General features: G+C 44.7%; 1 protein-coding gene across 1 annotated transcript; it reads left to right on the forward strand.

The window, feature by feature from the left end:
* Nucleotides 1-55,285: 55,285 nt before the first annotated feature.
* LOC147679750 (uncharacterized) lies at nt 55,286-482,759 on the forward strand. Its single transcript, XM_086942472.1, has 26 exons — nt 55,286-55,322; nt 71,766-71,875; nt 76,717-76,795; nt 90,279-91,658; nt 126,465-126,572; nt 153,041-153,148; nt 159,026-159,077; nt 195,953-196,127; nt 207,935-208,033; nt 229,984-230,076; nt 230,351-230,463; nt 235,559-235,694; nt 241,587-241,757; nt 255,058-255,183; nt 262,416-262,679; nt 284,964-285,026; nt 289,620-289,715; nt 316,518-316,619; nt 336,621-336,803; nt 346,502-346,633; nt 412,755-412,996; nt 416,848-416,986; nt 461,890-461,973; nt 468,092-468,294; nt 475,649-475,727; nt 482,526-482,759. Exons 1-26 carry the CDS (start codon nt 55,286-55,288, stop codon nt 482,757-482,759), a joined length of 4,608 nt encoding a protein of 1,535 aa, XP_086798598.1.
* The last annotated feature ends 71,395 nt before the right edge of the window (nt 482,760-554,154 follow it).

The raw sequence follows: 554,154 nt of genomic DNA on the forward strand, positions 1-554,154 counted from the left end.
AAATATTACTTCACTCTTGAAATGTTCTATGACCTCACTGATGACATCATCTAGTGAATGTGTTAGTTGCAGGTATCATTCTTGTTCTCTACCTAATTTTGTACAACCTCTCTGCTGCTAATGGGTGTAAGTATTTAGGTTTATGCTCCCAGTGGATCATACGTATGTAGAGGTAAAGAGCAATTTATGAATGCTTGTGTAGAAGACTAACACTGTGTGTTGATGACAGTTGATGACTTGGATACAAGTTTTTTGGTTTTGAAAAACAATTGTAACTGTGCAATGATTGTATGTCATAAATACTAAGTACTGTAAGCACCTTTGAGTATTTTAAGGGAATCGTCTCAGCATAGTCATTTCTATAAAGGACAGACTGTGTTCACCAGATACTTACCCATGTGCACGTGCTTGATAAGCTTCCAAAGCTGATCTATCTCTAATGTTTTCAGCAGACTGTAAAGGGTGCGCAGCGATTGGTTTGATGCTTGTGGGCGATTGGCCTCATGCGTGGGGTTGGCCGTGGCGGCGGTTGGATTCATGTATGGTAAGCAAATATTATTTTGTGTAAAAAAAAAAAACTTAGCAATTCACTGTAAAAACAAAGTTACAGGGACATTATAGTTAGGAAATAAAATAACAAACGTTAGAAATTCTCCAAAAAACAAAGGTTACAGGGATATTATAGTTCTGTTCAGATTTTAGACACACATAGAAATTCAGAAGTTATAGTTACAGTTATCGCAATCAATTATAATTTGTGCCCTAAGGTAAATATAACTTGCGCCCCTGCCATGCACTGGTAATTACTCCACATATTACATCACATTATTGATAATATCACTGAAACATTTGCTGTAAAATTCTTAATGAGAAAAGTGTGCAAAGGTCACAGGGACTTTAGAGTTAGGAAATAGAACTTAAAAAACCTTAGAAATTTACTAAAGAAACAAACGTTACAGAGACATTATAGTTAGTTTCAGATTTTACACACACAAAACCATAGAAATTCAGCAGTTATAGTTATCTGAAATGGCTATAATTTGTACCCTAAGGGTAACTATAACTTGCGCTCCCGCCATGCACACTTTTCCTATTAATAATTTTACAGCAAATGTTTCAGTAATATTATCAATGTTGGTGATGTAATATGTGGAATGATTACCAGTGCATGGCAGGTGCTCCAGTTATATTTACCTTAGGGCACAAATGATAATTAAATAAGATAACTGTAACTATAACTGCTGAATTTCTATGGTTTTGTGTGTGTAAAATTTGAACCTAACTATAAGTCTCTGTAACTTTTGTTTCTTTAGTAAATTTCTAAGGATTTTTAAATTCTATTTCCGAACACTAATATCCCTGTGACCTTTGTTTTTCAGTGAAAGAAAAAATATATATATATTTGCTTAGAATAGTGGGATGATAGATTTGACTGGAGGAGAGAATTTACAGGCTGGCATGTGCTTAATAGAATAATAGAAGCAAGTGTAAGAGGTCTTTTAGTCCACACAGTCCTCTCAGTCTCGGAGTGCTGGTCTCTTTTAATGAGATATAGTTCTAGGGTGGTTGCTTTGACCTTAAGGTGGTCTGGAATAGAGTTACAGAAATCTTGAGTATGTGAGGGTTTAGCCATAGTGAAGTCTGTTTGGCAGAATTTTGTGAGGATTTTCAGTCCTTTAGAAATCTACTTGCCCACTCATCATGACAAGCAAGATTTAATCAGGGCAAGCTATTTTTCGGCCCTTCTGGTGAGCTGACATAGAACAGGCGTTCTGCTTACTCAGAAAGTGAATGAGAAATAAAGATGCCCTTTAATCTTGTTTTTATTTTGTCACATTTGCTCTGTGTGGAGACAAACGTCAATGGTAGCTTATGTCTTCCTACAATTTGCTACTTCAGTGGTTGGAGTTTATTATTCTTTCAGGGACTGCAAAGTCAGAGGATTTTGTAGAGTGAACTGACTGACAATGGTGCTGTAGAAAGAGTGTGAAATGAAAGCTGTCTGGTTGTTTTCCAACTCACAACATTTAAATAGCTAAATGAACTGACATACATTTGAAAATATATTTCAGTAGTTATGAGACCACTTGTTTTGTAATTCTGTGTGATAAAAAAAAGATCTTATTAGGATGAATACAAATCGGAATTCTTTACTTGGTGATATGCAAGGAACACTTGTTTTTGCTGAATCCCAATTTCCACATATTGTTTTTATGCTTTATAGTTTAATCAGAAAAACTGCATGTTAGTGTGAAAGTTTGTAGGCATTTCAATGAAAGATGTGCTCTTTTTAAATGATAGTGTGCTACCAAATTATGCTTTATTAATATACTTATTAAAAGTGAGTTTTTAAACATGAATTGAGTAACATTCCTACCTCCTACCTGATAACAATGATATTAGTGAACTAAGAAGCAAGTCAGGGGTGATGTGTATCCTACATGTCGGCCAGATTCTTATTATTCATGGAGCAACTGTTTAGTCTATTTAATCAAACTAAATAGATTTTTTTGTATAGCAGAAATTCTGAACTTACACATTAAAAGGTGATCTCGTATGTGATAATGAAGAAAAAGGCGACTCTGTAAAATAAAATATTAATCTAGGATCACACAATTTGAGACTCATTTAAGGTTCATGTACAATACAGTTAGGTCAAGTAGATTAGTCTAGTCTCTAGACCTGCAGGTCTGGTAACATTTTAATGATTTTTCGAGGATGATCTTTGAACTTTCGAAGGCCCTTTGGTGTTTAGCATCTGATTAAAGTAGTGTACTTTTTTGCTTTCTCTTTTTAAATAATTTTATTAATTTTGATGATAAACACAAAATCACATAATACATAAGTTTGGTTGGATCAATGTACATTTTGGTAAGTGTATGACGTTTGTTTATCTACATTTCACAATATAATGTCTGCATTGCCGGGCAGTAGAACATAGTGTTGAGGTTTTGACACAGCCCCTCAAGTTAGCCCATAATATTCATCCGTTGCCCTTAAATCTTGGCAAATGTTCCTGGTCATCCTCTGGTTACTCACAGTTTATGCAGTTATTCACTAATCCATATTGATGCACCAGACGCCAACCCTAGGCACATTTACATTAACTCAGTTTCGCTACATCCTTCTGTGCTGTGCACTAGGGTGGAGCTGTATCCCCGCCCCATTAGTCTTTTTTGCTTTCTTGATGGAGGATTTGGAGATTCTCTTGAGTAACCAACACCATAATCAGTCAGCTTCCATTTGTAGAATAATCACTGATGTTTTGTCTTAAACCTCAGTCCTAAGTTAGGGGAGTCTCCATTCCTCTTCTAAAATTTAAATACATCAGTTGTGTTCTTCTGCAATCTTTACTAATGGCTCATGTAGTGGCATTGCCAATCCATACTATTAAGAGATTTTGGGAAATCTGCCATCAATGGTCTGATAGAACAGATGAAGCTTAATGACTGTGCTAGCCACTATAATCAAAACAGCACTTTCTTCAGCAAAATGATAGACTTAATAATGTTTGTACACCTTGACTGGTTGGGAAGAAAATATAAAGATGACTGTCAATCGGTAATCTAAGAATACATGTAGGTGTAATGGAGATCCTTTCCTACTGGCATCCAATGGAGAATGTCTTCCTCTTTCTTCCAGAATAGGGAAATTCAATATAAGAACTTCCAACTAACTGACTGCAAACTATTACAACTGGTGCTGGTCATTTTGCTTGAATGCTGGATAGGGTATACAGGGAATTGCACCACATACTACGGTTATTGCCACTTTGGCTTGGTTCACAGCTTAAACGTACTACATTGTCTAATAAAGGAGTCCATTAAAACTCTCGCCTTTCGATGCGCTATTTGAAGATGCATCTTGCTAGCCGTTACCTAGATTGGCCAATGCTGTGTTCATTTTGACAAGGATTGCTATAGTGATGCACTATAATTCATCATTTGCTATTGCTGTTGGAAACTAAATAATTGCTATCACAATTTTGCTCTTGAAAATTTGGATTTAGATCAAGATGTTATGGTTATGGTTAGCATATTATGATAGCAGCAGACCTGCATAATCACACAGTGCCACCTTGTGTCACATGGTATCCACTCCCTTCTTTCGGTCTCCTGGTGAAGAGCCAGTATCACATGGTCTGCAAAAGGTGAGCTGGACACCCCTGCAGTGAGCGTGCCTTTCAAACCTAACCTACAAAACTATCACCTGCTATTACAACCGCATCTCACCGATCCACAGTAGACACTTAGAAATATAAACACACAGGTGTTCCTCTCAATTTGTAGGGCATCCAAAAAGCAACCACCCTACATTAGCTGATCCCAGACATACTAGCGAACAATCTATGCCTCATCATCTTTCCAGATCAGAGAAAGCTAAAGATGGGTCTAAAATATAATAACAGATGGTTAACTGAAGAGATTGCAGAGCTGAAATTCATCAACAAAAATGTGAAATGGAGAGAGTCACTGAGTTACAATGATATGATTCATTACAAGAGACACTAGAAAGGCTACCAGAGAGCCACCAGTAGAGCCAGAAAAGTGTATTTTGTGAAACACCTTCAGGAGGCTGCTAATCAGACGCAGAAAATGCTTATCATCTACAATAATTCTACAAACATAAGTGAGCCCCTGCACATGCCAACTGCATTGCGGAGTTCGCCACGAGGTCTTTGATTGCCAGCTGCCCCTCTACAATCCTGTTTCACACAAATGGACGCTGATGAGGTGTTGATTCTTGCTGCCAAACAAAGCATCCAAATGCTTTTTGTACTTACTCTTGCTCCTCCACATACCTCAAACAACTCCATCTATCCCCCCCACCAACTTCCGGGCGGACACAACTATCCAGATCATTTACTCCCATCTCTCTGGAAAACGTGGCCTTTCAAAAAAGCCATTATCACCCCACCTTCAGAAAAAAAACACCTGTTACGAAATAATTTGTAAAGCTGTAAGGATACTCTGGCAGTAGAAGCATCTAGAGGTATTGCTAGGGCAGAATACAAGAAATCTGTTAGTAAAAAGTTAGGATTTCGCTGCTTTGTGATTGGGAGTATAGCATAGACGCAAAGGAAGAGAGTTCCATTGCTTGCCAATACGATACTTGAATGCATAGTCACCTGCCATCTAACAACAGAAGGGACAGAGTGAGGAGAGGAGGCAATCATCTCTATCCGTTTATAGTTTTACTGAGCAGATTTGGTCTGCAAGCACTTAAGGCCAGAGAAGTGAAATGCCCGATGCACTAGGCACAATCATTTGAAAATGTTCCCTTTGTCAATTGGGAGTCAGAGCAGTTACTTCAGATAAGGAGAAATGTGAGAGGAACATGGAATGGAAAGACCGCCATCGAACTCTGGAACCTCCTAGACGCCACAGCCCCTGACGTTGCCTTCCTCACGGAGACCTGGATGAACGCCTCTTCAGCTCCCGACATCGCCATCGCTATCCCAGAGGGCTACAAGATCGTCCGGAGGGACCGCAACGCCAACCAGATGGGAGGAGGCATCGCCATCATCCACAAGAACACCATCCGTCTCACGACCAGCACCGACAACACCCTGACCACCGCCGAACACCTGCATTTCCAGATCCACACCAACCCGAACACCACCCTCAGAGGCACCCTGATCTACCGACCCCCTAGACCACGCACACAATTCAGCGAGGACATCGCCGACTTCGTCAGCCCGCATGCCATCCCCTCCTCTGACTACATCCTCCTGGGGGACCTCAACTTCCACCTGGAGAACAACAACGACCGCAACACCACCACCCTGCTGGACAACCTCGCCAACCTGGGACTCAAGCAACTGGTGTCCACCCCCACCCACCTCGCCGGACACACACTCGACGCAGTCTTCTCTTCCAGCACAGACATCGACTTCAGCCACGCCACAGAGCTTCAATGGACGGACCACAGCTGCGTCCACTTCACCTTCAAGAGAACGACGACCCACCACCACCAGCAACAGGCCGCCCGTAGAAGCTGGAACAAGATCACAGCAGACCAGCTCGCCACCTCCCTGAGCCAGCACCCTCCTGCCAGCTCAGCGAACCCCAGCCAGGCCGCCGACAACCTCACGAAGTGGATCAGCATCTGCGCGGACGAGCTCGCCCCGCTGAGGACCCCGCCCAGCAGACCCGGCAGCAAGAAAGCCCCGTGGTTCACCGACGAACTCAAGAGCTCCAAGAAGAACTGCCGAGCCCTCGAGAAAGTCTGGAGAAGGGAACCTACACCGGACAACAGGACCTCCTTCAAGCTTGCCACCCGGAAGCACCACCAGCTGATCCGCGCCGCCAAGAAAACAGCATTCAAGGAACGGTTGGACAACAACGCACACAACTGCAAGGAACTCTTCAACATCGTGAAAGAGCTTTCCAACCCCAGCGCAGGAAACAACGACATCACCCCATCGCAAGACCTCTGCAACTCCCTCGCTTCATACTTCCACAACAAGATCGCGGACATACACAACAGCTTCAACAACCAACCAACGCACACCATGACCGAACAATCACCCCCCACCACCACCCTCCACGCCTGGACCCCGATCAGCACCGAAGACACCATCCGCACGATGAACTCCATCCACTCCGGATCACCGACCGACCCCTGCCCTCACCACGTCTTCAACAAGGCCGACGCTGTCATCGCACCCCACCTGCGAGACATCATCAACACATCCTTCAACACCGCCACCTTCCCTGAGAGCTGGAAACACGCCGAACTCAGCGCTCTACTCAAGAAACCAACAGCGGACCCCACCGAACTCAAGAACTACCGCCCCATCTCGCTCCTCCCGTTTCCAGCCAAAGTAATCGAGAAGACCGTCAACAAGCAGATGGCCGCCTTCCTCGAGACGAACGGATCCCTCGACCCCTCACAGTCCGGCTTCCGAGCCAATCACAGCACCGAGACCGCCCTCATCGCCGCCACCGATGACATCCGAGCCCTGATGGACAATGGAGAAACAGCGGCCCTCATCCTCCTAGACCTCTCCGCGGCATTCGACACGGTCTGCCACCGCACCCTAGTACAGCGCCTCAGCAACATCGGAATCCAGGACAAGGCGCTGGAATGGATCATCTCCTTCCTCGACGGAAGAACACAGAGAGTCCGCCTACCACCGTACAAGTCAGAGGCCTCCGAAGTCTTCTGCGGCGTCCCTCAAGGATCATCTCTGAGCCCCACCCTCTTCAACGTCTACATGAGCCCCCTCGCGGCCATCGTACGCAAACACAACCTCAGCATAATCTCCTACGCCGACGACACCCAGCTGATCCTCTCCCTGACCAACGACCCCGCCTCCGCCAGAGCCAACCTGCACGAAGGGATGAAAGAGGTAGCCGAGTGGATGACGACCAGCCGCCTGAAACTGAACTATGACAAGACGGAGGTCCTCATCCTGGGCTCTTCCCCCTCCGCCTGGGACGACTCCTGGTGGCCTCCCGCCCTGGGCACCGCACCCAAACCGACAGACCATGCACGCAACCTGGGCTTCATCCTGGACTCCTCCCTCTCCATGACCAGGCAAGTCAACAACGTCTCCTCGGCGTGCTTCAACATCCTACGCATGCTACGGAAGATCTTCCGGTGGATCCCCACCGAGACCAGGAAGACCGTCACCCAGGCCCTCGTCACCAGCCGACTGGACTACGGCAACGCCCTCTACGCCGGTACCACCGCCAAGCTCCAGAAGAGACTCCAGCGGATCCAGAACGCCTCAGCCAGACTCATCCTCGACATCCCACGAACCAGCCACATCACCGGACATCTGAGAGACCTTCACTGGCTCCCCGTCAACAAAAGAATCACCTTCCGCCTCCTCACCCACGCACACAAAGCCCTACACGACCAAGGCCCGAGCTACCTCAACAGCCGGATCAACTTCTACGCTCCCAAACGCCACCTCCGATCAGCCAACCACGCCCTCGCCACCGTCCCCCGCATCCGAAGAGCGACTACAGGAGGAAGGTCCTTCTCCTACCTGGCCGCCAAGACCTGGAACCCCCGCCCGACCGACCTGCGCCTGACCCAAGACCACCTCTCCTTCAGGAAGAAGCTGAAGACCTGGCTGTTCGAGCAGTAGCGGCAGCTCCCCCCCCCCCCCCCCCCCCCCCCCAGCACCTTGAGACCCTACGGGTATGTAGCGCGCTCTATAAGTGTCACTGATTGATTGATTGATTGATTGACCGAGTGGGCAGCATGGTTTTGGATTTGTTGAAGAACCTTAATGAGTTATATGGGACGACTGAGAGCAATGGAGTTAGTGGTTCAGGCATGACCAAATCAAAACCTGGGCCACTGTTTGGTGAACAGGGAGCTCAAGGTACAAAATAACATTATTTACTAGACAAAATATTGAAAAACACAAGGCGGTCCTACTAACCTGGGTCAGTGGGGTGAAAACTGAGCGGCTTCCTCCTAATGAACATCAATGTTCTTCACTGTGGCAGCAAGAATGTGAGAAGAGCAGTGCCTGCTAACTCAAAAATCATAGTTCTACAACAGGCATAGCTCCACTCTTCTTTTCATTAGTGAAATCATGGAAAGTGAGACTGGGAGACAGCTTTATTACTATGTATAAATTAGCCACCTCCTCCACGACCAACAGTCTGGGTTTTGTCTCTTTAGGGGCATGTAAAATGTTTTGGCTAATGTGAAAAAAGAGCTCTACTTGGTGAAAGAGAGTTCCTTGTGCATGAAATTCACGAAGACTGGGATCCTAGTAATTGAAGAGGCCCAGTCAATCTCAATACCAAGCATTGAACCCCTCCCACCCCTTTGCTGAAAGTAAGGAACCTGGAGATTATCTTTGATGCTGACCTTTTGGCATTTCTCAAGTAAGTGGTTTAATAAATGGTCTAAAAATGCAGTTATCTGTCCTTTTGAAAATTCTCCCATTCCTCCACACAAACCACAAAGACATACTGATTAGAGCCCACTATTTGGTGCAACTTGACCATTGCAAATCATCCACTCCAACCTCCCTTAAAACCTCTTTGCCAGGAACGAATTACCTGAAAACCAGGCAGCTAGATATTGGCTCATCCATCGTACATCAAAGTCACCCCGAAAGCACTGCTCTGCTCCCGGTCAACGTTATGATAAATATTAAGGTTTTTTTGCATTGTCCACAGGAAACCTTGGGGCAAAGACACTTAAAACCTGCAGTGAGTGGCACCTCACTATGCACCAACAAGACATCTCTATTCAGTGCCTGCTTATTGGAAAAACAATGCTCATTCAAGACAATCAAACCAGAAGGATGATCACAGGCTATAGAAGTATCTACATTCCGTAAAAACCCTCTGCTCGAGCTAAATAACCAAACCCTGCTATGCAGTCACAAAACCTTTCAAAAATGAACTATTCCGGCTTGCCATTAATTGATCCTCATAATGCTCGTTTTGTCATCCATGATTTATCTGCTCTGAAGACAATACAATTAGAAATGCAGTGCTTTATAAAACTCCTCAATAAATAAATACAAATATAGTAAGTACTGGCTAAGAGTACTTCCAAGTTTTAATAGAAATGTTAAATCTAATTTTCAGGCTGTCTCTCACCATTGCTGATTTAGCTTCTCCCCAACACACTATTTTTCATTTAATTACTGAAGCTCTTAACCTGGCTCATAGTGGATTGGTTACAGACCTAGACACTGGCATCTTAAATGTATTATTGTCCAGGGTGAACATAATCCACAATGCAATCTGGCCAATTATTTGTCTGATGTATCAGTCCGGCAAAATGCAAAGCAAGTTGTCATGACTCACAGAAATCATATGTCGTTGTCTGAGGCAGGACTCCCTCTGTGAACAAGGCGATGGAGGTTGGCGCAAGTCAGAAGACCTCCAACCCTGCTTTCACGGTCGCAGTGAATCATTATTATAATACCTAGCATTTCAAAGACATGGGTTTTAATTCTTAAAAAGAAAGTAGTACTCTGTGACAGGGACTTAGGGTAACTTGCTGCAGTCCATAGGACGTCTGTCTATTCCACATGATGCCCAGACCCATATACTGACCTTCATAGACAGCTTCCACTGAGAAAAGTTACTGACTGATATGGGTAGTCAGTGACCTTCTCAAAAGAGCATTTTGTTTCCCTGCTGCATTAACATACGACTAGTCCATGATATATTCACCTGTAAATTCATGGTAATAATCTGCTAAATTCTTTAAAACTCTTATCTCATTTGTAATTGAGAAATTTCATAACTTGCCTTTTGCACTTTTGATACATTATTCCGAAATAGTTCAACATATCTTCTATAGAAAGACGTGTAAAACAATGTGTTTGTGGTTTAAAATGGAACTCCATTCAAATGCTTTGTTCTGAGCCAATCATGTGTGACAGAATACCTCTCCTATAGTATTTCTGGTTCAATAAATGAAATATCATTAACCTCCACAGTACAAACAGGAAGGTACTGGTAAAGAGTGAAAACCGTTCATATACTTCAGTTAAAAGATATTGTTTCCACTGTGCACCATTATGAAAATATCTACTGTATGACCAAGAGATCACCAGTAATACCATGGATCTTCCAGTCATTGTTTCAAAGATTGCGAGAGAAAGTCAGTGGAATTACTGATACAAACTTAGTTTCCTTTGATTATATCCCAAATTATTAGGCTGAAATTTAAATTCAGCAAGGAAGGACTGCAGATAATGCTATTACAAGCTCAGCCATGTCTGCGCGATTTACTGGCCAAGATCATAATCTGGGTTTAAGCTGGATAATAATAATGCTTTCTATTTACAACACTATGAAATGGCAAATACACACTAGCAAGCACTGTACCTTAACCGAGCCCTGACCAATGGTCGTTATCAGGATGCATTTACAATCTACATGCTGTTTAATGTAATCACTCCGATTTTCCCCCACACCCTCCTCTTGAGCCCTTTATCCAGGCATCCCCAGATGCCAGGAAATGTACATCAGTATTTTTTCTTGAGCCAGTTAAGCTGTTTTTACATATGTCCAGTGTTCCAAATACATTGATGACTGCACACCCACTAAGTGACATTACCTTAAAAAAAGCATGTTGGTGTGCAAGCTAAAGTGAAACACGTGTTTTGCTGATCATGCAACACCCGCTTATGGATTATATATTAAATATAAATTATCATAATGTTAATCTGAATTATACATAGAAGTGTGAATAGGAGGATACCATATATATTAATTACTGTTGATTTACAGCGAACAACACTTTCTCAAATTAATTATAAATGACAGTTGCAAAAGTAAGAAAATGTAAACATCTAAATGTCATCACATATCTATAAAATATTACTTTATTGTTAAAGACTAAAACGAAATATCCATACACATCTGATAGATTTTTCCATCTGGTGATGGTTGGTTTTAGAAGTTTAGAGTAGCAAAAATTCATATCTTTCAGTTCATTACAATTTACACATTACACTCGAATACCAACCCTCCTCGTCTCTTCAGCCACTTATTATCATTTTTATCGGCCTTGCATACAAATGTTTAGTTCCTTAATGATAGCATTCATCAGGATAATTAAATCATTTTGCCTGTAAACATCTCATTCACCTCAAATGTCTTCTCCAGTGTGAAGCGTCTGTTTTGGAATCAATCCTAGCAAGAGAGCTAATCGTTCCCAATTTAATAGTTCTCAAGGAATTAATCCAGTCAATAGCGTGGATTATTTTCCAATGTATAGGCAGAGCAGGGATTCTCCAACTGGCCTTGATCACAGTTATTCATGAAATCCAAATTCCAGTGAGGGCCCAGCATGGAATTTTTAAACATTTTTGCCCCTTCATGGTTAAAAATTATTAGGGCGCCATAGTTATTCATAATAACATTTACATTCCAATGAGGGCGCTTGCTGGATTTGTTTTCATTCCTTAGTGATTCCAAATTATTAGGGGCCCCTGGTTTTAGGGAAAACAAATGTTTCTCATCTGACTCCTCACGCTGCAGTATTATGAATAGCAAAAATATGTGACATCTATACAATCTTTTGACCACTAGTCAAGGATTAATATTAGGAAGGTCACAAGTGAATGCCACCTTCCACCTTCAGTGAATTTCTTTTGTTATTCTGGGTGTTGTGAATCTCCAGGGAGATCACCAAGCACCTGAATCAAACATTATTTTCAAGAAACATAATTGAAGGGTATTCCTGCCACTTGGTTGATAAACGACTGCTCGTTCCCTATTTCCGTCATTTGTTTCCCCTGCATCCTTCATGGAGCTTACTAAACTCTTGTCCTTCCATGGCAAAAATCTTGGGTAACAATTGATGCAGATATTAACACAATTTGCCATCAACCAGACCTCATTATTTAAACGGTAAAAAATGTACTTTTGTTAAACTAGTACAGCTAACATGGAACTGCTAAATATAGCTATCTGGTGTGGATAATACATTAACTGCTTACCCGTCATAGAGGAGGTGGCGGTTTCAGCAGAGAAATGTTTTGTTTAATTCTGTGTCTGTCTTAAGTGATGCTCTTGTTGTAGATTTAAACAAGGCTTTTTTTGTTTATCAAACCTTGTTTTTTTCATGGTTCACTTTTTTATTTTTTATCTCTTCTAAACTATTCAGTTTCTAGAAGCTGAAAACATTTTGCAGGCAGAGTTTTGATATTTCACTCTGGCTGATCTAGGTGTTTTCCACACTGGCAGTGGAAATTGCACCACATTTTGATTTCTCCCTCATCACATCACCATCAAGATTCCATCATGAAACTGGTTAGCTCTGCTATGATAGGAGACACTGGGAAGGTATGAGAATGGATGGCAGAAAATCTGACTAAGCACGTGTAGAATGGTAGAATCTTCACCACCTTATGTGAGCTGTGAAAATGTACCTCAGAAATGGGGATACCAAGTAGATTTCAACCAGTGGAGTTGAGGATAGAGAGCCATAAACCTTTGGTATGTGATCATTTCCCACCCTCTTCTAAAGCAAACTCTGAAGCTTCAGAGGAAACTGTAAAGTAAGTATCCACTTTTGCTTTCCACAAAAACCTTTTTCTGTCGAAAATGTTGTCCCTGCATCCGACAGGAAGGCATTTTGTCGTATCTCCTTGAGTGCCACCCTGCTAAGCCCAGATTACCAGAGTAGAGTAGTTTATAGATGCCCACCCTGTCATCTTAAATCCAGTTGCTTGAAGAGCATTAATGTGAGGGCAAATGAATAGGAGCCTGCCTCCTTGCCACAAGCATGGAAACATGCAGGCTTGATGGACCCAGTGGTCTCCATCTGCTCCCGATATAAGCTCCCAAAGCAGAATCCCTCATAGGAGGGTTGTATTGAATGCAAATGTGTGGTGTATGGATCAAATAAAGGACACAATGGTTGTTTGTTTATTAGAGACAGTCCTTATTTAGCAGTAACACCAAAAGAGTCCCTGGCCATCAGCATGTCCAGTTAAATCTAAGGTTCATGGTCTAAGGTCAAAATAAAATTATGCTTTGGAATGCAGTACATGTTACTTTCTCAGGAGAGTAATGCTGCACACTAGGTCTGTTTTTCTAAATTCATTTTTGCTTGCTTTGATATTGCAGCTGCTTGCGGGAGAATGACGGATACGCAAATGGAAGATGGCACTTCAGAATTTGAAGCCACAAAGGAAGAATTTCAGTCAAGTAAGGGATCGAAACAGCCTGGCTTATATTTGTGTTTTTTTTTTTTTTAGTAGTGATGAAGACTACTAGGCAACTTGAGTATGAACCTGCTAAGAAATAATCTGTGCTCTCTCTAGAGTCACCACATTGCATCAATAATATGGTGTGCTGTAGTTTGTGTATTTACAGCTTGAGGGGCACATGCAAAAAAGTATTGCTTAAAAGGGCTACAGACGTTTTTGGAACTCACTTTTTTTATGGACACCTTATTTACTTTGTCATTTGGGACAGACATTTTTAAAGATGCTTTTTGATTGCAAGTTTAGGGTAGAATTTGCCAATCAATGACCATCGATTTGACAGATACAAGCCACCTAATGAAAGTGGTCAGAAGTGGGTTCTCATTTTATTCTTTCCAACTCCTACAGTTTTATCATCACCAAGTATCCCTAACTGTTCAAAACCTGCACCATGTGGCATGTGGACCTATGTTTACCTGGATATGATTTTGCCACTATGAGAGCTAAAATTGTGTAACGATCATCTTTGTCTCTTTAAATTTGTTTCTCAACAGGTGTATTGTATATCCTTTTCAAGGTTAACACCGATATTAATACTTCTCACGTCTCTGTTGTGTCCTCACATTTATGCAAAACATTTATAAAGATCATATATTTGTTACTTTAACTACCTCTCATCGTGTCCCTGCATTCATCACTTTAGAGACATTTGTATGTTTTTGGGTTGCATTTACTTCCCCAGTATTATAGTTTAAGCAATAATATGAACATTAATCAATCATCTTTGGTGATTTATCATTCATCGGCCTAAATATCTTCCGTTGTAATTTTTTTATTATTAACAAAACACAAATTCATTCTTTAGAATGTAATTATGTACTTTTATATCTCGTCTGGTCAGTTATTTTTATTGGGTTGGTATACATGCTCACAATTTTCTCTGCCATTCTGCACTTCCTGTTATTATCTTTGACTACTCCTCTGTCTCTTATGTTTCTACAAAGGTGCGAATGGCCATATATTTTCAAAATGATTTCCAACTATACAACCATTGTGGCACACTCTTTATACCCTTTTCTATGTTCTGACTTCATTTTCCTTGCTTAGTTTTGGGGATATGCTTGATCCAGTGCTGTGTACAGCAGAGCCAGCTCCCAAGCAGTTTGGAAGGAGGGAAAGCAACAACTAAGAGCACCTGAATTGCCTGAGTAGAATTACTTTTGATCATGATTTGTTGACATGGGTTCTCAATTTTCCCACTAAAAATGTGTTTTGACAGTGCAAGCTGTGCTGTTGACTTCTAGGATGTGAACTTTCACCTTAAGCGAGAGGATAGCATTTTTTGATTACCCTATTTCTCAACAAATCGAAAAGTTACCTGGTGTGAACTCCTGGGTGGATTTTGTTTGAGTCACTTTACACAGAAAAAATGATAGAAGGTGAGATATAGATTCATAACTTCCCATAGCAAATGCAATCTGCTTTGACTAAAAGAAAATCTCAATAAATATTTGCCAAAGACTTATACTAATTTCATTAATATTCATTATGCCACCAGCAACCTCCCTCACCTGTTTGTCCTCCCTCCTAAATCTGCTTCTTTCATTGCAGCCTCCCTTGTATGCTGCAAGGATTGACCTTTTGCCCAAACAGTTATGACCCCACTGTGGTATCTTCCAATGTTTTCCTGATTAGTCTTCAGAAAACAAATGTATGTGTGTGACAGGATTCCTCACAGGGATTGTGCCCCCTTGACAATTAAGGATATTTGTACAATTCATATGGGGTGCTGGGTCCTACATAGGTCTCTGGCGTTTAGTTGCATTTCAATATAGTTAAAATTGAAAGTTCCCCAAACTAGAATAAAGAGGGTTGGTGCCAGAGTTAGTGCTCACACATTCAGGATCCTGTTGCTGGTAGGTTGTAATCATCCAAAATTCATAGCAGTTTTCAGCAGCATACGGGCAGCAGCCAATCCAGTGATCCCCTAACTGAGATAAAGTCCAACAGCCCGCTTAACTGGGTGCGAGCACTTGCACACAAATAAGATTATCTCTGTATGATTGTATGACCAAGGCTTTGTCACACTTGCTTACAGTGGTTGACTGACACTCCAACTGGTAACAATCTAGACAACCAGGTATTTGTTCATTTTTAGGTCAAGCCTAGAGTCAGACCGCATGTGCTGCTGTGTGAGACTTTGTGTATCTACAATATTTGCTTGAACCAAGCCGATCGACCGACACTTGCTCTCTACTGTGCCAGTCAGAAATACTGGCCCCCTATTGGTGGACTGCCTTCCAAAGTCCCTCCCCTGGAATCTTGCTAGGCGCCCAGGCGATTTCACTGAGTGAACATTTCTGTTGGCCATCCAGGCTTTCAAAGATTTCTTACTGTTGGTGTGTGTGATGGCCCCTCCTCCCGCTTCCCTCCTCACTGCACGGACCGGCTTTCATAACTGCTGTAATTAGTTACGGCTTAAAACGAAGGATGCTAAGGACTTTGATTTTCGTTTTTACAGGGTAATTCCTTTTGCCTTTCACTATTATGTGGAGACTAAATTTTCGCAAAACAGGTAGCATGTATCCTTTTCATTACTTTCACAGGCCGTATTTCAATTGTATTTGCCAATTGTCAACATAACAGTTCTCTGAAGACTTTACTTAAGTAATGTTTTCCAACAAGAACGCACTTATCTGGAGGTGTTTCCCAGGGCTGTTGCCACTGGGTGGACTGAGCGGGGCCAGGCCTGCCAATATTTGTATCTGATCCCCCTAAATCTGAGGCCTCTGTATTACGAGGACTTTTTTAAAATGTGGTTAATATTATTCTTTCTTTAAAGTTAGGTGTAATTTTTTTATGGTGTGACTTAGGGGCCCGAGCAGTAGATCTGCATGCCACGTACTCAATGTTTAACATTCAGGTTCCCTGCATGCAGTTTCCATCTCTGACCTTCTGGCTTGTTGTGACCTTGCATCTTGTCTCTGTGGCGGCACCATTAGCAGATTTCACTGGACCCTCAGAGTACTGCTTAAAAATGGATTCTGGCACCGCATCCCTGGCCGGTTTTGATGCATGTGTGATCATACGTTTATATTGTCTTTTGATTTCTGTATTTCTTTTATTATTTCTGATTACGTTTATATTGTCAATTAGCATGTATCCTATGCTTTGCTGCCAGTTTTATATGTGCATGTGTGTGTGTGCCTGAGTGGAAGCTGCCTGCGTTTAAGTGACTGTTGGTTTGTGTTGCATGTGTGCACATATTTTATTATACGTTGTCACTGCCTAATGTGGGCCTAAAATCTTCTATTCTTGAATAAGCACGTCCTGTATATAAAAGCTAGACCTATTGGTTTTATCATGCAATGCTTGTTATATTTGCAAGTCAAGTTAAAGATTGTTGTATGATAGGTTAGTTCTTCGCTAATGACTAATAAAAACAATTTGTTATTGTGCAAAGCTTGCGTCTGCTTAACCACACCCATTCATGTTTCCTAAACTGTTCTAACAATAGGTTGTTATGTATTGCAAGGATTGCTTTTGTTGTTTGAATGAGGAGCACAGCACACTGACATGAAATAAATTCGCTATTGAATAGAGCGACATTGCACCTAAATATTGAAACCATTCTACCATTTGAAACAGGCTGGTTCGGCTGTGGTGACACGACAGACAGTGTTGCGTAGGAGTTTACTGGATCTTGTGAGCTGCCCTTCGACCTACTTTTGCCCTGAAAGTGTTCAACTGGTATAACTAGTCTTTTATCCACTCCCGGTACACAGTGGTAAACGTTGTTTTTAAGGGACCTTTTAAACGGGGTAGAAATCCATTCATTTGTAAAGTGTAACTATATATATAAATCTTCTTTATTCGGTTTGTTCACAGTGGAAAAAAACCATAAAAGAACACAGAATGACATACATTATAAAAATACACATATTACAGACATTTCAGGTAAAATTCATTTCATAGTTAAAAAGGAAGAATTATTCAGAAAGTGCAAGGTGCCGGTTATGGTAGATATAACATAGTTTTTAAAGGTTTTTCCTATGTTTCATAATGCACTTTAGGAAACTGCTAACAAAATAACAGACATTCACTGTCTCCAGCATTTGCAATCTTAAGAGAGCAGGTCTACACTGTCTCAATCCCCACGATTTAAGTATCGGTAAAAGCCAGGTCTTTCTGTGGGCTTGGTGATATTTACAAAGCAGGATCACATGCAAATTCGACTGCACTGATGAGCCGTCACAGGGGCAAGGCGGCAGTATAGCGTCCCAACAGTTTTGTGACGGGAAAGTGACCATTCTAAAAAAGATATTTAGCCTAAATCTCGTAATTAGCATTCTCTCGTAGGTTGATAACTGCAATTCAAGGTACGGGTGAATGACAAAGGCTACTTGGATCATATTTGCGTGGATCACTGCCGTTTTTGTGGAATTGGATGCAAGTCTTAACAGTTCAAGGTGACTTAGTGCTTTCTGTTTAAGATCTTTTTTTGAAATGTCTGTGATAGAAGCCGGATCTAAATAATAATTCTCAAGGCCTAGATCATTAAAAAAATTCCTGACATATAAAAGCCACTTTATTTTTGCAGAGTTATCCATACTCATTGTATCTGCAATGATAGCTTGTGACAAGGCATTTTTATTTGACGTCCAGATTCGGCGCCACAACATCAGGGGTTCTATTTTGATTAGATCCTCCAAGTGAGGAATAGCTAGTTCTAGGTGCATTGCGTAAGTTGAGGTACCTTTGGGGGTGGCTAACAAGAATCTTAGGAAGGTGTTTTCCACCTTCTGAATGGAGTTGATATCTGTATACCCCCAAACTCCTGCACCATATGTTGCAATTGCCTGGCATTTGGCTTTGTAGATCTTGAGAAGCTCTACTGGTGGTCTTTTGCCTAATCTCTGAGAGAAAGATATTACTGCAGCAATTGATCTCCTAAATAGAAGTGCCCTAGTGTTTACTGCTTGCTTCCAGCTAAGTTGGTCGTCTACCATGACCCCCAAATAGGGATACTGGGGGGTACATTCTAACTTTTGGTTGTTCAGCAGGATAGGATATGTTTTTTTTTTACCTCTGCCAACTGTCATGACGAACGTTTTTTTTACGTTCACCTTTAAATCTATGTTACCCATAAAGGACGTGTATCTGCTCACTGCTTTCTGGAGTTCTCTGGGGGTTCGTGCTAAAATAACCGCGTCGTCCGCGTAGAGCAGGGCGAGGATCAGGCGGCGATTTATGCGTGGGAGGTCCTGAGCCCCCCTCAACATCTCCCCCTCCAGGCCGTTAGTGTAGAGGGAGAAGAGGAAGGGGGCCAGGACACATCCCTGCCTGACACCACGCCCTACACTAAACGGAGACGTCAACTCTCCATTCACACCGAAGCGTACTCTGGCTGTAGCCCCGGTGTAGAGCTCTCTGAGAAAATCTAACAAGGGTGGATCTACTCCCAGTTGAGCTAAGACCTTCCACAGCTTTGTATGTGACACACAGTCAAAAGCTGCGGAAAGGTCTACAAAGACCATGTATATTTTAGTGGGGGTGGCCTGTGTGTATTTCCCCATTATTAGGGTGAGGTTGAGGACCTGCTCTAAAGTACCAAAACCTTCTCGGAAGCCGAATTGGATATCTGAGATTATGCCCCGATCCTCAGTCCACTGCTGGAGACGCTCGAGTATCACTCTCCCCACTACTTTCCCGAGCGAGTCCAGCAGTGAGACGGGCCGGTAGCATTTTACGTCTTGCCGGTCCCCCTTTTTAAAGATGGGGACCATTATTGACTTTGTCCAAGAGGTTAGAATTCCCTCACTCGCTGCAGCTGTACATACTCTGGTTAAAATGGGGGCCCATAGATCTTGATTACTTTTAAAAAGGTCCACCGGGACCCCGTCGGGTCCTGGGGCCTTGCCTGATTTACTGCTCTGCAGGGCATCAATGAGGTCTGAGATGTCAAAGGGAACCAGGATAGGGTAATTCACATTGGGGGGTGGGGATTCTGTTGGTAGGGTATTTTTAAAAATTTCCTCGAAGTGGGAGACCCATGTGTTTTCGTCGATAGCGACTTCTATTTTAGGGGTATCCTTTTCTGTGAGGTATGGGGTTCTAAGTGTGCGCCAGAATAGTTCACTATTTTTTGAAACAGCGCCTTGGTGGAGATCATCCCATAATTTTTGTTTGAGTTGGGCCATTCTCAACTTTCTTTCCCCTGTGTATTGGCGCCTCAAGAGCTGGATCTGGGCCGCATCACGTGGGTTGTTTTTAAGTGCAGTTTTTAACTTTGATAGGGCCGCTGTGCAATTATGGTTAAACCACTTTGGTTTAGTAACACGGTTTGGTTTAGATTTTGAAGTGAGTAAGTCCTTTATGACGTCTAATATTAAATTAAAATTTCTAAGGACTTCCTTGTTACTAGTTGCGAGATCCAGGCATTTCAGTATATTTGGGTAGGACCGAGTTATTAATTTTTTCATTATGTCAGTTGGGTTAATTTTGGCCCATTTAATAGTTAGTCCATTACGTTTCCCAACCTGGATCCTATTCTGATTAAGAGTGGTCGCCATCTCCAATTTATGGGAGGCTTTAGTTGGCACGGATAGTGTTATTGTTAAAGTTGCATGATCGCTGAGGGGAGTATCTATGACCTCAAACTCATTAAGTTTGGTCATTAGGTTTTGGGAGAGAAATATAAAATCTACTGTGGTCTTGTGTCCTCTACCCACATAGGTCGGAACAAATTCATTAGGGTCTGCTTTTGGGTAGTTGGTAATCTGAAGATCCAGATCTGATAAGGCGATGTTAATTATATTTCCTAATTTGGTGTGAGCGAGATGGGCTAGTGGGACGTTGAATTCGTCCACAATCCCGCAACACAGTAAGTTAGTGGCTGTACAGGGATGGAGATTAAAATCACCTCCCCAAATTATATTACTTGCCTTGTTTGCAGGACTCCGGTGACAAACTTGTTTCAATTTGTCGGTTAGGGTGGTAAGAAGAATTATAAAAGTTTCTTCAGACAGATTGTTATATATATTGACCAGGATTATTGTGTCCTTGTTGGGAAGGGTTAGTAATAAGATTTGGTGGTTAGGATCCTGGGAGAGTGTGGCCACCTTATTAAGAGAAAGGGAATTGGAGATGTAGGTCGTAAGACCACCTTTTGGTCTGCCCATAGTACTGGTTAACGCTGGGACGTTATAAGTTTTGAAGCCTTGTAGATGTAATGCTTCTACAGACCATGTCTCCTGGAGACAAATTATTTGGTTTGGAGCTAGGAACTTCTGCGCAGAGCCATCGTTGATTTTATTTCGTAGGCCCGCGATGTTCCAATAGGATGCTATGATTTGTAGAGGGACGTCGCAATTATCTAATTTTGGGGTTATGAGATCTTTGTTACCAATAACTTGGGAAGTGATAGCGGACTGTGACAAGGAGGGTAGTTGAATGTCAATGGAAGGAATTTCTGATAATGGTCAATCGACCAGATCTAGGCCGCTATACCTATTGTTTAGCGGGATGTTATGCCATGGGTCCCATCGTGGTTGTTCTCTGTGTGGGGGCCATTGTGTGTATGGTCTTCTGTCATCCCACCTTCCCCCCTGGTGGCGCTGTCTCACTGTATGCCATGAGTAATCTGGCTCATAGAGGTTAGGAGGACCATGATATCGCGTGTTTAATTGGTCGTCCTGCCTAGGAAAAGGGACGGACCAAGGAGGTTCCTGCTCCTGTATGTATCCGTCCACTTGCCTAAAGGGGTAAAAAAAGGAGAGTGACTTGATTTTGATTCCTCCATTTGGGGTAATATCTTCCCAGGCACAAACATAATCCGCTATACGAGGGTCCTCGAAGGTGATTGTTATGCAATCCCCAGGGATGGTTTTTCTGGTATTGCCCACCCACGGTACCCTGGCTACGGATCTGATTCTACCACGCCAGGAAGATGGAATTGGGCGATTAGTCTGGAGCCAATGCTGTGCTTTATTTTTTAAGGACCAGGCCGGTTCTGGGGTATGATCTGTCAATTCAGGAACTCCAGCCATAACCACCACGTAGGGTGAGGCCTCAGGAGGAAACTCCGCTGGAAGTCTTGGAAAGGTAAGATTCCCCGCAGTGTTTCCTCTGGACCTAACCACAGGTGTTTTTGGCGGTACGGGTGGAGGGGGTAGGGTTTTTGTTATTGTTGATTTATTCGATTTTTTTGGTGGGGTTTTATTAGCTGAGGTGGTAGGTGCCTTCGCGGTCATAGTAGCGGTAGCAGCTACAGCTGGAGTGATCGAAGTATTTGTCTGTTGTAAGTTACTAGAAGAACTTTGAACTGGTGCTGTTTTTGTTGTTGTAGTCGAATTGGTGGCGACTTTATTTGTGGACAAATTTGGGGTAGTTATTCGGAGGGTCTTTTGTTGTGGATTGGGGATAGATGGATTGACATTTGATTGGTTAGTGTTATTTGATTTTTTACTATTATTTCCGCCCGGTTTTTGGGGACATGGCGGAAGGGATGGGGGTAGGTTTTTAAGTAATTTGGAAATTTGCGATTCTATAACTGCTAACCGGTGTTCTAGAGGTAGTAATGCGTGTTTGACTACATTGGCTATACTGGGGATGGTTAATTCCTGGACCTCAACAATATTCAAGTCTACTTCGTTTTGTTTAGTGGTTTGAGGGTCCACGACTATCAGAAGAGGTGGTTCCTTCTCTACCTGATGAACTGATGCTGATACCTCGATATGTGACGCCCTAACATCTTGGATTTGTGGGATGATTGATGGTGTTGTCGTGTTTACTGATGTGTTAGGATTTCTGGGTACCCTATTTTTACTAATCGCTCCCTCCCTCCTGCCCCTCTCTAACCTTTTTTCTAAAGAAGAAATTTGCACAGGTGTTGTTGGAAGCAATACTGGTGTTTTTTCTAGGTCAAAGCTAAGTTGAGAGTCCGCCAGTTGAGAGACTGACAGGTCTACTGTGTTCGGTAGGCTGCGTCTCTCCCTGGTCGGCACCAACTCTGCGTTTGATGCTCCTAGGGCTGGAGATCTGGCTTCCGCCAAGGTACCTAATGAGGATCTTTTTGCGAATGCCAGATCCAGGGAAACCCTTTCTTCGATTATTGATATGCTTTCATCTATTAGAATGTTGGCCTTCGCTAAAAAGTCGTCCATGGGGCCAAGCATTTTGCCCGCTGCACTAGGGGCTTTGGTTTTGTTCCCTCTCGTAAGGACCATTACTAATGATATTAAACTATGGGTCTAAATAAGTTCGTAAATAAATACAGATAGGAAAGAGTCATATAACGAGAATATAAATATAAATATTAGGGGGGTGGCCCAGTCCAGTCTCTAACAGCCTGTAACGGCCTAGAACGGCCCAGTCTTTGCCCGGGTCTTCGCCCCGGGCTGCGACCCGCGCGCGACCCGCTGCGCGTTAGTGGCTGGTTGGATATAAGAGAAGAAATGAGGGCGTGGCCGCCGGGGGAAGAGGCGCCGGCTGCAAACAGCGGTGGATTCTGGGCCTCGCAGTCCCCCGGTCGGCTTCTCCAGGGCACAGCAACCAATGCACTGCTACCTGGGCGGGTCGCGCTGAGAGCGAGATGGTGAACTGCCGATTGCAGTAACGCTCCCACCAGCCGACCACAGCTCCAGGGAATGCGGTTTGGGACGTGGGCAGAGAAGCAGATCCTCGTTTGGAAAGTAGTTGAGCAGGTCAGTGAGCGGCACCCGCGCAGCGGGTGTCGCGAAAGGTTAAATAGAAGCGTTCAATCAATGGGCGTGGCCGCCGGGGGAAGAGGCGCCGGCTGCAAACAGCGGTGGATTCTGGGCCTCGCAGTCCCCCGGTCGGCTTCTCCAGGGCACAGCAACCAATGCACTGCTACCTGGGCGGGTCGCGCTGAGAGCGAGATGGTGAACTGCCGATTGCAGTAACGCTCCCACCAGCCGACCACAGCTCCAGGGAATGCGGTTTGGGACGTGGGTAGAGAAGCAGATCCTCGTTTGGAAAGTAGTTGAGCAGGTCAGTGAGCGGCACCCGCGCAGCGGGTGTCGCGAAAGGTTAAATAGAAGCGTTCAATCAATGGGCGTGGCCGCCGGGGGAAGAGGCGCCGGCTGCAAACAGCGGTGGATTCTGGGCCTCGCAGTCCCCCGGTCGGCTTCTCCAGGGCACAGCAACCAATGCACTGCTACCTGGGCGGGTCGCGCTGAGAGCGAGATGGTGAACTGCCGATTGCAGTAACGCTCCCACCAGCCGACCACAGCTCCAGGGAATGCGGTTTGGGACGTGGGCAGAGAAGCAGATCCTCGTTTGGAAAGTAGTTGAGCAGGTCAGTGAGCGACACTAATCAACAAGGCACTTGAGAAGTGTGGCTCAGGGGTTAGAGGCGGCAGACCTGGAGCTTGAGTTTCGGCCCTGGACCAGGGTTCAATTCCCCGCCTCGGCGGGTCTTGGGCTCAATAATCCCACGGACTCGATAATTCTCGCTCCGGTGCCTTCTCGACTCACGGGTTCACACTCTGCGACTCTGGGCAATAGCTTGCTTAATCTCCACATCCCTTCGCGGCGGGATGCCTGGCTTTCGCCTTGTGGATACTCTTCCAGGGTTATCTCACAGGGGAATACCAGGACGGGTTCCCTAAGCAAGCGCGGAGATGCCCCAGGGTAAGTCCAGCGCTATATAAGTTTCATACATTTACATTTACTTATGCGTAGCAATCACATCACACAGGAGACGTTCTCTCTTAAAAGTGTTCTATTAACTCTCTTTTGTGCCCCCGATAACCAGTTTCTGTCCGAGCACTAAAAAGCCTTGTGTTTGTTGCAGCTCTTTCTCGTTCTCTTCTCTGACCCTAGTTATTTTAAGCTTTAACATTTTATTTACTGTGAACTAATAATTATGCTGTTATGTTTAATCTAATTTATATGTATGTTTATTTAGTTGTTTTGGCTGCCAGCGTGTTGTACTGAATCCTCTTCAGAGGGTTTGAGACACTGTAAGCAGACAGAGTTTCAGAAAAGAAATATCATCGATTATAAAATGCAAACAGTGCAGTAAATCGCCTGAGAACCGTGCACCTTGACTGAATGTACATGTGTTGCTGCGCATTTGAGTGGACTGGTGCTTTTTGAAGATTGATGGGCAAAGAGAGAAAATTCAAACCAACCGGTCTGTAGCCCATTACCTTCAATTTTGTAGCTCCTAGTTTGAGTACTCCGTCTCTGACAGCGCATCTGGACCCCCTCCCAATACTTAAGTCATCAGCCTGTAGTGTCGTGCATGCAATAATGACAGACTCTACTTGATGTTCAAGGAGCTTTATTCACACACTCCTTCCTCGTCCCTGTCCCTACTCTAACTGTCCCTTTCCTGCTCGTGCCCCGCCTCTTGCTCCACCCCATGACTCCGCCCACGCCCAGCTACTAGAATGCTCAAAAACATAACATCTCCCCCTTTGTTAACAAAAGAACGAACTAACTTTATTCAAGTTCTTCAATCAGTCTTTGAGGTCTGTGAATGTTTCTTCTCGGTCGCAGACTCATACCGCCAGCATCCAATTCAGCCTCAGTCTGCTGATCAAGTCTTCGGGTTGTGCCCACTTGACTGGGTCCTTGTGTATCTGGTATGTCTCCATCCTGTTCAAGAGCCTCTTTCAGGCCCGGCGTGCATTTTTGAAAGTGGGACACATTTCTGGTAATCTTTCTCTTTTCAGATGCCGCTGTGACCATGGTGCCTTTTTGTTGGGTGATAACCAACGGTTCGTCTTTGAACGTGCAACCTGTCTTTCGGGATTGTTCTTGTTTGACCACCACGCAGTCCCCCATCTGCAAGAGCCACCGCTTGGTGGACATGTGCCGGAGACACTGGTCGCAGAGCACCTGCCCACGTCGGAATCCTGGTCCTCATGGGTCGCCCCAGCATGAGAGTGGCCGGGCACTTTCCTGTGGTGGCATGTGGTGTAGTCCGGTAGGCTCGCAAGACTTCGTTGAGGGCACCTTGCAAGTCCTTCTTTTCAAGCGTGGCTTGTTTGAAAGTTTTCTTCAGAGTTGCCATGAACCTCTCAATAGTGCCATTAGCCTGTGGCCACAGAGGCGTGACCTTTCGATGTCTAAAATTAAGGTGTCGTGCAAACTCACTAAACTCCTGGCCATTGAGAAGTTCCTTTGGGACACCCCAGACGGCGAACACCTCATCAAGTACTGCAATGGTGCAGGGGCATTAGTGGAGGGCACGAATTGGGCTATCGGAAACCTTGAGTACTCATCCATGATAGCCACCACATACTTGCCCGATTGAAGGGGTCCGTAAAAATCCATGGCTAGTTCTTGCCAGATTCCATTTGGTAGTTTAGTCATTTGAAGCGGGGTTCCATGGCTGACTAGTTGACACTGGGGGCAGTCTTTGAGGGTGGCCTCCACCATGGAATCAAGCAGCGGGAACCAGACTCGCTCACGGAGATTTCTTTTGGTTGCAACCACTCCCCAGTGACCTTCATGAGCCAGGTTAATGACTCCTTGTCGTAACTGCCTCGGGATGACAATCCGATGGTCTCTCAGGAGGAGCCCCTCCGAGGTGGCAGATAGCTCTTCGCAGATGTGTCTGAACGCCTGCATTTCTTGGCGGACCTGAGGATCAGTCTTCTCTTCCTCACTGTCATGTCTCCATCGATGAGTGCGCAGTCGGCGCATGACCTTCTGAAGAATGCCGTCTTGGGCAGTGGCTTCCTGGATTGCCTCTAAGGGAATGGCCGGAGGTCGGGCTGATCCTACTACAAAATGGATGTATTCTTCAGCAATTGACGGAGACGAGGCCTGGGATTCCTGAGGGTGTCGGGACATGTAGTCTGCAGGATTCTCCCCTTTCCCCGGTTTGTGTATGATTGTGTATGTGTATTCCTGTAGGCGCAGGCCCCACCGTTCTTTCCTAGGTGGCATTTTGGCATTGGGGTTGCCAAATATGGTGACCAACGCCTGATGATCTATTACCATGGTGAAATGTTTACCATAGATGAAGACGTGAAAATGCTCGCAAGCCCAGACAACAGCGAGACTCTCCTACTCCGGCTAAGAATAGGCCTTTTCTGTTTCAGTCAAACTGCGACTGGCGTAGGCCACGATGTGCCGTTGATCATTGTCTTTGTCATACTGGGCCAAGATGGCACCCAGACCCACTGAACTGGCATCCACTGTTATTTCAGTCTTTCTCTTGGGGCTAAAGTATGCCAGGTTGTCCACAGCCTCAACGGCCTGTTTGATTTCCCGGAAGGCCCTCTCACATTGGGAACTCCACACAAAAGGTTGTCCTTGCTTGGTGAGAGTTCTCAGGGGATGACTGATGGTGGCATAGTCTTTGATATATCTGGCACAATAGCTTGCCATGCTCAGAAATGAACGAATGTCACTGACATCTTGAGGACTCTTGGTGGCGTTGAGTGCAGTCACTTTCTCCGGGTCAGGCTTCATGCCAGGTCCCGAAAACACATGGCCAAAGAACTTGAGAGTGGATTGGTGGAACTCACACTTATCTTTGTTTAGAGTTAAGTTGGCCTCCAGAAGAGCTTGGCATACTCGATCCAGCGCCTTATCATGCTCCTGCGTATTTGACCCATATACCAGAATGTCATCACTGTAATTCCGCAAGTTGGGTATGTGTCTGATGGTCTGCCGAATCATTTCTTGAAAGATTTCAGCAGCTGATGAAGTGCCAAAACTTAATCTCTTGTATCTAAACAGACCTAAATGTGTAGCGAAAGTCGTTATATATCTCAATTTCCCATGGAGTTCCAGCTGGTGATAGCCCTTGTTCAAATCAAGTTTGGAGAATACTCTGGCTCCATTCAAGGCGGTTATCATGTCACTCAGGTGGGGTCCTGGGTGACGCTCTCTCTCTATGGCAGTATTGGGATGTCTCATGTCTACACATAGACGCACTTTGTCTGCTGTGCCTTTCTTTGGGACTATGACAACCGGAGACACCCATGGCGTAAGACCATCTGTCTTTTCGATAATGTCAGTTTGTAACAGCTCCTGAATTTCCTCCACCACCGCTTGCTGAAGATGAAACGGCACTCGTCGAGGGAGTTGAGCTACAGGGCGCACTTGATCATTGATGTGGAGACGTATCTGGCATTTGTTCATTTTTCCAAGCCCCATGAATAATTTACGGAACTTGCGAATTATGTCTGGATCATCACTGACTCTGTAAAGGATCTCCACAAGGCGTAGACGTTCCACCGTCGGCAAGCTGAGGAGGCACTCCGCCTCAGGACCTTCATTGACATGGATATACGCTGTCACCGATTTGTCTTCGTATGTGAGAGTTGTTTCAAATTTGCCCAAGCATGGAAGTGGTTTCTTCGCCATCCAGGTGAAGACTCTTACGTGTGCTGGGCTCAGGTGAGGTGGTGATTTCATTTTGTTATATTCTGTCACGGGCATGTAGTTCAGGGATGCCCCACTGTCAAGCATGAACTGTGTCGCATGAGTCCCCACTTTGATGTCCAATGGGGGATACTTTTTTAGTTGATCAGGGTTTGATACCATGCAAACATATTCATCAGTATAATTAGACTCTGCAGACGTCGATCTGGACTCTCTCGACGGTGATCGTTTCGGTGACCTTCTGGTCCACTGAGATTCACAAGAGTCTCGGCTAGAGCGGGACGATCCAGAGGATGACATCGCCCGGTCTTGCACCGCTTTGGCGTGGTGTCTTCTGGGGTCAGACTGCCACCGGTCCTTTTCACCCCTCCTTTCTTTTATTATATACGCCACACATTGCTTCAAAGTGGTTCTTTCGCCCACACTTGTGGCACTGTTGACCCATCGCTGGACAGACGTCTGAATGCGGATAATCGTACCCACATCGATAGCACTTTCTAGACCTGTCCGATTTCTTTGCATGTTCGGCCTTCTTGGCTCTCCGGCTAGACCCATAGCGTCTGCGTCCTTTGTGTTGATGACGAGAGGCCGGTCTAGACCTTCTCTGCTGTTCACCTGACGTCCTGCGAGTCTTGGTGCTGTGCGTCCAGAAGGCTTGTTCTTTTCTCTCACTTCTTCCTGTCTCCATGCATTTGGCGTGTTCCTCCGCCTGATCATGTACCCTTGTCATTTCTTCTATATCATCAAGATTATGGCTTTTTCTGAGCAACCTCCTCCGGAGTGTTTCGGAGTGACAACCTTTGATCACTCGCAGTCGGATAGCATCTTCCGTTGAGAACGCATCAAAGTTGCAGTACTGAGACAGTCGTCGTAACCTGGAGATGAAGGTGCTCATCATTTCTTCTTTGTCTTGACGAGCTTGAGGAAAAACATACCTTTCATAGTCCACATTCCTTTTGTGTATGAATTTCTTATTCAGCGCTTCTTTTGCTTTGGCATAAGTCCCTTTGTCATCTTCTGGCAGCTTCTTAATCACTTTGCTGACTTCTTTGCCAACTAAATTACGCAGTGCAATGAGTTTCTCTCTATCTATAGTGACCTTTGACCCTTCAAGATAGTCCTCAAAATCTTCTAGCCACTCCTGCCATCGAGGGCCCATGCTCCCGCCAGCCACCAACATTAGTGGTTCAGGGGGACGCAAATGTGATATTCGAGGCTCAGTCGAGGTAGCCACTGCAGCATTGCCATTCTCTTGTGGTGGTGGATTCGACATCCTTGAGCGTGATTGGCAACGTCACCTTTTATTTTACTGGCGCCAGTTGTTTTGTCAAAACTCGTTTTTTTAAGGTACCACAGCTTGTTTCGCATTTACCAATGCTTGTTTGCGTTTGCCAATGCTTCTTTTTGCATTTACCCGTGCTTGTTTTCTTTCACCAATGCTTATTTTATTTCATTTGCCAATGCTTGCTTTTGCATTTACCAGTGCTTGTTTCGCAGTTACCAAGGCTTATTTTGCATTTGCCAGTGCTTGTCCTTGCATTTACCAGTGTTTGTTTCGCATTTACCAATGCTTGTTTGCATCTGCCAGTTCTTGTTTTTGCATTTATCAGTGCTTGTTTCGCATCCACCAATGCTAGTTTGCTGGAGCCCTGAGCCGCCTGACTTCAAAATGTCCGCTTCCCATTTACACATAGGGATTGTCCTGTGGGCTGCCTGACTTCAAGAAGGCCGCCGCTAGTGAAAGCTCGGCTCCCGCTTCATTCATTCCCCTCGCTCCGATCCAGTTACTGAGACTCACCGGATCGCCGATCTTGTCAGCAGCACTGTAGCAGCCGCGCTCCACTTGCTTTCTCTGGAGCTTCTTCACAAAGGGGTCACGGTAGGCTCGCGATTCTGTCGCTTCACTCGCTGCCAATTCCGACGCCTTGCCAAGTTGCACTCATCTGGGGTGAGCTCCCGTTTTGGCGCGAAGTGACTTCTCGGCAGCAAACTTATTTCAGCACTCACTCGGCATCGCTCCACACGATCGACGGATCGTGGAGCTGTCACAGCTGTTGCTGGCCTGGGTCCTCAGGCGGCGATCTTCTCTGGGGGCACACGTGTCGCGACGGCGACTACTTCTCGTTGCTGCCCAGGGACAGGGCACTCGATTCCTCAATGTGGGGATGGCAGGTTACTTCATCCCACCCTCATCGCCAGCTGTAGTGTCATGCATGCAATAATGACTGACACTACTTGATGTTCAAGGAGCTTTATTGTGTATATACAACCAGAGAGGAAGGGTATAAATGGCTACTCTCCTACCCATAGATCACAATTACTAACAACAAAAGAGCGCCTACTGCTGTGAATTTCAAAACGACATAATGCCTTAGTGAGGAAACACACAGTGACTAGACTAAATTGAATGTGCAGTCAAAGAACAGAAAAAGGGAAAAGAGAAAAATCTATTTTCTAAAAGAACCCTCACTCACCCTAGTGGTGACATGCTTCATCCTGGGGTTCGTCACAGGAGGGGCCGACTATCCCCCCCTGTGTGCTTCGACGCCTGCAATTGCAGCGGAGCAGGTGTTACAAAAACGTGATATGTGTGATCAGTGATAAGTAAGTGATGTAGTAAAAGATCACAGCTGGACCCCAACAGACTTTATTAAAGGGCCAGTTGTTCACATTAAAAACAGTGAGGTCACTTGGAGATTTATATTAGAACCCCAGTGACCCGGTGTGAGTGGTTAACATGTTTCTGCTGTTTACTGCTTTCTTAGCTCAGCTTTCATCAGGACCATTATTATAATACAAATACACCGTCCCACACCGTTAGGACAGAAGAGAAAAGACCAAAATTCTGTACTCTCCTCAATTAACTCACGGTTTTACCCGCAGTCAGTGCTACTCGCCTGGATACAATTGTGCTTAAGAAGTTGGCGTGCCACATGGACTCACAGTATGGCCATATCTTCACGTCCCGTTCTGTTTCGTACAGGACGACTCGCCGCCTGGAACCTAGGAGTGCATTCCACTGTTGTCCGGATCTTTTGTTGTTAGCAACAAGGAGCTTTATTCACACACTCCTTCCTCGTCCCTGTCCCTACTCTAACTGTCCCTTTCCTGCTCGTGCCCCGCCTCTTCCTCCACCCCATGACTCCGCCCACGCCCAACTACTAGAATGCTCAAAAACATGACACAGCCTACTTTATTTTATGTTCCTCAGTATCAGTCAGGACATCCTCAGCACCAGTGCAGCACCACCTCAGCACCAGCACAGCATCAGTGCATCACCACCTCAGCACAGCACCATCTCTGCATCAGCACAGCACCATCTCAGCATCAGCACAGCACCACCTCCTCATCAGTGCACCTCCACCACTGCAGCACCAACTCAGCATCAACAGAGCACCACCTCAGCATCAGTGCAGCATTATCTCAGCATCAGTCAGCGTCACTCCGCACCACTTCTGCAGCACCACTGCAGCGCCACCACCTAAGTGTCACTGAGTAGCACCTGAGCACAACCCCAACACCAGTGCAGCACCACCTCAGCACCCTCATGATCAGTGCAGCACCACTTACTCTGCATCAGCGCAGCACCAGCACAGCATTACTCAGTGCCACCACAGCATTGCTCAGCATCACTGCAGCATCTCCTTGGTAAACACCCAAAATATTGAATTTTAAATATCAATCTTCCAGAATAGCGAATGAAAAATATAGAGAGGCCATAATATCGAATTCCAAAAATACAGTTGTAAAGAATATCGAATTTGAGGTAAGAAATATCGATTTCCATAATATCTAATTTAGAAATATAGCGTTCCATAATATCGAATGTAAAAATATCATTTTCCATAGTATCAATTATTTTTTTGTGTTATGTATGCTAGTATATGTGTTAAAATTATATATTATTTTTGTAATGTATGTTTATTTTTTTTCAGTAATGCATTTTATGTTGTTTAATTTTTGCGTAATTTAATTCAGTAGTGGGTTGTGGGTTTATAGCGGAATAGGGTGGGAATTAATTTAATTATAGTAAATTAAATATTTATTTTTATGAAATATTCATTATTTTAAATTTAATTTTGCGTTTTAGTTCTGTAGCGGGTTGTGGGTATATAGAGGAATAGGGTGGGAAGTAATTTAATTGTAATTAAGTAAATATTATTTTTATATATATGTATTGATGATTAATTGATTGTTAATTAATTGGTAATTATTTTTTATTAATTGGTAATTAATTTCAATTAATTGTTTAATTGATAATTATGTTAATTAATGTATTATTTGGAGTGGGTTGTGGGTTATAGGGGAATAGGGTGGGAAGTAATGTAATTGTAATTAAATAATTATTAAAATTATTTTTGTGTATTGATAAATAATTTATTGTTAAATATTAATTGGTAATTTTCTTATTACTTATTAAATTTTTGGTATTGAAAATTAATTTGTTCATTATTAATAGGTAATTAATGTTTAATACTATTTAATAGTATTAATAATTAATTATTAAATATTTTGTGATTGGTAATTAATTTTAATTGGTATTGATAATTTACTCTTATTTAAATATTAAATCATTACTTTCCCTACTGTTGCACTCTCTAGAGTGGGAATAGTAATTTTAACCCACTCACTATCCAACGCCTTCCCTACTGTTGCACTCACTGGAGTGGGAATAGTAATTTTTACCCCTGTGCAATCCAACGATTTCCATACTGTTGTGCTCACTGGAGTGGGAATATTAATTTTCGCCCTCCCACTATCCAACAAATTCTCCACTTTTGCACTTGTTGGAGTGTGAATACTAATTGTATTCCCTTAGCTAATGTAATGTTTTTTGTTTTGTTATATTTAAAGTAGTGAAAATTATTAATTAACATAAAAAGTACCACTTTAATTATTTAAATTATTATATATTATTTATTTTATATTTAGATAATAGGTTTATGTGTATATATATATATATATATATATATAGCTGCAAGTTTCTGTAGCCCAATGATGGTATCAGAAAAAGATTGGCTGGCACACTGGTATCCGGTTCACAGATTTTATTTCGCCAAACCCCCTTCACCCCTTACAGACGCGTTTCGCCTTTGCAGGCTTCGTCAGTGTAACATTAGTGCAAAATTGAAGTCGCCATTTAAAGCCATTGGCCAACTATACATGTCACAAACATAAAAGAAGGACATTATCTGTTTAACATTTTGGCGGCCATCTTATAATGTGCAAATTGCATTAGAATATCAGGCTATAAAATGGTGACTGACGTAAAAGTGCATTGTGCTCATTAAAAACCTTTAACGTTATTATACAAAAAATATATTTTTTTCAAATTCATTATAACACAGCAAAATTGATATAATCAGCAATTGAGATATTTACAACAATTGTTTTCTCAATATGCCTAATTTTGGTTATTCAGCCCTGAATGGGCGATTTCATCGACAGTGCAAGCAGTACTATTAAGGCATGACAGATTGTTGGAAAAAATGGAGATGTTATATATGGTTTCGATTCATCTTCTTCCTATTTTTTCCATACACTCGGGATAATACACAGATTATAAATGTACCCAAAGTTCTTCATTATTATTCAAACCCCACGGAGTCATGGTTTTTAAACTGATGATATGTTTGGACTCCAAGATACGTAAAGATTTGTCTCTGTCACCTCCTCGTTCTAATCTGGGGGCCTGATCCATGCAATAGAAACTAAGTTATTCCCACTTGCTCTGATGGTATTCTGCAAAGTGGCGGGCGACAGGATATGATTTATCTTTGTTTGTGATCGCCCGCATGTGTTCAAGTATTCTTAGTTTCGCTGGTTTAATAGTGCTGCCGATGTATCGCAGCTTGCAGGGACAGGTGAGACAGTATACAGTATACTGAGTTGCAATTGAGCAACTGCTTGATTTTTATATTGGGTTTGTTGTCGCCTGTGCGATTTGGGTATTCAGATATTTTGCCACTGAATCTGCATGCCTTACACTTAAGACAGGGAAAGAAACCAACCGATTTCGATATTTTGATGGGTTGAGCCAAAGATCTAAAATGGCTATGTACCAAATGGTCTGCCAAAGATGGACACCATTTGTGAGTGATTAAAGGCCTCTTTGGCAGATTTTTCTTGAGGACTTTGTCAGCAGTGAGTATATGCCAGTGTTTCTGAAAAATGCTTACTATTTCGCCTGATTTGGTGTTAAATTCCGTTATCATACGGACCTCACCCTCAAAAAAAAAAAAAAAAAAATATATGTATATATATATATATATATATATATATATATATATATATATATATATATATATATATATATATATATATATATATATATATATATATATATATAAATTCGAAAAGGAGAAGCCCAATGTGGAAGAGCCTCACAGCATACATATATATTGCCACAGCTTCTTCTCCTACAGTTAGTAGACCAAAGACACGGCACAGCAACAGGTAGTTTTCTTCGCGTTTTTTTATTTACACACCAGTGCAAAAAAGAAAGTGCATCAAATGGACGGTCTACGCGTTTCGGCTCCTGCCTTCCACTGGACCATAGAGTCCACAGGTCTAGACCTTACTTATATACAGATATACAGTGATCAGTGTAAGTACCCTCTACTATTTCCATGGTCATCTAGACCACCAATCCAGCATAGTGAGCACATGGCGAGTACATGTTTGTGATTATTATACATGAGTATTTACAATTCACGTGAAGTACAAAAAGTGCAAAAAGTAATCCTGAACCCATGAATTTAAATAAAGTATTTGTCATCAAATTAGGTTCTGTCATACATTTAAGCATATGCAGTTTACGTATAGTACGAAGGGTGACCCTGAACCAACAGTTTAAATAAAGTATTTACACTCAGATCAATGAACTTATATATACAATCATTCAATTGAGTTATACTTATTTATGTGAAGTACACTAATTTGTATATGGAAGACAATTTAAAGAATAGTAACGGGGAGGAGGAACCATTCGATATTAATCGGTGTTTCATTATTTACAACCTGTGACTTAGGGACAATCAGGAAATTAAGAGATAATGGAAACTGAAAGCCGCTGCAATTTATAATTAATAAAGTATAAATTCTTATTTGAGATCTGTTCTAAATTCTGTATAGTATGATAGTCAAGGTCTATGTACAACCTATTATTTACAGTTATATACATTACTCCAGCATCTATCTCCCTATGCAGCATAGCATGATATGTGTAAAGTACTCAAGTTAACCAATTCCTCCTATTGTCGCTCTCACAATTTATATAGTTCTTCTCCCCCCACTCATTCTATATCTTCCATTCAATTTTCATGTTTATGATCTGGTTGGATTCTCGGTTCCTGGTTACATTGTAATTTCAAACATGTATAAAGTCCAACATCATTTCTTCCTAAATCATGTGCGAGATCTCATATAGTTCTACTTAATGGAAAAACATTCTTATATAGATCTTCATTGTTTCTATACCAATTTACAAATGTACATGCAGTTCGGCATCCAAGTTATGGCCGAATGGTACCTCAGTTCCCATGCTCAGTATCATTTTTGATTCCAAACGTCTCAGTTGTAACAACTGATCTCCACCTCCACCATATATATATATATATATATGTAAATATATTTTTAATAATGTTTTAAATATTTTATAATTAAGATTAATCATTATTTTATAATATTATTAAGTAAATATATATACTTTTTTAATTATGTTTTTTACATGAGATTTTATTATTTTTACATTTTAAGGTTTTTCACATTATTTTAATTGTTTTATTTAATTGTGTTTATTGTTTAATTACTTTTATATTATTTTGAATACATTTTAAAAATGCGATAATTTAGTTAACTATATTTTACCTATCGATATTCTGTTCTTGATATTTTAGTACTTTCCTGTTTATAGATAGGGATTCTATATTCTGTCCCTCGATATTTTTGAGTCGATATTCTGGGCAGTTGATATTCTGTCCCTCGATATTTAGTCACTGAACCATCTCCTCAGCCTCACTCAACACTACTACAGCACCACATCAGTATCAGCACAGCGCCACCTCAGCATCAGTGCAGCATCACCTCAGCAGAGCACAAACTCAGCATCACTCAGCACCATCTGAGCACAGCATCACTAGAGCACCAGCACTTCAGTATCAGTCAGCACGACCTCCGCACAGGCACACCACAACCTCAGCACAATGTCATTAAAACTCTGCATCACCTGAGCACCACCTCAGCATAAGTACAGCTCCATCTCATCATCAGCACAGCACTGCACCATCACCAGCGCAGCCCCATCTTAGCAGCAATACAGCACCAACGAAGCACCATTTCAGCATCAGTGCAGCACCCTCCGAGCACCAGCACAACACCACCACCTTAGCATGACTCAGCACCTCCTCAGCAAGCATCACTGAGGAGCACCTCATTATCAATCAGCATCACCTCCACACCAGCACACCACCATCTCGGCATCACTCAGCACCACCTGAGTATCATTTAGCATCATCTGAGCACCACCTCAGGACCACCTCACCATCCTTCAGCACCGCCTCAGTCTACCTTATAATCTGGCATCTATTGTTTCTCCCCTAGCGTCAGTCCGCTGCTCAAGTTGTAATTCAGGTCCTATTTCCCAAACTCCACCTTCCCGTTGTTTATGTCATCTCCCCATAACACAAATAACCTATAACAAGCAAGCATTAGAACAAACAGGAAGAAGTTGCCAGCATTGCAAGGACAAAAAGAATAGAAGACATTGTATATGTTAATTCTTGTTTAGGTCGAGGCTAGGCAGCGCGCATGCACTGTCTGAAAGACCTGTAGTGAGTAGTAGACAGAGTGTAATCCCGCCTGCTACCTGGCATTAGTTCACTCGGGTATTGCTCTGCTTTCCTGGCTTGTTACTGGGTGGCGATCAGAAACATCGCTTCCGTTTTAAGGCAAGCAGCACCGACCAACTACAGCTTAGTTACGCTGTAGGTCTGTGTCTGCTTAGTGTAGGTACTACTTTGGTTTTTTTAATTGCTGTGGCCGCCATGCCATGAGTTTATTATGTACGTGTGCCGTATTTTATATTGTAGCTCGCTTTGATTAGCACTTTCTTATTACCATGGGGTTTAGGTGTGAGCATGCGTTTCTTTAAAGAAGTAGGGCCCCATTAGGATGACGGGCGGACTTTGTCCGCTCGTCATCCTACCGGTGATTGGGACCACCCGCCATAAAGGCGGGGGTCCCGTGGTGGGGATTAGGATGCACCCACCACAGTGGCGGGCGCATCCCTCATGTTTAGCATTGTGGCGGGCGGTGCTCTCTGCACCGCCCGCCACAATGCTAAACATGCATGTATGCATTTGCATACACGAAGCGGCAGGCACCACGCGGTATGCAAATGCTGGGGGGTACCACAGGTACCCCTGTGTGCATCCCCCTCCTCTCCTTCACTCGGGCCCCCAGAATGAATCTTCTTCATGCATCTACCTTAGCCCATTGTAATATGGCTGGCAGTGTCTAATAGACACCGCCACCATAATAATCCTTTTCTGCCCTGGCCGCAAGGCGACCGGGGCGGAAAAGCGGTGGACGGTCTTTCCGTCCGCCGCGGCCCCCCCGCCATACTAATATGGGGGGGGAGGGAAATTTAGGTATGGATGGCGTGCGGATTGCCCCCGCCAGGCCGGCGGTGGCTACCGCCATCCTGGCGGTGGCAATCCGCCCCGCCATCCTAATGGGCACCATAGTGTCTTAGTATAGCACGGGTAAATCCTTTTTATCTTTTGTATTTTAATGACAAATTCAGTTGTTGCATATTACGTTCATTCATCTTCTTAAAGAATCCATTCTCGTAACAGATTTTCATAACTTTATTGCACAAAGAAGAAGAACAGCCGACACATGTTTCACCCTATGTGGCGAATAACGCCAGGGCTTTCTCAAGGCTGTAACATAAACATGGTACATTGTAGGAAAAGATAGACATTGTAACAGTGGACCCCAAAGAGTGAGGAAACGGGTGCTCAAGAACGTGAGGTGATAAAAAATTCTTTATTTTTTATTTTATTTTTATAAAAGATTCTTTAGAACAGTTAGTTCCAAAGTATTCAACTTAAAAAATTCCAAAAGAGAGAAAAACATTTTTTCCCAAAAATAGTATAGCTGCGGGACACAGTACTCAACTACATTTCTCTAAAAAGTGAAAATAAGTGATGACAGTGCCAATGAGAAAGATACCACTTCCCAAAGTGTTCATTAATAGAAAAAATAAAAGGTTCCCATCTTGAACACTCCTATGCAATCGGGCACAGTATAGCTGATCAATATTGTCTATTCAAAGTCATAAGTGAGAAAGAGACCTTTAATACAAAAGGCAAAAGAAGGATGAAGGTAGGAACTAAAGAAATGAGAGATTGTCCAAAAAGTAAAAATCATCAATACCTAAACCGGTATGTCACGTCATTTTCTGATTTTTCCAACATTCAAAATCACAGTATAGTAAATATGCATAAAAATCTGTAAAGCAAATATGGTTACAGTCAATGGCAAGCCATACGTCACTAAATGAAGTTGTATTCCTAACATTGCTTGCAGATCTAACCACCTCACGGCACGAAAGAGAATTATCCTAGACATGCTTGAATTCTGCCTTCTTAACACTATGGCTGCTAAGGCAATTCCCCTCCTGTGCTGGAAATTGCCATTTTGCTGGTGTCATGACGAGCTCAGCTCGTCATGAGCACAGCTCCAGGCTAACTCATGACGAGCTGAGCTCGTCATGAGCATGGAAGGGGTTAATAATTACTTTCTTTTTAATGGTATCTACTATCTGCAGCTTAAAGGTACTGCAATGGGGGCAAAATGTGCGCCTCCCTATGCATGCCTCCTGATGGGAGAGGTGGAGCGAGAAAGGCTATGGGGAGCCAGATCTGAGTATGTTACAAGCAACATAATTATGTGGGGCAGGTACATTGACAATATTCTGTTAGTATGGCAAGTTAGAGAACATCAAGCAGTGATCCGTTTCAATACCCAATACAATACCGGACATCAAAATATCCGTAAAGTTTTGAACAAACATTGGCACCACTTGAAGGACAATCCCACCATCTAACGCTTTAAAAGGCAACCCACAACTCAGCTTCTCTAGAAGCAAAACTTGCGAGACATCCTGTGCCCATCCTTTCTGGACCTCACGCAAAAACCAACCACTTTTCTGCAGGAACCAAGTGGTTTCTTTACTTGCTCGAACTGCTCGATTTGTAAACTGGGCAAATCAAAAACGAAAGAAGTTGAAGTCAAGGGCCACAGTTTCAAAATTAATGATTTCATCAACTGTGAAAGCACCAACGTGATTTACCTCATCACTTGTCCGTGTGGACAAAGCTATATTGGGAGTAGGACTCGGCCACTAAAAATCCTCATCCAAGAACACTATTGGAATATACACTGACACAAGACAACCTTTGGTAGAACATTTTCTGCAAAATCACTGCCATCAATTGCTGTTTTCTTTTGTTGGGTTAAAAAATCTAAAACGGCATAAACGAGGTGGGAATTTGGAACTATGTCTACGAAAAAAGGAGAGTGCCTTGAGTGTAGGAATTGAGACTGTAGACAAGGGCCTCAACAAGGAATATGAGTGGCACCATTGGCTTTAAAGTCCCTTAGACCTGAGAAGAGGCACCATGTCTGACAGAACTTCCATTGTATAAAACTATGACTTGTCATGCAATAACAAAAGTAGTTATTTAGGTTGTAGATTAAGAACCGGAAATGAAAAAATAAAATCTTGTTGGTATTAAGATCGTATTTCAGCATCCCAAATTTAGACAATTAGAGCGCAGCACAGAGTTTGATTACTCAATTAATTAATACAATCTGTCATAATCTAGGAAACCATAGCATAAAGGTCCCTTGCATATATATTAATTAAGTCACCAATTATTTGGAAACCAGTGAGCCTCGGACTAAAGGATATTGTGATCATAGTCTTCACAAGTGTCCTTAGATTCTTTATGTGACATAGGTTCCTAACCACTATCAAAAAGGCAACACTAATTAGACTGACATCTATGCGCTGCGTAATAGATTAATATCAAAACCTTTTTAATATAGATGGCATACATTAGAGTTCACCAATACCCTTGGTTGTAAAAATGGCCTTCCCAATATGTCCGCTACGCTTTACCAGCTATTATATTAGTCTCTCCTTGATATCTATAATCCACGCTTTAGGTCCGTCATTTGTTGTTAACACGACTGAGTAAAAACATGCTTGGGGGATGCTTTATTTCCAATCAAAAAACCTCGTTCAAACAACTCATGTTCAATATATAAATATAAATGTGGATAAAAAAAGGTCAGATACGTAATTCACGATTAGATACAGTTTGCGGAAGTAATTGATGTTTACTTCGGGGTTATACCATCGAGTCGGATCGTTTAAATATGGCGACGGTTCAGAGCTACAATACGAGACAACTGCCCAATACCAGGTTAACTGGAGGACGTTGCCGTTATAAGATCTTCGACCTAAAAATAGTAAGTCTAGCGCGCATTACTTTAATTCTAACGCGTGGCATGGTCAAGAGCATTTTAAAATTAGCATCAGCTATCTTTCTTCGCTACGACTTGTTTTGTTAAAAACGATCAACAATTATGTACCGCGATACCAGGCTGCATGCTCCACTATAGATATTCCATCTTAGCTAGATGCGCGGCTTAAAAAGTGTTAGCTGGTAATATAAAGTCGCCCTGAAATATCGAAAGTATTTAAACTTTACTTCCTTAAGAACGAGAGCTGTGAACCTGCTATCGTTTTAATTGTAAATAGATCTGTTAAAGCACACGTCTTTTTGAAGTTCTAGTTCAGGAATAAGAAGAAAACTTCATTTTTTTTTTAAAAATGTTTTTATTGAAAAGTTTTCCCCCCTTTTTCCCCCAAAGACATGAGCAGGGCACAATAGCATTCAATGTAATACAGCACAGATTCATATATACACTAGGAATTTATACAAAGAAAAAAAGGAAAAAATGTGATATCAAGTCATACATAGATTTACCAAAATGAATCATATATACAATAGAAACGTACACTTCTATACACTACGTTCTCGATTACCCCCCCCCCCCCAAAAATAAAAATCAATAATCAGGACCTTGTTTCCATCGAATGAGGGGCTCCCATATTTGCAGACCGAGTTTCTTGCCTTTTCTCCCCCTCCTCGCATAAATAGCTGATTCTAGCTTTTGTATAGATAATACCTTGCCCAACCATTGATGATATGTAGGAGGATTAGGATCTAGCCATACCGAAGCCACTAGCAGTCTAAGAATAGCCATTGCTACAAATACAAAGTTTTCATTATTCACGTGGGCCTCAGGATCGACTCCTAATAACATCACCGCTGGGTTTAATTCTATTGTGATTGATAATGCACTCTGCAAAAATTTCTCAATATCCCGTTTTATACTATCTAAGTGTGGACAGAGTGAAAAGATATGTATTAGGTCCGCCCCCGGGCTACCACATCTGAAGCAGGTGGTTCCCGAGAGACCCCCCCATTGAGCGATTTTCCCAGGCGTATAATACAAATGAAATAAGGTCTTATAATGTTGAGCCTGTAAAGATGATGCACACAACAATTTTCTTCCCATCTCTAATGACTCTGAAAAGATATCGCTATTTATATCCAGGTCTTCAGACCACCTATTGATCCATTTCTCCATATCGTCTTTCTTTAATATTGTCATCTCAGAATAGAATCTCTTTATAGTACAGTCAGAGCCTGCTTCTATAATATCCATCAATACATTTCTGTCGAACCCCGAAGGCCCTCCTCTCTTGTTTATTAAACAGCTCCTAATTTGAAGATATTTAAAGAAATGTTTTGTGTCTAAGGCGTATTGATCCTGTAGTTCTACAAATTGTAAGATACTTTGGGGGCCCTGAATATCTCCAATCTTTCTTATCCCCCGCCTCTCCCAATCTTGGAATACAGATCCCGAGAAGACCATGCTAGATAGGGAAGGGTTGTTTTTGAGCCTAGTGTAGAAGTTATATTTCCCAATTCCTATCTTTTTCGAAATTCCCTTCCAGACGTTATACGCAGCCATTATAGTCTTAAACCTTGTTCTCTTGTAGTAACTTTCCTCATTAAATCTCAAAAAAATATTTTCCACATTTTTACCCAAAACCAAACCATAAATAGCAAGTGAACCAACATTGTCCCATCCATCCACCTCAGCCCCCCCAACCAATCCCAACATGTTTTGGAATGCAGCAGCCCAGTAGTACACGCAAAAACCAGCCCCCGCGCTCCCGCGGAAGAACATATATCTCAGTGCCCTACGTGTCTTTCCTTTAGCCCATATAAAGCGATTGATCATTTGTTCAGATATCTTGAACCATTTATTTTCAAATAAGAGTGGGATTGCCCTAAATATATACAAAAATTTTGGCAGTATCATCATTTTAATAATATTGACCCGCCCTACTAATGATAAGTGTAGATTTTCATAACGATCCAGATCCTTCTTTGTTTTACTTATTATTGGAGCAATATTATTTTCTACCAAGTTATTTATATCGGCTGATATATTTATTCCGAGATAAGTCCCTGCCTGAACCACACGATTATCGTCACATATAGTCACTGAGTTTTTAATAATCTGGGTCTTGGATGCATTTAGGGCGTACCCCGATATCCGTCCAAATCTACGGGCCTCTTCTTCTATAAAATCAGTTGCCTCCGTGGGGTTTGGCGTTATCACCGCCACGTCATCAGCATAAGCCAATATCTTACAAGGTCCCAGCAATGTTGGCATCGGAACTATCTCTGGACAAAGATCTAGCTTACGGATCAGGGGATCCATGTGCATAGCGAACAATAGTGGGGAGCATGGGCACCCCTGCCGTGTACCCCTTTTAATTGAAAATTGCCCCGTAGTGCCCCCGTTGACTCTTAAAGCCGCAACCGGTTCTTTGTATAAAGTTTGTAATGCTTTTATAAACCCGCCCCTAAGTCCAGCTCTTGCTAAAGTATACCACAGATAGTCCCAGGAGACCCGATCAAACGCTTTCTCTGCGTCCAGCAGCATTATTGCCATCGGGTCTCCTGTGACTTCGGCGGCATCAAGCAATGTTATTACTTTCCTAGTATGGTGGGTCGTTCCTCTACCGGGAATAAAGCCATGTTGAGTAGGGCAGACTAAGGCACTTATCACCTCTGCGAATCTCATTGCCAGCGCTTTTGAATATATTTTGGTGTCATTATTCATTAATGTAATGGGGCGGTATGACCCAGGCTCGTCGTGCGGCTTGCCTTTTTTCAGAATTAAAACAATGTCGGCCCCCCCCCACGACTTTGGTATAGACTGACCGAGCTGGGCAGATTGAATCACTCTAGTTAACTCTTGAGACAGCACTCCCCAGAAAGTTTTATAGAATTCTAGAGGTATCTGGTCGGGACCAGCAGCCTTTCCTGAAGGAAGTTTACCCATAGCTTCCTTGATCTCTTCCGCATCTAACTGAGTTTCTAATCTATCTGCTTCCTCATCCGAGACCCTCTCAGTTGGTATATTCTCCAAGTAGTCCCTAATCTCTTCCTTACTACAGGGGTATTGATAATCATAAAGGGTCTGATAAAATTTCCTAAATACTTCCCTAATCTCTTCCGGGTCTATTTGCAGATTACCATTTCCATCTCTAATCTCCCTAACAGTCCCTGCTGCCGCTATCTGCCTGGTACGCATAGCGAGTACATGTCCAACTTTTTCATTGTATTCATAGCACTTCTCCCTTCGGATTGTATAATATACTGCCGCTTTTTTTGCCAGTTTATCTTCAGCTTCACTTTTAACTTTTATTAAATCTAATATATATTGTTCAACTGGTTCCCCTCTAATGACACAATTATTAAGTTGTTCTTCTACTTCTAAGACGGCTCTCTCTAACTCCCTTTGCCGGAGCCCTTCCATTTTGCGTTTATGAATGCTATAACTACATGTTTCTCCCCGGACACCCGCCTTAAAAGCATCCCATATGACCCCCACCGATGTGCTTCCTTTATTGTGTTCAAAAAACTCGGTGATCCATTTTGACATGTATGATACATAGTCTTCTTCTAGAAGAAGTCTTCTTTCAAAAGTCCATACCCGATTAGGTCTTATTCCTCCTTCTAACTTCATTGCCAAAATTACTGGGTTGTGATCACTTAAGATTCTTGGCAGCCTATCAATCTTGACTCTTGACATTAAGTTATTAGAAATCATAAAGTAATCGAGCCTAACACAGACTTGATGTGGCGCGGAGTAATAAGTGTATCCTTTCTGTTCTGATCTAAGTGTCCCCCAAACATCATTCAGGTTATTGTTAAACAGAAGATCTACAAGGGCCTTATGTACTCTTTTCTTACGGCCTTTATAACACCTATTTTGTCCAGTTCCTAACCCATCTGCCCCATTAATATTCAAGTCTCCTCCTATAATGACCTGCGGGGGCCAGGCAGCCAACTCAGAGTCTAGGAACTGTAATACCTCCGGATCATCCTGCGTAGATCCGTAAACTGACACCATTGTTGTCCAAACACCGTCTATCTCTATCTCTACCATGGCCCATCTTCCCCATTTATCCTCCAGTTTTCTCCCTATTATTAAGTTCTTACTCCTTGACAAAATAGCGACTCCTCTATTTTTCGCACCTTGTTTAGAGCTGACTATGAGATGAAAACCCAACTGATTCAGACAGTACTCCTGCGTACTCATTATGTGCGTCTCTTGCAGAAAAATAAAATCTACATTCATCTGACGTAGTCGAATTCCTATCTTACACCTTTTTTGAACATCATTTAAGCCGCACACATTCCAGGTTACTAACCTAAGTGTCATCTCTAATTTTCCCGGGACCATCGACTGCCTGTTCACTTGTAGTCATTAATTTAACAAAATTCATCTTCAGTAGATCTGATATATACAATGTATGAGTATTGGTTTCAGTACTCCCTTCCTTACAACTATGCTGCTTTATCACTTTTTAGGTCTCGCCTGTCGATGCGCATGCGCATCGAGCTTGCGAGTCTATGGTGGCTTATCCACTCTTTATCCAACTTGCAAGGAATCGTGGCGATTCCTTGCAGTGCACGAGAAATTTAAGCTCAATGCGCATGCGCATTGAGCTTAAATGCGCGTGCACATGCCCCCAGCCACGGCCGCTAGGCCGTGCCTCCCCTACTCTCCTCCCCTCGCCGTCTGTTCCCGCACTCCTCCCACACCCCCGCTCCGCCCCCTCCCCTCCCCTGCCCGCCGTGTCGCATTTCTCCTCCCCCCCTCCCCACAGCAATGCCCTCCGCCGGCCGTACTTTCACTTTGACGGCCGCAGGCCGTCTCTCGTGTTTCTCCTCCCCCCTCCCAGTGTACTTTTTTTTTTCTTAAACTTGTTTTCTTTTACAATTATAAAACACAGTCTTTAATTTTCAAAGCGCAACATGCCGAACTTTCACTTAAACAATTGTGGCTGCGTGCCTTTTCTGTATCCGCGGCTCTATGTGTTCACTTTTAAAAAACATCAGGTCTTTATTAAAAGTTCCACTTTCACTTTAGGCATGCCTTTATTTTTCATAATTGGTGCCCCTTGCAGAGCTGATCACTGCTCGTTAACACGCCTTTACTTCTGCACGATGTCTTGCAACTCCTCCCTTGTTAACTGCTTCCCATTCCGAGCAGCTGCTCTTCGCTCCCTCTCCTCGGCCACAACTGCCTCCTCCCTATGCTTCTCCTGTGCCATTGGAGCTTCAAAAGGATGTGACGAGAAAGCTGGTAATTATTTTTTTATCAAGTTTAAAGGCACATTCCTGTCACAATGACAACATGCCATACTTCCGTTTCAAAGGTGGAGCGTGTAGCAGGCCAATGTCCGCAACGTAAATTTATCGAAGCGTCTCGAACAATCAGCGCCCTATTGACTCATAATTAAATGCACCCTATACAGAAAGCGCAGCTGAAACGAGTACTAGTAAAACATTTAATTAGCACATGTAAATCAGCTGCACCCTTACGAGGCTCTGCCATGCTACTGGATTGGACTAATGAACCAAATAACAGTAATTTGTAATAAAAGGCCAGACTCGAGACCTGGAATCCAGATAACAATCCCTCCCCTTCTCTCTCTTCCCTCCGCATTTCTCCTCCCCCCTCCCCTTATCTGCCTTCCCTCCGTCTGTTCCCTCTCCCCGCTCCGCCCCCTCCCCTGCCCTCCGTGTCGCATTTCTCCTCCCCCCTCCCCTTCTCTCTCTTCCCTCCTTTCCCCCACCCTACAGCCATTAACACGGTTTCGTCTTTTTAGTAATTACAATCCTTGCATTCTGCAAAAACTGTCCAGCCCACTCTAAACGTCTCGCAGGCCTCCTGAGGTGTTAGGAATTCCCCCAACCCACCTCCTCTCCAGGTAGACGTCTTTCAGTATCATGTATCCCCTTCCCTCCACCACCAGCCGATCACCAACATGCCCTCCACGATGTGTTGCACGCCATGAAAGTGCTTGCTTTTACCAGCTGTCTCCCTTGTGTACTTCTCTCCAGTTGCTCTGTCATCCATGTGCTTCTCCCGGCCCCTTTCCATGTTGCGCTCTCCCTCGTGCACTTCCCTGGTTCTATCTCGTCTGTGTCATTCTCCCAACTCGCTCTATGTTGTTTTCTCACCTATTGCTTCTCTTCTCCACCCGCACCACCCCTTCGCGCCCATTGGCATCGCCAGTGCTTGTTTAATAAGGGATAGCAGGAGTTTGAGCGCAATGTCGCAGGAAACTGACTTGCAGGAGGACATCTACAGGAAGCCATGAAAGACAACATTCCTTGTAGCAGGACGTTTTCTCAGGTAGACCTCCGGTATGTGAGCATGGGTGTATGTATACCTGCCTTAAGTAGGGTTTAGAATCTCTGCGTTTGTCTGCTTTACGTTTGCGATTAATTGACTTTCTTTTTAAAATGTATAAAGGCTTAATTAGACTTATTTCCTTTGTCGCTTCCTTTTTTTAAATTTTATTTAAATGTGTAGTTCTTAGATTTCATAGACCAGACCAGTGTGTGCAGGTTCCTTGCTGTAGGCCAAGTACACCCGCCGCCCCTCCCACACAAGCGCCTTCAAATTAATTCGGGGTGAAAACCCATCAGACGACACACTGGCGAACCGTTTCGCATTCAGCCTTGCAGACATGTCGGATATTGTTCGGCGCCTAAATGAGTGTTGCCATGGACTCGGCCGTGCTGCTTATTAATCCAGATGGTGCCCTTTGACTCCGGGGCCCAGCTGACGTCAGCCCGATGTCACCCTCACTCACCCTCAAACCCTCACCCTCAACCCCTCACCCTCACTCACCCTCACCCTCCCTCACCCTCACCCTCCCTCACCCTCACCCTCAACCCCTCACCCTCAACCCCTCACCCTCACTCACCCTCAACCCCTCACCCTCACTCACTCACCCTCAACCCCTCACCCACCCACCCTCAACCCCTCACCCTCACTCACTCACCCTCAACCCCTCACCCTCACTCACTCACCCTCACTCACCCTCAACCCCTCCCCCTCGACCCATCCCCCTCAACCCCTCACCCTCACTCACCCTCAACCCCTCACCCTCAAACCCTCACTCACCCTCAACCCCTCACCCTCAAACCCTCACTCACCCTCACTCTCACTCATCCTCACTCACCCTCAACCCCTCACCCTCACTCACCCTCACTCACCCTCAACCCCTCACCCTCACTCACTCACCCTCAACCCCTCACCCTCAACCCCTCACTCACCCTCACTCTCACTCACCCTCACTCAGCCTCAACTACTCCCCCTCACCCTCACTCACCCAAAACCCCTCACCCTCACTCACCCTCACTCACCCTCAACACCTCACTCACCCTCACTCACCCTCACCCTCACTCACCCTCAACACCTCACCCTCAACCTCACTCACCCTCACTCACCCTCACTCACCCTCACTCACCCTCACTCACCCTCACTCTCACTCACCCTCAACCCCTCACCCTCAACCCCTCACCCTCACTCACCCTCACTCACCCTCACCCACCCTCACCCTCACTCACCCTCACCCTCACACAGTGCAATAGTTCTCAGACCATTTCAGTTAGAGCTTTTAGAAATGTTTATGGCTTTTTTTTATTTGTAATACTTTAGCATTGGCTACAGGAAACAAAAATGCTAAACATTTACAAGAAAAACCCATAAACAATTCTAAAAGCACTAACTCTAATGGTGCGAGACCTATTGCATTTCCAATGCTTGTTCCATCATGTGCCCAACATATCCCCTACAGAATTCAATACCATTGTGCCCTATCCTTGTATTCTCCCTCCCACCCCCCAGAAGACCCTCCCTCAGAGACCCTCCCCCCCCTACGGGCAAATAGGTCCATAAGACCCATGTCTGACCGGCGCGTGCCACCGGGTTGTCTCACCCACCCCCCTCCCTGACTTTCCTTAATTATATACATCATTCGGAATGCTCCCCAACATAAGAAACAAAACTAATCATATATTCTATCTCTCAAAATTTTATCTACAGCTACTACCCATTTAAACGATGTTATTGCGCTTATACCAGCATATCAACATACCCACATGTCCACAATTTGAGCAGTATTAGAAGATTTATATTAGAGGATTAAAGCATACCGAAAAGGAATCTCAAAAATAGATATACAGCAAAAAAAAAAAGGATAAACGGTAAAGAAGAGGATAAATAAAGGCAATTAGCATGTATAGATAACCTTCATTTAAAATTTCAAAAGGTAAAGATCTAACTATTACTAACTATTACTGCTGCCCTGCTTTCCTTTTCCATACCAGTCTTACCCTGTCCTCTCCATTTTTTCCCCTTTTCTTTTTTTTTTACTTTTTATGGGGTATGCTTCTGACAGACCCAGTTTGTGTGTCTTCAACCTCCAAGACATTGCGTTGGGATTTTTGACGACCTCTATTCTCTCTCAAAAACTAAGGTATTCTTGCGCCATAATTTCAGAATAAAAGACTCTAAAGTTACCCTCTAGTCCAACTTTCAGACGTGCAGGGAACAAAAGAAAAGCCTCATAGCCTATATTTTGGAACGGGGTAATGAGCTGCCTCATCCGCCACCTTCTTTCCACGGTGGCGTGGCAGAAATCAGGGCGGGCAAAAAACTCAATTTCCTTGTAGGAACGTTTAGACTGAGGTTTTGCCTTATTAATAATTTCTTCGCGCAGGAGAAAATTACCAACATACAGCAATATTGCGCGGGGCTTGCCCTGTGCTTCCTTTCGTATCAACGGAAATCGATGCGCTCTTTGTATCTCGTGTTCCCAGTCCCATGAAGCCAAGTCGGGGAATGCACCTTTCAACAATTCAATTACGAAAGCTCGCACATCCCCACCCTCTTTTTCCTCTTGAATTCCAATTAGTCTAACATTATTCCGCCTTTGTCTATTTTCAAAGTCCTCTAGCTTCCAGATCATGTCCGCTGTTGTCTTATCCTTATCATCACCGGCGTCTTTCATTTTAACAAAGTCATCTTCCAATTTACTTGTTCTGGCCTCAATCTCAGATACTCTCCCAACCATTTCCTCATACATTTTGTTAACCTTATGAAGTGAGGATTGTATCTTTTTATTTGCATGTCTGGCCCTCCTGCTTGCTCTCTGGCTCTCAGCACGCGCCTCAGTTTGAATCTGCTTTAAAGTCGAGAATAGAACTTCAAAGTTTGAGGCACCTCTATCAAAGCCCCCCTCAGCTCCCTGAGAGGTAAGTTCCTGAACACCTGTTTCTGTAGTTACAAGTGCTCCAGTCTGAGTTATACCGCACTCAGCTGAACTATCCCAAATTAACCTTTTTGCAACTGGTTTCGCCTGCCTTCTACAAAGCTCTTTAGATTGATTCATACGTCTTTGGTTCTCATTTTTCGCCTTACCCTTATATTTTGAGTTATTGGCTTTTGTGGTCTTCGACGCCTCTCTTAAATCTTTTTTTACTTTTGGTCTTACCACCTTTTGTACTGTCTCATGCTCCACTGATTCTGTATCACTATCCGAGCTAATTGAGACGTTGTCAGATCTAGATATGTTAGTTTCTGAGCCTGAATCTACCACAGAGTCTGAGGTACCTGATTCCGAATCCGTCACAGAAGGGTCTGAGCCACTGACTTCACTTCCATCAGGCTTATCTTCTTCATCTTCTTCGTCGTCTGCCTCATCATTCCCAGTGAAGAAGATCTCTTCACCAGGTGATGCCAACGTTTGTTCGGGAATACTTTGCGTAGATTTTATATTAAAAGTGCTTGTGCCCACCAGGCTGTGGTTGTTTACCTCCAACGTCTCCTGTACCTGTGCCTGCCGCCCTATTGTATTCACCATCACCATTTCCAAACCCTGCGTCCCTCCGTTATCTCCAGGGGGAGGATTGTTCACAACATTGTTCACACCATTATTCACAGCATCAGGATCAGGATCACGCTGCCTAGTTGTACATAAGTCTGTAGGTAAAGCTTTGAAGTTATTCCCTCCTTCTGTTAAATCCACATGAAGCTCCTGGCCCTTTAAATCTCTGGCCCCGCCCCCTGCTGCTACCGCTGAAAGGGCGTCCGATCCTGCGGGATCTGTAACCTCATTTTGCCCAATGAGAGGCTCTAGCAAGCTGCCTGTGATCCCGGCGCTCCCCGCATCCTCCATGGCTCCAGCGGCGGGACCCACAGCGACGGCTCCTGCACTTTCCACATTTACGCGACCCAGCCTCTTTCCGCATAAAGCCGCCAACGTGGGGACGACAGCCTGCTCCTCTACTGCCTGTAAACCCGCCACGGCTCCCACCGCAGGTAGGAAAGACTCCACTATAGTGGTTTGTCGGAGAACCGCTTCTTTTCCCAGCGTTTCACTTGCAGCCAACTTTGAGTCAGTATATCCTTTGCCGATTCGTGCACTTTCCGTTTTTCCCGCTCTGGTTGAAGCCCTTTCCCGTAGCTTCCGTGCCTTGGCTTCTTTTGCTTCTTTCGCTGCCTCACGCCTCATCTGTGCTTTGGTCCTTGATTTTGCTCTCAAGTTGCTAGCTGAAGCTCCAGGTCCATCTGTCGACATTTCCTCTTCCTCAGAGGGGATTGGATCATGACTTTGTTTATTCACACAATATATTTTAGGTGCCATCGTTCTGAAGTAGTATGAGCGTCCCGCCTGATATGACCTTGCAATTAAAGCAACGAGGGATTCCAGTAAAGTTTTTCCCTTATTTTGCTCCCTAACAAGCGGGAAATCCTTTAGTAGAGAAGGCCAGTCCGTCAGAATTCTAAGCATCTCATCCACAGGCATATATTGCTGAGTGTTTAAGTAGCGCGCCGCTCAGTACTTTGCTCAATATTAGCAACAAATAACATGGTGAGCATTCATTCCATCAATCTGTCTTCAGGAGCAGGGTAGGGTGCGACCTTCCCCTACGGCGTCTCGGCGGCCATCTTGCCCCGCTGCCCTCAAGAAGAAAACTTCAGAGGGGATTTGCATTTATGTTAAAAGAAAACATTATACCTTGATATACAAATTAACTGGTGTAAATACCCCCAATTGACCTCTATTCCCCCGCTTTGATCATTTTAAAAGAGCAATGGCCAATATTTGCATAAACATGCACTGCAAGCAATGTTAGGAATACAATTTGATTTAGTGTTGTTTAGTGTGCTTGCCATTGACTGTAACCATATTTGCTTTACAGATTTTTATGCATATTTACTATACTGTGATTTTGAATGTTGGAAAAATCTGAAAATGACGTGACATAACTGTTCAGGTATTGATGATTTTCACTTTTTGGACAATCTCTCATTTCTTTAGTTCCTACCTTCATCCTTCTTTTGCCTTTTGTATTAAAGGTCTCCTTCTCATTTATGACGTTGACTAGACAATAATGACCAGCTATACTGTGCCCGATTGCATAGAAGTGTTCAAGATGGTAACCTTTTATTTTTTTTCTATTCATGAACACTTTGGGAAGTGGTATCTTTCTCATTGGCACTGTCATCATTTATTTTCACTTTTTAGAGACATGTAGTTGAGTACTGTGTCCCGTAGCTATAGAATTTTTGTGAAACATTTTTTTACTCTCTTTTGGAATTTTTTAAGTTGAATACTTTGGAACTAACTGTTTTAAAGAATCTTTTATAAAAATAAAATAAAAAATAAAGAATTTTTTATCACCTCCCCTTCTTGAGCACCCGTTTCCTCACTCTTTGGGGTCCACTGTTGCAATGTCTATCTTCTCTTACAATGTACCATGTTTGTTACAGCCTTGAGAAAGCCCTGGCATTATTCGCCACATAGAGTGAAACACGTGAGAATGGATTCTTTAAGAAGATGAATGAACGTAATATGCAACAACTGAATTTGTCTTTAAAATACAAAAGATAAAAAGGATTTACCCGTGCTATACTAAGACACTAATTCTTTAAAGAAACGCATGCTCACACCTAAACTTCAATTCCTTCTTTGAAGCTTCTATGGTCCAGAGCTTTGAGCCGAGTTACCCCATTGATTGAACCCTCTAGGAAGCAATATATAGACCTAGAACCCCTGGACCTTTCATCCTGGTTGCAACTTTCTTATTACCATGTTGCCATCTTCCTGGGCCACTATGCGACTAACTTAGATGCAGGGGCGCCGTGCTTTCTTTCAGCAAGGCCCGCTTTCAGTTGTTTCCAAAAAGCCAACCATTCAAGGACAAAGGGCTGTTTAACATGTAATTTAAGGTGCAGGAGAGAGAGCGCCGTGGCTAGCTTATAGAAGGAAAACCTCCAATCTTGAAAACTTAACTCTGGCAAAGCCAGTAGATCACACAGTAAGTGCCAACACGTAGAAGAACTTAGTGATCAGCATCAACTGGACCTGAATTTATTCTGCGAATGTAGACATAAAAGCCGTCTTGTTTTTTTGTAACTGCAAGAATTCTTGTGCCTTAAAGGCATGCACCTTTAAGTTCCTTTTGCCATAGTCAGAAATAACCATCCGTTATACTCCGGTCTCAGCTGCTGCAAGGGAGGGGTTGGCTCTGCTGCTTTTTAAGTGCAGGTGCACTCTAGTCAATCGCACACGCCGTCCTGGTAGGTTAATGTTCCTAAATACTATCCCTTTCATGCTAATTTGTGCATGCCCCTTTGCTTTGCCACGCCTCCACCCTTGTTAATCATTCCAATAAAAAGATTATTTTTAACTACACAAATTTTGTGAATTGTGGGTACTTAATTGTTAGATTTATGGTCAACTTCTTTTTTGCATAGAGCGACACGTACTTGCAATTACACAGTAAGTAAGTCATGCTGAGTCCAATTTCTGAAGAGTCAAGGATTTTACTGACCCTGCGAGGCTGCTCTCCTGGTCTGTTATGTTTCGTCAGTTACTTGCTACACCATTGGACTTGCAGTTCTGTTGTACTTTGTGGCTGGTGTAGTTCATATCTACCAATATTGAGGTGTTGACACAGCACTTTTTCACTCTTCGGAGATAAAAAATGTTGATACCGTGTTTAATTGAACACACAAAAGGTCCTCAATTATTTGCGGCAATTTTATGGTAGTGCTTTCAAGGACACATCCAAGTAACCAGTGGTGTAAGTTTTTTCACGTCAACATTATATCTATCAGCTCTTAAAGGATTCAATTCTTAAAATTGTAAATTGATACTTGTATAGCGCACTACTCACCCGCAAGGGTCTCTGAGTCTCTGTGACTCATAATTCCAGTCTTAGCATGAAATGTCGGTTTTCTTTGTTTATCACCCCATAAATATCTAAATTATAGTAAAATCTATTAACTAACTGCCCTATTATAATCGTAACATAGCAGTCTCAGTGCGTAATTAAACCACGTGTCAATTTTGTTTCTTTCCTGCTGTCTTTAATCAGCATGTAATAAAGTTCAGATATGGTGTTTATTTACATTGTTAGTGACTTAAATGGCTCAGCGACATAGTTGTTTTAATACCCATGCCAACTGTTTATCAATTGTAGATGTTGTAGAGAGGATGTAGCCTTACGGCTAGAGGGTCGACCTCGAAGCTGGGGATCCGGGTTTGAGTCTCGGCAACAACGCTCAACATCTGTGATTCTGGGCAAATCACTTAATCTCCTCGTGCCTAGCAAAATGAATGTGTCCTGTAACGAAACAAGTGCTCATGTAAAGCGCTCTGATACCCGATGTCTCGGGTCTAGTTCGCGCTATATAAAACTCACATTTTTAAAAAAATATATATTTTTACATCAAAAACTTTGTCATTGTTTGAGCTACAGGTTTTAGGAGTTAGCCTGCCGCCTGACTTTGTGTTGCTACTTATATATTTCCTATTCTTTATACAGTCATTAAGACAATACAAATTTTTTATTTTGCTAATGCTGTGTTTATTTTATAGATGCAGCATAAGTATATATTTTGTATTTCCCCATAATGCACTAACTATGACCTTTAATAGCAAAGTGATCTGCATGTCATTCGGTCCCATAAGTGCGTCAACCATTTGTGCTGCATTATATGCAGAATTCATATGGTGACTAACTTTTAGATAACCACTTGGGTTAAGCTTGGAAGTGTTTCTTTGTGTTGGCCTTGGTTAAGCTGAACTACAGGAAACATTTGCCAGGACAAACCCCCTTCCTAAGGGTAACACAAGTCTCATGTCTATGGGTGCACATGCTAACATCGCTGAAAGGCCGCTTCCGCTGTTTCTCACATGGTCATCAGTTGCCCTGGTGTTTTAAGTGCAAGAGCTCTCAGTTGGCTGACTATTGCATATCAAGCCTCTTTTGCAGCACCCTGTCTAGCTAGCTGCTTGTAACATAATGCTCTCAATTTTAGCGTGCATATAGTATTCAGGTAGTTCTTCCATATGTGCTCTTCCGATTGTCTCCTGCAGTGATGTAATTGCATATATGTCAAATTATCACTCCACTGCAAACAATAAATGTAATTAAAAAACAGTGTCATTTACAATGCCAAAAGCTCCAACTTTTAATAATGCGAGACCTATTGCATTGCAAATGTTTGTTTAATAGGGTTGTTCAGTTGTACTTTGTTATATATATGGTACAAAAATGCTTAACACTTTAATAAAACTTTCCAACAATCTGTACAGCAGCAACACTGCTCTCCAACATATGTTAAATACATTGGCAAAGCCACTATCTCTGGCTAAACACTTATAAGGCACCAAAGGCGAGACCTATTGGCTATGCCAATGCTTGTTTTTATAGGACAATGAGCTCTACAGGGCTAGAAGAGAGCGAAATATTAGGTAATCAGTCTAATACAGAATTTCCACTAGATGGTTTCACAAACCAGTCACTCCACTTGTTAGAGAGATCTTCCAGTCGCTGAATGAGAGAAAGGGATTACGAGAGAACAAAAGTGGTGATTACTTGGACCAAAGTAATAGGCAAGAGGTGCACTGAAGAAACAGTGCCCAGTGATTGGTGGACCCACTCCATCGCCAGTGTAGAATACATGCTTAGGTGCAAGAACAAGAAAGGTCCTTTTCAGTTAATCACTATGATAAGTGTACATTGAAACCTGAAGAATCAGGGATATGTGTTTACCTAATAGTGATGATTTCGGAAATAATACACCATTAATCAGTATAAAAGGTTATTCCTAATCATATAATTAATTTTTGAGTTGGACCCGACTAAAGAAAGGGGAGAGACTTGAGTCAATTTAATGAATTATAATTGCAGCACCTTCAGTATAACCCTTATTTCTCAATATTTTCCTCATTATCGTGGTCAACTTAATTATGTGATAAGTTTCACAGGTTAATTAATGTATTGAAAGAAAAAGAAAAGTGAATACCACCATGCAACTTAAATCACTCCATTTCCTTGTATCAATTATTCAAAAAAATTATCCAGGATAATACTGAAATAAAAATAATTCATAATGCGTAATAAATCACAAATAACCTAGGTGGGTAGGAGCAATGTGAAATTGACGTGATTTTTCCAAGGAAACTTGCATATTCATCATGTGGTTTATGTAGTTAGTATTATGTATGCATTCTCATTTCCAATTAATTTTAGTTAACATTTCAAAGTCCAAACTAAACAATTAGCTGCAAGTGCCTATCTCTGAAACCATAGGCCTTATGTTATGTCCTATATATAGACCACCAGTAACCTAGCTGTTTTGCAAATCATTAGTTTTGGAAGCTCATCCTATTAACACCTGTGAGATAGGATGGGGAAATAAAAGCAGAACCATCATAGCTAGCCGACTCACTTCGAGTGACAGTGGACAGCTATTAAGTTCATAGGACCGGTAGGAGACAAAACTCCTTATTTTTCAATAACACATGTATGTAATTGTGAAAAGACAAACTGGAGCAGGTGGTTACCTTAAGTGTTACATCTTAGAATTATCTATAGATAACCCTTCAATATCGGTGTCAAATACCTATGTTATGGAAAAGATATTCCAATCCATGCACAAGAGACATGTTCGACAGACATATTTAACACCCATAGTGTGTCTATCAGCTACTACAGTCTCTCCTTTCTCTGGTGGTGCCATGTTACCCATTGATAATAGAAAAGCAGTGAGCGAAACAAATGAAGGACCGCATGCCCGTACCCAGGTAAAGGTGTATCATGGAAGTTAACTAGTAGTGAATCCAATTTGCTGAGTATGCTGGGAAAATTAAGCCCCAAAAATGGTATACTAAAGCTGCTAGGTGAAAGATATTCCTATCCATGTCCAAAAGATAAATGTTTGACAGACATAAGTTACTTGTGCCCACCATGAATTAGTACACTATAACAAGCAAACTGGCATTTGTCAATCTCAAATTAGGTGCAGTGAGTGAAAGAAAATGAGAACCGTAAAAACCTACGTACATGTGGGTGAATATGGCAGCTATCTTGTAATCATTCAAATATGTCAAGTGATAAAGAAATTAAATCCAAACCGCATCTATGTTTGACAATGCAATCACTTAGTATTGTTAACAATGTCAGGATAGTTTACAGATAATCACACATAATAAAACAACCATATTCCTTTTAACACAACATTAACTTAGGTGACACAATGTTAGACTCAACACAGATCTACATCCCTAGAAAACCTTGGATTTGTGATTGATAGTGAGAGCCCCTTTTCACTGTCTCTAGCCTCATTATCCAGAGAGCATCTGCTCTTCTTAACATAAGCTCCTTGTTTCCACCTCTATCATCTACTAGTATTTGTTGTATCCCATGAAATGTGAAAGAAAATTGAGCTTCTCTCCCCAAACATCTTTCTTGATGTAGGGCTATGGGATACCTGAAATCTTTGTTAAATTGCCCTAAATTGTTAATTTATCCTGTCTTTTAATGGCCCAAAGGTGCTACATACACTTTACTACATGCACAGTGTAACATATTCACAATACATTTAGTATTGTATTTCAAGAATTTAACCATTTTATATTCATAGTTTGTATTATATTGAATGACCTTGATGCAATCGGCCAAATATTTACACACACTACAACCCCCACATTTGAAGAAATCCTTTTTATTCGTCGTAGTCAATTGCAGTTAGCAGTCAGGGTTTGAATACCTTGGGCTGATCAGGCCGTTGATGAACTTCTCCCTCTTCAATGTTAGTCTTGGTTGTGCAGTGACCCATTTACTAGTAAGTTCATCAACTTTCAATAAAGTTGAATGTTTCATTAACATTTTTCTAATTTTACTAATATTGCTCCCATGTGAGGTCACAAACATACAGACATTAGCATTAAAATTGTCCCTTTTCTTTTTCTTTTGGGGATTCAGGGTAGATTATCTGTCTAAAGTCTGGACTTTTCTATTTTCTGCATCTTTCAGTTTCCTGTCATACCCTTGAACTCTGAATCTGCTATTCATATTTTGTATTTTCTTAGCAAAAATTTGAACATTACTACTGTTTCTTCGTGCCAATATCTTCTACCCATAGGAAATGGCCTGAGATTTAGGGTGCAAACGTTTAGTATACAGGGTCGAATTACAGGAAGTCTCCTGCTGGAACATGCTATTAATTAACCTGTTCTTGTCTACATATATCTCCACATCTAAAAATGAATGTGGGTCTTGCTATAACTTAGTGTGAAGCTCATTTTAAACTCATTCTGGTTTAGGAAGGGAATACATTCATATGTTCTGCTTTGGTACCTATCTAAATTAGGAAAACATCATCAATGCAGCGTCAACCCATTTAGAACCGTGTGGTCCACAGACCATCTCACCCTCAGACAAGCCCGTAAAGAGGCAGGTATACAAGAAGGCAAATCTGGAACCCATCAAAGTCCTGTGTATCTGATAGTACCACTACCCCCTAAAAAGCAAGATATATTCCATAGAATATTAACTATTGTGTCCGAAATCATACCAGTATGCTTTAAGTAAATTTGCTGGACGTTTGTTCATTTAGTGCATGAATTCCCCACTTACCGGTAATGTTTGTTCCACATGTTAGAAATGGAATATATATGGACAACTAAGGAGCATGAACATTTCTCACCTCTTGCTTTCAGAATTACTTTCTTGTCCCAAAAGTAATCTTTGCTGATAAATATTACCTGTAACATTCCCACACAAAATAAAATTGTAAATTATAGATGTTAATGCATGGCTCTCATTTACAGCCTTTATTGGTTCCAGCAGTTTCTAAATCCGATAACTCGCCGCTATGACATAGCAAAAGTTCATAACAAAACTCATTACTCACTGTTGCTGCGTCATAAAATACTTTCAGCCCAGTCTGACAGGACTCTCTGACAGCCTGTCAGTGCACTGCCGCTTGTCTGCCTTGACCGAAAGCAGCAAGGACGGCTACAGGGCGATAGGAAAACTCGGAAGGTGGTAGAGCCTGGTTAAGGGTGACAGGTTAAGGTATTTATTTTTCACATTTGGGTCAGGGAGGTGAGGCCATTTTGTGTATGGCTCCTCATTACTCGTCTGCCCCTGCATAGCAATTAAAAGCAGGGGAAGATCTATTAGGAAACCAAACATAGCTTAAAATGATCAGATAGGCAAAGGTGAATTATCAGTATGTTTTTCACCCCAGGGTTCGGAATGACTGTGTATACAGTTCTAGCTTCATTGTTTTTATCAATTTGATGTCACTCAGTAAAAAACATCACCATAATTCACTGTCACCTATCTATAATTTGATATATTATCTGTATACATAATATTCCTAAACTAGGAAGTCACAAAATTAACTGTAAAATATAATCTTCTTGCAGGGAAATAGAGGTTATCAAAAACTATATATATATATATATATATATATATCTGTGTGTCTATATCCATACTAATATAATAAAGAGAGAGCCCAAACCTTTCAGGCGGGTAATCTCACAAACCACAGCACCAATCACAACACCCAATACAGCGTTGGAAAGGGCAGTTGCAGCAGAAGGACATAGGCTATGCAGACGCCCACCATATACATTTAAAAGGTAAAAGAACCGTGCCAGCAAAGTAGTCCCTTGTGGGCGTGTCTGCGTTGTGCTGTGGGCATGTGCTGGGGCGTGCCAAACGCTGGGGGCGTGTGGTATGTTCCGCACTTCATGCCATGTCTCATATCGTGTGCTGTGGGCGTATGCTGGGGTGTGGGCGTGTGCGGGGCGCGGGATTACGGAAAAACAAGCGAGCGTTGTGCCCAATATGTCATTGCTCCCCTTTACATCCTAAAAACGAATTCCACCCTGCTCCCTTTAAATACCCCTGCTCCCCATAATCATAACCCACCCTTACTCCTTAAAATACCGCAACACCCTTAAACACTAACCCATCTTAACCCGATAAATATACCCTGTACCCCAAAACCAAACCTATCCCTAAACCCTAAAAATACCCCTGTACCCTAAAACCTAGCCCTGAACCCTATAAATACCCATGTAACTCAAAACCTAAACCTACCCTTGAACCCTAAAAATACCCCTGTACCCCAAAACCCAAACCTACCCCTGAACCCTAAAATACCCCTGTACCCCAAACCCAAACCTAGCTCTGAACCCTTAAAATACCACTGTACCCCAAAACCCAAACCTACCCCATCACCCTAAAAATACCCCAGCAAACCAAAACCCAAAGCTAGTCCTGAACCCTAAAAATACCCCTGTACCTCAAAACCCAAACCTAGCCCTGAACCTTTAAAATACCCCTGTACCCCAAAACCCAAACCTACCCCTGAACCCTAAAAATACCCCTATACCCCAAAACCCAAACCTAGCCCTGAACCCTAAAAATACCCCTGTACCTCAAAACCCATACCTATCCCTAAACCCTAAAACTACCCCTATACCCCATAACTCAAAACTATATCTGAACCCTTAAAATACCCAAACACCCCAAAACATATACCTCAGTACCCTAAAACATATACCCCTATACCCATACTTACCTTATCCAAATATTTAAAAAAAAATGTTTTACCAATCATGCATTTGCAACGAATTTTGTTGTAAATGTATGCGTGGTAAAAGCATATAAAATGTAATGCCATGCGTTATAATGGCATTGCAGAGTCATGGTACTTTCGTAATGAAAGTATGCCGAGTGATGGTATGCGGAAAGAAAGTTGTGGAATAATGGGTGTTTACCCTCCCCCAGTAAGTACATTGGTGGCACGGCGGCCCACATCTCCAGCAACATACTCATATTTTTTCACCAACCTTTTGAAAAATGCACAAGTCTCTCTCATTGATGGCCAGCACAGACATACACTTTTAGACACACCTCCCGCCACAAGTTCTAGAATTGCGAACTTTAGAGCTGTGGAGCTACGTTCGAATCTCGGCATCAGCTCAACATCCTGTGATTCCAGGCAAATTGCGTTGTCTCCCCGTGCCTACCACAAATGAATGTGTTCTTCTATAATGTAAATTGTGCTCATGCCATGTTGTCGAGTTCGCGCTATATAATATTGCAAGGAAAAATAAAGTAGGGAAACTCGAGTTCACACACTACTGCTAGTACATAAATAAGCCTCAAGCACGGACGTTTTCGATTGTTGCTGGTCACCCGGCCTATTCTTGTTATCGTTTCCTACGTTAATCACACCCAGATGACTTTGGCGGCACTATATTTATTTGTGTACCTAATCTCTTTTTGCTAGTGGAATATGATCGAACATATATAAAATTCTGAGCACTGAAGAAGTCTTGACAGAGACAAAACGCGTTGGCTAAAAGAATAATTTTGATAATTGGATTTTAAATGTCTGAATATATTTATTAATAAACAACAACTGTTTCGACAATAAGAAATATCTGGACCTGCTTTTTCTACTACTCATCACGGATATTTGATGCTTTAATAAACTGCAATGAGATTTCTAATTGATGGGTGCTAATTCTAAATCTTGTTATATATATATATATATATATATATATATATATATATATATATATATATATATATATATATATATATATATATATATATATATATATATATATATATATATATATATATATATATATATACATATATATATATATATATATCCATCACAAGCGCAGGAACCCTTTTGGGAGCGACCACACACAAACTCACTTTTGAACTCTTTTTATTCAGGTACTTGCCAGCAAGTTTTCAATGGTGCAGTTTCTTAGAAAATAAAGCCAGCCAAATGCATTTCGAGAGCGGAGGCTCTCTTCGTCAGTGGCACAGTCAATTCAGCAGCTGAAGCATTCTCCTCAAGTAGTTTGTCCCCGCCTCCTGGGCGTTAAGCATACAGCGGCGTTTCTGGGATTTGAAGTCCTTTAATACAGGTGAGGTATGTTTCAGTAAAATAGATGCAAAGTATTCACAGTAAAAGGCACTGCTGCATTGTCAGCCTGCTCCGCTTTTAAGTAGCTGAAAGAGTGTTCAAGGAGCACCCCTGCAGTGCCCCAAGACGTTCGTGTCCAAAAGCTCCTCAGTACTGAAGAGCTGGCTCCGCTTTCGCAGCAGGTCACTCCCACGACCGGGCGGCCGTCATAAATCCATCACAAGCGCAGGAACCCTTTTGGGAGCGACCACACACAAACTCACTTTTGAACTCTTTTTATTCAGGTACTTGCCAGCAAGTTTTCAATGGTGCAGTTTCTTAGAAAATAAAGCTGGAGGCTCTTCAAAGTGGGGTAAAACTGATTTTGGATGTTGTAACGGCCGGTCCCGGTCGTGAGGAGCCCCACCACGCAGCAAGTGTGGTCATGCTGCAGCTAATGCAGAGCAGCGTGATGTTGGCAGAAAGGTCGTGTTGCAGGAGGGCATTCACAGCGCAGGAGAAAGGATGGCAATTTCCTGGCCCACTGTGGTTCAATTTTTTAAGAAATTAGACACTGTGCGAGCAGCGCACTGCAGCGTGATGAAACTGGACTCCATGCACCAGCAAGCACTGGGGTGCTGACGCTTATCATGGCAGGTGCAAGTGATTAAAAGGAACATTCATGCTCGGCGCAGAGTCAAATAAGCCTCTGAGGAAGTGCTCCACGAGCACGAAACGCGTCAGGCTTTCACTTTTAAACAGGACTTCTGTTTTTCTTCCCAGCGCTGTAAACCTGCAATAAAAACGAAGATGTAACCTTACCTGTCTGGAGGCTCTTCAAAGTGGGGTAAAACTGATTTTGGATGTTGTAACGGCCGGTCCCGGTCATGAGGAGCCCCACCACGCAGCAAGTGTGGTCATGCTGCAGCTAATGCAGAGCAGCGTGATGTTGGCAGAAAGGTCGTGTTGCAGGAGGGCATTCACAGCGCAGGAGAAAGGATGGCAATTTCCTGGCCCACTGTGGTTCAATTTTTTAAGAAATTAGACACTGTGCGAGCAGCGCACTGCAGCGTGATGAAACTGGACTCCATGCACCAGCAAGCACTGGGGTGCTGACGCTTATCATGGCAGGTGCAAGTGATTAAAAGGAACATTCATGCTCGGCGCAGAGTCAAATAAGCCTCTGAGGAAGTGCTCCACGAGCACGAAACGCGTCAGGCTTTCACTTTTAAACAGGACTTCTGTTTTTCTTCCCAGCGCTGTAAACCTGCAATAAAAACGAAGATGTAACCTTACCTGTCTGGAGGCTCTTCAAAGTGGGGTAAAACTGATTTTGGATGTTGTAACGGCCGGTCCCGGTCATGAGGAGCCCCACCACGCAGCAAGTGTGGTCATGCTGCAGCTAATGCAGAGCAGCGTGATGTTGGCAGAAAGGTCGTGTTGCAGGAGGGCATTCACAGCGCAGGAGAAAGGATGGCAATTTCCTGGCCCACTGTGGTTCAATTTTTTAAGAAATTAGACACTGTGCGAGCAGCGCACTGCAGCGTGATGAAACTGGACTCCATGCACCAGCAAGCACTGGGGTGCTGACGCTTATCATGGCAGGTGCAAGTGATTAAAAGGAACATTCATGCTCGGCGCAGAGTCAAATAAGCCTCTGAGGAAGTGCTCCACGAGCACGAAACGCGTCAGGCTTTCACTTTTAAACAGGACTTCTGTTTTTCTTCCCAGCACTGTAAACCTGCAATAAAAACGAAGATGTAACCTTACCTGTCTGGAGGCTCTTCAAAGTGGGGTAAAACTGATTTTGGATGTTGTAACGGCCGGTCCCGGTCGTGAGGAGCCCCACCACGCAGCAAGTGTGGTCATGCTGCAGCTAATGCAGAGCAGCGTGATGTTGGCAGAAAGGTCGTGTTGCAGGAGGGCATTCACAGCGCAGGAGAAAGGATGGCAATTTCCTGGCCCACTGTGGTTCAATTTTTTAAGAAATTAGACACTGTGCGAGCAGCGCACTGCAGCGTGATGAAACTGGACTCCATGCACCAGCAAGCACTGGGGTGCTGACGCTTATCATGGCAGGTGCAAGTGATTAAAAGGAACATTCATGCTCGGCGCAGAGTCAAATAAGCCTCTGAGGAAGTGCTCCACGAGCACGAAACGCGTCAGGCTTTCACTTTTAAACAGGACTTCTGTTTTTCTTCCCAGCGCTGTAAACCTGCAATAAAAACGAAGATGTAACCTTACCTGTCTGGAGGCTCTTCAAAGTGGGGTAAAACTGATTTTGGATGTTGTAACGGCCGGTCCCGGTCGTGAGGAGCCCCACCACGCAGCAAGTGTGGTCATGCTGCAGCTAATGCAGAGCAGCGTGATGTTGGCAGAAAGGTCGTGTTGCAGGAGGGCATTCACAGCGCAGGAGAAAGGATGGCAATTTCCTGGCCCACTGTGGTTCAATTTTTTAAGAAATTAGACACTGTGCGAGCAGCGCACTGCAGCGTGATGAAACTGGACTCCATGCACCAGCAAGCACTGGGGTGCTGACGCTTATCATGGCAGGTGCAAGTGATTAAAAGGAACATTCATGCTCGGCGCAGAGTCAAATAAGCCTCTGAGGAAGTGCTCCACGAGCACGAAACGCGTCAGGCTTTCACTTTTAAACAGGACTTCTGTTTTTCTTCCCAGCGCTGTAAACCTGCAATAAAAACGAAGATGTAACCTTACCTGTCTGGAGGCTCTTCAAAGTGGGGTAAAACTGATTTTGGATGTTGTAACGGCCGGTCCCGGTCGTGAGGAGCCCCACCACGCAGCAAGTGTGGTCATGCTGCAGCTAATGCAGAGCAGCGTGATGTTGGCAGAAAGGTCGTGTTGCAGGAGGGCATTCACAGCGCAGGAGAAAGGATGGCAATTTCCTGGCCCACTGTGGTTCAATTTTTTAAGAAATTAGACACTGTGCGAGCAGCGCACTGCAGCGTGATGAAACTGGACTCCATGCACCAGCAAGCACTGGGGTGCTGACGCTTATCATGGCAGGTGCAAGTGATTAAAAGGAACATTCATGCTCGGCGCAGAGTCAAATAAGCCTCTGAGGAAGTGCTCCACGAGCACGAAACGCGTCAGGCTTTCACTTTTAAACAGGACTTCTGTTTTTCTTCCCAGCGCTGTAAACCTGCAATAAAAACGAAGATGTAACCTTACCTGTCTGGAGGCTCTTCAAAGTGGGGTAAAACTGATTTTGGATGTTGTAACGGCCGGTCCCGGTCGTGAGGAGCCCCACCACGCAGCAAGTGTGGTCATGCTGCAGCTAATGCAGAGCAGCGTGATGTTGGCAGAAAGGTCGTGTTGCAGGAGGGCATTCACAGCGCAGGAGAAAGGATGGCAATTTCCTGGCCCACTGTGGTTCAATTTTTTAAGAAATTAGACACTGTGCGAGCAGCGCACTGCAGCGTGATGAAACTGGACTCCATGCACCAGCAAGCACTGGGGTGCTGACGCTTATCATGGCAGGTGCAAGTGATTAAAAGGAACATTCATGCTCGGCACAGAGTCAAATAAGCCTCTGAGGAAGTGCTCCACGAGCACGAAACGCGTCAGGCTTTCACTTTTAAACAGGACTTCTGTTTTTCTTCCCAGCGCTGTAAACCTGCAATAAAAACGAAGATGTAACCTTACCTGTCTGGAGGCTCTTCAAAGTGGGGTAAAACTGATTTTGGATGTTGTAACGGCCGGTCCCGGTCGTGAGGAGCCCCACCACGCAGCAAGTGTGGTCATGCTGCAGCTAATGCAGAGCAGCGTGATGTTGGCAGGAAAGGTCGTGTTGCAGGAGGGCATTCACAGCGCAGGAGAAAGGATGGCAATTTCCTGGCCCACTGTGGTTCAATTTTTTAAGAAATTAGACACTGTGCGAGCAGCGCACTGCAGCGTGATGAAACTGGACTCCATGCACCAGCAAGCACTGTTGTGCTGACGCTTATCATGGCAGGTGCAAGTGATTAAAAGGAACATTCATGCTCGGCGCAGAGTCAAATAAGCCTCTGAGGAAGTGCTCCACGAGCACGAAACGCGTCAGGCTTTCACTTTTAAACAGGACTTCTGTTTTTCTTCCCAGCGCTGTAAACCTGCAATAAAAACGAAGATGTAACCTTACCTGTCTGGAGGCTCTTCAAAGTGGGGTAAAACTGATTTTGGATGTTGTAACGGCCGGTCCCGGTCGTGAGGAGCCCCACCACGCAGCAAGTGTGGTCATGCTGCAGCTAATGCAGAGCAGCGTGATGTTGGCAGAAAGGTCGTGTTGCAGGAGGGCATTCACAGCGCAGGAGAAAGGATGGCAATTTCCTGGCCCACTGTGGTTCAATTTTTTAAGAAATTAGACACTGTACGAGCAGCGCACTGCAGCGTGATGAAACTGGACTCCATGCACCAGCAAGCACTGGGGTGCTGACGCTTATCATGGCAGGTGCAAGTGATTAAAAGGAACATTCATGCTCGGCGCAGAGTCAAATAAGCCTCTGAGGAAGTGCTCCACGAGCACGAAACGCGTCAGGCTTTCACTTTTAAACAGGACTTCTGTTTTTCTTCCCAGCGCTGTAAACCTGCAATAAAAACGAAGATGTAACCTTACCTGTCTGGAGGCTCTTCAAAGTGGGGTAAAACTGATTTTGGATGTTGTAACGGCCGGTCCCGGTCGTGAGGAGCCCCACCACGCAGCAAGTGTGGTCATGCTGCAGCTAATGCAGAGCAGCGTGATGTTGGCAGAAAGGTTGTGTTGCAGGAGGGCATTCACAGCGCAGGAGAAAGGATGGCAATTTCCTGGCCCACTGTGGTTCAATTTTTTAAGAAATTAGACACTGTGCGAGCAGCGCACTGCAGCGTGATGAAACTGGACTCCATGCACCAGCAAGCACTGGGGTGCTGACGCTTATCATGGCAGGTGCAAGTGATTAAAAGGAACATTCATGCTCGGCGCAGAGTCAAATAAGCCTCTGAGGAAGTGATCCACGAGCACGAAACGCGTCAGGCTTTCACTTTTAAACAGGACTTCTGTTTTTCTTCCCAGCGCTGTAAACCTGCAATAAAAACGAAGATGTAACCTTACCTGTCTGGAGGCTCTTCAAAGTGGGGTAAAACTGATTTTGGATGTTGTAACGGCCGGTCCCGGTCGTGAGGAGCCCCACCACGCAGCAAGTGTGGTCATGCTGCAGCTAATGCAGAGCAGCGTGATGTTGGCAGAAAGGTCGTGTTGCAGGAGGGCATTCACAGCGCAGGAGAAAGGATGGCAATTTCCTGGCCCACTGTGGTTCAATTTTTTAAGAAATTAGACACTGTGCGAGCAGCGCACTGCAGCGTGATGAAACTGGACTCCATGCACCAGCAAGCACTGGGGTGCTGACGCTTATCATGGCAGGTGCAAGTGATTAAAAGGAACATTCATGCTCGGCGCAGAGTCAAATAAGCCTCTGAGGAAGTGCTCCACGAGCACGAAACGCGTCAGGCTTTCACTTTTAAACAGGACTTCTGTTTTTCTTCCCAGCGCTGTAAACCTGCAATAAAAACGAAGATGTAACCTTACCTGTCTGGAGGCTCTTCAAAGTGGGGTAAAACTGATTTTGGATGTTGTAACGGCCGGTCCCGGTCGTGAGGAGCCCCACCACGCAGCAAGTGTGGTCATGCTGCAGCTAATGCAGAGCAGCGTGATGTTGGCAGAAAGGTCGTGTTGCAGGAGGGCATTCACAGCGCAGGAGAAAGGATAGCAATTTCCTGGCCCACTGTGGTTCAATTTTTTAAGAAATTAGACACTGTGCGAGCAGCGCACTGCAGCGTGATGAAACTGGACTCCATGCACCAGCAAGCACTGGGGTGCTGACGCTTATCATGGCAGGTGCAAGTGATTAAAAGGAACATTCATGCTCGGCGCAGAGTCAAATAAGCCTCTGAGGAAGTGCTCCACGAGCACGAAACGCGTCAGGCTTTCACTTTTAAACAGGACTTCTGTTTTTCTTCCCAGCGCTGTAAACCTGCAATAAAAACGAAGATGTAACCTTACCTGTCTGGAGGCTCTTCAAAGTGGGGTAAAACTGATTTTGGATATATATATATATATATATATATATATATATATATATATATATATATATATATATATATATATATATATATATATATATATATATATATATATATATTATATTTTACCTACTGGTAGATAGGTATAGTTAGTAGATAGGTATAGTTAGGGCCTAGTTTCCATTTGAAAATCGTTTTTTTTACTTTCCTATATCTTTGGTTCCTTTTGACGAATCTATACAAATTATTCCCAAAAAGTATGCAGCTCATTCTAGTTAAGCATGGTCATTTTCAAGGTGATCAGTCAAGTGGGGGCCGAGAAAAAAGAGGGGGTGTCAAAAAAAGTGCTTTTCCTATGTTAATTCCCGTAGAGATTTTAGAACCGCCTACAGCCCGAAACCGCTGGATGGAATTTACACCACATTAGCAGAAAGGTAGCTTTTGGTCAAGAATGTGCCCTTATTATTTGGTGTAAATCCGTTCAGTAGTTTTGGAGATATTAAAGAAAATTCAAATTTGTATATCTATGTGCGCAAATAATTTGCTATTATTTTGCAATGAATCGCGAATGCGTGCGCCAACAAGAATGCCGCGATTGGCTGGCCGCAATCTGTGTAGAAAGTTGTGGCTGCCATTTTAAGTAACGGGACACGGTCCCCGGAGCTGAAAATAAATATGAAAAGTGGTATAGTGGATCAGGATACACATGCGTGCAGTATATGGTTGTTTCAGAGAACCCGTATGTGTAAAATACGTCAATATTTTTTTCCCCCATGTGTGGTATTCATGAATTGTTCGCAATGCTCAGCATGGCTCCCATGTAACGTTGTGATGAATTCGCGAATATCGCTGCAAATTAAAAAAAAAAAATCACTCTCACAGACCCACTCACGCACCTTCTCATAGATCTACTCAGAGATTCATGCACTCTTACAGATCCACTCATGCACTCACTCACAGACCCACTCAGACATTCGTGCACCCACTCGGAGATCCAGTCAGACACTCACGCACCCGCTCATAGACCCAGTCACAAACCCACTTGGAGACTCATGCACCCACTCACAGACCCACAGACCCACTCAGAGAATCATGCACCAACTCAGACATTCATGCACCTACTCACAGACCCACTAAGAGACTCATGAACACAGTCACAGACCCACTCGGACACTAAAGCCCCCACTCACAGATCGACTCAAAGACTCATGCACCCAGTCAGACTCACTCCGACACTCACACACCCACGCACCCAGTCACACACACACTCACAGGTCTTCTCAGACATTAAACCACCTGCTCAGAGATTCAGCCAGACATTCACGCACCCACTCAGAGACTGATAACACCCACTCACAGACCCACTCAGAGACTCATGCACCCACTCACAGACCCAATCAGAGACTCATGCACCCACTGACATACCCACTCAGACATTCATGTACCCACTGACAGACCCACTCAGACATTCATGCACCCACTTAGAGACCCACTCAGACTCATGCACTCACTCACAGACCAACTCATAGACTCATGCACTCACTCACAGATCCATTCAGACTCTCGCACCCACTCAGAAATTCTCACACCCACTCACAGACCCATTTATAGACTTGCACACCCACTCAGACTTATGTGCATACTCACAAACCCACTTAGACACTTACTTACCCATTCACAGACCCACTGAGAGAGACACACACCCACTGAGACACTTTTATACCCACTCACAGACCTATTCATACACTAACACACCCAGTCAGATGTACAGAGACACTTATATAGTTGTGAATTTTAAATGTGTTAATGTCTATTGAATGTCTGCTTTTGTTTTGTGTATTCACGACATAGTCTCGAATTTGGGGGGAAAAAGGTATTTAAAAAGAAAATGAATCAGTCTTTGGGAAATAGGGTGGCTCTGAGAAGAGCCTTTGGAAGAGATGCAGTGTTTCAAGCTGTTGAGGAATACCCTGTTGCCTTTCTCTGTGAAGTAAACTCCATCACTTCTATATATACCCTCAATGTCAAAGCTCAAGTTGTTGTGGATAGAGCCCATGTTATGGTCTCTGAGGAGTGCAGAAACAGTTTTATTGACCGGTTTCCTCGATTTGTCTCTCTGTGGACAGAACTACTTTGACCACTATTATTTTTGCCCTTTGCATATGATAGAGAATACCAAGGCAATCTGAGGGAAAAGTACCAATAATTTAGCAATAATAATAACAGACATCCCCCACAATGGGGGGGTCCGATCTGTCGCTCCTGTGTTAAACACCCTGGTTAACATTGGTTCCCACAAATCAACAGCAGCTTTATAAATATCCACTGGGACCCCATCTGGACCCGGGGTTTTGCCCCTTGCGCCTCCCTTCAGTGCCAGGAGTACTTCTTCAATCGTAATGTTCAGTAGTGTGGGGGGCAATAACTTTGTATCTCGCTCTGTATACACCCACTTCCTCATCAGATGGGTTAAAGTTGTCTGTAAAATATGCTACCCAGGCATCACACATAACGTGGGATAACATTTTAGGGAAGGAGTCCCTCTTTAAAAAGGATGAATTGACTGTTTCCCAGAAAAGTTTGTCTGCAGTATCCACAGCTATGGACAGCTGGTCCGATGCTGCCTCTTGTAGCTCTTTTTTTCTGGCACAAAGGGCCTTTTTATAATTAAGCCAAAAGGACTTAATCAGAATGTTATCTTGAGGTTGGCAGTGTAGAGACTGTTTCAGTTGGTGGGAAGCTGAAGTACATACATGGTCAAATCAACCTCTGCTTTGACCGTGTCTGACATACTCACTCACCCATGCAGCCTCTCACTGAGCTCACTCACCCATATAGCCACTTACACAGTCGCTCACAGACCCAAGCTTCCACTCACAGACCCATACTGCCACTCACAGACCCATACTGCCACTCACAGACCCATACAACCACTCACATACCCATACAACCAGTAACATACCCACACAACCACTAACATACTTACTCACAGAACCACTCACTCACCCATACAATGCACTGGAAGAAAGAACATAGAAAGTAATAGGTGAAATACAGCATTTGTATGGGTAAAATGCCTTCTGCACTGTGAGATGTATTTATGTCTTGTTAGAATTAAATGTAATCCTGAAAAGATGCTTTTTATTTGAAATAAGAATGAGGATGCACTCAAATTGTGTTATGATGAAAAATCGATTTCAATTTGATGTGAGATATTAGCGATCCTTGTATATTGGTATGCAAGTGTGGCATGTATGTATGTGTATGTTTTTAGTGGGGAATGTTTGATACCGAAATTAACTTGATATAAAAGGAATATGTGTGCAAAGAAAAGAATATATCATGTTATATCTTATCTGCCCTTTTTCAGTCAGTCAGTCAAAAAGCTTTTATTATCGGTTAAAAACCATAAAAAGACATATTTACACATATACAAGTAAAATAGAAAAATTTACAATGCTAAAAGTCCTCAAGGGACACTAAGTCATACAAATGTTAAGAAGGGTAAAAATAGAACAGATGTCGTTGGCTCAATATACAATGCAATGAGACTCACGGTGGGACACCCCGAACAGATTATTAATGAAAAGGCTCCCCACAACAGTCAACATACAATCCCAGGGGCAGTAGTCAATGATTTTGCATTTTTTAATATTGCACACCTGGAGTACCACATAGACAAGAGGAATCTTGCTGTTGCGAACACTGTCAAAGCTGTGGTATCAACTTTGAGAATTCTAAAAACCTCCCTATAGTCCCTTAAGCCCCTGGTCTGGGGATATCCTAAAGTATATATGTTGTGGAATAAGGGACAGGGGATCATATCAAAGATACTCTGATTACTGACTATCTCGTCCCCTTTTTTGGAAGTAATCAATCTGATATGTTTATGTTGCATTCTTTTCAGGTCTAGGGGCAGAACCGCTGCCTACCCATTCACAGATACCTGGTCAGTGGCCAAAGGATCACTGCGATTTCTTGTTGGATGCCATTGATGCCGAACTTGACCAAATGCAGGTAATACATGGCAATCAGAAGGACTGTGGCCTATCAGTTTTAACTGGACTGTTCTATGAGGGTAGACCCATGACTGGTGTGCACAAAACTGTTTACTGTCTGTAGTTGCACTCCTCTTTCTCAAGTTTTTTTTCTATATTTCAATTTCCCTTAACGTGTCTGCAAGGGGGCTACTTGCTAAACTGGTCTTTGGGGTTTAAGCAGAACTTCACATTCCTGTTTCTAGGGTATAAGTAGTGAGAATAAGTTACACAGAGCAAGAACGGGTGCACCAGACTTCTCTTATGCATCTTTGGGGTTTCTCCCCAACGTAAACTTTGAAGAAAGGGATCTAAATTGTGCATTTTACAACACTATTGTCAAATAAACTAGAAGCCATAGGTTTACATGCAGTTTTGAAGGGTACTCATGAAATATTCCATTACTTTCATGGGGTGTCAAAGAAACGTGATTTTCACCCACCAAGACACTGTAATAAAATGGTATTAAAACCAAGCTAATTCCCTAAAATGTAGCTAAAAGCAATAGGTTTCAAATAAACTTGGTATACATTTCATATACGTTCCCTCATTTTTCAAAAGGTATATGGCTTTATTACTCGCTTCTACCTTCCACCACCTCTTAGTTGTGCCACATGTTCTAGCGTGGCAGGAACAGAACAGCATTTATAAAAAAAAACAATACCAGCAAACAAATATTGCATTCAAATTTTACTTACGAAGAATTTAGACATCTTTGCAGTGTAAAGATTATTCATTGAGTACTTAAAGGTCAATATTCTCCATGTTACCATGTGACCCCAAACTTGGAGGGGAGCATAGCTAACTACTAATAAAGATAGCCATCGTTTTCAATCCTCTATTGAAATGGGAGGACTAGGACCATGAGGATGCCCCTTGTGTGCACTTTGAGCTGCACAGAAGGCAAAGGCAGAAAACTGGCTGGTCACACCTTGCTTCCCCATCACTCGTCTATCTTTTCATTCAGAGAGGGTTCTGATATGCAGGAAACCAAGTAGTGTGCCGATATTGAGGGCGATATGAGGTCCACAAATTTCTGAAGTTCCAATGCATGGCATCAGATGTTATGAGGAAGCTGAGAGCCAATGTTAAGCTTTAAATAACACAGCAGTATACTTGCAACTTTCAAAATGCTGCTAATCCACACATTACAACATCTTCAGGGATTCTGAGAAGGCAAGGGTTCTGTACAACTCAATACAACAGACAGATGTGAGTGAGAAAAGTCTTTCTGACATCATAAAATTTGCATTTCTTATGTTTCTTTATGGGCTCCACCTTGATTAACTATAGTCTGCATAATATGATGGAATACGTTTAATTTGACTGGACTGTTTGTTTCATATGCCACAATTAAGAAAAAGTGCTCCCATAAATGTGCGTTCACTTTTTAAGTACTTTTGTTTTTCCTGAAAATTATGAGTTGCACTTCTGTACACCTCTTGTATTGCACCACATTTGTAAAGACAGTTGAGTTCATATATGCTTTCATATATGCTTCTCTGAAATTTTATATTGTTGGGTTGTAAACCTGCTAAAACAAATATAAATAGCACTAGTTTAATCTTTGTGTTTGTGAGTGTCTGAGAGTTGCTTAAGATTAATAATTACGGAATCGATAGCTCTAGTGTGACACACAGATTAAAGATTTTATTGATTAGAATACACAGACAGCCGTGAGGAAAGAAAATTCACATAAGGTCAAAATGTTTGATATCACCCTAAACTAGACCATGCAGACTAATCACAGGTTAAATGTAGCTAAACTATATTGCTTTTTGCTTGGAAAATTTGCATTAGTCATTCTTTTTATAGCAGATAATGCCTACTTTTGACGAAGAACTCTTATCCATTAGTTGTTAGAAGGCATCCTCTGTGACTAGATTTTTTTTGGAGTCATTCCACCCTGATTGAAAATGGCAGCTAAAAACTCAAATAATTGACTCGCCGCTAAAATCTAGTGTAGTGACCATTGCATTATTGTGCGAGAAATGGAGCATAACCATGGTGGAGGAGTCTCTGACAATTCAAGTCATTAAATTTTTCTCACTAAATCCATAACACTGGCTGTAGGTTTACCATTCAGGAATCTAGTTAGCAAACTATATGTACTGCTTGCACTCAGTTTCAGAAGCTGGTGCCATGGTATTTGACCTTTAGTTGGTGTTAAATTCTGAGAATTAGGTCTCCACCTTTTTCCAAAGCTTTTGCCATGAGGGACTAGGAAGAACAGTCCTGGACCTCTAACCTAAACATAAGCCCACCGGCATGCATTGCATCTGAGTTTTACTCATGGCCAGGGGAAGCCTGTTGTCCTTTCACCTTTCCTCCATTTCAAGTGGATATTCACATGTTTATTATTGATAATCTACTTAGAAGAGCCAAGCAGAAATGTGACACAGATCTCACAATATTTTTTAGTAGACAGCAGTATAAACTTCAGGTGGGTTAGATTTTACAGACTCCGAGAGTAGGTTTCCTACTCAGATAAGAGACAATTTACTAGTTCAGACAGCAAACATATTCAAATGGGCATACTGCTATTTTATGCTGAGCCCTCAGATAGCAATAAAATCATTATCAATATAAGTAATGAACTGCCTTTTCAAGATCCATAGCAGCTCACTGGTACCAAGAAAATAACTTCATCAGTAAGTGTCCCCAACTCTGTGTGAATTATCATTCTGAAAAACATTAAATGTGTTAATCATTTTATACCCAAAAAATCAGCTTGAGAATTTCTGAAAAATGCATATCTTTATGGTCCCAAGTCACAGTTTTTCATTGTGAGAAAAAAACTGAATTCTTGCAAATAAAAACATTTAAATAACTTTTTTGCCCCAAAAAATAGCTTTTCATTTTTAGTAAATTCACAAGTTTGCTCTTCAAATTCCATATTATAATTTTTATCAGATACCATCTGGGTATCTGATAAAAATTATAATATGGAATTTGAAGAGCAAACTTGTGAATTTACTAAAAATGAAAGACTGTTTTTTGGGGCAAAAAAAGTTATTTAAATGTACACATAATGAATTGAATCTGCTTCATGTACCTATTTATCATAATCAGAATGCCTGGGATACCCATTGTGTGCTGCCACCAAATGCTAAAGATTGTCACTAAAATGCCAGATAGGTTAAAACCATTAGTGTGCAATATACGGCGGTGGTAGGTTATATAAGGGTTGAGTTATGCCACTGCTAAACCTGAAATGGACAAAATAATGCCAAATATTCCCTCAGCATGCCAAGGAGCATCATTTTATGATTCTATGTGTTAATTCCAGGATGATTTCACGTTGATTTTCAATTCAATTAAAAAAATTCTCAGGGATTTCAAATAAAAAAATCCTAAATAAATCTTTTTTTTTTTAATGAATTAAGGATGATACGTCTATACTAAATCGTTTCCATTACACATTATCATTTTTCACATTCGCTCGTAACACGAAATAATTGTGTATTCATTTAATATTTTTTGCATTTTTGTTTTACACTGTACTCCTCTAACATCATTCCCTTAAATAAGACTTCTCCTTTTAAAGTTAATACTTCCTATTTGAGATAGATCATCCTTTGTTACCATTTCCCTTTAGTACTCACTTATAGTTATGTATTTTAATATTTGTTAAATTTCCTTTACACCTTAGTAGCCTCTTAGATTTTTTGTTAAAATGTTTTTGTAGTCTGATTAATTTATCCTTCGATTTTTGTATTCCAAGGTAATTAAACCAAAGATCAAGATTTGTCACCCACTTTATGTGTAGCATTCCCGCAATATTCAAAAAGGTCCATGTTATGTCAGGTTCCCGTTAGTGCATGGTGAGACCACAATGAAGCCACGGCCTTCATAATGCCTAAAATGTCCATAGTTTTACAGATGACTATGGTGGGTGCCACCAAATGCAAGGAGGTTGCTCCTACCAGATGCCAGAGATGGCTGCTTCAAGTAGGCAGAAGGATTACAGTCTACAGTTATTACAGTGAAGTAGTCACCAAATGCTAGAAGTTAGCAAAATTAGCATACGCACATATGCACCTTTGTACACATGGACAGGCGTAAATATGTTCAAGGACAGGCATACATACTTGCACATATACTAAATAGAAGGCACAAATTCATAATGTATTTGACCTCTTCCCTGCATGCCATGCACACTTCCCTAGATCCCTTTCTCCATCATCCAATCTCCCCATCTATATGTACAGAATGGAGCCTCCTTCTCCTCCCTATCAGCGATCCTGGAAGAACAGCTGCACGGGCATTGTCTTCCTCCCTGACATCAGCAGGTCGCATGCATACATGCCAGTATGACTGAAAACATGGTGTCTAAAAAGGATGATCAATTATCATGCAGCTTCTAGCGAACTACATGGTAATTGATTGAGTTGCAAGGTCTGCCCCCCAACTCACACTTCATGCGTAAGCATGGGGAATTCAAAATTGCATCACTGACTGGTGAGAGAGGATGTGCAGAACATTGTTACACGACTAAGTAGTCTGGTGTCTGTTCTACACAGAAGTGGGTAGTAGTCCCTCCAGAAGCTCCAAGTGTTACACAGAGGAACAATGGGGCTGGAAGCAGTTTGTGTCCTGTCACAATTCTAAGGGTGGTACTGTGGTCTTCAGCTGTCCACTTCACATGTAAGTCTTCTGTTGTTCACCCAAATTCATATGAAAACCCCTCCTGTACTTACATTCGCTAAAACAACAAATCTATCTTATCCCTATGGAGGCATAGCTTTTGCATCTTCTGTATTTGCCTCATAAATGCCCTTTATAGTAAAAGCTCTGTTTTCTCAATATCTTACTTTGCAGTCTCACAACCATGTTTCCAGGGTTCCTGGTAGGGTTACAGAAGGTTTTGACTCGTGTGGTGCAGATTCTCACATGACTGGTAAGGCGCAAATCTAGATTTTTCTCTTTATTATGTAGATGCTTTTTGTCACTGCTACTGTTATTCTGAAAGCTTGATTGATAACTCTGTCTTGCATATTCCTTAAAAGAACCTTCTTCACTGATGTTAGTCTGGATTTGAAAATCTTTCTACAGCTATTGTGGATTACTGACGCTAGGTAGCACTGTAAGTTGTCAGGTGCGGATCTTCATGGTATCACAAGAAGTGTGTTTGTGGGCCCATAAAAACATCACAGGTACCAGTGACATTTTTTCTGTACCTGTACAACGACTTGGTCTGAAGTTACCCAGTTTGTAGGTTTTTAAACAATATCTTTTTTTGTATTTTTCCTTCTGTCTTTTTTATGAGGACCTATCATATGACATCTTAAATAATGAAGTTTCAAGGTGTGCTAAATTTTGCTGGCCAATGTCTGGCAGCACCCTCAATCATACTATCTGTGGTGCATTGGAAAGTCTCATGATGTTTCATTCCTTGACTTGTACTCCCATATGGCCCCCAAGGCTATCAGAGAGAGTGAGACTAAATTGATTCTAGCCTTTCTGAATGGATGTTTTACTACCCCCGAGATACTCATCTTTCCAGATGTGATATGGCGCCTGGAAAGAAGGTTAATTTAAAGAATGAGTGGAAACTACTGCATCCATTAAAAATAATTTCTGTAAAGCAGGTAACTTGTTCTTTTATAACTGGAATGTTCAGATTTATTTTAAATAGCAGCCAGTGAGAACTGATCCTACGTAGTTGGGGTGCTAAACTGTGCATATTTTATTGCACCCAAAGTCAATATTGCAGAAGAATCTTTTTTTAAATGTATTTCCTCCTTGAGTTTTAGAAGAAAAACAGGCTAACCTATAAATGTAACGCATCACAGGGCACTACCATGTAAATTCACAGAGCATAATAACAAATATAAGTCCTAATTTCTATTAACAAAAAAAATGGATACCAATCAAACATTTTTGTGAGTGTTACAACTGCATCCTAATCTCACACAATGGAAACCTAGTAGGCATTAGGCATCTGGCTTATCATTATAGTCTTTTTCCAGCCAGAATTTACTATGCTTCTGGGAACAGCCCATAAGCTTATAAATCGAGATCTCAAAAATGCAACATCATGGAGGTGTTGATTTCCTTCAGCAGTGTTCAATGTCTAGCTTCCCCAGCCTTAGTTCTAATCTCAAGAGAGTATGCACGGCATTTGTGAAACTCTCATCTTCCAGTATGTTTAAAAAGGCTATCTTTGGATTGAGTTCAATTGGCCATTCCAACATAGCTGGGCTTGTATGGCCAATCCCTTCACAAATGGGCCCAAGGACTGGGCAGGCGCAGACCGAGTGAAGAAAATCTCCTACTGCAGTCCAACATCTCAAATAATCTGGCCACGGCCTCTCTGGTATACCCGTAGTCTTTCGGTGGGCAGGTAGATTCTATGCAGCGAATTAGACTGGATCAGGCAAAGCCTGTTCGTGATTGCTGCTTATCACGGGCCCTTAAGTGCAAACGTTCATTCTTCTTCTTTGAACAGGCCAATGTCTGCCTTGTTAAAAAGTATCAGGAAAGTTAATGATCAGCGTTCTGTATAGGCAGGAGACTTACCATAGAGGGGGAAGAGGAGACATGGCCAGTTTCGCCACATGTTTGTCTCTGAACCCAAATACAGATCCTAGAAGTGTGTCAACAGCAGCTGCCTAGTTTGCAATCTTCATCTACCTGACTTTAAATGCTCAGACAATATTAATGCAGGGGTTTATCAGCTTAATGTTGCCATTACTGAAGCCCTAGATAAAATAGTTTGTCTGCAAACCTCCTGACTAGACAAGCAAATGGTAGGAGCTAAATGGTATACTCCTGATTTACGTGAAAATAAACATCTGAGTAAATGTCTTGAACATCTCTGACTTCATTCTAAATCTGCACCAGATAACATAGCTTATAAATCTGCCCTAAACTCTTTCCACAAAATGGTTTGCTTGGCTCGCCATAATCTGTTTTCTTCGCTTATTGAGATGAAAAAACATTTCTCCATTGAAATCTTTTAAATTGTCTAGGAACTTATTTATCCATCTGACTGTGCTGACCACATCTCTCCCATCATTCTCTCTTTGTTCCACTCTGTCAATTTATTTTAAAGACAAAATTGAAGGAATGCATTCCAACTTCGCAACCTTAACCTTAACCTACAGTTGAACATTAACTATTGCCGTTGGACAAACCACACTGGATTGATCTCTATCATCTTTTGACACAATCACTATTTCTGATGTGGGAAAAGCTATGCAACATATTAGATTGGGTTCTCCTGAGGACCCTTGCCCTCACCACGTCATGCTTGAGGGATCTTTTTAACCTGTCTCTTCATTCTGTTGAAATTCCAGATTGCATGGAGGCATGCAAATATGCTTCCATTACTTAAAAAACCCTTCTGATATGTTGAAATTCTGCCCTATTTCCTTACACCCATACAGGTAAACTTGTTTGAAAGGCTGATCAACCTGCAGCTATCCTCTATTTGTAGGAATACAACTTCCTGGATCACTCCCAATCAGGATTCAGGTCTGCCTATAGCACCAAAACAGTTTCAGGTTTATGTTGGATGCTGCTTTCATCCTTCTCACCCTCTTGGCATCCTTTGTCTCTCATGCTATTACGATCAGAAGATTGCTTGCGATAGGCCTATTTTTCAAGGCCCCTAGATGTTTTGAGTCTTTTCTCTCGGGCAGATCTGAGCCAATCTATTTTTCTCTGTTTAAATCTAATAGTGTGCTGGTCCCCCATCTTTTTCTCCAGGGCTCATATGTCCCCTCCCTTGAAGCAATTGTGAAAGCAAGTGGTTTCAATGTTGTCTCTTATGCAGATGACACGCAATGGATAATATCTCTGTGTCTGAACATGTTGAAGAAACCAGATCAAGTTTATGGATTGCTTGACCAACATGGGCTCATGGATGAAGAACAATTGCCTTAAGTTGAAATGGGGTAAAAACACGATAATCCTATTTGACAAAGTTGATTCTATTTGGACTGATAATTGGAGTTCCAGCAAACCAGGCCTTTCAACTAAAGCAGCTAGAAATTTTAGCATTATTGATAATACTCTTCTTGATAGAACAGATCACTGCAGTGTATGGGGTATGTTAAGGGATCCTGGGCCTGTTGCCCAAAATCTTTTACTGGCTCCCAGCACAATGAGGAAGATCCTTATTCACATCTGCTCTATTATGACAATTCTGTCTATGTGGGAATGGCAGATTATCTTTCCGCTCACTTGTAAACAATCCAGAACACTACCTCTCACATGGTATGCAATAGTCACCCACGATCACCATCCTCTCTTACACTGAGGATACTTCATTGACTGAGAGTGCACAAATGTGATACCCTCAAGCGTCCCTGACATGTCCAAAATGCCCTCTACTCTTCAGGCTCCTTTTAACTTCACAGCACATTTTCATTTCACAGACCTACTAGGGCCTTAAGATTTGCTAACCAGGCCCTATTGCAAACTCTGTGTTTCCATTTTGCCAGAATGAGAGGTAGTTTGTGCCCTGTCACAAATCTCACTTTTTTCAAGGAGCTCCTCAAAACGTGGCTCTTTTAATTCCTTCACTGTGTAATATATTGATGGTTGCCCCATTTGTGCAAGGATACCCCTTCCAGGGTAAGTTGATGAATTACAAATCCCTTTACCATAACATGTAGAATGCGGATGTAAGTTACAAACTATGAGCCAAAGCCCATGTTATCTCGCAGCATAAAAAGAAAATCCCAAGTTATGCTGCCTAAAGTTTTTTCGAGATCGATAAATAGTAGTGCTAGGGGCTCATTCAACCTGTGGTCCAGTGAGAGCGTGATAAAGGCACAACACAGGTTGTGTCTAGTCACCCAGTGCGGCGTAAAGGCTTTTGGGTCAGGGTGGTCCAAGTTAGTTATTCCTGTGGCAAAGTAAACATGTTTGCCTCAATATCAGTAAGGAGACCGTCTGGTACAAATCTCACCTCTCTGGGGGGCAATCTGGTTTTAGGACATTCATGATGTTAGCCTCCTGTCATTCTGCTGTGGGACTCCCTTGTACTCTAGTGCACTCAAACACATCCAAGAGAAATGGATAGACATTTATAGAATTATGTTGGGAATCCATTAGTTCTAGTGGATTTTCCAGAGGATACCTGTTTAATGGCTTCTATGATCTCAAGTTTGGTTATGGGTTCATAAAGTTGTGTCATTTCTGTAGCTGACAATATCGGGATGGATAAGGATGCAGGATAGGCCAGAAGATCATCTAGTAGGGACAGGGTACTTTGCTTATATATTGATTTATTATATTGTGCACATTTGTTTGCTATTTCATCTGGTTGGGTGTGGAGAACCCTGTCTCGCCCATAATCTGGTGAGTATATCAAGACTACTTCTACCTACATGCCAAGAAAGGCTTCAATTTACCCATTTTATCTGCTTGGTCATATTGTGTACTTTGTGCTGCCAACGATGTCTTATTGACCATATTATTTCTAACCTGTTCATGGTAAAATTTTTCTTAAGTAAGTTTGTGTTGGCTATTTTCAGTTGTGTTTGATCTATATAGCTTTCTGTCTCAAAGAACTCTTCCTCCATGTAGTTGAGTGTATGTTGTTCTTTCTTTTTGTGCGATACTGAGTTAATGAACTTACCCTGTATTGCCACTTCATAAGCTTCCCTCAGCACAATAGGTGAGTCCAGCGTACCTGGTTGATTTAAAGTACTGTGCCGTCTCCTTCATGAAGGTGTCTTTAATTTCCAGTTTTTTAAGGCATGGCGGGCTCATTAACCATCTCTATGGTGCATCTGGAGGTTTGCCATAGAATTGAAGGTCAACCACATGCATTATCAGGTAGACCCCACGCGTGCAGGACTATAGACTTAATTTGATTTAGGTTGGCGACAGGGCCTTTTCCCATATTGTTTATTTGTTAACCCCTATGTGCCCCAGGACAAAAGGTGAAACTCCCTTCTCATGGGTGTTGTGGCGTCATTTGCCATTAAATTCCATCAACCTCATAAAGTCAGGCAGTAAATTTGATTGGGGAGAGGTCGCTGCAAGGGGCATACCCAATGTAGTCTGTTAAAGTCACTACCCACTATCATTTGTCCTTGCAGCACCTCCAGTAGACTGGATCAGAATTTGGACAGGAAGCTCTTTGATAATGGTGGTTGTGCATAACCTGAAGCATTTTCCTTCTACATTTTTCTTTGTTTGAGTCACTACGACCTGGAGGTGTTTGTCATTCTTGCCACCCCTCATGGCCCCCGCCTGAACCCGGAATGTGCTAATGTTGGAAAATCTATTCTCCCCTAGTAAGTTTATGTCCTGTAATAGGAGTTTATCAGTCCCATATCGTTTTGCTGTGCTGAGAAACGTCCGTTGTAGCCTTATTTAGGAGATCATTTACATTTCAAGAGACAAACCTCACTGAAGCTAGTGGTCGAATGTGTGAAGGGTCATCCACCATGAAATTCTAGGTTGTGTAAATATGTGCCTGTAAAAGCATACATTGGCCATGTGTGCTTGAACTGTATTGATCTATTGATCCATGAAATTCCCATCTCGCCCACCCCATACTTTGAGACTTGAAGCATCTATTGTGAAATGTTGGCAATAGTACCGATCAAGGTAGACAGGGAATTATAAAGTGTGGTAACTTCCTCCCCCGGATCCCCTGCCCCCAAGTTCCCCATCTTTCTCACACGCAACAAGAACAAATGAGACAACTAAACTAGGTACCGCTATGGGCAGGTCTGGGAGTTTTGGAATGAGTGTATGATCGGAATTCTGAGAGTGACTTTGGGGGAGGGGCGTCACACTGCTCTCCCTGGAACAAAGGGAGCCTCCAATTACCACTGCATCGATCCCAGACCTAAGGAGGTTCACCAAATTCCTCAAGTGTCATTCTTGTGTTACCTTCATCCACCCCTTTTGAGACTGCTCTGTCTACGCCAACGGGGCGTGGCTTCTGGTGAAAGTCTATAAAACACACAAAAGGGGATGGGAGGTTGCTTGTAATAACTCTAACCACTGACAATGACGCAGGGTAGCACTCCAATCCATAGCCCATTTGCTCATCATGCCACCTCAGTCTGGACCCAGCCATAGGATAATGAATCTTGACCCTGCTCCTCATGGTAGCAGTTCATCTCAAACTGCCAGGCCAGGTCCTCTGTGAACCAGAACACAAACAACTTAGGAATGATTTTGCACTCGTTTTGGGCTCAGCAGCTGGGTACAGCTTGGCTCTAGTGACACAGTGGGCATAGGACCAACATATCATCCCCATACTCCCCAGACCGGTCTGCCCGTGCCCCCACCGGGCCTTTCTTCAGTACCCAGGGCAGCAAAAGAGGTCCTGTCTGTGTTAAGGAACGTGCTCCAGGTAAGCGAGGCGTCCAAGGGGAATCAATCAGCAATTTATCGATTCTCAGTGTCACCATATGAGAGAAAGTTGCCTCATCTCAGTAGGCTTGGCAGGAGCTTGGTGCCTGAACTATACATATATGTGCTCCGACATGAGCCCTGTTAACAATGTAAATCGAATCAGCTAATGAATTTTAGGCTGTGATGGGCGTATTGCTATAATGGGAGAAGTGCCTTTAGGCAAATTCAGTGTTTTGATAGGGGGAGGAAGGAAAATAGGGTGATAGTCTAGGGCCACACTCGCGCTCATAGATGCTCCCATTGTTGGATTGTGATGTGTCCCCCTGTTCAGTTGGCCCCCTCCTCTAAAGTCCAGTAGCAAAGGGTATCTGGTCACCCTTCTCCAGTCCATTCCAACCTGGTGTGGGTAGGATTCGCCTTAGGGAAACAGCAGGCCGGGACTTGCCCCTCAACTCTCTTGGGAGCACAATGCAGTCTTGCCACTGAGCCCTATGCCTCCACTCTACTCAACCAGTAAGCCGCTGGAGCAGTCCGGTGTGGTCCATTTCATGACCACCTATCCTACCCATCCCAGGGGCCTCCGCCGGGTGGACCAACGAGATGGAGTTGGGTCCTACAACATTCACAGGCTTTTCCCGCAACCTTTGACTAGGCCCCGGGCTCCACATCCCCTGATCCAGTAATTCTCATAAAGAGCGAGGTGAGAAGGCAGGGCCTACATGTCGACACCAGCAGGCCCTTCGTCAGGTCAGAGGATTTGAGAAAGCCTAAGCGGCGTATCATGTCCTCAGTGCGGGTCTGCCCGCGCAGCTTCCGCTCAATGTGTCATCAGAGCGGCTGAAGTTTCCTCTCAACCAAAGCTGCATGCCCATTGCCAGAATGCCACTCTCCAGGCAACCGCCTCATCCTTGACACTTTCGCCTCCAAGAGAAGGCAGTTTGACACCCAGGGTGGCCTCCTGCAGGAGGATATTTCAGGATGTCGCAGGGCTCGTTGCAGAGCTCTAAAGAAGAGCGTCTGCCATCTTGGCCTGCGAGGCCATTCTATTTTTTTTTTAAATTTGCTTACAGGAGCCTCTTTGAAGACAAGACCCGTGCCGTATTCATTTCCCTTTGCCACTGTTGAGTTTTTATGTACAGCACACACTTCAAGAATTGTCTTATTTTACTGGGACAATTAAGGGTGTGAATTTGGTACTTATAAAGCTGCTGGTTTGAGGGTACTGGGTACCCTAAGTCCATATTGGTGGATAATCTTTTCACACTAATAACCTGCATCATCTGCCAATGCAGGAGACAAATGTTGGTCTGCCTCCTGTTTCCTTCATAAGTTGGCTTCTATGTGGATACTGACAATAGTCTTGCCATTTTGTGGCTATTTCCAATAGTGGTTTGTGAAAAATTAAATTGGTGAGTGCTATGTAACAATACAAAGGGATGTAAAATAAAAAGTCCATAATCCAAAAGTTTTCAAAATATTGTCTGGGAAAACTCAGTAGGAAGTTCTTCTAAGTAAAGAAGTTCTCCCCTCTTCATAAGCTGAACAGATGCCATTGGTCCTTTCTTTAACAGTGGGACATGCATCTGTCCTCTTTGTTCATGGGTAAGTCTTGATATGACCACTGTCTCCATCAGGCTGTCAGAAGAAGTATTCCGTTGATAGATCCAATGGGAGCTCCTTTGACTGAATACTTACAGTTCACCCGACTCTAAATGAGATGGGCAGACCAAGGGTGTGATGGATATAATACACATTTGTGACAGAGTACCCTCTTCACCAAACTCTGAATCAGCCCTTAGACTATTTCCCTTTTTTCAGTGTCTGAAACCTTGTCAAACCTCTCCTACCTTTCACCCCTACAGTTTCAAGCTTATTAGTATGCTTGTTCTGAAAATGTTATTATGCATTACCTGCTTTCACTACATATATGAATCCTGAATGACAGCCAGTCTCCATTGCTATGGCTTGGTTCCCCAGCACCATACTGCAGTCCAGTGAAGCTGTCTTAGAGCTCCACAGCCCTCAATGTACAACCTGCACATTGGCTCTGTTGTACTGACTTGGGGCGAGGAAGTGCCTACATTAAGCTGGGTCGAGTGGCTTAGTGGACTAATGAGTCCACTGTAGGGGCCTGTGTTTGACCTCATGGTTACAGGGTTAAATCCCGGTGGGTCCACTCAGCTTTTTATACTTCTTTGGACGATAAAATGACTAGCATTGTGTTGGGCAATAATAAGCATCTGTGATTCAGCGCCTAGATACCCTTTCCCGTAAACGTACGCTTTACAAATACACGTTACGTTATGTTTATGCTATGTTACATCAAATGCAACTGAACCAGCCCAATTCAGTGTGCAATTATCTTTGTTTACAATTCTCAGATCCTAATAAATTCCCAAACTTTTAGACCTTAGTATACTAAACTATGTTGAAACTTTTTAGGGGGCGCGCTGCAGGAAGTGAGGCAGGTGTTTAACAATCTTGTTTTTATATAGGAGTCTTACACACTTGTGTCACACATTTTCACACTTTATCTTTTTTTCTTGCTTACATATTTAATCTAAATTGAGTTCACCATTAGGGGGCTCTATTTGATTGTCAAATTTCTTTATTTGTTTTTTGATTTCTTAAGCTTTCCCTACATACACAGGGAGCATTTATGTAACAATTCATAAAATACTCCCTTACATGCATGTTCATAATGGTGCAGTTAACTGAAAAAGGTGGAGTGGAAGCTTAAAGAAAGACAGATGGACAGACTAATACCCAGTAAGTGATTAACAGAAAAAATTGGACTTTAGCGTTCTTTGTAAATTAAGGTCATCACCAGTGCACCATAGTTCCAGTTGGAGAGCATTTTTATAACTGAGGGTCTAGGACACAGAAATATCTGCCTCCCTACCACATAATTTTAAGCAGGTATCATTGTTAAGATAGAGAGTGCCACCTCTCTGTGACATGCTGATTATGTGGAAAGTAAAACTGCACCTGTCTTGTGTAAGGCACAAAGGACATCATAGAGAATCGTGAACTGGATTCTATGTTTCACTGGCAATCAGTGGACAGAGCATCAAGCTACTGTTACATGGTCAAATATATATTGCCCACATGTCAGTCTATACGTTATGTTATGTTATGTTATTAGGGTTCTTCTATAGCGCAACGGCTACTCCAGTAGGAGGGTCCCGGCGCTTTAGCGAAGAGGTCCTTTAAGAAGAGGAAACATAACTGCAGAATAAAAGAAACAGCGAAGTTAACTGGTAAACAGCCAGGTTTTTAATGCCTTTCTGAACGACATCAGACTAGGGGCCTGTCTGAGAGAAATGGGAAGCTCATTCCAGGCGCGCGGGGCCAGGTAATGAAATGAGCGCCCCCCTTGTCTGGTTCGCTTGATGGTCGGAACAACCATTTTAGACAAGGAGGCAGATCGCAAAGTTCTGCTCGGCTTGTAAAGAGCAAGGCGCTTCCTAATGTACCTAGGGCCTGAGTCATGAAGGGCCTTGTAGGTCAGCGTCAGGCTTTTAAAGAGAGCCCTCTTGGCTATAGGAAGCCAGTGCAGTTCCTTCAACAAGTCAGAAGCACTAGCTCGTCTAGGGAGTCCATAAATAGCCCTGGCAGCTGAATTTTGGACTACTTGAAGTCTCCTCACGAGATATTTAGGGAGTCCTAGATAGAGGGCATTTGCATAGTCCAAACGCGACCCGACAAGTGCTTGGACAATGACCCTTCGATGGTTCATAGAAATCAAGGGGAGGAATTTCCTGAGCATCCGCAGGATCCCGAAACATTTCCCCGAAAGACAGGATATTTGAGGCCCAAAGGTTAACTCATTGTCAACAATGATACCTAGATTTTTAGCCTTGGTACTTGCATTAACCGGTGGAAACAGGTCTTGTGGCCACCAACTTTTCCAGTTTGGTTCAGAGACACATCCAAAAAAAAGCAGCTCCGATTTATCGGAGTTGCATTTTAACCCGTGTCTTTTGAACCACTCAAAGACTGCTTCTAGGCAGCCTCTGATGCGGATCCCATCGAACACCTCATTCTTGTCGTATGTGAACAAGAGCTGGGTGTCGTCAGCGTAAGACACGATCTGAGCGCCGAACGACTCCACAACCTCTGCAAGGGGGGCCAGAAAGATGTTAAAGAGCAGGGGGCTAAGAATAGACCCCTGAGGGACCCCCACTTCCAGAGTTGCCATAGCTGCGGAGTGAGGTGGCGCCCAGATCGTTTGTCGACGGCTAGCTAGAAATGATTTGAGCCAGTTCCACACCGTCCCCCGGAGACCACAATCCCAGAGTCGAATTAGGAGGGTATCATGGGGAACGGTGTCGAGCGCCGCCGACAAGTCCAACATGACCAACATGGCCTTTCCTCCAGTATCCAGGACCTCTCTGATGGCAGTGGTGACTTCAAGTAGCGCGGTCTCTGTGCTGTAATTCGCACGAAACCCAGATTGAGTGGGGTGCAACAGATTGTTATTCTCGATGAAGTCAGAGATAGATCTGTGCACATGTCTTTTTGATCTTCTGCTGTGTAAAACATAGGACATATGAACGTCAAAGATGGAGTGTATTTTTCAGTCCAGTCAACAATACGGCATGCTTATTTATCACTGGACAGAAACAACTAGCTCTTAATAGTCGAATATGTGAGAAGCAAGCAGATCACGCCTTTTGCCCCAGGATGAGAAAGGAATGATCTTTATCATAGTATAAGTCCAGGTTCCATGCTTGGGCTGCATAAGTTGGTAGTGAAAGTAGAGCTAGCTCAAACTATTTTTTTTACTTCATCATGATGTGTCTCCTCGGTGCATTTAGCGTGCAAAAACCACTTGTTTATGTTTTGTGTGCATCTGAAATGCATTTGTTTCTTATAAATTAACCCAAGGGTGAGATTTTTGGGATATTAAGTTTCAATTTAGAACTTTTGACTTTGTTTGTTGTGCCCATCAAGTAAATGAGTGCCGATTATAATGAGGATATGGTCATTTGGATCAGAGATAGGTCTGGTTTCGGTACACAGGGTTTTTTGAGGTTATAGTTAGGGCTGTCGGGTTCATGAGTGTACAAACGGCAAACATTATTAGGTATACCATATTTTAAAATTATTTTGAAGGGCATCTTAATCTGTGTAAGTATGTTTAAAAAATGTGTTTGGTCAACATGAATTAGATGGCAACAAACATCGCATCCTTGGAAGGACATTTTGAAGGTTATGTAGTCGCCAGAAACTAGTGGCAGTTCGTTGAATATGGGAGCAGGTTCTAGTCCTCATGTTAACAAGAGGGCAGATGCTGGGGGCAAACCTAGACTGGATCAGTCAAAGAGGAGATTAAGGGAACAATAACAAGGGCGGGGGTCAGAGATGATAACTAAAAAGTGCACTTTATCACCCCGCCTACAAACAACTAGCCCCCGCCTAAAGTTACTCCTTTTCCATCTGCTCACTACTGTGCTCTAATGAACTTGGCTTTTATCCATTTGCAATAAGGGTATAGTTATGTCTACAGTAACCCATTGGAAGCATTTAGCTTAATCCATACTTGGTCCTTTTTAACTTTCAATCCATAAAGTATCTGGACTCTGAATCCTCTAGCACATGTGAGTGAATGAGTTATAGGTCATTTTTTAATAGTGCTCACTGTGAGGCTGGCAAGGCACTTTGGATTTAGTACCTCTAAAAAGGGCCAGCTTCAGAGTTCTAAATGCTAAAGTTTTCCTTAAGAGTACAAGGTAAAATGCATGTCCGTTTATGCTGGTATGATCCTCGTTGAAACAAAACGCAATACAACATTAGGAAAAGGTTGTTTTTTATTGCACATTGGTGTGAAGGTGATGCAAAAAAGCACTTGCGGGTTTGCATCACATTTTCTCAATCAAATCTAAGTGAGTAATAGAGTTCAGGTTTTCTTCTGTTGTCCTTGTATGTTTTGTTATCTTTCTTTACATTCAGAGGCTAAACGTGTTTGGTCTTGTGAACACTTCCTGAGCTTTACACTTTTGCCAATTTTTACCTGATAAAAGATCTTTGTTTGTTGACCTATAGACATTTCTACGATTTATTATCTTTTAGAAATTCAGATGAGCTTTTTCTGGACAAACGCATGTGATGATCTTCATGGTCAAAATGTATTGCCTTTGTTCAGTTTCAGAAATAAATACTTACTTTGTGTGGGGTTTTTAAGATTTATGCATCTGCAGCTGACAGGAGACAACACACTATCCCATGTTATTAGGTTTTCAAGAACTGTGATTAGAGAACCATTTAGTGTACAAGACGTATTCTACCATACCCATTTCAACTTCCGCAGTAATTTGTGACTGCAACTCACTCTAGTGGATAAAGCAGAGTCAGCTGTATTTATTGCTACTTTTCCAGTCTATAACACAAGCAAAGTTGCATCCAGCAAGCCAAGCAAAAGCCATCCATATCCATAGAATTTATTGAAGGATATTAAACAATCCAATCCTACTTTGTTCTTGCAAATCAAAAGCCTTCTTTTACTGGGTTAATCCGAATTTGTATCTTCCATTAAAAGCAGTCGATAAGTCGAGGGTAATCACACCTGGTTACCTCCTTCTCAATGTACCCTAACAACAACAACATTCTTCAGGGTCAAATGACAGCTGGAGTAGAACCTCTTTCAAAAGGATCATTGGAACACTTGGTGTAGTTGTGAGTGGTGCATGGATTGGTAGAGAAATTACAATATTAAAATTGAGATTAGGTTGAGTTGTTCGTAGATCCGTTTAATGCCTCGACATTGCCATTTCCCAATTATGTTTTTGAACTGTGTTTTTGATAGAGAGGTTGGCTCCTGCTCTGTTCTTAGCTTTTCAAACGCATAGGTGAGAGATGTTGCCTTGTTGATTTTGGTTCCCAGAGCTGCAGGTGCTGAGCTGTTGTCATTATTCTCGAACACATAATAAACCACTCTGAGTTGGTGCTGGATTAAGTTTTGACCAAAGTATTGCTGATTTCTACAGATTATTTTAAGTGTACTCTGAGCAGTGACTCATAAAGTTTTTTTACCTCCTTCTCATTTACAGAAATGGAAGGACGCGATGAAAATGCTTTCATTGGGGCCACTGGCAACACCTCTAACATTACTGCTGATCAGGATGAAGACAAAGATACCAAAAGGGAGGAGTACAAATGGAGGCTGACACAGCTCCTGGGCACCCATGAGGCGGGAAATATGGGATACCTAAGTGACTCGAATTCTGCAGATAGTGTCTGCACAGAGGACTTTGTTGCAAAGTTTCGGGAGGGAATGGTTGATCCAAAAATGAATTCAGCTACAGAAGTAGATCACAAAATTGCCCCACTATTCGATTTTGAGGCCACAGTCTTCAAAGATCCTCAGTCTACTGAAGACAATCGCCCAGAGGTGTCAGCGGGAATAACCCATTTAGCAACTCTTGCAGATAGTTGTAATACTGCTGGTGACACCTTTTCCATTAACACAGAAAAGAGGCAGGATATTCTGCAGCAATTTAAGACAGAGTTGCAGAACACTTTAAAGTTAACAGTGACTTCCAATGGAGGCAAAAAGACGAGATATAGGACTAACAGCCAAGAGTCCTTGGGAGGAAGAATTTCACGACTCAGCCAAACAAATGTTTCTAGATCGCAAAGCCTTCTATATGAGGATCTGATGAGCAATGTTGAAAGTAGTGGTTTATCAGAAGACCACGCAGACTTACAATCATCTTTTGATTCTGAGAATATGAGTAGTGTTAATACATGCATCCCTGGAAGCCTTCAACAAGGTCGAAAATCTGAAGGGGTCTTGTCTGGGGAGCTTCAACATAAACATGACACATTGCTGCCTTTAAGTAACCCCTTGACAGGAGAGAAGCAACAATATGATGATCAGAATAGACCTACCGAAGATAAAAAAAATGTTCTTGAAGACCCAAGTATTAAGCCCCAGTCTTTGCAGGACAATCCAGAAAGTCTCAAACCTCAGTTACCTGATAATGTTTCTACTAACATATTACCCAGTTGTCAATCATTGACTTCCTCAAATGAGCTGAGAACAAAATCAACACAGATTGATGATGTTGACTCTCTGGAGAGACACAGAAGTTTAAAGGAACCTGAAGAACGTGGATCTAGATCCAATATTTTTTATGACAGCACAGACTTTACCAAGAGTTCTGAAGTGGTCCAAAGATCTCAGCTTAAGGCCCCTAATGAATGGCAAAACATAGGATCTGACACATTCAAAAGCAACTCTGGAATTAGCCGTTCTACTAGAGAACTTAAAGAAGAAAGTACAGAAATAGCACTCTGTGAGATAGGAAAACAGTCCGTACGTTTTGGTACGACATTGCCTTCTGATCCAGTTGCCAGCGATAAAGACGAAAAGGTCCACACCAATCAACATTACTTACAGAATGGAAACACAGGCAGCATGAGTTCAAGTAAGTGGAAACATCAGACAGTTGAACTCCAGAGGGAATATCTTTAAAAACGAATAACCTTCTAAGTGCTTTTAGAAAACTTCTCATTTGGTTTTCACACTTTCGGTAGATCTCCATTGTCTCATTCCAGGGCTGCTTAGATTTTGCCACCTCAACATTATTTCCCCTAAACTAATAGTACTGGTACAGGTTAGTGCCTCCATGTTGAGATTTGTTTGTTTGTTCTTGAGATAGCTGGAATTCACCCGATTCAAGCATTGCTCACATAATGTTTTGCACTGAGAGTAGAATAACTTAATGTTATTTTAACTTTTACTTTTTCTAAGACACTGCTATCTAGTTTCAAAGACTGTGGACTTATATGGACCCATCTTGAAGCCACACATTGGAGCTCTGTATCTCAGCATCACTCCCTTTTCCTCATTCATAGTGGGGACAGGCAGTACAGTGACCTTTGATTTTGAGACGTTTACTGCAGATGTACCCTAGCAATGAGGTCAAGACAGCCTTTGTTTTGGTATTGGATGTTCTAACCGTTGTGGTTGACCAGTGTACTTCTCCAAATCCAAGCTGGTGACCATGCCCTACCACAACTATATGACCACTCAACTTTCTCTTCAGTTCCTTCCTTCTGGTAAGAGGGATTAGGAGTGTGACACGTTTCTCCTCAACCCCTCTTAATACATGTGAAGAACCAATGTTCTCCAATGCTGTTACTTTAGCAATACGTAGTCAGTCAAATGCAAATCTGAAGAGTTCTGTTTTCAGACATTGCCCTGTTTGCAGGTGGTTGGATGTTGCCCCCATCTTTTGGTACAGTTTATTTCAGTGTCATAGATGCTGTAGTTAGGGGACCTGCCTCAAAGTTTACCCTTTTGAAACCTTGTTTTATTAAGAGGTTGGGATTAGTTCAGTGCCTGTTTCTTTTTACCTTTTTAAAACTTTCATTATTTGACATGGACATTCTGTCCATAATTCTTGTTTCAGTTTATACGACTGGCAGTATTCTCTTTTTGTGTATAACCAACAAAACTAAACGAACAGTAACACACTACCAACCCACCTTATCACAGCCGCCACATCAGTATTTTAATTGTTACAAATTAGCTTTCCTCTATAGAAACAGTTGCATGAAGTAGCCAAACGTTTGTCATGGATACTTGCTATTCCTCAGAGAAGTACAGACATCCCAGGTAATTCATCAGAAGAAGCCCAGATATAATGGTGCTTTGAAGCTATAGGCACATTTTCCAAATAGGCTTTTTCGAATCCATTGCATTTGGTAAATCTCTCAACCACTACATTGATATTGCTACAAAAGTCTTAAACTATTCCATCGCCACCCCGAGCTTGGCAATTAAATGTGCTAAACTCACAAACCTCTGATTCTCAATGGATGGCTCTTGCTTGACCCAGCAAACACAAGGAGATGATAGATGGAGGGAGCAAGGGACCCACGTCTGGGCATACCCTGCCAACTTAGGACAAACAAAACAAACACAAGGAGATGATAGACTGAGTGCTGAAACTTTTCAGACACTCACCTCCCACTCACAGATCTGGGTTGAATCCATCATCGTTCTTCAGCCCACTTCGCCACCCCAGTTCAGACACAGCTATATGCAAATCAGTCTTGACCCTGTGCCTCATGGGAACAGTCCAGCCTGAACTGTCAAGCCATGTCTTCCCTAGCCCAGAAACAAGCATCCTGGGACCGGTTTCGGGCTAACAGCCCTCTTCAGCCAGGCTAGCTTGAATCCAGTGGCAAAGTGAGCGAGGGACCCACGTCTGGGCATATCCTGCCAACTTAGGGCGATCCATCATCTCTTTGTGTTTTTTTGGGTTAATCCAGCCATCATTACCACTGGATCTCATAAAACACGCATCCTGCAATATTACCTACTATGTCACCTGCATCATTGCAGTATAGCTGCACCCTTGCACAATCACAGACTGGGTGTCAGAAATTAACTTCGGGGACACCACATCTGTAGCATGTGCCATAAGTACTGGAAAAAACCTTTTCAAATTATGTGGGATGTAATAGGAAGGGTGTTGGTCAGTCTTCTCCAACGAGTAGCTTGTGAGCTACTGGTAGCTCGCCAGATGCCTATAAGTAGCTCTCCTGTGTGCACTTCAACCTTCTACATTAGAAGCTTTTGCTTTCTTGAATTAATATTTGGTGTCCCAAAATTGAAAAACGTGTATTTAGACTAAATGTGTGTAATCTCGTAATTCATAAGCTCATGTTTGAATCATGAATAGGGTGGCCACTAAATTCATTGTGTTTGATGATGTGGTCACAGTGGGGTAACGTAAAATGATGGGTGCCTCCTGCAGAATTTAGTGCTTGCCCCAGAGACTTCCATACCTCACAGAAATGTATACCCCTTAGATCGGATGGGGTCCCCCTGGAGGGTGTTCCCCCTGCATCTCTGGTGCTTGTGTTATGCTTCTGTGTCATCAGTATTACAACACTAATAATATTAGTAGCTCAGGATGATTTTCATTGAATAAAGGCGCTGAGATGCCCCTTCTAGGGCGAGTCATTGCTGTATACCAAGAACCCATTAACATAACATAAGTTGCTCTTATTACAGAAAACGTGGAGACCCCTGGTGTAGATATTTAAGTTGCAGGAGCTTATGTCTTTAGATAAGGAAACTAGTTTGATTTGACCCCACAGGTACTGCCAATATCCTTCTAAGATATTAGCCACAGCACACCTCTCTCAACTAATCCTACTTTGCCTTCAGTAGTCCCTCTGTACTTAATCAAGCCTACCCTACCCACTCTACTCATCCTTATTTTTTCAAGCTAATTTTGCTGTGGACCTGGATTCAGCAATTTGGATAAGGAATGTTTAAGGCTGCGGTCGGGTCACAGTCTTAGGTAGGTTTAGCAATGGGATGTTCTACAACAGGTCGCCCACTGTTTAAATAGAAAAAGTTGTAGGGACCACTAGTTTGTCTATATAGCTCAGCTATGGGGAGCCTGCAGTCGGCTGATCCGTCCTTGATGCAAGCTGTTTCCAAAACCTACCCAGCATATCCTACACATTAATCTCACTAATAATCTTCTGCCCCTCACTGAGTATCATCCCTTCAATAGATATGTCAAGGCACATTCAGCATACATGTGGGTCATTCAGTCCTGCGCAGTACAAACTGGGGCATCATTTTCCCTTCTCCATGACTAAAAGAAGACATTGTTTCTGGTGCAGCAAATATAAAGGCATTTAACGCCAACTGCCACAGCTGAAGCTGCGAGAGCCATTCTGAGGGACCTCGCAATCCCAGTGCTCACCTCCGAAGATGCGGCTGGTATGGAGAGTGCATTATTATTATTACAGATTTGTAGAGCGCATGGCTGCCCGTAAGCGTCCCAGCGCTAGTGAAGAAGAAGAAGAAGAAGAAGGGGGGGGGGAGTTTTAAGGAAACAGCCATGTTTTGAGAAGTTTACAGAAGGGAAGGATGTCAGATTGGGCCCGAATGTCCAGTGGGAGAGAATTACACAGTTTGGAGGCGTTGTAGGCGAACCGACGGCCACCTGAGCGAGCTTCCTTGATCCTGGGTGTGGAGGTGAGGTGGAGGTGGGATGAATGGAGTGCTCTGTTGGTTGTGTGAGGAGTGATGAGATCCTTCAATATGGAGGGGCCTTCTTGTGCAGGATTTTGTGAGTGGTGCAGAGGGCCTTGAAATGCACTCTTTCTTGGAACGGCAACCAATGTAGGGACTTGAGGGAGGATTTGGCCGAGCAGCGATTGCTCGTGCCCGTGAGGAGGCGTGCAGCCGTGTTTTGTACAACTTGGAGTTGTGAGATCACCTTTTTAGGAGCGCCGAGGTACATGGCGTTACCATAATCTAGACGGGACAGTATTAATCCCTGTATCAGGAGTTTTTGGGACTGAGGAGGCAGCAGCGGAAGAATTTTCCTGGAGGTCCGTAGGAGGCCAAAGCAGACGCCAGCTGTTTTCCGGGATTGGGTGGAGAAGGTAAGCCCTTCGTCCAGCCATATCCCCAGGCTTTTGATTGCGCACTTGGGAATTGGAGGGGAACCCATGCATGGGGGCCAGAGAGACTCCGGGCGAAAATGAGATTGATTGCCCAGAACCATGATCTCAGTTTTTCCACTGTTCAACTTCAGGTGGGATCCATCCATCCACTTGGTTATCTCTCCGAGACAAGTGTAGAGATCAGGAGAGGGGTGGTTAAGCTGGTTGAGAGACACTACCATCTGGGTGTCATCAGCGTAGGTGAGTAGCTTGATCCCGAATGGAGCGACGATCTTCTCCAGGGGGGACATATATACGTTAAAGAGGGTCGGGCTAAGCGACGAGCCCTGGGGGACCCCACAGTGTATCGGTGTGCTATTGGAGAGTAAGTCGCCGTCTGCTACCTGGAAAGATCAATCGCTCAGAAAGGAGTCAAGCCACGACAGGGCAACCCCTGAGATACCCAAGTCCCTGAGCCTACGGATCAGTATGGAGTGGTTGACGGTGTTGAATGCTGCGCTAAGGTCCAGGAGGATCACTGCCACTGACCCTCCTTCATCCATGATCTTTCTGGCTTCATCGACCACCGCCACCATAGCAGTCTCCGTACTTTGGCCTGGCCTAAAGCCTGTCTGGGAGGGTCTAAGTAGGCCATTCGTCTCTGAGTAGTTAGAGATCTGTTGATCTTTTCTGCAATTTTGCTAACACCAGGCAGGAGGGAAATCGGGCGGTAGTTATTTAATTCAAGGGGGTCCAGCTTCGGCTTTTTAATCAGAGCTTTAACAATTGCCCTTTTCCAACTGGGTGGGACAATTCCATGGGAGAGTGATATGTTGATCAGGTTGACCAGCTGAGGCATAATGGTCAGGGAAACTAATTTTAGGATATTTAGAGGGGCAGGGTCCAGTGGGGAACCACTTTTGATTGACTGTAGGACAGGTAAAAGTTTGTCTGCTGTTGTCGGGACAAACCAGTCTAATTTAGGTTTTTGTGCTTGGGGTAAGAATTCAACCTGTTCAAGCGGTTCAGTAGTCTCTGGGGGGAGCGATGGGAGAGAGGTCAGAATATTTTTGATCTTGGTGTCAAAAAATTCAGCCAGTTCGTTACATTGGCTGACCGATGGCTCCACGGGGGCCGCTGGGTCGGGGATTTTTAAAAGGGATTTCGCGATATTGAATGTCTCCCTGGAGGAGTTCGCGGATGACCTGATTTTATCGTCTAAGTACGTGGACTGTGCAGATTTAAGGGCTCTTTTATAATTGAGCATTAGGCGCTTGTATTCTAATTTCTTTGCAGGGTCAAAGTCCTTTCTCCAAGCCCTTTCAGCTTTTTTACAAAGTTTTTTTTAGAAGGCGTACTTCTGTTGTATACCAGGGCGACAAATTTTTTTTTCGGGGTTTGCAGGTGAATCTTTTCGGGAGGGTAGTGTCCAATGAGTCCCCTATCCATAGTGAGAACTCTGAATCGGCCGATATGGGATCTGATCCGCCCCTTGGAGCGGTGCGCTCCAAGTGGTGCTTCCAGATTTCTAGGTCGAGTTTAGCCCAAGGGCGTGTAGGTCGGCTCGGAGGGGGTCTGTGGTTGGGGGGGGTTGGAATCTGCCACTTAAATGTAACTACATAATGGTCTGACCAGGGTATCGGAGATGGAGTGGAGATTGAAAGATCGGGAACATTAGAGAAGATAGGCTCTAGGAGATGTACCAGCGTATGGGTTGGAAGTCGGCTTTCCAGACGGAGGTGATAGGATGCAAGATCTAAGGAGAGGTCCGAGCCAACTTATCTTCATTCTTATCAAAATGGAGATTCAGGTCTCCTAGGATCATGAAGTTGGAATGGGTGGTAGCCATCGTAGAGGAGTGTTCCACTAGTGAGCTGCAAAATTGTCCTACCGAGCCCGGAGGGCGATATATAAGGAGGCCTGATAGAGATTTTCATGGGGACACTTGGATTGTGAATAGGGTATTTTCACAATCTGACAGGGGACTGCCTTGAAGGCGACAGGAGAGATGGTCCCTATGAATAATGGCTATTCCCCCTCCCTTGCCCTTAAGGCGGTCTAGGTGCTGTATGAGGAAACTTGGTGGGAGGGACCTGACGATGTCCGGATCAGATGAAGGTCCTAACCAGTTTTCCGTCAAAAAGAGAACCTCCAGCTGGAGATCCTCTAGCATGCTGTAAATTTCTTCGGCATGTTTAGGGAGTGACCTGCAGTTCACTAGGGCCATGCGAACATCCGTGGAGGGGGAAGGACTAGGAACATTGGTGGTGAGTTTGAAGGGGCAGTTATGACAGTGTTTGGATGGACCGTCCACCAGGATAGAGTGGGAGCAGGGTGGGGAGGTCTTATGTCTCATGAGGAGTAGAGCTTCTTTAGAATATGTACGGGGATTCTGGAGGGTGGCTACCAGAGGGCTGGGCTCTGAGCTCGGTCGAGCGCAGACGGGCGCAGACTGGCGCAGACGGGCTTACCTCTGGCGCACCACCGGCGCACCAGCGGCGCGCCCGCTGCACTGGTCCGCTGCGCGTATGAGTTGGAGGGGACATTTTGTAGTGGGAGGGCCTAAATCGCCCTCACCACTAAACCGTCGAGCGAAATTACCCCCAAGATGGCGCCTGTGTATCAGCGCTCGTGATCCTGAGCCCGCGTCCCAGGAGCCCTAAGTCGGCTGCCTAAGGACGTGTGGGCCTTCGGGAAGGGAGTGGAGATGAAGGGTTTTTTTTTTTAAAGTAATGCACAGAATAAATTAAAAAGATGCGATTTTACACAGAGCACACAAATGTACACACAATATGATTAAAACGGGTGAAGTAATTTCCCAGAGTTCAAAGCGATTTAAAATAAAGCCCCTGACTCCCGGCTGTGCCTCAAGAGTCTCGCTTCTGTCTTCTAACACTGAGTTGCGGGCTCTACTCGGTCCTATATGTAGTGGGAGGGCCTAAATCGCCCTCCCCACTAGACCGCCGAGCGAAATTACCCCCAAGATGGAGCCTGTGTATCAGCGCTCGTGATCCTGAGCTCGCGTCCCAGGAGCCCTAAGTCGGCTGCCTAAGGACATCTTGGCCCTCGGGAAGGGAGTGGAGAGGTAGGGTTTTTTTTTTAAAGTAATGCACAGAATAAATTAAAAAGATGCGATTTTACACAGAGCAAACACATTTTCACACAATATGATTAAAACGGGTGAAGTAATTTCCCAGAGTTCAAAGCGATTTAAAATAAAGCCCCTGACTCCCGGCTGTGCCTCAAGAGTCTCGCTTCTGTCTTCTAACACTGAGTTGCGGGCTCTACTCGGTCCTATATGTAGTGGGAGGGCCTAAATCGCCCTCCCCACTAGACCGCCGAGCGAAATTACCCTCAAGATGGAGCCTGTGTATCAGCGCTCGTGATCCTGAGCTCGCGTCCCAGGAGCCCTAAGTCGGCTGCCTAAGGACATCTTGGCCCTCGGGAAGGGAGTGGAGAGGTAGGGTTTTTTTTTAAAGTAATGCACAGAATAAATTAAAAAGATGCGATTTTACACAGAGCAAACACATTTTCACACAATATGATTAAAACGGGTGAAGTAATTTCCCAGAGTTAAAAGCGATTTAAAATAAAGCCCCTGACTCCCGGCTGTCCCTCAAGAGTCTCGCTTCTGTCTTCTAACACTGAGTTGCGGGTTCTACTCGGTCCTATATGCAGTGGGAGGGCCTAAATCGGCCTCACCACTAGACCACCGAGCAAAATTACCCCAAAGATGGCGCCTGTGTATCGGCGCTCGTGATCCTGAGCCCGCGTCCCAGGAGCCCTAAGTCGGCTGCCTAAGGACGTGTGGGCCCTCGGGAAGGGAGTGGAGAGGTAGGGGGGGTTTTAAAAGTAATGCACAGAATAAATTAAAAAGATGCGATTTTACACAGAGCACACAAATTTTCACACAATATGATTAAAACGGGTGAAGTAATTTCCCAGAGTTAAAAGCGATTTAAAATAAAGCCCCTGACTCCCGGCTGTGCCTCAAGAGTCTCACTTCTGTCTTCTAACACATAACAGAGTGACATCACGGTTGAGGAAATATCGTCAGCCATCCACAGCTTTCAGTCGGGAAAGGCTATGGGACCAAAAGGCCTCCCAATAGAATTATATAAGGCGGTTGCTCCCCAAGTGGCACCACATCTGCTTTGAATGTACTTAGAAAGTGTACAGTTAGGGGAGTTGCCCGAGGACCAATGCCTGGATGCGATAGTAGTTATTCATAAACCCGGTAAACCAGCGGACCTTTGCGCATCGTACCTCCCCATCTCACTCCTAAAAATACTGGCCAAGCTTCTCACCTACAGACTTGTCCAGCACATCTCTCACCTAATGAACTCAGACAAATCAGGTTTTATGCCTGGGAGAAATACAGTTCTCAATCTGTACTGCTTACATGGGGTAATGGGAAGGAAAGATACTCTACGAGAAGATGCAGTGGTGATGACCCTGGACGCGCGCATGGCGTTTGACACAGTGAAGTGGCCATACCTATTCGTAGTCCTGGAGAAAATGGAGTTCGCCCCCAAGTGCCTGGCATGGATTTGGCTTCTATACACGGTGCCTACGGCGTAGGTAGTGGTGAACCAGTTGGTCTACATTGCCTTCTCGCTTCGGAGAGGGACTTGTCAGGGTTGTCCCCTGTCGCCTCTCCTTTTTGTGTTGGCTCTTGAGCCACTGGCAGTGTGGATCATGGGAGACCCGCTGACATTGGTCTCTGTTGGACAGAGGGGTGGGAAGATCATATATCCTTATACGCTGATGACGTCCTGCTATATGACACCTCCCCACGTCATTCGATAGCCAGAATTATGACTGTTCTTGCAAACTTGGGCAAACAATTAGGCTACTCCATTAATTTGTCCAAATCCACAATTTATGTAGAAAGTGGCCCTACCCCGGTGCTACCTGCAGATCTTGGGATATTTCAGATGACAGATCTAGATCTGTTTTAATCCAAAACATACAGGCCTTGCTGACACGCCTCCACAGTGATGTACATCAATGAGTGCATCCACCGCACAATGAGCCGGCCTACAGGTTGGATAGGTTTCTGATGGACCCTGGACGGTACACACGGGCCTTATACACCAAACCTAGAGGGAATGTACTCACAGGATCCACTGCACACACAATTACTTCTATGGCATAAGGTAAATAGAAGGCTAAGGTTGCATGCCTTCTAACTCAAAGATGTGCTGTGTACCTGGATTTAGCAATTTGGTTAAGGAATGTTTAAGGCTGCGGTTGAGTCACAGTCTTACTGAAACTAAGGTAGGTTCAGCAATGGGATGTTCTACAACAGGTCGCCCACTGTTTAAATAGTAGAAATTGTAGGGACCACTAGTTTGTCTATATAGCTCAGCTATGGGGAGCCTGCAGTCGGCTGATCCGTCCTTGATGCAGGCTGTTTCCAAGACCTACCCACCATATCCTACCCATTAATCTCACTAATAATCTTCTGTCCCTTACTATCATCCCTTCAATAGATATGTCAAGGCACATTCAGCATACATGTGGGTCATTCAGTCCTGCGCTGTACAAACTGGGGCATAATTTTCTCTTCTCCATGACTAAAAGAAGACATTGTTTCTGGTGCAGTAAATATAAAGGCATTTAACGCCAACTGCCACAGCTGAAGCTGCGAGAGCCATTCTGAGAAACCTCGCACTCCCAGTGCTCACCTCCGAAGACTCGACTGGTACATAGAGTGACATTGCGGTTGAGGAAATAGCGTCAGCCATCCGCAGCATTCAGTCGGGAAGGCTATGGGACCAAAAGGCCTCCCGATAGAATTATATAAGGCGGTTGCTCCCCAAGTGGCGCGACTTCTGCTTCAAATGTACTCAGTAAGTGTACGGTTAGGGGAGTTGCCCGAGGACCAATGCCTGAATGCGATAGTAGTTATTCATAAACCCGGTAAACCAGCAGACCTTTGTGCATTGTACCTCCCTATCTCACTCCTTAGTGCAGAAATTAAAATACTGGCCAAGCTTCTCGCCTACAGACTTGTCCAGCACATCTTTCACCTAATGAACACAGACCAATCAAGTTTTGAGCCTGGGAGAAATACAGCACTCTATCTGCGCTGTTTACATGGCGTAATGGGAAGGAAAGATACTCTACAAGAAGATGCAGTGGAGATGTCCCTGGACCAGCGCATGGCGTTTGACACAGTGAAGTGGCCATACCTATTCGTAGTCCTGGAGAAAATGGGGTTCGCCCCCAAGTTCCTGGCATGGATTTGGCTTTTATACACAGGGCCTACGGCGCAGGTAGTGGTGAACCGGTGGGTCTACATTGCCTTCTCGCTTCTGAGAGGGGCTCGTCCGGGTTGTCCCCTGTCACCACTCCTTTTTGCGTTGGTTCTTGAGCCACTGGCATTGTGGATCATGGGTGACCCACTGACATTGGTCTCTGTTGGACAGAGGGATAGGAAGATCATATATCTTTATACGCTGATACCTCCCCCTGCCATTCGATAGCCAGAATCTTGACCGTTCTTGCAAACAATCAGGCTACTCCATTAATTTGTCCAAATCCACAATTCATGTAGTAAGTGGCCCGACCCCGGTGCTAACGGCAGAATGTGAGGCAACGGTAGTAGTCTAGGGTTTCCGCTATCTCTGGATATTTCAGGTTGCAGATCTAGATCGGATTTAATCCAAAACATACAGGCCCTGCTGACCCGTCTCCACAGCATCAATGGGTGCATCGACCGCACGATGAGCCGGCCTACAGGACGGATAGGTTTCTGATTGACCGTAAAGGGTTCACACAGGCCTTATACACCAAACCTAGAGGGAGTGTACTCACAGGACCCACTGCACACACAATTACTTCTATGGCATAAGGTAAATAGAAGGCTGAGGTGGCATGACCTTCTTACTCAAAGTACACCCCTCTAGAACAGTGAGAGGCTAGGCAGGCTTCACACTAGCACTGGATTCAACAAGTGGGACCTTAGAGAAATCTCGACAGTGAAATATTTGTGGAGAAGTGGGGGGGATGATGCCCTTTGCTGTTCTACAGATGAAATTTGCACTTGCCCCAACTGAAACCTTCAGGTACCTACAAGTGAGACACACTTTAATGATGGCCATCCCACCAGGGAGTAATATCCCTGAAGCTTCGCCGTTAGAGAACAGACTTCTTACAAACTTTATGGAATGTAAGGCAATCTCCTTGAATTATCAAAAGCTAATGCATAACTCCTCTGACTCCCTTTAAAAACCTTGTGGGCAATGGCATAGGGACTTAGGTGAACTGAAGGACGAGGATTGGCAGGAAGCCTTGGGTCCTCTAGGGAAGTAGCCATCTATGTGAAATTAACTCATTCAACTTTGAGTCTTACACAGAGCTCACCTCCCTAGAGCTACTATGCTCAAGATGGGTAGAGAAACTTCTGCGCTTTGTCATCAGTCATGTGGACAGGAAGGACATTTATCATCTATTATGGGAATGTCTGATGATCAAACAATATTGGATAGAAGTGGTGAACACAATGGCTAGGGTGTGCAGGGTAGAGTTAGAACTAGAGCCTAAACAGTGCCATCTCAATATATGGGAAGGGACTGATCTGAGCCGAAAAGAACAAAAATGGGTAACACTGGGAGGGGAATCTGTACTAGATCCTCTCTGCAACCGGGTGGGGCAGATACGATGTATATTAATATGGGAAATTTGGCTGAGGAAGCTCTGGAGATGGATTAAGAGGATAACTGAACATTGTACACTGTTTTGCGACTTAATTGTTAAATGTACGACTGGTAAGTCAAAATGTATATATTCAATAGGACTATGTCATCTATATAAATAAAAATCTAAATGTTCGTTTGTTCAAAATCGTAAATCTCCAAAAGTTCTTCACCGATTGCTTTGAAATTTGGAGACAACGTTGGATTCGATTAAGCTCTTGTTTTTATATACACAACGTTGGATTCCAATACGCATGTGTCCAATACGCGCACGTTTTTCATCGTAAGGCCGAACAGAACCTATTGATTTGGTTGCTGTGCAACAACTACAAGGAACGCATAGACAATAGTCTACATATATTAGGATGGACAGTTGGTGTCAGGATGGCAGACCGGGAAGTGGGTGGAGGGAGGGGGGAGGAGTTGGTTCAGTTTGCAACATTAAGAAAGGACGCAGAGAGACAATAGTCTACATATATTAGGATGGACGGTTGGTGGCAGACTGGGAAGTGGGTGGAGGGAGGGAGGCAGGGGGGAGGAGTTGGTTCACATTAGCGCGTGTTTATATATACACAACGTTGGATTCGAATACGCATGTGTACAATACGCGCGTGTTTGCAATCGAAAGGCCGAACAGACCCTATCAATTCGCTTGCTGCGCAACAACTACAAGGGACGCATAGAGACAATGGTCACAAAAACATATTGTATACCCACAAGCATTGTGAAATTAAACATATTAGAAACGTGCGCTTACTCTTTTCTTTCTCTTCCATTTAACCAGACTGAGCCACAGCAACGTGTGGCCGGGTACAGCTAGTTTACAAATAAAAAGATTTAAAAAAAAGGCACATAACGATAGGACTCAGTGGTCTTTCCAAGGGTGGACATGACACAAGTGCTCTATACATCCTCACCACCTCAGAGTGGACAGTGAATTTAAATTTATCAAATTAGGATGACCGGTGCTGCATTTATTTATGTGCTCTCCTGTGTCACTAATGTGCAAAAGTTATTCCTTCCACAATGCCTTTCTAGGGTCTCCAATTTTGCTTTCCCCCTATTGCTTTAGTTTGCACACTACATTAGTCAGGGATCCCTGGGTGTCTTCTAGTGATGATATTTTCTATTCAGTATGGTCCAATCTACTCTTAAGCATATTATGCAAACAAAGTTTACTGTGCCAGCTTGCAAAATAGCACATCAAAGTCTGTACAGATACTAGCTGTGTTATACTTGAAATCTAGAAACCTAATTTTCACATCTTGTTATATATCTGCACATGTGGATGGACCTCATCCAGCCTTCTCGCTACTTTTAGTGACCTAGCCAGCAAATGAGAGTTTGGTCTTGTGTTTTTCCAACTCCCTCATTTTTCCTCTCACAAAGTGTCGCTCCAGTACTACACTTCACCTGCAGAATGTCCTATGTACTTTTGTGCAGCCTACTAATTCCAAGTGCACCGTTGAAACCTCAGAATCAATTGTAGCATGATATATTAATAGAGGTGGGAACCCTGAGTATAAATCTATTGCAAACCAGTGTGACAGCAGCCAATCAGATATCAAACAGTAAACAGTTGTCAGAGGTTGCTATCTATAATACGTAGCTTCATTTATTTTATTTATTTATTTTGAACGTTTTATGGAGCGCGAACAAGATACTTGCGGATATCAGAGCGCTTTACAGTAAATAAAGTTCTTTATACATCAATTGAAAGCAGGCCAGAGCACGTGTATATCACATCATGTAAAAGCAGAATAGTAAAGGTAAAGCATAAAACTATCCCATAGCGTCAAATAAAGGGAAGATATAATGTCTAGGTTGCCTAGATGGTCTCTTGTTATAATAAGTAGCGAGGATACATTTGGTCTCGAGATTTCTTTAGACCATACTCAGGTGAATTTGGCCATAAAAATCAATTTTACTTCCTTTTTGAAAGAGACAGTGGAGGGGTTAAGTCTGGTTTCTGGGGGTAAGGCATTCCAGATTCTGGGCGCCATCCCTGAGAAGGATCTGTTATATGTTTTCTTCTTGTTGAATCTTTGCGGTTTCAGAAGTAGGTTTTTCGCACTTCTCGAAGATCTGATCCCACCGAGACCGTCAGTTTCTGCGCCAGATAGCTGGGCGTTTTGTGATGCATGGCTTTATGCGTCATACACACTATTTTCGAATGAATTCTGGCTTCCAGCGGTAGCCAATTCAAGGATTTTAGGTCCGGTGAGATGTGGGCGCTTCTTTTAGAAACCAGTTATGAGTCTTGATGCAGCATTGATTGTAGCTCTTAGTGGTGCAGTTGTAGCTTTGGGTAGGCCGCAAAGAGATGTATCAAAAAGGGGAAAGCAAGAAGTTAGGACAATTGTTAACGGGGTCCAATGTATATGTCCTAGAAAGACTAATCAACAACTATTAATACAGAGTTCCCCGGGTAAAGTCAACTAAATGACTGGCATGAGCCTCTCTCTCATTAAGTCAGGCAGAAAGGGTGAGTGTTGTGAACCCTTTTCGGAATTTTTAGGGATACCTCACACAGGTCACCGGTTGGACTACACTTGTAATCCCACCCGCTGATCGTCCAGCGTCATCATCGGTATCCTGCCCCTGCGACAGACTGGCGGTGCAATGCCTGTCGGGCAACAACAGATGTCGCACTTTGGCGGGGATCTTCTATTCCTTAGCCAAAGGGTGTGTGGGTGTGAGGGGCCTAAAAAAGAAGGGGTTTATGGTTGTGCAAAAGTGAGCGTGGGTGTGATTAAAAAAAGTCAATAGAGTCCACATAATGGGTTTTTAATGGCATGGCTCACTGCTTTATTAAAATAATAAGGGGTATTGAGGCGGGACAGTCAAGGTAGTGAAGCCTCATTCAACCCTTAGTGAACAAATGGTCAACATGTTTCTCGCCACGAAGGCAATTCGTCAGGACCAAAAATAAACAGTGCTCATATAATTGCAGGGGATCCCTCAGTGATCAGAGGGATCCAGTATACGACCTGGTGTGTCGTATGGTGATCCTTCGTCAGGACCCTTCCCAGAACCGTATTCCTAAATAGTGAAGCTCCCTCGCACTGACCTGGTGGGGCCAGAACTCGGTGTGAGACACCTGATTGTTCTTGGCAGAGGGCGTCTAGGCACCTACCCCTCCCACATCGGATGATACCTCAGGACGGCCGCAAAGAGAGACATTCCCGTAGTCCACTCTAGGGATAACTAGAGCTTGTACTGCCTGCTTGAAGTCATTGATTGGCAGGAAGGGTTTCATCCTCCTCAGTGTGTTTATCTGGAAGTTTGCACCCTTTGTAGCGTTGCTGATGTGTTTTTGCATATTGAGGTTACTGTCAAGAGTTATTCCTAGCGATTTCACTGAATCCCCGATGGTCAGTTGAACGTTGAGTGCCGTAAGATGTTTGATCTAGTCTTGCATTATGGGGACTTGGGCAGGTGGAGCTATTAGAAGGAATTCGGTTTTTAGGGCGTTCAATTTGAGATGGTTTTCTGCCAGCCGTGTCTGGGTATCCCTAAGCGATGTGTTGAGCAATTTGATGTCTTCTAAGTTGTGGATCTTAAGGTATAGTTGTGTATCGTCGGCGTACATGTGATATTGCACGTTAGACGCGTGAAGAATATTGGTGAGTGGTTCCATGAAAAGATTAAACAATGTCGGGGATAGTGCACACCCTTGCGGGACTCCCAAAGTTACTGGGACGGGATTTGACATTGAGTTATTGACCTTGAATTGGTGTCTTCGATTTTGAAGAAATTAGGTAAACCAGTTTAGCACTGATCCTAATAATCCCATTCTATGTTTCAGAAGATCTATGAGGTTGTCATGTTTGACCGTATCAAAGGTTGAAGATAGGTCTAGCAGGATGAGTAGGCAGCTTCCATTCTGATCAAGGATTTGTAGAGCATCGTCAATTATATGTGTCATGGCTGATTCAGTGCTGTGACCTACTCGAAAGCATGATGGGTGTTTGTTAAGAAGGTCAAAGTGATCAATATGCCTTATTAGCTGTAGGTGCACACATTTCTCCAGTAGTTTGGACAAAGTCGGAATATTGGAAATAAGGCGAAAGTTGTTCAGGTCCATAGGGTCGTCCGTTGGTTTCTTTAGGTTGGATGAGACCTGACCTACTGTGAGGGTGTCTGGGATGCAGCTTGTTGAAGTGAGTTGTTTAGGATCTTGGTCCAGAGAGGCAGCAGCAGTGGAGTTAAATCTTTAACAGTGTTTGCGGGGAGAGGTTCAGTGAAGTGATTGGCGGGGTTCAAGGCACTAGGGGCCCGATGTAGGTAATTATTATTTACCGATTCGTAAATACCGAATTTTACCGATTCGGTATTTACAAATCGGAAAATGCTATGTAGGTATTTTTACCGAATTATTTAATGAATCTGTAACATTCGGTAATTACCGAATCGGTATTTACCGATTCGGTAATTGCCTTTGATTCCTATGGGCCTTGAGGCCCATAGGAACCAATGGCAATTACCGAATCGGTAAATACCGATTCGGTAAAATTACCGAATTGACAAGGGGGACAGGGTGTCACTTTGACACCCTGTTGCACCCCTGATTCTGGCTTGTGTGCCATGTGGCATGTATGTGTGCCACATGGCACAGGTGTACATGCACTGATGCGCATGTACACAGGAATTCGTTATTTACCATGACATAGTATGTCATGGTAAATAACGAATTTATAAGGGCCGGTGGCACTGTTTTCAGTGCCACCTACATCACAAATTTGAGATTCGGTAAATTTACCGATTCGGTAATTTACAGAATCGGTAAGTTTACCGATTCTGTAAATATACCGAATCGGTAAATTTAAGGCCCCCTACATCTCAATCACCAAATACCGGTCAGTAACGGCCGAAATCGGCCGTTACCGACCGGTATTTGGTGACCTACATCTTGCCCTAAGTGTTTTGTCTATAGCTTCTTCCGAGTAAGTGGCAAAGGATGACCAATCCGCAAAATTTTTTAGATCAAGCTTTGAGGGGATTTGGGATGGAATTGATGGAGAGGTTTTCGTATGCGGTCCCGAGTGCAAGATTAGATCGCTGAGAAGGTCCTTCTTGATGTTTGCAGTCTTCTGAGTAAAAAAGGCAGAAAATTATTCACAGTTGGGTTGTGGGCACGCTATGTCTTGTGGACGTTGACGTGCCTCTTTAGATTGGGTTTTGATTAGTTCAAAAAGTTTTTTGGGACGATTTCTTGCTTGATCTAGTTGGGAGCTGAAGAAGTCTGCTTTAGTGTGTTTGATCTTTCTGTAATACTCATTTCTCTTTTTCCTTAGAATCTTGAGGTGATTGGCAGATGGAACTGATCTCCAAGTATGCTCGGAGGTTCTGAGAGATCGTCTGTCCTCATTGAGTATTCTATTGTACCAGGGTTTGGTGTCTTTTATGGAGGCTCTCTTTAGTTGAAGGGGGGCTACCTCATTTATTATCGAGGTCATGGAGTTGAGGTAGTGATTGGTGAGATCATGAACTTCCGTAGAGCCTTTAGGGGGCAGGAGTAGGTTGTAGCTGGAGGATTGTTAGACCTGTCTGGCCTTTTGCGTAGTCCCTCTAATTTATTATTTATTTTGTCCCCTTTTTGCCCCTCATGCCTTTATTTATTTTTGTGTCCACTAGATTTTTCAAGGTGTTGGTCTAGGGGATAGGTGCCCTTTTTCCTTCATAATTCTTCACCTCAGTCCTAGGTGTCTTTCCTGACAGGAATTCACTGAGAGTCACAAAATGGTGGTTACCAACTGTCCCAACTGCCATATCCTGGCATGCCCCATAGGTTATCATTAGGCCTTCCAGAACTTTCTGGACCCTACTGGACCCTGTGTGGACAGGCTATATAAGGGCAGAGGTCAGGAAGCCATTTTGGTGTAGCCCAGTTAGGTAGAGGAGAGAGGCAGTTGTGTGAGGAGGAGGACGCGCTAGAAGGAGTTAGTTGGTCTGTGGGATTGACAGCATCTTCCAGAAGACGTTCCCCCTCTTGCTCCTGACCAAACCCTCCCATCGGACTTCACCTTCTGTGGGAACCGGTGCAACTGTGGCCCCCTGTTGACCCTTCCTCCCAGTTTCCCAAATACTATCTGGGAACTTGCCCTTCATCTCCCCTCATAAGCTCATCCTACCAGGACCTCGTGAGAGAAGACCAGGGCGAGATCTGTCACCCTACGCCACCGAGTAATCACTGAATCGGGGCTGTGAGCTGGCGTAGACATCGCTGGGCTGAGCGTCAACAGGAAGTAAGCGCTACCCCCTGCGCAAGCTCAGTGACGCGGTTACAGGAGAGGCAGGGAGTTGGCGTAGTGCAGAAGGAAGTGAGTGTTTTCCCCTGCGCAAACTCATTGACGCGGCTACAGGAGAGGCGGGGAGTCGGCGTTCCACTATTCCCATGCGCAGGCCCTGAAGCGGTGAGCAGCTCCCAGCCGAGTGAGTGAGGCGGCGCCTGACAGGTACACTGTTCACCCGCGCCTGCGCTGCAGTCCGGTCCCGTGGGAAGCGGAGTGGCGCTCACGGGTGACTGGAACCTCGGGTACTTCGGTCCAGGCTCAGCCCCCTTTTTAGTACCGGGCAGAGGGCCAAATTCCGTGTGAGGTGCAGCGGAGAAGAGAGTAAACTGAGGAGAGGAGTCAGCGGCAACCTCTGGTTTGATCCCAAGTAAGGTGGGAAAGCAGGGGAAGAGTACACGACTGACTGGGGTTTCAGCCAGTAAGCTGGGGAGGAGGTGCTGTATACCCCTAGTCCGGGACTAACTGTTGAGATCCTCCTACATGCTTTGGAGCGCTGAAGAGCTCTATGTCTCGCCATGATCAGGGGAAGGAGAGCCCATTAAGAATCCCTGGGTAACCGTGATAAAGGTTCAAGTTTATTGGAGATTTTCTTCAGGGCAGGAGAGGTGACCAGGGGATATAAAAGATATTAAACTTGGTTATTGAAGGTTATTGTGGGATTCTGTTACAGAGGAGGAGGGGAAGAAGAGACCCTGTCCTCATCCTATTTACCTATGTGCAAGTGATAACTGAGTTATAGTGACAATATATCTGCAAACTTGAAATTGTAATCCTGGGGTTACTGACCTCTTGTGAGGAAGGTGTTACTCAGTGGGCGGTGAGGTAATATTCCAGGGTTCTAAGACCTGGACATTTCTAATATGGTAAACTGAAGTGGAGGAAGTGTCAGAGTTTTGGTCGTTCTTGTGATACAACTAGAGAACCTCCACTGGGGTGGGAAACCTAACACTGTGGAAGACCAATTTCTACTGAACTGAATTCTGCTAAGGTTATGTGATATATGTGGAAAGTACTGACAAATTTGTACATTGTATTTAGATGTAAAATGACTGAAGAGTAGACAAAATATTTTTATAAAACAATTGGTATTTTTCCACAAAGACTGGTGTAGCGTCATTTTTGAGTGGAATTACTTTGAGTTACTGCCGGGTGGTTTGCAACCTTCACACATGTGCCTCTGTTTATATTGCCTTACCCTAGGCCAGGCTACCCTAGGTGACCTGACAACATTAGGTTCCAACAAGTTGGTGTCTAGCGGTGGGATATTGACTGTGGTTGCGACTACTCTGCAGTAATTGAGTGTAATCCACTAACCTACACCTGGAGTTTTCTCCTAGCGGCCCTCCTAATTTTTACTTTTGCTTTTTCCAAATTTGTTCCTGGTGGTGGGGTGGAGGTAGCTTCAGGTTGCCCTTGCAACTCAAATTTCCTTGTGTGTGTAACTTTGTATTGCCTTTTGCAAAATGGAATTTGCACTGGAAAAACTGGACACTTATTCTGTGGCCCAGCTGAAAGATTTCTGCCAACAAATGGGGGTATTTTTTAAGCATGGTGCCAGGAAGGGGGAACTCCAGACCAGTTTAAGGGCTTGGGTGGAAGCACACAAAGAAGGGAAGGAGGAGGATGAAGGGACAGACCGGGACACGGTTGTGGAGATAGATGGATTATTCCACTCAGAGGGGTAAAACCTACTCCCAGGACCAGTGTCCTATTCTAGGAGGGGCAGTAGCGTCTCCGGGGGAAGCTTGACCGAAGCAGAGCTCACTGACAGGAGGGAAATGAGGCAATTAAAATGGGAGTTGGCTAAGCTGGAGCAGGAGAAGGAAGAGCGGAGGATGGCTCATGAATTCAGATTGAAAGAGTTAGAACTCCAGACCCTGCAACGAGGATCCTCTCCTGTTATGAATGGTGGCAGCGAATCCAGAGAAACCGCCAGGGAGGCCAGACCCTATTTGCCTAAAGACCTAATTGCTAGCTATAGTCAGGGGGATGACATAGCCAAATGGTTGGCTGCCTATGAGGTCTCCTTAAGAGCCCATGGGGTGCAGGAGAAGCACTGGGGGGCGGTTTGTACAAGTACATGCCTCCTACTGGTCGGGACACCTTGCTGGCCCTGGAACCAGAGGAGCAGACCAACTACCCCACCATGAAGCTAGCCTTGATCAGGAAGTTTGGGTTAACCCCAGAGAAATATCGCCAGAAGTTCAGTGGGAGCCACAAGTTAAGCACCCAGAACTGGGTGGACTTCCTTGATTATGCAAGAAAGGCATTGGAGGGCTGGGTAAAGGGCAGTGAGGTGAAGGATTATGAGGGGTTGTATGATCTATTTTTGAAAGGGCATCTAGTCGAGAAATGCTTTCCCGAGCTGCGCCAACACCTGGTGGACAGCAAGCTGACCAATCCCCGGAAGCTTGCAGAGGAGGCGGACATCTGGGCAAGTACCCGGGTGTCCTCAAAGGGGGCTGGAGGGGATTCCCAAAAATCCGGACAGGGCGCCCCTCAGAAGAAGGAGGGGGGAGATAAAAAGAGGGAGTTCTCTAAAGGTCCCCAAAACAATTTCCAGGGAAAGGGAACAGGTTTCACCCCTAAGGTTAACCCGCCCAGAAGCCCTAATCCTGGCCAAAGCCAGCAGCCAAGGGTTCTTCACTGCTTCGAGTGTGGTGGTGTTGGACATTATAAGGGAGATGTCAGATGCCCAAAGAGACCACCCCTTCCCGCCGGAGGAAAACCACCGGGAGTAGCTAGTGTAGCGCTCGGAGAGGAGTTGCCCTTAGATAAGGGGGGTGAGTGGGCGGGTGTCACCTTAGTGTCCCTGGGAGAACGGGAGATGGTTCCTAAGATCCAGGTGCCCCCAAATACTGTAAGTATGGGCAATGGGCCACCATCAATGCCCAGAGAGGGGAGGCTCTGAGAGATACAGGAGCCAGTATGACCATGGTGAGAAGTCAACTGGTGTCTCCAGAGCAGGTGGTTCCCCATGTACTCCACCCCACCGCGATGGCTGACGGCAGAATGGGCCACTACCCCATGGCTGAGGTTCTCTTTGAGTGGGAAGGGGTTGCAGGTTCACTTCGAGTTGCCGTAAGCCCTGCCGTGCCAGTTGATTGTCTGCTGGGGAATGATATGGAGCACAACGCTTGGAGAGAGGTGGAATACCGGACGCACTCTGCGATGCTGGGAACACCTGACTGGGCTTGTGTGAGCACAAGGTCAGCGACTGCCCGGAGAGGGAGTTCGCCTGGGGTGGAGCCTGGAACAATGGCCCAACCCGCTGCCAAAAAGGGACAGACCCGAAGACAGGAAGAGCCTGCTTCGGCTTCCGCACCCCATGTGACAGATCGGCCACCGGCGGAGGTGGACCAGGAGTCCGTGGAGGGGAAAGTAGTCCCTCTGGAGAACCTACCCATCCCTGCTGAGTGGCATGTGGAGGGAGGGCCTACCAGAGAGGAATTCTGTAAGGGGCAAAGGGAGTGCCCTACCCTTGAGGGACTGAGGAGACAGGCTGAAGCCCAGGCAGCTGGTGACGTTACGGGACACTACCATATTTACTGGGAGGATGGACTCCTCTACAGTGAACCCTAGGTACCCTTACCAGGTTCATCAAGGGCCTTGGTAGTCCCGCAACAATACCGAGCCTTTCTGCTGGAATTGGCTCATGCTATACCCTTGGCAGGACACTTAGGTCAGAACAAGACCTTTGCTCGGCTTGTCCCCCACTTTTACTGGCCTCAGATGAAAGCGGCGTCCAACACTTACTGTCGGACATGTGTATCCTGCCAGGCCAGTGGGAAAACTGGGGTGAAGCTGAAAGCTCCCCTGGAACCACTTCCCGTTGTTAGCACCCCCTTTGAAAGGGTGGGCATCGACATTGTAGGGCCCTTAGATCCACCAACAACAGCTGGTCACAGGTTCATCCTGGTTCTGGTGGATCATGCCACACGTTACCCAGAGACAATTCCTCTGAGGACAGTCACTGCACCTGTACTGGCTAAGGCCCTAATGGGGATCTTTACCCGAGTGGGTTTCCCCAAGGAAGTTGTGTCAGACAGGGGGACCAACTTTATGTCAGCGTACATGCGGGCAATGTGGAAGGAGTGTGGAGTGACCTACCGGTTCACCACACCCTATCACCCCCAGTCGAATGGACTGGTTGAGAGGTTCAACAAGACCTTGAAGGGCATGATCAGAAGTCTGCCTGAAAGCCTGCGGAGGAAATGGGACGTCCTCCTACCCTGTTTGCTATTCTCCTACAGGGAAGTGCCCCAGAAGGGAGTGGGCTTCAGCCCCTTCGAGCTTCTGTATGGGCACCATGTACGCGGTCCTCTCAGCCTGGTGAAGGATGGATGGGAAAAGTCTCCCAGGAAACCCCCCCAGGACGTGGTGAGCTACATGCTGGCCTTCAGGAGCCAAATGGCGAAGTTGTGGAAGCAAGCTTCTGACAACTTGGAGGCCAGCCAGGCAGTGATGAAAGAGTGGTATAACCACAATGCTCACCAGGTGGAATTGGAGCCTGGCCAGAAAGTGTGGGTGATGGAGCCTGGAGAGCTTAGTGCCCTCCAGGATCGCTGGACAGGCCCCTTTGAAGTGTTGGAGAAGAAGGGTAAGGCCACATACATGGTGGACCTTAAGACCCCACGACAGCCCCTACGGGTGCTTCATGCCAACCGACTCAAACCCCACCATGAGAGGCCCGAGGTCATCTTAATGATGGTGACTGATGGGGGAGAGGAAGCGGAAAGCGAACCTCTCCCGGACTTGTTCTCGTCTCAAGAAAAGGATGGATCAGTGGAGGGAGTGATTCTCTCTCCCACCCTAACTCCTGAACAGCGGGAAGACTGTCGCCAGATACTGGAGCAGTACTCTACGTTGTTCTCCCTTGTCCCGGGAAGGACTCACCTGTGTACCCATGATGTGGACACAGGGGACAGCCCACCAGTGAAGTCAAAGACCTACCGGCTGTCCGACAAGGTGAAGGCTAGCATCCATGGAGAGGTTGCCAAGATGCTAGAGCTAGGAGTTATCGAACCTTCCAACAGCCCCTGGTCCAGTCCGGTGGTGCTAGTGCCAAAAGCCGCTCCACCAGGCACCATGCCAGAACTGAGGTTCTGTGTGGATTACCGGGGACTGAACTCAGTTACAAAAACTGATGCTCATCCGATCCCTAGGGCGGATGAATTAATTGACCGGCTAGGAGCAGCCCAATATCTCACTTCAGGGTACTGGCAGATCTCCTTGACAGATGGAGCAAAGGAAAGGTCAGCCTTCTCCACGCCTGAGGGACACTTCCAATTTTGCGTGATGCCCTTTGGGCTCAAGAATGCCCCTGCCACTTTTCAGCGGCTGGTGAATCAGGTCCTCTCCGGAATGGAGGGTTTCTCCGCTGCTTATCTGGATGACATTGCTGTCTTCAGTAGCAGTTGGGAGGACCATTTGCAACATTTGCGAGCAGTTCTCCAGGCCCTGAAACAAGCTGGATTGACAATCAAGGCCAGCAAATGTCAGATTGGGCAGGGGTCGGTTGTGTACCTCGGACACTTGGTGGGTAGGGGGACAGTGCAGCCCCTGCAGGCAAAGATTGAGGCAATCATGGCCTGGAAACCCCCCAAGACACAGACTGAGGTCCGAGCTTTCCTGGGCTTCACAGGCTATTACCGTCGCTTTGTGAAGGGGTATGGCACTATTATAGCGCCCCTCACAGAGCTCACCTCAAAGAAACAACCTCGACGGGTAGTTTGGACGGAGGCTTGTCAGCAAGCTTTTGAAAAACTGAAGCAGGCAATGTGTGCAGCACCGGTCCTGAGGGCCCCAGACTTCTCCAAGGAGTTCATTGTCCAGACAGATGCATCAGAACATGGCATTGGGGCAGTGTTATCGCAACTGAATGAAGAGGGCCTGGATCAGCCTGTAGTCTTCCTATCCAGGAGACTGCTTCCCCGGGAACAGAAGTGGAGTGCAATTGAGAGGGAAGCTTTCGCGGTGGTGTGGGCTCTGAAGAAGCTGCGGCCATAACTGTTTGGCTCGCACTTCCTAGTTCAGACTGACCACCGACCCCTTCGTTGGCTGATGCAGATGAAGGGGGAGAATCCTAAGCTGTTGGGATGGTCCATCTCCCTACAGGGAATTGACTTCCGGGTGGAACATCGGCCCGGAGTAGACCACGCCAATGCAGACGGTCTCTCTAGATATTTCCGCCTTAGTGATGAGGACTCCCAAGGGGTTGGGTAGTTCTCCCCACTTTCAGCTGGGGGGGACGCGTGTTAGACCTGTCTGGCCTTTTGCGTAGTCCCTCTAATTTATTATTTATTTTGTCCCCTTTTTGCCCCTCATGCCTTTATTTATTTTTGTGTCCACTAGATTTTTCAAGGTGTTGGTCTAGGGGATAGGTGCCCTTTTTCCTTCATAATTCTTCACCATAGTCCTAGGTGTCTTTCCTGACAGGAATTCACTGAGAGTCACAAAATGGTGGTTCCCAACTGCCATATACTGGCATGCCCCATAGGTTATCATTAGGCCTTCCAGAACTTTCTGGACCCTACTGGACCCTGTGTGGACAGGCTATATAAGGGCAGAGGTCAGGAAGCCATTTTGGTGTAGCCCAGTTAGGTAGAGGAGAGAGGCAGTGGTGTGAGGAGGAGGACGCGCTAGAAGGAGTTAGTTGGTCTGTGGGATTTACAGCATCTTCCAGAAGACGTTCCCCCTCTTGCTCCTGACCAAACCCTCCCATCGGACTTCACCTTCTGTGGGAACCGGTGCAACTGTGGCCCCCTGTTGACCCTTCCTCCCAGTTTCCCAAATACTATCTGGGAACTTGCCCTTCATCTCCCCTCATAAGCTCATCCTACCAGGACCTCGTGAGAGAAGACCAGGGCGAGATCTGTCACCCTACGCCACCGAGTAATCACTGAATCGGGGCTGTGAGCTGGCGTAGACATCGCTGGGCTGAGCGTCAACAGGAAGCAAGCTCAGTGACGCGGTTACAGGAGAGGCGGGGAGTCGGCGTAGTGCAGAAGGAAGTGAGTGTTTTCCCCTGCGCAAGCTCATTGACGCGGCTACAGGAGAGGCGGGGAGTCGGTGTTCTACTATTCCCATGCGCAGCCCCTGAAGCGGTGAGCAGCTCCCAGCCGGGTGAGTGAGGCGGCGCCTGACAGGTACACTGTTCACCCGCGCCTGCGCTGCAGTCCGGTCCCGTGGGAAGCGGAGTGGCGCTCACGGGTGACTGGAACCTTCGGGTACTTCGGTCCAGGCTCAGCCCCCTTTCTAGCACGGGGCAGAGGGCCAAATTCGGTGTGAGGTGCAGCGGAGAAGAGAGTAAACTGAGGAGAGGAGTCAGCGGCAACCTCTGGTTTGATCCCAAGTAAGGTGGGAAAGCAGGGGAAGAGTACACGACTGACTGGGGTTTCAGCCAGTAAGCTGTGGAGGAGGTGCTGTATACCCCTAGTCCGGGACTAACTGTTGAGATCCTCCTACATGCTTTGGAGCACTGAAGAGCTCTATGTCTCGCCCTGATCAGGGGAAGGAGAGCTCATTAAGAATCCCTGGGTAACCGTGATAAAGGTTCAAGTTTATTGGAGATTTTCTTCAGGGCAGGAGAGGTGACCAGGGGATATAAAAGATATTAAACTTGGTTATTGAAGGTTATTGTGGGATTCTGTTACAGAGGAGGAGGGGAAGAAGAGACCCTGTCCTCATCCTATTTACCTATGTGCAAGTGATAACTGAGTTATAGTGACAATATATCTGAAAACTTGAAATTGTAATCCTGGGGTTACTGACCTCTTGTGAGGAAGGTGTTACTCAGTGGGCGGTGAGGTAATATTCCAGGGTTCTAAGACCTGGACATTTCTAATATGGTAAACTGAAGTGGAGGAAGTGTCAGAGTTGTGGTCGTTCTTGTGATACAACTAGAGAACCTCCACTGGGGTGGGAAACCTAACACTGTGGAAGACCAATTTCTACTGAACTGAATTCTGCTAAGGTTATGTGATATATGTGGAAAGTACTGACAAATTTGTACAGTGTATTTAGATGTAAAATGACTAAACATTTTACAAAATATTTTTATAAAACAATTGGTATTTTTCCACAAAGACTGGTGTAGCGTCATTTTTGAGTGGAATTACTTTGAGTTACTGCCGGGTGGTTTGCAACCTTCACACATGTGCCTCTGTTGATATTGCCTTACCCTAGGCCAGGCTACCCTAGGTGACCTGACAACATTAGGTTCCAACAAGGATGATAAGAAGTCAGAGTGGATTTTTTCAGGTCTCTTTTCCATACGTTTGGTCTTGTGGATTGAACTGTGTTACGTTTCACTATTTCCTTGATGAAGAAGCTAATAATATGATGGTCTGACCACTCGCAGGGTTGGATGGATTCTAGCTGAATGGAGTCTCTTTTAGAGATTATTAAATCCAGGATGTATCCTTTGTCTTGTGTGGGGCTGTTACAAATTTGGGTGAGGTCTAGGTCATCTAGGACATGTTTGAGACTGTTGACCACTGCATCATTGTGGTCGTCCCAATGGAGATTGAAGTCGACAAGGAATATTTGGGTATTTCGGCGCCCGGTGTTCGTTGATACCATATCCATGAAGTGTTCGGTGAAGGTGAGGTTGTCACTTGGTGGGTGATAGATGGTGTGTAAAGAGCAATACTGGTTTGCCATTGCTGGTAATGTCGAGGCACATGTATTCGCAAGAAGGGAATCCCAGGGATATGGATCTGTTTACTGAGATATTGCAGCTGTGTATACAGGCGATATTTCCCCCTGTCTTATCAGTTCTGTCCAGTCTGATAATGTCGTAGTTTGGGGGTAGTAGTATGTCAATGATTGGTGTGGAGGAGTCCTTTAGCCAGGTTTCAGTGAACATTATCAGGTACGGTTCTTGTGTGAGAATGAGGTCAGCTATGTCTGCTGCGTGTTTAGAGGCCAACCTACAGTTTAAGAGTATGCATTTAAGACAGGCATGATGAAGGATAAAGTGGGTTTCTGAGTGACGGGGACCCTTCTTAAGTTGTTGTCTATGACGCATCTAGTGTTGTGTTTGATGGTCCTGTGGGGATTGGGGGGGATAGTTGGGATAGTTATTGAAATGGGAGTGGGGGGGTTCATGAGGGCGGGTTCATATGAATGTAGTAGAGAAAGTAGCTCGCTCTCCGAAAGTGAATTGGTGCTGAGTTCCATCTGGGTAGGGTAAGTTTTGAGGTGAATGTTAGGTGGCTCGGAAGCACGCTAGATTTGGATTGTCTTGTATCTCTAGTGAACCACGGTTGTCTCGATATCAGCTCCTTAAATGCATGGAGTTGATCTTTTTTTATTTGAAGTAATGAGATCATGATCTCATCAAGTCTGGGGTCTGATGAGTTTATGAGTAGGATTGGAGGCTGTAATATGGATGTGGGTGGCTGCGATACCTGAGATGGGGTGGTGGGGTGGAATGGGAAAATCTGCTAGGAAAATCAGTGTGCAGAAAGGATGAGGCAGCTGGAGTGTTGGTTGTGGAAGGGATGATGTTAACAGAGGGGGCAGCTGTGATGGTAAGTAGAGGGGGTTCTATTGGGGGTGCGTATGCTGCCGCAGTCCTGCTGGGTAGGTGAGGTGTGTGTGGGTCAGTCGGTGAGGTAGTGAATGTCCTAATATGTTCTAACATCTGAACTGGGGGTGGTCTTGTTTCACTTTCCATCAGTCTTATGATGTTATTAGTCCTTTTTCAGTTGTTAGGTTGTGATTCCATGAGGTCATGTGTCTGTATCCTTTGAGGTAGTCTTGTTTCACTTTCCCTTCCTCCTAAGATGTATTTGGTCCTTTTTCAGTCGTTAGGTTGTGAATCAGTAGGTGTTGTTGATAGTCTCTGAAAAGAGTGACCATTGTCAGGGGGTGGACACCTCTCCCTTGATGTTTATGTGGCCGGCTATTTTGTTAAAATGTAATTCAAAGATAATGCCAGCTAAGGTAACGCAAAAACTTCAAAAGGGATAAAAGTTCAAAATAACAATAAAAGGAGTAACTGTACCATTAGGCCTCCGCAAAGTCGCTGCTACAGTCGTTGTTTACTAGACTGGTTGAGCTGCAGGATACATCAGGGCCACCCTAATATGAACAGGGGTTCTGTTGGTGCCGTGGAAGTGGTGTGCTTAATCAGTTGTTCCCCATAAAGTTCCTTAAAAGAGGTCCAATCAAATCGCCGTGCAATCGGCGTTGTTGTGTGTTGATTCCAAGGGGGAGGGCCCAGTAGCGTCTTCCTCCTCAGAGCCAAGAAGTGTTGCGCACGGCCTAGCCCCTGAACCCTCGGTCCTCGCGGAGATCAAACCGCCGTGTCTACGCTTCCAAGGGGAGATCCTGTTTTGTCAAGGGCAGCCTGCAATCTGGTGGTGGGGCCTCTGCCTCCTCGATTTGTAAGGAGATCAGGAGCGCAATGCCCACGATGCCTTGGGGTGAACCTGTGCACAGGGGCTAGCCTACAGCCTTGTTCGAAGGTCCCAGAACTTGCCCCGAGGGAAACCTTTCTCTTTAAGGCCCTTATGAATCACTCTGGGCTCATTCTCTTGATGCTGCCTGCTGCTCTGAGGGAATTGAAACAGAAACAGTGCAGCTTTCTGCTCACTGCTGCCTGTCTATCCTTGCCCGGTGGCAGAGCAATCTCCTGACATTGCTGCTTACTGATCAGGTGCAGTGACATAATAGGAGTGCCACTCTGTCAGCACAGCACAGTTCACCATAAGGAATCAGAGCACAGCAAGGTGTGTACAGACGTGAGGGGAGGGCATACGCCATAACACAAGCTAGAACATTAGTCTCCCTTCATAAGGCTCAGCCAAGTGTCATATGCCGACATGAACCATAGTGTAACAGCCTTCGCTTATGTCCCCAGCTCACAGAGCTAGCAGCGGACAAGGTGCTTTAAGCACCACTTTTGTAAAGCAGTCCCTACAAGAACATTACAAAGCACCACTCCGTGAAACTGCCACTTTCAAAGCACTTGATTAGCTGTTGAACTACAGTAGGATGATGAAGAAATATTGTTGATTCATGGCTGCACACTAGTTCTCTCTACTTCTTGGCACATGGCACACTAGAGCTTCTTGCAGCACATCTTTCTTTAGGTTGGGTTCACAGAGTCATGAATGTAACTCTTGATTGTACCAGGAGTTACTAAATTGCCTTCAAGGCTGGCTTCATGTGGCCTTGTCTCTGGAGATTAAGACAATGTGTGACTGCCTGATTTTCGAATCTTTGCATTCTGCCAAAGAAGTTTTTGGGAAGAACAGTGTATGTGAAGTGGCTATATTAAAAGCCAAGCGGTACAAAAGGGGATGGTGAAGGACGGAGCATCTGAACCAATCAAACACTCACTCCCAGTCAAAAGATCTGGGTTTAATCCATCACCGTTCTTTAGCCCACTCTGCCACCTCAGTTCAGACATGGCCATATGCAAATCAGTCTGACCCTGTGCCTCATGGGCACATTCCAGCCCGAACTGCCAAGCCATGCCTTCCCTGGACCGGAAACAAGCTTCCGAGGACCGGTTTCTGGCATTTCAGCCGTCTTCAGCCCGGCTTGCTTGAATCCAGTGGCAAAGTGAGCAAGGGACTCACGTCTGAGCATACCCTGCCAACTTATGGCGAACAAAGCGATACAAAAGGGGATGGTGATGGACGGAGCATGTGAACCAATCAAACACTCACACCCAGTCAAAAGATCTGGGTTTAATCCATCACTGTTCTTTAGCCCACTCTGCCACCCCAGTTCAGATATGGCCATATGCAAATCAGTCTGACCCTGTGCCTCATGGGCACAGTCCAGCCCGAACTGCCAAGCCATGCCTTCCCTGGACCGGAAACAAGCTTCCGAGGACCGGTTTCTGGCATTTCAGCCGTCTTCAGCCCGGCTTGCTTGAATCCAGTGGCAAAGTGAGCAAGGGACTCACGTCTGAGCATACCCTGCCAACTTATGGCAAACAAAGCGGTACAAAAGGGGATGGTGATGGACGGAGCATCTGAACCAATCAAACACTCACACCCAGTCAAAAGAACTGGGTTTAATCCATCACCGTTCTTTAGCCCACTCTGCCACCAGAGCCAGTCAAGTTCTCAGAAACAAACCTTCAAATGATCACTAATTAAGTGCATTGTAGGCACAGTTCCTCCTACATTGTGAATATCCTGAAAACCTCACTGGAATGTACTTTTTGTTGTGTTGGGAAGCACAGTACTATTTTTTGGTGCGGCCAGAGTACCCTCCTACTGTTCGGTCTACTCTTCACCATAATCTCCTATGCCTCCTCTTTCTAGATGTGAACAATGTGGTACTTATAAAGTGCCTCCTAAATGCATTTTCTCTGATGCTTTAGTCTATTTATGCAATTGACAAATATAACAGTCACCCTTTCCCCCATTCAGGAGGACATCCTACACTGGCAGGCTGTGTTCCCCTGATATTTAGCAGTGTATTAGTATGGAAACAGGTAAATGATCATATTTCTCTATTACACAAAGTGCCCTGTTCATTCTAGAGATGTGTTTGGCAGTACCATTGAAGAGTTCTCAAAAGGGCTTTCCCAAAAGTACCATAAAAGCCTACAAGGTTGGATATGTACTTTGAGTAGGAGCCTACTAACGTTAGGTGCAGAGCTGGGGTGTCTCCCTTGCTAAACAAGAGGCTTGTTCTCTGGGTGCCTTCCTGGAAGGAACGGTAACGTGAATCACTATTTTTAAGTCTCGTCTACAGCATTGATTTAGCAGTGCTTGTTTGGCGAGATTATAGTAAGGCTTTCAAAAGTCTACCCAAACTTCGGATTGGGTACAGTGCATGTGAGCCAGGCGCGTGCACATCGCCAGCCACATCGCACACCATCGGCCTCGGCATAAGACTTCAAAAAAACCCGCCCCGCATCAGACTTCAAAGGAATGCGCTCTCCCGCTCCTGCCACAGAAATGCAGAGAGCTTGTTGCTTTATTGCTCCCATACTACGAGCAGCACTGCAACGCTGGCAAACGTACCCGCATATGCCAGGCTTTAGCAATGGGAATCATTTAGCAGGATTTAATCTGGCCCCAGAGAACCCTCCCACGCAGGACAGTTGCTTCTGCCCGCGACACTTCATCTGTGTTTAACTACGTATCCTGCTCAAGCTGGACAGACCTATCTCATTTATCCCTGCCATTTAATTATACAACATCCAGGGATATCTGCCCTCTCCTCGCCGTTCATGCCACGAATCGCCTAATCCACAGCCGCAGCATTGGCTTTCTTGACTTCCATAGCTGCTTTTCACTCTGAATTGTTCCAGCCTCTGTTGCCTTGCACCGGCACAACCTGCTACAAATGCTTCTCTTCAGCTTTCGCATCCTTCTGGTTTTCATACACTTACCTCGGTCCCCATGACTTCTCTCCCCTCCCCACTCATCTGCAAGATAGTTTTCTCAGCCACTTAATTAAAGCCAACAAAAGCACATAGACGTTATCGCTCATCACTGGTACTCCGTGTTTCAACTAGTCCTTTGCTATCCTCACAGTACTTAAGACCTTTTTTCTTGCTGTGCTTTTCCATTTTTCTCTTTATTTTGCATTAACCTCCCAAAGCGGTTCTGATCCATTCCCATATACATCCCTTCCTACCACACTCGTTTACCTCTCCCATGACCCCATGAAAATCTACTCTCTTTCCATCATCTTTGTAGGTCTCGACTAGCACGCAGGCTGCTGACACCCTCAATGGAATTGCTTCAGCAAAGACACACTTGCGTTCGCTAAAGCAATGACATTGTGTGTTTATAAATTACTATAGCACAGGCTAGGTCAGAGTTCCCATAGTAAAGTCATTTATAGTTTTCTTAATAAGTTTGGCGCCATTCAACAAAACTGTACCAAAACGTTTTTTTTGTAGCTTTTTTTTTAGTTCCTCACTTAGGGTTATTCTTGGTAAGTTTTGTGCTGAACTGTTAAGCAGTGGCAAAAAACATGGGAGGGTCCATAAGTACTTGAGTTGGGCATGAAGAGGATACATTTTGAAAAGTTTTATATATATTTGGACGAACAAGGATCTGCAGATAGTCTTGAATCCAATTCAAACAGTACTCGAACCCATCAGCCATTTCAGTATTGCAGATCCATGTACAGATCCATGTTACAGATAGGCATGAGCGAATTTTGCGGATCTCGCGTTCGCGAATTTTGCGGATTTGCGGATTCGCAATCCGCAAAATCCGCGAATTCCCGCGAATTTGCGGATTTTTTTTTTTTTGTGTTCGCCCGTGTTTCTGCCAGTTCGCGAGGGTTTTGTACACTTTCGCAAATTGCGAACTTACCTGTCGGGTCGCAAGTTTCGCGAACTTGTTGTTTCTACGTGTCCAGCCTGTTTGGGACACTCTTCTTCATCACTGCCACACTCTGTCACCACTGCCACTCTCTGACTACTCATGCCACCCTCTGGCCCACCCATGCCACCCTCTGTTTCATCACCACACCCTCTGGTTGTCCAGTGTACATTATTTTCGGCAAAGCAAAGCACACCTTCCCTGCCTCAAGTGACCTGAATTAATTTGGGGCTGAATAATGTGTCACAGAATATTTTTTTAGCTGGCACCTGCTTCCTTAGTGCGCCCTGATTAGTGATCTTTTGCACTTGCTAAGTGCTTTCATTGTTGCAAAATTAGTTACAACACCTGCCCTGCCCCAACTGACAATAATGAATTAGGGGCTGATTAATGGATTTTAACTTCCAGCCTGGCTCCTGCTTGTCTCCCTTAGCTGTAATTCAGGACCTTTGTGGCATATGTGTAACTATTCTGAGGTTCAGAGCAGGGTCACATAACAGTTTCAACTGGCAACTGAACTCTGGAGGGGCCCCTCAGGAAGCACTACAGGAAATGGCTACTAATGATGAGCCTGAACTTTTGAACCTGGTAAGTAGTTACTTTCAGTTTTGCTAAGATCGTATTTCTGCAATTTTGCACTTATTCGCGGGGCGCGAACTCACGCGAACTCACGCGAACAGTGCGAGCAGTGCGAGCAAAATCCGCTGCTCGCGGATTTGCGGATTTTGCGGGAGATTCGCAAATCTCGCGGATTGCGGATTTCCCGAAAATCCGCAAAATCCGCGAGCGGAACGGATTTTCCGCCCACCCCTAGTTACAGACACGATTTTACAACCCCACACACACAACCCCACACACACACAACCCCACACACACACAACCCCACACACACAACCCCACACACACACAACCCCCCACACCCCTCACACAAACAACCCCCACACACACACAATCCCCTACACACAACCCCCCTCACACACAACCCCACACACAACCCCATACACACAACTCAGTGCCACATAGATACACGCCACATAATTACACTGCACTCAATGCAACATACACTCCAAATACCACTCAGTGGCACATAATTACACGCCACATAATTACACTGCACTCAATGCAACATACACTCCAAATACCACTCAGTGCCACATAATTACCCGCCACAAAATTACATTGCACTCAATGCAACATACACTCCAAATACCACTCAGTGCCACATAATTACACGCCACATAATTACACTGCACTCAATGCAACATACACTCCAAATACCGCTCAGTGCCACATAATTACAAGTCACATAATTACACTGCACTCAATGCAACATACACTCCAAATACCACTCAGTGCCACATTAGTATATACTACATATTTACACTGCGCTCAACGCAACATACACTTCAAATACCACTCAGTGCCACATAATTACACTCCACATAATTACACTGCACTCAATGCAACATACACTCCAAATACCACTCTGTGCCACATAGTTACACACCACATAATTACACTCTATCTATCTATCGCATCACCACAGCATCACTCAACACCACCACAGCATCACTCAGGGGTACCACATCATCACCATGCGCAACCACAGCATCACTCATCGCAACCACAACATCACTCAGTGCCACCACAGCATCAATCTGTGCAACCATTCAACAACAACTGGTTCAAATATGTTCTCTCAATGTTTCAAGCTTTATTACAAATGTCACAAAAAGATGTTAATATTTAACTTCTGTTCTTGGATCATTGTCGCAATGAAATACACTGAACATAATCTTCACATAAGTTATTTACAAAAGTTTTGGCTCCTGCCATTATAAATTACAATAACTTTTATTTAAGTATTATTATTAAACAAATTAAAAGCCATTGTTATTTGTAATATCAATACATCTAAGTCACTTAAATACAACACATATTGCATTACAAATGCTATAGGTGTCACATTTGCGAAAGTTAAAACTATTGGCATTGTAAATGACACATCTATTAATTTAGCTATTTTCAAAACCAACACATAAATACAAAATTTGTCATTTACAATACAAATAGCTCAAACTTTCCTAATGCGAGACCTATTGCATTGCAAATGCTTGTTTTTATATCTCTATAGGTTAATCACAGTTATGTTGTAATGCTAAATAAAAGTAGCAGGTATTCACCTGTCTTGAGAATAGTGGCAGAATTACTTGCTTGTGCTCTAGAGTTCTTCCTGCCCACACATTCCCTCAAAAGACTGAAGCGAGGAGTAGAAAAGCAAAAACGAAATGAAACTTGGTGATCCATAAAGGAATACTTGTCATGTTTCCTGTGTTGTCATTTTGGAAATGTCCTCTGTGAATATTTATTAAAAATCATGTGTTCCTCACTGTAATTAAATGTTCTGTTTTGTGCCCTATCTATTTTAATTTGACATAATAACAGTTATAGTTTTAATTGAAATATAACCATATCCTGATTTGCTTCTTTGATTCTAGGCTTGAATCTGGAAGCCAGATCCAAAGAGCCTTTCCTAACACACTTGAATCTACAATCAACATTAATTGATGACTACATAGACACAACTCCATGCAAACATTTGGCAGGTCTGTGAAAATTTCAACATTTACAAATCGTTGAATCACTGCAAAATGCAGGTAACTCTTTTCATTCCCTTCTTTTCTCATCCTTTCTTTTCCCCTTTTGTAAGTATGTCTGTACTCTGCAGCACAATAGGAGATTACCCAGACCAATTTCTAATACCTAAATTGAGTTTAGGTTTATGTTCACCTTAATCTTACAATTCTATTCTAAAATCTGTTTGGTGAAAGTATATCCACTGGTATGGTTGATACACTTTCGGCAAAGCTGAATGCAGATCAGGCCACCATGTTGTTGCAGCCCACTCTGTATTCAGATACGTTTTTCAGACGTAAACCCCCAATGTAGGATTTGCTGAAGTTCATAAAAAACACATATCCCTGAAAGGCAGGAATTTTATCCATTTGCATCAGGGACATTTCTTTTTTCCCACTTAGTTCGCATGGTGTTCTCAGAAAGGAAGAACAAAAAATGGAGGGAGAGGGAGGTTAAACCAGACCAGGTCGGCCTCCAGTCAGTATACGCAATACAGGAACCCAATGTGAAGGGTTCAGAGACCTGGTTGGTGTTTTTTGGTTACTACGTCAGTGTGTACCAAGAGTGTGAGAAAGAAAAATTTCTTTCTAGAGTCCCCTCACTCACCGGGGTTGCCCCACGGTGACATGCTTCATCATTGGGGCCATCCTAGTTCTCTACGAAAAGGGACGTGCTGCGACAAGACGACTACGCAGGAGCACTTGTTTTGTGAGATGACTATGTGTGGTGTAAGTGTGGTGATGGTGGAGTGGGTGTGTAATTAAAAATACCGTGCTAGTGGGCCTCAACAATTTATTTTGCTCCTAGTGTGGTATAAATTAAAAAGGGGTAACACTGTATTCCAACTTTAAGATTGAGCTAGATCAGTGTTATGGTCGACATGTTTCAAGCTCCCCCAGGCTTTTCATCAGGACCATACAGGGTCCAGCCCTGTATTTCCACTCCTATATTCTAATGAATAGGTGTTTTAAAATAATTGCTAGTTATTTATGCTATACGCTGTTAATAATAAAACATGCGTGTTTTATATACATACGGTTTGTATTTTACTCGTACTGCTGTAAAAGAGAATGACATTTGTTTAGTGGCAAACATCCCCCTTCAAAAAGGGGGAAGAACACACATGCAGCTCACTTCATCTAGGGCGTGGGTGTGCCCTGGGCACCATACTATCATAATGTATCACTACATTTAATCAAGTTTCAGACACTGTGTCTAAAATAATCAAAAAACACTGGCCAATAATCAACAGTGGTGGACTAACCATACCTACCCCCATGTTCAGCCATAGACGTGGCAAAAACTTGAAAGACTTTTTGGTACATACCCGCCCCATACTAACAAATCAAACAATAAGATCCCAACCACTACCAAGTGGTCATTTTCCATGTAACAATTGCAGTGTTTGTCATTTAACATCCACAACGAAAACCATAACCTTCAACAATGCTACAAGATGGGAACTAAGAGGTTTTTCTAATTGCAACACCAGTGGAGTGGTGTACCTGATAACTTGCACATGCAACTTACACTATGTAGGGATGACCACAAGGAAGGTCAGCACCCGCATAGTAGAACACAGAAGCAACATAAGGTGCAAACGAGCTACCACCAGAATGACCACCCACTTCATTGAGCATAACCACACACCAAATGACCTCACTTGGGTAGTCCTGGAAGTAGTGAAAAATAAGGACAACCTGGAAAGAATCCTCCATGAACGAGAACAAAGATGGGTGTTCCGCTTGCACACTGACACCCTGGGGCTCAATGATGAAATCCCATGGGGGGCATTTCGACCCTAGGCCCGCTATGTACAAATGAATAAGGACAAGTACCTTATTTCTAAAACTGAAACTATTTCCGAAACTGTCCAAACCCAACCCTCCTCCTTCCTCTGGAAGGAAAACAGAAACATCTATTAACGACAAAATGAAACACCAATCCTCTGTCTGAGCATCCTAAAAACACACCACAACAAATATGGATGGGTTCATAAGCTCTCCACAATTACCATCCGTTTTTTCCTTCCCTTTTAATAAATAAAAATCTGTGTTCTAAATTATACTGCAACTAAGCCCTTCACTTAAGCATCACTCTAAATTACCCCGCACTTCGAAATTCGGCCAAATACCGATTTTACACACAAAATTGCCAAGTACTCGTGTCGATCGCAACGACACACTCCTAAGATGGCCGCCATAGACGAAACGTTCTAGTCGTCTCGGAAGGCCCGGCAACCCGGAAGCGCGATGTATCTAAATACACCGGCAAACCCTTCCTGCTTTATTATGCGGTCGGGTGAGGAGTGATCAGGTAGTACCGAGCGGGTTTGCCGATAGGAAGTAAGTACAGAATGGCGCAGTAATGCCACTATGCCAAACCTTTCTTAAGGGTTAAACTTATTTTCCGTGAAGGAAACTACAGATAAGGAGGATTATAACCTTTACCTTGAACCCCTTACAGCAATGTTTCCACGAGGCGATCCTGCCCTCGCCTGAGACCATGAAGTGTAACTTAACACTCATATATGTAAATATACTATCTGCCATGATATATATTCTTTTATGTGTATGTGTTGTGTGTCTTGTCAATAGTCACATTAAGTCTCATGTCTTTTGTGTGAAATCACTAAACCACTTTATTCACAGTGTTTTCTCTTCCACACCGGTTTGAAAACCAGCACGCACCAGTATGGTGCCCAGGGCACACCCACGCCCTAAATGAAGTGAGCTGCATGTGTGTTCTTCCCCCTTTTTGAAGGGGGATGTTTGCCACTAAACAAATGCCATTCTCTTTTACAGCAGTACGAGTAAAATACAAACCGTATGTATATAAAACACGCATGTTTTATTATTAACAGCGTATAGCATAAATAACTAGCATTTATTTTAAAACACCTATTCATTAGAATATAGGAGTGGAAATACAGGGCTGGACCCTGTATGGTCCTGATGAAAAGCCTGGGGGAGCTTGAAACATGTCGACCATAACACTGATCTAGCTCAATCTTAAAGTTGGAATACAGTGTTACCCCTTTTTAATTTATACCACACTAGGAGCAAAATAAATTGTTGAGGCCCACTAGCACGGTATTTTTAATTACACACCCACTCCACCATCACCACACTTACACCACACATAGTCATCTCACAAAACAAGTGCTCCTGCGTAGTCGTCTTGTCGCAGCACGCCCCTTTTCGTAGAGAACTGGGATGGCCCCAATGATGAAGCATGTCACCGTGGGGCAACCCCGGTGAGTGAGGGGACTCTAGAAAGAAATTTTTCTTTCTCACACTCTTGGTACACACTGACTTAGTAAGCAGTAACCAAAAAACACCAACCAGGTCTCTGAACCCTTCACATTGGGTTCCTGTATTGCGTATACTGACTGGAGGCCGACCTGGTCTGGTTTAACCTCCCTCTCCCTCCATTTTTTGTTCTTGCATTAAGCAGCCACGGGCTGCGTGAGTTTTTTCAAAAAAGGTCAACTGTAAGGTACACACCTAGTTGATCCAGTGACTAGACATTACACACTAAAGATCTCACTAAAATCATCATGGCACAAAATACAGGACTATCTTTCTCGGAAGATGAAGTAGACAGGGCTATCGCCTCTATGCTACCACATGCAGGGGCACCTACTGGAGAAAACAGTGATGCAAGCCAGTGTTGGGACGAACTAACAGAACTAAAGAGAACACAGATAAAAACATTGATTCATGGTATCATGATGGCAGAATACTTACAAGCGAATGCCGCACCAAGAGGCCTCATAGTCAGGAACAAACCATTTATATTTCAGCACGACAAACAATTTAAACTAGACTGGTCACAAATATCTTGGCACTGTACTAGAGACTGGCTAGTTCTGATCATAAAAACAGCGACCAGACTAGTAGACTCCCTAAAAGAGGAGATTAATTCCATGGAGATTCGCCTGAAATCTTTCCAAACCCCAGCAGAACTCACGAAAAGACTAAACGAGCTGAATAAAACTGTGTCCGAATTCGAGATTAGCCTAAAGGATTCAAAATATATCAAACTATCCAAGGATAAGAAGATATTTTCACATGAAAAAGTCTATCCTTATGTCAGGGATGACTACAGAACCAGTAGCAGGAACGCTGGATATAACACTGACAGCGATGGCTCTGACGCAGGATCAGACAGCTCAGGGGGATCAAGCAATTACAACACTACCCCCAACAGAAGACCCAGAAGAGGCAGAGGCAACACAAGAGGTTATAGGGGCAACCAAGCACCTATGTGGCCAATGCACCAGGACCCGTACAACTACGGTCCTCCACCTCCACCTTTTTTCTATGGCCCACCAATGTACCATCAACCAAACTTTCAAAACTGGGGAAATAACCAAGGCAATCAAGGCAACCAGAGGAAACCTTTTTTTAGGGAGAGGCCGCCCAGCCCAACGAGCAAAGAACAAACCCAGCCAAGGAGTACAATGGGCGGAACCAGTGGTGACAACAGTACGTCACACACGGAGCAAGGGTCCCCCGGAACCCACCACGAGCACCAACTCGGTCTAGTGGTAAATCTGTCCTCAATAACCCTGACAAACACACAGATCCAAGTATTGAATAAGGGTTTAGGTTTTGTACCAACCCCAACCACAGACAAGTTCAAACTTTGCTGTGAATTAAAAGAATTCCTGAGAAAAATCAAACTACAGGTCTTTTTTCAAGACAAAGACTCCGCAGAACGATCTAAAAGTGACACAGGACTACAAAAGAAATCAAATTTTGTCCCACCGGCCCACAGCCTACCCGTGGAAATACTGACTTTTGAAAAAGCAGTCATGAAGGAGGTACAGGAGTTGGACCCACGCACAATCAAAGTATTTCACAATACGAGTAAAGCTGAACAATCAGCAATACAAGAACTCTCAAAAAACAACCTCATTACCATCAAGCCAGCCGACAAAGGCGGGGCAATTGTCCTACAGAACACCACAGATTACAGAAGAGAATGCCTTCGCCTGTTAGGAGACACAAGAAACTACGCCATACTGGATGAAGATCCCACAGAACGATTAAGGATCTCGATTGCCTACCTAACAGAGGAGTGTCAAGCCAACGATTGGTTAAGTAAGAAAGAGATAGAATTTCTGACTAATAAGAAACCAACAATACCATATTTCTACACTATCCCCAAAATTCATAAGAGACTAGAAAATCCACCAGGAAGACCAATAGTCTCGGGGATAGGGTCAATCCTAGAACCCCTGTCACAATTTGCGGACGCCTTTCTCAGACCCTTGGTGCAGAAAACTGACACCTACCTTAGAGACACTAAGGACGTACTATGCCTCCTAAAAGATCTAGCCTTTGACTCAACATCCAGTATTCTAATTAGTCTGGACGTTGAAAGTCTGTACAAAAGCTTGCCACACAGGGAGACCTTACAGATATTGGAGGAAGTACTGTACGAGAGCGAGTGGGAATTCCACACCCTACGACATGTGGTGATGGAATGTTGTCAATTAGCATTGTCTGAAAACTTTTTCCGTTTTGAATCAACACTATATAAACAACAACATGGGACCAGCATGGGCAGCACTTTCGCACTGAGCATAGCCGGACTGTATGTCCATCATTTGGAGAAAAACAAAATACTAAATGAGAGGAACCCCCACAGACACCGAATTCTAGAATGGAAACGTTATATCGACGATATTCTGTTGATCTGGCAAGGTACAGAGGAAGAAGCACAAACCTTTTTGACGTGGCTCAACGAACAGGATCCCTTCCTGAAATTCACTTGCTCAATGAGCAAGACTGACTTGGTATTCTTAGATCTGGATATACATGCTGAGTCAGGAAAATTAGTGACAACAACTCACTTCAAAGAGACAGCACGAAACTGTCTCTTGGCCTTTGACAGTTTCCACCCTCGCCATCTTAGACAGAACCTCCCATTCGGGCAATTCCTCCGTTTACGAAGGAATTGTAGCAAAAAAACTGACTACCTAACCCAAGCAGAAGATCTGGGCAACAAGCTGAGAAACAGAAAATACCCAAACAAACTGATTAAGGAAGCAAAAAAACGATCAGCAAATAATAATAGGGAAGCCCTATTAGAACCAAAGGAGAGAACTCAATCTGAGAACAACAGACCAATCTGTATCACTACATTTAATCAAGTTTCAGACACTGTGTCTAAAATAATCAAAAAACACTGGCCAATAATCAACAGTGGTGGACTAACCATACCTACCCCCATGTTCAGCCATAGACGTGGCAAAAACTTGAAAGACTTTTTGGTACATACCCGCCCCATACTAACAAATCAAACAATAAGATCCCAACCACTACCAAGTGGTCATTTTCCATGTAACAATTGCAGTGTTTGTCATTTAACATCCACAACGAAAACCATAATCTTCAACAATGCTACAAGATGGGAACTAAGAGGTTTTTCTAATTGCAACACCAGTGGAGTGGTGTACCTGATAACTTGCACATGCAACTTACACTATGTAGGGATGACCACAAGGAAGGTCAGCACCCGCATAGTAGAACACAGAAGCAACATAAGGTGCAAACGAGCTACCACCAGAATGGCCACCCACTTCATTGAGCATAACCACACACCAAATGACCTCACTTGGGTAGTCCTGGAAGTAGTGAAAAATAAGGACAACCTGGAAAGAATCCTCCATGAACGAGAACAAAGATGGGTGTTCCGCTTGCACACTGACACCCTGGGGCTCAATGATGAAATCCCATGAGGGGCATTTCTACCCTAGGCCCGCTATGTACAAATGAATAAGGACAAGTACCTTATTTCTAAAACTGAAACTATTTCTGAAACTGTCCAAACCCAACCCTCCTCCTTCCTCTGGAAGGAAAACAGAAACATCTATTAACGACAAAATGAAACACCAATCCTCTGTCTGGGCATCCTAAAAACACACCACAACAAATATGGATGGGTTCATAAGCTCTCCACAATTACCATCTGTTTTTCCTTCCCTTTTAATAAATAAAAATCTGTGTTCTAAATTATACTGCAACTAAGCCCTTCACTTAAGCATCACTCTAAATTACCCCGCACTTCGAAATTCGGCCAAATACCGATTTTACACACAAAATTGCCAAGTACTCGTGTCGATCGCAACGACACACTCCTAAGATGGCCGCCATAGACGAAACGTTCTAGTCGTCTCGGAAGGCCCGGCAACCCGGAAGCGCGATGTATCTAAATACACCGGCAAACCCTTCCTGCTTTAGTATGCGGTCGGGTGAGGAGTGATCAGGTAGTAACGAGCGGGTTTGCCGATAGGAAGTAAGTACAGAATGGCGCAGTAATGCCACTATGCCAAACCTTTCTTAAGGGTTAAACTTATTTTCCGTTAAGGAAACTACAGATAAGGAGGATTATAACCTTTACCTTGAACCCCTTACAGCAATGTTTCCACGAGGCGATCCTGCCCTCGCCTGAGACCATGAAGTGTAACTTAACACTCATATATGTAAATATACTATCTGCCATGATATATATTCTTTTATGTGTATGTGTTGTGTGTCTTGTCAATAGTCACATTAAGTCTCATGTCTTTTGTGTGAAATCACTAAACCACTTTATTCACAGTGTTTTCTCTTCCACACCGGTTTGAAAACCAGCACGCACCAGTATGGTGCCCAGGGCACACCCACGCCCTAGAAGTGAGCTGCATGTGTGTTCTTCCCCCTTTTTGAAGGGGGATGTTTGCCACTAAACAAATGTCATTCTCTTTTACAGCAGTACGAGTAAAATACAAACTGTATGTATATAAAACACGCATGTTTTATTATTAACAGCGTATAGCATAAATAACTAGCATTTATTTTAAAACACCTATTCATTAGAATATAGGAGTGGAAATACAGGGCTGGACCCTGTATGGTCCTGATGAAAAGCCTGGGGGAGCTTGAAACATGTCGACCATAACACTGATCTAGCTCAATCTTAAAGTTGGAATACAGTGTTACCCCTTTTTAATTTATACCACACTAGGAGCAAAATAAATTGTTGAGGCCCACTAGCACGGTATTTTTAATTACACACCCACTCCACCATCACCACACTTACACCACACATAGTCATCTCACAAAACAAGTGCTCCTGCGTAGTCGTCTTGTCGCAGCACGCCCCTTTTCGTAGAGTACTGGGATGGCCCCAATGATGAAGCATGTCACCGTGGGGCAACCCCGGTGAGTGAGGGGACTCTAGAAAGAAATTTTTCTTTCTCACACTCTTGGTACACACTGACTTAGTAAGCAGTAACCAAAAAACACCAACCAGGTCTCTGAACCCTTCACATTGGGTTCCTGTATTGCGTTCTCAGAAAGGAAACATCTATGGTGGGTGTAAAAGGTATATCGTTCACCCCTGCGATCTAGCTACCCTGTGGTTGACAGGCCACTGTGACAAGGGTTTCCAGCAGTAGAGCCAGTTGAGGCTCTGCTATGTGAAACCTGATAGTTCACCGACGTCTAAATGGTATGGGGTAACGTCATGTTTGAGGCGAGTGAGAGCCCCACTCCATCAAACCCTAAATGACCCGCAATATCAATGCCGAAAGTTGTCATCACTGAAAAATGAATATTTTGATTGCTCGCAACCTGATTATATTTTCAGTTGCAAATGTTGGTGATTCAGTATGATCCAAGATATCCAGCGTCTCCCTGTCCTTTTTAGCTATTCAGCAGTCCTTCTGGATGGTTTGAAACAACATCTTTCCTCATCCTTTTATGTGGAAGGGAAATAGAGTATTCAGGTAGAAACCTTGAGAAAGGTTCATCATTCTATATCATTGGCTGATGGATCAGATGGTCCTTAGTCTGCCTCTTGAAAATGAAGATTTTCTTAGCTAGCCATAGTTGCAGCAAAGCACAATCGATAATTGTCTCAGCCACTCATGATGGAGCAGGAAAGGATTCTCCTGCTCTGTTCCAGGCATCTGCTCAGGGAAGTTCCTCAATGCTTTTCAGCAGCTTTCCTCACTCACAAGACTCTCCATATAGTCAAAAATTCCTACCAGCTGGAGTTTATTCTGGTCAGAGTAGATTTTCATGGAGCTTCCTCCAGTTCTGCATCTCCCTGAGGGAATAATTCTTCATTCTTTACCAATCGTGAATTTGAGAGCTTTACTTAATGACAAACGAACATGCATAAAGACTTGATCATGTAAGAAACATGTTTAGCTATCCTGTGTGCAACCAGAGACCTCCTTAGATACTCGGGCTGATGAGCATCACCTTTATTCCTTAAAGGCCTCTTTAAAGGCCTCTTTAAATTATCAGTTAACACTTCTGTCAGTTTCAGGAATCCAGGCAGACTTCTATAGAATTTGGGGGTGATTCACAAAAGCAGTTTTGCTATTCACAAATCTCTGGCTAGAGTTCTCCACCTACGCCTGTCCTATCTCTTTGTGTGGAGACCACATAAGCTATCCGGAACAGAGAGAGTTCCAAGTGCCCAGCAAGGCTTTGCTACCATCAATGAAAAAAAGATGCACAATTCCCATTCAAACGCACATTACCATTACCATGCATTATCTTAACAGACAAGGAGGCCCCAGGTCGAGACTGCTTTCCATGGAAACACTTACAATCAGAGCGCTGACAGTGATGCACATTCCAGGGACATTGAATCTACAAGCAGACTTTATCTGCCACTATTACGAACTGTCCCACAAATTAGTCCTAGTCCACGAAGACTTAAACAACATTTCCAAGGAGTGGGAAACACCCTCCGTAGACGTCTTCAAAGTGGCAAAAAATGCAGAAACCTTGCATCCAAGCTACCAGATGAGAGGTCTCAAGGGAACGCCATCTCTTCCTTATGCCTTTCTGTTGTTACCGCTAATCCATTCAGTAATACCGAAGTTGCGGCAGTATCTGCCAAAAATATATTAATAGGGTCAGATTGGCTGATGCAGCAGTCGTAGGTAGCAGTACCTTCTACAAAAATTCATGGAACCACACAGGAGACATCTGTGCAAGCCAGATTTACTGACCAGACTTCAGGGTCAAATTCAACTCCCAACTTTAACACCAGTGATTTCGGTTATATGGCTCCTGAATTCAGACAGTATAGCCATTTGAATCTTCTACTGGCCTGTAGGGAAATATTGAAAGAAGCGAAACGTCCCTCGACAAGACTGTTACTACCTGAAATGGAAAAGATTCTGCATTTGGTAGTAGGATAATGGGCACAGTTCAACCACATTTTGGAAGAATGTTATTTTACCCGTCCTGCTTCATTTAGTCCAAGACAATTTGCACATCAATAAAAGGTAATCTGGCCGCTATAACAGCCTACAGAAAATTACTGAATGAACTATCATTCTTTAAACTGACAGTCATCAAGGCTCTTTTGAAGGACTTAAGAAACTGTTTCCTCCAATTAGATACCCCTTTCCGCCATGGAAGATAAACATTGTTCTGTCAAAGTTAATGAGCTCTCATTTTCAGCTGATATAGCAAGCTAGATTGCGGCATCTCTCATGGAAGACCGCTTTCCTAGTTGCCATTACATCCACTCGGAGAGTGAGTAAATTTTAGGCATTATTTGTGGTACAGGCCTACACCATTTTCCACTCCATTAGGGTGGTAATAAGACCACATCTTTCTTTACTATCAAAAGTAATTTCTGACTTTTTATATTAACCAAACTATCACTTTTCCTACTTTCTTTACTTTTCATGATTTCTTTCCCAATTCTTTCTTGGTCGCGGAATATGCCCTTCATTCGCCAGATATTAGGAGAGTCTTTTGCTTCTACCTATACAAAACAAAAGACATGATAAAAACAATGCAACCCTTTGTTAAGTATGAATGAATTAAGCTAATTTGTAAAGCGCGTGGCTGCTTGTAGTGAAGTGTCCCAGTGCTAAGATTCTGCATTATCTGCAAGCAGGCCGCATAGTACTTAAAGGTCAAACAAATTAACTTTCGAACAAAGATGCGTTTTTAGTTATTCCCTGAAGAGTGCTTCAGAAGAGATTTCTAATACTTTACTGGCAAGCAATTCCAGATTTTTGGAGTAAGAAATATAAAAGAACCACCGCTTATTCTGGTTTTATATATATGTGGAACCAGTGTTTGCTTGACAAATCAAGATCTCAAATATCTTGCAGAGGAATAAGGCTTAATTAGAGTTTGGAGATATCGCCAAACCCAGTTTGGCAGTGCCTTATAAATATAACCCAAGGCTTGATATTAGATTTTCTTCTCAGTCAGCAACCAATGCAGTTCTCTCAGGCCTGCCCTGATAGAAGCACATCTCTGGATGTTTAACAGCAACTGTGCTGCTGAATTTAGAATTATCTGTGATCAGTTTAATCTTGTTTGAGAAAGACCCAAATAAAGAATTTTGCTGTAATCCAGATGCGAGATGGCAAACATTTGATTTTTTTTTTAAATCTGATTTTAGTGAAGGTTTTCCATTTAACAGTATCAACAACATCTGAAACCCCTTATAACATACAGTGGCATGAGGTGGAGCATTAATATCAAAAGTTCACATTATGTTCTCGAAATGGAAACTAATTAATATTGTCCGCATAGGAGATGTGAGGCAGAGACAGGTTGTGTTGTCCTTCTTAGAGCTACAGACAGAATATCAGTTGACACCCACGGAACACTATAAATATCTGCAATTGAAACATGCACTGAGCAGGCATCTCAAGGATGGGGATCAGATCCCAGAGTATAGTCCACTAGAAGACAGATTATTGTTGGACTCAATTACGGAGAAGGCACTGTCCTGCACATATAAAAAAATTGTATACAACTCACCAGATTTACTAACCAAGGTCCGAGAGGCGTGGGAATCTGACGTGGGACTATTAGAGGATGATGATTTGATAGAGGCTGTGCAGAGTCCCAGAGAGGAGGCAATCTGGGCACGATTCAGATTAGTTCAACCCTCAGATATTGCATAGGTCCTACTACACCAGTACACTTATGTTTAAATTAGGGTGCATTCTCACCGAGGAGTGTCAGAGGGGGTGCTCACAGAAGGGACATTTTTTCATATCCTGTGGGACTGCCCGATTATTCAGAAATACTTGACGAAGGTGCTCCGTATTATGTCAGAAGTGTTGGAGCAGGAAGTCCCCCTGGATGCTAGATGGCATATATTGTGTGTGTCTGGGGAACTGACTTTGCCCAAATATCAAAGAATCTGGCTACAGGTGGCTGCAATGGTTGCTAAGAGAAACATTGTGGGGGCATGTGTGGGGGGCGATTCACCAACCTAAAGTCTCCCAGTGGAAAAAATCATGGATTGGTGCTGTGCAGTGGAAAAGACAATCTATGAAAGCCGGATATGGCCCAAGAAATGGGGAAAAACCTGGCAGCGGTGGGAAGATTATAGCGGGTTTGGGGAGATATTGACAAGCTCGGTGGGGAGGGTGGGATTTGACCGTTAGACTCCAAGGGAACTATTAATGTAACCTCGGAGTTTCGAATAGTAGTATGTGTATGCCATTGAGAAAGTAGGTAACCCATTCTAAGACTATGATCATGTTTATGAAAGCTGACTGCTGTTTGATAAAAAGTTTATTTTTTTTAAAGTTCACATTATGATGACAAGGATGTATGTCAATAGGGACGGTAACATAGATAGTAGATTAAGATAGCAATAAGGGGAAAGTGTGGCTGTTTAATGTCAGTTAAAGAGTTAGGCTCCGGCCTGCGAAACTTTGGGTGTCTGTTCATAAACTGGGAAGGGGAGGGTAGCAATCTGGAGCCGGGGTTCAGCGAGGTGTAGCGTGTATGAGGGTGTTCTGGGCTGAGCTGGTATGCTGAGGCAGCTGCAAGGGAGTTGGTAGCGCAGGGTTAATATGAGGAATAATGAAAGGACCTCTGGGTCTGGTGGTAGTGGTGAGGGGCGATACTTTGGGGAAGACGAAGGGCTGGTGCCCATCATGGAGCAGATTGCCAGTAGGGGGGGTCAGTGGATTGGGTTTACAGGTCATTGTTCCAGGCAAGCTGCAGGAAATGGGCTAGGAGCGCGTCCCAGGCTTTGGAAATGGGATGCCTGCGGAGATGCTGTGCTTCTTCATAGTGCTAGGCTTTGCCCTTGACTCCCCCCCCCCTCCCCCCCCCTACTGACGCAGCGCCCTACACTAGGCAGCCACGGCAGGGGCGTGGGCTTCTCTCCATTGTAGAGTAAGGGTGCGCTTGACTAGGAGGAGTGCCAGGCCAGCGAAGCATGCTGTAATCGCAGTGTGTTTTCTGGGCTTGAGAATGCTCCTGGTGCAAGCTTTCCACATGTAAATGTCAGGGAGTTTGAGTGTAAGTATGTGGCAAGGACCGAGCATGACCACGGCATATGTCATAGGTCTGCAAAAGGTGTTTGACAGCGGGGCAGCCCAGGAGAGCTGTAGGGAAGTAGCGGTTGAGTTGTTTAGGTGTCAGGTAGGCCTTGTCTAGAATTGTGAACTGTATGCTCTTGAAAGGTGCATACCTGGATACCAGTTGAAGAAATTTCAGTGCCCTATTCCACTGTTTTGGAGTGCCCATCCAAATTTTCTTCCCACTTGCCCCGTGGTGTTTATAGTGGGATCCCTGTATGGTCCTTCAGGGCTTTGTATAGAGGGTTATCATGTGTTTATCCATCCCCACATGCAATAGAGTTTGTAGCACCAAGTTAGTTTGGGGTTCCTCATCTGGTATGGACCAGAGTTCGGATTGTGTAGCTTAGCTGCTGGTATATCAGGTATTGAGCCCTGGGAAGTGAGTGGGCAGCTATGAGTTGGTCAAAGGAGAGGAGATCTCTCTCCGTAAAAAGGTCACCCAGCTGTGGACAAGGGGCAGTCATGCCAGTTCCTTAAATCAGCTACTGAGTAGGAGTCTGGGAAGCTTGGCAGGACCTGTAAGTGGAAAGCAGGAGTGTAGGGTAGGACGTGACATTTGAGGCATAAGACTCTTTTTAGACTCTTGCGGGCGACTGTTTCCTCCAGCAGCTGAGGGGCCTGAGAGGTGGTTGTGGGTATGAGAAAGCTATGGAACATAGCCAGGGATAGGGGCCCAGATCCATTGCCTGTTTCTCCCATTTACTGGCCTGCCAACCATCGCGAAACCCATTGAAGCTGTACTGCTAAATAGTAGGCCTCAAATGATGGGGCACTGAGTCCGCCTACTGGGAGCTGTAACTTGCGCAACGCAATGTGACGGCCCTAGTTACCTCAGATGAGCTCCCTCAGCATTGTATCTAGGTTCCAAAAGAAGAACCTAGGAGGAACAACAGATATGTTGATGAAGTAATAAAAAAACAGTGGGAGAATAATGATTTTCGACAGGGCTATCTACCTTGTCATGGCTAAGGGCAGAGCCTTCCAAAATTGTATCTGCGAATTTAGAGCTGTAAGGGCCCTCCTCATATTGCCCTCAGATAGGTCCGTTTCAGAGTGATACAGATGTACCTAGAGACATCTGACTGTGTCAGTTCTCCAGGTCAAAAAGGTACCCCCCCAGTCGCACCTCGAGTGGGGCTAATTTGCGCTTCAGTGGGATTAAACACAAGTTGGCCCGTAGGCCATCTGCTTTTGTAAATAGCTGTAGAGTGGTATGTATGGGGTGAGGTCTGAGCTGATGTCGCAAATGTATAGAAGCAAGTCGTCTGCGTACAGGGACATCGCATGGGTCACTCTGTCTAATGGGGTCCCCCATGCCTCACATTTCAGGCAAAGCCTAATGGCTACAGGCTCCATGGCCAAAGCAAATAGCAAGGGGGAAAAAAGTCATCCCTGTCCAGTGCCTGTCCCCACGGGGGACAGTGGTGAGATCCATCTGCCCGGGCAGTACCTGGTTGTGAGGTCAGCTTAGAGTAATTTAGTGTATGCTCGGAGGCCATCACCTATTCCCATGGCGGTCAGCACACGGAAAATATAGTCCCACTCCAGCATGGTGAAGGCCTTCTCCAGGTCTAGTATTAAGCAAGCCACATGTGGGTCCGGTCAAAAGGCCTGGTCCGTTATGAGGAGCAGGTGTCATATGTTTTGAGACGTGCTGAGCCCTACAACAATGCCAATCTCTTTTGAATGTACCAGGGTCGGTAATACTTGAGAAAATCTCTCATCTAGGAACTTTCCTAGGATTTTATAGTCCATGCCGAGGATGGCTATTGTTCTATAGGTTGCCAGGATGGTCCGATCTTTATCAGACTTCAGTATGGACACCAGGAGAGATCCCTGCCAGAATGGGGGCAGTTTCCTAACCCACAGTGCTTCATTATACATCTCAGCTACTCTGGGTGCAAGTAGCATGGTAAAAGTGCTATTCAAGTGGTAGGCCGTCAAGGACTGGGGTTTTATTTCCAGCTAGGGTTCAGATGGCTTGTTTCATCTCTGGAACATCAACATGCTCATCCAGGTCATATTTGATGACAGTTGGGATGCATGGAAGAGGAAGTTGAGCCAGGATTGATCCGACTGCATCAGAGTCAGGGCGAGGGGGTGCTTCATATATAGCAGAGTAGTAAGAGAAGAACTCATTTAGGATGTCACACTGTGTATGTAGGATGGTACGGGGGCAAGGTGATCTCCAGAATCGACTCTTGAGTGGGTGTCCTGGTGGACTAGCCATGCAAGACGACAACCAGATTTGTTCTCTCTCAATGTGTTCTGGCCACATAGGCATTGAGGTTTAAGCAGCGCAGCTGCTCCATAAGTGCAGTGTGTTGGGTTTTAGCCTCAGTTAGCGTGAGGCATTTGGAAGTGTCTAGGACTGCAGCTTTAGTGGTGATCTGTTGTTCATAGTTTCCAGACTCTCTTTCAAATGTCCTTTGGACTTACAAGCGTCCCACTCAAGTGCGCTGCTGGATGCCGTGTCGAAATTTCCTCCAAAGTCTCCCGCTAAAGTCGACAAATGGGGAAAAGAGGCAAATGGGCATTCCACACCAAATCTAGAGTGTGTGCATCATGGTGGGAGGCAATGCGACCTAGGTAGTCAGCGTGCTTGATCGAATCTGCAATAGAGAGAGTGATGTGGTTGAGCCGTACATATAACTTGTGGCATGCAGAGTAGGAGTAGATTCGACAGTGGAGATTCAGGGATCGCCAAGCATCTACCAGCGACCATTGGGCAATCCAGCTTGTGAAGCATTCTGTCTGGGCATATGAGAGGGGACAGGGAAATGGGAGGCGGGATCGGTCGAGCTGTAGGTCAAGTGTACAATTGTACTCACCAACCAGGATCCATGGTGTCCCAAACCTATGCACCAGCACACTGGACAGTGACACCCAATAAGTCCCCTGATCTAAAGTAGGGGTGTATAAGCTGCCCAAAAGGATTCTAGAGCCATTGAGATGGCCCTCTACAATGGCATATCACCCCTCCTTGTCCACAACAATATATAAGGTCTTAAAGGGGACTCATGGGTGAATCCAGATTAGGGCTCCGCAGGCAAAGGTTGAATAGGTGTAGCTATGAAAAACCCCCTCCAATGCTTGCACAGGTGCTGTAACCCTGCTGATGTATGTTTCTTGGAGGAATATCATTTGGGCATTCTAACATTTGATGTAGGTGAAAACTGAATAACGCTTCCTCGCTGTTGCGTGTCTCTGACTTTCAGGGTGTCTTTTCAGATTGGGCCATGGGGCTGGTGGGTAAGTCTTCCAGCGGAGGCTACAGGCAGGAAGGGAGGGGTTTTACCAGGGGCCTTTGTGTATTGCACCTTCTGTGGTAGGTATAATGGGGTGCACATCCCTGGTCAGATTGTTAAGTGATGGACAGGGGGAGTGAAGTAGCAGAACATGTAGTGCCTACTGCAACTGCAGTGTGCCCAAACTGAGTAGTATTTTGAACCATGAATGAAAATGGGGAGGTGACTTGGAGGTGTGAGAGATGGAGCAAACGTTGGCCCTGGATCATAGCATTTGTTTTATCCAGGGCTCTATATCAGAGATATAGGGAGAAAATGAGGGGGAAGAGAAGGGATGGTGATTAGTTGCCCATTATCAAGTCCATGCCTCCCCGCAATAGCCTTTAAGTAGATGGGGTCGACATAATGCTGTCAGATGACAAAGGTCAAGGGTCAGCGAGCCCATCATGGCCAACAGCACGCTGTGGGGTATAGAGGTGGCCATAGTCATATTATATTGTTCACTGTTTGTGATGCCTGTCTGTTGCTGTTGATTCATCATCTGATGTAAAGATATTGGGGCCTCTCTCCACCTCTGAGTAACTGGCCTTATCTCCTAAAGACTCCCCTTCCTTTAGGGCCCTTTGCTTATCCTTAATCAACTGCTCCAGAGGTGGGTGCCTAGATAATGTTGAGAGGGGCCCGCCAGGCTCGGTTCTGTTTCTGTCGCCCATTGACACGGGGGCCCCCTTTCGAGTGTAGTTGGCTGCCCAATGTGATACCTGTCAGTCCAATCCCAGATGTCCTTAAGGTCTTTGCCTTCTGTTAGCAATGTGAGGCGTACGGGAACAGTAGGAAGTATTGAATGCCTAGTTCACAAAGTTGTTTCTTTGCACTTAAAATTTATGCCCGTTGGTGTTGAACTGTAGGGGTGTAATCAGGAAACAGCATGATAGACTGGTTCTCAAGCTCCAGCGGTCCAGCTAGCCTTGTTGCCTGTAGGATAGCATTGCGATCCCTGAAGTGGAGGAGCTTGGCAAGCATGGGGACAGAGATGCTACTGGGATCAGTGGTCTCACTGGGACCGGATAGGCCCCCTCCAATGAGAAAAACTGTGTAGAGGGATGAAGGAGTGGAACCAGTCTTCCTAGAGCGCCAGGGGGTCTCGACCCTCCAACCCCTCAGGGAGGTCTATGATGCAAATGTTGCTCCTGCGGGAACGCCCTTTGGCATCTTCCACCCGCTCCTCAAGTATATTCGCTCAACTCTGGAGATCAGCAAGTGAGTGTTGGACGGTGGCCACCTGGGGTCGTAGTGTCGAGAGCTCCTTTTCTCCCTCCAATACTCTACCCAAGAGTTTGCAGTGGTTATCCCTCAGAAAGCCCAGTTCAGCCACCAGAGAGCCCATATTTGATTCTTGTAGACTCAGTAATTTTCAATGGCTACGAGAACTTTGTTGAGCTTGTTGTGGGTTGAGCCTGGGTGGTATGCCTAGATGCAATACAGAGGAATCTCACAATACAGAGTAAATAAGACTTTTAAAGCTTTGCAGTTTAGTTACTCCTTCTTCGTACAAACATCAGTTCAACAGAACATTTTGACACATAAACTCATATCATGGGCTCCTATGGGAGAAAAATGGTTATCGGTTATCGGTTTATGAGTGCGAGTTTTGGGGGTTAGGACCAAGGTTCCCTAAGGTCTAGGTAGGCATTCAAGTTGCACTGCCAGCAGCACTGTGGTGGTCGGGTGCAGAGTGCAGGGGTCCACTATTAGCCAATGAGGCTGAGGGGGCCTTCGGTTAGGGACTGCTTTCAAGCAGGCCACAGCAAAGCTCCTTGGGTTAAGGTTCGCACTGCAGGGGGCAACAATCGGCAGAGGATCTTCACCCTCAGCAGCACAGGGACGGCCGGGTGCAGGGTTCCAAGAGGTTGTCGGGGACCCTGTGGTTTTCAATGGAGACCTTTGGTTCGGCAAAGTTACTGCAGGCTCGGGCAGGGAGACTTCCTGAAAGCGACCACTGGCTGAAGAGGTAAGATGGGGTCTTGGGGATGCCTGGACACAGTTGGTTGTGCCACCCAAGGCAGTGGGGCGTCAGGTGCAGGGGTTTCGTCTGGCATCGGGCCTTCTTACCAGCTCCCGTCACGGTCAGGGGGACCCTTCAGGTTGAGGCTTCAGGAATTGTCTCGAGGCTTGAGGGAGGTCGGGGATCACCAAATCCCAGGTCAGGATTGCTGGGGTTTCTTCCTCGTGGTGTTGGGCCACTCAAACTCAGGTCGTGAGCGTCAGTGCTGAGTAGTGAAGAACCACAGTGGGTCCGGGTTCTGATCTTGGAGTCTTGGTTGAGCAAGTCCGGTGCTCATGTGAGACAGAATCTGTCAGATAAGTGCTGGGCAGGTCCTCCGGGCTCTGGGGGGAAGCTGGCTGCAAGACATGCCGGTTTCGTTGCTGTGAGCAGGCCGGAGGCAGGGCAGGCCAGTAGGGTTGGGGCCAAAGCAGCAAGAGTCCTCTTCTTCCTGGGTCAGCACGGCTCTTTGGTCCTTCTTCTTTCTTCCTCGAATTTGAGGAGGCAAGTTTCAGGGTCGCCCCATAGATACAAAATTTAGGGGCATTAAAAGGGGTGTGCAAGTCGGGATCAATGGGTCCTTTCCTTGGAGTGTGTACACCCCCTATTATGTCACCCTCCAGTGGGAGGGGGCATGAGCCTCTCCCTAATTGGCTGATTCCCATCATCTTCAAGATGGAGGGGACTGAGATGTGTGCTTCACCTAGTCTGCCCACCTGAGGGATGGAATTGGCAAAGGTGGGCACACCTCTCTTCCTAGCTTGGTTTTCCCGCCGATTCTCCCGCCCAAAGTGAGGAGCAGAACAGGTGGGAGCTAGTTGCTGGGGGCAGCAACAGCTTCTTGAATGTTGCAGGGCTTAGAAGCTTCCCCTTCGTGTACACAGCCCATCCTGGGGAAGGAGGTATGACACCTCTGCCCAGGATGGCCTTTGTTTATGGACCCAGAGAGCGGAGGCTCTCTACCCAGGGGTCCAGAAACCTGTCTGGTGGTGGCAAATAGTGGGCAGCCATTCAGGATCCACACCAAGGCACGTTGTTTTCAAAGGGGCATCTCTAAGATGCACTCTGAGTGCATTTTACATTAATTCCCACACTGGCATCAGTGTGGGTTTAATGTGCTGAGAAGTTTACTCCTGATTTCCCAGGTTTTAGTAAAGCCTTTATGGAGCTATGGAGTTCGGAATGACCAACTCCCAGACCATATACTCTTTATGGCTTTACTACACTTACAATGTCTAAGACTTGACTTAGACACTGTAGGGGTACATGGCTCATGCCACTGTACCCTCACCTAAGGGCTAGTGCACCCTGCTAGAGAGGTGGCTTACCTAGGCCTCAGGCAGTGGGTTGTAGGCATGACACACAGGGATGTGTGCCATGTCGACTCTTCATTTTTCTCTGCACCAAAACACACAGCCTGCAACGGAAGTGTGTGCTTGTTAAGGTACAGGGCCTCTAAGGGTGGCATAAAGGGTGCTGCAGCCCTTAGAGGCCTTCCCTGGTCACAATGCCCTTGGTACCCATGGTAACTTTTACAAGGGGCTTACCTCTGGCCAGAGATGTGCCAATTGTGGATACAAAGGTACAGTTTTGGGAAAAAACACAGGCCCTGGAAACCTGATAGGCAGTGGCCCAGGGCACATCAAGACAGGTTGCATCAGAGGTCAGGCAAAAAGTGCGGGATAACCATGCAAAGAGGGGCATTTTCCTACACCGCCATGTTGGCTCCCCAAGCCATGCCGACACCAAAGCTTGAATTAATGTTTTCTGAGTCACAAATGCTAGAAACTATAAGATCTTTTTGAAAACTCTTAGTATCCCAAAGCATTTGTCTGCTTGCAAATTTACTTTATCTTCAAATGTCGAATTTGAATTTAATCAGATTCCTAGATTTTTTACTTTAGGTTGTAGAGGGCTAGCTACCAGACACTACAAAGACGCTTTACGAATACTAATGTCTGATACCCGTCCGCTGTTTGTCTGTGGTATGGCTAAATATTTGGGTTAGGCATGGTCAATTAGACTTAAGAGGCTAAAAATCATATTTTAATTGCAGTCATGTATTACGACCATTTTTATCTAATTTATTGGAAAGCTTTTTATCCGAATTCTTAGCCAATGTTTTTAAAATTTGGTGTTTTACTGTTTTCTCTTGTATTGCTTTTAAGATATTTTTTATCGAAATAAAGCTTATTGACTGACTGACTACTTTAGGTTGTGGGTGGGTGAGAAAAAAGACCCAGGCATGAAGGTCACCAAGCTGGGGACCAAAAATTAATAGTTTTGCCTAGAGCAAAAGCTCTGGTTTTTCCCATTAGGTTTTAAGCAGTGGTCACCCATCCATTTTGCCACCCCCAGAAGACACAGATTAAATTGAGGGGCAGTTACACTGGGTTCTGGGAGAGAGTGATAATTAATTGTATATTGTCAGCATAGGGGATTGTTGAAAAGCCAAAACCGCCGAATATAAACATTAAAAAGAGTAGGACTCTGTAAGGACCCCATAGGAACTCCTTTTCACAAGGGGAAGACCTTAAAGTGGAAAGGTTTTAAAAATACCTGAAACGATCTGTGTAGCAAAATGAGGCAAGCCAGAGTAGTACCTCATTGCCAATGCACCCTCCCTCAATCTCTTAAACAGGCATGGCAAGATCTGCCTGGGACTAGCCACATCCACGTAATCTGCAGCTAGATGGATTATATTCTGTATCTCATTATTCTACCAGCTGGTGAATTTTCCTTTACCGGGGAAGCCTAAGGCTCATTCTATGGGAGTAAAAGCAGCTACTACCGCTTAGATCAGGAATATACCAACTGCTAACATCTGTAAGGCCCCAACCTGGTTTTTCATATACACACTCGTAAGACACTATTGCTACATTCAGACACTCAAGCAGATGTAGGAATGTGTCAGAAAACCTTGAGAAATCTCTTTACATAGATAATTTCTTTTTTGTCAGTCTATCATCTGTACACTTAGGACCAATGTTATTTCTGTTTCTTTGCTGTTGCCTACCAGTTACCTTCTGATTGTTAATTTTTTTTAATGTAGCTTGCTACTCTATTCTTATATTTGTGACTATCAGTCAAGATCCTACAATGCTGAAGAAAAGCTTTAGCGTTGTAGGAATCTTAATTAAAGTTATAAATGATCCACCCGCTTCCCTGGCTTGGTACTTTGGGCATTGGAAAGCAAATATGAAGCTACATGTATCCCGATGTTATCGTAAAAAAGAAAAAATAGAGCTGGCTCTGTGAGTTAACTGCCAGTGCAGTGCATCATGGCTCGTGGAAACCATTGAAGTCTTGAAGAGAGGGCCCTTTTTTCATCTTTCAATGAAATCCACCAGGCTGCATTTTCCCATTCATATAAACCTTTCTTACACATCAGATTTTGCAATGTAGGCTTGAAACTGCTCATTAAGCTTCAATATTGGATTGCCAGGAAAATAATGCCCCTCATAGGTATTACTGGGTGTTGCTCATCATAAGGACAGATAGACACTGTGTGACATTTCCATCGACAATAGATCTTTGAAAGTGCTCAACCACACAAGCTGTCAGGATTTTCTTTTATTGTTTATGAATTCAATGAAAATTTCTGTGATGCAGAACCAGGACTACAAGAAGTTAACCTTTTATTCTGAACAGTTTTCTCTTCTTTTTACTATAGCCACCCTAGCAATATAATGCAGTATTTCACTTGGTTTTTTACCCACATTCGTGATTAATATTTTTCTTGCTTACTGCACCAATGTAAACATGTCATATAAAAAACATAACTGGTAAAATTCAGATGACCCAACATAGACTTTGGTCTTGTGGTTTATTACTTCACTGTAACTCCTCAATGGCAATATCTTACAATAATACATTGTTTCCTGTTCTATATTATGTGTGTGTGTGTCCATACCCCTCCCGTCATTATTGGACAATAATATACAGTTTCCTGTTCTGTAGCCTCTATACGTGTGTGTATGCATGCACAGATATAGGTCATTATTAAACCCTTACGGGTTCTGCTATTCATATGGGACCCTAGGCTGTTCCACATACATGACACCATGTTTGGGAGTATGCCTGCACTATTCAGGCACATAGCAGATTAGCTGCATAAGGGTGATCACCTGTATGCACTATTTGCCAGATTCTGTAGGTTCCATATCATGGACTTTATAGGCCTGTTACTACAACATCATGCGAGTTACTTAACAATGTATATGATAAATAGCTAACAAATACAAGCAAAAAGTTGAGTAACAGATTTCTAGACATGATCCGGAACAGATTTGTTTTGTTAGTACCTGAGATGGAATGGCATGTCACCAACCCTTCTCTTTTACTTACTTGCCTTTGGAGACTAATTCAAATTCCTGTTAGACTGCATGAGCCAGACATAAGAAAGTTCTAGTAAAAACAGGTGTTTGCAATTTACAGCCAGTTTTTTGCAACCAGTGACTTATTTTATGAACCAACCTTTGTAGTTATGGGTTAGTTCTCAAAATAAGGATTTGGATTGAGTAACGTTCAAACTACCTAATTCATATTCATTAGGTATGTTGCAAATTGCTATCAAATTGCCCAGAGTCACAGGAATGGAACCTGCAGACTACTGTTGGACCTGGCATCATTGGCGTGGGTCTCCCCTGTATTTTTGCCTTACCTCTTGTGTTTTTGCTGTATGTTGGAGTTAGTTGTGCTGGTCTAGATGCTTTGGGCACTTTGCCACTGCTGTTCAGTGCCAAAGTGCAAGTGCTCCTTTTGTCAATTGAGGTTACGGATTGATGTTTCCATGATTGGTTTATATGGTTTACTGTTAAGCTGGTACAGTGCACTGTGTGTGTCCAGGACCTGTAAATCTAATGCTGCTAGTAGGCTTGCAGCACTGATTGTGCCACCTACACAAGCAGCTTTGCAACAAGGTCTCACGCCTGCCATTGCGGTGCATGTGTGCAGTCTAGTACTGCCATGTCTACCTGGCAAGTAAAATCTTCCCTTTTCTTACATGTTAGTCACCCCTAAGGTAGGCCGATGGTACTCCGTGGGAAGGGTGCAGTGTATGTGAAAGGTAGGGCATGGCCTGATGTGTGTGGCATGTCCTGATAGTGAAATACTGCCAATTTCGTTTCTCACTATTGTAAGGTTATCTGTCCCCATAGGATAGAATGGGGAGTTTCCTTATAACATCTTATGAGTATTTCTGCCCATGGGAACAAGATGGGAAAATGAAGTTTGATATGCCTGAACTCAGAATGTTAAGATGCATCTTTTAGTTAGGGTGATTTCCACATTCTGGGTTTGAAAATACCACTTTTATAAAGTAGGTATTTTCTTGCCTAACTATCCAGTGTGCCTCTGCTAGGATGTGTATTGACTGTCTGTCTTTGGAGTGACGGGCTGGGGATATGCATTCTGTTCAGACAGCTACTTGGAGGGGCGGGGGGGGGGGAGTAAGTCTGTCCTGCCTTCCCAGGGTGAGTCAGGGCTGGGCTGAATAGACCTGGGCTGCATTCAGAATAGGGGGAGGAGATTTCTTTCACACCTGAATGGGCCTGGTCTGCCAAGGACAATGCTGTCTCCACCTCCTGCCGGGAAGCTACACCAGAGAGGACAGAACCGGTTCTGGCTGGGCCAAGAGCTTCTCTGCCACATAGAACAATGGATTTTATTGTATAAAAAGAGGGGCCCGACTTTTAGATCTTTGCTTGGATTCAAGAGGAACCTGTGCCAAGGAGAAGAGCTGGAGAAACCGAGTCGGAATACTACCCCTGTTTGCTGTCTAAGGATGGCCTACAATGGCTACTTTCTGCCATGGAAAGGGAAAATGACTTTTCTGTTTGCTGTGCCCCCTTATTGAGGAAGATCTCCAAGGGCTTGATACTGTACTTGCCTCCTCTTCTGAAGTCTCAGGGACACAAAGTCTTCACCCCCAGCTCCCCTGAACATCCTTGCTGGGAGTCCTGACCTGCCAAGAGGTGCTTGTAACTGTTCTGGTCCTCTGGAGGTTGTTCTGGCTGTTGGTAGCTGGAAAAGCAACGCAACAATGAGAAGCATGACACATCTGCACCTGTTTCCGGTGCATCGCCGAAGAAATCATTGCAGCGCCTGCCCGCGGCTTGAGAAATCGCAGCATGCCGCATTGAGTGCACCGGTCTCCAAAGTCCGAGATCACCGCACAGATTCTCACGCAAGCCCTGCTGTGCGACTGCAAGAAACCATGCAATGTCCCAGATAGTCGTATTGCGGCGCCAAGTCCGTCGCATTGTTGGGAGACGCAGTAAGAAACTGATGCATCACCTCCCCACCCTGTAAGAAACCGGCGCAACACCTCCTCTCTCGTAAGGAACCAACGCATCATCTCCCCTGCACAGCAGTAAGGAACCAACGAGTTACCTCCCCCAGGGAAAAGGAACGGGCGCATCACCTTCCCTGAGTGTAAGCAACCAACGCATCACCTTCCCTGCGACCCTTTTTGTTTGTGCGCGCGACGCATCCAAGGTATTTTGTGTGAAAAGTGTTGCATCTGCAATTTGCTTTGAACTAAACTATTTCTATCATTTGTAAGTCATATTTTTGTTACTGCATTGTGGAATTTTGTCGTTTTGGTCTTATTTGGTTTAGATAAAGATTACTTATTTTTCTAAAGTGGTGTGGTGTCCATTTGTAGTGTTTTCACTGTATTACTGTATGTGTTTCCAAGTGCTTTACACACTGCATCTTAGATAAGCCTATTTGCTAATACCAAGCTACCAAGGGGATGAGCAGGGTTCTTTTTTTAGAAGTGTATCCCCCTTACCCTGACTAGGAAGAAGGGTCCCTACTTGGACAAAGGTACTTATATCTGCCAACTAGAGACCCCTATTTCTAACAACCACCATGCCTGATTTCTTTTTTAATTGAGGTCATTAAAAAAACAACAACAAAAAACTTTAAAGGGAACTGGTCCGAATTAAAAATTCGTTTTCTTCCTTTTTTTACATTTCTCTGAAAGCTGGCAGTGGTTCCCTGGACCACTGCCTACTCCTCCAGAGACATTTTACTTAATTCACAAATGGAACGGGTTTAAAGGACACACCTTCTCTTGCAAATGAGTTACTATCTGTACCCAGTGGCTTATTCATTTTAGCATTTGGTAAAACTTTACTAACACCTACGATGGGGTTGTGCATGGCCAGAAACTTGGTTGCAGTCACAAACTCCCAAGTGGAATTTTTGTGCATGCAAAAATGTTTTTTACATCTGGTTTCATGTCAGACAGATGCTGAATTATCTAGATGTTATCAGGTGATGAATGTCTGGTGGGGGGTGCTCAATGTAATTTTGTGCTAGAAGTACACTATGCATCCATTGGCAGGATGAGAAAATCATGATCTCCCCATGTTGCAGGTGCTTGGTGATGGACCAATACGTGTATGACTAGGTGCATTAGCCAGGATTGCTGGCCTGTCCATTTTACGTCCTTATGCCCAAGACACACGGCAACTATACATCAGAACCCTTGGATGGACCCCATTGTCGAATACGTATACATAAGATCCACATGGCAGTCTACCCCATATGTCCTTCTAAACGATGAACAATGTTATGATTAGTTTGTCGGGGAAGGTAAGGGAGGGCTAGTGCTACTTTGCCCATTTCACCATTTCAAGAAGATTGCACACTACCTGATCAACAACTGCACACCACACACAAGCATTGTAGGACAATTGATAAATGTAGATGTACTTTTTTCTTTTAAGCCCAGATGTTTATGATCTTCTGTTATTTTCCTAGGGGTTCCAGTGTTGAACTTTGACAGTGTGGTTATCGACAGTGACCTTGATTCTGTGAGGACGGAGAAAGTGCGTGCCCACTTCCGGAAAGCAATAGATGACAGGAAAGGTAAGCCAGCCTATATCTTTGAGAATGGATTCCAACTGAAATGCACTGTCAATCAACTAGCATGCAGAAGCTGAACTATTCAGCTCTATGGTTTCAACTGCAGTACTAGGTGCATGCCATAAAAAGCAAAAATCCATATATTTACCAAGTTTTTCTCATTTTCTGTCTCAGAATAAAAGCCTCATTTTAAGTATGTCCGCCACCCTCTGGCCCAGCCACAGTCAGTTTGCCATATTTTAACAACACCACTGACCTGGCATTTTTTTCCAAACGCGTCCATTGATATAACAGGGGTGCTGCATTGGTCAAGAAAATTGAGCTCATCTGATAGAGACTTCTAGCTGCAGATTCCTTGCCTTTGAATTTCCCAGGTGTCAGGCTGGATCCGTAAACTTTTATTGAGCAATACCCCTTGCGTGTGGCATCGGGTGGCTCCATTCGGCCCTGCATGATGTGGCCGGCGTCGGTTATGACGTTGCGGTGCCTACATAGGCACCACCCTGGCACTCGGACGCCAGTTATTTTCTTTCTGCGCTAGTTAAGCGCTGATCTGGGAAGAGCTACCCCTCTGTCGCTTTTTGGGAGATATTTTCTCGACTTTTGTTGAATTCAAACATTTTTCCACTTTGTGAGCGAGGGATGTCTCAGAGGAAGACCAGTTTCAAGCCTTGTGGTGCCTGCCCCAGCATGATTTCGGTCACCGATCACAAACTCATCTGTCTTTGGTGTCTCGAGTGCGACCACAACTCAAAGTCGCGCTTGGACTATCGGGCCATGGCTCTGAAGGCCTTGAGGGAGCGATCAATGAAGCTCCTCGCGGCTCGGTAGTCAACACCTTCCAGCGAAACTCCGCAAAGGTCCTGATCGAAGAAGAGGAGGTCGCTGGACCACTCCCGGCGCCCTAAGTTCTCTTCTTCCCGTTTGAGGTCCATGGGATACTCGGGTAAGAGGCATAAGAAGAAGTCCAAGTGGACTTCAACTTCACCTCGGCTGTCGTCCATTGATGAGAGAGGTAAAGAGCACCAACGCTCTAGGCACAGTTCTGCGGAGAAGGTGCCTGAGTGGACTTTGCGCCTCCCCCCTTTTCTGGGAGCGGAAACAACTCCCGCTCAAATAAAACAATTTTACGAGGCCACATGCCGCGTATTTGAGCGGAACGACCCTGCTGGTGAGCCCTCTGGTCCCGACGGAGTTTGACGCCATCAGTGCCGGCCACAGTGTCGGTGGGGCCTCAAAGATCCGATCTTGAATCCGGCCTACTCCGGTTGTGCCTACGCGACCTTCCTTGGCGTCGGACCCGAAGTCCGTGACTGCTGCGGTGCCCATCGGTAGCACCAGCCCCATCCTCATCCTCGACGACACAGAGCAAGAACAATGTCACTTGACGCAGATTACGGCGCCGATTGAACTCAGAGGTTCTATATTGTGGCCTCAGCACTTTGAAGATGTGCTAGGCCTAGGAGAGGAATGGGAGGGGTCTATGAACCCTCTAGAACACCAGGGTGTGTCTGTTGAGAATTTGGACAGGTGTGGGGAACTTGGTGAGGCCAGTGGGCTGGACACTTCCCCAGATACTGGCATGCTTTCTCCGCCAACAGTAGCCACTGAGGAGGGGGCATCCTATGCAATGGAGGTAAAGAGGGCAGCTGAGGTCCTTGGACTAGAACTGCCCTCAGTGCAGGTCAGGACTAATCCCCTGACTGAGGTGCTTCAACCAGGGGCTTTCACTTCCGTACCCTTTTTTGACCTTTAATGAGGCACTTGCGGACGTCCTTCTGGGCACGTGGTCCAAGCCTAAGTCCAAGCTGTGAATAGGACGATTGCATGCCACAACCGCCCAGCACCAGGGCAACCCAAAATCCTCAGCCAGTACCCCAGCCCAGAAAGTTTGGTGGTGCAGGCCGCTACGTCCCAGGACATGTTCCCTCCCGCCCCTTCAGATAGGGAATCCAAGAGGCTGGACTCATTTGGAAAGAAGTTGTTTTCTTCCTCCAGCCTGACATTGTGGTCGGTGAATATGGCATGCCTATTGGGCTGTTTCTCCCTTTCCCTTTGGGAGACGGTTGCGAAAGTACTGCCACAAGTCCCAGAGGAGGCCTGGCCTGTGCTCTCCCAGGCAATCAAGGATGGGAGAGAAGCAGCAAAATTCACCACACAGTGATACAACAGATTCGCTGGCAGATTAGTTTCAGCAAAAGTGGCCTTGAGACGCCACGCCTGGCTTAGGACAACTGGCATCTCAGGCAATGTCCAAGATAATCTGATGGACATACCTTTTGATGGAACCATTCTTGTTTGAGAAAAGGCAGACTAAGCCCTGGTCAGCTTTAAGGACTCTTGAGCTACAGGCAGATTCTTGGGCCTCTCCTCCATTCCTCGTGGCCAGTCTTTCTTTCGCCCCTTTCGTGGCAACGGAAGGGGTTTCCAGTCGTGTCAGCCCTATCCCAGCCACTGTCCTACACAGACTGCCCAAGCCGCGAATGGATGTGGATGCGGTGCATTCCGTTCCAGGAATGGAGGCCAGAAGTCGTCAGCCACCCTACCCCTGGTAGCTGCAGCCTCCAAGCATTCATAGGCTGACTCTGCAAGACCATACTACCACAGTTGGTGGGAGAATTTGTCATCGTCTCCCCCACTTGAGATCCATAACATCAGACAAGTGGGTCTTGCAGATCGTCAAGGAGGGCTATTCTCTGCCTTTGCTCTCTTTTCTCCTCCCATTCTGCCAAATCAGGAACGGCTGATGGAGGGTCATTCAAGGTTGCTCCAAGAGAAAGTTACAGGTCGATTGGCCAAGGGAGCTATAGAAAGGGTCCAGGTTTCAGAAGTAGACAGTTGCTGTTATTCTTGCTACTTTCTGATTCCGAAGAAGAACAAAGGGTTGCGGCCCACTTTGTATCTTCGGACCGTCTATCTCGTCCTCAAGAAGGAGAAGTTCAAGCTGCTCACTGTGGGGCAGGTCTTGTCTGCCCTAGACTAAGAAGTACTGTAAGTACTAAGTAGCGCTGGACCTGCAGGACGTGTATTTTTTTACATCCCTATCCTGCTGGGCCATTGGCGTTACCTGCGGTTCAAGGTTGGCCTGAGTACATTCAGTTTACCGTGCTCCCCTTCAGCCTTACTAGTGCCTCTCGGGTGTTCACCAGGGTGATGGCGGTGGTCGCAGCTCATCCGTGCAGGTTAGGGGTGTCAATCGTACCCTACCTCGACGACTGGCTGTTGAAGGCGTTCTTGACCAGGACAGTCATCTCCCACCTTCAGACTATGGCAGACCCCCTTTATTCGCTGGCGTTCTCTATAAACGTGCCGAAGTCACACCTGACTCCTTCTCAGATGCTCCCTTTCATTGGGGCAGTTCTGGACACAGTGCAGTTTTGGGCCTATCCTTCCTGAGCAGAGAGTCCAGGATATTCAGGTTATGATTCCGATGTTTCAGCCTCTATTCTGGATTTCGGTGAGACTGACTCTGAGGCTGTTGAGCCTCATGCCCTCCTGCATCCTGCTGGTAAAGCATGCCAGGTGGTGAATGCAGGCTCTGCAGTGGGGCCTTAAGTTCCAGTGGACACAGCATCAAGGAAATCTCACCGACATGGTCCAGATCTCGGAAGGAACTGCAAGAGATCTGCAGTTGTGGTTTAAGAACCACAATTCGGTCAATGGCAGACCCATCTCCCTTCCCCAACCAGATCTCACAGTTGTGACTTCTGGGATGGGCTGGTCATCTGGGATAGGTGGAGATCAGTAGAGATTGGCCTCTGGCAGACACAGGGCTCCACATAAATTTGTTGGAGCTCCGGGTGATTTAATTGGTATTGAAAGCATTTCTTCCCACTGTCAAGGATAAGCTAGTGCAAGTGTTCATGAACAACACAACTGCCATGGTGTACTGCAACAATCAGTGCATGGTGGGGTCGTAAATCCTTTGTCGAGAAGCCCTGCGTCTCTGGACATGGCTGGAACAGCAGGGAATAACCCTAGTGGTTCAACACCTGGCAGGTTCTCTGAACGTCAAGGCGAACGCGCTCAGCCGTCGATGCCTAGCGGATCACGAATGGCATCTCCAGTCAGTGGTGGCACAAGGTCTCTTTAATCAATGGTGAGAACCTTGGTTCTGTCAGCAGTACCGCACGCTGGAGTTTCTAAGGCGGCTATCGCTCGCCAACGCCTTTCACCATGAGTGGAGCTCAGGCTTTCTGAATGCCATTTCCCACATACCACTCCTGCCCATGGTTCTGAAGAAGATCAGGAGTGACCTGGGCCAAGTAATCCTTGTGGCTCCGGAGTGGGCAGGGAGAGTCTGGTAACCAGAGCTTCTGAGAATCGACCCTCCGATCAGGCTTCCCCTTCGGGAGGATCTTCTGTCGCAGCAGCAGGGGATGGTTCTCCACCTGAGCCTGTCAACTCTGCACCTCCATGCGTGGACATTGAGCGACAACAGTTGATAGCTTTTGACCTTCCTCCAGAAGTCTGTAATGTTCTGGCGGCCCTCCACTAAGAAGTTATATACCTACCGTGGGCAGAAATTTGTATTATACTGTACAGAAAGGTCTATTGACTATCTTTCTGCTTCTCTTTCTACTGTCCTTTTGTTCATTCTGACACTTGCCCAACAGGGCTCTGCTTTGGGAACTCTCAAGGGTTACCTTTCTGCTCTGTCTGTTTTTTTGTGGCTGCCAGACCAGCCCTCTCTCTTCAAATCTCCCATTGTACACAGAATTCTAAAATGGCTGGCTCACCTGTTTCCACCTACGCCCTTTGTTATACTGCAGTGGGATCTTAATTTGGCCCTCACCTACCTGATGGGTGCTCCTTTTGAGCCTTTACACAATTGTTCCCTCTGTCGGATCACCATCAAAACAGTCTTCTTGGTGGCGATTATATCAGCCAGGAGGGTGAGTGAGCTGCAGGCGTTATCTTGCTCGCCTTCTTATCTTATGTACTTTCTGGACAAGGTGGTGGTTTGCACCCGGGCATCCTTTTTTCCAAAGGTTTTGACCACTTGCCATCTGGGTCAGTCCATCATGTTGCCCACCTTATTTGCTCTCCCGCATCCTTCTAAGGAAGAGGAGCGTCTCCACCGGGTGAACCCAAAAAGAGCATTGTCGTTCTACCTTGACCGCACAAAAGAGTTTCGCGTGGATGACCAACTCTTTGTGGGATACGTGGGAGCGGAGAAGGGAAGTGCAGTGCAGTGCAGAAAAGGACCATTTCTCGCTGAGTCGTTCTCTGCATCGAGATCTGTTATGTGCCCTGGCAAAGAAGCAGCCCGTAGAAGGATTTAGGGCCCATTCCACCAGAGGAAAGGCTGCGTCTAACACCTTGGCTCAGGGCATCCTTGCACACGTTTGCAAAACACTACTGCCTAGACGGTCAGGTCCACAGGGACGGGCACTTTGCCGTATCGGTCCTGCAGGACTTCCTAGTATAGGATATTGGTCTGCAACCCACCACTGGGATGGTATGGCTTGGGTATCGAATTCAAAGGTAAGGAATTTGCAATTAGAAGTCTATCAGAAGAGCAAGTTACTTGCCTTTGGTAATTTATTATCTTGTAGAGACTCTATCTAGCTGCATATTCCTTACAGCCCCACCCATGCCTCCCCCTTTGCGGACTAATATTGTAGGGCTAGGGTTACTCACCTTTTTAGGGCCCTAGATTTGCATACAAATACTTACCTTACTTCCTATCTGTATTTACCTTCAGATTGAATATTATAGCTGGTCTATCCTGCCTCCCATCTTAACTCATCTAATGTTAATTTCTCATTAAGTGAAATATCTAGGGATTCTGGCCAGTAGCAAGAGGGATTAGTGAATGAAGTAGGTTTACCACTAGGTCTTTTTCTAACATTCTCTATCCTGTCGTATTTCATGCAGGTCCTGGGCGTAGCACTCACAGACTTCTTAGTCCAAGGAAGGAGTCACTGAGGTAAGGAGGGATAAATATCTGTGCATACTTGTGCTTGAAGGCCTTTGAAAATGGCTAATAGGCATAATTATGGCTTGATGTCATTGATGTACAGTCTTAAGAATTGTGGTACAAATAAAGAGGAGTGGACTTTATTATGCATTTTGGTAATTACTGGTTTGGGAAAGTCTTGAAAATTAAAGCAATAGCATAATTTTTAAGATCAAGTTGAGGGAGAGAGTAGGTGAAGTACAAATGGAAAGTTGCTTTTAGAACTTGGGCATATTAATGGAAAGCTAAGGTGCTCTAAGGGAAAGGCAACAAAGGAATTGAAGGTTTTCAAGAAGTATCTGAGATGTAGGACATAGGAGACTGAAGTCACATTATAAGGACATTTTATTATGTGAAGTCAAGTTGTGGATACCTTTAAGGACAATACAAAGTAATGGAAATTATAATTTAAAGAGAAACGTTAGCAAGGTCATTGTTGAGTAGGACAAATGAAGTTGAAAAAGTAATCTGTTACATGCATTGAAGCCATGTTGCAGTGTAGCAATGGCATTGGCTGGGGTTGTGGTTTAGAGGGAGGAGCAGTAGTTCAGGTAGAATGAGTAAAACATATTTTTATAATTGAAAAGCATCACTAGTTTAATGTGTTGAGAAAACACAAACCAGGGGAAACTTGTTTGTAGATTTAAAAGATTCTAGTGGTTCACTCACAGAATCAGTACCCTGGAACGACAATTCACACGACCGATAATAATACAGGACATACCCTTCAGATCAAAAAAATAACTTCTGAAGGAACGAAAGATATAAACAGCCGGAAGATGAACCATCCAACTTACCGCTCCACATGCCAGCAGTCCCGTTACAAAAAACCAACTCTCACCACCCTCTGGAAAGGAATTAGAAATGCTCTGGGCCCAGACATAAAGGATAGCTACAGACATGCGAAACTCTATTAAGAAAATGAAAAATACTCTACTTCTCTTAGAAAGTTATCTTGTCAAAATTATCCAGAGTCAAAATTCGGCATACACACTCCACAATTAGCTCACCACAACCCCACTGTCTCTTTGGAATTGGATTTACCATCCACGTATCTTCCTTATATATTTGTCGGACATTGAAACCCAAAACCTACTACTTTCTTACGATACGACGTCCAACCTCCCCAATAAGATTAGTGTTCTGAAGATTCAAGTGGTCCCAATTAATGTCAACAGAATAACTCATACAAATCACCGAAAACCAAACTCTAATAACCTGAAAGAAATAGCACTAAGCCCAGAGGGGCCCAACTCCAACTCTGACCTAGAAAACCCTACTGAAAATATATCATGCCCACTTATCAACTGCCGCTCAGCAATGAAATATGCTGCTGACACTACTGACCTAGTCATGAACCAAGATATTGACATGGCTATTCTAACAGAAACATGGCTATCTGAATCATCCTCCCCATGCCTAGACCAGCTGGTGCCACCTAACTATAACATTGTAAGACTAGATAGGATAAACAAAATGGGAAGAGGAGTGGCCTGTATCCACAGATCAAACATCACCATCTCTCAGACCTTAGAGGCTCATGTTAATACCTGGGGCTCAAAGTACGATTCACAGAAAAGCAAGTATACAAATGACATGCATTCTGTCACCCTTAGGCAAAAAACCTAACTTTCATAGACCAGCTAATGGAAATGATTACAACTAACTCAGAACCTCACTCCAATGATATTTTCCGAGGAGACTTCAATCTTCACTGGAATGAAATCCAAAATAATTAGGTCAACATTCTTAAAAAATTCCTAGCCAACCACTCACTAGTACAAGCATGTGCCCTACCAACCAACTCCAAAGGAGTTACATTAGACTGGATCATCTCCAAAGAAAATGCAATCCAAGCAATCTCACTCGTTCCTTGTGGCTGGTCTGATCACCACATCATCATTTTCCAAATATCAGCCTAAAAAAAAAAAAAAATTGCAACCAATCAAACCCAAACATTGGGTGAGAGACACCAGAGATCTGAACTCAGAGAATCTAACAATACAAGGCGAGAAAGAACTTTAACCCTTTCTGAACTGACGGACGTCAGTGAGCTTACGGATCTTTACAATTGTACAATATCTAAAACAATTGACAATATAATTGACCATATTGCCCCTCTAAAACTTAAAAGAATACAGACCAAAGATAAAAACCCATGAATTGTTTGTAGATTTTTAAGATTCTAGTGGTTCACTCACAGAATCAGTACCCTGGGACAACAATTCACACGACCGATAATAATACAGGACATGCCCTTTAGATCAAAAAAATAACTTCTGAAGGAACGAAAGATATAAACAGCCGGAAGATGAACCATCCAACTTACTGCTCCACATGCCAGCAGTCCTGTTACAAAACACCAACTCTCACCACCCTCAAGAAAGGAATTCGAAATGCTCTGGGCCCAGACATAAAGGATAGTCCGAACTGCCAAGCCATGTCTTCCCTGGACCGGAAACAAGCATCCTGGGGCCGGTTTCGGGTTCATAATCCTCATCAGCCAGGCTATCTTGAATCCAGTGGCCAAGTGAGTAAGGGACTCACGTCTGAGCATACCCTGCCAACTTAGGGCGAACAAAGCTATACAAAAGGGGATGATGGACGGAGCGTTAGAGCAAATCAAACACTCACCCCCAGTCAACTGATCTGGGTTTAATCCATCACCATTCTTTAGCTCACTCAGCCACCCCAGTTCAGACATGGCCATATGCAAATCAGTCTGACCCTGTGCCTCATGGGAACAGTCCAGCCCGAACTGCCAAGCCATGTCTTCCCTGGACCGGAAACAAGTATCCTGGGACCGGTTTCGGATTCATAATCCTCATCAGCCAGGCTATCTTGAATCCAGTGGCCAAGTGAGCAAGGGACTCACGTCTGAGCATACCCTGCCAATTTAGGGCGAACAAAGCGATACAAAAGGGGATGATGGACGGAGCGTTAGAGCAAATCAAACACTCACCCCCTGTCAACTGATCTGGGTTTAATCCATCACCATTCTTTAGATCACTCAGCTGGACTGTTCCCATGAGGCACAGGGTCAGACTGATTTGCATATGGCCATGTCTGAACTGGGGTGGCTGAGTGAGCTAAAGAATGGTGATGGATTAAACCCAGATCAGTTGACTGGGGATGAGTTTTTGATTTGCTCAAACGCTCTGTCCATCATCCCCTTTTGTATCGCTTTGTTCGCCCTAAGTTGGCAGGGTATGCTCAGACGTGAGTCCCTTGCTCACTTGGCCACTGGATTCAAGATAGCCCGGCTGATGAGGATTATGAATCCGAAACCGGTCCCAGGATGCTTGTTTCTGGTCCAGGGAAGACATGGCTTGGCAGTTCGGGCTGGACTGTTCCCATAAGGCACAGGGTCAGACTGATTTGCATATGGCCATGTCTGAACTGGGGTGGCTGAGTGAGCTAAAGAATGGTGATGGATTAAACCCAGATCAGTTGACTGGGGGTGAGTGTTTGATTTGCTCTAACGCTCCGTCCATCATCCCCTTTTGTATCGCTTTGTTCGCCCTAAGTTGGCAGGGTATGCTCAGACGTGAGTCCCTTGTTCACTTGGCCACTGGATTCAAGATAGCCTGGCTGATGAGGATTATGAATCCGAAACCGGTCCAAGGATGCTTGTTTCCGGTCCAGGGAAGACATGGCGTGGCAGTTCGGGCTGGACTGTTCCAATGAGGCACAGGGTCAGACTGATTTGCATATGGCCATGTCTGAACTGGGGTGGCTGAGTGAGCTAAAGAATGGTGATGGATTAAACCCAGATCAGTTGACTGGGGGTGAGCGTTTGATCTGCTCTAACGCTCCATCCATCATCACCTTTTGTATCGCATCATTGAGATCTCATCAACAATAAACGATGGTGATGCACTAATCAAATTGGAGGGCCCAATACTATCTAGACACATTCATAACAAGAACACCTTCAAAATAGAGGCCCTCATCTATCACATAAATGACCAGCACCAGGATATACTGGACGACTCTGTTAACCTCTGTGGCCGGGGGACTAATCAGAATTGCTCCACGCCTGCTAACAATCTTGGAAGGGCACAAACACTACAACAATTTGGTGAGCATAGCATTCCAGATTCATCATTCACAGAGCTACTAAAAAAAAGCAGTTTCAGCCAGTAAAACCTAATCAATGACAGCGGAACCCACAGGAGTTACCACGGGCCAATACCCCGGAATACAGTGTGATGATCAAGATTCATTGTATATGAATGGCCCAAGACTCATTCTAAACACAATAAATTCATCATTGCTGGCAGCAGTAAAGGCGCTCACCTGGCAATCCCACAAATTAAAGATACAGGTGAATTTAATACACATGCTTGCACAAAGTATTTTGACAATTAACAAAAAGGTGGACATGATTAACTCTAAAATTGGCCTGTGGACTACCAGGGAAAATGGCCAAGGGGCACCACAAGTTCAGTAAAAAGCTTTTGTGAAGCAATAGTGGAAAAATTAGCCACACTGCCTGACTTGCTAACAACCTTAATAAATGAATGTAGTCAAGCAGGGCTAAGCAACATACAACACAGGAAAAACTCTGAAAAAGAGGAATCACACTCTGGAGCAGTAATAACATCCAAGGAACCAGAAGCAACACTTGGCACAACAGTTACAATCAATAAGATACTCCTGGGCAAAAGTGAGAGCCCAGCGACCAGCTCAGAGGATGGACAACAAAGCAGGAAAACTGACCAAAGACCAATTGAAGGGCAACTCTCCAGACGTCAAAAGAAAAAATTACGGAAATCTCTGAAAACAAACAAAAGGAAAAGCGGGGCGACATCCATACAAAAAAAGCATGAAAGGACAACTTTTCTAAGCCAAGGCTGCAACCAGCCAGTTACCGGCACAGACAGCACCGACAACTATCCCATCTTCCAAATGATAAACAGCACTATAGTCGAGGCTTCACCGACGAATAACAGCCAGGAAACTTCCATTTCTAATTATCCAAACGTGAAGCACATAGAAGATCCGCTCAAGGTGAACTCAACGCTTTCCAACACCCATACTGCTATCAATCCTCAAATGCAATCCTATGCCAATCACAGAAACGCCACTAAAAGAACAGAAGGCCGTGAGGCAAAGGCACCGCCCGAGATCGGCAAAAATATGACAAATCGAATAACAGGACATAGTTCCATAGAAATACAACCATGCGAGAAGATGAAAATGTCGACACCAGCACTAGAGCAGGAGCCTTGCTCGTTGAAGGCACTTCCTCCCATAACGGAAACACAATACAAAGGCCAAAACATAGCAGCTTCACAACTCACATTCGCTAGGAAGACAACACCGGACGACCAAAGGGTCCAGACTTTTGAGCGACATTTTAATAATAAATCAGATGGGAAAACATAAGCTATGCCTTGCTGGAATAATGGCCAAATAGGGATTCCAGATCAAACAATTTCGCATGATGGTCAGAGTCACAAGTTTGAGGGAAATAACTTGGGAAAGGAAGATCTGGTAGACTCTGAGCGGACAGTGATCCCTTGAATTTGTGACAAGAGGCCCGAGCGACATCTTAAATCGCTCAAACATCCTATATCTCCTGTCCTGTATACCCTCATTGGCCTATTTAACATCAGCCCATCTTGCATCGGTGCACTTTAAAAATTACTCCTGGATATGTCATAGGGAGTCAACCCTAACAACGTGGACCAACAAGCTAGTACTATTACAGAAGCCGTACAAATAAGCAGCGTCATCCCCACAGCAAAGCATTCTAAGGGGCAGCAAAAACGATCCTGAGTCAATACTGTGATAATAACATTAAAATCAAGCTCCAGAAGGGCGATACTACCAGACATTGTATAGTGGTAAGAGCATCACAGGACATCACATCAGAAGACTGGGCCTGGATCTGAACGGTACTGCATACCAACGGGAGGGCAAATCCCTAGCAGAAGAAATCATTCAATCTTGTCCGGATTCCAACAAAATGGCGTACCAGGGAAGGCTCAAATCAACAATCTCGGTGGCACACAAGAGGCAACAATAAGAACCAAGATCAGACTAATAAATTGGAAGGTGTCGGGGCTCAAATCAACCTTAGCCAATAAAGAAGCAATGGATCTTCTCAAAACAGGTGATATTTTATGCTTGCAGGAAACATGGACGGTGACACCACATTCCATCAAAGGCTTCCAGGCGATTCACACATTAGCCAATAAGAAAACCTCTTTGGAAGACCGATCGGTGGGGTTTCAATCTTTGTAAAATTAAACCTGCAAGTATGAATCGAGGAATGGCATACTCATTCACCTGAGGTCCAGATCACCACTATAAAAGGAATTGGATTAGAAGGTATCCCAACCACAGTTGCAGTAATTAACCTCTATGTTAATCCAAACAAAAAGGTAGAAATCGCAAACACAAGGATGAATACTGGACTGATTAGAAATATCTCTTATAACCCTGGGCACGAATGTATTATTACTGAGGACTTCAACATGAGAGATCTGTGCCACCAGGAACAAGGCCAAGGAGATAACGGACGGAATATCATGGAAGCCTGTATCAACAGATGTAACCTGGAGTCCATGAACCAAGTAGGGCAGCCAAATATGAAATAACAACCTAAATTTAAAAACATCTTCCCCCTAGATTACATCTTTCTGAGCAAGAACCTACTGAAGAGGTGTGAAGAATATAAGGTGTCACACACTACTGCTAGTGATCACCATCCAATATCCATCCTCATCAATATAAACACCATGATGATAGATGAGGAACACCTAACTGCTGGTAAAAAGCTCAACTCAAATAATGATACAGCACTGATAAAATGACTTAAATGGGGACCCATAAGCCAGGCTAGATACAACAAGTGGAATTAGGTCGTATGCACAACAGGCCCTCATAAAAATTGGCCAGAAATCATATCCTCGCTATCTAATGCTCTGATTGCCGGAAGGCAACCCAAATATAAAGGAAAACGCAGCGGAAATGGGCCAGCCAGCCTCATCGACATCAAAACATTCAGAGAGAACAAAAGTAGTTGCCGTATGGCAGAGCTACAGTATAGGAGAGAAAAGTGCCCACGGACGGAAACACTTTTGAAAACATCGAGAAAACTGCATAAAAAACAGTTTGTCAGTTGAAACAAACGATCATAGAAGAAAAATGGAAACACATCCATGCTCTGTTAGCACCCAACAAGAACAGGGAATTTTGAGCTATTTTAATGGTCTAAATGGTGGAAGCCATATCCATAATGTTGTATCTGCCAACAAATGGGTAGCCCATGCAACAAGTTTGTATGTTGACCAAGACAAACCCAGGGCAAAAACATGGAGGTAGAATGCTATCACCCCGACGAGAATGAGGCTGAGGACCTTACCTCAACAGAAAAATAAATTCTAACCATCCTCAAGGGAATCGGGGAGGACGGGACTAATGGGCTACCAGGCAGCATCTTCAATGAAGATAGAGAGTTTTGGGTCCCTCATATGCATTGCCTATTGAACCACTGCTATAACACCTCAGCAGTACCGGACTCTTGGAAAGGTTCCATCTTGCCACCCGTCTACAAAAAAGTGGATGCTTCACAGCCGGAGAACTACAGACGGATCGCATTATTAGACGTTGATGGGAAGGCATTTGCAAAAATGCTCTTGAAAGAGTTAGAGGTATGGATAACAAAAAATCAAATCATACCGCAATACCAGACAGGATTTCGTCTCAACTCATCGACAATCGACAATGCCATTGCACTATCATATCTGGCAACAAAGGCCACAGAGGTCGCCATCCCTCCACTATACGCATGTTTTGTCGACTACAGTGCCGCTTTCGATGGCATTGATCGTAACATACTGTGGACAAAACTTGCAAAGGGGGGTATACCGAGGAAACTCTTGGCAGTAATCATGTCACTCCATACCGGGACTTGGGTCCACACTAAGCTCCCACAGACATGTGCAACAGCCAAGATCTACACGAACAAGGGGCTAAACAGGGATGTGTGATCTCACCCACACTGTTTAACTTATACACTGCGAACCTGGGAGAAGCACTTCTAAAAACCAAGATCTTTCTGCCCAAACTGGGCCATCTTAGACTACTGATCATGCAGTATGCGGATGACCTTTCCCTATTGGATCAAACTAGAATAGACCTGAAAAGGCCATTGGAGACACTACATCTTTATAATACGGAAAACAAACTCCATGCCAATGCAACTAAAACTGAGTATATATAATCTTTATTGCTTGATTAATTAAAATCATTGCAATCACATCATCCTATATCTCCAAGAAAAACACATAAATTGAATAAGCAGGGGGCAAGAACACAGCCTTGCTTCAGGCCATTATATGTTCTAATCTTCCTTGAAGGAATTACCCTCCCCAATCTTAACTTGAACCCAAGTGTTGGTATACAGAAGTATAATAGCTTTCAAAAATTTCTTTGAGATTCCCAGATCTGACAATTTTTTCCATAATAAATTTTGAGGCACGGAGTCAAAGGCTGCCTTAAGATCAATAAAAGCAATGTATACATTTTGTTTATTCAAGACAGCCTTCCCTACAAGCAAGTTTAGAGATAACAAATTAGTGATAGTGGATTGATCTTTCTGGAAACCAGTCTGATTAAATGGGACTAATGTAACTAAAACTAAGGTACAGGTCGTAGGCTACAACCCCATAAAATCACTACTGGACTGGCATCACGGCCCATCAAGAATTGCTACTGCAATTAAGTATACTTATCTGGGAATACAATTCTCAGATACCGGCAGAACAACACTGCAGGCCAAAGCACTTGAGGCAAAAGCGGCCAATGTTGCACATGCCCTATGTAGATTACATAATAAGCTTCTAAGCCACTTAACGGAGGGCATTTGACGAGTAATGCAAGCCTAGCAAATTCCAATACTGAGCTATTCGACAAGGCACACACTGATTCGCCTAGAATTCAATATTACAGCAATGGACATAGAATGTAAAAAAAGACATAGTAAAATTCCATCATTATGTGATTAAGTCAGGTCCTGGTACAATCAGGGAAGCACTACAAATAGTCTTCACCGACAACTGTAGTCACTGGGCAAAGTACCTCTTAATGGCCAATAAGGCATTTGGTCTGCCGGCTTAACTTTTAACGGACACTCAATTAACAATGGCCGGTCTAAAAAACCTGCTAAAGAAGCAGGGAAAGATCACTTCAAGACAACACGATCTCGAACGGATCAGATCCATTTGTGGCTCAGAGAGCCTTATCTACTCACACAAAGCTATCCCATGTCAACCATACCTGAAAGCAGGATTGGGAAGGCAAGCCCTACAGGACCAGGCTCCTAACATTACTAATACAGGATTACAGGGCACACTGGAAAAACATACCATCAAGAAGCAGTGGATGTCCTTTGTGCCAATATCATACAGAATCTGCAGAGCACATTATCTGCTGCTGTCCAGTTTTGTTGAGCCCGAGGCACCTATATCTACGAACTATGCTCAACCAAAATGGCGTAAGATCATGCAAGGAGGCTCTAATATTCATCTACACTACCACAGTGCCGACGGAGCTCGCACGAATTGGGAAATTCTATGCGGTAGCTTGAATGACTTTGTGATCAACGCAAGTACAGAAGATGACAGCAAAATAATATACGAGCCACATATTACCAACTGTGGCAGCAGCCCTGGCATCATGACTCTGTACCTCGCCAATTTGCACTATTACTCTTCATTTAACACTGTACAGTTCGCTCTGGGAGGTGCACTGTCCCTCAATTTATCCCATAGGCCTACGCATATAAAAATCACATGCATGCTAATATAAAATTCTTCCGCATGCTCATGCACTTATGCCTCTCAGCCCTATTCGGTGATGTCACTCTGTCTTCTGTTACTTCCTTTCATTGTGCTCTTACGGCTCACATATGATCCATACCATCCTCTTGTTGGGTAAAATAATCACACTTATTATGCCTGCATGACATCGTATTGCACGTTTGCATGCTTACGCTCCCATGCCTTTCAGTCTCACTCCTCTTTTATGCTGTATCTTGTCTTCCTTTTTAGATGTTCTTATAATTTTTTTAGACCTTTAACCAACCAAATGCACTTATTTATGATGTAACATGTCTTGTATTTGTAAATGATTTTAGGTAATCATACAATAAAGAATTACTTATGTTAACTCTATCTCCTTCACTATTTAATCTGTACATCAAACCATTAACCGAAGTATTGCACACATTTAACATTTCCTTTCACATGCATGCAGATGACACCTAGCTACATATTAAGATATCATCACCAGAAGAGATCAACACTATGAACCAAGCACTGAAGAGAACCCTTGAATGGCTAGCTGACAATCATCTTAAGCTCAACTCACAAAAAAACGAATTCCTTCTGATCTCCGCTCCTAAAAGTTCAGCCAAGAATAAAGAATGAACCAAGATTATTACGGCACTAAATGGTACCCCGACTATAGTTGATTCAACTAAATCCCTTGGTATCAGGCTGAATAAAGAATTAAACATGCAAGCCCACAGCAACACAATGGCAAAAACTCTCGTTTTCATCTGAGTTACTGCATAAAACTGAAGCAACGCATTCGATCCCGGTGATCTGAAAATGGCAGTCCAGGCGCTGGTCATATCAAGAATTGAATGTGGATGCGCAACTCTATCAGGACTTCCTAAGATCTCAACAGGTCCCCTAAAAGCTTGTCTTAATGCGCAACTACACTTATAATGGGAACAAAAAAATACCACCACATCACTCCACATCTGAAAGCGCTCAACTGGCTGCCACACAAGGCAATAATAGAGCTAAAAATTGCACGTATTACACACAAGGCAATACACCACAAAACTCCACATTACCGGGCCCATAAAATTACGCTGTCCGGAGGCATTAGACCCTCGAGGGGATCCGAAGATTTTCTACTGAAACCAGCATTCTTCCATAAGAAAAGAACTTACGATAGAGCGTTCACAGGAGCTGCACCAAAGATTTGAAATCGCTCCCACCGAATATCAGAAGAATCACCTATGCTCCACGATTCTAAAAGGAGACTAAGTCCTTTCTGATGGGTACATTTCTAGCATACCGAACAACAGGTCTACTAAGACTTCATGGAAATGTTCTGTCAACCCGACGATCCTTAAACTCAGCTGTTTAAGTAAACTATTGTTAAAAGGATTACTGCCCTGCTCGTCGCAGAACACAGAAACTGATCACCTCTCAAATAAAGTTATAATCACTGTTGGAGCTCTAATGGCTAGCCTCATCTAGGGTGGATACAGTTCGTTCCTTCCTCCACCAACATTGATGCTGTCTATGGACTGGAACCTCGACCAATCCGCATATATATATATTTGATTACCATAGAAATACTATAACCAGTTTGGATATAGAAGAACTCAGGAGTGATCTTATTTTAAATGTAATTGTGTCAAAACATTCTTGAATGTAATGTAATGATTTCTATTATTCTTCATTATATTTGCTTTGTGTATGGATAAGTATATGCCATTGTTAGTGGAATACGTAGACATGTTCTGGACGTGAAAGAATTGGATATCTGTTGATATTGAAGTTGGTTGAATTGTAAAGCGCTCTGACACCCAAAATCTGGGTTTTGTTTGCGCTATAGAAAACATTGAATGAATGAATAAATAAATAAACCCATAGGCCCAATAACTCTGTCTCTCCTGGATGATTCCTCAGCCTTTTACACTATGATTTAAGAAGCTGTCTCATTCACCCCACGCCACCCTATCCTGCAGCAGGATGTCTTTGAGCACTGTGAATCACTGGATCAAACTCCATCCTGTCTTTCTCCTTCCCCGATGACTCCGCCCCCTAATTCGCTATCAACACACTTCCAACACACGAAGCAAGGTGAAGTTTTGGAGAACCTCTTGGCCTCCCTGAATCTATTTGAATCAGGATGTGGTGTTGGTGGACCAAGACCAATTATATTTAAGGGCGATCACACAGGAAGAGTCATTGATTACATTTTTTTGTCATCCTTAGTTTTGTCAGAGGTTTTAAATTATATGGTAATAGACTCAGTTTTTAGTGACCACAACCCTGTGACATTGGAGGTGGTTTCAGGGGGGTTTCTGAGTTTTAAAGACATAAATGGTCAAATCGCAAAGGATTTGTCCCCCAAAGATCAGGGCAGAAGATTGAAATGGGCTAATTTGATTCCGGAATTTATTTTACATGACGTTTTGGGCAAGGTCGAATTGGAGGTGGGAATATGCTTGGACAATTTAGTTCCCAACACCAAGATAGTTGAAGCTTTTAGTGTAATTTGCCAATAAGTAAATAATGACTTGAGGGTTATAAATAATAATGGCAGTCAAAGAGGCAAAAGATGGTTTGACCATAACTGTTCTAAAGCACACTCCGCCCTCCCTAAAGCCCTGAAAGAGGTGCCCAGAGATAGAGAACAAATAGCAACACTACGGAAAATATATAAACAAGCTATCCATGCTCGTAAATGCCAGATTAAAAGTGAAGCCTGGACTGATTTGTCATCAGAAGAGGCCTTGCGGGATAGTGCTAAATTCTGGGCCATCGTTAATCAGCCTTTTTTTCGGGGGGGGGGGGGGGGGGGGGGGGAGAATCACATTTTGGAATGTTGCATTCCAGATGAGTTGTGGCTCACCCATTTTGGCAGCATTTATTCCCAGCCGAGTCATGAGCCCCTACAAGTGACCCAAGTTTCGTGTCAACTAGGGCCCATAATGGCTTTTTGTGAGGCAGATGTTGAAATAGCAATTAATGAAACACAAATCAACAAGGCACTAGGACCAGACGGGGTCCCAGCGGACCTGTATAAGAGTGCTCTGAAATTCTGGGCCAAGATCCTCACAAATGTCTTCAATGCCTCTAGAGAAAATAATTTCCCGGAGTCCTGGGCTAATTCCATTATAATACCAATCTTTAACAAGCATTTGCTTTTTATTTTTTTTATTTTTTTTTTTATTGAAAGTTTATGACAATATAATGCACTCTATACAAAACAGTAAGTATTAATACAAGATTATAAATATACAGACACGAAGATAAATAGACATAGTAATAGTAATAGACTCAGCTGGCATAACATGGGGTAGAAACAAATAAAAATAAAAATAAAATACGCTAGTAATGGCTTCGTTAAATGTTTTAGATGTTATGGGCCCCCACTTTTTAGCTGTCTCCACGATGCCACTGGCGCCCAAATCCTTAACCCCATTTCCCTGGATTTCGCACCCTTTAAAGCGTATAGCTCTGACTCGATGTTATGAATCCCGAGCATCCTGCACATCCACATTTGGAAGGTTGGGGCCTCAACATCCTTCCATGCGGCAGCAATTAAGATTCTAAGAACAGCTGTTGCTATAAAAACAAGTGCCTCGGATTCTGTGCTTAAACCCAGTCTAGCGTCACACCCAATTATTAAAAGTGTAGGGGATAGGTCTATTTTGACAGCTAGCAGCCCCTCTAGGAACTTTTCAATTTCATTTTTAATTGTCCCTAGTTTCCCACAGCTACAAAACATATGTAGAAGATCAGCCGGACCATTACCGCATCTAGGGCAATTACTATCCTCCCTCTTTCCCCATTCATACAATTTAGCCGGAGTGTAATATAAGTTGAAGAGAGTCTTAAAGTGCTGTGCTCTTAGGTTTGAGGAACGTAGGAACCTTTTATCCATTAGGATAGCTTTATCCAGATCAATGTCGGGATCTCTCAGTTTAACAACCCAAGTGGCCTCTGTCTTAAGAATATCATCAGGAAGCGTTTCCAAGAATAGCCCATAGAATGATCTGATTCTGCAGCCACCTCCCTTCATATAGTCTAGTATTGTACAATCTTTTGATATGTCTATTCTAGGTCTTTTTGATTTTATTGTATTGGTCAGCTGCTTATATTTGAACTCTTGATGTCCTTGGAGTAGATATCGTGACTTTAGAAGTTCAAGGGGCTTCAGAACATCCTTTGTCATCACTTGACCTAATGTCGTAATTCCCTGTCTTTCCCAGTGTCTCCATGGGCCATCTCTGCTTAGATGTGGGAATAGTCCTGAATTCCAGAGTATAGTGTGTTTGTTAAACTTTGGAATGCTCTGGTTCTTCTGAACAGAGGACCATAACCCCCAGATATCTTCCAAAATGTTATAGCCTGTTGTCTTATAAAAACGTTTATCGTATTTCCTTAACAATACCCCGTGTGCTTCACTCCCTAGAGCCAGCTGATAGATAGATGGGATATCTCAGTGGCTATGTGGCCTAGTATCAGGAAAAAAGAGTATAGCCATTTCTGTCAGAAGGCAAGACCAATTGTAGAACCTAAGATTAGGAATTCCTAACCCACCCTTTTCTTGGGGGAGAGACATATATTTAATTGATCTCCTCACCTTACCATATTGCCAAACAAAGTTCATGAAGACTGTCTCCATTTCCTTGATCAATATGTCATCTACTTTAAAGGGGATAGATCTGAATTTGTATAGGATCTTCGGGAACATTGTCATTTTGATGACATTGACCCTACCTATGATTGACAAATGAAGGGTATCAATTCTTTTTAGGTCCTGTTTCATCTTATCAAGTAAGGGCAAAAAATTATCATTGATGATTTCCCTTGGCTGTGCATTAATTGTTATTCCTAGGTAAACTGCTGAGTCTACATATCTATCATCTAGCTTGACTATGTTCCTTGAACATAATACCTGTGTTTTGGCCACATTGAGACGATACCCAGATAGCCTCCCGAACTCAGAAGTAATACTAATTATTCCTCTCATTGCACTATCTGGATCAGTGGTAGTTATGGCTAAATCGTCCGCATATGCGAGGATTTTGGTATGAATTCCATTAGTAACAACCGGCTTTATATTGATGTTATTCTTTATAAGGGTAATTAGGGGGTCTATATATAGAGCAAATAAAATGGGTGAGCACGGACACCCTTGTCTCGTGCCTCTCGTGATATGAATCTGCCTAGAACTTTCACCCATAAGCTGGATACTGGCTGTTGGATTAAAATACATAGCCTTAATTGCCTGCAAGAATCTAGGACCAAATCCTCTATCAACCATCACTTTCCACAAAAAGCTCCACTTGACTCGGTCGAACGCTTTTTCTGCGTCGAGGAGGATCATCGCGACCCCCCCCCCACCCGCAGCATGGATATCGAACAGGGTTATGGCCCTTCTAATATGGTCGGTAGTATCCCTACCAGGGACGAAACCATGCTGCCAAGGCGAGACGAGAGTCGCAATAATCCCCCCCAGACGTGTAGCCATTATCTTAGCATATAGTTTATTATCACTATTTATTAACGATATGGGCCTATAAGACCCTGGACTTTCCTTGGGTTTCCCTTTTTTGTGGAATACCACTATATTGGTTTTGGTCCAGGATTCTGGTATAATCCCAGTATTTATAACCCCGTTGAATAAATCTAACAGAAGAGGTGCCGTTTCTTCCTTCAAGTGTTTATAGACCTCCAGGGGTATGGCATCAGGCCCTGCAGCCTTGCCTGCTGATAGATCTTTTAATGCCTGGGAGAGCTCATCCATGGTGATATTCTGCTCCAAAGATTCTATCTCGCTAGGCGTAAGTTTAGTGCCTGTATCCGGCCAATCTATACCCGAGTCGTCTATATCCGTTTCTTCCTTATAAAGATCCTGATAGAACCTCCTAAAAACTTCGAGAATTTCAGTTGGTTTATTATAAGTCTGATCACCTTCTTTAATTTCGGTGATAGCATTTTTGGATGTAGCTTGTCTTATCCTTAACGCTAGAACCCTGCCTGCATTCTCCCCTGTTTCATACATACTGGCTCTGCGGGTCTGATATTCTGCTGCTGCCCCGGGTATTCAGGTCGGTGTCCTCTATAATTCAATCTTATGGGTTGAGGGATGTGTGGGGGAGCCTAAAGAAAGACGAACCCGGGTTTACATACTTCTCACACCCATTTAATAAACATACAAAGTTGGACTATTTCTTAATATCAGCAACTTGTCTTCCTAATGTAAAAATCGCAATGCTGCCTAGGCTAATATCAGATCATAACCCCCTCATTCTTACTGTGACTATGAATATACAAAGAGAGAAGATCAGACCCTGGACTTTTGACAGGAAGCTTTTAGCGGATAGCAATTATCTAGCACACATCAAGAACTGGGCCCAATCCTACTTCGATGCGAACAGATATAGTGCATCCCGGGTTATGGTCTGGGATAGTTTCAAAGCTGGCCTGAGGGGAGAGACAATCAGCTTTTCGGGTAGGATCTGGAAAGAAGCTAAGGAAGATAGAGAACGTCTTTTGGTCAAACTGGCGGAGGCAGAGGAACAACATAGGAGAGACGTTTGCCAGGGGACACAGGGTAATCAGAGCTTAGAAAGGCTGAATAGCATAAAGGCAGATATCCAACAGCAATTGGCAAAAAAAGCAGCAGCAGAATATCTTTAATAAGCATTTGCAATGCAATGGTCTCGGCATCATTAAAGGTAGAGCAATTGGCATTGCTCATGACATTTCTTTTTTTTTCTTTAAATCATAAATAAATGGCATTGTCATTTACATTGCCAATACACAGCACTCTGCACTCAACAGCACACACCACTCTGCACCTGCACTCACTGCTCTGCACACTCACTGCTCTGCACACTCACTGCTCTGCACACTCCCTGCTCTGCACTCACTACTCTGCACTCACTACTCTGCACTCACTACTCTGCACTCACTACTCTGCACTCACTACTCTGCACTCACTACTCTGCACTCACTACTCTGCACTCACTACTCTGCACTCACTATTCTGCATTCTGCACACTCACTCTGCACTCACTACTCTGCACTCACTACTCTGCATTCTGCACTCACTACTCTGCACTCACTACTCTGCATTCTGCACTCACTACTCTGCATTCTGCACACTCACTCTGCACTCACTACTCTGCACTCTGCACTCAATACTCTGCACTCTGCACTCACTATTCTGCACTTTGCACACTCTGCACTCACTATTCTGCACTTTGCACACTCTGCACTCACTACTCTGCACTCACTACTCTGCACTCACTACTCTGCACTCACTACTCTGCACTCACTACTCTGCACTCACTACTCTGCACTCACTACTCTGCACTCACTACTCTGCACTCACTACTCTGCACTCACTACTCTGCACTCTGCACTCACTACTCTGCACTCTGCACTCACTACTCTGCACTCACTACTCACTACTCTGCACTCACTACTCTGCACTCACTACTCTGCACTCACTACTCTGCACTCACTACTCTGCACTCACTACTCTGCACTCACTACTCTGCACTCTGCACTCACTACTCTGCACTCACTACTCACTACTCTGCACTCACTACTCTGCACTCACTACTCTGCACTCACTACTCTGCACTCACTACTCTGCACTCACTACTCACCACTCTGCACTCTGCACTCACCACTCACTACTCTGCACTCACTACTCTGCACTCACTACTCTGCACTCACTACTCTGCACTCACTACTCTGCACTCACTACTCACTACTCTGCACTCACTACTCACTACTCTGCACTCACTACTCACTACTCTGCACTCACTACTCACTACTCTGCACTCACTACTCACTACTCTGCACTCACTACTCACTACTCTGCACTCACTACTCACTACTCTGCACTCTGCACTCACTACTCTGCACTCTGCACTCACTACTCTGCACTCACTACTCTGCACTCACTACTCTGCACTCACTACTCTGCACTCACTACTCACTACTCTGCACTCACTACTCACTACTCTGCACTCACTACTCACTACTCTGCACTCACTACTCACTACTCTGCACTCACTACTCACTACTCTGCACTCTGCACTCACTACTCTGCACTCTGCACTCACTACTCTGCACTCTGCACTCACTACTCTGCACTCACTACTCTGCACTCACTACTCACTACTCTGCACTCACTACTCACTACTCTGCACTCACTACTCACTACTCTGCACTCACTACTCACTACTCTGCACTCTGCACTCACTACTCTGCACTCACTACTCACTACTCTGCACTCACTACTCACTACTCTGCACTCACTACTCACTACTCTGCACTCACTACTCTGCACTCACTACTCTGCACTCACTACTCTGCACTCACTACTCTGCACTCACTACTCTGCACTCACTACTCACTACTCTGCACTCACTACTCACTACTCTGCACTCACTACTCACTACTCTGCACTCACTACTCACTACTCTGCACTCACTACTCTGCACTCACTACTCTGCACTCACTACTCTGCACTCACTACTCTGCACTCACTACTCACTACTCTGCACTCACTACTCACTACTCTGCACTCGCTACTCACTACTCTGCACTCACTACTCTGCACTCACTACTCTGCACTCACTACTCTGCACTCACTACTCACTACTCACTACTCTGCACTCACTACTCTGCACTCACTACCCTGCACTCACTACTCTGCACTCACTACTCTGCACTCACTACTCTGCACTCACTACTCTGCACTCACTACTCTGCACTCACTACTCTGCACTCACTACTCTGAACTCACTACTCTGCACTCACTACTCACTACTCTGCACTCACTACTCTGCACTCACTACTCTGCACTCACTACTCACTACTCTGCACTCTGCACTCACTACTCTGCACTCTGCACTCACTACTCTGCACTCTGCACTCACTACTCTGCACTCTGCACTCACTACTCTGCACTCACTACTCTGCACTCACTACTCTGCACTCACTACTCACTACTCTGCACTTACTACTCACTACTCTGCACTCACTACTCACTACTCTGCACTCACTACTCACTACTCTGCACTCACTACTCACTACTCTGCACTCACTACTCTGCACTCACTACTCTGCACTCACTACTCTGCACTCACTACTCACTACTCTGCACTCACTACTCACTACTCTGCACTCACTACTCACTACTCTGCACTCACTACTCTGCACTCACTACTCTGCACTCACTACTCACTACTCTGCACTCACTATTCACTACTCTGCACTCACTACTCACTACTCTGCACTCACTACTCACTACTCTGCACTCACTACTCACTACTCTGCACTCTGCACTCACTACTCTGCACTCTGCACTCACTACTCTGCACTCACTACTCTCCACTCTGCACTCACTACTCTGCACTCACTACTCTGCACTCACTACTCACTACTCTGCACTCACTACTCACTACTCTGCACTCACTACTCACTACTCTGCACTCACTACTCACTACTCTGCACTCACTACTCACTACTCTGCACTCACTACTTACTACTCTGCACACACTACTCTGCACTCACTACTCTGCACTCACTACTCTGCACTCACTACTCACTACTCTGCACTCACTACTCTGCACTCACTACTCACTACTCTGCACTCACTACTCTGCACTCACTACTCTGCACTCACTACTCTGCACTCACTACTCTGCACTCACTACTCTGCACTCACTACTCTGCACTCACTACTCTGCACTCTGCACTCACTACTCTGCACTCTGCACTCACTACTCTGCACTCACTACTCACTACTCTGCACTCACTACTCTGCACTCACTACTCTGCACTCACTACTCTGCACTCACTACTCTGCACTCACTACTCTGCACTCACTACTCTGCACTCTGCACTCACTACTCTGCACTCACTACTCACTACTCTGCACTCACTACTCTGCACTCACTACTCTGCACTCACTACTCTGCACTCACTACTCACCACTCTGCACTCTGCACTCACCACTCACTACTCTGCACTCACTACTCTGCACTCTGCACTCACTACTCTGCACTCTGCACTCACTACTCTGCACTCTGCACTCACTACTCTGCACTCTGCACTCACTACTCTGCACTCTGCACTCACTACTCTGCACTCACTACTCACTACTCTGCACTCACTACTCTGCACTCACTACTCTGCACTCACTACTCTAAACTCACTACTCTGCGCTCACTACTCTGCACTCACTACTCACTACTCTGCACTCACTACTCTGCACTCACTACTCACTACTCTGCACTCTGCACTCACTACTCTGAACTCACTACTCACTACTCTGCACTCACTACTCTGCACTCACTACTCTGCACTCACTACTCTGCACTCTGCACTCACTACTCTGCACTCACTACTCTGCACTCACTACTCTGCACTCACTACTCTGCACTCACTACTCTGCACTCACTACTCACTACTCTGCACTCACTACTCTCTACTCTGCACTCACTACTCTGCACTCACTACTCTGCACTCACTACTCACTACTCTGCACTCACTACTCTGCACTCACTACTCACTACTCTGCACTCACTACTCTGCACTCACTACTCTGCACTCACTACTCACTACTCTGCACTCACTACTCTGCACTCACTACTCACTACTCTGTACTTACTACTCACTACTCTGCACTCACTACTCACTACTCTGCACTCACTACTCTGCACTCTGCACTCACTACTCTGCACTCACTACTCTGCACTCTGCACTCACTACTCTGCACTCACTACTCTGCACTCACTACTCACTACTCTGCACTCACTACTCACTACTCTGCACTCACTACTCACTACTCTGCACTCACTACTCACTACTCTGCACTCACTACTCACTACTCTGCACTCACTACTCTGCACTCACTACTCTGCACTCACTACTCTGCACTCACTACTCACTACTCTGCACTCACTACTCACTACTCTGCACTCACTACTCACTACTCTGCACTCACTACTCACTACTCTGCACTCACTACTCTGCACTCACTACTCTTCACTCACTACTCTGCACTCACTACTCGCTACTCGGCACTCTGCACTCACTACTCTGCACTCACTACTCACTACTCTGCACTCACGACTCTGCACTCACTACTCACTACTCTGCACTCACTACTCTGCACTCACTACTCTGCACTCACTACTCTGTACTCACTACTCTGCACTCACTACTCACTACTCTGCACTCACTACTCACTACTCTGCACTCACTACTCACTACTCTGCACTCACTACTCACTACTCTGCACTCACTACTCACTACTCTGCACTCACTACTCTGCACTCACTACTCTGCACTCACTACTCACTACTATGCACTCTGCACTCACTACTCTGCACTCACTACTCACTACTCTGCACTCTGCACTCACTACTCACTACTCTGCACTCACTACTCTGCACTCACTACTCTGCACTCACTACTCTGCACTCACTACTCTTCACTCACTACTCACTACTCTGCACTCACTACTCTGCACTCACTACTCACTACTCTGCACTCACTACTCACTACTCTGCACTCACTACTCACTACTCTGCACTCACTACTCTGCACTCACTACTCTGCACTCACTACTCTGCACTCACTACTCTGCACTCTGCACTCACTACTCTGCACTCACTACTCTGCACTCACTACTCACTACTCTGCACTCACTACTCACTACTCTGCACTCACTACTCTGCACTCACTACTCTGCACTCTGCACTCACTACTCTGCACTCACTACTCTGCACTCACTACTCTGCACTCACTACTCTGCACTCACTACTCTGCATTCACTACTCACTACTCTGCACTCACTACTCACTACTCTGCACTCACTACTCACTACTCTGCACTCACTACTCACTACTCTGCACTCTGCACTCACTACTCTGCACTCACTACTCTGCACTCTGCACTCACTACTCTGCACTCTGCACTCACTACTCTGCACTCTGCACTCACTACTCTGCACTCACTACTCTGCACTCACTACTCTGCACTCACTACTCTGCACTCTGCACTCACTACTCTGCACTCTGCACTCACTACTCTGCACTCACTACTCACTACTCTGCACTCACTACTCTGCACTCACTACTCTGCACTCACTACTCTGCACTCACTACTCTGCACTCACTACTCTGCACTCTGCACTCACTACTCTGCACTCACTACTCACTACTCTGCACTCACTACTCTGCACTCACTACTCTGCACTCACTACTCTGCACTCACTACTCTGCACTCACTACTCACCACTCTGCACTCTACACTCACCACTCACTACTCTGCACTCACTACTCTGCACTCACTACTCTGCACTCACTACTCTGCACTCACTACTCTGCACTCACTACTCACTACTCTGCACTCACTACTCACTACTCTGCACTCACTACTCACTACTCTGCACTCACTACTCACTACTCTGCACTCACTACTCACTACTCTGCATCACTACTCACTACTCTGCACTCACTACTCACTACTCTGCACTCTGCACTCACTACTCTGCACTCTGCACTCACTACTCTGCACTCACTACTCTGCACTCACTACTCTGCACTCACTACTCTGCACTCACTACTCACTACTCTGCACTCACTACTCACTACTCTGCACTCACTACTCACTACTCTGCACTCACTACTCACTACTCTGCACTCACTACTCACTACTCTGCACTCTGCACTCACTACTCTGCACTCTGCACTCACTACTCTGCACTCTGCACTCACTACTCTGCACTCACTACTCTGCACTCACTACTCTGCACTCACTACTCACTACTCTGCACTCACTACTCACTACTCTGCACTCACTACTCACTACTCTGCACTCACTACTCACTACTCTGCACTCTGCACTCACTACTCTGCACTCACTACTCACTACTCTGCACTCACTACTCACTACTCTGCACTCACTACTCACTACTCTGCACTCACTACTCTGCACTCACTACTCTGCACTCACTACTCTGCACTCACTACTCTGCACTCACTACTCACTACTCTGCACTCACTACTCACTACTCTGCACTCACTACTCACTACTCTGCACTCACTACTCACTACTCTGCACTCACTACTCTGCACTCACTACTCTGCACTCACTACTCTGCACTCACTACTCTGCACTCACTACTCACTACTCTGCACTCACTACTCACTACTCTGCACTCGCTACTCACTACTCTGCACTCACTACTCTGCACTCACTACTCTGCACTCACTACTCTGCACTCACTACTCACTACTCACTACTCTGCACTCACTACTCTGCACTCACTACCCTGCACTCACTACTCTGCACTCACTACTCTGCACTCACTACTCTGCACTCACTACTCTGCACTCACTACTCTGAACTCACTACTCTGCACTCACTACTCACTACTCTGCACTCACTACTCTGCACTCACTACTCTGCACTCACTACTCACTACTCTGCACTCTGCACTCACTACTCTGCACTCTGCACTCACTACTCTGCACTCTGCACTCACTACTCTGCACTCTGCACTCACTACTCTGCACTCACTACTCTGCACTCACTACTCTGCACTCACTACTCACTACTCTGCACTTACTACTCACTACTCTGCACTCACTACTCACTACTCTGCACTCACTACTCACTACTCTGCACTCACTACTCACTACTCTGCACTCACTACTCTGCACTCACTACTCTGCACTCACTACTCTGCACTCACTACTCACTACTCTGCACTCACTACTCACTACTCTGCACTCACTACTCACTACTCTGCACTCACTACTCTGCACTCACTACTCTGCACTCACTACTCACTACTCTGCACTCACTACTCACTACTCTGCACTCACTACTCACTACTCTGCACTCACTACTCACTACTCTGCACTCTGCACTCACTACTCTGCACTCTGCACTCACTACTCTGCACTCACTACTCTCCACTCTGCACTCACTACTCTGCACTCACTACTCTGCACTCACTACTCACTACTCTGCACTCACTACTCACTACTCTGCACTCACTACTCACTACTCTGCACTCACTACTCACTACTCTGCACTCACTACTTACTACTCTGCACACACTACTCTGCACTCACTACTCTGCACTCACTACTCTGCACTCACTACTCTGCACTCACTACTCACTACTCTGCACTCACTACTCACTACTCTGCACTCACTACTCTGCACTCACTACTCTGCACTCACTACTCTGCACTCACTACTCTGCACTCACTACTCTGCACTCACTACTCTGCACTCTGCACTCACTACTCTGCACTCTGCACTCACTACTCTGCACTCACTACTCACTACTCTGCACTCACTACTCTGCACTCACTACTCTGCACTCACTACTCTGCACTCACTACTCTGCACTCACTACTCTGCACTCACTACTCTGCACTCTGCACTCACTACTCTGCACTCACTACTCACTACTCTGCACTCACTACTCTGCACTCACTACTCTGCACTCACTACTCTGCACTCACTACTCTGCACTCACTACTCACCACTCTGCACTCTGCACTCACCACTCACTACTCTGCACTCACTACTCTGCACTCTGCACTCACTACTCTGCACTCTGCACTCACTACTCTGCACTCTGCACTCACTACTCTGCACTCTGCACTCACTACTCTGCACTCTGCACTCACTACTCTGCACTCACTACTCACTACTCTGCACTCACTACTCTGCACTCACTACTCTGCACTCACTACTCTAAACTCACTACTCTGCGCTCACTACTCTGCACTCACTACTCACTACTCTGCACTCACTACTCACTACTCTGCACTCTGCACTCACTACTCTGAACTCACTACTCACTACTCTGCACTCACTACTCTGCACTCACTACTCTGCACTCACTACTCTGCACTCTGCACTCACTACTCTGCACTCACTACTCTGCACTCACTACTCTGCACTCACTACTCTGCACTCACTACTCTGCACTCACTACTCTGCACTCACTACTCACTACTCTGCACTCACTACTCTCTACTCTGCACTCACTACTCTGCACTCACTACTCTGCACTCACTACTCACTACTCTGCACTCACTACTCTGCACTCACTACTCACTACTCTGCACTCACTACTCTGCACTCACTACTCTGCACTCACTACTCTGCACTCACTACTCACTACTCTGCACTCACTACTCTGCACTCACTACTCACTACTCTGCACTTACTACTCACTACTCTGCACTCACTACTCACTACTCTGCACTCACTACTCTGCACTCTGCACTCACTACTCTGCACTCACTACTCTGCACTCTGCACTCACTACTCTGCACTCACTACTCTGCACTCACTACTCACTACTCTGCACTCACTACTCACTACTCTGCACTCACTACTCACTACTCTGCACTCACTACTCACTACTCTGCACTCACTACTCACTACTCTGCACTCACTACTCTGCACTCACTACTCTGCACTCACTACTCTGCACTCACTACTCACTACTCTGCACTCACTACTCACTACTCTGCACTCACTACTCACTACTCTGCACTCACTACTCACTACTCTGCACTCACTACTCTGCACTCACAACTCTGCACTCACTACTCTGCACTCACTACTCGCTACTCGGCACTCTGCACTCACTACTCTGCACTCACTACTCACTACTCTGCACTCACGACTCTGCACTCACTACTCACTACTCTGCACTCACGACTCTGCACTCACTACTCACTACTCTGCACTCACTACTCTGCACTCACTACTCTGCACTCACTACTCTGTACTCACTACTCTGCACTCACTACTCACTACTCTGCACTCACTACTCACTACTCTGCACTCACTACTCACTACTCTGCACTCACTACTCACTACTCTGCACTCACTACTCTGCACTCACTACTCTGCACTCACTACTCACTACTATGCACTCTGCACTCACTACTCTGCACTCACTACTCACTACTCTGCACTCTGCACTCACTACTCACTACTCTGCACTCACTACTCTGCACTCACTACTCTGCACTCACTACTCTTCACTCACTACTCTTCACTCACTACTCACTACTCTGCACTCACTACTCACTACTCTGCACTCACTACTCACTACTCTGCACTCACTACTCACTACTCTGCACTCACTACTCACTACTCTGCACTCACTACTCTGCACTCACTACTCTGCACTCACTACTCTGCACTCACTACTCTGCACTCACTACTCTGCACTCTGCACTCACTACTCTGCACTCACTACTCTGCACTCACTACTCACTACTCTGCACTCACTACTCACTACTCTGCACTCACTACTCACTACTCTGCACTCACTACTCTGCACTCACTACTCTGCACTCTGCACTCACTACTCTGCACTCACTACTCTGCACTCACTACTCTGCACTCACTACTCTGCACTCACTACTCTGCACTCACTACTCTGCACTCACTACTCTGCATTCACTACTCACTACTCTGCACTCACTACTCACTACTCTGCACTCACTACTCACTACTCTGCACTCACTACTCACTACTCTGCACTCTGCACTCACTACTCTGCACTCACTACTCTGCACTCTGCACTCACTACTCTGCACTCTGCACTCACTACTCTGCACTCTGCACTCACTACTCTGCACTCACTACTCTGCACTCTGCACTCACTACTCTGCACTCACTACTCTGCACTCACTACTCTGCACTCACTACTCTGCACTCACTACTCTGCACTCACTACTCTGCACTCACTACTCACTACTCTGCACTCACTACTCACTACTCTGCACTCACTACTCACTACTCTGCACTCTGCACTCACTACTCTGCACTCTGCACTCACTACTCTGCACTCACTACTCATTACTCTGCACTCACTACTCTGCACTCACTACTCTGCACTCACTACTCTGCACTCACTACTCTGCACTCACTACTCTGCACTCACTACTCTGCACTCACTATTCTGCATTCTGCACACTCACTCTGCACTCACTACTCTGCACTATGCACTCACTACTCTGCACTCTGCAATCACTACTCTGCACTCTGCACTCACTACTCTGCACTTTGCACACTCTGCACTCACTACTCTGCACTCACTACTCTGCACTCACTACTCTGCACTCACTACTCTGCACTCACTACTCACTACTCTGCACTCACTACTCACTACTCTGCACTCACTACTCTGCACTCACTACTCTGCACTCACTACTCTGCACTTTGCACACTCTGCACTCTGCACTCACTACTCTGCACTCACTACTCTGCACTCACTACTCTGCACTCACTACTCTGCACTCACTACTCTGCACTCTGCACTCACTACTCTGCACTCACTACTCTGCACTCACTACTCTGCACTCACTACTCTGCACTCTGCACTCACTACTCTGCACTCACCACTCTGCACTCACTACTCTGCACTCTGCACTCACTACTCTACACTCTGCACTCACTACTCTGCACTCTGCACTCACTACTCTGCACTCTGCAGTCACTACTCCGCACTCTGCACTCACTACTCTGCACTCACTTCTCTGCACTCACTACTCTGCACTCACTACTCTGCACTCACTTCTCTGCACTCTGCACTCACTACTCTGCACTCTGCACTCACTACTCTGCACTCTGCACTCACTACTCTGCACTCACTACTCTGCACTCACTACTCTGCACTCACTACTCTGCACTCACTACTCTGCACTCACTACTCTGCACTCACTACTCTGCACTCTGCACTCACTACTCTGCACTCTGCACTCACTACTCTGCACTCTGCACTCACTACTCTGCACTCACTACTCTGCACTCACTACTCGGCACTCACTACTCTGCACTCTGCACTCACTACTCTGCACTCTGCACTCACTACTCTGCACTCACTACTCTGCACTCACTACTCTGCACTCACTACTCTGCACTCACTATTCTGCATTCTGCACACTCACTCTGCACTCACTACTCTGCACTATGCACTCACTACTCTGCACTCTGCAATCACTACTCTGCACTCACTACTCTGCACTGCACACTCTGCACTCACTACTCTGCACTCACTACTCTGCACTCACTACTCTGCACTCACTACTCTGCACTCACTACTCTGCACTCACTACTCACTACTCTGCACTCACTACTCACTACTCTGCACTCACTACTCTGCACTCACTACTCTGCACTCACTACTCTGCACTTTGCACACTCTGCACTCTGCACTCACTACTCTGCACTCACTACTCTGCACTCACTACTCTGCACTCACTACTCTGCACTCACTACTCTGCACTCTGCACTCACTACTCTGCACTCACTACTCTGCACTCACTACTCTGCACTCACTACTCTGCACTCACTACTCTGCACTCACTACTCTGCACTCTGCACTCACTACTCTGCACTCACCACTCTGCACTCACTACTCTGCACTCTGCACTCACTACTCTGCACTCTGCACTCACTACTCTGCACTCTGCACTCACTACTCTGCACTCTGCAGTCACTACTCCGCACTCTGCACTCACTACTCTGCACTCACTTCTCTGCACTCACTACTCTGCACTCACTACTCTGCACTCACTTCTCTGCACTCACTACTCTGCACTCACTACTCTGCACTCACTACTCTGCACTCACTACTCTGCACTCACTACTCTGCACTCTGCACTCACTACTCTGCACTCTGCACTCACTACTCTGCACTCACTACTCTGCACTCACTACTCTGCACTCACTACTCTGCACTCACTACTCTGCACTCTGCACTCACTACTCTGCACTCTGCACTCACTACTCTGCACTCACTACTCTGCACTCACTACTCGGCACTCACTACTCTGCACTCTGCACTCACTACTCTGCACTCTGCACTCACTACTCTGCACTCACTACTCTGCACTCACTACTCTGCACTCACTACTCTGCACTCACTACTCTGCACTCACTACTCTGCACTCACTACTCTGCACTCACTACTCTGCACTCTGCACTCACTACTCTGCACTCTGCACTCACTACTCTGCACTCTGCACTCACTACTCTGCACTCTGCACTCACTACTCTGCACTCACTACTCTGCACTCACTACTCTGCACTCACTACTCTGCACTCACTACTCCGCACTCACTACTCACACTCACTACTCACTACTCTGCACTCTGCACTCACTACTCTGCACTCTGCACTCACTACTCTGCACTCTGCACTCACTACTCTGCACTTACTAATCTGCACTCACTACTCTGCACTCACTACTCACACTCACTACTCACTACTCTGCACTCTGCACTCACTACTCTGCACTCACTACTCTGCACTCACTACTCTGCACTCGCACTCACTACTCACTACTCTGCACTCACTACTCTGCACTCACTACTCTGCACTCACTACTCTGCACTCACTACTCTGCACTCACTACTCTGCACTCTGCACTCACTACTCTGCACTCACTACTCTGCACTCACTACTCTGCACTCACTACTCACTACTCTGCACTCACTACTCACTACTCTGCACTCACTACTCTGCACTCACTACTCACTACTCTGCACTCACTACTCTGCACTCACTACTCTGCACTCACTACTCTGCACTCACTACTCTGCACTCACTACTCACTACTCTGCACTCACTACTCACTACTCTGCACTCACTACTCTACACTCACTACTCTACACTCACTACTCTGCACTCACTACTCTGCACTCACTACTCTGCACTCACTACTCTGCACTCACTACTCTGCACTCACTACTCTGCACTCACTACTCACTACTCTGCACTCACTACTCTGCACTCACTACTCTGCACTCACTACTCTGCACTCACTACTCTGCACTCACTACTCTGCACTCACTACTCTGCACTCACTACTCACTACTCTGCTCTCTGCACTCACTACTCTGCACTCACTACTCTGCACTCACTACTCTGCACTCACTACTCTGCACTCACTACTCTGCACTCACTACTCACTACTCTGCACTCACTACTCTGCACTCACTACTCTGCACTCTGCACTCACTACTCTGCACTCACCACTCTGCACTCACTACTCTGCACTCTGCACTCACTACTCTGCACTCTGCACTCACTACTCTGCACTCTGCACTCACTACTCTGCACTCTGCAGTCACTACTCCGCACTCTGCACTCACTACTCTGCACTCACTTCTCTGCACTCACTACTCTGCACTCACTACTCTGCACTCACTTCTCTGCACTCACTACTCTGCACTCACTACTTTGCACTCACTACTCTGCACTCTGCACTCACTACTCTGCACTCTGCACTCACTACTCTGCACTCTGCACTCACTACTCTGCACTCACTACTCTGCACTCACTACTCTGCACTCACTACTCTGCACTCACTACTCTGCACTCACTACTCTGCACTTACTACTCTGCACTCTGCACTCACTACTCTGCACTCTGCACTCACTACTCTGCACTCTGCACTCACTACTCTGCACTCACTACTCTGCACTCACTACTCGGCACTCACTACTCTGCACTCTGCACTCACTACTCTGCACTCTGCACTCACTACTCTGCACTCACTACTCTGCACTCACTACTCTGCACTCACTACTCTGCACTCACTACTCTGCACTCACTACTCTGCACTCTGCACTCACTACTCTGCACTCTGCACTCACTACTCTGCACTCTGCACTCACTACTCTGCACTCTGCACTCACTACTCTGCACTCACTACTCTGCACTCACTACTCTGCACTCACTACTCTGCACTCACTACTCTGCACTCACTACTCTGCACTCACTACTCCGCACTCACTACTCACACTCACTACTCACTACTCTGCACTCACTACTCTGCACTCTGCACTCACTACTCTGCACTCTGCACTCACTACTCTGCACTTACTAATCTGCACTCACTACTCTGCACTCACTACTCACACTCACTACTCACTACTCTGCACTCTGCACTCACTACTCTGCACTCACTACTCTGCACTCACTACTCTGCACTCGCACTCACTACTCACTACTCTGCACTCACTACTCTGCACTCACTACTCTGCACTCACTACTCTGCACTCACTACTCTGCACTCACTACTCTGCACTCTGCACTCACTACTCTGCACTCACTACTCTGCACTCACTACTCTGCACTCACTACTCACTACTCTGCACTCACTACTCACTACTCTGCACTCACTACTCTGCACTCACTACTCACTACTCTGCACTCACTACTCTGCACTCACTACTCTGCACTCACTACTCTGCACTCACTACTCACTACTCTGCACTCACTACTCACTACTCTGCACTCACTACTCTACACTCACTACTCTACACTCACTACTCTGCACTCACTACTCTGCACTCACTACTCTGCACTCACTACTCTGCACTCACTACTCTGCACTCACTACTCACTACTCACTACTCTGCACTCACTACTCACTACTCTGCACTCACTACTCTGCACTCACTACTCTGCACTCACTACTCTGCACTCACTACTCTGCACTCACTACTCTGCACTCACTACTCACTACTCTGCACTCTGCACTCACTACTCTGCACTCACTACTCTGCACTCACTACTCTGCACTCACTACTCTGCACTCACTACTCTGCACTCACTACTCACTACTCTGCACTCACTACTCTGCACTCACTACTCTGCACTCACTACTCTGCACTCACTACTCACTACTCTGCACTCACTACTCTGCACTCACTACTCTGCACTCACTACTCACTACTCTGCACTCACTACTCACTACTCTGCACTCACTACTCACTACTCTGCACTCACTACTCACTACTCTGCACTCACTACTCACTACTCTGCACTCTGCACTCACTACTCTGCACTCACTACTCTGCACTCACTACTCTGCACTCACTACTCTGCACTCACTACTCTGCACTCTGCACTCACTACTCTGCACTCACTACTCTGCACTCACTACTCTGCACTCTGCACTCACTACTCTGCACTCTGCACTCACTACTCTGCACTCACTACTCTGCACTCACTACTCTGCACTCACTACTCTGCACTCACTACTCTGCACTCACTACTCTGCACTCTGCACTCACTACTCTGCACTCTGCACTCACTACTCTGCACTCTGCACTCACTACTCTGCACTCACTACTCTGCACTCACTACTCTGCACTCACTACTCTGCACTCACTACTCTGCACTCACTACTCTGCACTCACTACTCTGCACTCACTACTCTGCACTCATTACTCTGCACTCACTACTCACACTCACTACTCACTACTCTGCACTCTGCACTCACTACTCTGCACTCTGCACTCACTACTCTGCACTCACTACTCTGCACTCACTACTCTGCACTCACTACTCTGCACTCGCACTCACTACTCACTACTCTGCACTCACTACTCTGCACTCACTACTCTGCACTCACTACTCTGCACTCACTACTCTGCACTCACTACTCTGCACTCTGCACTCACTACTCTGCACTCACTACTCTGCACTCACTACTCGCTACTCTGCACTCACTACTCTGCACTCACTACTCTGCACTCACTACTCTACAATCACTACTCTGCACTCACTACTCACTACTCTGCACTCACTACTCACTACTCTGCACTCACTACTCTGCACTCACTACTCACTACTCTGCACTCACTACTCTGCACTCTGCACTCACTACTCTGCACTCACTACTCACTACTCTGCACTCACTACTCTGCACTCACTACTCTGCACTCACTACTCTGCACTCACTACTCTGCACTCACTACTCACTACTCTGCACTCACTACTCTGCACTCTGCACTCACTACTCTGCACTCTGCACTCTGCACTCACTACTCTGCACTCTGCACTCACTACTCTGCACTCACTACTCTGCACTCACTACTCTGCACTCACTACACTACTCTGCACTCACTACTCACTACTCTGCACTCACTACTCACTACTCTGCACTCACTACTCACTACTCTGCACTCTGCACTCACTACTCTGCACTCACTACTCTGCACTCACTACTCTGCACTCACTACTCACTACTCTGCACTCACTACTCAGCACTCACTACTCACTACTCTGCACTCTGCACTCACTACTCTGCACTCTGCACTCACTACTCTGCACTCTGCACTCACTACTCTGCACTCACTACTCACTACTAATAAATATGTTGTCAACAGACTAACTCGATGTACTCCCAGGCCGATCTAGTTTGCAGGGTTAATTGGAATTGGCCATAAATCAGTAATTTAGACAACTGATGGGTATACAAATGTAAGAAGTTAAGACCGAAGCCTACATTGAGCTGCACATGATGACTAATGGGGAAAATGTCCTGTCATTTAGAATTTGGCATTCATTTACATCACACGCCTTAAATTAACGATGGGAAAACCACAAGTGCTTTAAGGTTGAACTAATCGATAAGGAAATGGCCTGCTGATATGAAGTACAATACAAGTACAACATTACTGACATGAAAAACCTATAAATGAGATTAGCCTAATCACTATATAAAACGGATGTGACACACAGGCTAAACAATTCCACTCATCTCAGCTATGTGCAAACGGCGCAGCTGTCATCGTACTTCTCGCGCATTGCTGGGTTTCCCCGAGTTTATCTGATCACTTTTCCATCACAGCCCACAAAACGTTCACCCGCCAAAGGAATATTTTTTTTCCAGTTACAATCATGACACGTCTTTTTTTCTGCTTAACTAAATCACGTAGGTCACGGAAAAAAAAGTAAATGTAAACGTTAACCAGACGTTCGCCATGCACATGTAATATATTAGACATGATCGTGAAATCTTCACCATGATGCTGAGCTCGAGCCAGACAGACAAGAAAAAAAGAAATACATCCCGAATCTAGACACCCATGCAACAAGCGAGGGTGTGCAGTGTATTAGGACAAAGGCTGCCTTTTCAATCAATCCAGCGAAGCATGAACCTAGAGAGGTATAGCTAGCGTCTCAGCTTCCGAGGAGGACAGCGCGTTCGCGCGCGCGCGGCCGGCGCAAATTGCCTTGCGCGTGGCCAGGACTGTCCTCCTGGGAAGCTAAGTCGCTAACAATAAGGTCTCTGGCGAGAGCGAGCTTCGCTCGCTTCTAGCCGAGACCTAAAAAGGGACAACGAGGAGACCCGGCCTGTTACAGGTCCATCTCCCTAATTGACTCTGCCGTTAAAATCTTAGGCAGGGTTATATTAGGCAGGCTCACAGATTGGCTTAAGGACAGTGGTATCATGTCAAATGCCCAGTACGGCTTTAGGGCTGGGAGAAGCAGTGTGGACCAATGCCTGAATATCCAACTACTAATCAGTAAATATACGATTGCTAAGGAGGGGTCCTTATACATGGCTTTTATGGAGCTCTCCTCAGCATTTGATTTAGTCAATAGGTCAAAGCTGTGGAAGGTCCTTTTAGGAATAGGCATTGATCCTCCTTTAGTTGGATTTTTAGCCGACCTCCACTGTGGTCTCCTAGCCTCATTTAGAGTTACACAAGCGGGGAGGTGCACAAGTCACTTTAAGTCTGAGAGGGGGGTCAGACAAGGATGCATCCTGGCCCCCCTTCTCTTTACAATTTATATAAATGCTTTAGAGCCAGCTTTAGCAGAGGCCACTGTGGACGTACCGCGCGTAGGAGCAACCAACATTCCGGTCCTCCTATACGCGGACGACGCCGTCCTCTTAGCCCGGTCTGGTGTTGCCCTGAATAGACTGTTAGTCTCCTTTGGCGATTTTATGACTTCACTAGATCTGAAAATCAACACCGCCAAATCCCAGGTTATGGTGGTGGAGCCTGTGGCAGGAAAAGGAAATGTAGATCCTTCTTTTGTAGGGGGGAAGAAGTAAAGAGGGTTCCTATCTTTTCTTATTTGGGTGTCATCTTTGATGATAAAGGAACCTGGGGTCCCCAACAGAAGTCCAAAAGCAACGCAGTAGCTAGGTCATCTGCGGCCTTGTTGGGATTCGCCAAACGGCTGGGAGCCAGACCAATGGAGGCGATACTTAAAGTATATAAAGCAAAATGCCTGCCAATAGCCACCTACGGCTCTGCTATTTGGGGATATACAAATCAGGATAACACCCAGAAGGTGGAGAATACGTTTTTAAGATCTCTCCTCTCCGTTCCACAGTCCACCCCACCTTCTCAACTCACACAGAGTTAGGGCTGGGTTTTCTTATAGATCTATTGAAATCCGCCCCTGTAATCTGCTGGATTAAAACCTGGCTTAACCAGGAAATCTCCCTAAACCACCTGATTCTCAAGGATTGCCTCGCTCTGGATAAAGCTCATAAGATCCCATGGCTGGCCTATATTAAGGTTATGCTTATGAAATTAGGCAGACCAGAGCTCTTTCATTCCCCAGGCTGTATAAAAAGAGAAGATGTGAGGGAGATTAAAATTGCCCTGCTAAATTTATTCACTGTTGAGCGGGAGGCAACGGAGATGGAGAAACCACTTGTAAGAAGAAACTATGCACTATTAACTGCCCCCAGTCTTGAACCCTTTCTTATTTTTGTAACGAGACCGTTCCACCGGTTTCTTTTAACTAGATTTCGTTTTAATCTAATACATTTTATGCTTGGTTCCTTTCCTACTTGGGACACTCCAGATAAGGCTAAACCCTGTGACTGTGACAATTTGTCAACACAGGGCACGCTACACTTCATGATGTTTTGTGACCACTATGCAGAAATTAGGAAAAAATATCTATTGCCTATTTTGAGGGAGGTGTGTTTCTTCCAGGTGAGGCCCGCTCTTTTGTTTTTGCAACTCCTATCTAGCGCACGTGTCACTTTTCATGTAGCAAGTTACTTGGTAGCGTGTGTCCGTGTTAACAAAAATCGTCGCAGGTTTTAGGGTACTCCCCCAAGCACATGAATTAACTGTACATTAGCTGTTTTTAAATGTAACACTGAGAAATATTTTAATTGTGTTTTAAATTATGTGAAATTTACATTAATGTCATGAATTAACTGTACATTAGCTGTTTTTAAATGTAACACTGAGAAATATTTTAATTGTGTTTTAAATTATGTGTAATTTACATTAATGTCATATTTGTACCCAATGGACTGTTGCTGTTTAATCCCTGTGATGTATTTGTATTCATGTCTTTTTTTGATTTTTATTAATCGAATAAAAGTATTTTGACTGACTGACTCTTCCACTGTCCTACCTAAAACCTTCTCTTCCTCTCCTTCCCCTCAGCATTCAGTCCTCCTGGTTTCCATTCCCATTTTTTCACACACATTTTAAGACCTAGATTAACCCACTAAAATACACCTTACTAGATAAAACTGTTATCACCTAACGCATTCATACACACTCTCTGTGGTTTGCTTTTGTGAGATGTCATCGGAGCTTCCACTTTTCACTACTGCCTTTACAAAGAAGAGGGTCCAGATTAAACAGTTTGATAGGTTCACTTTTTTACCAGTCCGGTTTCTCCATTGGCACTCGAGTTTTTATTTTAGTTTTCACTGTCCGTTATTTAAAATGCAAATAGGGTAGAACATACCCTGTTATGAATCCACCAACACTAGGTAGAGTCCATACTGTGCAGTACATTTCATATTATGTCCATAAGGGTAAATCTCTTGCTGTTCATATGTTTCTCCATTGCCACAAAATGCTGAATTAATTTCAAAGAATCTTAATATTTGAATTTGATGACACTACTTTGCTGTTTCTACACCAGCACAGCACTGTAAATAAAGAATGATGAGTGAATTTCATGTCAACGTTTGCAGTTATTGAATAGAATCAGCATTGCATACTTTCTGATTCCCCATAACCCTTATGTGCCTGAATTTGGGAACCATGTATTACCTTTTATGATCCAGTTAGTAATTTGTAAAGTTATTTGTTTTCAAAATTTGGTAAGGCGGGTTTTTCTGTACGTCAAGCATTATTAATTTGTATCCCAAAAGAATTCTTTTTTGTTAAATATTATCACATGTGTTTTATATTATTTTAGAAAAACCACCGCCAATAAAGCAGCCACTGATGATGATGATGATGAAGATGAGGATGAGAATGATGAAGAGACATTTCAACAGGCCTTTGCTCCCCCTGGTTGGAAAAGCAGTAGCCCTGTCCACTGGGGCTCACATGCAAACAGAGTACCGGACTCCAGCTGGAAACACACAGAGGTGAGGAACCTCATACATGATCTGATTATCCTATGAGCTGTAATCAAAATATTTTAACTACCTGTAGCTAGTGTGTGCATATTAAGTAACACTAATGTACTCTGGTGACTTTTAAACTCAACCCTTCTTGACAGGAGCAGTAATTCTACCAGTAAAAGCCCACAAACAAGCAGAAAATAGATGGTGTTTCACTTATATTTAGGTTTGCTTGCCAATGCTCTTGGAGTCTTCCAGAGAGCATGCTGAAGGCTTGTGCTGTAAGCTGAACTATACAGCAGGAGAGAAACTAAAGCATTATTCTGTGCAGCTACAGGGGCTGGGATAGTGTCAGCGGGAAACCCTAACAGTAGCAGCAGAGTTCCCCTTCCTCACTTCTGCTGCAAAACCGCTTTTGGTCTCTCTCAAACGAATAAGTGTACCGATTGGGGTGGGTTTTCTCACAGTTTCAGAAAATTGGTGCTCTATTACTATGGACCATTGTGTCCTGATTGTGCCCGTCCATTTCAGGATGCTCTTTCTCACATTCCCCCGTTTGATCTACAGCGTCAGCCAACCATGCCCAGATTCTTTCTTGGGAGATGTTGACCTTCCTGAGCAAGGAAATCATCTATGTTTATGTATATGGTATTTCTGTAGCTCACACCTAACCAAAAGGCAGCAGAATTCTGTTCAGGGTCGAAGGCAAGCATAACGTCAGCAAGGGGTAGGAGCTGTAGCTGTGTTGTGAACCATTAAGACATTGTGGTGTAGTGTTCTTTAATGAGGTGATTCTTCAACTCTTTCCTATATTGGAGCCTTGGTGGGGCAGTCCTGATGAGGATATTGTAACCATCATGCCTTTTCCCGAACTGGAGAATGATCAGGGATGCTGCACCTCAAGAAGTAGTAGTTCCCTTTGGCCTTTTCTGCATCTCGACTACTGAATGACTTTGTGTACAAGAAAAAATTTAAATGCACTCTTTTGCTTGGATCCTGCTTGCAGTGGAGTCCCAGAATTCAGTGATATTGCCGCTCTATTTACCTTCAGGAGTCAGGTGTTCGCATACCAGTCTTGCCGTCTCACAGAAAGTATCTGCAGTTTGTAGTGTGCTCCATTTGGCATTTGGTGTATGATACCATCGTCTCTACTGGGGACTTGCGTTCAAGCTCTGACAATTCTGCATCTTCACCTCCAGAATTTTCATTTTCACACATTCATCCTGGCACATGAGTGGACTTCAGAGGTGCCAGTGGTCACTTGGGCAACCTTCCATGCAGGATTATTATTCACCGGTAGCTCTCAGAATAGTGACTGACTGGGAGCTCACCAGGATGACCTAAAGATTTGGGGTAATTGGTCCCCTGCAGAGCTGAGGTGCCATATCAATCTTCTAAGGTTGCACCTTGGAAGAAAGGAGAAAAGAATGCCAACTGATCTTAGTGCAAATGATTTCATCACATGCGAAGGATGTACCGAAGTCTCTGCCCAAGCCTCACAACACACCCTGCTGCCCTGTAAAGTTGCTGCCTTTTTTTCTAGATCTTTTCTGGCTCATGAAGATTCAAAAGGTATGGAATCTGCAGGAAGATTTCCACCATAAAGATTGTTAATAAAGGAAAGTAATTTGTTTTTCACAAAATAAAGAACCAGAGAATAATCTGGGGGAATCCTTCAACTCTAATTGAAATTTGCTTTCAATGTGCATAAAGAGTGATAAATGTAAACCTTTTATCCTTTCTATAAGGCTGTGCAGACGATGAACATCTGTTTCATAAGCAGAATGTGCTATGAAATTCCTTGTTGTTCTACTTTTGTTTTCATGTTCATTAACATGTTGTAGCAACCTCACATATTCCAGTTACATTATTATTTAATTCCTTAAAATGTTGGATTATGTTTATTTGTATTTTGTCCATGAATTTCATTGCCTAAAAATTATACCCAAAACAAATTCCAGTTGCTGATGTAGATAAAGACTCGTAGGCCAGGATGATGTGTTACACCTCTCAATGTAATATTTAAGAAGGTACTAGCAATATCTCGAAAGGCTAGAGGTGAAATTGTTTTGATTCCATGAGCAACATGTGTCTGAGAATGAGTATTGGTTATAGGTACAGTATGCCAAAAAATCATTGTGTTTTTTTATTATAAGAGAATATTTTTAATAACTGGAATTTCTGTGTTCTAAAAGAATAAAAAATGTAAGTAATGAGAAGCTATGTTTTAAAAAAAAATAATCCAGCATCTTATAAAACAATGCGATTTTGGGATCTTCAATTTCTCTTGCAACCATACCAGAAACATTTTTAGGGAGTGATTTAAATATAGTAAGGAAATTAATACAATTCTACACATGCAGATCGTTTAGAGAATCACCATTTGTAGAGCGTCCCCAGTTGTTTTTGATTTAAGTAAATGAGCCTGTAATGCTGGCGTGGTTCAATATACCCAAGTCCAAAGGTGCATCCTTCACCAAGATCAATACTCACAGCGGGCAGCCCATACTTTCCCCCACACTGATTAATCAGGAATTCTGTAATTATTATATGACCTTGTACAGGGCCCCCTTTGCCTTTCTGAGGAGGCACTAGATAACTGCCTGGCACAAGTACCGATAAAGCAATTAGCCGAGGAGCACCATAGGGAACTAGGGGCCCCTATCACTATACAGGAAATCCATGCTGTTGTAAAGGGCCTAGCTACTGGTAAAACACCGGGACCAGATGGACTGCCAGCTGAATTCTATGCAGCCTACCTCGGAACTCTAGCACCTCACCTTGAAAAATTATATGCGGAGGCTTTTCAGCTTGGTTCGCTCCCAGACACCACCAGGGACACAGTAGTCATACCCCTACCAAAAAACACAGAACAGGGTGCAGGTGTCGCGGATTACCGCCCTCTATCTGTGCTGAACCTAGACTTTGAAAGTTTGAGTAAAGTGCCAGCCCTTACTCTCCTCCCATACATGCAGGAATTAGTACACACAGATCAGAATGGATTCATTCCCAAAGCGCAGCACCTCACGCAACCTTAGAAGACTTGTCAAGTCTTCTAAGGTTGATGTCAAGTATCACCCAGTAACACAGTCCGATCGCAAAGCGATTCTGATATCAGTAGACTGGGAAAAAGCCTTTAACACAGTACACTGGGACTTTCTGTTTGTGGTCCTGGATCGGATGAGTCTGGGAGAAGACTGGATTAAATGGGCCAGACTATTGTATAGGACCCCGACTGCGAGAGTCAGAACAGGAACAGGGCTTTCACCACAATACAAAGTGCATAAAGGCACTACGCAGGGATGCCCACTTTCCCCTCTACTGTTTGCTCTAACAATCGAACCCCTGGCTGCACAGCTTATACAAGCGGGTAGGGGATGGGGCCTGGAAGTGGAAAGTCGAGAACATATTATTTCATTGTACACCGACGACATACTCCTTTATTTTAGAGATGGACTGACAGTTATCCCCCAAGCTGTGACACAGCTAAAACACAATGAATCAGTTTCAGGCCTGCGGGTGAACAAATCCAAAACGCATATATCTGAAAGAGACACGTTAGTGATAGATTCCTTACCTTAGAATATCCCCAGTCGTTAGACCGGATCCGGAAAGTTTTTCGTCAGCAGTACCCCTGCGCGTCGGAAGTTGGCGTCACGCAGCTCCGCGTCCGTCGCTGATGTCATATGCACCAAGATGACGTTACAGAGACTACTTAGGTGCCACCCAAGCGTGTACACGTCAGTTCTTTATTTTTCTGCGCCAAGAAGCGCAGATCTGGTTAGAGCATGTACCCTAGTCACTTTTTGACTATTTTTTTAAGACTTTTGTCTCCATTTTATGAGTCTTTGACTCCTGGTGCCATCTAGGGATGCCTGGGTTTAAATCCTGCGGGGCCTGTCACCGTACGATGTTGGTGGGAGACCCCATGGCGTCTGTCTCTACTCTCTGAAGCGCGACCATGAACCCCCTGCTGTCGTTCAATGAGGCGTTAACTGATGTGTTGATGGGCACCTGGTCTAGACCAGCCACAGGGGTTCCTGTGGATAAGAACGTAGCCAGGCGTCATCGCCCGGCCCTGGGTGACCCTGCCCTTTTAACAACCCACCCAACTCCGGAGAGCCTGGTCATCCAAGCCTCCACTTCCCAAAGCGCATTTCCTACCACCCCGCCGGATAAGGAATCTAAGAAGCTGGAACAGTTTGGCAAGAAACTGTTTTCCTCTGCCAGATTAGGGCTGCGGTCAGTGAACACCGCATGCCTCTTGGACCACTACGGAGGAAGTTCGGGCAATGCTTTCCCAAGCTGTTGCTGAGGGGAAAGATGCAGTAAAGTTTGCCATCTGGTGTGGACTGGACACCGCAGACTCACTGGGTAGGGCGATTTCCACGACAGTGGCCCTCCGTCGTCACACCTGGTTGCGGTCCACTAGATTTTCAGGGGATGTTAAGAGCTCTCTTATGGACATGCCTTTTGGTACCCGGCTGTTTGGCAATAAGGCAAACAGTGCACTGGAGCGTTTAAAGGACTCCCAGGCTAGGCCAAGTCCTTGGGTCTCTCCACCACGCGCCCGGCCACGTCTGCTTTTCGTTCCTTTTATGGCCATGAAAGGGGCGCCCGACATGATCGTTCAGCCAGAAGCCTGCGTAAAACCAACCTCAGCGCGGCCGCGGATGTGGTTCCCGCCGCGGTGGGACAGGGGGCCAGCTTGCGGATCAGTCCACCTCTGCTCCCGCAGCATCCGCCTCAAAGCCTTCCTAGTCCGAGCTTTGGGGTGCACCCCACGCCGGCGGGCAGCAGGATTCGATATCACCTCCCCCACTGGTTCTCTGTCACCTCGGACAGGTGGGTGCTGCAAATCGCCCAAAGGGGCTACTCCCTCCCCTTCGAGTCTGCCCCTTCATCCTTGCCACCTCAGTTCCACCGCATGTCGGTGGATCACTTTGCGCTTCTCCAACAGGAAGTCGCGGCCCTCTTGGCCAAGGGGGCCATCGAGAGCGTTCCTGGGCCAGAAGTACAACGTGGTTGTTATTCCCGCTACTTTCTGGTACCCAAGAAGGAGAAAGGGGTCCTGCGTCCCATCTTGAACCTCAGGAACGTCAGTCGCTTTCTCCGGAAGGAGAAGTTCAAGATGTTGACTCTGGCTCAGGTCTTGGCTGCCCTCGACCCTGGAGACTGGATGGTATCGTTGGACTTGCAGGACGCACATTTTCATATCCCCGTCCTGCCGGCCCAACAGCGTTACCTGCAGTCCACGATAGGCTACGAGCAGTTTCAGTTGGCTGTGCTCCCCTTTGGCCTCACCAGTGCCCCTCGGGTGTTCACAAAAGTGATGGCTGTGGTCGCAGCTCATCTGTGCAGATCAGGGGTTCCAGTCTTCCCCTATCTCGACGACTGGTTGTTGAAGGTGGGCTCGCCCCAGGCAGTCGTCTCCCACCTCCAGACTATGGCCGACCTCCTACATTTGCTGGGGTTCTTCATCAACGTGCCGAAGTCTCACCTGAGTCCCTCTCAGAAGCTCCCCTTCATCGGAGTGGTTCTGGATTCGACGCAGTTCTGGGTTTATCCTCCAGAGCAACGAGTCCGGGATGTTCAGGCTATGATACCGATCTTTCAGCCTCTATCCCGGGTTTCAGGCAGGATGACCCTCCGGCTCCTGGGCCTCGTGGCCCCCTGCATCCTGCTAGTGCAACATGCCAGATGGGATATGCGGGCTCTGCAGTGGGACCTGAAGTTCCAGTGGGCACAGCATCAGGGCAACCTGTCCGATCATGTCCAGATCTCGGAGCGCACTGCACGACAATTGCAGTAGATGTTCACGAATCGCGATTGGTCAATGCCAGATCCCTCTCCTTTCCCCAACCGGAGCACACAGTGGTGACGGATGCGTCCCTCCTGGGATGGGGTGGCCACTTGGGAGAGGCGGAGATCAGAGGCCTCTGGTCACAGGCGGAGTCCTGGCTCCATATCAATCTTTTGGAGCTTCGGGAGATCCGATTTGCACTGATGGCATTCCTTCCCTCTGTCCGGGGAAGTGTAGTGCAGGTATTCACGGACAAGACCACCGCCATGTGGTATTGCAACAAACATGGCGGGAAGGCTCTGCGCCTCTGGACATGGCTGGAACATCACGGCATTACCTTGGTGGTTCAACACTTGGCAGGTTCTCTGGACGCCAGGGCGGACAAACTCAGCCGCTGGTGCATGATGGATCACGAATGGCGTCTGAACTCGGATGTGGCGCAAGGTCTCTTTCTGCAGTGGGGACAGCCTTGTTTAGATCTATTCGCCACCGAAGATAATGCGCAGTGTCATCAATTCTGCGCGTTGGTTTCCAAGGCTGCACTCGCTCGGCGACGCTTTTCGTCATGAGTGGAGCTGCGGTCTGTTGTACGCCTTTCCGCTTATACCACTTCTGCCCAGAGTGTTGAAGAAGATTCGGAGCAACCGGGCCTAAGTCATTCTTGTGGCTCCGAATTAGGCACAAAGATACTGGTATCCCGAGCTACTCAGCATGGCGATCAATCCCCCGATCCGACTGCCTCTTCGGGAGGATCTTCTGTCACAGCAGCAGGGGACAGTTCAAGTTCAAGTTCCAACATTTGTATAGCGCACTACTCACCCAGAGGGTCTCAAGGCGCTTGAGGGAGGGAGGTGTTTTACTTATCGAATATCCAAGTTTTTAGTTCCTTTCTGAAGGAGAGGTGGTTCTGTGTAAGGCGGAGGTGGGTGGGGTGAGAGTTCCAGGTCTTGGCCACTAAGTAGGAGAAGGATCTTCCTCCCATGGTGGATCTGTGGATGCGCGGAATTGCGGCGAGGGCTTGATTGGACGATCGTAGTTGTTGGGAGGGGGTGTAGAAGGATAGACGTGTGTTGAGGCATTCGGGTCCTAGGTCGTAGAGTGCTTTGTGTGCGAGGGTGAGGAGACGGAACGTTATTCTCTTGTTGACAGGGAGCCAATGGAGGTCTTTCAGGTGGCTGGAAATGTGAGCTTGCCGAGGGATGTCCAATATGAGTCTGGCTGAGGCGTTTTGGATGCGTTGGAGTTTTTTCTGTAGTTTGGCTGTGGTTCCGGCGTAGAGGGTGTTTCCGTAGTCCAGTCGGCTTGTGACCAGTGCGTGGGTGACCGTCTTTCTTGCTTCGGTGGGGATCCAACTGAAGATTTTTTTGAGCATTCGTAGGATGTTGAAGCAGGATGATGAGACGGTGTTGATTTGTCTGGTCATCGACAGGGAGGAGTCTAGGATGAAGCCCAGGTTACGTGCGTGGTCCGTAGGTATGGGTGCGGTTCCGAGGGCCGGTGGCCACCATGAGTCGTCCCAGGCAGAGGGGGATGGCCCTAAGATGAGGACTTCTGTTTTGTCCGAGTTTAGTTTTAAACGGCTGTTCTTCATCCACTCGGCTACTTCTTTCATTCCTTCGTGTAAGTTGATTTTGGCGGTGTTTGGGTCTTTGGTGAGGGAGAGGATCAGCTGGGTGTCGTCTGCGTAGGAGATGATGTTGAGGTTGTGTTGGCGTGCGATGGAAGCGAGGGGACTCATGTAAACGTTGAAGAGGGTAGGACTGAGTGATGATCCTTGTGGTACTCCGCAGATGACTTCGGTGGCCTCTGATTTGAAAGGGGGTTCTTCCGGTTAGGAACGAAATGATCCAGTCCAATGCTTTTGCTTGTATTCCGACGTTGCTGAGGCGTTGTATGAGGGAGCTATGACAGACTGTGTCGAAGGCTGCGGAGAGGTCAAGTAAGATGAGAGCAACTGTTTCTCCGTTGTCCAGTAGTGTTCGGATGTCGTCTGTTGCTGCGATGAGGGCGGTTTCGGTGCTGTGTTTGGCTCGGAAGCCGGACTGTGAGGGGTCGAGGGATTTGTTGGATTCGAGGAAGGCGGCGAGCTGACTGTTGACGGCTTTCTCGATGACTTTGGCAGGGAATGGGAGGAGCGAGATGGGGCGGTAGTTCTTAAGTTCAGTTGGGTCTGCCGTGGGTTTCTTCAGAGGGGCGCTGAGTTCGGCATGTTTCCAGTTTTCTGGGAAGGTAGCTGAGTTGAGGGAACGGTTAATGACATCGCGGAGATGGGGTGCGATGATGGAGTCTGCTTTGTTGAAGATGTGGTGGGGACATGGGTCGGTTGGCGATCCTGAGTGGATGGAGTTCATCAGGCGGATGATGTCTTCGGTGGTGATTGGGTTCCAGGCGCAAAGGTTGTTAGAGTGTGGTTTGGTTCGGAGGTGGGTGGAGTGGACTGGTTTTCAAAGCTGTTATGCATTTCGGCGATTTTGTTGTGGAAGAATGAGGATAGAGAGTCGCAGAGGACTTGGGAGGGGGTGATGTCGTTAGTGCCGGCGGAGGGGTTAGTGAATTCTTTGACGATGTTGAATAGTTCCTTGCTGTTTTGGGCATTGTTGTCAAGTCGATTTTGAAAGTTGATTTCTTGGTGGATCGGATCAGTTGGTGGTGTTTGCTGGTGGCATTCTTGAAGGGTGCTAGGTTGTCATTGGTTGGGTTTTTTCTCCAGGTTTTCTCTAGAGTACGACAGAACTTCTTTGATCTCTTAAGGTCATCATTGAACCAGGTGGCTTTTTTACTGCCTTGCTTGGTTAGATGGTTTCTCAAGGGTGCTAGTTCGTCGGCGCTGGGGGTGATCCATTGTGTGAGGTTGGTGGCTGCTTGGTTAGGGTCCGATGAATTGGCAGGGGGGTTTTGGTGAAGCGATGTGAAGAGCTGGTCGGTGGTGATTTTGTTCCAATTTCTTCGGGGAATAGGTTGTGGGGGGTGGTGGGGCGTGGACTTTTTGTAGTTGAAGTGAACGCGGCTGTGGTCCGTCCAATGGAGAGTTGTGGTGTGATCGAAGGAGATGTGCTTGCTGGAGGTGAAGATAGGGTCAAGCGTGTGTCCGGCAGAGTGGGTGGGGGTGTTAACGAGCTGTTTGAGTCTGAGATTGGCCAGGTTGTCCAGAAGGGTGGTGGTGGTGGTGTTGTAGTTTTTCTTTTCCAGGTGGAAGTTGAGGTCTCCCATTAGAATGTAGTTCTCGGATGGGAGGGCATGTGGGCTGATGAAGTCAGCGATGTCTTCGCTGAATTGTGTGCGGGGTCCTGGGGGTCTGTAGATGAGGGTGCCTCTGAGTGTGGTTTTGGGGTCGGTGTGAATCTGGAAGTGAAGGTGTTCGGCGGTAGCGAGGTTATCGTCTGAACTGGTCGTGATGCGGATTGTGTTCTTATGGACAATGGCGATGCCTCCTCCTGTTTGGTTGGTGCGATCTTTTCGGATGATCTTGTAGGTGTCCGGGATGGCTATGGCGATGTCGGGGGCTGATGAGGCGTTCATCCATGTTTCTGTAAGGAAGGCAACGTCCGGCGATGTAGTGTCGAGTAGGTTCCAGAGTTCGATGGAGTGTCTGTGGACTGAGCGGGTGTTGAGCAGGAAGCACTTTAGTTGGTTGGTGTTGGAGCTCTGTTTGGAGTTAGTGGATTTGGTGTGGGTCCTGGGTGTGTCCTGGGGCGGCTAGGTTGCAGTTTGGGAGTCTGCAGGGATTAAGTGCTGAGAGGGTTGCGGCGTCGTACGTTATGCGGGTGGAGTGGGTTTTGCGAGGGCCAGGGGGTCTGGCGCTGGGCGCGGTCCAGGCGCGGATGGGCGTAGACGGGCTTACCTTTGGCGCACCTTCAGCGTGCATGGGGCGCGACCGCTGCGCGTGAACGCTGCGCGCTGAGGCATCTGTCATATGCAGATAGTGGAGGGGGAGGGGCGAGGGAGGATCAGCTGGGAGGCGGGAGCGGGGTGGAGATCCGGGCAGGGAGGCACAACAACAAAATGGCAGCAAGCAAAAAGCGGACAGGATTGGGGCACAAACAGAAATAACGCGATGCAAATGGCAGTGGCACCGGCACAATCAGGCACAGATGAAAACAGCAGGCAGCACAGCACAATTGGAAATAATGTAAAAGCGCACTTTGGCAATCTAGCGCTACGAAATGTTTAAAATAGGCAATTAATAATCAACAATCAGGTAATCTAGCGCTACGATATGTTTAAGATAAGCAATTAATAATCAACAATCAGGCAATCTGGCGCTACGATATAAATTAAATTAAACAGTTTGGCAAAAGCAGTTGTGGGAGCAAGACGAGGTAGCGGATAGCAGTCTGGCGGTATAGCGCTACGATACCAGGCGGCAGGGAGCAGCGTGAGGAGCGACCGCTTCTGAGGGAATCAGGACGGTCCACCCGAACCTGTCCAGCCTCCACCTCCATGCGTGGAGATGGAGTGGCGACAGTAGAGAGCTTTCGATCTTCCTCCCGAAGTCTGTGATGTCATCCTGGCAGCCAGGCGTCCCTCCACTAAGACGGTATACGTCTGCAGGTGGAACAAATTTGTGGCATGGTGCACAGCAAAGGTGGCGATCCCCTTTCTGCCCCTCTTTCCAAGGTCCTACTGTTTTTTCTCTCTTTGGCCCAGCAGGGCGCTGCTCTGGGCACTATCAAAGGTTATCTTTCTGCCATCTCTACCTTTCTAAGGCTTCCAGATCAGCCTTCTCTTTTTAAGTCCCCGGTTGTTAATCGCTTCCTCAAAGGCATTACACACACGTTTCCTCCCGTGCCCTTCTTAATGCCTCAATAGGACTTAAATCTTGTCTTAACCTATCTGATGTTCTCATCCTTTGAGCCCCTTCATAACTGTCCCTTACGTCTTCTCATTCTAAAGACCGCTTTCCTGGTAGCTATCACCTCTGCCAGAAGAGTGAGTGAGCTCCAGGCTCTTTCTTCTGTATCTCCTTTTCTTTCTGTTCATCCGGACAAGATGGTTTTAACGACTCGTCCTTCTTTCTTGCCAAAGATGAAGAGAGGCTACACCGCCTGGATCCAAAACGTGCGCTCTCGTTCTATCTGAAGCGCACACAACAGTTCCGGGTGGATGACCAACTCTTTGTTGGCTATGTGGGCGCCAAAAAATTTGGGCCGTGCACAAATGAACCATCTCTCCTTGGGTCGTTCTGTGCATCAAAGCATGTTACTCGTAGGCTAAGAAGGAGCCCCCTGTGGAGCTGCGTGCCCATTCTACCAGGGCAACAACAGCCACTACTGCCTTGGGACGTGGCGTTCCCTTGCAGTACATTTGTCCAGCAGCTACTTGAGCCTCGCTGCACACGTTTACCAAGCATTACTGCCTTGACAGTCAAGTCCGGAGAGACAGCTTATTTGGCAGTTCTGTTCTCTGTGATTTTCTGGTGTAATCTTGTTCGCAGACCCTCCACCGGGATTGGTATTTCTGGGGTATCTATTCTAAGGTAAGGAATTTATCACGAACGTGTCTCTTTCAGATGCACAAGTTACTACTTGTATAACGATATATCTTTAAGAGACATTAGTTAGTGATAGATTTCTTACTGTCCCACCCATCCTCCCCATTCTGTGAACTGATTTCTAGGGTTACGTTTATCCCTTTCAGAGCCCTAGTTTCATGGCACCAGTGGTCAGTTTCTTGCATGGCTCTGCGTTCTTGGCATGGAAAGTTGTGTACAGAACTGACGTCAGCACGCATGGGTGGCGCCTTAGTAGTCTCCGTGACGTCATCTCAGTGCACACGACGCCAGCGACGGATGGGGAACCGCATAATGCCACCTTCTGACGCGCAGGGGTACTGCTGCCAAAAAACTTGCCGGATCCAGTCTGACGCCTGGCAATATTCTAAGGTAAAGAATCTATCACTAACTAATGTCTCTTACAGATATATTGTTACACAAGTAGTAACTTGTGCATTCTTACTTTGGCAGGGACTGGAGAAACCTACTGTTTGAGCAGTGAACTATCTTCAGATCCTTTTTTATACTTCATTTCAGCACTCCCCTGGAGCATTTCTGCGAAGATTTGGTACCTCAGTTGAAGAGCTGGCAGCTGAGAGGGCAGCACTTGAAGAATCTGTGGCTAAATTGCGACGGGTAAGACAGTTTCTGTTTTGCCTACTGAATGCTGAACAACATTTTAAATTAAAAATACATATCCTAGTTGTGTGGATTCACAGAAATGGCTGACGCGGGTTCCTTAAGCGCATTGATTGGTATAACTTCTAATTTACGCCATCACACAAGACAAATTTATAGACTTAAAACACATGGACACCAATGGATATCATGTGGCTTAAACCAATACTAAGAAGATGATGCAGACAGAACCCGTGAGACATAGCACATTAGACCTTTAAATTGTTAGAAGAACGTAAACATTTCAGCTCTGGGCAAACTATTTGAGAATTCTCACCTACTATTGAAAAGCATAAAAGTGAGGTTCAGTAGGTCAGAAGCAGTACAGCTTGGCAGTACAGTGAGCAAGGGTAAACAAGATGGAGTCAGTAATAGTAAAACATATTGGGGAATCTAACACTAATGAGAATGTTTATAACATCTGCAATGGTGATCTTTTTTCTATTTGAATATTCCCTAGTCAGTCACACACTTCTGCCGCTAACATAACGCTTAAGCCCTCATTGCAACCTGAGATCAGCTTCAGTGTTTCCATCCGATTTACAAATCAGACTTCATGAAATTACTACCAACTATGCTTTTCCACACACAAATTCATCTCTTTATGATATGGAGGAATTTGTGTGTGGAAAAGGGATTGGTTATAGGGAAAATGCACAAGTTTACAGGTGCAGGGAAATCCCATGCACAAGTTATTAACAATTATCACCTAACAAACTCAGAATGGGGCTGTAAAATCACCCTGGGCTTAGCTCACAGGGGGAAACAGCCTTTTAAATGCAGTTAAAGTTATATAGTGCTTTATTATTCCTCCAGCAACATGATGCCTTTCGACCGGGTTTCCCCAGTCTTGATCACATGACATGTCGAAACCCGATAGTGTTTTTATACAGTTGCACCTTAAATTGGATCCTCCCATATCTATCATGGAGCTAGACAACAAACTTCTATTTCATGATGTTTAAAAAGGCTAAACAATAAAAAACAGCATTGTCTAATTAATAAACTTTCCAAATGGTATTCTCCTTTCTGTAAAAAGACAATTGCATGTTTTATCTTCCAAATTTCAATAAATATGGTGTTGTAGACGAATCTAGGGCTCTAGTGTAATTTTCCCGATTCAGGCCCTTATATAGGTATAACTCATCATATCCTTATATAGGCATCAAAATCATAACCATATTTAGACACAGCCAATGTAGTCCAAATACGGCATGGCTACTTCCACAGATTCCTAGAAATCACAACGAGTTCTTGGAGAGACCAAACCTCCAGCAGTCCAGGACTTTCCCCTGCTCCTGTATTGATTTGTCATAGAACTCCTGGAGTCCTAAAAGAACTGCGAGTTCTTAGTGACGTATTATGTCCAACCTTACGTCAAACTCGGCACCTTCCAGGTATAAATATACCAGCATCTGCCCTAGCAAAACACACGGTGGTTTGGAGCAGATCGACTGACTACTTGCCCGACGCCCTGCTGTAGCGGGTGCCGAAGGAAGCCGACCCTCCAGCTGATGCACTGAGAGAGACCCTGTCTTTTCTCTTGCCGAGAAATCCAGCTCCAGTGTTTCCCGGCTACTCTTGCGGGTTACTGGGAGTTCGAGTCCTGAGAGAGAGATACATTCTATAAACAAGGTACGGAGCTGGTTAGCCCTTAGAGAATTCTTGGATAGATTCTTGGCAGAAACTATTTAACTCAAGCTACATCTCACTTACTCCTTCCCATGTGGAGAAGTGTGGCTCACCGATTAGAGCGGCAGACCCTGAGGTAGAGGTCTGGCCCGGGACCAGGGTTCAATTCCCGACGCGGCAGGGTCTTGGGCTCAATGTCCACGGACTCGATTATTCTCGCCTAGGTGCCTACTCTAATCATGGGTCCCACTCAGCAACTCTGGGCAATAGCTTGCTTAATCTCCACAACGCCCCGAAAGCGCTAGGATGCCTGGCCTCACCTTGGAGGAGCCCAGAAAGGGGCATCTCGCAGGGAAAGCCAGGAAGGGTTTCACAGTGGTATACAGCGCCAAGATACCTTCTAGGTGATAGTGTGCTTTACAAGTATACACACATTTACATTTACATGTACTAGTCTTAGGTTAGGTACACCGGGGTTGGCGTATCTTAGAAGCACCAGTTGAGTACGTTTAGTCATCTTTTATCATTGTATGCATTTTATCCATTTTAAGTATCTTATGGCTTAGAAACCATATAAATGCTTTTACAGTATTATTTCATATTACTCTTTTTACTGTACGCACTTTACTTTATGACAAGTATTGCGATTGTAGCAATTCACTTCTCTTGCTTGAGAAAGAAGACTGCTCAATAAATAACCTTTTTATTGAAAACGCCTGTCTCTCTATTTCTCTGCACTTCTGGTGAAACTAAGCATGCATGATTGACTGATTGAAATAGCCATCTATTGTTTCCGCGACTCTGGAGACACATTCCTTATTCTTGGGGAACAAAGTTGTCATGTTATATGGTTGTCAGAAACTAATCCCTTCTTGTGTATTCGAGAAAGTTTCTAGTAACCTCTGAGCTAGCTGGCATTCACAAATTAAGTCAAACATATTCATTAGAGATCTAGTCGACTTCAGTCCTACGTATAAACTATCGTTTATGTTATTCCAATGCGCAGAGCCTATTGGGAATATAGGAACTACACTACAATGGCATTGATACATATTACAAATATAGGGCTAATGCCCATATAAAAGGTAGTATCAAGTTTACCAAAACAAACATCATGATATTCATAATACCTTATGCCTGTTGATGAATTAAAGTGCATAGTGCAAATTGTGTGCCACAAAGATTAGAAAAAGTGCAATAACAAACGTATTTGTGATAAAAGTAAGATGACAAGTCAAATATTTATGCATAGGTAACTCCGTTACTAACTATAAATCAATAAATAAATTGGTCGGATAGACGCTCTCAAGCTAAATCTCATCAATATAAAGTGCTAATGTAAAGTATGTTATTATCACACCAGAATGCATTAAGCCAATTGTCTAAGACCTTAAAGTGCAAAAACAAAGATATATAGAAATGTGCAAAATGTGCAAAAAAGGCTGTGTTCATCTGTTGTATGACCATGCTCTAAAGTCATCTTGGTACATTACATCTAATTAATTCAATAGTCGTTAATACCTTTCTCTAAGCCTGACCAATAATCACCAGATCCCAATACCTCACAGACACCGAATATAAACCAGTAAAACCAGAAAACAAGTAAAACCAGCTAAAACCCGATAAAAGTAAAGGCTAAAATCCAGTTCTCAGGATCTCACATTTTTTATGTCAAATTAATTTAAACAGCAGGCTAATTAATAAATATCTCACTTGTAAATACTGATTATAATCAATAGTAACACAATTTATAAAAAAATTGTACAGATCCTCTACAGTGTTCAGGCCATTCAGCATCTTTGTGTCTAATTGCAAAATATAATGACTCTTCAATTGTCTCAACTTCTTCTCTCTGTTTCCCCCTCTTATTGATCTGGGGTCTGCGTCTATTTCAAAATAACTAAGATTTTTTAAGTTATTTTGATGCACAAGTTTAAACTTATGCGCGACCGGATAGCTAGAGTCTGAATTTATGATTGCACGAAGATGCTGTAAAATACGATTAAAAACCTGAAGTTTAGCACTCTCTACATACTGGAGATGGCATGTGCATTCCAGTACATATATCGCATGGTCAGTTTTACAAGTGAATAGCCCTTTGATTTTACATTGGGTGAGAGCAAATGCATCTAAGTACTCATGTTCATTGATCCCGAACTTGCATGCCCTGCAGGAACTGCATTGATAAAAACCTGTTCTGTTTGATAGCCAATGCCCTGTTTCACATACCTCTGGACTAGTGTTAACAAGAGCATCCCTCATAGAGGGTGCCCTTCTAAAAGTAATCGTTATTACATACGGGGTAACCCAAAACAAGTCCTAGGACCTGGGTATTCAATGTTACAGATATGGTGGTCCTAGACACAAATTTCACACACAATGTTTGATATTATTCCAAATGAATTTTCTCAATTCTTATTCCATGTGCGAAATAAATCCTGTATTGAAAAAATTTTTGGAAACAAAAAAGGGAAGAAACATACAATAGCCCAAAAACAGGTGTTCAGTAAGCACACAAAAGAGATATTCAATTGTTTTAAAAGTAGAGGAGAGAAGACTCTACTGTTTATTTTCAATAAAATTCCTCCTCAACATTACCATACAAAAATAAAAATATATGCCGATATTTCAATTCAAAGAAGGGGTTACCAGGAAAAAGTAAAGTGCATAGTGTGAGAGGTTTTGTGCTCGTGTGAAAGAAAGAAAAGACCAAGAGGTCAAAGGGGATATCAAGTTCCACAATTGTCTTTGAGTCCAAGGCTGAGATAGTCCTTGGTTTTGTTCAACAGGAGCCTGCCCTCAGTGGTTTATGCAAAGAAAAGTCAATCTTTTTGTCTTTGCGACGGTCAAATCGCTTGGAGCTTCGTATCTTCAGAGGGAGTGAGTGGGCAGGGGCATAGGAGATGCAGGCTCAATGCAGGGGAGATTGTCGACGTTTCGACCCAAGGATACGAAGGGCAGTTTATATCCTCATGGACGGGTCTTCATCAGGACGGGAGGTGAAGGGAAGGGCTAAGTTACATTATAATCATGTAACCCCAGTAGTGTGGGCTGACACCTGTAACAAAAAATTGAAGGGCTAAGTATTGCAATCCTACAACATGAAGGTTTTCGACTGAGAAACAGTACTCCAAAGGCACTCACCCTTTAATGGTGTGCCATTATGTGAAAGGATCAATTCGATTTATGAAAGCCGTCCAGGCGTGCTCTCGAGTACTGGAGAGAGAATGAAAACACATTGCCATCAATGATGTGCTTTCCTCAAGTACAATTGGACATGAAATACAAGGACTAGACTGAGACAATACTACACACAATGACATAAAAAAGCGTTTGAAAACGCTAATTACACTCACCCTCGCTGTGTTGGGCGACGGATGGTGATTGATTAGTCGGTCGAAGGGTATACACGCTTTGTCTGTGGGCAAGAATGTATAGTTAGCTAAAGGGATCAACAGTCCGAAGAGGGGAAGATGAGCTCAAGGATGCCCATTGTTATAACATACCTCCTCAGTAGAACTGCGTGGCCTATCAGTGGGGCTCTGTCTGTTGGCGACTGCTGGGAGATACTCAGTCGGCGCCAAAATTAAGTAGTAGACGTGACGTCAACGTGCACGCCACTCAAAGTCACGTTATAGTCAGGGCTGTTGCCTAGCAACATGCATGGGTTGGAGAGAAGACAGACTCAAGGCATCTCAGAAGTTGCGGAAGACATAGTAAACAATGAAAGACAGATATATGTAGAAGAAATGTACATGGTATGTGTCATACAGTACATAATTATAGGATACAGAGATAATTATATACACGCCGGTCACATGTTTACATATAGTCTCCAATGACTGCCTGCGAACAGAAATTAAACCAGCACGATTACATCAACCATTATACAGGATAGCCATTTGCCTTGTTGTTTCCTCATATTCATTCAGACCCCGGTTGACTGTGTCAAATATATGCATCCATTTACATTCTCGGAGGCTAAGGGTATTTGCAAAATTCCCACCCCTTACATTTACCTGGACTTTCTCCAGAACCCACCAACGGATGCTTTCTGGTGGGTGACCGAAGGTCAGAAAGTGTTCCACCAGGGGTGCGCCCTGCACTTTGCAGCGCATTCTGCTTACATGTTGCAGAATGCGAGCTTTAACCTTCTGTATGGTCTGGCCAACATAAAGGAACCCACACAGTCATTTGATCGCATAAATAACACCGGCTGTATTACAGTTGGTTTGTTGGCGCATAGTGTGGGTGTAGTTGTTGTGCGTACATTGTTTTATTTCCAGGGTCATGGGGCAGGCTTTACACGAGCCACATTTATAGTGGCCGATCACAGGCGGAGTATTCCAAAGTGTTGTTTGCGTGTTGCTGGGTGTACCGAGAAGCAGGGATCGGACTACATGGTCCCTCACGCTTTTCCCTTTCCTAAACGCATGCATAGGGGGTTCCGGGATCCCTATCTCGTCTGCAACTAAGTGCCAGTGACCGTTTATGATTCTCTTAATGTCACTACTCCTGGTGTTTAAGGTAGTTACACAGGTCATTCTGTTGTTGGTATCTTTCTCTCTTGATCTGGGTTCCAGAAGGACTTCCCTATGGCAAAACCATGCTTTTTTGCGGGCCTTTTTTAGCAGCCTGCGTGGATAGCCCCTGTCTGCCAGGCGCTCAATCAATAACGATGATTCATTGAAGAAATCCACCTTCCGGCTACAGTTCCTACGCAACCTCAGAAATTGCCCATAGGGTAGGTTATCCCTAAGGTTGCGTGGATGATGACTTGAGTAGCGAAGCAAAGTGTTCCTGTAAGAAAGTCGTATATGCATTTGCGTCCAACGTTAACATGTCAGTTATACAGTTCCCCAAGAAAATCACGTTAATTAGGCTTCTAGACATATGGTGCCAACGTCTTTACATGGTACACTTTTGAATAAAGCACACGTTTTCTCCATGTTTCCTGGCCCAGTCGAGCCAGGCCCTTAACGAGACTCCAAGTTCTTTTCTGCCTCTAAAGCTGCAGTTTAGGTATGCATCCCTGACCTCTACCTTACATCCTGCCCAGACGAGCGGTGTTCGGCTCGGCCTGCTTGCCTGCCAAAACGTTATTTTGCCTACAAGTTATCTGCTCAGCCTCCTCGAAAACACATTCCAGTCTAGTGAAATAGGTAAACATATTCCCGGCTGCAGAGCAAAGGGCCCTGCCTTCCTGTCTCCATGCAAGTAATTTACTGCTCCCGTTACCATGGTAGGCCCATGGCCCCCGCACTCTACATGAAGATTCATATGCACGCACTAGCATTCAGTGATGAACGGCCTCTGCCCGAGAGACCTTTTACTTCAGACACTACATCCTCCAAACATGAGATATCAGATATGCTATAGGTGCAGGTCGTTCTGACACCCCAGACATTAGTCTCCTCTACTCGTGCAAAAGTCAAAGCCCCCAGCTCTCCCCAGTTACACGTCATGCTCAGTTGCGAGCGCATATAGGTCAAGAGTTTCTGCTGATTCTGCAAACTTTCTCTAAAGCATCCACCCATTTGTGACGTTTCATGTGACGTTTCTCTGACATGTCAAGTGCACGCCCACATGTACGCCTTCTTACACGCCTCCTGTTACGCACATGTGTTCTTATCTCTCTCTTTTCACCTGTTACGCCTACTGTATTCGATTCAATTACACTGTTTTACTATATATGTGTGATGTTAATAAAATGTTGAATGTCCCTTCCTGAACCTTAGTGGTGATGGAACTCGATGTCCCATACCTCGAGGTATTTCATTAAAGCCCGTATGACTCAGATTCCACGGACTCTGCCTCTCATTTGATTGAGCTATCTTTTGACTTCTAATTGTATGGAAAAATGATACGGTAATTTTTATTTATTTTATTTACCACATAATCATCAACACATCGTCTATGTAACGAGCATACCTTTGTACTGAATGAGACCAACCCTTTCCATGCCAACATTGTACTATGGCGTCGTTACATAGACGATGTGTTGATGATATGGCAGGGCAGTGAGGAACACTTAAGACACTTTCACACGTGGCTCAACAGCCAATCCAATGATATCCAATTCTCCCTCGACTTTAGTGATAATAAGATCAATTTTCTGGACATCAGTATAGTCGAAGATGAGGGACACCTTCGTACCACACTTTATAGAAAACCTAGCGAAAGGAACACTTTGCTTCGCTACTCAAGTCATCATCCACGCAACCTTAGGGATAACCTACCCTATGGGCAATTTCTGAGGTTGCGTAGGAACTGTAGCCGGAAGGTGGATTTCTTCAATGAATCATCGTTATTGATTGAGCGCCTGGCAGACAGGGGCTATCCACGCAGGCTGCTAAAAAAGGCCCGCAAAAAAGCATGGTTTTGCCATAGGGAAGTCCTTCTGGAACCCAGATCAAGAGAGAAAGATACCAACAACAGAATGACCTGTGTAACTACCTTTAACACCAGGAGTAGTGACATTAAGAGAATCATAAACGGTCACTGGCACTTAGTTGCAGACGAGATAGGGATCCCGGAACCCCCTATGCATGCGTTTAGGAAAGGGAAAAGCGTGAGGGACCATGTAGTCCGATCCCTGCTTCTCGGTAAACCCAGCAACACGCAAACAACACTTTGGAATACTCCGCCTGGGATCGGCCACTATAAATGTGGCTCGTGTAAAGCCTGCCCCATGACCCTGGAAATAAAACAATGTACGCACAACAACTACACCCACACTATGCGCCAACAAACCAACTGTAATACAGCCGGTGTTATTTATGCGATCAAATGCCCGTGTGGGTTCCTTTATGTTGGCCAGACCATACAGAAGGTTAAAGCTCGCATTCTGCAACATGTAAGCAGAATACGCTGCAAAGTGCAGGGCGCACCCCTGGTGGAACACTTTCTGACCTTCGGTCACCCACCAGAAAGCATCCGTTGGTGGGTTCTGGAGAAAGTCCAGGTAAATGTAAGGGGTGGGAATTTTGCAAATACCCTTAGCCTCCGAGAATGTAAATGGATGCATATATTTGACACAGTCAACCGGGGTCTGAATGAATATGAGGAAACAACAAGGCAAATGGCTATCCTGTATAATGGTTGATGTAATCGTGCTGATTTAATTTCTGTTCGCAGGCAGCCATTGGAGACTATATGTAAACATGTGACCGGCGTGTATATAATTATCTCTGTATCCTATAATTATGTACTGTATGACACATATCATGTAAATTTCTTCTACATATATCTGTCTTCCATTGTTTACTATGTCTTCCGCAACTTCTGAGACGCCTTGAGTGTGTCTTCTCTCCAACCCATGCATGTTGCTAGGCAACAGCCCTGACTATAACGTGACTTTGAGTGGCGTGCACCTTGACGTCACGTCTACTACTTAATTTTGGCGCCGACTGAGCATCTCCCAGCAGTCGCCAACAGACAGAGCCCCACTGATAGGCCACGCAGTTCTACTGAGGAGGTATGTTATAACAATGGGCATCCTTGAGCTAATCTTCCCCTCTTCGGACTGTTGATCCCTTTAGCTAATTATACATTCTTGCCCACAAACAAAGCGTGTATACCCTTCGACCGACTAATCAATCACCATCCGTCGCCCAACACAGCGAGGGTGAGTGTAACTAGCGTTTTCAAACGCTTTTTTATGTCATTGTGTGTAGTATTGTCTCAATCTAGTCCTTGTATTTCATGTCCAATTGTACTTGAGGAAAGCACAGCATTGATGGCAATGTGTTTTCATTCTCTCTCCAGTACTCGAGAGCACGCCTGGACGGCTTTCATAAATCGAATTGATCCTTTCACATAATGGCACACCATTAAAGGGTGAGTGCCTTTGGAGTACTGTTTCTCAGTCGAAAACCTTCATGTTGTAGGATAGCAATACTTAGCCCTTCAATTTTTTGTTACAGGTGTCAGCCCACACTACTGGGGTTACATGATTATAATGTAACTTAGCCCTTCCCTTCACCTCCCGTCCTGATGAAGACCCGTCCATGAGGATATAAACTGCCCTTCGTATCCTTGGGTCGAAACGTCGACAATCTCCCCTGCATTGAGCCTGCATCTCCTATGCCCCTGCCCACTCACCCCCTCTGAAGATACGAAGCTCCGAGCGATTTGACCGTCGCAAAGACAAAAAGATTGACTTTTCTTTGCATAAACCACTGAGGGCAGGCTCCTGTTGAACAAAACCAAGGACTATCTCAGCCTTGGACTCAAAGACAATTGTGGAACTTGATATCCCCTTTGACCTCTTGGTCTTTTCTTTCTTTCACACGAGCACAAAACCTCTCACACTATGCACTTTACTTTTTCCTGGTAACCCCTTCTTTGAATTGAAATATCGGCATATATTTTTATTTTTGTATGGTAATGTTGAGGAGGAATTTTATTGAAAATAAACAGTAGAGTCTTCTCTCCTCTACTTTTAAAACAATTGAATATCTCTTTTGTGTGCTTACTGAACACCTGTTTTTGGGCTATTGTATGTTTCTTCTCTTTTTTGTTTCCAAAATTTTTTTCAATACAGGATTGATTTCGCACATGGAATAAGAATTGAGAAAATTCATTTGGAATAATATCAAACATTGTGTGTGAAATTTGTGTCTAGGACCACCATATCTGTAACTTCTAAAAGTAATGGCTAGCAATTCATCTAGTCCTGGGGCAAGAGTAATGTCGGTCTTTAATATGCGCCAGTTCTTATTAATAATCTTTCTGACTAGCTTCTCTTGGCAGCTATATGTTGTTATTAGCCTGACCACAGTCTCCTCATTTTGTGGATCCCTTGCTCTTGCTAATCCACTTATATTGTTTAGCAGTACTGGCTCGCTCACTATGTTATGCATTTTGGTTAGATTAATCTGTAAATCACTCATACTATATCCTCGGGCCAGAAACATTTGCACAGAGTTATCCAGACATTCTGTTAAGTCACTCTTGCTACTACATATTCTCTTTATTCTTAAAAACTCCCCATAGGGGATGCTTTTAATGAGGTGTCTGGGTGGGCGATGCTTGCATGCAGAATCGAATTCCCAGCCTTAGCCTTTCTATGCAATTTCTTATGTAAGTTGTTATCTTTAACATATATCTCAACATCTAGGAATTCGACCCTTTCATTGCTGATGGTGACAGTGAACTCAAGATTCAAATTGTTATTATTTATTTCGTCAACAAGGCTCTGTGCCGACTGTTTAGATCCATGCCATATTACACACACATCGCCTATGAAACGCCACTATTTGACATCAATTATAGCAAATTGTTCCCTATGAGTGTGGCAGAGGACACGTCTCTCCCACCAGCCAACGTGCAAACATGCGTAGCTGGGGGAGAAAAAAATTATATATATATATATATATAGCATGATCAAGGGCTTCCCGCCCGAAACGCGTCGCTGGTTCTGTTTTAATCTGTAAATAAAAAATACCATCTTTGCTGAATTGCTGGTCCGGTCCTCTTCCTTGTTGGCGTGGAGGCGGTGTCTGCAAGCGCAGAGCAGGCTGGGGAGGAATCTTTCTTTATATATATATATATATATATATATATATATATATATATATATATATATATATATATATATATATATATATATATATATATATATATATATATATATATATATATATATATATATATATATATATATATATATATATATATATATATATATATATATATATATATATATATATATATATATATATATATACATACATACATACATACATACATACATACATACATACATACATACATACATACATACATACATACATACATACATACATACATACATACATACATACATACATACATACATACACATACTGTTTTCCCGTTGCAGGGAGTTGGTTCCTCATGCACTCTCGTGTTTGTCAGAATTACGCCACACGTTTCTTTGTATCAGTTATCCAGTTTAATCGTTATCTATTACAGCAAGCCAGCAACGCGTTTCGGTCTCTACGGAGACCTTGCTCACAGGTAAACTGAATCAACAAAATTTCGTTTTTTAAATTACGTGAAAGCGTTCATGTGTTTACATCACTTCCGGTTTACTCCACAGGAATTATGGGACATGTAGTCTTATCAACAACCTTTGTTAACATGTTAATCATGTATCACCATTTTCAATGATTTTTTTGACCCACAACCATATTTTATCATGATCTTTGAACACTAGAAATCTCATTAGAGCCCTCCAATGGGCATTCCAAATCATTATTCAAATTCATTCGTACATAATCGTGTTTACTGTAGTCAATTATCCACAGTTCTTTGTTTCATCTTGAATGCCCTCCGGTGGGCTACGATTTTCAACATTAAGTGTCCATGTCAATCATAGTACAATAGTTCTGATTCAATCTGCACATTTCAATGACAAAACAAAATACATGTCCCCATTGTGAAAGTCTGTGTTTAAGAGTGTAACTCCAGTGCAAGTTAAAATTGTTTGTGTTGCGAGAGGGACCTTTGATACTCAACAATGATCATTGTTTGTGGACATGTTTTGTTTAAAGGTGGCAATGTAGTTCTTCGTCCTGGTTGTGCCCATACGGGCTCAATGTTCGGAAACTCATAATGTGTTTTGATTCCTTTTGTCTCATTACCTTTTCACGATCACCTCCTCTTTGATTTGGCCCAACACTTTCAATTCCATAGAATTTTAATTCTTTCCAATTGCTGTTGTGTTCCAGTTCCATATGTTTTGCCATTGCGTTACTGCGATCAGAGTTGATAGTGGCACGGACATGTTCAAGGATGCGCAATTTTAATTCCTTTTTGGTGCTTCCAATGTACTTTAGAGAGCAAGGGCATTCCAAAATATAAATGACAAATTGTGTTTTGCAATTTATTAATTGATCAATTTTCCATGTTTTCTTATTCGTCATTTCAAGTTCTTTAACATGTTTGGCAATGCAGCAAACTTTGCATCCAGAGCATTTATAAAAGCCTTTGGGTTATACCAGGCTTCCGGCTTTTTCTTTTCTTGAAAATGACTGTGGATTAGTTTGTCCTTTAGATTCTTTGCTCTTCGATATGTCACATTGGGATGGTCCCCCACAATTTCCGCAATTTTTGTATCCATATGGAGAATGTGCCAATTCTTTCTTAGAATTTTGATTATTGACTGGTTGGCTGTGGAGTGAGTGGTAATGAATCGAATCTTTTGGTCATCCGAGTCTGATGTTGGTTTTTCCTTGAGTAAATCAGTTCTTTTTAATAAAACGAATCTGTTCGAAAGAGGAAGACTGGAATATGAACAAAAAACTAGCCAGTAATAGATTTGAGAAACGCAAGTACAATCCCTCAAGCGTCCAAATTGCTTTAAATCGCTCCTCCAAAATTAAAAGAACTGCAACGGGAAAACAGAATCTATTTTACCGCGGCTGGTCCCGCCGCTCCTCGCGTGCACCGCCATAGAGCGCCCGGAAGCCTAGAACTTGGATCAGACGGGGAGAGAAAATATATATATATATATATATATATATATATATATATATATATATATATATATATATATGTGTGTGTGTATATATATATATATATATATCACTTCACGATTTGCCTCCAAAGATGAAACCACTCCCAGCGTGTTAACTCCGTTTAATTCAAGGATTGCGCAAGCCAGGCAGAGCGCACAAATGTCAGCCACACGCGTTTCGGGCGAGAACCGCCCTTGATCACTGGCAGGAAATAGCAGCGGAGCAGTTCAGGAAGCACATTAAGTATCCCGCCCATAGGGGCGTGTGCCTCGAGGGATTCTGGTACATGAAGTCCGCTCTTTAAGTAAGACCATATGTGGGCGCCATTATTCCCCAAATGTTAAATGTTCCCAAGTGGGTATGTGCCCTGCAGCCCGGCTTGCATGTTATCCTCCTTGAACTGGACACGATGTACCTCACGTGCTTCTCGGTATCCTGCACGGAGGTCCTGCATAGGTTCGCAGTGGGGCCTCATCGCGGCCAGGCACAGCCGCTGTACATCACTTCACGATTTGCCTCCAAAGATGAAACCACTCCCAGCGTGTTAACTCCGTTTAATTCAAGGATTGCGCAAGCCAGGCAGAGCGCACAAATGTCAGCCAAACGCGTTTCGGGCGAGAACCGCCCTTGATCACTGGCAGGAAATAGCAGCGGAGCAGTTCAGGAAGCACATTAAGTATCCCGCCCATAGGGGCGTGTGCCTCGAGGGATTCTGGTACATGAAGTCCGCTCTTTAAGTAAGACCATATGTGGGCGCCATTATTCCCCAAATGTTAAATGTTCCCAAGTGGGTATGTGCCCTGCAGCCCGGCTTGCATGTTATCCTCCTTGAACTGGACACGATGTACCTCACGTGCTTCTCGGTATCCTGCACGGAGGTCCTGCATAGGTTCGCAGTGGGGCCTCATCGCGGCCAGGCACAGCCGCTGTACATCACTTCACGATTTGCCTCCAAAGATGAAACCACTCCCAGCGTGTTAACTCCGTTTAATTCAAGGATTGCGCAAGCCAGGCAGAGCGCACAAATGTCTATCGAGAACATTTAACATTTGGGGAATAATGGCGCCCACATATGGTTTTACTTAAAGAGCGGACTTCATGTACCAGAATCCCTTGAGGCACACGCCCCTATGGGCGGGATACTTAATGTGCTTCCTGAACTGCTCTGCTGCTATTTCCTGCCAGTGATCAAGGGCGGTTCTCGCCCGAAACGCGTTTGGCTGACATTTGTGCGCTCTGCCTGGCTTGCGCAATCCTTGAATTAAACGGAGTTAACACGCTGGGAGTGGCTTCATCTTTGGAGGCAAATCGTGAAGTGATGTACAGCGGCTGTGCCTGGCCGCGATGAGGCCCCACTGCGAACCTATGCAGGACCTCTGTGCAGGATACCGAGAAGCACGTGAGGTACATCGTGTCCAGTTCAAGGAGGATAACATGCAAGCCGGGCTGCAGGGCACATACCCACTTGGGAACATTTAACATTTGGGGAATAATGGCGCCCACATATGGTTTTACTTAAAGAGCGGACTTCATGTACCAGAATCCCTTGAGGCACACGCCCCTATGGGCGGGATACTTAATGTGCTTCCTGAACTGCTCTGCTGCTATTTCCTGCCAGTGATCAAGGGCGGTTCTCGCCCGAAACGCGTTTGGCTGACATTTGTGCGCTCTGCCTGGCTTGCGCAATCCTTGAATTAAACGGAGTTAACACGCTGGGAGTGGCTTCATCTTTGGAGGCAAATCGTGAAGTGATGTACAGCGGCTGTGCCTGGCCGCGATGAGGCCCCACTGCGAACCTATGCAGGACCTCTGTGCAGGATACCGAGAAGCACGTGAGGTACATCGTGTCCAGTTCAAGGAGGATAACATGCAAGCCGGGCTGCAGGGCACATACCCACTTGGGAACATTTAACATTTGGGGAATAATGGCGCCCACATATGGTTTTACTTAAAGAGCGGACTTCATGTACCAGAATCCCTTGAGGCACACGCCCCTATGGGCGGGATACTTAATGTGCTTCCTGAACTGCTCTGCTGCTATTTCCTGCCAGTGATCAAGGGCGGTTCTCGCCCGAAACGCGTTTGGCTGACATTTGTGCGCTCTGCCTGGCTTGCGCAATCCTTGAATTAAACGGAGTTAACACGCTGGGAGTGGCTTCATCTTTGGAGGCAAATCGTGAAGTGATATATATATATATATATATATATATATGTGTGTGTGTATATATATATATATATATATATATATATATATATATATATGTGTGTGTGTATAGATCACCTTCTTCTATCGAGCACCATCAACGACAGCAAAACTCTAAATTTGCTCACCTCAAATGTCTGCCTTTCTATCAAAATCTTTAAGCATTGGATTAGCACAGTGCCATCTATACTGAGTAAGAAAGGGACAAAGAGCAGGGAACCCTTGGAACTTCCCATGGTTTAGGTGGAGAGCAACTCCTTTATATGGGACAATCACCACCACCACTGAACTCCAAATCTGCTCACCTCAAAGGTCTGTTTTTCTACCAGAGTTTTTAAGCATAGGATCAGCGCAATACCATCCACACCGAGCTAGAAAAATGACAAAAACCTTTTACCATTCCAGGCACAGTATTACAGCTTTGGATTGCTGAAATAGCATTGAAGCCAATCTGGAATGAATAAAATCAACTCCTGACAGGTTTCGCTTTTATTAGAGCCTGTAAGAGAGAAATCACCCCCTTTCCAATCACTCTTGTGGCTCCTCTCCTCTCAATATTCTTTCCTCTGGGCTTGTAAACTTTACTGCCACAAAGCAAGTAAGGAGCCATTTGGAGTGGTATGAATGAAGAACAGGGCCCTCATTATGAAGTGGTAAGAAAGTGCATGAAGAAATATATGATCCCGGCCTGTATCTCCTTACCTGTTTCAAGCCTTCATGAGTTGCAGATCCAAGAGTGGGGAATAACCGGTGGCACCGTTAATTTCCAGGTCAAAAAGTTTTTCATGATTCCCCAGCTTTTTCCACTGACACTTTCCATCTTTTCTAAGTAAGTGGAAACTGTCTGTGAAAACCTGTGTGGTAAAATCGTGACCACTGTTTTCACACCGGTAATCCCAGGTGTGGATACACCAGTCCTTGCCCAGAGCAGTATCCTCACACGGTATCTCACAATGAGGTCACATAAATTTATAGCCTCATTTAGAGTTCAGTTTTAATGGAAAATCTTCTTATTTCTATAGTAAATATTTAGTAGAATGCATGGGGAAATTTCCCCTCCATACTATCTCTATCTTGGGGGAAGTTCTTTCTGTGAATTCAACCCTAGATTTCAGATACTAGATTTTGCATTTTCTTTAGAAATCTGAAGATATTTGCGGCTAGGATCCAACACTATATCAGGCTGTAAGTGTAAGGATGTTTCCTAGGTCCATCATGCAGATGGGAGTAATGGGCAGTAGCAGTTTTTGATACTGTTGTTTCTCGTGACTGACAGAGGGCTAAACATACAGTTGATTACAAAGGTTAGCCAAATGTCCCTATATCTCCAGCATTAGAATTTTCAATGATGTATATGTATGAATCATTCTCTATTGCTAAGGTGGGATCCTGCAGTCACATACAATAGGAGTACATGTATCTAGAAAGCATAAAAAGAAGCCTGGTTTAGTAGCCAAATCACCTCAATGGAAATGATAACATCTTCTGCCAATGAGGTGGAGATGGTCTGAACTTTACCCTTCACAGAGACCACTACTGTTCAGGTTTCTACTGCGTGCCGTGTGTGCAGGGAGTCTCCACAGAACTCTGCTTATTCATTCATACTGATCCTAGAGTCTGAATAACATTTTTTTTTATTGTATTACCTCCAACCCTTAGGCGGCTTTTCTTGTGGGATTGTTGTCTTTGGGGAGATGTTTTGGAGCCAAGAAGTTCGAATTGTTTTACCATGGCTGATCCCCACAAAACGTGCTTATATTGCTTACAGAGAATGGCAAACTTCAAGACTGCAAGATTTGTCATAAAGTTTCTTCAAAGGTTCTTCATGGCAGAGAAAGTCGAGTTTTTTACAAGCTGAAGAATGAAGACTCTTTATCTGATGAGTAGATATATCAGGCTCCTGTGCTGTCCAGATCAAAAAAGGCTTGGTCAGGAACGGATGAATTCCTCTAACAGATTTCATACCAGACAATTCTGCCCCAAAGAAAATATCTTTAAACATGCCTAAAAAGGCTAACTCCAAACCTGTGAACAAAGCAAACATAAGAAGATGATGGACGGAGCGCTGAAAGTTTCCAGACACTCACCCCCAGTCACAGATCTGCGTTGAATCTATGATCGTTCTTCAGCTCAGTGCGCAACCCCAGTTCAGACCCAGCCATATGCACATCAGTCTTGACCCTGTTCCTCATGGGAACAAGCCAGGCCGAACTGCCAATCCAGGTCTACCCTGGACCGGAAACAAGCATCCTGGAACTGGATTCGGGGTAACACTGCTCATCAGCCAGTGGCAGCGAGCAAGGGATCCAAATCTGGGCATACCCTGCCAATTTAGGGCGAACAAAGCAAACACAAGGAGTTGATGGACGGAGCGTTGAAACTTTTCAGACACTCACCCCCAGTCACAGATCTGGGTTGTTGTTAGATATTATATAGTTATGGGTTCATGCTTTACATTAACAAAAGTAACAGAAACAATGTGCTTGTTAACTGCTTTTTAATCTGATTCAAGCATGTGAATCTATAAAATTTCCAAGACTGGAGTAATAAAATAAGTTACTTACCTGTAACTGTAGTTCCCGGTATTGAAATCTTTCATAGATTCACTTGCGACCCACCCTCCTTCCCAGAGAAACACTGTTCTCATGTTTTTCTCTCGATGTTTCTCCTACACTTGTGCTTCGAAAATCTGAGGGACTGGAGCTTTTCACAGGACTATATACAGGGCAGGGCAGCCTGATTAGTTTAAACCTATGTTTCGTCTCTTTTTTAACAATGACTATAATATGTCACAAAAGTAAAGGGTCGTGTGCTTTTCAGGCATATATTTAACTTAGCATTGCTATTATAATGTATCGTGGGACTCCCATCTTGATTAGTGGGAATGATTTAAGCATGTGAATCTATGAAAGATTTCAATACTGTGGAACTACAGTCACAGGTAAGTAACTTATTTTCTTTCTTCTCCTGAAAACCCTTTACTTTCAAACAAGAGGAAAAAACTGTGGTTAAAGCAGTAATCTCATACTGGGTTCATGATAATGCTTAATACTTAGGACTTCTTAATACTTGATTTCCATACTTAAGTTGATACAGGATGCTACATCATGTCTACTTCTTGATCTTAGTCACTGCACATTGGTTTTGCCGCATCTCACTAGCCTTCACTGTCTTTGAGAATAGAAAGGTATGACCTTTAACTCTTTGTCAAATGCATTGCATGGGCCAGGTGTCGCTTCAAAGTAGTATCCATTCTTACATTCCCTGACCGTCCTTAAACTTATCTGAAAATGCTGCTACAACACGCTGCCCAATTGATTAAGCACCTCTTTTCCTTTTAGTCTACGGTACACCAGAGCAACCTCATTCCTGTCCTCCATATAATCTATGACCAATACCCTTTCAAAGGCAACTAAAAACTGAATATATAGACGTCATTTAGGCTTCTGACGTGGATTAGTGTTCAGTTGGTTTGTGCAGGCAGCCCAACTGAGCCCCAAGAAACCATATAGTAGCAGTGCACTTCATAACTTCAGAATTCACTTATAATATTTATTTATTTTATAAGCTAATGCAGCCTGATATTAGTATTAATGTAAGTTGCCAGACACCTCCCAGTGGACGTCTGTTTGAGCCAGATAGTAAGCGCTCTGGAATTTCTGAGGTTTTCCAGGGTTCTTCACTCTTTTCTACCAAAATCATAATGGATTGTTGCAAACTCAATATGTACCAGCAAGCCTGGCAAAAGCCAGGTTAGCTCAGTTGGTTTGGATCTGGAGCTGAATATGTTTCAGAAAAAAGTGAGAAACACAAAGTTAGTACGGATAGGGGTTTGTGACAGGGTGATAATTAACAGTTTTCTAACAATAATTTGTGCTTCAGAGCCTTGCTTGGCTGTCGGTTATTGGTTGGGGCTTCTGGAGAGACAAGAATGCATTACCTTGAAACTGTTTGTGGAAATAATATGGTGACAAAGAAATAAAGGAGTCATAAGAGTCTGGTTAGCATTATCAGGTAATCTTTAATTCCTGATGTCTTAAAAACCACTGCAAGGGTGTGGAATTTTATAAAATATCTACTTGTCCAAGGGAGAACGAGCTGTTTCAGAAATCTACTTGTTCCAATAAAAAATGTTTTTTTTTAAATCCACTTTTGGTGCAATGGATTGAGGTGACAAATTATGGCAGCATTCTCATTACATCAGAGATCTGATAATAGCCTCACTTGTTACCATATTATATTAGGGTTTGGATTCTAACAAAGCCACGATTTTGTTGCCTTTCCTCAAATCTACATACAGGGGATCGATGTAGATGAGAAGTGGTAGTTCCATGGTTGGAATGCCATGTTAACTTATGCACTCCCACAAACTAACATGTTTATGATATTCACTAACTCCTCTCCAATATGTTTTGACACTGGAAAAGGTTGAACATTTCTCTCAGACAAGGCAGGAATAAAATGTTCTCCCTGGAAAGGAAAAAGGGGTGTGGGGATTTGACTTTGCAATGAAATTGTCCAGAAAATGTTTTGCAGGAGCAAACATACACATGTATATTTGCTCGTGCTAAAATGGAATTTACAAACGTTTGATGGGATATATTGTTTCCAGGCCTACTTCTGGAAACTCTTGTGAATTCCTGAAAGTTCTAAAATGTGCACCAATGCAAGGACATATACCTAAGGGGTCATTTTGAGACTTAAGAATCAAACCCCTAATTTATGCTCACATAGACCATAATAGTTTTACACTGTTTTTCCAGTATTAATCATTTTTAAATATTAGCATCCCTTAAAAAAGGTTTACTAAATGATGCCTCTGAGAAATTGTATTTAAAGTTGTGAAATAGTTTAGGAAAAAAACATTTTATAAGCTGCATGTTTTTTCTGTAGGTTTTATTTAAAAAGCAATCACTAATCTTGCCTTTCTGCTTATTGAAGTATTTGCATCCCGTCATGGAATATTATTAACAGCCTTAATTTGTTACATTTTCAAAATGTGTTCATGTTTTTATACTGGAACCATTGTCAGTAACGGAAGCTGAACCTTACAACTTGCGGCATTTTATTACATTGTTTGGTCTAATAGTAGAGGGTTTCCAATAATGAATAATTTATCTAAGTTCAAATATCTTATACAAACAGATTCAAACCTCGCAGTCGCAGACATTTCTTTTTTTCTGAAATCCATAGTGAAGTACTGTAAACTTTCTGCCTAATGTAATGTAATGTAATGATGATACTTGTAAAGCGCACTGTTACCCCATCTCGGGGTGTCCTGGCGCTGAAGACCGCTGGGGAACCCGTCCGGGTTTTCCTTGTGAGATGGTCCCTTCTGGGTATCTCCAAGGTGAAACCAGGCATCCCCGGCGTCTGTGGGGGGCCGTTGTAGAGATGAGGCAAGCTTAATGCCCAGAGTTGCCGAGTGTGATCCCTGGTTAGAGTAGGCACCGAGGCGAGAATTATCGAGTCCGTTGACCCTGGTCCACGACCCTGCCGCCTCGGGAATTGAACCCTGGTCCCGGGCCGTTCTCTGCTTCCGGGTCTGCCGCCTCTAACCAGTGAGCCACACCACTCCACAGGGGTTTTCCTTCCTTACATACACATGTGGCAGATGAGGATCGATTATTGAGTACAATGGCAATAAGTTATAAGCTGTTGAAGTACTATAAAAAGTATATTGGTTATCAGCGAAATGTGTTGCCTTAAAAAATGTGAGCGAGGCAATTGAGCTCTTAAGATCTATAATACGGGAGGAAAATTCAAGTATATCTTCTAGCATTCCTTTGGGTGGACCCTAGGGATACATATGTTTTTCACGAATCAGAACACGTCAAGTAGTCCACAAGAGAGATTCTACAAGATTGCATAGCAAACACCATTTATTTTGCTATACACCACTCATTTTGCTGTAAAGAGAAAGGGCAGTTAGACATAGGTCCTGAAGTAGTTGGTTACTAATTGCTTATCTCATCGAAATGTTTGCTTACCGTTTTCTTATGTTGTATGTTATAAATTATATAACATAGATAAAAAATTAAAAAGATCTTGTGATGAAATAAAAATGTATTTTGTGAAGATATTGTTGGGTCATCGTCTGTTTAGGATTAACTGCAGGCTGATCGGGAAATTCTTAGCAGTACTTAATGGTAATGCCCCCTATTCCAGAGCCTAAATGTATTGTTACAGCTGTGCCCTTTGTGAGATTGACCACTGCCAGTAATGTAAGCTGAATTTACAACTCGTGTCATTTCCCTAGATTGATTGGTCTAATAGTAAAGGGTTTCAATAATGTATCATTCAGCCGCCAAAATAAGCTAGAAAACATGTAGTCCTTACCCCAAGCAATATGTCCTGGGCTTAGGGCGATAGCAAGTCATACCGTCTACATCTCACTAACCTGGCTCATAGGGAGAGTGCATATCCTGATAACTCTCATAAAGGCTCAATGTGCAACTCAAGTAGTTTTTCCAGCTCAGACTGTGTAATAGTGGAATATATTGAACAAATAATTACTGTTTTAAGTAGAGAAGTGCTGCCTCATTTTACGTTTTGTTTTTCATTGTCAGGATCTAGTGCTTGAGGAGGAAAGACTATCACAGAAAAGATTGCACATCCGAGAAGTGGACCAGTCAATTAGTGACATTACGCATCAGAAGAAGGTATTTCTGCACCTGAGCATCTTTTTGTAATAAGCGGGGCCTAGCTTGGTACATAAACAAAGTTGGAGGGAAGCAGAAGAAGCTCAACCATTTCCTTCTATTGTCAGCTTAATTTTACATGCTTCTCACCAGACCATTTTATTATTGGGTAGTAAATATTTAAAATAAAATGTCCTTCATTTGAAATACCTACTGCATTCTATTTTTGTAGTCAAAATACTTGGAATCCTTCTAATTTGTCTCCTCTTTTCTGATTATTTTCTTCTCTTTTCAGAAAATGCTTCAGGAGCTGGAGTCTCTAAGACATGCATTGGATGTCAGTGAAAAGGATGTGAAAAAAGCAGAGAATCGAATGAAAGAAAACCAGAGCAGAGCAGACGAGAGAAGGTACAGGAGGATGTTGTACAGGAACACTGCTCCTTCTCCTAGTAACATTTCTACACCTCTTCTCGTACGATAGCTAGAAGAAACTTTCATAGAATAAGAAAGCTTTAAGATTTGTCCTATGCTTTAGGAACCTTTTAACTTTGCTTGTGATGTAGGTTCAGAGTGTATTTATCTTGCTGGTGACCAATGGTTATAACCATATTGATCTGCTCCAAATAGATGTCATTTGCTATTTATTTGAATGTCTGTTTTTGTTAAAAGAAAACAAAATGTGTTCATTCATATAAAAGTTGCAAAATTTCAAAAGTTAAAGAGTAAAAGTTAATTCCTTGTAGTCCTATTTCTCCATCATGAGAGTCTTCATTCATTTTATTGGGCCCAAGTCACAAATACATTGGTGCATGTAGGTACAGCTTACATGTGCAAATGGTTTAAATGCAAATAATTGAGAAATGGTGAACTTAAGTCATAAGTCCATTTTCTCATGTTTAGTGTTATTCGAGATGATACCATATTTTGCATGAATATATCCAATTTCACGGCTAAGGAGTTCCAGGAAGGCGAGTCCTTGAAAGTATAGGAACATCCACAAACTATACAGTTTGTCTGTATTCACAATATTCTGTCTGCCCCAGTCTCACCCTCAACATATTCTACGATTTTCTCCTGTTAAGTGTAGAAGTAAATCCTTTTTCAGTATTATAGAAACATGATTGTCTTCCCTTGTGTAGAAAAAAATAGCCTTTTCTTTTTTAAAGAAACGTGTGCATCTTGTTCACCTTGGAAGACTTTATTTCCTCATTAGAGAAACTTAGATAGGCAGTAACTAATCATTTACAAAAGCAATAGGTTTAACTGCCTACGATTAAAAGCTTTACTATATTGTTTTATAAGTTATAGTTGGTGTTTAGTTGCTCTGATTTTATGACCCATTTTGCCTTGACGCTCGCTTTCTGTCTGGTACACCCTTAACTGTACTTGATCACACTGATAATTGGGTAGGGATGGCATGTCAAAAGAGGCTGCCATGCAGACCGGATCTCCTCTACAAGCTCAGAGGGAAGATCTTTCACCCCAACCTTCCCTCGCTGAACTTGACAGCATGGTTCCCGAATTCGTGCAGTTTGGACGTTTAGGCCTTTCACAGGAGTGCATGAACATTCCTTCACCAGACGTTATTATGTTTTCAAGTAGAAGAGATTCTACATGTGGTGTATTCAGAATGAATTCCATCCTATTTCGAGGCAATATGTAATATTTGCAACTTTCTCCATTTAGCAAAATTTGGCCTGCAATTCTCATCCATTAAGTACATCTTGCAGCCATAACTGCTTACAGAAAGTCCCCTACACAAAGGTCATTCTTCCAGATTCCTGTAGTGAAACATTTCTTAAAGGGATTAAAGAAGGTGTTCCCACCAGTGTGTTCTTCTTCTCCCCCTTGGGAATTTCACCTCTTTGCCCCTGTCTACTTTTGACTGTTGTGACATATTCGCTTGGACAGAAGGTCCTTAAGCAAAGGCAAGACTCACATATATAGAGTTTTGAGTGCTGGTCTCAAAGGAATTCACACATTATTGTAAAACAGAGGAAGTACAAAGGGGCTGGAGTCTGAAATCATGAGAAAGGAAGAAGACAACATACAAATGCAACAAGAATGTAAACTTTTCAGACCGCTGCTAGTTCGTACTGCAGCCTGGTGAAAATATGGATGGCTGTAACAAAATACCGGGGGTGTGGAAGGGTAGGCGAACGGGAGAAATACCGCTATAGGATTCAGCACCCTGGTGGAACTGGGGAGACTACATGGCTTCGGAAAACTGGACTTAATAGGCATTTCTAAATTGGGTGATCTTTGGGTGAGAAGAGATATGATATTTTTAGAAGATATAGTGAGTGAATTCAACCGGATTGATTCAGAAACCTATTGCTATCTACAGATCAGACACGTCTTGATTTCCTGAATTAAAAAAGGTGCAGGGCTGGTGTTATCCTCACCATTGGAAGATCGACTACTTACAGAACCTCTGCTCAAAAAAGCTGTATCATTGATATATAAGATAATTCAGAATATTTCCCCAGACACGATGCTGCATCTTAGGCAGATATAGAGTGACGACAGATATAGAGTGACTACACATTGAGTAATGGGAAGAGACAGTAAGAGCCCCATGTGACGTCACTATAACTTCTGGCTTTTGACTTGTCCAGCTCCACATCTTACACCACTCCTATTACTCTAGGTCGACGTTGTTTAAGATAGGAAAGACTGCTTCAGACCTGTGTGTTCATGGCTATGGGGAGGTGGGGGACTTCTTCCATATCCTGTGGTCCTGCCCCTAGATACAAAGGTACTGGACAAAGCTTTGCATGTCACAGTTAGATGATACTGGTCTTAAACGGCCTCGCCAAGAGTTACATCATAAATATCTGGGGAGAGACGTATGCCCCTAAATTAAAACAAATATGGGTTATTCTTGATCTGTGTTGCCAAAGATATCATTGCCAGAGCTTGGGGCTCCAAATACCCCCCTGATGTTGAAAATCTGAAAGCAGACTGGTGTATGTTGCCAGAATACGTGATTTTGAGGGAAAGGGCTGTCCCTAGAAATGAGAAAAAATCTGCACAATTAGCAATTGAGTTGTGGCCTGGGCGCACTGGGCCCAACCTGACTCCACCTTGGGGTGATGATGGAGATTCTCATGGGAGAGAGCAGCAGGGAGGGACAGACAGAAGGGGCATTGGGATAGCAGAATCGTCCTTGGATGCATTTGCCTTTGACTACTAGATGGTGAAATGTTGTACTTTCTGTTGGTTAGGACATGATTAAAATTTTTTTTTTTTAAACCAAAAAGAATGTAAACAGTTTGGCTGGCCACCTAAACACTTTCTCATCTTGGGAGCCAAGATGTGAAAGAGAGGCTTGAAACATCATGGATGTGCACTTCTTTTAGGCATGGTTAGCGTAAGTGCACAAAGCGCCGGGACACTCCTTTTGAGTAGCCGTGCGCTATAGAAGACCCATAATAACTTAACATAACATAACATAACATGTAAGAAAACATGGGTACAAAAGTTACAGTTACATTAATATGAATATGCATTTTTATGTTCACAGTGCAGTGTAGCTTTTGTGTTCATAAAAGGTAATCCTCACTCTTCCCTTTGTCGTGGCTGTAGTACCAGTTCCTTTACGTATTTGTTTATTACTGTTTTTGCTTGCAGCAGCCACTACCGTTTTTTTTTCTGGGCGTGTATTTATTTACCAAATCATTCTAGGGAGAATAAGTGTGGCCAAATTATTAGGAGCAATTGTAGTAATAAACGCACATTCAAATCTTTATTGCTACAATGTAAATGTCATATACCTTGTTATTACCACAATAAAGGGGAGAGTCTTCTGAATCATCGTACTCTTGATCTTCACAACTCACTCTGTGCCCTTTCCATGAGATTATGTTCTAATTCTGCTTACATACCTGTGTTTATAGGGAATTTACATAAAAGGACAGCATGACATTAACTAAAAATTCCAATGGCAGAGAGTAATATTCTGTTTATTACCATTGTTGATGGAGGGCAGGGGTAGCATGCCCGACTAGAGGCTTAACCTCTTCTGAATCGTTGCCCCACTCCATATTCTACAATGTTAATAAAAAGCACATTAAACTCTTTACATCTGGAAGTATTCAGAATATATTCCTGAAAATCATTCAGAAGTTAGATACATTATTGTTATGCTATAAAACCAACTAACAATGAAATTCACCAACTATTGTGAGCTACTCATTGTTCCTTTCACCACTGATTGTTTATGACTTGAAGGATGATGTTAAAATTACATCATGAATGACACTAGCATTATCATGTATTTCCTAATTGACATTGCTGCAAATATTTGCTCTTTACCATATGGTTTGAATGACACATTCATTTTTTTACTTGCCTCGTTTGCAGAAACATAGAGCTGTTTCTATACCCTTTGTCCATACTGATCAGTTTGAGGCAGACGCCATCAGCTCAGGGTTTAGCCAAAGACTAGACGTAGTACCAGGAGCTGACTGGCCATGACAGAAAGGCATGCACTGCAGCTTTGGGCATGTGATGTTGTACAATGTGCCAGTGATCACTAGACATGGCTGACTGCTGTATTTATTTAGTAGGCTGTGTGAGGGGTGGTACCAAGTGCAGTGCCTGGCATCTTCCATGTCATGTGCCCAGTCTACTGGCCATAACTGAAGGTTGAGCCCTGTGGGCTCTTGGAGAAGCGATAGTGAGCGCAGAACCATTGTTATGAAATAGTTGCCCCATCAGTCAGGTACACACTTCCTTCAGTTGTGCGAAGCTTTGCCTACTCCCTGGACTTTTTTCCCTATCCTCAGTACTCACTGGGCATGGCCATTGTGCGAAGGATATGCAGTGTGAGACCTATGGCTGCACCCTGTGCCCATACTTCATTTCCCACTGTGCATGGATTATGGGCATGTATAGCGGGCACAGGGCATGGCTTTCAGCCAAGTTTTACACAGTCTCCTCTGTCCTCAATACCTGTTCAACTTGTCATTCGGATGTGTGCTCTGTGCACCTGGTGCAGTCCATGGCCAAGGGCCACCCATTCCGTGAGTTTGAGTGCAATAATTAGGATGCTTTAAGACAAGATCATCGAAAGGAGAACAATGACTTCAGAATATAGTTTCATCAATGATTACACATTGCCCAGTGAGTTCCTAAGGTGCTTTCTCATGGTGTTAAAGCAATATGGTGTCCAATCCTTCCATCTTAGCCTTATGGCAGCATCCTACTCCATCAGTGATTGGGTTTCATTCAAACCTTTTAGCCATCTGTAGGAAGCGTACACATCACTTACATGATGTAAGCGAGCAAAAGACTATACATACTTTAAGCAAGATATCTGGGATTTCATCAACTAAAGTGCACCACTATTTTCTTTGGTATTAATTGATTGGCATAGCTGTTTATTTTCTAAGTGGTCAATGCAAGTCAAAAGAAGAGGAGCAGCGAGAGGTAGGTTACGAGTAAAGAAATAATTACTTAACACAGTGTAGATTATACAATTCGTTTTTTCTGATTCTAGAACAGAACTAGCACTGTTGGAGTTCAAACGAGACACAAGCCTGAAGGAACTTCAAGAACTTGAGCAGGAGCTCAGTGCGATTAGAAGGCAGTGCTCCAGTGCTCGCAACAGTCAGCTCACCGTGTTCCAGAGTGAGGTAAACCCAAAATCAGACTGGTGGAGGAATGGCATTGTATGCGAGTATCAGGCATTCATTGTGGAATACCAGACACGCTTCTCTTCACAATATTATATTCTATTACCGGATAGCATTGATCACATCACTGTACTGCTCTCTGTTTCAGGATCTGCTTCATAGATCTTGTCTCATTAATGGGCTGTGCTGTAGGAAAGCATGGATCTCCTCACTGTACCGGACTCTGCTGTTGGATAGAATAGATTTTTTCACTTTATCACGCTCAGCTGTTCGATATACTGGATTTGCTGTATGTCTCTGCTGTCGGATAGCATGGATGTTTTCACTGTGACAGGTTTGCCTATAGATTCAGATTTATTTTTTCACTGTATCTGGATTTAATGTAGGCTTGCATGTATCTTTTCCCTTTACCAGGTTATGCTTTATAATAGAACCTTCACTTTGACAGGTTCTGCTATAGAATCACTAAGGGCTCTGATGTAGGATATCTGGGATCTCTTCAATGTGTCAGTCTGTGCTATTGAATAGATGGACCTTTAAACTGTATCAGACTCTGATGGAGAATATCATGGATATCTTCACTGTTGTAAGCTGTGCTGTTGAATATAATAGTTCGCTGACTTACAGCCGTCTCTGGTGTAGGATGTCACGGATCTCTTCAAAGTAGCTAGCACTGCTACAGGATAGAAAAGATCTTTGAGCTGTTTCAGTTCTGCTGTAGACTAGCATGAATCTCGTCACTGTGACAGATTGACTGGCTTCTTTTGGCTATGCTTTTTCACTGCTCTATACCTCATCAACGATTCATGCTATGCTGCATGTGAGCTTAGAGCTCTTCAGTGTGGCAGGCTGTGCTGTAGGATGTCATGAATTTTCATTGGGTCTGGCTCTGTACCATAGCATGGAGCTCGTCACATTATCCAGATCTGTTGCACACCATGGCTGTCCTTCACTAAGTCGTACAACAGAGTAAAGCTGCAGGGTGCTGGAACTCTTTTAAATTGTATATTGTTTATTTTTAAAAGCATGTTTGTATAGAAAATACATCTAGAAGAAGTACAATGTTATGGGTGCATTTTATGTGCCCACTTGTAATTTGTAAATCAATGCTATACATTGTATTCGTTGGCAAAACAAAACTTTTCCAAATTATCTCCAGAAAAATCAAAGTAGAAATTGTTCTGTGTCATTGCTTTTAGATTGAGGAATATAGGTGACACTTTACCTCTCAAAAATATAGAAGCTGCAATGCCCCATCATGCTTTATATGGTCCTTAAGCCTGTTCATTTCGATGCCCCCCCCCCCCCCACCTAGGATGCCTGCAAACCCAAATGACTTTTCAGACTTTATTTCCCATCTTATTGTCATGAGGGAAGGGAATTTGTGGTTTCATTCAAACTTCAAATTTGGAAGGAGAAACCCTTAGTGAAAAGGGAGAGGGTTAAGAGTCGCAAAACAATACAAGTTCCCTTTTCATCAAATCAGAACGGGAGACTTTCGCCTCTAGGAGATTTATGGAGGACGCTTAGGGTGAGCCAAAACAAGTATCACAAAGTTGTGCTAGGATCACTGAATTTACACTCTATTTCGTACCCCTTATTCAACATCATTATGACAGAGTTAGCATTATGAAAAAAATATAAACCCTTCAACTGTGACATGTATAAAAAAGAAAATTTATTATAAATTATTCTTTGTTCAAGCCGACTTTAGAAACATACATTTATTCATAAATAATATTTTTGTTAAAAACACATGATGTGGCAATAATCACAAAAAAGTTAAAAACAAGGTGCACTTTGCTGCACATCAAATTTATCACACAAACAGAAAATTGTCGACGCGGCGTTTCGGTGATATTAGGTCGTCACCTTCTTCAGGACAGTGTGTTATTTAAAATCACTGGAATTTAAAAGAAGAATACTATATTAGCATTTTATATATTATCTTTGCGGCTGAACAATATTCATCATTTTCTGACTACACATCGTATCCTAATGTCACAGTAACTCTATTCCTTGAATCAAAGACATTGCATTTGTTCCACAATCTTCACATAGTATACCATTACTAGCTCTTCTACATTACTTTTCACAGAACCATTCCCTTTCTGTATTCGTGAATCCCACAACTTCTGTTTGTTCTCACCCTTTTTTTGGCGTCCATTTAATGCCAGACAGTATCTAGGCAATCATATGGGGGGCCCACTAACTTGGAGACCCTCCCATAGTCTTTTCCATACATCTAATGTCTTTTATTTCTTAACGACAGGTATATCAGCTTTCTACATACCTTAGATGTTTGTAGGTCAATCGCTTTTTTTATAAAATTGGAGATGTTCAACCTTATCAGAATTTTTTCAATTTCTGTAAAATTCAATTGAAAGATAATAAACTAAATCATTAATATAAAAAGATTCACCAAAGGGCAAATTAATGATTTAGTTTATTATCTTTCAATTGAATTTTACAGAAATTGAAAAAATTCTGATAAGGTTGAACATCGCCAATTTTATAAAAAAAAGCGATTGACCTACAAACATCTAAGGTATGTAGAAAGCTGATATACCTGTCGTTAAGAAATAAAAGACATTAGATGTATGGAAAAGACTATGGGAGGGTCTCCAAGTTAGTGGGCCCCCCATATGATTGCCTAGATACTGTCTGGCATTAAAGGACGCCAAAAAAAGGGTGAGAACAAACAGAAGTTGTGGGATTCACGAATACAGAAGGGAATGGTTCTGTGAAAAGTAATGTAGAAGAGCTAGTAATGGTATACTATGTGAAGATTGTGGAACAAATGCAATGTCTTTGATTCAAGGAATAGAGTTACTGTGACATTAGGATACGATGTGTAGTCAGAAAATGATGAATATTGTTCAGCCCGTAAGATAATATATAAAATGCTAATATAGTATTCTTCTTTTAAATTCCAGTGATTTTAAATAACACACTGTCCTGAAGAAGGTGACGACCTAATATCACCGAAACGCTGCGTCGACAATTTTCTGTTTGTGTGATAAATTTGATGTGCAGCAAAGTGCACCTTGTTTTTAACTTTTTTGTGATTATTGCCACATCATGTGTTTTTAACAAAAATATTATTTATGAATAAATGTATGTTTCTAAAGTCGGCTTGAACAAAGAATAATTTATAATACATTTTCTTTTTTATACATGTCACAGTTGAAGGGTTTATATTTTTTTCATAATGCTAACTCTGTCATAATGATGTTGAATAAGGGGTACGAAATAGAGTGTAAATTCAGTGATCCTAGCACAACTTTGTGATACTTGTTTTGGCTCACCCTAAGCGTCCTCCATAAATCTCCTAGAGGCGAAAGTCTCCCGTTCTGATTTGATGAAAAGGGAACTTGTATGGTTTCATTCAAAGTCTTGAGAGATTAGTCACTGTTTTATTTCAATTTTCTGAAGGTAGGTTTGTGTTTCCTCTTGTTATTCCTGTCAGAGTGAACCTCTTTTGTCTGCCTCTTCACTACTTTCTGAGCCTAATTTGACAAATGCCCTTCCTCTGATTGATATAAGGTGCTGGAAAGACAGCTGCCCAGTTTGTGGGTTGAATCCCATATTCCCATTCCATTTAAGAATGCAATTTTATTAGTTTGATGCTATATTGAAGACTGAAGGGCCGGCTCTCCTGTAGCCTAAGTGGAACTTCTTGGAAAATGCGTTAATCCAGAGTCCCAGGTCAGCTGAAGGAATGTCCTAAGTCTTTCATGTGCCTCAGACTTTCAAGGGCCCACAGAAGTCCACAGGATTTGTCATTGCCATCATTTCTGCATACATCTCTAGAAAGGCATTTGACACTGAGATACAGTTGGATGTCGGGGCACGTAGGACATTTGGCTTCTAAGCACTACTCAACATTGAGCTACCCAATCACATCAAGAACTCCATCCGGATTCTCAGCATCATCTATAGCTACAGGACTCTTATTATGAAGGCACTATATACCTTTGGCGTCAGAGATTTAAGGATCCTACACACATAGAGCCCTCATAAAGACCTATTGTCATAAACTACTCAAGCACGAAAGAGGAGTACTCTTGCCTAACTCCATGAACCCAAACTTTATTTGGCAAAATCTGGTTCGAATTTTCATCTAGAAATGTGCATTTGGCTGCCATAACATCAGTGAAATGTATGAGTGAGATCTAGTCTCTATGTAGTCATATAAGATTTTCCATCATGATCCAGTTTCTCTAAGGACGCACACATTTTTCTTGTCAAATGTGCATTGTGACCTCCATTTCAGTCAGACATTACCATTATGTGCCTATTCCCAAACCCTACCTCCATAGATAAGGGGTCGGTACGCAGCTTGAATGTTAAGAGGTCTTGAATGTTATTGGAATGGAATTAATGCTTTTCAGAATTCAAAGTAGATCTACATTAACTATCACTTTGTCTGCATTGCTTTTGCATCTCCAGCCAAATCATCAAGAAGGGTACTGTTTTGTATAACTACATGTTACCAGGTCTGTCCTGTGAAGCATCGCAGTTCACCTTAATAGTATAATGCATCATAAACTTCTTTCATTAGAAATCTGCCCTTTTAAGAAATGTGTAAATCTTTGACTTTGAGGTAGGTGAATTACTTTACTTGCATTACTGTATAAAGTCTGAGGTTAGTGTCATGCCTCATTATTCAGTCTCTTAGCTTAAATCTCCTTAGTAGATTTTCCTGTTTATCTTTTTTCCTTCTCCGGTTTTCAGATGACCTTTATTATTTTCCAAGTTTAAAACTCTCTTTTAGCATTTTCAGTGCTGGAGCTTTTTGGCACTAGGAAGTTTGACACCCAGAGAGCTGGAGCAGATCAAGCTACTACTGCTCCATATATTTGTAGACAGTCTATTACTGGCAAGATATGGAGGATCTTACGAAAGTAGAACATTGCTACTCCTACAAGGATGACCAGGAGGGTGATGATGATAATTGCTCTCTCTTCCTACCAGATGACCTTTGGAGGGTCAGCTATTCATCCTTACCAGTGGGTTCACGACTTCTGTAGGTAGGTATTGTAGCAAGCCACATCCATCAGAGAGGCATTGAAAGGATGGACGGATTTCCAACAGTTCTCACATTCCTACAAAGAGGCAAAACAGTTTAACAAGATAGATATAAGAGTCACTCCCATACTCCGGTACTTCTTCGGCCAGGCTAGCTTGAATCCAGGTGCACAGTGAGCAAGGGACCCATGTCTGGGCATACCCATCCCACTCAGGGCGAAAAGTGTTACAGCAAACACATGATGGACGGAATGCTGACATTGCAAACATTCTCCCCCAGTCAAAAGATCTTGGTGCAAAACATTTTGGCCTGAGCCCACTGCACAGATCCTGCACCTGGGTAGGTACTGATATCTTTTTTAAGGTGCGGAATCTGCAGAACAAGTTACTTACCTTTGGTAACTTTCTGGGAATTGCTCTAAACGCAGATTCCTCACTGCTTTCACAACTCTTTTTAACATTTAAAAAAGTACTAAGTTAGTATTCAGCATACTGTAATCAACAAATGTTCATGCTCAATGCCTGAAGGTGCGGAAAGGGTTAAGACAAGAAACTGATGTCAACAAGCTTGTGTGCCGCTTAAATGGGGCAACCTCCCTCACTTCCTTCGCAGTACATGGGAGCAATACTTTGAAGAAGTTTTCAGATCCAGTCGGGTACCTGGGATGTACTCATAGATGAGCAATCTGTTGTTAGATAGAATGTCCACCATAAAGAGCTTTACCAAAGGTAAATAACTTGTTCTTCTTTCCCACTTCCTAAGGCCCTCCTCTCACTAGCCCTTGGGCGGAGCAGTAGAATATCTACACATACCATCATTCACATAAAATTGCCATCAAACTGTCTTTTCTCTACCACTAGATCTCCTCATTGGTTTCTGAACGAGATGAGTTAAAGACCAGGTTACGCCACCTCGAGGGCAGTATATCTTTTATAGAGCGGCAAGAGCTTGAGCGGCAACTCAACGCTGTGAAAACAGAACTATTTTCTGAACAACGAGCATTCAGAGCTAAAATGGAAGAGCTGCAAGAGGTAGGTGCAGAACGTGATTTATTGGTGGTGGAGGGTGAATGGCATGCTTTTATAACACTGAACAGAAGGAGCATTGCTTTTGGTTAGGAAGTTAGTTTTATTTATTTGTTACTCCTTTCATGCCCCTTTATAAATGCTATGTCTTTGATCATCTCTGATTGTGGCAGAAACTATTTGTATTGCTTTAGAAATGCTAGTACCAGTTGTATCACACAAATATTTCCATCCTTCTGAGACCATAACCTGAAAGTGTTTAAAAACTATTCAGTTATTAATTCTCACCAACGTTTGTTGCCTGCAGAAGATAAAGCAGTTGTACACATCCAGTCCCCCTCTTTGCGTGACTCAATCTCCAGCCAAACAGAGAGGAGCACTGTAATTTCTCCTCTTGACCGGTGCTTCCGATTGCTAGATTTTGTTTCACAGGTTCAGTAGTAGGAGATTCCTCTGGAGCTCTGCTATATTTGATATTTCCAAGTGATTCTTTTCTTTTACACCACAACTTTTTCTTCAAATTGATTTTTTCTACAATTGAAGGATAGTGTACATTCTTATTTTGGTGGCCATTTCAGAAATATTACCCAAGATGTCGGAGTCTTCTGAGAAGTAGTCTCTCTTCAAGTCTTGTAAGACCTCCATCCAGTAAGAGGAAGACTTTTATGGAGGATCTACCCACCAAATACCTTTATTGTCTTTACCCAGGTTATGTTCACAGAAATTGCCCCATGCAATAGGGATTAACCAATACTTTAAAAGCTAGAGAGAGAAGACTGCCATAGGTTATCCTATTGCAAAAGATGTAGGGTTCCACCTCAGACAAACAGGTGTTAACCCATAAACCCACCTCAGAAAGGTAGTAGGTAAGGACTTCCACATCAGCTCAAAGATCCTTTAACCATGCACATTAGAGTTAGACTATTGGTCAGCCATCATCATCTTTAGTGTTGCCAGGCATTGAAGCTGAGTCTCCCAGAAGGACACCAGCAGAAGACCAAAGGGTTAGTGCCATCTAACCCTAATTTGCCTGCAGTTCGCCCTAATAAAGTCACCTCAGACAAACCTTTGAAATTGAAAAAACGAATGTCTTCACAATTAAAGATTTTCAGCTGTTGACCGCCTTGTTGACGAACTAATCAATGACAAAAAAGTCTTCTGATATGCCACAATCAGCCATTTCTTTCACAATGTCCACAGCACCAGTACTGGTGTTGGTGTTAGCTGTGGCTGTTTCACTATTACCTTCTGTCGCAACACTTCAGTCTTTGCTGATCTTGTCAGTGCCATGGGGCATGCCTGCAAAGTTACTACAGTACGCCTCGTCTGACTAGAAGTGAGAAGACAAAACAGAAGAACCTGATTTGGACCAAATTGAGGCTTTCTCCAGCAAGGATGGATATTATTGAGAGGTTAAAGGGCGACTCAGCTTGCTGATCTTCACATCCAGGATGTGGACGCTAACGATGAACAGGAGATATGGGTGTCTCCAAACCAAAGCACAAAAGATAACAATATGTGCCTACAAACAAGTGGCACTACAAACAATGATGGAGAATATTAACCAGAGATTGCTGTTGGAGAGTAGGATCTGCTTACTATGGTTACCCCCACTTTTTGCTAGTGTTTCACTGTTTTTCGACTTTAGTCTGGCTGGGGTCCTGCTATCCAGGACCCCAGCCTAGCTGCTTCCTCTCTAAATTGAATGCATGTACAATAGGTACACTCCAGCTAGGTTACTGGGGCACCCTTGTGAGTCCCTAGTATATGGTACACTAGGTACCCCAGAGGCCTACCAGGGGCTGAAGCATGTATTATGCCACCCAGGGGAAGCCATCCAAAATGACACCACAGGACTGCTACTGCAGCCTAGGTAGGGTGGTGCATGCACCCCTTGCTAAGATATAGGTTACCTATATCTACCTTAAATCACTGCACATATAAACCTACCAGTCTCTCCTATGGCTGGCCTTATCAATCCTGAAGGAAAGTGCTTGGTTTTGTGTGAGACGGTGCCCATTCATGAGCTGAGCCCCTCTGCAGCTTTCGGAGCCTATTCTCTGAAGCTGTTCTGTGATGCAGCCAGACCATATACTCTTAAGTGCATTATAACCTCGCGGTAAATGCTAACTTTAGAATGGCTGCATGGAAACATGTCGTGTTTGGTGTCAAACATTTCGGAATCCTATGTCCTGGCGACTGGGATAGAATTCCACCCTTCTAGGGGGAGAGACATGTACACACTGGTCTAACCGGTAATAGTTTAAAAGAGCCCTGGCATCACAAAATGGATGCTGCAGCCACAGACACGAGTCTGGCCTCCTGCTGCAACTCCGGCAGGGGAGGCCTGGACAATAGGTTTCCGGTCACCTCCCAGGCAGGCTTTAGTGTATTGGGGCTGGGTGGGTGAACTCCATGAGTGCTTTGAAAGTCTGTATTGGGGGCACATTTGGTGTCCCTGTGCATAGTCCAGTTCAAACCGGTTGCAGGGGCTACCAGTCCTTGCTCTGGTGTGAAACTGGACAAAGGAAATGGGTGTAACCACCCCTCTTTCCAGACCCTTACATAGGTGGGTCCCCAGAATATGTGCAACCCCTTTCTTAGGTATAAGTAAGGAACCCCTGGCAACAGGACTTTAGATTACACCTGGACATAACTCTGAAACTGAGTCCTGGAACTTCGAGACTGAGCTCTGGAACTTCAACGCTCTACTAAAGACTAGAGGATGGAAGAATCTCTCTTGGGGTCAAGGAGTGACTCCCCTGCTTGGCAGGCACCAACGAAGCATCTTGCCGGTCTGCATTTCCGAAGCTTCCGCCGGACTCCGAAGTATTTGCAACACAGGAAGAGGATTTCCAGACTTCTCAAAGGCCAACCCGAGTCCCCAGCAAAGCTGAGACTCGAAGCTCTCCCAGTGACGTGGAACCGGAACCCTTGGACACCATTCACATTTGCTAGTGCATTGCCTTCTCGACATCCCTTTAAGTTGTGCTTTGGGTTACTTGTAGCCCAAGCCCCGAGCACCATCTGCAGCGAAGATTGTGGGCCTACACTCCACGAGTGTTCCGTGAGCCCGCTTCTTGAATTTCCGCCCGAGGCTCCTTCACAATCCCTGGTCTGTTGACTGGTGGGTCTCTACGAAGGCAACTCTTATTTTCCTTGGGCTTCCCTGGTTGCTCCAGACATGCCCTGAAGCTCCACTGCTTGGTGAATCCCTCAGACCTTGCTGGTCCAAGCTGAAGCATTTCTTTGATTCCTGCATGGGTTGCTGTTGCCAAGGCTTCTTGGGTCCAATCAGGGCACCGACACCACAGCACTCGACATTCTTTGTGGAAAAGCTTGATTCCAGATCCTGGTCTTTGTCGATGCCTCCTGGTCCTCGTGGCTGAAGAGTCAAGCTTCACCTCTTTCACCTGAAATCACCCGACATCGGTGGGCGCTCGACTATTGTGCCCCTGGCCACTGGCAAGTGACCCAGACTCTGTCCCCTCTGCTTTCAGGTACCTCTCATCTTCGATCCAGGCTCGGATCACACCGGACACTTTCCACTTGGACGACAGCAGCACTTTGCAGCAGATCGCCATTGAAAACGAGGACGAAACCTGACACCAAAAAACACCTATGCACCCGGCTTCCCTGGGTGAGGTAACTCGAGTACTCCTGTGCTCCTGTGGGTGTTGGCTCTAGAACCCCTTAACTCTGCAGGGGGTTGCTCAAAGTCCTCTCCTAAGTGTCTTTTATCTTTAAATTTCCAACCACGACTTGCCCCATAGAAGTTAATGGTGATCCGCGGCTGTGTTTAGACACTGCACGCATCCCCTGTGGGTCCCCTGTGCCACTACCTAGGGGGGTTCCCTCTGGCCCCAGCACTTCTAAAGGCTTTAGGCCTTAAGTCAAGTCATGGTTCTTATACCACTTTCTTAACATATGGTTTGGTACGCCCTTAGGGCTCAACGTATATTTTGCTACTTTACTGTGTGTTATTACGTTTACTGAATGTACTTTTGCCTCTATCCTCACAAAGGGACTAGAGGGGTGTGTTTAGAATAAATACATATATGTTATATATATACCTGGTGTGGTTCTCCTTTCATTTGGTCATTCACAAGATTATAGACTTGTAAAACAAGCTGCTTTACATTCCTTCAAGACTTAGCCTGAATGCTGCTCTCCACAGCTACCACTAGGATAGCTTTCTATAAAGGTTGTCTTTAACCTACTATCAATAAGGGTCGTTTGGACTGGTGCAAGGTGCCCACTAGAATAGTGGACAGCACATGCCTGGCCAACTTCTCACAATTGCAACCCCTCCTGCAGAAAATACTGCAGGAAGAACCTATATTAGTGCCTCAGCCTCAAGTTTTGTAGCAAATCGTACACCAATGTACTCCTCAACAGGCCCTTATAGTTACTGTATGTAAGCCTACCAAACAGCTGCCTGCACACTCACTAAATATGCACACACTTGAAATCGATAGTAATGACATGTCATCTTGATATAGTGACTTTCTGGGGGAACATCCACGCAGTGCTAAATCCTTAGATGGATATGCAATAAGAATGTGGATGGCAATGCTAGTACTGCAGACAAAGATTCAGAGTAGGACAGGACTATACAAGGCCACATCCTGTTTGCATGGATTTTCTGCCAGATGATATTTGCAGATTTTATATCCTTACTGAGAAGGCTTCACCTGATTTCTAATGTGGGAAAGATCTGCTTCCTGTTTGACTTAAAGAAACATCTAACAGATGCGGTAGGCTGATACCAATTCTTGATCATATCTGAGAGGGCCTTTTGATTATGAAGAACCCAGCTACTGCTACTGCTACTGTGAAGTTGTTCTGTATAGAGAAGAAATATAAGGCAACGACATCTCATCAGTCATGCATCTTAAATGTAAAATGTGTACATGCTTTCCAAACTCTACTCCACCAGCTGAATAAGTTCTGCACTCTCTAGACATCAAACAGTGCTTTAAATTTGACCTTCAGAAGACTAGTCATTTTCGTCACACAGACCAACTATGGAAGAGTAACCCTATAACAAGAGACTTTGGATAAATGGGTCGCGTCTTGTACATAAAAGGCTCACAGACTAATGAACAGTCAGCTCACAGGATCCTGGAGTCTTTCTCAAGGACTTTAGTAAGGCAGCAACATGACAATCCTTCCGTTCCATAAGCCTTAGTGTATTGAAGTCAACGCCAGAATAGAAGTTGCAGATGATAGACCAGTGTTTAGTAAACTTGTTTTCCTAAGGTGAGCATCATTGCATACCTTCCTCTTGTTTGATACTTTACTGCTATGTTAATCTTTATTCAAGGATGTGAATCTATGAAAATCCATGTTTGGAGAAGAAAATACTTTACTTACATGTATCTTCGATGTTCCAGTTTTGTTATTTTTAATGGATTCACAAACTACCCACACTCCTGGTCATGAGTCTATAGGTAAATAGCTACAATACATTCACATTCACACACTGGATTATCTGGCAGTTGGATGCCTCTGTCAGGGGAAGGGATGAGAGTGATGCTCTCGGATTGGCTGAAGTTTTGGCCACTCAAGGAGGAAGAATGGATGTGTGTCTATGGGCTTTTCAATGCTCTGGAGTGCTTTGTCAACATTGGACATCGAATGTTCCTTGCCTGACATTGAGGAATGATTCAATCATGTAAGTCTATGAAAGATCCAATGCTGGAGAACCAAAGTTGCAGGTGGGTAACCTGTTGTACTCTATTAATTATTGTTCTCCTTACAGGATATTTGTGTTTCAAATTTTGAAGCCACCACACTACAAGCCATGGATCTTCTTTTATGTTATCATTGATGTGCTCTATCAGACGTAATAACATACAAGAGTGCCAGTAATGCTTCAGAACCAGTGCCCTTCACTTGTCTATCATGGAATCTTCATTAATATGCACGAACACTGGAATATTTGGCCCTATTTTTACCATTCCTTAACATCTTTTTTTTTAAAAAGTGAAATAACTTTCCCCTAAGCTTTTCATAAACATTGCCTACCTAAGGGCAAAGACTATTTTGCATTTTCTTTAGTTATAATCTCCAGTTTCAGTGTGAAACTAAAGTAAATACAAAACTACTAACCATCTTCTATTACAAAAGGTAAAAACAAAACAGGAAATGGGTATGAAAAATAAAGATTTTCTTATGGAGAATGTACATTATTTTTCACCTATCACCTACTTTTTTATGCTCTATGATGAGAGGGTTCCTGAAAAATTGACTTTCGTTCCCACTTTAAAAATGCAGATTTGGAATGTTCGAATTTTATTCCCACATTGCTTGATATCTTTTAACATTAATGTAAGGTTTATTTTTATTTTCCTCTCCATCACGTCTTTTCCCCTATCTTTTGAACCAGCCACTAAAGGCATTTTCAAGTGTATGCATCTTGATATGTGAGAAACTCGAAGGGATTTCACCAAGTGCTATGCATGAATTATTTTAGGCCATTTCTAAGCATGCTACACAATCCTGACCCCCTAAGGCTCCCACGGCAACAGTGAGCAGAGGTGCAGGCCTCAGGGAAAGTGAGAGCACAGTGATCAGAACAGATGCAGCGAGGCCTCTGCCATCTTGCAGCAGCCATGAGAGGCCAGCTTTCAGCAGAGAGTGCTCCGGGATGGCCGAGCTGGCCTGAGACAACACCGATGGGTGAAGCTGAAACCTGCAATAACCATGTGGGGGCCAAGGCAACTGGAGATGCGTCCCGTGGATTACCGGTGAGCCGAGCTGCCGGAGTGACCTGAGCGGCCGGCTGCGGCCCAATCGGCTTGTTGGGGCCCGAGGGGCCTGCCGTGTCCCGGGAGACCTGGCTGTTGGCTGCGTTGGGCAGAGGAGGCCTTGAGATGAATTGGCTCCAGGCACAAGACAAATGAAAGGCCATGAGGTAGGAAATCATGCAGACTCACAGATCTGCCCTGAAAGTCCATGAAGTGCCACCATGGTGGACTTACCCCCTGAAATCTTCCAAAATGTATGACCTACAGCTATGAGGGCAGCCCTAATTGGCTAAAAATAGCAGGGGAGATCTGTACTACCTCACTGGGGACCCTTGAACATAAGATCCATGTGCTGAGGACCACCAAGGGGTAGGAAACTATAAAGCTCCAGAACTGGGAACTATGGAGGAGCCTGTAGACCACTCAACCAACATTGTATACAAAGGCATCTCGGAGGGCTCATTTGAGAAGGTGTGAAGAAGTAGTGATGGTGCTGATGCCCAGGATACCACTCTTGGAAAGCAAGGGGGAAGGGCACAGGTCCACATGGTGGCCATCCCTCCCTCCCAACAGAGGCTAGTAGGAAGACCGAAGAAGAGAACCTTCTTTCAGATGGAACATGGCAGCTCTGAATAATCAGGACGCCCCTCTAGAGAAACAGGTGAGAAAGGGCCACACGAAGTGAAGCACGGCGAGTAGATTGTCATAGGTCCATCCCTCCACAATAACATCCGAATAGTAGGGATCACAGAGAGAGCAGCAGGCCTCAGCGAGGAACTGTTCCTAGGCAAGTGGTTGTCTGCAACGGTGCTGGGGGGTGGGCAAAATATAAACATTGTTCACAGCGTAATGGGTGCACAGAGTCCCCGGGAGACCACTGCACCCTGTGCCCCCCCAGGGGTATAGTATACAGTCTGCTGAACATCATAGACAGAAATGCTATCCTGCAAGTGGCCCGAACACCGGTACCATGGGAAGTTCAAGGGGCAACTGTAAATATCTATCTGGTCTAAACTGCCATAGTGCAGCCCCAAAGGCAAGCCTTATTGGGAGTTAAGACACCGGAGAACTTTGGATCTTCGCTATCCCCTTCTCTTCCCTGTCCTGCCAATCTTCGCTTAATAGCCCTGGGGGAAGTACACATCTTATTAAATGTAGAGGAGTTCTGGAACTGGCTTGGACAGATATGGTTACCAGACCTTTGAGTTCAAGAATTTGACACAGACAAAGGTCTGGCAGAAGTATAGGAACCACCACAAGGCAAGGCAAATACCACGACTGGCCTTAACAAAGACCTGGCAGAGATTGAAAAAGCCATAGTGCTGGCAGACATCCATCGAACAACTGGGAACCACCAACAGATGGGAAGCACTGGCAGAGGAAACACAGAGATCCTGCAACGGTTAACTCTGACTGGGAGGAGGATAAGGATGACACGACTCCACGGGTGGTCACTCTAATGACAGTTAAGAAGAGTATTTGATATTGGCCTAGAGAACCACTGAGACTTTGGCGGGTGGGTTCTTCACACGTACCACAGAGCAAATAGATGACAAACACTGATTAGTATTTGTGGGCTATGCCACCCATACACACAAAATCAATAACATGGGACACATAATATTCGCAATAATGTTGTTATCAAATAAAGTCGACATTTAGGGTGACAGACAGACACCATGCACTAGAGTGGCAGCCAGTTCGAAGACCACAGTATGGTAAGGTGGGTTAGGTGTTGGGAGAGAGTTAAATAGGCAGCAGTAACACATGGGTACAGGGAACAGGTAAGGGAAACACACCACCAGGGAAAGAAGGATACACACAATGGTAGGGTCAGAAATGACAAATGTAATGATGCAGGCTCTTAATATACTAATATAGAATATAAGTAAAAACTGGTGACGTAAGCCCCTATGAGATATGCAGCGGATGTGGTGTTTCTGCGAAAAACGCACTTCAGTGGCACTGACTGTGGATTTTTGGGCAGAGCTAAGTACAATAGGGCCAGTCACGTTGGCTATACCTCTGGTTCAAGAGGGGTTGTGATCCTAATAAAGAAAGCAGTGGAGTGTCATGTAACACAGCTCAAGAGAGATGACCTTAGATGATACACAGCGGTACAAAAGGGGGTGGTGATGGACGGAGCATCTGAACCAATCAAACACTCACACCCAGTCAAAAGATCTGGTTTTAATCCATCACCGTTCTTTAGCCCACTCTGCCACCCCAGTTCAGACATGGCCATATGCAAATCAGTCTGACCCTGTGCCTCATGGGAACAGTCCAGCCCGAACTGCCAAGCCATGCCTTCCCTGGACCGGAAACAAGCTTCTGAGGACAAACAACAACAGATACATTTATTCTCCATAAAGTGAGTTCAGATTGGGGCGTGAAGTAAAAAGATTTCCAAACGGACATCCTTTCCTTCATCTCGAGTGTCCTCATACTTGTACAAAATGCAATGCTGAAAACAACACTAAGGAAGAATAGATGTGGAAAACAAAGCTGTTCATACTCAGGGAGGTCGGTAGCAAATTAAACCTGGACCCCCACTTACCTCCACTGCTACGATTAGCAATAATACACAAGGTGGACTTGAGGTATGAATAGAAAGTGCTGCCACAAAAACCTCATACCATTGTGCAAGATGCTCTGTGTCTGCTTGCACTGCACAGTGAGACTAAGTGTTGCCAAGTGTGCTCCATAGCGAGATTTACAGAGAGGCTGGATTAGTCGGTCCTCTTGATGAGTGGAGGTGAGAAACTTGTGAAGCAAAGGAAAAAAAGGAGGTATGTAGTTATGAAGGAGAGTGATAGCAATGCACGGCGGAAGACAGAAAGGTGGAAAATCTAGTTGAGGTCACCTGAGATCTCCTCTAACTTGGCATGAAAGTGCATGGCACCTTTGAAGCAAATGCACTGTGTGTAGCACCATGTGCTGGAAAACCATGTTAAGCCCTGCATGAAATTGTTAATTGTAAGGAGGAGGTGAGCCGGATGACGAAGCTGAATGTGATAAAAGAGTGGTGTACAAGTTGTGATGAAGGGCTGCATTGTGAAACTGACCGAAGGGCCTAAAGACTGGCTTGAGAAGAGTAAGAGACACCAATGAGAGTACACAATAGCGTGAGAGGAGCTGTAACGTGACAAGGAAAACGTAAGTAATGTACTGTCAATGGCAATAAAAAGCAGCAGATGCAGGCCTAGACCTGGTTGCACTACGGCATAGGAGTGACACAGAAGTCTGCAGTTACTGAAGCCAGTTCAAAAGAAAGCTGTTTTTGGAGAAAAACAGTAAATGTGAGAAGCTGTCAAGAGTCAATTGCAGCCGGACAAACAAAAGTTGATGGCGAAGAGGAGAGAAAACCCCTTGAATTCCCAGGCTAGTGGTGCCTTAAATAACAAGGTCTCAGCATTCCTGGGGCGGAGTGGGAGCGCATTACTTTGAAGTCTGATGGGGGAGCGACAACCTTTGAAGTCTGATGCGAGGCACAGACAAATGTTGGTTTGTGACGTGGCTGGTTTGTGCACGCGCATAATTCACATGAACTGTGTCTAATCCGCCGTTTTGGCAGACTTTTCGTACTGCTTACTAGAATCTCAACAAACAAGCATTGCTAAACAATGCTTTAGGTCGAGACGTAAAAATTACCTACTTATTCTAACAAAGGTTACTACATGGAGCGGGAGACATGGCCAGAAACTCCTGGCATGGCTTCACACTAGAGAATTGATAGGAGCCTCATCAGGGACATTATAGTACCAGATGGCTGAAGAATAATGGGTAGCGAAGAGATAACAACTGTCATGGCCAAATATATGCAAGGTTTCTATACTACAAATTCAACCCCCAGAGGTAGGCTCTAAAGGCCTTTGTACAGGACTCCCCATGCAGATGATTAGATAGGGACAAACCCCAGGAATTAGTGGAGGACCCTAGGAAGGAAGAAATACTCTGGGCCCTAACACAGATTCACTTTGGGAAAACGCAAGGCCCAAATGGGCTACCGGCATAATTATTTTAAAGAATAGCAAGCAAGATGGCAACCTCCCTGCATAAGTTGTATCTATGGGCGTACTGGGGGAGGGGGAACTCCTAAGTGACTTACGCACTGCGACAATCGTTCTTCTCCCAAAGGAGGGTAAGCCCAGAGACAGATGGGACTCATACCAGCCAATATCTCTCCTAAATATGGACACCTAAATACTGGTCAAAGCATGAGCAAAAAGACTTTGCGGTGTGATCCCTTATCTGGTCCATCCTGACCAGAACGGCTTCATATCCTGACGATCGACCAAGCTAAATCTCTGACACCTTTACAATAATATCACAGTGGTAGAGGGCTCAGGATATGGTTGGTAGTGGCATCTCTGGAAACCCACAAAGCATTTGACTCATCAGAGTGGCCCTTCATGTTCATATCATGAAAAAAATGGGAATTGGTCCCAAATTGTTGAAATGAGCTAAGCTCCTCTACCCTAACCCTAGCACTAGAATTAAAGTAAATATGATCCTAGCCAAAGTTTTTCCTAGCTGTCGGCGCACCAGACAAGGTTGCCCCCTGTTATGATACTATTTGCCTTGTCAATACAGGTATGGGGCTGGTGATGAGGAGACCCAAAGATACCATCATACACTGATGGCATCCTGTTATATTTGACGGAACCAGAGACCTCCCTTACATGACTTAAAGAGATTTTCTCAATATACGGAGAATACCCTGGTCTAGGTATAAACTAGGAAAAAACAATTATTTTTCCAATTGGAATTGGAATCCTAAGGATGCCCTACCCTTACCACTAAAAGTGGAGAAACACTATTTTAAATATGCAGAATGATGGATTTCCAGAGATAACTGCACACACTACAATTATAAGCTGGCCCACTACTGGTCTGGCTAGAGAAAAATGTACAATATTTGGGTACCCTAATGCTCTCTGCATCACTGCTGTATCTGTTTTAAACTGTTGGTCTGTTTTTGCGACCTTGTCTCGTTTGCAAATAAATAAAAATGTGTTCAAAAAAAAGAAGAAAAGTGCTAGGATGTGGTTTTACCACACTATGTTCCTTTGTGAACTGCTGACTAGTAGTCTTATGTCAACCAGCTCTTTCTTTCTTAGCTTCTGCCTTCTCCATCACTGTGAAGGAAATTGAAATATTCAACTATCACGCCTTAGAGTGATTATATCATGATCCAAGTCCAAAAACCAAACAAGCTGATGTTATTCTCGTCTCCCAAGACCAGGTTGTGTTCATTCTTAGTGTGTTTTATTAACTACTAGCCTATTCAATAGCATTCCCTCACCTGTTACAAATAAAAAAGTTGGGCTTTCTTTCAGTGCATCATGTCACTTGCTTTCTACTCAATTAAAACTGTAATGAAGCTCACGAAAAACAATCTTTTGTCAATGCTGTTTCTGAAAGACTCGTTTCTACATATTTCTCTCATTCTTTCACTTACCAACTTTGGAACACTGTAGCACAACAACCTTTTCAAGTGAAAAAGTAAATTGAGAAATCTTTCCATTCTTAATTGAAAGTGCAACATATGAAACTTGCAGCAGGTGAATGCAGATGGTTGCACTTATGGCATTAGCCTTTCCAAGGCAAGGCATTTCCTTGTCAGGGTAACTGTGAGGTAAATGTAATAATCAGTTGTAAACATGCTGAGGTAAAGGCTGTGCTATGCTTTGGTTTCTTCTTCTTTGATGTTTCAAAGTTACCTAAACAGATTTTCTGTACTCTCAGTGACTCTAATTCCACAACAGTAGCAAATGTGTTACCATAAGTATTGGTTTATTAGTTAGATATCATTTCTTAAGCTGTTCACCTTATAAATGACAGCCACTAGAATCTCTCTTTCAGCAGAGAAGTATCATTGTAGAGATATGCCACAGGTTTATTTGTCAAGGAATACTACCTGACAACAGTACATGCCAGAGGACATGGTCTTGGCAGCAGTAACATTTGAAAGATGCTATGGTCAACAAGTTATTTATGTGTCAACATATATCACTGAGATGTCCATTTTCACTGATTTGCAAAGTTGCTTGGTGTCCCTTATAATATTTCTGTATTGGAATTTGCCGTGGCCAATCCTCTGGTGTGAACAGACTGGTTCGTCAAGTTTATTTGAACCAAAAGTTGTCAGTACACAAGTTTCCAATTCATAAACTTGCGCTTATAGCTCGGGTCTTGTTTTCAAAGCTTCAGTCTAGTACAGAATTGGATTACCAATCTACTTGTTTAATGCAAACAGCAATGGTGCAGTTATCATACGATGTTAAATTGGAACTTGAAGATTGAAATCCTCCTCAAAGAAAAGACTGTCTATATGAGATAAGGGTATTACCATAAGTCTGTGTAGGTGATGTGCTTTCTTTAAATGTCTTAATATGCGGAACTCTGCTTTTGATTTCCACCAGAGCACGCGTGTGCAAACATATCTTGCTCCTAATTTCTGTAGAGGTTGCAAAGTTTGCAGTTTGTCTTCTGAACAGGAACTCATACTCTAGGCTTTCCTTCAATAATATTGTTTATCTTTTCCCCCCCAGCGGCTGAAGGAATCCCAGAAGAAAGTTGATGATAAAACGGCAGAAGGAACCTTACTGCAAGAAAAGGTACTTAAGCTGTCCTCCGAGCTCCGTGAATTGGAGACGACAACAGAGGCACAGATTAAGGTGAGCATGCCAGGATTTAGGGAGATACTGGGTATCCACAGAAGTCAAAATAGTTGACCCTTTGTTAGGCAAAACACCATTTTTCTAATTGTTATGCATATTCAAAATGCTGTTTACAAGAATCTTGATTGATATTTATAATCATAAAATAACTCTGCCTATATTTACCATGCTGGAAAGCTTTTTTTTAAAGGTAAATACACCTTTCTTAAAATATTGAAATGAAATAACTTTTTAAAGGCTTGTTTTCTGTTTCTTGGAAATTAAATCAAATTGCAATTCAAAGTTGAAGTCTTATCTAGATTGAAAAGTCTGTTTTAATTCTTCACTTTTAAAAGGAAACATTTAAAAGAAAATAGAAGCATTTTTCTTATTCCCTCATAAAGTATTTCAGATACTTTCTTTTTTATGTGTTGTGAAGCAAGAATTCCCGATCACAAACTGTTCCTCTTTGTACTTGATCAACCTGCAAACAAATTCTTTTTCCAAATAGTGGTTTGAAAAAAAAAACTTAATATTTTCTGATTCTTTAAATTTCTTTTAGTTTTATCCACCTTCCAAATCTTTTTGTTAGGGTAAGGTAAATAAGTTTGTTTTATAAGCAGTGTTTCTTTCTCATCTAATCTGTCCATAGCCATGCTGGCTGTCTTCCACAAATGCCCACTCAGGTGTGGAAAACATACACTTTCAAGGAATGGTACATTTCTCACAAAATGTTGTTTACTACATTGAGGAGCACTGAGGTACTTGCTAGGAGGCAGAATCTTCTGCCACAGGGTCCAGTCCCATCAAAAGGTCAGACCTTCAACTTTGAGCCTCTTAGGCCTCTGTCATATCATTTCAATCTTCACTTCTTTTCGACACAGACTTGGTCAATCCTTTGAAGTCAAGGCATTTGTTACCACCGAGAAGTTTGATGCAGGACTCGGTTGCTCTTAAGAGCAGCTTACTGAAGAGCAGGGTCTTAAAATAAGACATCACATTTTACAGAAGAACAGGGAAACATTTAAGAAACTCCAATCTGTTTCACAGGTATCCATTCCAGTCTGTTTTAGGGTCAAAATCTTTCATCAAAAGCAGAGGGACTTTGCTATCACCTAACGCTCATCATCATTCAGACAGATCACACTCGCAACAAAGAAATAAACCTCACTACTACCACATAGGATGAGGCCTCACTCAGGAGTGCCCGGGAGAAATGATGACCAGTGCCTAAGCGAGATCACCATTCTCTTTCTAAATGGGACAGGTATTTGATTTTAGCTCCATATTCACCCCTTTAAGAGTCTCACCAGTAGGTGACAAGTTCACAATTAGGTAAGGGGTAAACCAAGCTACAAACGGATGCTCCATCAAAGTCTTTGGTCTAAAGGCTGCTGGAGGCCACCAAAGATGTGTTTTTAACACTAGCCCTGGTAAATTAAAAAGCCTGGAGGCAGAGACAAAAATGGACGTCTTGCTCAAGCTTCTGTATAGAAATAATAATAACTCAGATTCTTTGATAGCTTCTGCAGAACAAACGATGTACTGGTCTTCACCATCTCTGCTTCCTCTGGAAAAAGAAATGAGGTAATGAAATCCTTCAGGAAATATGTTTACAATATCTCAGATACAAACCAGACTGCCTTTTTAAAAAAAAATGAGATGTCTTACCAAACCTTTTTCAGCCTTTCTTTTACAGGAAGCTAAAATACTCAGAGCTTTAGGCCTTGATAAGAGCACAGATCTCGTTAAACCCAATTGAACAGATTAGTGCAATCAGAAACACTTGAGACAAATGTTCTAAGGGAGATGTTTCAAAGCCTCTGCAGCAGCACATGTATCTTGATCCCCCTGGATAGTTAATAGAGGGCTGTCTGAAAGGGACATCAAACCTCTGCTGTTATCCAAAGTTAGAGAGGCAAATGAATTGTGGTTAGGGTGCTCTGAAGGAGACAAATTGTATTCACAAACTAGATCGGATTGCTTGTCATAATTTATATAAAAATCATAACAGTTATGGGTTTGCCACAGATCTGTGGTTTTAAGATTGTTAAAACCTGCGTCTGTGTTGGTTAAGTTCTCTATGGACTTGAAAGCTCTTTTAATCTCAGCTAATGGCCTTTTCTAGCACACAGAGCCCAATCGATTCATTATCTATAGCCTTCGTATGGTGCAAATTCTTTTTAACCCCTCTGTGCTGAGCTTTTCTTAGTTCAAGTTCTGAACATAAATAAGTTGGCAATCCAGAAGGCACCAAGCTCAGATTACTGTGAGCTGGACAATTTAGAACCTACAGGCTCTGTAGTACCCGTGTCCATTATTATTTAGTGGGATGAGGTTTATTGACACTAAATGTATTCCTTGTAGATGCAGTTGTCAGTCTGCAGCATTGAGCTCCTTTCCAGGCAGGATACTTCTTTTTTATTTAAACAAAGGGTTGTGTGCTCCCTGCCTGTTCTTGGACATCGTAAACCCCACAGGGATACCCAATTCTCACTTGAGTAAAACCTCTTTTGAGTGCAATAGGTTCACTTTATGCAAGAGCATCCCGCTCCCATGAAAATGTAGCACATTCCAATTATGTGGCTATACCAAACAAAACCTTCGGATGGGGTCCTACAGGAGCACTCTGTGAGTAAGTCTTGTATGCCCAGGAAAGGGGTACCTGAGGATGTGATAAAAGCGAGTGTTGATCACTGTGCTGGTATGCTTGAAACTGGTGCCAACTTAGGCCAACAGTAGCAATGGCGTGGCTATGTTATGAGAGGCTTGAGGCATGTTGTTGGATTAGCACGAGTGCATTTAATAAAAGCAGTGATATCAGCCTGAGTTTAAGTTTCTTCAATAATGGAGACATCAGTTTAAGAAAAGAGGGGTAAATAAGCAGCATTCGGAAAATTCCTGGGTGACAAATAGAAATTACTTGTTTTGCTTTCAAGCACCCAAGTGGAAGGAAATATCTTATAGTTTATCAATATACAGAGTATAACATAGTACAAATAGGTTTTCAACATTGTGCCTCACATGCGCTCTGAGATTTCAGAAAACTCCTCCAAATATTCAATCCATTTACACCAAGCTTCTATGCATAGACCAGATTGCATGTTCACACACTGTTAGGAAATAGAGCTCTGGAAAGGTTTTCCAAAGATCAAAGGTAAACCTATGCTCCCACTAGTTTCTTGTGTAAAAGTAAGGTCCTAATGAGCCTTTCAAGCTCACAGTAGACCAGAAGTACAAGTAGGTAAAAATCATTAGAGTTAAGTGAGCTAGCATCTGATAGCCCTTCAAATACAATGGCATACTGGGTGATCTCAATAGATGAGCAATGCTTACAGTTTCACATTTTCGTTGTGAAAAGCAGATGATGTTTTTCATATTCAAGGTACGTAAAACAGCATTACAAAGAGCTCTCTCCATTTAAATGAAATCTGCACCACAACCCTTCCTAAAATGCAGAGCAGTAGTAACTCGTATCAGCAGAAGAAATAACGTTTTTTTTTCTCCTGACATGATTAGCTACTCAGAATTATCCTTTATTTATTAAATTGTTTTATAGGTATTTCAATATAAATCAAGAATGCTAACAAATAGCAACACAGTTCACAAACAAATATCAGGTACATTGCGCAATACATATTGTAAGTGAAGGAGTAGTGCATGTGTGTAAGATGAGAGCAGAGTGCCTATACAGTAGCAGCTAAATGTGCACAATGGTAATATGGGAGAAGTATGACCCATGTTACCCGTCAACTAGAAGATATTGTTAGTCGATTGGCAGTGTGTTCCCCCACCACAGTTCCTAAATCCTCCAGTGTTTCTCAGGGCAAACTCTTGCCTTATAACTTGACTAGCAGCCCGTCCCGACCTTGTCCAGAAGCAATCAGGCTTCAGGGCTCCCGCCCGCCCCGACATTGTCCGTGGGTCCCCCGGAGTAGCAGCCCGTCCCGACCTTGGCTTCAGGGCCCCCGCCCCCACCCGCCCCAACATTGTCCGTTGGTCCCCCGGAGTAGCAGCCCGTCCCGACCTTGGCTTCAGGGCTCCCGCCCGCCCGACATTGTCCGTGGGTCCCCCAGAGCCTTACCTCATCCGCCGCACCTCCCCGCGCTCCTGAGTTCACCAGTCCGCCGCTCCTCCCCGCCTGTCCGCCGCTCCTCCCAGCCTGTCCGCCGCTCCTCACCGCACCTCCCCGCCTGTCCACCGCTCCTCCCCGCGCTCATGTCCGCCGCTCCTCCATGCGCTCCTGGACGCCGCTCCTCCCCGCGCTCCTGATGTCAGCACGCACGTCGCGGCAGGCGCTACTTCCATGGGACTACTTTTTTTTTCTCGTAAATATTTTAAATAACTTATATTTTTTTAATTCATATAGCCTATGTCCATCTGCACACCCTGACAATTTCAACGATGTATCAGGTGTGTGGATTGGCGCTGTGGTTCCCGAGTTTACCCGCCTCAAAGGTTCAAAGTTCTTCCTTTATAATAGTAGTATAGATTATTTAGTGAAAATACACTTGTTGATACCACAGAGTCACCCCTCAAAGACTGGAGGAGTGCCAGTGTTATCAAAATCCCTCCAGGCCATTGTTGGACCGAGGTTCACCAGAGCCTTGAGATATTGGTTGGTTTCTGTACCCTCAGATTTGTAGAGCAGGACTAGCTTGTGGAAGGTGACCCAATGTCAGAAAGTTTGAATGCATTAACATTTCCAAACTGTGTTTCACATCTGAGGCTTATTAAGGAAGTGCCTCTCCATGCACTGCAAAATATTGCAGAAGTAATGGATGCTTTGCGGGTATTTAAACTGAGTAGGGAATAGAAAGAAGAGACAGACTCTTCTCTGAGAAATATTAGTCAGTCCTGCTATGTGAGCTCACCGAACTTGACAGTCTATGCTTACTGCAATTTATGAAAAGTGTAGGGGAGTTTGTAACCAAGGTTCCATACATTCAATAGATTTTTCTCATAGACCCATTGTAAATTGTCTGCAAACGGATTAAAATCCACTCTCTCTTCAAAATCTTTGAGGTGAGGGGGGCTTGCATGAGTTGAAGCTATTAGAAGAATTGGGACCTGTAAAGATCATATTCAATCTGGAGTTTTGGGAACAATCGTGAGTGTAATTAAAATGTTATGTCTTGAGCTGGGATATCCTGATGGTGTCTCACTCGCTGAATCCCTCTGGGGAGGAAACATCCCAAATCGTGCCCCAACCAATTCAGGCATTTTGTCTGTTGTGCCACTGGATCATTTGCAGGGAGTGTTGTCAAGGATATTCTTGGATGCTTGCGTTTCCTTAAGAACTTTCAGAGAGAAACATTAACTTGTGGTGATGATGGGAACCGGCAAGAGCAATTTTGTCATACCTAAAGTAGCTTGCGAAGAGACAGCATCTTAGTGATGGTCACCCATCCCTTTATCAATAAAGGGAGGGGGTACAATGGTTCAGGTATCTCTTTAGGGCCAGCCAAGAGTGTCTTATACATGCCCACATATTGGAAGTCACCTCCGGGTTCCAGACAGTTGTGTTTGTGGATCCTAGATGAGGATGAAGAATTGATTTTGGCCAGTTAATTTTAAGGCCAAAAAATTATCCAAAGCAATCAGGGAGGCGATGCACCTGTGGACTGAACTCTGGGGGTCACGCAGATAAATCAGTAGATCATCAGCACACAGGGAAATCCAGTCCTCAAACCCAATTTCCCAGTGGAATTCCCTTACAAAATGATCCACTCTCAGAATGGCAGACAACGGTTCAATGACCAAGGCAAACATTAAGAGAGAGAGCAGGCATTCGTGCCGGATCCCTCACTTAATTGGGAAGGGTTCAGATAGGATGCCATTAGCCCAAACCGTGGCCACTGGAAATATATGTGAAAAACACGCATGGAAGGGAAATTTGGAGCCAATGACCATCTTTTCAATGACCATAAGGAGGAACTCTTCTTTTTAACCTAATTAAATGCCTTTTTGACATTCATTCAGAGGAGGGTGTTCTAAAGATGTCTGATATTATGATAGGTGGATCGATCTGGCCACTGGTCTTGGAGCCTACCGGGTTTAAACATCTGCCCTCTCCTAAATCTAGAGGCAGATTACTGTCGTCAGACGCATGTGAAAGCATAGCAAACACAGAAGGATGATGGACAGAGTGCTGAAAGTTTTCAACCACTCACCCCTAGTCAAGAGATCTGGGTTTAATCCATTGTTCTTTTGCTTACTATGCCACCCCAGTTTGGACCAGCCATATGCAAATCAGTCTTGACCCTCCTCCTTACGGGAACAGTTCAGACCGAACTGCCAAGCCAGATCTTACCTGGACCGGAAACAAGCATCCTAGGACCTGTTTCAGGGTATCACCCCTCATCAGCCAGGGTAGCTTGAGTCCAGTGGCACAGCGAGCAAGGGACCCACGTCTATATCCTTGGCCACTTAGGGCAACAAATGCATCTACTCTATAAAATGCGAATTGGTGGTTTAACAGTGCAACTAATGGATTGATTTTCTATTGGTCCATGCTCACTCTGCTGTTTCTCTTTTGTCGACCCAGGGTGGACTCCTCATAATGTCCTTTGATGGTTTAACAGTGCTTTCAGTTGACCAGTCCTCTGTCACTCCTGGGTACACTCATATCATTCTCCATGATGTTTTAACAGTACCTAAAAGGTAGGGCTCTTCGGACACTACTAAGTGAATTCTATTTACGATAATGGATCCCACTGATGAACAGCTGTGTAGTTTTTACATAAGATACTGCCCACCCCAAAAGATGACTACATGTATGCACAGCTGCATATATTGTCAAACTCACTACCATACCCATCCGTATGCACAACGATATTCAGCACACTATGCATCCACTGCAATAACAAACCTCAGCACCTCACTGACATATCCCTTATAAGCCAAACCAACGATGCACTCTGATGGGCGGCCAATAACTTACTGCAAATCGGAGGTCTTTATGACCTCGCCGGAGTTATGAACTACTTGCTAAATAATGTAATCAGACGACGAGACAAAGGGTTTTAGGCTTTCTAATGGAATAGAAAGCGCTACAGAAATAGCAATAACATAGCTTTGAGCAATTACCATAATTGGAAAATAAGCACATAGTCCATGCAAAATGGTAGCATTTATGATAGTGAAGTTTATTATTAAAGCTGTTATTATGCATACAGTGACTGCTGAATTGAGATTCATGCTTTTTCCATGGTAGATGCTGTAAATATGTTGTTGGTTTTATTTTGAAGACGCAGTCGATAGAAGCTGAAGAGGAGAAGAAAGTGCTAAATAAGAAAATCATGGATTTGACATCAACGGTGTCAGAGCAGTCTTCAAAAATTGCGGGTCTGGAAAAGATTCTCTCTGAGAAGGAGCTGGAATTTCTACGTTTAAGAGAGGTGATATCCACCCTTGGGGCAGAAAAGGAAGCCCAAATCACTGCCACAAATATCATGAAGGAGGAGCACAAACAGAGACTTGTAGAGTTACAGCAAGAAAAGAATAAAGAAAAGGTATGGTATGGGCCATACTAGAAATCTTTACTTCATTTAAATTTAAAGTTTCATCTCCTCCGATTTCACTTCACCTACCTACTGTATTTTGTATTCCTCTCCATTTGTTTTCTATTTCCCATGTATTTTCTTTTCGCCCACTCCCTGCATTTCTCTTCACTGTTTTGGTTTGCAAGCTTTCCTCATGAAAAGTTCTGTTGGCAGTATCTCCCTTCTGTTTTCCAATGTGAGTTCCTCCCTATCTTTTACATTTGGCACCTCACTTAGCTTTCATCCACTTTGTCTCTATTTTTACATTTCGATCCTCATTGCTTTCTTTCCACCTTCGCTCCTTTTCTATCCCCTCCACTCTGCTTTTCCTTTTGCCCTTTTTTTTTGCTTTGGCCTTTACAGTCACACTGATCATTCTAGCTCCTGGTTCCCTACATTTAATAAAAATATATTTAAATGCTGTGTGCTTTGATGCTCTGGTGTATATTTTTAAAATGTTTCCCCAACAAGACCCACTATGCTTCCCGCATTGGGAGGACTCTTTCACTCGAGACTGAGGATTAGCATCTGGCACCCAGTTGCTAGTAAATGTGTTGCATTCACACCTTAGGAACTGCTGACAAATGGGTGGGCTGTTCCCCCAAAATCTGTCTAAAGTACCCCAGCTAGCTTATGGCAAACCACACTAGATATCAGTATTTAAACTTTACCCTGCAGATCACCCTCCCTCCTGTATCTTCTCAACAATATCACGTAATAGGTCATGCAACATTAAGAGCTGATTTGGACCCCTCTCCACAATAGAAAAGCTGTGAGTTATTATTTATTTCAATCAGACTATATTTTAACACATTGCTTTTTCTGTGATATCATACTCAATGAATTAACCCCACAATAGCTCTGGACTAATTGTTCTTGACCACTGGTAGCCATGATATTGGAAATCAATCTCCTTGTAATCTTTGGTCATTGAAATGACTCTAGAACATAGAGGAGGAGCCCAAAATGAGATATGACAAACTGGCTAATGACAGCTGAAGGAGCTTTCTTTCAGCTAGTATTTGCATGTTAATTTATTTAACTAAGCTGGGAGTGAAGCTTGTCCATCAGCATCTTTAGGGATCTGCAAGAAGAAGAATGTTTCGTTGTTGTGATTTATTTTCAACATCCTTAGTTTTATTTCTTTGTTTTTAAGATGCAACTTTTAAATGTTTCTTCAATTTTTTCATAAGTCCTTCATCTTATTTTCACTGTATGTCAATAGTGTTAACCTTTTTATTTATTTATTTCATTTCAACAGCCACTGATGTTTTTTACTCATTTACCCCCTTTGACTTATTTGCTCATTTGAAGAAACTTGATAGCATTTGCTTAGAAACTCAAGTGTCTTCTCTCTAGTGGTATTTTCCATAGCTTCCTCTAAGGCCATTGGGATCTCCAGGTTTTTGATGCTAGCACATGCATAACCCTGCAGAATCTTTAAGGATTTCTTCCGAACATGATAAAAATCCGTTATCAGGTTGCACAGGTGGATATTAGGTGAAAAATAGCAGTATGACTGGTATTTTGTATATTTATAGTAGGGGCGAAATTTGTATTTTTATATTTTTTTCCAAAATCCTCGATTGGTTTGGTCAGTTAAGGGGGAGGAGACAGGCGCTAGAGATACAATTAAATATGTTTTCATTCTATATCCAGGTGATTGATTACAGAGATTCAATTAAGATTGTTAATGTAATGCGAATGGAATACTAAATCGGCATACGTTTGGTTCAGTTATGAATTGGTTATCATCTTTGAAAGCCGCTGTTTTACAGAAAAAACTCTGAAAATCCAAACTAAACCAAGTTAGTGATCCCCATGTTTTTTCATATTTGGCGGCAGCAATTCGGGGGTGGTTATTTTCAGAATTTCAGAAAGCGCTGAACATCTAGTGAGTGGGGAGCTTTTTCCGCTGCCGTTGGCGGTCGAGGGAAAAATCTCTTAAGGATCAGCGGTTCATTCAGATGAAAATCTGTCGGCACTTTTGGAATTAATTTAGGATTAGTCCTGAGAACAATCCTGTCCTCTTTAAACTGTAAGAAAGGTTCCTGTATAGTGAGAGCCTGTATCTCCCCAACTCTCCTGGCTGTAGTGAACGCTATGAGAACAGCTACCTTCCACAATAGGAATTTTAGGTCCGCCCTGTGAATTGGTTCGAAGGGCTGTTTCATCAGTTAAGATAGTATGATGTTCAACTGCCAGAGAGGTGGAGGACGGTTTTATGGGAGGAAAGGTTCGAAATAATCCTTTCATGAATTGTTTGATGATTCTTTCGGATCACAACGATGGTCCTGAGGAAGTTCTTCTATATCGAGATATAGCGGCGAGATGCACTTTAATAGAAGCATGGGCTAAACCAGGTTTTGCCAACAGCAGAATATATAGGATAATTTCATGAGCTGCTGAGTTCAAAGGATGAATCTTATACTCTTGGCACCACAAACAGAACCTCTTCCTTTTCATCCTATATATCCTTTTTGTACTTTCCGCTCTGGCATTTGATAATATATTTCTGCATTCCGATGACATATCTAAGTGTGTGAATTCGCAGTGTTCAGGAGCCAGGCCGCTAAGCGTAGTGATTTTGGATCTGGATGAAGCACTTGTCCCTGGGACCACGTCAAGGGTGACAGCATTGGTTGAAGGCGAATCGGGTGAACCTCCCACAGTAGGAGCAGCTCCGTGAACCGGTGTTGTCTGGGCCACCACAGAGCTATCAGAATTATTTTGCACGGTTCCTTCTTTATCTTTGTAAGAACGCGTGGCAGGAGGGAAATCGGAGGAAAGGTGTAGGCAAAGACGCCTGACCATGCCATCAAAAACTCATTCCCCAAGATCCCCGTTGGTGACGCCAACTTGCGAAGAACCAGCATTTTTTGTTCTGAGCTGTCGCGAAGAGGTCCACTGTCGGTTCTCCCCATCTGAAGAAGATGCTTTGTATGATAGCCTGGTTGATCTCCCACTCGTGGCAGGATAATTTTAGTCTGCTCAGAGTGTCTGCTTTGATATTCTGATCCCCTGGAAGATGTTCCGCTCTCAGGGACACTCCATGTAGAACAGCCCATTCCCATATTTTTTCTACTTCCTGAGACGGGAAGAGTGATCTTGTACCCCCCTGTTTGTTGAGATAATGCATTGCTGTTGTGTTGCCTGTCCTGATTAGTACAGCAGATCCTTGTATCCTCAGCAGAAAAGCCAGCAATGCGAAGCCCACTGCTCTGAGCTCTAGCAAATTGATGTGAAGGTGTTTTTCTTGTAACTACCAACGACCGCTGACCTGAAGGTCCTGAAGAAATGCTCCCCATCCTTCCGGGGAGGCATCAGTGGTAATCACCAGTGGAGCTGGTTCGGTAAAGATGGAAAGGCCCACTGAAATGTTTTGTTTTAGGGTGGACCCTAAAACAAAACATTTCAGTTGGCCTACCGCTCGGACCATGGCCGGTGTGATCTTCACCCTGTCGTCGAAGGATCCCTCTGCCTGGCACCATTGGTGATCCAGCTGTTCTTGTAAAGGACAAATTTTTAACCGGCAGAAAGGAACGAGGGGGATGCAAGAGGACATTGTTCCTAGCAGTGACTTGCAACGGCATACTGAAAGATACTTTCTTCTTGCAAACGCCTCAAAAAGAGATATTAGCCCCAGTTGCCTCTCTATGGAGGGAAATGCCTTGTTTACTGTGGTGTCCAGAATCGCTCCCAAGAACGTGATGTTCCTTGAAGGTTGAAGGGATGATTTTTCCGTACTCACATTCAGACCCAGTTTGGCAAACAATTGCACGCATGCCGCTGTTGACGACTGGGATGATGTTCGTGATGGCGCCTTGACTAACCAATCGTCCAGGTACGGAAACACCTGGTGTCTTTGTTTCCTTATAAAAGCCGCCACTGGCGCCAAACTTTTTGTAAAACTTCTCGGGCTGAATTGAGGCCAAATGGAAGTACTTTTAACTGGTAATGGGCTCCTGCTACTGCAAACCGAAGACACTGCCTGTGTGGCAAGGATGAATGGGGATGTGAAAATATGCATCCTGTAAATCTAAGTTGTTCATATGATCCCCTGGGTTTAAGAGCAGCAGAATGTCTTGCAGGGACACAATCCGGAAAGATTGCTTCTTGAGATAAGTATTTAGAGATCTCAGGTCCAGAATAGGACGCCATTGGAGAACATTCTTTCAGACTAGGAAAAAACAGGAATAAAACCCCCTTCCTCTCTGGGAGATCAGCACTGGTTCTATTGCTCCCTTTCAGAGCATTGCCCGAATCTCTTGACGCATGTGATGTAGATGCTTGACCTCTTGACGTGTCTGAGGAGTACAAGGGGGTAACTGAAGGAACTCTATAGAGTATGTCCGAATTGTATTATATTGTGGACCCACCGGTCCTTTGTTATTTTTTGCCTGAAATGGGAAGCGCCCACAGCTAGGCCTCTGCGCTATAGTCGGTGGTTTTGTGCTGATTATCTCAGTAATTATTTAGTAGTGGCTCGCCACACACATTTCTTTCACCTATGTTCAGTGTAGACCCAAGGATTTCACACTGTTGTTTGTAAGCAATTCTTCCACCCTGGGGAACTTTGGAGTGGAAGGAATACATGTAGCCGGACCCTGAAGGTTGTCATTGTCTTCTGGAATTGTCCTTTCCTTGACGACCTCCTCTTCCTCTAGGGGCAGATTTTGTATAGCCACCTGCCTGTTGTTGACCATACTGCTGACGGTATGGCTGAGAAGATGTGGAATAAGAGGGGTTTCTGCCCTATTGGTATCCTCGTCTGTATGATGATTGGCCTCTACCTCGGGCCCCCGAAAGGGCCCCTAGCGGTACTGTAGTGTTCCTAGGGCCTTTGCGGTGTCTGTATCCTTCTTGATACTTTGAAGTGCCTCATCCACATGTTTTCCAAGCAAATCTTCCCCATCGAAGGGAAGATCCCGAATCTTATTTTGGACCTCTGTTCTAAAAGCTGTCGCTCTCAACCATCCCTGACAGTGTGGAAAAGCCGCTCCTCCAAGTGACCTGAAGGGCGTGGTCGTGATATCCATCGTGCAATCAATGACTTCAGCTGAAGCTGTTTCTCCCTCTTGAAGGGTCTTTTTTACCTCTTGCCTACTATCCTTCGGGATGAGGTCTATGTAGGGTGTCAGGTCACACCACATCTGCCTATCATATCTGCCCAGAATAGCAAGGGCATTAGCAGCTTTAACTAGAAGAGCAGACATGGACGAAAATCTTTTTCATGCATTATCCAAACTCCTAACCTCTCTGTCGGGAGGCGCTGTAATAGGAGCTGAGGGTTTTTTTGATTTCTGATGTGCGGCTTGGGATATAACCAAATCCGGCTTGGGATGGCCCACTAAACAAGCTGGAGCGTCTAAAGGCGTTTTATATTTCTTTTCCAGTCTGGCGAGCACAGGTGTGACTGTCGCCGGTGTCTTCATGACTTTCAAGCCTTCTTCCCACACATGGCTAACAATCGGAATAGTCCGAACTGACTTACGGTATGGTTCCTTAAAATCATGCAAGAAACCCTCCGTTTGTGTTGTTGACATCGGAAGCTCAAACCTCTTTGCAGCTCTCTCCATCAAATTAACGAACCAGCAGATGTCTTCCGGCGGAGAATCATTAGGTACTGGTGAGGGAGATGAAGGAGATGGAATAAGGTAATCATCCCATCCTTTGTTACAGTCTGGTATCTCTCCCTCCTCTTGGTCATCATCAGTGGTGACAGGATCCTGTTGATGAACTGGTTGAGGTGACCTAGGTGCAGGGTCTGGCAGTAACTCCCTGCTTCTAATTGGAGTAATAGGGATGGAGCGTGGGTGCGGAGCAGGTATTTCTTTAGAGGCTGGAGTTGGTGGAAACCTCTTTCTATAGTCCGCCAGCATAAACTGCAGATCCATCAATAAGGAAGATGGCATGCCAACCATCTCTGCCTGGTAGCCCTGGCGATAATGTTGTTGTGGATGATATTGATACTCTCCGTATCACTCATCAAAGTCATCCTCTTGGCACTTAACATGTAATTGTAAGGGGCTACTGGCGTAGCCAAAGGGTCCTTCATCTTCTTCATCTTCTTCATTCTGCTCTTCTAGCAGGTGTGATGGCACAAGAGGAGGAATTTTGCCTGGGGAGGTGATTTCTGGCATAATCCTCCTCCTCCTGGTAATTTCCAGCTTTTCTGGTAGTTTTTCCCTCGTCGACAAGCCCGCCGACGACACCATTGTCGCCGATGCAGCCGTCGACACCAATCCGCCCTTCACGACATAGTTACTGTTGTTGTCGTTGCCGTCGAGGATCCCGTTGTCGAAATTGACGTCATCGCTGTAGAAGTCGTCATCGACCGCCGTCGTCCATGTTACCGGCGTCGAAACCATCGTCGACGATGACGCTGTTGACGGAGAACCAACTGTGACAGAAAATGAAGGCTTCTTGGAAACTAACTTTACCTCGATCTTCTTCGTCGACGATGAAGATTTTTCATCGATCTCGTTGACGATGCAGGTTTTTTAGATTTTACCTCAGGAGGCATAGATGACAGCTTCCTGAATGGTTGCTTGACCTAAGGGAGTCATTTTGACGACTCAGAACTCGCCTTTTGGGGGGGTTTTCCCCTGAAGCATGTACCTTACTCTCCTTTTCTCTATTTTGAGGGACTGCACCCAGAAGACCCTTGAGTGGTCTTTTTGTGGGCCTTCTCAGGACGTTCCTCTGAGGAATGAGCAAGAGGAGATCTTCTTCTCTTCTGAGATCTCCTAGATGTAGAGGAGGATGCCTCATCATTATCACTGAACATAACCTCCTTTCTGGCCCTTCACCATCCCTCAGGGTTTTACTTGAAAAGGTACAACCTACCTTACAGTCTTTAGCTTGATGATCCGGATAAAGACAGTAAATACAATCAGCATGAGGGTCATCCGTGTCGAGCCTCTTCTTGGAACAGGTGGCACAGGCTCTAAATAAACCTTTTTTCTCCTTTCCAGACATTCTCCGAAGAATGTACTAGTAGGCAGCAAAGAAGAGTATATATTTAGATGAAATTTACAGAAACAAAGTTCTCAAATCAAGTAGAAAAAAGTAGAATTTGAGCAAAGCTCGGAGGAGACTCCCTAGCACAACGTGCGGTAGAAATTCTGAGGGGCAAAAGGTTCTCTCAGGATTGTTGTAGAGGGTGAGAGGTTCTGATTGGTTCAGGGACAAATTTGGTCTCTTTTACATAACGAAGGTTATGGGTTGCAAAAGGCAAATGGGCCTAGGCCTCTTTTCAGTTTGCTATCCAACTAAGCATTGCTTTTTTATATACCGGAGACTCCTGTCTCGACTACGGGGAATCATTCAGGCATGTGAATCTATGAAAGCTCCAATACTGGAGTAAATATAAGTTCCTTCTACTTTCTGGGTGCCGCCCAAAGCTGGGGTAAGGGTCAACAGTACTGTGCCTGTAGAAGAAGCCCAAGGGGACTGGAGTAGTGCTTCGTGGGAGCCCTGTGGCATTAGAGAGTCTATTCATAATGTACCCCACCAATTTCGTATCTCAAAAGTTTATTACTATACAGCCACAAGCACCCTTTTTCGGAGTCTTACCGATCCTCTGAACTCCTATTACGTCATTTGAAGTAATGTCACTACTGATGCACCCACAGATGTAGCTGAACCAGTGTGTCACTTTGTTCTTCAGCTGAACATCCGTTTCAATATAAGTAGGTTGAAAGGGGGGAGGGTGTTCTTTAATATCATGATGTACAGTGTGCATACTGGGGGGAAATGTAGCGTCTGCAAATTATTTCTCCTGCCTTCTGGTTCCTCTGGGGAATTTGTCCTCACTCTGTACCACAGATAAATCAGGTTTCGATAGCTTAACAAGCACTCCCTCCAGTAGCCCAAGAATATTGGCTATTATTTTGTTGTCCAAGGTCATAAGTGGGGCAGTTGGATATTTTTACTCCCTGCACTTGGACTTGGGCACTGAAGCCGAGCACGAGTTGCTTCTCTTTCTTTTATTGGTGCGTGGGTGGGGGGGTGTTGCAACTATAACAGAAGATTTTTAAGGTTAGGGGGATGCTCACAGGTCACAGTCACAATGTCAAAGTCCCCTGTATACACAGAGTGGTTAATTGCACCTGGATCAGATGCACTTTCAACCCCCCTCTCTCCCCCTTTCCCCCCGCCCCGCTACAGATAGAGTACTTCCATCTGCATCGGCTACTTTATGATTTGGCTCAGAGCAAGTAATAAGTGGCAGTGATCTCCTAGTTTCCCCCACCCTCTCTTCTGCACATTTGAATTTAGAGTTGATAATAGACATATCAGTGGTGAGATAGTTAGTAATTGACTCTGCCCCCCGGTGGTCATTTACCCATTGTTGAGGGAAAGTGATGTATGTGCTATGAATCTGAAAGAGACACGTTAGTGATAGATTCCTTACCTTAGAATATCCCCAGGCGTCAGACTGGATCCGGAAATTTTTGCGTAGCAATACCCCTGCGCGCTGTTAGGCGTCGTCTGCGGCTCCGCGTCCGTCGTCGGCGTCGTGAGCGCCGGGATGACGTCATCGGAGTATATAGACGGCGCCCATGCGCGCTGACGTCAGTTCTTCTTTTTTCCGCGCCAGCTAGCGCAGATCCGGAAGAAGCTCTACCCCCAGTCACTTTTTGACTGAAAACTTTTTTGATCTTTTTGATCCTCTACTTAGTCGATTCTCGGCTATCGGTGCCAGGGATGCCCGGGTTCAAGCCTTGCTCGAAGTGCGGCCGACTCATGTCGGTCACGGACCCCCATCGCCGGTGCCTGAAGTGCTTAGGCCTCGACCACGACGATCGAACCTGTGACGACTGCCGGGCCCTGACGTCGAAGGCTAGGCGGGAGCGGTCCCGCAAGCGTCTCGAGCTGAGGCAGTCGGCCCCGCGCCGCTCCAGGTCCCGGTCCCGGTCCCACGGGAGGTCGAGGGACAGGTCGCGAGGTCGGAGTCATCGACGCTCCGGGAGTGGTCACCGATCGTCTGGATCCAAGTCCTCAGGTAAGAGGCATGAGAGGTCGGAGCGGCACCATCGGTCCTCCGACCCGCCCCGACGCTCGCTCGATGCGGCCGGGGGTTCGGGCGACACCGCCCACGCGGCTCCGCGGGAGTCGCAAGCGTCGCCGCCTGCCCCACACCTTCGGGTCCCTGGGCACGGCGCGTCGCAGGAGGAGGTCGAGAGGTACCTCATGGCCATGAGGGCCCTCCCTCCTCAGTCGGTCCCCGTGGCGCCTTCGGGCCGATCGGCTCCGTCTGGAGGTCCTTCCGGGTCGGGCGCTTCGGCCCCGACGACGTCGGGTGCTTCGGGCCCGGCGCCGCTGGCGACTTCGGTCCCGGCGCCGCGCGACCTCGCTGGATCCGGCTCCGGATCCGGGACCTCGCCGGTCGACCTTACGACCTCACCGGCGCCGTCCCTTCAGGTGTCGTCCCCGGCAGCCGTAGTGGTTGCCGACCCCAATGCTTCCTACGGTCCGCCTCAGGCGTCGGAGGGGCGCCGCTGGGCGCCGATTCCGTCGGCCATCGGAGAATTCTATCTCCACGAGGAGGCCCTGGCTGTTCATCCTGGTCTCCAGGAGCTGGGTGACGAGGAGCAGTGGGAGGGGTCCGAGGACCCTCTGGCACGTGATTGCCAGTCTCATCAGGACTGGACATTTGAGCTTGGGGAGGCCAGTGGTATTGACACATCGCCAGACACTGGATTTACGTCGCCCCCGACTGTGGCTTCGGAGGCGGGTTCTGCTTACAGTGTAGTGTTGACGAAGGCAGCTAAGGCCCTAAACCTTGAGCTCCCCGTCGCGGCCGTGAGGACTAATCTCCTCACTGAGGTACTCAAACAGCAGTCCGGCTCCGCGGAGCCCCTTCTGCCGTTCAATGAGGCCTTGTGTGACGTTCTGCTGGGCACTTGGTCCAAGCCCGCCACAGGTCCCCCTGTGGATAGGAACGTGGCCAGACGCTACCGCCCGGCACCGGGCGACCCTTGCTTTTTGTCCACCCACCCCACCCCCGAGAGCCTGGTCATCCAGGCCTCCAACTCCCAGTCCGCATTCCCGTCGGCCCCGCCCGACAGGGAATCCAAGAGGTTTGAGCAGTTCGGGAAGAAGGTCTTCTCGTCTGTGAGCCTAGGGCTCCGGTCAGTGAACACCAACTGTCTCTTGGGCCGCTACACCCACACTCTGTGGGACACGGTTGCGGAGGTGCTGCCACAATGCTCTGAGGAGGTCAGGGCTAAACTCAGCCAAACCCTTGCGGACGGCCGAGATGCGGCACGATTTTCCATCCGGTGTGGGCTGGATACCACGGACTCACTGGGCAGGGCGATGGCAACGACAGTGGCGGTTCGACGCCACGCCTGGTTGAGGTCCGCCAATTTCTCGGCCGATGTCCAGGCCACTCTCCTGGACATGCCGTTTGATGGCCGTCGCCTCTTCGGCGACAAGGCAGACCATGCGCTGGAACGTTTTAAGGACTCCAGGGCCACGGCCAAGTCCTTGGGCCTTGCGGCCCCACGCCAGCAATCGGGTGCCTTTCGCTCCTTTCGTGGCCACGGAAGGGGCGCCCCACCACGGACCGTCAGCCACGCGCCGCAGAATGTTCAGCAACGCGGTGGCGGCCGTGGGAACCGCCGTGGCGGTGGTCGGGGCCAGCGGCGAGGCCAGTCCACACCTCCCTCAGCAGCCCCCACCTCAAAACCTTCCTAGTCCGAGTTTTCAGGCCCATGTGACGCCTGTGGGAGGCAGGGTTCGCCATCACCTCTCCCACTGGCATACAGTCACTTCGGACAGGTGGGTGCTGCAAATTGTCCGAAGGGGTTTCTCCCTCCCCTTCGAGTCTTCCCCTCCATCCATGCCACCTCAATGCCACCGTGTGTCGGGGGATCACTTGCGACTTCTGCAAGAGGAAGTTTCGGCCCTCTTGGCCAAGAGGGCCATCGAGCGCGTTCCTGGGCCAGAAGTAGGACGTGGCTGTTACTCCCACTACTTTCTGGTACCCAAGAAGGGCAAAGGGGGCCTACGCCCTATCTTGGATCTGCGGAACGTGAACGGCTTCCTCCGTACGGAGAAGTTCAAGATGCTCACTTTGGCTCAGGTCCTGGCTGCCCTGGACCCAGGAGACTGGATGGTAGCGTTGGACTTGCAGGACGCCTATTTCCACATCCCCGTCCTGCCGGCCCACCGGCGTTACCTGCGGTTCACGGTAGGCCACGAGCACTTTCAGTTTACCGTGCTCCCCTTCGGCCTTACCAGCGCCCCACGGGTGTTCACGAAGGTGATGGCGGTGGTCGCAGCCCATCTGCGCAGGCAAGGGGTGTCAGTCTTCCCCTACCTCGACGACTGGTTGTTGAAGGCGGGCTCGCCCCAGACAGTCGTCAGCCACCTCCAGACTACGGCCGACCTCCTGCACTTGCTGGGGTTCTCCATCAATGTGCCGAAGTCACACCTGTGTCCCTCTCGGAAGCTCCTTTTCATCGGAGCGGTTCTCGACTCGGCGCAGTTTCGGGTTTACCCACCCGAGCAGCGGGTTCGGGATATTCAGGCTCTGATTCCTATCTTCGGGCCGTTATCCCGGGTCTCGGTCAGGTTGACGCTGCGGCTTCTGGGACTGATGGCCTCCTGCATCCTTCTGGTGCGTCACGCCAGGTGGCGGATGCGGGCTCTGCAGTGGGACCTGAAGTTTCAGTGGGCCCAGCATCAGGGCAACCTGTCCGATCATGTCCTGATCTCGGAGGGCACTGCGAGACAACTGCAGTGGTGGCTCACGGACCGCGACTGGGTCAGTGGCAGACCCCTCTCTCTACCCCAGCCGGAGCACGTAGTTGTGACGGACGCGTCCCTCCAGGGCTGGGGAGGCCACATGGGAGAGGCGGAGATCAGAGGCCTCTGGTCTCCGGCGGAGTCCCGGCTCCACATCAACCTTCTGGAGCTGCGGGCGATTCGTCTTGCACTGAAGGCATTCCTCCCCTCTGTCAGGGGGAGCGTGGTGCAAGTGTTCACCGACAACACCACCGCCATGTGGTACTGCAACAAACAGGGCGGTGTGGGGTCGTGGGCCCTTTGCCAGGAGGCTCTGCGCCTCTGGCAGTGGCTGGAACATCAGGGCGTGACTCTGGTGGTTCAACACCTGGCAGGTTCTCTGAATGCCAGGGCGGACGAACTCAGCCGCCGGTGCATGATGGATCACGAATGGCGTCTGAACTCGGACGTGGCGCAAGGTCTCTTTCGACAGTGGGGAGAGCCTTGGTTAGATCTATTCGCCACAGAAGAGAACGCGCAATGTCAGCAGTTCTGCGCGTTGGAGTTTCCAAGGCGGCACTCGCTCGGAGACGCTTTTCGTCGCGAGTGGAGCTGCGGCCTGTTGTACGCCTTTCCGCCTATACCACTTCTGCCCAGAGTGCTGAAGAAGATCAAGCGCGACCGGGCCCAGGTTATCCTTGTGGCTCCGGACTGGGCTCGAAGATACTGGTATCCCGAGCTACTCAGCATGTCAGTCGATCCCCCGATTCGTCTGCCTCTTCGGGAGGACCTTCTGTCGCAGCAGCAGGGGACGGTCCTGCACCCGAACCTGTCCAGTCTCCACCTACAAGCTTGGAGATTGAGCGGCGGCAGTTGAGGCCATTTGACTTGCCTCCCGAAGTCTGTGACATCATTCTGGCAGCCAGGCGTCCCTCCACTAAGTCGGTATACGCCTGCCGGTGGAATAGATTTGTGGCATGGTGCGCAGCAAAGGCTGTGGATCCCCTCTCTGCACCCCTTTCGGAAGTGCTGCTCTTTCTTCTTTCCCTTGCCCAGCAGGGCTCTGCTCTGGGCACTCTTAAAGGGTACCTCTCTGCTCTTTCAGCCTTCTTGAGGCTACCTGATCAGCCTTCTTTGTTCAAGTCCCCTATAGTGAGTAGATTTCTGAAGGGCATCACACACATGTTCCCTCCTGTTCCCTTCGTGATGCCCCAGTGGGACTTGAACCTTGTTCTCACCTATCTGATGTGTGCTCCCTTTGAGCCGCTTCATAACTGTCCTCTTCGCCTCCTTACGCTGAAGACGGCCTTCCTGGTTGCCATCACCTCTGCCAGGAGGGTGAGTGAGCTCCAGGCTCTTTCTTCTTCTCCGCCTTTCCTGTCTGTTCATCCTGATAAGGTGGTGTTGCGTACACGACCTTCCTTTCTGCCCAAGGTTGTCACGGCCTTCCACATCGGGCAGTCCATCACCTTGCCCACCTTCTTTCCGCCTCCGCATCCCTCGAAAGAGGAAGAGAGGCTCCACCGTCTGGATCCAAAACGTGCGCTCTCCTACTACCTAGACCGCACTCGCCAATTCCGGGTGGATGACCAACTCTTCGTTGGTTACGTGGGCGCGAAGAAGGGAAAGGCTGTACACAAGAGGACCATCTCCAGGTGGATCATCTTGTGCATCCGAGCATGCTACTCCATGGCGAGGAAGGAGCCCCCGGCTGGATTGCGGGCTCACTCCACTCGGGCCACGGCAACGACAACTGCCCTGGGCCGCGGTGTCCCCCTGCAGGACATCTGTCAGGCAGCCACGTGGGCCTCGCTGCACACGTTCGCAAGACACTACTGCCTGGACAGTCAAGTCCGGAGGGATGGCTTCTTTGGCCGTTCCGTCCTCCAGGACTTTCTGGTGTGATATTGGTTCGCAGACCCACCACCGGGGTTGGTATTGCTGGGGTATCTATTCTAAGGTAAGGAATCTATCACTAACGTGTCTCTTTCAGATGCACAAGTTACTACTTGTGTAACGATATATCTGTAAGAGACATTAGTTAGTGATAGATTCCTTACCGCCCTCCCATCCTCCCCGTTCTGCGAACCGATATTTAGGGTTAAGGTCATCCCCTTTCAGGGCCCTAGTTTCATGGCACCAGTGTTAGTTCTATCATGGCTCTGCGTATCTGGCGCGGAAAAGCTGTGTTATCAGAACTGACGTCAGCGCGCATGGGCGCCGTCTATATACTCCGATGACGTCATCCCGGCGCTCACGACGCCGACGACGGACGCGGAGCCGCAGACGACGCCTAACAGCGCGCAGGGGTATTGCTACGCAAAAATTTCCGGATCCAGTCTGACGCCTGGGGATATTCTAAGGTAAGGAATCTATCACTAACTAATGTCTCTTACAGATATATCGTTACACAAGTAGTAACTTGTGCTTCTTAGTCAAAGTAGGTTAGAAAAGTTCAAGCCAAGAGGGGTGGCCCAGCCTCCTCTGGGCTCTGATGTGGCAGACAGCCCTACCCTGGCTTTGCCCGGGTGCTCACCACGCTACGGGTGACTGTGATCAACCATGTAGCCCCTTACAGATTCACAGAGGTGCGATCAGGTCAGGGGCCTCCTCCTTGCCCTTCAGTACTCTGGGACAGGTAGTGCGACCAAGCATCCTGCGTTGCAGGTGACTGCAGTGCGCTTTGTAAGGTACCACAGATTCACATGGGCGCAATGAGGTCAGGGCCCTCCACTGTGCCCCTCAGCACTATGGGACAGGTAGTCCCACCTGAGCGATGAAGCCTCCCGTGCTGTGAGTGACAGCAGCGTGCTTTGTTGCGCCTCACAGATTCACACAGGTACAATAAGGCCAGGGGCCTCCTCCTTGCCCCTCGGTACTTTGGGACAGGTAGTGCGACCAAGCATCTCGCACTGCAGGTGACTGTAGCACGATTTGTAGAGGTACACAGATTCACATGGGTGCAATGAGGTCAGGGCCCCCCTCTTTCCCCCCCAGCACTCTGGGACAGGTAGTCCCACCTGAGCGATGAAGCCTCCCGTGCTGTGAGTGACAGCAGCGTGCTTTGTAGCGCCTCACAGATTCACTCAAGTGTTCCGAGTCATTTATGGACTGGACCTTGTTTTACCTAAAAAAATTAACTGTTTCCAATTTTTTGGAGGACCAATATGCCATGAGTAGGAGGGGCACACTCATTTTTCCCAAAAGCACAACACTTTGCTTTTTGTTGAATATATATATACTAGCAGCCCGTCCCGACCTTGTCCGGGAGCAATCAGGCTTCCCCGACCCCCGCCTGCCCCGACATTGGCCAGCAGCCCGGGCCCCCGTCTACCCCGTCCCCCGGCTGCCCTGACCCCCGCCTGCCCTGACATTTTCCTCCGGAGGCTTAACTCACACAATTATGCCAGAGGCCCAGTGTTGCAGTGGTGGCCAGCAGCAGCGCCTGAGGCACTGGGGAGCTTTCTGGGTAAGTGGGTTTCTGGCGCTCTGTTTGCAGGGAGCCGAGGATGAGCAGAGGTTGCAGGGATAAGAGTAGGAGTTCACAGAGTATGGAGTGGCTGGCGAGAGTCGGGAGCTTGAGCACAATTATGCCAGAGGGTCCCCCGCCTGTTCCGAACCCCGCCTGCCCCGACATTGTCCCCCAAAGCTTTTTTGTTGTAACTCCCCGTCCCCCACGTGCCCCGACCCCCGCCTGCCCTGACATTGTCCCCTGGAGCCTTACCTCAGCCGCCGCTCCTCAGTTCAGTGCTCCTCGCCGGTCCGCCGGTCCGCTGCTGCTCACCGCCTGTGTGCCACTCGTCAGTGCTCCTCCCCCGTGCCATGTCCGCCGTTCAGCCGCCGCTCCTCAGTTCAGTGCTCCTCGGCCCCCGCCGGTCTGCTGCTGCTCACCGCCTGTGTGCCGCTCGTCAGTGCTCCTCCCCGCGCCATGTCCGCCGCTCCTCCTCGCGTTCCTGGACGCCGCTCCTCCTCGCGCTCCTGGACGACGTCAGCACGCAGGTCGCGGCCGGCGCTATTTTGAGGGGACTACTTTTTTTAAATGTAAGTTTTTTAAATATAACGTATTTTTTACATTTATATAGCCTATGTCCATCTGCACACCCTGAGGATTCCAACAATGTATCGGGTGTGTGGATTGGCGCTGTGGTTCCCGAGTTTACCCGCCTCAAAGCCTCAAAGTTCTTCCTTTATAATAGTAAATATATATATATATATATATATATATATATATATATATAAACACACGTGCACATTAAATCACGTAGGCCAGACCACACCAGCGTTACTGCAAAGAAATTACTTCTTTATTTAAAAGGATTTTCAGGGCATGACGCGTTTCGAGTGCAAGACTCTTCCTCAAATGCCGGTTTCTGCTCACAGGTGGGTTCGTTAGATTTATACAACGGAACTCTGTAGACATTGAAGAAGGACTCAGTCCATTACATCCAGATTATGAAGGAAACAGTTGCTCATTTTCTTAAGTTCAATTCATTAAAGGTGTTAATTTCAGCACAATGGCAAGGTCCTTTAAACATCAATTCTTTTTTGGAATTCGTGGTCCCAAAAGAAATAAATTACGATCACATCTCTGTGCTGGGACTTCAATGCCCACAATGCAACGCAACTGCTCCATTCCTTTATTACTGGTTTTCAATGCTGATCTCGGCGAAGTCTCACCTTATGCATCAAGCGCTGGGTGCAAAGCATGCTATCAAAAGGAAAGTTCCATTTCCCAGTTCTGATGCGCAGGTAAGTAAATCACGACCACCGTGGCAGAAAAAGTCTTCAGTACGCCGTGTTTCAGTAGAATACTTCCACAAATCCTAGCTGCTGAACAGTTCGGTCACTCTGTTCCGAGGCGGGCCACCAGCAGAGGCCCTTCCATCAATCACATCGTTTCCATGCCTTTCGCAGCCGGGGGGCTCCCGATAAGCTTCTCGCTTCCTTCCAGATGTCTGACAAAGGGGATGCCTCTCCCAAGCGGACCGGGGCTGGATCTCGAAGTGTGTCAGACACTTCAGTTGTATGCAAACACACGTGCACATTAAATCACGTAGGCCAGACCACACCAGCGTTACTGCAAAGAAATTACTTCTTTATTTAAAAGGATTTTCAGGGCATGACGCGTTTCGAGTGCAAGACTCTTCCTCAAATGCCGGTTTCTGCTCACAGGTGGGTTCGTTAGATTTATACAACGGAACTCTGTAGACATTGAAGAAGGACTCAGTCCATTACATCCAGATTATGAAGGAAACAGTTGCGCATTTTCTTAAGTTCAATTCATTAAAGGTGTTAATTTCAGCACAATGGCAAGGTCTTTTAAACATCAATTCTTTTTTGGAATTCGTGGTCCCAAAAGAAATAAATTACGATCACATCTCTGTGCTGGGACTTCAATACCCACAATGCAACGCAACTGCTCCATTCCTTTATTACTGGGTTTCAATGCTGATCTCGGCGAAGTCTCACCTTATGCATCAAGCGCTGGGTGCAAAGCATGCTATCAAAAGGAAAGTTCCATTTCCCAGTTCTGATGCGCAGGTAAGTAAATCACGACCCTGACATTGTCCCCCGGAGCCTTACCTCAGCCGCCGCTCCTCAGTTCAGTGCTCCTCGCCGGTCCGCCGGTCCGCTGCTGCTCACCGCCTGTGTGCCACTCGTCAGTGCTCCTCCCCCGTGCCATGTCCGCCGTTCAGCCGCCGCTCCTCAGTTCAGTGCTCCTCGGCCCCCGCCGGTCTGCTGCTGCTCACCGCCTGTGTGCCGCTCGTCAGTGCTCCTCCCCGCGCCATGTCCGCCGCTCCTCCTCGCGTTCCTGGACGCCGCTCCTCCTCGCGCTCCTGGACGACGTCAGCACGCAGGTCGCGGCCGGCGCTATTTTGAGGGGACTACTTTTTTTAAATGTACGTTTTTTAAATATAACGTATTTTTTACATTTATATAGCCTATGTCCATCTGCACACCCTGAGGATTCCAACGATGTATCGGGTGTGTGGATTGGCGCTGTGGTTCCCGAGTTTACCTGCCTCAAAGCCTCAAAGTTCTTCCTTTATAATAGTAAGTATACATATATATATATATATATATATATATATATATATATATATATATACATATATATATATTTTTTTTTAATGTGCTCTGGAATACTGTTGTAGGGCACCTAGATAATGGGCTAAACCTTTAGGGATTAAGTCCAGTATCACAATGTCGTCTGCATAAAGTCGGCAGATTATTGGACAACCACAGATACTCAGAGGGAAACCCACGCTTTTAGATAAAAAGAAGGGGAGACCTGCTATATAGAGGGAATATAACACTATTAACACTTGTGGCACACAAAGTTATCAAGAAGGACCAGAATGGTTTTATATTAGGTAGATCATTGTCAGCAAATACAAGTTTTCTGGTCCAGGCTATTGACTATTTTTCTACTACTAATGGAAAAGTGACAATAGTGTTACTTGAAACTGAAAAGGTCTTCGACTTGTAAAGCTGTGATGCATTATTCTCCATTTTAGTTAAGTTTGATTTCCCCAAGCTATTTTTAACAATGCTCCATTATATGTGTAATGGCGCAGAAGCCAGGGTACCGATAAATGCTTAGGAGATATTCGTGGTCGCAGTAAAAAGAGATACCCGCCATGGCTGTCCGGTGTCCCCAGTTTTGTTCCCTTTTTTCATTGGGCCTTTTGCGGTTACAGTACTCAATGAGCCTCTGAATGCCCCACTTTAAAGGGGATGTTGAAAATAAAGCTCTTTGCAGACAATATTATTTTGTACCACACAGCTGATAAAACCAGTATTCAAGGTTTGCTTGATAAAAATCAGGAATTTAACACGGTGGATAACTAGAAGATCAACCACTCAAAATTGCAAGTTTTGTTGTTTAAGGCAGAAGCCAATGATCTTCCCCAATTATTGCACCAACAGTTTCCTCCTGAATGCCCACTTCGTTTCTTAGGGAGTTTTGTATGTCTTGTTTTTACAGATATGTTCCATCTTAATTATTCGGATATGTTGAGGAAAGTTAAGGACTTATGAAATACATGAACTCTGCTCCCGCTATCCACATTGGACATGTTTCTTTAATAAAAATGACAATTTTACTATTCTTTTTGTTTCTTTTTGCTAATTTTCCAATCTCAGTTAATATCTCATATTTCCATGAAGTTGACTCCCTCTTTAGAAAATGTATATGAAAGAATAAGCATCCGAGGGTTCAATTCGCAGTTTTACTACTGAAAAGGAGCAAGAGGGATCAGCTTTACCCCAACTTCAGGACTATTACATAACATCTTTTTTTAAATAGTATTGTGCAAATTAATCATCAGGGTAATTTATTTGGTAATTTTATTTTGTTGCAGATAATCAAAGAATTGGAATTATCAAACAAATAGATATAATGTGGTCCATAATATGGTGGCCTACAGCTGCAGTGGCAAAGTGGAGTATTCCTTCATGCCAAATATTTACTTTGCTGAAGTATTGCAGATACATGGGGACATAAAAACTCTTCTATAAAATTTAATAATAAAGGGCTCTTGTTGGTTGGTAATATAAAAATATTTTTTTTAACAAAGGTTGAGACCCAGGGCTGACCTAAAGCTGCAGGTCAGGCATGAGTGGTACTCAATTCCTCTTTTTTAGCTTCGTACAGATAGCTTGTCTTTTGAAAGATAAGTGTGCAATGATGAATGAGGGCTCTCATATAGTGATGAAGTCATTAGTTAGGAGCAGAATGCTGAGTGTAAGGAATCGGTACTGAGTTTTACGACAGAATTCGAATTCATCAATGATTCCTAACATTTTAGATACAATTTATAAGAGCAAAGGTTGTCGAATATTGCCAGGTGATTGGCAGAGTATTGAAGATATGGAGTATAGAGCTCTTCGAGTAGCAAATTCTAAGACAACAACTTTTCTTTCTAGATGATTAGCATATTATGCTCTTAGTGCTCTTCATGGTGTATATCCAGCAACATCAGTTCAATGCTTTAGGTGTTTAACCAAAGCCCCAGGGGACTGATTTCATACATTCTTTACTTGTCCAGTACTTCATGATTTTTAGTATCATATTTTTCAAGGCTAAAGCAAAATGTTTGGTTTGGTTACCCAACCTGAGGCATTATTAGCTCTGTTCAGATTTTCGCTAAATGTCAATGCACTCACTGAGTGTGGCCAATATTTCATTAGCATAGCCATGTCAGTTGCATATTCTTTGATATTACAATGTTGGAAGCCAAAGGAACTTCCTACTATGGATCACTACCTTATCAATGTCTAGAATTAGATTGTTTGAATATTTATGTGTGCTTTGCGAAATAAGAGTTTATCAAAGTTTCATGCAATTTGAAAGGTTTTTGAGTTTGATGCACACAGTGCACTTTAGTAGTCTTGTAGGTAATATCATTTTAAAACCCAATTGATAAAATATTATTTTCTCCCATGTCCTCTCGCTACTAATCTATCTTTAATAGAAGCGATTTTGTTAAGGTAGTCTAGGATTTAATCTAATGATCTTCTCGAGAGGGTTTAGCATGGCAGAAGGAACTAAAGGTATTTTTTGCCCATGTTATGAGCACAATACACTTTACTGCTTATATTTGTAGAAGACATCTTTTTGTGATTTGTTGTTTCAATGTTAAATGTTTACATCAAAGGCACTTTCTATTTATCTAGTATTTTATCTGCTCTATAGTAGGATGATTATTGAATTTTGAACATAATTCATGTGATTTGCACTGTTGCACTTTGCCACTTTAATCAGGTTTGAGTTGGTTGATTTAGGATGCTACTGATTGGAAAATATCAACTTATTCTGGTTTAGGCAATTTTCTTCCTGTTCCCTGATTTGGTGTATTTGTCTTACGGTTACTGGTCCATTCTGCTCAGAATAAAATAAACATTTTAGAAAAGAACCTTCTATTAACACACGGACGGCTTTGTGAAGGGCCAGAGAGCTAGGTCAGAGGACTTCTTTCTCACACACATTAATCCTTCAAGGGTACGTGCTTTGGGTCCTGGTTCTCCTACATATCTTCCCTGTTATTGTACTATTTCTAGGGCGCAATTGCTCTGAACCATGAATTCACATGCATGTACATTTTCTGTTCTCTGGACTTATTACAACTCAAATGATTTTATATTCTCCTTCAGCTCCTATCCTGACTACAACTTTGTGCACCCTTTTTGACAATACATTAAGCACAAAACCGTATAAGCCGTTCAAAGTAAGCATAAGAAAAAACATAGTAAGCACAGTTCGACTTTACATAACATTTTGTCTCGTTTTGCGCTCATACTTTTAGCCAATTCACCAAGTCTAGTGTTTGGTTGTTCTCCATCCCAGTATACCTGGAAAAACCTTTCCCATACATCTGGATACCCCTGGGGTTGTCATGAAGAGCTGTTCTAGCACTCCCCTGTCTTCTGTCTGTTGAGGTCATTCCCGATACCACATACACCATCAGTTAAAAATAAAACCCAACACATTGGGAAGCCCTCCAGTCTAATGTGTGTTTAATGCAAAACAGCTAGCAGCACAAAAGATATTAAAAAACAATTGTCATTGAACTGACCAGAGCTCTTGCTAGAAAGGGGTCATTTGGAGTCTAATGCTAAAGTACTTGAAATATAGGGCAGTTAATATGTTTTGTTTCAATATAAGTCCAGGGAACGTAATCACATGACAGAAATCTGTTCATTATTCTCCTAAAGTCCCTCTTCCCGTTACCTAATACTGAAAACGAGGTTATGTGTGAATATGTACCCAGAATAAAATGGCTTCTGGGCCTACTAGAGTTGTGAAAAGTATCAAGCGAAATCGCTGCTAAGGACCACTCAGAGCCATTCAAAGGGACTTTCCATGTTGATTATGAAATATATCAGTACACCCATAGATATACAGATATATAAAACATTACGTTGAAATACATAGGAACATGGTTGTATTTTCACACCTGCGAAGGAAATGGCTAGGAAGACAGCACAAATACAAAACTTAATAGGAAGTTAATAAGAAAGTGCATGCAAGAAGTACAATAGGCAAACAACCCTAAATAGTATTTTGTATGTTTTGTGGAAAATGATTTGTCTATAAGAGAAAACAGTATGGAAAGGGGCAGTACATTTCACAGAGACTTGCAAGACCCCTAGCAGCTCTTATGGAAGAAGAGTTCTGAGTGAGTCTCTGTGCAAGGGCCCTCAGGCTAGGCTAGCACTCTGTAGTAACAATAATCAAGATTTCAACCTAGACACGAGAAAAGACCGGATTGTTGTGTGGAACCGAGGACTGGAGTGTTTTGTGGAGTAAAGTAGCAATGTGGTTGAAGAGTGTTTTGACATAAACTGGTGTAAAGGCAGGACCCCAGAGGGCCGTGGTAATCGCCATGGCAGAATCCTGGCACTTGGGGATAAGTGGCTTGTAATGTTTTGCATAAAATGTATGGCTTTCATAAATGCTGGGAACCATTGAATACAATTGTACTAACTCAAATTTATGTATTCTCAATGTAGGAGCTCCAGCTGGCAGAACTACGGAAAGAACTGCAGTGCTTAAAACAACAAGAGCTTCAACAGGTAACGGCCATTCTGTTCCTAAACTATACAGATTACAATCTGCACCTCTTGACTAATGCTCTGCACATATATGTTTAGTATCTTGTATGTCTGCATTGTACTACATGTATGTGATGTTGAAGATTACTTCATTAATGAGTCACAACATGATAGGATTTTGTTTTGTATTGTAAGCACCAGAACATTAGCTCCCTTTAACTTTCCTACCACCCATGTAGCAGATTGACGCCCTGTAACATTTGGTACCTAATTGCTTTTGTGGGAAAATTGAAAGGATTTATCAATTTAAGTGCAAGTGCCTTGAATGAGCAGTCTGAAGGGAGGCTGTAGAGTTTGTGGGCGCATCATATTATTCTGTGCATTTGATGGGAGTAGGATAGTATGAGGGTAATAGTAAACATTACTGGAAAAGGGAAGTTTGACATTAATGTAACCAACCGCTCGTGGTTGCAAGAGTGAAGAGTTTGTGGTATGAAGAGGACAGATGGAGAAGGAAGACCATGATAATTGACCCAGGAAGATGTGGTTCATCAGTCTCTGCATTTTAGCAAGGTAGTCTGTCATACTTGCGATTTTGGCATCACTCTTATCACAGGAAGGCAGTAAGGTGTTCTATTCGAATCCAAACAGCTTACTGATGCAATGTGGCACCTGACCATCTAAAATGTGTTGCTCAGGACGTCTCTGAGGTGCTCTCTTTGTTGTGAGATGGCAGTTTGCAGTGGATGCGGCTCTAAAGATTGTGCAACCTTAGGCATCTGACTTCATGTATAGCGTCCTTGGCTGCAGTGCAGGGTTTTTCTTTGTAACTTGCTAGAAACGATTTGCGAGTTTCAGCTGCAAACACTTATCTCATGGCACTTTCCATTTTCTGAGGAGGGTGAAAGACTCCACTTTGTTAGCTTCTACTGGTATCTCTAATTTTGAAGCTTGTGAGCTAGGTCACTCCTGCGCCTTAAGCTCTCCTCTAGTAGATTTTTATTGTAAGTCACACACATTGCACTGTCCTGCCTACACAGGGGATCCCAGAGCACCTTTTACATAGTATATATAACATTTTCAATTCTAACATGTTGCCACGTTCCGGAGCCCTAATGCAGATAAACGGGCTAGGGTCCAGAATGCCTTGTGTAGTAGCCAGTATTGGTTTGGGAGAGAACCGGGGAGATCTTGTTACGTTAGACGGATCTCCATATTGAGGGCCATCCCTACTCCTTTGCTGATTCTAGGGGCAGTTGTCCCCAATAGGCTATGACCTTGTCATTAAGTTTGGAAGAATTTTGGGCGGAGAAGTTTATATATCTGCGATACCTGTTGGCCCAGTTTGTTAATATTCGTCACAAATAAGGAAATTGATGGTTGGGCGGTAGATAATTTTGATTTTGTAAGTGCCTCTCTAATTTTTAAGAAGTTGTAGAATTCAATGTCCTCTAGGTTATACCTCGCTTGGAGGTCCGAAAATATAATTGGGTATGTGGTGTTTCCTAGTTTGATAAGGGAAGAGGATTCCTTTCTGGATCCATGAGTCCAGGGTTAGGGTTTCACCTTTGTATTTTATCTTGCTATTGGCCCAGAGGGATTCTAAAATAGACCCTTTAATACTATTCTCCAGCTTTTTACAACCTTAAGCAGTGCAATCTTTGTGTTTTAAAAAATGGACTTGTAGGCATGTGGATATAGTCTATTTGTTGTTAGCAGTGCTAGGGGGCTTAGGTTATTAAGGATGGCCCTCTCTACCTCTAGCCATGCCGGGGTGTAGCCGGTAGGTGGTGTGATCCAGTATGAGTCTTGTTTCGCCAGGAAAGCCAGCTGGTATAGCCTGAAATCCGCTAAGTTCACCCCTCCTAGTGTTTTATCTAGTCTTAATTTCTTGTTATTGATCCTTGCTTTTTTCCGCGCCAAAGGAATGTAGAGATGAGGAAATCTAGTTTGTGGTGGAAGTCGTCGTTAAGAAGGAGTGGGAGCATACTGATGAGGTAGTTAACCATCGGGGTGATCATCATTTTGCCTCACCACGTAATGAATTTTGGTGACCAAGATTCCAAAAGCCTCTTTATTTTCCCTAATAATGTTTTCTCGTTCTGGTGTAGGGTATCTTTATGTTGGTATCGATGCTTGGGTATTTTATGTAGCCTGTTTGCCATGCTAGTCCAGATTCTCCTAGGATCTCCCTCGTACAGTGGATGTTTAATGTTTTGAGTTCTGATTTGTCTCTGGGCTTAGCCCACCTTATCTTTCAGTGCATATTACTCAAATTGTTTTGGGGCAAAATCTTTGCCTTCATAAGTGGGGTGTTTAAATGTAATATGGACAGGGGTTCCTTCAATTTGCCCACAGCCTGTATAAGCACAAACTGGAGAAATTAATATGATAGAGACCTATTTGACCTGTTAATAACCTCAGCAATGAAAATGGTTCTTGCTAACTGGAAAGATACAAGTAAGATGTCGTACAGAAGCTAGATAAACTGGATCATCCACGTCAGAGGGGCTGACAACATAGCACTACAAAGCGCCCCATGGAAACCGACATCCAGGAAACTATGGAACTCTCTAGACACGTTTCTAGACTCTTATGAACCTCCATGAATAAAGAGCTCAGCAGGGACTCATACCCGGGGACATTATTGTCGCTCCATCTGTATAAATTGTATTCAAGTGATATGGTTCATGGGTACAATCACTGGACTGTCATGTAAAGTTACCAATATCGTCCACCCTTCTGCAAACATGTGAATAGATATGCAAATGCAATGGTACAGCTCGCCTAGCCGTGGCTCCTCCCTTTCTTCTCCTTTTCTTTCCTTTCTCCTTTCCTTTCGTTTGCCTTTCCTTTTTTCTATTTCTTTAGGCTACCAATGGTCGCCGGGGTAGGCTTGCGTTATCCATTAAGGCGCATTACCCTCACGTTATACAAGCACATGTAAAATTTTGCCTTGTAAAAGTTTGCCTTGGATACCCTTGCGTACACTGCTATATGCTTTCTGTATACCTTGTGAAAAACAATAAAGTATTTGGAAAAAAAAAATTTATTTTGAAAACAAGGCAATCCGTTTAAGAAAAAGAAATGACTGTATTGGCCAATGTTTTAAATTAAATTTAAATAGAAACAAAATCATCCAGTGACTAGAAACTGTTTCACAAACCTTTTCTAAAGGAAGGAAAAGAGAAAAGGAACAATGTTGCCTGATATGGTGAAGCTTGAAAGATGGGGAAAGCAATGCTGCTATCTTAAGGAGAAGCCTACCACAAATATCTCATCATTCCCTATAGGTGGCCGTTATGTCAGTTATTTCTTTATGGACAGAAGGATCACACTAGAACTATGGATAATTCCCTTTCTCCTATCCCCTGGAAGGGTGGTGGAGAGGTGGCGGTTATTTATGACTATAATTAAGTTTCCCCTGGAGGAGGACTTGGTTTGCAGGTAAGTAACTATTCCTTCTCCTCCAACGGATCTTCATTATTAGTCATAAGCACAGAATAGAATAGCAAGCCCATCCTTAACATAGGCAGAGAAAATAGGCAAAAGAAAAGCATTCACTACAGTATTAACCGACAAATAATCTATAGAGAAGCTTGACCATCTTCAGTGACTGCTCTGGGATCCATGTCAAGGCTATAATGCCATGTGAAAGTATTTACAGATCTCCATGTGAATGCCTTACGTATATCTGTAATTAAAGTGCTCCTAGTAGTGCCACTTTAGCAGCTCTACACGTTGAGTAGGTTCTGAGCCTACCAGACAATGATTTGTTTGTGTTACTGTAACATAGTAGGATACAGAAACAAACCTCCTTGAAATGGATTTTGTGAAGTGTCCATGAAATGTAAGGCAGTGTGAGGACAAGTAAAGAAGAGATGCAGGTGATTTTAGGAAGATAGGGGGCAAATGGTAGAAGAAAAAGGATGGTTACCAGAGAACAATAGCATTTGGGATTGAGTGAAAGCTTTAGGACGTGATTAAGGTCACTTATGCTAAGAATACGCTGATTGAGTGAAGATTTTAGGGGCATGAGGATTACGAGAATAGTAATTGTGATTAGGAAAAGAATGAGGTTAACTAATAGGTCAAAAGGGAAATTAAGTGGAGAATGGGAGTGAGTAGGTGGAGAACTGGGGTAATTTAGGCAAATAACCGCTTTGACAATATGGTCAATTAGTGTAAGAATAAGTGTAATTTGGTATGACAGTGGCAAGCAGAAGCATGCTAGTGATAGGGAGAGCAATGTCATTAGCCTGGAATAAATGTGAGCAGTGAAGGCATATGGGGGAGAATAATTGACTAATGTATGAATGAGTGTACTTTTGAGGGAGAGAACAAAGTCACAAAAGGGGAGAATGAGACAGAGTAGGTGACAAATTAAGGAAATTTGGGGAAATTCAAGGATAATAATTCTTATTATGGAAAGAATCATAGCTAAAATAAGGATGATTGAGGGAGACTGAGTAATTTGTTGTCGAAAATCCGAGAAACATGATGTCAAGATGAATAATCACAGGGCATTTCCAATGAGGTGAGTTTAGTGGTAATTGTGAGACCAAAACGAGTATTGAGATTGCATTGTGTTCGTGTTAACTTGTTTTTCTTCAGTTTGCAGAGAGCATGGAGCAGATAAAGACCCACGCCCTGAATGACCAAGCTGTCTCCTTCAAGAAGGAAACTGAGACTCTCATGAAGGTTTTGGAGGTACATTTAATTTATTAGCGAAAGTGATCACTTTTTACTAGATTTTTATATTTATATTAACCAAAGATTTTTCAAACTTGTTTTCTTGAGGGAGATTGTGCTAGAGCTGGGGACTGTTTGGATTCTTCATATGGCTTCTAGTGGATTTTATTACAGAGTCCTCACCTCATAAATTGACCTGACCTCTGGTCACTCCCCACGCCGCACGGCTCGCCCTAGTTGCCCGTGACTGCCCGTGTCTGCCCCTGCTGCTGCTGCCAAGGGTTTGCCGCTGGTGTGCCCTGGTACCTGTCTCTGTTGTTTGTTTCTTTTTTATATCTAATTGTTGCCCTGTTTTAATTGTTGGTTGCCCCCCTGTTTGGTGCCCGTTTTGCACCCTCGCCCTCTGTGCCCCCCCCCACTTCCCGCCGCTGCTTCCCTGCGGCCGCCTCCTTTTTGCCTTCTGTGCCCGGTGCCAGTCGCCCATTGGCCACCCCGCTCCCGCCTCCCAGCTGCTTCTCCCTCCCCCTACGCCTCTTATGGAGGGCGCCGCGCGGAAGCGCGCCAAAGGCAAGCCCAGTGCCAGAACCCCTGGACCCCGCACTTTCCGCAACACCAGACTACACTATGACTCCAGCACTCTCCACGCACTCACCACCGAACAAGACCACCCCTGCTACCGGGCCGCCCCGAAGCACACCCAAGGGCCCTTCGCCTGCCAGAACTGCAGATACACCAGCATCCAGACCTACAAACCACCAGTCAGCGAACCCAACCACCTACGCTGCATCCTCCTCAACACCTGCCCCACCCGCCATCGAACTCTGGGACCTCCTGGACTCCACCGCCCGACGTCGCCTTCTTGACAGAGACCTGGCGGAACGCCACCTCAGCCCCAGACATTGCCATAGCCATCCCACAGGGCTACAAGATCTCCCGCAGAGACCGCACCAAAGGAGCGGGACACCCTCAGAGTCTCAACCAACACCTACGACACCCTCACTGCCGCCGAGCACATGCACTTCCAGATCCACACCGACCCCAACACCACCCTCAGAGGAACCCTCGTCTACAGACCACCCGGACCACGACCACAGTTCTGCGACACCATCGCCGACCTCGTCAGCACCCACGCCCTCGCCTCCACAGACTACATCCTCCTCGGGGACCCGAACTTCCACCTCGAGAACAACAACAACGCCAACTCCACCGCCCTGATCGACAACCTTGCCAACTTCGGACTCAAACAACTCGTAACGTCACCCACCCACGCCGCTGGACACACACTGGATCCCATTTTCTCCACAAGCCCCCACGTCTCCTTCAACCACACCACCGAACCCCACTGGAGCGACCACAGATGCGTCTACTTCACCTTCAGGAAACCCATCACACACCACCGCACCCAACAGCTACCGGGCCGCTTCTGGGGCAAGGTCACCAAGGACCAACTGACTACCACCCTCGCCCTGAGACCGCCCGCCGACCCCACTGACCCGGACACCGCCACGACCAATCCCAAACAATGGATCAACGACTGCGCCAACACCCTCGCCCTTCTCAAGATCTCCACAACTAACCACACCAACATGAAAGCCGCGTGGTTCACCGAAGACCTCCGGACCATGAAGCGCACTTGTCGGAAGCTGGAGAAGAAATGGCTCCGCGACTGAACGCCAGACAGCCACCCAGCCCACAAAAACGCCACCCGCAAACACCACCAACTCATCAGGACCGCCAAAAGGATCGCCTTCAAGGACCGACTAGACAACAACGCACACAACACCAAAGAACTCTTCAGCCTTGTGAAAGAACTCTCCAATCCCAGCTCCAACACCAACGACATCCCACCATCACAAGACCTGTGCGACTCCCTTGCCACTTTCTTCCACCGCAAGATCATCGACATCCACGACAGCTTCAACTCCAACACCCCCTCACCCACCACCAATTCCACCACCGCCTGCGAATACCACGCACACATGCCGCCTGACCGCCTGGTCTCACGTCAATGACGAAGACACCATCAAAACCATGAACTCCATCCACTCCGGATCCCCACCCGACCCCTGCCCTCACCACGTCTTCAACAACCATCGCACCCCACCTCCGGAAAACTATCAACAGCTCCTTCGAGCTAGCAACCTTCCCGGAAAGCTGGAAGCACGCCGAGATCAACGCCCTCCTAAAGAACCCCCCAACCGGACCCCAAGGACCTCAAGAACTTCCGGCCCATCTCCCTGCTCCCATTCCCGGCAAAAGTGACAGAGAAGATTGTCAACAAACAGCTAACCTGTTACCTCGAAGACAACAACCTCCTGGATCTATCCCAATCAGGCTTCCGCAGCAACCACAGCACCGAGACCGCCCTCATCGCTGCCACCGACGACATCAGGATCCTGATGGACAAAGGAGACACAGCTGCCCTCATCCTCCTGGACCTATCAGCTGCCTTCGACACGGTCTGCCACCGCACTCTATCAGCACGCCTCCATGACGCCGGAATTCAAGAGAAGGCCCTGGCCTGGACCACATCCTTCCTCTCCGGCAGAACCCAGAGCGTCCTCCTCCCTCCCTACCTCTCAAAAACCACCGAGATCATCTGCGGCATCCCACATGGATCCTCCCTCAGCCCGACGCTGTTCAATATCTACATGGCTCCACTCGCCCACGTCGCACGACAACATAGCCTCAACATCATCTCCTATGCCGACGATACCCAGCTGATCATATCCCTCACCGAAGACCCCCACACCACCAAAGCCAACCTCCACAGAGGAATGAAGGCTGTCGCCGACTGGATGAAGGACAGCAGACTGAAGCTGAATTCAGACAAAACGGAGGTCCTCATCCTCGGACCCACCCCATCAGCCTGGGACGACTCCTGGTAGCCGACGTCGCTAGGCATACCACCGGAACCCACGACCACGCACGCAACCTGGGCTTCATCCTCGACTCCTCCCTCTCCATGACCAAGCAAGTCAACGCCGTCTCTGCATCCTGCTTCAACACCCTCCGAATGCTCCACAGGATCTTCAAGTGGATCCCTCCCGACACAAGAAAAACAGTCATCCAGGCCCTCATCACCAACAGACTTGACTACGGAAACGCCCTCTACTCAGGAACAACATCCAAGCTCCTGAGACGACAACAACGAATCCAGAACGCCTCTGCACGACTGATCCTCGATGTCCTCTGACGCAGCCACATCACACCCCACCTGAGAGGCCTGCACTGGCTCCCAATCAACAAGAGGATCACCTTCAAGCTCCTCATCACGCACACAGGGCGCTACACAACACCGGACCATCATACCTCAACAACCGACTCAGCTTCCACACCCCACCCGCAACCTCCGCTCCGCCACCCTCGCCCTCGCCACAGTCCCCCGTATCCGAAAAACAACCGGCGGCGGCAGATCCTTCTCCTACCTCGCCGCCAAGACCTGGAACAATCTCCCTACCAGCCTACGACAGACCCAGGACCTGCTGGCCTTCAGAAGACTTCTCAAGACCTGGCTCTTCGATCAGTAGCAGCCCCCCCCCCCCCCCCCAGCGCCTTGAGACCCTCACGGGTATGTAGTGCGCTTTATAAATGCTTGATTGATTGATAAATTAACCTTCCAGGCTTTAGATCCGTCCCAGAAACTTTTCCCAGCAATATCTCCTCAGTGCTGCTTGGTGATGCGATACAGCTTCAAGATTGACTCCGCCTCTAGACCTGATGCCACTAGACAATATTAGGCATCAACTGACTTGCCATGATTGTTGCTGTTTTCCATCCCTCACCAACGTGGTTGGGAGCCCTCGATGTCTCACTGACACAATTTCACAGCATTTCCACAGTGACTAGGTCAAATATCTTTTCTAAATGTTTCAGAGTATAAATCTTGTTGCAAGTGCTGCCAGATGATTTCATTACTGGGTCCACACAACGTGAAACACTAAGCTGCAGCCTGTAAATTTTGTGTTTCCATGAACTCAATGGCTATCAGGAAGCGGGAGGATAATTTATTTTTGGCCAAGGCATGCAGGGAGATGCTGAAGCACTCTACCTTACTCCTAGGTAAGTCACCTGCCAGGGAGACACATAGGGACTCCCCCACACCCTCAAGTAGGTTACCTCTCAGGGAGCAATCTCCAGAGATTCTCCCACAAAGGCACCTTTGGAAAGAGAAGTCCTTGGAGGAGAGTAGGATCTGCTTCATATAGTTACCCCCACTTTTTTGCTGATGTTTCACTGTTTTCGATTTAGACTGGCTGGGATCCTGCTATCCAGGTCTCCAGTCTAGCTACTTTCTCCTCTAAATTGATTGCATGTACTTTAGGTACACTCCAGATTGTATTCTGGGGTACCCTTATAAGTCCCTAGGGCATAGGTACCCCAGAGGCCGCCCAGGGGCTGCAGCATGTATTGTGCCACCCCTGAGCGACCACTCAAACTGACACCACGGGTCTGCTACTGCAGTCTGTGTAAGGTGCTGCATGCACCCCTTACTTAGATATAGGTTCACTATATCTACCTTTTATCACAGCACATATAAACAGTCACCCCTATGACAGGCCTCATCAATCCTGAAGGCATGGTGCTGGGATTTATGTGAGAGGGTGCCCATGCATGAGCAGAGCCCCTCTGCAGCCTTCGGAACCTATTTTCCGGCGTTGTTTGTAATGCAGCCAACCATATACTTTTAAGTGCATTATAACCTCCTGGTAAATGCTAACTTTAAAACGGCTGCTTAGAAGCATGTTGTGTTTGGTGTCAAACATCTTGGAATCATGGGGGAGGTATGATTCCACTCTCCTAAAGGGACATATGCGTCACACCGGTACACCCTGTACCAACTTTCCCAACCTGGGCATCACAAAATGGATGCTGCAAGCTACCGACACGAGTCTGCCCGCTTGCTGCTGAGCCAAGCTCGAGCAAGGGAAGGCTTGACAATAGGCTTCCTGTCCCAGGGAGGTGTAACCACCTCCCACACAGGCATTAGTGTATTGGGGCTGGGTGGGTGCACTCTGAGAGTGCTTTGATGTCTGCACTGGGGGCACATTTGGTGTCCCTTTGCATAGTCCAGCTCAAACTGGTTACAGGAGCCATTTGCTCCTGCTCTGCTGCGAAACTGGACAAAGGACATGGGCGTAGCCACCCCTCTGTCCTGACCCTCCCATAGGTGGGTCCCCAGAGTTTGTCCCACCCCTTCCTTGGGTGTAAAGTTGGAACCCCTGACTACAGGACTTTAGATTTTACCTGGACTAAACTCTGCTACAGAAACCAAGTACTTTGACGATCTGCACGACGCTGGACGACTGAAGAATCTCACTTGGAGTAAAGGAGTTACTCCCCTGCTGAGCAGGCACCTAAACGCATCTGACCGGTTTGCATCTCCGAAGCTCCAGAGGACTCCAAAGATTTCTGCAACCCAGGAAGTGGGTTCCCGCAGTCTCTGAGGTTGATCCGCGCTCTCAGCTAATCTGAGGCCCGTATCCCTCGTGGGGGACCGTGCAACTCGAACCCATGTGCACCGTGCTCTTTTGCAGCAGCATATGCTTTTCACCGACCCCTGAGGCTGTGCTTTGAGCTACTTGTAGTCCTGACCCCGAGCAGTGTTTCCACTGAAAATTTCCGGCCTACACTCCACGAGTGTTCCGTGGGCTGTTATTTCGTGATTCATTTCGAGGTCCCTTCGCAATCCCTGGTCCGTTGGCCTGTGGGTCACTGTGAAGGTAACTTTGACTTTCCATGGGCTTGCCTGGTTGCTCCAGATGTGCCCTGACTCCATTGCTTGGAGAGTCCCCAGAACCATGCTGCTCCTCACTGAAGCAGATTTCCTCTGACCGCGTAGGTTGCCGTTGCCAAGGCTTGTTGGGGTTCCATCCGGACACTGACCCCCCCAGCACTCAACATCCTTTGTGGGACAGCTCACCTTCAGACTTTGGTCATCCACGACATCTCCTGGTCCCTGTGGCTGCAGAGGCAAGCATCGCGTCAACTCACCTGAAGCACCCGACATCGGTGGGCATTCATCTACAGAGCCCCTGGTCACTCTGAAGTGACCCAGACTCTGTCCCCTCTGCTTTCAGGTTCTTCTCACCTCGAATCCAGGTTTGGATTCCACCGAACACTTTTCCTCTTCACGGCAGCAGCACTTTTCTGCATCACGCCATTGAAAACGACGAAGATTCCTGACATCACTTGACACCTATGCACCCAGCTACCCTGGGTTAGGTAACACGAGTACTCCGGTGCTCACAAAGGTGCTGGCCTTAGAACCTTCTAAGTTTGAAAGGGTTTGCTCAAAGTCCTCTCCGAAGTGTTCCTTAATCTCTAAAATTTCAACCACGACTTTCCCATAGAGTTGTACAGTGCTTGCGTCTGTGTTCTCACACTGCACCTGTCCTCCATGGGTTCCCTGTGTCACTACCTTGGGTGGTTCCTTGGGGTCCCAGCGATTCTACATGCCCTACGCACTGTCATGCACATGCATCAAGCTAGGCGTTTGCGAATCCTTAATTGCGATTATTAAGGAATCGCAATTAAGCACTCACAAAAGCCTATGCATGTAGGAATCGCTATAATAATAGCGATTCCTACACATTGCTTATTTGCGAGTCGCATATTGTGATTCACAAATAAGGAATGGCTTCCCATTCATTCCTATGGGTCTACAGGCTCTTGTGCTCTGCGTACTGTCTAACTACAGATCACAGTTCTTTGGTCTATAGTGAAATGCACACTAATTCAAGGGTTTCTCATTACAATTGGTTTGGTATATCAACTGGTGGCACGAGATCTGTGCAGATAAGCAATAGATATAAACACAGTGCATGTTTATGGTGTTTGGGGTGTATCATTTTGGCTGATTTGTAAAGAGATGTTTTGAGAATATGCAGTCGGTCATTCCTCCTCCATTTTTGGAAGCACCAGGGGAACCACCCATATCTTGGAAGAATTGATTTGGTGCATTCCAGACTTATTTGGGGGCTATTGGTACTACAATATTTAGACTGGAGATGAAAGTTTCTACTCCTTGAATTCTTTCTGTTTTGGAGGTAAATTTGTATTTGAGCATGTTAGACCTGACATCATTGGCTTGAGTCTCTCCTCCATTTTTTCTGTTTGCCTCCTCTGTTTTACGATGTTTTTGCTGGATAATGCTTTGGGCACTGTGCCACTGCTGATCAGTGCCACGGTGCAAGTGCTCCCTATGTTAAATTGCTGTATCGATTGAATTCCATGTTTGGCTTATTTGGTTAACTGTCAGTCCCTAGTCTAGTGCACCAGGAGTGCCAGGGTTTGTAAATACAAATGCTGCTCGTGGGCTTGCAGCACGTGTTGTGCCACCCACAAGAGCGGCCTCGTAAAAGTATGTCTGAGGGTCTGCCATTGCCGGACCCACGTGCAGTCTAGTACTGTCACGCTGACTGCGTAAGTACACCTACTTGCCAGTCCCTAAACCTTCCCTTAACTTCATGTTAGTCACCCCTATGGTAGGCCCACAGGCAGGGTGCATTGTAAGCATAGAGTAGGACAGGCCTGACCAAGTTGGCATGTCCTAATAGTGAATTACAGCCATATTCGTTTTTCACTATTGCGAGGTAACCTGCTCTCCATTAGTTAGAATGGGCCGCCAGGATTATTAATGCTAAGATCCTAGCTGGCTCGGGGAGCATGGTGCAATGTCGAGTTTGGTATCCCTGAACTCGGGGTTTGATTACGCATCCGTTTGTGTGGATGGTTTTTGGATTCTGGGTTTGAAAATAGCACTTTTAGAAAGTGTCTATTTTCTTGTCTAACCATTTCTGGTTTCTGCTGGTCTTGCATGTGTGTGACAGGAGCTGGGTGGCTCCAGAGGTCTGGATGAGTCAGTGTGGGATGAGTGGGACATTTGCGTTGAGAGTAGGGGGAGAGTAGTTGCTGATAGCCTGCCCTGCCTGATACAATGCTGGCTCCACCTCCTGCCAGGCGACTGATGGCTCTGTGCCTGCCATGGACGATCCTGGCCCCACCTCCTACCAGGAGGCCGATAGCTCTGCTCCTGCCAGTGACAATGCTGGCTCCACCTCCTGCTGGGCGTCTGAGGACCCAGCCCTGTTCAGTGAATAGGCCAGGTGCCTCTGCCTGGCTCCACCCACAACAGACCCAGGATGTTGGGAAATTCCCCTGCATAGACAAAGGGATCAAAGCCAAAGAGGAGTATAAGAGAAGGACCCCTGAACCAAGACTTTAGATCACTTCTGACCAGGAACCCTGAAACCAAGGACAAGAAGCCTGCTGATCCAAGGACTTGCCTACCCCTTCTGCCAGTGTGCTGTTTGCTGGGGGGAATCCTGCATTGCTTCTTTATTTTTGCCAAGGAACCAGGAGAGAACAACTGTGTGTGTACTCTCACGCTTTGCTAAGAAAATCTCCAAGGACTGGAAGAGTGCCAGTCTCCTGCTGAAGTCACAGGGCTAAAGGACTTCATCTGCTTAAAGTGCTATTTGCTGGAACTTGTGAATCCAGCACCTCTGAAAGAACCAGCAACCTCGACGCCGACGGACGTTGCCGAATCCAGCTCGACATCGTGAGTAACGGCTCCAGTGTCCCGCTTCCTCGACGCCGGCCGCCGGGCCCGATCGACGGCAGCAGCAACGCCGGTGAGTAGTGAGTTTGGCTCCAGCTCCAAGGGACCTCGTGTCTGCACCGCTGCTGATCGCATCGACTTCGTGCCCTCTCGACGCCGTGAGCGCTGCTCACTCTTGCAACATCATCATCGACATCGACGACTACTGAGGCCTGATTGACACCGACGACGCAACGCCGGATTGCTCGACGCTGCTGATCATAGTGTGCTTCAGTTTCCTAAGGTACTGTGTTGTTGGGGGTCCGTGTGACTCCGGGCTCGACGTAGCGCTCCTCGCGGTTGACGCCGAACCTTTGCATTAACTTTGCCTCGACGTCGTGTGACTCCCGTGTGGGTTACATTGTTGCCAAGAACTGTGTTCCAAGAAGAAGAGTTGCTTTTGATACTAAAGACTTTGTGCTAAAGAAGAAACTACATTTGAACTATTATTTTCCCTTCCAAGAGTATTTATTAAGATTGTGTATATTTTTGTCGTTATTTGGTCTTGTGCTAAGCCTTATATAAAAATCCTTATTTTTATAATACTACTGTGTCGTGTCCATTTGTAGTGTATTCACTTTATTACTGTATGTGGTCATAAATGCTTAACGCACAGCCTCTGAGATAAGCCTGTCTGCTCTGCCAAGCTACCAAGGGGGTGAGCAGGGGTTATCAAAGGGTGTGATCCCCTTGCCCTGACTAGAAAAGGTGTGTCCCTATTTGTCAGAAGTGCATACCTCTGCCAACTAGAGACAGCCGGTTCTAACAGAGCATTTCCCTGACATTGTCCAGGAAGAATGTCAGAATTTAGTTGAATACAAGGAAGTTGTAAAGCAACTAGAGCTGTGATTTGATGTGTAGCTGAGTATAGTTGTGTTGAGTCACAAATGCTTTAAAAGAAAATAACTTGTTGGAGAAAATGTTAATTCTTACATCTCAGCACTTTGACACTTTTATAGACCATTCGGTGCATGATCAATTTATTTGTCAGTGTGTGAACAAATAAAAGCAGCAAAAAAAAGAAACTATCAGAACTGCTAAGAGTATTGAATCTGTTTAGAATTCTGTTAAATAATTGTATGACACATGGAATGATGCTGTTAATATTGTATGTTCTAAACACAAGAGTGTTAAGGAGTTAAAAGTGGTGTCTAAGGAAGGTTATAAATCAGAGAAGCCCATTTTTAATCTACCCAATACATGTTTCAGATGTGGTTATGCTGTTCATGTCAAAGATGGGAAGGAGTGTCCAGCCAAATTAGTAACATTCAGGAACTGTGATAAGGTTTGACATTTTGTGAAAGTGTGCCAAGGGCAAAAGAAACAGAGGAAAGGTTAATCAACGGGGAAGAGAATGCCAGTGGTTTGCTTAAGGTTCAGGAAGATCTTCAGGTCCTGGTACTTGTTGTCAAGGTGGGCGGTATTATGACTGGTGACCCTTGCAAGTGTGTTGATCATTATATTGAGGTCCTAGTTGGAGACAAACCTGTAAAATTGTTGGTTGATTCAGGAGCCAGAATTATTATGATTACACAGGAGTTATTTGATGAGACGTAACCAGGTAGAGAGTCGGAACCACCTGATCGTGACCCTGTATCCTATGAGGAGAGGAGAATTGAGTTTTCAGGTATTTTCAAAGAGATTTTGGTTTTTAGAGGACAGACATTTTTCAGGAGCATTTATGTGGCAGTGAAAGGACTCTGCATTTTAGGTTGGTTTCATCGGCGTTTGTTCCACATGGTTATGAAGCCTGGGACCAAGGATCAAGCTTAATTTGTAATGGACAGTACAGGTGATGAGATGATTCAGAATTATCCTTAAGTTTTTCCAGTCACTCTTGGAACTATAAAAGGTTTACAACATTTGGTTAAACTTAAAGAGGGGTGGTCCCTGTTAAGCACAAGTTACAACATGTGTCTTTTTGTGTCGGGTAGAATCTAGAGAAAGAACTGTGGGTGTTAAGTAACAAGAGGATCATTGAGACAGTTGAAATGTCATTATGGTTGTCTCCACTGATATAAGCTGATCTTAGAAGCTTTAGTAATGAAAATTGTGGTTGATTCGCATCCCCTTCCCGAAATTTCAGAGTTGTTGGCGTTAATCAAGAACTCAAAATAGTTATCTGAATTGGATTTATCTTCAGCTTATCATCAAGTAGTGTTAGAACCAGATTCAAGATTTTTAACTGCATTTATTTCTCCATTACTGTAGGATGCATTTTGGTTGGCTTCTGCTGCCACTATTTTTCAGAGAATAATGTACATTTTTTCAAGCATGTTGAAGGGGTGGCAGTTTGCACGGATGATTTCTTGATTTTTGCAACTTCTAAAGAGAAACGTGAGATTTTAGATAGAGTTCTGTCCATTATGCTAGAAAAGAGAGTTGTGTTAAAAAAGAGAAATGTAAATTGAGTAAAACAAGGGTGGAAAATTTTGAACATATTGTGTCGGTGGCGGTATTGAACCTAGGTCAGGTTTTGTTGAGGCCATTGTAAATGCTCCTCCATATACTGATAAGACTGGCCTGAAGTTCTTTTTTTGTCCCATGTGAGTTTTGTGCTGGGTTCATCTCTGATTACTCTACTCATTACACCATTGTTGGTTTCACTTAAGACCAATTCACCTTTTGTATGGAGTAACGTGTGAAAACACTTTTGAGTGGATCAAAAATATCTTGAATGCTCTTAAGCCTTGCGTGGGTGTTTGTTGACTTTTATTCAAAGTGTCCAGAGGTAATATTTGTTTATGAACCTAATGCTAAATCTATGGTTGATTATGTTAATATTGTTTTCTTATGGGAAGGTTCCTACAGTTTTTGGTTTTTGACAATGGTGTTGAGTTTGTGAGTGGTCCAGTGACGTCAAACATTTGAGAAGCTCACATTATAACCTACAAACGAATGGGCTTGTTGAACAAAATATTTTGGTTCAATGGGCGATATCTAACAGATGTGTAGTAATTAATGCGGTGCATGCCATCTTGTGGTTTTATCGCACCAGCCCGCATTTGTCTACTAAAGTTTCTGCTTTTGAAATTTTGAGAGGTAGTGAACCAGCTACCAAGGTGTAACCTGACTAATTGACAAGGTGGGGGAAATTAGTCACTATTCTGGAAGATATCGAAGCTGTATGTGCCCCCTGAGTTTCCTCACCGCCACCCTTTCCATGGCAGGCTCACCGCCATGGAAAGGTTGGCGGTAAACCAATTTGTAATATGCTCTGTGGTGCCGCAGCGGCTCCCCCACCATTTTGCTTCCTCTGACTGCTGGGCCACCGCCGTGGGATCACGGATCCCTGTTGGTTGCAGCAGACCTGTGGTAGTCCAACCACCACACTCAGGATGTGTGCGAGTTGTGCCACAGTGTGGTGGTGGCTGGACTGCCACCAAGGGTTCCGCCAAACTCTTATTCAGCCCCTTTGATCAAGTTTTGTTCCTTGGCAATTTTTAAATGAAACATCCTTATTTGAACCATATAATTTGACACTCCACAAACACTTCATTAAGTATAGAAAAAGTTGAAGATGCACTATTTACAGTGAGTGACATGCTGCCTATTACCTTATTAATACATGGTATTATTTCTGTACCCATAACAGCTTTTTATTTTCATCACTGTCAAATATATAAATCAGTTGGTTGGTATGAAACTATGCACAATTCGCAACTGTTCCATTCACCCACATCTGTTTAAATGAAAAAATAAGATGACCCTGTATATATCAGTGCGGTAAATTGCAGAAATTCTCTTGGAAGCTCCCATCTGTGTGACACTATATCTTAGCACTGAATGTGTAGTGCTTTAATGCCAGGGCTAAGCTGTATCTTATCTGTTTCCCCCTTGCATTCATTCCTATACATCAGAAATGTCTGAATTACTGCTCTTATTTGTTCTTAACAAATTTTACTTTCTGTGGGTTGTTTAGGGACCTTTTATCCACTGCCTAGAAGTGTTATTAGGAACATCCATTGGCTTAGTATTAGTATGAAATCTATGCCTTGTGGGTGATTGAACAAACTATTGTCTGTTCGCTTACAAAAAGAACTCCTTTTGACTTCAGCGGATGAAGTTTACAATTTGTAGACAGCCAGGACTGCTTCAGAAATTCAGTTGCTGTTACACACACACACAATACTCAACGCTTTTTTCAAGCATCATTCAATTGATATTTAACTCATCTGTAACAACTGGTGTTTTGCATCTTTTTAAGAACATTGGCTCTGGTCTAGTAACTGGATTTAAAGCAGTAGTCTGACTGATTCTGTAATTTTTTCAGTCTCTGTTCTCCAGCCTTTTTGGAGGATTTTCAATCATAATACTGCTAATTGGCTGTTGTAGCATCATCTTTTTCCTGTTCCGCCAAGGAAATCAACAACATGGAGTACCCATATCAAACTGAACAAAGTTGCAGAGAAACTCTAGCACGCTACCTGGGATACGGTTGCCTATCTGAACTCAGTGAGCACTGGATGCTCACTCTTTGAGAAAGTGAATGCTGCACAAGTAAAACCTGTTTTCCGGGTACATAAGCTGTATGACAGACATTCTCTTGGATTTACATTTGGAGCTTCCCCCAGTGGCTTATCTGAATATGGAAAGAATCATTCAACCTTTACGTGAGCACCAGAGACAGTGCCAAGCGATTCACCAGTCTCTTATACAGGCCGCTACCTATGGCAGTATCACCAGTGGCATTTTTCGACATAGCTCTTGATGAATTGCTTGACTCATTGCTATTCTTTGAGCCCCCTGAAGAGGAACCACTAACAACATCAAGTGCCTCAGACGAGCAGCCAGTTGCTGGTCCATCAAACACACAGACTATTGACGGCAAAAAGTGCTCTGTATGGTATTGCAAAGCTCACACGGATGCTGCATGTGCACCTGGCAATGTGGACATGTCCTCTGATGGGGGATGACTTCACAAGTAAGTCGACCAACAAATCACAACATGCATTTACCATATGTACCACAAATCCTGTACAAACCATAGACAAATATTTTTTTTTATGTCATTATTTTTTTAGTAGACTCTTTTAAATTTTGTTTTTTTACCTCACATTTCTAATCTAGCCTATGTCTTATTATCACTGGTATGTTTATTCCCCAACACACATAAAACTCTTTAGAGAGAAATGTATTCGTTGATTTTCTGTAACTATGCAATGCTTACACATTTTAATGCTTCGCTGTGTGAACCATATACAATCACATATGTTTTATCCATCCTTAATAGCTATAATTTTTTAATTGCTTTTGTTTAATGCTATTTGTACACTGTATACATTATTTAGATATGTATTTTAGTCTAAATATTTATAGATTATAATAATTTGAGAGCATGGCTTTCCCTAAACGCTACAAAATCCCTATTGACCAGACATGACCCAATGATGTTGCATTCAGACGTACAAGCTGAGGACAATGTAAAGTCCCTAAGGTCCGACTCCATCTTAGGCAATGGAAGTTGCAATCATACTTAATTTAGACTATGGACACAGCCATATTCTCTGATTAATGCAGATGTCGGTAGACCTTATTTTCCTTAGAACTGTAATATCATCACATTTTTAGATTAATGACATAGATACAATTTCTATGAAAACATTCATGTGGATCAAATGTCTCCTCCTCATCATGTCAAGGTTTACTACAAACACATACAGACATATAACCAAAATATTTTAGTCTGAATTATCATCCGTTAGCCTTATATGTCCTTAAGGAGACATTAGCAATGCATATCTTGATGCACATAATCTATGCCAGACATTCCTAAACTTTTTTTAGAAATTCTAATCACTGGTAATATTTAGAATATAAGGACTGTCACTTGCCCTCTTATCAGGAGAAGTCCTATGCCTAGATTATACCCTGACATTCTGCCTGAGATTGTCCCACCTACTGCCAGCACACTTCACAGATGATACATCTTGCCTGAAGCTGATAAAGCCACGTCCCAGATGAAGACCCACTGACTGCTACCGCAGTTAGTATTTGCCCTTCGTGGGCAACGCTGTTGTCTTGCCTCCACTGATAAAGACAGCCTTTCCTGTCAACAAGGTGTGCAGTGCGCCTTTTCCCCTGATAACCTCTAGACTTCAAGTTGCTCTGCGTTTTATGCTTCCATAGTATCGCACATGAAGGTAGGTATTAGGGTGTTGGGTCTAGATAGCATTTTAAATGGCATTTTAACAATGCTGGAAATATTCATCCTGGTCTTGTTATTTATAACATGTCTAGTTGCTGTTTTTACAATATTCTGTTTAGTTGTTTTAGATGTACAGAGATACAGATTGTTCCTGTAGTAATAAATACTTTTAGTAAAAGTGTTAATTCTTCTTAGTACAGTGTATGATACTCTGAATAACGAAATAAGGATTGTTGGTGTTTTCACCATGCCCCTGATCACTTTGAGATTATTAGTAACTTAAAAGCAATACCTCTATATCATTTCATTTTGATAACTTTATTGCGGTCGTAGACCATAAAAGCGCAGATAAAATATGTACATACACGGAATAGAATACATAAATAATTGAAAAAATACATGGTTGAAAAGTTATTAAACAGTAAGTTATCAAAGTAATGGTACCAAAACATCCCAGTTAATCACAGATTATCGCAATTCATTAAAGTGAGCCTTCTCCGCCACATACCATATAAAAAACGGGATACCGCAAACACAATAGAGGGGGAGGTGTCATATCTTAAAATTCTGACAGCTTGTGCACATTGCCTTAAACCAAGATTTCTACATAACGGTGCCAACCAGTATCTCCTTATTGTACTATAGGCTGGGCAGAGGAATAAGACGTGGACAATATCCTCTTTGGTGTTGTTACAGACGGGGCAAATTCCCTCTTCTCGTCCAGTCCATTTGCAAGTAAATGCCCCAAATGGTAGGCAACCATGTCTTAATTGTGTATAAAGTTTTCTTGCAAGGGGAGGCTGTATTAAGTCCAAAAACTCCTCCCTCTTAGACACAAGTTTTACCTGCAAAAATTCTGTAGACAGACTGCCCAACGTTGTCGAGCTATGCAGAAGGCTCAGGTTGTAATGTCTCAGGGAGGCCAAGAGCTCCATTCTCTTCACTCCCGGGCAGCTCACCTCCGGGGTCTCCCATAATTGGGGGATACCAATTTGATGTGCAAGGGCCTTGATATGGGCTAGCCAAGGGATATTCTTGATCTTTAGCTGCCCCCAGACTGCAGCGAATTCAGCTCTATAATCCTCGAGCTCAGGTACTGTCCAGAGCCTTCTCCAATACAGGAGAGGTCGAGTAGCTAGCAGTTCTGAGATGGACTCTAGGCCTAGATCTAGTCTCAGGGGTGTGAGCGGGGTGCTCTGGGGGAGGCCTATCAGGTTCCGCCTAAAGGCCTATTCCACCTTAAGAAGGCTTGGTGTACTCTTATGGCCCCAGAGTTCTGCACCATACATCACAGCTGGTCTAGCTTGCGCCCCATAGATCTTAAGGGCTGGGGCAACTGGCTCAAACAGGGTTGTTCTGTGGAACTTGCCAATGCCCCCTCCAATCTGCGCCAACCTCAAAGCAGATTTGGATACCTGTGGGCCCCAACCGAAATCTTCAGTCAGGGTGACCCCCAAGTATACAAAGATTCTCACCCTTTCGAGCGGGACACCATTTAATACAGGGTTAGGGCGAGTTCGCTTTGGGGGATGAAAGATCATAAACTTCGTCTTTGCTAAGTTTATCTCCAATACCCTCAGAGCGCAAAAAGATACAAAACCATCCAGGACCCTCTGGATACCTGATGATGTTCGAGACAACAACACAGTGTCGTCTGCAAACATCAGAACAGGTACCCGGCCAGTGGCCAACCAAGGATCAATTACACACTGAATAGTATTTGTGGGGATACAATAACTTGTCTTTCACATTCATCATGGTGTATTGAACCAAGTTCACCCTTGTCACACATGGGTGGGAAAGCACCCCTTATAGAGTTAACGCCAAAGGCATGACTTACGCAACAGAACAACTTTTAAGTATTACTTTCTGCAAAAGACAAGTGTAACAAGTGCCCTTTAAGAAGCAGAAGCCTTATTTATTAAAAGGTAATGGTCAATATCTTCCTGCTGCAGCATGGAGGGCCTTTGCAAAACCATTACTCCATCATTCTCCCTCCACTCACAAGCAACGCGCTCAGGGGGATTTTCTCCCTGCGTGGCAAAAATTACAAAACACATGTAAGTGCTACATATTTTGCTGAATGGGTACACAATTAGGTTTTCCAGTGCTCTCGTAAGAAACCTGCAATATGTCAAGGACTAGATGCTGACCCAGTCTTTTGAGTTTCCTTCTTGGATGCCTGAGGGAAGAGTGACTCCTCCCAGTAGCTAATATGTCATCCTGCACTTCATAGTACATGTGAAAAGGGTCAAATGTCTCCTTAAGAGTGTCCTGAATATGAGGCACAAACTACCAAGGGTAATAAAAAACCTCCTTTGCAATCTTATAGTCCCTGACAAAAGATGAAGACTAATATAGAAGTTAATAGCTGGGCATCACATTCCCCTGATATATGTGAAGAGGAAATAGCCAAGCAAGCGCAATCCGAATTAGGTGCAGTCGAAGTTACAAATGCAACAAGCAAAATCAGAGACAAAGGTAGAAGGAAGAGGCTGAACATAACGATAAAAAATAAGGTGAGCCATACTTTGTAGCTGGATGCGAAGAAACACTTGCATTTTCTAGACCGTGAGGACACATACCCAAGCGCTGAGTATGTCATCCTGCAACATGGTAACTGACTGTGGGAGAATCTCACTATCTTCCCCTGAACACTTACAATCTCCTGTACACTTTCAACACTGATGTAACACAACGCTTGAGAGTCTAGTCCAGAAGACCCTACCACTCCTGGAGAACCAAGAGATAGAACCTATGCCGAGCCTTCAGTAGGACAAAGGATCCCAATTGCAATATTTATTTATCAGAGTAAAGGTTCCCAAGCAAAATCTGAGTCTGTTCTAGGTCTAAAGAACGCAGATTAATGGGTGATGAGAAAAAAAAATCAGGATGCTGACTCTTCATCAGTTTTTTTCCAATATTCAGCGGTGTGCTCTTTACATTACAGGATGCCTATTCACATGTACCCATATGTACATGCCACAGATTTTACCTAAGATTCAAGATTGGCAAAAATCACTACCCATGGAAAGTACTTCCTTTAGGTCTTTAGTCGACTCACAGATCTTTTTCAGAAGTTATAACAGCAGTCCCAGCATTCCCCCGCAGGAAGAAAGTGCTTATGCATATCTGGACAATTGACTACTTGAAGTTCCCTCTCATTCCAGCCTTCTGTAGGACCTGCAGTTGACAAGAGATGCACTCTTCAAGTTGGGATCCCACACAAAGAATGCCAACAGTCCTAAACAAAGAAAAGGGAAATGTATCTCTTATGACAAGTGCATTTCTTTGTGCCAGAAATTACTGCAAATCCAACTGCTTCAGTCTCCTCCTGTTCATCAAGTGTCATCTCTTATGTGATTTGTGACCTTGTGCAGTGCTCTAGGCTAGGAAGCCAGGTTAAATATTAGACTCCGGCCGGCCCTCTGTCTGTCCAACACTCTTAGGCAGCCAACTCCCCCAGTGCGCTTGACCGTCTGGCATGAGCAACATACGGTTGGTCTTCCTGGTTTTGGCTGCACTCAGGTAGACATACTGACTATGCCAAAGAGTCACAAATATAAAAAGTGAGCCTATTATCAACTTTCAACAAAAATCACCAATATATATTTTTTTTAAAGATTTTTATTGATTTTCATTCCAACAAAGCAAGAAAACATTCTTGTAGGTAATAAAGCAGTGTAGCACAGCACTTCATCACCATAATTACCAATTATTATTATAAAGTCACCAATTTGAATTTCCTCAGTATTTGAAACCGGGCCCCGTCCATCCAACCACAAATCATCACATCTCATCAGAGTCTGAGTCATCATCTTCTCGGTCCAAAGGTGGTTCACAAATATCACCTCTAGATTTATTCCATGCCCCCCAGATTTTACTCCACTTTTTAGGGCATCCTCTACTACTGAACACCACCCTCTCGGCATGCATCCATGTCCCTTCCCCACGCTGCAAGAGACGGCATCTCCGCCCCTCCCCACTTTTCTGCTATGTTCCGTTTGGCAACCATAATTCCCAGTGTTACCCAACTCTGCCCAGATTGTGTGAGGTCATTCGGCTCCCATATATTCAATAAACAGCGTCTTGGTTCCAGTATAAGCGATACCGCCTCCAATTGGGATATGGATATCATTACCTGCGCCCAGTATTCTGTTATTTTAGGACAATCCCATATGGTATGGAAGAAGGTTCCCTCTTCCCCGCAACCACGCAGACAGTAGGGTTGTTCTGCCCTTCCTATCCTGTGTAGGGTGTGTCTATTGTAGTAGGACCTATGTAAGATGCGGAGCTGCACTAGTCTGAGGCGCGAGGGTATGCCCACTTCTCTTGGGGATGCCAATGCTTCCTGCCACTCTGAATCGTCCACATCACCAATATCTTGAGACCATTTTTCTCTCACAGGTCTCGGGCATGTTATTCACTAATTTACGGTACGAAACAGAGGTGGCCCTCTTTGGCATGTAATCAGTCAACAACCTATCCTCCATAGGGGATGCTTCTGGAACTTCTGTGCCCTGAGGCAGTACTGTCATGAGGGCGTGTCTTATCTGTGTGTACCGGAACAATACCAAGGGTGCCAATTCGTATTGCCGTTGAAGACGCTCAAAGGAGACTCTCTATCCTCCCTGCCACATATCTCCCACCGTGGATATCCAAATATCATCCCATCTATCAAATCCCTTACTGTTCCTAAGTCTGCCTAGCTGTTTCCTGTCCCATAGTGGAGTTAGCTGGGTCAGCACCCCCCGCCATCCTAGTTTTGCCTGTGACGTATGCCATACCCCCAGTGTATGACGCAGCGGACCGAACATTGCTGAGGTTACTTTCTTGTCATATAGGGGAGTAAGCATATCTCTCATGCCCAGTCTGCCTTAAATGCCGGATCTGTCTGTGAGACATGCACCCATTGATTAATCAATTTCATTTGCGCCGCCCAATAATAAAGTTGTATGTTGGGGAGCACTATCCCCCCGTCGTACTATCTGCGCACTAACTTAGCTTGCGCAATACGTGCAGGTTTATTACTCCACAGAAGATTAGAGAACTGTGCCGAAATCGCCTTAAACTAAGTTGGCAGCACTGGGTATGGCGTATTCTCTAGAACATATAGGAATCGGGGTAGGGCCATCATTTTAAAAAGTGCTGCCTTCCCTAACAAGGTCAGTGGCAGTGTCCCCCAGTGACGTACGTCTCACTTGAGACATTCCAGCGGCGGTTGCAAATTCTTATGAAAACATTCCCCTGAGTTAGCAGTGACATAGATACCTAAATATTTAAACGTACTGTCTGCAATCTGAAGCGTGAAATTTTCAGGGAGATGTGGCGGCGGTCCATGCAACACATACAGTATTTATTTAGACCAATTTATGGTGTATCCGGACGCCTTACCATAAGCCGCACAAATATCTAGGAGGGCCAATATAGAGCGCCTCGGTGAGGCCAGATATAACAAAATATCGTCGGCGTATAGGGACACTCGATCTTCCCAGCTATCTGTCCATTTAAGGCCCCGTACCATTGGATCCCATCGTATCCATGCCGCTAATGGCTCCAACACCAGAGCAAAAAGTAACGGCGACAATGGGCAGCCCTGGCGCGTGCCTCTTGCTAAGGGAAAGTCATCGGAAATGTGAACATTGGCTTTAACATGGGCCATTGGCTTGGTGATCAAGAGCTTACCCCAGGAGCAGAATTTTGGACCAAACCCCAAATGCTTTAACACTGCGAAGAGAAAGGGCCACTTGACCATGTCAAACGCTATATGGGCGTCTAGTAATAGCACCACTGCCGGTTCCTGCACGTATATTGCGCGCGCAAGAACACCATGTAATCTCCACAGGTTAAGAGCCGTGTTCCTGCCAGGCATGAAGCCTGATTGATCTGGGTGTATAAGGTTCGATAGATGCGGCGTAAGCCGATTTGCCAGCAGCTTTGCAAGGATTTTAGCCTCTGCATTTATTAAGGAGATAGGCCGATAGGAGGTACATTTATCCGCAGGTTTCCCTGGTTTCAGAACAGCCACTATGGTGGCCGTTCGTGGTCCGGCGGGAGTTCTCCCAACCTCAGACTATCCATGTACATATTCAATAAATAAGGTGTAATGGAGTCTGTCGTCCTCTTATAGAGTTCGACAGGTATGCCATTTGGCCCTACGGCTTTACCCGATAGCAGTCCCCCAATGGCTGTCGGCAGCTCGTCTATAGTAAGATCATCTTCCAGGTCTAGCGCTTCCTCTGCGGTTAGTTTGGGCATTGCAAGGTCTTGTACATATGATAGCGCCTCTTCTAGGGACATCTCTGAGTCCGACGAATAGATTACCTGAAAGTGGCGCACCAGCATGCGTACTATTACTTGTGGGTCTGTTGTGGCCTGACCTCCCTCCGTGCAAAGCTGTGCAATCCACCATTCACTTTTCTCCCGACTATCTAGCCATGCCAGTAACTTCCCGGCCTTATCACTGATGTCATATATTCTATGGCGGTGGCCTCCAGTTGCTGTCTCGTCACGTCTGTGAGGCGTTCTCTATGTTGTTGCTGTGTAAGGCGCAAGATGTGGGATGTATCAGGAGTTGGGTCAGTAGTGGAGAAGTGTGGCTCAATGATTAGAGCGGCAGACCCTGATGCAGAGGTCTAGCCCCGGACCAGGGTTCAATTCCCTGTCTCGGCGGGTCTTGGGCTCAAAATTCCACGGACCTGATAATTCTCGCCTCGGTGCCTATTCCAATCATGGAGTCCCACTCTGCAACTCTGGGCAATAGCTTGCTTAATCTCCACAACGGCCCCCACAACGCTAAGGATGCCTGGCCTCCACCTTGGGCGTTCCCAGGAGTGGACGCCTCACAGGGAAAGCCAGGATGGGTTCCACAGTGGTATTCGTACAAGCGCCTTGAGACCCTTGAGGGTGAGTAGTGCGCTATACAAGTATCTATTTACAATTTTTAGTGTGTTGGATCTCTGCAGTGTGAAGTTTGGACTCTAGATTCCTCAGTTCTTGTTGCCCCTCCCGTTTTTGTGCTGTGATGGAAGCTATGGCCTGTCCCCTAATGACTGTTATGAACACTTCCCAGAGGGTGGTTGCAGAGGCAACGGACCCCGCACTGTCCTGAAAGTAGTGGCTCGTTACCTTTTTGAGCGCCCTCCTGATCTTGGGAACTTGCAGATAGCCAGGGCGTATTGGGTAGATACGGCGTCATTTCTGATGATGATAAATGTATCGGAGCAGCAGTGGGAATGATCAGATATGCCCCGGGACCTAATCTCTATAGTATCTATATTTTTAAGGCTACCCAGCGAACCTAGGAAATAATCTGTTCTTGTTAGGCTATTATGGACACTTGAGTGATGTGTGTAGTAACGTTCTGTTGGGTGGTGTCTCCTCCATATATCTGTAGGACCCATTGCATCAATGAAGCTCCCCAGTCGCGACACTCCGGGGGTTCCTGCTCTCAAAGGAAACCTATCTAGGGATTCATTCAAAATAGTGTTAAAGTCCCCGCCTATAAGTAACTCCCCCTCCAGCAATCCCAGTAGGAACACACTGAGATCCGGGAGGGTCACTGCGTGCAACGCTGGTGGGATGTAAACAGACACTATATTTAGGGGCCGCCCCTCCCACTGTGTAACTATGGCCGCGAATCTCCCTCACCCATCCGATTTAACATCTGTTATTATCAATGGGAATTGCTTCTTAACCAATATTCCCACCCCCCTGGATCCAGACGTGAATTCAGAATGTACCACCATTTTGTATCCACATCTGTGCATCGCTTTACTGGAAGTACCTGTAAGATGTGTCTCTTGCAATAATACCACTGCCAGGCCACCCCTTTTGATGCATTGCAGTACTAGGCCACGTTTTATTTTATCTCCGAGGCCATGTACATTCCACATGAGTAGGGAAAGAGTTGGTATTGTGTGGATGGGGCCTTCCGTGTACCTGTGTTACGTCATCCATTTTCATACTCAGCGGGCCCAGTTAAGCTAGTGACTTTTCCTGGTATTGAACTTGTGTGCCTCACTGTGTGTGCCATTACTGCATAACGAACTTTGTACATAACTGTGAAAGAACCGTTATACCAAATGTCTAGAAACAGTCCCGACCTTCCTACCCCCCTACCTGCCTCGCGGACCCAAAACTGCCCGCCACCCCAACTCAGCGGAGTGCTTGGAATCCCATCCCCGAAACTTTACTTGCATGTGTGGGAGCAGGAAGCCTGAGGAAGTCTGCATCTTCCCCTTGCCCCAGAGTCCTCATTCATCAGGTTATTCGTCATAGTCCTAGTGCCGAGGTGGGCCATAACATACACCAGTCTGTACCCTCCTTACGTGGAGGTGGTTAGCCTCAGAAGGCCTCATTCTCCTGCATCCTCTTCCTCACCTTGTTCAATGTCCTCAGGATCTCCTTCTCTCCCAAGACGCTGACGTCTCCTTTGCGTTCTTCCGGACCTCTCCGCCGTTCTCCACACTTCAAGCCAGTCATGGCTCTCCTCTGGCGTTTCAAAGAATCAGGTTTTGCCGTCCTCCACTACACGGAGCTTTGCCGGGAACAGCATGGAATATGGTAGCTCACGGGCCCTCAGTGCCTTCTTGACCTCGAAGAAACTCCTGCGGCGCGCTGAGACCGTCGCCGTATAGTCCTGGACGAAAGAGATTACAGAGTTCTGCACTCGGATGGGCGGTGCCACTAGGGCTGTTTGAAGAATGGCGTCTTTGTCTCGAAAGTTGAAGATAAGGTACAGCACCGGTCTTGGGGGGGCTCCGGGTTTCCACCTGCCACTCGGCACCCTATGCGCCCGTTCCACTGAGAAGAAGGCCGAGAACCCTTGAGGCTGTAGTCGTGATGAGCTCTTCAATGTAGAGGTCCATAGCAGGCCCCCTTCAGACTCCGGAAGCCCCGTAATTCGAACATTATTACGGCGGGAGCGCCATTCCTGGTTGTCCAGCTTTGCCGCCATACGCTTGTTATCCACCTCTAATTGTGTTACTTTCTTGATCAGGAGCGTAGAGTCTTTGGAGAGAGCTGTCGTCCCCTTTTCCACCTCTGCAACTCTGGCAGACATTTTCTGAAAGTCCGCTCATAAGAACGTGATGTTCGTCGAGATGGAGCCCACTGTGGTTTGCACATTGTGGAGGGCTGCCATGATATCTTCCAGCGTCACCTTGGGGCCACTATCCTCTTCTTTGTCTTTGTCAGCTTGACCTTTACGTTCCGGTAATGGAGGTAAGTCTTTAGTGTAGGCAAACGTATCCAGCTTACCATGCTGGTTCACGCGGGACCCCTTGCCACTCATTGTCCGTTCCGTAGTAGCACCTTTCCTCCTGCTGGGAGTATGTGACTGTGTTGGGGGCCTTCAATAGGTATCAACTGGGAGTTTCCACATCTGACACTACGCGTCGCTATTGTGCATACCCCTGTCCTGCATCACACCAGCACTGCCTTGGGGAGGGGGGGGGTATCCTTAGTAGTGCTCTGGCGCTGTTATTTCTCCCCAGTTGGTTCTGCGCCTCTTGTATGCCTAGCAGGGTTTCAGCTCGTAGTCATCCTTCAGCCATGTGCCCTTCAGACAATGTTCACACAAGTTGGGGGCTAGTTTTATGTGACCTCTATTTTACCGCCGACTGTGGTGCCTCTCACCTGTTTGCCCTTTACTGCTCCTGGACAGAGCCTGCCAGCACCTCAACGGGAATCTTCAATAAGAGGGCCACCAGCCCGGCCAGGCCAAGTAGAGCGGCGTTCTTAGGCACCCCTCCGGGTGCACCACGTGTGTTCCAGCACTTTCACCGCTACCGCTGTTCAGGCCCCCGCCTCCGTGCCCGTTTGACTTTATGGTAACGGCTCCTCCTCTTCAATTCCGCCCGGGCCTCCACGCTCGATACGGGCCTCAATCCCTGACGACTGAGGGGGATTCCGACGCTTGTCCGCCACAAGTCTGGAAGCATCAGGCAGCGCCTCCACTACCCCTGCCTGTCGACATTCTTCCCGCAGGTAGAGCCGTCTCCACTCCGGCCCTCACAGCCGGTCGCGCGGCAAGTGTGCTGGCCGGTCTCCAAAATTTAGTGCCAGGCATGCAGGCCGCAATCCTCCACTCCCTGTCACGGACCTCCACCAGCGCTGGATCGCTCTGTTCCGCTCCACCTAGGCCATCCAAATTCAGACCCTGGGTACAATTTTGAAGACGGATAAGTAGTCGGATTGCAGGGGAGACGGTCTCACCCTCGGAGCCCCTTTAGGCTGCGGCCATCTTGCTCGGCCTTTAGCCACGCCCCTCATCACCAATATTTGTTGTCACATCTGTATTCCAGTAATTCACTTAATGCACTGTTTAAGAAATGTGGTTATTATAAAAATGTTTAATAAAGTTTTAATAAAAAAAATTCAACATGTCTAGGAGTCTTTCTTTTAACATTGTTTTTATTATTGCATTTTGTTGGCTGAAAAATATTAAAAGAAAGGCTAAGGCATATTGTTGTTCTTTTAAATAAAACCAATATGTCTCTGAGTCTTTCTTTTAGCATTTTCAGCCCACAACAAAAAATATAGCCAGCTGAAAAGCATAGATCTCCAGCTCGGAGTGTTTAAAAAAAAAAAATGGTTAGTTCTTCTGGGGTCAGGGATTTAATGACCCAGGTGACTTTTTATTTGTTTTCTTTAATTGCGTTTTTAATATTGTTGGGGGGCTGCTGCACTCCCTGCAGTCCCCACAACATTAAAGTTTGCTTGGTGCTACACTTGCCTCTTCTAGGGGCACCACAAGGATATGCTTTTTAAAAATGCTCTAGGGCATTTTGGGGCGCTCCTTCCAATGAGCAGTGAATACAAATGAGCAGCCCCTACTCTCATTTATTATGCTTTTTTTATTCCCTCCCTTTTTTTATTTTTTATAATTGTCACTGTGGGATGTGGTCCCCGGGGCCTTTTCAGACTTGGGAGGGGGCCGCCTGCCTTTCTAATTATGTCAGTCCCCAGGGATGGGTTCACCAGGGCCTCGCAGGGGCTCAGCCCCACCAAACATTCAACAACACTACTCCCCAGGCCCTGGCCCAGTGGTGGGTTGGGGATGGGCATTTAACAGTTTTTTTTATTACATTCTGCACAGGATTTGCATCAAAATGTAAAAAGAAAAATGTTTTTGTTTTTACTTCCGGGGGGTCCTTCTAGCCTGGGGGTGGAGGGCAGAGTATCCCTACCATGTCTCATATCTATTTCCTTTATTTAATGAAGCACTTGGTAAAGAGTCCTAAGATTGCTGCTGCCACATAGTTGTTGGTGGTGGCAACCAATCAGATCTCAGCTTGAGAGCTGTTGAGTCGAGATCTGTGGATGTTCTGCGATATGATATATACTGAAGTGATTACATCAAATCACAAAAAAACACACTTTCAGGACCAAGATCTAGCTTTCTGCCAAATATTGTGTGATTCCGTTGAGCATTTTTTTACGGTATTCCTGTTCAATTTTCGGATGGAAAAATGAATGGGCAAAGCCCCTGCTGGACAGATCAGCCCGAAATGTTCCAGAAAGGAGCTGGGGTGGGTGAGACTTTTTTTGTGGAACGTTTTGTACAGATTTATCAAAATAAACCAAAGTTATTAGAAAAACTAAAATGTATTCCCTATGGAAACACAGGCCTAACTATAATTAAACAGTGGCAGTGATGACTAGCACTGGGTGATTAACTAAATAAATATACATATAAGCCAATATCTTAGTATTTAAAGATGTTCATATTTATTTTCTTGTGGTAAGATTCTTATTAATTTACATAATATATTTTTGATTGTCTAGTTTACTCCAGCAACAACAGGTTAACCAAGTTGTAATCTATTATTGTATTTTTACCTTGAATGCACTGCCTCAGCTCTGAAGGGAGGGTGGTTCTCTATACTTTGTTTGTGTTTGGAAAGATACTTTCTCCCCACTCTTTGTTCTTGAAAGTTTGGATAAATTGTACTTCGATTCCAAGGACTACGGGTGATTAATGAAGGAAAATGTTATCATGCAAACCTGAATCTCTGAACAGTCAAGCATTAACTGTGATGAGTCATTCTCCCTTTTATGTACCAAGTCTAAAGATGAGGAAATTACAAAGTTGAAAGAAGGAATCCAATTGCAGAAGGCATCCATGAAAAAGCTTGCTGGAGAGTTGAAGCATGAAGCCAAGGAAATGGTGAGTAGCAAGCCTTATATTTCACCGTACCACCCTTATCTCTGCTGCTTTGTAGGATTATTTAATTTTATGTGTGTATACGTGTATGTTTATGGTATTTCTATAGCACAAACCTAGCCAAAAGGGGCAGCAAAGTCCTATACGTGTTCAAAGGAGAGGAATCTGGGATGTGGATATTTAATGCATTTTGATGTAGAGAATTGTAACAGTCTTGATGGATACAGTGATGATGTTTAATATCCTGGGTTCATAAATGGAAAAGGCCTTCTGTTTTGATTTTATTTTTTACACTAAGTCCACAGTCTGATTACGTCCTGGTTACAAGTGTGCCGATAACCACCCGAAATTGAGAGCTTGTAGGGTGGTATTACTGATGGGCTTTGTAAATGATGCAGGTGGTTTTAAGGATGCAGCCAACATATTGCCTTCAGTGGTGGACATAATTCTATAGGCCGTGGATGAGACGTCCTGCGGAATGTTGGATGGCTCTACGCTCCGACTCACCCAAATTCTTCCCCTCCTCTTGCAGGAAAGCATTTGTGCTTCCTCATGTTCGAGATCTTGCCCATTAAAAGGGAGGAAGTGCCTTCCATTGCTGAACCAGAGTACTTGATTACTGAAATCTCAGAATATGTGGGCATCTTTAATACAATCATTGAGTTATGCATGCTGTTACCAAGGAATCAAGAGCGCAGCAATACAAAATAAATTGCTTTGGTTCTGCTACTGCGCCTTGAAGCTTTCTTTGAGAACTGCAATACACACTTTTTGCTTGAAAAATGCAGCTGTCCTATGTCTCTGAGATGACATGGACTTTTTCATCCCCATAGCCTATTAGAGATTTGCTCCTCAAGGGATTTAAAATGAGACTTTCTTTGTCTGATGCACTAAAAATGTGAGCACATGGGTTTGCACGACATTGACCTAGTGTCCTACAACACTGCCTTAACTGTAGAAAACACATCTGACAAAAGAATTAGCAAGCTTGAGGATCCTTGTCTACATTTGTTCTAGAAGCCCTTTAAGTAATTTCCATTTCTCAATTGTTTTTAAGCTCCTGCACAATGCTTCCTCAGCTGAGGAAAGGTTACACATCCTTAACTTTCCTAAAGATGAAATTCTGCCTTGAGATGCTCTTCCTACAATATTGTGATCAACTGTCCATGCCATGTTGGACTCTCCCTAGGCAACAAGGCATCTAAAGTCACTTGTTGAACGTGAAACGTCTTACAAGTCTTACTGCATTGGAGGCGTTCTAGATATATATATATATATATCAGAACAGCACAATATCCTTGAGATTTTCAAAGGAAAACGCCGAGCCCCAATTTGAAGTGAAGCAAATTATTTTTTGAAAAGCAGTGGCAAAACAACACCTGACGCGTTTCGGAACCAGCCGGTTCCTTGGTCACGGGTCAGCTGTCATTGCGGCATGTTTCGTGATATAGTGCATTACAATAGAAAGAGGACTACGGAGTACAATCCGCCCATTTTGTCATTTCATGGTCGCCATGTTAGAACAGTCAGTATTGTTCAGTTGTTGCCACCACACTCATAGATTAAATTATAAACACAAGTTTCATGCTTGATAAACAAACGAAAATTGCAGATTGGTGATCTTAATTCAATTTCGGAGTCTCCCAATTCGAGATTTAAACTAATTCAAAATCTCAAATCTTTACTCTATGTATTAAATGGACAATCCTATTTTAGATTTCAGTCCTCCGTTGTTTGCGCCCAAGTGGGCGTTCAGGCAATAATGTCCAAGTGTGGTTTTGTGGCAATGATAATTGTTTTTTACATATTCTGTACAATTCTGCCCATGTGGGCTGAAACCAATAATTTCATTCAGCGTTCCTTTACACAGCTCAGGATTTCTTCATAAAGGGCAAAGTGCTTGTCTCCTACAAGTGAATAGATGTGCATATCAATAAAAAGGTACATTACCTATTAAAAACATGTAATAACATACTATCAGAAGCAACACAACGGCAAAAGTTTTTTTCATAAGGTTCTATATATCTCCTTCACAGTGCAATTATCAGCATAGGTGGACTGCTAATTCTTCATCTTTATTATTCCCTCCTGGCTGCATGGCTTCGTACTTTATAATTAATTTTGACTCCAGTCTACGCAGTTCTTGTTCTCTATTTCCCCCTCTTTCAGACTCTGGGATCAAATCTAGAGCACAGTATTGTAGAAGATTTGCATTTCCCTTGTGATGTTTCTGGAAATGGGGAGCGATCGGATACTGTTTATCATTATTTGTGATGGCTCGCATGTGCTCGGGTACGCGTAGGTTCACTGGTTTGATGGTGCTTCCAATGTACACTAATTTGCAAGGGCATATCAAGGCATAAACACAAAATTCTGATTTACAACTTAAGTGTTTTGAGATGACAAATGGTTTTTGATTGCACGAAAGCTTAATCTGTTTGCAATTACTGCTTGTTTTGCACGCCTTGCAAGAAAGGCATTTAAAGAAACCTTGGAAAGATGTTTTCTTTTTATCACTTGGTAGATTACTTTTACATAATATGTCCTTCAAAGCTGGACATCTTCTGTAGGTTATGCTGGGATACTCATCAATACATTTCAGTAAGGTTGTATCCGTACCTAGCACATGCCAAAACGTACTCAAACATTTTCTGACCTCTTTAGCCTGATTGTTAGAGGTAGTGATGAATCTTATGGGCTCACTTTCCTCAGCTAACACCTTCTCAACAAGCAGATCATCCCTGTTGATTCTATTCACTTTTGTGTATGCTGCTTTCACTGTTTTCTGCGAATATCCCCGCTCTCTGAATCTTTCCTGCATTACTTCAACCTCCTTTAGGTAAGTTGAATTTGAGCTACAATTTCGTTTGGCTCTCAATAGTTCCCCGTACGGGATACTATTGATCAGGTTTCTTGGGTGACAGCTCACAGTACTTAAGATGCTGTTACCTGCTGTGTTTTTTCTGAATAATTCACTCTCTAGATGTTCATCTGTGTCTCTTACCATTATGTCAAGAAACTCAATGCATTCGTTATTCATGGTACTGGTAAACGAGAGATTTAAACTGTTGGTGTTTAGTTCTTTCACAATGTTTTCTGCTGTCAAACAGTCACCCCTCCAAATGCAGAAAATATCATCGATGTACCGGGCCCAAAGGACCACATGTTGGGAAAAGGCTCTGATGTTTTTGGCCACCTGCTCCTCCCACCAGCCCAGGTAAAGACCCGCGTAGCTGGGGGCGAAGCAGGTTCCCATCCCGGTCCCCCGGGCCTGACAGTACATCCTGTGGTCAAAAATGAAAAAGTTGTTTTTTAAGCACTGAGATATCATGATAAGTAGCATCTCTGTGTGTTTCAAAAAACCTACTGGCCGGTCTTTTAAGTAGTAGGCACATGCTTCAAGACCAAGTGTGTGCGGTATGCATGTATACAGACTACTGACGTCTAATGTCATAAGTAGCATGTCGTTGTCCCAGACTGTGTTTTTTATCACTCTCAAAAAGTGCCTTGTGTCCTGCACATAGGATGGTAATGACTGGACGTACCCTCTCAGAAAATAGTCTATGTATTTCGACGTATTTTCGAACATACTGCCTACTGCAGATACAATTGGGCGTCCTGGGGTGTTTCTTTGTTCTTATGCACTTTAGACAATAAGTACAATGATGCCAATTTCGGGTGTTTACAATCTAGAAATGTGTGTTCTTCTTTAGAAAGCAATTTTTCAAATTTCAGAATATGTGGGCATCTTTAGTACAATCATTGTGTTATGCATGCTGTTAGAAAGGAATCAAGAGCGCAGCAATACAAAATAAATTGCTTTGATTCTGCTACTGGGCCTTGAAGCTTTCTTTGAGAACTGAAATACACACTTTTTGCTTGAATAATGCAGCTGTCCCATGTCTCCGAGATGACATGGACTTTTTCATCCCCATAGCCTATTAGAGATTTGCTCCTCAAGGGATTTAAAATTAGACTTTCTTTGTCTGATGCGCTAAAAATGTGAGCACATGGGTTTGCACGACATTGACCTAGTGTCCTACAACACTGCCTTTACTGTAGAAAACACATCTGACAAAAGAATTAGCAAGCTTGAGGATCCTTGTCTTCATTTGTTCTAGAAGCCCTTTAAGTAATTTCCATTTCTCAGTTGTTTTTAAGCTCCTGCACAATGCTTCCTCAGCTGAGGAAAGGTTACACATCCTTAACTTTCCTAAAGATGAAATTCTGCCTTGAGATGCTCTTTCTACAATAGTGTGATCAACTGTTCATGCCATGTTGGACTCTCCCTAGGCAACAAGGCATCTAAAGCCACTTGTTGAACGTGAAAAGTCTTACAAGTCTTACTGCATTGGAGGCGTTCTAGATATATATATATATATATATATATATATATATATATATATATATATATATATATATATATATATATATTCACCATTCCGTCGCTTCCTCCTCGCTCTGGAGTTACAGCCAGCCAGGGTAAACAGCGCTCGGACACGGACCAGTCAAGTTTCGTTTTCGTTTATTTAGTGCAGGTAAAGTCCATGACGTTTCGGCTCCACGAGCCTTGTTCACATGACAATGTTACTTAGCAGGTCACAACCTTTTAAAGTGCCAGTGATGATTTAATTGACATCACGTGTAAGTGCTTAAGCAAGGACGTAGAAAACATACTGTGTTGAAGTTTCTAATTACATTATAATAATGAATGACTTTGCTTGATTGAAAAAATATCAGTGAAATACCAGAACGGGAATTAAGTACAGAGTATAATAAATATATATATACATATAAACATTGCTCATTATCCCGGGGTGCAATAACCTCGTTAAGATCATGGTAAAATACATTTTGTACTGGAGGTTGTAAACATTGATATTGTATTCTCCTAATAAGAAGAACATACCAGGAGTCCCACTGCTATAAGCTCAGGATATCGAATCCTTTCATCTAGGTTCCAAATACAATGTTATAGTAGTGTCAATAATAAAGTGCAAATGCTTATTTCATAGATGTGCAAAATAATGCAAATAGTGCAATCAAATGTGCAAATTCTGCAAAAATGTGCAAAATAGCAATTTAATGTGCAAATTCCGCAATATGTGCAAAATAGCAATATCTGGCCACAGTCCAGTTGTGTCAATCAGAAATCTACATCACTACTAAGAAACATATTTAAGAACCTGAATAAATAAACTGAGCACCCTTCGGAAAGAATACATTCAGAGTTAAATACCCATACGATGCATATCTCCCTATGTCAAATACCGGGGGGAGTGTTAGAATACAGCCTGCCACCCTGTAATTCATGATGTTAACACCACAACCCTTCAGCAATCAAGACTTCAATGATTTCTATATACCTGCTTAATAATAAGAAGTGAATAAATACTACAAATAACAATTGCAGACTGACTGGGATTTAGGACCCAACACAGTCCGAATATTATATACGTGTACTACAATTTAAAATTGAATTCATATAGGTAGCAGCACATTCAGATCAAAATACATTTCGACACAGGTCTCAACCCCACTAGGTTCTCACACAGTATCTCCCAGCCGGGTGATTCCTGTCATTGAGAACTGTTGCGGGGGATCCCTGTATAGTTATAAAGCAATCCAGAATCACCCACTTAAGGCAGACACATGTACAAGTCCTCCGTGACATTCAAGCCAACTGGTGACTTAGTATTGAGCAATAAAATATATTTAGTCTCAAGTTTTCTCAGTCTGGCATCCCTGTCTCCACCTCTCTTGCTACTCATGATCGAATCAATCACCCAGTATTTGAGGTCAGTATTATCACTTCAGTGGCATTCCCTAAAGTGGCGAGCCTCTGGGCAGGTGTTGTCACCATTAGTGATAGCCCGCAGGTGTTGGAGAATGCATATGTGGACAGCATTTTTAGTGCTGCCCAAATATTTCAATGAACAGGGGCATTCCAAAATGTACACTGCGAATTCGGTCTTACATGTTAAGACCTGGGTGATAGAGTGTTGAATGTTGGTGAAACCATCCTTGTAGGTTTTCATATTCTGTCCATGGAGGCAAGCTTTACAGGTCTTACATCTGTAGAAGCCCTTGCCACCAGGTAGATTTTACATAAGGTTCAGGATTGGTTACCACCAAATGGTCTCGTAGCGAGGGTGCCCTGCTGAGTGTAAGGGAGACTTGTTTAGGGAGACTGTTGCCAAGGATGGCATCATGTGTGACCAAGGGCCACTGTTTATTAAGGATTTTGCGGATCTGTTGGTGTTGTCTATTATAGCCCGTAATTATTCAAAAACAGTTGTTGCCCACTGGGGCATCAGCTGGTGTGTTACCTGACTTATCTTCCTGCCTACTACTGTTCTTAGTAAGTAGTTCCTCCCGGGAAAACACCATAGATTTATCCTTGGCCCTCTGTATGAGTTGACTCGAGTAACCTCGCTCCAAAAAGCGGGTTCTGCTTTGATCTTGTGCCCTTTTTAAATCAATAGGGTTGCTGCAGACGCGCCTTAATTGTAGCATCTCCCCATGGGGGATGCTCGATATTAAGTGTGAAGGGTGTGCACTGGCTGCGTGTAATATGCTGTTTCCAGCAGTGGCTTTTCGAAAAATCCTAGATTGCAACTGGCCGTCTCTTATGTATAATTCAGTATCAAGAAAGGTTACACTGTCCTGACTTAATGTTGCCGTGAATTTTAAGTTCAATTCATTGTCATTGATATCTTCAATGAACTTCAGTGCACCCTCTTTACTTCCCCGCCAAATAACCAAAAGGTCGTCAATAAACCGAAACCATGCAACCAAATTGTTGCGGATATTATGACGGTATTCGTGTCCCAGGACCAGCTCCTCCCAAGCTCCCATGTGCAAACATGCGAAGCTCGGGGAGAAGCTGGCCCCCATTGCCACGCCCTGTAACTGATGGTACAATTGTTGATTAAAGAGAAATACATTATTGACAAGGCAAAATCTCAACATGTCCAGAAGCATTACATTGTGATCATGAAAATCAGAGCCCCTTCTGGACAAATAATGCTCCACCGCTTTGATACCATCGTCATGCGAAATGCTTGTATAAAGGGATGATACATCCAAGGCCAGAAGCCAATCACCTGTAACCCATTCAACATCCTTGATTTTCAACAATATATATATATATATATTCACTGAAAAAAACATAGGTTTCAGGTCAAATATAGTTAGGAATTAGCATTTAAAAAACCATTGAAATTGCTCCTATATAGTTAGTTGTACTAACTATATTTTGCGCACCCGCAATCCACTGCTGATGATGTCACATATTACATCATTCATGACATGGTCAGTGACATCACTGATGACATCACCGATGACATCACTGATGACATCATCCAGTGACTGTGTGTTTCTATAAAGTTTAAATAAATACGATTTACATATTGAAAAATGAGTGGATGTATAAGTGTCTAGATGAAGGATTTAGTAGGTACATGACTGAATGTATGAGTGAGTGATTAAATGTGTCTTGCTGAATGCATGGGTTAGTGACTAAACTGTCTGAATGTGTGCATCAGTATGTCTGTTGTTGTGTAGGCTACTGCATGTGTTGATCAGTAGCTATATGAGTGGCTATATGTGTTATTGATTGGTTGCCCGAGTATTTGTATGGGAGACTGAGTGTGTGTGTGGGTAGCTGGCATACATAAATGACTATACATAAAAGCCACTGATTGTGCGAGTGGCTGTATGGATGATTGTGTACTTGTATAGGTAATTGTATAACAAAGTAAGCATGTGTTTGTATATGTTTGAATAAGTAAGGTGTTGTGTGTATAACTGTATAGTTGAGGAAATGAAAGTGTGATTGTTTCTTTGCATGACTGACTAGATGTGTGAGTAACTCCATGGATGAGTGGCAGAGTGTGAGTGTCTGTTTAGGTGTTTGAGTGCAGATGATAGTGTTGTATTGATGAGTGACTGTATGTATGAGTGATTCTATGGGTAAATGATTGGATGTGTGCATAGACCTAACAATCAGTGTGTGCGTATGTAGTAACTGGTATTGGTGTGTCAATGGTTTCAAGAATGGTAGTCTGTGTTTAACACTGGGTGTATCAAAGGTTATATTAGAGTGTGAAGAGGTGCATCGTATTATCACATAAATGATATCATCAGAGATGTCATCAGTGATGTCATTGACCATGTCATGAATGATGTAATATGTGACATCATCAGCAGTGGATTGCGGGTGCGCGAAATATAGTTAGTACAACTAACTATATAGGAGCAATTTCAATGGTTTTTTAAATGCTAATTCCTAACTATATATGACTTGAAACCTATGGTTTTTTCAGTCAATTTGCAAGGTTTTTTAAATGCTAATTCCTAATTATATATGACCTGAAACCTATGGTTTTTTCAGTGAATTTGCAAGGTTTTTTTAAATGCTAATACCTAACTATATATACCTGAAACCTATGTTTTTTTTGGTGAATTTGCAAGGTTTTTTAAATACTAATAAGTAACTATGTCAGGCTTGAAACCTATGTTTTTTTTCAGTGAATATATATATTTAATATAATATATATATAATTTTTTTTTTTTTTTTTTTTTTAATATGATTACAGGGTCCGCGCTCCGTGAACGCTCTGAGCTCTTACCGCAACACATTTTTTAAAATTTCTAAAACATAATATCTACGTTTTCAACGTAGATTTTAAAGGTAGACAATATCTGCTTTAATGTAGAAAATGTTTTTTTTTAACTTTTAACAACAGTATATTACTTTTTGAAGTAGTAACAAATCTCGCGAGGGTAGGTCACACGTGCACGCAACCTAAGAGCTCTGTCCGCGCACCGTGAAACTTCAAGCTCTTACCCCCGAAAGTTTTATAAACTTTAAATGTTATATCTACGTATTCATTGCACAATGTAAAGGTACACATTATCTGGGATAATAAAGAACATGTTAATTTAAACTTTTAAAGACCATATATAACTTTATTTAAGCAATTATAAATCTCGCGAGGGTGCGTACTACGTAAACGCATCGTAAGATGACGTTAGCGCTCCGTAAATAGAGCGTAAACGCAACGTAAGCTTACATAAGCGCTCCGTAAACGCAACATAAGCGCTCCGTAAGCTTAAGTCCAACCATGTGACCCTAAACCAAAAGATTTAATTGGTTTATAATACTTCCTACTCCAATTGTTGAAAAACCCTCCCAAGTTCATCATTCTTCTTTGGCTTTCAGAGAAGCAACACCTTTTTTCTACAGCTCTTAGCTACAGAAAAATATTTCCAAATGGCTGAACAGCCAGAACTGAAAAAATTAATGATACAATGCATACATTGCAGTAAATTAGTAGCCTTCGGACAACAGTCCATTGAAATAATTTTACAGAAGAACAGGAACCACAGATTCAGCAAATAATTTTTTCTTTCAATTTCATTGTTTGTTCCTGTTGAACAATTATTTTGTGTAAAAAGTTCATTTTTCCACGTTTTCCAAGCAAAACAAAACCCCCCAAAAAACAGTTCTTTTTAGAACTACCTCTAGTGGTTAAAGAAAGAACTAAATTTCTATGTTTGTATGTAAAAGTTTGTCATAGTGAATGTCAAATTGCAAAACTATAAGGATGTGGTACAGCATAAACCTATAAGGTGTTTACCTATAGTATAGTGTACTACTTCCAAAGCACTGAAATGTAACATATGGATATAAATATGTTACAAATCAATGGACCAGATGTACGTAATCTCGATTTACCTACTCATAAATACTGAGGGCCCGATATAGGTAATCCCAGATTACCACTTCTTCAATACCAAATCATACCGATTCGGTATTTAAGAACTGGCAATGGGGATGTAGGTATTTTTACCGAATTCATTTCTGATTCAGTAAAATTCGGTAATTATCGATTCGATAATTACCGAATCTGTATTTGCCATTGATTCCTATGGACCTTGAAGCCCATAGGAATAAATGGCAAACATTGATTCAGTAATTACCGAATTCTGCCAGAGGGAACAGGGTGTCACTTTGACACCCTGTAGCACCCATGTTTTTGGCTTGTGTGCAATGTGACACACATACATGCCCTTAGTGCATGTATGTGTGCCACATGGCACAGGTGTACATGCACAGATGTGCATGTACACAGGAATTCCTTATTTACCACCCAATTGTATTGTGTGGTAAATAACACATTCTTAGACGCCTCTAGCACTGTCAACAGTGCTACCTACATTAGAATTTACAGATTTGGTATTTTTACCGAGTCTGTATTTACCAATTCGGTAATTTTACCCATTCGGTAAATACAGAATCGGTAAAAATACCAAATCTGTAAATAAATACCTTCTACATAGGAAAAGGCATTCAGCCATTACCTACCGGTAAATGCCTACCTACATTGGGCCCCAAATCATACCACTTCAATATTTAAGAGTAGATAAATGGGATGTAGGTAATTTCTCTTTTGAAATTATTGAATCTGTATAATTCAGTCATTTTACCGAATCGGTAATTGCCATTGATTCCTATGGGCCTTGAGACCAATCGGAATCAATGGCAATTACCGAATGAGTAAATACAGAATCGGTAAAATTACTGAATTGTCAAGGGAGACAGGTTGTCACTTTGACAGCCTGTTGCACCCCTGATTCTGACTTGTGTGCCATGTCACACACCTATATGGTCTTACGACATGTATGTGTGCCACATGGCACAAATGTACATGCACAGATGTGCATGTACATAGGAATTCATTATTTACCCCAGAAAGTTTTATCGTTATATCTACATATTCATTGTACAATATAAAAGTACACATCTGGGATAATAAAGAACATGTTTATTTTAAACTTGTAAACAACATATATAACTTTATTTAAGCAACTTTTAAACAACATATATAACTTTATTTAAGCAATTACAAATCTCGCAAGGGTGCGTACCAAACAGTTCTTTTTACAACTACCTCTACTGGTTAAAAAAAAATTCTATGTTTGTATGTAAAAGTTTGTCATACTGAATGTCAAAGGCAAAACTATAAGGATGTGGTACAGCATAAAGCTATAAGGTGTTTACCTATATTATACTGTGCTACTTCCAAAGCACTGAAATGTAACATATGTATATAAATATGTTACAACTCAATAGGCCAGATGTACGTAATCTCGATTTACCTACTCATAAATACCAAATCATACCACTTCAATATTCAAGAGTAGGTAATTCGGATGTAGGTGATTTCTCTTTTGAAATTACCGATTCTGTATAATTCAGTCATTTTACCGAATCTGTATTTACCGATTTGGTAATTGCCATTGATTACTATAAATCTTGAGACCAATAGGAATCAATGGCAATTACCGAATCAGTAAATACCGAATCAGTAAAATTACTTAATTGTCAAGGGAGACAGGTTGTCACTTTGACACCCTGTAGCACCCTTGATTCTGATTTGTGTGCCATGTCACACACATACATGGTTTTAGGGCATGTATGTGTGCCACATGGCACAAATGTACATGCACAAATATAAATGTACACAGGAATTCATTATTTACCTCCGAAAGTTGTATATACTTTAAATTGTTATATCTACGTATTCATTGAACAATATAAAGGAACACATTACCTGGGATAATAAAGAACCTGTTTATTTTAAACTTTTAAACAACATATATAACTTTATTTAAACAACTATAAATCTCACGAGGGTGCTAAATCATTATTATCTACATATTCATTGTACAATATAAAGGAACATATTAACTGGGATAATAAAGAACATGTTTATTTTAAACTTTTAAACAACATATATAACTTTATTTAAACAATTATAAATCTCACGAGGGTGCGTACCACGTAAGCACATCATAAGATGACGTAAGCACTCCGTAAATAAAACGTAAACGCAACTTAAGCTTACGTAAGCGCTCCGTAAACGCTCCGTAAGCGCTCCGTAAGCCTGTGTCCAACCATGTGACCTTAAAACAAAAGATTTAATTGGTTTATAATACTTCCTACTCCAATTGTTAAAAGACCCCTCCCATGTTCATCATTCTTCTTTGGCTTTCAAAGAAGCAACACCTTTTTTTCTACAGCTCCTAGCTACAGAAAAATACTTCAAAATGGCTGAACATCCAGAGTCTGACCATTCTTCTAATGAAGACTTTGTTGAAGAGGATCCTCACCCAAGTAAGAAGAAGGAGTACTTAGTCTGGAAGTTTTTCAGCTTTCCAGAACATCAGAAGAAAGTAAATGCACCACTGGTCATCTGGAAGATCTGTGACACAGTGTTATCTAAAGGAAATCCTAATAAGAAATATTCATTCAGAACCCACAGCATGGAACGCCATGTAAAAAATATACACCCCAACAATTGAAGTAGAGCTGTGGTGCAAAGATCTCAGGAGCAGGACTCTTCTCCTAGTACATCTACAGCAAGAACTGGAGTACCACCAATGCCATCTTCAATGGTGGCGAACATTCAGCCAAAACTGAAAAATGTAATGATGCAATGCATACATTGCAATAAATTAGTAGCCTTCGGACAACAGTCCATTGTAATTTTGCAGAAGAACAGGAACCACAGATGCAACAATTGTTTTGTGTAAAAAGTTCATTCTTCTACTTCATCTTCAGAAGAGTTTGTTCCTGAAACCCCTAGAACACAGAGAGAGTCCATAGTACGGAAATTAAAAAAAACAGAAAGAGAGAAAAGGGTAAATGCGCCTTTTTGTCACATGTAAAAATTGTCACACAGTACTTTCCAGAGGGAATCCACAGAAACAGTACAGCTTTGGAACTAGGAATATACACCCAAACAATTGGAGTAAAGCTGTAATAAAAAGATCATCAGAGGAGCAGGGCTCTGCTCCCAGCACTTCTTCTAAAGCAACAGCACCACCAATGCAAGCATCAATGGTTGCAAATATCCAACCTGAACTTAAGAATTTCATGATGCAATGCATTTGTTGCCCGAAACTAATAACCTTTGCACAAGAGTCTATTCAAGTTATCCTGCAAAAAAACAGGAAGCACAGGTGCATTACCAGGAGCATTTTTTCTTTTCTCTGAAGATTGTCTTCTGGATGAATCTTGATTGATAACGTTTGCTTATAAACTCTTTGTTTGTGGTTCTTGGTAGGCATAATCTATTATGACTTTGGAGATATTTACAATCTGTTGAAAAGAAAAATATGACATATTATAGACCACTACTAACATAGCACATAGCAATTACATTAACTAAACAATATAAACACTAGTTCACATCTCTCTTTGTGTGTCTCATATCACTCTCTGCCTGCACCATCTCCCTCTTTGTATGCCTCATCTCACTCTCTCCTTCCACCATCTCTCTGTTTGTATGTGTGTGTCATCTTCCCTATTTAAGACGAGCATACCTGCCTGGCCAGCCCTGGACAAGGTACTACTACAAACGCAGCACGGAGCTGTGAAGACTCGCTTGCGGTGCAAATAGACAGCGTTAGACGCGCTTTTTAAAAATTGTTGTTAATCTTTTAAAACTGCATTTTTATTTTCTTTACATATAGCGCTCACCCGCACTCTAATTTTGGAAACTCACCGCTATTTTGAGCGGGTCACTTAGGTCTGCAACACACCTTTTCTCCTTTGCAACCATCTTGGGTGAGGCAGGGATTTACCGCGGCGCCATTTCGGTCAGCGCCCTAGTCTTTACGCCGGATTACACGCCCCTATTTAAACCTCCCAATGACGACGTGCAGCGGAGACGCGCAGCGGGACTGCCGGACTCACGCCGGAGTCCAGCCAGAGTCCTGCCCGTCTGGGCCTGTCCGGGCTCAGTCGGGCCTGGGGCCTGGTACTATGCTCAATAATTTGGCATCCAGACTTACGAACTCCCGGGAGGAGCTCATCGCTTTGCGCTACCTTTATCCCGTGGACCGCAACCCGGTAGACAATGGACTGCTTTTACCACCACTCGGCAGGGTGGACCAGCTGGCTCCTCAGCAGAAAGGTAAGAATACCTTGCTGTTGGGTTTGCTGAACTGCAGATCTCTCCCGAGGCATTCAGTTGAAGTCAATCTCCTTATACAAGATCAGGACTTAGATATCCTGTTCCTATCGGAAACCTGGATAACTGCCAGTTCCGGCATCGTCCAAGCCCTCCCGCCTGGCTTTCTGCTGTTTCATCTGGACAGACCTGAAGGGCGTAGGGGTGGCATTGCTATCCTATATAGAGAGACTTACGTATGTTGGGCCCAGAAGGGCTTAGTTGCTGACTGTGAGAGCTGCCATTTCTCCCTACAGATATCTCCCACAGTGGCACTGTCAGGCTTACTGATTTACCGGCCCCCAGGCTGCCTGAGCAACTTCGTAAGTTCCGTAATGGAAACTGTGACGACGCTGGCCTCATCAACAACTAATTTTATCGTGCTGGGAGATCTTAATCTCCATTTTAATGATACCACAGACTTAATAGCCGGAGACCTTCAAGGTGACCTGAAAGTATGTGAGCTGCCTTTAATTAATGCAGGAGCCACGCATGATAAGGGTCACTTATTAGACCCAATGTTTTCTAATATCCCCCTTCTCATGGCCAGGCCAGCATATCCTCTCCCGTGCTGTGACCACTTTTTGGTTTCGACTGAATAGCAAGTCGAGTTACCCCCAACACCTGCCCATCAGGTTTTCCTGGTGGACAGAGCCTGGTCCAGAATATCGATCATCGCCCGAGTCAGACCGGATTAAAGGAGATGCGAATTTTAACCAATGGTTGACCGCCTCGCTGGATGCCCTCATCCCCAATAAGAGAGTACAAAAGAGGGAGAAAAGAATCGGTTCCGCTCCATGGTCTACTGCCGAGCTTCGCTTGCTTAAGAAAGGATGTAAAAAGTTGGAGAGGTTATGGAGAAAGAAATTAGAGGCAAATAGGCAAGAGGAATATCGTGTAGCTATGAGGGGTTATAAAGCTGCCCTCCGGCTGGCAAAAGCCCAATTTTTTGAGGAGCGCATAAGATCGGCCTCAAACTCATCCAGGGAAACTTTCAAAGTGGTGCAAGAACTCCTTAAAGTTCCCGAACCTGTGGCTACACATGACAAACAGAAGTGTAAGGAGCTGGCAGACTTCTTTCACACAAAAATAGAAAAGATACTTAGTTCCCTGCCTCAGACTATACGACCTCAGCAGACTCAGGAAAAGAACTCCTTAACCCAGCCTAGAGAGCTATTTACCTTCCTAGATACTTTCGGCCCAGTTTCAGAGGCCGAAGTACTGAAAGTCCTTAGATCTATGAAAAGTGGCTCCCCTATGGATCCGGTCCCTATGAAATTTTTAAAGCAAGTAGCATCATCCATCGTGACTCCTATCACTGATTTGATGAACGCTTCTTTTTCCCAGGGCTTGGTGCCACCAAGCTGGAAAATAGCAGTGGTCAAGGCACTGTTAAAAAAGCCTAACTTGGACACGGCGGAATTGGCAAATTTTAGGCCCATATCTCTGCTGCCAGGCCTCGGCAAAATTGCTGAGAGGCTAGCGAATTATCAATTGTCAGGCTTCTTGGAGTCGAATGGACTGCTCCGAGACTCGCAGACCGGATTCCGTCCAGGCCAGGGCACTGACACTGCCCTCCTGGCAGCCGTAGAAGAATCTAGACGCATTATGGACTCAAGAGGATCAGTGGCAGTGATCCTCCTGGACCTTAGTGCGGCGTTTGACACCGTTAATCATCAGGTGCTGATTCAGCGACTGTCAGAGGTGGGTGTGGCAGGGGCCGCCTTGAAGTGGCTTAGGTCATTTCTTGACGGTGGCTCATATCAGGTTTGGGAATGCAGCAATCGGACTACATCTATCCCCCTCCAGTGGGGGGTGCCACAGGGCTCCTCCCTTAGCCCTACATTGTTTAATGTATATATGGCCCCCCTGGAGGATGTGGTGGCCCCTTATAACATCAAGATCATCAGCTATGCTGATGATACTCAGTTAGTGGTCGCCCTTTCACAACTGGTAGAGAATCCCGATTTGCTGTACTCATGCCTGTCGGAAGTCCACACCTGGATGGACGAATCAGCTCTCAAGCTGAATGGCTCTAAGACAGAGATAATGCTGCTAGGGAATAAAGCCCCCTCACTCACATTGACCAGCTGGCCTAGTTGTATGGGCAATCTCCCCAGCATGAAAGAGGAGATTAAGAGCTTGGGGGTCTGGTTGGAACAAGATCTTTCGTTCAGGACCCAAGCTGAAAAAACGGCAGGAGTTTCCCTCTTCTTCCTTTTCCATCTAGGAAGTTGTTGATTCAGGGGCTGATAACATCGCAACTCGATTATAGCAATGCCCTCTTTCTGGGTGCCCCTGAATCCACCTTTAACAAACTACAGCAGGTCCAAAATGCGGCGGCCAGACTGCTCATGGGCACTCCCAGAACCGAGTCAGCTAGACCTGCCTTAAAGGCATTGCACTGGCTGCCAGTGCGGGAAAGAGTAAAATTTAAGGCACTCTGTACAGCCCACAAAATTCTCCAGGGGACAGGACCCCCTATTTTGAGAAATCTAGCAGTGCCATACAAAGCGAGCAGAACGTTGAGTTCTGACCAGAAACATCTCCTCCTAGTCCCCAGAGTAAAGAGGGCACGCACGGGCGGGAGAAGATTCTCGGTGAACACAGCGACGCTTTGGAACTCCCTACCTTTAAAACTGCGCGCTGAGACCTGCACTTTGCGCTTTCGCAAATGTCTGAAAACACATCTGTTCCCTGTTTGATTGCACCTGACTGACTGTTTTTATCTCTTGGTGTCCTGTTAAGCGCTGGGATGCCCTAGGGTAACTGCGCGCTATATAAAATTTTAAATAGTCATAATAATAATCTCAATCTCTGCCTACACCATCTGTCTGTTTGTGTGTGTGTCTCATCTCACTCTCTGTGTCTAAAACGATTTACCATTCTAAAGGTTTTTTGGTTGAAATGTCTGGCTTTAAGTTTTTTGACAAGGAACACACTGAGTGTGTATGTGAATTAAGGAATTATATTTTCATCTTTTTCCATAATATTAGCTGTGTGCACACAGTTTGTATCTTTTAGCTTACAGGGTACACCTCTTTTTAAAGTGTTTCTCATGCTTGGATTCAATGCTGGTACAGAGATAGTGCTTATAGTTTAATTTGGCTTGTAAATATGCTCCTTTTTTACAAGCGCCTTGCGCAACCTTTAACATGGGTGCAACAAACACAGACTGTGAAGGTCAGGGGACGGCGCATCAAAGAGACCTATCGCCTGAGTGGCCGAGCTTTCCTGATTTTGCACCCTCAACTGATGAGACTGACAGCTGCAAGGCTCTAGGATGCACAGAACCCAGCCGACCTTTTCACTCTGCACCCAAGTGCCCCAACCCAAGTACCTACAAATCAGCTGTGCCTCGTTGTCCCCAGGACCATTATGATCCCAGTACTCTGTTGGGAGCTCCCGGACTTGTCCCTAAGTCCCCTTCTTCAGCCTGTTTCTAGGTGGCCCCCATTCTTTCCACCGGTGTAGCGCGCACAGCTACCAACCCGACCGGTACATCTGCACCCAGATGCCCCAGGACAGGTCACAAGTAACTGCTGGTAGTACTTTGGAGCTTGGCTCCTACGACCTTAAGTCCTAATGGAGACACCCCCTTCCCCCTCAAACAGATTGCAAATATTTGTGTGCCACATATGCCTCTTCTCCCATAGGGACGCATTGCTGCCTAAAGACACATGATATTGAACTCTTTTACTTGCCTGTAAAAATTCACAACTCCAAAATTGCTTACTTGATAACAATGTTCTTGGTATCAAAATCTATATAAAAATGTGACTATTTTAAAATTGGTCTTGGATTTATTCCAGAGTATGTATCTCATTTATTGCCTCAGTGAGTACAAAAAATGCTTAGCACTACCCTCTGATAAGCCTAAAAGCTCGCCCACACTAGCACAAAAGAGAGCATTTGGGATATCATTTGTGCCTTTGTTAACCAATTAGGGTTTGCCTGGACTCTTTACACAATGTACCTCGTTTTGGTCCGCTATATAAAGAGCCAGCTTCCTAGACTCTTCTAAAATTATAGTGAAGTAGCCCATGGTCATCCAACATCTTAAATGTAATAACATATATTTATTTTTTCAAGATCAGGTTGAACAAAGTGTTTTTCTTTTTGGAAAGACCCTTCCATTGAGAATAAGTAACATGTAGAGAAGAGATTTTCCCTTCTGTATCTATAGTTATGTCTAAATAGGATTATTTGGTTGCTTCATCTGTTCGACATAATTTTGTGAATCAATGTCTGTAGCTGCAGTACCGCCAGACAAGCGAATGAAGGCACAGGGAGAAACATCACCATTGCTGCTTACCGCACAACTAAAGGAGTCAGAGCTGCAGTTTTGAAATATGTTTCGAAAGAGGGTTGCTGATTCAGACTTGTCAGCCATGATTAACGACCAGATAATGCACAGACAAGCTTTTCTGAAGTGTTAAGATTCCATAGTGGATATGCAAGCAATGTTTTTTATTTCTCCAAGAAAACCTTTGAATTCTCTTAATCCCTTCAGCTATCCTTCAAAAACATCCAACTAACATCTACATGCAACCTTAAAGCCACAAGTGGCATGAAGGATTTGGTCAGTATTAGTCCAGAAAAGGTGGACTGCCCTTCAAAGAAGTATAGCAGAGGGAAGCTTGACTTGCAATCTGTTCTTCCATTAACTCCTTTTCCACCCACCTTCGGCTGAGTCAGGAAGAGATTTGCCTATTATGTGTCAAAATGGTCAACAGTCATATTAGATCACAATGTTCTAGGGCTGCTGAAATCATATTACACTTCAAGACGTATTGCCATATCTTTTCAACTAGGACCATGAATCAAATATCTGCCACTTCCGAAAAACATATTCCAAGGAGAACTAAGCCAAGCCATTTTCAAACAATGTGTCCAGATGGTAAGGTTGATGGATTTTGTGCCAAATCTCCAAATGTTGGATTTAATGTGTTTCCTAGACTTGGACAACATCTACATTCAGGTGCGAAAATTACTGGGATGAAGAACTTAGAGCTGGAGGTTGCAGATGAGACTCAGCAATATTTATTTATGGAACCTGCACTCATATTTTTCATCATTTTACTTTGACCCATAGTATAACCGATAAAAACACACAGGGGGGAACATAGGAGAAGAGAAAGAAGGAAGAAACATGACAACTGGAGAAAGCGGGGAAGAAAAAGAACCTTTAAGTGAGAGATAAAGGGGCAAGGAGTGTTTAGTGGTGGATTAAAGAGGTACAACGTAGAATCAAGACTTGATAGCTTTAATATTCGGTATGGTGACATTCAGTAACCTTGGCCATGGGCTTCTGAGCGAAACCTTGGGCCCCTCACTTATAATTTTACTCATTAGGCACTACAGGGTTGGGACTATTGTAACAGCACAATTTAGGTACTTTGGCACATAGAGCATAGGTTATGTGACGTTTTACATGAAGCTAACTGCAAAGCTCACAAAAGGCATTTGTATATGTACTTTATTTTACATTGAGTATTTGACTATACTTTAAAGAACTATCTCTAGCAAGGAAGGGACGCATTTGTATTCAGGTATATATAGTATGTTTGAGGTCATTTTCAAAGATGGATAATATTTAATATTCACTATTTAATATCCAATTAGCTTTCATAACAAATTATTTTGCCGTGTTTGGAATTAAAATGGATTCACAAACTACATGAAAGTCCCCCAGGCGGGCAATACCTTTTGCCATGAATGCTTATTAAGTCATATATATTGTATGCAGTTTTTTTTAAGTGGATCTTATTTAAAATAATAATATTAATGATCCTAGAATTGATAAAGCAGTATTTAGCATGTTAATCAGATTATCATTGAATAGATTTTTCACACAGATACCGAAAAGCATGAGCCCTGCCCTTTCTACCGCCTTCTGTGATCATGTTTTACTGTTTTTAACTTCACTTTTGTCCCTTTTTTTCTCTTAAATGAAGTGACTCACTCTGTTTGTTCCCAGGTCCAAAGCTCCCTCATCCGGGAGCAGAGAAAGTTCGAAGTTGAGAAGAGGGAGGCACTCCAGCTGCAGCATGAGAACCTGGAGGAGGAAAGGCACAGAGCCTTGGCAACCATGAAAGATGCACTGGAAAGAGAGCGAAAAGCTTGTTTGTCTTTAAAAAATAAGTCGGCAGAGCTCCAAAATGTGAGTGTGCTCCCTTCCTACTGTCTAGCTTATAGATGCGAAATGTTCACGTTCCAAATATAGTACAACAGAGAAAGAAGTTGGGTAGAATCAGTGGGGTGCACTCTGGAAACCCGAAAGGAAAGGCATGATCATGGCAAACAATTGAAAATTAAGCTTCCCAATCAATAAGCAGTTGTTTGGTTATTGATTTGGGAAGCTTAATATATACAAGCAAGCCTCTGAACTATCCACAGGGTGTGCACAGACTATATTACACTATAGACAGAAACTATCCTATAATTATAATGCAAATTGAGCTGCATGACATAGTGACAAGAAGGGTGGGCCATAGCGAAAGCTGTCATGATCCACTCTAATGCAAGACAGCCATGCCAATATGTAAACTCAAAAAAGCAGTTAAGCAGACATCTTATGTTATGAATCACACTAGGGTCTTGAGTACAACATTTAAAATGTTCACTGCGCTGAAGATAAATTAGAAGAAAATGTTTGCTCTCTGTGTACAAAGAAATAAATAATTGAAATTGTGATGACCGAGTGTAATTTACAGATGTGACATAGTCCCTTGTTTTTCAGTGGAACCATTTCCTAGTAGGAAAACTGATATAGCCAAAGGCCAGTAGCATGACAAAGAGAGAAATATTCCTGCACTGTGGAACGGACAGGTCTTAACTGCTTTCTTGAATCTCAAGTACACTGAGTGATAGGCAGCAGCTGGGAGTAAGTGTTATAGCTACCCTCCAAAACCTGAAATGATTTAGTGGCATAATCCAAGTTTCGTGGCGTCCTGTAAGAACCTGGTAAGCAGCATCTAGCTATTAGAGCATTGTGGATGTGGTGCCAGATACAGATGAAAAAACACAGTGAAACATGGAGGAGGCAACTCCTTAGAGTGCCTTATGGCACTGCAACAGTTACCTAAGCCAAACTACCAGCGTGGCCAGATGTCACTAAGGAGCACGCAAGCCAGACAAGATATTACTTACATTTTCTGAACTCATTAGATGCCATTGACAGGACAATAGCCATTGAGCATCAGTTCACTCTAAAAGTGTGAGTGAAGCATAATAAACTGTAGACCTATTTTCAGTTGTTTCAATGTAAATGTGTTAAATGTATCAGTATGCATATAGTCTGGTGGCAGAGAGCCTAGGAAAGGTATAATACTTTTTAAAAACCTTCACTTTTTAGAAGCAAAATACAAGAGATCATTCATAAGACAGACCTTAACATGAAATATTAATTAAGAAACAATCTAATTCACCACCTAGAAAAAAAAGGAAGAAAGGTATTTAGACAGTGGACCTAGTTACAAAAAAACACCAAATAATTTAGTCACTCCTCCAGTGGGTTAAGAACTGGAAATAGATGACTTCAACTTGTAAGTCATAAAGTCAGACCAGATGTCCAAGGTCTAACTATAGAAACAATTAGAGCACATTAAGATTCTTCATACACATACAGGTTTACCGTTATTTCTTTAAACCATATTTTATCATCTTCTAATTCAAGAACAGATGCATTTTCTACAACGATTGGTAGGGTAGTGCTGTTATTACATTACACGTTGTATAGGAAAATAGTACAGGGAATCGTGCACAAGAGTATTGAATGCAGGTTCATGTAGCTTACTCAACAGCCGTATATGGTTTAATACTTGCATTATTGGATTTACAGCCATACCATCCCAATATATATTAATTTGTTTTCAGCCAGCTAAACAATGTCAGCCTACAATAATGTTATTGCTACATTGTCTATGCAATAATAACTCAAACAGCAAACCTTGAGTGGATTTGAGGTTCATTTTCTAAGTTATTATATGAGCGTCCCTGGGGCAGTGAGGGGAGGGAACCACAATCCCGACCCTACAGTCCAAGAACCACAGCTCTATCCCTTGTCACTCAGGTATACCATTCATGCATACCAGCTCTCATAGTCAGAATACTTGGACAGTTGACCATAAACCCAAGCCATAGCTACCTGTCTCTTGGCTATGCTACCAGAGTAACATCAGAAGACCCTTCTAAGAAAGACCAACACATTGAGACCCAACAGTTGGACCTCTGGGTGGATGGGTTGGATGTTGCCAGTCATCTCACATAGTTGTTTACAGACCTTCAACTAAAGGTCTTACACCTTGCGACAACTTCTTGTACCATACAGAAAACTTCTCATACAGTGTCACAACTAAGACAAGCATCAGGATGAATAGGTTCAAAATGGCACAGGTATAGTAACATAAGCCTGACGAATAAATCTGAAACGTAATAATTTGTATTAATGTTTTTGTAAGATCTCTTTAGTTTGAATACAAGTTATGCCCCAGCTCGGCTGAGAGAACATCCTAGATGGTGACTGTTGGAAATTGGGTTACTGTTGAGCGGGTGAAATCCTACTCAGACTGCACCAAAACTCTTGTCAAAGTGAAACACAAGCAAACCCTTAATTAACTTGTTCTTACCCTTTGGTAGCTTGGCACAAAAGCAGTCAGACTTAAATTAAAGGCAATGTGTAAAGTATTTATACAGCACTTCAAACAGTAATAAAGTGGAAACACAACACATAAAAAATCTCACACCAATTTAGAATAATAGAGTAAAATGTAATAAACTACTTGAGATCAAAATGACAAAACTCCAATCAGTAGTACCGGAGATAAGCAGATTTAAGTGGAAATATTGCCGAAAAGCACAAAGAGCCAACTATGGTAATATGGTTGTGCCAGACTATGACAAAGTCACAAGTTGAGGCTGACTGCGTTGGAGCATGGTCTGGATACAGGGACTAAGTGAGGCCCATAAGAACAAAGCACCTTACATCTTGCTTTGTGAAGCGTTGCAAGATCCTGCGTCGAGGATGCGTCCAGCAGCGGCTGTTCCGAAGAAGCTATGGGGCGGCGATGCGAAGTCCTGTGTCGTCATTGGATGCATTCGACGAGGGACTTGCAATGTGAAAGCCCACATCAAGGATGTATTGCGCAGCAGCAGTTCCAAGGAAACTGCAGGTTGTATTGCGAGGTCTTGTGTTGAGAATGCGTCGCACTGCAGCAATTTCGATGCAGCTGCGGAGATGCTTTGCGCTGCATCTGTTCTGCTTATATGAGCATAGCTCGACTGGCAGAGAACCTTCAGGCCCACTTCCTAGGGTCCAGGACTGAGGTCGCACCACTTTCGGGGCAAGACTCATAGCAGATTGAGTCCAGGTGCTGGGTTCAATGTAGGTGGAGCCTTTCTGTACCTGAGGCTCTGATCAGGAGACCAGCCAACTAACCCTTGGAGTCACTGTGGTGGTACAGGGTTCAAGGTGCAGGTCCAGTCCTTTCACTCCAGCAGTAGAGTAGTAGTCCATCTTGTAGAGCAGCACAGCAGTCCTTAGAAAAATATTGTACTGAAAAGTCTATTGACCCTCTTTTTTCCTCTCTTTCTTACATTCTATTCTTTATTCTTACCCTTGCCAAGCAGGGCTCAGCTCTGGGTACTCTCAAGGGTTATCTTTCTGCTCTGTCCACCTTCCTGCAGTTGCCTGACCAACCCTCTTTATTTAAGTCCCCTATTGTAAATAGGTTTCTGAAAGGGCTTGTACATATGTTTCCCCCTTCGCTCTTCATCATGCCTCGGAGGAATCTGAACTGGGTTCTCCTTTTCCTCATTAGTTGCACAATTGTCCCCTCCGGCTGTGTACCATCAAGACAGCCTTTGTAGTGGCAATAACATCTCCCCGGAGGGTGAGTTACCTGCAGACTTTATCATCCAACCTGCCCTATTTTATGGTATTCCCAGACAAGGTGGTGATTCGCACCCAGGCCTCTTTCTTACCTAAGGTGGTGAACCCATTTCATTGGGACAATCTGTCACCCTGCCCACTTTTACGTTCCTCCACATCCCTCTAAAGAGGAGGAACGGCTTCACTGCCTGGACCCAAAAAGACAGTTGTTGTTCTACCTTGACCGCACAAAAAAGTTCTGTGTGGGACAGCCAACTCTTCGTGGACCATGTCGGAGATAAAAAAGGTCAGCAACTCATAAACTGACCATTTCGTGCTGAATCATTTACTGTGTTAAGATCTGCTACGCCCTGGTTAAAAAGCAACCTTTTGAGGGTTTATGGGCCCATTCTACCTGGGGAAAAGCTGTGACCACAGCATTGGCTTGTGATATTCCAGGCCTTGATATCTGTTAGGCAGCGGTGTGGGCGCCCCTGCACACGTTTGCCAAGCACTACTGCCTGGACAGTCAGGTCCACAAGGACGGGCATTTCACCCTTTCAGTCCTGCCGTACTTTTTAGATCAGTCAATTTGTCAGCAGCCCCCGCCTGCCTCCGCTTAGGTATCTATTCAAATGTAAGGAATCTGCAGCTAGACGTCTCTTTCAGATGACCATGTTAAATACCTTCGGTAACGCATTATCTGCTAGAGACAATATCTAGCTGCAGATTACTTACAGACCCACCCATTCCGCTTCACTCTGCAGACACATTTATAGGACTAGGGTTGCTCCCTTTTCAGGGTCCCAGTTTGGACACACCCTATTCAGTTCACTTCATGGCTTTGCGCTTCTGGCGTGGAAAGCGTGAAAAGTAACTGTTGCCCATACTCCTGGGCGGTGCCTATATTTGTGACCCTGGCGTCACATCTGGCGCCGACAACGGCACGCGGAGCTGAACTGAGCCACCTGATGGCGCACAGGGGTATTGCTCATGCAAACGTTTTCGGATCCAGTCTGACGCCTGGAAAATTCAAAGGTAAGGAATCAGCAGCTAGATATTGTCTCTACCAGATAATGCGTTACTGAAGGTAAGTAATTTGTTCATTTTTTACAAAGCTCATATCCTCACAGATCTGCAAGCATCTATGGAATGAAGAAAGAGAAAGAAATGCCCTCATATGATAGAAACTCAGGAGTCCCCTCAAGCCAATGACTTCTAACAGTGAGGGTATAATTATGTAATTAATTTCAAGGTGATAATTCTCAAAGATAGATATTTAAAATTGTTTGAATGTCTGCTACAGCTGTCAATTCAGTTTGGCTGTCCCATGTCTGTCATGTCTGCTGTGGTCTGAGTGGAATATGAATACTAGTGGTTTCACGATTAAAACGTATAGAAATATGCCGGAATTACAATGGCTGATAAAGATAGATTTTGGCAAAATAATGTGGCTGCAACTTTCAGCTGCACTTTGAGAAGTATGTAATATGTCCAACACCATCAGAATAAATAGTCAGCCTTGCCATTGTTGAAAGTATGGATGCAGTAGTTCACTTTATATAGTATGAACTCTAGTGGAAAAACTGGAGCATAAATCATTTGGGGTTTTGACGATTGGCTATTCTCTGACAAGCATCAGCTTTGACTGCACCAGAGTATGAGCAAACTTAATTTCTGCTAATCTACTTCTATGACTGCTCTCCTGGAAAAAGCAATCATTTTGCTAAACAGTCGATGTTTAGTGGCAGCATGCCTGTGTTTTCCTTTCAAGGAAAAAATATCATTTCAAATCCAAAAGGGAACCATTTCAGTGGCAATGGTGCATGCTTTCACTAGCCCCTCTTTGATGCTTGCGTACAGATAAGGAATAGGTGAAGTGACCTGCCCCTTACCTGATGTGTGGCTATATCACGGATGGCAGTACAGCAAACTACAGTGTGGCAGACTGCTTAAACATTGATGCTGTGTTGCTCATCATACAAGAAGAAATAAACCCACACCAGAAATGGGCAAGGGTGCTAAGCCATCCCCATGAGCTGAGACCAGAGAGGGCCACAGCGTAAAACAAATCTAAGGATGCAATTTAATGTGCACACTACAAACTATGAGACCCACATCCGAACACATGCAGGAGCAAGGAGGGAAGTTTGGGAGTTGTACTTACATAAGTACTGTATATCGGTGACAGTACTTCATTTTTTAAGGAAGGTGGTATTAGTCCTGGTGTAATTGAGATGCCATTTGTGAATCTATTATCAGTGTTATTTTGATAGAACAGTTGGGCACTTTTATTTCATAACAATATGTATCAGCAAAGTCAAAAGGATTTGGCTTAGGAATGAAACAGGAAAAAGGTGACTTAGTTCTTCATGAGAGAGATGTTAAGGCACAAAAGAAAGCCATTCGAGTAGGACCCTGGTGTCTCACGCTACAGTTAATTTAACGGATGGCGGGGGTGGTTGATATTTTCACTGCAGGTTGTGGTGGGAAGATGGAAAAGAATTAGTGTAATGCTTCGATCTATTATACAGATATGTGGATATTCGTTGGATATTTCGCAGCAATCTATACAATTATAATTGCCAACCTATTGGTAGTGCTGGCAAAGTCTCTTGGCCACTATATAAGTAATGGAATAGTACCACAACACTGATTGTGAGTGGAGGACAGTCAATTAAGGGAGTATCTTGAAATATTCAAGTACTGATTCACAGACTGATTAACCACAGAAAGTAGAGGAAGGTTCTAGCACAGCAGATAGGCCAATGTTTCAGGAAACTCCCTTGAAAAGTACAGATGATGCAAAACTAATTCAGGGTCCTCATAAATACCCCTCATCACATACTTAAACACTCCAGCGGGTTCTGCTAGGCAATCATGGAGAACTTGAGCAGAGGTGAGAATCATGTGAATCTTTGATGTAAGCAGCCAGATTGGCTTGCATCAGCTGCATCTATCTTAATCCCAGGCATCAATATTTAATGCTTAGTGAAGTTCACAATATGTCCCAGAATCACATTGACATATCGCTAAAATCAAATATTCAAGCGTGTTGCTGAGTAGTATGTTTTCAAGTTGAGTTCATACCTTTGAGCAGGTTTACACCATCTATATAGAGCAGTAGGATAATACCAGAAATGCCAAGTACCCAGAATAAATAGCATAGGTGTTGATGTGTTATGTGTGGGCGATCTATGAAAGCTTTGGGTTGGTTTTCAAAACATTTGAGCGGAGCTGGGAAAATAATTTCAGTCCTAAGCCAAAATCTGAATGGGTGGAGAAAAGGGAAAATAATCACAACCTTGAAAGATTTTTTGAGTCATGTTGGTACTTAGTAATTCATCAACATCTGATTTGCATGGACATAATGAAGAATTTATGTTTGATGATCCAAGATAGTTGGCCAAAAAGATTGATTGTTTCGTTGAGACCCTAATCACATGAAACAAGGAGTGAAAACAAGACTGTCCAAGGGGTGTTTCAGGGTGGGAATCCCAACAGAGCCCTTTCAAATATTATGTGGAAAGAAGCAAAAATGTATTTTCAAACCACAACCATGAAAGGCATTCACAGTATAAGTGCCTGAGCTCGAAAACCCCTTTACCTTTTTGGAATGCAGTGTGTCAGCGAAAGGTTTGGATGGAATAGGTTGAATAAAAATGTTTACGTTGAACATTTGCTTGATGAGAAGGGAGTGTGGAAGATTGCAAACCAATATCAATAAGTCAGCGTATCTGTCCCTGAAAAAACAGAAACCATTTACATATTTTAGGGATGAGAAGAAGGTAACTGCATTACAGAACCCTGAAGTAGAACATATTCTCCCAAATCAAACACATTCTTCCAAATGAGTGTGCTGTAATGTTATACTTTTTAAGGGTTCAGGGCAGAAGGCCAAAATGATTGAGGTTTCCCCTGGAGTAGTAGTGTACCACGTCTAAAGAGTGTTTTTGTCCTTGGTTAACTCTTAAAGGAATATCTAATACAATTTGCATTTTCTTACTTGTGGTTTTCTATCATTTTGCACCTCCTCTGTCACTGCACACCTCTTTGCTTTTGTTTGATACAACCTTTATCTTAGCCCACCCCTTTATATTGTTCCACACTTCCTTGTTATCTCAGCACATTTCATTCCTCTGCTTGCACCTCTCCTTTCCCTCTCTTCCACCTCTTTCCTGCCACAGTAGTCCGCATACTTCTTTTTCCTAATCGCTGTTCACCACATTTCTTATCTCGAGAACCTCCTCATTTTAGATCTTGCCTAGGCAGTGCTTGCACTGTCTCTTCCAGACATGCTGTATTCAGGTATGGACTTGAAGCTCCGCTTATTCGACAGGGCTCGGTTAACTCTAGTTTTTAAAAATGGTATGCTTCTGGTAAGCAGCGCGGCATGCCGCTGTTGTGTCCCCTGTCAGCCGCCTTCAACTTTAAAAATCAAAATTGGAATGTTGCCTCCCAGACCATTAATCAAATTCTACTTGAGGTGGAAGAAACCAAAACATTGTTCCCTTTACTGTCTTTAATTTGACCTGCTGTTATTTTAGTCTTTCATCCAGGTTGTACACTCCTGAGTATCACGCCTGTATGCGTAACTTTTGCTTCATTATTCTGAAATGAATCACTGAAACCTTTCATGAATCATAGCAATTCTTTCTTTTTGCTCTTTTTTTTGAAAAAAGGAAATATTTTAAAGAAAAGATACTATACATTTATAGACATAATGACAAGAGAAAAAACTAATAGGATACACAACTGACATGACTACATTTCTTGGATACATGTAAAGGATTAATAAAAAAAAAACAGTTACTGTACAACATAGATATTACTACGTCTAAAATGCAGTTCATGAATGAATTTATGGGTATACAACAGAACATATCCAGTTGCTTGTCTAGTGTCCTGAAACGTGTTATCATTGGAACCTCTGCCACTTGCGTCCTTTCTATGTGTAGTGTTGAACACTACTGCTGGGCCCTATTGTGGTTGGGGTCAGAGCACAAGTCTATCCCGGGATGTGATGGGATCCCAAATTCCATCTCTCAGAGTGCGCAACTATTGTGTACACAGTGCGTCAATTTATGGTCGCTCTTGGCCCCATTTGTGTTTGCGTAGACGCATTTCAACCTTCGAAGATGGTCTTCCTCAGGGCAGGTGGTTTTATGGACACGTTTTCCTAGATATGTGGTCACCGCCTTTTTCAGTACATCTAGCTTATTTCTTGTTCCATGTCCAGTTCAGGTCAGGTCAGGTCATTGGGTCCTACATGATGATTCAGCCCTTGAAATGTGTGATGTTTGGGACCCTTTGTCTCTTTTCGTCCAGGAGCCTTAATGTTGGACTCCGTTAGTCACCTGAACCGGAGTGTTCCTGCAGCAGAGATTCTAATCTATTGGTGCTGCACCATTCTTTTCTTTGGCACTGCTCACCAAACTCTTTTTTTTCTCAATATTGTATGCTTTTGGCAAGCAGCGCAGCATGCCGCAGTTGTGTCCTCTGTCAGCCACCTTCGTCTTTAATAATGGCGGCCGTGCATTTATTTTCTCCGGCACGGTTCGCCCAAATTACTTTTTTCACTTTCTCGCGCCAGCCAGCATGGGTGAAAGTGTACTCACAACTGCTGGCAGACCTCACCCAATCCCTCGTGGTCCAGCCCATCTCCTCCCTGGGAAAGTTCTGTTCTATCTAACGACTCTACCCCTGGCCCCAACTAGCTGTCCGCCTTCTTCCTCTCTTCGTTTCCTCCACCCACAAACCCCAAACCCCAACTAATTTTAACAACATAGTCTCACATGCACTTTTTTTCATTAAATAATCACTCCACTGCAAACCCCAAAAATATTAATAAAAACATAATTTATGCCGCCAATAGCTTCAACTTTTACAAATGCGAGACCTTTTGCATTGTAAATGCTTGTTTTTTTTATTGCATGAAGAATCGTGTTGGTTGTAGGAAATTAAGTAAGGCCCCACATGACTCATTTCAGAGAATCCAAGAGCAGGAGCTCATCGGCCGCTCTTTCCAGAGGGAGAAGCAGGAGGCCTTAGAAGAGCTCCGTTCAGCATTGAGAGAAGAGAAACTTGAAGAGATCAGGAAGCTACGAGAGGAGCTGGAGCAGGTTAGACCCAATCACATGTATCAATGGATGAGTGGGCATATTTGTGAATGAGTGGAATGAGAGGGTGCATGTGAGTTAAGAATTCATAATTAATGATTTCATGCACAAGTTTTAATATGCTTTTTTGGGTTGGTTAAGAAATGCAATGTATCTCAAACCGAAATTAGCTTCTTCATGACAATACATTTTCAGAAACATACTAGGTTATCATACACGAAATGACAAGTCTCCAAATTAGGGGAAAAAAAGAGTTTTTCACTCCCAACAAACTAGTATCAAAGATAAATATAACTCGTGGGTTAATCTGTGTCATTTGCCCAGTATGTTTGTCCTTCCATCAGTGTTATTTTAGAGGCCGGGCAATACAGATTTTCAGTCTCTTGTCTGGAACAACTGTGCATTTTATTTCCCATTTTCTACTTATTCAAGCCCCATGATGACAAATAATATTGACTTTTACGTTAAAGGTTGCGATCAAGAAACAGACAGTAGTGAGGGAGAACGTTAACTTCCCAAGGGCACCTTTGAAGGTGCAGACCCTGGGCAATTGCCCACTTTGCCCTTTCTTTAATACGTCTCTGCCTAAGATTTCTGTGAATGCTGTCCCAGCCATGCTGTCTTTCAAAAAAGAGTTTGGCCCTTGTGGACAGAAGTGGGGTAAGGGCCCAAATACTTTATAAAAAAAGAGGAAGGAACCCACACTTCATTGTATTTCACACCATTCAATTTTGGATGAAAGGATAAACAAAACTTAATATGTTTATCAAGGCGATTATTTACGCCGTTTTATTCATCAATTTTGTGAAAAAAGCAACTTTTGGTGGATATTATTTATGTCAAGAGAAATACCACTGCTATTTACGTACTGACCAAAAAAGTCGTGATGCCTAATCTTTACAACACAAAACATGAATCAAAATACATAAACAATATGGAGACATATAACTAGTATAAATAATTTACAAAAAAATGATAACATTTCAAAAAGAAGGGAAAGATGTCAAAGTATTTTTCAGTAACATCAATATAAGCATTTAAGCAAACATACATTTAATCACAAAAGCAATATTTGACCACAACGCAGCCTTCCACTGAGTCTGCGTGAAAACAAATAACTTCTCGGTAGAAATGTTTTTAGACTTTGAATTCCTAAGTATTTTATCTGTATTTCAAAACTTATGACTTGATCCTGTTCGCCTACGCGTTTCAAGTTTGGGAGATTTCTTCGCAAACTCTCCTCAGGGCCAAATTAATTCTTTCCCCTGTTCCTTAAACCTAATAGTAAAAACACAAACAGATTGCGGACACTCATTATAAATTGCTCCCCTCAACCTGCGCCGTCCTTCTCATATGTACAGCTTTTAAAATGAAACATACCTCTGGGGACTTGAGGTAAGTTCAGTTCATCCAAAACGTTTAGATGGATTTGTTGAATCTGTGCTCTTTCTACAAAAACACGGGATTTTATGTCAGGTGCTGGTTGTCCGAAATTGTTTTGCAAATTGAAGTGAAGGTAAAAAAGACCAATTTTCTCATACCTGGATGTAAGGCAAGGAGGGAACCAGGTGTTCGCTGCGGTTTTCTGTTTTGAATTGTAGGTTTTTAATGCTGTGCCACTCGTGTTTCACATACAATCACTGCAAGTAAAATGAACGTATTACTTGCTTGTGGGTAATGGATTTGACTTAGCCCAAGAGTGTTATGTGCTTGGACACACAGTCACTTACTGGAAATCTTTTCAGCCGTTCAAAGTTGTGGAGGTGGGCAGTTCGCAGTAGCTTCCAAAACGCCTTAGTCTCCGGAAGATCCCGGAGTGGGCCGGTTCCCCTTTCAAGCTTCCATCAAATTCCGTGATTCTATCTGAAGAAAAACGGGCGCTAGTTATTTAAAACGCAGTCGTTCAGTGAGCTTGCGAGTGGCACGGCGTCGCTTGTGGCTTATTCGAAGCCGAACGCTTACATCGGCTTCAGTCCTTGTGTCTTAAAAGACACGCGCACTGGTTGCTTAAAGTATCAGCGCGGCGGCGCTTACAAAGTCAGATTATGAAAAAGGACGCGGGAGTTGTCTAGTTTATGGATGACTCGCAGCCTGATTCCCTGCTACAAAGACACGGGCGCTGTTTAATAAAGCGTTACCGTTCATTGACATTCCATTATGCAGTCTGCACGTACCTTCTAGTTTGGCAGCCTGTTCCACTTCCTCATTCCATCACATGGAGTGAATGGGATTCAGTTCCATCGGCCTCTCTAAGAGGCTCGCTGTTTTTTGACCAATCATAGTTGGGATATCTTGATATCCCATAATGATGCATTGTCTGAGGTCTAACTGGCTATGAGCCAGTTTTAAAGCCTGGTAATTTCACTAATTGAATTGAGGCCAGTATTAATGGTGTCAAAACGAAGTATCAGATAGGCCTCTTTGCAACAGCGCCTTCTCGACATTAGGCGATCTGTGCTGTGGGTCCATTCCAGCTAGGACTGTCCATGTGAAGTCTGTTTCTTTGTGGTTAGCAGCCGAAAAATGCTCCACCATTGGGGCATTTTGTACTTTTTTCTTTAATCGTGAACGATGTTGTGTTATCCTGACATTTACTTGCTGACATGTTTTACCTATGTACAATCTATTACATGCGCACAGAATCCCATAGATAACATTTTTACTTTTACAGTTTGTGTGTAAACTGTGTCTCCATTTCCAGCCATGCTGTCATTGTTTTATTGTTCATTCTGGCATTAAGTACCATTTTGTGGAAGTATCATTTGTGCGTTTAAGCTTCCTAGTGTTGGTTGTTTATTTGTTCAGAAGCATGGCTCTTTACTGGATTGAAATCTTTCCTGCTCTGATTTGACGTTCTGTAAAATTATTTCTAATAGAGTTAAAAAAAAAATTGTGAAAACAATGCAAAAGAATGACGGGCTCCAGCATGATGAACCAGAAAATTTTCTTTGCTATAAGTACCATTTCACTGGCCCATTTCAAGTTAAAAGCGACAATGTGTAGGATATTTCTTAACGTGATTTGATTGATTGATTTTATTATTATATACCCTGTTACTCAACAAAGAAAGTACAACATACAATGAAATGCTAACACATATAAAACAACAAACTAACAACTACAACCTACACAAATCATCATAGGTTTTGAACAGCCAGTGATTATGACCATCCTTAAAATGTACCCAGACGCTGCACAATTCAGGAGTGCTACTATCACTTTAAGCAGAGCATAAGGAGGCACCTAGAAATATCCACCCTGAGAATCCATTATGCAACTAACCTAGAATTAGCACAAAGTTAAAATGCTAATAGCTTTAGCATATGTCCTAGAACAAAAGTCACTCAACATTATGATATGCTTATTAAATCCTCCTATTACCAACAATGTGAAACAAAACTTGCTCCACTAATGGATTATTTTGAGGATACTTGGATTGGTTGCATGCACCAATCAGGCCACAGATGCCAACTCAAGTATCACATTCAGTGATGGAATGTCTTTTTTAGCACCATGACTAAAGTAGCAAAGACAAATAGCGCAGTTAAATGGTGGCATAATTCCTTCCAAGGAATACTTGAAGGAATCCACCCTACATTCAATCAATTCAAACAAATACTTAAAAAAGGAACAAAGCTACCCTGACCTAAGAACTGAACAATTCCTAACCCAGTCTAAACCAAACTCTCCAAACACAATATACAAATGCATGAACTCGTAGCATTCAAAGTAAGACACTTTATGAACGACCCAGGCCTACCATGTCTAGATTCAATCGCATTAGCCCCTCTTAGAAAACAAAGAAACATGAAAGAACAATGCCATTTAACTTTGCTAAAACACAAACACTCATACTTTATTCTTTTTTTTTTATTTATAAAAATCATTAAAGGAAAGTCAAAATACCAACCTGAATACAAATATTTGAAAAGTCAAAAATTCTTATTGATAATTAAACTTTACTATAATACATATTTATAAACTATTTAACCATGCAAAGCAAAATAGACAACATTATTTTAACTAAATAAACAAACTCTTTTCTATCAAATTTAAAATAGTATAACACAAGTAAAAAAGCATATATATATGATTTTTACTTGTGTTATATATATATATATATATATATATATATATATATATATATATATATATATATATATATATATATATATTAATAAAATAGTACTCATGGACTGTAAATAAATCATACAGAGTAACAATACATGTTACAGGGGCTGACCTCATGTACTATGCCTATTCATTAATCAAAATCTACCATTTACAGTACAGTAAGAGGAGCCAATTGAAAAGATGTGCGAAAAATGGGTGGAGCTTCAAGTCCATACTTGAATACAGCATGTCTGGAAGAGACAGCGCAAGCAATGCCTAGGCAAGATCTAAAATGAGGAGGTTCTCAAGATAAAAATTTAGTGAACAGCGATTAGGAAAAAGAAGTATGAAGACTACTGTGGCAGGAACGAGGTGGAAGAGAGGGAAAGGAGAAGTGCAAGCAGAGGAATGAAATGTGCTGAGATAACAAGGAAGTGTGGAACAATATTAAGGGGTGGGCTAAGATAAAGGTTGTATCAAACAAAAGCAAAGAGGAGTGCAGTGACAGAGGAGGTGCAAAATGATAAACAAATATCTAAGAAAATTGACATTTTCTTACTTGTAGTTTTCTAACAGTTAACCTAGGACAAAAACACTCTGTAGATGTGGTAAACTACTACTCCAGGGGAAACCTCAATCATTGTGACCTTCTGCCCTGAAACCTTAAAAGGCATAAAATTACAGCACACTAATTTGGAAAAATATGTTTGATTTGGGAGAATATATATATACATATATGATTTTTTCTTGTGTTGGACTATTTTATAGATGACAGAAAAGTGTTTGCTTGTTTATATAGTTAAAATAATGCTCACCCATATAAATAAAACATTGCCCACTCAATCACATAAATAAAGATAACACTTATGATGTTGTAGCTGAAGTCCTGGTCAGAGAAATGATGATCGTAAAAATACAATCCCAATGGATAAAAAAGGAGTCAAAACAAATCCAAAGATAAACCAAAAAAAGAGCATCCAATACAAGTCCAGTACTCCAAGGAAACCATCTAAAACCAAAACAAGTGGACAAAAGAAATAAACTCACCAAGAAAACCAGAAAGGTCAGGGCAGAAGTAAAACATGATGTTTTGTCGAAAATAAAAAAATAAATTCCTTGAAAATGTAAATAATATGCCTACAGGAAATAAAGTCTGATGTCTGAAAATAAAAATTTGTAAAGGAAAAAAACATATAAACCCACTAAAAAACACAAATATAGTACAAACCAAAGCACAGTAAAAAACAAGCATTAATATCAGTGTTAAACCCATAGAATACACATATCAAATATAATTAAACAATGCATTTTGCAGTACTGCCTACCACAGTACAGTGAACTTCACTAAACAAAATGTACTAAAGGGACACCAAATAACGAAGACTGCCCTAACTAAGGTGCCGATTATGATGACGGCAAGACCGCCACTGACAGCTCGTCAGTGCCGGTTTCACCGCCATCGGAGACAGGATTCCAGCCCAGCATATTACAATGGCGGGCGGTTTGGTGGTGAGCGGAAACACCGACCGTCGCGCATCTGATGGGCTACTTGAGCCCCCCGTGCGGCGGATGGCCTTGCAATCCCCACAATGGTGGCGGTACCTACCAGGCACCACTTTCGGGATTACGATGTCCCTCCCCGCCAGCCGTTCCATGGCGGTTCACCCACCATGGAAAGGCTGGCAGAAAGGGACATTGAGGCACTTAGCGGACCCCCCTTTCTCCTTGGCCCTTGATTGTGGGGGCTGGGGGGGCACCATAGGCATGGTGCCTGTCATGTAGTGCAGGGATATGGTCCCTGTCTATTTCTTGTACTGTGGAGTGTGCTGCAGCACGCAGCACCCGCGGCTTACAGGAGATAGGCAGTGTGACCGCTTTGGAGGCAGTTGCATTGTACTGAGGTTGACGGGACCGCCAACAGCATGTCGGACGGTCCTATAATCCGATAGGGCATGTCCGCCTGCCATCCTAATCAGGCCCTAAGTCTAAACACCTCTCCACTACGCCCTTTGGAAATAAGTTTAAAATAGTCTTACCTGAACCAGAGAACAACAATAGAAAACAGCAACTGAAAACTTCACGAACAGGGTGAAGAAAGACTACAGAATCTAAGAAACGGGAAACAAATAAGAAAATATTTCCATTCCATTGAAAAATAATGTAAAACACTGTTTTATTTATGAATGTTTAAAAGTAAGAAACATGTTAAAAATGTTAAACCATTTCTGTTTAAAAAATATACAAAAATGTTTTATGTATAAATATGTTAAAAATTCTGATAACTAATATAACATAATGCAAGTAATGTAAATAATTACATCTTCGTTAAAATATTGAAATCCATGCAAGACATATTATAGAATTACAAATCAGTCTATTTACACTACTCTAATAGCATATGTGCATTACACGTCTTCTGAATTAAAACAATGTTTTTTTTCTTTGAAATGAAACTAAAACAAAAAACTGTTAAAATTATTGAAAGATAATGCACTGTAAAAAGAGCCATTTAGTAAGATGTTTAGAAAATGCATCTACAAATAAAGTGTAATAACTACATTAAAAAAGCAGGCAAATCTGTAAAGTAATGAGTATATATTTTTTAATGTACAAAATAAAAATATGCAAACAAATGCTAACAATGTATTTATATCACATTAAGTATTCACAAAAAAAAATATTCACAGTGAAGAAAGTGCTATAATTTGGGGAAATTATAGTTTGCTAGTGCAACTCCAAAATTAGCCACATTGGAGAAAGTGTTGGACTTTGAGCGGTTCAGATTTACTGTACACCCTCCAAACTTAACTACTTCAGGCAAAGTATTGAACTTTGGGCATTTCAAATGTTATATTCCCACTCTAAATATAAAAACTTTAAGAAAGTGTTGACATTTGAGAATTTCAAATTTCCTATTCCAACTCCATACGTAACTATTTTGGGATTATCAAATTTACCATTCCTACTTCAAACCTAACCACAATGGTGGAAAACGTTGGCCTTTGGCTGTTCAAGTTTACTATTCCTATTCCACACTTAACTACAATGGGAAAAGTGTTGGACTTTGAGAGGCTCAGATTTACTATTCCAACTCAACCCCATTGGGGAAAGTGTTGGACTTGAAGGCTTCTGATTTACTATTCTAATTACAAACTTAACCACAGTGGGGAAAGTGTTAGACTTTGTTGTGGGGGGCCTAAATGTGCTATTCCCAATCCAAACATACCCACAGTAGGGGAAATGTTAAACTTTAGCAGGGGGGAGGTCAAATGCACTATTCCTACTGCAAACAAAATGACAATAAGAAAAAAGCTGTTTTTAAATTTCAAAATTAACTACTGCCACACATTTATAAAGGACATAATGCTAAAAAGAATGCATTACAGAACTCTATTGTAATTATCCCAAATAATAAAACGAACAGTAAAAAAAAAAATTGGGAGTACTACAGAGAAAAATAATATAACTTTCAAAATAACTAATTTTTTTAAGAATGAAAACAAAAAAAAACCTCTTTTTAGTATAAAATGAATACATATATTACAATTAATTAAATTCAATTATCTCAAATATTTGTTTTTAAAAAAGGGCAAATGTAGCTATATATAATAAGGGAACAAAAAATGTTTCATCAAATTATTTACCGAGAACATTATTAGAAATTTCAACTAAATATAACAACATTTATTTTTTGAAAATAATTACATAAAAACATTTGAATTTGATATAAAGAAAAACATAAAAGTGAAAATGTAAAGATATAATTTCATTAAAAAAAATAATTTTGATTGTTTATGAATCTAAAAAAAATCTTTTAATAAATATACCAAACATAAATAATTAAAACTTTTAAATTACTCCCCACACATATTTCTCTATCAAACCAGCATCCTCCTCTTAATTAGTTATTAAAAATGTTTTTAAAGCAAATACAACATACTTAAACAAAACACACAAAATTCACTTACACACAACAATACTTTAATGATAATATTAAAACGTATTTTTTTTGAAGCGATAATTTGACCTGCGATATTCTGACCTACAATATTTTTAACCTCACAATATTTTTACATTATTTTGTGAGAATTTTGCAGCATCTTTCCTCTTTACTTGCTGTGCCATCCACTCTATCAGCGATGGATGGCATGCTTTAATCGATCTGAGCCACTTGAAATTGCCATACCCTGCAGGTCAGTTCATTGATTTTTGCTTACTGTCCAACCACATAGGTTTCAACTGTATGCAAATCAGGCTTTACTCTCCCTCAAATAGGAACAGCCCAGCTCAAAATGCAGGCCACAGCATCTGTGTAGAGGAACATATGCAACTTCAAACATGTTTGATCCTTGTTTGGCTTCATTGATAAAGTGCTGCTGAAGCCTTGTGGCACTGTGAACTGCGAGACCCACATGTGAGGATATCCATTCCAAGGGAGCTGCTCACAAAGTAGAAAAAAATAGGAAGAAATGCTTGAATTTTATCTCATCCATCAGTAACTACTCAAAAGACATGCTAATCTATCATTTTATTCCTTACTGGTCAATTTTTAATTAGGCCAAGTGTAGTATTTTTGTTTAGGCTCCCACTTCTGCAAAATGTCTCTTCATTATCTTCAGTTGTCTGTTTTTGTTCCTATAATTAGGCATGTATCTGAAACCAAATGGGCAAGCAACCCACATTCTTGTGTCCTTCGTTCGGGTGGTCTATAGGATCTTGTACCACACATCAAGCATACCTCCTTTTACTTGCTCATGTTTTGCTTTGGAGGCTCTCTTCCTTTGGCGTCTGTAGATGCACATACAGATTGCTCCCTGCAGCCGCTATCCCTAAAAAGAATCACAGGGTGTCACCATCCTAATTGTCTTGCGCTCTCAGCTCTCAATTGGTTCTTGCCATCTGTTTGTTCTTGATGCTATTTAGTTTTTGTCTACACTTCCATTGATGTTTCATAACTACTAGCATTCTCTGTCGTGTTCTGACAGTTCCAGATTGGGATTTGCTTAATCTCATCTAAACTGGGCTGGACTTGCATCTCTGTGTAACTCATCCTCCTCTTCTGTTTGCACTCATTTGTATTTAACTTTATTATGCAGGATGTTATTGCATTCTGTTTTTGCTAACATTTCCATCAAACTGTTTCTTGATGATGAGAACTTCTTTCTTGGACTATGGTAGCACCTTAGGTGGAAACATCCATTGATGAGTACTGTATAGATACTGTCTGCCCAAAACTCATACATATGTTATAGCATCATTCACCACACACTTCAGTCTAAGGGCCTTTATTACGATGTGGGGCGGACTTATGTCCACCCGACACCGTTGCAGTTTTGGGACGGTTGCAGTTTTGGGACCGACGACCTCCAGTTGGCAGTCCCAACACCGCTATTACAATGCGATCACACATGGTGCAGTCGCATACTCCCATTTCTCTATGGAAGCTTGTGCTGCGGCGTAAACCGGCTGTACAACAAGCCCCCATAGAGAAATGGGAGTTTCTGTTAATCCCTGCCCAGGGTGCAGGGATTAACAGGGGGGCACCATAGGTGCCCCCACATCCCCTAACTGGAGGCCGCAGGGAGAAAGGGTCCCTGCTGAGGGCCCCCAAATTCGTTTTCTATGTTGGGAAGACCAGCATGGAAAGCCTATCGAAAACCGAGATCGTAATCCCGCTGTCCATAGGGATTACAGTGGGGCCTCCGACTGGCCAAAGGGTTCCTTGAGGCTGTCGGTATCCAGCCATAATGACCAGCCTGTTTCACTTTCAACTACCTGCGTTGTAATGCGGTGGTCAGTAGTGAAACCTATGATGTGACTCGGACAGCCTCCGACATGTGGTCAGAGGCTTTCAGAGTCACATCGTAATGAGGCCCTATGTGTATCCATACTTAATCTAAGACAAATACATTATCTCGGTGTGGCATGATCCTCTCCTGGACAAATGTTAAAGCATAACAAATAGCTCAACAAAAACTCACAATCTCCCTACAGAACAATCACTTTCTGATGAACGCATCTAACTGTTCATTCCTCACCTTCTGTGTACCCTAAAGCCTCTGACTGGAACTGGAGATTTTACAGAGTATTGCCCTGGTACACTGACAAGTGGCATTGTACTGCTCAACATCGGTTTTGTTCTCCCCCAAATTTGTCATTGGAGCAACATATAAGTGCCACATCTCTGTGCTGACCTCGATTTGTTTCTTTCTGTATCTTCGGACACAGATCCTGAATTCACTCCCAAACTTTTTTCCTCGTCTTTGACAAGCTTTTTTGCTTAAAATTCTTGTGTGCAAGGAACATGTCTCTACCTAAAAAGAAGTGCTAAAGTCTTATAGGGACTGTCCCAAAGAAAAGTCTGTGACTGATCCTCCAAGGTACGTCTTAGGTGTTTAGGATTGTTGCAGAACTCCAAGTCTTGCGAGGACTGTGCCCAGATGGACCACAGGGCGATCTGGGATTGTGAAGCCAAACTCTACAGCACCGACAAAAGGCATGTGTTCCCCACTCCTAGTCGAAGTCAAGGGGGCGGACCCATGTGAGGCAATTCCTGTGAAAGGGCTTCCTTGCATTCAAAATCTTTAGTTAAGTTGAAGAAAAAGAAAAGCAAGGAAACAAAGCAGGACTTCTCCCCATCCCACCCCTCTCTACCAGAGGAGATGCGCCGACGTCAAATGCCTCTCAGTCCCTTACCGCGCAAGCAGTTCCCCAATTCAACCCAATGCACCCTGAATTCCCTGGTTCATCTGTGGAGTGATAGCAGATGGAGATTTCCAAAGAAGCCATTTTGTGAATATTCAGTACCCTTCTAGCACCCTTTGGCATGCCTTCGGGCCCCATGGAACTGAGGAAGCCTCCAGTTGGATTACCATCAGCGGTTCTGTCCTCAATACCAGTTTCAGACTGGCTTATCAGGCAATCAGGATGGGCCAGACGGGCTGGCCAGACAGGTCAGTGTGTGGGCTCGCTTTTTAGCAGTGGTAGACGGATATTATGGCCAAGTGGGACAGATGCTACTTTTATTTTGATGCCTGGGCCTATGTTTTGTCCCAGTCCGACCTTGCTCAAAACTATCTATGCCTCCTGACCCTGCTGCAGGGTCTACCCTGACTCTGGTGCCAAAGCCTAACCCAACTTCAATTCCGGCACCAAGATTCACACCGGATCCTGCTACGTCAACTTCCACCCCTCACCACCGATGTCACTGGGGGATCTGATTGTTTTATCGGATTCTGAAATGTATGCGTCGTCCTTGACCTCAGTAACATTCCGCACAAGTCCCTATGCTACCTCATTCTGACTCCAACAGGAGCTTGCCATTACCTAGGAGTCACCCACAAGCACTCCACAACCTTTTTGGGTTGAATTCTGATCACAACCAACATGGCCTGTTCAATGATAATCGAGAGGACAGGGGAGATGCATCCCACTGCAATGATGATGACAACGTCCTTATGGATTTAGAATAGACGAGTGGTTTGGACACTTTCACACTGGGTTTTGTGCGTCACCTACCTGACCCCCCCCCCAGGCCCCCCCCCCGACCCGTGACAGAATAATCAGCATCCTTTTCTGTAGGGCTCAGGCAACAGAATACCAGTGAAAAAATAACTCACAGCACATTACAGCAATGATAGACTGCAGCCTCATTATGTCCCTGAAATTTAGTATGCTTTGCAGTCCATGATCCCATGAGGCCACATACAATATACAGAGTCAATGGAGTAGAGCATGCTTATTCTATCTGACCCAACCATTTTCCCCAAACCTTGCAAGGTTTAGCCGGGCATCCTCTGGCTTCGTACAGCGGTTTCTCCTGATCCACACACCAGTCCACCCCACTGCACCACTTTGTTATACTAGGTGGGGTAGGGTTTTTCTAGTTGGCAGCTATATCCCTTTTGGCCACCACCATGGCCGTGTTAAGGAAGAGCTTGTCAGCCCTGGACCCATCTAATCCATCTGTGACCCCAGGAGTGTGTTCAGTGGATTGTGTGGGACCTCCCATCTCCGGACCTCTGTGAGTTCCCTCTCTAAAGTCTCCCAATATTGCATTAGGAGGGGGCAGGTCCACACCATGTGGTAGAAGTCTGTCTGATCTTGGTCGCAGCGAGTACAGGACAGAGTCGATCTCAAGCCAGCGCTATGAAGACGGGTTAAGTATGCGGCATGCAAGTAGTACAGTTGGACCAGGCGGAGCCTGGTTGTAGTGGTGACGGTTTTGGGTGCCACTAATGTGTCTCTCCAGTCCTCTTCCTCAAGGGTTCCCTTTCAGCCCTCCCATTGACTCCAGAGCAGGCCCAGAGTGGTTGGACTGTTGTTAGTTAGCAAGTAGTAGATGCGTGAGACTCATCCCCCCCCCCCCCCAGGTTTCCCATCATGGTTTGTGCCTCTGGGGCCTGTATTCTGGCAGCGTTGTGCCGTTTGGTGTATGTGTGTGGAGGGTGTGACGCAGTTGCAAGTATCTGTAGAAATGTGATGAGTGAATGAGTAGCGGGTTCGCAGGCTGTGGAAAGTGCGCATCTGGTCGCTGGCCCACACACCCCCAACTGAGAGATACCAATCAGGTCCCAAGCCCAAAACCCCTCCAGTTCACTAACCTCCCTGAACCAGGCGCCCTGCCAGAGCGGTGTGCATTGGGTTAGTTTGTTTATCCACTGGGTGTGGCGCAGAGAAGCGCGCCGGGCCAGGAGAACTGCTCGTGTCACCACAGGTAGAGTTCTGGATATAGGCCCTCCATACATCATCGCCTGGATCCTGGGAAGGCCCAAGTCATTCAGTTTGATTCTGTAAGCCGCGGCAGACCAGCCCCTGTTAAACCAATCGTGCAGAGTGAGTAGGCGGGTTGCCAGATAGTACAGGTATATAAATTGGTCATGCCTCTTGTCGAAGAGCCGAATCAGGCATTGGGATAAGGCCATTTGTGGTTTCCGTCCATCCCAGAGGAACTAAGTGGCTAGACTGCCCAGTTCCTTGAACCAGGTCCGTGGGAGGTGGAATGGGGTATTTTGGATCATGTAGAGGAATCTGGGAAGGGTCATCATTTTGAAGAGGGCGACTCTCCCCAGGGGGTTAAGCGGCAGGGTTTGCCACTCACGGAGGTCGTCTCTGGTCCTCTTAACTAATGGGGTGATGTTGAGCTACCTGGCGAGTTCAGTGAGAAATGCGACCCAGATTCCCAGGTATTTAAACGATTGCCGCCTGATAGGTATTGTTGATTGCCAGTCAAAACAGTCTCTTGATATATGCAGATGGACCAGAAAGGACTTGCTTGGATTCAGTCGGAGGCCGGAGGACTACCCAAAAGAGTGCAACGCCTTGAGGCATTGGGGGCCAGATTGAGCCGGCTCCGCGAGGAAGAGCAGGGCGCCGTCCGCCTACAAGGCGATATTGTCTTCATCTGAGTTCTGCCACCTCCATCCTTGAATTCTGTTGTCAGACCGAATGAGGCAGGCCAAGGGCTCCATCACTTGGGCGAAGAGGAGGGGCAAGAGGGGGCAGCCCTGCCTCGTACCTCTCCTGATGGGAAACATCTCCAACAGCCCCCCATTGATTAGCACCCGTGCTTGAGGTCTAGAGTACAGGACCTTAACCAAGCTGCGGAAATGTTGGCCCAGGCCCATTTCGATCAATACATCCTCCATGTATTGCCAATCAACAGAGTCAAAGGCGTTCTCAAAATCAATTAGGAGAGGGGGGAGGAGCTTCGCGGGCGACCAAGATGGCCGCGTAAGCTCGGAGCTCCGTGGACCGTCCGACCCACCGCAACTATCCTGCCTGAAATCCTGGTCCACATTGGTGGAATCGTAATGCTGGTGGCCTGCTGAGGTGGGGACTGCAATCGGCTTCCGAATCGGTGGATCCTGAGCAAAGTTACGTCGAGCTGAACTTCGCTCCGTGACGGTGCCATTGTCCCTCCGGACTTCGTCACTTCGTCACTTCGCACGATCGGACTGCTGCCCTCGTTGGTGAAGTAACTGCGCTCCTGCTTGAGCCTTCTACACCCTGGTCTTGCCTCCTTGATCCGTCTGCCTTTCGGCTGTGGACCCAGACCTGTTGCCACCTCGCCTTTGTTCTCACGTACCCATCATGGCGGGCAGAGGTGATCCGGACAGGGCATCGAATAAAGGTGGTCGGGGCAAATCGCAAACGCAGAATAGTCGCATGGAGCGATATGTGAATCTCAAGTCGCCACCTACATCTGGGGCCGTCTCTAAAAGGACCCCATCGATGAGCCCGCCGGATGGATCGGACCCCACTCTCGTGGACATCATGGGTGCCATCACTAGCCTCCGGGCCGACATGCAGCAGCAGCACGAGACCCTTACTCATAAAGTGGACTCCATGGCTGTTGATATCACCCTCATAAGGGCCGACTTGGGCAAGACCAACGAGCGTGTGAAGGCTCTCGACATCAAGACCGCCAGCCTAACCTCGGACGTTTCCGAGCTACAGACTGAGGTCCGCAACCTGCGGAAAACCGCTGATCTATTCTCAAGGCGGCTGGAGGACTTTGAGGGGCGAGCCAGGCGGCAGAACGTCCGCATAGTAGGGGTACCGGAGGGATCCGAGAATGACGCAGCTGACCTATTTGTGGAGGACTTGGTTAAGACTCATTTGGCGCCCTCTGGACTGAGTAACTTTTTCTCAGTGGAGCGTGCCCACCGTGTACCGGGGGGCCCGCCGAAAACGGGAGCGACGCCGCGACCGATTGTGGCGCGCCTCCTCAACTTCAGGGACCGGGACGCGATCCTCCAAGCTTCCAGATCGCATGGACCACTTCATTACCAAAATGCGGAGGTGCACTTTTATCCGGACTTCACCAGGATGGCGGGACGATTTCACGGGGATTCCTTACTCCTCTGGGTCTTTCGTAGAGTAGTTAATGGGGCGACAGGCACACTGCTGGTTGGGGGGGCTTTCTAGTCTACTGCAGGGGTGCAGGGTGGGGGGTTTGTTGGGGACAGTTATTTTGTATGTTGTTTTTTCCTTTTTTTCTCTTGTGTGGCATTGGGACATTGGTGCTCCTGAACTGTTTTTGATGCGGGTGTCTTTGGGCATTGGGTGGGACGGGCAGTGGGGGGATGGGGGGTAGGATGTTAAGAATTCTCAGTTGGAATGTTAACGGGTTGGGTGACCGAATTAAGAGAGGGGTGGTGATACAATTGATTAAACGGCAAATGCCAGATATTGTCCTTCTTCAGGAGACGCACTTGGTGGGCAACGCTTGTAAAGCTTTGAATCGTAAGGGTTATAAAATGGTGGCGCACTCGGGGTTCTCTTCCGGCTCCCGGGGGGCGGGCATCCTCATGCGCGCGTCCCTTCCCCTAGAGATAGAGATCACCTTGATTGATGACAGGGGGCGGTACGCTGCCGTGGCTGGTAGGTGGGAAGGGCGTTCCCTCACGTTGTTTTCTGTGTACGTCCCCCCGGGGCTCCAATCTAGTACCTTTCAGGACCTTGGTGGTGCCATCTTGTCTATGCCGGCTGGCCGGTTGATAGTGGGGGATGAGTTTAATTCAGTTTGCTCTGGTCTGCTTGATCGCCAACCGCCCGCGACCTACGTAGCCCGCAGATGTGGCTGCCATCCTTTCTCGAGTCCATGGGTCTGGTAGACGGGTGGCGACTTCTGCATCCCACGCTCCGTCAATTTTCCTTTCTATCGGGTGCACACGGGAGTCTTTCTCGCATTGATTATGTCCTCACATTGGCTTCGGACGCACTGGCCGTTTCCGAAGCCCGCTTTCTGGCGCGGGGCATTTCTGATCACTCCCCGTTATGGGTCTCTTTTGACTTTGGGGTGGTCCTGTCGGAACGACCGGCAGCGGTCAATCCGTGGTATTTTCGTAACTTAAAAACCCGCTCCCTCCTGGCCAAAGCCATTGATCTTTATTTCTCCGAGAACGTGGGCTCGGTGAGGTCGGCCGTTACGCTCTGGGAGGCCTTCAAGTGGCGAGGCCCAGGCGCTCATCGCTGAGGCCCGCCGGACTAGGGATTCTGACATGCTGGTTGTTGAGCAGGAGGTCCTGCGACTCGAGGCCCAGCTGGGGCCCGAGCCGGACCCCTCTGTCCTGCATACCCTCTCGCTGAAACAAGCGGAGTACCATGCCTTGGCCACGAATGCCGCACTCGCTCTAGCCAAGGAACAGCGGGGCCGCATCTACGATGTGGGCGATAAGGCCGGGAAGTTGCTGGCTTGGTTAGACAGAAGGGAGATGGCCAGCCGTGTGGTGCCCGAACTCCTCGGAGATGACGGTGTGGTCCTTACGGACCCTAGTGCCATCGTCGACTCATTCGCTGGCTACTTTCGGGGGGTCTATGAGTCTGCCTCGGACTTTTCGGAGGCGGACTCATCGGCCTTCCTTTCGGATATTGACCTACCCTGCCTTTCCGAGGATGAGAGAGCGGACTTGGATAGAGACATCACCGCTGACGAGATTGACCTTGCGATCCGCTCCCTACGGACCGGAAAGGCCTCCGGGCCTAATGGCATACCGGTGGAACTGTATAAAATCCGCTCGGACGCGGTCTCCCCGCACCTCCGTAAAATGTTCTTGGAGTCCTTTGAGAGGGGCTGTCTCCCCCTGGATCAACGACTGGCTACCATCGTGGTCATCCACAAGGAGGGTAAGCCACGGGACGTCTGTCGATCGTACCGTCCTATCTCTCTCCTTAACGTGGAGCCCAAGGTCCTCGCCAAGCTGCTCGCCAACCGATTGATTGGCGTCATTAGCGACCTCGTGCACCCCGACCAGTCGGGATTCATCCCCCACCGAAACACCGCCCTCAATTTGCGACGCCTCCATGGTGTAATGGCCAGGGCCCACACTCTCGAAGAGCCGGCTGTCCTCGCGTCCCTCGACACCACTATGGCCTTCGACTCGCTCGAATGTCCATACCTCTGGGCAGTGCTGACCAAACTCTGGTTTGGACCTGTCTTTGTGAGCTGGGTGAAGCTACTGTACGCGGACCCGATGGCTAAAGTTACGGTCAACGGTCGCCTGTCGGCGCCATTCCCCCTACGTCGGGGTACTAGACAGGGTTGCCCCCTGTCGCCCCTTCTGTTTGCCTTGGCCCTTGAACCGCTTGCAGCTTTACTGCGTGTGCATCCTGACCTGCGAGGCATTACATGGGCCCCTGGCTTCGAAGACAGGGTCTCCCTGTACGCTGATGATATCCTGCTCTATCTGACTTCCCCCTGCAGGTCCCTCATTGTGGCCTGTTATGTGATCAGACTTTTCGGGCGGTACTCTGGCCTGATTATCAACTGGGCCAAGTCCTCCCTATATGTCCTCAAGGGAGATACTCCACGTCTCCCCAGAGGCTGCAGGATTCAGATTGCCACGCGCGGCTTCAAGTACCTGGGCATCTACATCTCTGGTAACCCCAAGTTGAGGCATGATAACAATTTACTCCCCCCTCTTCAGCGGTTACGGCATGATGTGGACAGCTGGCGTAAACTGCCGCTCTCCCTTCTTGGCCGTGCCGCTCTGTTCAAGATGATGGCCCTGCCCAGGTTCCTATACGCACTCCAAAACGCCCAGGACCCGGTCCCGGCGCGCTACTTTCGTGATCTTGAAGGCCTTCTCCGGACCCTCCTCTGGGATGGTCGGCCCCGCGTTGCCTTCCACAAACTCACACTCCACTGGTACGACGGTGGCATCGCCCTCCCAGATGTGCGCCGCTACTATTGGTCTTCGCAACTAGCTGCCCTCAACCACGGCTTTTATGGCCCAGTGGGGAGCCCCGGCTATGCCATGGATAGATGGCTGATGGGCGATGGTAACTATTATCGGGCCCTATACTCGAAGTCTTTTGACCGGCGGTTGACGGGCCCCACCCGTACGGTGGTCCGCACTTGGCGGGCGGTTACTTAGGCACAAGGGTGGCAAGGCAGACTCACGAGGTTCACTCCCCTCTTTGACTCGGACATCCTGGGTAGACTATGGCACACCAAGGGATTTGATAAGTGGGACCTTATCGGCATCAGCAGGGTTGATGATATGCTCTCCAGGGGCTCAATTAAGACCTTCCCCCAGTTACAAACCGAATACCAGCTGGGCGCGACGGAGTTTTTTCGCTACGCTCAACTGAGACACGCGCTGCTTTCGGCCTCTCCGCCGGACGGCGTCATTCCTGAGAGTTCCCCTCTGGAAGACAGGATACTAGATGGGCACATGCCGGACAGCGCAATCTCCCTCTCCTATAAAAAATTGGTCAATGTGCGCACGTACCTCCTCCTTAGCTTGAAAGACCAGTGGGTGGCGGACGGCCTTGAATTGGACGATGAGGATTGGCAGAGCGCAGTTTCCTCCCCTAAGGAGGTTGCCATTTCTTCCCGTCTTCGCCTCGTGCAATTTAAGATCCTGCACCGGGTGTATATGACAGGACCCCGATTAATGCGCATGGGTTTCTCGCCTGACGGTCTCTGTCGTAGGGGCTGCGGAGCTCTTGCCACTTTTTTGCACATCCTTTGGGAATGCCCGGTGATCGCCTCCTACTGGAGGAGAGTGCACCGAGTTATGGAGGAGGTGACTGGCGTGGCTGCTCACGCGGAAGCCCGTAGATGCCTTCTGAACGTATGGGAGCCTTCCGATCACAACGTTGCGCAGACTAGATGGGTTACCCTTGGGAATATGGTAGCTAAGAGGGACATAGCCCAAAAATGGGGTGCGTCCGCGGCCCCCCTGCTGGTACAGTGGAAGGCCAACATGGACTGGTGCATGTTCAGGGAGAAGACAGTCTATGTGGCCAGAGGGAGACCTCGAACTTGGACTAAAATTTGGGGAGCATGGAATGAGTAGAGGGGAGATGTGTGCTTACCGCCTGAATCAGTCAGCCTGCATGATAATATGTCTCTCTAGCCTGTGACGCCAACTGAGCTCTACTGTACTATATTCTCCTGTCACCTTCCCCCCCCTCCTCCTTCCCATTCTGCAACTTATCCTTGATGAACATTTCCCTGCCTTCCTCCCCTACCCATCCCCGACACCCAGCGTCACACTGTCCCCACTGCCACTTTCGCGCCCGCGGGCGCCCTGTTGTTGAATTTCATCTTAATATAAAATTAACCTTTGACGATTATGTCTCAATTGTTTGACACTATTTCTCTCCTGTTACCCCTGCTGCCTTGCCTCCGGGATGTCAGGCTGAATAGCTGTGTGTTCTGATTTCAATAAAGGTTTTCAAAAATTTAAAAAAAAAAAAAAATCAATTAGGAGAAGTGCTAGATATGGAGTTAATAGTTGGCGATTTGCTAAGGCCAGGTGGAGACGTCAGAGACAGTGCCTAGTCCCCCGTGTCTGTCATGTCTGGCTGCCCCATTAGCGGATACCTGGTGGAGTGATTGACTCACGTCCCTAGTGAAGAAATTGTTGTACCAGCATTTAAAGTATATCCGAGAGCAGTACGTCCCACAAGGCTTATTTGTTATACTGGAGTGGTTTACATATGAATGCCCTGGTACGAGGTCGGGCACCCAGATTCGTGTGGCTTAAGTCCTTGGTTCACCCTGTCCTGAGGAGGCCAAGATTGGTCGGAGGCCGAAACGCAACCGCGTCGACACACTATATAAAGAGGAGTCTGATTATACCAATGGAATTAACTTGGAAATGTATTTGCTGACACAATCTCTAAATTTAGGTTCAAGATTCAATGTAACCGATTGTGCTTGACTACCTCAAAGTGTACTTCCTGTAATGATTAGGAGGGCACTTCCTTTTCCTTTCACTTTTTGGGTGAAAAGGAATTTCAGATTACGCCTTATTTGTATGAATTTTGTTCACTTTTTTTGTCTTTTTTGTATATATTTGTTGTACATATGTGTGTATATATATGTGTATATTGTAAGTTTGAAAATATTGTGAATTTATAGATGGAGTATTCCCCTTGATTATTAGAATTAAAATATGTAATCAAGTCTTCAATGGTATGTTATTGTTGTCTGTCTCAATATATTATTGAATTATTGGACATTGTCCCTTGCATAGGAGAATTGACAGTCCCCTATTAGAAAAGATTATAGATATCTATCCCTCCTTTTCCCCTTTTGTACTCTCTTGTAGTCCCCCGTGATGGCATGAACCCACATTGGTCGGGTGGATCAGTTTGGTGAGGTAGGGTCTCAATCGTTGGGCCAGGACAGAGGCAAATATTTTAACCTCTGTGTTAATGAGAGAGATTGGGCGATATTCAGTGCAGTTCGACGAGGGTGGCTGTGTTTTAGGAATGACGACGACGGTAGCTGCATCTGTTTCTGGGGGAAATGACCCTCTTCTCAGCAGCTTCAGTGAATAAATCAGAGAGGTGGGGGTCGAGTATCTCCTGGTAGGCAGTGTAGTATTCCTGTGGGAAAAAACAACTACACAGGGTCCTGACTCCTAACTCAGCAAGGCTGAGCCCAAATTAACTAGAAAAACAACACGAGAGCCAATGCTGAGACAAAGTTAGTCCACGAAACTGGGGGGACAATAGGGGTTTGAAATAAAGCAAAACCACCTGCTTGATTTCTTTAGAAACGTATCAAGATTTATTCTCTTTCAAAATATTTTTTGCTTTGTTTTTTATGAGTGCAAGGAGAAGCAAACAGTTTCATATATACAATCAATACAAAAATACAACACATGAATATTTCAGACATTCAATCAAGCATGGCCGTCCAGTCATCCACAAACATTCATACACAAAACATCATAATCAATAAACAAAAAGAAACAAGAAAATCCAGATGGAACCACGTATTTGGTCAAACATAAAATGGAGAAAATCCCTTTGGGTGATGCAATTTTTACAGTCCTTTAAGTGTATTTACATAGGGAGAGTCGTTCTCACAACAAACTCAAAGATGTTCTGTCTTAGAAACAGCAAATAAAGACCAAATACGGGAGTAGAGTGGTCGACGCGTTTCGAACCCCACTTATTAGGGGGGTTCTCCTCAGGACCAATTGGTTCTTAGCCAATGGACCAAAGATTCATCAATATTCAAAAAAGCGGCAGATCAAGAAGGTTAGAAAGTAGAATGCTCACAGTGGCTGCGCTTCATCCGGTTAAAGGCTTGCCGGAGAGTCCCTGCTTGTCCTTCGTTCTGGAGGAACGGTGTTCAATTTTCGATAGAAAACAGGCGTCTGTCCTTGTTTCCAATGTGCGAGTGACGGAAAAATCGCTGCCGCTTTTTTGAATATTTTGAATATGGTCTTTATTTGCTGTTTCTAAGACAGAACATCTTTGAGTTTGTTGTGAGAACGACTCTCCCTATGTAAATACACTTAAAGGACTGTAAAAATTGCATCACCCAAAGGGATTTTCTCCATTTTATGTTTGACCAAATACGTGGTTCCATCTGGATTTTCTTGTTTCTTTTTGTTTATTGATTATGATGTTTTGTGTATGAATGGTTGTGGATGACTGGACGGCCATGCTTGATTGAATGTCTGAAATATTCATGTGTTGTATTTTTGTATTGATTGTATATATGAAACTGTTTGCTTCTCCTTGCACTCATAAAAAACAAAGCAAAAAATATTTTGAAAGAGAATAAATCTTGATACGTTTCTAAAGAAATCAAGCAGGTGGTTTTGCTTTATTTCAAACCCCTATTGTCCCCCCAGTTTCGTGGACTAACTTTGTCTCAGCATTGGCTCTCGTGTTGTTTTTCTAGTATTCCTGTGGGAGGCAGTCAGTTCCTGAAGTTTTACCCTACGTGGTACGTGATATGACCTCATTGATTTGTTTCCGGGTAATGGGGAGATCAACTTCGGCTGACTCAGCCGCATTGAGACGGGGAGGCGAAGGCGTTCCAGGTTGATTAACTCAGGGAAACCTCAGGTCACTGCCCTGAGTAGAGTTTACAACAATAGGTAGCAAAGGTATGGGCCATTGCTGGTTGAGTTTCTGGGATTATGGGGTTGGCCATGGGATATGTGGCGGTTGAGTTTCTGGGATCATGGGATTGGCCATGGGATATGTGGCTTGTCTATGTAGAATCTTCCCGTTCTTGTCCCCCCAGCCATACATTCGAGCTATGGAGGACTCCATGGAGATTTGTTTGATCTCATACCTCCAGTGCGCGAGCTGTCTCGTCTGAAGGTTGTCCAGGTCTCCAGGCATGAGCCTCTCGAGGAGGGTCGCCTGGGCTCCCAGGAGAGTGATCTCGCTGTTGTGGGCCAGGCGTTTTCGTTTGAGGCGGCCTTTAGCAAAGCCACGAATGGTGGCCTTACCAGCCTCCGACAGGGTACCCGGGGAAGAGACAGAGCCGTCGTTGGTAAGAAAGTATTGCTGAAGCTCTGCTTCAACTGCTTTCTTAAAGTCTTTGTACTGGAGGAACCACACATTCATCCTCCACGTCGGACGGAGTGTGTCAGAGACGTCATCCACATTCAGGAGCAGAGGTGAGTGATCCGAGATGCCCATGGGAAGGATGGAGACATCTCTGATCTTCTGAAATGAAATGAAAGGCGATTTGTAACGCGCGAACTTAGCCCCAAAGGGCATCAAGGCGCGAAAACAGACAGACAAAGAGTCCAGACTACCGAATACATGACCGTAACACCACTAGGAGCGCGGACGACTAATATGCCTGAGAGAAGAGCCAAGTCTTCAGATGCTTCCTGAAAATCGCCAGGGAAGGCTGACTAGCAAGCTCCAAAGGAAGAGAGTTCCATAGTTTTGGAGCCAAGATGGAAAAGGCTCTACCTCCCCATTTTGCCTTTACAAATCTGGGGACCGAAAGCATGTTCTTGGATTTTGAACGGAGAAGGGACCTAATACCCTCTGATCCTGTGCCATGAACAGCACTGTGGCCAGGCAGAGAAGTTTAAAAGAGATCCTAGAGGGAATAGGAATCCAGTGGAGATCCCTTCTAGCCAAGGTTACAGAGGCTAGCCTAGGTAAATTAAGAACCATCCTGACCGCCGCATTCTGTACCATTTAAAGGCGGTGGATGGAACTTTTGTTAATGCCACTATACAGGGCATTACAATAGTCTAGCCTGGATAAAACCAAGGCCACTGTTGCTTGTTTCTGGGCTGCCTGGGACAGGTACGGAGCGATCTTCCTTAGTGTTCTAATGATGGCGCAACAAGTAGACACCGTTCTGCTAACCTGAGAGTTGAGTGATAGGGCGGGGTCAATTAGAACACCCAGGTTCCTGGCAGAGAGAGTGGGGAGAGGACATTCCCCCAGGGAGGATGGCCACCAGTCCTTTGACCATAAATCCAGACTTCCTCCAAAGATCATGACTTCGGTTTTTTCACCGTTCAACTTTAAAAAGTTTCGCACCATCCATTGGGAAACCGCCTCCATACAGGCTCTAAACTTAGGGGCAGAGTCGCTTGCTGACTGGGTGTTGGAAACCAAGATCTGGGGATCGTCGGCGTACGGCAGCACCTCCATACCGAAGGATCTCACCACCTTAGCAAGTGGGGTAACATAAATGTTAAATAATAACGGGCTCAGCAAGGAGCCCTGGGGTACCCCACATTGCACTGCTTGTGTGGCGGAGAGAAAATTGCCCATCTTAACTCTCTGCTCCCTATGATGTAAAAAGGAGGAGAGTAGCATGAGGGCAGTGCCCTCAATGCCAATATACTTGAGCCTAGATATCAGGATTAATGGGGATAAGGTGTCAAACGCTGCTGTGACATCTAACAACACCAGCAGGGTGGGATGTCCCCTATCTATCTCCGAGCGGATGTTGTTAACCACAACCGTGAGGACTGATTCCGTGCTGTGAGCGGCCTGGAACCCGTGTTGAGAGATATCCAATACATTGGAATTCTCAATAAAGGCAGAGAGGTTTCGATGTATATGGGCCTCAAGTATCTTAGCAGGGGCTGGGAGTAGGGAGATAGGACAATAGTTTTTTAATACCCCCGGATCCAGAGAGGGCTTTTTAAGCAATGGTTTAACCACGGCGGTCTTCCAGGATGAGGGGAAAATCCCCTCACTGATAGCCATGTTCACAACCTCTAAAAGAGGAGGAAGAATACTCCTTCTGCAAGACTTCTGGCAGTCAAGGGTGGGCATGAAAATGCTATCGATTCATGCATGAGTGGTAGGCGGCAGAGGTATGAGTAAATAGCTTGCTGTGGGGGTGCCAAGTCCTCCAGGTGTCTCAGATGCCCAGGGTACTTGCCCAATCTGTTAGATGTTTGGCGTGCATGGTCCTCACGGCGGAGGGCATGCCTGTGGTATCAAGGTCTGGTTGCATGACCGCGTTGAAGTAGCCCCCGAAAACTGTCATCCCCAGGAGTCGAGAAGTAATAAGATCAGTGGTTCGCTTCAAGGTCAGTGTGACTGTTGAGGGAGGAGAATATATGGACAATAAGTTAAGGGTGTTCCCTCCTAATGTTCCACTCAGAGCCACGAAACACCCCTGAGGGTCGTTAGTGGCTTGCGTGAGTACGAAGGGGAGGTTGCATAGGAGGAGAATTGCCACACTCTGTGAGCCTCGGGCGAACCCTGAGTGCCAAACTCTGTCATAGCTATATCTTGCTAGAAAGGGACAGTTGTTGCCCATAAGGTGGGTCTCTGGGAGCAGGAGTATGTCAGATGCTTGGCGTTAGGCGTATCGTAAAACTGTCGTCCTTTTGACCCTGTCGAGCAGCCCATTGACATTCCATGATAGTATTCAGAGGGGATCTCCACTATTTCATGTTTGTGTCATGTTGGGTTCGGGGGGATTCGGAAGTCTGTAGGGCCAAGACTGGATGTGGGATTGATTGGGATATGTTCTGGCAGCAAGGTGGTGGTTGTAGTGTCATCCTGTGGGCTGTATATGTGGCTCTCATGCTGCAAAGTAAGAGTGCTGGTGTACCAGACAATGTGCATCAATAGAAACTCGGGACAAAGGTCCAACCCCCCTCCATTCCCCCCAGAATGTTCTGGTTTGGAGTTGAAAAGGGGGTCCATCTTACATCAGGATATTACATGACTTCGGCAAAGTGGTCTACAGATATTAATAAAACATGACAATATGAGTGTATTCCTCTTCGACGACCCATTGGACAGCAAGGCCTCGGTTGGGCCAATCACCCCAGAAGCGCCAGACTGCAAGAGAGATCCGATTCGGGGGAGTCAATGTGAAGAGTTTTAGTATATGTGCCTCTGGAGGCTGATCGATCGTGGGATCCGGATTATTGTGAGGGGCCAGAGTTGTTCAACAATACCTGATATCCAGGGTGCAGACCAGCACTGAGGGTGAGCCTGACATGGTTTAGCGAACTCCCCGCACTTTGCGGGAATGTGTGCGCCTTCTGCGTGGCATGGGTGACCCCGCCTGGGCGACCCCAGCCCTGTACCCCGAGGACAGGGTCATAGCATCCATCCTGAGGGGGCGCTTGTAATGGCTGGATTTTCTGTTTAGATGGGATCAGCCCCCAGGGGCCCCTGTGACCCAGCCAAAACGTACTCACCTTCCCTTCTTAGATCGTATTCACAATGAGTAGATATACAGATAAATATACAGATCGCACCTAAGAATGGGGAATGACAATATACATATATGGATTTTCTACAATATCTTATTCACATCGGTTGGCCTCGCGGTCACTCTGACCCAGACCGTTCTACCCCAGGGCAGATCTGACACACAATCCGGCGTGTCTACACACGGGCCTGCAGAACCCAATGCTCCCTTTTCCAAATCGTTCGCGATCCTGCGAAACCTACACGTCAGTGTCCCTCCTGACGCTCTCACTTATTTTAAGCCACAATCTGGTGGATTTACACGACGGTGTCCCTCCCGTCGCTCTCATTAACGCCGCATATCAACGACGACCACATTCCTATGAAACATTATTGGGATGATATCTCAGCAATCTACTTAGGATAAAACTAAAATAATAACTTTGGATATGGATTCAGATTGTATAGTGTACTCCGTGCTCATGACATCAAAGGTCCACTCACTCCCTCTTTATTTGGTTACCATTCGTCTGGTCGGGATTTCTCATCCGTTCGCCTAAACAGTGCCCAACTAGAAATGCCATTTACCAAGATCGAACACAAGCACCAGGTACACGTTAATTCTATATGAATTAGGATATTTATTAACAATAAACATAAATCACATTACTATGCAGCATTACATTTGCAAAGGGAATAAAAGATAAAGGTTAGAGTGCACATACTATAAGAATCGGTCGGACTTCACCTGGTTAATGGGAAATCGGGACTCGGCAGTCATCTAGGCTCCTGTCTCGTCTCTGGGTCCTGGCTCGCCTTGCAGTCACCCTCAGCCGTCACAAGTACACGTCTGCACTGCTAGGCTCAATCTCGTCTGCTCTCCCCCAGGACCTCGGAACCTTGCTGTTTATTAGCTACCGTCTCTCTCTCTCTCTCTGTATTAGTGCGCTCCGCGCCACTTCTCGTTCAGTCTATCTTCAGAGAGTTTCGATCTTAAATCTTTCCCCGACTTCAAAGATGGCGACTTGTCCACCATGAAAATGAATAATGGCAGAGATGCTAACGGCTAGATGCCGCCTACGGACTAACTAACAAAAAGACTAACACCTTCGCTAATATCAAAGCCCGTTCCTTCATGGAAATTCACGGCCAGTAACCTGCCGCCCACCAAATTCTTGTACCTCCCCGTACCAAGGACACTTTCCCAGCTGGCCAGCCTGAAGTTGTGTCTTCGGAGTGGAGAAAAATACATTCCTTCGATAAGGGTCAGCCTGAACCGGTTCTCTCCAAGCGAACAACAGCTTGAAACTAAAACATTACACTTAACCTAGAAAGCCTTCTCGAGCTACCGGGCAAAAAGCAAAATGGAATCTGTCTCGTTTAAGGCCTACGGAGCCCATAATATACATAGCTCCATGAAAAACAGATCGGCATGTTAGCAAATGAGTGAATCATGACTAATACTTATATATCTAACCCCTCACTAAAATTCATAAGCCTTACTCTAAGGAAAATAACACGTAAATGTCTTTATGTATATAAGACAGGGTCCCTGTCTATCGGCCTAATCCCTATGCTATGGGGGTGATAGGCTGGAGTCACTCTCCATCATTCTCCTTCTCCAAAGAGCTAGCAAAAAGACAGCCATAACATTACACCCCTTGACTCCAGTCTATTAACCAGTAACTAAATGGAGCTAACGTCAGTAGACGAATAATATGAAACAAAACTAACTGATCTACGACTCTTCGTAAGTCTAAAAAATTGTAGCAGGGAAGGGATACACTGAATAAAGCAGCAAATCGCTATAAGGATGCAGACAATAATAATAACCCCTCCCAAAATTTGTCGTAAAAAATGCATGTCAGGGAGCCAATTAAAAAGCCAGTCAAAGAAACCCTGATCTATGTGTTCTCTGATTTCTGCAGTCAAGTCGTGGAGTTTATTAATATGGGACTGGATATCTTTAGAATGGTCAGACAAATTAAAACAGCACAGACCTTCAAATTCAGAGCATTCATGCCCGTGTTTTAACAACAAATAATCAATTGCAGCACGATTTTGCAAAATGGCTCTACGTTCACCTTGGGAGTCCAATAATAAATCTGACAAAACAGTAGAAGTTTGGTTGATCGATTTGACCATCCAGCAGGCCATCTTGCCAATTGTTTTGGCATTATAAACGGCCAATGCAGGAACACCAATAATAGAAAAAGCTAAACCAAGATATTCTGATCTGGAATAAAGATGAACAGAGGAATCACAATCTTCATGCAATGACATAGAGTCTCGAACAATACGGGAATGGGAAGGAGGATGTGAAGAAAACATTAGCAAACTTAATCTAGTGATGGCACATGGGCCACCAGAAATATTCGCAGGAATATAGGGCCAAGATGAATTCCCGCAAGAAAAGAGCCATCCAGCTGGTAACAACATTGAACGATAATGGCTAGTGGCTACAACCAAACTTTTACAAGTCATATTGTTCTTCACTGAAAGGCATGAGTTAGGAAGTCTTTTTGAGCATAGCAAACGTTGATGAAATGAAAAAGTAGTAGCGGCTTGAAGTTTCAACCGCAGACATTCAGAGATGGCTTTAGGATTGCACGTCATGATAAAACAAAGGTCACCAGGGGTAATATTAAAAGTAGTAATTCTGGAATTAATAAGGACATCCTGGTCTGGAAGAAGAGTACATGAAGGACAAAATTCATGGGCCAAGAAGTCGCCCAGAATAACATTAGGTCGGGCATTGGATACATTGAATATATGGTGCAGAGTTTCAGTAGATGCAGGGACAGCAACCAAACAGGTCGATAAAATGTCAGTGACAGACTTCATGGGGGTAAGGCAAAAATGCGGAGAGTTCGTCACTCGTTTAGCGAGTGTGATCCAAAAGTTAGATGATGTCCGCCACGCAGATCGCGCAGCTCTTGTTATCCCACCACTCGGCGTCGGTAGATCCTCTCCTCTCCCGGCGTAGCAGGCCAAAAGGAGTCCAACGCCGACACATCCTGCAGCAGCAGTCCAGAGAATGATCTGAAAGAATACAAACACAGGCCTTAATCATTCTCGTAAGTAACATTTATCAGCTGGGACAGCTTCCCAGCCATCTTTCCCTGGCTTCATCACCAAAACGGTATTGTCATGACCGGTCGCAATAATGTCAGCCTGTTCAGGAGGATTTTTAGGCGATTGCACCCATATTTTAGCTCCAGGAAGATCAGATGAACCGAAGCCTTTTTGTCCTCGCACAGTTAGCAACGTTGGGGCAGAGCCTTTTTTGATCTCACCACTGAAGACAGGCATAATCAGTAACTGAGCAACACGGTCAGACTTTTTGATAAACAAATCCGTCTCACTGCTATTAAGCAAGAGAACCTTAATCTCTCCCTGATAATCACTGTCGATCACTCCTCCGAGTACTTGAACACCTTTCAGGGCCAGGCCAGATCTAGGGGCAATTAATCCAAAACTACCGGCAGGTATAGAGACACCGATGCCAGTTTCAACAATTATTCGATCCTTTCCTGGGAAGTGAGCATCATTTAATGCATGCAGGTCAAGGCCTGCGGAACCTGGGGTTGCTCTACATGGAGCCATAGCACCGGAGGTAATTTCCCAATATGTGACAGTAGTTCCAACAGAATTAGGTTTCACATCAACATGTGGAGGAAACAAACGCATCAAAGGAGATTCAGCATGTAACAAGGGACGATTGTTCAAAATAAGTAAAGCTTGAAGTAGGACATCTCTCCACTGGCTGTAACGATCATCAGTCAACTTGCGCAACTGTTCTTTCAACAAGCCATTCATTCTCTCAATCAGTCCTGAAGCTTGTGGATAATATGGAATATGAAACACCCAATCAATATTGTTCTCCATACAGAATTCCTGCACCAATCTTCCACGAAAGTGGGATGCATTGTCTGATTGAATTTGGAATGGGACACCATAATACAAAATAATTAGCTCCAGGGTTTTAATCGTATTCACTTGGGTAGCATTCTTGCAAGGGAAAGCGACCAAAAGGCCACTATAAGTATCAACCACTGTACAAATGTATTGACAATTTCTGCTCATGGGAAGCGGACCAACATAATCAATCTGCCAAATTTGGGCGGGCAATTTACCTCGATGTAAGTGGCCTCGAACAATTTGAGGCACCTCTTTCTTTCTAGAATGCTGGCAAATGGGACAATGTAGAATGGCATCTTTAATTAAAGAAAAGGGAATATGAATTCCTCTATCAGCAGCCCACCTGTTAGTGGCTTTCTCTCCAAAATGTCCTGCTTTCTGATGGGCCCATTTCGCCAATCCCGCCAAATCAGAATCTTGCATGTCAACCACTGCCTCAGAAATTTTAGACTGTTCATCTGCAATGTTATGGAAAAATTTGTCAAGGGAATCGATTGGAGTATGAGCATCCACGTGAAAGATTGTTACAGTACTCTGCGGAAGCAGTTCCCAAATTTCTTGCCACAATTCTTTACCCCACAACTCTTTGGAGTGCAATTCCCAATTATGCGAGTGCCATGTAGGCAGCCACACCGCTAGTCCATTTGCAGTGGACCAAGAATCAGTAAAAATATGACATGTACCTGGCAACTCCTGTTTCAAAACTTGGTAAACTGCATAGAGTTCAGCATATTGACTACTCTTACCGTCTCCAGTTGTGCTCAATAATTTCTTTGTAATCGGGTTATAGGAGACAGCTTTCCAATGTCTCTTGTCACCAATGAACTTCGCAGAACCATCCGTAAACCACACATGTTTTCTATCCTCCGCGGACAGATCATCAAATGATTTACCCCACTTCACGGGAGACTCCTGCACTACGGGGACCGAACGCTCACTTTCAGCCTCATTGGAGGGCGCCTGCGCCACTCGCTCATGTAAAACCGCCACACCTTTCGGACCCACACGTGCCCTGTCCTGAATGTACCATTTCCATTTAATCACACTAGCCTCCTGAGCATGTCCAATTCGATGGGACTTCGGTGAACTCAAAACCCACTGCATGATGGGAATTTCAGGCCTCAAAATCACAGCATGGCCTAAAGTCAATTGCTCGGTATCCACCAGAGCCCAGTAACAAGCAAGCAACTGTTTTTCAAAAGGTGAGTAACGCTCACCAGCCTCTGGCAACTTTTTGGTCCAAAAACCTAATGGCACTTTTTGTCTGCCTTGCTTTTGCCACAAACTCCAATTGGCATACAGACCTTCCACGGAAACATTCAAATCCACATTACCTTCACTCACGGGCCACAAATCCAAAGCATACTGAATAGCTTCTTTAGCCAAATCAAAAGCAGTCTGTTGAGGTTCACCCCACTCAAACGCATTCTTTTTACGAGTGACTCGATACAGTGGAGCCAAGATTTGACTCAAATGGGGAATATGTTGACGCCAAATCCAAACAACCCAATAAAGGATTGCGCCGCTTTCCTATTTCTGGGAACAGCAAAATCAAGTATTTTACGTTTAACTTGTGGGATCACCTCTCTGTGACCTTCATGCCAATTAATTCCTAGAAATTTCACAGCTTGGGATGGAGTTTGTAATTTGTCAGGATTGATTTCCCAACCTTTTGCTCGCAAACAGTCAATGATCTGATCTAAATGAGACTGTACTTGGTCTTGCGTTTCACCTTGAATCAAAATGTCGTCAATATAATGACAAATCTGAACTTGTGGAATCGTAGGCACTTCAGATAAATGTTCCGCCACCAGCCGGTGACAGATCGTAGGGCTATGTACATAGCCTTGAGGAAGACTCCGGAACGTCATTTGACGTCCATTCCATGTAAAACTGAATTGTTCCTGACATTCGGGGGCAATTGGAATCGAAAAGAATGCATTAGCAATATCGATAGAAGCATACCATGTACCCGGATGCTTTTGAATTCTCTCAATTAGTGTAACAATGTCAGGCACTGCCACAGTCAATTTAGGTGTATGTTTGTTCAATTCTCGATAATCAACAGTCATGCGCCAAGAGTTGTCACTTTTGCGCACGGGCCAAACAGGATTATTCCAAGCGGATGTGACCGGAGTAATGACTCCTGCGTCAACCAAATCCTGAATCGTAGCTGTAATTTCCTCATGACCACCTGGGATGCGATATTGTTTCTGAGAAATCACTTTCGTTGCTAAAGGGATCTTAATAGGTGGCATGCGTAAACGGCCAACCCGTACGGGTCTGGTCGAAATGTACTGTCTAGTACCAAATTGATAGTAACCATCATCCAAATGCAAAGTCATACCTTTCAAGATGTCAATTCCAATAATGTATTCCAAAAGTGGCACAACCAACACAGAGTATTCTCTACGAGGAATCCTACCAATTTTAATTTCAAGTGCAGTTTGAACTGCGGGTGTTTCCTTACCACCCAGCCCGGTAATTGTGAAAGACTGTCCATGAAATTTTCTTGACTTACCATGAATTAAAGTGGCCTCCGCCCCAGTATCAACTAACGCTCGGGCCCTTTGGATATTACGATGTTTCCAAAAAATCTCAATATCTACATAGGGTCTGTAATCTCTGTGGGCCCACCTGCGTACCGGAGCTTGACCTATTTCCTAGTCAGTTTTCCTGCGTTCCGTCAACCAAGACAGATCAGGGTAAATGTTTTCAGTTTTCTTGGGTATTAGAATTTCTTGTTCATATCCGTCTCCAGTACGAAACGGATTAGTGTCAGGTTCAAAAAGTTGTGAATTACGGTCAGATAATCTATTACGATCCTCCCTCATTCTCATATCAGGGGAAAAACTCCTTGCATCTCTACGTCTGCTAGAACCACGACCATCTCTTCCCCTCTCACGATCATCCTCTCTCCCCCTCCCATCATTACGACGGGGAGAACCACCGCGTTCATAGCGCCGATCATCGCGGCGATCAGAATTCACACGTCGTCTCTCATCACCACTGTCATCCGAACCACGATCATAATCATTCTTTCGCACACGACGGGCACCTTCCTTTCGATCCAAACCACGCTTACGAAACATATCCCATAGGATATTGTTAGGTTCACCATCGATCTCTTCCCTTTTGACACCATCAGCAATGAGAGCAAGAAACATGTCACGTCTAGAGAACTTATAGTCCCCACCAGTACGACCCTCAGGTCGGGATTGTCTTTCAGGTTTAAACCATTCACCCAGCTCACCAAGCTGACGAACAGACTCAAGCACAGCAGACAAAGGGTTGCCAGTTTGGTTAATCAATAATGTCATCATGACCTGCTTGTAAGCAACAGGAGAAGTACGTATAATGCGGTTACGCACGGAAGATGTTAACAAACCATCCAATAACCTGTCAGCAGTACTAAGGAAGATACACGTTTTCATAACTTCTTCCTTTAAACGTTGCGACGCATCGCGCAGAGTGTACCACGGCTTTTCATCAGAGGGCCAATCAGACTCTGTTGGATATTTATGATTACAGCCATCAGACGCAAGCTGGAGCAAAGAAGTTTGGACATTACCATTAAAATTCCGAAAATGGTCCTGAATAGTAGAATCAGAACTCAAAGAGCAAAATCGTAAGTAATCAACAGCATCGAGCATAATACCGGAAGCGCCAAGCTCATAAAGACGCACCATCCAGGTAAGCAAGGCCTCACCAGGCCGTTGTTTAAATCGTTGTAGGATGTCACTAATCTCCTGCTGAGTAAAATCTTCAATACAGTCAAGAGGGATACCACCCGGATTACCAGGGGCTTGGTGTAATTTCCGTCGAAAGATCGGGTGAGCAGAAACTGCGGGAAGAGCTTCCGAAGAAGCCCGCATCTTAGATTTAACAGAACAATCAGGGCAAGCTACGTCATCCGCATGGGAAGAACGAGCACGGTCACAGTCGGGAGTCAAATCAATGCAAGAAGCAGATTTACAATCACGTCCGGAGCGAGAAGCCTCGCGCTTGTCACCCTCCTCTGCCGAGGAGTCAGAAGTATGAGAATCCCAGATATTACCGTCCCACTCATCGGGGTTCCAATCCATTCCAGCTTTTGCTACAATCATACGCACTTTGCGTGAAGACACACGTCCACGACGATGTTTATACTTATATCGTGCAATACGGACCGCAGCTCTTTCGGCAATGGTCTGATATGTTTCAAGTTTGTCGGCAAGCAGTTTATTTTGACAACGCAAAAGAGTATGCGCATTTTGCAACTCAACACACTGTCCCTCCGTATCTTTAAATTGTTTCTGTAGTTGAACAAACTTCTCATGCAATATTCTGTATGCATTAAGAATAATCCACCCTCTGCGTCCCAAAATAGGAAGCTCATCACCCTTCACTATTGGCGCTTTCTGTAAGCATGAAATCACATCGGCAGGCTCCGCCTGCTCCAAGCATGAAGACCAATTTTCACTCAAACCAGTAGAATCAGCCCACTCACGGGCTAAGGCCTCGTAAGGCGTAGACTCCCAGCCGGGAATCTGAATCGGTAATTTAAAAACCGACGATGATTTTTTCGGAAACATAATAACACGCAAAAAATTATATACAAAATTATAAACAAAATTTTATACGTACAAGCCGAGCGCAAACCAACTAGATTAAAACAACACAATGCACACAGGCTTCGTAAACAGTTCGTGACGCCAGATGTAATGGCTGGATTTTCTGTTTAGATGGGATCAGCCCCCAGGGGCCCCTGTGACCCAGCCAAAACGTACTCACCTTCCCTTCTTAGATCGTATTCACAATGAGTAGATATACAGATAAATATACAGATCGCACCTAAGAATGGGGAATGACAATATACATATATGGATTTTCTACAATATCTTATTCACATCGGTTGGCCTCGCGGTCACTCTGACCCAGACCGTTCTACCCCAGGGCAGATCTGACACACAATCCGGCGTGTCTACACACGGGCCTGCAGAACCCAATGCTCCCTTTTCCAAATCGTTCGCGATCCTGCGAAACCTACACGTCAGTGTCCCTCCTGACGCTCTCACTTATTTTAAGCCACAATCTGGTGGATTTACACGACGGTGTCCCTCCCGTCGCTCTCATTAACGCCGCATATCAACGACGACCACATTCCTATGAAACATTATTGGGATGATATCTCAGCAATCTACTTAGGATAAAACTAAAATAATAACTTTGGATATGGATTCAGATTGTATAGTGTACTCCGTGCTCATGACATCAAAGGTCCACTCACTCCCTCTTTATTTGGTTACCATTCGTCTGATCGGGATTTCTCATCCGTTCGCCTAAACAGTGCCCAACTAGAAATGCCATTTACCAAGATCGAACACAAGCACCAGGTACACGTTAATTCTATATGAATTAGGATATTTATTAACAATAAACATAAATCACATTACTATGCAGCATTACATTTGCAAAGGGAATAAAAGATAAAGGTTAGAGTGCACATACTATAAGAATCGGTCGGACTTCACCTGGTTAATGGGAAATCGGGACTCGGCAGTCATCTAGGCTCCTGTCTCGTCTCTGGGTCCTGGCTCGCCTTGCAGTCACCCTCAGCCGTCACAAGTACACGTCTGCACTGCTAGGCTCAATCTCGTCTGCTCTCCCCCAGGACCTCGGAACCTTGCTGTTTATTAGCTACCGTCTCTCTCTCTCTCTCTGTATTAGTGCGCTCCGCGCCACTTCTCGTTCAGTCTATCTTCAGAGAGTTTCGATCTTAAATCTTTCCCCGACTTCAAAGATGGCGACTTGTCCACCATGAAAATGAATAATGGCAGAGATGCTAACGGCTAGATGCCGCCTACGGACTAACTAACAAAAAGACTAACACCTTCGCTAATATCAAAGCCCGTTCCTTCATGGAAATTCACGGCCAGTAACCTGCCGCCCACCAAATTCTTGTACCTCCCCGTACCAAGGACACTTTCCCAGCTGGCCAGCCTGAAGTTGTGTCTTCGGAGTGGAGAAAAATACATTCCTTCGATAAGGGTCAGCCTGAACCGGTTCTCTCCAAGCGAACAACAGCTTGAAACTAAAACATTACACTTAACCTAGAAAGCCTTCTCGAGCTACCGGGCAAAAAGCAAAATGGAATCTGTCTCGTTTAAGGCCTACGGAGCCCATAATATACATAGCTCCATGAAAAACAGATCGGCATGTTAGCAAATGAGTGAATCATGACTAATACTTATATATCTAACCCCTCACTAAAATTCATAAGCCTTACTCTAAGGAAAATAACACGTAAATGTCTTTATGTATATAAGACAGGGTCCCTGTCTATCGGCCTAATCCCTATGCTATGGGGGTGATAGGCTGGAGTCACTCTCCATCATTCTCCTTCTCCAAAGAGCTAGCAAAAAGACAGCCATAACAGCGCTCCTCGGTCAGCCAGGTCCAGGCTACCTCTGTAGACTCAAAGAAATGAGTCTTGTTTTGGAGCACCACTCAGAGGCAGCCGGGAAGAGCAATCTGTATTGACGATTCAGAGCGTGCAGTTTCTATTTCACTTCAATGAATGAGCACCTCTGGGTCTGGACCTCCGGTGTGTAGTCAGGGAAGATCATTTTGGGGTGACCGCGGTAAGTCAGAGTTTTTTGGCTGCGGGCTTCGCTCAGGATGGATTCACTATCTTTGAAATTGAGAATCCTGGCAATCATGGGCCTATGCAGTGCTCCAGGTGGTGGTCTGGGTGCCAGAGACCGGTGGGGGTGTTCCAACGCGAACCATGCAGACAAGGAGTCTTTAGGCATCCAAGATCTGACCCATTGTTGGATGAGATCTCCCACATGCCCCTTTTCCGTTCCCTCTGGAAACCCCACCAGGTGGAGATTATTACGCCTCAACTTATTTTCGGCGTCTTCTGCCCTTTTTTTTGCAGCTCTCTAGTATGGGTCTCTAGGCGGGCCACTTGTTCCTTTAGCTAAGTAACGTCATCCTTGGCGGTAGAAAGGTAGGATTCAGTTTCCAAGATATGGGTCATCGCATTCCGGAGAGCCATGGGTGGATTTCATGGTGGTCCCTGCCTCCGTTCCCAGGTCATTAGTTGTATATTGGTCCATCTTGGTCTGTGTGGAAGGAGGCTTAGGCCCTCGGTCCTTCCCTATGACAACAGTCGGGCACAGATGGCTTCCGATCCGGCCACTCCAGAGTGTGGATTGTTGTGTCTGGGGGGAGAGTAGTCTCTGTTCCCTTGATGAATATGTGGAAGAAAAAGGAGGCAATCAGATCCAGTAGTTCAGGGCCACCTCACTGCGCTGCATGAAGGCACAGTTGTGTTGGCACGTTAGCGGGGCGCTCTCCAGGGGTCCCAGCATCTCCGAGATCCTTGCTCTTTTCTGGTGTACTGCGCTCCGGGGAGCAGCGCAGGGTTGTCAGGGTGCCGGGTTGGATCCCCGGGAGCCAAGTTATGTGTCAAAGGCAGAGGGGGCCCCCTCCAGTCACGACCGTATGGGGTGACAGCGAAGTGTCCAGGACCTCTTGGGGTGCCTCCAGGCCCTCGGTCAGGTTGAGCACGGCCCTCGTGGGCCGTGGTACAAGGTTCTATGGGGTAAGTCAGAGATTTGGCTCGCTCCCAGCGGAGACCCTTCACGGGGCCAGGCACCCTCACCCCACTTTGTGCCTTTTACCTTCAGGCCTTGGGGGTCCCACCAGGTCGCTCCCCCAAGCCCACTGATCAACACTCGTGGAGGGTGCAGAGATTAGTGGCGACTTGCCCCCCTGGCCCACATGCGGTCACTTGGGGCCCAGATCATGGCTCAGCAGGCTGCCTCAGGGTCCACAGCACTGCCCAGTTCCCCCGAGAAGATCTAGTTATGATTGGGTGGCCCATACGGGGAGGAGCCACTACCAAGTCATCGTCCCTGGCCCCCAGGCCCCCCTGCTTACCTCAGGGACACATTAATAGCACTGGGGTGAATCCTTTCTCTTTCCTGCCGCTAATTAGGCAAGTGGCTAGATTCCACAAACCTGCTCAGGTGACCCTGTCTTCCTTATTCAACACCCTTAACTGATATCCTAGTAGTCCATGCATCAACAAATAGGGTGAACTTCGACTTGTTTCCTAGACTCCTCCCAATAGGGAGTCGAAATGTATGGAGGCATTTGGGAAAGAATGTTTTCCTCAACCAGTGTTGTTCTTCGCTCTGCTAGTTGTCTGCTTGGGCAATACTCTCTTGCATTGTGTGACATGATCAACAAGATTTAGCCAGCAGTCCCCGATTAATTCCGCTCGAACCTAGCACAAATCATTCAGGATGGCCAGGATGTGGCAAAGTATGTCATCCGTTCAGGACTGGACACTACCGAGTGTTTAGGCAGGGCAGTCAATGCCAGCTTGGTGCTTCATCCCCATACGTGGATGAGAGCCACAGATATTTTGGGTGATATCTAGGTCTCAATAATGGATATGCTATTTGACTGCACCCATCTTTTTGGAGCCAAAGCAGAGTCTGCACTCGAGCACTTTAAAGAAAATAGGGCGCTCCCTCTGACTTTCTGTTCCCCTGTTCCCACCTCACTCAAGGCTTTGGAAGGGGTGTAGCTACCTTACAGACCACATCAATTTCCACCAGCAACGTCTTTAGTCCTTTCGAGACTGGACCAGGGAGCCAGACTACAATTTTGAGGCCAGCAGGGACAACTTGTTACCCAGTTCCACACAGCTTCCGCTTCAGCTTCCAAACTGCTTTAGTTTGCCCTCAACTGCACATGGCCAACCTGCAGATTTATTGCCTCCAAGGGTGGGTGGCAGAGCATTGTATACAACAAGTGGGTCCTCCAAATGGATTACATCCTGTCCTTCCCATCTGGCCCGCAGCATATTTCATCTTGATTAGAGTGATTTTCTGGGAACCATTTGTCCCATTCTGCAGCTGAAAGTGCAGGCTCTTTTAGGTAAAGGAGCCACAGAGAGGGTCCCAGTATCAGAAATAGGAAATGAATGTTATTCACAGTTTTTCCTGATTCTAAAGAAGAAAGGAGGTCTGAATCTTATTTTAGATCTCTTCCCTCTTAACTTCTTACTCAAAAAAGGACAAATTCAAGATGCTCACGCTTGCCCAGGTCTGCCCTGCTTCCAGGAGACTAGATGGTAGCGCTGGATCTGCCGGATTCCTATGTTCATATTCCCATCCTGCAGACCCACAGGCATTTGCTGCAGCTCAAGGTAGGTCAAGAGCATTTTTAGCTTGCCATGCTGACCTTTGGCCTTACCATTGACCCTCGAAAAAATGTCAACAAAAGTCATGGCGATGGTCGCAGTACATCTTCGGAGGTTGGGTATACTAGTCTTCCCCCTAACTTGACAACTAGCTCTTTAAGGCGGGTTTACCACAATCAGTTTTAGACCACCTGCAGATGATAGTAAAACTCCTAAAGTTTTTTGGGTTCTTTAACAATGTGCCAAATTCACACCCTAAGCATTGTCAGAGCCTCCTGCACACCAGAGCCATTCTGGGTACGGTGCAATTTCGAGCCTTCAGCCCACTCTATTCCCCCCAACACTCAGTCAACTAGTGCAAAACATTTAGGCTATGATCCCAATTTTTCAACCTTTGTCTTGGATTTCATTGAGAGCGCCAAGACTTTTTGGCCTGTTGGCTTCCTGCATCCAGCTTGTCGGCATACCAGATGGCACATGTGGGATCTGCAGTGGGACCTCTAGTCTCAGTAGGCTCAGCTCTAAGGGAACTTGGGAGATTCCATTCAGGCTTTGTAGGAGATTGCAAAAGGCCTGCATGTGGTATTACAATAAGCAGGGCAGGTTGGAGTCCTACGACTTGTGCAAGGAAGATCTGCGCCTCTGGAAATGCCTGAGCTGTCAGGGCATTTCCCTAATCATCAACCACCTGGCAGTACATTGGGGGCGCTAGAGGGCGCGCTTGCGGAATGGCTGCCTAGACCTGCAGCTCCCGCTCCTTGGTAACTGATCCTGCCTAGATCCTTCGCCACGGGATGCCACATCGCCCCCAGAAGACCGGATTTCGCATCAGGGGGGTGCTCTCTACACTCGTCCCAAGTTTGGAGTGGCTGCGAGCCCTGGAGCCGAAGTTACGGGCTGCTGAAAACTGCCCGGCTCTCGCTCTGGAGCTGCATGAGGCGGACGCACGGTCACTGCAACTACGCGATCCCGAGGCCTGCCACGAGGCTCCCAGGCCGCATCGAGACCTCGCCTTCCTGATCCTTTTGGGACAGCATGCGGAGGGAGCTGTGCAGGTAGGCGGCTGCTAAAGAAACTCGCCTTGGGTCTCCCCCCCCCCCTCCCCCAGCCGTCATCTCGCTGGCACCGAGAGGGAGATACTCCTGCTGCGACGCCTGCTGCCACGGCTCCTTTAGGTCACTATACCCGTCGCCCATAGCGCTGCAGACCCGGGCTTGCGCGGCGCTGTCCGCCAGAACTATCGACCGGGGGCTGGGGCTGCCCCCTGATGTGCGGAGTCCCACTGTCGCTTCCCGCACCACCCGCCTGAGGATTGCTGTACAACATTGAGAGCCGGGTGCGCTGGGGGCTATACACGCGGCACACAGCTACCATCCTGAGAGGCGCCGACCGGTGAGTCGCGATGCCCCGCCGTTGTGTGTCGTAGCCTGCTCCCTTGGATCTGACCCTGCAGCCTGCCTTGGATGCCGATGCTCTGGACTATACATTACCTGGCTTCCACGCAGCGAGTGCCTGATATTGCGGCCGAGTGCCCAGGACTGGACATACAGCCACTACCACTGAGCGGTTGGAAACCACACAGCGCTACTGTTGGTAACGACCGTATTGCGGTATATCGAAGCATACCGAGCCCGAAAACCTACTGCCTGCTGCTGGCTGATTCTTACCTGCAGTGCTCTACCATCCCTCATTTTTGACGTCTCACTTGACTCCGGCCACTGCCATGGGGCGACCCGAGACTCGCCAGCCTAAGCTGAGCTTCGACAGCACTCGCAAAAGCGCCACATCGACACAGATGAACCCGGGGCCCAGCGTACCGCCTCCGCAGCCTGCCCCACCTTCTGCTCCTGCTGCGGACCTTACCAACCTGATACAGGAGATGCGTCAGGGCTTCGCCACCGTTGTGGAGAAGGTGGATGGCGTCACGGCTCGACTGGACGCCCTGGTCCACAAGGTGGATCGCCATGAGGAGCGCCTCACAACTGCGGAACAGAGAATCTCCGACAACACCGATGCCGCCACGGCCCACACGACGCAGCTGGCGAGAATGGACAATCTCCTCCGCATCATAGCGGCTAAGAACGAGGACTTGAAAGCACGCAGCCGCCGGAACAACATTCGCATTACAAATGTGCCGGAGTCCACTGCCACGGGCAGGATGGAGTTATATGTGGAGAAATTGCTCAAGGGCTCAATTGCAGAGGAAGCTTTCTCGTCCCAGTTCATCGTGGACAGGGCCCACCGATCCCTGGCGCCTATGCCCCAACCTGGCCTGCCACCGAGACCTATAATTGCTCGTCTTCTAAATTATCGTGATCGTGATACGGCCCTCAGGGCTGCCCGGACTCAGAGATCACTGCGGTATGAAGGCATCACATTCTCCATCTACCCCGACTTCACGCCGATGGTTCAGGATGAGCGGCACAAATTCCTTCCAGTGAAAAAAAAACTGCGGGAGGCCCAAATAGACTATGCCCTCTTATACCCTGCGAAGCTCAGAGTTACCCACCAGGGCAAACCACGCTTTTTCACCAACCCGCAAAAGGCTGAGGACTTCCTTAAGACGATCCGAAGAGCACGCAGGGACGAACATGTGTCTGCGGACGAACAGGAGAATGCCGACCTACCTCCAGCGCACCATGAAGACTGATAGACCTTCCATACTCTGAGCTATATACGCATCATACCGACCTACTGGCTGGCAACGACTCACCACTTGAGAGCTGGGGAGATACAAGAGCGGCGAACTGTCTGGACCTTGCACCCCAGTGGTAACGTATACCAAGGACCACTCTCTCGGCCCTAGACTTCACCGAGGGCGGTATAGTTCTGGAGCTATGGGCCGGATAGTGGCAGTGCGTACTTTCTGATGTACCCCTGTCGGGTGTTCCCCATTGACTTGTTGTTTGTTTGGCTGTTTGCCTCACTACAGTTGGGGGGGAGGGGAAGGGGGGAGGGTCACATTAGGGGGATCCATGGCTACTGGCATGTTTGGGATGCTGGGGTGGGTGGGGGGGGGGTTGGATTTCGTGAGGTTGATACTGCATAGACAGTACATATATTTGCTAGCCTGGTGTATGATTTGGTCCTGCGGAGGCGGATGCGGGTTCCTGATTTGGCCCCCTCGGGCACTTACGCCTCTACTGTCACTATGTCCATGGCTGCTATGAACACAACTGCGCGACTGACATGTCTATCATGGAACGTCCGGGGGTTGAACGATGCTAAAAAATGCAGGAATGTTATTGCCTACTTGAATAGACATCATGTACAGGTTGCCATGCTGCAAGAGACACATATGCCCATGCGAAGGGATACCTCTTTTGCATTGAAATGGGCTGCCACCCGCGTCTTCTCCTCCTATTCGTCTTATGCAAGGGGTGTGGCGATTCTCATTGCCCGTGGCGTACCTTTCCACCGCTTTGGGGAGGAGGTGGACGGGGAGGGGCGGTATGTTTTGCTGTGGGGTAGGGTGGGGCATGACACCTATTTATTTGTCTCAATGTATGCACCGAATATTGACTCACCTGCCTTTTTTTCCACACTGTGGGGTAAGATTGTTTCCATTGGGGCGCGACACATCGTCTGGGGTGGAGATTTTAATCTGGCGCTAGCGCCCCCCCTTGACAGAGCGGATGGTGTAAGTTCCTACAAGCCTCGTGCCAGGGAAGCTTTGGAGGGAGTGGTGGAGGTGGGTGGACTGTTCGATGCCTGGAGACACCTACATCCCATAGGACGAGAGGGCACACACTTCACATCTCACACCGGGACATGGGCGCGCTTAGATTACTTTCTGGTCACCCGAGACATCACTAAGGGACTGTTAGGAGTTGACCACTTGCCCAGAACCTATTCAGATCACAGCCCTGTGAGGTTGCAGTTCCAGACTCCTGGGTGGGACAGTCCGAGACCACAGTGGAGGCTAGGCCCCGATGTGCTTCTTGACGATCTCTTCCGCACAGAATTGGGTGAAGAGATTAAGGACTTCTTCCCTAGAAACAAGGGCTCAGTGGAGTCAGTTGAGCACATATGGGAGGCTTTCAAGGTCACTATCAGGGGGTTCTGCATTTCCAAAAGCCACGGGGTACTACGAGATATCCTGCGCACCATCACCACACTGGAGGGAGAGCTGCGGGATCTGGAGCTCCAAATGGCGGCGGATACTGACCCACGCCTACAGGTGACCTTTAGGGAGACACTGTCCAAATATGAGGAGGAGGCTGCCAGGGAAGCGAAATATCGGGGCAAACACTGGGTGGCCCGGAGATACTGTGAAGGGGATAGGCCTGGAAAAGTGCTAGCTGCACTCACACGTCCACCACGAGAACACAACACTATATTAGAACTTACCGATGCGACCGGTGCCACCATTAGAGATTCAGATGCGATACTCACTGCCTTCACGACACACTACTCGACACTATACACATCCACGGCAGAGGCGGACGCACCTTACGCCGAATATCTAAACGAAGTAGCGCTCTGCTGGCTTAGCGATGGAGATAGGGAGTTTCTAGCGGCGCCTTTCGAGCTAGACGAGGTTCGCGAGGCCATCATGTCCCTCAAAAACGGTAAGGCTCCGGGGCTTGATGGCATCCCAGCCGAATTCTACAAAGCCTATATCGATATTATGGCGCCCGTGCACAGAGAAGTCTTTACCGAATCCCTAACTGACGGGATACTACCCTGCTCTATGCGCGAGGTAGTTATCACCTCTCTTCTGAAACCAGATAAGGAACCCACCTCCTGTGACTCTTACCGTCCACTTTCCCTTCTAAACTGTGACGTCAAGATCCTTGCCAAGATTCTAGCCACACGACTTTCGTTGCTCATGACCAGAATTTTCCTACCCGACCAATCTGGCTTCGTGGCGGGCAGATCCACATCCCATAATCTCCGCACCCTTTTCTCCCTGCTCCGTACAGTCCACCCTGACGTCCCAGTGGCGGCTGTGTTCCTGGACGCCACCAAGGCGTTCGACTCTGTCGAATGGCCCTACCTCTTCTCGGTCTTGGCCAGCATGGGTTTCCCTAAAATGTTCTTGGCCTGGGTGCGCCTCCTATACACGGATCCCACGGCAAAAGTACTGATAAATGGAAAACTGTCGCAACCTATCAACCTTACGAGAGGCACCCGCCAAGGATGCCCGCTCTCGCCTCTATTATTTGCTATCACGGTTGAACCTCTGGCCTGTCGCCTGCGTCAATTACACCGAGCGGGAGCGGTACAATGCCTGCAGCGGCAAATTGATGTGTCCCTCTATGCGGATGACATCACGCTGTACATCAAATACCCGACCCTACACCTCAATCCCCTGCTTCGTGAATTCGTCCTTTTCAGAGGGTTGTCAGGTGTTCACATCAATTGGTCTAAATCGCAATTTTTTCCTCTTACGGACGCGGTGCACGACTTCCCACTTGATTATCCATTGGTATGGTGCCGTGACGATCTTCGCTATTTGGGGATCCGTATCGCTCGTGATAATTTCTAATTTCTAGGTTTGGTAAAGCGCAACAGCTACCCCAGCAATGGGGTGTCCCGGCGCTAGCAGATAAGCAAACTCCTACTGAACGGGGAGGGGAGGCTAAGAACCCTAGAGAGCGGGAAAGAGGTGGGTCTTGATAGCTTTGCGAAAGGCCGGGAGACATTCTATGGAGCGGATGCTGAGGGGGAGATCGTTCCATAGTTTGGGCCCCAGGACGCTAAAAGAGCGGCCACCAGTCCGACTAAGTCTGATTCTGGGGACTGTCAGGAGAAGTTGATTAGAGGAGCGAAGGTCGCGGCCAGGGACATAGGGTCGGGCCAGATTTCGCAACAGAGGGGGATTTCCCTGTTTGACGATCTTAAAGATCGTAATAAGAGCTTTGAATTTCACTCTGTGCTCCACGGGCAGCCAGTGTAATTTGCGGATGGTGGCTCTGGCTGAGCATCTACGTGGGAGGCCGACCAGTGTTCTGGCCGCCGTATTCTGGATTTGTTGGAACCTAGCCGTTTCAGCTTTGTTTGCTCCCAGTAGAAGAACGTTGGCGTAGTCCAGGCGGGACAAGATGGTTGCCTGGATAATTAGCTGGCGAGCTTTAGAGTCAAATAGCCCAAGTATAGGCCGGAGGTTCCTTAGGAGCCCTATGCAGGTGGCTGCCACCTTTTTAGTATGTGACTGGAAGCTGAGGTTGGCATCGATCCAGACTCCCAAATTTTTAACACAGTTTTTAGGGGATGGAGTGGTGCCAAGGGATGACGGCCACCAGTGCTCATTCCATAGGCAGGTGTTACGGCCGAGGAGGAGCACCTCGGTTTTCCCGGCATTAAGTTGGAGGTAGTTGTCCATCATCCATTGAGCCACTGATGCCATGCCCTCTCTAAACTTGGATGCCGCGGTGGACGGGCTTTCAGAGAGGGTGACGACCAGCTGGGTGTCGTCGGCGTATGAGACCAGGGTGAGTCCCCACTCCTTGGCCACATCCGCAAGCGGCTGGACATATAAGTTAAAGAGGGAGGGGCTCAACGCTGAACCCTGGGGGACTCCTTGGGCTATGGGATGAGATTTAGAGAGAAATGGGGGGGCTGACACCTTGAAGGATCTGTCCTTAAGAAAGGATTGGAACCATGAAAGAGCGAGGCCAGTCACTCCGGCCATGTCCAGACGTTCCAGAAGGATGCCATGGGACACCGTGTCAAAGGCTGCGCTGAGATCTAAGAGAATCAGCGCAGCACTTTGCCCGGAGTCTAGGATCGTCCTGAGATGTTCGGTGGTGGCCAGTAAGGCAGACTCAGTACTATGGCCCGCTCGAAAGCCATTTTGGGATGGGTCCAGAATTCCGTGACGGTCCACATGTTTCGAGAGAATGCCGTTGACATGGGCCTCTGCTATCTTGGATAACCAGGGTAGAAGGGATATTGGTCTGTAGTTTTCTGGTTTGGAAGGGTCGAGGGTGGGTTTTTTGATTATTGGTGATATCCACGCTTGTTTCCAAGCGATAGGTACAGATCCAGAGGTAAAGGAGAGATTGAGGATATCCATCATGGGAGGTAGAAAAAGATCCAATGAGTCCAGGAAGTGAGAGGGGCTCATAGGGTCAGCTGGGGAACCAGACTTCACCTTCCTGCATAGTTTGTTCAATTCAGCGGCAGAGATGGCAGGGATTTGGGTGAGAGGGATACGGGTGGGGACTAGGGTTGAAGGCTCTCTGGAATGAGGAGGGTTCTGCAGAAAGGTCGCATATATTTTTTGAACTTTTTCAACGAAGTATGTGGCAAGCTGCTCACATTGTTCGTTGGAAGAGATTTTTGGAGATGGCGCCCTAGCGTTTTGAAGTTCTTTGACTAGTTTAAAAATCACTTTAGATGGGTTCGAGTTGGAGCTAATTTTGTTAGCATAAAAAGAAGCGCGGGAGGATCTGATGGCTTTATGATAGATTTCGAGACACTCCGATCCAATTATGGAGTAGCCATAACCAAATTGACTGCCTCAGTCGATAGATGGATCACGTTGCCACTGTCCATGGCTGGGAGGGCCTCCCTCATAAAAATGGTGATACTGCCCCGCTTCCTGTACCTTTTCCTCAATATCCCCTACTACCCTGGTGCCTTCTTCTTCAAGACACTCCGCACAGAGCTGCGCAGACTCTTTTGGGGTGGCAAATCTCCCCGATTAAAGTGGTCAACGCTGACCCTTCCCTATGACCAGGGGGGGTTCGATGTCCCCGATTTTGAAACATACTATATGTGCGCACAGGCGCATTTTGCCTATCACTGGATGGCTCCTACTCCCTTCATGCCACATATAGCGGTGGAGGACTGGATAGTACACCCACTCCCGCTGAACGGCCTGCTACACTGTCCCGAGACTTCCATCACCACTTCGGATACCTCGGTTTCCAGCACATTGGATGCATGGCGCCGCATTGCTCGGCGACTGTTGTGCACACTGCCCTACTCCCCCAGACTACCGCTTACCTATCACCCGCGGCTTTCCTTGCTATCGGAGCTGGGGTTCCAGCAGCGTTGTGGCAAACTCCTTATCACCTGCTGGGGAGATCTGTTTCATGACAGTCATTTCAAATCGGCTGATCTATTTTTTAAAACGCACGAACATACGCCCCTTGAACTCTTTTACTATATTCGGCTACGCGCTGGGATGCGAGACATCCTACCCGACTACCCTGATGAGCCTGCGATCCTGCCACCACTACACTTCCTTTTAGGATCACAGGATGGGACCCATTTGGTCTCTGGGCTCTACCGCCAATTCCGCGGTGCTGCTCCATTACAAATCTCTGCAGCCCGACTGCACTGGTCTGCGGAGCTTGGAATGGATCTCTCGGACGACCAATGGAAGCACTGCTGTGCATTGACTTCCCGCATCTCTGCCAGTTGCAGATTAAAAATTATACATTACAAATTCCTTCAGAGGATATATTACACGCCGGTCCGGAAGTATAGATTTGGGCTGGTCGATAATGATCGCTGTGAACGATGTCGTGCTGAACATGCTGATTTTCTCCACCTCCACCTCCACGGAATAGGAGACATTCAGTTCGGAGATTTAATCACAGTTTAAAGGTAAGCGCCTTTCGCCGCTTTCATTAAACAACGTACACGCTGACTATTCCGCTTTTCGGGTGGCTGTTTTTTCCAACCCGTTTCCGTTTACCTTTTCAGAACTTCAAAATCGGCGCTGTCCCGCACCCACCTAACCTGTGATACAAATTCATTATTCATTCATGTAAGTACTGGCTTGTTGAGCGCTTCACGCGCCCCTCAGCAGTCACATGCAATTTTTTAACGTTAGGCTTTATTCTTCACCAGAGCCGATGAAAAACTTGCCACGTTGTCCCTTTGAGCACAGAGAATTGGAGAAGGTTTACCACGCGTGAGCCTACACTAGGTAAACCCCGCCTATTATTAAATCTGCGTTGGGCATCCAGATTGTCCTTAAACCGACTTAGCCTCTGTCACCTTGTTAATTACAGGTGAGCACTGCATAAACGCTGAACTTGAGACGCATAACTCTCGCTGGTCACTGACCAGGTATGAAGTATTCTTTTACGTCTAAATAACTGCTTTGTGTTATAGACTGTCTGGGAAGATTAGTTCCAATTAGTTTTTTTGTTTTTTCTTGTAAACAGTTGGCTTACTTCCTAAAGACTCATCCAGCCCTGATGAGAGTCCGGTAATTCCAAAAACCGAGACTTGAAACGCGTCGGCCACTATATTAAGTACAGCTTGAATCTCGAATAATGACAAGAAATCTTTGCATCAATTTGTAATTGTACTCATAACAGTTGCATTTTTTTGTGTTATGAATTGTGTAAACACGCAAGAATGGTTTCATCATGTTTCAACTGTTTTCGTCAGGTAGTTGATTAGATCACTACACGCTATAGTTGCTGTTGTGGATAAAATTTGTGATTTTTGTGTATATTTTCTTTAAATGTTATAATTGATTTGTTATCTGTTTAGTTGCTTTGTGTTTTTCTAGCAGGTCATCATCAAAATGTATTCTCTGTTGAGTTGATTACATGTCCTTCTCTTTACAAAAATGTTGAATAATTAAATACTAAAGTAGCCTAAGTCAAAGGCTAGGAATAACAGATTAATTTGTGTTTATTTCCATTCAAAATAATTGTTCAAACTAAGTGGTTGTGAAGGCTCATCTTCTTTGTTTAGCAATAATCGGCCCTGCCTTCCTTCCCCAACCTTGCTGGGCCAATCCCCTCCTTTGAATATCTTATAGAGCGAGTTGTAACTCGAGTGGGAGCGAGACACCTCGGTGTCTTTTTCCACGATTACCTCGTCAGCGGTGGACTTGTCCACTGCTGAACATGGCAGATAAGGACACATTATCCTTTACAGAGGATCACATTCGCAATCTAATTGCTTCTTCCCCCTTTTCGTCTTTATCCTTGAGCACCTCCGCAAAACAACAGAACGAGGTAGACAAACTTACAAGGTTACGTAAAAAACATATTAGGACAGAACTACATGGATACTTTCTCCTCCAGCATTTACAGGCAGGCACCATTCCCTGGGGATTACAGGTAAAAAACATCCCTGTAATTTTCACGGAAGATTCTAATTACAAGAAAGGGTTCAGTTGCATCAACACGAAATGCAGCCGAGATTTGATGGTGCACACTATTGAAACGGCACAAAGACTCTGTAGCGAGGAGGAAAAAGAGATTGAGGAGTTATTGAAAGCTATCTCTGAAAACCCTACAATATCGGATGCTAAGGCACTGATTGAGAAAGTCGAGAAGGAAATCATCACTTTTAAAGACCATACAATCAATGTTAAAACCACACAGTTTGAGAGAGATTCTAAAGCATTCAAATTAGAGCAGGTATATCCATTCCTCAAGGAAGACTATTATACAACAACAGACTCCAGACGAGCCTTGACTTCCTTTCAGGGACGGTCAAGGAATCGATTCATTGGTTTTTCTGACACGTCCTCCTCTGATTCCTCATCTGACTCACGACCTGGGCAACAAAATAGGCAAGGGAATACCAACCAGCCTTTTTTAGAAAGAGGTCAACCAAACCGAGTGCGCTTCAAACAACCTTGGGCGATGCGAACAAGAAACAGGCAGTACAACAACTAGAACAATTAGAGCAATCCACAATAGTCAATCTCTCCAATAAACAATTGTCTATGGATGAGAGGAGTGTTCTTGCTTTGGGTCTGAAATTTGTCCCTAACAAACGCACTGACTTTACTAAGATGAAGTTAGAGGCACTAGAATTCTGTAGAAAGATCAGATTGAAGTCTTACTTTGCGGGAGCAGAGGTGACTAAAAATCTTGAAATCACTGGGTTAAGAGTAAAATCCAAATTCACTCCAACCATGAATTTGCCTAAACAGATCTATGCCTTCGAGCAGGCAATCCTCTCATCTATAACTAAGCTGGAAAAAGCTAAATGTTATGTCAAACATAACATCTCGAAGGGACAATCAGTTGCTATCCAAAATCTCAAAACGGACAATTCAATCATCATCAAACAAGCTGACAAGGGCGGGGCTGTAGTGATCTGGCCCCGCACCATGTACCAGTCCGTTGGCAATACACACGTCAAAAATCTGGAATGGTATCGACCAGTTAAGGAAGACCCTGTCCATGAGATTTTAGGGAGAATTAACCATTTGACTAAAGAAGCTCTCGAACAAGGTTTTCTTGGCCCCAATGAGTTTGAATTTCTAAATAAAAAACATCCGAGGACACCGGTGTTGTATTTTTTGCCAAAAATACATAAAAATAGTGCTGATCCCCCAGGCAGGCCGATAGTTTCAGGCTGTGATTCAGCACTAGAGCCAATATCTAAATATATTGATTACTTTCTAAAACCGTTTCTCTGTGATGTTACATCATATCTCAGGGACACCACAGACTTTATCACGAAAGTAGAGGGCATACACTTTAACAATGAGACACAGCTAATGGCCACAATGGACGTTACGTCATTATATACCCAAATCCCTCAGGACGAGGCACTTGAGGTGATTGAGGTATATCTTGACTCCAGAGAAAGACCCCATAGGGTGCCCACTTCATTCATACTCTCTTTGGTTGAAATTTCCCTCCGTATGAATTATTTCAAGTTTGAAAATGAGTTTTTTGTACAGGTCAAAGGGACAGCCATGGGCTGTCCTTATGCGCCGGAAATGGCTGTACTTTATATGGCCCAGTACGAGGAGAAATTCATTTTTAACAACAATCCTTTTTCTGACAAGATACTACAGTGGTTGAGGTACATAGACGACGTCTGGCTCCTGTGGCAGGGGAGCCAGACTGAGTTGGACCTATTTCACAATTGGGTCAATTCACGTCATACTGACATCCAATTTTCATTACAATCAAGCAATCAGGAAATGACCTTCTTAGATGTCTCGATTAGATGCCAAGAGGAACAACTCATCACATCACTGTACAAAAAGGAGACAGACAGAAATACCATATTGCATTTCAATAGCTCACATCCCCAGTGTTTAAAACAAAACTTACCCTATGGCCAACTGTTACGAATTAGGAGAAATTGCACTGAGATGGGGGATTTTGATAAACATGCTGAATTTTTCTGTAAAGAAATGGAAGGGAGGGGATACCCCAAAAAACTGCTTAAACATTCGACAAAAAGAGCAAGATGTACACCGAGAGAGTCTCTGTTAGAGAAAAAGAGTAAGCCAGACCTTAACAAACTTGTTTGTGTGACCACTTTTGGTCCCCACACTAACAAATTTCGACAAATTGTCCTCAAAAATTGGCATTTATTAGAGAACCTTAATTGCCCCATGCCCAAGCCCATCTTCGCTATGAAGAAAAACCTCAGCATTGGGCAGCAACTGATACGTGCTGACAGCTACATCCCTAAACCCAGAAGTAATTTGACGACACAATGGAACCTACCACCCATTGTGGGCCATCATCGTTGTGGGAATTGTGTTGCTTGCCCAACAACCCTGGAGGGGGAGGTCTTTGACCATAAAGGAATTTCTTGGAAACATACCAACTTCACTAATTGCAAAACTAAAAATGTGGTTTATGCAGTGCTTTGCCCGTGCGACAGGGTGTACATAGGCAAAACGAGTCAACAAATCAACACAAGAATAACCCAACATCGGTCGCGAATCAGGAAAAAAGGTCCAATCGGCACCGATGGTGGAACACTTTGTGAGCCAAAATCATAATGAAAATCAGTTCAAGTGGACTGTGCTGGCCACAATTGACTCCAAACATGGATCAGTGTGCGTGGACAGTGCCTTACTACGCAAAGAGGCGTACTGAATCATGAAGTTCGACAGCATAAACAAAGGGTTAAATACGATGAGCGAGCTGAATAGGGTATAATCCACTTTTTGGACCCCTTTCACCGATCACCTTGAGCATGGGTGCAACCATTTGGCGACTAGCGATATATGCCATCAGGCCCTCAACATCTATGGACCACAATTCCCATAATGCACTCCCATGACTAAGTAGCGTAGCTCCGCCCCCGCCACGTGACCCCAACCTGTAGTTACCAAGTAGTAACGAAGAAGGTAGCAGGAAGGTCGGTCCTCACCTCCACGGAATAGGAGACATTCAGTTCGGAGATTTAATCACAGTTTAAAGGTAAGCGCCTTTCGCCGCTTTCATTAAACAACGTACACGCTGACTATTCCGCTTTTCGGGTGGCTGTTTTTTCCAACCCGTTTCCGTTTACCTTTTCAGAACTTCAAAATCGGCGCTGTCCCGCACCCACCTAACCTGTGATACAAATTCATTATTCATTCATGTAAGTACTGGCTTGTTGAGCGCTTCACGCGCCCCTCAGCAGTCACATGCAATTTTTTAACGTTAGGCTTTATTCTTCACCAGAGCCGATGAAAAACTTGCCACGTTGTCCCTTTGAGCACAGAGAATTGGAGAAGGTTTACCACGCGTGAGCCTACACTAGGTAAACCCCGCCTATTATTAAATCTGCGTTGGGCATCCAGATTGTCCTTAAACCGACTTAGCCTCTGTCACCTTGTTAATTACAGGTGAGCACTGCATAAACGCTGAACTTGAGACGCATAACTCTCGCTGGTCACTGACCAGGTATGAAGTATTCTTTTACGTCTAAATAACTGCTTTGTGTTATAGACTGTCTGGGAAGATTAGTTCCAATTAGTTTTTTTGTTTTTTCTTGTAAACAGTTGGCTTACTTCCTAAAGACTCATCCAGCCCTGATGAGAGTCCGGTAATTCCAAAAACCGAGACTTGAAACGCGTCGGCCACTATATTAAGTACAGCTTGAATCTCGAATAATGACAAGAAATCTTTGCATCAATTTGTAATTGTACTCATAACAGTTGCATTTTTTTGTGTTATGAATTGTGTAAACACGCAAGAATGGTTTCATCATGTTTCAACTGTTTTCGTCAGGTAGTTGATTAGATCACTACACGCTATAGTTGCTGTTGTGGATAAAATTTGTGATTTTTGTGTATATTTTCTTTAAATGTTATAATTGATTTGTTATCTGTTTAGTTGCTTTGTGTTTTTCTAGCAGGTCATCATCAAAATGTATTCTCTGTTGAGTTGATTACATGTCCTTCTCTTTACAAAAATGTTGAATAATTAAATACTAAAGTAGCCTAAGTCAAAGGCTAGGAATAACAGATTAATTTGTGTTTATTTCCATTCAAAATAATTGTTCAAACTAAGTGGTTGTGAAGGCTCATCTTCTTTGTTTAGCGATTTTCTCCACCTGGCGTGGTCCTGCCCCCAGATTGCTGACTACTGGCGACAGGTCATCGAGGCCGTTGCGGAAATGGTGGATGAGGAGATTCCTGCAGACCCTCTGGTAGCCGTCCTCGGATACACCAAGCAGTTGCCTAGAGAATGCAGAAAATTCATTGACATGGCATTGCTCTTGGCCAAGCGGCGTGTTGCTTGCTGTTGGAGCAAGGGCAGAGAGCCCAAGTTCAAGGACTGGCTAACTGACTTAACATATTGCCAAGATCAGCATACCACTTTTGCTGAACTATTGCCTCTCTCATGCCGACCCAGGGACATTTGGGATCCACTGGTACACTACTTGCTTAAACGCTCAAACGACGATGCGCAGTCGGGTGACGAGCCTGCCACTCCCCAGCGCCAATGACAATCTTCCGGTACTTGTCCTGTAGCTTCGGGTGGGGTTCGCTGCCTTCCCTCTTTGGACATGCCTCTCTGCCCCCATAGACTCCTCGTGGGGTGAGCTGCCCTGTCTAGGCGGTACTGCCCTCTTTCCCCTCTCCGTGCCTATACGTCCCCATTGCCATTGCGATGCGAGATCGCCCCTCTGGCGAGTTGTATCCTTCTTACCCCGCGGATTCTGAGACTGACACTCCACGGTCTCCAACGACCCTGGAGAATAAGCACTGGACACACTACTCCCCGCACGGCGCCACCTGCTAGGACCGCCACAATACACCATTGACACACATTACCACTACGCAGTCATGCACTACCTCTTAGTTGTAACCTGGTTGGGGTGTTTTTTGTTTCTTGTTACACAACCTACAAAACAGCAGTGAGACGCTTCTCTCGCTCAAAAAAACCTGTTCGACTGCTGCTCATCCTTGCTTGGCCTACGTCACCGGATACGGATGTGACGCTGTATCAATCTGTAATGTGCCGCCGGGCCCCCGGGATGCCGGCTAACAGGCTGTGTATTGTAGCTCCTCTCCTGCTGCGGGCCTCCGGGTTGTAGGCGACCCAAGCTGTGTATTTTACTATGTTTTTTCTCAATAAAGCAGATTTGAACCCCCCCAAAAAAAAACAAAAAAAAAAAACTACCTGGCAGTACATTTGAATACCAGAGGGGACAAACACAGCTGGAAATGCCTAGAAAAATATGAATGGTAGGTACACCCATAGGTGGCACAGGGTGTCTTCAAGCATTGTGGAGAACAATGGGTCCATCTCTTCGCCACTGATGATAACATTCAGTGTCAAAACGTTTGCGTGCTGGAGTTCCAAAGAAGGCTCTTAATCTCTTGGAGATGCATTCCACCTAGAGTAAAGCTCAGTACTCCTATGTGGCTTCCTGCCTCTGCTTCTCCTGCCCAGAGTTATAACGGTCAGGAACAACCAGGCCCAAGACATCCTAGTGGCTCTGGATTGGGTCAGGACGATTGGTACCTGCAACTTCTGGGCATGAGCATCTGTCCTCTGATCAGACTGCTGCTATGGCAGGATCTTCTGTCACAGGAGCACGGCAGTGTCTTGCACATGGACCTGCCCAATCTACACTTCCATGCATGAAAATTTAGAGGCAGCAGTACTCCTGAAGTTGTGGATGTCATTTTGACGGCCAGGCACACATTTACAAAAACTTTCTTTTCTGGATGCTAGGATAGGTTTGTGGCCTTGTGTGGTTCCGGCAATACGGACCCATTATGCACAAAACTGTGGGATGTCTTTCTTTTTGTGTTGCTTTTAGCCCAACAAGGACTTGCAGGGGCAATGTTGAAGGCTATTTGATGGTCCTTTCAGCCTTGTTGCATTTGCCAGACCAACCGTCCTTGATTAAGTCACCTGTGGTGTTGCATTTTCCTAAAGGTTCAGTACATATGTTGCCACCTAAACCGTCTGTGACATCTCAGTTGGTCCTTTATTTAGTTCTCACATTCCTTATGTGTACCTCATTACATATAATGTCCTTTGCTTCTCCTGACTCTAAAAACAGTCTTTCACATTGCAATTACTTCAGCTCATTGCATGAGTGAGTTTCAGGCATTTTAAGTCCAACCACCTTATCCCAATTTTTTCCAGACAAACTGGTATTCTGGAACTGGTGTTCTGGACTAAAACTGCATTCCTGGCGGAACTTGTGATTCCTTTTCATGTCAGCCAACCCATTGCTCTTCTGGCATTCTTTACTCCACCTCAACCCTCAAGAGTGGAAAAGAGACTACTATATAGTTTGAAACCAAAAAGAGAATGGAGCTTGAACATCTATCGTACCAAGGACCATCGGGTGGATGATCGGCTCTTTGTGACGATCTCTGAAGCCAAGAAAGTCAAGGTGGTACAGAAGCTGACCCAGTCATGATGGAGTGTCCTCTGTATTAAGATCGGCTACTCCTTGGCTAAAAAGTAACCTGCAGAAGGTCTGATAGCTTGTTCTCACCACTGCGTTGCCATGTTCAATGTCTGTTGTAGGTATCTGTCAGGCTGCTACATGGGTGTTGGTATATATGTTCATGAAGCTTTATTGCCTCGTCATTTTGGTCCGTCGAGAGGAACATTTTGCCTGCTCTGACGTGCAGGACATTTTGATCTGAGCCATTCCGCAGACGCACCACCAGGGGAGTACTACTTTGGTATCTGTTCAAGGTGAGGAATCTGTGATTAGAAGTATTCTTCGGAACAATAAGTTACTACTAGTAACTCTCTTTCCGGTGGATACTCTAATTGCAGATTCCTCACCTCCCTCCCAACTACTAGTTCTCTAGATTGATCGCTTTTTCCAAACATAAAAACGTCTCAATCTGCACACTGGCACATTTAATCATTTATTGAGCTTCCCATTGGATGGCTCAGATGGGGTCAAGAAAGAAAGTGTTATCAACTTGCATGGGTGGTGCTTAAATGAAGCGCCAGTGTCACTTCTGGGGAGATTCATAGCTAATGGGGATCCGCACAACCCTACTTGCCTGTGCAGGAGCTATACGATGAAAACAATCCAGTATGGTGCTTGGGGATATTCATAAGATGAGGAGTCTGCAATTAGAGTGTGTACCACAAAGAACACTACCAAAGGTAAGTAACTTGTACTACTGAACCAAAACAAGGGGAAAACAGCAGCTCTCATAAACCCTCCTCTACTCCCGCCCAAATAAATGAATGAATCAATCAATCAATCATATAATTTGTAAAGCGCACTACTCACCCATGAGTGCCTCAAGGCGCTGGGGTGGGGACTGCTGCTACTGCTCGAAAAGCCAGGTCTTGAGGAGTTTTCTGAAGATCAGCAGGTCTTGGGTCTGCCGTAGGGGGATGGGGAGGGTGTCCCAGGTCTTGACCGCGAGGTGGGAGAACAATCTGCCGCCTGAGGTCGCTCTTCGGAAGCAGGGGACTGTGGCGAGGGCGAGTTTGGTGGAGCTGGCGGGTGAGGGTGTAGAAGCTGAGTCGTCTGTTCGGGTACGTTGTTCCGGTGTTGTGGAGTGCCTTGTGTGCGTGGGTGAGGAGCTTGAAGGTTATCCTCTTGTTGACCGGGAGCCAGTGCAGGTCTCTCAGGTGGGGTGGGATGTGGCTGCGGCAAGGGATGTCGAGGATCAGGCGTGCAGAGGCGTTCTGGATGCGTTGGAGCTGTCTCAGGAGTTTGACCGAGGCTCCTGCTTAGAGGTTGTTTCCGTAGTCCAACCTGCTGCTGACGAGGGCCTGGGTGACCGTTCTTCTCGTTTCAGTGGGGATCCACTTGTAGATCCTGCGGGGGTGTTGAAGCAGGAGGAGGAGATGGTGTTGACCTGTTTAGTCATGGAGAGGGTGGAGTCGAGGATGACCCCTAGGTTGCGTGTGTGGTCGTGGGTGTTGGAGCGGTTCCCAGTGCGGTCGGCCACCAGGAGTTGTCCGAGGCCAAAGGGGTAGATCCTAGGATGAGGATCTCCTTCTTGTCCGAGTTCAGCTTCAGTCGGCTGTTCCTCATCCATTCAGCGACGGCCTTCATTCCTTCGTGAAGGTTGTTTTTGGCGGTGTGGGGGTCCTTGATGAGGGAGAGGATCAGATGGGTGTCATCTGCGTAGGAGAGGATGTTGATGTCATGGCGACGGGCGACGTGGGCGAGCGGTGCCATGTAGATGTTAAACAGAGTTGAGCTGAGTGATGAGCCCTGGGGTACGCCACCGATGATCTCGGTGGCTTTGGAGAAGAAGGAGGGAAGGCGGACGCTCTGTGTTCTGCCGGAGAGGAAGGAGGTGGTCCAGTCCAGGGCCTTCTCTTGGATCCCAGCATTGGGGAGGCGTGTTCGTAGTGTATGGTGGCAGACCGTGTCGAAGGCTGCTGACCAGTCCAGGAGGATGAGGGCCGCCGTTTCTCCGTTGTACAGCAGGGACTTGATGTCATCGGTGGCAGCGATGAGGGCAGTCTCGGTTCTGTGGTTGCTGCGGAACCTTGACTGGGAAGGGTCCAGGATGTTGTTCTCCTCGAGGTAGCGGGTCAGTTGTTCATTGACGGTCTTCTCGATGACCTTTGCCGGGAACGGGAGCAGGGAGGTGGGCCAGAAGTTCTTGAGGTCCCCCTTGGGTTTCTTGAGTTAGGCGTTGATCTCGGCGTGCTTCCAGCTCTCCGGGAAGGTTGCTGTCTCAAAGGAGGTGTTGATGAATTTCCGGAGATGGGGTGCGATGGATGTGCTGGCTTTGTTGAAGATGTGGTGTGGGCATGGGTCTGACGAAGATCCGGAGTGTTAATGTTAATGTTAATGTTAAGTTGGTCTTCTATAGCGCACGGCTACTCTGATGGAGTCTCCCGGCGCTTTTTATTAGTGACAGGAAAAGACAGACAACACACAACAAAAAACAGGTCCACTACAGAGGACTAAGGGGGATTCAGCACTAGAAAGAGAGCGCACTAACGGGCAAAGAGCCATGTCTTAAGGCCCTTCCTAAAAGCCAGTAGATTAGATGTACTGCGTAGTGTCAAGGGAAGAGAGTTCATGATTTGCGGAGCTCGCAGCCTGAAAGAGCGGCCTCCAATGCGGGCCTTTTTTACTCGGGGAACCACAGCCAGGAACAGAGACTCCGATCTCAGAGATCGGGCCGGATGGTTTAAGGCGAGCCTCCTTTGGAGATATTGAGCTCCCGAGGCGTACAAAGCCTTGTGGGCCAGTGTCAAAGCCTTAAACACTATCCGCTTCCGGATAGGCAGCCAATGGAGCGACTGCAGTAGGCTAGAGACTCTGGCCCGCCTGTGGAGGCCACAGATGGCCCGCGCGGCCGTGTTCTGGACCACCTGCAAGTGTTGCAGGAGATACTCCGGCAGGCCAAGATATAGTATGTTGGAGTAATCTAATCTTGAGCCGATTAAGGCCTGAACCGTAGTCCTCCTATGCTCTTCGGAGAGCAGAGGGAAGAACTTCCGGAGCATCCTGAGGAGGCCAAAACAGGTTCCCGTGAGAGCCAGAACCTGGGATCTTAACGTCAGCCCGGAGTGGATGGTGTTCATGATCTTGATGGTGTTGTCGTCGTCGATGTTGGTCCAGGAGAGTATGCGGTTGGTGGGGATGGTGGTCATGGGGCCGGAGGTCTCAGTGGTTGTCGAGGCGGCCGTGGCGTTTAAGCTGTCGTGGATGTCTGCGATCTTGTGGTGGAAGAAGGTGGCCAGCGAGTCGCACAGGTCTTCCGAGGGTGGGACGTCATTGGTGTTGGAGCTGGGGTTGGAAAGTTCCTTCATGATGTTGAAGAGCTCTTTGCTGTTGTGCGTGTTGTTGTCTAGGCGGTCTTTGAAGGAGGCCCTTTTGGCGGATCTGATGAGGTGATGGTGTCTGCGGGTGGCGTACTTGTGGGCTCCGTGGCTGTCCGGTGTTCGTTCACGGAGCCAGATCTACTCCAGCTTTCGGCAGGTTTGCTTGGAGGCCCGGAGGTCTTCAGTGAACCAGCTCGCTTTCTTGTTGGTTGGACTGTTGGAGGGTTTCTTGATCGGGGCGAGGGTGTTGGCGCAGTCGTTGATCCACTGTCTGAGGTTGCGGGCGGCGGTGTTGGGGTCGGTGGGGTCGGCGGGTGGGCTTTGGGCGAGGATGGTGGTTAGCTGGTCTTCGGTGACTTTGCTCCAGCATCAGCGAGGCATCTGTTGGGTGCCGTGCTGCGTGGTGGGTTTCTTGAAGGTGAAGTGGATGCAGTGATGGTCGGTCCACTGGAGTTCATTGGTGTGGTTGAAGGAGATGTTGGGGCTTGCGGAGAAGATGGGGTCAAGCATGTGACCGGCGGAGTGGGTGGGTGTTGTGACGAGTTGTTTGAGTCCGAGGTTGGCTAGGTTGTCGATCAGGGTGGTGGAGTTGGTGTCGTTGTTGTTCTTGAGGTGGAAGTTCAGGTCCCCGAGGAGGATGTTGTCCGTGGAGGCATGTGTGCTGACGAAGTCAGCGATGGAGTTGCTGAACTGTGGTCGGGGTCCGGGGGGTCTGTTGATGAGGGTTCCTCTGAGGGTGGTGTTGGGGTCGGTGTGGATCTGGAAGTGCAGGTGTTCGGCTGTGCTGAGGGTGTCATCAGTGTTGGTCAAGACTCTGAGAGTGTTCCTGTGGGCGATGGCGATCTTTGACAAACTGGGGCCAGATCATGTTGGTTTATTAAAACACACAGACATTTTGCTAGCTTATACACACTTTTAAAAAAGTTGCTGGCCCGAACAAAATGTTATCTTTTTCCTTCCACTAAATTGTAGTCTTTAAATACCACCTTTTCTTTTTAGTAACTTCCTTTTGAGCCCAAACATCTCTTTTATCACCTTCATCAAATACTCATATCAACTGCTTTTTTCTCATTCATAAAGATGTTAGGAAGCAGTTTTGAGATTAGGGTGCTCCATTGTATTTTTATGAAAGGGGCTATTCTTGGGACTGTATAAAATTCAGAAAAAATGTGCCTTTGAGAGGCATCATAGTTTGTTCTTCCACATTGGACATGGATCATTCACTCTCTTTGTAATATATATGAGATCTGATAGAGACTTCTAGCTGCAGATTCATTACCTTAGAATAATCCCCAGGTGTCAGACTGGATCTGGAAACTGAGTAGTACCTCTGCACACCATTAGGTGGCATTGTTCTGCTCCACATCAGTATCATCATCTGCGTTGGACGTGTCATGCATGTTGCCTATATAAGCACCACCCCTGCTCACTCACATCAGTTCTTTTCTTTCCATGTCAGTCAGCGCATATCTGGAGAGAGCTACCTCCAGTCATTTTTTACTGACTTTTTTCCGACGTTTTGGTGAATTATTTTTTTAGAGGCTTTCCTCCCAGTGTCTACGGATGTCCCCCAACAAACCATTAGGGTTTAAACCCTGTGGATCTGGTCACAGACAGATGTCTGTGACAGACTCACATCTGGTTTGTATGTGGTGCTTGGAGCCAGACCACAATTCTAAGACTTGTGGAGACTGCCGAGCTTTGAGTCCCAAGGAGCTGAGGGAGTGCTCCTTGAAGCTCCTCATCACCTGATGCCGGTCGACCCCAAGACGCTCCAGGTCCCGTTCGCTAGGAACATCCCTGGCCCATTCGCGGAGTAACTTGAGCAGCTTGTCCTTGCGCTTGAAGTTGTTGGGTAAGTCCCACAAAAAAGTCTAAGAAATCAAAGAAGTTGAAGCGATCTTTGACTTCACTGCGCCAGCCCAAATCTACGGACGAGGCGTGGGAACTATGTCACTCTAGGCCTTTCTTCCATGCGGAGCCTGTGCCTGGGTCTGCTCTGTGCCTCCCCAAGATTCCCGGAGCTTAATCGCCCAACCCCCCAACTTTGTGACTTTTTGGAGATCATGCACCTCATTTCTGGGCAGGCAGGCTCCTCTAGATAACCTTGAGGCCTGATGAGTTCAGCTGGTGACCGCACAGGAATTTGTGCCTGCAAGTGTGCCCTGGTCACCAGTCGGGCCCCCTTGGTGTGAAACTGCTCTGATCGCAGGACCATGACCTTTCCCAGAGCCTGTTCCAGTGACGTAATTCCCGGCGCCACCAACCCCATCATTATCCCGTACTGATATGGAGCTGGACCATCATTGCCCGACACGGATTTTAGCCCCAGTCAGATATCGACCTACAGAGTCTGAGCCAGTGCCACCTTTTTTCAAATGACACAGAGAGGAGTAAGATTAGGGATGATCTGAGGATGTTTACAGCTAAAATTCCCTTGAAGAGGCCATTGACAACTGGTATGAGGAGTTGGAGGACTCCAGTGGTCAGACTCCTCACCAGACACTGACCTGGTCTCTCCTCCTAGTGTGATTATGGAGAAAGGGGGTTCCTTCACTATGTTGGTGAAGAGAGTAGCTGAGGTGCTGGACCTTCAGCTTCTGTTGGTGGCAGTCAAAATTAATGTCTTGACAAAAGTGCTTCATGCAAGAGTAATCACCTCTGAATCCTTTCTCCCTTTCAATGAAGCCCTCACTGATATCCTGCTCTGTCCTGGGCCAAGTCTTGCACAAGGGTGTCTGTGCACAGAACAGTTGCATGCTGCCATCCCCCCAATCCTGAGGTCCCAGCTTTCCTCACCAAGTACCCCACCCTGAAGAGCTAGGCTTCCACCTTCAAAGTCAACCCTGGTGCATTCTCTACCACACCATTGGGTAGGTAATCCAAGAGACCGGATACCTTTGGCAAAAGGATGTTCTCTTCCACTTGCTTTGCCCTGCGGTTGCTGAACATCTATTCGGCCGATACACCCATGTGGTTTGGGAATCAGTTGCGCAAGTACTTGCCATGGTCTCAGAGGAGGTCCGAGCCATAATGTTGCAGGCTATTGCAGATGGCAGGGATGCAGCAAAGTTCACCATTCACTGCAAGCTGGATATGGCTCACTCGCTAGGAAGAGCAATTGAGTCATCTGTGGCATTAAGACACCACAGCTGGTTGAGATTGACTGGCTTTTCGGGGGATACCCAGTCATCCCATATGAACATGCCCTTCAAAGGCAGATTCAACGCTGGAGTGCTTTATGGACAGCCGAGCCACTACCAGGTCCTTGGGTCTCTCCTTGGCTCCACACCAACCCCATTCTACCTTTCGCCCATTCTGTGGCTACAGTAGGGGCTATCAACCACGTCCATTTCTACCTAGCAACCAGAGCCAACAGACTTCCCAGTCCTTTTGTGACTGTGGACACAGTTCCCACAAGCCTCCTGATATAACCAGCCAGAGGTTGCCCCAGTCCTGAAAACCATTTTAGATTGCCCTCGTACCATCATGGGCCCTAGTTGGTGGCAGAATCTGCTATCATCTGCCCCCTCTGGCAGTCCATAACATCGGAAAAAATGTCAGTGGAGTTACTCCATCCCTTTTCTAGAAACCCACGACCCATGCCACCATCTTCAGACCAGGTGGCAGAGGAACAACTCTCCCTGCTCCATCAGGAAGGCTCTTTTGGCCAAAAGAGGCATCAAGATGTATGTTATGGTTGCTGTTCCTGCTGCTTTACGTGCACAAGAAGGACAGGAGGCCTTTGCCCAGTTTTAGACCTGTGCCCTCAAGATGCTCATGTTAGCTCAGGTTCTGTCTGCCCTAGACCCTGGAGATTGGATAATTGCACTAGACTTGCAGGCTCCATATTCCCGTTCTGCTAGCCCACAGATGCTACCTGCAATTCATGGTGGGCTATGAGCCTTATCAGTTTGCTGTGCTCTCTTTTGGCCTTACCAGCACCCCTCAGGTGTCACCAAGGTGATGGCAGTTGTTGCGTCACACCTGCGGAGGTCAGGGGTTCCTGTCTTTCCCTACCTCAAAGACCGGCTATTGAACGTGGGCTTGCCCCAGGCAGTTGTCTCCCACATTCAGACTTCAGCAGACCTCTTTCATTCACTGGGATTCACTATCACAGTGCCGAAGTCCCACCTGAATCCCCCCAGATGCCTCCTTTCATTAGAGCCATTCTGAACACAGTGCAGTTTTGGACTTAACCTCTGGAACAGTGAGTCCAGGATATTCAGGCTATGATTCCGATGTTTCAATCTCTATCCTGGATTTCGGTGAGACTGACTGAGGTTGCTGAGAATTATGGCCTCCTGCATCCTGCTGGTAACACATGCCCACTGCCATATGGTGGCTCTGCAGTGTAACCTGAAGGTCCCTTAGGGTGCAGCATCAGGAATCTCTCCAACCTGGTCCAGATGCAACTACAAAAGATCTGCAGTGGTGGCTGACAGACCGCGATTGGGTTGGCGGGAGACACCTTTCCCTTCCCCAGCCAGAGCTGACTATAGTGACAGATCCATCACTACTGGGCTTGGTCTGCCCTCTGTGAGATGTGGACATCATAGGGCTCCAGTTTACGACAGAGTCTCAACTCCATGCCAAATTGCTGGAGTTGAGAGCAATCCATCTGGCATTGAAAGCTTTTTCTACTTCCATCAAGGGGAGGCTAGAGCAGGTACTCACAAACAACACCACTATGTGGTATTGCAACAAACAGGGTGGTGTGGGGTTATGGACCCTGTGTCATGGGGCCCTGCATCGCTGGACATGGCTGGAACATCAAGGAATTTCCCTGGTTGTTCAACATCTGGTGGGCTCTCTGAACGCCAGTGCAGACAATCTCAGCCGACAATGCCTAGCAGATCACAAATGGTGGCTCCATCTGGAGGTGGTCCAAAGTCTCTTTAGAGATTGGAGAGAACCTTGATGAGATTTATTCGCCACCACCAAGAACGCGCAATGCCAGCAGTTTTGCACTCTGAACCTTCCAAAGTGACTCATTCGGAAATGAGTTTCATCTTCAGTGGAGCTCAGATCTCCTGTATGCCTTTCTGCGGATACCACACCTGCCCAGTGTTCTCAAGAAGATCTGGAACAACTGGGCCCAAGTTATTCTTGTGCCTTTGGATTGGGCATGGAGTGTCTGGTATCCAGAACTTCTGAGCATGAGCTTCGGTCCTTCTGTCAGGCTGTCCCTTTAGGAGGTTTCGCAGCAACAGGGCATGGGCCTGCTATTAAAACCGCGCACACTCCTACTTCATGCATGAAGATTGAGCGGTGAGAGTTGACAGTTTTTGACTGCCCTTCAGAAGTATGTGATGTTATTCTGGAAGCCAGGCGTCCCTCAATCAAGACAGTATTTGCCTGCAGTTGGGAAAAATTTGGGGCTTGGTGTGCATCCAAACAGGTTGATCCCCTTTCTGCACCCTTATCTGAAGTTTTGTTGTTTGTTTTTTCATTCGCCCAGCAAGGCTTTGCTTTGGGCCCGTTAAAGGGTACAGTTCAGCCATATCAGCATTGTTGTGGTTGCCAGATAAGCCCTCCCTGTTCATGTCACTGGTTCTGACTCGTTTTCACAAGAGCCTACAGTATATGTTCCCATGAATATAGTTTTCACCTTCCTTATGTGTGCACCTTTCGAGCCCTTATACAACTACCCTCTTTGCTTATAGACCATAAAATCTACCTTTCTTGTGGCCATTATATCTGCCAGGAGGGTTAGCAAGCTGCAAGCACTTTCTCTGCACCCTCCTTACACATAACAAATTAGTTCTAAGTACAAATGCCTTTTTCCTCTCGAAAGTGGTGACACCTGTTCATGTGGGTCAGACCATTACCCTGCCTACATTTTTTGCTCTGCCTCACCCTTCCAAAGAAGAGGAACGACTCCACTAACTGCTATGATCAATGTATAATGACAATGCTCTTTTTGGGTTCAGAGAGTTCCGGGTGGACGATCAACATTTTATTGGGTTCGCTCAGGCAATGAAAAGAAAGGTTGTGCGGAAAAGGACCATGTCATGATAGGTATGCTCTGCATTAAGACCTGCTTCTCGCTGGCCAAGAAGCAATCCTCTGAGGGCTTACATGCTCATTCCACCAGAGCCAAGGCTGCGACCACTGGTTTAGTTCTTGGAGTCCCTGTCTTTGACATTTGTCAGCCTGCAACGTGGACATCTTTGCACATGTTTACCAAGCACTGTTGCCTGGGTAATCACGTTTGTCGCGACGGGCACTTTGCCCGTTTGTTCCACCAGGGCTTCCTGGTCTAAATTTGTTCACAGACCGACCTCCAGAGAGCTACTGCTTGGGAATCTAATTTAAGGTATGGAGTTTGCAGCTAGAAGTCTATCGGATGAACAAGTTACTTACCTTTGGTAACGCCTTATCTGGTAGAGACTCTGCCTAGCCTCAGATTTCTTACCGACTGTCCCATTCTCCCTGCTCTGTGAACAGATTTCTCCATATAGGTTAACCCTTATGAGGTCTTTGGTGTCTGCACTCTGGTACATCAGCAAACTAAGTGGGTCCGTGCTTGCTTTTGGCTTGGAAAGGTCATGAAAAGTTACTGATGTCTACTTGCTGGGATGGTGCTTATATAGGCACCACACACTTCACTTTCGGTGTGGCCGACGCTGCCGACACAGAGCCTAGTGACACCACCTGTCGGCAAGCAAAGGAGCTGCTCAAAAAATTTCCAGATCCAGTCTGACACCTGAAGAATATTCTAAGGTAAATAATCTGCAGTTTTTTATAGCCTCTACCAGATTTGGGGTTACCGAAGGTAACTTATTATTTGGATTTAAAGTATTCTGGGACCCACATCAGGAGTGGAGAAATATTCTAGATATTAGTCATAACTTCAACAAAGATCACTGTGATGCAGAACCAGTACTGCAAGAAAGTAACCTTTTCTTAGTCTAAATACTCATAATAAACTGATTACCCGTCATAGAATACAGAGCCAGAAGTACTAACCTATTTTGCAGTCTCAAACACTGCGATTCATATTGGCATGTTTAGGTTGACATGTTTTTAACAAATTATTTAGTTAGCTCTGCAACTTAAATGTTCTGGCTTTGCGGCTGTTGAAGCTCTAGTTTATCATTTTTTCTAAGATAAGATACTTGTTTTAGAACTGTTCAGCAAGTAAAGATAATAAGTCACTAACCAGACACACATTCTGTTTTGAGTTTTATGGTTCATTGGGAATTGGCAGACAATAACTGTCCTAAAGTAATTGGCAAATAATGTCATGCTGATAATGATACCTGGGAAGTCCTTTCGCTGCTAAATATGTGAACAATATTACTTTTTGTGTATGAAAAATTGTTAGATGTCAAAAGTTGGAGTGAAGCATAGTTAAATTACAAATCTGAATAATTGGAAGGTAAGTTCTAGCATGTATTTGAAAGTGTCAGGACCCTGCAATCATGATAATTTTGTTAAAGTGAGTACACTTTGCTTTGTGGATAGATGGGGTTCTGTAGTGGTATCATATACTTTGCAACAGATTTGTGGTGTGAGAAGTAGTGCTGGTGCGTTATGTCAGTTTAATTCTTGTTGACTTTGAATTTAGGAGAGAGCCGTAGAAGTGGACCGGTTGAAAGAGAGGCTCTTGCAGCTAGAGGAAGAGGTGCGCCTCCTGCAGGCAGAGGGGAGTGAAGCATCTTTCCGTGAGAAGGAGCTGCAGGCACAGCTGGAGAGGGCTGAGAGGTCACTGGTGAGAGAGATCACCTCGGCATGTGAGCGGCTCCAGGATCCACTGAAAGGCACACCAGGGAGGGCGAGGGCAATAAGCCCGTCTCACACAAGGCACGGGTTAGTCTCCTACAGCCAGAGTTGACTCTCACAGGAAGTTTTATGAAGTGAACATACTGGTGACTGCATCTGTTTTATGAAGCTGGGCTTGTATAAATGTTCTCTGTCTTGTGCATAGAACAGGTAGTATTGGGTTATTCAGTCACTCCTAGATGCCCTTTGCTGTTTTTTACATTAAAATGTCGCCTTTAGTTGTGCTTATAGAAAAGAACACTGCATTTCTAATGGATTTGATTCTCTCCCTATATTTGTTCTTTTTCATTGGAACACCAAAAAGCCATTTTACAGTGTGACTGCACCTAGGACGAATGAATGTCACAACATTTAATTGCATAAACAAAACCGCCTTCCACAACCCCTTCAAGTTGCTTTTCTGCTCGCAGGAGTAAAGACAACAGCCCAGTGTCTAAAAAATGATAAAAAAATGTTTTGGAGGTCAATGAATGAATCCAGTTTTGAGCCAGCCATTCCTCTGAGAACTAGAGGAAAAGAAGAGCCCTCTTTGGAACATGAGCCTCCAGCAGGTGGAGGGTGTTAACTGCAGACAAATTCGGCACCTTCCATGGCCTATTTGGAGTGCTTTAGCCTTTAAAGGATGAATATTTTCATTAATGATTGCATTAAGGAACTAGTTTGCGTATGTGATCCCATCGGGAAACAGTCGGAACACCGCAGTCTGAACCACGTGTGTTCCGAACATCTGACTACGCAAGCTCAACCACTCTTGACTTAGCTGGCCGCGGCTCTTGCAGGTAAGAGCGGTGGGCTGAGTGTGGGGGGGGGGGGGGGGGGGTGCCATTTTGACAGTCAACGAGGACAAATGTATTATTTATTTAATTTTCCCTCATGCTCGTCTGTCAACTCCCCCCACCCCCTCCCACCCACACCCCCCCACAGCTCGGCCCCACTGCTCTTACCTGCACGGGCTGCAGTTGGCCTTAAACAAGCATATGCCGTAAACACAGCAGTAATGGTCTAGCTGCTGGAAGATGGAAGGAAGAAGATACAGCAGTGTGAGGTAAGTGGGGCTGTTTTTTTTAGGGCTGGGAGGAGGTTGGAGTCGGTTTTAGGGCAATGGAAGGGGTTGGGGTAGTTTTAGGGACAGCTCAGGGGTTCGGGTAGTGTAGTATTTTAGGCCTTAGGGCAGTGGAACGAGAATGGGTAGTTAGGGTCGTTTTTAGGCCTGGGGTGCCGGGGTAGATTTTAGGGCAGTGGAAGAGGTTGGGGTAGTTTAAGGGAAAGAGAAGAGGCAGAAGGGTCAGAGTAGTGTAAGTTAGGGTGCTGGGTTTTGGGCCTTAGGGCAGTGGGAGGGGAATGGGGAGTTAAGTTTGCAAGTCTCCTCCTCTGCAATGAAAACCGGATGGTTAATTCACTGCGAGTGCGCCTCCAGAAGCTCTTGGGCATTTTGGTGAAGAATATATATATATATTTATATATATATATATATATATATATATATATATATATATATATCTATCTATCTATCTATCTATCTATCTATCTATCTATCTATCTATCTATCTATCTATCTATCTATCTCTCTATCTATCTCTATATCTATCTATCTATCTATCGCTCCGAGCAAAGGAGCCCTTGACCCTTCAGGGTGGCCTCAGAACAACGGGCACGGACCAGCCCGTCCTTTGACATTCATCAAAACAGCACATGAGGCCCAATACCGGAATAAGGCATTTGTTCACAGGTTTCAGCAGCGCAAAAGGCTTCTCCATTTCCTTACACGTTTTCGCGTCTTAATGCCTTGCTCACCGGTGGAGACATTACTCACACCGTCACGTTGATACATAGCATAATGCTGTTTTCCCATGTTTTGCTTGTGAAAATGCCTCAGCTTTGGCATGATCAGCATGAGAGGTATTGCCCCTCTCTCTTAATCCCTTCCTGCAGCCACTGCATTCTATATATTCTTTTCACAGATCAAATTGGCGGTTTAAACTGCACACACACAGGCGGCAGTGGCAGGATTAAGACATGTTTAAAGTGCTACTTAAACGAGTGGCACAACCAGTGCTGCAGGCCCACTTATAGCATTTAGTTTACAGGCCCTGGGCACAGATAGTACCATTTTGCTAGGGACTTACAAGTAACTTAAATATGCCAATTGGGTGTTAGCCAATTTAACATCTTTTAAGGGGAGAGCAGAGTCCTAAACACAACAAACATTAATTCAGCAACAAGTGGAGGGCAAAGGTCAAATGTTTTGGGGTGACCCTGCAGAAAGCGAGAAGTCCAACAACAATGTTTTCAATGGGCAAGGTGAACTTGAGAGTAAATCTTTTTCCAGCAATTAACTGATTTTCAATCTGTCCTGCATATAAAGTTGTCAGCTCTCTTTTCATCCTTGCATCAATGTACATCAATGGAGAGGTTGCTCCGGTATAGTCAAAAGTTGTACTGGTCACTGTGGGGTAAATTTAGGCCCTGGCAGTCGAGCTTCAGGGGCACAGGAAGCCCCATGTTGTCCGAGTCCACCGCAGACCACCTGCCCTATTTAGATAGAATCACTGCTCTCGCTGTTAATTTCTGAGATAAGTGCTCTCGCCAACAAGGCGTAACTACTTTTACAGAAATTTATGCTGAGTAGGCCACAATGGCTATCCATTTTTGTTTCTAATAAATAAACCTCAAAATGGGGTATAATTGCTGCACTTTTCATCTTGTATGTGGGCACCATTATTGATCTTCCCAAAGAAACACTGAGTCAGTAGGAAAGCCTTACAGTAGGATAAATATCCTGATGCACTGAATGTGGCAGTCCTATGATGGACAGGTTGCAGCTAAGGATTGTGCGCCATTGGCGTATCCACGGGCACTCCACCACCATTTACACTCTTCTAAACAAGGCAGGGAACAGCAGGCCTAGCAAAGCAATAGCCCCTCCAGCTTGCTGAAAGGCCCCCCCACTGCCCACATAAAATAAGGTTCCTTGCTTCCAGGTCTCACACATATAAGATGGACAAATAACATTTTTCAGTTCTGAAAGTTCTTCTAGGTTGTTATTGGGGAGTAAATGTTCAGAGGTCGCCTAAACCAATAAGAGCAAAATCCCCCAGAGACAACTGCTGCTGATGGGCTTTTGCAGGAGATTAGCAAGATGGTCACTATATCTTTCCTTCCCACATTTACGATATATTACTCTAATGCCTGGATTCATAAGGTTAGTTTGGAAGATAGGTGGTTCAGCACCTCTCCCTATGGTCCTTGATCCTCTGATACTGCCTGGGCTGAAACATTTTGTGTGGAAAATGTTCATTTGAGAGAGCAGTGTTTCTGTTTCAGCAAGTCGCATATCGAGTGGCACTTTGTTTCTCCTGTGCAAAACCCAGGGGCTTACAAAATGCCCACTGGCACCATGGTAAGAAAATGTTTCCACCATCTAATGGTATATTTCAGAGATGGAGAATATGTGCATGGAACCAAAGTTACATAATTTTTTGTTCCTTGTCTCCAAATCCGTATCTATAGTGCAGAGGCAGTGAGGGCACTCCGAGTGCTTTCATGCTACTGTATAGTACATGGAAGGGGAGCAATTGCATACTAACAACGGAGAAAATAAATACTCTAATGTGACTTATTGGAAATGCTTGCGGTCACTTTCAAAGACACAGTAACTAAATGCAAATTTTCTAAAAATTTCAGTGGCTCTTTTACATGGATTTCTTTGAGCTATGCTGCCCACAAACCATTTTAATAGTGGGGCTCTGTGCTTTGACAATTGAGTAGCTTTATGAAAGTTACAATACTGTGCCTGTTGCATGCATTTTCAATATGCCCATGAGATAATGCTAACTAAATCGCCCTCCACTGGAACCCATTTTTTTCATCCTATCAAGGAGTCCATCGCGCCTCTCTTCAAACCATGCTCTGCAGATCTTAAATGGACTGACTGAGGAGACGAACCAGTACATCCAGGAACTTCGTCAAGAGGTGGAGGCCCAGAAACGCACTGTCCTTCACATACAGAGGGAGAAGGTAATATAGTGGCTTTGAAAAATGGATGTATTTGTTTATCTGTTTCTTGTGGCCCGTAATAGGCTAACTTTTATCATGATAATTTTGTTTGTATTTTTTCGTTTGTAGTATTATTGTTTTTTAAGGTAATGTGATTTCTCAATTATGCATGCAGTTTATTTTACCGCCTCTTTTACTGTGATGCCTTCAAGATGCATAAAATAACCTGTACTTGTGATGTTATTCACCTAAGGATCTTCCAAAATTCATAAACATAATGAATACACTTTCCTCTTTGAATGAATGCCATAAACACTTTTTAAAGTAGTATTCTGATTGGTACTGCTTCCTTTAGACGCCTCACTTAAATCTCCTCCACGTATCACACAGGATCTGAAAACTTGAAATAGTTTTCCTGCATCAATGGGTGGCACTGAATCTCTGTTTCTGATCCAGGGTCCACTCCCAGATATGACATTAAAGAGTAACATCAGGTGCTACTCTTGCTCACTGACATCAGTTCCTTTATTCTCATGTCCTTGGACTTAGATCCTTAGTTGCTGTCCTTGAAAGATTTTCCATACAACATTGTTTTAAGAAAGTTGAAAGAAATGTCTTCCCTGAAAACATGAGCATTTCGGAGATGCAGCAGACTGATGTTGATTCTGACCCGTACAATGTTTGTCTCTGGTGCATGGGGCCCAAAAATTACTCTAAGTGATTTTAGAAGTTTGTCCCTATGCACACTAAGGCCATGTAGGAGCAGAAGCTCTTCATATTGTTGTGTGAGGCAAGCACCAGGAGAAGAGACTTCATTCCAGATCTAGGTTTCACACCAGATCCCGCTCTGGGTCACTCTCAACCACTACATCCCCAAAGCGACCACTTCCAAGGGTAAAGAGGAGTCTCTCCTTAAGGAAGAAGCTCAAGGAACTTCACAAAAATGAATCTTCTCCCTGATGGGTTGGCTACTTCCCAGTGGGATGGCCACCTTCCCACACGTCCACTTTGAAGCTGGATTGGTGGAGATGCCTTCAGTGGTAGGTTTGGCCCAGTGCCCTTGCTAAACTTCTGGAATTTCCAGTGCCTATTGCTGACCCCTCCAGGATTGCATCTTTCGTCCAGGCCAAGCTAACCCTTTTCCATTCCACTTCATCTTCCTCTGGTTTCCCTGCAAGCTCTAAGAAGAACTTGGGCCCTGTAGGAAGGTGGGGACCTGACTATGGTTACCCCAGATTTTTTGCCTATAGTTTAGCTGGTTTTCGACTTAGTTGGCCAGGGATCCTGCTAATCAGGGCCCCAGGCTATCTGCTCTCTCTGTAAAATGGACTCCATGTACTTTAGGTACAGCTCCAATTGGACATTGGGTCACCTTATGAGCCCCTGTTCAGTGTACTATAGGTTCTCAGTGCATCCAAGGCCTACCAGTGGCTGCAGCATATCTTTTGCCACCCCTGGCTGGCCATCCAAACTCATGACATGTTGTTCCTACTAATCCCGGTTAAAGTTAACCAGAGCCTCAGCATCACAAAATGGATGCTGCTGCCACAGACACAAGTCTGACCTCCTGCTGCTGGGAGTCCTTCCAGCGAGGGAGGCTTGGACAATAGGTTTCCTGTCTTGGGAGGTGCTAGCACCACCCCAGACAGGCTATATTGTATTGGGGCAGGGAGGGCTGAATGAAATGAGACACTGCCTGGGGCACACAAGGTGTCCCATGCATAGTCCAGTTCAAACCCCTGCTGGGGCACTCCAGCCCTAGCTCTGGCGCGAAACTGGACAAAGGGAAAGGGGTGTAACCACCCCCTTCCCTGGTCCCACCCATCGGAGGGACCTAGCAAGTAATCCAGCCCCTGGATTTGGTATATATGTAGAAGCTGAGTCCCAAGTCTTTAGATTTATCCTGACTGAAACTTGAAACGAAACTCTGAACCTTCGACGTTCTACTTGAAGATAGAAGACTGAAGAATCTCTCTTGTGGTCAAGGAGTGACCACCCTGCACAAGCAGGCACCATCAAGCGATCAACGGTTTGCTCTGTCGTCGCTCCCGCCGGAGCCCGAACACAGAGCCTGACAAGACCCGGACTTCCAGACTTCCTTCAGCCCGATCCACAGCAAAGCTGAGACCCGTGGAGGCGACGTGAGACGTGGGACCGGCCATCTTGGAAAGCCAGCGAATTGCTTTCTGTGCAACTTCTGAGGCACCATCGAAGTTGTGCATTGGGGATTGAGAAGCCCCAGCCCCGAGCATCATCTGCACCAAAGATCATCCCTCCACACGCCACAAATGCTGCGTGGGGCCCTTTTGCATTTTCCTACTCGACGCGTCTGTCCGGTCACATGCCCGTTGGCTAGTGGCCTCTGTAACGACAAAATCTTCAATCTACACCGCTGGTCTGGTTGCTCCAGACTGACCCTTGCTCCCCTGAAAAGGAGCAGCCCATCAGACCTTACTGGTCTGATTAAGAAGCCATCTTCGATTCCTGCGTGGGTTGCCTTAGCCAAGGTTTGTTGACTCCAATCCAGAAGCCGATACCGCCGACAGCGAGAGCCTTTGTGGCACAGTCCGTGCCTGACTCCTGGTCATCGTCGGCGCCTCCTGGTCCACGTGGCTGCAGAGACAAGCTTCACGACATCACCTGATTGCTTCGCGACATCGCCTGGTTCCTTCCTGGTTCCTTCCTGGTCACTGGCTAGTGACCCAGACTCTGTCCCCTCTGCTTTCAGGTACTCTTCATCCTCGATCCGCCCTTGGATCCAACCGGACACTTCTCTCCTGGTCGCCTGCAGCATCTTTCTCCAAGGCTCCATAGGATTCAGCGACGAAACCTGACACACTTTGGCACCTATGCACCCGCTTCCTGTGGGTGAGGTAACGAGAGTACTCCGGTGCTCCTGTGGGTATTAACTATCCTAGTGTCTAAACTTTCAAGTATCTTTCTCCTAGTCCATCCGGAGTGACCTAAAAGAACTAGTTTCCAATTCTTTTGTTCCCATTCAAACTCTATGGTAACTTGTGTGTGTGTAAAGACACTGCACACGAATCCCGTGTGCCTCCTACTTCCTATCCTTTGGTAGTACAGTGTAGCCCCAGCGATTCCCCAGGCCCTAGGCCTATCCTTTGTTCGTGACGTGGTTCTTATACCACTATTTTAATATATGGTTTGAAGTGCCCCTAGGGCTCTACTGTATTTTGTGCAACCTATTGTATGATAATTAAGTTTCGTGTTATGTGCTTGGGCCTATGATCTCATAAAGAGCTCAGAGGGATTGTTTAGAAATATATACATACATATTTTATATATATCCTGTGTGGTGTCCTTTCATTTGGTATTCAAGGGGTTACATATGGTAAAACAGCTGGCTTCACATGCCCTCGGAAGTTTTAGCCTAAGACTGCTCTGTCCATGCTATCTCTAGGATAGCTGGTCTATAAGGTTGACTTTACAACCATCACCATAAGGGTTGTTTGGACTGATTCAGGGTGCCTACTAGAATAGTGGCCATCGCATATCAGGCCTACCTCTCACAGGCCCCCTAACTGGCTTCTGCCAGCGGCTCCATCTCTGGTGATGGTGGATCCCACTCTGGCACCTCCTGTTACAATTCCAATGCCAGCTGACATACTTCATCCACTAATAACAGAGGAGGGCCATCATTTGCCACTCATTGTGGTAGATGTTGGTGACTATCTAGCCATAAAGAATGCCAGTGGTCTGGACACTCCCGTGATGGCTCTGGAGTGTCATTCAAGGTCTTCATCTTTCACCAGTGACTTCTGTAAGGCTGCTGGAGTTCTTGGGCTGCCTTTGCCTGTGGAGGAGAAGGTGGCCCAATTCCTCAGAGATTTTGCACTCCTATAATGGAGTGCTGATGAACGCTTGCCGCAGCAGGAGAGATGGGCGGACCAGAGGCCCCAACAGTCCTTTGCAGCAGGAGCCGCCGACTATCCCTGAATCGTGCCCAGTGGCGCCTACATATTGCACCTGGGCCTCCCGCTGCACGTGACACTTGCCGCAGCAGAAGGGAGGGGCGGACCACAGGCTCCAACAGTTCTGGCGGCATTAGCCACCGACACTCTCTGGTTCGCGCCTGAAGACGCCTACATAAAGCACCTGGGCCTCCCGTTGCTGGCTGCCCCCCGCCCCCCCTTCATTTGCAATTCCCAGGACTAGCAGCTAAGGGTGAGCGATACATCTCTTGATTACTCTCTGTTCGGTTTTCATCTTAATGGAAAAGAGGAAAGGCACAAGTATGGCAGCAGTGCCGCATAAACCCACTAGTATTGATACCATGCTGGAGAGGGGGAACTAAGCTCTGAAATCGTCCTTACTGAGAAAAGGCTCTCTCTTGGTCAAGTAAGCGGTTTAGGCTACAGTTTGCACATCCCCCAGTTCTAAAACTGAACCCAGGCTCAATTCAGGGGGAGCACAAGAGAGAACATTGATTGGTACATCGAAGACTCACTTGACTCCCTCCAACTCTAATACAAATACCAACACCGAGGTGGTTAGTATTCCCATTCTAACCCCAGAACCAATAGTTAAGAAAGAGAGAGTGCCTAACTACAATACTCGTTCAAAGTCAAACTTGATTGAAAGCACAAATAAAAGGGGGGGGGGGGTGGAGGCATTATCGATAGACTCACTGTCTGGTTAATTTTTGGAATCCTTGGAAAAACATTTATCCCCCATAAAAGAATGCCTGTCAAATATTGAAAAGTGTTTGGCATCATGGATGAAGCCCCCAGCAATATCACCCCCCTCAATATCCTCAGCATGTTCTGCACCCAACCATCTTGTCCGTGACTACTTTGGGCAATATACCAGGTAGAGGCAAGGCAACTGGCGACCCCAGGGAATTAATACAATCCTCACGGCAGGACTTAGCACAAGAGACACAACAGACAAACAGTCACAAGATGGTGCATGGGTAACGAAGGACGGCATGGCTGTCACAAGCCAGGCTGCTATGAGCAAGGAGAGTGATGGCCTATAGGAAATAATTGTGCATTGTCAAACCGCCAGCGATCCAGCACACTTTCAAACAATTCATACAATTTATCAGCGCAGGAAGGAAAATCTACCACTGCTACTTTGCACCTTCTGCAAGAGGCTTCGCCTTACTTTTTGGTTATGACTGGGGTGCCCATGCTTAAGAATGGACAATCAGAGTCATGAGAACACGCTCAAAACAAGGTAATACATTGGCTTGAGGCTAACATGGATTTTAAGCTGCTGGATGCAAATTATATTGCAATGGTCAGATGAAGAAGCTGGGTTTGGTTTGTCCCCAAAAACAAGTTTGGTGACTGTAGTTTAGTGAACTTTCGGCGGTACAGTATTATGGAGAACTTGCTGTGCCACAAACCCCGAAGGCCTTTTTCGAAATCAACTATTGTTACACTTCCATTGGGCTTCTTTTACAGACACCCCCAAATGATACTTCATCCCCTCTCTTGTGATTATTATTCAGAATTTAGCATGCAGCAGCAATAGATATTCACCATTGGCTGACTACAACAAGGTTGACAGACAGAGTATGCCCAGGCCAGTTAAGTCTGATGCCTTGACTGGTAGGCCTGGGTTTGTGAACTCTCAGGCTTCCACAGTTTTGTCTCCACAGGCAGAGTTGGCCCTCATTGTTTTATTATTGTTACTGAATCTACCATATTGTGAGGAGGCTAATATTGTTCCTGTTTCTAGTAGCTCATGCCCACTATCTACTTTAATTTGGAATATTGCTGTTTCGCCACAACAGGCAGTCAGCTCACAATGTTTTAACACTGTCACCGAACATACCACGCTTTGAGGGGGTTAATATCATTTCTGCTTCTAGTAGTACATGCCCACTATCTATTTGAAGTTGGAATATTGCTAGCATATGTTCAAAGATCTCACTCCCAGAGTGGCAATCGATTAAAAAAGCGTACGATATTTTGTTATTCCAGGAAACATGGGATACTGCCCCTACTGTCTTCTAGGGTTTTGCATGTTTTTCTCATCCTGCAGTATCATCTACATCTGGGAGACCATCTAGGGGACTTTCTAATTGGACAAACCTGCTACTTAAGGGTAGAACAGAGGTTATTGAAGAAAAGGGGGAAATCTTCCAAGTAGTAGTATTTAGGGGGATTTGGAGTTACATCTTGTGAATTTTTATAATAATGATTTCCACAATATTCCTAACAAAACATTTCCGGATGTATTTGAATACATTTATTTTTTTTATTTTATTTTTTTGCCATTTGTAAAGCGCGACAAATACCCGCAGGCATCTTGGCGCTAGTTAATTTGCAGATTTCAGATCGGTGGTGAAGTGCTCAGCAGTTAGCTATATTTATTGAAGTTATTGGGTAAACAACCACGTCTTAAGTCTCTTACGAAACTGGAGGAGGGTTGAACAAGTTCTAATGTCCAGAGGGAGAGTGTTCCACAGTTTTGGTGCAGCGACCATGAAACGACGGTCGCCCCATGACACTGTTTTGGCGCGAGGAACCACTAAGTGGTTGCAATGGGAGGACTGAAGTTGACGGGTCGGTTGATATGGCATCAGTTGCTCTGTTCAAAAATGTGGACCTTGCCTGTTTAGCGCTTTATAAACTATACATAGTGACTTGAATTTGATCCGGTTCTGGATCGTCAGCCAATGAAGTCGTGAGATGGCATCCGAGATGGCCGCATACTTTGGGATTCCAAAAACCAGGCGAGCCGTCGCATTTTGTATCGACTGCAATTTTCTCATGACTCTGGTTTGTGTGTTTAAAAGTAGGCCATTACAATAATCCAGTGACGTTAAAACCAGGGAACTAACCAGGGTTTTAATGGCAGCCAATGGAAGATATGGACTGATTTTTCGGATCATGCGTAATTTATAGTGGGCTGTAGAGGCCACTTTATTAGCATGATCCATAAAATTTAGGCCATCATCGAAGATGACTCCCAAATTTCTTACTTTGGTAACTGGTTTAGGGATAGCTCCAAATATGGAAGGCCACCACTGAACTGACCAGTCCGGTGAGACTGGTCAGTACAGTACAGTACATACATCTCCTTCTTTATGGAAAAAAAGGGTAAATGCGGCAAGTTTGCCTGGCAGGGGACTTCAACACCAAACTCCCAACGAAAAGTAGTGGTAATATTGCAATGGCTAATGTGGGAGGGCACAAAGAGCTGGAAGCATTACTCAATTCATCAGATATGCATAATGTCTTGGAGATAGCTGGTAGGGACTGTGTAGGGATACCAACGTTTAGAGAAAGAAACTGCTCAACGGTCATAAATAATTTATTTGTTTCCCGCAATCTGGTAAATTGTTTAACCTATGGCTCCATCATACCTACTCAAATTGATGATCATAATCCTGTTGTAGCAGTATTTTATATCTCAGCCAGAAAGACTCCTACATTTGCAGCAGGTTCTAGCCAAATACGACCATCTACCGATAATTTGAGGGTATGTCGGAAACTGTCTGACCCCAAGCAATTTTTGGAACAGGTCATTGCGAAGAATAACCACATTTGTGTTGAGCTTCTTAGGCACTTGGCCTTGGTTTGTTCCAGTTCAGACAGAACTATGCTTCTACCTTGCAGCGTCTACCAAGTGATCAAACACCTTTTCGGTTCACAATCTCACCAGAGCCAACAAGTCTCTGGGGATTGACAGTGGTGATAAGGGAGAGTATTTTCTCCAATGTTATAATGATGACCATTTATATCTGGGTTTACAGAATGCCAGTGGCTTAGACACTTCCCCAGAACCCAGGTTATGTTGTCTACTTGGACCAGCAATGGAAAAGAGTGTGTCCTTCTCGGTGGTATGAGATGCGTGGCAGAGGTTTTGGACTTAAGAGTTGGCCATTATGTAAGTCAAAACCAATATTTTAACAGACGTTTTGTAGCCTGGACAAAATTAACTAGAGCTGTTACTCCCATTCAATGAAGCTCTGATTTAAACCCTTATGTGCACCTATTGTAAGCCTTTTCCCTGGTCTCCGATGAACAGGCAAATTGCTGGATAGCACAGGCCAGAGACAAGCCACTCTGATTTTTGACACAACACCCTACATCTGAGAGTTTGATGGTTAAAGCTTCTACCATTAGGGTGAACCCAATTCTTTCTCCACAATTCCTCCTGACAGAGATTCAAAATGGCTTGAGTCTTTTGTAAAGTGTTATATTTTCCTCGGTCAGCCCTGCCACCAGTCAGTTAATAAATACTAAATGTTTGTTGGGTAGATATACCCATGCTTCCTGGAATATGATGGGCAAAATCTTGCTGGCAGTGTCCGAAGAATTTCTTGCCAATTTGGCTCAAGCCATCTACACAGTCAGGATGCTGCAAAGTTCATTACCTTCTCTGCATTAGACACTACTTACTGCTTGGGAAGAGTTTTGACACTAATGTGATGCTTCGCGGCATGCTTAGATGCAATCCATGGACTTCTCTAGATAGTGCAATCCTCTTTAATGAACAATACCGTTTGATGGGTCTCACCTATTTGGAAAGAAGGCTGATTAGGCATTGGAATGCTTTAAAAAAAACTGCCCATGGAATGTTCCCTACACCTTTTGCCCCCCACAAGACAATTGCCTCACTCCTTCATCCCTTTAAAGACTACCCCAGAGGGTTTGTGTACTGCCCCAGCAACAGACATTCTTGTCCTGTTGGGGGCAAGGATCAAACGAACAACTCCCAGGCCTTCAAGGGCAGCAAACTTTCTAGTCTCTTGCCCTGCTGGCATCAACTTCCAAGCCACTTTTATTTGCCCACGATTATCCAGTGGGAGGCAGGATCAGATACTTATATGTAAAAATATAACATCCAGGTTGTCCAATGAGGCTATGTCCTACCATTTTTTTTCGACTCAACACACTCCCCACACACATTCAGACATCTTTGCAGAGCACTTCTACATCTTGCTCCAAGAAGTGCATGCTCTTTTGTCCAAAGCAGCCATAGAAAGGGTTCTGGTCCAGAAAATAGGGATTGGCTGTTACTCTTGTTATTTCGTCGTTCTCAATATGCTTTCTTGAGAAAGCACAAGTTCTGGGGGTTATGTTATGTTAATGTTATGTTATGTTAAAATGGGACTTTTATAGCGCAACGGCTACTCCAAAGGAGTGTCCCGGCGCTTTGTGCTCCAGACCTTAAGAAAGAGCTGGAAAACATAACAGTAAAAGAGACAGAAACCTAAAAAAGGGGAGGCGCATTAACCAGAGAACAACCAGGTTTTTAAATCTTTCCTAAAGGCAAGCAAATTCGAATTGGTCCGCAGGGATACCGGTAGAGAATTCCAAAGCTTGGAGGCAAGGAATCTAAAGGACCGACCGCCCAGTCGAGCCCTTTTGATACGTGGTACCCTAGCCAGAGCCAATGTTTCCGATCTAAGGAACCGTGTAGGCCGGTAAAAATCCAGCCTCTTCTGGAGATATTTTGCACCATTACCATGCAGGGCTTTATGGGCTAGGGTCATGGCCTTACACCTTATGTGGACCTCTTTGCCACTCAGAACAAGCACTTCCCGCATTTCTGCACTCTGATGTTACTGCTGCAAAGAGTCCCCGGTAGGTGGGTCTTCCATTTCCACAACGCACTTCCTCCCTCACCTCTGATTCCTCAGCGCCTTAAGAAGCTGTGTAACAATTGGGCTGAGATTATCTTAATGGCTACAGACTGGCCTCAAGAGAGTGCGGTATTCTGATCTGCTCTACCTGTGCCTGTGCCCTCCTTTCCAGCTTCTGTTCAGGTTGGACCTATGTTTTGAGTGGAGGGACAGGACTTCCATCCATATCCCAGTGCCTCTACTGTCATGCCTGGAGATTGTGTGGGGCAATCTAAGTTTCTTTGATCTGCCTGCTGAGGGGGTCGGGCTTGATTTTTACTTTATTTTGTCAGACTTTCTTACCTCTGCCAAATGGGATAAAAATAGACGTTGGTCCTGTTTTGTATCTTGGTGTGCCTTGGTGGAAGTTGATCCTTTCATGTACGCTAATCTGATGTGTTGCGCTGCTGTGGGCACTGTTACGGGCAATATGTTAGCCTTGGCAGCTTTGCTTTGTTTGCAAGATCAACCTTCATTGTTTGTGTCCTACAGTTACATGTTTTTGAAAGAGGTGGACCCATTTGTTTTCCTTGTCTCGCTTTGTTATGCCTTAGTGAGACTTTGACCTAGTTCTTACGTTTATATGGATTTACCCTTTGACCATATGCAGAGTTGTCCATTGTGGCTGCTCACTTTAAAGACACTCGACCTGATTTAGAGTTCAGCTTATGGGTGAAGAGTATAAAGTTGGGTTAGGGACTGGTTTCATTTGCGGACAATTCATGTAGATAAATAAATCTGGGAATTACATTCCTTTTTACTATTCGTATTTGGCCCCTCAATAATTTCAGTAAAGTGGGCCATCTGACAAATACTCTGGCAAGTGTTTGTAACAGAGGTGTAAAATTAATGAGGTAACCTAACCACCTGTTCAAATCAAGGTATTTAAGGCAGCTCTGTGCCCATTTAATTGTGCGTCAACTAAGGAGGCTTACGTCACACCTAAGTTTAGAGATAGTAATAATAATATATAGTTAATTAGTCAATTAAAACCATAAAGACGACACGGTCTTACAGTACAGAACAATTAAAAGGAATCTACAAGTTTATCATACATCAACTTCAGCCATTGCACGTCTTATTGATGGATCTTCATATTTTTCAATTCCCTTATTAATTATGTGGATAAAAATACCAGGTACAGATGATAAGTGGCTCGAGGTGACTGATCGAACACCAACCTTTTCCCTAATTGGTTAAAGTGTGTGTCTACGATGCAGTCAGTTGTAATTCTACTAATATAAACCACAATGTTATGTTATGTTATGTTATGTTATTAAAATTTCTATAGCGCACAGCTGCCCCAGCAAAGGGGCGTCCTGGCGCTTTGACAGATGCTGTAACATAACACACAAAAGAAATTAGCTAGAAACTGGAAAGAGGAAAGTTTTAATCGCCTGCCTGAAGGCGAACATATCCTCAAGAGCTCGAATGTGAACTGGGAGCGAGTTCCATAGGCCTGCCGCTAGCACCCTGAAAGAACGGCCACCCATCCTGCTCAACCTAAAGCGTGGACAGACAGCCAGATGAAGCCCCTCAGATCTTAAAGATCTCGAAGTAGAGTGACAAGTGCCGGTGGCGAAGAAGTTTTCAAAATTTTGAAGGCCAGACACAGCGCCTTGAACATGATTCGCTGTCTGACCGGGAGCCAATGCAAGGCCGTGATGGTACCAGACACTGAACAGTGTCTGGGAAGGCCCACAATGGCTCGTGCCGCGGCGTTTTGTACTCTTTGGAGCCTAGAGGCCTCCGCTTGATTCACCCCTAACAACAGTGAACTGCCGTAGTCCAGCCTAGATAGTATTGAGGCCTGAACTACAAGCTGTCTGGTAGGGGGATCAAAGTACTTCAAGACTGGCCTAATACCACGCAATATTCCGTAGCACGTGGCAGCCACCTTCTTGGTGTGGTCCCTGAAGGTGAGCGCAGAATCCACCCAGACTCCTAGATTTCTCACTCCAGCCACTGGAATAGGAGTGACACCAAGCTCTGACGGCCACCACTGGTTACCCCATAGCTCAGCGTGCTTCCCTAGAACCAATACCTCCGTTTTGGTGGCATTCAACTGGAGGCAGTTGGTGCGAAGCCAGCTGGCTACTGCCAAGAGACCCGCACGGAATCTCGGAGCTGCTACCTCGGGGTCTCCGCTAAGTGTCACCGCTAGCTGTGTGTCGTCCGCATATGAGGCCATCGTAAGACCCCACTGTTTGACGACACCAGCCAACGGTTTCACATAGAGGTTAAATATTGTAGGGCTCAACGAAGATCCCTGTGGAACCCCCGTCTTCAGGGGGTAAGTGGTGGATTGGCCAGGTGGTATAGCCACTTTAAAAGTACGATCAGCCAGAAAGGACCGAAACCATTGGAGAGCGACATCAGTCACTCCCGCCTCCTGTAAGCGTTGGATAAGTATTTGGTGGGACACAGTATCGAAGGCAGCGCTTAGATCTAATAATATAAGCGCTGCAGTATGACCTGAGTCAAGTACCTGGCGAAGGTGTTCCAAGATGTAGAGTAGTGCCGTCTCGGTACTGTGTCCTGACCGGAAGCCGTTCTGGCTGGGGTCCAGAATCTGGTTGCAAGCCAGATGCTCAGACAGAACCGAGTTGACGTGCGCTTCTGTTACTTTGGCAATCCAAGGCAACAGGGAGATAGGTCGGTAGTTTTCTGGCAGTCGGGGGTCAGAGTTAGCTTTTTTTAATATGGGAGTAACCACTGCCTGCTTCCAAGCCGCGGGTACAGTTCCAGAAGACAAAGACATATTAATGAGATCCAGTATGGGGTTACGACACAGCGGGGAAAGTGTATTAATGAAGGCAGGCTTTAACGGGTCCGCCGGGGAGCCTGATTTGACCCTGAGGCTGAGTCTGTCAAAGGCCTCAACCGACAGTTCAGGTAAGATAGCCAGGGGCTCATGATCCGATGTATCAGAGACAGTGGCTTCTCGATCCTGGTGGAGTGTGTCGAACCCGTGATATATTTTTTCCACTTTCTCCACAAAAAAGGAGGCCAATTTATCACAGTGTGAATCTGTGCTAATCGCCTCTGATGAGGATCTGTTTTTCATAAGGTCCTTCAGTACCTTGAAAATCAGTTTTGAGCGGTTAGTACTGGTGGCAAATTCCTGGGCGTAGAATGCAGCTCTAGCTCTGCAAATAGCTCTGTGGTAAAGTTTCAACTCAGTGAAATACCGGATTTTCAGAGCAGGGTCATATGATCGTCTCCATTCCCTCGCTGTTCTACGGCAGGATTTTTTCAGTTCTGCCAGAGACTCGTTATACCAGATGAGTAATTAAAGTGCCTATGTGCAAGTCTAGAGAGCAGTTATATGTACTTTACCAAATGGACAGTGGTATTTCGACCGATAAAGTGCCAGTATACAAAACTATGTATTATTAAAGTACCGATGTGCAGGGCAAAATTCTGGGTTAAGCAAATTGTACCTTAGCGTGACGGGATAGGGAACAGCTATTATCGTTATCCCCAGCAGCCCATCCTTGCGGATCCAGTTTACCTGCTCATGTGAGTTTACCTAAAAATGACAGGCTTAGCTCAGCCTTATATTGGAGTAACCTGCTAACCATGCCAAAAGAGCCTATGGCTATTAGAAACGTATCAGTCCCCTCGAAGCTCCCCCAAGGTTCACTCAATATTTGACCTATGTGCAAATCAATTTGTTAAATGGCCAGAAACTGGCCTAATCTATTGTTCAACATTGTGTTACTTGGGTCCATTGACTCCACCAGTGCAGTCCTACAAGACCTTACTCCCCAGTCAAGAAACTTTCGTCTTAATAGACTTCTTCGTTGATCGATCAGCACTGGGCAGATACATATAATGTAGAGCAGAGTCTCGATCCCAATATAGCATAATAGGCAGTTCCGGTCTTCACTTAGGCCGCCCAGTTTCCATTTTGGTATGAGGTTTTATGTGAGTATCTCACCAAGTCTGAGGGCCAAAAATGGCTGTTTAACCTTCTGGTGATAGGGTGCTGCAAGCAGGAGTGATTCTCTTGGGTCTGAATATGATTTCAGCACCAGACACCCGTGACGACGTTTGAACAACCTTTCCTTGTCTGCAGTCCAGCTTTGCAATCTGGTCGACTTATTTACCATTTTCTTAAAGGTCTGCACAGTGATTTTGGAGTTCCATAGGTCTCCCAGTTCTATAATCCTGATACTATTTTCAAGATGTTTCATGTGGGCACCATTTCCCCATGTAGATTGATCTCGGAACAGACTAGTTTGGCCACAGTGGTATTGGCCACTGCACGCAGTTTGTGACAGAGCTTTACAAATGCCTGGTGAGTGGCTGTTTTGTAAGTAGAAATTCTAACTGGAGTTGTGCAGGGGGGGCCGATCTCGGTAGCCTGAAGGTTTGTTTAAAGGCTTTTATCAGTAGTTTATCGAGCAGAGGAGCCTCAACACCTAGCATTATCTCCGATCCATACGCAAGGTTTGGCATCAATTTGGCTTTCATAACTGCTCCCATGGGTTTCAAATCATGACCTCGGATTCTTCTAGCCAGTGATGAAAATCCATAATTAATAGCCTGTGCTTTTCCCTTAATCACCTTCTTCTGAGATGCAAAAGTGCCATATGCATCTATTTTGACCCCTATGTATTTCGTAGGTGGCAACCTCGTCAGTTTTGTTTCCATTAAGATGTCATTTTCAATTTTTGTTTGGGCCCCGATTACAAGCCCTCACTCTTGTTTTTTTTTAATTTTACTTCCAGACAATTCGTTTCTGTATAAATACCAAGGCAATTAAGCAGTCTTTGGAGGCCTATTCGAGCGTTACTAAACAGCAGGAAATCATCAACATATAAAATGTGAGACATTTGCTGTCCTCCCACACTTGGTGCGTGAGCTACCTGCCCATCTAGCTCTGTTGAGAGATCCGCCAAATACAAGAAGGGGGGCTAGCACACAGCTCTGTTTCAAGCCAGTTGATGTTTGTTTGCTTTACTGGTGTCTCATTGTAACATGCGAACCATCTCCAATTTGTATCTTGACACATGTGTATGAATATCCCAACCTAATTGCTCATAGGATATTGGGTGGGATGCCCAACTGCTGGAGCTTAGCCCAAGGTTGTTCTGTGGCACGCAGCCAAAGGCTGCCTTGACGTAAACAAAGCACACATAGAGAGATGTACCAGTTGCCTTTGCTCTATTTGTAATTAGGCTCAAGGTCATGAGATTGGTTAAAGTGCCTTGACCCCTTAGAAGCCGTTTTGATTGGTAGGGCTTCACATTTTGACCAGGTAATATTATATCCTAAGATCAAGGTGAATGCCTCAAACACTGCCATAAGACCTTGTGTTGATTCAATCGGTTTTGAAAGTGTAACGAATATGTCATCTACATAATAAAGTGCCTTTTGTTCTGAAATCATTGTAGTTATATATCCTTTAATGTACTTTACATAACAGAGTTGACAGAGGGGCACCCTGAATAGTTCCTTTTCTCTTTTGACAGTATAGGGATAGAAAGCCATTACAGTGAACCAATGCTTGGGGACAATTATAAAGCCAACAAACATTATCTATCTGATAGAGACATCTAGGCGCAGAGTCCTTAACTTTTGAATTCTTCCAGGCATCAGTTAAGGAATCTCTGGCTCGACTATGTCTCTACCAGATTATGAGTTACCGAAGGTAAGTGACTTGTTCATTAAATGCCTAATCCCATCCTGTACATAATGTGAAATAAGAAGGGCCATTCAATGGGGTTGAATGCCTGTTTGTCATTTTGGAAAACCGTTATTTTGTCTTCACTTTTGTCTTTCGTCTGCCATAGCAGATGCTATAACAGTCACAAGTTGATTAGCTGACGAGCGTCCAGGGCCGAATCCCAGTTGCGCAGGGTGTATTAGCCATAGGATCACTCTTTTGAGTTATTGGCTTTGTCTTTTGCCAATATTTCATATCCAGATCTATAAAGGAGATTGGTTTATATTTAGCACATCCCAACCGGTCCCTGCTTGGTTAAGGGGTAAGCAATATCTTTGCCTTAATAAATCTTACAAGCGTTTTTTGAATACTTTAATTACCAGTCAATAGTTTGGTTATTTTATAGAATACTATAGGGAGTCCATCTTTACCCAGTGCTTTAAGTGTTGCAGTGTCATCTATTATGCTTTAACCCCTCCCACGCTTGTGACGGAACTGTTCCGTGAAGCCCCTCGGGTGGGCTGTGCTGGTGAAGGGACGGATCCGTCATGGCCCGCTCGCCGCGCCTGCGCGGCGCGTTTTATTGAGCGGCCGGGGCCGTGACGGAACCGTTCCGTCACAAGCACAGCTCACCCGAGGGGCGTGATGGAGCAGTTCCATCACCAGCGCGGGAGCACCGTGCGCCCCCCGCCCCTTAGCACTGCGGCAGAATAGCCGCCGCAGTGAAAGGGTTAATAAATTAATGTAATGTGTTTTGTGTAGGTAAAATGATATATGCCAAAAACTAAACTGTTGTATCAACATTTCTAGTCTGTGTTTTTCCAATTTACGTTTACTTTTAATATTTGCCGCATATGCTGTTAAGTCCCCTCATTTACAAGCCTTACCTGCTGCCCATAATAGCATAGAGGCAACTGAGTCCTCATTATTGTTTACATAGGTTTACATAAATGGAGAAAGCTAATCCTTATCCTTTGGGCTAAGCAATGTAATTCTGTCTAGCAATATTTATTCTCCAGCGCCCTACCTGTGGTTTAGTAATTTCCATGTCAATAATGATGTCTAGAAGATCGTGACTCAATGTCGCATTCGATCTTATGGAAGTTGTCATTGGTAATCCAGTGAGGTTAGCTGACGTTAGACAAAAATCAAGCCGCAAGCCTGTGTCATGTACACAGAAAGTAAAAGTGTTGTCTCTTTCTACCGGATTGACTAGATGCCAGGGTTCTATTAGTACAAAGTTTGCCATCATGTCAATGAGAATGTCTCTCTTTCGAGGTTTTGTAGCCCAGTTTACCTGATATAATCAAGGCGAAACCTAGAACAAGATTCCAATCCCCACTAATGAGGATTTTCGTTTTACCAAATGATTGCAGCAGGCTGGCTTGGGAGGGCTGGTAATTCTGGTCTTCGACAGGGGAATACACCAATCCTACTATTAATGTCTGTTTGTAATTTAAGTTTCGCAAACACATACCTAGTGTATCAATCCAGGACTTCAGTACCTCCACTGAATGTGATTTTTGGAATAATAATGCAGCTTTGCTATGGTCTTTGGTGGAGCTGTAGGATGCTTTCTCCCGTCTCAGCCATATGTCACATCCCCCCCCATTTTCTCCTCAATGTTTCATTTTCCTCTTTAGTAATGTATGTTTCTTGAATTAAGGCATAACTGGGTGTCTAAACTCAGGAATGTGAATATCGTTTTCTTTTAACATAGTGCTTCAGGCCATTCACATTAAGAACCTCCCCTTAAGGGGATGGCAGATTTTTAATAGTATTCCTCGAATTGAGATTAAGGCACAGTGTGTACTGTGAATATTAGGAAGCAGTGTAAACTGAGAGTTGTCAGGGAAGACATTTGTTTAAGGTTTGGCTGTGGTTCCTCAGGTGCCCTATAAGATGTAATCCAAATTGCTGTGTACAGATCTTCTGTTGAGTAGAGCAAACATAACCAATGAAGTCCAAACTATTATTAAACTTCAACTAAAACAAATTACTATAAACCTGTGGTTTCCTAGGCATATCTTTCTCAGTTATGAGGCCTGGGTTCATTCATTTATTTTGTCGCAGTATATATATCTTCAGGGTAATTTTGTATTCCATAAAACACCATCTGTCCCAGTTTTACATCCATTAGTGTTCTGTTTCATGTTCAGGTCTTCAAAGGTAGGCCAGTCATACCAGAAATGTGTCCTTAAAGCCATTATTTCTTAATGTATATGTATATCTTCAGAGAATACTTGTGTTCAATAAACTCCTCCCTTCCCACACAGTCTTACTTTGAAAGTACTTTCCTGTTTCATATTAAAATCTTCCAAGGTAGAACAGTCATAGATAGGGTAATGGTATTGTTGAAATGACTGAAATGAAAATGGGGCCACATGCATCAATGAAAATACAGCTTGCAAGCGGGCAGATTCGCAGAATCTGCCCCATTACGACCAGTATTTTTACATTTGGGAAGCATCATCCCAAATGCAAAAATCGCAATTTAAGTAATCTCAACATTTGCGATTGCTTAAATTGCGATTGCATTTAAGGAATCACAAATTGTGATTCCTTAAATGCAATGCATTATCAAAAAAAATTGCGATTTCACAAATAAGAATTGCAAATTACCGTCAATTTTATGTTGATGGTAATTTGCGAAAACTTTGAAAAATGCACTAAAGTGCATTTTTCAAAGTACCATGTTACACACACACATGCCCTTGTGCGCAACATGCGGTAAAATAGAAATTTCAGGAGTGCAACAGGGTGTCCTTTTGGCACCCTTGAAATTGTATGCGCAATTTGCGAGTACCTATTGGGTACTCGCAAATTGTGCACACAATTCCCATTCTGGAAGTCATTCCTTAATTGCGACTCGCAATTTGCAAGTCACAATTAAGGAATGTGTAGGAATCACATTTTTTTTAGATTCCTGCGTGCATCGGCAATTGCGCTTCCATATTTGCGATTCCTTAATAATCGCAATTAAGGAATCGCAATTGCCTATATTGATGCATGTGCACCATGATTTCATCTTTTCCTGTCCATTGTGTAGAAGCATACATTAAGTTTGTTAACATCCAATTAACGCCACACTTAAAGGTTTTTAAACAACTAAACCGTGTTCTTCAGTTCTTGAGGGGTGACCTGAAAATGTCTTTCGGAGCAGTGTGTTTTCTATTGGAACTTCCCCCCCATGTGCCCATGTTTGCAGTGTACAATCTGAGACTTCTAGCTGCAGATTCCTTACCTTTGATTTCCCCAGGTGTCAGGCTAGATCCGGAAACGTTTGCGTAAGCAGTACCCCTAGCGTGCGTCAGAGGTTGGCTCCATTCTGCTCTGCTTCTGGCATCTGCAGCGACGGTTATGACGTCGGGGTCACCTATATAGGTGCCACCCAGGCTCACGGATGTTAGTTCTTTTCTTTCTGCACCAGTTAAGTGCTGATCTGATAAAAGCTACCACACAGTCGCTTTTTGACAGTTATTTTCAAATTTTATGTTGACCAAAACTTTTGGTGTGTCAAGGAAGTCTTCTAGAAAGACGGGGTTTAAACCGAGTGGCACTTGTCATTGCTCCGTGTTGGTAACCGACCCCTGCCTGGTCTGTATCTGATGTCTCGAGAGTGGCCACGACTCAGTCGTGCTCGGGCTGTTGGGTAATGGCTCGAAAGGCTTTGTCGGAGCGTGCTATGAAGCTCCTTGCGGCCCGGCAGTCGACACCATCCCGCAAGACACCACGGAGATCCTGATCGAAGAAGAGGAGGAAGTGCAGGTGCTCAGCACCAGCACTTATTTCACCGGGCCGGGTCTATACGATTGCTCTCCTCCGGCAGATCGAAGATCCAGAAATTATTTAAATAAATGCCTGCTCTCCTTCTGTGGTGCTGCCTGGTATGTCCTTATAGGAAGTCCAGCCAGTCCCAGGCATACTGAAAGAAAGTGTCGTCATCACATTAGTGATGTCACTGCAGCAGATCAAGCCTGCCTTTCACGGAACATTGTTTCATTTCCGTTGAAGAATGGCTGAAGGGGGGCTTTTGGCTGAGCTGGGGTGCGGCAGGCTGGAAGTGTGCAGGACTGCCACTAAACATTGTACAATGTACAACGTCCAGCAGAAGTGAATATATACGAGTGCCGGCAATCAATACAGGTATCATTTTTATACATTTGATTTACTTGCTTCATAAAAGCAGCAAGAGCTGCAAAAGAGCGTTATATGTACACGCTGGCCGGCGGTGAGCGCTGCAATGTCGTGAAAAGAAAGGACAATTCGAAAGAAAGCATCCTTTGTGCTCCCAAGAATCGCTCTGCACCCACACTCACCAGATGCGTTCCTGGAGTAGAGGATGGAAGCGTTTCCCTGGAAACGATCTTGGGAGACGTTCTCGGGGAACCCCATGATTTTGTGGTTCAGGGGACGTGGGTGAGCGCCTGGGGTGTGGGGTAAAGTTGGTAGGGTAGCCTGGCTCTTTGCAACCTCTGCTTTTGTAATGTTATTTCAAAAGCAGGTAGTTACCCTAAAAAAGTTACCCCGAAGTAAGTGGTCTGCACCCGGGTCAGCGTGCTGCTACATGCCCAGCCCCGGCGCAGCCAGCAGGCCAGATGAGTTGCATTAATGAGGCCACACACTCTAAAAACTCACAAACTAACATCCATGGCGGCAGAGAGCACCAGGCATTCATTGGGGGCAAGAGGCTTAGAGACGCGCACACACATAGCGCAGCAGCTCAGTGAGCCAGAAAGCTGTGAGGTCAAGACAAACTCATTTAAGTTCAAAGATGACGTCAGCACATTTATTGCACGCACAAAGTTCAATTTGACTCATAATTTCTCAAAGTTCTCTTGAAGTTCCCAGTTGGCTCGTCGTGTGCTTAATGTTCGTTTCAGCTCTTTAGGCAGTGCATGCCTCAGCCTATCATTTGCCTAAAGTTCGCGTCTCCACATCACTTGCTCGGCTCGCTTTTTCTCGTTGTTCAGACAAGCTTGGCTTTAGCGCCTTATTGCGCAAAGTTTGGTTTGGCTCATCACGTGCTGTTAATCGGGTGCTTTGCCTACTGCCCTTGTTGTACTGGATTTTTTGCCACTGCACAGTCGAGATCACAAGCCTGTTAACCTTACCAGCCCCTGGTTGGCACAAAGCAATAGTGTTTCATACACAGCTTTTGGGACCCACAAATCTGCAGCCTTTGTGAGCTTGGCCTCGATGTTGGCTCTCCTAGAGTCGTCCTTCCAGGGACTGGGTTGCTCTGGCCAAAAAGCAATGCACAGATCATGTCTTAAATCGGTGGCAGGGTCTGCCAGAAGTGGGGAGCACCGTGTTCACTCTGAAAGAACTAAGCCTTAGAACTAACAATGGCTTGTGCTCTCACATGCATGCGCAAATGGCACCCTCCCCCAGCTTGCCACTCAGTGATATGGTGCCCTAAATCGCTATTCTGTGTATTGGACACAGCACAGCTATGCATTCATGAGGCAGGCCAGGAAGGATACTGCCCTGTCACCTCTCAACTTTACATAATTAATTACTCTATTTTTAATAAAGCAGTGGTGTACTCTTTTCTTGCTGTTCCTCAGTATCCGCTTTTCTTCCTACCCTTCACACCTTACTCCTTCCCTTCGTTCCATTTTTCTTTTACTTTCTGCCCTACGTTGAAGTACCGGGTTTTTAAGAACCCAGCGGTGCCAGGGAACACACCCGAAGACTTTGAGTTCTTCCTGTTTCAGACTACAGAAACACAGAGTCTTCTTGGTGAAGTCAAAGATCGTATTTATTGGCTGCAGCCAGTAACAGGTATCCTAGAAGTACAACACGGTGTATGTTCTCAGGAGACTGCTCAAACTTACGAAGTCAGTCTTCTCTTTTATACAAAATATTATGCTTTAGGCAAACATTCCTTTTTTTACAGTTGATCATTCAAATATTTTCACTACAAAGAAAAAGCAGAGTCATGATGACAACCCCATATTTTTTGTCCAGCCCATAATCAATTACTCGGCAAGGCCCAGTTTTCTCATCAGATATCGACGGACCCTCAATAAAAACGGGCACCTCCTCCTCGTAAAGTAAGTCATAAAGAAAGAAACAGGGACAGGTGTGTATGAGATTAGGCATGGTTTGTGTGCGATGAAAAGGTTTATGACATGTGCGCCTTGATGATAATCTCTTTCGGCCACTGGGAAAGGAACTGGCTAAACAGGTATGGCTTCAGGCAGCGGAGGCAGCTTGCCCAGGTCACAGAGGAGTCAGCAAAGGTGTACGTGTCCTTCAGACTCGTTTCGGCCTTAGTCATTTGGCCTGTGTGAGGGCAATCACAAAATGGCTGCCGTTCACAAAATGGAACCCGAGGGTTCAAACTAAATCCGTGAATACAGAGTGTTCTCTTAGATCGATTCATGCGAAAACACTCAAACACACTACACTCGTCATTTGCGGTCTGCTGACACCAAAATCGTCATGATACGATGATGTTTATGACACGGGTCCAGAATTTTCAGTACCACAACGTCCACGTTTCCTCTTAATCACCACCTCTCCATTAACTGCTTATTATTTCTCACATTCTCATCTTTCCCTTGCACTCTCTTTTCTGTATGCTCTTCTTCCCTTTCTCCTCTTTCCTTTTTCCATTCTTATCATGTTCCACTCCATTCTTCCACTCCCTATCTCTGCTTTTCTCACTTCTCTTCACATTCTTTGTCTACCATATCTATCTTTGCCTTCAGATCGCTCCTCCTTCCTCACTCTCCTATTTATGTTTTTCCTTCTTGCGAATTTATTTATATCCACTCCAGGAAGCAGTCTTTGTTCTCAGAGTCATACATTGTAATCTTGGTATGAAACTCAGTCTTTCATCTTTTTGAGGTCAATAAAATGTGTGCCTATGAGCTGGACAACAAGATTTTAAATTCTGTATCAAGGCCCCCTTTGGTGAATATGTGCTTTACAAAATATACATGGTATGTTAAGCACACAAATGTATTTTAATATTTTGTTTTTCAATTTCTTTGCAATATTACACTGTCATTCTCTCTGTCCCTCCTTGACCCAGTACCTTTCATACTCCTATCCATTCCCCTGACCTCCTTTCTTTCCTTCGTCCCATCCTTTTCTTTTCCCTTTTTCTCTTCCTCAGCACCTACAGCCATGCCTCCATTCCCCTCTTGCTTCCTTACACCTTCATTTCATTCTAGCTTGCTTCCTTACACCCTCATTCATTCCCCATCCTTCCTCCCTTGGTGCATTTATTCCTCTTCCTCCATTCTTTCCTTACTTTCTTTTTTCCCTGCTCCTTCCTTCACCTCTTCTTTAATTTCCTCTTTTCTTGCCATCAACCCTTCCTTATGCTTATTTTTCTCCTTTCCTTTCTTCTTTCTATTAATCCATCATATAGCATTCACGCCCTTTCTCCCTCTATTCCTTCATTTCTTCCTTTCACATTATTTTCCTATTTCATCCATTACTCATATATGTCCTCACTCCAGTACTCCCCTTCCTGCTTGCATTGGTTGCTGCCTACTTTAATGTATTCCTTCCTTCACCCTTTCCTATCTTTTAAACAGCACAGTACAAGCACATTCTCTTTAGCTTGCAAAGCTGCCGCAAGTCCTCCAATGACCTTTCCTAAAGCTGCATTTTCAGAATTATACACATTCTCTAATTTGAGCTCACTTTTAATTTGTTCTCATGGGCTTCCCATATGTTATATTATGGTATGATATATTGATTTGTACATCACACTAATTACCCTAGAGGGTATCCAGGCACTTGGGCAGGTGTATAGGTCTGAGGTCCCCGAGGTGAAACGCCTAACTCGCGAGTGACTTGCACAATGACAGTGAGGAGTGTCTAAGAAAGTACAATCCCCGGGATTTGGATTTAAGAATGGTAAGGGGAAGCAATAACGTACGAATGAGAGGAAATATATATTAAAAGATGGCTTGCCCTACATTAACAAGAGTGTAATGCAGTAACAATTGAAGAGTGTGCTTACATATTGATTACGAAAGTCGAGTTCACCTCTGGGAATGAAACATCTGAACCCAGACGTATCTGTGAGGTTTGAGGTCACTGCATGTATAAAGGCACAAAATGAAAAGGGAAAAGAGTTTTCCCAAATAGGCCTAAAAAGAGAGGAGGTATATAAAAAGGCCCTCGTATGAACATGGGATGAAGACAGCCCCCCCCCCCCCCCCACATAAAACTAAAAGGGATAGATGTGCGAAAAGGATTTTTGTGAAGATTATAAATGATCGCATTGTATTTTATACAAAGTGTGACAAGAGGGAGATGTTACTGTTACTACCCAGGTTTTGGAGAAAAAGATATGAAACTCAGGTAAGAGGAGTGTATGTTGAGATAAGATCATATGGTATTGGATACACAAGGAGCACGTGCCTGTACACTATGAGGAGATCATACCACAGTGGGTCATGGCATGAGAAGAGTGCTGATAATCAAATGAGAGTTTTTACAAAAATGAGTCCATATGGATGAGGGAGCAGCTCCTGCTCTAAGAAAATGCTTTTAATTGTTTTTTAAAGGTTGTTCCTGAGGAGAGTTGCATGACTAGTAAGTAGGCGACGGTGTGATTACAAAGCCCCACACAGACCTTAGTATACGAGGTCTTTGAATTAGGGGGTGCAAATTGTGCACATACTCCTGGTATCACAGCCCTGATGATGGTCACTGACACCACGGGGCTCTTTGGAGGCCGAAACATGTAGTAACAAAACACACAAGAGATAGGGGTGACGGATATTAAAGATCAAAGAAGTCCCTGATTACACATTTATTAACCCTGCCAGGAGAGGTCCGGGATAAAGATTGGGTGGACACTCCCCTGGGTAGTTTTAGGAATTTCTGTGTTGTGAGGTTCTTATATCCAGATGGGGCAGATGAAATACTTTTGGCCGCCCAACAAGCCCCAAAAAATATTGTATCTCTTCACTCTGCACGTTGGCCTGCATCAGAGTGTTGATGCACACCCTATGATGAAGCATGACACTAAAGGGCCTTCCACAGGGAGAACCAAGCAGCTTCTATATAAGTACACTGACTACATTTCCCCTTCCTTTCTATTGTTTGGAGAAGTGTTGGCATTAGGGAGGACAAAGGGAAGGGAAGTACCGCTCACTAAGCATGGGCGAATTTTGCGAATCTGGCGTTCGCGAATTTGCGTATTTGCGAACTCGCAATCCGCAAAATCTGCGAATTCTCGCGAATTTGCGGATTTTTTTGTTTTTATAGTGTTCGCAAGGGTTTCTGCCAGTTCGCGAGGATTTTGTACCAGTTCGCAATTGCGAACTTCCTTGTCGGCACGCAACGGTCGCGACTATGTTGTTTCTACGTCTGGTTCATCATCACAGGTTCACAGCACCCTCTGCTTAAACACTGCCACCCTCTGTTTCACCCATGCCACCCTCTGGTACATCAATGTCACCCTCGGGTTCATCATCATCACTGTAGATTATGGGGGGAAAAAGCAAGCACACCTGCCCTGCTTCAACTGACATGAATTAATTTGGGGTTGATTTATTAATGTGTCACTGTTTTAAAATTCCAGTCTGGCACCTGCTTCCTTATCTGTAATTTGCTTTCTGTTGCAGTGCAATTTTTTTTTCCAGGACCTTTGTGGCCTACTTGTAGCTATTCTATGATCCGGCTGTGAGGGTCAGAGCAGGGTCATACAATTGTTGCAACTAGCAACTGAACTCTGGAGGGGCCCCAGTCAGGAAGCACTACAGGGAATGGTTACTAATGATGAATTTGAACTTTTGCACCTGCTGAGTGCTTTCAGTTTAGCAAAACTTGTTTTTCTGCAGAACAGCAAATGTAATGCCCCAAACAAACTTACTTGTGAAAGTTGATTTCTAATCCAAAAGTGATCCAAAGAAAGTCAAAAGGCCTCAAATCCAAAAAAGGGCAGGCAAATGTCAACCTGAGGAGTTATTCTGATAAAAATCATCATTTTCAGAAGGTCTATGCTGCTTGCTAGTGGATTTCTTGTGCAGAATTGAAAATTTTGTAATTTCGCGAGTGCGAGATTGTTGCTGCCCGCCGCACCTACATGTTCGCAATTGCGAACTTACGCCGCACGCCGCAAAATTGTATCACCAAGAAAAAAAAATCCGCTGCGTTCGAATTTGCGGATTTTCGGTAAATTCGCGAGCGTTCGCGGATCGCGGATTTACCGAAAATCCGCAAAATCCGCGAGCGGAACTGATTTTCCGCCCATGCTTACCGCTCACCCCCAGTATTGCATGTGTGTGTAAGCTTCCCTGAATGCCAGGGCAGACAAACTCAGCCATCAATGCCTAGCGGATCATAAATGACGTCTCCAGGTGAAGGTGGTGCAAGGTCTCTTTCAGCAGTGGGGAGAGCCTTGGTAAGATCTGTTCGCCACTGAAGAGAAGGCACAATATCAGCAGTTTTGTGTGCTGGAGTTTTTAAAGCGGATATCGCTCTGCAACGCTTTTTGTCGCAAGTGGGGTTCAGGCCAGCTATACGCCTTTCTGCCCAAACCACTTCTGCCCAGGGTTCTCAAGAAGATCAAGAATGACCAGAAGATCAAGAATGACCAGGCCTAGTTCATTCTTGTGCTTCGACCTGGGCATGGAGAGTTTAGTATCCAGTGCTTCTAAAAATGAACATCAATCCTCCGATCAGGCTGCACCTTTGCTGTTGCAACAGCAGGTCCTCCACCTGAACCTATCAACTCTCTGCCTTCCTGTAGGGAAATTGAGTGGCGACAGTTGATAGCTTTTGACCGTCCTCTTAAAGTATGTGAGGTTATCTTGGGGGCCAGGCTGCCCTCCACTATGACGGCATATGCCTGCCATTGGCAAAAGTTTGTAAAATATTGTACCGAAAGGTCTATTGACCCTCTTTCTGCCTCTTTATCTACTATCCTTCTTTTTATCCCTTTAACCCTTGTCCAGCAGGGCTCTGCATTGGGTATGCTCAAGGGTTACCTTTCTGCTCTATCCACTTTCTTGCAGCTGCCAAACCAACCCTCTTTGTTTAAATCCCCTGTTGTCCATAGATTCTTAAGAGGGCTTTTACATGTTTCCACCTACGCCCTTTGTCATGCCTCAATGGGACCTTAATTTGGTCCTCACATTTCTCATTTGTGCTCTTTTCGTGCCCTTGCATAATTGTCCCCTCCCGCTGCTTACCATCAAGACAGCCTTACTAGTGGCAATAACATCTGCTCGGAGGGTGAGTGAGTTGCAGACATTGTCATCTAAGTCTCCCTACTTAATGCTTTTTGCAGATAAAGTGGTGCTTCACACCTAAGCTTCATTCTTGCTGAAGGTGGTGACCCCATTCCATCTGAATCAATCCCGCTGTCCACCTTTTTTGCTCCACCACATCTCTCTAAGGAAGAGGAGCAGCTCCACTGTCTGAACCCAAAAAGAGCACTGTTGTTCTACCTTGATCGTACAAGAGTTCCTGGTGGACGACCAACTCTTTGTGGGGAACGTGTGAGCTAAGAAAGGTTGGGCATCGCAGAAACTGACTATTTCTCACTGGGGCGTTCTCTGCATTAAGATCTGCTATGCCCTTGCTAAGAAGCAGCCCCCTAAGGGAATAAGAGGCCATTCCACCAGGGGCAAGGCTGTGACCACGGCGTTGGCTCAGGGTGTCCCAGTCCTAGACATCTATCAGGCAGCAATGTGGCATCTTTGCACATGTTTGCCAAGCGAGCATTACTGTCTGGACAGTCAGGTCTGCAGGGACGGGCATTTCGCCCGTTCAGTCCTGCAGGACTTTCTAGTATAGTCAAATTGTCCGCAGCCCTCCGCCAAAAGCTATGGCCTAGCTATCTATTCAAAGGTAAGGATTCTGCAGATAGAAGTCTCTATCAGATGAACAAGTTACTTACCTTCAGTAACGCATTATCAGATAGAGACAATATCTAGCTGCAGATTCCTTACAGACCCACCCATGCCTCTCTACTTTACGGACTTATTGGTTAGGGCTACGGTTGTTAATTTTTTCCGGGCCCTAGTTATGACAAAATGAAGTCAGTCAATTCATGGCACTGCACTTCTGGTGTGAAAAAGTGAAAAGTAGTGACATCCACGCGCCTGTATGACGTCTATACAAGTGACAGACGTCCTTACACACGCTGACGACGCCAAGGATGTAACGCGGAGCCGAATGGAGGCCTCCAATGGCATGCGCAAGGGGTACTGCTCACGTAAAAGTTTCCAGATCAAGAAGGGAGAAGTCAAAGGTAGGCAATCTGCAGCTAGATATTGTAGATAATGCGTTACCAAAGTTAAGTAACTTGTTCTTCTAGTCTAGATCATTCATCCTCGTTGCCAGCTGTAGTAGTGGCTTGTTAATTCTATTTTGTCTTGTCTGCTGTAGGTCACAGAGCGAATTTATACATTCTTGTCATGTCGAGCACCTCTAAACACCATTACAATTCTTCTAAGTCACTATATTAGTCGGTTTTCCCAGCCACAGCTATCAACATCGTTGCTGGTTCCAAGAGCTGTATCCGGTCCTTACGTAATTGAGTCTTGAGAGCTAAGAATTTCTTCCTTTCTATGTTTGTCTCACAGGAAAAATCCACTGAAAAAGAGATTTGATGGTTGTCAAGTGATATGGTCCATGTGTCTTAGCTGCATTGATAATGTGGCGTGCTTGTTAGTGATGTAGAAAACACACTAAAGTTGGTCCTGGTTAGACTTTGTACCATGGGAGTGTATCTTAGCTTTGCTTGTACGTTGGAAATCTAGTGGAGGATTAAAAGACTCTTTCAATAAATCAGGTAAGAGGGTTTCAGTTTCATAGTTTTTTGTCAGTTTCCTCTGTATGTTCTGGTACTCCAGAGATTTTGATGCTATCCCCCACAGCTTTGGTCTTCCAAGTCACTGACCTCTAATATAGGTTGCACATCTCCACTCCCGTTCCGGTAATTCATCAAACCTTCGCTCTATGTCTTCCATTCTTGTTTCTGCTATTTCTAAAATGTTCATTGTGGAATAAGGCAGAGATCTGGGATCCGCCATCGCTTTGAACTGTGATGCTTGCTTATCATTGTTGGGAACTGCTTCTGAGCAAAGTAGCTGGCCCACTGGTTTCGTCTTGGACATCAGTATCAAAAGAGACAAATGTTCAGGCCGCAGATACAGTTGGCAAGAGGATCGGCTCCTATGATGTGTGCTGTTTTGCGAACTTCCACACACTGTGTTGATAGAGGTACCTTGCAAGCTTTATCAAACCTCTGTGGAATTCAGTTAAGGCTAACAACCTGCTGTCCGCTAAATCAGAAAGCTTCACTCTTCAGGCTTTGAAAAATGTAAACAATATTTCCACACCTGCAGGTCTGGTTTCTTGCATTATCAGATGCTCGGCCTAATTGTAATGCACTCAACCAATGAACTGGATATAACATTTTATTTTCCATTATAGTACTTGTAGTTTATTTTTACTGGAACAAATAAAACAACCACAAAACGGGGTTAACTTCTCGATAATGTCATGAAGCAAGCTTAAGATTTCCATTACATGGGATGTGACATTGCTTGAAACAAATATTTCACCCTTGAACTCGACTCGCCAGTTGTCTAGTGTCAGATGTTAGTTTTAGGCAATTTTTCTTTTATACTAAGTGCATTCCTGGACTTGTTAATATAATATTTATTTGCAGAGACAAAAATAAATGTCCCTAAATGAAATAGAAATGTAAACTAGAGCTCTGCCATGGCACCTCTTTTTTTGCTTTTAATAGACTGATTGAAACTTTACTCAGGCACACTCTAAATCAATTCAAGTAGGCATAGAAAAACGTTGCAGCTAAGATTCTTCATTTTGGCTCTGACCATTTGTCTTTTGTTGATATGTTACTTAGTTCGGCTGGGTCTGCTTTGCTACAAGGCTGACATGTTTTGTGAATGTTTCTCCAGTGGCTGATTGTGCCAGTTTGTTTCCAAGTACCAATAAGAACTATGCAGATTCAGAGACAGAACGCATATGACCAGTGTGTTTCAAGTGGTTGGCATTCCTTCACCAGACAAGATCTGTATGCCTGGACATGTTTGCGATCTGAAAAAAAAAACTAGATGTCATAGCGAGTAGGCAAGTTGATTTTTCATGGCCTACTCTTCCTCCTTTTGAAGAACCACAGGGTGTGTGAAAAGCACAGTCCATTGTAAGGCAGCCCATCAATTATCTTTTATTTTGCCTCTGCAGTGTTGCATATAATAAAGTACTGAGCCGAAGATTAGCTCTCTGTGTTAACGATGGCAGCTCCTGTGTCATGGCAGCTGCTTTGTCCATTCAATAGCCCTATTTCTATTTCCATGCAGTGTTATTTGAAACTGGCACTCTGGGAAAATAAATACAACCACATGAAATTGATCCTCTATTATAAAAAAGGGGAAAGAGGGTGGAACTCACCTGTGGGGCACTTTGGGGATCTGCATCCAATAACCACCATCCAACATAAAGTTTTACGCCCACACCACCACATTCCTCCATTTATCACCCCAGAATCTCTATAGCAGTGGCCGTGTTTGTTCAGAGCAGTCTTTGGGTAGCTTTCTGGTATCACTTAGATGTTCCCCTATGGTGCTCTGCAACATAATACGGTTGCGTACACACTCACCCCAGACACTGCAATTGTCTTTATCTTATGCAGCATCAGGTCTACAGGTCCAACAAGAGCTCCTGTATGCGGCTCCAACATCATTGGACCTCCTGAGGGCACAGCCATATGTCAGCTTTGCATTTGCTCCTGCAGTCAGTGCCAGACCATATTGTCTTCACATTTTTGCAAACAGGGTGGGTCCCATAAATGTCTGTTATTCCCCTGGAAATGGTCCTGGGCCGCTGGTGCTGTGGAGCTGTAAAGAGATACTGCTATGCTCCTATGTCCCAAGAACTGCCTCTGACGACACCATTCTTGTCAATGGAACTCTTCACATCATTGGTATAGACACTATTTTAGATCTACTCATCAGTCATGGTCAATGTATCGCTACAGATCTTTATTTAAGGTACATTTTATTGAGAGTTTCAAAAGGAGGAACAAAAAAAAGAACTATACAAAATTATAAAGATCGCAGCAAACAGAAATCAGATAGAGTACCATTCAAAGGACATGCTTACGAGAAGGATGTATAAGATTAGGGAAAATGGTGGCAGACACTCATGAAATGGTATACTTAAGACTCAGGACATTGGAACATCCATAACATCATATGCCATTGTGATACTAAGTTTCTATGTCAATCTTTCGGTGTGACAAAGTGATGGAAGAAATGTGGAACAGAAATACCTCCTGTAATATATAGCGTACATAACATATCATGTATAGTGTACCATGTTCATGTAGAAGCATCTTAATTTATATTGATACATCAATTTCATTGATACATTGAACACATATATTGTACCTATGGTCAAATTGAGGCATCTGAATACATACTGATACATCAGTTCAATTGATACATCTAGTACCGGGTTTAAAGCATGTCATAGTCAACTCTATAACAATGTTGGTAGAACTTGAAAAAAGGAGAAGAAAACACAAGTTTAGGTTGAAGTAAAAGAAATATGGGAAGAGCATTTGTCAGCATCGATTGGATTATATGAGTATGACCCAACTTTTGGATATGTCCTTCAGTGGCCTATATATCCCTATATATCTTGTGGTTATTACTAGTTCCAGCCCGCCCCTAGAAGTACACTATGGGTGTACGGTCAATCAGGGTAAATCATAGTTGAAGGCAATTTCATCAAGTGAATCCCACATTTTTCTAGTTGGGGAATGCCATGTCGATAGTTGGAGAGATATATTATCAGCAACAAGACAGGAGAGCCATTCTTGCCGCATCCTAAAGGTGACCGATTTGGCATTTTTCCAATTATTAAGAATTAGTTTACATGCAAGTGTAAGCATTAGATCCAAAAGAAAGCGGTCACCCTTGCTATGTATTTAAGGGACAAGGTGACCCGATGATGAAGCATGACACCACTAGGGTGTGTGAGGGTAATTACAACGAAAAGGAATGCTTTCCTTCCCTACTACCTAGTGAAGAATATCTAGGTTGCTTCTTGAATTATCTTCCCAGGGTTACTACATGTTATCTCAACATATAGTGGGGTACAGATTGTGATTCATTGTTTACTAAGGGAGGACGTACTCCCGCTAGAGTGTTCCTCTCAGCCCTTTTGACACAGGAGGAGTATCCCTCCTCTGATTGCCTTAGTATTTTTATGTAATTGAGGGTCCAGGTGACCTAAGAGGATATAAGAGAGTTCTCTGGAGGGCTCAATATTGAAAGTGTTTTTATACAGCTAAAAATGTTGTCCCAGTAGTTTTGTTTAACGGGACAATGGAAGAGCATAAGGGCTAGATCTCCTTCATGAACCTGGCAGTTCCAGCAAGTCGGGCTCTGTGAGAGATTGAGTTTGAAGTTTCTAAATGGCGTCCAGTATGTTCTATTAATGATCATATATTTGTCTGTGCTAGTGATAGTGAGGTCTTGTTTGAGAAGGGTGTTTTGTATATACTTTTCCAATAAAATTATATATTTATGGAGTTTTGGAGTTTGGTTCTGATTCCCACTTCATCTTGTTGCGGGAATGGGATTTACGTGGGCTGGGGAGTAGTAATTTATATATCTTGGAAGTATTGAGTATTTCGTTAATTGAGCCATTAATTTCAAGAACTTATAGAAGTCCAAGGATTCTAGACTAAAACGTGTTTGCAGATTAAAGAAAGGTTGTGGGTTTTTGCACTCGAAGAGGTCTTTGACTAAATGTATACCATGAATCGACTATTTTTGCTGGTAAATCATTTGTCCCTTTATTTTCAAGTGGGTTATTCCATGGAGAAGTCAGGTTGGATTTATAAATTTTTATTTGCGATAGGTAGTCTAGTCGCAGGAGAGCTCATTTTGAGTTTTGGATGATATATTTAGTGTGTGGGAGAGAGTAATGTTCGTTGTTAAGATTACGGGGAGTGGAATACTGCTTAAGAGTGATTTCTCTATATTATCCCAGGTTGGCATATACTCCATATCATCGGCGAACCAAAAGAATCCTTGTTTACAAAGATATGCCGTTTGATCATTCCGGAAGTTGGGAAGTGCTTAACCTCTTCAATGCTAATGACAAGGGTAACTCGTCATGATGCACTGGTTGACCTGTGCTGATGACAAGGATAACTCGTCATGTATAATGGGGTTTTCAATAAATCAGCGCAAGAGGGGGAAAACCCCTTAGCAGCCAAGTGGTTAACCTCCAATTTCTATGGCTAATTGAAGTGATATTCTTGATTTCTTCCCTTACCAAAGGAAAGAATTACAAATATTGTCAATTTTATTCAGAAAGTCATTAGAAAGGGTTAATGGGAGCATGCTAATTAAATAGTTGATCAATGGTGTAATCATAATTTTTACGGTCTCGACTCTTCCCCACTAAGATAGGAATTTTGGAGACCAACTATCTAGTAGAGTGTTGAGTTTTTTATTAGAAAACTTTAATTAGTCTGCAGGGTGGTTATCTTATCTTTCGTGAACTATATTCCTAAGTATTTAATACAACCTGGTTGCCATAACAGACCGGTATTTTCAATGATTTCTTTGTTGCCAATGTTGTTAAGAAGCTTAACCTCCGTTTTGTCTTTGTTAAGCGTGTATCCAGAAATTTCGGAGAATCTTCGTATCATGGACATTAATGCTGGGATAGCTGCGTCAGCATTGTCAGAGATATTTAGAACATCATCTGCGTAGGCAGTGATTTTGACTGAATTGAAGGCCTGTTATGGCTTTTTGTCTCTTAAGTGACATAAGAAGGGCTCTATTGCTAGTAGAAATAGGGATGGGGAGAGGGGGCAGCCTTTTCTAGTGCCCTGTTTTCGATCTAGAGGGGATGAGATGATGCCTCCTGCCCTTACTTTAGTGGTCGATATATGGTATCATGTTCATACGAATCAGTTCCTCGCCTAAGTTAAATTTCTCTAAAGCTGCTTTTAAGTAAGACCAGTCCACTTTATCAAACGCTTTTTCAGCGTCTAAAGTGATAGCAACTGTTGGGGATTATGATAGTGTGGCTTTCTCTACTGCATGGCATAGAATTCGGGTGTTGCGACTGGATAATCTGTTCTTTAAAATGCCAATTTGTGAGGGATGTATGAGTTTGGAAATATGTTTTTGCAAGTGGTTAGCTAAGATCATGGCATACATTTTGTAGTCCAAATTGATCAATAAGATAGGTCTGTAATTTATAGGGTGGCATGGGTCCTTACCTTCTTTTGGTATCACTGTTACGATTGCCTCAGCTGGAGTGCCCGTTATTTGACCTGTCCCGGAGAAATGATTAAAGAGGTTCAGTAGAGGAGAGGTTCATGGATTGGCGAAAGTCTTGAAAAAATGTGGCATTATATCCATCTGGACCTGGTGCTTTCCCTGTTTTTAGTTTTTTAATTGTGTCTTTAAATTTCTTCAGAGGTTATTGGGCCATTAATTGAGAGTTTATCTTGTTCTGTGAGAGCAGACAAGACACATTCATCTAGGTAGTTTTGGCATTTTGAGATATCCAGTGCTGTGTTTTTATCGTACAACTTTTGATAAAATTCTTTAAATATTTCTTCTATTTTATTTAGTTTGGTGAACATGGCCTTGCAAGTCTTTTAATGCGTTAATTGCATTTTTCTGCAATTTGAATTTCAGGTATGATGCTAAAGTTTTCCCAGGTTGATTAGATTCACATAGTTTGATACTTTTGTTTGTTAATCCAGACTCGAGCTCTGGTACTTACAATTTTATTATATTCAGATTTCTTATTTACTATTTTGTTTAAAAGTTGTTCATCTCTAGACGAGATGTGTTGTTTCTCTAAGTCTGAGATCACTTTTTCTAATTTCTGTAGAGTATATTTGCTTCTTTATTCATGGCCGATTTTATTTTTTTAATTCCCCCCCTCACTGTGGTTTTTAAGGCCTCCCATCATACGAGGCCAGAATTATCACCTATTTTATTCTCTTCAAGATAATTTCTAATGGGCTCATCAATGAACTGTATATTCTTTTACGATGAGATGGTTTTGTCATCTCCATAGAAGTTGTTTTGTGCATGATGCCGGGTCAGTAATAGATAAGGTGATCCAAGAGTGGTCTGATATTGCCCTTGGTTCAGTAGTAGTTTGGTCGATCTGATTAATGGCCTTTCCCAAAATAAGAAGATAGTCAATGCGTGAATATGAATTATGAGGGTGAGAATAAAAAGTGTAGTCCCTTTCTCTGGGGTTTTGTGTTCTTCATGTATTAATCAAGTTAAACTCCTTACATAGGTTCCTGAGAGCTTTGTGTTATTTATTCGGTCTGAAAGGGCAGTGTGAGTTCCTGTCTAGTGCGGGATCTAGAGGTAGATTAAAATCCCCTGCAGATATGATTGTGGTTGAGTCAGGGACTAACTTGAGTTGTTTGGAAAGTTCTTCCCAAAAGTCAGGGTTTTCCTTGGTGGATGCATATATGTTTGCAATGTAGAATTCTGTACCATGTTTGGTTAATTTTGAAATAATCCATCTCCCCTCTGTGTCAGAGGTGCTTGTGATTAAGTCAATGTTGGCTTTCTTTAAGGTGATTGTTAAGACTCAATATTTCTTACCCATGGCCAAAGAACAAATGACTTCAGAGTATTGATTACATTTAAGTGAACTAAGATGTGTGCAATCAATCTTAGTTTCTTGCATAAGAATAATATTGCCTTTCTGTTTGACGTAGTCGATAATTTTCCTTCTTTTGATTGGGTAGTTGTTACCTTTTACAATCAAAGATATTATCTTAATATTATGATGTGTTGAGATCATTGTTATATGTGCTCGGATGGTCTATGCAGAAGAGGGCAACATAAGGTTTTATGCAATAAATGAGCAGGTATCTAGTCATTATTGTAGTGAGCAAAGGTTGTATTTGTAGGCTCCTCTGCGTTAGAGTGTATTTCTTGGTGTGTAACAAACGGTTCCTTCAGGGCCATTCAATGTCAACAGATAGACATATAGCTTTTGTGAAGTGCACCTTCCTATTGAAGTTGTGAGTTGTTTGACATATCCTTAGGAGGCAGGTTTGGGTAATTTTTCTCCTAGCAATGCTGACATAGTGGATGTTGAAATTACAAAATGTTATTAAAACAACAATAATGAAGATCAACATAAATAAATAAAACAGTGGGTAAAACCAAACCCTCAGTCAAGTAACCCCCCCTCCACCCCGCCCCCCCCCCCCAAGTAGTAAACAAGCATGGCGATAAGAGGAAAAAGAAGCAATCCTACAGCAAAACAAAGATATTAATCTAAATATCTGCAATCTGCAGGTGAAGTAAAGTCATATAGTTAACACTTTGAAACCTTACAGCTTATCTAGCTAGAAAGAGATCATAATACTAGTTCTATTGCAACTGTTAATATGAAGCAATACTTAGGTGTTCTATATCCATAACATCTGCAATCAGATATTAATCAAATTTCTGCAGTCAGCAGGTGAAGTTACAGCATTTAGTTAACATTTTGAAACCTTGCGGCTTGTATAGGTAGAAAGAGATGTAGTACTAGCTCTTTTACAATTGTTAATATGAAGGAGGTTAAGTTTACACATAGCAATACATAGGTGTTCTATCTCCAAAACAGAGGAGACTCTGCGATTTGTAATTCTTTTGAAATAATTATGAACAACTATGTATACCGTAGGATTCTGCAAAGTTGCTCATTCTTAATGTAGTGACCAGTGTGAGCCTGGCTGTGTAGTGTGAGACTTCTTTTAATGTGGGTAGAACTTGTTCTTGACATGTTGATCATTTGCTTAAAACCTAAGAGTTAAGGATGTGCTGGTATCTTAAGTATTGGATCTAACAGCCTAGGTAACAGATTCTAGTAGAGCAAGTGAGTATATGAGATCTCGTGCTCAATGGAACCTGTGAGCATATAAGATCTATAAGGCCCTTGTAGAAAACTATCTTTTTGTAGCACATATTGCTAATAGAACGTGTGAGCATATGAAAAAACTTATGCTTACTAGCACATGTGAGCATTTGAGAGCCACTAGCTCTACGTAACAAACAGATAACTTACATACGTGTAGTCTCTGTATATATCAGTTAAACCTTAAGACAATGCACTGCCCAGAGTTGACAGATTCTTACGCAATTAGAGAAGTCAAGTTTGTACATCTTACTAAGTGTATTGTGGTTTTGATATGTCCATTAGTGTGTCTTCTTTCTCGTCAATGCATTTCTTTGAAGCAATATGGTCCGTGAAGTTGTAGGGAGTCCCTTGGACCACAGCACAAAACTTGGCTGAACCGGCAGAGAATTGGTAATTCATGGCCTTATGTTTCGGGCATAGGGCTAGGAAGCCTTCCCTTGTTTCAACTGTAGCCTTAGAGTAGTCCTGAGATATGAAGATGTTGTTGCCCTTTCATTATATGTGGTTGTGCTTTCTCATGATGGCTAAGATCAGCTCAACATGTTGGTATCTAAGTGGTTTGCAAACGATCGGTATCAGATATTTCTGGTTTGGGAGTTTCCTCGTAGTTATTCTCTGCGCCCTGTCAAATTCCAAAGGCTTATTAAAAACCAGATTTGTGTGTTGTGTGAACCATTTTTCTGGAAAGGCGATGCATGATCCAGATGAATCTGCTTCACCTTTCGGGATTCCAAAAATACGGAAGATTCCCTGCCTGTTCCTGTCCTCCAATTCTGAGAGGAGCTTATTCATTGAATCCGTGGTGATACTGAGTGTTTGGAAGTATATACTCAATTTAGAGTCAGTCTTCCAACTGGCTGATCCTATTTTCTGCTTCTGCAATTCTGGAATTGGTCACTCTGATGTCTTGGCAGATCGCGGAGATCTCACTTTGCATAATATCAGTATTCTCTTTTATTGATTTCGCAAGATCATGTACATCTGCAAGTTTTTTTAAGATGGTTTCCATGGGAGGAGGAGCCAAGACGGCGGCCAAAATGGCCGCATAGAAGCCCGGCTCCGCAGCTCGCCCTCACCTCCGGAACTATCCTGGCGATGATCCTGCACCCCAGCCACGGCCCAGTGCAGCGGAATCGTGGCGGAGCTTGACCGCGTTATTCCGATCTTTTTGAGGCATCTGACGGCCGAATAAGATCGCCTGAAAGTTTCTGGCCTTTCCTCCAGCGCGAGCCGGGACCTCACGTAGCGAAGCAGCCGCCCCGCACAGCGTCAACACCGGCCTCCATTGGCCATTGATACCCGGCGACCCGAGTGGTGAAACCGAAACCGCTCTCCTATAATCCTGTGGTTGTCGGCACAACGCAGCACTGACTAACGCGGTGAGAACATTCTGCTGGCCCCGGCAACCTCGATCGGATCGGACAGCAGATTGGCTTGCCTGACTCTGCTTGCACCGTGGTGAGAAGCGTGTAGCGCTGCGCATCTGAAGGAGCTTGCATGTGCCTCATTTTATTTCTCCACACACCACGATTTGCTGATGTTGCCGTAACACCGGTAAGAACGACTTTCTTTGGTGTGTGTGGCTTGAAGTCCTTGGGCGTTGGAGGTGCAAACATGGCGCCCACGCTAATGGATGTTTGGCTGGCCCTCCGAGACTGGCGCATTGAGTTGCAAGATCTGTGGGCGGCTGCACATGTTTCGCACCTTGCCATCTCTCCTGCTGTGAAAGACTTGGATACGGTACCGTGCACTGTGGACTGCGAGCCCGAATGCTCCCCGGTTATCATAGCCGAGGTCTCCCAGGCGTGCAGGAAGCGTGTTGGAGGGTCCGGGGAGCACAACGACAAGATCAGTGGCTTTGTTTATCCCTTTTCCTTCCTATTGCCAGCCTACCTGCCTGAATGCCAACACCCTGCCTTTGTGTGGAATGTGATTCTAACTCGTGGGGACCCTCCTGGACTATTCCTTTGGTTCTTGGCTCGATCTGAGATTGCCCCTCCGGGTACTACGTGTTTGCTGCTACCACCTGTGTGCAACTGGGACTCATTTTCGACCCTTTTCCGTACTGGCCAGGGCTGACTTTTGCTCACTCATGTCGCTTATTCGTGAATTGGATGCTGGAGCGGATTATGGATTGCACTGGTGACCGCTGGTGGCTGGGGTGATTGTATATTGGTGCCCGCGTACTATTTAAGTGGGCCCTTGCTTCTGGGGTTGGGGGTGCACAAGGGGCTGGTGCTATGGCCCTCCTCCGTTTCTCCCTCTTTTGGGGTTTCTTGGGGCGACAGGCATGCCTAATGGGGGGGGGGTGGGCCGTGGCCTTCCGCTGGTATGCAGGGTGGGGGATGGGATGTGTTGTTTGTACCTCTGTGTCTCCATGGCCTTCTATCTTCTTCTCCTTTTCTATTTTTCTTTCTTTTACGTATCTTTCTCTTCTCTGGGTTTGGGGATTCTGCGCGATTTGGGGATTGTCTGCATATTGTGCCCTTTATCGACCTGGTTACAGACTCTCGCTTCTTATGGACGGGGCACTGTGTTTTGCTAATTGCTTGCTGCTCGCCATCCTTCCCGAATTGTGCGCCTTAGGATAATTTTCGATCGCGGCGCGATTTGGTGCTGGGAATGTTTTGCATTGCACACTGTTCTCTCCTGATTTCATGTGACCGGAACCGATATGTTGCCTTCTGTTATCCTGATGTCATTTATCCTTTAGATTTAATTGAAAATTAGACCTCATTGCTCCTGTACTGGATCCTGACGGACTTGCCTTATTGATATGCAATACGTTTTTGAGCCCTCGGGCTATGTGCTTGAATGCAAGTGTAACTTTTATCAATAAAGGTCTTCCAAAAATTAAAAAAAAAAAAAAAGATGGTTTCCATGGTGGAATTGATGTCTTGTTTATTTTCAGTTGGAGAGTCTGGCCTTGGCGGGTCGGCTTTCACTCTCTTTAGGCTTGTTTTACTTTCTTTCTTTGCCATTTTTTCACAAAGATGGTATTTTCTGTAGGACTTGTTGGAAGGCAGCTTTGTAGGACCTTCTTCTTCTACTACTCTTCTTCTTCTAGTAAGGATGAAGACTGATTTGATGAATCCATTCCTCAATCTTTATATTATTATAAACAGTGGTGGTAAATGAAAGATCTTCGGTTTGAGGTAGCAGTAGCGTTGTGGAACATTTTTAGTTGCAAATGGAGCAAGCTTTTAAGTATTGGGAATTATTGGCTGAGATATCTGTAGTATCGTGAACCATTCATTCTTTAGTTCTCTCTAGCTCTCTTTGGTTGGCCTTTTATCCGTGCTGTACAGTTATGATCCTCCTTTTATTTATCATTGCTATTTGGGAGTAATAGATGATGTATAATTCGTATTCTCCACATTGGAGTAAGCAGCAGAGCAGATCACTTTGGGTCAGTGGCTTTGACCTCTGTGGCTTCAGAAAGTGTTCTCTCCACCATGGAGCTCAATAGTTTCCTATTACGTATGCTATTTTACTCCTTTAGTTTCTGTCATCTCTATTTACTCTGTTTATTTTATTGCTTCTCTCACCTTATCTGCTGTTTATTCTTATTCTACTGCTTCTCTCACCTTCGCTCGCATTACCCTGCTGTTTCTCTCACATTAATTGGGAGGGAGACACCATTTTGTGTCGCCCTGAGCTTGCATGGGCTGCTTCAGATGCCCGTTTGATAGATCCAGGATAGTGGAGCCAGGTGGAAAACTATGCGTGTGCTACAATACTTTGCTGAAGTACTTTATACTTAGTGAATGATCGTTCTTACATGACTTTGACTGTAGCAGGTGTCAGTTGAAATGTTTTCCCTTGACATTTCCATTAACGATCTGGAATTCGTGAGCGGCCATTTTACGATGCGCATTTGCAAGCGGCCCTCATGTTTGCTAAATAGTTCCATAGTAATTTGACTGCTGCTCTATACAGAGACTAATCTTTCATTCTATACGTGTCATGTGTTGTCTAAATTTAGTGACAAAGAGTTTGCAGTGATCCCCGTGATAGAATAAAGCACGGAACTCCGTGAGCGGCTGCACTTTAGAGACAGCTAACGTCCGCCATGTTGGGGTCAGGCAGATACACGTCGGCGGTATTTAATAGAGTCACTTTATTCTACGCTTATTGGCAACTGACTGGCAGCCTTACTCATAGAGTGTTGTCGACATATTAGTCAGCAGCTGCAGCGTCAGACCTGGATTACCGGGACCTCTGCGACTGATCGTGGTTACCTCTCGGCGAGACAATGAGGTAGAAGAGACCCGGACGCTTCCATAAGGTCAGTATCCATCTCAGAGCGAGTGTTGCTGAATTTTAATGAATTGAGATGATGCCTTGCATCAAACGGAATTCTTTCAGCGTTGTTGCTGCCTTATTGCACTGGGCCAGGGACAGACTGATTTGCATATAGCCAGGTTCTGAGCTGGGATGGGGCAGTGAGATAAATAACGGTGATGGATCAAGCCCTGATCTTTGGACTGGGTAAGAGTGGTCTGTTTAACTCAGACACTCTGTTCATCACCACCCCCTTTTTGTAAATCGTTTTTGGCCACTATAGGTGTGGCAGCGTATACTCAGACATGAGTCCCTTTCTCACTGCTCCATCAGGATTCAAGCAAGCCGGGCCGAAGAAGGCTGAAATGCCAGAAACCGGTCCCCGGTAGCTTGTCTCCTTTCTGGTGAAGAATTGGCTTGGTAGTTTAGTCTGCCCTGTTCCCATGATGCACTGGGCCAGGGACAGACTGATTTGCATATAGCCAGGTTCTGAGCTGGGATGGGGCAGTGAGATAAATAACGGTGATGGATCAAGCCCTGATCTTTGGACTGGGTAAGAGTGGTCTGTTTAACTCAGACACTCTGTTCATCACCACCCCCTTTTTGTAAATCGTTTTTGGCCACTATAGGTGTGGCAGGGTATACTCAGACATGAGTCCCTTTCTCACTGCTCCATCAGGATTCAAGCAAGCCGGGCCGAAGAAGGCTGAAATGCCAGAAACCGGTCCCCGGTAGCTTGTCTCCTTTCTGGTGAAGAATTGGCTTGGTAGTTTAGTCTGCCCTGTTCCCATGATGCACTGGGCCAGGGACAGACTGATTTGCATATAGCCAGGTTCTGAGCTGGGATGGGGCAGTGAGATAAATAACGGTGATGGATCAAGCCCTGATCTTTGGACTGGGTAAGAGTGGTCTGTTTAACTCAGACACTCTGTTCATCACCACCCCCTTTTTGTAAATCGCCTTATTGTTGAGCACGTGGTGTGAATTTACTGATGGGAACTTGTTTTCCTGAGAGGAGATGCAGGCTCAAGCCGCCCTCTACCTTGGGCTTCAAAACATGCCCCCATATTGCTACAGATCTTTTAAACAGAAGGTCATCTGTGCGATGGCATTTTCTCTTATGTGTTTTCTTCACGTCATCACTACTTTCTGACTCTTATAGATTCTCTGCCAGCCAGGGTTTCCCCTGTTGATAGTATATTCACCTTCAATAAGGTTTTGGTATGAGGGGCCAACAATATACCAATTCTGATGGTCCAACCTTAGTCTTCAGTCATCTTTCCAATTCTGCATCCTCAGTCCTATGCTCATCTTTTGCTGCGTTGGTACTAGGGCATCTTGAACATGCAATGGAGTTATTGCTAACTATAGTTTCAGCCAAGTCATGTCTGCAAAGTTGTACAAGCCTCCCAAGCAGGACCCTCACTTCCTGTGTGCAGATAATCTTCCTGACGCTGTCAAATCAGCAGCATAATGCCAGGTTCCACAATATCGCCTGAGGATGAAATTAGATGGATTTGGTTGGCAGGATGTTCTGTGGTACAGTGGTAACTACTATGAAAACAGTCTCTGCCACTGCTCTTCTTCTATGGCACGATAGATCTCTGTGGGAGACTCTTCAAAGATTTTGAATTAAGTACTTTCACAAGGACAGACCAGACTTCTCAGAAGTACTCCAAGAGGGTATGATGGTATTTTACCAAATGACTAGTGCTACTGCTGATGTAGCCGAACCATCACTAATGTCCTGGTCGGTCTCTGCCAAAATTCTTGCTTCTGTCTCACATATGTAAAATTGAAGGTTCTTTTCTCTGGAATGACTTTCATTGGAGCTCATGTCTGCGGAGAAATGCAGCACATGAAAGCTGAGTTGGAAACAGTAATAACAATTGGCTTGGAGAAGCACAAGGCTGACATTATAAAAATTCCTTCAAGTCCTACTGCAGACTGTTCCATCATCAGAGGGTTCAAACCCTTGACCGAACAAGTAACAAGACCATACATATTTACTTTCAATCTAGTAAAGTCACAAAGAGATTGGACATGTTTTAGGCTCTACTCCATCAATCACACTATGTGTGTGAACAACGGGCCAAGAAAGATGCCAGAGATGAAGCCGCATTGCAGTCACCTTAGTGTGGGCCTGTAGTAGCCAGAGAGAAAGTCTGAGATTTGGGTGCATGCTCTGCTTAGGAGCTGAGAAGAACAAGGGCTGGACCCAGAGCTGAGGTCAAACCCTCATTGGCATGCATATTTGTGTGTGCATGGACGTGTGCAAATCTTTGTCTGTGTGTTTGGCATTGTATAGCTGCTTGATAAACAGTGTTAGTCCATGGAATCTGTGGCTGATGTCAATGACCACCCAGATTTTATGTTGCTTCCCATCATGTCCGGTTCATCTTTGACGACCTGTATCCATTCCTGGCAAAATAATTGTTATCCTTGGCATATTTTGGGCGTTCTTGATCTAGTTGTGCCTACTAGCAGAAATCACTAACATACTGTGTGTATGACTGACCTAGTCAGTGAGTCAGTAACAAGTTTATTGGGACGATTGTCCTAAAAACATTTATACAATAAAAATGACTTAAAACCCACCCATGAACCCCCCATCCTACGGCAACCCATCCTTGAGACTCTATTTGACTATGCGTATAAAACAAGCAATTTTACTGCCACGTCTAAATAACTCATTTCGTCCAGCCGATCTATTGAATCCACCCTTTGCGCCTGACCTAATTTTTGCCACCCCTGACATTATGGTGGAAGTGCCTGGCGTAATAATAGCCTTTAATTACATTATATAAGCATCCTGTCTGTTATGATATCCGGCCTTTGCCATTACAGTGCACATCCATGGCATGTGATTGTAAAACCTGGACATTCGAAGGATATTTATTCCATCTGAAGGATTTGTATATGTGAGTACTTTCAGAAAAGAAATTTGGAAAACGGATTTTTTTCCCCCAAAATGGAAGAAGTTTAGATAGAAAAAAATATATTTTCGAAACTGATGTACAAAGAAAGAGAAAATGGTTGAATTTCCAAAACATCTAAAGCTGATGGTTAAATTATATCATTCACGCTGAGCTAGTGAGACTGTAAAACATGCCAGCTGTTTAACCTCCGACTCTAGCAACCAGATTTGATATAGAAAACTTTTCAAGGATCTGCTGCAGGATGTTAGCCTACATATCTCCACCATTTCACCTAATCCCTAAAGTGATCAGCAAGAACGAGTGAGAACCATTCCCACTTCCTGATAGCTCTATCATGGACATGACAATTTTGGTACAGTGTTCGTATAGTCGCCAGATTTTCCTTGATCTTAGATCATGAATCAACATCTGTTAATTTGAGCCAGGTTCCTGAGCACTTGGGCCTTCGAGAGATACCTCTGGAATGCGGAGGGGTGCTCACACTGTTTCCTGTTACTACAGTTCTTTAGTACTGGTGTCTTTCATAGAGTCACACAACCTCCATTTGCCTCCGCAAATAGACAAGACATTTTGTGGCACATTTGTGCTTGGAAATTTGAAGACCACCTTGCGCTTAAGGTTATCAGCCACATAAGTTAGCCAAAGGATCTATACAACAAGATGGATAAACGAAATAGATTAATGTATTCGCTCTATTTCTTTAATCTTCTCAATTAACTTTAATAGTGATTCCAAGCTTGAGAATGGATAATTATTCAAAAGCATGCAAATCTATGAAACATAGCAAAGCTGGATAACTGCAGTTAATGTAACATTTTCAATGTGAATCAGGACTTGATTAATTGAACCTTAAAATGAGATGAATTTTTTTCCTATTCTACTAAGGAGTACCTTTAATGGCTGTTGGGGCTATTGGATGACTCATTAATGTTTACAGTTACTTAGTAAATTACTGATGGTCATCTGGTATAAATCTGTAATGTTGAACATTTATCTCTAACATCTTGTTTGGTGGCACATCTAAATGTATACTGCATGTCTTTTTTTACACTATAAATGTAGTAACAGGTGGGAGCAATCAATTTTCACCCTTATTGGAAGTTTTGAAGACATAGATTGAGAATGAATCATTACACAACCCATTGGTAGAAGTGGGCACAGATGCTGAAGTCTTTAATATCCTGGGCAGATTTTTAGAGGTTTTATATAAATAACAAGCTTCGATATATAATTCAGTTCACAGAGTGCACTTTTCTAAAAGTGAATTTCCTCAATCACTGTCTGGTTCTACACGTGTGCAATCAATTGCTTTCATTTTGTATAGTAGTATTTTAAGTCTTTCAAGGGGAGAAAGTTCCTTAGCTCTAGTAAAATGCAAGTGCATCTTCTATTTCAAAGTGGCCTTTATTATACTTCTGTCCTATAACTAATGCACCACTGTGTTTCTATGTACTGATCCTTAATTCATTTCTTTTGGGTATACTAGGAGCGAGAACTCAAGCAGCAACGGGAACAGAATCACCTTGAGAAGGAGGCAGCTTTGGATGTTCTCAAAGAACGACTCATCCAGGTATGTTGCCTTTTGACTACTGTTGTACTTTGTAGATATACTGTGAAAGAACCTGCAGAGCTAATACCACTACAAGAACCTTAGATGAGCTTTGCTGCTTAGTGGAGAGTATTTTAGAGCAATGTGGCTTTTTGACTGGTCCAATTGGTGGATGCAAGGGTGCAACATCCAAACAGAGGTCTTTTTCCTGTGTGGCCACATTGTTCTTCATAGCAAACACAACAAGGTGATGGACGGATTGCTGACATTTTTCAATTACTCACCCCCATTCACAGATCTGGGTGTAATCCAACATTCTTTTGCTCACTATGCCACCCCCGTCTGGACCAAGCCATATACAAATCTGTCTTGACCCTGTTCCTCATGAGATCAGTCCATCCCAAACTGCAGGTCCTCCCTGGCCTGGAAACAAGCATTCTGGGACCGGTTTAGGGGTATGACCCCTCACCAGCCAGGCTAGCTTGAATCCAGTGGCACAGTGAGCAAGAGATCTAAGTCTGGACATACCCATGGCGAAATATTTTTACAGATAAGTAACTATTTTGTTAAAAAATGCTTATATAGTGCAAAGAGCTAACTACTCAGGGTTTCCCGGCGCTTTTAGCAGTAGATAAAGTTTCTCCCAGCTCAGATGGATTCAAAATAGCCATGTCTTTAGTTGTCTGTGGAAAGAGGGCAGCAGGAGGAAGGCTTTCAGATGTTCCAGCAGGGCATTCCAGAGCTTAGGGCCAAGGAATGCAAAGAAGCAACCTCCCATGCGAGTAAGTTTAATCTTGGGGACGGTGCACACGGAGAGATTGCTGGAGTGCATTTTCCTGTTATATAAGATAGATTCTGATTCAGATCATTTATCAAGCAACTACCTGAACTTTGTTACACTCCTACTCTGAAACTTGCTTCTCCACCTAATGCTATTGATTCCATATGGCTTGAGAGATTTTTTGAATCAGTTTGGCACCTGTAAATAAGGTTCAAAAAAATAATTAGCAGGAGGCACCATAATTATCTCAAAGAAAGATACTGAAGTTAAAAAGTGCTTTATGATCCTGCTGAGCCATCAGAATATCCTAGGAGCTAGGAATATCATGACACTGGTGTTAACTGTTGCATGCACTTTTTTATATTAATACATTAATAATTTATGTAATAACGTAATACATTTTAATATTAGATCTGGAGCGGTAAACTGTAAACATGACTATGGATTTCACACTTTTCTCGACGAATACTTGTTTTATTTCAAACTGTTACATTGAACCCAGCGTCAGGATGTCTACCTGAGCACCTATACTCCCCCGGATAGGTCTGAGGAGTTGCACCTCCTGGAAGACAATATTCCCCCCAGAAGAGGTCCGTATAGCGATATGTAATCTCCCTCCAATCAAAGCACCCGCCACGACAACTACACTGCCCCTTTCTACAAAGCCTATGCTTCTCTTCTGATAGAGGCCCTGGTGCAGGTGTTCAATTCTTTTTTGACCCCCAAAGAGGTCACAATACTATGCTGTAATCTCATATCACCCTCCTTCTTAAGCTGGGCAAACCCGCTTCACAATGCCCTTCACATAGACCCATAGCTCTGCTAAATTGCACCGTGAAGCTATTCACTTCTATCCTGGTTGCCTGCCTACACCAGGTCTGGCCATCCATGATCTCTCCGACTCAATCTGGCTTAATTTGCAACCAGCACACAAATGACAACACATGGCTGACAGTGGAAGTGGCTGAAGGCAGCAACAACCTATGGTTCTTCTCTCCCTCGATGCTGAGAAGTCGTTTGATAGGGTAGATTGGAACTATCTCCCTAAGATCCTTGACAAGATCCATTTAGGGCCCAAGATGAAAGCCTTTATCCTTGCCAGTTTTCAAAAAACCCACTGCCAAACTCAAAATTAATAGTTCCTTTTCACTACCAATCAGGCTCTCATAGGGCTCATGCCAGGGATGCCACTTGTCCCTCACATAGACTGTAAGGCTGCCTTTGATCACATAAACCGAAACATTTTATGGTCTAAACTGAACGGTTGGGGGGATATCGAGACCTCTGTTGGATCTGCTGATCAACCTTCATACAGAGACCTGGGTACAGATAAAGGTGGGGGATGGATCAGCTCTGTCCAGGCGCATACAGACTAACAAGGGCCTGAAACAGGGCTGTGTCCTGGCCCCCACGTTATTCAACCTGTTTTTAGGAGACCTTGTTCCGATTCTAAACAGCTGCAACTCCCACGCTCCTAAGTTAGGAGGACTCCAATTACCTTGTCTGCTATATGCAGACGATATTGTCTTAATAAGCCACTCAAAGGTAGGGCTCCAACATCTCCTGAACGCTACCCACAGCTATTCAAATGAAAATGAGCTGACAATAAATCTGGAGAAAACCCAGACGATGACCATCAGTAAAAATAAGAGAAAATTAACATTATTGTTCTGGAATAAGACAAGAATTGGAGACACCCCAATATACAAATATTTAGGAGTGAAGATCGATAACAGCGGGCAGTTCACCACCCAGAGAACAAGCATACGAGGAAAAGGGCTATCTTTTGCAATTTCACTGAAAACATTAAACACCAAACTTTCTGGTCCCTCTCTTCTGCCTCTGGCGCAAGTAATCCGCGCTAAACTCCTCCCAACAATCACCTACGGGAGCGAGGCACTTAGAGGAAGGGACGCCAAGATCCTCGATAACACAATTTCAGCTGCTTACAGAATCATCTTCAGCCTGCCCAAGCGAACCTCACCAGCACAAATCAGGCTAGAATTCAGCATTGAACAACAGCTCCTGGCAAGACAGGGAGCCTACATTTCAGCCTGGGACAAAGTGAGGAAATCCAAACAAGGAACATTAAACGAGCATCTGTGGACAGAGCTAACGCAACATTCGTCCTCACCAACTGCCAAGTTCCTCACGGGCAGCCTGGCAAACACGTGATTGAAGCAGCTCTGGGACACCCCAGTAAACCATACAACACTCAAAAAATTGGTCAAGAAATGGATCAAACAACTATCGTTGGTCCAAGATAAGGCAGCCCTTTCAAAAAGAACGCACGGCTGGATGACCCTGAACTCTTATTCAACGAAAGCACCACAGAGTTACTTTGGTGTGGGTTACGCCAAATCCGTCAAAATGTGCTTCTTAAAGTATAGATTAGGCTTGCTACCCTGCATTCAAAACTTGCCACGCTGGAAACCAAAGCTGACTCCCTTTGTCGGTTATGCGGCTCTGCGCAAAAGGACATGCTGCACTTGATTTGCTCCTGCAAGAAACTGCTGGACGAACGGAAATACTTGTTGAAACACCACTTTAATCAACGAGAGATACGTACACAAAGGAATGCAGTTCTCGCTTGCTTCTCATCCCATGATCCTCAGCTGAACTGCAGTTTTGTAAAATTTATGAAGGCAGTGGAAAATAAGATGCCAAAAAACTAATCTTTAAGGGTTTCGATATAGCTGACTAAACATTGCACCATCCACTGTCATTGCTGACTTCATGAGAACATGAGGATACCGGGAAAGCAAAAAAAAAACTTTTATAACACAAAACGGAATTAAACTTTTTAAAAACTAATCGCTCAGGAAGATATCCTGTGTACAATTGAACCAAGGAAATGTGACTGTGATATACCGATTTTACCAAACATGTAGTTTTAAAATTTTCTTCTTTTAATCTGTTTTGTACTGCAATGGTTTTAAGTAACTATGCTAAATAAAATTACTTACTTACTTAATTACTCACCTTGTCCCTCATTAAAATGTACCCTTATGATGAAACCGTTGGTAACCAAGATACAGACGAATCAAGCTATTAGTGGAGTGGTGGTAGAGGGGCATAGAGCATAAGCTGACTCTATTCGCCAATTATATCCTCTTTTTTATAACGGACCCTGACACTACAATCCCTGAACTGATGGAGGAGCTGGAAGCCTTCTCTCAGGTATCAGGCTTTAAAATCAGCATTTCCAAGTCAAGATGTATGGGTGAGGCAGATCCTCAAAACAGCCTATATGACCCCATTAGGAGGAGCGACTTTCAATGGGCGACATCAGCCATTACCTACCTGGGGATTCATCTGCCGCCCCAGACGAAGGATATATACTCCTGCAACACAACATACCCTTGTTCCTCACTTCCCTCTTCAAGGATCTTTATCGTTGGGGGAAGCTGGAGATTTCATGGGCAGGTTGACTTAATAGTTTAAAAATTAACTTCATACCCCCGCTTTTATATGTCCTCCAGACCCTTCAGCTTCCTCCCTCGCTCCGCAAACATATCCATGCAAAAATGCTTGACTTTCTATGGAGGTTGGGTGGGCAATCACTGAGAGTAGCGAGAGCGACTCTGAGCAGTCCGGTCTCAGAAGGTGGTCTGGGCTTCCCCAATGTCGTAACTTATATCCTTGCTGCACAGCTTTGCCCTTCTCTTGCCGGGTACCACGACCCTGATGCCCTTGACATCACTTCCTCTAGCCTACTGAAGGAAGGTATGGCAACGCAGGGATTCCCAACCTATCCCTTTCGACTAACCCCCTTGGCACATATTCCTGACTTTCCCCCAGGCAAGACCAATCCTGGGTCCTTCCACTGGCTTCAGGGTCGATTCCCATCTTTGGCGACTTCTACGACGATGGAGGCTCGCAGCCGTGAGGTGACCCAGTTGCCAAATTCACCCTAACTGTACGTGTTAGCTACAGTCTGAGTAATGCTCTCCTTTGGGCAGGCAGCCCCCTGTGCGCTTATCTCTCCAGCGTGATGACACACCCATAAAGTCCCTCTATCTTAACAATGTTCGTTTTAAAGGCATATCATGGCTCTACCAACACCTCCTGTGCTGACTTCCCCCAGAAAACATGCCTATGTATTGCAATGGGAAAGAGAACTGGCTATTGAGATATGGGAAAGAGCATCTAAATCATCGCTATGCATCCGTTATAAGGAGAATGCATATAAAATATTGACCTGCTGTTTTTTTTACACCAATTAGACTTGCCAAGATGTTGAAATTTGTGTTGGAAGAAGGGGTGTGGGGAGCGCGGCCCATTCTTACACACATGATGGTCATGCCTATTGAGCAAGACATTTCGGGTAAAGATCCAGCACACAGTCCAGGCCATCACAAACTTTCAACCACTGCTGGAGCCACTTAGGATTCTCTCGGGTGACCTGGGGTCAGATAGAATCTTTCCCACGACAACCCCCTATGTCGCTTATTCTCCCACTTACTCCTGGCGTCAATGCTGAGTGGGCCTCAAATGTGGAAACAACCATACCTCCTTCTTTAAACATGTGGCAGAGGAAGCTTTGGTCCCTCTATGCCATGGAAAAAGTGACTGCCATCATGTGCGACCGAGTGGCTAAATTTGATGTCATATGGTGCCCCTTTACTACCTATATCAAGCACTGGCAACGGGCAGGAGGGCTCCATATGACAGTATCCAAAACACTACATGCATCCGACATCCACATCATGTCCTCCTCTGACCCTGAGGAAGGATCTATAGGAACGTCATTTCTACTTTACTAAGCATCTTGATGGATGTTGCTTTGCTCCCCTTTTCTCCCTTTCCTTCTCCTTCGCCCCAACTCCTCCTTTTGGGATTGTTCGAGTAGACATGATGAGTTTCTTCTTATGAACTTCCCTACCTGTGTGGGGCCGTGCTCCAATTGACTTTCTCTCTATAAACATGTGTATATGGGCTGAGTCTCCCATTTTCCTTGAGTAATGTTTCCAGCTCCCAGTGGAACTGTACTGTGTGTCATGTTCATTTCTTTTTTTCTTGAAAATGCAAAATATAATTGTTAAAAAAAATGTTTTTTACGTTGAATCATAATATGATGCTTTGGGGCTACCTCAAAACTCTGAACATTACCCTGATGGTGGCATTGTTTGGATATCTTGTCTTAAGGAATGCACAAGTTGTTCTTTATTTGGGGCTTTTTCTAATAGGGTCCAGTACTTTACATAGATTGGGCAAAATATTGCCAAGGTTGGGAATAATGTTGTTCCTCATGGATCTTTTGCTCTGTGGTTAGAGGCTTGTTGAAAAAACCTAAGTGGATTTAACATTGGATAATATGGTCGAATTAAAACCTCTTTATTTTTAACTCTTCTTCAGGAACATATTGAGGAGATTACAAACCTGCAGCGCAACCAGCTGAGGGAATCCGGGAGCGGAGATAGTCAGACCATCCGGCAGCAGCTGCGGGAGAAAGATAACGAACTGAGAGCCATCCAGAGGAGCATGGCTAGATGGAAGGACGAAACGGCATGCAAGCTGGCGAGGAAGTTTGAGGAAGAGCTTAATGATGAGCTGGAGAAGTAAGACCATTCCCTAAACACCCTGCAGGGATCTAATTGGAAAGGGGAGACACATTTTATATTCGCCACAAGCCCCTTTTCTACCAATGTAGGTTATTTTAGAGTATGATAAAGCTATTCCCAAACTCTTTGCTAGTGACATACCCTTTGTTTTAAGATATTGTCACATAAATTCTCAGTCATAACTCCTAGAATCCTAGCACACTCTGTTGATTCATGTACAGATATTTTTACATTTACCTCATCAGTCAGATTCATAGCAACCCTGTTTCTCTTTACTAGTTCTGTAGGGACACAAGGACATACACACTAAAAGCATGATTAAGGCAGAAATATTTGTTTCCATATACATCCGGACCATCCCCATCACTGCTCTAATTTAGGAGCTGGTTGAAGGCCTGCCTATTTACAGAACACTACATCATAATGGATTTACATTCCAGAACCCAGCTAATTTTCCAATCGCTAGTTAACCTTATACTTGCCTTTGACACTGCATTGCTCTCTGCTGCCTGGAAATACAATAGACATACATATATACATGATAATTACTAATACAGGTTAAGCAGTTTTGCGAACTGTTTTTGGATGACATGCCTAATACTGCAACCTCAGTATTACCGAACTAAGGGCCTGATTACGAGTTTGGTGGTCCATAGGACCACCCAGACCATGGTGGCGGTCTGACCACTACCACACTGCAGGACTGCCAGCAGTATTCCGACTGTGGCCGTCAAACTCTTGACACCTCCGGGATCAAAGATCCCTCTAGGCCAGTGGTCTGCAACCAGCTGTAATATGCTGGTGGCGCCGCGGTTTGCACTGCCGACCATGTTACTAGTTACATTTTTGCTACGACAAGGGTAGCAGAAAGGCAAGGGACCCCTGCCGGATTTGGGCCGGGAGTTGCATGCGGGGAGGCTACATGTGCCCCCTTTATTTGCCCCTCCACTTCCATGTATGCCACACCATGCAGGAAGGTGCAGTCGGTTGTCTGACTTCGGCGGTCTGCATTATAGGCTCTTCTATGATCCTTACAGAACGCCGCAGACAGACCACAGCAACACCGCCCACCAGACGAGGGTTTAACTCCTGATTTGGTGTACAGTGGCACCATGTTGTATTATTAGCTTGTATTATCCATGGAATCCCACCAATGATAGGCAGACCATCAACTGTTGATGTATTGCATCAGAGTCTAATTTAGCGCAGTAACACTTTAACATTTCCTAATACTGTAAGCCTTAAATATCCTAAAATAGCAATACTTGTTTGAATGATACAAATGAAGGCAGTGATAGATACAGGAGAAGAAAATAACTTTAAGTAACTTGGGTTGATGAAAGCTAGTGCAAGGTTGATAGAGGATCTGAATTAGTACATATCTGTCAAGGTGAATGATAGACTGTGGACAGTAGTACTGGCCTTCAAACCAGATGCTGTATTTATAAATAAAAAAAAGAACCATTTGAAAAATATTATGGTTCAGGTATATCCAAAGTTTTCAAAATACCATAGAATAACCTCATTGTGTTTTTCTTTTCCCGCTGTGGATGATGGCTGGTGCAGTGAAATGGTTGTTTGTCTTTCTACAGATGCAAAGCTGAATTAATTAAGGAGAGGTAACTCCGGATGCGCGCACGCTCAGTACCTGTGCAGTACCTAGCACTCAGTACCCTGACTAGGTTACTTACCATAATAGGAATCAATCAAACTGTAAAAATCAGACTACTGAAAAGAACACAGACTACTAAGGTGTATAAGCATGAGTGAACTATGTAGAGCACATTTTACAGACAAAGTCCTTGTTGAAGAATTAAAGAATGTATCAAAGCTAAGGCTTTCAGGTTCTTGTAAGTACTGAACATTCAGTACCTCCCTCGGAGGTTATACTTTTTTAGTGAAACAGATATGTTTGAAATAGTAGTTTTAAAACTCAGTTTTTTCACACATCTTGTTCTATTTCTAGTAGTAAATATACTCGCATTCTGTGGCTTCTTGGTAACCAGTCTGAGAGTTGAACAGGCAGTGCTTACAACGTCATTGTAACATGTGTTCATGGCTCTAGTCTGTTCAACATGCTAAATTTTGATCATGTTTCTCAAATATCCATTTGTGTTTCCAAATCAGAATTTAGACTTACAGTATGTTTGTCTTAACCACCAGCAATCTTAGAAACTAAAAATGCACTGTACCTTTAAGGCTGCAGGAGGACCGGTTAGTCCACTATGCACAGCTCAAGAAGTTGAAAGTCAGTTAATTTCTCAGCCGTCCACTCTTGAGGGTCCCTGGACCTGTCTCTACACCCGTTTCCTTTTGGGATTCACTTTCTGGTCACAGTTAGCAGCTATTTTGTTTTGAAGTTTTTTCCAGACATCTAGTTTTTTCCTACTGTCAGAAATTCCTTCACTTTTTGTAAAGGGACCTTGTTGTAGTACATAAAAGTACGAAAAGTGTCTCTGTTCCTAGTGTCTACCAGACAGCCACAATGGACAAGGTTGTATTTTTACCCAGAATATGTCAAAAACCCAGAAGGTCTGCAAAATGTAAGAAAAAGAGAGCAATGCAACCAACTTCAGTATTCGCGGCCAACTGCACATATGCAACCATCTCATATGAAGCTGAGAAAAATAAATAAACCTCATAACAACTGGTACTCATATATGTTGTTCTGGCGCACAACCTTGAGGCATCTGGCGTTGCTGTCAAGAAAGGTATTGAAGCACTTGATGTTGAGCAATCCAAAATCAAGAATGGTGTTGTTGTACTCATTGCCAATGTTGTGATTGAGGAGTATAATGTTGAGGAGAGTGATGTCAAGTACATCTATTATTGAGGAGCTCATGCATGCCATTAATGATTTCGAGGTCAAGGCCTTCTATATCAATGCTGCAAATGTTGAGGCATGCACCACAATATGTTTGACATTTAGTCAAAGATCCTTTATACCCTTTTTATTATTAATTCCAGCCACTTATCCAGGTGTACTCAAAGAAATCTAAGGCAGCTAAAGTATCAGGATGCCAGACGGATATACCAAGTGACTCCTCTACCTCAGAGTCCAGCTGAAAGTAGATTAGAGACCAGTCTGAAGAAAGACGTCCTCAGGTTCTACATGTTGATCCTCCAGTACCTCCTCTAGTATCTCCAGCAAGGAAATGCCTTTCTCACACTCCTCTCAGAGATGAATCTGAGATAAGAGGGGGACACACATCAAGGTGGTTAAGAAGATGGAGATTGTGGATGCTGCTGAGAACTCAAGACAAACCGGTTCCTGAATGTGATACTTCTGACCTTAGCTACAGTCCTAAATCATCTTCTACATCCCAAGTTAGGATATCGCCTGTTGATGACATACTGACCTTTAATGAGATTTTGAAGAAGGAAGCTATGAAGTTCAGTAGACTTTTTCAGGTGCCTCAATCAAGGTATTCCATCATTTTTTTTCAACTCTCCAGATGACAACACCTTTGAAACTACTGATGCTGCTTGCTTCAGAGCTACTCGACCTGGTCATGGAGATATTTACAGTTACTTACATCTCAAAGGCCGCAATGCCACATCTGGAAAAAAATTCTACCCATCTGATCAAGATTCTCCATTCCTTCAAGGAATTCCTCTACTCCATTATTTCATAGTAGCTTCTGTTAAGCAAATACCCAAGCATAACATTTGCATGTTCTTTTCAAAGCAAAGGAAACCGCAAGATGGATAGGGTGGGAAAGAACATTTGCTTTCATGTTGTCTGTATGAGGCATTTTCGTGGCTTTGCCTCAACGCTCTAGGACTCAATGCCCACCAACAAATCTCGGCTTCCCTTTTTCTTACCTTGTATTATTTGGATCCCAGCCAGATGTGAAATACATAAGATGGAAGCTGAAGTGGACATCTGAAATAAGTTGTCCTTGAGAGATGCAAATAATTATCTTGGCCTCTCTTCAAATACACTCTGGAGATACCACTAGTAGGTTAAACATCTCTATTATCAGCATGGCCTGTGAGATGCTATGCTCTCTCTGCAGAGTTCTTTATAGCCTAACCATCTACTCTGCTGAACACCGACTTGGTTGGTAACCTCCCTGGCTGGACAGTTCTAGTCTCGTTTGGGACCAGAGTTTTTCCACATAATGTTGTAACTACTGGATGGCTTTGCTCAACAGCTTTTCAACCTGTTACATAAGTGTCATCCCCAAGTTCTGTGCCAACTTTCAAAAAGTTTTTGGGAGCCCTAGTCTATGGAAGGAAGTTTAAAAAAGAAAGTATCTCCAACAGGAACACAGTACACCTTAGAACCAACATTGGTAATGGTATGCATGTGCAGCTATTTTCTCCTAGTGGATACTCTTGATTCTACAGTTTCTTTATCTGAAATGGCCCACTCCGAACTGTTACCCTCCAAACCATATTTTACACACTGCCATGGTGCTGGGTGTCACTACTTGTATCACTCAGTAAGATGTTGCTAGAATACTTTTTTTTAAAAGAAATTCTGTATTCATTTCAATATAACAACAAAACAGCACCAACAGGTACCAAATTACTCACAGCAATCCACAGTACCGGGTTACGCTCCACAGTAATATCAATGAAACATGCCAAAGGAAAAAAGTCCAGCATACATCAGTACAAGCCCATGATAGTATCAGCCCGCCCACCCTTTCTCCCAGTCTCTCTCGCCGCACCACACCCTTGGGGCATGTATGTGCACCATATGCGCACACATGTTCATTTCAGGGGTGCATCAGGGTGTCCTTATGACACCCTTGCACCCTTGAAATTATTCTCAATTTGCAATTCTCAAATTGCGAATCGCAAATTGAGAATTACTTCCCAATCATTCCTATGGGCCTCCTGGCCCATAGAAATGAATGGGAAGGTATTCCTTAATTGCGATTTCGCAATTTGCTAATAGCAATTAAGGAATATTAAGAATTCGCAAAAAACTTGTGAATTTTTAAATACATCTCGTTTTGCAATTCTAAAATAGCGATTTCTAAAAAATCAATATTTGAAAATCGCAAACACGGAGGTTGATACATATGTCCCATAGTCCACATCTCTGCCCTAAGCCATCAAGAGCTTCGGTAGTGTCGACCGACCCCCGAAATTCCCCAGCATACTCTTCTCCCAAGTGGTGTTCTCAACCATCCAGTGTGCTGCGTGTTGTATCTGAGCCAGCAGATAATACTGCTCCAGATCAGGCACCACCAAGCCACCCTCCCCCAGCGGTAACACCATATGGACCGAAGCCTCCCTGTTATGCCCCCCACCTAAATCAAAGCCGAAAGGAATGAATTGAGCCGGCAGAAAAAACAGCGCGAGACAACATATCAAAGGAGTGCTGAAGAACATGGAGGCACCAGGGCAAAACCAGTATCTTCGCGACTGACACTTGGTCCATAAGGGACAGCGGCGGGGACGTCCAGAAGCGAACCAGCTTGTGTAAACCTTAAAGCACCCTCTCAATGTTACAGTGGTTGAGCTTCTGTGGTTGTGGGCGACAACCATCCCCAGGTAGCGAAAGGACTCTTCCTACCAAAAAGGCACCACAGACAACTCCCTCCTTCCAGAAGTAACCAGGGAATGCAACAGGAACACACGTGACTTTCTATCATTAAGATGGTGGCCTGATATGTCCCCAAAAGCCATAGGATATGACAATAGGATAGGCAAAGCCAAACAAGAGTTGAGAGAAAAGAGTATCATCTGCCTATAAGGAAACCAAATGCATGACCCACCCCCCCACAGCAATCCCCCCATTTGGACATATGCTGCGGATCTGAACTGAGAGCGGCTCCATGGCAAGAGCAAAGAGGAGGGGGATAATGGGCACCCCTGCTGCGTGCCCCTCTCCAACTTCCACAGTACAAAGCACCACCGACCATCCCAAACACAAGCTGTAAACTTAGTATACATAAGGCGCACCCAGAAGCAAAATTGGGGTCCAAACCCCATGGTCTCCAGCACCTGCATGAGATAGGGCAACCGCACCGTATCAAATGCATTAGCTATGTGTAAAGACACCGCAGCCACTTCATTACGTCCCTCAACCTCATGTAACACATGCCTAAGGCGACGCAGGTTCATGGTGGTACCACAGCCAGGTATCAACCTGCATTGGTCCACGTTGCTAGAATACTTGGCAAGTGTTGTTTCAAATCAGCCATATGCTATCCTGAGCCTTAATATGATGATTACATCTTAAGACCTGTTCAGTGTTTTGATTAAAAACTGCTATTTAGGTTGTACCGTTCAAAACACATTTAACTAGAACAGTCCTTGTTGGTCAAGTGGAGCTAAAAGATGTATATACATCAAGTCACCCATCATGCACTTGGGACGTACTGTGTTCTTGCATAATGCCAGGGACAGCTTAACAGACCTATCCCATTAATTACACTACATCAATTTCTACTGTTCCCTCTTCCAACGATAGCATTGCAGTGAGAGATGAGTAGATGGCTCCATGTTGAAGGATGCTTCTATAAGAATTGTAGCTGATTTTTACAGTTTGGGGTCTCTGTTCACTAACTACCTTGGTACTAAACCCTGTAGGTGTTAGGCTCTTAATATGTTGTGAATGGACATGTGTAGTGTAGAAGATGTAGAGTATTAACAGTGATGGCGCCATTCATGTCTGTCTTTGGCCTCCATTAGTGCGTATCTTGGTAAAAACAGAAGCTGTCCCGCTCTAGCTCCAGGCAGCCTTAAGAGTGAGACCTACAGGACAAACTCATGTGGAATCATTCTTTCTCTGATGCAACATCACCCTGCAGTGATGTAAAGTCTATCCTTTGTAGAGTCTCCACTCATGGGTACTCACTTAAACAACCTGGACCACTGGAGCTGGACCCCTCCTGACCCAGGGGACTAACACATCTGGGACCATAATTGCTAATATTTAAATGTACCTCCGGTAGTTCTGGTTTCTGGTGTCTGTCCTACCTTCTTCCTTTAAGAAGACCACTGGGATTTCAATATTGTGTTTGGAAAGATTGATATTGTATCTCTGTAATGGCTGTAGTTTGTGTTCTTGGAGTGGGTCTGGATGGAGATTTCTGTTCAAAGTAAGTTGGAGACCTGGAAGAGGATCTGGAGAATCTTTCATACCCAAAGTCGAGGCATCGTAATGTCCCACACCATAAAATGTAGTGGGGTATTACGTCTTTTTTCCTATTACATTTTCAGCATCCTAAAGATTCAGCAGAACTGTGCCTCTATCATCCCAAGTGGGGTCGTGCCTTCGCACAGTCTCCTGGAAGGATGCCTATTCTGCTGGAGTTCTCCTGTCAGTGCTAAGTACTTTGGACTGTTCAAAGAGATTGTATGTGACTTAATGTTTTTTCATTTGCAGGCGCTTCTCGAGGAACAAATCAAGCAACACCTACAAAAGCCCAGAAAAGCTGGATTCTGACATGCAAAGAATTTCGATGGTAAAGGAAGAGCTCATCATGCAATAACATCTTGTTGCAGGTGCTCAAAATGCAGTTGCAATTCAGTAATGGAAAAAGGGAAGAATGTTTATCATACCTTAGACTGCTGCTTTTGGGGTTTGCAAGCCATAAGTTTGGGTTTAATTTTTTCCAAAAGGAGTTAAACATGTGGAACAATATTACATGGTGTTATATACATAATAGCATTTGTAAAGTGCGAACAATAGCAATGGATTGCTTACCAATGGTCCCTGGGATATGACCGATGAGTGTGGTGATAAGTAGGTTCTTATTGTGTGCTCGGGTAGTGCTCTCTGCGACAAAAAGTCTTCGTTTATTCTCTGAGTTGCAGAAGAGTTGGAGCCATTCTGATTATGATGGGGATGTTTATTTCATGTCGATGGGTAGCTGGAGGAGGTCTACATTCTGGTATTTTCCTTATTGCTTTTCTTTATTTGCAGTTTGCAATCTTTTGGTTCTTGGTTTGACACTGTCCACCTGAGGTGATTAATTCCTCTGCTGGATATGCAGTGTAGGTTTCTGTAGATTGTTTGGCCTGTTTCGAAGATGACACAGGCTGGGAGAAGGAGCCAATGTAGTTCTTTAAATGTTGGGATGATGTGGTCGAATGTCTACAGGACTTGTGTGAGAAGTGGCTGCAGCACGCCGTACACCTTCCAGAGAGGCCAGAGTTGAGTCAGGAAGGCAGTGGACAGAGAATTGCCTACATCCAGGAGAGAGAGGACTATGGCTTGCACTGTCATTTTGAACACTGTATTGAGCAGGTTGGAGTTTGTATTCATTTTCCAGATGGAGAGTTAGTACCAGACTGTCTTACGTTTGTTGATGATGTGTCCTTTGATGAACTAGTCAGTGTCAAGGGTGAATCTATTTTAGCACTGCTCTGATCTAGTAAGTAAAGTCATCTACATTCATTTTGGATGGCTAACCATGATTCTGTGATTGTTTGGTGCTGTTAGTGAGCCGGTGGAATTTTGACATTATAGAGTTGAGTTTTTAGAAGGAAGTGTGACATCTGTTCCTAAATTTGGTTGAAACACTTTTTTTTATGTATAAACAATTCGTTAAAATGTGCTTACATGTATTGGAAACAGACGCATTTCTAAATCATGTTACTGAGATAAATAATAGCTGTTCGTTGTAAAACAGATCAAGTCAAGTAACAGACACTGTGCTACTACAAAATGTAAAACAGTGCACGGACATTTTATCCAGAAAACAGTAAGTTGCAATCAGATATACAAAGAAGATGGAGAAAGAGACTTCTCGATTAATACCCATTCAGCTCATAAACACACACCACTGATCATCCTATTTCCCTAAGATTTTCCTTCTCTGAGCCTACATTCTTTCACGTTTGGACAGTAGCTTGCAATCTACTAAGCAGTCTTAAACCATTTTAATTTTACTCTATTTCCAAAACTTTAGGATCTGCTTCTTCACATCAACAGGGCTGAATTAAACCCAAACCATTGATTTAAGCCTAAATTTAAGTTCAAAATGTTAGGTACACAAGTCACATTTGCAATAGATGTTGGATATTGTGTAGCTTTTCCTATTGACAGGGAAATTCAGACTAAAACCTCTTTCCAGAACGTCTCAAACCTAATTAATTTACACAACATATACAAATAAGTTTCCCAGCTTTACTACCTTCCAAGCAGAAATCCGAGATGCACAGCAACAGTTTAGCCATTTGTGCTGCCCAATATGTGCGAAACAACCGCATCAGTTTAATGGAACTAAGATTGAGATTTGCATTACTGATTGAATTACATTAAGGCAGATCTTCAGATTCTGGATGTCAAAGGCTGGGGGAATTATGAGGCAAACGTGTGCCATCGGCATGTAGTTGAATATGGGCCGAAAGGGTTCCATGGAGACATTGAAGATGATGGGGAAGAGGATAAATCCCTGGGATATGCCACAGGAGGTAGGGAGTTTCTTGGATCTTGATCTTCCCACCTGTATAAGTGCATGGCAGTTGTCTGGTTAAGAGATTAACCATTGGTGGATTGTGCCGGAGAAGCCCAAGAGTATTTCCAGGCTGTAGATCAGTGTTTGGCAAATTACTTTATCAAAAACTGCAAAGAAATTTAGTAGTGTTAGTAGACAGGGGTCATTTTGATTGTTTTTAAAAAGGGTAGTCTGCTATTAGTTTACTTGTTTCTACGTTTGCCGTCACTTGATTGTGACTGATTCCAGTATTCGCTCTTTGTTTGATCAATTTAAGGTTACTAGCTTTGTTCTGTGTCAAGCAAACAGCATAAGGTAAAAGACCATATTGCTACAACACAGTTCTGGTCTAAGTATTTGACAAAGCCTACCAAGTTAAAAATGAAAAACAGAACGAAACATGAAGTTTTATAATATAAAACCTTTAAATAGACTGTCCCATTTTTAAATACTTCAGGCCTGTTCAGTGGCTATATCAGTGTATGTATTTAATTGGACTTCGGAGCAGCTGTTGATATTAGAGTTATAAACAGGGCCAAAGGAATTAATTATGCGGTAGGGGCCAAATTATGCAAGAGGAATGAGGTAATTATGCGGCAAGAAAAAGCAAATTATGTGGCATAATTCTGCACAATTTATAACAGTATTACTTCATTATTTTGTACTTTTTGCATTTGTTAACATGTCTGGACATTGGGTGCACCTCATTAGTACCAGTTTATACCCAAATATAGCAATAAGCAATAACAAGGTAGCCAGTCAACCTTTGCAAAAGACCTTCCACTGCACGGCAACATGTGCTGCTGCATTTTTAGTAACTTTTGAACCGTTTGAGCTCGAAATCTTTTTTTTGTTAAAATCTGAAGATTATGTAGCAGATGATGGACTATGTGGCAAATGCAGCAAATCAATAACCTTTGCAAAAATCTCCGCAGTATAACTTATAGACTTTGCAAGTATGCCGCGAATAGTAACAGATACTGTCTTTTCCATACCTAGGTGACCAGATATTGGGCAACCATCCAAACTGCCAGGGGTTGGAGAGAATATGCATGTTTTTAAAGGTCACTTTTAGCTGTCAGAGTGGAAGACCTCGCATACTGCTGAGGCAAATACGGCCATCTGATGAACTCTACCTACCTGAAATCCTTTAACAAAATGTCTAAAATTGAAAGAGGCCCAGCAAAGCTGCAAATTTGCAACTACATGTTGCTTAATTATCTGAATATTGCAAATGGCTGCTTTTTGTCTGTCCACAATCCTGCCATCAAGATTACATACATTTTTGCTGAGTCTGTAATGTTTGTGTCGAGGAATACTGAAGGCTTTTATTTCCTTTGCACATTGATATTTTCATAGCCTTGGCACCAGCAATAGGTCTTGTATTTACGCGAGTTTAAGCTATTCATATTGTAAATGACTATGGGTTTTATTTATATTTCAAAAACCAAAACATAAATGAAAGACATTCTTATTTACAATGCCAATAGATCAAACTCACATAAATTCGAGACCTGTTGCATTGCAAATGCTTGTTTGCATGTGCTACACTAAACCGATGCGGACCACACTGCAAATTAATTAAATAAAGCAGCGTAACCTCTAAAGTGAAAGTGGACCGTGCTGGAATAAGGAAAGACCATTAGCGAAAATAGCGCTCACCACTAAATAATGGAGACCGTGTAACGAGCCATGTAAAAGGTCCAGTCGTCATCAGCGGTAACAAATGCAGACAAGGCTGTACCAAGGCAGGACTAACATGCCTATGTACGAATCATAAGCCTGCTTTTTTGAAGGACAATGATACAAGCCAATGGGAAATATGGGCGGAGAGTGGGCGGGGCTCCCAGTGCATAACCTAATACATCATGCCTCACCAAGCGAGCAGCGAATGCACGCTGCCCTTAGGCTCGACCTAAAAAAGCAAATGTTTTTAGCATTGTTACAACTCATTTATGTTCTAATGAGAAGGGGTGGTGGAGAGGCGTACTCTAGTCAGTATGCCTCTTGTGCAGTCCAGCTCACTGTGAGCATGCTTTGGAGATGTCCCTGTGAGTGGCCCGTTTTTTTTTCATTGGACAATGTGAGCCGATGGCGTGTTACAGAAGGTGCAATGCCCACCATAGGTTTCTTTCTCCCTTTTAGCCAGCTAGAACTAAGGCGCACTAACCTGCCAGGAGTTGTTAGCTCGGCCTCCTGAAACGGCAGCACAACAGGCCTCCATGTTTCTGCCTATGGAGACGGTTCACGATCAATGACATTCATGCTCTCTCATCCTGGTGCAGCCAGAGAAGGCTGGAACCAAGTGAACAGCACTCATGATTGCCACATTTAATGTCCCTACTAATCTAATCCTCATTCACAATACTGTTTATGCAGGGGACAATTTCAGAGACTAGAGGTAAACCCAGCAATGTCAAATCACGTTAGTATAATATTGATGCACTTGAGAGACTATTGATACACTTGACAGGCTATTGGACCATGTAGCAGAACATTTTGAGTTGGTATATCGGAGTTTTGAAAAGGACCTAAATATGTTGCACATTCTTTTGGCTCTATTTTTTCCATTTAATGAAAGGATTTAAACGATCATGGTTTAATATCTATAGTACAATATCTCCAGTTTCTAATGAGTAAGCTTCCAATCCTGTAAGCAGTGGTCAATACTGTCAGCAGCTTCTGCAGACCAGATTTGAGATCTGACCACCATACTGGTTGTAAACACTAATATTATTATTGTTCCCTTGAAGTATGAAGAGATCTGTTCCTCAAAGAGTAACTGCTTTAGGTACACGTTCTATATGTTGATTCAGCAGGTGTTGCTGATCTTGTTTGTGTTAAAATCCACCTAGAAAATGATCCATCCTGATGATACTTTCCCTGAGTTCATGTATCAAAAGGCATTGCTTCTAATAATGTTAACAAACCAGGGTCTATTCCTATATACCATCACTTGCGCCACAATGAAGACTAATCCATGGAGTCAAAAGGAACTGCATAGACATTGAAGCATATATTTAGCATTTATTTTGAATTTTGTGAATATTGTTTTTGCTGGATCAACTAAACCATCAGCCTAATTGGTTTTCAGCAGTAGTGTCTGAGACCCACCCCCCTGCCGCCTCTTGACACATTGGTACAAAAGGGGGTGGTGATGGACGGAGCATCTGAACCAATCAAACACTCACACCCAGTTAACAGATCTGGGTTTAATCCATCACCGTTCTTTAGCCCACTCTGCCTCCCCAGTTCAGACATGGTCATATGCAAATCAGTCTGACCCTGTGCCTCATGGGAACAGTCCAGCCCGAACTGCCAAACTACCTCTTGACACATGGCTATTGGATTGTTCCCTGGTGTTAATTCTTCTAAGTAGTCAAGAAAAACTGTGTTTATGGTGTTGACATAACAGAATTAGATGACATGAAGAATCTTCCAAACGAGAAAAATAATGATACCAATCCAGGAAAGTGGATGCTCAGCATGCATGAACTGAACAAAATAAACAAAACCATTTCCTGCATACCAGGGTTCATATTTAACATTCCCATTAAGACCACTTTCTTAGTTCTGCCTTATAGTATTTCCTGCTTCTTTCTTTCAATTTCAGGTTTATACTGTTTGTTGCACTGGTTATACTCTTCAGAAGAAAAGTATAGAGTATCATTTTTTAGTAGACAATGGTATTACTGCTAACATGTTTTTAGCCTTTTCAGATTCTTTGTCCCCAGTGGAAGATTTTCTAGAGTAAGCAACATATCGAAGTAAGGCAAGAAGCTGAAAGGGCCAACAATGATAGAGCTACAGTTGTAGTACAGATTTGGAATTTGGGTTGTGTGGTTGAGAGGTATTGACAAACTAAAAATGAGCCTTGGACACAGTTTGTAAGAGTGGAGGAGTGAAAGAATGGATGGATTTGGAGTTTGGGGGACAGGGTATTCTTTCGCTAATGTAATGAGTTCCCTCATTCTGCTTCCCTCATTAAGAGACAGACACACCCTAAGTTGTCTGTACACGTAGATCCCATAGGCCCTGCCAACGTAAAACTTTCTCAAACAGCCTGACAAAGTAGGGGCTGTCACAGGAAGGACATTTCACCACCTGTCCTATGTAGGGTGAGTGGTGTAATGTCTTTTATTTTCCTATATGGGATGGCCAGGAAAAACTTGGTTTTGATGCTCTGAAAAAAAAGAACAATGCACCCCCCACACCATGGGTGAAACTCCCAGGGTATGAGGGTCATTTTTATTTTGTTCTCCTGAAACATACACTCGCTTTGGGAGTTTGGTTCTGAAAAACAAAAAAAGTTTTAAAGTCTGGTGAACGGCCATCAAAACAAATGGCAGGACCGACCAAATGTCTTATTCCTTGAAAGGAACCAACGAGACATAGGTTCCTTTCAAAGTACAAAGATGACCCTTGGCCGGGGGTCATCTCTAAATGTCTGCCGAAGGTAATGTCCACTGCCACCTTGACGGACGGAGTTCTGCATTTCAGATTTTAAATCCAACTCTTAGATTTAATTTACAGCAACATTGGGCTAAACGAGAGGTGAGTACGGTTTGTATGATGAGTAATCATCCAGAGGAGTGGTACTGACCACATGGTGAGAATCAACATTGATGTTCTGAATGGTAAATAGTGTTTCGTACTGTTAATGGGTGACCCTATTTGACTTTTGACTTCATATTACTCTGTCAGAGTTAAATCTCCAACATTCACTAGTGAGAAGGTGCTGTCCCAGTCGCTACAAATGTAATAATGACTATAAATGCAGAAACCTATAATTGACACTCCACACTCCTATTCCTAAAGCAGGAAAGAAGCAACAGTTCCCACCTAAGATCTGCCTCTTCGCCATCACTAAATGCAGTCTCCGTCCATGGACAGCATGACTTTGGGGCCCTCAAGATGCTTCGACAACTACAGGGCCGGGTAAAAGAGCTGCGGGCAGAGAGCACGGTTGGTCATGGTGGGAGCATGGAAGACTTGAGCACTCTAAGAGGAGATCTGAGGAATTCGTCCAGAGAAAAGGTGGGTACAGCACTCTAAGAATTTGAGAAGACTGTCTTCCAGTGGATACTAGAGCATTAGAAAGCAATTGCAGATATGCATGGAGGAATAGTCACTAACATCCACCCCATGGCTGATAACACAGTCTAGTGACAGATACTCTGAACTTTCATCCCATTTCGTAAAAGTTATGTTTCTGATGAACTGTATTACCTTTGTAGATTCTATATCTTTGAAATATTCTGGCCCTAGACTGGAATACAAGAAAGCTTTTTCAGGATGTCTCTACACTGGTAGTGTGAGTTATGGCGGGTTTGTGAACCCCCCTATGCGCGCACTATACACTTGGTGTGTCTACACCTTCACCAATTTCAAAGAAAAATTTCATGAATATTGAACCAAAAACTCATTTGTCTTTTTATATTGCATGTAAATCATTCATTGCTGTACATACTTTTCACAATGCTGATTTTTTCATCATAACAACATGTACAATGCAAATTGGATGCACTTTAAATCATACATATACATATACATAATTTGCAATCCTTCATTCTTTTGAACTTTACAATTTTCTTATTCTGCCCTATGCATTTCGGTACTAAAGGTACCTTCATCAGGGGCCAGTCTCTGTAGTCAGATTGATGTACTTGCGAACGTGTTTCTAACCCTGATGTGTTTCAGATGAGCCGTGCAGTATCGCGTTCTATGTCGACATAGAACGCGATACTGCACGTTTCGGATTTTTGAGGATGGGAAAAGAAACATACTAAGAATATCTTCTAATTTACTGAGGACCATTATCAAATTGAACACGCTCCAGCTCATCTGAAACACATCAGGGTTAGAAACACGGTCGCAAGTACATCAATCTGACTATGTATATGTATGATTTAAAGTGCATCCAATTTGCATTGTACATGTTGTTATGATGAAATAATCAGCATTGTGAAAAGTATGTACAGCAATGAATGAATTACATGCAATATAAAAAGACAAATGAGTTTTTGGTTCAATATTCATGAAATGTTTCTTTGAAATTGGTGAAGGTGTAGACACACCAAGTATATAGTGCGCGCCTAGGGGGGTTCACAAACCCGCCATAACTCATATTCAACACAAGGATTGACTACCCTTATTAGACGCAGCACCAGTACTAAAAGTGCTAAATAAGTTGAACGGAGTGCTCCTCACGCACCCACATATCTACACTGGTAGTGCCACTTATGTCATTGGATGTTCACTGCCACGCATGTCTTTTACTGGTTATCATTACATGGTAAGGCATAAAAGATGCTTCTGATGGATACATCTGCCAGTGGATTCCTCACCTTGTGAATATCCCCAGCGCAGCAGCCATTCGTAAACTTTTTGTAGCTCTCCACGCCGGCGAGGTCATGGACGACGTCACAGAGGGTATGACTCTGCTCGCGACCCCGCTGACATCACTGGATCCATAATAGGGCCTCGTTGGCGTGATGAAGTCAGTTCCCTTTTTTCCGCGCCGTCGATTCCAACGTTTTTTTGGGACTCTCTGTAGTTACTTTGTATATCTAGCTGTTATGCTCTGTTTCACTTGTTTCCTTCAAAGATGTCTGCTAGGAAATCTGGTTTTAAGTCCTGCAGGGAGTGCGGTAAGCAGATGTCCATCACTGACCCGCACGAAGATTGTGTTAGGTGCTTGTCTTCCGACCATGACGTTGATGGATGTCCATGCTGCAGGAAGATGAATCCAAAGGCGTTGAAAGCGAGAGAGGCGAAGCTCTTTATGGCCAGGATGAGAAAGGATAAGAAATGAGGTAGGAGAAGGTCGAGATCGAGGTCGAGGTCTCGTTCCGAGTCGAGGTCGGGCTCGAAGTCGACGTCGGGGCACTCGAAGCCGAAGAAACATAAGAAAAAGAAGCACTCTTCAAGACATCGATCTGATAAAGAAGCGGCGCCAAGATCGACCTCGCCTCGACATCGCAGGAAGAATCATGTCTCTCCTTCGTTATCGAATCTGGTTTCACCTGAGAAGTCTGCTTCGCCTGAAGTCTCTCCGCGTCGATCACCGATGCCGGCTCCATCACCGGATTCGGTCCATTCTTCGGCTCCAGATCAAGATCATTCTGTGCCGGAAGAGCAGGTAAATCTAGAAGAAGTTCCGACATCGGCGCCGCCTGGCCCGAATACAGGAATTCCTGCTTCGGAGACGGTACCAGGAGCTTACCCTCCATTTCCAGCTCCAGGATAAGACCCATCGCATTACCGTAATGCCATGTATGGAGTCTTTAATAGGGCTATGTACCCCTCTAGTGCACCTGCGGGTCCCATGGTTCCACTAGCTTTCAATTTGGGGGTTCCTCAGGCCTATGCCCAGGTCCCCTTTATGCGGTTCCTTCCAACGGCGCCATCATGGAGTTTACCGGGGCCAAGGGCTCAGACGCCGTTTCCATCTTCACCGGCGCCTTCTGTTCGGCCTCGTTCGCCGCAAGCGACGCCATCGGATCCGTGCTCGACGCCGGCTTTGAATCCAACGGAGTCGGTTATGGATCAGTCGACACCTGTGATAAAGATACAATCCAGGAGAGAGGCCCAGAGGGTTTTAGAAGAGGATAGGAAACGTGAGAAATTGGAAGAAGGTGAACTGCATGATTCAGATGAGTACTTTGCTGAATTGAGAGAGGCCAGTGGCCTGGACATTTTTCCTGAAGGGGAGTTTTCTCCTGATTCTGATGCTCCTTCAAAAGATGTAGCACCTTATCATGTGGTTGTTAGAAAGGCAGCTGAATTATTGGACATTCAACCCCCTACTACTGAGTTCAAGTCAAATTTATTAACGGAGGTTCTCCATTCGCCTTCTTCGGTTGTTGTGCCTCTCTTGCCTTTCAATGAGGCAATTCTTGAACCTGTGCTAGAGGTTTGGCGAAAACCTCATTCTGCGCCTGCAGTTTCCAGGTCTATAGCAAGAAGATATAGGATGGCTCCTGGCGATCCAGAGTTTTTATCTGCTCATCCTTCTCCAGAGAGCTTAGTGGTTCAAGCTGCATGCTCAAAGAGATCTTCGGGAGCTTTCCCTCAAGTTCCAGCTGACAGGGACTCAAAAAGGATTGATCAGTCTGCCAAGAAGGTATTTTCCTCTGCAAGCATGGTGTTGAAACCTACGAATGCTACCTGTTTTATGGGTAGGTACATCCATGCTTTGATGGACTCATCTAAACAGTTGCTGCCTAAGCTGTCTGAGGAAGACAGGAAGAATTTTCAGGAGGTTTTGAACGATACCCAGGCTGCTGCACGTCAGGTCATTCAGAGTGGGCTTGACACAGCTGACTCGGTGGCAAGGATTATGGGTTCTGCAGTGGCCACTAGAAGAGGTGCTTGGTTGAAGTCTAAGGATTCTTCGACAGATGTTCAAGCTACTCTGTTGGACTTACCCTTTGATGGTTCAGGACTCTTTGGTAAGAAAGCGGATGCAGCCTTAGAGAGGTTTAAAGATAGCAAAGCTACAGCAAAATCACTTGGCTTGCAAGCTCAACCTCGAGGCTCATTTCGAAAATACAGAGGATTTGGGAAGTCATCCTTTCGTTCATACGGCCAGCCTTGTCAGCAGCAGCAACAACAGCAACAGAATTCTCTATACAAGTCGTATAGAGGAAAATGTAGAGGTAGTCCACGAGGGCGTCAACCCTCCTTATCCTCTACCTCCCCTCCTATCACCACAGCAAAGCAGCCCTAGATTCCCCATTCCAGATTATGTTGGTCATGAAGGGGGTCAGCTTACTCATTTTCTGCAGGATTGGGAATCGGTCGCTACAGACCTATGGGTTCCCAATCTTGTAGAACATGGGTATGCTCTTCCCTTTCGGGAATTCCCTCCAAATTACCCTCCTTGCCAATGTGCTTGCTCAGAAGAACATCTCCTTCTCCTGCAGGAGGAAGTTCTGACCTTGCTGAAAAAGGTGCGATAGAGTGGGTTTCAGAGCAGGAAAGGGGTCAGGGATGCTACTCCTGGTACTTCCTGATCCCCAAGAAGGATGGCAGGTTACGTCCAATTCTGGATCTCAGGGTCTTGTATCTTTATCTGAAGCAAGAGAAGTTCAAGATGCTTACTCTTGCGCAGGTTCTTCAGGCGCTGCTGGAAGAAGACTGGATGGTGTCGATCGACTTGCAGGATGCGTATTTTCATATTCCCATCCTGAAGTCTCGCAGGAAGTATCTCCATTTCATTGTGGGATCGCAACATTATCAGTTTGCGGTCCGTTTGGTCTTACTACTGCGCCTCGAGTCTTCACCATGGTGATGGCGGTGGTGGCAGCCCATCTCAGAAGATCGGGCATTCCTGTTTTTCCCTATCTGGACGATTGGCTGGTCAAAGCGGAGTCGCCAGAGAAGGTTTGTCATCATCTGCAAGTGACAACCCAGTTGTTGTACAAGTTGGGGTTTTCAATAAATGTACCCAAATCTCACCTGGTGACCTCACAGCGCAACATGTTTATAGGGTCGGTAATGGACACTACTGTCTGTCGAGCATTCCCTCCTCCTCAAAGGATTCTCGACATTCAGGAAATTATTCCCTTGTTTTACAATGGAGCGGTTGTTCCAGTCCTGAAGGTCCTCAGCCTGCTCGGTCTGATGGCTTCCTGCATTCTGTTAGTCAACCATGCACGCTGGCACATGAGGGCGCTCCAGTGGTACCTCCGCAGGCAGTGGTATCAGCACAACGGAGATCTCAGGGAGTCAGTAAGGATCTCCAGAGAAGCTGCAGTGGATCTGTCTTGGTGGAGCGTGGATGGCAATCTCTCTCAAGGAAAGCCCTTCCATCTACCTCCATCGGTGACCACAGTGATTACGGATGCATTCACTCTAGGGTGGGCTGCTCATCTGGGTGACCGGGAGATTAAGGGTCTTTGGTCTCCAGGGGAAAGGTTGCTCCACATCAACCTTCTAGAGTTGTGGTCGATACGTCTGGCACTCAAGGCCTTCCTCGCCTCCCTTCGCGGTCAGTCGGTTCAAGTCACTACCGCGATGTGGTATGTCAACAAGCAGGGAGGAGTAGGGTCCCAGTGTCTCTGCAGAGAGGCTCTGCGTCTCTGGTCCTGGGTTCAGGATCATCAGATTTGTCTGATGGCAAATCATCTGGCCGGAGTTCTGAACGTACATGCAGACAGTCTCAGTCGGCAGTTCTCAGCCGACCACCAGTGGAGGCTTCATCCAGAGGTAGTGTGCCACGTCTTTCGGACGTGGGGAACCCCTCAGGTGGACCTGTTCACCACTCACGAGAACGCTCACTGCCCGTCATTTTGCAGTCTCCAGTATCCGATGCAGGAAGCTTTGGGGGATGCGTTTCAGTTGAGTTGGGGCTCGCAACTCCTTTACGCGTTTCCTCCCATACCCTTGATTCCTCTGGTTCTGAGGAAGATTCGCCAAGACCGGGCCCAAGTCATATTGATCGCCCCGGATTGGCCAAGAAGGGTGTGGTACACAGATCTTCTCCACCTCTCCTCGTGCCTGCTGCTCCGTCTCTTCAGTTTGCTCTTTCTTTGGCCCAGCAGGGTTTTGCTGTGTCAACTGTAAAAGGTTATTTATCTGCCTTGTCGGTATTCCTTTGTTTGCCGGACCAGCTCTCTTTGTTTAAGTCACCTATTGTGTTACGGTTCATTAAGGGTCTTACCATTTAATTCTCTCCTACTCTTTTTATTGTGTCTCAGTTGGACTTAAATCTTGTGTTAACCCACTTGATGGGTTCACCATTTGAACCTTTGCACAAGTGTCCCATGAGACTTCTGTCTTTTAAGACTGTTTTTCTTCGGCAAGGAGGGTAAGTGAGCTTCAAGCTCGGAGTTCAAAACCCCCATTCTTGACTATTCATGCTGAAAGAATGGTACTCAGGACCAGAGCTGCTTTTCTGCCTAAGGTGGTAACTCCCTTCCATCTAGGGCAGTCCATTACCCTTCCTACCTTCTATCCTCCCCCTCACCCTTCAAAGGAGGAGGAGAGGCTTCACCGTCTGGACCCTAAGAGGGCGGTGAGCTTTTATCTAGATAGGACTAAAGACTATCGTGTGGACGACCAGCTCTTTGTTGGATTTGCTGGTTGCAAGAAAGGAAGAGCGGTGCACAAGCGCACACTTTCAAGATGGATGGATGCCCTGGCTGGTAAGGATCCTCCAGAGGGTATAAGAGCTCACTCTACTAGAGCAAGGTCTTCTACATCTGCTTTGTCTAGGGGTGTACCTGTAGAGGATATTTGTAAAGCTGCAACTTGGGCCTCCCTCCACACTTTCGCGAAGCATTACTGCTTAGATTCCAAAGTGAGGAGTGACGGCCACTCTGCGCGTTCTGTCCTCCAAGATTTTCTGGTATAAAAGAGTGGACACCCTCCTCCGGGAGTGGGATTGCTGTGGAATTCTATTCACAAGGTGAGGAATCCACTGGCAGATGTATCCATCAGAAGAACAAGTTACTTACCTTTAGTAACGCTTTTTTTTCTGGTGGATACAGTATCTGCCTGTGGATTCCTCACATGCCCACCCGCCTCCCCGCTGTCCACTCTTCTATACATGCAAGTATTTATGTTGTATTTTACAATGGAATGTTTAATTGTTTTTACCTTTTGATTTGTTTTCACACTATGTGTGTTGGTTCAAATACTGCGTATTGTGTATATTATACTTTTTTATGTCGGTCCGTCCGTGTGCCTCGGGGGCACGGAAAAAAGGGGCGGAACTGACGTCATCACGCCGACGCGGCCCTATTATGGATCCAGTGACATCAGCGGAGTCGTACCCTCTGTGACGTTGTCCATGACCTCGACGGCGTGGAGAGCTACAAAAAGTTTCCAAATGGCTGCTGCGCAGGGGATATTCACAAGGTGAGGAATCCACAGGCAGATACTGTATCCACCAGAAAAAGCGTTACCGAAGGTAAGTAACTTGTTCTTCTGTACCCGTATCCCTCATTTCCTTCTATGATGCCAGCAGTATAAAGACTCCAGAATACACAGTATAGCCATTTGCAGTTTCAGAGATCACACAAGTATAAATTATTTTTATTGACATTCTTTTTGCCCATCAAATTAGCAAAAGCTCCCTGGCGGTTAAATATTATAAGAGTTGCACAAAATAATAGAAAAAAGGGCTCCACTCACCTTTTTATGTAGTGTTTAACATTCTAATATGACATCTGGGATTGTGAAGTTTGTCATAGCGTGAAGAGAGAAAATTATATAATGGCCAGACATAAGCATTACGTTTGCCCACGGAGAGCCAGCAACCCACATCTTGCTAGTAAGGAACGGGAATGTGACATCTGTAGGAGTCCATTGCAGACCAGAATGTGCTGCAGCAGCTGGTTCTGGAGACAAAAATAGATATCTGACCAAACTGTGGTCTTTGTAGAATGCAGTGGTAAGATGGTGTCAGCTTAAACCTCAAACCGAACACAGCCATCTCAGACGACACGGTTCCAGGTTTTAATTCTTAATATAATGATGAAAATGAAAGAAAATGTGGCTTCTTCAACCCCTAAATCTCTGTTTAACAGTGCGGACCTGGACTGATGTTTTGGAGTGATGATCTAATTTATTTGTTTGATCTTCATTTTATCCAAAGACACATTGTATGCACTTTTGCCATCTCAACAGCGATTACTCATACAAATGTTCAGCAATGTCAGTCAGGCTTGCCGCGGAGGAGTTATTCGCTAACCTTCCATATCGTCTGGCATCTTAGGTTAAGGTACCACAAGCTCGTTTGATTGCACCAACAAGGCAAACTGTGGATCTCGATGTTGATTTTAGGGCTCTGCATTTACTTACTGCGACATCAAGTGTGTCAGTAGTCGCTGAAGGGCACTTAGGTGGCACGTAAGAAGCTAGAGTCTGTACAACATTATTTGTAGAAGGCGACAGAAGAGATATCCGACCTTGTATATGAACCAATATATTAGTGACTGGAGCCTGTAATACTTCGAAAATGGAAGTCTATTCAGCCCAATGCCTATATGGATTCTTGGGCCATATAGGGCTTTCGAGACATCAGTGGCTTGGGCACATCATCATCAGTGATTGTTCTCTAGAAAGTGGTCAGCACTACTCCCATGAATGTCTATTCATCATACAAACCATGATTGAATAGCACTTCCAGTAGGTTGGAGTTGAAACTGCCAGTGACTACGAAGGATTATATTCCTGAGGGAGTTATAGATTTGATGTTGCAATGACCGGGGGATGAAAGGCAATTTCTGTCACTTCCTGCAGCCTTTGAGATTGCTTATGAGGACAGCTTGAAAAAGCCAGCTATTTTCATGACTCATTTTAGAAAAAATGGATGACGGATTTGTATCTATCCACTTACTCAGGTTCAGGTTCTTTGGTGGGGCACACTGCTAGGTTTGATGCCTGTATGTTTTGTCTAATTATTTGCCTGAAAAGGCTATGGATAATTTAACTGAGAATGAGATATTGGAACAGGTAATGTTGAATGACTGTGATACACTAAAGTATATCATCTAGCCAGGACAGGAAGTTTCTCTTAATAAGCCCCTTTGCCAAGAAGTTGCTATTTGGAGAATAAATTTAAACAGCAAATATTTTGCTCTTTCTGGGATAACAACGTTTTTTCTATGTGGGGCAGAAGTATGAATTAATGCATCTAACTCTTTCTGAAAGGCTACCTCAGAATAAGGGAACTCTGAGGAGTTTAAGAGAAAGGGAAGACTACTCCTTAACATTCAACCACCTCTGTCTGTAACTGCTGGCTGGAGTATGTCATTTTGATACCCCATTAAAACACAAGGTCCCATGGAGAACGGCTGACCTCAGAGCAGAGATTCTTATAGGGTGTAAAGAAGTAATACAGCATACAATTGAAAGAAGTTGCCATTAGATTCACAACCATAAAAAAATAGCCAAAAAAGGAAGAGTTGAGCTTTAGGAATATGTGCAAAAATACTAGTAAGTTAGGCCAGGGAGTTACCACAACTGACAGAATAACCAAAACTAGAAAGGAAAACTGAGTCATGTTTGAAATCCAAGGGATCCCAATAAGTATAGGAATTGTTCTGAACAGTACCCTTGGTGCTAATTTCAACAGACTTGCAGGAAGGAGACTGAAATGTCTGATTCAGTATGCAGGATGCCTTTGTATTCTTATTCTGACCAACTCAGACAGTACTTCTCTTTCTTCATGGAGGATAAACATTGATATTTCCGGGTGCTAATCATGAGTCGCAGTTTTGAGGTCTCAGGTATTTATCACAGTGCTGTTTTCCAGGTGTTTGCACAAAGCATTCAAGAAGTTCAAATATAGCCTGAGCTGGATGATTGGCTTGTGGTAGACACCTTCACAAGAGTTTGCATCTGTTACACTGACTGTGATTTTCCATTAAATTTCCTGAGATCAAATGTGACTTCCAGAAACTAAATTCAGTACATTACAGTTTCAATGAACGCCGCGGTAAGGAAAGACTTTTCTGTTTCTGAGTCAATCAAATAGATCAGTGCTTCCCAAACTTTTTAGACTGTGACCCAACCAGCTTTAATGAGTATGAGGCGATGGAGATGTTTTTAATATGATAACAGTTGTTTGTAAACATTACAACCTTGACCACACCCTTTGATATCGGACTCTGGCTAAGATCCTGATCTGCCCAAAAATGTGGCTGATGGTAAACTGCACTGGATTCTGGAGCTGGAACACTTTTTAGAGTGGGGTGCTGGCTTGTAGCATACGTTGACTAGAATCACAAGACTTCTGAAAACTCTGGTGCTGATGCCAGTGATTTTAGCAAAATTGAAAAACCCTCCTGCAGCAGAGTATGGGATAAGGTTTTGTGCTAATTCGAGGCCCATTGATGCATTTTGGTATATAATGTTATCAATGACATGAGTGTTGTATGTGAGTGGATGAGGGCACAAGATATAGAAAATTGAAATAACTATATTGAATTTCAGTGTTTTACAAAAAAAAATGTTTAAAATGGCATTTAAATCGAAGTATGACGTCAATTTAACCATTGATTTTTTTCATTGAATTTCTAGTTTATAATAATAATATTGTATTACCATGCGTAAGGCCTAATCCATGCCATACATGGCTGTCGGCCAAGCACAGCATGGGGCAGGGTCTGGCCTTTAGGCAGGCCCTGCGCCCAACCCACTACCGCAGGGTCAATAAACTGCTGTGCGTGGCAACCCACCGCAGACACTTAGCCCTTCCTCTTTTTTCTTTTTTACATTTCTCTGATCCTGAGAGACTCTTGCAGGAGCAAGCATGGCTTCCTATGCTCCTGTCGAACCCCTGCTGGACTCCCGCAGGAGTCCCGAGCGATGCACTGGCTCCCGCTGGATTGCAGAAATCCCCCCAATTTTTTTAAATTAATTGTCCTCAAGTGTATTCCTCTGGGACCCCCTCCCCCAAGGTACAGGGTGTCAGGGTACCCGACAGCCTTGTCCCTACTTAACATTTCTTTTTTCTGGATACAGAAACAGAGTTTTTATATCCTGCAATGGTGGCACAGCATTTTTCTTCATGTTACAGCCAGCCAATTAGGGGGTTGAGGTCCCCCTGGAATTTGTGGGAGAGATGCAGCCAATGGTGGGGGGTAGCCTGCTCAGCTGATCAGAAGGCTCGATTTTTTTAAGTTGTGTAAGTAATGTAAATGTAAACGTAATGTAATGATGTCTTGTATAGCGCATGTATCACCCCACCATGGGGTATCTCAGCGCTATGGACCGCTGGGGAACCCGTCCTGGCTTTCCCTGTGAGATGGCTCCTGCTGGGTATCTCCAAGGTGAAACCAGGCATCCTCGGCGTATGTGGGGGGTCGTTGTGGAGATGAGTCAAGCTAAAGCCTCATCTTGCCAGTGTATTCCCTGGTTAGAGTAGGCACCGAGGCGAGAATTATCAAGTCCGCTGACCCTGGTCCACGACCCTGCCGTGTCGGGATTTTAACCCTGGTCCCGGGCCATCCTTTGCTTCCAGGTGTGCCGCCTCTAACCAGTGAGCCACACCACTCCACTAAGTACAGAACTCTCGCAATGTTCCTGTGAACCCAATCATCCAGAGTGTTTGAACCTTCCTCAAAAACTACAGAACGGATTTACATTAAATCAGGAAAAGCACGCTCACCAATAGTTTATTTACAAAGGTGGATGATTGGTAAAATGGATGAGTCCATTCTCAGTTACTATTTAAGCCTATACCTCAAATGAAAGGCATTAGGGGAGTTGTGGTCAGATGCATACCATATAGAGATAATCAGTGCACATAACATGATCAATTAACCTTTTCATTTTCTGCGCTGATGTATATATTAATTTATCAATTTATAAAGTGCATGGTTACACTGCCGGTGTGCCCCACGCTAATGCAGACTACTCAGTGGATCCGGCTTGGAATCTACCAGCTGTGAGTGCTCTGACCAAATAGCGGCACCAAATTTTCTAGAATTTAGTTGGAAGGTGGGAACAGCCAGGTCCCAAGGTTCGGATCTCAGCGCCACTGGCAGAATATTCCAGCTCAAGGCTGTGAGGTATCCAAAGGATCAAACTCCCATCCCGACTTTCTGTATTCTTGGCACAGCTACCAGGGAAGTGCCTTTAGATGATAAATCCTGTGCCAGTATATAGGCAGTTATCATCCAGCTGAGATATCGCTGCCCTTTTTTCCACATAATTCTGTGACATTAGCACAGGGCCTTAAACGTAATCCTCTTCTCCACGCGCAACCAATAGAGGGTAGCTAGGGCCCTCGTGGCCGCTGCACTTTTTGGAAGGTTCAAGAGTAGGCGAGTGGCTGCATTTTAAATAATTTGAAGCTTGGTTAGTCCTTTTTTTGATGCTCCCAGATAGAGGTTGCCATTGTTCATATGGGAGGTGACCAAGACATGCACTATAGTTTTCCTGGCAGTCATCGGTAAAAGATCAAGTAGTTTCCTCAGGACTTTGAAAGTCTCGAAACATTTCCCCGCCAACCTCCTGATTTGGCTTTCAAACGTAAGCTTGGAATCCATCCAGACCCCTATTTCTGCTTCAGGGGCAGGAATTTGCCCTAATGTCTTAGGCCACCATGCAGATGTCCATATCGAGGGGACCTTATCCGACTATCATAACCTCAGTTTTATTGCCATTAAGTTTAAGGCAATGGTTGGACATCCATAAGGCTAGCTCCTCTAAGTTTAGATTTATGCTTAAGCGTGACATCTGTCAGCAGATGAAGGGTTCCACCGTAGCACGCCCACCACAAACATCACTACTGATTTCAGACAGACCTATTGCTTTTGTCTTTTTTGAACCACTGCAGCCCCTTACAATCCGATGGGGCTTACAAGTATATCTTGGTTGCAGTGGATTCATGTTCTGACAAGATAGTGCAGCTGGGGCCTAAAACGAACAGAGAGCAGGAGTCCGGGCAGTAATGGCCAACATTGGTGCAATCGGAGAAGCCCAGGCGAGGTCTTTGGTGAGTGAAGCAGTGACCCGGCGGAGGATGGAAGCAGACGCAAGGGGCTAGAGGTATGAAGGACGACAGGCCCTGAAGCCAGCTAGCTATGTCAGGTAACACAGCCCAGGGAGAGAGCAGGAGGCATTAGACCAGCCGCTAAGCAAGTTCTATCACTGGGGGAAGAACCCAAATAGCCCACATGCATGGTGAATGGCTATGCCTCACAAAGACGGGCCAAAGAAACAAAAGGGGAACATCGACTACCTGCAACGTGAGGGGTGAAGATACACTAACCACAACCAGAAAATTGAAACAGACGGCGAGGAATCCCTGGCCAACCACCAGGCAAGAGGTCCTAAATATTCCCAGCACTCCTATGGTACATCGAAGATGTCCCATCTGGCATCCCCGTAGAACAGGGGAGGAAGAGAGTCACATGGAATGGATACTGGCCTGAATAGCAGAACGCACACTGAATCAAGCCCACAGACATAAGAGAAAGACCTAGCAGACACTTCAGTCTGCAACCTCAACTCGGAAATCACCGGGATTGTCACTGCACCAGAGGGTGATTTAGTCCATCGCCCTCACAAAGAATAAAATCGTCTTGCGGAAAGTGAAAGACTGAACAGCAGCTCTACAAAGCGGGGTCACATCAGAGGGAAGCAAAACTTTGGCTACACAGTGGGAAACCCAAAAGATCGCGTGGAGCATCATACCAATCCATGGACAGGCGGCGGTTACTGGCCCTGTGAGCCCGGATCCCCCTACGGGACCTACTTCACACATTTCAAATGACCATGATGACAGGTGGAAAAAAACTGCGTGGCATGCACCAAACCAAATTGGATAAGTTCACCATGCAAAAAAGTCAAGAAGTGGCTGCAGACTCCTTTGGACAGTCTCTGCTACCCGCCCAGCCACTGGCAGAAGTAGGAGGGAGGAGAAGCCATGTTACGAGATATCATGACCGCAATAAGCAGAGTGCGCACATCCCTAGAAACTCACGTGAACTCGGTCATGGCTAAGGTGTCACTGATAAGACCAGACCTCTGAAATATGAACAAAAAAAACAGCAGTGGAATCCACCACGGCCAAAGTGCAGACAGACTCGAAAGTACTGCAGAAACAAGTTAATGATCTGCAAGCCACAAGTCAATTGCTAGAAGCGAAACTCGATGACTAAGAGGGACGATCGCGGCGAAATAATGTAAGAATAATTGGAGTCCCTGAACGAGCGACGGAGTCGGCAAAGGACCTTTTCGTGGAGGAACTAGTGAGGCAGCATCTACAACCACGAGGCATATCAAAGTTTTTCTCTGTTAAAAGAGCACACTGGGATCCTGAAGGGCACCCAAAACCCCACCTTGAATATTCAATTTCCAAGACTGAGATGCCATACTACAAGCTGCCCGAAGTGCTTCACCTGTAAAGAAAGAAAACGGCCCAATAACCTTTTTTCTGGATTTTACCATGACGGTTCAGAAACAAAGGAGAAGTTTCTTTGAAGTCAAAAAGTGCTACTGGACACAGAGGTAAAGAACTCCATACTTTACCCAGCGAAGCTGCGAATCAAAGGCAGACGGCAGGGTATGGTGTTTTGTGACTCCAGAAGAATCCTGGGAATGGCTAGATTATTGGATCGTGGTTGGGGGGAAAAGGCCCCAAGGTGCAAAGGAATAGACAGTCGAACAGACCTGCCAAGAACTCAGAGCATAGATACCAGGAGACAGGACATCTGTAGGAGTCTGAACACCAGACCTCTTTGCCAGAATGAAGTAGCACCCATTGGTGGATCCGGCCTGGAAGACACTGAACTCGTGGTGGGCCACTATTGACAAGGAACTGTGTTCGAGAAAATGTTGATGAGAACTGCTCTGTTGCATCAGGAGAGAATAGCTCTGCTGCGTTGGTAAAATGATCTGGTTCCTAAAACAGATGAGAACGTTGGAGGAGGTCGGGGGTGGGTCTCAGTCCTCCATAATTCATTTAGGGGTAGGATGACAGGACTTCTGCATAGCTGGGGAAGTGGGTGCTTTTAGACCCAGAATGCAGGGAGGGGTATATCATAGTTCACAGTTCTAAGGGTCATTCCCCTGAACCTCCAGGAGAGAAGGGAAGGGAGGGGAAGGGAAGGGATTGTACTCAGTGTTCCTTAAGTTATATTAAAACAGTTTGACAGGGGGGTAGTCATGCTCCCATTTGAAACAGGGCAAGAGATCTGAGCTTAACTCGAGTTTACCAATATGGGTCCAACCCCTGAGATGGCGAATCACAGAGGGGAGAAGAGAAAGAAAGCAGCCTCCTATAGACTATGGATGACTCTCAGATGAGCCTGGGAATGTGACTGCTTTCCTGGAATGTAAATGGATTGGGAGCCATGCTAAAACAAGGAATAGTACATCAAACAACACTCCCCAGATGTTTTATTACTGCAGGAGATTCATTTAGTGGGCAATACCTGCAAGGTGTTAGAGCATGAGGGATACAAACTAGTTGCCCATGCTGTGTTTACCACAGGGTCAAGAGGGGCTGGGATACTCCTAGGGAAAATCTTTTCCCCTTAACATAGAACAGACCTGGACAGATACACAGGGCAGATATGCTGCTGTGCCCGGCACATGGGAAGGGAAGACAGTGACTATCCTTATGGTATATGTGACCCCAGCACTGCACACCATTGCCTTCCGGGACTCTGGGGAGGTATTATTGAGTTTCCCGGATGACAGACTGCTAATCAGAGGGGACTTTAATGTAGCATTGTCAGACCAGAAAGACTGCTACCACACCCCATCCTCCCGCCCCGGCTCACTGCACACACACTCCCAATTTTCAGATTTCCTCTGCCATGGGACTGGTCGATGTCTGGTGAAGCCACTACCCAGAAACATAATACTACACATTCCACACAGGCGCACATAACAATCTCTCCAGAATAGAATACATTCTCACCCTAGCCGACCAAGTGACAAACTTTAGTGATGTGTGACACCTAGCAAGAGGTATATCGGACCTTTCACCGATGTGGGCAACATACACTACAAACATGCTGAGACCCCGGAGAGTCAGATCACTGAACCCATGGTACCTGAAAGTTCCACAGTTTAAGGTTGGACTAACCCAAACTTTGGAGCATTAGAATGTGAACAAAGACTACTACTGTGGGATGGGAAGCCCCAGCGGATAGCCACAAAATAATTGGTGCAGGGATGGTATGATTGCACTGCCAGATGTACAAAAATATTACTGGGCTGCGCAACTAATGGGTATTAATAAGTGGGTACACCGGCCACCAGACGAATTGGCATATCGTATGGACAGACATGTCCTACAACCGGAAGGATATACATGGGCACTATACACTAACCCTAGACACCTCCATCTCATGGGTCCAACACAACACACGATACAGCTGTGGCACGTGGTCAATGGAAAGATGGGGTAGCACAATAAAATCACACAAGCCATGCCACTGAGGGATGAAAAGAGGCTGGGCACCCTACGCAGGGTCCCCGGCTTTGATAGCTCGGACCTTATAGTGAACTGCCAAGTAGGTGCCTGTGGTTGGAGGTGGGAATAATTCCCTTCACCACATTACAACAGGACTACGATCTAGCAGACACCAAAACCTTTTGATATTTGCAGATCAGACACGCTCTCCTGACTACCATCCCAAAAGGTGAGGAACTCCCAGAGACTTCCCCACTAGAAGGCAGACTACATGGAATGGTAGGCGACCTCTCTGACCTTCCAAAAGTTGATTAACAACTTTCTGTACCTTCTCCTGGTTATTCGAGGGCAGTGGCAAAGAGACCTCAGGGTACTGGAGGACGAAGACTAGCTGGAATTGCTGACTACCCCAGCAAGGTAGCCATATCGGAGAGATTCAAGTTGCTACAACCAGGCTATTACATAGATCATATCTCTCCTGTGCAACAATGAGTAATACGGGCAGAGGATTGGACTTTAACTGTCGTAGATAGTGTGGCGAAGTGGGCACATTTTCCTACATAATATGAGATTGCCCAGTAATTAAGCACTTCTGGGAAGTAATTATGCACTGCCTGTGCAAGGTAGTGGGAGTAGAGATGGCGCCACTGCCTCAAAGATGTTTATTAAATGTGTGGGAAGCCACCGGCCTCACTATCGAAGAGACAAACTGGGTGCCATTAGGGCTGATAATAGCCAAACATAACATTGCTCGTATGTGGGGAGTTGCAACAACACCAACACTCCGTGATTGGAAAAAAGAAATGGATTGGTGTGCGGTGGCGGAGTAGGTGGCAAATGGAGTTGTCCCAAAAAGTGTGAGCATATCTGGGGAAAATGGAATGTATATAGGGGGAGCCTATGTATACCCCCTTGGGATTGATCTAGAGAGTGCACAAATTTACGGGAGAGGGTGTTCATTGAAGAGGCTGTTGGGGAATGAGTAAAGAAAGGGAGATGCATTATATCTGAGTGAACAAACATGTTCCAAAGGTCGAATGGTCTCTGAATGTTCTGATGTAATTGCTGCTACATCATTGGTTATATTTATAATAAAAAGAAGTTTAAAAAAATAGCAACCTTTTTGAATTTGAAATCCAGCCTACCATAAAGTCCTTCCCTTTTAAGCCCCTGTATAAAAATTATTAACAGTGCACCTGTGAGTTTCTTAGGTGGCCTCTAACCCTCATACCTTTACTGAAAAATAGAGTTGTTTCCAGTCAGCTAATGGACTTTGGGAAGGTTGCACTCTGTCACTTCAAGGCCCTTCTGAGCAGAGAAATATGCATTTTAGACCTGGCTCTGAAAAACCCTTGGCCTTCAGCTAAGAAGCTACCAAGGAAAGCTGAAGATGTTTCTCCATCAGACTTAAATAGCCTTTTCTGGTTATTGTGATAAGGTTGCACCTTGTGGTTAGAGATGGAGAATAAAAAAATTAGCATGCAAATTTATGTTCACATTCACTAAAATCTGCTGCATATTATAATTCATACATACATATGTAAACAGTTGGTAAACTATCAACTTCACAGCAAACGTATCATAAACATGCTTAAAAATCAATCATATTCATTAATGAGAAATGTGCACTCAAATACATGAATAAATAAAATGCAAGTGAAGTCTCATAAACAGAAGGTGCAACGCATGTAATAGAACAATACTAGTTACTATGGCTATATGCATTTTGTTGGTGCCAAGGACAAGCCGAAAGAAAATAAATCCAAATATCTGTAAACCTTAAGATAAACAGCAATCAAAAGATTTGGTCCATCCTTTACAGGGACTTTAACTTGTTACTCTGCGAAATTATTAGACATTGGTTATGACTTCTGCATCACAGACTTGTTGTGGCACTTACTTAGTAGATCTATCTGTGAGTAGACTGTAGGCAGACGAGGAGAAACAAAGAGTTCTGTATACATGTGTTGGCTTCAAGGCTTGACCTTGTTTTGACATGGTTCCTTTTAATATTTAACTAAGCATATTTTAGTATAGTGAACACTGCCTTGCACTATGCAGTAAGCATGAGCACTCTGAAGTTGTTCAAAGAAACAACATTGTTATGACACTGAAAAATACGTATAGGCATTTCCATCCATGCTGCTTATCAGGCACAAGAAAGCAAGGCGCAATGAGATGCTGCAAAATGTCCAAAATGTCAGACAAATTTAGTCTGGACCAAGATTTAATTTCCTTCACTTTCCAATGTGGGAGATAGACAAGTCAATCTCATTACAACTCAACAGAAAATGAAGTAGCCAATAGCTTGCATCCAGGAGTTTCAGAGGGGAGAAGCTTTAGGCGAGGCAATATTGATACTCTTGACAGGGTCCCTTGATACTTCCTCCCATGTTTCTGTGTATCCTTCACAGATTAGTTCGTGGCCTCTTTTGGATTTGCCTTCCTTGAAGCTGTTATTGAGATCTATCAAGTCTGAATCACCTCTTGATCCTCTCCCCCGTCTAAACTTATCCTCCTGGACGACATGGTCCTTTCTGTGATTCTTAACCTCCTCAATACTTCTCTTAGAACAGGTTTGGTTCCTCTGGAGTGGAAACATGCACTTGTCCTCCATCTCCTAATAAAGGAAGGTCTTGAACCACTTTGTTGCTCTAATTTTCGTCCTATTTGTCTTTTGTCTGTGTTTTCTAAAATTCCGGAACAACACATTAATACTCTACACAATTTGTTGCATCCCTCTCAATCTGGCTTTAGACCTGGCCATAGTACAGAGTCTGTTCTTCTTGGGGTTACTGAGCACCTTAGGCGACAAATTGACTCCAGAGGTACCTCTGGCCTCATCTTCTTGGATTTGAGCATGGCTTCCGATACAGTGTCTCATTCCATTCTGTTAGACCATCTCGAAGCCTCTGGTATCGTGGGTCTGACTCTGTGGTGGTTGATCTCCTTTATAAAGGACCGCTCTTTTCAGGTACTTTTGAACAAAGTGAGATTACACACTTTAACCTCCAGAGTTCCTCATGGCTCTATTTTAAGCCCATTACGTTTTAATTTACATGTTCGCCCTCTGGCCGACATTGCTGAGAAGGCAGGCTTGACTATTTTTTCCTATGCTGATGATATCCAGATTGTTTTCTCCCTTTCTGCTGCCTGGCACCAAGATCCTTCTCAGCTGCTGCTTGGTTTGAGGAATGGCTGATCAGTAACGCTCTGAAGCTAAATAGCACCAGAACTGAGGTACTTATTCTGGGTAATAACCAGGAGCTTTGGGGAATCAATCACTGGCCTGATAATCTGGGCCCTGTGAAGTCAAAAACCTGGGTTTTATTATTGATAAAAAGCTCTCCCTTAAGCCTCAGCTTTCAGGGGTAGCCGCATCTTGCTTTGCTGCTCTTAGATGGATTAAAAAATCTTCTGGCTAATTCCACCCCCAACTCAGAGAACGGTTCTGCAGGCTTTGGTGATATCCAGGCTGGACTACTGCAATGTGCTGTACCTGGGCGCTGGCAAAGCCTCAATACATCACCTACAGATCATTCAGAATGCTGCTGCTCGTCTTCTTTTCCATCTGCCCAGATATGCTTCTGTGTCTCCTCTGCTCCACCAACTCCACTGACTTGGTGTTAATGAGCGTATCGAGTTCAAGGCCCTCTGTTATTTGTTTCACGCCGAATGTGGCTTTGCCCCTTCGTACATTCAAAAGTCTGGTTACACCTTACGTTCCGGCTTGACAGTTGAGATCTTCAGCCCTTCACTGTTTACAGTTCCCAGATTTCAACTTGTCCATATGGGGGGTTGCTCCTATGCCTGTCTTGGCCCCAGGCTTTGGAATTCTTTTCCAATTGCCCTTAGGAACTGTCAATCCCTGCTAGCCTTACGTAAAAGCTTAAAGACGCTTCTATTTGGTTACTCGGCTTGATCTCTGTGCTCTCAGTTTTTTGCCTGCTGTTTAATTGGTCCTGCCTCCACATGCTACATGCCAGGAGGCCCTGTTGGGTAGCTGTGCGCTTTATAAGTCCAATAAATACATACATAAATACTCTTGTCATTTAATCTGGTTTATGCTTTTTATCTGGATTCCTATAATGTACTTGGTTTGTAACAGGTTGACAGTGATTTTAACCAACATGGGTCTCATCTAACACAAATCTTAAAGATTGCCGCTGTTTACTTCTCTACCATCACAGGCCCACATGCGAGGCTACTGAAAGTTTAGGGTTTGAAATGCATGACATTTTAGATGAGGTGGTTGACATCATGATGCATGCTATACTTAAAGAGTACATGGTATTTTTAAGCTTGTATTTGGTTTCACAATCTGTCACTAATGTGATGAATGTCTTCTGACAGAGGCTTCTAACTGCAGATGCCTCATCTTTTCAATATTCCCAAAGCATCAAACTATATCCAGAAACTTTTCATCAGTACCTATGCTCGCCGGTAGGTGGTGCAGTGTTGCTCTACACTGACGCCATTCCGCTTCAGAAACGATGTGCAGAGCCTATATAGGCTATTTATTTTTGTATTACAAAGGTCCTCGGATTTTAGTGATATCTAGAGGAATAATTTTCACAGGCTCGGAATAAAGACTGTGTTTTTCTTCTTCAGTGTCCAGCCGGACCTAGAAGCGTTTATTTTTGAAAATAGTTATAAATATAAACAGAGTAAGGCGAAACAAGTCGCACATTAATGACTGGGCACAAGCCTGTACCTAGTCAGAAGGAGACAATACAAAGGAAAAAAGACAAAGAGTTCACAGGCAAACAAGGAGAACCGGGTGGCTTATAATACAATGCAAACAGTTCTTGAATAAGCACAGACCCACAGTAACTGCCGAGAAAAATACAAATCATAAAACGAGCAGTACTGCAAAACAGTCGACGAACGTTTCGATCCCTATCTCCAAAAATATAGTGGGATCATCTTCAGGACTAAAATTGACTTTGCCTGATTTGTCGAGTAAGCCACGAGCAGGGCTGGGTGGGCCGGCCGTGGGTGAAGACACTTCCAAGGGCAGTCAGTTCCCAGTATAGTTGATGCCGGGTAGCAATTCGCCGGAATCGCAAGGAGGACTAATACCAGCCAAATAAGGTCGAGTTAGTTAGGACCGATAAAGCCTAGCATATAGCGTGGGCTTGATGTGGAACTTCAATTGGAAGTTGTAATCGTAAACGGTGGTCTGAAATCCCCGCAAGGCGCTCAATAGCATAAGCCTTTTCCGTGCGAGCCGTGATGTACTCGTAGTGGGGCCGCAATGGGTTCCCATCTAGCGGCACAATGGCCAGGTGCTACGACGGCCCCACTACGAGTACATCACGGCTCGCACGGAAAAGGCTTATGCTATCGAGCGCCTTGCGGGGATTTCAGACCACCGTTTACGATTACAACTTCCAATTGAAGTTCCACATCAAGCCCACGCTATATGCTAGGCTTTATCGGTCCTAACTAACTCAACCTTATTTGGCTGGTATTAGTCCTCCTTGCGATTCTGGCGAATTGCTACCCGGCATCAACTATACTGGGAACTGACTGCCCTTGGAAGTGTCTTCACCCACGGCCGGCCCACTCAGCCCTGCTCGTGGCTTACTCGACAAATCAGGCAAAGTCAATTTTAGTCCTGAAGATGATCCCACTATATTATTGGAGATAGGGATCGAAACGTTCGTCGACTGTTTTGCAGTACTGCTCGTTTTATGATTTGTATTTTTCTCGGCAGTTACTGTGGGTCTGTGCTTATTCAAGAACTGTTTGCATTGTATTATAAGCCACCCGGTTCTCCTTGTTTGCCTGTGAACTCTTTGTCTTTTTTCCTTTGTATTGTCTCCTTCTGACTAGGTACAGGCTTGTGCCCAGTCATTAATGTGCGACTTGTTTCGCCTTACTCTGTTTATATTTATAACTATTTTCAAAAATAAACGCTTCTAGGTCCGGCTGGACACTGAAGAAGAAAAACACAGTCTTTATTCCGAGCCTGTGAAAATTATTCCTCTAGATATCACTAAAATCGGAGGACCTTTGTAATACAAAAATAAATAGCTTAACCCATGGTCCTTGGCCATTCCTTTGGGTTCCCTTGTATACTAATACCTATGAGCTTATATAGGCGCCACTCCTGAGCAGTGATGCCAGTTCCTTTCTTTTTATGCCACCAGACGCAGATCCAGAGCTACCACTCTTCGCAAGCAAATGCCTGTGACAAATCCTGATCAGATTTGCCTGAGGTGCTTGGGGGTAAGCCATAATCTAAAGCATACAGTGACTCCGCCACAATGAATCCGCAGGCCAAAAGAGATCGCAAGGTAAAACTCTACTTTGCAAAGCACCGGAAGACTGAGCAACAAGGCTGGTCCAAGCTGCAAGTTCGGCCCCATTCAAGATCTGGAAGTTGCAGGAGTCGTTCCAGAGGTCGGTCTTCATCTCGAACAAAATCCTCAGGTAAGTCAAAGCAAAAACTCAAAAAAATTAAGCCCTTTCTTGACATTCACATCCAACTGGGAAGGCGCTGGGGTGCATTGTATGCCCTGGTTTCACTCCAGAAGTCGTTCTACTTTGGAACCAATCCCAAAACTTGTTCTGGCACAGACCACGTTTCTGGACATCACCAAATCCCTAAACAGATTGAAGAGTTCTGTGGGGCCATACCCCAACTATTTGGATTCCTGCTAACACTCTGGGGAGCCTGCAGGCCCCACGGAACTGAGAAGCTTTCCATTTGGATTACTGCTGGCGGGGTCACCCTCTGTGCCATCTCGACCCTCTGAGCCCACAACGAGGCCACCTCTGACTCCAGTCCGGACTCCACCTCTGACACTACCATCCATGCCGGGTCCCAGTACTTTCACGCTAATGCCTGCTCCATTGACAGTGAAAGACGAGGTTACAATTGTCCTCCCTGACAGCAAATCGATGCTAATCCGACCTTGACTAAAGCCACTCTCTGCCGCATTAGAGACCTCACTTCCTACACTAGATCTGCCTCAACAAAGATGAATGCCCACCCTGCATTCCCTATTAGGCACAGATTCAGCCAATGACTACAATGTGGGTGATAATATTGGACAAACATTTCACAAGAGCAATTGGTATGCTAGTCTGAAGGCCTTGATACCTCCAATGAGTCGGGGCTGCTCTCACCCCCTGTTCCTGCCACTGAGGAGAGTGCGTCTTAGACCATGGTGATTTGTAAGGCAGGTGAAGTCCTTCACCAACAGCTCCCCACATTGGAGGCCAAAGCCAAAGTTCTTCAGCGGGGGCCAACATCCACTGAGTCCTTCTTGTCTTTTAACAAGGCCCTCACAGATACTTGATTGGTGGCATGGACCAAACCTTGCTCCGGCCCCGGTTAAACGCCAAATTGCACAATGCTTGGATGCTGTCCACCACTTTTTTCAGATGATCTCCAGCTATCCTTCATGGGCATGGTGTTCGACAGCACTCACCTATTTGATGGCAACGCAGGCAGACTTTGCTCTCGATCTGTTCAAGGAGAGCTGTGCTGCTGCATGCTCCCTGGGCTTTTCTGCCCCACCTCGCCAGCTGCATCAGCCCTACTGCTCATTTCGAGGCTTCAGCAGAGGTATCTCATATTGCCTGCCAGTCCACCCCACAAGTCACCCAGCAGTTTCCTGATTGAGGCCTAGTGCCCAACGCTCCTAGGTTCAAGGTGAACGGACCACCTAGTTGACCATCTCCCCTTCAGTTCCACCTGCCAAACCCCTTTACCACGCTCTTAGTGTAGCACGGCCATCTGGTGGGAGGCAGTATTCCATGATTCTTGCTGGGTTGGCAGGCTATAACGTCAGACAGGTGGGTCCTGCAAAATGTTCCGACGGGCTTTGCCTTCTCTTTCTTTCCATACTGTTGCTTCGTCAACCATACTCCCAGCAACTGATGGAGAACATCTATCTATTTTGTGGCAGGAAGTGCAAGCCGTTTTGGCCAAAGGGGTATTTAAGACGGTGCCCACCTGAGAAGAAGTTCATGGTTGTTATTCCTTCTACTTTCTGGTGCCCAAAAAGGATAGAGGCCTTTGTCCAATTTTAGACTTGCACCCCCTCAACGCCTTCCTCTAGAAGGAAAATTTCCAAATGCCCACACTGGCCCAACCAAGTCTTAGCTGTGCTCACCTGGAGACTGGATGATTGTGCTGGAACTGCAGGATCTGATCTATGCCTCTAGGATGTTCACAACAGTGAGGATAAGTGGTAGCATCACACTTTTGGAGGTTAGGGGTGCCACTTTTACCCTACCTTGGCTACTGGCCATTAAAGGCAAGCTCGCTCCATGCAGTTGTCAACTTCCTCAAGAAAACAGTGAACTCCTGTCATCTTTGAGGTTCACTATTAATGCGATGTGGAGAGGCCCAGACACGCTTCTTGCACTTACCACCTGAAAGCCTCGTAAATCCTTCCTCCTCGATCAGAGGCCAGTATCAGAACCTGGAAACAAAACAAAGAAAGCACATTAGTAGAGAGGAGGGGCTAAGACAGATAGAAGCACCACAGACATTGAGGAAGGACCTCTCTTCCCAGGGGCAGAGGAGCGGAGCAACATCAGCAAAAGGGAATGCGGACCAGGAAGACAGCACGCGGCCGTATTCAGGAAGCAACTCTGAGGAGAAGGAGAACACTGGAGGATCACACCGGGAGAGAGCTGGAGGACAAGAGGGACCTGAGAGCCAGGAATTCCTTGATCACACTGCTGGATAGTCTGGAGAGGGGACAAGCGAAGCTGATCCCACCTAAGATCCCCTAGAGACCTAGATTTAGGACAGGTGGACACCGCCAGTGGATGCATATAAGCCATCCACAACTCAGGAGAGTTGTGGCAGTGCGGTGAGTGGCCTGTGCAGGGGGAGCCCTTAAAAGCCTGTGGGATTTATTACTGTGTTTATACCAGTGGAGGTGAGCACGGGTGTCATATTGCTTTCTTGTTTTTGTTTCCTGTTCCTCGTGTATTTTGGCCATAACCCAAGTCACAAAGGCATACTTTTTTCTTTGCTCTAACGTTCTTTATCAATATCCCTCTTCATGCCTTGTGAATACTTGCCACCTAGAGTGGATGTTTGTTCCACTGAGCCGGTGGAGGGGTGTTATTTCCTAAAACCCTATGGTGCCACGCTAGGCGCTAGGGCTGACAGGAAAAGCGGGCACATCTATTGCACCTGGCAAGGTGCATTCCCATGACCCCTGGAAGTGGGTGATTAAACAACCCATGATACAGGGTGGGAAACCTTTCAAATCCTTGGGCCAGGTCTGGATTTCACAGGTTTTGTGGTAAAGGGGAAAGACGAAAGCTCAGTGAGGTTACGGTACTTGCTGCATCCTTTCTTGTTTACTTGTGGGCTCTTGCAGCAACAACTTCCTCAGAAGACCTGTGGACAAAGAGAGAAAAACCAATCCCGTCACCACCTACTACCTTGCCGAAAGGACTAGACCAATTCATCCATATATTCTTGTGTTTATATAATCTACCAATAAAATATAAAAATTAGTGAATCAGAAAAGCCTCCAGAGCCATATTTCCACCCATCCCCTCTACACACGCCAAAGTCACATCTGACTCCTTTTCCAACATTCCCATTCATCAGAGCCAGTCTAGACACGGTTCGGTTTTGTGCCTTTCCTCCAGGAAAGAGAGTCCAGGACATTTAGGCTATTATACTGATCTTTCCACTTTAGTCCTGGATGTATGTGAGGTTGATTTTGAGGCTGCTGAGACTGATGGCCTCCTGCATTCTGCTGGTCGAGCCCACGTGGTGGCATATGCAGGCTTTGAAGTGAGATCTGAAGTCTCAGTGAGCCAAACATCAAGGGGACCTCTCAGATCATGTTCAACATTTCATAGGCCATCACTTCGTGTCGATAGCCTTCCTTCCATTCATCTAGAGGAAGCTGGTACAGATGACCAAAGACAACATCCTCACCATTTGGTACTTCAGCAAGCAAGGTGAAGTGGAGTTGGGGCCCCTGTACCAGGAGACCCTGTGCTTCTGGCAATAGCTGGACCACCAAGGAATTTTATTGAATGCCAGGGCGGACGATCTTAGCCATCAGTGCCTAGCAAATCACGAGTGGCAATTGCACCTGGAGGTCGCACAAGGTCTCTTCTGTAAATGGACAGAACCTCGGCTGTGTCGGTTCACCACCGCCGATAATGCCCGATGTCAACACTTGTATGCGCTGGTGTTTCCAAGGTGTCTCTCGCTCTGAGACATGTTGCGTCTTGAGCGGAACACAAGACTCTTGTATGCCTTTCTGCCTATACTGTCCTGAGTTCTCAAGTAGATCAGGCCCCACAGTCCCCAAAGTCATTCTAGGGTCCCTGGATTGGGCACAGAGCGTTTGGTATCCATAACTGATGGTCTTTAGCATCTGTCCTCCAATCATGCTGCCACTTCAGGTATTTCTGCTGTTGCAGCAGCAGGATAGAGTTTTGAACCCGGGCCTTCGGAGTTGCCACCTGTATATGTGGAGTTTGAGCAGTGACAGAGAGCACCTTGGGAGGTAGTTGATTGCATCTTGGTAGCCAGGCGTCCCTCGGCAAAAACTGTATACACCTATTGTTGACACAAATTTGTGGCCTTATGTGAACTTTGGCAGATAGACCCTCTCTAGGGAAAGTGATCTGATACTTTGTTGGGTTGTTTTTGTCCCTTGCTCTGGTCATAGTTAAAGGATACCTGTTGGCTCTTTCACTTTTTTTACATTTGAAAGATCAGTTCTCATTGTTTAAGTCTCCATTTTTTAATACGCTTTTAAAGAGGTTTATGAAAAATTCCTCCCTCTCCCTTTGTCATGCCACAGAGGGACCTTAACTTAGTCCTCAAATTTCTGACATGCACTTCACAGCTATTCCTTGTGGGTCCTCACCCTTAAGACTGTGTTCCTCATTGCCACAACTGTGGCGTAACATGTGAGTGAGCTCCAAGCTCTTTGTGCGTACATGGGTATCCTTCCCACCTAATGTTGTGACACTGGTATAAGTCTGTCAGAACATCACCTTACATGTGTTTAATGCTCTGCCTCACCCGTCTAAGGAGAGGAGAGATTCCATAGTTTGGACCCCAAGAGAGTGCTGAGCTTTTACACAGATTGTACCAAAGAACACCGGACGGTCTGCTCTTTGTGGGGTTCTCTGGAGCGAAGAAAGGCACTTTTGTGCATAAGAGAACCATCTCCCACTGGTATGCATTGGCTAAAAGGCAGTCTCCAGAAGGATTGCATGCTCATTCTAACAGGACTAAAAAACTGCTGCCACAGCGTTGGCATGCAAAATCCCTGTACTGGACATTTGCCAGGCGGCTATGTTGGCATCCCTCCATACAGTCACAAAGCACTATTGTCCAGACCATGGGTCTTCAGCGAATAGCTCAGGAGCTTCTGGTAGCTTTCCAACACACTTGAAGCTTTCCAAAGAGAAACTCAGCCCAGTACATTATTGTGAGGGTTATGCACATCTGATCCCAAGACTCTTATAGTGGCAGCCAACAAAACCGATGGAAATTTCTCGTGCCAAGACATAAACACACTCTGTGTTGGGCTACAGGGACTGAAATATGACCTTATGTTTCTACACTCAATGTATTTATGTCACAAGAAGACTTGACATGTTGAAGAATTAATTCTATCTATCAGTCACACAATGTGTGTGATAGTGGGCCAGAAAATGAGTGTCATCAGTAGCCAAAGAGTGCCCTGAGTACCCCAAGCTCGAGCACATGTAGAGTCACTTAATTGTAGGCAAGCAGTAGCCAGGGAGAGTGTGTAAGATAGGTGCATGATCAGACCAGGACCTGACGAGAGTAGAGGCTGGATCCAGAACCAAGATCCACTTCTGAGAGTTACTGTGAAGGCATCTTTGCCTTTGCACAATTATGTGTGTGTCTGTCTGCTTGTGTGTCTACCATTTTGCTTCTCATTCCTGGCAGGATAATTGTCATTCTTGATATAACCTGGGCATTCCTAGTTTAATTGTCCATACTGGCAGCCATCACTGACGACTGTAAGTATGACTGGGCTAAGTTTGCCCACGTATGTGACATAAAGGTGGCTACTTCTGGCATAATAATGGTCATGACTCTTGTATTGTGAGCTTCCCAGTCATTATGGTGCCCAGCCTTGGCACAGTGGTGCCTCTGATACAATGTTGAGCATTATTGGCTTATAAAAGGCATTTTTTGCGTTATGGTGTGCATCCATTGCAGGTGATCATCAAACCCCGACATTTGGAGGAGATGCTGCTCATGTGAAGCATCTGTACTTGTGAGTACGTGATGAAAATGAGAAGCTGATGTCTGGGGACTGCATATTTACTAAAAACTTAAACTGCTACCTTGAAGAAAAATATTATGTTTCTTTCAGAGAATAAATTTGGATAATTGAGTTCGTTTGCCCTAAGCGGAAGAAGTATTTGATATAAAAATGTTTATTTTCTGGAGCTGGTATGCAGATTAAGACTAAATATGATTTGTAAATGCAAGCATTTTAAGCTGATAATTAAATGGTAATTTAATCTGATATAGGCGAGACTCATTGAGGGGTTATGAACATTGTGCCAGAGGGCACATGCTGCTTTGAGTGTTATTTCATTACTCATGTAGAGGCAGATGAATTGATAATACTTTTCTTGAAATTCATACTGGTAACTGCCTGAAATGTTTGGATGGTCACAATTATACAGTGACAAACTTTTTTAGTTGCTCGTAGTGTATTTACTTGAGCAGAAGTAGCTTTCTTATTAGAAAAGATTCAAGACCCCTGGTCTGGACAGTCAGGTTCACAGAGAGGGGCATTTTGCTCACTCGGTCCTGTAGGAACTTCTGGTTTGAATCTATCCACAGACCCACCCCCAAATAGATACTGCTATAGATAGTGCTCTGGTATCTATTCAGAAGCTGAAAAGTCTGCAGCTAGAAGTCTCTATCAGAAGAATAGGCTACTTTCCTTTGGTAATGCTCTTACTGGTAGAGACTTTATCTAGCCACAGGTTACCGGCCTCCCCATCCTCCCGAATCTGTGGTTAGACACTATCCATTAATAAGATCCCAAGTCTAGGAATATGCACACTGGTCACACCAATTTGCTTTTGAGGCTCTGCAGCTCGGGGCGTGGACAGGCTCGAAAGCAACTGACATCAGCGCGCAAGAGTGGCAACTATATAAGCTCCACCTGGCATTTCTTTAGCTGAACTTCTGTGCTGTACTTTGTTCTCCAATGGTTTTAGGGAGGAATTACACATCTATACTATAAGAGGTGGTTTTGCTTATATTGATGAGGTGTCCTGAGAATCCTGTGGTGTCTCAGTTTTTGAAGTGTCTGGTCCATAGCTTTCTGACAGCTCCTATGCAGTGGAATTTGAATCTTGCACTGATTCAATTGAACTTTCCACTGTTTCACGATGAACTACCCAGATACCCACCTGATTATTGCCTTTAAAGGATCATCCTAGGACATACCAGGTATTGCTGGATTGAAGGTTCCTCACTGATATTCATAAGTGTAGAATATTCCTGTAAATGTGCACGGCCTCGGAACAGTTCTTTTTCTTAGTATATTAAAAAAGCTACACTGAAGGCAGATATTTTGGAATACTTAATTTAAATGTTACCTGCATAGAGGTAAGGTGGAAGCCTTTTGCTGACTCTATATTAGTAGAGTAGCAAATTTAGAGAAGAGCAAAATAGTAATAAAGGGTAGCACATGGTTTTTGTACCCTGGGAAGCTAACATTTCCAGCTGGGTGCTGCAATTGAGCCTCTTTGTGATCCTTTAAATTGGCTAGTCCAGTTACACCAACTCAGTAAAAGCCTTCAGTGGCAAATAATTATCGCCCTATTTCTAGGCTTCCCTTCCCCCTACAATTTCAAAAAAGGCAATCTACAAGAAACTTGCCCTCTTCCTTGAATCGAACGATCTGTTGGATCACTCACAGTTCGGGTTTCGCAGCAAACATAATACTGAATTGGCTTTAATTACTGCCACAGATGAACAAAGGGCATCAGTCGATAGGGGAAACTGTGCTGCACTCATCCTTCTTGATCTTTCGTCTGGCTCCAATGAAGATTTCTTTCCACTATCCTAACGAAAAGAGATTTTCTTTGATTCCTGTGCGTTGGTGGGAATTTTCTACTTCTATGACTTCAGTGAGGATTCCTAAATTCCTAAGAGACAGAACTAGAAATAATACTGCCCAAAGACAAATTTCTATCTTTAAAAGAAAAAAAAAGCTGAAATAATAATTGCATTTGTTTTTATGTACATGACAATCATCCAGGAGGAACTATAAAGAAATATGAATAGATTTTATTTTACACTACCTGGAGATATTCTCTGTGCAATAATGCCTACCAGTTAACTGTGTGCAATGAAAGGAAGTGGTTGACTTAAAACACCCTGCAAACAGACTACTCTCAGGAAAGGAAACATAGCAGCGCTGGTAGAATGTGGAATTATGCATTAAGCTCAGCCTTGTTGGTTGTCTCATAGTACTCCTTAATACAATTGATAGTCAAGTGACAATCTAGTAAGGAAATCTTACTTCTTGAGCAACATGAACACCCTCCATCTAAATTATTAGGTATTGCATGGGAAATCTTTAGAAAAAAAGAACCTGCAGAGTGAGTGGTATCTTTTGAGAGAAATAGTCCTATACCTCCAGTAACTCAACTTTGGTAAATAGAATGGGCCCAATTCACAAAGATAAACAGACGAAAGTCTAACTTTAAGACTTTTGATATTCACAAAGGGCATTTACGAGTAGTAAAGTTAAACTTTTGTCTCAGTTAAACTTAAGACCAAAACTTAAGTTTAATTGAGACAAAAGTCTACGAGTTTTGGTATTCACAAAGGGTATTTACGAGTAGTAAAGTTAAAGTTAGACTTTCGTCTCAGTTTACCTTTGTGAATCAGGCAAAATCTTTGCTATGCAGAATATTTGTCCATTCCTGCCTTGTCTCATACATCTAGGAAGAGTGTGTTTCAATATGCTATTGACAATTGTGCAAGGGTAGTCTGGCAAGGGAATTCATTTTAGAAATCTGTAAAACAAACTGTGTAAGTTCCAAAGGATTTCAGACCATCTGGCTTTTCATGTTTCATTGTCAGTCTTCAGAAAATGTTTGCCTGGTTTGCTAGGGTTACTCAAGATTGCATGCCAGGCTGTTGCTTCTGAGTCACCATGTGTAAGTGTATGGCTAAGGATGGATGCTTGGAGTGACTATGACATAAAGGCGTTGTGCCTATCTAGTGGTGGCGAGATCATTAGAAGGGAGAGGTTAAAAATAAATACTTGTGGCGTTCTGTGAATCTGGACTGATTAAAAGGTGGCTGGTAATGAATAAATGAAGTCCAGGAAGAAATGCTAACTGCCAAGGAGGATCCCTAAGAATAAGTTACTCCACCCCAGAGTAGTACGATTGAAGAAATTCTTCTGCTAGCATATTTTACTCTGGATTTAGTATTTCCTCCAGAAATGTGAGGATTTTCTATTAGCACCAAACTTTAAATCAGGCCTTTGATGTATACAGCATGATCTAAAGTTATCTATTGAGCTCTGATTCCAACATTGCCCAATTTATTGTTACTTCATTTTCTTTCCTCCAGAGACACAAATTATTGGACAACTCTTTCTTGCAGTATTTAGGAGCAAGTGGCAAGAAATAAATGTTCCAGAGCACCAATCGTACGAAGGCATACTGCAGTATTACCACAAGGAACAAAGGAATAAGAAGTAGTATCTCATTCAGATTGGACTCTGACTAGAGAGATGAATGTAAAGAGAAGATATCTTATATATGTGTGCTAATCTGAAATGGGACATGGGAACTAGGTTTTTGTGCTGCTAACACAAAAGGGGATGGTGATATATTTATTGGATGCACTCAGTATTCTATTATATGTAAGACTGTTTTTTTTTGTATATCTTTTTATTATACTTTTTTGCTATGCATTTTAAATGATTTTTTAAAATCTTGAATGAAAGGCATCTTAAGCCCACACCACTGTTTAATTTTGCATAAAAACACTGACAAGAAAGAATTTTCGTCATGCAACCAGAAGTGCGAACAATTCTAACTTTGGGATCCAATATATGTTGGGGTTCATGTGGTGGAAATCCACATGCACTCTCAAAACTTTCAATTTGCTTTTGTAATCTTAAGACTAGGTTTGCACTGTATTCTATTTCCATTTTATTTCCCCGCACTGACTGCTGAAAAATGTGAAGCTATCAAACAATATGCATCTGTATTTGCACATGATGGTTGTTCCACTCATCATAATTTATAGGGGAACAACAATGTATACATTGAAATCCAACTAAAGGGTCTTTCCTCTTTAATGTCTTTCACTAGCTCTGTTAACAGCCTCATTTGACACATGATATTGCCCACAACACGATGGTAATATGCATTTTTAGTACATCTACTTCCCTGTCCTTCTTGCGCTCCTGGTTGACTTTTGCTCTGCTGACTCAGTCTTTGTTCCCACATGCTGTATGCCACATTTCTACTTTGCCTTCTCGTTCTCCCTATTTAAGCTTTGTTTTCTGCATTAATTTCTCAGTTTTCATTCCCACACCTGCCTATCTACTAATTAAGGGCTCTCACAGACACCACCTCTTAAACCTGTACACTGTCCCTCCTTCCAGCCAATCCTACAGTGTCACATTTCCTCAGCCTGCTCTTCCCACCATGATTTTGTAACCCACTTATAACAGTGTCTCTCTTGTTCTGTTCTCTTTAACTGCATGAATTAGCCTTCCTACTTGGAAAGTCTCCGATGGCTTCTAAAGTTCTTGTGATATTTCCACATAGCTTTCTGTGAAGCAAACTTAATTTTATTTTATTTTATGTTCACTTGGAACCAGTACTGCACAAGAGTGCATGGTGGTCTTTTGATCATCAAAGTTGCTGAGAAACAAATAATCTTAACTGTGGTCTTATAAAGGTCTTACAAAGACCTAATTGAAAAGGGATAATAAGGATATATTTTATGTCTATTTCAGAGTATTAAAAAAATCAAAATATTGAAAGTATTGTCTGCAATAAAGCCTTTCTGGGCTTTAACTGGAGAGTTAAAATTGGCACCCTGCTATCCCCAATGCATACTTTACATGAAAAATTCATGCTTAAGGGTTAACCCATAAAACGTTCACATGGAGAAGGGTTCTAATTCGCCCCACTTCTAATGTACTTTAGGTTGCAGAATTGGATTTTAGATTTATCTAAATTATATGTTATCACAAATAAATAAAAGAGCCAAGAAAGTGTACCCTATGTACCAAAACAATAATAAATCACTTGACTAATATATCCCCACTTGTACCTCCTACTTGTTTGTGTCTACAGCAGATTCCCAAACCCAGAATAATGGTGTAAACAGGTAGGAGGTATGGTAAAGTTTCCTTGAAGCTGTAAATAAAGTAACATCAGACAGGCAATAACATTTCTATCAAATGTGTACTTTTTTCCTCATCTTTCAGATATGTGCAGTGTGATTTAAAACTGTAAAACATTGCTATTTATTACACAACTCAGTGGCACTAATTTTACTACATTTGCCTACTCTGTCTTGATATGATTAAAAACGGTGCCTCTGACAGACGCCAAAGGTCGTGTTCTGATGTTGGTAGGCTCACCACCGACATCTATTGAATCGGTCCAACTGCCGGATTCTGAACTAGCGGTCAGAGGCATTGGATGGAGTGACCAACCGCTGCTTTTCCGATGGGCTCAAGGAGCCCGTTGGGACAGCGGTGGGACCGTAATCCCTACAATAAGGGCCGTGCCTGCTCAGGCACTGACAAGAGGTTTCCAATGCCTGTTTCCCTCTGCCTTTTCATGGCAGTCCAATCGCCATGAAATGGCAGAAGGAAAGCAGGGCCCCCGTCCCCACAGGGCCTCCGCTATGGGACCTGTGGGGCACATGTAGTGCCCCCCAAACATCCATACACCTTGTGCCAGGCACCAAGTGGTTCATGACACACAGGTCATGGATGTTTCAAGATATGCCTTTTTCAAAAGCTGCTATTGGGAGTAGCTTATTTCTGACTGGCATGCTGGCGATAGAATTGGAATACAGGGGTGGAGCCACCGACTACTAGTCGGGCGATTCCACCTCCACTGCGATGTTGGTTTTGTCCGTCCGACCAACAATTTAATATATATTTACATCCAGTGACTTAAGTCATCTGGTGTCACTGCCTGACCTTGATATATATTGCAGATTGATGGAAATCTAGATACTGAATTTGATTTAGAACAGAGTTAAACCTAAGCCAAGGAGTTTATCGGCGTATTCCGACAGGCATCTCTTCCTCTATTTCTGACTATATAAAAAACATTGGGTTAGATTAAACTTGAAATAATTATTTAAACCTCGCTTGCTAATTCATCACAAAGACAACCTTTTTAGTTAATTTAAAAAAAAACTCCAAAAACAATATTTAATTTGTTATTACGTGATACAGAGCAATTGTTTTAGGGGATTATTCTATTAAGACTAGACTACTCTAATGTACTTTATCCTTGCTTTTCTTTTAAAAGAGTCATTCATTAAGAATCAAAAATCAGATCTAGCTTCTCAGCACAGCATTATCAATAATAAAGATTTTTAAAAGACCCAAAATTTGATCATGTATCTTCTAACATAATTCACTCAATGGCCCATCTGAGCAGGTTGGCACAACTTTAAAAAAATGATGTTGTCAGAATTTACTTTGCCTTGAAGTGTGCAGGCTTGTCATATCAACTCTAAAAGTAGAATCTTTGTTAGCTAGTTGTCAAGGAATGAATCTTAAAGTACCCTTTTTGGCATTTTAATTCTGTTTTCGATTCAAAATATTTATTCGGATCAAGCAATTGACCACAAAAGATACAAGGTTTAAAATTTGTTAAAATCAGTCCAAAGCAATGTGACATAAAAGGGCATTTCATCAACAGTTTCAGTGAAGGAGAAAATAAGCGCACTTAGTTGTATATTTTAAAACAATGGAATAAAATACATATAACCCACGTTAAGAGAATGGGACTTTCTTACAACAGTCAACATAAAACCTTTGAAAACAAAGGTCAAGAGCCTGAAAGATGCGGTCCGGAGGTTGCAGCATAGGTGAATGTACCACGTTATCCTGAGTTTCAAATTAAACAGGATACGAGCAACTCTCCGCAGTCCATGGGGGTCCAACTAGGTCCCATTATATGTACTACGTGTACTAATGCATGCTTTATTATTGCAGCATTTAACTTGTTTTTTATAATTAGCTCACTTGAGCACGGTTTAGGAGTGGCGAACACAGGGCTGGTCCCTGTGTAGTCCTGAGGAAGAGCTTGGGGAAGCTCGAAACATGTTGACTACAGAAGTGACTAGGCATACCTGACTCATTGCCAGTAGGATCCCCAGTCCTTTACCCCGTTTTTAACTCATACCCCCCAGGAGCAGGAATACATTAATTTGTAGCTCACTAGGAAGGTATTTTTAACTCACATAGATTAGACCACTCCACTTCTCAATTACACCACTTACACCACACATAGTTCATCACTTTCAAGTGCTCCTATGTAGTTCGCAAGTCGCAGCACGCCTCAGTCCGTAGAGGGCTGGGATGGCCCCTATGATGAAGCATGTCACCGTAGGGAAACCCTGGTGAGTGAGGGGACTAAAAAAAGGAAAATGTTTTCCTTTCTTTTTTACAAAACATTCAGATTACAACTCCAGTGAGCGTTGCGAATACTAGACACTAACGGTCCAGGCTCTTGACCTTTGTTTTCAAAGGTTTTATGTTGACAGTTAAATATAGGAGGGTGAGCCTGGTTCCTTTTTCCCTCTCTCTCCCCCCCTTTTTTGAAAATGTTCTTACAACAGACAGCACCCTATATAGATGAGGCGATACTACATCATAACAATAAGTCAGTCAGTAAGCTTAGGAATCTTCCATAAACTCTATAATTTAGCTTCTTAGTGGAACAGATCTAATAGAGAGAAGATATACATTCATCTCAACGTATACTTCTAAAATGCACTGCAATAAAAACATAAAGTGCATATAACCAGGCAAAAACTTAGAGGATAGTACTTTCCCTAATGCGACCTGCCACTTATATCAAAGAAGCAATACTGAAGCATAAACATTGGTCCTTTAGGGGTAGACACACATTTTAAAGCAGACTTATGATTCCTGACATTATTTGCAACAAAAATGGTTATTAACTCTGCAGTCCGTCACAGAACCTGCAAAAAAAAGGCCACATTGCTTAGTGCTCTCTTTTGAAATGCCATCTGCTTCATGACTGGAAAACCACTAAAACGTGCAATACACCTAGCCGCAGACTGGTTAGGACAAATCAGTGTTGGGGGCGTGAGACCATCGTCAAATATGATTGAAGACCTTCCTCAGAAGGGTTTGACATACCATATAGTACAACCATAGGTTTCATATCCTCACTGAGCATCCTATTTTCTGACCTTGTACCTAAATATAGAGCTTTCATTTCGTTCTTATGCAAGGTCAGCACACTGTCTGGGTATGTGATCATAGGGGAACAATGCAACATCTTAAGAGTATCATTAATATAGGGAAGCCAGGGTATATATAAAAACATGATCAAGGGCCATGCAGTTTCGGGTTTGGGCCAAATTGACTGCCAGAGCAGAATTGGTTTAATTGTAGAAAAGTCTTTGACGTAGGATAGCCCGACCTCTTTATGGCTAACATATGTCAGGATAGAGGAAGGGATACTTAACAGATGTTTGATGGAGACATTCTTTTCAACTTGTAAAGGGTCACACGATGCATGGCCCGAGAAGCCTCCTCCATACATAGCGGCACATAGTGCTTTAGCTTTATATATGTTAATCATTTTTCTGCAATTACCAAGCTTATTGGAAAATCTAAATATGCCCTTGCAAACGTTATTCATTTTTGATCTAGTGTTTTGTACATTAATTGCCCATGAACCATTGTTGGCACATAATATGCCCAGGTAAATAAATATATTAACCCTCTCATTTGGGGAGATATTTATAAAATGGGTTGTGCATTTGTTTTTTTTTTCCCCACAGGTCATCGTAAATGTCTTAGCAATATGAATCTTCAGTTTTCTGTCATCCATAAGATCAACAAAAGCATCTGTCAGGCTCTGCGAACCGGCGGCAGTCCTTGACGTCAGTAATGCGTAGTCGGTGTAAAGTAACACTGAATCTGAGCAACTGGCTACTATGGGCACATTGGCCTGCACAGCCCTAAGGACATCGTCAACCCTATTGATGTAGAGGGAGAATACAAACGGGGCCAGGACTCAGCCTTGTCTATTTCCTTTCTTAACTCTAAAGGATTGGAAGCATTCTCCATTTGGACCAAAGCATACCTTGGCAGACAAACCAAACTCCTGTATAATTTGACAAGAAAACTAACAATGTTTCTTGGTGCCCCCAGTGAAAGTAGGGTATGTCATAGTATCATATGATCCACCAAGTCAAAGGCACTGCTAACCTCCGCAAAACACAAGTACAATGAGCCAGGCTTCACCTTTGTATATTTCCCAATAATCAGGTCTAAGTTACTATACTGTATCCTATAGTCCACTGCTACAGTTTTTGCAAGAGAACCCTGCCCATCAACTTGGCGGAAGAGTCCAGAAGTGAAATTGGGCGATAACACTTGAGGTGAGATCTTTCACCTTTCACGAAAATATGGACTATGATGGAATCAGCCCAAACTAGGGGGATCATATATTCGTCAGCTGTGTTGAGCATGAGGGTCAGAATGGAGCCCCAGAGTTCCCCCACGGCTTTAAAGTCATCAATCTGGACACCGTCAAGTCTGGGGGCTTTACCACCTGTTCTATGATCTAAGGCAGGATGTACCTCTTTCAAGGTCACATCCAGGGGTCTGCTACTAATTGGTATACCAACGCTACCTATATCACCCACCAATGTGCCAACGATATCCGAATAATGCTGAACCTATACATGAGTCAGAAGCTGAGTCGTCTCTTAGAAATGGGGCACGAACAGTGTTCCAAAACAAAGTGCCATTGTTTTCTCAACTGCCTGGGCCAGATTGGACCAAATCTCTTTCCATAGGATCTTTTTTGTATTTGTTAGTGCCAGAATATAATCCCTCCTAAATTGCTTAATGGCAGTGGGGTCTCTGGGTGAGGTGTGTAATGCGGTCCACAATAATTTGGCAGCCCAAGAGCATGTGTGATCAAATCAACCTTGTTTCATTGGGCACCAGGGTCTAGGACTAAGGGTCAATCGCCCCCGTCCACATAATCTTCCCACTTTTGGGCCTAATGGCATCTATGTTAGCAACAGTTTTGCTTGCCCCCTGCCTCTCAGCCTGTAGAAACAGAGATACAATTAAAGGTTATAATCATTTGCTGCCTTTTCTATTATTGCATGATTAAGAACAAGGATCATAGCTGAATAAGAGACTAAAGTATGGTCAATAACTGTGCTAGCACTTCTACCAATAAAGGAAGGGATCTAGGCATTGTTCATTTCAGTGTTGATCTCAAATAATAATAATTCATACTTAGAGATTAAGGAGTTACGGGCATGTCCAAAGGTATTGTGTAAAAAATGTGAGGGTCCCTCACCAGTTAAATCGACAGTGCCACACACCAATTTTGCTGGAAGAGTACATTCTGTATGTTAAAATCCCCAGTCCATGAAATGACTGTATTTTGGTGGCAAGCTTGCAGTAACGTGTGTGTAGATTAGCCTCTAGGGCGGTAACAGCCAAACTGCAGGTAGAGTCAAAAATATTATTATAAAAATGAATTACAACCAGATCTGAACGGCCCTTAAAAGACAGTTGCCCAAACTGACAGTAAGGCGAGGCAGTGAAAAACCTATTGACTGCAGGCAGCTTGTTTGAGGTAAAAATCTGATGACCACCCAGTGAGCGACCTGATAGTGTTGGAATGGCAGGTGTAAAAATAGTTGAAAACTCTTCCACATAGGAGCTGGTCTATGTCCCAAGTTTCTTGAAAGTAGATCACGCGCGACGTAGAAGTGATATGGACCCAGCCTGGAGCAAGTAATCTATTTTTTAAACCAGCTATGTTCCATGAAGTGAATAAACACTTTCTGTATAGCCTACTGAGTATGGCAAAGGGGATGCAGTGTTTTGACTAAAAGTTCCCGATACAACTAATCCGATTAGCAGGGTAGAGTAATTAGGGGAGACGGTGATGGGTCCTGCACCAGGGGCCATAACTATGGTATGAGGAGTTAATTTCACCACCTAATTCCTCCTGCTGCCGTGGATCCCCTAGGATGTTATGTCAATCTATCTCTTGTAGATCGCTTAATGCCTCAAACCTGTTGACTGTGGATATTGAAAATAGAACATTTTCACAAAAGACTGGGCAGAAGGGGGGCACCTGGCATCCTACGAGAGGGGTAAATTCCTTTGTCTATTATAGCCAGAACCAACTACTTCCTGTGTTATAATCAGTACTAAAAATCAATGTTCGTGCCATATCCCCCAACCGTAGACTCCATTTATGTAACTTTACCTCAAGTCTAGTGAGATTATTTGGTATAGTCAAGAGTTTTTGATTTTCGATGTTTCCTTATGAACCAAGGTAAGTATCTCAGGAGGCATCGCAGAACAAGGAGGGTATACATTGGAGTTAGTCTCATGGTGGTTGCATCAATTAATATATTTTAATTATTATTGGCACAGTATTTGCTGAAGGATTCAGGCGCTCCTTGTGTAAAGTGGAAATCACGAAATTCTGTGGGTACGGATATTAACCTTTAGTTACGGCTTTAACAGGCAGAGAATAAAACACAATTAAAGTAACTGATGAGATTTGTACTTTCAAGAAATCTCATTCAAGAACAGACATAACCCATTATTGTCTGCTAGTGAGAAAGACTAGCCAAAAATGTACCTGTGACTAGCGCAGGTATCCAAGGCCTGTGCGGTAAAAATCAGCATCACATCTTTGAATGTTAGGGTTCACGTTTGCAAAACGATTAACCAATGTTAAGGGGAAACGAATCTTGATATCAGTCTGCAGGGTCTCGAATCAGTGTTCTGGGGTCCAAAGGCTCCATCAATAAGCACCTAACCACTGAACTACATAATTAAGGCAGTTAAAATAAATATCAGTAAACAATGTAAAAAGCGAATGCAAGGGCCTCACTGCTTAGCCATCCCACCTGCAAAAAGATTAACATGTCGTTTGCCATGATAGGGCCAATGTCAATATCTTCCTCCCCTTAAAAAGTAAAACATACCTCCTCTAAAGAGGAATTAAAAATGGTTGTTGACACCGTGGTAATTGATTTCCAGACTACATTTTGGCAAATCTATCTTAAGTAGAGCTCTGCAGTTTTCTCTAGAACATTTAAAACCACCTTCCCTTCTGTTTAAAAAAATAAATTAAAACATTTCTTTATTGCCATTTTACAAATTGCATCAGCAGATCGAATATATGGCAAATAAAGTATCAACATTACATTTCACACTGAAGGCATCAACACAACCATAGCAAAATAGGAAATATTTGGTATAGCATTATGCATGTTGATGTGTTGATCCAATAAGATACATTAAATGAAGCCATTACAATCTACTCAGTAGAAGTGTTGCCAATAATTTACTAATGATAAAATAACAAGAAATAGCTATAAACAGCTGACCAGGGCCATGAGTGTGGCTGCTGAGGCACATGTATATGATCACAATATAACCAATATATATAATGGGAACATCATAGTGGGGGACAGCAGGAGTGCTAGGGATTTAGGGAACCTTTCCTTCTGTTGGTAAATAGTTCGCCTCCCCCAAAGAATTTGACCGTGTTTGCCCTATTCTCATAACGCTCAATTGGCTACAATCGATAAGTATTGCCTTCAAGCTCTGCTTTATAGCTTAACGCCTGAAGAACAATCCTTCCCCAACTTCACTACTCTTCTGCCTATTTCTACCTGCAACTCTCTCCAACTCACCGCCAGACCCTAGTCCTACCTCTTTCCCTTCAAAATGTAGCGGGCAAAAAACACCTCTCTGCTGGGCTGTTGATTTCTGGACTAACCGAAAGCTTCCTTTCCTGAACTTTGTCTTGAATGAAACATGACCTGTTATCTACTACACTCTCTACATGTCAATTCGTGATGTGCTGTACTGTCATTTGTTTTCTGCCATGGTTCTCCGTTATTTTTAAAGCACCTAAACCCCCACGGGTTCAGACGAACTATATAAAAAATGTGAAATAAATAGATGCCAGCACGAAACAGAGACAGTGGAGTGCTGGCAGGCAGTAAGCACTTATTATTCGTAAAATACTTCAGGAGGCTATTTTGGGATTAAGCCACCTCACTCTTCAAGGTGATAGCTGAATAAGGAGGCCGGGTGAGGTTTGCACTCTAAACCTGACACATTCATGCATATAAAAAGGTCTCAAAACATTGAAGACCCCTTGAAAAGAGAGCTTTCTGTACTGAAATTGACACAACGAACATAATAATTAAGTAATGCCTACCTTGTTACTTGAAGTATGAGCTAAATATGTTTTAAAGGCACCTTATTATTTAAGTTCTTATTTTTAAAGAAATTAATTTTTATATTTTTGTTTCCACTCTTTAAAAATAACACTACACAGTTATTATAGTGCATTTACAGATGTAGATAGATCATACTTCATGTAAACAGTTTGTACTTTTTTTAGGGGGGGGGGGGAGTAGTCTTTCTAAGATAGCTCTGTATTCTGTATCTCATGCGCTGCAATGGCAGAATTAGCTAGAATGTAAAATGATACAGCAAACAGCATGTTGTTAAGGGAGGAATCCTTTCAAAACCCTCTGATTTATATTTTAGAAAAGTAGGCCAATACCTCCAACACAGATCTAACCAGTCACTCTCTACCCCAGTTAGCAATAAGTCAGTCCAGGATATGCAAAACAAGTGATTTGTAATCTACCTTCCCCAATAAATTAATTTCTATATGTTTAGTCATTTGCTATCCTGTTCTCCAGTATGTGGCTATCCTACTGACATTAACGTGAAGGCCTCCATTGCTATGTGGACGACCCTCATTCTTGGATGCAATCATTCTGTATTTCCACAGGGTAGAACTCAGTCTCATTCACATATTGTTAGGCCATCTAGCGCCATTTAACAGCTTTTATACTTCTATGAGTGTAGTTATCAGACGACTACGGTTAGGACTCTTATCTTTTTTTAAACATGAATTAATTTGTGGGCAATCTGATTTTAAAGCGGATATACCCCGCTGAAAATGTGGCAAAGGCATGAGGCTGGTATGTCACCTTTGTTGAAATTGGACAGGAATGGCAAAGCTCACAACTCTCTTCCCTCAGTGCATGCAGACGTGGTGGGTCATTGGTGCACTGTACATTTTCTGTTCACTGAAACATAACTTTTCTGAAAACCTCTAGAAAGCACGGCTGCTTCAATAACTAAACACAAATCCAGTTATTTTTCATAAATTCAGAATCATCACAAATGTACAATGATTTACACTTAGAAATAATGGAATAATGCCTAATTTCTTTAAGTTACTTTGAACGTGAAATGATGCCTGTTCTCTATTGAAATTCTTTTTGCTACTCTTTAAAGATGTCCATTTCAATATGGAAGATGCATTTGCTTGCATTTGAGGACATATACCGGCTACCTGCCTGATATACAGTACTCAATTTGAGTAAACTTTGTTGGCTGGCGTTCTAATGCATTCCATGTGTCACCTGGTCTGTTGTGTCTCTGTGTATTCTTGTCTTATTTAAGTATTGGAACTATTTGGAAACACACTTTTCATAATAACATGCTCCTGTAATGCATGTAAAAAAAAATGAGATTTGAATAATCTCACTTTTCTGCTCACAGGAGAATTCTAAAAGAATTGCAGTTCATGGAATTAATACAGAAATGTGCCGAAACAATAACATATCTGACTACTGTGAAATTATTTTTAGCAATGTAATTTGCAGTATATATACATATATGTATTTATTGCTGTTTGTATTTTGCTAATAAACTTTTGATACCAAGCAAAATAAGTGTATAAGTAATTTTTGGTTGCTCTCAGAAGTGAGGGGTGAGACACTTTCCTCTGCTGGAGGTAGAAGCTGTGTCTATAAATGGGTTTTCGGTTATCTGTTAATAACAATCTCTCTATCTAGGTGTACGGCTCCCATCCATGTATCCATCTGAAGCAAGAGCACTGGCTTTATGTGTGTAATACCGGCCCCCTGATATACCTCCGTGTTGTCCAGAGATTTTCATTTTTGATTAGTGTTTTTTAATCATTAGAGAAGTAATTTAGCTTGGGTAGACATGGGCAGATTTTTTCTGGATGACACTTTCAAAAATGGCGGATGTGTTGCAATGATGAGGCAATATTTCCAGACCCATGAGACCTTTATGCTTCATTTTGATGTCATAAAATAGGTTTTGGGGGTCAAGTAGTCTTATAGAGACAGGAAATAACTCCTCAGAGTAACCCTTCCACCATTTTCCAAAACAGCAGCTATAATAGAGGAAAAAGAGACATATATAGAAATGAAACAAATAATAATGGTTTTAATCCTTTCATGTATATACCAAACAATGTTTATGATCTGAATATGAAAACTATTTCTATCAATCCTGTTTTAGACACATTTTCATAATTCGCTTTATTTATTTGCTTCAGTAATTGTTTGTGGGTACATTTGCAGAATGTTGAACATTTGAGATGAGCATATCGACCAGGATATCTTTTTGTAGCACAGGTTTTGCAACTACATGTACATGTAGTTCTGTCGGCAGAGGCTGCAGAAATTTTGTAGGTTTTAGCATTCCATCAATATCTTCCCAACCACAATTCACACGGATCTTTCTCTACATGTGCATGATCCAAAACATTTACCCATCTTTTGATCAAGTAGAACGCTCTTTTAATGTGTCCATGCACAGAATATGACGTGGGTGGACAGTGACTTAGCAGGACTGTCACACATTTTACTATCTTCGGTACAGTGAGTTCAAGAGATCAGTCAGAGCTCGTTAACAACACACGCACAAGCTATTTTTCTACGTCTTTAAAGTCACATTATTCTTTAGTTTCAGAAAATCCTTTTAGAAGTTTCACAGGTTGAACAGTTAAAGCTCCAAGCTTTTTTCCATGGCGCTGGCGGTCCAAAGACTGCCATTTTATGTGTTGACCACGGGGCCGGCGGTGTGGAGGCGGAGATCTTGCAGCAGTGGTGAGTGTTTTCCCCAAATATATTGATGCCTGTGTGTGCATTTCGACTGCAGATGTGTTGGATGCACACATATGCATGAAATAAGTGGAAAAATACCATATACCCATTATCGGAGTTCAGCCCATAAGTGGGCAGTCCAAACAATGGGTATATGGTTCGAAAAGGACTCCCCAGTAGATCACCACAAGCAGGGCCGGAATTCTCAGCGTGAAGGTTCTGCTGTGAAGGGGGGACCTTGAGAAAGGGATCCATGTTGGAATCTGCCTGGAAGAAGCAAGGGGAGAGTGCAGTGGTGTAGAGGGTTGGGGAGTATAGTGGCGTGTGGTGCAGAGTAGTTGGCGCAGAGTGCAGTGGCGTGGAATGCACTGGTTTTGAGTAAAGTGGTGTAGAGTGTATTAGCGTAGAGCGCAGTGGCACAGAGTAGAGTAGAGTGCAGTGGCATAGAGTAGATTGTGTCAGAGTAGAGTGAAGTGGCGTGAAGTGGTGCTGAGTAAAGTGGAGTGATGCAGATTGCAGTGCAAAAAGAACAGATGATGGACGGAATGCTGAACAAATCACTCACCCCCAATCACCCCCCAATCTCAGATCTGGGTTTAATCTATAATTTTTTTGCTCAATTCACCCCAGCTTGGACCCAGCCAAATGCAAATCAGTCATGACCGGCTCCCAAGGGGAACAGTCCGACCCGAACTGCCAGGCCAGGTCCCCCTGGGACAGGAAACAAGCATCCTCGCACCGGTTTCGGGGTATCGCACTTATCAGCCGGGCTAGCTTGAATCCAGTGGCACAGTGAAGACAGGACCCACGTCTGGGCATATCCTTCACACTTTGGGGTGAATGTTTGATTAGTTCATTATTCCGCCCATCATGTTCTTTTTGCTTTTGTCACCCTGTCACAAATCTGGGATTGATCAATTTTTTTTTCTCGCCATTCCAGTTTGGACCCAGACATATGCAAATCAGTCTTGACCCTGCTCCCCATGAGAGCAGTCCAGCCCGAACTGCCAGAGTGCAGTGGCATCAAGTAGTGGTGTAGAGTGCATTGGGTAGAGTGCAGTGGTGCAGAATAGAGTGGAGTGGCATAGTGTGGAGTGGCCGAGAACTGATTGGGGTAGAGTGCAATGCCACCTCTACCAGTAAGCCTCTGGGCTGTGGAGTCCCGCAGGGATCCTTGTTGAGGCTGACGTTATTCAACGTCTATATGAGGCCGCTGGCTCAGATCGTCCGTCCGTATGGTATCAAGATCATTACCTACGCGGACGATACTCAGCTGGTGGTCTCTCTGGCTCAGGAAGGGGGCTACTTAGCGGGCGTGGATCTTGCAGGCTGTCTGGAGATAGTCAAGAGCTGGATGACCAAGTCTTGTCTCAAACTCATTGGAGACAAGACTGAGCTCATGCTTCTGGGTCGACTCGCACCAGCTTCCATCGATGCTTTCTGGCCACCCTGTTTAGGCCCTGTTCCGGCACCCAAGGATACCATCAAGAGCCTTGGTATCTGGCTGGACAGGTCTCTGTCATTTGACCAGCAGGCAACAAGACTATCTGCCATCTGTTTCGGCATCCTCAGAGTCATCAGAAAGATCCTCCTTCTACTCCCCTTTGAAGCAAGAAAGACTGTGGTTCAGGGCCTGATCCAATCCCGTCTGGATTTCGGGAATGCCCTATACCTGGGAGCCCCTGACTTCACTCTGCGCAAACTGCAATTGATACAAAACTGCGCTGCTCAGACTCATCTACAAATCCCTCGCAGATCATCGGTAAAGTCTGGGCTAAGGAGACTACACTGGCTCCCCATTAGGGAAAGAGTCAGCTTTAAATCCCTCTGTATCGCACATCAGGCATTCTGGTCTTTAGGCCCAGCAATCAATCAACCCCTCATTACTCCCTACCACCTTGCCAGACAGCTGCGTTCAACCCATGCCACCCTGGCCACAGTTCCCAAATAAAAGAAAACAAGATCAGAAGGCCGCTCTTTCTCCTATAATGTGGCCAAGATGTGGAACGCTCTCCCCCAACATCTAAGGTCCAACCCCGATCTCACCTCATTTCGCAAGCAGCTGAAAACGTTCCTGTTTAACAAACAGTAGTCGGGTGGATATCTTTTCTTAAGCAACCAAAGTCTCAGCTGTAATCTCAGCGCTTGGACGCCTCAGGGCAACTATGTGCGCTTTACAAAAATAATTTTCATTTCATTTCAGGTCTGCTACTGCTGCCTGTGTAAGGTGGTGTATGCACCCCTTACTTAGATATAGGTTCCCTATACCTACATTATATAACTACACATATAAACCTATCAGTAACCCCTATGGCAGGCCTTATCCATCCTGAAGGCAGGGTGCTGGATTTTATGTAAGAGGGTGCCCATGCATGAGCAGGGCCCCTCTGCAGCCTTCGGAATCTATTCTCTGGGGCTGTTCTGTGATACTCTTTAGTGCATTATAACCTCGCAGAAAATGCTAACTTTGGAATGGCTGCACAGAAACATGTTGTGTTTGATGTCAAACACTTTGGAATTTTACCACTCGCCAGTTCTGGCGGCGGGGGTAGAATTCCACCCTTCTAGAGGGAGAGACATGAACACACCGGTATACCCGGTACCAGTTTAAAAGAGCCCTGGCATCACAAAATGGATGCTGCAGCCACAGACACGAGTCTGGCCTCCTGCTGCTGAACGAAACTCCGACAGGGGAGGCCTGGACAATAGGTTTCCTGTCACAAGGAAGTGTCACCACATCCCAGACAGGCTTTAGTGTATTGGGGCTAGGAGTGCTTTGAAGTCTGCACTGGGGGCACATTTGGTGTCCCTGTGCATAGCCCAGTTCAAGCCGGTTGCAGGGGTAACCAGCCTCTGCTCTGATGCGAAACTGGACAAAGGAAATGGGTGTAGCCACCCCTCTTTCCAAACCCTCTCTTAGGTGGGTCCCCAGAGTATGTCCAACCCCTTCCCTGGGTATAAGAAAAGAACCCCTGACTACAGGACTGTAGATTACACCTAGACGAAACTCTGATACTGAATCCTGGAACTTCAACGATCTGCATGATGGTGGATGACTGAAGAATCTCCTTTGGAGTAAAGGAGTTACTCCCCTGCTTGGCAGGCACCAAAGACGCATCTGACCTGTCTAAATCTCCGAAGCTCCCGACGGACTCTGAAGAAATTTCAGCCCAGGAGGTGGATTTCCAGACTTCTACGAGTCCGACCCGAGTCCCCAGCAAAGCTGACACCCGGAGCCCTCGTGAGTACCGTGGAACCGGAACCCCTGGACACCGTACACAATTGCAAGTGCATCAGCTTCTCGACGTCCCTTGAGGCTGTGTATTGGGTTACTTGTAGCCCAGACCCCAAGCACCTTTTCCACTGAAGATTGCCGGCCTACACTCCACGAGTGTTCCGTGAGCCGGCCCTTTGTATTTTCGCTCAAGGTACCTTCGCGATCCCTGGTCCGTTGACTGGTGGGTCCCTGAGAAGGCAACTTTGACTTTCCTTGGGATTCCCTGGTTGCTCCAGACGTGCCCTGACTCTCCACCACTTGGTGAATCCCCCCGGCCTTACTGGTCCGCACCAAAGCATCTTTTCCCTTCCTGCGTTCGTTGCTGTTGCTAAGGCTTGTTGGTTCCAATCCGGGCATCAACACCGCAACACTCGACATCCTTCGTGGGACAGCTCAAATCCAGCTTCTGGTTGTTGCCGACGCCTCCTGGTCCTCGTGGCTTCAGAGTCAAGCTTCAACTCTTCACACCTGAATCACCCGACATCGGTGGGCATTCGTCTACCGTGCCCCTGGTCACTGGCTAGTGACCCAGACTCTGTCCCCTCTGCTTTCAGGTTCTCCTCATCCTCGATCCAGGCTTGGATCACACCAGACTTTCCACTTCGACGGCAGCAGCACTTTGCAGCAGATCACCTTTGAAATCAAGGACGATTTCTGACACCAAAAGACACCTATGCACCCTGGGTGAGGTAACTCGAGTACTCCGATGCTCCCGTGGGTGTTGGCCCTAGAACCCCTTAAGTCTAAAGGGGTTTGCTCAAAGTCCTCTCCTAAGTGTCCTTAATCTTTAAATTTCATACCGCGACTTTCCACATAGAAGCTAACGCCGTCTCTCGGCTGTGTTCTCACACTGCAGGCGTCCCCCGTGGGTCCCCTGTGTCACTACCTTGGGTGGTTCCTTGTGGACCTAGCGCTTCTACAGGCTCTAGGCCTTGTGTCTAGTCAAGTCGTGGTTCTTATACCACTTTTTGAATACCTGGTTTGGTCCCCCCCTGGGGCCCAGTGTATATTGTGCTATTTACTGAAGTTCTATTGCATTGAAATTGTGTACTTTGCTCTGTAATCTCATAAAGGGATTACTAGAGAGTGTTTTGAAATAAATACATATATTTTATATATATACCTTGTGTGGATCTCTTTTCATTTAGCCATTGAAGAGGTTATAATCTGGTAAACCAAGCTGCTTTACACTCCTTCAAGACTTAGCCTGAAGGCTGCTCTCCATAGCTACCACTAGGATAGCTTTCAATAAAGGTTGTCTTAAACCTATCATCAATAAGGGTTGTGTGGACTGGTGCAAGGTGCCCACTAGAATAGTGGACAGCATATGCCAGGCCAACTTCTCACAGTGCCAAGCTAGGCCTTCCTGTGTGGACCTGTGACACCAATCTGGTACTGTGGTACCAGATTGTTTTTTGTTTTTTTAAATAAGAGGGGTCTGGCCAAAGACCAGACCCTGAGGCCAACTGCCAGTGAGAAGGCCATATTAAGGGCGCATTCAGGCCAAATATAGGCAGGTTAAACGTTTTAAACTAATTTGAGGCTAACTAAAAAGATTATGATTTTCTTGCTACTTCTTTAAGGAACAGATTTGCAACATTCAAATGGAATGTATGGCCTAAGGGGTGGTATTAATGTGAAGTGACACTGCTAAATGTTTTACAATTCAATTACTAGCCACTCAGCTTTTTATACTTCAGTTACAATTTCACAGTATTCAATGCCATTGTATGATCGTGGAAACCTGATCATCCAAGGGCAAGTTAGCAACTCCCCACAGTGTACAAGAAAATGGTAAAATTGGAGGTAGCCCACCTACAAGTCCACCTCAGCTCTCTTAATCTTTGTGCAGCCTACTAGTTAGGCTACATACCAATCTGCAGTGATGACACTGCACTGGCCTATGTGGAGCTACACCTTTGAAATCACTGACCAAGTCGGTGAAAATGTGTCTACTTCTAGACCTCTGAGGACCTCATCGAAGCATTTTCAAAAACACCTCAGCAGTAACACTGCAACCAAAAGGGTCAATATTTCAGGGTTGGGGGGCCTTGGCCAGCCGCCGACCGTGATGGCTGAGATCTAAGCCAGCTCCATAGCTCCCCTGATTAACACCTATTCCATCCATCATAATCCAGCCAACCCTGACCGTGAACATTTCTCCCTGCAAGCAGTGTAGGGAGAGGAAAGCGGATGTGCCCTTAATGGCCCCTGGGAGCTTCTCAGAGACTGTGGCAGTGCTGCCAGAGTGACCTGCAAGATCGCTTGCAGAGTGATGGGCAAGTGGAGGAGCAGATCACAGGCCATGGCGACGGACCCCAGAGCCAGAAAGAATCAGGTGTGACACCGCGGCATGAGGAGGCTGGAGGTGCGGCGACTGCCTGCCAGGCATGACTGTGCTGCAAGCAGTTTCCCGAGGAGTGGCGGTGGCCCACATGTGGAGGTAGGAGTGGAAGCGACAGGAGGGCCAGAAGAGTGTTTCCAGCTGATGACTTCTACCGCGGCTTGCCAGAGCCATTGCTGATTTGGATGGGGTGAGTGAATAGAAGGGGACCTTGTTGGATGCTCCCCCCTCAATGGCCCATCAAACATAAACCGGGGCTGGGACGTTGGATTAGCCCCCTGCCCAGCCGGAAAGGAGTGTATTTTAGTGAGGAGGTGCTGTCCACATGACTGCACGATTGAGTGCACCCCTGGGGGTGAGGACCAACGGAGGCCTTAGCTGGTCCCTGGTGTGGGTCTGGGACTGCTTGGCCTTGCCCATCAGATGAAGATCTGACCTCACAGCTTTGTGGGATTGAACCGGTGGAAGAGCCTGGGAGAGGCCCTAATGACGAGATACATGACCGGGGCGAGGTGCTGGACTAGAGACCACCCATCCCTCCGGTCGCGGCTTGACTTGGGGGATTCTGGATGTGGGCCTGGAGTACCTTGACGAAGGGCTGAGGATACAGTGATGGACACTGGGTTCCTGTTGCAGGAAAAGGGCTGCCGCGGAAATGGTCAGGAACCACGGAAAATGACATCCCAGAAAAATATCGATAAGTATACTGTAGTCGTGGCCGCGCCTGCGATGGTCGCTGGGGGTCTGAGTGAGGAGGGAGAAGCGGACTCCTGCCCTGCAAAGGAACCTTCTCTTCTGGAAATCATGTCAGCAATGAATGCACTGCATACCACACTGGAACCTAAACTGGATGTGGTCACAGATGATGTTAATCTCCTAATGGCGGACCTCTGCAAAATGTCTCAAAAGCTGACGGCACCGGAAACTCAGATCTCTGGACTGCAATCTACCACCAAATGACTGGAGGAGCAAGTCCCCGCTCTGTTCAAACAAAATTCAATCCTCATGGCCAGACAAGAAGATCAAGAGGGTTGGTCCCGACGTAATATCAGAGTGGTTGGTGTCCTGGAGGGCGCAGAAGTACAGTGTTGATCTCTGTCTAGAAGACTTGATATTGAATTCCCTCCAAAGGACTGTCCAACTTCTTCTCAATTGAGAGCTCTCAATTGAGCCCTGTCCCAAAGCCAGGTGCACCGCTGCAGACCATTCCTGTGAAGATTTTTAACAATGCAATTCTGCAGGCAGCTAGGGTGCATGGTGACCTCCAAATAGACAATGCATTAATCAGCTTTTTCTCCGCATTCGCCCTTCAGGCGAAGAAACAATGTAAAAGCTTTGACGGGGTCAAGCGAGCCCTGTGAGAGAAGCCATTCAAATACATGATGATGCATCCGGCCAAATCTAGAGTTATAGGAGATTGATAGACCGGGCGCTTCACCACACCGGACAAGGCTTGGTCATGGGTAGAAGGTTGGAGAACAGTAAAAAGGAGGGGGAGGTCAGATGGAAAACAAGGTCCTCCTAGGTCCCAGGGAGGACTAGATGAACAAGCTCACCGGATGGCCGGGGTCAGGCCGTCTCCTGAGAGGACATGTGAGCAGATGAGTACCTATATTGTGGTGGATATGTAATATTGGTCTATGTTGATTCTCTGGGCCTGGGGCCGTTAATTTTGCCTGCTACCTTGGACATCCAATGTTGATTTGGGTGGCCTCTCTGAGGTCGCAGAGGGTGCTGTGGCCTGGTGGTGGGAGAACACGCGGGGCGAGCCAGCCTGTCGGTGGGTCTAGCCCTCGGGGCATGGGACTGCGAAATTGCGACGAACATGTTTCAAACTTTTCAAACTTTTCTAAAGGGCTATCTTTCCGGGCTGGTAGGTGGCAGTGCTACCCACCCAAGTTAGCAAACGTTATCTAAGGGGTGATAGGCACCCTGCTAGTTGGGGGGGTGGGGGGTTCAAGGCTCACAAAGCAGGGTAGCAGAGAGGGGCTATTCATGTTGAGGCAAGGGGAATGGGAAGTTCTTGGGTTTGATGCATGTGCATGCATTGGTTGTTTGCTTGCTTGGTATTTACTACGGTTCATCTACTGATCATGCATGGTGCTCGGTGCGTCTACATTGCATAAAGGGGAGGACAAATGCTTTATGAGTGGAAGGAATATAGATAGGTTGGGACATATCTCGATTTGATGGGACACCCCGGGACGAATGACCTGAGGTCTGTACCTGAAATGTGAATTGTCTGGGCAACAAGATGACATTCATTCTTGAGACAAGACTGCGACTCACTGTACCGATGATTGCACTTTATTGCATGGGAAAAAAGCATTGTATAACAGATGGTGAAAGACTGTTCACTGCCCGGGGAAAGCTTTGCAAAAAGTAGTTGTTTTTAGACTTTGTTTTTTTTTTTTTGGTGTAAAAACTTTTATTGATGTTTATCATCCATTTTACAACAAGACAATTACACAGTAATCATGACAGGAGAAAAGATCAGGACGTCCCGTAGTAATACACAGCTATTTAGCCGACAACCCTCCGGTCCGGCAGCAAAGGATGAGGATGATACGGCAGACCATAAGGAGAGAAACATCGGAGTCATGAAGTTTTACTTTTTTAAATAGCATTTTTGTTAACTGTTCCATGTATAAAACGTTGAAAAACAAACCAAACAAAGTGGCTCAATAATAGTGCTTAGATGCGAAGCAATATAGAACAGAAGACGCTAGTAGAACACACCGACCCCCCACCCCAGGCCTAACCCCTCCACCCCCCGCAAAACGTGAGCAGGAGTTCCAATTATATGAGTACAGTACTAGTCTTGCCCCGTGGCAGCCCACAGGTTAGCCAATCATCTCCTCCTCATCTTCTGAGTCTTCGTCTTCAGCCTCCTGAAGCGGGTCGCACAGGTCCCCTCTATATCTATTCCAGGCCTCCCACACCCTGTTCCATTTCTTTGGGTTCGCTCTCAATTTGTAGACAGTTCGTTCAGTTAACATCAGTTTGTCCATATTTTGACACCATAGCGACAAGGTAGGTAACTCAGCCACCCCCCACCTCTGTGCCATATCACGCTTAGCCATCATTGTTCCAATTGTAACCCACTGCTGTTGTCTGAGGTTAAGATCAGTGCCCTCCCAAACATTCAGAAGACAGAGGCGCGGTTCGGGTGTAAGGGAGGTGTCAAGGGCCTGGGAAATCGTGCGCATGACCTGTTGCCAGTACCGGGCAATGAGAGGGCAGCCCCACAACGTGTGCAGTAGTGTGCCATCCTCCCCACATCCTCTAAGACAACGAGGGGAGTCAGCCCTGTGCATTTTGTGTAGGGTGGTCCTCGTGTAGTACGTTCTGTGCAGTATTTTCAGTTGTATGAGTCTGAACCTTGCGGAAACCCCAGCCTCTCTCGGGGATGCCACAGCAGCGTTCCAGTCCGTCTCATCCATAGCGCCCAACTCATCCTCCCATTTTTCTCGCAGGGTCTGTAGGGGGTCAGAGAGATTGTTCAGTAATTTACGGTAGGTGAGTGAGGTGGCTTTCGTTTGCATGTAATCCGTGAGGAGCCGGTCTTCTAGGGGCGAGGATTCCGGGATTGTGGTTCCCGGCTCCAACACCGCCAGGAGAGCGTGCCTGATTTGGACGTACCTATATGTTTCCGTGGGGCCCAGCTCATATTGTTGTTGGAGTTGCTCGAATGGTATCACCCCAGTGGACGTCCAGAGGTCCCCCACTGTAGAAATGCCTATATTGTCCCATTGGGTGAACCCTTTACTGGTCCTCAGGCAGCCCAGTTTTTTAGTGTCCCAAAGCGGGGTAAGCTTCGTAATGGTACTCCCTTCCACTGTAGCTTGGTGAGTGCCCTGTACCATAGGGTAATCGTGTGTTTAGTGGGGCCGATCAGGTTCTTGAGTAGACTGTGGTTATAGAGGGGGGCCAGGAGACTCTGTGTCCCGAGTTGGGCCCTGTCCGCCATGTACGCCGGGTCAGTGTGTGGTGCATGGATCCATTGGTTAAGTACCTTAAGTTGGGATGCCCAATAATAAAGCTGTACGCTCGGTAGCGCAATGCCACCATCGAACCAGCCGCGGTTCAGTTTGAGGTGCGCTATCCTCGGGGGACGCTCACCCCAAAGTAGAGTGGTAACCATCGCGGTAATTTTCTGGAAGTAGGAGGGCGGAATCACGACAGGCGCATTCTCAAAGACATATAGGAGGCGCGGGAGCGCCATCATTTTGAACAGCGCAGCGCGGCCTAAAAGTGTGAGCGGCAGGGACGACCAGTGCCGCACGTCTGCCTTCAAACGGAGGAGGGGGGGCGCTAGATTTCGATTGGTGAAGACGGTCATATCGTTAGTGACATGGATACCCAAATATTTGAAGGAAACATCTGTCACCACCAACGGACAATGTTCCGGGAGGACTGGTCGAGGGCCCTTCAGTACATAAAGGACCGATTTCGTCCAGTTAATTGTGTAACCAGAGGCCGCACCGTGTTTGTCACAAAGCGCCAGCAAAATCGGGACACTCAGTTCGGGTGCTGATACGTACACCAGCATATCATCCGCATACAATGATATTCTATCTTCCCAGGTCTCCGCCCACCTGATGCCCTTCAACAGTGGTGTCGTTCTGAGGACGATCGCGAGGGGTTCAAGGACCAACGCGAACAGCAATGGGGAGATGGGGCAGCCCTGGCGGGTTCCACGCGCCAAAGAGATCGCACGAGAGATATGGCCATTGGCCGCTACGTGAGCTACTGGGCCTGTGTAGAGTAGTCGGATCCAGGATAGGAACTTCGGACCGAAGCCCATCCGGTGCAGGACTGCGAACAGGTACTGCCACTCCACCATGTCGAAGGCCATCCTGGCGTCCAGCGACAAGATGGCTGCTGGCTCTGTCAAGGAGTGCGCACGCGCCAACGCGCCGTGTACTCTACGGAGATTTAATGCTGTACTCCTGTGAGGCATAAAGCCGGATTGGTCCGGGTGGATCAGCTGGCTAAGGTGTGGGGTCAGTCGATTAGCGATCACCTTCGCCAGAATCTTCGCCTCTGCATTGAGTAGCGAGATCGGGCGGTAGGATGCACAACATTCTGGAGGTTTCTCAGGTTTTGGGATAGCTACTATCGTTGCCAGGCGCTGATCCAATGGCAGCGTTCCTGACTCACGACAGTTCTCGAACATGGCCAGTAGCGGTGGGCCCAGTGTGTCGGACATCGTTTGGAACCATTCGATTGGGATCCCGTTTGGGCCCAGCGCTCTGCCCGTGTGCAGTGCGCCTATCGCCATACGGAGTTCCTCCACTGTGAGATCCGCTTCCAGCTCGGTTTGCGCCTCCGGCGTTAGCCCCTCCACCTCAATCTCTTGGAGCGCCAGTTCTGCCTGTTCCGGCGTGACCACCACTTCTGGGGTGTAAACTGATTGAAAGTGGTCTGCCAGGAGGTCAACTATCTTGGGAGGGTGCGTGTGAAGCGTCCCCGTGTGGTCTTGCAACTGCAGGATATGCCTGCCTCCATCCCGCTTTTTGTCCAACCAAGCCAGCAACTTGTTGGCTTTGTCGCCTACATCATAAACTCTGCATGCCGTTGATTCGATCCGCTCTAACACCCTACGGCGGAGAAAGTCGTCGTGTTTTAGCTGGCAGAGAGTCAGCGCGTGCCTGGTGGCCTCTGACGGTGTGGCCATGTGAGTCGCATTTGCTTGTTCCAATTGCAGTTCCAGTTCGACCATTTCCAGTTTTTGTTTGCGTTTATGGTCGGCTATGGTCGAAATGGCCTGGCCCCTGAGCACCGTCTTGTAAGCTTCCCAGAGAACCGTCGGCGAGGACACCGACCCGGAGTTCTCCTGGAAGTAAAGTTTAGTGGCAGTTTTAAGGGATTTTCGGATCGGGGGAGTTGTAAGATAGCTAGGGTAGATGGGAAAGAGACGCGTGCGGGCCGTGGCAGAGCAGGACAGTGTAGCGAGCAGGGGAGAGTGATCTGAAATACCCCGTGGTGCGATGTGTACTTTGTCAAAAGTGAGTTTACCGCCCCCCAGTGTGAGGAAATAGTCTATGCGCGACAGGCAAGCATGAGTGGAGGAATAGTATGAATAGTGGCGATCAGTAGGGTGAAGCTGCCTCCAAATGTCTACCAAACCCTGTGCCTCTAAGAAGTCCCTGAATTTCGTTGGGCCAGTAGGGAGGGGGCGAGCCGGGAACCTGTCCATATCAGAATCAGCCAATGCATTGAAATCTCCGCCCACCAACAAATCCCCTTCCGGGAGTTCCAAAAGAAATTTACCCAGGGCCGGAAGTGCCGATGAATGTAGCGCCGGCGGGATGTACGCAGACACCACGTTGATGGGCACGCCCTCCCATTGTCCACACACCGCCGCGAAGCGGCCATGTTGATCTGTTTTTGTGGAGTGGTGAATGAATCGTGACGTCCTTTTTACCCATATCCCCGTTCCCCGGGATCCCGAAGTAAAGTCTGAGTGTATCAGCATGTGGTATCCTCTCCTATCCAGGGCTTTGGAGGCAACCCCCACTAAATGTGTCTCTTGGAGGAGGGCGATATCACAGTTCAGTCTCTTAATACATTGTAGGACCAGCCCTTTGATTCTCTTTTTTAGTTGTATTGAATTACAATATCTACATAGCCAAATCTTCCCTTATGTGGGACGATGACGTGCTTGCCTACATGGGAAGCACACTACACCTTGTAGTGTGTGTGGTTGGATGTGTGGCGTCTTTGCTTTGATTCTGTGTGGGAAGCGTTTTCATGTTGCGTGTGAGACCACAGAAGTGAGGTAATCGTGTTGTGGGGCGTTGTGCTTAGCAGTGTGGGAGACACGTGCAGTTTCTGATTTTCGAGTAAGCTACCAGCTTTGATAAGCTCTACTGGTCCCATTATGTTATTTCTTGAGTTCATAGTCCACTTAGTGGGTTACTGCATTGGGTTGCCCATTGTGAGATATTTGTTTAAAGTTTACGGTCCTGAATAGGAATAGGTTAAAAAGAGAAATGCCGGAGAGATATGCTGGAATGGATGCTTGAGAAAATGTTCTGGCAGCTATTGCAGAACTCGGACCTCAGTCCATAAGTCCTGAAAAAAAATAAGAAATGGGCATAAGGGGACAGGGTGAGCAAACTGTGACCTCCTGGCCCATATTTGGGTTGACCCTTCCTTAAAGTATTTTTCAAAACTATGTTTAGTTACGGAAGCCATGGTTTTAGTGACTGAGCCAAAGGTACCTGTAGGGGAGTTGGGTCTACTTCTTATGTTTACCCCCACTTTTTGCTGGTGTTTCAGTTTTTTTACTTTAGTCTGGCTGGGGCCCTGCTATCCAGGACCCCAGCCTAGCTGATTCCTCTCTAAATTGATTGCTAGTACTTTAGGTACACTCCAGTTTGGTTACTGGGGTACCCTTATGAGTCCCTAGTATATGGTACCTTAGGTACCAAGGGCATAGGTACCCCAGAGGCCTACCAGGGGCTGAAGCATGTATTATGCCTCCCCTGGGAAGCCTTCAAAAATGACACCACAGGTATAGTTGAGTGGTGTGTTGCTGGTCCTGAGACGGAAGCTGGGACCTTGTTAGTAACTTTGCGAGTGCTGCTATAGTTGCTGCTAAATTCTTTTTAAAAAACGTTGTTGCTGTTTCTTGTTTTTAAAACGTTTATTGTGCTTTTGCACAGAAGTCTTACCTCATCTATTGAAGACCTCTCCCCCCGTGGGTCCCGCCATCTTGGGGGAGGAGCCGGCCGAGCAGACTAGTGCTCCGCTCCTCCCCACATAAAAGATCAGATCCAGACGCACCCTTGCTGATTGCTAGTTGGGTGGTGTGTTGCTGGTCCTGTAGCGGAAGCCAGGACCTTGTTAGTAACTTTGCGAGTGCTGCTATAGTTGCTGCTAAATTGTTTTTAGAAAACGTTGTTGCTGTTTCTTGTTTTTAAAACGTTTATTGCGCTTTTGCACAGAAGTCTTACCTCATCTATTGAAGACCTCTCCCCCCATCTTGGGTGAGGAGCCGGCCGAGCAGACTAGTGCTCCGCTCCTCCCGCCCCTTCCCACATAAAAGATCAGATCCAGACGCTCCCTCGCTGATTGCTAGTTGGGTGGTGTGTTGCTGGTTCTGAGGCGGAAGCCGGGACCTTGTTAGTAACTTTGCGAGTGCTGCTATAGTTGCTGCTAAATTCTTTTTAAAAAACGTTGTTGCTGTTTCTTGTTTTTAAAACGTTTATTGCGCTTTTGCACAGAAGTCTTACCTCATCTATTGAAGACCTCTCCCCCTGTGGGTCCCACCATCTTGGGTGAGGAGCCGGCCGAGCAGACTAGTGCTCCGCTCCTCCCGCCCCTTCCACATAAAAAGGCACCCCCACCTAGGAAGCGCAGCGGACGAGCGCAGCGGGCGCGCCGAAGGCGAGCCGGTCTGCACCCGTCCGCGTCCGGCCGGGGCCAGGTGCCATAACCCCTACTTCTCCAATTAAAACTGTTAGGAGCTATACACCCACTGAATTACGAGATATCAACACACAGGCAAATTTGTCCTGTGCACATAAGTATCTCCCCCCAGACATACCTACCCAGTGTGGGCACTGCAATATACATCTCATACCAATGCCCCACATAGACAAACAACAACTATTCAGAATGTATCTCTTAAATTGTAGGTCCCTGCCAAGACACTAAACAGAACTATCACTGTTACTTGACGAGATCAGACCTGACGTACTTTTTCTCACCGAGACATGGTTGACTTCGCATTCTGACCCTGAGCTGGTACAAACTCTGGGGCAGGGCTATCAAATTGTAAGACAGGACCACGTAAATGAAAGGGGGGGCGGTTTAGCAATCATCTTCAGAGATTGCTTCACTTGTCGCTGTATCCCCAATCCCTTCACGGACTGCGAAAGCCTGTCTTTCTCCCTGGAATTCTCCCCCAATACAAGTTTCTCCGGAGCACTCATATATCGCCCACCGGGCCCAGCCAAACAGTTTTACGAATCACTGACCCGCTGGTCGCAGACCTTGCCTTCTCTCCCTCCAACTACACGTTATTAGGCGACCTTAACATCCATTTCGACGAAGCAAATGATTACATCGCCAGAAAATTAATTGGGGATTTCTCCGCTTTACAGCTGCCTCAGCTGGTTCTATCCCCCACGCACACCAAAGGTCATCTGCTGGATCCGGTCTTTAGCAACTGTCCTAATTTGAAGGTATTCCCCCCTATAGCACTTCCCTGGACAGATCATGCACTAATTCCATTAGTATGGAAGACTGATAAGCCCTCGGCTCTCACACCGACAGTGCGAGAAACACGCAATTGGTCTAAAATCCCGTTGGATCTGTGGACCCATGAGCTACAAAACTCAATTCCATCAATTGGTCAGACTCCATCGTTAGCCAAAGAAATGTTCAATGAATGGATAAAAAAAACTCTCTAAACGCCACACTCCCCATTAAGAAAACTGTCTTAAAAAGATCTAGGATCTCTGCTCCCTGGTACTCGGACGAGCTCCGGGAGAAAAAGTGCTACTGCAAAAGACTGGAACGGAAATGGCGGCTGGGATATGCCGAATCAGACAAAATTATTTATAGAGAGGCCATTAGAGCTTATAAAAAAGACATAAAGATCGCTCAATCCCTACATTATACCCATAAAATTGCAGAGGCCAGCTCCAGCTCCAAGGAGATTTACAAAATTGTAAAAAGTCTCATTAACCTCCCAACGCCTCCACTAATCGATCATAATCCTCTGCTCCGCTGAGAAGATCTGGCTAATTTCTTCTTCCAAAAAATCGATCTTATATACTCCTCCTTTCCATCCTCTGAGCAGATTAGATCGAAGGAGATACCTCTATGTTCCTCACAAGAAAATAAATCCAACTGTCCCCCCGTGCTGGAGGAATTTCCTCTGATGAATGCGGACCGACTTACCTCCCTTATGCGACAGGTGAAATCGGGCTCCCCCAGCGACCCAGCACCTCCCCATATTTTAGTCTCTGTTGCACAGACCATTCTCCCTACTTTGCTAGAAGTACTTAACACCTCGATCTCCACCAGCACAGTCCCAGTGGCTTGGAAACAGGCCATGGTGAGGGCCTGTGTCAAAAAACCCAACTTCGACACTAAGAATATTAGCAACTTTCGCCCGATCTCCCTGCTTCCCTGGGCAGCCAAAATCCTTGAGAAATATATAAACGGTCTATTAACAACTTTTCTTGAACAAAACCAGTTGCTCGATCCCTCCCAGACAGGCTTCCGACCCAAGCATGGGACCGAGACCGCATTACTGGCTGTCACAGAGGAGTCCAGGAAAATCTTAGATCGGTGGCAGTCATCCTCCTCGATCTGAGCGCTGCATTTGATACCGTTAACCACGGCATCCTTTTGCAGCGTCTCCTGGACACTGGAATATCTGACAGAGCCCTGGAGTGGTTCAGTTCTTACCTGAACGACAGATCCTTCCAGGTTTATGAGGTCAATGCCACCTCTACCAGTAAGCCTCTGGGCTGTGGAGTCCCGCAGGGATCCTCGTTGAGGCCAACGTTATTCAACGTCTATATGAGGCCGCTGGCTGAGATCGTCCGTCCGTATGGTATCAAGATCATTACCTACGCGGACGATACTCAGCTGGTGGTCTCTCTGGCTCAGGAAGGGGGATCCTTAGCGGGCGTGGATCTTGCAGGCTGTCTGGAGATAGTCAAGAGCTGGATGACCAAGTCTTGTCTCAAACTCATTGGAGACAAGACTGAGCTCATGCTTCTGGGTCGACTCGCACCAGCTTCCATCGATGCTTTCTGGCCACCTTGTTTAGGCCCTGTTCCGGCACCCAAGGATACCATCAAGAGCCTTGGTATCTGGCTGCACAGGTCCCTGTCATTTGACCAGCAGGCAACAAGACTATCTGCCATCTGTTTCGGCATCCTCAGAGTCATCAGAAAGATCCTCCCTCTAATCCCCTTTGAAGCAAGAAAGACCGTGGTTCAGGGCCTGATCCAATCCCGTCTGGATTTCGGGAATGCCCTATACCTGGGAGCCCCTGACTTCACTCTGCGCAAACTGCAATTGATACAAAACTGCACTGCCCAGACTCTTCTACAAATCCCTCGCAGATCATCGGTAAAGTCTGGGCTAAGGAGACTACACTGGCTCCCCATTAGGAAAAGAGTCAGCTTTAAATCCCACTGTATCGCACATCAGGCATTCTGGTCTTTAGGCCCAGCAATCAATCAACCCCTCATTACTCCCTACCACCCTGCCAGACAGCTGCGTTCAACCCATGCCACCCTGGCCACAGTTCCCAAATAAAAGAAAACAAGATCGGGAGGCCGCTCTTTCTCCTATAATGTGGCCAAGATGTGGAACGCTCTCCCCCAACATCTAAGGTCCAACCCCGATCTCACCTCATTTCGCAAGCAGCTGAAAACGTTCCTGTTTAACAAACAGTAGTCAGTGGATATCTTTTCTTAAGCAACCAAAGTCTCAGCTGTAATCTCAACGCTTGGACGCCTCAGGGCAACTATGTGTGCTTTACAAAAATCATTTTCATTTCATTTCAGGTCTGCTACTGCTGCCTGTGTAAGGTGGTGTATGCACCCCTTACTTAGATATAGGTTCCCTATACCTACATTATATAACTACACATATAAACCTATCAGTAACCCCTATGGCAGGCCTTATCCATCCTGAAGGCAGGGTGCTGGATTTTATGTAAGAGGGTGCCCATGCATGAGCAGGGCCCCTCTGCAGCCTTCGGAATCTATTCTCTGGGGCTGTTCTGTGATACTCTTAAGTGCATTATAACCTCGCAGTAAATGCTAACTTTGGAATGGCTGCACAGAAACATGTTGTGTTTGATGTCAAACACTTTGGAATTCTACCACTCGCCAGTTCTGGCGGCGGGGGTAGAATTCCACCCTTCTAGAGGGAGAGACATGTACACACCGGTATACCCGGTACCAGTTTAAAAGAGCCCTGGCATCACAAAATGGATGCCGCAGCCACAGACACGAGTCTGGCCTTCTGCTGCTGAACGAAACTCCGACAGGGGAGGCCTGGACAATAGGTTTCCTGTCACAAGGAAGTGTCACCACATCCCAGACAGGCTTTAGTGTATTGGGGCTAGGAGTGCTTTGAAGTCTGCACTGGGGGCACATTTGGTGTCCCTGTGCATAGCCCAGTTCAAGCCGGTTGCAGGGGTAACCAGCCTCTGCTCTGATGCGAAACTGGACAAAGGAAATGGGTGTAGCCACCCCTCTTTCCAAACCCTCTCCTAGGTGGGTCCCCAGAGTATGTCCAACCCCTTCCCTGGGTATAAGAAAAGAACCCCAGACTACAGGACTGTAGATTACACCTAGACGAAACTCTGATACTGAATCCTGGAACTTCAACGATCTGCATGATGGTGGATGACTGAAGAATCTCCTTTGGAGTAAAGGAGTTACTCCCCTGCTTGGCAGGCACCAAAGACGCATCTGACCGGTCTAAATCTCCGAAGCTCCCGACGGACTCTGAAGACATTTCAGCCCAGGAGGTGGATTTCCAGACTTCTACAAGTCCGACCTGAGTCCCCAGCAAAGCTGACACCCGGAGCCCTCGTGAGTACCGTGGAACCGGAACCCCTGGACACCGTACACAATTGCAAGTGCATCAGCTTCTCGACGTCCCTTGAGGCTGTGTATTGGGTTACTTGTAGCCTAGACCCCGAGCACCTTTTCCACTGAAGATTGCCGGCCTACACTCCACGAGTGTTCCGTGAGCTGGCCCTTTGTATTTTCGCTCAAGGTACCTTCGCGATCCCTGGTCCGTTGACTGGTGGGTCCCTGAGAAGGCAACTTTGACTTTCCTTGGGATTCCCTGGTTACTCCAGACGTGCCCTGACTCTCCACCACTTGGTGAATCCCCCGGACCTTACTGGTCCGCACCAAAGCATCTTTTCTCCCCCTGCGTTCGTTGCTGTTGCTAAGGCTTGTTGGTTCCAATCCGGGCATCAACACCGCAGCACTCGACATCCTTCGTGGGACAGCTCAAATCCAGCTTCTGGTTGTTGCTGACGCCTCCTGGTCCTCGTGGCTTCAGAGTCAAGCTTCAACTCTTCACACCTGAATCACCCGACATCGGTGGGCTAGTGACCCAGACTCTGTCCCCTCTGCTTTCAGGTTCTCCTCATCCTCGATCCAGGCTTGGATCACACCAGACACTTTCCACTTCGACGGCAGCAGCACTTTGCAGCAGATCACCTTTGAAATCAAGGACGATTTCCGACACCAAAAGACACCTATGCACCCTGGGTGAGGTAACTCGAGTACTCCGATGCTCCCGTGGGTGTTGGCCCTAGAACCCCTTAAATCTAAAGGGGTTTGCTCAAAGTACTCTCCTAAGTGTCCTTAATCTTTAAATTTCCAACCGCGGCTTTCCACATAGAAGCTAACGGCGTCTCTCGGCTGTGTTCTCACACTGCACGCGTCCCCCGTGTCACTACCTTGGGTGGTTGCTTGTGGACCCAGCGATTCTACAGGCTCTAGGCCTTGTGTCTAGTCAAGTCGTGATTCTTATACCACTTTTTGAATACCTGGTTTGGTCCCCCCCTGGGGCCCAGTGTATATTGTGCTATTTACTGAAGTTCTATTGCATTGAAATTGTGTACTTTGCTCTGTAATCTCATAAAGGGATTACTAGAGAGTGTTTTGAAATAAATACATATATTTTATATATATACCTTGTGTGGATCTCTTTTCATTTAGCCATTGAAGAGGTTATAATCTGGTAAACCAAGCTGCTTTACACTCCTTCAAGACTTAGCCCGAAGGCTGCTCTCCATAGCTACCACTAGGATAGCTTTCAATAAAGGTTGTCTTAAACTTATCATCAATAAGGGTTGTGTGGACTGGTGCAAGGTGCCCACTGGAATAGTGGACAGCATATGCCAGGCCAACTTCTCACAGTGCCAAGCTAGGCCTTCCTGTGTGGAGGGGTCTGGCCAAAGACCAGACCCTGAGGCCAACTGCCAGTGAGCAGGCCATATTAAGGGCGCATTCAGGCCAAATATAGGCAGGTTAAACGTTTTAAACTAATTTGAGGCTAACTAAAAAGATTATGATTTTCTTGCTACTTCTTTAAGGAACAGATTTGCAACATTCAAATGGAATGTAGGGCCTAAGGGGTGGTATTAATGTGAAGTGACACTGCTAAATGTTTTACAATTCAATTACTAGCCACTCAGCTTTTTATACTTCAGTTACAATTTCACAGTATTCAATGCCATTGTATGATCGTGGAAACCTGATCATCCAAGGGCAAGTTAGCAACTCCCCACAGTGTACAAGAAAATGTTAAAATTGGAGGTAGCCCACCTACAAGTCCACCTCAGCTCTCTTAATCTCTGTGCAGTCTACTAGTTAGGCTACATACCAATCTGCAGTGATGACACTGCACTGGCCTATGTGGAGCTACACCTTTAAAATCACTGACCAAGTCATTGAAAATGTGTCTACTTCTAGACTTCTGAGGACCTCATCGAAGCATTTTCAAAAACACCTCAGCAGTAACACTGCAACCAAAAGGGTCAATACTTCAGGGTTGGGGGGCCTTGGCCAGCCGCCGATCGTGATGGCCGCGATCTAAGCCAGCTCCATAGCTCCCATGATTAACACCTATTACATCCATCATAATCCAGCCAACCCTGACCGTGAACATTTCTCCCTGCAAGCAGTGTAGGGAGAGGAAAGCGGATGTGCCCTTAATGGCCCCTGGGAGCTTCTCAGAGACTGTGGCAGTGCTGCCAGAGTGACCTGCAAGATCGCTTGCAGAGTGATGGGCAAGTGGAGGAGCAGATCACAGGCCATGGCGACGGACCCCAGAGCCAGAAAGAATCAGGTGTGACACCGCGGCATGAGGAGGCTGGAGGCGCGGCGACTGCCTGCCAGGCATGACTGTGCTGCAAGCAGTTTCCAGAGGAGTGGCGGTGGCCCACATGTGGAGGTAGGAGTGGAAGCGACAGGAGGGCCATAAGAGTGTTTCCAGCTGATGACTTCTACCGCGGCTTGCCAGGGCCATTGCTGATTTGGATGGGGTGAGTGAATAGAAGGGGACCTTGTTGGATGCTCCCCCCTCAATGGCCCATCGAACATAGACCAGGGTTGGGACGTTGGATTAGCCCCCTGCCCAGCCGGAAAGGAGTGTATTTTAGTGAGGAGGTGCTCTCCACATGACTGCACGATTGAGTGCACCACTGAGGGTGAGGACCAACGGAGGCCTTAACTGGTCCCTGGTGTGGGTCTGGGACTGCTTGGCCTTGCCCATCACATGAAGATCTGACCTCACAGCTTTGTGGGATTGAACCGGTGGAAGAGCCTGGGAGAGGCCCTAAAGACGAGATACATGACCGGGGCGAGGTGCTGGACTATAGACCACCCATCCCTCCGGTCGCGGCTTGTTTTGGGGGATTCTGGATGTGGGCCTGGAGTACCTTGACGCAGGGCTGAGGATACAGTGATGGACACTGGCTTCCTGTTGCAGGAAAAGGGCTGCCGCGGAAATGGTCAGGAACCACAGAAAATGACATCCCAGAAAAATATCGATAAGTATACTGTAGTCGTGGCCGCGCCTGCCATGGTCGCTGGGGGTCTGAGTGAGGAGGGAGAAGCGGACTCCTGCCCTGCAAAGGAACCTTCTCTACTGGAAATCATGTCAGCAATGAATGCACTGCATACCACACTGGAACCTAAACTGGATGTGGTCACAGATGATGTTAATCTCCTAAGGGCGGACCTCTGCAAAATGTCTCAAAAGCTGACGGCACCGGAAACTCAGATCTCTGGACTGCAATCTACCACCAAATGACTGGAGGAGAAAGTCCGCACTCTGTTCAAACAAAATTCAATCCTCATGGCCAGACAGGAAGATCAAGAGGGTTGGTCCCGACGTAATATCAGAGTGGTTGGTGTCCTGGAGGGCGCAAAAGGACAGTGTTGATCTCTGTCTAGAAGACTTGATATTGAATTCCCCCCAAAGGACTGTCCAACTTCTTCTCAATTGAGAGCTCTCAATTGGGCCCTGTCCCAAAGCCAGGTGCACCGCTGCAGACCATTCCTGTGAAGATTTTTAACAATGCAATTCTGCAGGCAGCTAGGGTGCATGGTGACCTCAAAATAGACAATGCATTAATCGTCTTTTTCTCCGCATTCGCCCTTCAGGTGAAGAAACAATGTAAAAGCTTTGACGGGGTCAAGCGAGCCCTGTGAGAGAAGCCATTCAAATACATGATGATGCATCCGGCCAAATCTAGAGTTATAGGAGATTGATAGACCGGGCGCTTCACCACACCGGACAAGGCTTGGTCATTGGTGGAATGTTGGAGAACAGTAAAAAGGAGGGGGAGGTCAGATGGAAAACAAGGTCCTCCTAGGTCCCAGGGAGGACTAGATGACCAAGCTCACCAGATGGCCGGGGTCAGGCCGTCTCCTGAGAGGACATGTGAGCAGATGAGTACCTATATTGTGCGATGTGGTGGATATGTAATATTGGTCTATGTTGATTCTCTGGGGCTGGGGCCGTTAATTTTGCCTGCTACCTTGGACATGCAATGTTGATTTGGGTGGCCTCTCTGAGGTTGCAGAGGGTGCTGTGGCCTGGTGGTGGGAGAACACGCGGGGGAGCCAGCCTGTCGGTGGGTCTAGCCCTCGGGGCATGGGACTGCGAAATTGGGACAAACATGTTTTAAACTATTCTAAAGGGCTATCTTTCGGGGCTGGTAGGTGGCAGTGCAACCCACCCAAGTTAGCAAACGTTATCTAAGGGGTGATAGGCACCCTGCTAGTTGGGGGGGTGGGGGGGGGGCGGTTCAAGGCTCACAAAGCAAGGTAGCAGAGAGGGGCTATTCATGTTGAGGCAAGGGGAATGGGAAGTTCTTGGGTTTGATGCATGTGCATGCATTGGTTGTTTGCTTGCTTGGTATTTACTACGGTTCATCTACTGATCATGCATGGTGCTCTGTGCGTTTACCATCTACATTGCATAAAGGGGAGGACAAATGCTTTATGGGTGGAAGGAATATAGATAGGTTGGGACATATCTCGATTTGATGGGACACCCCGGGACGAATGACCTGAGGTCTGTACCTGAAATGTGAATTGTCTGGGCAACAAGATTACGACGACGCTGGTTCTCCAGTATTTGCGAAAGCATGCTCCGGATCTGATCTCACTCCAAGAGACCCACTTGAGGGGTCCACATTACAAAGCCCACAATAGGTTTGGGTATTAACGTGTGGAACATGCGGCTTATACCAGACTCACAAGTGGTGGGAATCCTGCTTAGACGATCTATCCTGCTTGTTGTGCTCCGGGTCTGGCATGACTCCCAAGGTAGATATGTAGCGTTTTCCAGATTCTGGGAGGGTGAGACAGTCAATGTCTGCTCAGTGTACGTCCCACTGCGTCTGAATGGTAGTATCCTTCCACTGGTGAGCGCTCTATTGTTGGAAATGACTGACAACATTTTTGTGATGGCCGGGGATATAATGCGGTGGTGGAGCCATGGCTGGATAGCAAATCTGCCTTCATGAATCTCCCTATTCATGAAGGCATTAGTTCTTGTGGACCTCTGGTGGCTCCTCCACCCTCCGGAAGAACAATTTACCTACTATTCTGCTGCCCACAGCAGCTTCTCCTGCTTTGACCATCTATATACACAAGGGTTGCACGTTAGTAGATTCAGGCGAGCTCTGCATCATGCAAAGGGTGTATCAGGTCACTTCCCAGTGGGTGTAACATAAGAAGGACACACGTGGGAATTTTTCATGCCCCCGCGGATTGACCCTTGGTTTTTGAAAGTCCAGGGCCTCAGGTAAAAGATAAAGGAGCAAGCTGACCTCTACTTTACAGAGAATACAGGGATAGTTCACTCGAGTGGTATATTGTGGGGGCGTTCAAGGTGGTCCTGAGGGAACAGGTGAAGGCCCTCATTGGGGGGATAAAGAGAGATTATTGCCTCAAATGCACTGAGGTTGAGTCGGAGGTCTTGGCGCTTGAGGGGAGTGTGGTGAACGTGGGGCTCTGGGGATTCTTGACAGAAATTGTGTTGTAAGCAACAGGAAATTAGGGACTTGGTAGAACATAGCGCACATAGACATGCACTTGCAACACAGAGATGACTGTACGACGTCGGAGATAAAGCCAATAGACTGTTGGCTTGGCTTGACAGACAGAACAAGGAGAGGTCCTGGGTCTCGGAGGTGACAGACGAGTTTGGGTTAATTCACACGACAAGCGGCTCGATAGCCAACTTCTGCGCCACATACTATGAGAGGTTGTATGAATTTGCAATAACTAGAACAACAGAAAACTGCGAAGATTTTTTGCGAGACTTCACCCTGACTGAACTCTCCACTGACAATAAGGAGGCGTTGGATGTTGGCCTGACTGAGGATAAGCTTACTACAGCAATACAGGTTCTACAACCTGGGAAGGTCTCTGGGCCTAATGACCTGCCAGTGGAACTATACAAGGGAATGGCGGGGACAGTGGCCCAACATATGCTGGCAATGTTTAGTGAGACGCGGGATAGGGGAGTGCTGCTATTATATCAAAGTGTAGCCACTGTGGTGGTGATACATAAGAAAGGCAAGCCACCTACAGAATGTGATTCCTATAGATCCATATCTCTGTTAAACATTGAGACGAAAGTGTTGGCCAAAGTGTTAGCGACCAGACTGAAGACTGTTATTACATCCCTAATTCATCAGGACCAATCCGGTTTTATGCTGCAGCGTAGCAGCCCACCTGAATGAGTGGTGTGTATTAGGGGTGCCACATGAGACAGGAGGGCTTTGGGCACCTTGCAGTGATGTCCCTTGATGCTAAATGGTGTTTGATAGTATTGAGTGGAACTATATGATAGGTACGCTAAGAACAATGGGTCTGGGCCTGAGTTTCTGCGCATGGGTCGGGCTCCTACACCCGGAGCCGTTGGCTAAAGTATGGGTTAATGGAGTTATCTCCAGAGTCTTTGCCCTTCACAGGGGTACGGGACACGGATGCCCTCTCTCTCCCATGCTCTTCACTCTGGCTCTCGAGCTGCTCGCGGCGTGGGTGAAATGTGATCCACTGGTATGGGGAGTGCAATGTTAGGGGAAGCGGGAGGAGCACATTTCTTTACATGCTGACAACATTTTACTGTACCTGTCCTGGCCCGCCCCTTCCATTGGCAGAATTCTCCACATATTAGAGCTCTTCTGCAGCTATTCTGGCTTTTGTATTAACTGGGCTCTTTCTGCTGGTGGGCCGAGAGCCGCAACTACCCCAGCCCTGCCCCAGTAGTGAGGGATAGTTTCCTATATATTGTAATACACATTACCCGCGATCCACAGGACTTTATATGCCTAAACCTGAGCCCACAACTTGACAGGCTGAAGAGAGACATCTAGCATTTGGGTACCTTGCCATTGACTGGAAGAGCTGTGTTGTACAAGATGATGTCTCTCTCACGCCTGATATATGTGTTCTAAAATACGCCATTTCCGAACCCCACAGTATTTTTGCCCAAAATTGAACTGGAAGTATGGACCTAGCTGTGGCAGGGGGGTGCACCACACATTGTGCTGTCTAAAGTACAGAGGCAGGTATAGGATACCAATATTGCGATACCAGACATTAGGAAATATTGGGCCTCCGAACTACTAGTGGTTAATGACTGGGTTTTTGCAGATCGACAGGAACCTGCGTATAGGATGGACAGGGTGGCATGGGGCAGGAGAGGTCATGAGGGGGTTCTGTACTCGAAACGGTGAGAGTGAGACTTGCCCCATCATACCCAAACAGTTGTGGGTTTGGAGAGAGGCTATGAGGTTTCTCGGTTGGGAGGGTAAATGAACCAATATGACCCCACAGTGGAGCAGCGACACGTTGTGAGTGGTGGAATGCTTGAGAGGCTTCTCCAGATGGGAACTCATAGGAGTGGATCATCTGGAGGGACGTTTGGTGGGCTCAGGCCTATGTCTCGTTTGACACTTTAAAAAGTTACTTCCAGTTGAGGGAAACAGAAAGATTTAAGTACTTAAAGCTTGGACACGCATTGCGGAGACACTTGTTGGAGAAGGAGTAATTGCTGGAAGCCTCCCCTCTGGAGAACAGCCTCCTCACGGAGGACTTTCCGGAACGGAAAATCTCGTTTATATACAGTAAGCTGGTCAATAACTCCCCTGACCAATGGTACGGTTGAGGGAAGCTTGGAGGGGACCTGGAGGATGAAGAGTGGGTGGATGCACTAAACGCCCACTCGAGCTCGATTCCGGCTGATTTAGCTCCAGGTTCTTCATTGATCCTACTTTTCATGCACCCTGTTGGTAAGAATGGGGATGGCAAATAATTCTGATTGCTTGAGAGGGTGTGGTCAGGAGGAGACCTATTTTCACACTCACTGGGCGTGCCCCATAATACAAAACTACTGGGAGGGGATTGTGGAGGTAATGTCCCAGGTGCTATCGGTGTGCCATTGTGTGCCAAGTGGCAGCTGCTGGTGGCACTGGGAAGTGAAGATTGGTAGAGATATCAAAACCTCTGGTTGATGCAGGCGGCGGGAGCTAAATTGAGTGAATGGAAGTCAGATCAGGACGGATGCGGGGGAGAAGGGGGGGGGGGGGGCGGAAAAAGGGGCCTACAAGAGCAGGGGATGTCCGAAGAAATGGGAACAAGTGTGTGGGGCATGGCAAGCATATAGGGGATTTTGAGGTGAGGGTGTGGGGAATGTTATGACTGTCTCTGAATTGAGAGGGGCATCTGCTAGCCTGCAAGATATGTAGGAGTCAGGCCGTAAAAGCGCCCCAGTCTATTATATTATGGATTTGTCATGTGCAGTGGGGAGCTACCCCCTTGCAATGTATATAACGTGAACAAAATTTGGCTCTATGCACTTATCATGTGACGAGCAAAGTTCAATAAAAAGAATTAAAAAATATTTATCCATTGCACGGTTCATTAATATCATGACTGCAGTATCTGGAAAAAGGCGAATAACTACATGAATCAGTGTTTCCGTGATTTGCGCCATGTTTTTGTCTCATTCCACTTCCTTGTCCCTGTTCGCAATCCACAAAGTTTTCCTAGGCAAAATGATCACTTTGAAAGGAAGTTGGATTAGTGGTGTTTCCTCAGACTTCTTAATCCCGATTCTGCAGCCACCATGTTTACACCTGAATATAATGACGGTAACAAGGGCCTTAGACGTCTAAAATCATCAGTCAAGAAGTCATACTTCAAACATTTTTAAAAGACGTGCAAGGCTCATCAGTGGATGTACTCACAGATTATAAACATGGACCTTCACCTCTCAAATCAGAAAGGTAACCGAATGCAAAGAAAATATACAGGTTTGCACTTATTCATTTAGAAGTGTTGGATGTGATTTATTGACAAAGAGCTGTTGATGTCCTGTGTGAATTTAGCTGATCACAGGGAACATTTCTTCTGATCTGCACACCAACTTGGATTTTTCTATAAGTGCCTTGTGGGTGACATTGTTTGGGGGAACTAGAAGTCAAATATTTTATATAGGAATTGTTTCATTATGGGCACATGGATTGTAAAAAGCTAAATCCTGAATTGAGGTAAGTCTATGATTCATCTTTCCATTCTACTATTTTCAATTGTGTTCATTAATGGTCAAAGAGAACTTTCCCTACAGAACTCAAAGATACACCGTACAGGTATGAACCGCAAAGCTTACAAAAGCGACAAG

Source organism: Lissotriton vulgaris, chromosome 11 (genome assembly GCF_964263255.1).
Source record: "Lissotriton vulgaris chromosome 11, aLisVul1.2, whole genome shotgun sequence".
Lineage (NCBI taxonomy): Eukaryota > Metazoa > Chordata > Amphibia > Caudata > Salamandridae > Lissotriton > Lissotriton vulgaris.

Coding starts and splice junctions, on each gene's coding strand:
- LOC147679750 (XM_086942472.1), top strand. CDS start 55,286: ATGAGCTCTACAGGGCTAGAAGAGAGCGAAATATTAG. Junction 126,573..153,040: donor TCCATGCAAACATTTGGCAG/GTCTGTGAAAAT, acceptor TTATTTTCCTAG/GGGTTCCAGTGTTGAACTTT. Junction 468,295..475,648: donor CTTAATGATGAGCTGGAGAA/GTAAGACCATTC, acceptor TTTCATTTGCAG/GCGCTTCTCGAGGAACAAAT.